Source organism: Eretmochelys imbricata, chromosome 23 (assembly GCF_965152235.1).
Source record: "Eretmochelys imbricata isolate rEreImb1 chromosome 23, rEreImb1.hap1, whole genome shotgun sequence".
In the NCBI taxonomy this organism is placed as follows: Eukaryota; Metazoa; Chordata; order Testudines; family Cheloniidae; genus Eretmochelys; species Eretmochelys imbricata.
Window position 1 is genome coordinate 6,695,437 of NC_135594.1, and position 413,843 is coordinate 7,109,279.

A 413,843-nucleotide genomic window follows, 5' to 3' on the forward strand; every position below is an offset into this window, starting at 1 on the left:
GTGCTGCTGTATCTAAAGCCACAAGCCTCTGTCAGGTCCTGCCATCCACAGGCAGGGACATGACCAGCTGAGTTACATGAATGCTTTTCCCAGTTCACTCACGAACGGACATTAGGGAGGGTCCAGCCAATTCCCACCCAGCTCCCCAGCCTAGGACACCAGAACTGCACCCTCCTGCCCTGGTCAGAAGCCTGGCCAGTGGACGTTTATTACGCAGTCCACCCCTTCTGCAAAGGAAAGTGGACGTGCACCCACTTCTGCAACATGAGCAGATTTTCCAAGCACTTCAAGCCAAATGTGCTGTGTTAGGTAAAACATAAAGCAGGTTTATTAGGTACAGGCAGAGAGATTGTAAGTAGTCAGCGCACAGATCAAAGTTGGTCACCTAAAAAATAAAAGTAAAATCGCAATCTGAGTTCTAGAAAAGAGACAGGATTTGAATCAAGCAGCATCTCACCTGATGGCATTACTTCTGAATACACAGGCTGGGATTCTCCTTTCCAGCTGGGATCATCTGCCCCATTCAGTCTTTGTCCTCCAGAGGGGTCTAGTCCAGGTGTTGAGTTGCTGGGGGAGAGAAGCCAAGTGATGATGTCACTTCTCCTCTTTTATAGCTGATTCCAGCTTGCTGGAAAGATCTTTGCTATGACATGGATCAAACAGTCTCCATTGTCTGTGTGCTCTCTCTGAGAAGTCTCCATTGTATATGGTTCCTGGGATAGTCCTTGGGAGATTGGGTTCCTTTAATGGGCCATCAGCACACCTGGCTCCTCCACTGTTGTACCTGACAGGCTGGTTGTGGGTGTTCCCAACCTCACAACGTATTTCAGCAACACGCACAGAGCAAAACTTCACAACTTCCCATCCAATGACAGCACATACAATCCAACAGGATATTAATGGTCAACAGATCAAGACTTTTAAAATGCTATCTCACGAGGCAGACTTTATACAAAACATAGCATAATTGTATGACAGGGGGAATATGGGGGTTCCAGGGTACTGTTCTGAGGCACAGCATGCCACACCCTTACACTACAGGGTGCATGGTCACCCTGAGGGACAATCAAAGAACAGGGGACCATCCCTTATGCTACAGGGCACATGGTCACCAGGAGGGACAATCAATGAACAGGGGACAGTCCCTGAGGTGCAGGGTTGTGGCTGGGGAATGGCAGGGCTCAGTGGACATGCTGGCTCATCAAGCTGTTGATCGGCTCTTGGATCTGATGCAGCCACTTCCATGTTCTCACAGTGATGGGATTGGCCGGGGCTGGAGCCCAACAGGCCCTGATACCAGAAGCTTCAGTTTCCCTGCCTGGGGGGGCCTCTACTTGGCTGCCCTCCCCACTTTCCCATCTCCTGGGGCAAGCAACCAGACAGCGCTCACTCCCCCTCCCCTCAGTGACCTGAAGCCATCCTGGCAGGGGGATGGGGGAGGGAGCAGAGGGAGCCCAGCAGCTGGAGCACCAGCGGGGGGGTGGAGGGGGTGAGGCGGAGGCATGGAGGAGCAGAAGGGAGGCTGGGGTGGGGCAGACATGATGCCTGCCTGGGGAGACAGGATTGAGGTGGTTGCCGGGCAGACGGGCAGCTGGGGGGTGAGGGCTCCTGCCGCGGGACCAGAATCACCTGCCTGGTAAGTCTGGGAGCGGGGGCAGCCCTGGGGAAGGGAGAACAGCATAACCAGTGGGCTGTGGGCTCAGCGACCGGGAGGCTGGTGACCCTGCTGATGTGCCCGTTCCTTTCACTTTTTTCTCAGGGCTGAGTGGGAAGGTTGGCCGCGCTGGGCCATGCTGGGCAGTACTAAGCATGCCAGGCTACACTGGGTGGGTGGGTGAGCTACCTCCATAAGGAACCTGTGGGCCATGTCCAGGGCACTTGGATTTCAGGCCCAGCTAGACACACTGCAAGGAGCAGGTGCTGGCTTAGTGTCCCAAAGGGAAAGGCTGGATGTGGGGAACACAAACCCCAAGGGCAGAGGCACATTGGGATGTCCTGAGGCCGAGTGTTGTGGCTGGCCCGGTTGGCACAGAGCAAAGCACCCACCCCAGCAGGCTGTGAAAGGTTTGGGCTTGGGGTTAATCCCACCAGCTGGGCATTCTGGGGGCATGCGACCCCCCATTCCAGCAGGGAGGAGTTGGAGATGGGGCAAGGGCACTGTGCCTGCAGTAACGATGCAGGACCTGCCAGGTGAGATCAGACCCAAGAGGAGGCCCATCTTGCCTGGGATCCCGGCTCTGACAGTGGCCAGATGTTGTTTGTGAATCCTGCAGTGCCAGATGGCGGAGAATCTGCCCCCGCACTGAGTCTCGGCCGTACCGCTGAGTTAGCTTGTCATAAGCCATGAAGCAGGTTCCACAACATCTGAATTATTCATTACGACAGTGACAGCTCTATTTTGAGATCCGTGTAACAGTCCAATCCCATTTTAAACTTTGCTAATTTCTTGGTCTCAACAACATCATGTTGCAGGGAGTTCCACAGGCTAATCACACGTTGAGAGAAACCATACTTCCTTTGACTGGATTTTGAAGTTCCTATCATTTAACCCCATGGAACACCCCCCCGGTCCCCGAGTTAGGAGGCAGAAACTCCCAGTCTCCCCGTCTAGACGAGGCAGTGTTCTACAGACATCTCATGTCCCCCCAAAAGGTCTCAGACTCTTGTTCCCCAGGGCCCTGCATGTGACCTCCACCCAGCATGACCCGGGGGGCGTCGTGGCATTCGGATGGCAGCACACTGGACAGGACAGCAGCCTCGTTTCAGCAAAGAGGGATCTGGACTGAACAATATTCTCAGCCCTCTCTAAATTCAGACTATTCTCTGTGGGATCCCTTTTCACAGGGCCCCAGCTCTCAGCGCTGGCTGCCCTGGAGCAGCGGGCAGGAGGGCAGCCGGAGGGGTGGGGGCCTGGGAGGGGTGGGACTCAGAGAGGAGCACCGCGGCCAGGCGCTGCTGTTAAAAGGATCGGCCCTGAAACAGTTGACAGTTGGTGCTAGTTAAACTGTCAGCTTCGGATCTCAGCCGGAGCCCGCAGAGAGGGCCAAGCTCTGAGCCGCCAGCCCAGCCCCACGTCAATGCGTCGGGATGGCTGCAGACTCAGGCAGACGTTGCCACGTCAGCTGCCCTTGGCCTCTGCTTCCAGACGGCTCGTCAGCTGGGGAAAATGAGGGCACTGTGCACTGGGGCAGCTGTGAAAGATCATAGAGTCATAGAATCATAGAATATCAGGGTTGGAAGGGACCTCAGGAGGTATCTAGTCCAACCCCCTGCTCAAAGCAGGACCAATCCCCAATTAAATCATCCCAGCCAGGACTTTGTCAAGCCTGACCTTTAAAACTTCTAAGGAAGGAGATTCCACCACCTCCCTAGGTAAGGCATTCCAGTGTTTCACCACCCTCCTAGTGAAAAAGTTTTTCCTAATATCCAACCTAGACCTCCCCCACTGCAACTTGAGACCATTACTCCTTGTTCTGTCATCCGCTACCACTGAGAACAGTCTAGATCCAGAGACATGCCTGAACTTGTGTTCGACAAGCACACGGACTGAGAGTATAAAACAGACAGAGTGGATGCATACTGGCCCTTCTTCTGCCCCACCTATGCTGCAAGCAAGCAGGACACTGAGAAGAAGACAAGACTCCAACCCAGGAGATTGGCCCAGGTTTAAGGAACAAACCTGTACACTAAGGACTGCAACATCCAGTGGGGTGAGAAAAACTGCTTAATCTAGTTGCTGCCCAGTCTAATAGGGTTGAGAGTTTAGCCTGCGTGCTTATATTTTATTTTATTTTGGTAACCACTCTGACTTGTTATGCTTTGACTTATAATCCCTTAAAATCTATGTTTGTAGTTAATAAAGGTGTTCATTCTACCTGAAGCAGTGTGTTTGGTTTGAAGTGTGTCAGAGACTCCCCTTGGGAAAACAGGCCTGGTACGTATCAATTTCTTTGTTAAATTGACGAACTTATATAAGCTTCCAGTGTCCAGCGGGCATAACTGGACACTGCAAGACGGCGGCTCCCAGGGTTGTTAGGAGGTCAGAGATATTGGCTAGTGTCGTTCACTTGCAAGTAGCTGGGAACAGCTTACATGCCAGGGGCTGTGCGTGAACAGCCCAGGAGTGGGGGTTCTCACAGCAGAGCAGGGTCAGGCTGGCTCCCAGAGTCAAGGATTGGAGTGACCTAGCAGACTACCGGGTCCAGAAAACACCAGGGGAATGTCACAACCCCCCGCCGCCCCAGCTGGGCTCCCCAACCCAACCACACCAGGCCCCATCACTGTCCCACCCCGCCCCTCCAGCTGGGGCTCCCCACCACGCTCTCTCAGGCACTCTGGAAGCTGCCTGCTGGCCAGATTTGCCCCAGTGCCAGCATCACTCTGCATAGGGTGGGGGGAGAGGGGGGGTTTCAGGCTGGCAGACTGAGTGGGGGGGGCTTAGCCAGCCTGGCCCAGGGAGCAGGGGCTGCGGCCAGTGTCCCCGATCCACCCCAGCCTGCAGGGCGTGAGCACAGCCTCTGGGAGGGCCCTGCTGACGTCAGGCTGGGGCAGAAGACAGGCTGGTTTATAGGGCAGCTCTCCGGGGAGCTGGGTGGGGTTGTTGCCCTGGGACTGGGCGATCCTGGCACTGGGCCTGGCATGATGTCAGCGCAGCAAGCTGTGGAAGAGGCAACTCCCCCCGAACAGCGTGTGGGCCCCTCCCTCAGCGAAAGCTCATGCCATGGCCTGCACCACATGCCCTGCTCCCTCCCCAGGCATCAGGCCAAGTCCTCTGTCTCTCCACCTCCACGGCTTGGCACTTCCGTCTCTTTCCTCTCTTCACCACCCAGCCCCTGCCTTCCATGTGAGGCAGGCAAGTTGCACAGTCACACACCAGGGGCTCGCTTGCAGCCCTGCCCCCTACCCCCGAGCTACTCCAGAGCCGTGGGGGCGAAGCTCTGTCCTAAAGGGGGCAGTTTAAAGGGTGTGTGGCCGAGGAGAAGCCCTGGCCCTGAGCCCATGACAAAGTCCACGGTGCCCGGACCCCGGCAGGCAGGAGGAGACGGGGCAGGCAGGAGCTCTGGGGCACAGCAGAGACAGCAGCTCTGGGGACGACGGGGTCCTTCTGCTACCATAGCTCCTTGTTCAGTGTCAGAAGAAAGCGACTCTTGGTGAGTCAGTCCCACTGTCACATCCGCACTCCTCCCTCCTGGTCAAGCCATGCTGGGACCCCAGGCAAGCTTAGGTGTGTTCAGGCCAGGGTGCAGGAACTCGAGGCCAGAGCAGGAGCTCCCAGGACCTGGAGTCCTGCAGGTGACATTGATGCTTTGCTGGTTCTCCATTCAACGCGAACACAACTTAAGGCTGGAGCAGACAGGGAGGAACTAGCCTGAGTCCCTGGGTCACGAGACAAACAGCTTGCAGCTGGGTCCCAGAGGGGTTTGGGGGCTCAGAGCCTGTGTGGGGCGGGGCCAGGGGCAGAGGGCGCAATTAGAAGTCGGCGCCTATGGTGTCTGGTACTTCCAATGCTTCATGGCATGCTCATGATCAGGAAGAAGGCAACGCATTTGAGAACACAACAGTCTAGTCGATGAGGAAGAAGAACGCTCAGCTGTCGCTCTCGTGACTGGGAGTAGCAAGAGATGAATTCCTACTTCTTTCATCCCAGGAAACGTAGCACAAAGATCGGGTCGAGACACTAGTGATGATAAAGAAGAAGCTGAAGTCAAATCATAGAATCCTAGGACTGGAAGGGACTTCGAGAGGTCACCTAGTCCAGTGCCCTGCACTCATGGCAGGACTAAGAATTATCTAGACCATCCGTGACAGGCGTTAGTCTAACCTGCTTTTAAAAATCCCCAATGATGAAATTCCACAACCTCCCTAGGCAATTTATTCCAGTGTTTAACCACCCTGACAGTTAGGATGTTTCTCCTAAAGTCCAACCTAAACTGCCCTTGCTGCAATTTAAGCCCATCGCTTCTTGTCCCAGCCTCAGAGGTTAAGAAGACGTCATTCACTGTGTGATATTCCACTCTGTGTTCAAATTCTCTATTCTGTCCTGAGCACATGGCAGCGCCTCACTCCACTCAAGTGTCGGTGTTTTATAAGACAGGGATCTGTAGAAGCGAGTTAGAGGTTGAGTAGAATCCAGAAGTCGCTGTTAGAATCATAGAATATCAAGATTGGAAGGGACCTCAGGAGGTATCTAGTCCTGCTCAAAGCAGGATCAATCCCCAATTTTTGCCCCAGATTCCTAAATAGCCCCCTCAAGGATTGAACTCTCAACCCTGGGTTTAGCGGGCCAATGCTCAAACCACTGAGCTATCCCTCCCCAATTCTTGTAGATCTGTAAGAATCAAATCTGTTGTACTTTTTCAGGTGGCTTAACAAACACTTCTTGCCCTCTTCACTTCAGGAGTCAATATAAGTGCCTTCATGAGTCAACTTCTGGACGGAAGTCTTTGCTTCTTCCAGTATGTTGTCAATGGATCACTCTCTGATTGATCCAAGTATAGCTTCTGTTGCTGGACAATGATCTACTACTGTTGTAGCAGATGCCTGGATGCATCGGCGCCAACTTCTTCTGGTGCTGGGTGCCGCCGGTGGGTGCTCGATCCCCCTCTGCCCCCGGCGGCACCCAGCACAATGGGGCCCAGATCCTTTCTGGGACTCCTGGGTGGTGCCCTGCTACAAGCAGCAACAACAGGACCCAGGAGGCTCGTCCTTGTCCGTGGTCCCGTCTGCCTTTGGTATCTATGAGTCCTCCAGCTGCATGATGCTAGCACAGTGGCATGCAGCCCCAGAAGAGGTGAGGGCGGGCTGCTGGGGTAGCAGCAGCTGTTCTGGATCCCCCATTTGCGGCCCCAGAGCGGTTTCCCCTGGGTCCTGCTCTTGCCACGATCCCTGACCTGGAGTCTGCTTGACTTGAGGTGTTTGCAGCACGCGGGTTTGCCCAAAGTCTCACGGCTGCTCGGAGCCAGGTGAGTTCAGCTCAGGATCCCGCTGCTCGGAGCTGGCCAGGAATCTGCCCACAGTTTCCATGCATGTCCAAGGGCAGCAGATCTGTCTGACATCATCTTCCCAGGTGCAGCCAGCGCTCCTGCCCCTCGAGCGAGGGCGTGCTGCTGGCTGCCGCTGGCCAAGGCGTCGCTCCCGTCTCTGCCTCACAGGCCAGGGAGGCCAGTGGATTCTCCTGGGTCTGCCTATGCCCCGGGACAGGCGACACGGGACACCAGGCAGTGGCACTGAGGACACTGAGCGAATGAGGCAGGTCCCCTTCTCAGCCGGGCCACCAAGCAGCCTCTGCTCTTCAGGGGAGTCCCGGAGCAGCAGGTCCCATGGCCAGAGGCCCCAGTGATGGGCACAGTCTGAACGTGCAGAATGAGCTGCCCCACCAGAAGGTGACTGGCTAGAGAGCGACTAGGGTACGTGGGTCCAGGTCTGTTACACTCGAGCCCGTCTACGCCCTTCTGCAAATGTAAAGGGGCCTTGAATGGGGCAGAAGACAGGGACCCGTCTGCCAGGGTGGAGCTCGCACACAGGCCCTGCTTCCAGGCCCCACCACAAGGGGCAGAGGGGCGTGTGGCCAGAGCGCACTGCACTGTGGCTATTCCCTGCCCCCCAGGGCCCACGGGGGGCGGATCGGGGGCGTGGCTGGGCGCACTGCGCTGTGACTATTCCCTGCCCCCCCCAGGGCCCATGGGGGGCGGATCGGGGGCGTGGCTGGGGCGCACTGTGCTGTGGCTATTCCCTGCCCCCCAGGGCTGATGGGGGGTGGATCGGGGGCGTGGCCGGAGCACACTGCACTTTGGCTATTCCCTGCCCCGCAGGGCCCACGGGGGGGCAGATCAGGGGCATGGCTGGAGCACTCTGTGCTGTGGCTATTCCCTGCCCCCCAGGGCCCACGGGGGGCGGATCGGGGGCACGGCCGGGGCACACTGTGCTGTGGCTATTCCCTGCACCCCAGGGCCTACGGGGGGCGGATCGGGGGCACGGCCAGGGTGCACTGTGCTGTGGCTATTCCCTGCCCCCCAGGGCCCACGGGGGGTGGATCGGGGGCACGGCCGGGGCGCACTGTGCTGTGGCTGTTCCCTGCCCCCCAGGGCCCACGGGGGGCGGATCGGGGGCACGGCCAGGGCGCACTGCACTTTGGCTATTCCCTGCCCCGCAGGGCCCACGGGGGGGCAGATCAGGGGCATGGCTGGAGCACTCTGTGCTGTGGCAATTCCCTACCCCCTAAGGCCCATGGGGGGTGGATCGGGGGCGTGGACGGAGCGCACTGCACTTTGGCTATTCCCTGCCCCCCAGGGCCCACGGGGGGCGGATCGGGGGCGCGGCCGGGGCGCACTGCGCTGTGGCTATTCCCTGCCCAGGAGGCCTGCGGGGTGCAGAAGGCAGCGCCACCCTGGGGCTGCTCTAACTTACAGCAGCTCCTGGCAGGCCCCAGATCACCACCGGGAGTGCAAGGGGGACGTCGCTGGGGTCAGGCCCGGCGCCGAGGAAGGGGGCCCCGCTCCCCTCTGCCGTGGGGGGGCCGCCCCGCCCAAGATGGCCCCGGGAGGGGGTGGAGCCCGGTGCATTGTGGGCGCCGCCCATAGCAGCGGCAGGTGAGCGATGAGCCGCGGGAGGGCAGCGGCTCCGGGCGCGGCGCAGGCGGCGGGTGCTCCGGCCCGGCTGGCAGGTGGGTCCCGGCGGGGCAGGGGGCTCGGCGGCGCTGGGCTCCAGGGACGCGCCGGCCGGGGCGGGGCTCTGGGAACCGGCCGCGCAGGTCGGAGCCCCCGCGGCGGCCCGAGCGCAGGACGGGGCTGGAGCCGGGTGTGCGCCACGCGTGTCCGTGCTTACAGCGGGCAGCCGTGCGGGGCGGGCACGCAGCCAGCGTGTGCACCGTGTGCACGGGCCGCGTGTGCACCCCGCGTGTGCGTGTTGTATTTCTATACAGCGGTGCACGCCACACGGCGGGGGTGACGCCGTGCCTGCCGCCTTGGCACTCAGCTGTGCAGGGGGTGTCCCGTGGGGGGGGGGGGGGTGACGCGGGCAGGTGCGTGCCGCGCGTGCGCGCGCTGTGGCTGGAGTGCGGGGGGCGCCTTGTGCTTGTGCCCGGGCGGGGTGCGCTGCTCACGCGTGTGCCCTGCCCGTGCCCGCCGGGCCGGGCCGGCGCCCTCGCTCCGCGTCAGGCCGGCGGGACTGGTTCTTGGGGCGGGGAGGAACGCGGCGCCCAACGTGCGCCCCTCCCGCCCCCAGCTGCCAGCGAGCTGGGGCCCTTTCGCAGCTCTGGGCCCCGCCCTGCTCGGGCGGGCCCCGAGTCACCCCAAGCCTTTGGGCATCGGGGGCGGCGAGTCGTGGTCCCTGTGGGCACAAGCCGAGGCTGAGAGTCAGGAACGCGTCTGCTCCTCTGCAGCTTGGACTCCTCCCATACGCTCCCCTGTCTGGCCTTCCATGCTGCCCCCCGTGCCACTGTGTCAGCCCCCCCCCCCCCCCGTCGCCTCCCTGGAGACAGGGGTCACCCTGGAGGTGCCTGTCCCTCCGAACCCCCCCCCCCCCGCCCCAAGTCCCACGCTTGGAAGGACGAGGGCTCACAGCCTGTCCTGGCCATGGACACCCCGCTTTGGGCAGGTCATCCGTCCGGCGGGGCTGCCGGCTCCAGGGCTGAGGGGCTCAGGAGCGCCTTGGCCAGGGGCGGAGGATGCCAGCGCTCAGGGCGCCCTCTCCCTGCAGGCTCAGCTGCGCCATGTCCCTGATGGTGGCGGTCGGCGAGGGCCAGCCGGGGAGGATGACGGCAGATGACATCATCGCTGGCACGCGGCAGGTGGTGAAGGGGCTTGAGGCGCTGCGGAGCGAAAACACGGGCATCTCGCAGCAGCTGCAGGAGGCCCTGATCCAGGGCCATGGGCAGGAGGAGCCCCCGGGCAGCCGGGCCCTGCAGCTCCTGGAGGAGAAGTATGACCTCGTCCGCAAGTCCCTGGAGGGGATTGAGCTGGGGCTTGGCGAGGCAAAGGTACCGGCTGTGCTGGGCCAGTGCCCCTGTGCGGCAGAGGGGCTGCGAACAAGGGAAGGGCATCTGGCAACAGGAGCACGGCTGTGGGGGGAGCTCTCAGCTACTCCAGGCCCAGCCTCTCCCAGTAGGGGGCGCTGTGGGGGTGGAGCAGAGCGGTGGCTGTATGGGGAGCTCCCATTTATCCCAGTCCCGGCTTCTCCCAGTAGGGGGCGCTGTGGGGGGGGGAGTGGTGGCTGTAGGGAACTCCTGGCTATCCCAGTCCCGGCTTCTCCCAGTAGGGGGCACTGTGGGGGTGGAGCAGAGCGGTGGCTGTATGGGGAGCTCCCATTTATCCCAGTCCCGGCTTCTCCCAGTAGGGGGCGCTGTGGGGGGGGGGGAGTGGTGGCTGTGGGGAACTCCTGGCTATCCCAGTCCCGGCTTCTCCCAGTAGGGGGCGCTGTGGGGGGGGGGGGAGTGGTGGCTGTGGGCAACTCCTGGCTATCCCAGTCCCGGCTTCTCCCAGTAGGGGGCGCTGTGGGGGGGGGAGTGGTGGCTGTGGGGAACTCCTGGCTATCCCAGTCCTGGCTTCTCCCAGTAGGGGGCGCTGTGGGGGGGGGGGGAGTGGTGGCTGTGGGGAACTCCTGGCTATCCCAGTCCCGGCTTCTCCCAGTAGGGGGCGCTGTGGGGGGGGGGAGTGGTGGCTGTGGGGAACTCCTGGCTGTCCCAGTCCCGGCTTCTCCCAGTAGGGGGCGCTGTGGGGGGGGGGGAGTGGTGGCTGTGGGGAACTCCTGGCTGTCCCAGTCCTGGCTTCTCCCAGTAGGGGGCGCTGTGGAGGGCAGGGTAGAGGCGCTGGCTATGAGGGGAGCTCCCAGCCATCCCATTCTCTCCCAGCAGCGGGCGCTCTGGGCTGTGGGGCAGGAGGTGGGCTGTGGGGAGCTCCCGGCCATCCCAGCCTCTCCTGGGGCGTGGCCAGCGCGGCAGGCGAGGGGGTTTCCCTGCTGAGCCGTGCCCTGCCCTGCCCAGATGATGATCGCACTGTCGTCCCACCTCGGGGCGCTGGAGGCCGAGAAGCAGAAGCTGCGGGTGCAGGTGAAGAGGCTCTGCCAGGAGAACCTGTGGCTGCGGGAGGAGCTAGCGGGGACCCAACTGCGGCTGCAGCAGAGCGAGGAGATGGTGGCGCAGCTGGAGGAGGAGAAGAAACATCTGGAGTTCATGAACCAGCTGAAGCAGTATGACACCAAGGAGGAGCAGGTGCGGCCTGGACCTCCTCGTTGTAGGGGAGGGGAGGGAGAGGAGCAGGTGGGGCCCGGACCCCCCTAGCTGGTGGGGGGAGAATGGAGAGGAGCAAGTGAGGCCTGGGCCCCCCTGGTTGGAAAGGGGGAAGGGAGGGAGAGGAGCAGGTGGGGCCCAGACCCTCCTAGCTGGTGGGGGGAGAATGGAGAGGAGCAAGTGAGGCCTGGGCCCCCCTGGTTGGCAAGGGGGAGGGGAGGGAGAGGAGCAGGTGAGGCCCAGACCCCCTCCCCAGCTGCACAGGCCCGGCTCCCCTCCTCAGCCTCCACTTTGCTGGCTGAAGCCTCGGGCAGGGAGGAGCCTGGGGGGGTGATCGGGGGATGCGGTGGGGGAGCCCAGGTGCTGGGCTGTGGGGTGGGGATGCTTGGCCCCAGCTGCCTTCCCCCTGTACCCTCAGCTGGAAAAGGACAAGGCCCGTCCGCGGAAGGATAGCCTGGCCTCCCTGTTTGCCAGCGACGAGGATGAGCAGCGACAGGGTACGTGCCAGGGGGCTCCTGCCTGGGGAGCGGGCTGTGGGCTGTAGGTTTGGGGCTGGCTCGCTGCCCCTCAGCTCTCTGAATGCACCCCAGGCTCCCTGCTGTCCGCCCAGGTGCTGAGCCAGTGGGTCCAACGGGCTCAGCCCCACGGTTCTGCCATGGAGGGGGTGGGGCGGAAAGGCAGGGACCCGGCCGTCTGCCCCCAGCAGCAAGGTTTAATGGTAACTGCGGGAACAAAGCACCGAGAGAAGGTTTGAACCCGCCTGCCGTGTGCTGCCTCTCTGCCCACCCGCCTGTGCTCCCGCCCCGCCTGTCCTCCTGCCCCGCACTGCCCACCCGCCTGTGCTCCCGCCCCGCCTGTCCTCCTGCCCCGCACTGCCCACCCGCCTGTGCTCCCGCCCCGCCTGTCCTCCTGCCCCGCACTGCCCACCCGCCTGTGCTCCCGCCCCGCCTGTCCTCCTGCCCCGCACTGCCCACCCGCCTGTGCTCCCGCCCCGCCTGTCCTCCTGCCCTGCACTGCCCACCCTCCTGTGCACCCGCCCTGTCCTCCTCCTGCCCTGCCCACCTGTCTGCCCACCCTCCTGTGCACCCGCCCTGCCCCTCCTCCTGCCCTGCACTGCCTCTCTACCCACCCTCCTGTGCACCTGCCCCACCTGTCTGCCCACCCTCCTGTGCACCCGTCCCGCCTGTTCTCCCGCCCCACCTGCCTGTCCTCCTGCCCTGCGCTGCCCGCCTGTCTGACTACCCTTCTGTGCACCTGCCCCGCCTGTCCTGCTGCCCCGCACTGCCAACCCGCCTGTCTGCCCACCCTCCTGTGCATCCACCCCGCCTGTCCTCCTGCCCCACATTGCCCACTTGCTTAGCCTAGCCACCCACCTATCTGCCCTCCTGTGCACCCGCCCTACCTGTCCTGCTGCCCACCTCCCTGGCCTAGCCATGCACCTGCCCGGCCTCCTATGCACCCACTCTGCCTGTCCTTCCCCATTCTGCCTGTCTGCCTGCCCTCCTGTGCACCCGCCCCCCCTGCACTCCTGTCCTCCTGCCCCACCTTGCCCGGCCTCCTGTGTGCCCTCCTGCCCCATCCTAACCTGGGCAAGCCCAGCTTCTCTACACACCCCACGGGCGCCTGCACCAGCAGCCCCGGAGAGTCCCCTCTACCCAGCCATTCCCACCAGGCCATCCCCAGCTGCCCACTGGCTCTTAGCAGCCCCCTACGGTTTGCAGTGGGGTGACTCCTTCCAGGCCACCTTCCGGCTGGTTTTCTTACAGCCCCACCCCAAGCCGGCCCATCTGTGTGGTGATGCCCTGCAGCTGTCCCTGCTGCCCTTCACAGAGCAGCCCCACATCTGCCTCAAACCCTGGGGGCTCCCCGCCAGCCAGACCCCTGGGCAGGGGCGGAAGGGCTCCTCTGCATGTTCCCCATGACACCCCTCGCCTGCCCACACCCCTAGAGACAGCTGCCTCCTGGCACCAAGGGGGTTAACATTTTCACTGCCACCCCCCAATGGGCTTTTACAAAGCCCCCGGAGCCCAGCCCAGCCTGCGACTGGAGCATCCACCCGGCTCCAGTTGCTGAGTCCAGGACCCTGGGGCAGTGAGCCAGGCATGAGAGGCGGGCCAGTGTCGGGGTGGGGTAGGTGAAGGGGACCGGTGGGTGAGAGGGTGGTGGAGGGAGAAAGGGGCCCCCGGGGCAAGAGGAGTGTGGGGATAGGTGTACGGGAGGGGAAGGGGACCCAGGGAGGAGACAAGAATTGGGGAGGGCAGGGGAAGGGAGCCCGGGGGTGGAAGAAGTGGAGTTGGTGGGGGTAGGGGAGAAGAGGGTTGGTGGTGGGATGTAGGAAGGGAAGGGGACCCAGGTGGGAGAGGAGAGTTGGTGAGGGTGGGAGAAGTGGGGTTGGTGGGGGAGTGTAGAAGGGGAAGGGGGCTCAGGGTGGTGGGAGAGGTGGGGGGGGTGTAGGAGGGGAAGGGGACCCAGGGAGGAGAGGTGGGTCGGTGCGGGGAAGGAGGTGGCCCGGGTGGTGAGGTTGATCAGTGAGGGTGGGGAGAAGAGAGCCCTGGAGCGTGGAGGCCTCTGCTGACTCAGCCCCATCAGTTGGGGAGCTGGGTGAGGGCGACCCCCACAGCAGCCCACTTCGTGGGCCAATGCCTGGTTCTTGCTTCTGCTCAGGGCCGGGCTCAGTGCCCCCGGGGCTAGGCTCATTGCAGAGCTGAGGGGATGGAGTCAGGATGGGGGGGGCACCCTGCCGAGGGGGTTGAGGGTCTTCGCCCAGGTTCCCCCAGCTGCGCTAGGCCCCGGGGGTGGCCCCCGCAGGCCGTAGCGCTGGCCCTGGGTCAGCCCTGGTGGGTCGTCCCTGAATTGGGCGGTCGAGTCCGGGGGCTCGCGGGCGCCACCCGTCACTGGGGCTCTCTGCAGGGAGGCAGCCGACCAGCACGGCCATGGAAGCGGCACAGCAGGGCGGCTACGAGATCCCGGCCCGCCTGCGAACGCTGCACAATCTGGTGATCCAGTACGCCTCGCAGGGGCGCTACGAGGTCGCTGTGCCACTCTGCAAGCAGGCGCTGGAGGACCTGGAGAAGAGCTCTGGGCACGGCCACCCTGACGTGGCCACCATGCTCAACATCCTGGCGCTGGTGTACAGGTGAGGGCTGCGGCCGGCGGGGCAGCGCCTGCCCATGGGTCTCCTCCCCCACGGGCTCCTGGCTGGTGCATGGTGTAGCCCCCTGGGGCTCCGAGACCCCCAGCCAGGCATGTGGCAGAGCTGCCTCCAGCCCTGAAGGATGCTGGCAGCACCAGGGGCAGAGAGAGGCTGGCCGAGGCCTGGGGCTTTGCCCCGCGTGGCTAGTGGGGTGTGGCCCGGGCTGGGAGGGGTTCCAGGCTCCCTGCCCTGGGCCTGGCGGGTCTCTGGGCAGGGGCCGGGGGTCCAGGTGAGGTGAGGGTGGGCCAAGCTCCCGGGTGACACCGCTGCTGTCTGCCCTGCTGCAGGGACCAGAACAAGTACAAGGAGGCCACGGACCTGCTGAATGATGCGCTGGACATCCGGGAGCAGGCCCTGGGTGTGGAGCACCCGGCGGTGAGTGCCAGAGGGGTGGGGTGGGGGGGGCTCCCTGGATCAGATATCCTGGGACAGTGGGTCCCCCAAAGGCTGCTGGAAAGGGGGAGGGGCCTCTCCCATCCCAGTGGCTCTTGGTCCCTTGGGTCCAGCAGGGTTTCCAAGCACAGGCCCTGAATCCTTCTCTGGAGACAAGTCCATCACCAGCCACTGCCCATAGCGTGCAGCGGGAGAGCCCCCCCATCAGCCTGCCCCGCTCCCCACTGCTGGGGGGTGGGGTGGGGGCTAGAATAGCCAGGAGCTCCCCCTCACAGCCAGTGTCTGCCCCCCCCCACAGTGCCCCCTGCTGGGAGAGGCCAGGCTGGAGCAGCTGGGAGCTCCCAACATAGCACCCCCTGCTGGGAGTGGGGGGGCTGGAGTGTCTGGGGGGGGGGTGCTCCCTGTGGGAAGGAGACGCGTGTCCTTGCCAGTGCATCTGCGCCCTAATGCTGCCCCCTCCCCCCACAGGTGGCCGCCACCCTGAACAATCTGGCCGTGCTGTATGGCAAGCGGGGCAAGTACAAGGAAGCGGAGCCGCTGTGCAAGCGGGCGCTGGAGATCCGCGAGAAGGTAAGGCCGCGGGGGCGAGCGCTGCGACACGCGGCCCCTTGGCCTGGCCCCGGCCCCGGCCCTGACGCTCTCCCTCCCGTCCCGGGCAGGTCCTGGGCACCACGCACCCCGACGTGGCCAAGCAGCTCAACAATCTGGCCCTGCTGTGCCAGAACCAGGGCAAGTTCGAGGAGGTGGAGCACTACTACGAGCGGGCACTGCGCATCTACCAGAGCCAGCTGGGCCCCCATGACCCCAACGTGGCCAAGACCAAGAACAACCTGGTGAGGGGGGAGGGCCCACGATTGCTCCTGGGGGAGGGTCTGGGGTGCAGCGCTGGGGGGCTCCCTGGTGGCTGGCTGCAGGGCTGGGGGATTTGCCTTTCTGCAATTGCAGCATATGTGGGGTGGCACTGCACAGGAAGGGCTAAGCTCCCCCTGGTCCCTGGCCTGGCCTTTGGGGGGGAAGGGTGGGGACAGGAATCCAGCCCAGGAACCAGGGGCCGCTGGCAGCAGCGCTGGGTGAATGAGGGCTGCCCCTGGTAACACTCCCCTTCCCACCAGGCCTCCTCCTACCTGAAGCAGGGCAAGTACCAGCAGGCCGAGGAGCTGTACAAGGAGATCCTCACCTCACATGACAAGGAGCTGGCCGCTGCCCGCCATGGTGAGGCCGCTTGGCTCCTCCGTGGGTGGGAGGCTGCCCAGGGAGCTGTGTGCGGGCAGGGGGGTCGGGGGGGCTCTTTCTCTGGGGCCGGTTTATTGCCAGGAGAGGGGGGCTTTGGGGGCAGGGTCTCAGTGCCGTTTCTCTTCATCACCTCTCTTGTCCAGGTGACCCCGCAGCAGGCCAGAGCAGTGCAGACCCTCTGAGCCAGGTAAGCACCAAGATCCGTGCAGGGTGGGGAGGGAGAGATCAGAGAGGGCTGCAGTGGGAGAGCCGAGCATGCAGAGGCCAGACCCAGGGAGTCAGTACAGCAGGGCTTGCATGGGGATGAGCTGGCCTGGGATCCAGGGGGGCTGCAGCCCCTCCCTGCTGGGAGCTCTGCACACCCCACCACCTCTGTCTCCCCCAGGATGCCATGGGCCATGTGCACCGGAGCAGCTCCTTCTCCAAGCTGCGGGAGTCCATCCGGCGTGGCAGCGAGAAGCTTGTCTCCCGGCTGAAAGGCGAGAGCTTCCAGCCCATCGACCCCAACCCTGGGTAAGGGGCTCCTCCCCCCAGCTCCAGCAAGGGGCCCAGCGCTCTTCCACCAGGCCCCCACATCCTTGCCGGAGTCGCTGGTTCCCAGGGACAGTATTCCTGGTTCCCAGGGGCACAGCTGCACCTGGCAGTTGAAGTGCTCCTTGGCCCAAGGCAGCTGCCCCTGCTAGCCCACTGCTCTGTAGAGCTGCCCTGGCCTGTCACTAGTTACTGCACTCATTTGTGTGCTACCTGGGGGGGCCTGGAGCAGAGCCCCCAGCTATGTCTAATCCATTCCAGGGGGTGACCCTGGCTTGGCAGAGTGCAAATGCTTTCCTGGGAGCGTGGGAGAGACCTGTCCAACCCCAGGTCTGTTCTGCCTGGGATTACCCTCAGCAGCCAGGGCTCATTTCCCAGCAGCTTGCTCGGCTGTTTTGCTGGCACCTTGTTGCCAGGTGTTAATTCCGTGCCCCACTGCGAAGGCTCTAGCCCTTGCGCTGTGTTGACCAGCCCCTGGGCAAGAGCCGTGGCACTGAGGGTGTGATACCTGCATGCAGCAACTCTGGGTGTTCACCTCATGCTCTCTCCTGCAGGATGAAACGCGCCAGCTCCCTGAATGTCCTGCATGTGGGCGAGAGGCCACCGGTGCCAGCAGCTTCCCCAGCGGTGAGAACTGGTCCCAGGGCCCCAGCAGCTGCGACCCTGGCAGTGGGGTTCCTGGCCCAGGACCCCTTAACTCTCTGCTCCCCTTTATTCCTTCTCCGCAGGTGCCCAGCAGGAACCTGAGCGCCAGCAGCCAGAACCTCTCCCCCAGCAGCTCTCTCTCCAGTGCGGGCTGAGGTACTGGCACGACCAGGCCAGCTGGAGTCTCAGCTCTGCTTGCTCCTGGCCCCCCCGCAGCCTGCCCGTTAACCCTCCAGGGAGCAGGGTGCACAGAGCAATGGGCACTGCTGGCTGCAGCCCAGCCAGCCCCCTCGTTGGACCTCAGTGGATGCAGTGAATGTGCCCCCCTCAACTAGGAGACACCAAGCCAATGCCTGCCCCTTGCTGGGCCGCTCTTTCTCAGGAAGCCATGGGGCTTGGCCTGGCCCTGCTCCAGCTGCCTTAACTGCCCCCAGATTGCAGGGGCCAGGGCTTGCTATTTATTCTATTTATAGGACATGGTAGGTGAGAGCAGAACAAGCACAACCTGAATAAAGGTGTTTGCTGACTGCTGGCTCTGGGTCTGTGTCAGGGCTCAACCCTGGGAGGAGGAAAAGCTCCCCTGGCCCCTCTGAGAAGCAGCAGGCTGGCACTGTTAACCCCCTCCCCCAGGCCAGAGGAATACCAGCCCCACCCCTGAGCAGCAGGAGATGCCCAGACTCATGATGCAGTGCAGGGACCCAGCTGCAATGTAGGCTGCCCTGGCTGGGTAGGGGACAGCATCCTCCAGTGTGGTCTCCTGGTTCCCAGGGGCTGGCGCAGGGTGATGGCACAGCACACAGGCTATGTCCTGTTCTTTATTGCTGTGTCCCAGACAGTCACCTTCAGTATAAAAGCCAGTATCAAACAAGGCCCTGGCTACAGGGCCAGCACCTGTCTGCCGCTGGAGCCAGCCCTCTGCCAGCGTGTTGGGTGAGCCAAGGTCCCCTACAGCTGCCGCTCCGGCTCACACCTGGTGCGCGATCTGCGTGATCTTGTGGAGCATCTCCTCTGACTGCAGCTGCTCCAGAGTGAGCAGGGACAGGCCCAGCTGGTCCTCCTGCCAAAACCACACAGCCCATGAGAGCAGGGCTGAGGCCTGCACCCCGGCCTGAGCTTACAGCCAGTTCCCCCCTCCAGGGCTGGCAAGTGCTCAGGAGGGACCATCCCCGCCTCCCGCGGTCACAGGACAGCGCTCACCTTGTGGAAGGGCTGGGCCATCTGGCGCAGAAAGTACTTGGCCACCTGCACAGCCTCGTCCACCGTGAGGTTGAGGTTGGCGTCCGTGATGTGCTCCTGGATCCAGCGTGGCAGCTTCCCCCGCTTGTCTGCCCGGGCAAAACGCTACCAACCAAAGAGACCCAGACAACCCTGAGCTGTAGAGCCTCTGCCCACCAGAGCGGGCCAGCTTTCCCTTCTGGGGGTGGTGGGGTGCGCGCCTGCATTTCACCATGGGTTAGTATGCTGGAGCCCCTGGGGGGTTGACTCATGGCCCAGGGCAAAGCCTGCTCAGCAGCCACTTCCTGCAGTGCCCACAGCCCTACCCGCTGCCTTGCCCCATCTACCCACCCACCTTGTCTGCAAAGACCATGAGCCCGTAGTCTGTCTTGCCACGGATGGCCCGGCCCACGCACTGCGCTGCGTGCCGCATGGCATCGAATGTCAGGAAGTCATTCTCCCGAATCTGGAACTGATCACGCAGGTACTCCAGCCGTGCCTGAGGGGACAAGAGCAGGGTTGTGGTACATGCCCTGCCCAGCTGCAGTGGACAGGACGCAGCCTTGGGACACAAGGCTCCTGCTATGAACTTCAAATTCTGGGGCAGCAGGGCTGGGACCCCAGTGCCGCTCCAGGATTCACACCCACTCTCCACCCCAGCAGGGCCCTGTAGGCTGATCCCCATTGCATTCTCAGGAGGCTAGTCTCTGCACCCCTCCCCCACTAGGTACTGGGCTAAGTGTTGGAGCACATGGTGCCAGCTCACCTTGAGGATGCGGCTCTGGGTGTAGACATAGGGTACGCCGAACATGATCACAGCTCTCCCGTAGTGGTGCACTGCAGGGGCAGATCAGAGGTCAGGCTGCCCCCCTGCTGCACACCACCCCTGACAGGGCCCCAGGCCGGTGCCATACAAGGGGCCTGTGGTCAAAAATCAAGCACAAGCTACTGCCAGCAAGAGAAAGGACAGGACCGAGGGCACCTCACCCCCTGTGCTCTGCCCTGGCACAGAGAGCGAGCCCTGCTGGGAGCAGGAAGAGCTGTGCTCAGGTCAGCATTACCTACCAGGTAGAAGGAGCTGAGAATGTCCTGCACCCCCAAACAGCAGCAGACCAGGCAGGGGAGCTGGGGCAGACCCACACTGTGACTCCCTGTTACTCCCCAGCAAGAAAACTCACCGAAGTCGATGCCTTCGGACACCTTTCCCCTGGCCACGGACAGCAGGATGGCTCCCCGCCCATTCTCGCAGGCCTGTGTGCAAACAGGGGTCACACCAATCTGGGACTGTCACTCCACCCCCACCCCCACCGCCAGTGCTATGCAGGGAAGGTCGGTGCTGGGTGTGCATTGGGGAGAGCTAGGGCTGAGTTCAGGAGTCTCCCTCCATCCCTGCAGATCCGCACTGCCATAACCGGCCCGGCATAAGGAGTCGGCTCCCTAGCATCAGGCAGCTCCGCTCCATCCCAACCTGCAGCCTCATGGCTTTCGCTTAGCCTGCAGGGGCCAGCCTCTCCCTTCTCCAGCACCAGGACTAGGCACAGCCCCCCACGGTGCTGGCACAGTGCCCACCTCCTGGTACTTTTCCAGTGCCATGCTGGTCTCGGCCCCGTCTTGCGTCTCGATGAAGATGAGCTTGTTGCGCTGGATGTTCTCCAGGATGCCCTGGGGGGAATGCAGCCTAGGTCAGATATCAGGGCTCAGCTGGAACCCACAACAGGGCTGGGTGCAGGTTCCAATCCCACTTATGGCTTTGTGGGGGAGAGCAGCACATTCCCCTTCGTTACTAGGCCGCTCCAGCGCTGGGCGGGGGCTGCAGCATCTGGACACGGGCAGCTCTGCTGCGTCACAGGGTGGAGAACAAACCAGACAGGAGCTGGCAGGCAGGCACTGCCGTGGGGCTGTGAAACCCAGCACTCCTCCCTACCCAGGGGTCCCACACTGCCAGGAGCAGGAAGGGAGACCCCGCAGGGGAGGCCAGACCCTTCCCTTCCCTTCCCTCTCAGAGGGGTGGAATTGAGTCCCATGGGGGACCTGACTGAGGGAGTGGGATGCAGCCTGGTGCCAGCGTGCCATGCCAGGAAGGGTGCAGTATGGAGCTGCCTCACCCAGGAGAACTGCGGCTGGAGATAAGCCAGGAGATAAACTGCTTTCCCAGAGACTCGCTGTGGCTCAGTGCCCGGCCAGGCAGCTACAGCTGTGAGCAGGCAGGGCTGGAGCTCAGGACGAATCCATCGGCTCGTGGCCCCTTGGCTCCTGCTCCGCCAGCAGGAGGTACTGCTGGGGGGAGCCAGCTAACACAGCCAGGGCCCTTCCCAGCCACTCCCTGCTGGTTCCCTTAAAGGGCCTTTTCCTACCAGCATTCCCTGAGGAATGCTGGCAGGGTCCCGGTGTTGCACTGTGATCTCCCCTCCCGGAATGGCAAGGGGCCAGTCTGGATCCCAGATGCCCGAGTGCCCATTAGGCACCAGAGTTCATGGCGTTAACAGAACTCAGCCTAGGAATCCCTCAGCGCGGTGCTTGCTCTGCCGGCGTGCCCATAGGCTCCGTGCCACCGGCTGCCTTGCCACACTGTTCCCACACCGGCTGGGCTTCTTTGTCAAGGCAGTGGCTTTGGCAGCAGCTGTGTGGGTGGGGCATAGGCAGGGCCAGCAGCGGGCACCCTCTCCGCAGAAAAGCCTGGGATTTCTGGCAGTGAAGTGGAGCAGGGAAATCCCTTGTGCCTCCCAGGCCACCCTTCCCCCCAGCCACTCCAGCAGCACTGGCCAGTCCCCAGGACCCTCTGCAACCAGCCCGCACTGGCCCCCCTGTACGCACCTGCTCGTACCACGAGGCCACGATGTTTTCCATGTACTGGTAGCTGGTGAAGAAGGCCACAATGCCATCAGGCACGATCGCAGACATCTCCAGCAGCAGGTTGCCGTAGTTCCGGATCACAGCTGGGAACGGTCAGGGAGGGTCTCGTGGGTCCAGAGCCAGGTGGGCCGTGGTGGGGGGTGAACACCCACACAGTGGTGGGGCAGGGACTGAAGCCGAGATCTGGCCCCACATTGGCTCATGCCAGGGGCAGCTCCAGCCAGCACTCGCGGGGGAACATGTTCAGCTCCCCAGTGGCAGGAGAAGGCCATGGGGGGGGGAAGGGCCACGGGCATGGCCAGGAAGGTCGCCAGCTCAGTCACACAATACAGCATGGGTCCCCCCCCAATTCTGGCACAGCACCTCCTGGCAGAACAAGGGGAGCCGGCTGCTGCTACACCCCCAGCAACGGCTCCCACAGCCCAAGCTGTCACTGGGGGACCCCAACTCTGTCCGCAGAGCCAAGACAGATGGGAGTGGGAGGAGCCCCTGGCAGGGCAGCCTATCACCACAGCTGGGAATAGGAGAGGTGGCTCCAGGATGAGCCCATGCCCCAGGGTGGCACCCACATCCTTCCCACCAGGCTAATGTCCTGTAGCATCCCTACCAATGTCCTCACGGGTCTCGAACTTGGAGCTAATGGCCACCTGGTCGTTTCCTCGCCCCACAATCTGAAAGGAAAACAGGATGCTGGTAAGTGGGCCCCGGTCCAGAGCCGAGCTGCGCCCAGCGGCTGCCCCCAGGGGGGCAGGGGCTCAGAGGTGCCCAGCAACTGCCCAGATAGGGGGAGCATGGGACTTTTGGCAGCCCCCCTCCTTCCCCCAGGCACAGCCCCATGCAGCTACCCCCCACCTAGCCCAGCCGTCAACTCACCATAGGGCAGAGACAGGTCCTGGCCAGAGTCATGGTGAAGGTGGCCATGGTAACAGGATGGAAATCCAGGATCTTGGGGTATATGTCCAGCGGGGACAGCGTCTACATGGGGACATGGGGTGAAGCATGAGCTGGGGGGCCTCTGTTCACCAGACACCACCCATGGAACCTTCACCCCAAAGGCCTGGAAACGAGGTGGTGGCTGAGCAGAGATGCCAGCTACAGACAGCTCAAGTATCTCTGCTGTGCCAGGACAGGGCTCTGCTCTCAGGGCGACCCACAAGGAGTGCCAGGGTTTGGGGGGTCCCCACACACACGTAGGAGCCAAGCTGGACTCTCAGCATTGGGTCAGCAGCCCAGCCCACGGGCCCTTGGCAAGCCAGGGCAGCAGAGGGCTCCAGCCATGCGCCCCCAGAACCCCCACCTGTGCCCAGGCCGGGCCCGCTCTGCAGGGGATGGAGAAGCCGGATGGCCCGAGTCGCGGCACACACCAAGGATGCAGCCCTGAATGTACCAGGCAGAGGAGGCAGAAGCACCCGCTGAGCAGGAAGGGCTGTTCCTAGCAGAGCAAGGGCCACTCACCGGCACCCCCCAGGGGCCACAGCTCCAGCCCAGCTTCTCCCAGGCCCAGGAGCCACGCCCCAGGCTGCCACTTACCCCCGAGGTGATGATGACTGACTGGAACCTCTCAAAGACCGGCTTGATGGCGATGGAGGCGTCCATGCAGCTGGAAGGACAGGATGAGTGTCTTCGGGGGCAGGCAGCAAACAGCAGCCCCCAGGCAAGCCTGCCCACCCTCCACCAGAGCCCATGACCTTTCCACGCCAGTTCTCCCACCCACTCACCTGAAATGCAGGATGGGGTTGGCGATGGTGGGGGTCCTGTCGTCGAAGGGCTCTATGATGATGGTGAAGCCTGCAGAGGAGTCAGAGCTCTGGAGTCAGCGAGCTGTTGGGATCTCCCTTTGTGCCTTGCCCCCACCACCACCGAGATGCAGCCCCCTCCGGGGTGGCAGGGAGCTGCTCCTTACCAGCACCACCCGCAGCAGCTTCAGCGGAACGGCTCAACATCTCACCCTCCCTCGTGCCAGGATTGGGCACCCCCCCGCCCTCAATCCCCCGCTCCTTGCTGCTCCGCCGGGGTCTCCACACACACACACTGGCCAGTTGACTGCATGCACCCCCCGTATTCACTCCCTGCACCCCACTGTAAGGAGCTTTGTACCGAACACGCCTTGTGAGGGATCTGGAAACTACTAACTCGCTGGTCACGAACACAGGGAAACGTAGCAATGTTGTGTGTAAAGCTATGAACAGAGGCTGAAATCGGGACCAAAGCATTTCCCAGACACACCTGGGCAATGGCTAAACCTGTTTCTGAAGGACAAAGGACAAGCTAATGCCTCTAGCCAGGTGTCATCCAAGTTGATGGGCCATCCCCTGCCCAGTGGCCATCTTTGGCAAGGCAGTGGGCAGTAGCAAACAGATCTGCATCTTAGCAAACAGTAGCAAGGAACCACTGTCTCCACCACGCTCCTGGTGTCCATCATTGCGCTGGGAATGACCTTTGCCTAGGGGTAACCCTCAGGAAAATGCTTTTCAAAAGGGGCCTGAACTATGAAAGGGAGGAGCAAAAGCACCCCAAGGTAGCACTCCCTGAACACCGCTCTCACTTCCCCCGAAGACAACAGAAGGAACTTGGGAAGCAGATCCTGGCCTGGGAATTTGGTCAGCAGTTACACTGGGAGCATGTGGTAAGGAATCCTACCTCAAGCGCAGGCTAGGCTGTTAACGCTAGGAAGCGGTTTATCTGTAGTTCTCTTAAAACCATTTCTAACTTCAATGCCCTGGACATGCGCTCACTTAAAACCTGCCTCCGTGTAGCTAAATAAACATGCTTTACTCTTTAATCCAAACAAATCCAGGGCTGGGAATAGGGTGGGGACCACCACGTGGGGCAGCAGACTGCTGTATATTGATCCCCTTAGAGCAGGGGTGGGCAAACTTTTTGGCCCGAGGGCCACATCTGGGTATGGAAATTGCATGGGGGGCCATGAATGCTCACTAAATTGGGGTTAGGATGTGGGAAGGGGTGAGGGCTCTGGCTGGGGGCGTGGGCTCTGGGGTGGGGCTAGGGATGAGGAGTTTGGGGTGTAGGAGGGTGCTCCAGATTGGGACTGAGGGGTTCGGAGTGTGGGAGGGGGCTCCAGGCTGGGGCAGGAGATTGGGGCGCGGGAGGGAGTCAGGGGGGCAGGCTTCAGGCAGCGTTTGACTCAAGCAGCTCCCAGAAGCAGCGGCATGTCTCCCCTCCGGCTCCTACGCGAAGGCAGGGCCAGGCATCTCTGCACACTGACCTGCCTGCAGACGCCACCCATGCAGCTTCCAGTAGCCGCAGTTCCTGGCCAATGGGAGCTGCAGGGGTAGCACTTGGGGTGGGGGCATCATGCAGAGCCCCCAGCTGCTCCTACATGGAGGAGCAGTAGGGGGGACATGACGCTGCTTCTGGGAGCCGCGGAACGTGCACATGGAGCAGCCCCCAACCCTGCTCCCCGGCTGGAGTACGGGAGCGCGGCAAGCCCCAGACCCCGCTCCCCTGTGGGAGCTCGAGGGCCAGATTAAATCAGCTGGCAGGCCGGATATGGCCCGCGAGCCATAGTTTACTCACCCCTACCTTAGAGCGGCAACAGACCTAACACATCTGAACTGGCCAGGAGAGGGCTGGACTGTGCAGAACACACGTTTGGGGGGAACATCTGGGGCTGGGAGTGAGTTAGGGTCACCCTGCAATGGTAACCAAGGCTGGTGGAAGTCCGTGTGGCTGGTGTTTGCTGACAGCCTGCTGGGGCGAGAGCTGCTGGAACGGACACTTGAGGTGCGACCGGCAGGCTGGCTGTGAGCGGCCCGGGCAGAAGCTACAGCAGCATAGCATCGGGGGGCAACCGAGTTTGCAGGGCAGGGGTGACCAAGCCCCTCTCTGGCTTGCACTGCCCCAGGAATGCCCTAGCCCCTGTGTAGCTGGAGACCCGCCCAGGGACCAGTGGGGGCAGCCTGGCTGCAGGCCAGCCCTCCGACGGCTCAGGGCAAGGAGCACCCAGCTCGGCTGCTCTGCCATCTGCCACAGCTCTCCCTGAAACAGCCCGCGGACCACAGCTGGGGGCAGGGTGGGCGTTTCCTTGTGGGCAGCTGAGAAGTATCTGGGCTCGAGCGCTGCACTGCCTGTGAGTGCTGCACACAGGAGCTGGGGTCCCTCTGCTCGGCTTCTCCCGTTAGCCATCCAGTCTCATTGAGCTTGCCCGCCGGGGGCACCACGGAGCACAAGCAACGCTTGACTGGCAGGCCACAGGACACAGAATCATAGAATATCAGGGTTGGAAGGGACCTCAGGAGGTCATCTAGTCCAAGCCTCTACTCAAAGCAGGACCAATCCCCAACTAAATCATCCCAGCCAGGGCTTTGTCAAGCCTGACCTTAAAAATATCTAAGGAAGGAGATTCTACCACCTCCCTAGGTAACGCATTCCAGTGTTTCACCACCCTCCTAGTGAAAAAGTTTTTCCTAATACCCAACCTAAATCTCCCCCACTGCAACTTGAGACCATTGTTCCTTGTTCTGTCATCAGCTACCACTGAGAACAGTCTAGAGCCATCCTCTTTGGAACCCCCTTTCAGGTAGTTGAAAGCAGCTATCAAATCCCCCCTCATTCTTCTCTTCCGCAGACTAAACAATCCCAGTTCCCTCAGCCTCTCCTCATAAGTCACGTGTTCCAGTCCCCTAATCATTTTTGTGGCCCTCCGCTGGACTCTTTCCAATTTTTCCACATCCTTCTTGTAGTGTGGGGCCCAAAACTAGACAGTACTCCAGATGAGGCCTCACCAATGTCGAATAGAGGGGAACGATCACGTCCCTTGATCTGCTGGCAACGCCCCTACATATACATCCCAAAATGCCATTGGCCTTCTTGGCAACAAGGGCACACTGTTGACTCATATCCAGCTTCTCGTCCACTGTAACCCCTAGGTCCTTTTCTGCAGGACTAGCTGCCGAGCCATTCGGTCCCTAGTCTATAGCGGTGCATGGGATTCTTCCTTCCTAAGAGCAGTACTCTGCACTTGTCCTCGTTGAACCTCATCAGATTTCTTTTGGCCCAATCCTCCAATTTGTCTAGGGCTCTCTGTATCCTATCCCTACCCTCCAGCGTATCTACCTCTCCTCCCAGTTTAGTGTCATCTGCAAACTTGCTGAGGGTGCAATCCACACCATCCTCCAGATCATTTATGAAGATATTGAACAAAACCGGCCCCAGGACCGACCCTTGGGGCACTCCGCTTGATACCGGCTGCCAACTAGACATGGAGCCATTGATCACTACCCGCTGAGCCCGACAATCTAGCCAACTTTCTATCCACCTTATAGTCCATTCATCCAGCCCATATTTCTTTAACTTGCTGGCAAGAATACTGTGGGAGACCATATCAAAAGCTTTGCTAAAGTCAAAGAACAACATGTCCACTGCTTTCCCCTCATCCTCAGAGCCAGTTATCTTGTCATAGAAGGCAATCAGATTAATCAGGCATGACTTGCCCTTGGTGAATCCATGCTGACTGTTCCTGATCACTTTCCTCTCCTCTAAATGCTTCAGAATTGATTCCTTGAGGACCTGCTCCATGATTTTTCCAGGGACTGAGGTGAGGCCGACTGGCCTGTAGTTCCCCAGATCCTCCTTCTTCCCTTTTTTAAAGATGGGCACTACATTAGCCTTTTTCCAGTCGTTCGGCACCTCCCCCGATCGCCATGAGTTTTCAAAGATAATGGCCAATGGCTCTGCAATCACATCAGCCAACTCCCTCAGCACCCTTGGATGCATTAGATCTGGACCCATGGACTTCTGCATGTCCAGCTTTTCTAAATAGTCCTTAACCTGTTCTTTCACCACTCACAGCTGCTCACCTCCTCCCCATACTGTGTTGCCCAGCGCAGCAGTCTGGGAGCTGACCTTATCTGTGAAGACCGAGGAAAAAAACGCATTGAGTACTTCAGCTTTTTCCACATCATGTGTCACTAGGTTGCCTCCCCCATTCAGTTAGGGTCCCACACTTTCCCTGACCACCTTCTCGTTGCGAACATAGCTGTAGAAACCCTTCTTGTTACCCTTCACATCCCTTGCTAGCTGCAACTCCAATTGTGCTTTGGCCTTCCTGATTATACCCTTGCATGCTCAAGCAATATTTTTATACTCCTCCCTAGTCATCTATCCAAATTTCCACTTCTTGTAAGCTTCCTTTCTGAGTTTAAGCTCTCTGAAGAGTTCACTGTTAAGTCAAGCTGGTCACCTGCCATATTTGCTATTCTTTCTGCACATCGGGATGGTTTGTTCCTGCACCCTCAAGAAGGCTTCTTTAAAATACAGCCAGCTCTCCTGGACTTCTTTCTCCCTCATGTTATTCTCCCAGGGGATCCTGCCCATCAGTTCCCTGAGGAAGTCAAAGTCTGCTTTTCTGAAGTCCAGGGTCCGTATTCTGCTGCTCTCCTTTCTTCCTTTTGTCAGGATCCTGAACTCAACCATCTCATGGTCACCGCTGCCAAGGTTGTCACCCACTTCTACTTTCCCTACCAATTCTTCCCTGTGAGTAGCAGGTCAAGAGGAGCACGGCCGCTACTTGGTTCCTCCAGCACTTGCACCAGGAAGCTGTCCCCAACACTCTCCAAAAACTTCCTGGATTGTCTGTGCACTGCTGTATTGCTCTCCCAGCAGATATCAGGGTGATTGAAGTCTCCCATGAGAACCAGGGCCTGCGATCTAGTAACTTCTGTGAGTTGCCGGAAGAAAGCCTCATCCACACCTCATCCCCCTGGTCCGGTGGTCTATACCAGATTCCCACCACGACATCACCCTTGTTGCTCACACTTCTAAACTTAATCCAGAGACACTCAGGTTCTTCTGCAGTTACATACTTGAGCTCGGAGCAGTATGACTGCTCCCTTACATACAATGCAACTCCCCCACCTTTTCTGCCCTGCCTGTCCTTCCTGAACAGTTTATATCCATCCATGACAGTACTCCAGTCATGTGAGTTATCCCACCAAGTCTCTGTTATCCCAATCACGTCATAATTCCTTGCCTTCACCAGGACCTCCAGTTCTCCCTGCTTGTTCAGGCAGCTACCATCTCAGATTTGCAGTGGTGTCTGCAACCCCCGCTGAACTCACAGACCACCAAGCTCTTGGGAGCCCGGCTCTGGCATGACAGGCAAAGATACAAACAAGCAGGAAAGCCAAGTCCTGCTCGTCCCCTGCACTCGGGCCCCGCTCACCCCCTCCAGGCCCCATCTGTCCCCGCTCATCCCCTGCACTTGGGCCCCGCTCACCCTCTCGCTCCCGCCAACCCCCCTCCCGCCCCCGGCTCCACTAGCCCCCTCCTATCCTGCCAGCTGCTTCCCTGCTTGCCCCCTGCTATCCTGCCAGCTGCTTGCTCCCTCCTACCCTGCCAGCTGCTCGCCCCCAGCCCCCGCTTACCCCCTCCCACCTGCTCGCCCCAGACCCCGCTTGTAGATAAATCTCTGCATTAAGCATCTTCACATAACTTTCATATGACTTTGTATTATGCCTCTGTTTTTGTACAACTTTGCATCAGATCCTTATACAGAAAACTTTGTATTGAGCCTTGGTATAACGTTAAAAAAGTCTTTTTGCTAGGAGCAGAATAAGATCCCCCCTGCCCCCTTTTAATCAATTACCCTGTTGAATGAAGGAGGTGTGAATGAGTAAAGGCCTGGAAAGCAAGCACCTCCAGATAGCTGCAACAGCTGGGGAGGGGATGGAAGCCAGACCCAAGAACAATAAAACTTGTCAAGTGGGCTCACTAAAGAAGAGCAAAACGAAGAGGCGTGCCTGTGGCTCCCTAGAGACTAACCGACAGTGTTGATTGATACATGGGTTACCAATAAATGTGATGCTTTGCCTTATTCCCCCTCAAAAGATCCTGTGCAGTACTTTAAGTACAACACGCTCACCCCCTCCCACCCCAAACCCTGCTCACCCCCTCCCACCCTACACACCCACTGCCCAGGCTCCATTCCCAGCACTAGGAGAGGAGCCGGTGCCCTCCAGGCCCAGCTGCTTTGTGCTGCAAGCGTCTGTCCCAGCCAGGCCCGCTGGGCAGCCACTTTGAAGGGAAGGCCCCAGTCCACGTGCTGGGAGGGGAGCAAGCTGCTTAGCACTAAGAGGATTGAAACTGTTGCATCCCTGCGGCTGAATGCTTAAGAGATTTACGTGGTATTTATATTCCACTGCCACGTTAGCACACTGGCCTGGAGAGACACCTCACCCCCCCGCAGGCACGCCCCACCACGGGCCTGGACGCACACCAGCCCCAGGCCTCACCCCTCACCTGGCATCCATGGGCCCAGACACATGGCTGGCCCCACTTCCCTCCCCTCCCCAGCATGCCCTGGTCCAGACAGATCTGCAGCCCCCTTGTGTTCCCCTTTCCTCAGAGGGCCTTGAGAACCACAGCTGCTTCCTCCAAGGCAGGAGGGGCCAAGGTGAGCCCTGGGGAGAGGGCCTGGCTCTTCGGCTGGGGGACACGCTGCTGTGGGGTGCGAGTCAGGAGCCACGCGCTGGGGGTTGGCACCAAACAGCCCCCTGCTGGCTCCTGAGGGGCGCCTGGTCAGGGGGCAAAGAGGCCAAGGCTTTCTCTTGCTATGCTTATGGTGCATGCCTGGGCCTGGCATGAGGAGCCCCACACTCTGCCAGGCCAAGCTGTGTCCCACTGCATCTCTCTCCACCTGCTCCCAGCTGAGCAACAGCCCCGTCTGCGGGAAAGAATGGCCTGGGCCCCGCAGAGCCAGGCACAGAAGGACCCCGCGGCCCATCAGGAATTCCTGGGCAGTCCGGCAGCCAACGCAGCCCAGTGCCCCCTGCCCATCTAGCACACACCCAAGGGACTCCGGCACACCAGTGGGGCACCCAGCCAGACTTGGACGATTCACTGTGGCCTACTGTAGACACCAGCCGCTGCTGCCACCCCAACCCTGCGAGAGGAGCTCGGTCAAGGGCCATCACCCAAACCCAGCCATTAACACCGAGGACCAGACCTCTCAGTGGGGGCACCAGGCTGGTGCCAGTGCCCTCCTCTTCCTCCAGCAGCAGCCTGAAGGCTTCACACCCAGAGCGGGATGTGCTTGAGAGCCTCAACTCCCTGAAAGCCCCTCAGACTGCCCGGGAAACCAAGAGGGAGCCACCAGGCCAAGGCCACACCACGAGCAACACCAGAAGTCCTGGCTTCCAGTCGCGGGGCACCTTACCCTTTGCGTAGGTACTGACGAGCGTGGCAAAGTTGGCGATGAGGGTGATGGGAGAGAAGTCAGCAACGTCCACGATCTCCAGCGTGCGGAGCAAGGACCGCAGCCGCTCCGCACAGAACCTACAGCAGGCATGAGGGGTCGAGGGGGTTACCACAGCGGGGCGGGAACGTGGGAGGTGAATGTTACCTCCTGGGCAGGAGATGCCCCTTTATCTGCCCTCCAGCCCCACACACTGCGGCTGCAGGGGGGTTGTTAATGCCACTCCCAGCCTGGTGCAGCCGCAGAGCCAGCCAGGGCTGAGCAGGGCACAGGGCATCCAGTGACCTTAGGCAGGCCACGTCAAGCACCTCCATGGCACCCCACATGGGCAGGCCAGAGGCAGCTCAGCCAAGAGGTGCTGAGATTCAACAAGCCAAACCCTGTACAGCAAGGGGGGCTGCGAGACCTATCTGCCCATATCGGAGGAGTGCCAGCACCTCCAGGGGGAAGGCATGGCACAGTGGCAGGTGGGCAATGCCCTAGTGGGGAGGGCAGACTGGGCCAGGGAGGGGTGCCGAGACCAGAGGGGCAGGCTGAGACAAGGAGGGGCGCAGAGCAGAAGGGCAGGCCAGGGAGGGCCAGGCCAGGCCGGGCAGGGGTGCAGAGCAGAGGGGCAGGCTAGGGAAGGATGGGCAAGGCTGAGCAGGGGCGCTGAGTTGGGGGTGGCAGGCCAGGGAAGGCCGGGCCAGGACGGGCGCAGAGCAGAGGGGCAGGCCAGGCCAGGCCGAGGAGGGGCGCAGAGTGCGGGGGCAGGCCAGGGAAGGCCGGGCCAGGATGGACCGAGGAGACAGGCAGAGCGGAGGGGCAGGCCAGGCCGAGGAGGGGCGCAGAGCGGAGGGGCAGGCCAGGTCGAGGAGGGGCCAGGACAGGCCAAGGAGGGGCACAGAGCAGAGGGGCAGGCCAGGCCGGGCAGGGGCGCAGAGCAGAGGGGCAGGCTGGCTCCGCTGGCCGGGCCTAGGCCAGCTGCTTACCGCAGTGGCTTGCGCTCGATGCACACCTTCTCGAAGACGTCCTTGAGGAAGGAGGGGGGGCTTTCCTGCACCATGTGATGGACCCGCAGCCGTGACTTCAGGTACTCCAGGAAGCGCTTCATGAAGCCCACAAAGTGCTCGGCTGTCCGGATGTTCCCGGGCACGGCCTCTGCAAGGGGTACAGGCTCACCCTGAGTCACAGCCTGCCCCTGCCCATGCGCCACCCACAAGGGGGCATGACCAGGGTGAGCATGCCACTGCTGCAGCCTACCTATCCCCAGGTCTCTGCCCAAGGGGCGGGCACAGGCCCAAGTCCATGCTGGGTATGCATGTCCACCATGCCCTTGACTGCAAGGCCTATGCCAGTAGCCAGGGAACAGGGCTGGGCTCAGGCTTCATGGTTCCAAGGAGATCAGAAGTACGGGCAGGGAGAGGGCTGAGAAACACCAGCTCATCTCACGTACAGCACCAGGGGGCCCCAGAGAAAGGTCTCCGAGTCAACACCAGCCCAGGCTGAGGTGGAACTGATGCCATGGGGGGGAAGGCCCTGTGTCCCAGTCCCCACCTGCCCCCAGTGTCCTCAAGGTCAGCCAGACCCCCTTCCCTGGGGCTGGACTGGAGCCAGCACCCCTTGGAGAGGAAAGGGCCTGCATCCATTCCCTGCCCACCCCCACCAGTGCCAGCCAGTCCCCTGGCCTGGGGCTGGATCGGATCCAGCTATACCGTAGCAGCAAAAGGCCCAGTATCCCATACCCCAGCCAGCCAGTTCTGTTTGTTCTAGCTGCACTGGGAGACGCTGGCCCCCAGCAATGCTACCCTCCCGCCACCAGCTAGCAGGGCCCACCTTGGAGAATCTGGTCAGGCAACACTGGATTGGCCAGGTAGATGTCCGTTTCCCGGGCAATGTTGGCCTCTCTCAGCCCCTCCACCAGCCGCCTGTATTCCTCCTTCAGTTTCTGGGCATCCGTCTCCTTAATCCTGAAAGGGGACCAGCGCCTGTGAGCCCAGGTGGGCACAGGGAGGGCAGGGAGGGGGCACGGGGAGGGCACTCACTTCTGGATGGTAGCCTGCAGCGTGGCCACGTTGGCCTGGCAGCGATCCAGCGTCCGGCGCGTGATGTTCACCCCCATGGAGTCGATGCACACATTGTCTGCAGGAACAGGGCACCTGGTCTCCAGGGGAACCCAGCAGTTGGGGTGGGCAGGGGACCTTGGGGAGGGACTAAACCCCAGGTGGGAGGGGGGCAGAGACTTCGACTCCCCTGACAGGGACCAGGCTGGGCAGACACCCACCGGCAGAGTGAAAGGATAGGTCAGTTCTGCCAGTTGGGACAGTAACAAACAGGGATCGGGGGCAGGGGCTAGCCTTTACACACAGGCCCCCCCAGACCAGAGCCGGCAGTAGTTGAAGACAACAGCCATGACATGCTGGGACCCAGGGACACCTCAACACGGGGCCTGGGGCAGTCCCCCTGGCTTGGGCAAGAGCAGCGTCCTGTCCCGAGTGACAGCTGCAGGGCAGGAGCAAAAAGCCACAACAGGACACGGGGTCAGGAGGGACTTGGCAGAGGAGGTAGGGACGCCCTGAACCAGGGAACATTCAGATGCCAGAGAGCAGACCCTGGGGCACTGGATCCAAACAGACCAACACAGGCACCGGGCTGCACGGCCCCGAGCAGGGAGTGGGCAGCCGGAAGCGATTGGGCACCTCGTCAGCACAGAGGGGTTGACGAAGTGGAGGGAGATGGGAAGGGATCTGAGCCCTCCCACTCCCCTGGGAGTCCAAGGGGCATGACGGGGAATGGGAGCAATACCACGCCCGGCCATCTGGAGACACATCCATACCCAGATCAGGCGGGGAGTCGTTCCCCAGGGGGCTGGTGCAGGGATTGCCCGCCCAGCACATTCATAACCAGCCGGGACAGCATGTCAGCCAGCCGGGCATGGAGCAGGCCCGCAGTGTCAGCGAAAGGGGCTCAGCCGCCCCCACCAGGGGCCCTAAGTACTGAATGGCAGGCAGGGACCAGGCACACATGGCAGAAAGCCCCGCCCCCCTGCCCGTCCGCCCCCTTGCATAGGCTCAGCCATTCCATTACCAATGTTATGAGCTTCGTCAAATACGACAACGGATTTCTTGGCCAGCTCCTTGGACACCAGGTCTGCGATCTTGGGGTCCAGCAGGTAGTGGTAACTGTACACGACAATGTTGGCATGGAGGATCTGACCAAAGGAAGGAAAGGGTTACTGCCCAGCACACACACACACACACATACCCCCACCCCGCTGGGGGCCCAGAGACAGGCAGCCCCAGGCTGGCATACCACCTCCCTGGCAAGCCCTAGAGGGCCACAGGCCAGCAGCCCCCGGGCGAGAGGGAGGCTCCGTGCTCGGTAGCAGGGTTGTGCACAGCAGCAGTCAGGACGGGCTGCACCAGGAGCAGCTGGGCTCTGGCCTCAGCCCAGCGGGCAGCCGCACAGCACTCGACGGCCCTGTCGCCAAGGCAGGCAGTTCTGGGTGGGATGGGCTGAGGCTGCTCTAGCTGCCTAGGCCAGCGAGTTAATGGAATGCCCGGAGCCCCCGGGGGGGAAGCTCACAGAGGAGTCTGTTGCCACAACCACCTGCTTTGCTCTGGGGGCTCACTCAGCCCAGGCCTGGCCCCACTCAGCTCCGCATCCTGCTGTGACTCCTCGGGAACACATGGCCCTGGGGGACCAGCGCCTGCCTCAGCTTCAGCCTCTGCCCAACCCAAGTGCCCATGAGCAGCCTCCCTGGGCCAAGCCCCCTACAGTCTGCCAGGGGCCTGATTTGAATCTCACTCGCCCTGGGGCAGACCCACTCAATGGATCAGTGCCAGCGCTGGAACAGAACTGGGCCCAGTGCGGGAGTACCCAGCTTGGGTCACAGCCAGTGGGGCAGAGGAGGCCAGAGCCACTGGGGCTGGAGGACAGGCAGGCATTGTGCCCAGCAGGGGGGGAGTCACCCACCCCAGGAGCACATCACTCAGCATCACAGCTCCTTCCCCTCGACAGGCAGTGCTGGACTGGGCTCCCAGCTGGGCCACCCCGTACCCTGCTGCCCTGCATCTGCCCTGCTGACTGCCAGAGGAGGAGGGTTTCAGTGAACCCCGCTCCCCACCCCCGCATTGGGCCCAGCAGGGCACGATGGCCCGCCACGTACCGAGTAGCGGGCGAGGAAGTAGGGGCACCAGCCCTTCTGCCGACAGTACCCTTTGAGGTCATCCAGGTTGTAGACACCAAAGGGGATGGGCACCTGCCGCCCATGGGCATCGAACTCCTGTGGGGGGGGGGGGGGAACAGCACGCTGCACATCAGGGCCTAGCGCCACCCAGGCTCACGTCCCTCCCTCTGCTGCTCCGGGCCTTGGGCCAGCCCATCTCCAGCTGCTCCAGCTCAACTCCTCAGCCCCTTCACACTATCGTCCCCGCTGCCCAGATCCCTGCCCATTAACCCTTCCGAGTGGGCCGCAGGGATGCCTCCCATCAGTGTTAATGGCAAGAGCCGGCAGCCAGGGCAGCAGAGTGGGTCTCCTCTTCGCCAGTGTCCTAGGCTGGCCGATGGGGCCAGGAGCTTCCCCTGGAGAGGGCAGACCTCTTGGTGCCACCTGGCAGAGGGCATACGGGGTGCAGAGGGGTTTACAGGCATCCCCTGGGTCTGATGTCTACATCATTCTGTGCCAACGGGTGGCATGTGCGGCCTCTAGTGAGAGCCCGTTGCCAGCTGGCCACAGGAGAGCGTCTGAGGGGGAGGCTGTCCGTGTCGTCTTAGGACCTGTGAGTTACGACCAGAAGGTGATGCACAGGTTCAGCATCAGGCAGGGGACACTGGCCATGTCTCTCCTGGGTATCGTGTGTCTTACGGTGAGAGTTCACTGGCATAACCCAAACTGCAAAGTCGCCACGACACCACACAAGCTCCGGCGGCGCCCTGCTTATGCCTAAGATCAAAGACCAAGGCCGGTATGCCTGGGGAACACAGAGACACACCTGGGATCCCGCCCCCCAGGGCCCAGCTGCCAATGGTTTGTCTTATGAATGCAGGGTCACGGCCAGCCTGGCTGGGAAACGCTGGGAAAAAGCCCAGGCACGAGACCCCCTCAGACAGGTGAGCAGCTGGTGAGTTACGTCTGGGATCTGTAAGACGAGTTAGGATTTTGTTTGACTCGTAACCATTTGTTTCCAAGACTTCTCTCTTGAACCTCTGCTCTTTGTCACATGAGCTTTGCCTGGTTCTCGGTACAAACGAATGGAAGGGCTGCAAGCTGGGCTGGGACCAGGGAGCCAGGCTGGGCGCTCTGAGCCAGCGGATCTGTGAATGCTGCTTGCGGGTGCTGAGAGGCTGGAGCGTCACTATTGCTAACCCGCAGGGGGACAGCGGAGCTGAGCCCGGCAGGCACAGACAAGGCTCCCGTGTGCTCCGGCACATGGCAGCAAAGTGCCTCACAGCCCAGGGTACCCCTGGGGAAACGTCCCAGTAGCCCTTCGGTTCTAGTGACAGTGCTCAGCTGGCATGTCAAACCCCTGTCAAACCCCTGCCACATGTCAAACCCCCGCCACACCACCTCCCAGGAGGGGAAGCCCCATGGGCCGGGAGGGGCTGACCCTCGCCCAGGAGCCCTGCTACCTCAAAGAAGCGGCACGAGGGGATGGCGCTGTCCCACTGCTGCTGCGCCCGCACGTACGACGCCGTCAGGCTCAGACACTTGCCGTCCACCTCCTTCCCGAACCGCAGTGAGCTCACCTACAACGAGCAGCCGTCAGGCCGGACAAAGAGCCAAGGGCGCCTGGCCATGGGGCCCTCAGTTCTGGAGAGCACCATGTGTAACGCACGGGGGGGGAGAGGGGGGGAGGGGTGGAGGGAGGGCTGTCTCCCCTCCCCCGCCTGATCTGCCAGTGCCCCTCACTCCCGACCTGCAGCCCCCCTGTTAGCCCAGCCCTGGGCTCCACCCCCACAGTTCTGTCTGTGCCCCTCACTCCTGACTCGCAGCCCCGTTAGGCCAGCTCTGGGCTCCCCCCAGCTCTGCCATTGCCCCTCACTCCTGACTCGCAGGCCCGTTAGCCCAGCTCTGGGCTCCCCCCAGCTCTGCCATTGCCCCTCACTCCCGACTCGCAGGCCTGCTAGCCAGTCAGTGCAGTGAGCACTGGCACATTCCGAGACCCAACCGCACATGCACATATAAAGGGGCAGCTGCTGGGGCACACAGGCAGTGGAGTCACTTGCCTCTCGGGCCAGGACATGCACAGGAAGGGGCAGGGCAGGTGGTATCTGGTTCCAGAGGAGGGGAGGGCAGGGCAGGGGGCAGCAGTTCCACAGTCACTCTATGGAGCAGCCTCGGCCTCTGCCCAGGGCAGGCCTCTGAACGGGACAGCCTGGCCGTGGGGCGACCGGCATGGAGGGCAGACCAGCCCCGGGCTCCTCCCCCGGCCTGCCGGGCAGCTGAGCCCTGGCTGTGCCCCAGAACTAGGGTCCCAAGGGTGGGGAGCCCAGAACCGACTCACCTCGGGGTGGATGCAGAGGTTCTTCCTGGAGCTCAGAGCCAGGCCAAGGAAAGGGAGCTTCTCCCCTGTCCGCTTCTCATAGAAATCCAGGAGCTTCCGTAGTTCCTCAATGACCTGCAGGAGCAGGGACACTGATGAGCCCACCACGATTCCCCACACCCTCCCACACACCCTTCTCCCCGCAGGGCAGTGAGGGGTCCTGCTGTGATCCCCCATTCCCTCCCTCTCCTCCCCCAAGGGCAATAAGGGGCTCTGTCAGCATCCCCCACATACTCTCCCTCCCCCTGACTCCTCCTCCCACCAGGGCAGTGAGGGGGGGCCCCCACGACCTCCCCACTCTCCACCACAGGGCAGCAAGGGCCCCGCCCATGATTTCCCCACCCCCCCAACACAAGGCACCACCGCATACAGGTCCTGCCCCCCACACCCTGGTCACCTTCTCGATCTCAGGCACGGTTCTGGAGCAGTAGATCAGCTTGGTCACCTCCAGCGGATGGGCCTAGGGAGACAGGCCAGACACCTCCATTACTGGGCGGGATGGGGGCTTGGCTATCCCCAGAGGCTACCGATGACGAGCCTGGAGCAGCCAGGACATCAAACTCCCCAGGCTGCTTTCCCCTCCCCACCACCATCACAGCTACAGCCCCAGGGATGGGGGGACCGTGTGATCACCCCCACCTGGCTATGGGACCTGAGGGGCATAGAAGAGGCCCTGACCCCTAGCCCCAGGGCTCTGCCAGTGGAACAAGCAGAGGCAGCTCCAGCCCCTGCCCAGACCCACCCACGAGATCTGCGGGATAGAGCCAGGGCTGGGCCAGTGCCTGCCACCCGGCCACGCTGGCCTTTGGGAAAAGTGCCTCTCCCAGTGGGCCACCTAGACACGCACCTGGCAGTCCCCGCCCCCAGCTCTTCCCTGGCACTCACCCGCTGGTAGGCCACAATGAGAGACAGGAGGGAAACAGTCTTCCCAGTCCCCGAGGGCATTTCCAGCACGCCATGGCCCTGGGAGAGAGGAACAGCCGTCACATAGGGAGTCCCAAGGAGGTGGGCAGGGAGCTAGCAGGGAAGGCTGAGCCAGGACCTATGGAGCCCCAATCCCTGCTTCTGCAGGGACCCAGAAGGGCCAGAGAAGAGAGGGGAGACAGCAAGAGTCCTGCAAGGAAAGGAGCTGGAGTCACCAAGCTTGGGACAGAGGCGGGTCCGGGAGGAGCAGAGGCTGCAGAAGGACCCCACTGAGACTAGCTGGACTGGGCCACACTGGTCCCTCCCAGCAGAGTGGCCTGGGCAGCGCAGGGGCAGTGTCACACTGGGGGCGAGAGGGGGGGATACAGGGATAGGATGACACGTCACAGCCAACAACCCCTGCACCCACAACCAGATCTCAGGCTCCAGGGGCAGCAAACACTGCCCATTCCAACCCCACGGTTGCCCAGCCAGGAGACCTCTGGGGCACCTCTTCATCTTCTGGAGCAGAGTGCCGACCACAGCGGGGAGATGGCTGTACCAGCCCGCCAATCTGGTCTGGTGGCATGCAACCCCCAGAGCATATCACTGCTCCCAGCAGACAGAGATTCACCCTGCTAATTTCTGAGTGGGCACCACATGTGCCATCTAGCCCAGGGTGCCCAAGCTGGGTGACAGGCTGCATGCCAGGAGCTCCACTTGGGCAGGGCTCAGGGGCTCCGAAGGGAACATGGGTGAATACAAGCACTGGTATTTAGCCATACACAGTGAGATGTGTAACACCCCCACCCCCAGTGCTCCCCACCACCACACAGACCCCCACCCCCAGGAGAGACCTTGGCATCCAGCGTTCTCTTGAGCTCCAGCATATATGAGTACTGCTCCGGGTAAATGTAGTCATAGGGGAAATACACCAGCAGCCCATCGATGTTCAGCCTGACAATGAGACCAAGTCATGGGTTCAGAGAGCCCAGCTGAACCGTCGCGATGAGGGGCACCCTGGCACAGAGGAGGCTGGCCCAGAAATGAGCAAACAAAGTCAGCACCTGATTCAGGGCCGTGCTCAGTTGGAGTTACTGTATGTCCGGGTTTCCCCAGACAGAGCCTCCTTTTTAAGCCTCCTTTCTCTGCCCGGGGAGGATTTTTAAAACAACAGGAAATGTCCAGGGGTTTTGCAGAGCAGACAAGATGCAACTCAGAAAGAGCCCTGATTGGTCCGCTTGCTGATTGGTCCATTCCCCTGCAAGTCACAGCTGCCGGATCCCACCAACCCAGGCTCCAGCCCCGGTGAGGGGGTAGGGTGACCAGATGTCACGATTTTACAGGGACAATCCCGATTTGGGGGTCTTTTTCTTATATAAGCTCCTATTACCCCTAGCCCCAATTTTTCACATTTGCTGTCTGGTCACCCTAGGAGGGGGCCTGCAGGGAGGCATTGACCATGCACCAACCGTCCTGCCACGATGACAGGCAGTCACTGCCCCCCACCTCCAGTGAGTACCCCCATCGCAGTACCACCTCCAGTACCCCCAAACGTCCTCTTTTGGGAACCAGAAATATGGTAACCTAAGCTCGGTGGCGTCACATCTTCAGCTCTTGGATCAGAAAATTCCAGCTCAGCCTCCCGCGCTTTGCCTGCTGTGCCACAGGCAGGCTGCGCCAGGGCAGGAGGCCAGGCACTGCTGGGGGCTTCTTACCCGCCCCCACCACGCCCTTCCACCCCACTGTCCCAGCCCCTCCACCCCCACGCTCCCCTCTCCGCTGTCCCCGCCTCCTCCACCCCCCACAACACCCCCACCGCCCCGCCCCCCATCCCTCCCCACCCCACAGCTCCCCTCCCCGCTGTCCCCGCCTCCTCCACCCCCCACAACACCCCCACCGCCCCGCCCCCCACCCCACAGCTCCCCTCCCCGCTGTCCCCGCCTCCTCCACCCCCCACAACACCCCCACCGCCCCGCCCCCCACCCCACAGCTCCCCTCCCCGCTGTCCCCGCCTCCTCCACCCCCCACAACACCCCCACCGCCCCGCCCCCCCCACAGCTCCCCTCCCCGCTGTCCCCACCTCCTCCACCCCCCACAACACCCCCACAGCTCCCCTCCCCGCTGTCCCCGCCTCCTCCACCCCCCACAACATCCCCACCGCCCTGCCCCCCATCCCTCCGCACCCCACGGCTCCCCTCCCCACTGTCCCCGCCTCCTCCACCCCCACAACACCCCCACCCCACAGCTCCCCTCCCCGCTGTCCCCGCCTCCTCCACCACCCCCCCCAACACCCCCACCGCCCCGTACCCCTCCATCCCCCCCACCCCACGGCTCCCCTCACTCACTTCATGGTTCCGAGCCCCGCCCCTCCCCTCAGCCCCTCCCACGCCTCATGCCGGCCCTGCCCCGCCCTCTGACGGTTCCCACCTCGGTCCGACTCCCGCCCTCTCCGCCTACTGGCTGGAGAGCCGACCAGTTGGGAAGAGTCCGACGTCCATTGGGTGAAGACACTGCCAGTCAAGTCTGAGAGGCGCGGCCTGGCCGCTTGAGCGGCAGGGTGGGCTGAGAGCCCGAAGCGCGCGGTGGGTTCGGCTGCGCCGGGCAGGCATGCGCAGCGCAGGGGATCTCTATGGATGGGCAGGCCTGAGCAATCGAGCCAAGAGGTGCAGGACCAACCCTGCCTGGGGCATCTGGGGTTAGGGTGGATGGGGGTAAGGGAGGGCTTGGGGGAGGGTGACCCGTATGGCGAGAGCAGTGCTGCGAGCTCTCAGGGTTTTATGGCCAGTCCTGCAATTTTTGTTGCCCCAGCTCTGGAGTCATGGATTTTTGGGGGAGCCACCGTTCATTTCACAGTTTCTAGATACAAACATTTCATAGAATATAGAATATCAGGGTTGGAAGGGACTTCAGGAGGTCATCTAGTCCAACCCCCTGCTCAAAGCAGGACCAACACCAACTAAATCATCCCAGCCAGGGCTTTGTCAAGCAGGGCTTTAAAAACCTCTAAGGAAGGAGATCCCACCACCTCCCTAGGTAACACATTCCAGTGCTTCACCACCCTCCTAGTGAAATAGTGTTGCCTAATATCCAACCTAAACTTCCCCCACTGCAACTTGAGACCATTGCTCCTTGTTCTGTCATCTGCCACCACTGAGAATAGACGAGCTCCATCCTCTTTGGAACCCACCTTCAGGTAGTTGAAGGCTGCTATCAAATCCCCCCTCACTCTTCTCTTCTGCAGACTAAATAACCCCAGTTCCCTCAGCCTCTCCTCGTAAGTCATGTGCCCCAGCCCCCTAATCATTTTTGTTGCCCTCTGCTGGACTATCTCCAATTTGTCCACATCCCTTATGTAGTGGGGGGACCAAAACTGGACGCAATACTCCAGGTGTGGCCTCACCAGTGCCAAATAGAGGGGAATACTCACTTCCCTCGATCTGCTGGCAATGCTCCTATAGCCCAATATGCTATTGGCCTTCTTGGCAACGAGGGCACACTGCTGACTCATATCCAGCTTCTCGATCCACTGTAATACCCAGGTCCTTTTCTGCAGAACTGCTGCTTAGCCAGTCGGTCCCCAGCCTCTAGCAGCACCTGGGATTCTTCTGTCCTAAGTGCAGGACTCTGTACTTGTCCTTGTTGAATCTCATCAGATTTCTTCTGGCCCAATCCTCCAATTTGTCTGGGTCACTCTGGACCTTATCCCTACCCTCCAGCATATCTACCTCTCCCCCCATCTTAGTGTCAGCTGAGAATTTACTGAGGGTGCAATTAATCCCATCATCCAGATCATTAATAAAGATGGTGAACAAAACTGTCCCCAGGACCGATCTCTGGGGCACTCTGCTTGATACCAGCTGCCAACTAGACATGGAGCCATTGATCACTACCCATGGAGCCCGATGATCTAGACAGCTTTCTATCCACCTTATAGTCCATTCATCTGGCCCATATTTCTTTAACTTGCTGGCAAGAAAACTGTGGGAGACCGTATAAAAGTTTTGCTAAAGTCAAGATATATCACATCCACTGCTTTCCCCATATCCACAGAGCCAGTTATCTCATCATAGAAGGCAATCAGGTTGGTCAGGCATGACTTGCCCTTTGTGAATCCATGTTGACTGTTCCTGATCACCTTCCTCTCCTCCAAGTGCTTCAAAATGGATTCCTTGAGGACCTGCTCCATGATTTTTCCGGGGACTGAGGTGAGGCTGACTGGCCTGTAGTTCCCCAGATCCTCCTTCTTCCCTTTTTTAAAGATGGGCACTACATTAGCCTTTTTCCAGTCATTCGGCACCTCCCCCGATCGCCATGAGTTTTAAAAGATAATGGCCAATGGCTCTGCAATCACATCAGCCAACTCCCTCAGCACCCTTGGATGCATTAGATCTGGACCCATGGACTTCTGCATGTCCAGCTTTTCTAAATAGTCCTTAACCTGTTCTTTCACCACTCACAGCTGCTCACCTCCTCCCCATACTGTGTTGCCCAGTGCAGCAGTCTGGGAGCTGACCTTATCTGTGAAGACCGAGGAAAAAAACGCATTGAGTACTTCAGTTTTTTCCACATCATGTGTCACTAGGTTGCCTCCCCCATTCAGTAAGGGTCCCACACTTTCCCTGACCTTCTTCTTGTTGCGAACCCATACCTGTAGAAACCCTTCTTGTTACCCTTTACATCCCTTGCTAGCTGCAACTCCAGTTGTGCTTTGGCCTTCCTGATTACACCCCTGCATGCTCAAGCAATATTTTTATACTCCCCCCTAGTCATCAGTCCAAGTTTCCACTTCTTGTAAGCTTCCTTTCTGAGTTTAAGCTCACCGAAGAGTTCACTGTTAAGTCAAGCTGGTCACCTGCCATATTTGCTATTCTTTCTACACATCGGGATGGTTTGTTCCTGCAACCTCAAGAAGGCTTCTTTAAAATACAGCCAGCTCTCCTGGACTTCTTTCTCCCTCATGTTATTCTCCCAGGGGATCCTGCCCATCAATTCCCTAAGGAAGTCAAAGTCTGCTTTTCTGAAGTCCAGGGTCCGTATTTTGCTACTCTCCTTTCTTCCTTTTGTCAGGATCCTGAACTCAACCATCTCATGGTCACTGCTGCCAAGGTTGTCACCCACTTCTACTTTCCCTACCAATTCTTCCCTGTTTGTAAGTAGCAGGTCAGGAGGAGCACGGCCCCTAGTTGGTTCCTCCAGCACTTGCACCAGGAAGTTGTCTCCAACACTCTCCAAAAACTTCCTGGATTGTCTGTGCACTGCTGTATTGCTCTCCCAGCAGATGTCAGGGTGACTGAAGTCCCCCATTAGAACCTGGGCCTGTGATCTGGAAACTTCAGTTAATTGTCCGAAGAAAGCCTCGTCTACCTCATCCTCCTGGTTCGGTGGTCTATAGCACATGCCCACCACGACATCACCCTTGTTGCTCTTGCCTCTAAACTTAACCCAAAGACTCTCAACAGGCTTTTCTCCAGTTTCAAGCGGAGCTCTGAGCAATCATACCGCTCCCTTACATACAGTGCAACTCTTCCACCTTTCCTCCCCTGCCTGTCCTTCCTGAACAGTTTATACCCACCCATGACAGTGCTCCAGTCACGTGAACTGCCCCCCAAAGTTTCTGTTATTCCAATGACATCATAGTTCCTGCCAATCTGCAAACAGGACCCAGGCTTGATCTAAACACTAACGTGTTTCAGCGTGTCTGAAACAAGCGAACACGCATTTGACCCAATGGACGCACACAGCAGGAATGTGTCTGGCAATATGTTGCGTATGGCAGTGGTTCTCAATCAGGGCCCCCTAGCAGGCCGTGAGCAGGTTTCAGGGGGGTCCGCCAAGCAGGGCCAGCGTTAGACTCACTGGGGCCCGGGGCCTTGAGCCCCTGCCATCCGGGGCTGAAGACAAAGCCTGAGCAACTTCACTTGGTGTGGGGCCCTGGGCAATTGCCCTGCTTGTACCCCCGAATGGCAGTCCTGGCTTTTCTATGCAGAAAACCAGTTGGTGCGGAACAGCTGGGCCGTGGAGATTTTATAGCGTGCTGCGGGGCCTCAGAGAGGGAAAGGCTGAGAACTCCTGGCGTACGATCCCTCCTGAGCACGAGGCCTGTTCTGACGGTGCCGGTCACTACACGCTGCAGCTCCAGGGGTGGGGCTGCGAGTGTATCAGGGCGCGTGCAGCTGGGCTCATCCCTGGGGCTTGCACCATTCAGCCTGCCCCCCACCCCAGACGTCTTTTAAACTGGGGGCTTGAAACTGAGGTGATTTTCATCCAGAGGCTGGGGCAGCATCCGAGCGGGAAGCTGGCCATGGCCCATGGGCATCCTTGATGGCACAGCCCACCCTGGGAACCCCATCCGCTGCAGCAGGACAGGGGCTGGCCCCGCACAGAGCCTTGCGGCTTCAGAACTTGTTTGTTTTTCCAGACTATTCTAGCTGCTCGTGATCTGGCCACTCGTGTGAGAGCCCGAGCCATGGCAACGTACCACGAGGGCACCCCCAGGTCACAGGACAGCCCCCCCCCCCATTGGGCTGGGTGACCTCCAAAGGTCTCGGTTCGCAGCCTCGCTGCTGTGGTTCCCTGCTCAGCACCGCAGTGCTGATGCGCATGCTCCTCGGCGGCTCTTCTGACTCCATTCTGGCCTGTCCTAACGGCACGGCTCCTCCCCTGAGGCTTGTTTCATGCAGGGGCGTAGTCTGTGGGCTGACCTTGGAAGAGCACAGCCACCGTCACCCCCTCCACACACACCCCACCATCAGCCCCCCAGCCAGTGAGCCAGGCCCAGCCGTCGAAGGAGAGCTGGGGGGCATTTGTAGAGCCCCGGGTCTGTGTGTTGCAGGCTAGTGGGTCTCTCCCACCCCCTTATTCCTGTCTTCTTGCTTCCACCCTCATTGTCCCCCCACAGCCAAGGAGGGGCTCACAGGGGTTTGGCCCATCAAAGCAGAAGCACGTTGGTCCAGTTAATGCAGCTTTAATGTCGGCCTCTGGCTCGCTGCCCTGGCTGGCCCTGCCCCAGTTCAGCCAGACCCCAAGCCGGCGGGGGGGTGATTTACAGGGGGGTGTAGATAAGGACTGGGCGTGCCGTGCTGTGCCAGACCCTGGTGGGGGTGGGGCGCGCACACAGAGCTGCTGTGAAGGTCTGTACATCAGCTTCAGAGCCATATGTATAAACCCAATTGCACCCGCTCCCCCCACACATCTGATTGGGCCGTGCTCCGCCCCACCGGCGGGCTCCTGGGCTGGAAGGGCCCCCCAGATGCTGCCTCAGCTAGGAGCAGCAGGTGGCCCCAGCATGCCTAACCCTAGCCCTTCATGCCGTAGGGTGGCGGCACTCGGAGCTCCATCCATTTGGGAGTCAGGGCAACCATGGGTGTGTGCAGGAATTTAAATTTGACCCCTTTTGTGCCTTCCCAGGAGCTTACTCTCCCCTCCTCCCCACGAGGCCCTGGGAGGAGCTTACTGCCCTCCCCCACCAGGCCCCGGGAGGAGCTTGCTTTCCCCCCTCCCCGACAGGAGCTCGATCTTCCCTCCCTCCACAGACCTAGGGCCAGAGAAGTTCTGGGCCCCTGATGATTATGGGGGTGCATGCCCCTGAGGGCAACTAAACAAGCCTCCCCAACCCACGTGTGACTGGGAAAACGCTGCTCACGGCCCCGAGGCCCTGCTGGAGGCGGGGCTGCATGGGGACTGACAGCCCCAGGGAGAATGGCCCCAGATGCTTGGGGCAGAGGGGGTGGGTCACAAGTGAATGGAGAACCCCTGTGGGCCCTGCCCAGGCACCCCTCAGGCCTCATGCCCACAGCGGCTCCCTGGGGCAGGGCCTCGCTCCAGGGTGGTGGAATCCCCAGAGGTGCTTGCCCAGCCCTGGCCTCACAGTACTCCCATTAGCATCAACGTGGCTGGGAGACGGAGCCTCTGGATGGCCAAGGGAGTCACAGGAAGCCACAGGGCAGGGAGGAGGCCCGAGAGGGCTGGAGCAGCAGGGAGTGGGGACAGCAGAGGTGGGAGTCGGAGCAGTGGAATAAATGAGGGGGTTTCAAGTGGGTTCTGCAGGGAGCAGTTCTAACCCTGACACTGTTGGACATTGTCAGCAATGAGCTGGAACTAACCATACCATTGCTGCAGAGACAGCGTACGGCACAGATCGGTGGAGCGGTGAATAGTGAGCACAGGGCTGTCAGCCAGCGCGAGCTAGGCCCATTCAAACATGCGTCTAACCCAGCCAACTGCAGTTCTACATGAGGGATCAAGAGACGCCAGCCACCCCTACCGCACAGGGGGCTGTGTCCTGGCAAGCAGGGACTCTGAAGGGGATTGAGGGGTCACAGTGAACAAACAACTCAACATGAGCTCCCATGGTGATGCTGGTGCCAAGAACGTAAGAACGGCCAGACTGGGTCAAACCCATGGTCCTGCTAGCCCAGCATCCTGTCTCTGACCATGGCTCGTGCCAGATGCTTCATACAGAACAGGGCAATTATGGAGTGATCCTTCCCTGTCATCCATTTCCAGCTTGTGGCAGTCAGAGGCTAGGGATACCTAGAGTATGGGCTTGCATCCCTGATGATCTTGGCTCACAACCATTGATGGATCTGTCCTCCAGGAACTTATCTCATGCTTTTTTGAACCCAGTTATACTTTTGGCCTTCACACCATCTCATGGCACTGAGTTCCACAGGTTGACTCTGCCTTGTGTGAAGAAGTATTTTGTTTTAAACCTGCTGCCTATTAGTTTCACCGGGTGACCCCAGGTTCTTGTGTTACGTGAAGGGACAAATAATTCCTTAGTCACTTTCTTCAGACCATTATATAGACGTCTCTCATCTCCCCCCTTAGTCTTCTCTTTTCCAGTCTGAACAGTCTCAATCTTTTAAATCTCTCCTCATACGGAAGCTGTCCCAGACCCTTAATCATTTTGGTTGCCCTTCTTGGTACCTTCTCCAATTCTAATATATCTTAAGATGGGGCAACTAGAACTGCCCGCAGCATTCAAGGGGTGGACATACCATGGATTTATATAGAGGCAATATGATATTTACTGTCTTATTATCTCTCCCTTGCCTAAGGATTCCCAACATTCTGTTAGCTTTTTTGACACCCGTTGCACATTGACTGGATGTTTTCAGAGAACTATCCATGATGACTCCAAGATCTCTTTCTTGAGTGGTAACAGCTAATTTAGACCCTATCATTTTGTATGTATAGTTGGGATTATGTTTCCAACGTGCATTACTTTGCATTTATCAACATTGAGTTTCGTCTTCCATTTTGTTGCCCAGTCTCCCCGTTTTGTGAGATCCCTTTGTAACTCTTCACAGTCTCCTTTGGATTTAACTATCTGGAGTATTTTGTATCATCTGAAAAATTTGCCACCTCACTACTTTACCCCTTTTTCCAGATCATTTATGAATATGTTGAACAGCCCTGATCGCAGTACAGACCCTTGGGAGACACCACTATTTACCGGCTCTCTCATCTGTGAAAACTGACCATTTATTCCTACTCTTTGTTTTCTGTCTTTTAACCAGTTACTGGTCCATTCCCTTTCATCCCATGACAGCTTATTTTGCTTAGAGTCTTTGGTGAGGGACCTTGTCAAAAGTTTTCTGAAAGTCCAAGTAAACTATATCCACGAAATCATCTTTGTCCTCATGTTTGTTGACTTCCTCAAAGAATTCAAATAGATTGGGGAGGCATGATTTCCCTTTACAAAAGCCATGTTGATTCTTCCCAAATAAATCGCGTTTATCTATGTGTCTGATAATTCTGCTTACTATAGTTTCAACCAATTTGCCTGGTACTGAAGTTAGGCTTAGTGGTCTGTATTTGCCAGCATTGCCTCTGGACCCTTTTTAAAAATTGGAGTCACATTAGCTATCCTCCTGGTCATCTGGCACAGAGGCTGATTTAAGTGATAGGTTACATACCACAGTTAGTATTTCTGCAATTTTATATTTGAATTCCTTCAGACCTCTTGGGTAAATACCGTCTGGTCCTGAAGACTTGTTACTGTTTAATTTACCAATTTTTTCCAAAACCTCCTCTCTCAATCACTCAATCTGGGACAGTGCCTCAGATCTGTCAGCTAAAAAGAATGGCTCGTTTCTGTTTTCCTTAGTAGGATCCAACTTCCAATTTTTAAAGGATGTCTCTTCGTCTCTAACCACCTCTTTTACACTCTTGTTTAGCCATGGCAGAATTTTTTCCCCATCAGGGGTATACATTTAGTGTGAGCCTCTATTAGGGTGCTTTAAAGTTCTCAGAACCAAGCACAGTCTGTTTAGCTGATCCCAGAGAAGACTGAAAAGTGACTCAATCACAGCAACTTCAGAGCAGCCAAACTAGGTACTAAAGGGCACTTTAATCTAATGGAGAAAAGCAGAACAAGAACCAATGACTACAAGTTGGAACCTGACACATTCCAGTTAGAAATTAGGCATAAATATTCCCCAGTGGAACAAACTCTCCAGGGCAGTGGTGGATTCTCCACCTCCTGATCTCTCCCAGTACAACCTGGCTGCCTTTTGGGAAGAAAACTTCAGCCAAGCACAAGCGACTGGGTCCCTACAGGGGTAACTCAGAGGCAGCTCCCTGGCCTGTGATAAAGCAGGTCAGACTAGATGATCTAATGGGCACGTCTGGCCTTGGAATCGGAGAGAAATACAGGTTCTCCCACTGGAGTATCGTCAGCCTCTCTCGTATGCACAGCAGCCAGCCGCACAGGCCCCGGCAGCAGGCTTCATGCGAAGGGCTGCACGACAGCACAGCTGCATCCCCAGCCCACTGGGGTTCTCTGGCTCGGCCACACACCTCCAAGCTGCCCCATTGATTGGAAAGTTTTTCCCCCCTTCAGCCTCATGCCGACATAGCAAACAGCTGGACATGAGTGGCGGAGAACCAGGGCCTGTGTGGGGAACTTACACGGCACAAGCTGAGCTGAGGCGTAGCTGAGGTAGCGGGGGGCAGAGGGACGTCTTTGGGGAGAGGCCGGTGAGTGAAGGGCACAGAGTGGGGCTCAGCTCTCAGCCTCGTTCCCCACTCCCTGGCTGAATGGGGGCTGGGCACCAAGCCCCATGGGTAAGGAGGACTGCAGCATCATAGGGCCTATTGTACTGGTACCAGGAGTGCTGCCAGACTGCAGAGGAAGCTGGGCCCTGCACCTTCTTGGCCTGGACCTCTGTGGAAGTGCCCAGGCTCCAGTTAGGGTGAAGCCCCCAGAACCTCACCGCTGGGGGTCACCGAGCCGACTGGCCGCAATGCATGCTGGGACCCAAAGTCTCCATGGGCTGCATGTCCATATCTTGAAGGATTCTCTCTCTGTATGCCCATTAGGTGGGGCTGGCAAGTAGGTGTGCCTGGGCCCAGCGATTCCCCCAGGAACACAGCTGCTCTGAGACTGGGCCAGGAAATGACCGCTCCCCCCCGCAGCTTCCCCCAGCCAGGGCACCGGGTCAGGCTGGAGCCCACAGGGTTGGGGAGGAGCAGGGTGGCACCTGTTCTGGCACAGGAGGCTGCCCCCGCCACACTCACCCATCCTCGGGTTTTCCCAAGGGACGGACTGTTTAGTTTGGTTAGAGACCAATTTGAATTTGTTCCCCCCTCCCCCTGCAGTCACGCATACCAGTCTCTGATGCGGATGAGCCAAGGACGGGGCCCGACTGAATCCAGGGTGAGACCCAGCTCCCACCAACGCTCTTACCCCCCCACAGTACACGCCAAAGCCATGATCCCCCGCCCCCCCCCGCCCATCCCACCTCTCTGCCAGCAGGACATCCACCCTGCCCAGCTGGCTCCCTGGCAGCCCTACCCCCCCGTCCTCACAGCCCCCAGGGGCCAATTGACCAAGTCCTTGGAAGAGGGGAGCACTTCCCAGCAGGGGAGAATCCCAGCAGCAGAACCCCATGTTCCCCCCAGCCCCTAAGTTCATCAGGTGCCAGTTGCATTCCCAGCAGCAGCAGATGAGCCGTGTGCTGGTGCATTAGACCTTCTTCCGCTGAGGCCTCACCCTGGGGAATAGCTGAGGGAGGAAGGAGAGAGAGAGAGAGAGAGTGTGAGCTTCCCCACAGCAGTGCCCTCCCAGCGACCGTGGCGCCACGAGCTTCCCCACAGCAGTGGCTATTGGGCAGTCGTGGTCAGAAGCCTGCCAGTGTTCAAGGGTCCACAGCTCCACCAGGAAGTCTGCCCATACCCCAGATCCTGGCTGGAACTGGGACTCCAGGGACTGGCCACGAAGGGCTAAGTGAAACTGACATTCTTCTCCATTTCATGGCTGCTATTCACAGAATAGCTCTGAATTCTTGTCAGTTTCACAACTCTGTTTCAGGAACACCATATTCTGGTCTTTCTGAAACCAGTTTTTCAGGGATCTCTGGTTCGCCAGGGAATTTTGGTAAATTTATTTTCTGAATCGGAACCAAGCAAATTAGAAAACACCAAAGCTTCAGGAGAACTGAAATCCCTGAGTCTCGGGCCAAACACACACCAGCACAGCTAGGTCCATCGGGGGGGCGTAAAAAAACCACACCGGCCAGTGACCCAGCTATGCTGGCAATGCCCCTAGTGTGTAGACAGCATTGTCGAGGGAGGCTCAGGCAGGTTCAGCTTCTGGGGTTCGGGGATGTGGTGTTCCTAAGGCAACAGAACTCCTCCTATTGTCAGCATACGCTGCGTCTGCACTAGGGGCTCTGCTGCCATAGCGCAGGTCCCCAAAGTGTACGACGCACCCCCTGGGGGTGTGTGGAGGAACATCCAGGGGGTGCAGCGGGGTCTGGGCCAGCCCCCATGGGGGCGGGGAGGGAGTGCTACCCAACCCTGCTCCGCTACCAGCTCTGATCCAGCCCTGCCTCCAGCCACGTCCCTGGCTCCCAGCCCCACCCCTGGCCCTCTGCTCCCTGCCCCACGGCAGCCCCCAGCCTCGGCTGCTGCTCCATTCCCGGCCAGGGCCAAGGCTGGGAGTGGAGACACATCTGGCTGCCAGCCTCCACCGTAGCCTGGCTGCAGCTCCACTCCTACCCCCAGCCTCGGCCCCTAGCCACAGCTGCACTCCTGGCCCCTAACCCGCCCCCAGCCTTGCCCCCTTAACTCAGGCCACGTCCCCCCACCCCAAGCCGCAGCCCCAGCCCAAGCTCTGGGAGACTGGAGGCGTGGACGGGGTAAGAGGGGTGCAACCCTCAAAAATTTGGGGACCACTGTGCTGTAGGCTTTGCAGTGAAGACACAGCCTAGATCAGGTCTGCTCCCAGGTGGTTCCAGCCCGGCCCGTCCTCCTCCAGCCCTCCCACCCCGGTGAGCTCAGGGCAAGGCTCACCCCAAAGTAGTTCTTGGGCACGTAGCCCTCCTGGCCATAGAGCGAGGCCCACCACCAGTCCAGCTCCTCCTGGCTGTCGCGCCGCAGCACGGTGACCGGCTCCCCCTCGCGGAACGACAGCTCGTCGCTGAACTCAGCGCTGTAGTCCCATAGAGCATACAGCACCCCGTTGTTCAGCAGCCCCATGTTCTGCTCCACATCTGCAACAACAGCCCGACCGGGCGGCGGGGGGGGGCGTGAGCCAGACACCACCACGGGGATGGGGGGAGGCGCACAAGCGAACCAGCTGCCACCACGGGGGGTGGGGGAGGGAAGAGAATGAACCAGCTGCCACAGGCTTGGGAGGCATAGGGATCAGTCAGCAACCCCAGGGGAGGCCCAAGTCCCTCAGTGGAATAACCCAGCCTCCTGGCCCCACCAGCCACCCGGCCCTCCCTTCCCCCATAGAAGTGCCCCACCCCTTCCCCCCAGAGTGGTCAAGCCCCAGGCCTCTCCCCCCGCCACAAAGCTGCCCCCATGTCACGGAGTCCCCGGGCGATGCTCTGGAACTGCTCCCTACGAAGCCAGTCAGGACTCTGGGGAAGTCTCCTTTCTGGGAGCAGCCTGTCTGCAGGACACACAGCTCACACAGCTTCCACCTTCCTGGGTCTGCCCTCGGAGCATTCAGCCTCCTCTGCCCCTCCGTGCGCTTCCCACAGCGAGTCCGCCCAGGCGGGCTCCTGGGGAAGCCAGAGAGTCCTGCACCCCAACTTCACAGTCAGAGGTGACTCTCAGCCAGCCAGTAAAACAGAAGGTTTATTAGATGACAGGAACATGGTCTAACACAGAGCTTGTAGGTGCAGAGAACAGGACCCCTCAGCTGGGTCCATTTTGGCGGCCAGTGAGCCAGACAACCACATCTGCACTTCACTCCATGTCCCCAGCCAGCCCCAAACTGAAACTCTCCAGCCCCTCCTCCTCTGGGCTTTGTCCCTGTCCCGGGCCAGGAGGTCACCGGATTCCTTTGTTCTCCAACCCTTTAGCTCTCACCTTGCAGGGAGGAAGGGCCAGGCCATCAGTTGCCAGGAAACAGGGTGTTGGCCATTCTCTGTGTCCAGACCCCTGCACACACCTGCCCTCTAGGGCTCTGCAATGGTCATACACCCTTACCCCACCACCTAGGTACTTAAGAACTGCATGGGGGAAACTAAGGCACCCCCACACTGTTCAGAGGAAACATTAAGAACAGTCCCGCTTCGTCACATCCCACCCCGCCCCTATGAGGTTGACCCCCGCCCGTCCCCCGCTCCTCCCCATGGTGGCCCCCCCTCACCGGCCAAGTAGTTGAAGCACTCGCTGTAGCCCTCCCGGTAGGGGTCGCACTTCTCGAGGGCCATGCTGCCGTCGCTGAAGGTGGTGGTGAAGATGGCGGCTCCGTGCCGGATGAGGGCCATGCAGATGGCCGTGTCGTTGCAAGAGGCGGCACAGTGCAGGGGAGTCCTGGGGGCAGGAGGGACAAGCTGGCAGGCGCCCAGGGCAGTGGGGGGCTCTGCTGGGACCATCAGCGTCTGCCTGCACCAGGGGGCACGACGGCAGCACCTGGGACAGGGAGGGACCCCAGCCACGCACACAGTACCCGCCCAGCCACCCGCCTCAACCCTGCCCGGGCCCACGGGGAGCACGAGGGCACAAGGCTGGGCCTGGCATGCTGCAAGGGAGGGGCAGGGCCAGGGTGCAGAGCTGGGCACCAGGCACTGGGTGATAGGGGGGCATGGGGGCTAGAGCAGCACAGCTGCTCTGAGGTGCCAGGGCTGTGCAGCAGGAGCTTGAGGGCAGGGATGTGGCTGCACATAGGATGAGGGCACTGGGATGCTGGGGCAATGCTGGCAGGTACGGGGCTGCATGACAGGGGGCCACAGGGCAGCGCTGGCAGGCACGGGGGTAGGCACCGGGACACAGGGTGCAGGGCAGCACTGGCAGGCATGGGGCTGAGTGGCGAAGGGCCACAGGGCAGTGCTGGGAGGCGCGGGGCTAGGCACTGGGACGCAGGGTGCCAGGGCCGCATGGCGGGCACAGGACTAGGCACTGGGACGCAGGGGGCCGGGGCCGCATGGCAGGCACCAGTGGGCACAAGTCTGCATGGTGGGTGCTGACAGGCACACGAGCGCAGGTCGGCTGCCAGCGGCTGCATGGGCGGGCGCTCACCATCCGTGGCTGTCCATGGAGTTGACGTTGGCGCCCACGCTGATGAGGAAGTCGACGATGTTGTGGTTGGCCCCGCAGATCGCGTTGTGCAGAGCTGTGATGCCCTCATCGTTGGGCTGGCTCGGGTCGTTGAGCTGCAGGCCAGAGCGGGTGAACTTAGAAAACGCTGCCAACCGCCTGTCCCAGGATTGTGCCCCCTGCTCCCCCCCCGCACACCGGGCCCGTCCCAGGGGCTGTGTCCAACCTGATCCACCAGAACATGGCAGGACACTCGCCATCTCCCTGACCACTGTTGACAAAGGAGCCAGAGCAGCCGCCCAGGGGCCTGCCGGCTGTGGGGTACAGGGATGTGCTGGGCCTGCCCATGGGGGGGCCCTTGGCTGAGTCCCGCGGGGATCACGGGCTGACGGGGCAGCAGCTTTCGCTCACCAGTCGCAGGGGCTGGAGTCCGTGTCTAGCTGGCCAGGCCCCAGCCGGACGAAGGGGACAGGGCAGCCTCGGGGTGCACCGGCCCCCGGCCATTGCCTCCTGCCCAGTCCGCGCTCGGCAGAGGATTCCAGGCCAGGCCTGTCTCCAGAGGGGCGGGGCGGGGCAGCAGCCTCACCTCGTTCACTGCCTGCTGCACCACGTCCAGCTCGCCCGTCAGGGCCGCGTCCAGCAGCAGCACCAGGGGGTTGAGCTGCACCCGTTTCCCCAGCCGCCGCCTCGGGGACGAGACTTTGCGCAGCACCGAGCGCTTCTCCTGCAGGCACGCAAGGGGCAAGGTCACGGTGTGGGCGGGAGGGGCCGGAGCTCAGGCTGTGCCGGCGAGCGGGGAGGCCAGTTCTGGGAGTTGCGGGGGTGGGGGGGACCGGCTGACAACTCCATGGGTGCACCAGGGAGGTTGGGGGGGCCCTGTCCTGGGGCTGTGGGGAGGGGCTGGCTGACAACTCCATGGCTGTACTTACAGAGCTGGGCGTTGGGGTGCCGGGGCTGGGGGGGTGGAGGCGGGAAGGCGTTTGTCTGAGAGCTCCATGGTGCACTTAGAGGGCTGGGAGCCAGGGTGCCGGGGCTGGGGCGGGGAAGGGGTCTGGCTGACAGCTCCTCGGTGCACTCACAGGGCTGGGCGTCAGGGTGCCATGGCTGGGCATCGGGGTGCTGGGGGCATGTCGGGCTAACAGCTCTATGGTGCACTTACAGGGCAGGGTGTCAGGGTGCGGGGCTGGGGCGGGGAAGGGGTCTGGCTGATAGCTCCTCGGTGCACTTACAGGGCTGGGCGTCAGGGTGCCGGGGCTGGGCGTCGGGGTGCCGGGGCTGGGGTCTGGCTGACAGCTCCTCGGTGCACTTACAGGGCCGGGCATCGGGGTGCCGGGGCTGGGCGTCGGGGTGCCAGGGCTGGGGTCTGGCTGACAGCTCCTCGGTGCACTCACAGGGCTGGGCGTCGGGGTGCCATGGCTGGGCGTCGGGGTGCTGGGGGCATGTCGGGCTAACAGCTCTATGGTGCACTTACAGGGCTGGGTGTCAGGGTGCGGGGCTGGGGCGGGGAAGGGGTCTGGCTGACAGCTCCTCAGTGCACTTACAGGGCCGGGCGTCGGGGTGCCGGGGCTGGGCGTCGGGGTGCCGGGGCTGGGGTCTGGCTGACAGCTCCTCGGTGCACTTACAGAGCCGGGCGTCGGGGTGCCGGGGCTGGGCGTCGGGGTGCCGGGGCTGGGGTCTGGCTGACAGCTCCTCGGTGCACTTACAGGGCCGGGCGTCGGGGTGCCGGGGCTGGGCGTCAGGGTGCCAGGGCTCTCCGTAACAGCCAGCAGGGGCAACGCTGCGGGTGCTGGTGGGCTCTGGGGCGAGGGCGTCGGGGCAGGGCTGACCGGGGTGGCTGCCTTCAGCTCAGCTGTCTCCGTGATAAGTGGCAGGTCGTCCCCCACCGACACGGCCTCCTCCTTGCGGCCCCGGTGATGGAAGAGGCGGCTGATGAGCTGCTGGTATTGCTTCTTGTGGGTGGGCGGCAGGACAGGGCCGGGGCTCTGCTCCATGGAGCCACGGCGCTTCAGGGGCCGGGGAATCTCCGCCAGCACCCGAGCCACCTCCTTGAACTCGGGCACCTTCTGAGCCTCGGGGGGCAGGACAGGCTGCAGGCGGGTGGGGCTCAAGGGGCGAGCCACCTCCTCCGTCTCTGCTGGCTCGCTGCTCCGCAGGATGCTCTCCAGCTCGGGCTCCGTGTCGCCCCCCACCGGGGCCCCGCGCACGGGCTCCACCGGTGCTTCAAGGGCTGAGGCCCTTCCCGCGGCTGGTAGAGACATGGCAGGTCAGCACACCCAAGTCCTCAACCCCAGTGAGCATCCCCAGAAAAGGGGCAGCACCCCCAGACTCAGACCCAGTACAGCACCCCTAACCCTGGGCAGCACCGTGAGATCCAGACTCCAGTCAGCACCCTCAGATTCATGACAGCACCCCTAGACCCAGGGAAGCCAAGGCAGCACCCCAGATCCACGGGGGAACCAGGACAGCATCTCTTCCCCAGCCCTAGGCCAGCACCCCCAGGCCCAGACCCCAGTTAGCACTCCTAGACCCAGTCAGCACCCCCCAGGCCAAGGACAGCATCTCTAGACCCAGGGGAGCCAGGGCAGCACCCCCTTTCCCAGATCCACAGGAGGAACCAGGGCAGCACCCTCAGACCTACACCCCAGTCAGCACCCCCAAACCCCAGTCAGCACCCAGAAGCCCAGACCCCAGGGGAGCACCCCCAGACCCAGGGGGTCCAAGGCAGCACCCCCTTCCCCAGATCCACAGGGGGAACCCGAGCAGTACCCCTTCCCTAGACACTGGGCAGCACCCCAAGACCCAAAGGGGAGCTCCAAAACCTACTCAGTTCCTCCCTTATCCCAACAGCTCGGGGAGTCCTGGATCCACTCCCAGCCCCCTGGCCCTTGCAATATCCAGCCCCGTTGCTGAGTGCAGAGCAATTCCTCCTGTTTCCCCCCACACTCTGCCCCATGGTGCTAGGGGTCTGACCTCACCCCCGCCCCGGGGGAACCAGGAGACCATCAGGCCCTGCAACATCTGCCCCAGGTCTCTCACCTTCAGCCCCCGACGGGGCCGGCCGCAGAGGAGCCTGGGACGGAGGAGACAGCTGCTGGAGCTGGGGCTGCTTCTGTGGGGAGCGGAGGAAGATGGGGGAGCCTGGGGCCCCCTGGGGCTGGCCCTTGGCACTGGAAGCTCCGGATGCCCAGAAGGCGTTTTGCAGCTTGAAGATCATGGAGAGGGGCAGAGGCTTGTGGCGTTTCGCCCGCGTGCCCTGCAGGCTGGGGGGCGGCATGGCGATGCGTGAGATGGGCTGCTGGGAGAACTGCCAGTTGCGGGGCAGGGTGCCCGTCTGGCTGGCGGGCAGCAGCCTGCGGAAGGAGCTGTCTGGTCTGCGCTCGCTGGGCAGCAGGGACACTTTGTAGTTGCGGGGCAGCGTGGCGCTGTGCATGGCATAAGGCTGGGGGTGCTCGTCCTGGAGGGGAGAGAGGGGGCTGTGAGCCAGCCAGGATCAGATGCAGTGCTGAGAACACCCCCCACCTTCCCCCCAGAGCACAGGGGGACACCCGGCCATAAGTCATTGCAGCTCCCACACCTAGTCAGTACAGCTCTGGCTCCAGGGTCCCACCAGCAGCGGGGCAGGGCCCATGCAGGGCTGCCAGCCCCAGGAGCTGCCTGCTGCCAGATGCAGGGCTGCCAGGTTCCCAGCGCAGGGGCGAACTCACGGGCCCAGCTGGCCCCAAACCTCTCTCCCGTCACCCCAGATCAGGCCCACTGGTCCAGCTAGCCCCACCCCTGCGCCAGTGGCCCCAGATCAGACTCCTGGCCCAGCTAGCCCCACCCCTGCGCCAGTGGCCCTAGATCAGACCCACAGGTCCAGCTAGCCCCATCCCTGCGCCAGTGGCCCCAGATCAGACCCACAGGCCCAGCTACCCCAGTATCTGGTCTCTGGCAGGGGTCAGCTTGGCCTGATTCAGATGCAGATGAATTCTCTTCACCCCCCAGAGCACACAGGGACTGGTGCTGTGACTCCTTCCTCCCCATGTGGTACCACGCTATGGGCCAGCCCCACTGCTGCTAGCCCTGCCTGGCCAGCACTTACCTTGCCTTGCCCTGCGACCCCATCCAGGCTCGATTCCCTCCAAGGAGCCAGCTTCAGCCCCGCGGGCACCTGCCTGAGCCCTGTGTGCACATCTCCTCCTGCAGGAAGGCAGCTGGTGAGGTGGGGGGCTCCCATGTTGTCGCAGGGGACAAGCCACACACTGCTTTTATGTCCTGCTAGGATGGGGGTCTGAGGGACTCTGTGTGGAAATGGAGCCGGCACCCATCATAGGACAATGCTAGGAGCGACCCCCTGGTGCTGCCAGCTCCCCCGCGGCCTGCCAGGGACCCCCGGCGCTGCCAGCTCCTCCACAGCCAGGAGCTTCCCAGAGGGAGAGAGAGAAGTCTGTCCATCCCCCCAGGCCCTCCCCATGGACCCTGGGCACTCACTCTCGTAGCCGGCCGAGTGGGATGATTTCTTCTCGTATGCCACGTCCAGGTCCGACTCGTTCCAGCTCCTCTGGGGCCTTCGCCGGATCACCAGGTCATCTGGAGAGAGAGACTCTGAATGGTCTCACCCCACCCCCAGCCCCCCCAGCACCTGGGTCCTCAGCCCTGCCCTGCCCCCAGCAGGGGCCATTCCAGCCGCAGGATGGGGGACGGGCAGGGGAGACCTCACCAGCATGACCCAGAGACCTCCACGTCCCCCAGGGAAGTAACTGCCTGTCTCAGCACCGCAGCTCGTCCGTGCTCTGAGCCAGGGGTCCATGCCCCGCCCCACCCCACCTTTTACTGGCTGTAAGGGTGAGCAATGGGGAGGGGAGGAGCAAGCAGGGGGCAGGGTCTTGGGGGGAAGAGGTAGTGCGGGAGCGGGGCTTCAGGGGAGGGGACAGCCCGGGATCAGGGCCTCAGGGAGAAGGGTCGACACAAGGGCGGGGTCTTGGGAGAATGGGTGGTGTGAGGGCGGGGCCTTGGGGGAAGGGGCGGGGCCACCGTTCAGGCGCCCGTGGCCCCCCCCACACTTTTAGAGAACTTCTGTCACCCCTGCTCCGAGCCCCCCCGTAAAGCTGCAGGACACAGCAAGCACCCCTCTAATGCCCCCTAGAGGAACAGGCCCAACGGTGCTCTCCCCTTTCCCCCCAAAGCCATATGGGGAGGGGGTCTGTGTGTCAGGCTGGGGCTGGCTTACCTTGGGCCCGGAAGGGGGCGAAGGAGCTGGGCCCAGTGGGGAACAGGCTGTGGCTCTCGTAGGGCGGCGGGTGGGGCGGCCGGGGAGATAGCGCGCGGTCCGGGAAGAACATCTGCAGTGCCGAGGCCTCAGAGGGGGCGGGCGGCAGCCGGGGGGAGCTGGCACGGCCCGCCGGCCTGGAGAAGGACAGACGCTCCGTGGCCCCAGCCTGCCACAGGGAGCGCGGGGAGGGCGCGCGTCCCTTGGGGCTGGGCAGGGGCAGAGAGTTGTAAGAGACGGGCAGCACCTTGGGCCGGGGCGACTGGGCCCGCTCCAGGGGTTCGCCCTGCAGGTAGAAGGGGGACTGGGGCGAGGCGGGGTGGCCCAGCAGGGCCTTGGCAGGGGGGCTGCAGGCGGCGGTGGGCGAGAAGGTGTCAGCGTGGTAGGAGATGTAGCTGTTGGTGCTCTCCAGGGACAAGTTCTTCCTGGCGTACTGAAGCTGTGGGGACGTGGCCAAGCCAAGCGGCTCTGGGGCGTGCGAGGGGCTGGCGCCGTATCTGTCCACCTGAGAGCGGCAGGGAGAGCAGACAGGCTCAGCACGGGCCTGGCGGCTGCAGCCCCTACCCCATCCAGAGCAAATCAGACTCCTCTTATGGCACCACTGCACCGGCGGGCATAGCACTAGGGGGCGCTGTGCTGCAGGGAGCGGGGCAAGGACACATTGGGGGCTCTGTCCCTTTGGAGTGAGTGCTGACCCCCACTGGCCCAGCCTGGCACTAGGGGGTGCTGTGCTGCAGGGAGCGGGGCAAGGACTCAGTAGGGGGCGCTGTCCCTTTGGAGTGAGTGCTGACCCCCACTGGCCCAGCCTGGCACTAGGGGGCGCTGTGCTGCAGGGAGCGGGGCAAGGACTCAGTAGGGGGCGCTGTCCCTTTGGAGTGATTGCTGACCCCCACTGGCCCAGCCTGGCACTAGGGGGCGCTGTGCTGCAGGGAGCGGGGCAAGGACTCAGTAGGGGGCGCTGTCCCTTCAGGGTGAGTGCTGACCCCCACTGGCCCAGCCTGGCACTAGGGGGCGCTGTGCTGCAGGGAGCGGGGCAAGGACTCAGTAGGGGGCGCTGTCCCTTCAGGGTGAGTGCTGACCCCCACTGGCCCGGCATACCACTAGGTGGCGCTGTGCTGCAGGGAGCGGGGCAAGGACTCAAGGGGGGCACTGTCCCTTCGGGGTGAGTGCTGACCCCCACTGGCCCAGCCTGGCACTAGGGGGCACTGTGCTGCTGGAGGTGCCTTCTTGGGGATGAGAGACCTGAACTCTTGCCCACTTGATTCTTTCACTAGCCCATTCACAAGACTCCCCTTTGCCAGGGTGTTAGCCCTGGGGTCCTGGTCAAATCCCATTCCTCCTCCCTGAAACATCCCCGTCCAGGTGAAAGTAGAGGATTCTCTTTCAGCTACATCGCACCCCAGAGATGGCTGCATCTCAGTGGTGGGGCAGTGCTCCCCGTGACAAGGCAGTCGTTGCCAAGACACGCCGTCTCCCTTCCCTGCCGTACCTTGGGCTGCCCAGCAGTCTGCCCTGGGCTGTCCGTCCACAGGGTTTCCAGCTGTCTGGACAGCTCATCCACCTTGGCTGCGGCCGTGTCCAGCTCCACCTGCTTCAGGTCAATGTGCTTCATAGCTAGGGCTGGGGGAGACGGCACCATGAGGCCCTGTGCCAGGGCAGGCTCCGCACCCAGCTGGCCTGGGCTATGCAGAGAGCCCAGAGCCATGGCCCTGCGGGGCCCTTGTCCCGATCTGAGTGTACCCGGGCAGGCTGGCGGTTCCAAGAGAGGCCCCTAGACTTGGTGAGCGACAGGGTCCCAGGTTCATCCCATCCCCAGCTTGTCTCCAGGCCTCTCCCGAGGAGTCGGTGGGGAGCAGAGCACTCGGGCCTGTTGGTGGGACGGCTGGGCTGCCGGTTCAGCAACAGCAGCCCAAGCGCTCTGGGAGGCTGTGACCAAATAGCTGAAAAGCCACTAGTTATCGCACCCCCCAGAACCCTAATCTACTGCACCCCGAACGCCTGGCCACCACACACACCCTCTGCACCCCCAGAACCCCAACCTACTGCACCCCGAACCTCACCCCTGGCCACTTCACACACCTGCCAGCCACCACGCACCCTCGGCACCCCCCAAATCCCCAACCTACTGCACCCCAATCCCCACCCCTGGCCACCTCACACACCTGCCAGCCACCACGCACCACCACCAAAACTCCAACCACCACAAATCCCCCACCCTCCTGGCCACCCCACACACCACCATGCACCCTCTGCTCCCCACAAAAGCCCAACTCCCTGGCACCACAAATCCATGAAAGCCACCATGCCCCCTCCAGCCCCTGGCTACCACCACGCACTGCCCCCAAGCCTCTGGTCACCACACATCCACCAGCACCCCTCCTGCCCCCTCAACACCTCCCCCCAGTCACCACACAGCCCCCACCTCTCCCAGCCACTCCCCAGACCACTGTGCACAAAGCACAGGGCCTCCCCACCCTGCGACCCCCAGCCCTCCACCCTTACACTGGAAGTTGAGCTCCAGCAGGTCCTGGGCACCATGCATCTTCTCGCTGGCCATGGTGCAGGGGGCTCCGAGGCCACTGGCCACCAGCTGCAGTGTTGCAGGGATCTGGGGACGAGAAGCACTTCCATTGGGACCCAGAGCTGCCTTCTCAGCCAGGGCCGCCCTCTTGCCCCACCCAGGTGCCAACGGGCTGAGTAGGCGCCCGGTGCTCAGTATCGCTCCCCTGCCCTATGAAGCAGCCCTGGGAGCCAGGGGCGGGGCTGGCTCCTGCCCGGCCCTGGGGATGCAGGCGGAGGGGCTGACTCAGGGCTCTTGGGCAATGGGAGCAGCAGCAGAGACACCTGGCCAGGCCACAGGCGCCGCCCGCTCCAGTGAGCCAGGGCGCCACAGCTGGCATCCAGCACCGAACGGGCCAGGTTCGGGGACGCCCGGGCACCAGGACCCGGCCCTGCCACCGACACAGGGGCTAGGGACACAGCGAACACTCAGCTCACCTGGCACCAACCCCACCAGGTCGGTGATACTCCAGCCCCTGGCACTTCTGCCCCCCTGCCTGGTGCACAGGCTGGGCACAGCCATGCCTGAGGCTGCTGAGCACCATGCAGGGGAGCAAACCCTCCTGCAGCTGAGCCTGCCACCCACGGCCATCCCAGGCACTGAGCGAACACCCACGGGTGGGCACAGTGACGCACCCAGGCCTGCTCGCCGGGCACATGCAGAGCCGGTAGTGCCCTGCATTTGCCGGGCCAGCAGCACAGCTGCTATCAGCTCTGCTCTGCTGCCCAGCCCCAGTGCCCCCGCCCCCCCAGGGAGCTGCCCAGCCCATGCCTGTCCCCCACCGTAGCTGCCTTCCTACCCCCCCCATCACCCTCCAGGGACCTGCCCATTCCATTCCCCTAGGGGACCCAGCCCCCACCCTGTTACCCTGCATCCCTTGGGGACTGGACTTGCCCCCCACCCTGTTACCCAGAATCCCTTGGGGACTGGACTTGCCCCCCACCCCTGTTACCCAGAATCCCTGGGGACCCTGCAGCCCATTCCTGGCTGCATGCTGTGACTGGCTTGAATTGCTTTCAATAATAATAATTAAAACACGCAATCCATTGTGAGGCTCTGCACCGGGCATCCTAGCCGAGAGCAATCACCACCAGAGCTGCCTGCCGTGGGCGTCTCTGCCCCGAGTGAGGCATCCCCCCCGGACACGCCAGGCCCGTGCCAGCGGAGACAGCGTGTGGCACCAAAATGGAAGTTATAACGGAGTACACAGGGTGAGCCAGGCCCAATCCAGCTTGCCGTGCCTGAACCAGTCCTCACACCGGGCTAAGGTCCGCCACGGCCCGGCCTGGCACAGCACACCCTCCCCCTAGTTCCACAGCTGCACAAGAGGGGCCGGTCTCCCCCTGGGATCAGCTCCCCGAGACCCCACGACGCAGAGCCAAGCCCCCAGAATGGTCTCCTGAGAGCAAGGAACAAGTGGCATTAGGGTACATGGGGGCAAACCCACCTGGGCACACAGAGACACAAGCACACACATGGGCCCATAGAGGCACAGGCCGGGGGGAGGGAACATGACTGCATGGGGTTGTACAGACAGACAGGCACACAGTGGCATGGACACACGTACGCCTAGTGCGGAGCTAATCCCATGGGACTCTCACATCCATCCATGGGCCCAGAAAGACTGGGGTGGGGGATGGCCCAACCCAGAGCTGAGCCTTGCGCCTCTATCTGGGCCCAGCCAGAACCTGGCCTGTCCTCCTCAGCTACAGGGACCCAGAGCCTGGCTGCTCCTGGGCCCGGGTCACATTGGGCCCCTCGCTGGAAGGATTTTGAGCTGCAGCCTCAGACCCACCGAACCAAGGCTCTGCACTGGGACCGTCTCCAGTTACCAGCCACAGGCAGGAGCCAAGCCTGGGGCAAGACAAGGGGGCGGAGGGGGGGCACCAGCAAATGAGCTGGGGGACATGCAGCGACGGGTTCAGAGCTATGGGGCAGGGGGTCGAGCTAGCTCCCAGGGCTGAGGCTGTGTTGCCTGGATGTGGGGCTTCCCAGTCTGGTGCCTCCGGGAGCTATTACTGTGGGGTCCAGGCCAGATCGCACCGTCTGCAGCCCCAGAGTTAGGGGCCATGGCCCAACCCCACACACAGACCCTATGCTCTGAGCTGTTCTGCCCCTTCCCCATCATGCCCCTGCAGGCCCCACCCAAATTTCAGGCCAGCTGGGATGCTGCACATGAGCTCCCCCTGGAGCCAGGCAGGGCAGGTGAGCGGAGAGCGCTGGTGTTCACAGCACAGGAACACCATTTCCCAAGCAGTACAGACCCCTGCCAGGCCGGGAAGGCGCCTGGGGACAATTGCTGCAGAGGAAAGGGCAGGGAAGTGGCGGCTTCTGGGGACCGAGGCCCCTGAGTGCAGCAGGGCGAGGAGGCTGGCTAGACGCCCGCTGCAGGGGGCCATGTTGTGAACATGGAGCACGGTGCTCCCCTCCCCGGTACCACATCCTGATCTATGGAGAGCTCGGAGGCAGGGGAGAAGAGGGCTAAGGCATCAAGAGAGTGAGGCGCAACTGGGGCAGGGGTAAACCTACTAGTGCAACAGGGGAGTTGGCCCCAGGGAATGCGCGGAGCAACTGGGGATGCCGGGAGCCCACAGGGGGGACAGGCTGGTGAGTCAGGGGATCTAATTCAATTCTGAGCTGCGGACGCCCCATGTGACTTCATCACCACCCCTACCCCGGGCTGCAGCTACCCCTGAGCTACAGCCGATCGCAGGGCCTAGCTAGGCTGGCACCGAGGGCCAGGGAAGGAAGAGCAGGGAGGTCACGGGTGGGGGAAGACGCGGCCAGCTACGGCTGCGGTGGAATGCACAGGCCCTGGGAGGAACCAGCCACAGAGGAAGGGAATTGGAGGGGCTTTGCCATGGGGTCTGGGAAGGAGCAGAGTGAGCTAGGGTGAGCACTACGAGACCCCTGCTCCCAGGGGAAAGGAGGGGCCTGGGGCAGAGGTGGCAATTTCGTGGGTGCTCCGGGGCTAGAGCACCAACAGGAAAAAAAACCAGTGGGTTCTCAGCAGCCACCAGCAGCCCTGCTGATCAGCTCCTCCCCCTTCCTCCCAGCACCTCCTACCCACCAGCAATCAGCTGTTCAGCCTGGGGGGGGGGGCAGAGGCGATGCAGGGGGGGAGCGAGGGTGGGAAGTGGCAGAGGTGGGAAGAGGCGGGGCAGGGCCTTGGGAGAAGGGGGGCAGTAAGGGGCAGGGCCTGGGGTGGAGCAGGGGTCGAGTCCCCCCTGGGAAATTAGCAAGTCGGCACCTCTGGCCTGGGTCACAGAGCCAGCCCCCACCTCCTGGGCCACTGTAAGGTCTGTAGCGTAGTGTGGACATAGCCTGAGATAAGCCAGCATGGGAGCAGCCTTCAAGTACAGACAAGACCCTGATCCTCGCCCCACCCTGGTAAATCCAGGACCAGGGGTTGCAGGGAGGGAAAGAGGATTCCCCAGGCAAGAATCAAAGGCGTGTGGAGCCGCACCAGGGTCAGAGCGGCTCTGTCTGCTTTTCAGGACAGAACCCAGCGGAGCCCAGCCAAGGGGAAGGGCTTTGAGCTGCAGCTATCCGATACCCAACGGAAACAAGTCTGCCTGGGCCTGTCACCTTCCTGCTGGCAGGAGCACAGGCTGGAGAGGGAGCTGCTTTGCAGGTGGGCTGGGAGTCAGAGCTTCGCTCACCTCACGTCAGCCCAGTCTAAAGTGTGTTAATGCCACTGCAGACCATGCTAACCAAGGCCAGAGAAACAGGCTAGGGGATGGGCCCAGAGCAACCCAGCTAGCCCTCCCGCAGGAGTATCTGCTGGCCAGGAGGGCTGGGGCCTAGCCCTGGGCTGAGTGAGACTCCACAAAGCCTGGCAGGTGTGAGCCCTGTGGAGGGAGGGCAAGGCGAACACTGTAGGGACAGGCTGGGGGCTCTGCCACTCCCTAGCGGGAGACGGGTTCGGCCAGGAATCACCCCAAGGGAGAAGGCTGGGGGCCCCCCATCGCCAGGGATGTACAGACCCAGATTTGGCAAAGGCCCAGGGACAGACTACAAGGATGCTGCTGCTTGGCCCTCTATGGTTGGCCCAGACAGGGCCTTTCTAGTTTCTGCCCCATCGTCCCCTCCTTGTCCTCCTGCTCCGGGGTTAGGCCCCCCTCGCTGCGCTCTGCCATGCTGGTACCCATGTAGCTCTGCTCTCATGCTGTGCAGCCCCTCTGCCCCTGGACTGAGCTCCCGGCTGGGGCAGTCCCCCCCCAACCACTCGTGGAGTTACGCCAGCAGCGGAGTGCTCTGTGGCCCGTGCTGAGCTCCGTCTCCTCACCCCCCACTGCCCTGGGAGGGCTCTGCCCTAGAGAAGTGATGGCAGCGCTCTCTGACCAGGGCCACGGACTGCAGCTCCGGAGTCCTGCCGGCTCATGGCCCAGCTGGGACTCTGCCCCAGCATCCGCCAGCTGGGTGACCCCCCCCCCCCAAGAATGCCCCTGGCAGAGCAGCGTTAGGGTCACCGCAGGCAGGGCCTCCCAACATCGCGGGCAAGGCCGGGGACTGCTCCCTGCGCTGCCACCTGGGCAGCACCTGGCTCGGCTGCTACCAAGTCTTGATATGCTGCCTTGATGGATACGCACAACGCACACGCAGACAAAACAGACAGGTGCACACACACACCACAGGTACGTGCAAAGGTACATACAGCGGACACACACAGTGCATGCAGACACACACAGCTCCAGCCACCCTACACACACACAGCACACGCATATACACAGAGGAACATACACCCTCCACCCGCACACAGACACAGTGGAACATACACCTTACACACGCACGCAATACAGACAGACACCCAGTGGAATGTACACCCTACACACGCACGCAGCGCACACAGACGCCCAGAGGTGCATACGCCCAGAGGTACATACACCTGCAGTGGGGTGGTGACCCCGCTCCTGGGGTAAAAGGAGTGAGAGCAGCTGAGGGAGGCTGGCTGAGTAGCTGGGCACAGCTGGCCCTGATACGAGGGCTGTGAGTAAGGAGTCGTGAGAGTCTCACTCCAGCCCTGGAGCAAGAAGGACCTGGCTGCCTGGAGAGACAGGGTACCTTCAGCAGAGCAGCGCTGGGGAGCTCAGGCCTGGCGATCTCCCAGGCTGAGGCCTGGCAGGAAGGCCTAAGGAGGTACTGGGGCTGCAGGGAGACAGCTGGGGCTAGAAAAACAGCAGGTCCAACCCCCTTGCCCATGATGATTGGCCACTACAGACTGCAGTTTGCCCCAGAGAAAGGGGGCTAGATGACAACTGGCAGTAGCCATTGAGGCAAGGGGGAGGGGGTTCCCCTGGGAGGGGAGACCCAGAATATGGGGGATAAGAGGCACAGGGAGGGACATGGGGCCTGACGTGTCTGAAGTACAGTGGTGGAGACAGATGAGGAAGCAGGTACCAGTAGGGATATAACGGCCAGCAGGAGGCGCTCTGAGGCTGGAATGGGCTAATTCCCGGACTGACCAGTAGGAGGCGCCACAACCGTGAGTACCCACTGTGCTATAACACCTTACACACACACAGTACACACACAGGTGTGCAAAGCCCAGGCACTCGCGTGCAAAGCCCAGGAAGCTGGGGCACACCTGTGTGGCTGAATGGCCAGTGGTTTTGCTGAGCGTCTCCCGAGCTCAGCCTGGCATTGCGCATCACTGTGATGCACCATCAGGCTGGAGGAGATGGGGACAGTTGGGAGACACTGATAGAGATGTCACAGGGTTGTAGCACGTGGGGGTTGAGGCTCTGTGGGGCTGAAGCAGCCTGTCCTGATGCTTCCGGGGTGGGGCAGCATCGCCCTGTAGGTCACTCCTGTCCCCCCCTTGTGCATCACCACCGCTGCTCCAGTCGCCCAGCTCTCCAGGCTCTGGTCCTGTCCATCTCTGCTCTAGGATGAAGGTCCCAGGACAAGAGGAAACAGGAAGAGCCATGAAGGGCACCACAGCCCCCTCCTACCAGCTCCCCAAGCCAGCCTGCAGCTCAGCTGTGACACTGCAGGAGAAGGGGATGGTGGGAGCGCCAAGCCCAGGAGTGTCAGGCACCCCCGTCACCCCAGCCCCTTAGCATCATAGAATATCAGGGTTGGAAGGGACCTCAGAAGGTCGTCTAGTCCAACCCCCTGCTCAAAGCAGGACCAATCCCTAATTTTTGCCCCAGATTCCTAAATGGCCCCCTCAAGGATTGAACTCACAACCCTGGGTTGAGCAGGCCAATGCTCGAACCACTGAGCTATCCGTCCCCCATCCCCCCTTCAGAGAACGAGCCACAGGAAGACTGCTCTCCAGGAGCTCAGTACGCCGGGGAGACGTGGCCCCCGACATGCTCCTGGGGCGCGGCCCCCACCCCCAAATGCACTTGCAAGCCCCCGTAAGATCCTGCTCTGGGAAATCCCCTTGGCATGCGCTCGACTCCTGGCTTCAGCAGGACTCCAGCGGCTTCCATGGGACTGCACAAGCTCTCAACGGGAAGCAGCTGTTGCGATGCTTTGTGCACTAGTGCCCCAGGGCACGTGTGTGTGACCCAGAGACGCTTTGGGGGTTTCAAATCATGGGAAAAGTGCATTCCCCCCAGCCCCAACTCTGCACTTAACCATTTTTGCCTAAACTTTCCAAGTAGGCGAGGGGCACCGGGGGTCCCTGTGGCCAGGAGGGAAATGGGGCGCCTGGTATCACAGCACAGCCCTTCAAGTGGGACAGGCCCCAGGCCCATTGCTGCTGGCCAGTCAGTCAGGGCTCAAGAATCCTACAGGAAACGGAAGGAGGGGCAGGTCACCAAGGAGCATACACAGGACCAGCGCGAGTGTGTAGGGACAAAATCAGGAAAGCCAAGGCAAGGAATGAGCTACAGCTGGCCGGGATGTTAGAGCCAACAAGAAGGGGTTCTACAAATACGTCAGGCAGAGAAGAAGAGTAGGGATGGTGAGGGGCTGCTGCTCAATGGAGAAGGCGAGCCAGTAACTGCTCAATGCCTACTTTGCTTCAGTCCTCACACAAAAAAACAACAGGTGACCAGACGACTAGAGAAGTTACCACAGACATTAAAGGGGACGGGATATCAAGCTGGTTTGACATGATTTGTTCTTAGTAAATCCATGCTGGCTGCTAGTGATCACCCCTTCATCCTCCAGGAATTTGAAAATGGAACATTTTAGACATTGCTCTAGTAGATCCCAGGTATTGCGGTCAGGCTGACTTGTCTGTAGTCCCCCGTCTCCTCCTTTCCCCCCTTTTTAAAGATGGGCACCACACTGGCCCTTCTCCTGTCTTCCGGGACCTCTCCCGTCATCCATGAGTTTGAAAATATTATCGCCAGTTGGCTCTGAGATTTCATCAGCTAATTCCTTCAGCACCTGGGGGTGAATAGCATCCGGCCTCGCGGATTTGAATTCATTCAGGTTGGCCAGAAGATCTCTGACGTGTTCTTTACTTATCCTTCTTTGACAGGGTAGCTGGATTGGTGGCTGGGCGGGATGCAGTGGACATCATATACCTGGACTTTAGCCAGGCTTTTGACACAGTCCCACATGACATTCTGATAAGTAACCTGGAGAAATGTGGGCTCAGCAGAACTACCATTGAGTGGATACATAATTGGTTAAACCACCACAAAGAAAGAGTAACTATAAATGGAATGATGTTGGATTGGAGGGAGGTCTCCAGTGGGGTTCCACAGGGGTCTGTTCTGGGTCTGATGTTGTTTAACGTGTTTATTAATGACCTGGATGTAGGACTAGAGAGCACCCTGATCAAATCTGCAGATGACACAAAGCTGGAGGTGGGAGGTTGCCAACACTTTGGAGGATAGAGCTAGAATCCAAAAGGATCTTGATAAATTAGAGAACTGGGGTATAGACACCACAATGAAATTCAACAAAGACAATTGTAAGGTGCCACCCTTGGGGAGAAAAAAACAAACAGAGAATGGGGGATAACTGGCTTGGCAGCAGCACTACTGAGAAGGATCTGGGAGTTGTGGTGGATCCCAACCTCAACATGAGTCAACAGTGTGATGCTGTTGCAAAAAAGCAAATGCAATTTGAGATTGCATTAGCAGAAGTACAGGAGGTGACAGTACCGCTCTGCTAGACACTGGTTAGGCCTCAGCTGGAGGACAGTGTCCAGTTTTGGTCACCAATGTCTAGAAAGGGTGTGGAGAAACTAGAAAGGATCCAGAGGTGAGTGTCAAAGATGATCGGAGGGATGGAACGCAAGCCATGTGAGCAAAGGCTGAAGGAACTGGGTATGTTTAGTCTGGAAAAGAGGAGATTAAGGGGGGACATGACAGTGGTTTTCAAATATTTGAAAGGCTACCATAAAAAACATGGAGATAAGCTGTTGTCTCTTGCCACAAAGGGCACGACAAGAGGCGATGGGTTCGAACTACAGCACAGCTGATTTAGATTAAATCTCAGAAAAAACTTCCTAACTGTAAGAACAGTAGGACAATGAAACAGACACCTAGGGAGGTCCTTTGCTAGAGGTTTTCAAAAAGAGGCTGGAGCCACCCGTCATGGGTGGTTTAGACACAACAAATCCTGCATCGTGGCAGGTGGTTAGACTAGGTGACCTTTGCCATGCCTTCTCACCCTATGGGTCTATGATTCTAGGTTAGCCTCGCTTGCCCCCGGGGCCCCTCTGCAGAACCCTGGCTGGGTCTGTTCACGCCACCCCCTCTTGATCTGGGCCCTGGCTGGGTCGCCCTGCCAGGGAGAGGCACAGCTGGTGCCGTCACGGGGCAGCGCCAGGGGGGCAGAGGCAGTGCAGAGGGCAGCGCCAGGGCTGTCCCCTCTCCCTCCACCCTGCCCAGCTGCAGCCTCATGCACTCTCACCCTTCAGCAGGCAGACAGGGCAGATCCCGCCACCTCATGGGCATCAGAGTGAAACCCAACAACCCGGCGCTGGGCCAGCGGGCTCCACCCCTGCGCCAGAGCACTGGGGAGCACAGAGCCTCCAGGGACCTGCCGGAGCCTGGGTAGCGTTACCAGCTCCAGCAGCCGCAGGGAGAGCAAGGCACAGACAAGCAGGGACTCACCCCAGGTCATGCAGCAAGATGGAGAAGTCTCAGGAATCCCATCTCCCAACCCTCTCCCCACCAACCACTAGAACCCACTACCTTCCCACAGCTCTGGATAGACCCCAGGAGTCCTTAGAGACTAACCAATGTATTTGAGCATGAGCTTTCGTGAGCTACAGCTCACTTCATCAGATACATACCACGGTATGTATCTGATGAAGTGAGCTGTAGCTCACGAAAGCTCATGCTCAAATAAATTGGTTAGTCTCTAAGGTGCCACAAGTACTCCTTTTCTTTTTGCGAATACAGACTAACACGGCTGTTACTCTGAAACCCAGGAGTCCTGGCTCCCAGCTCCCTCTCCACTCTGACCACTAGACCCCATCCCCTCCCAGAGCTGGGAACAGAACCCAGGAGTTCTGGCTCCCAGCCCCTTGCTCTTTCCCACTAGACTCCACTCCCCTCCCAGAGCCATGGACAGAAGTCAGGAATCCTCCTTCCAACCCCTGGTGTCTCCAGCTCCCGAGAGAGCTGCACGGGGGATCTCTCCGCTCAGAACTCCTGCTCATCCCCGGCCTGACAAGAGTGGAGAAGTGGGCACCACACGGCCGAGTGTCCCATGCAGTTAGAGGTACCAAACCCGACAGGTGCAGTCACACCGGCGGGCACCAAGAGCTGGGCCTGCAACTCAAGAGACGGCTTGTGGGAGTGTGCAGCTGTCCAAGGTTCTTGGCCCAGGCAAAGGACTGGTGCCAGCCACCAGCCTCTGCAGAACTGGGGCAAGCAGCCATGACATAGTCACTTTCCCTAGCGCAAATGCAAATTGAACGGAAGACCGGCCTGGCCATGCAGTTGGCTACGTTGGTGATGGCAGCAGACACTTGAGGACGGGGGAGCCAGGACCCTCGGCACAGGGCTCAGCTTTCCACTGGCAGCCACGGACCTGCCCTGTCCCCAGCTTCTCCACACTCTCTGGCAGGGTCTGACTGGATCTGCCAGGTCAAAGGGGTTTTTCCATGGTGGAGGGACCTCAGGAGCTACCTGCCTGCCTGGGAAGGGGGAGGGGGGTGTCTCCTGCCAGACATCCTGGAAGCTTCTCCTCATACGCTGGGAGCCTCGGGAGGGCCCCCCTGGGGCCTAGTCCTGGCACTGGCCCGTTGGGGCTGCCTAGAGGAGGGGAAGGGGTGAAGGAGGAGGGCTTTGCCAGAAGGTGCTGCGGTAACATCCCCAGCACAGCTCTGCAGCCAGCAGCGAACCCCTGGCCTCCCGCACCAGCCTTGAGGGAGCAGTGAGTCCAGGGGCGAGCCAGCAGTGGGCTGTAACCAGCCCCAGGTCCAGCAAGCTGGCACTAGCCAGGTGCCACCGCTCTCCATCCCTCAGGACAGCCCAGCTCCGAGCCACCTGTGGCTTTGGTGCCCACCCCGGCCGGCAGAAAGTCCCACGCAGCCCCCTGCACGGCCCCAGCCCCCAGGCGGCACTGGCAGGCGGGTGAGTAACACACAGCGCTGTGCATGTCCCAGACACTCGCTCTGCCGCCGCCCACTAGGGAAACCTGTTCCCTAGCCAGCCACACCCAATTCCAGAGAGCCAGGTAACGCGCAGCCGGAGCCGCCCAGCCCACAGGATGCACCAGGCAGACAGACCAGCCCAACGCCCCCCAGCAAACCAGCCCTCTCCCTCACTGGTCCAGGAGCAGGGCCCCAGCCCCAAATGTCACCATCGGGAGACACCATCATGGACCCGGGCCACCACCCACTGCTGCCAGCTCGGCAGGGAGTCTTGGGGGTCAGTGTGCTCCTCCCCTGCAGGGCCCGGGAGTCCGGGGCTGGGTCCCCCTCACTGCACTACACCCCTTCCCTGGCTCAACCCAGAAGCAAAGTGGCACTGGCCTCGTGGCCCCAGATTCTGGCATGTGGGGGCCTCTGAGGACAGACTGCCCTGCCCTGCATGGAGGGCTGCACATCAGCAGGGGCCCCCCAGGGTGGGATGAGGCCCCGCGACCAGGGCCTCAGGTGGTTGGAACTCCCGGTCCAGCCCCCCACAGCAGTGTCACAGCTGCAGCAACAGGAGAAGTTTTGTAAACCTCACCTTGTGACCCGATGGCAGCCAGACCTGACCCAAGCTGACACTCTCCCATCCATCCCAGAGGAACCCAGGGCTCCACACAGACCTTCCCTAATCATAATCAGGGAAGATTCCCTAAGATCAGGGTTGGAAGGGACCTCAGGAGGTATCTAGTCCAACCCCCTGCTCAAAGCAGGACCAATCCCCAACTAAATCATCCCAGCCGGGGCTTTGTCAAGCCTGACCGTCTTCCTGCTTAGCCCTCACTTGCTGCACGTGTAACCCCTCTGATTATTCCTAGATCCTCTGCATCCATCTAACCCCCTGATATCCCCTAGCCCGTGTCCTACAGGTCAGACTGGATGGTCACAGTGGTTCCTCAGGGCCTTGCCTCCCAGCCCATCCAGGCTGCTGGAGCCAGAGTGAAGCACTCAAGGAGACAAAGCCAGTTTGGAGTTAAACCCACCAATAGATGGGGCCTTCCCGTGGCTGGTTAACGCCCCTCACTGCTACACCTTCTGGCTGCTCTGGATCTACCTGAGCTTCCAGCCACCGATCTCGCCCTGCCTTTGTCCGCTGGGCTGCAGAGCCCTCTACTCCCAAAACCCTCCTGCCCAGGGTGTTGCAGACAGATCCAGTCACCTCGCGGCAGAGTGAGACTGAAGAAATTCGAATGCAGGTTTCCAGCCCTTGTACGGCTCTTGTGGCTCTTTTCTGAGCCCTTTCCAGTTCATCACTCCCCTTTCTGAAGACCCCTGAACTGGGCACAGGGTCCGGGAGGGTCTCACCAGTGCCATATACCCAGGTGACCCCCCCCTTCCTGCTCGACATCCCTTGCTCACACATTCTGCCTCTCAGTCACACTGCCCCAGCTGATGTCCACCGTGACCCCAAGTCCCTTTCAGTCCCTGCTCCTCGTCCTGCCAGCATGAGCACCAGCCTTGGTTCCTAGATGCAGGGCCTGGCCTTTAGCTATATTAAAGTCCCTCCCACAGGACACAGCCCTGGGCCACTCTCCTGTTCTGTGGTGCCAGGGGTCTCTGGGGCAGAGTGGGGGTCAGAGCCTCCTAGTCAGGGGAGAGGGGAGGACATGACCCCAGGGACAGTTGAGCTGCAGACGAACCCAGATACTCAGGGACGGCAGCCATCTCACACGCCTGGAGCAGGAATCAGAGACCCCCAGCCCAAGGGGCCACTAGGGTGGGCACTGCAGGAAATGCTGGTGCTGACACAGGCAAGGTTCAGCGAGTGTCCCTGAAGGCCACAAAAACAAAATGGGGGAGAGAAGGGGGGTTGTGAAGCACCAGGAAGGTGCTGGGAGGGGGGAGCCGGGGAGGAGGTGATGTGCCAAGCTGCGGAAGGGGACCCCATCCCATGGACTTTGCTTCCTAAACAAAATGTGTTTAAATTCCAGCTGGCCCAAGTCTCCCTGACCATGGGGTTCTACGCCAGTGCCCCCCGCTGGCTCAGCAGCCCCTCAAGCACGCCAGGGCAGGAGTATCTCACTCTTGAGCCTGAGGAGTTTGGGACACCCTAGCCCCACTGAATTTCATAGGCACCCCACTCCGCTTGGCTTCTTCGAGAGCCCAGCCCTGGGCCATGCAATGGCTACAGAGCCAGAGACACGTCCCTTCCAGAGCTCAGCACAACGGGTGCACATATGCTGGTGGGCATGGCCGTAGGATGCCCAGCCTAGAGCTCCGCAGAGAGGGCACCGCACCAGCAAAGCATGGGCTGGTCAGCCAGACCTCCTGGCTCTGCCTGGCATGGGCCATGGTGCCCTCACCCGTGGTGATGCCACAGCGCAGACAGGCAGGGAACACCCTGCTCTGGGGCATGATGGGAATCGAGTCAGTGAGCGTGGGACAGGGTAAGCACTGTCCTGCTCAAGCACATGGGGCGCAGCGAGAGCCCTCCACTCCTGGAGTCAGAATCCCAAAGGAATTAAGGAACATGCCTGTTTGGTGCTGACCGCCAGAAACACGCCCAGGAGCTGCACGTCCGCCAGGCTGCCGCAATGCCCAGAATCGGCACCAGCCCCGCTCACGCTGGAGTCACTGGGGGGGCGCTGCGTGGGACCCCTGCTCCTGGATGCTACAGCCGCAGGGTGACTACCATGAGTTACCCACGCCCCTCCACCTCCGGTCCCCACCACCACAGTACCTGGGCGCCTCGCAGCCCCGGCCGTCTCCCCGCGGTATGGCTGGGACCTGAGGCCCATGGAGGCTGAGTGACTTCTCCCATAGGCAGCCTGCAACAGAACAGGGACTGGACCCCGGGGCAGAAGATCGGCTCCTGGAACCACACACAGATATATCCTCCACTGTCAGCGGAGGGGAGCCCCCAGTATGTCTGCGCCCAAGGCAGCGAGGGCAGTTCTGGTATAAGCCAGCATCAAGGGGCGCCGGGGGAAGCCAAGGGGCCAACCAGAGCCCCCAGCTCCCCAGGGCAGGCTGGAGCTCTGGGGCCAGCCTTGCCAGTAGGACAGTGTAAGAACAGAAATGGACAAATCAACCCACGCTTGGCACCATGTTCCCCAGATGAGAAGAGGGTGAACGCCATTCCCCGGGTGTAACTACACTACTGTGTCCTTCCCTACGCCCGGGAGGGCTGGCCAGGCCTGATGGGGGCCTGTCTCCACACCCAGGGCTCCCCCCTGCACTGGACCTGGCGCTAAGATCCTTTCGAGAGCCAGCGGATAATGCCAGCTCACAAGCCAGGCGCAGGGCTGGTCCTGCCCCGCAGGAGCAGCAATCCCAGCCCCACAGACACAAGGCTCCAGCCCAGCCCTGCAGGGACCCCCATCCCACCCACCAGGGGTCAAGTGGGCCTGGCTGCCCATGGCCCATTCAGCCCCGAGCCTCTCTGCTGAGATTTTATATGGAAGGGGTCAGTTAGTGCCACTGGCCAAAATGAGGTGATGGGACCCTACCCTAAGGGCTGGGCCTCATCAAACCCCTTCACCTCAGCCACAGAGCAGCAGAGAGGGGAGACAGTGCAGTCACTAGCAAGCAACATGGGCTGGTGCCTTAGAGGGGAAAGGCCCCAAGTCCCATTCCCTGCCCCCTGAGCCAGCCCGTCGTGTCCCACTGCCCTGAGGCCAGATAGGTGCTATTGCCCCCTAGAGGGGAAAGGCCCCGTGTCCCATTCCCTGCCCCCAGAAGCCAGCCTGTCCCACTGCCCTGAGGCCAGAATGGTGTTAGTGCCCCTTAGAGGGGAAGATCCTGTATCCCATTCCCTGCCCCCTGAGCCAGCAATGCCCCTGCCCAGGGGCCAGATCAAAGCAGACACTCTCTGTTCGGGGTGGGGCTGTTGGTACCCTCCAGGCACTTTCCCATGGGAGCACGCCTGGTGCAGAACGACGCTGACAGAGCTCAGGGTCTGCCAAGGAAGCCGTGTGGAGGCAGGAGCGGCCATTCTGCACGGAGGAGGTCCTCGCAGGCACCTCCACAGAGCTGGGGGAGCAGGCAAACAGGAAGGGGACCCCCCAGCCGGAGGTGGAGCCAGGGAGGGAGAAGGAACAGACAGTGATTGCCTCATGCGAATGGCGCGTACTCGCGCTGCCAGGCAGGCGTGGCTGTGCATCTTTACAAGCACCATCTAGCTGCAGTCAGTGCTGGGAGCCGGCCAAGAGATCAAACAGCCACTTGCAGCCAGGCTGAGCCAATGCACCAAAGCCCTTAATAGCAGGGCAGGCTCTGCGGCAGTGCCCAGCGTCTGGGAGTGTCTCTCATAAAGCACATCCCGCTGCCCAGCCCAGGTGCCTCGCTCCCCTGCCTGACATAAACACCTTTGGCCTGCCCCAGCCCGACAGCGGGGAGCATGAGGCCAGGTGTAAACAGCAGCCAGAGGACACGGCCCTGGAGAACCAGGCCCAGGGGGTGCACACAGGACTCATTTCACCCACTGCTGAAGTGCAGCCAGGTGGAACAGGGCAGCTCGTTAAAACAGCCACACAAGCAACACTGAGTGCGGTTTGGGACAGGAAGTGAGGAAGGTTCCCACAGCAAACTACCGGGGCCTTGAGAGATACCCAATGGGCACCACAGCCTGACACCCATGTTGCACAGCACAGTGAGCAGAGCACAGGCTGACCAAGCCCCCATGGCCTAGCAGAGCAGGGACACCAGGGGAACTAGCAAAACAGCCAGTGGCAATGTGGCCCCCTCTCTCTGGCTAACGAGCAGCCCTCCTGCAAAAACTCCCTGGGATCTTTAGCAATCGGCATCTCTTTTGAAAGATGGCACCTCTATGGGCATAGCACCCCCCGACACCACCCTGGAGTCTGCATTGACTGCAAGACGACAGCGCCCCCCGTTGAGCCCCCGCCCGGCTCCCTGCAGCACAGCGCCCCCTGCTGAGCCCCGGCCCGGCTCCCTGCAGCACAGCGCCCCCTGCCGAGCCCTGGCCCGGCTCCCTGCAGCACAGCGCCCCCTGCCGAGCCCCGGCCCGGCTCCCTGCAGCACAGCGCCCCCTGCCGAGCCCCGGCCCGGCTCCCTGCAGCACAGCGCCTCCTGCTGAGCCCCGGCCCGGCTCCCTGCAGCACAGCGCCCCCTGCTGAGCCCCGGCCCGGCTCCCTGCAGCACAGTGCTCATTAGCACCGCACTGGGGCATTAGGGTTGGCACTGCCTACAAGGGCAGAGTGCCCATGGCTGAGCCCCACGTGCCACTTCCTGAAGCACAGTGCCCAATTTACTGTGCCCAGCACCATATGAAGTAATTGGCACTGGTGCAAACTGCACGTTTAACACGCAATTTTTGGCCCTCACTTTCCCCTGGCATCAGTGGCTCTGCAAGGGGTCACTGATGAACCATTCACCCAACGAGCTGGGCCCCACAACGCGTGCGAAATTGGCAGCCCCAGGGGGTTCGGCTGTCAGTGCCTGCCCTGTGCTGCCATCTAGCTGGTCTGCCCACACTCCCTGTGTGATGTCCCTGCTCCCCAGCCTCTGACGAGGAGGAGCAATTAGCCTGCAGCCACTTCACTGAATCCAGAGGAGGGTTTGGCAGCAGTTGGGCTTGGGCTGGCTGCTCAGTCCCAGCCCGGCTGGCAGGGCCCCTTGAGGAGTGGAGACGAGCCGGTTTCTGCAGCATGAGCTCCTTGCCAACATTTACCCGGCAAAGCTGGGAACAGGGACCCACTGTGGATACTGAACACAGCCTAGTTCATCCCAGCAGCAGGATTCCTGGACCCTGCAGTCCCAGCCCCCCACCCCAGCAGCTCCCCACCACCAGCTGGGGGCTCTGGATTTAGGGCCAGTCTGTGCTCAAACCTCCCAGAAGCACCTCAGAATGGCAAATGCAATCCAACCCCACCCGAGTGGAGCCAAGAAACAGCGTAGGGACAGGAAGTCAGACATGGGGCGAGGGAGGCGAGTGGGAGCCAGTCTTCCTTGCCGCCCTCTATGGAATAGGGAGAGAGACATGCTCCCTACCATACTGGCAGGGAGGAGCTCTGAGGGGCCACAGACCATCCCCACAGTGCTGATAAGGGGAGACCCAGGTGGCTGGGAAAAGATATGCCTCCTCCTGCTGGGATCTCTAGCCCCGCTGCTCTGGCTACTTTGGAATGCTGCCCAGTCTCCCCATCTCCCCTCCTGTCCCACACAGGCTCTTGGCCCAATTCTCCCCCACTGAGAGCCCTGATCTGGAGCGCTTCATGCCCACTCTGCACAGGGATACATGCACCACAGGGCACCAGATCCTCTGGGCTGGGGGCCTTTCCCTGCCTGGCACTGCAGCCTCCCACCCACCTCTGATCTCCCAGTCCATGCTCCAAGGCCTGGAAGAACCTGTACCTTCCCCAAGTGAAAACCAAATGTGCCTTCCCCACCCACCCCTGGCTCCTTGGCAAAGGACCTGCCAGGGGAGCCAGATGTGTCAGTGTCACACAGCTGGAGGGAGCAACACCACAAAAACAGATTGCACAGCACCACCCATCCTGGCACAGGACACCACACATTCAGCCCCTCTTCACTCCATCCCAATGCACCTATCACCACTATATCTAGACAGCAAGCAATGTTTCCTAGTGCTGCGGAACCAGCAGCAGCCAGGACTGCACCGGGAGGTGCCTGGGGAAGCCGAGACCACAGAGAACAGCCCATTACATCGGGGTGCCCATCTGCTTGGCCGCTCACAAAAATAAGTTTGTCATCACGTTCCGAACCTACCACTGGGCACAGCGCTGGATAACACATTGCCCAAATGCTTCTCCTAACACGATCAGCAGCCAGAGAGCTAACAACCATCCGTCAGCATTAGGGTCCAGAGTCAACACTCTGCCAGGGCTGCTCCCACCTCTCCACATGGCTGTCTCCAGCTCTTTCGCAGCAGATTCAGCCCAGTCACTCAAATGGGCAATCACCTCCCCCCATGCTGCACGGTGGGCAGAGGTCAGGCCGACCAAGCTCCCACAGCCTAGCAGAGCAGGGACACCAGGGAACTAGCAATAAAGCCAGGGGCATCACATGCCACGCAGGTCGCAGGGGTTTGAACCAAGGGCCAGGGGCAGCAGGAAGGCCCCACCGCAGCCAGCCCAGCAGCACCTTTGGGGGCTGATAGCCACTCTGCTACATTTCGGCCACGGGACACAGCAACCCCAGCTACTGGACGTGGCTGATCCCAGCTGGGGCTGCAAATGCCAATCCCTGCAGGCAGTCTGGCAGCATGTCATGCAGCATCTCCCAGAGCCCCTGGCCTGGCGCCCAGGCATGGGGCACTGACAAGCTGGTATCGGCTAATTATAAGAATGTGGGAGGCCAGAATGCCGCCAGCCACTAGGAGCCTTTTATGGCCAGGCTGGTACGTGCACTTATCTCTGGCTGCTCACTCCAGGCTGGAGGCTAATCCCAGTGACTCATGGAGCCTGCACAAGCCCGGGGGGTCCCTGAGACTACTCCAGGCCTCATCCCCTGGGTAAATGGGGAGTTAGGTTACGCTGGGATGAGCGAGGTCAGAATCAGTCCTGAGGTTGGTGCTGCTTCATGTCCCCACCCCACCCCGCAATGCACAAGGGTCAGGGGAAGCGGGGCTGGGAAGCTCAGCAGAGTCCCAACCAGAGGCTGCATGGCCGGTCTGTGCCCAGGGAGGCTGGACCTACCGAGGCAAAGCCAAGGCATTTCCGGAGTCCGGCAGCACCCCTCCCCAGCTGCTCTGGGGCCCGCCTGGGCGGGGTTGGGGCTAGGGTCCCAGTGCGTGGGGTCTCTCAACAGTCCAATGCCAAATGCCAGCTGGGAGCAAACCCTGGGCCAGAGCAGATCAGCACCATGCTGCATGCCCACGCACCCCAGAGCGCCAGGCCTGGCGTCGGGCTGCTGCAGCCGGTGACCCCAGTGAGGGCTTAACCCCGGCCAAGAGACAGCGGCGCCAGAGGCCTGCCTGGGTAACACCAGTGACCAGACCGCCCCAGCCACAATCCTCCCACCAGCTCCGTGCCCGGCTCTCCCCCGCTGCGGGAAAGCCCAGCCCGACCGGTCCGACGTCCCGTGTCCCGAAGAAGCTCAGACACGTGTTGGGGTTAGGGCCGCGGGCGCACCGCGCGCTAGGGCGGTCTCACCCCCCGGCCGGCAGCCCCAACCCCCCCCCAGAATCGTACCCGGGGAGCGCCCCTTCCCCGGCCCGCAGCTGGAGCATTTCCACCCTAACCCGCCGGCCGGGCGCTCCCTGCAGCCGGCTCCGCTCCAGGCGCGCCGGGCCCCCCGCCGCTGGATGCCCCGGGCAGGCGGCAGGCAGACAGACCCCCCCCAGCCCTGTCCCCCGCAGCCGGGGCAGCGCCGCTGGGACGGGACGGGCCGATCCCCCCCCGCACGGCGGGCGCAGGTGCCCGGGCTGCGCGAGCCCCTGGCCGGGCCGGGGGCGCGTGGGCAGCGCGCGCGGGGCGGGCACTGACCTGGCTCCGAGCTCCCTCCGGCCGCGCCGCGCGGGGAGCAGGTTCGGGCGGCTGCACAGGTGGGACAGGGGCAGGCGCGCCCCGGTGCACGCTGGGAGCTGTAGTTCTCCCGCGCAGCGAGCCAGGACCCGCGGTCCCGGGGCTCCCGTGGCCAGGGCGGGGCGGCCTGTGTCCTGCGTCTCATCCAGGACAGGGTGAGATCTGCGGGGCAAAGACCGGCTCTGCTCTGGTTTGTGCAGCGCCTGGCGCTCGGGGGGTCCAGCCTGGAACGTCCAGGTGACTCTGTGCAGGGGGATCCCACTGAGTGACTGGTCTGTGCAGGGGGGTGACAGGGGCAGGAACCAGCTCTGTTCTACTTTGTGCAGGAACTTGTGCTCCGGGGTCCAAGTGACTGGTCTGCACAGGGGGGTCCCAAGGGCAGGGACCATCTCTGTTCTGGTTTGTGCGGGACCTACTGCTCTGGGGTCTGGGTGACTAGTCTGTGCAGGGGGGGTCCTAGGAGCAGGGACGGGCTCTGTTCTGGTTTGCGCAGCACCTAGCGCACTGGGGTCCATGTGGCTGGTCTGTGCAGGGGGGTTCCTGGGGCAGAGACTGGCTCTGTTGTAGTTTGTACAGTTCCTAGTGCAGTTGGGGTCCAGGTGACTGGTCTGCGGAGGAGGTTCCCCGGGGCAGGGACCGGCTTTGTTCTGGCTTGTGCAGGACCTAGCATGCTGAAGTCTGGACGACTGTTCTCTGCAGTGGGGTTCCCAGGGCAGAGACCAGCTCTGTTCTGTCTGCAGAGCACCTGCAGTCCAGGACCACTGCTCTAGCCCCCTGAGCTATGGAGCCCCTGCCCAGGTCCCTTCGGTAGAGGGAAGTTAATGCTGAGGAGAGATGAGCTATCAAGGAACGAGTGACAAGCCACCAGTGAGGAGATTCCAAATCTGAGGCAGCTACCTAGGCCCCGGCAAGAATGGAGACAGTGACCCATGTAGTCCAAGACCACTGCTCCAACCCCCTGAGCTACATCTGGTCTAAGACTCTAGCAATTTTCAACTCACAACCTCGCATTTAAAATAGCAGCACTGTAACCACTTAGCAAAAAGTTTAACAAGTGACAATGTTTAAAGAGAGGAGATTGCCTATTTGGCCAAGCCTTGTTGGGAAGTCTTACCCTTGAATCAACAGCATTTCTCTGTTAGTCTGTCTGCATTGGGGCAGGGGTGATAACATGTCCTGATGGATTCATTGTGTCAAGGGGGAGGTGATGATTTTCATTCTCAAACACAATGCACAAAACAGGAATCAAACCTCAGTGAGTGTCGACTAAACAGCCACTCCCAAGTTCTTTCAGCCAGAAGGGGCCATTTTGTATCTTTCACAGAGTGACTGGGTAGCCTGTGGCAGGGTTACCCAGGGTTTCAGAACCCAAAGCAGGGGTAGCTGAACTGTTTCTCTCCAGGTGGTGCCAGGAATAAATCAGTGGGGACACAGCTCTGCCACCTGATGAATGATTGATACAAACCAGAGTGCTTTCACCTAAAACTACATTTAATAGGTCCGAGCACGCGCGCGCACACAGATATATGCAACAGGTTCAGAGCATCAACGTGACGCAGCAGGGACGGGGGAGTGTTGACCTGGGAATGTGGCAGAGGAGTTTCACTGGGGATGGGAGACCTGAGAGCCTGTCACCTGAGCCAGGAGGGGGAGGGGGAGGGGGAAGTAACACCTCTGCCCGGGAATGTGGACAGAGGCTGCAGGAGAGAACCTGCTGGGGGGGGTGGTTAGTTTCAGTTTGGTGCTGGGTAGCGGAACGCAGGGAACCCCAGGGCTGGTGTCTAAGCTCCCTTCTCCCCCAGAAGGACTTGACTGAGGGGTCCTGGGTGTACCCACAAGCTCTGTTTGGGACTGTGTTCCTGTTATCCAATAAACCTTCTGTTTTACTGGCTGGCTGAGAGTCACAGTGAATCCCAGGAAGAGGGGTGCAGGCCCCGGACTCCCCCACACTCCGTGACAACTGGTGGTAGCGGTGGGATCTACTGCACCCCATGAACGGCGCTTCCTGCAGTAAGTGACTGGGGAGCAGTAAAACGAAGGGGGATTGACAGGGACCAGGTGTGCTGAAGATTCAGAGAGAGATGGTTTCAGGGGGCGGTTAACCCCTGGGAGTGTGTGACCAGTGAGAAGGACTTTTGCAGTAACAGGGTCCCCCAGGGGATTGCAGCGAGCAGTCCCAGGGCGGAGGAGTCTGCAGCTCGACCCTGGCAAAGAGGTGGTGACCTCAAGAAGGACTGGCACCCTAGGGGTTCTTCCTGGAAACTGTGGAAAGCTGCCCAGGCCTGCGAGTGGCCAGCAGGGAGATGTACGCTAAATGCTGTAAGAGCGACCTGGTGGAGCTGTGCAGGCAGAGGGGGCTGCGCATTGGGAGGTCCACCAAGGAACAGCTGATTGTCCAGTTGGAGGAGAGGGATCGCTTGGATGACCTGATCCCTGTCCCTGAGGGAAGCTGCCTGGTGGATGCAGCGTGGGCCTGGGGCCTGACTGGGCTGGGAGGGGTCAGACTGCTGCCAAGGACATCCCAAGACCCTTCCTACCTATGCCTGGGGGAGGGGTTGGGGGAAGCCCAGCCAATACCGAGGGCACCCTGACCCCGGCAGCCAGCAGGGGATCCTCCTGGCAGAGCTCCCCATCCCATCAGGCTACCTGCCTGCCTGTAACCACACCCCTGGGGTTCCCCACCCCCTTGCACACCGGACAGGGGGCTCATGCTGGCTCTGATGCAGTGAGGAAAGCAGCGAGCTCGCGGCTACCCCACTGGGACAGCAAGGGCAGCGCTGAGCACAGTGGGAGCTGAGACCCCAGCAGAGGGGTGGGGAGAGACACAGGCAGGGCAGGGGATCTGTTGGGAGTGGCAAGGTGCTTGGTAAGGAAAGTTTGGATGAGCCTGGGCAGCCTTGTGAGCTGATGGGTTTGTCTAGTCAGCAGGGTGGGAAGGCGAGGAGAGTGGAAGACGAGTGTCCCTGGACCTTACCTGTTAGCTGGGTGGAGAATTGGGACAGTGAAGGAAACATGCCTGTGTCTGTCAGGGGTATTGACTTGCCTATGGAGGGAGCTACCCCGGTCTCCAAGCAGTTGTCTGTCACCAGCCTTGTGTGCGGGAAAAGGGGAAAGAGATCCCAAGCTGTGTGTCTGGGAAAGGAGAAAGTCTGTCCGGCTCTTCTTTGTCTGTGGAGCAGACAGAAGGGGCCTTTCAGCCTGCGATGGTTGAAGGTAGTGCAGTTGTCTCAGAGCTGGTTCTGGATTCAGTTAAAGCCCAGGAAGGGAATGGCCCTAAGTTTGTGTCTGCTCAGGAGAATGGCACTGTAACTAGGTCGCATCCAGTTAGTGTCTATGAAAAATCCCAGAGACCAGACAATTCGGGTGCTTGTATTTTGCCTGTTGCTAGTGTGTTGTTGAGAAAGGAATGTCTCCATGCTAATTCTGTAAGTGAACAGTATGTGGCCCAGGTCAAAATGGGGGCTCTTAACCAAGAGAGCCCGAATTGCAGCCCTCCAGACTGGAGCGCTGGGAGAAGACCCGATCCCAGTTTGACCCCCGGGGGTTTTGGGGTGGCCAAAGGGCACAGGCGGCATAAACCTTCCCACATGTGGCCTGCGAGTGCTATCGACCACCCCCGACCTAAGGGAGGGCGTGAAACTGGAAGGGCCTGGTGTAACTCCCGCCAAGGAACGGGAGAGATGCTGGGGCATCCATGGGAACGTTGGTGGCTTCGAACTTCCCCAGGTCACTGGCTAAAGTGACCCCGCTCAGTTCGATCTCGAAGCGGGGAGAGATGTGACGTAATGGGACTATTCTGAGCTCTGGAACTGCTCCCCATGACAGTCAGGACTCTGGGGAAGTCTCCTTTCTGGGAGCAGACTGTCTTCAGGACACACAGCTCACACAGCTTCCACCTTCCTGGGTCTGACCTCAGAGCATTCAGCCTCCTCTGCCCCTCCGTGTGCTTCCCACAGTGAGTCCGCCCAGGCGGGGTCCTGGGGAAGCCAGAGGGTCCTGCACCCCAACTTCGCAGACAGACGTGACTCTCAGCCAGCCAGTAAAACAGAAGGTTTATTAGATGATAGGGACATGGTCTAACACAGAGCTTGTAGGTGCAGAGAACAGGACCCCTCAGCCGGCTCCATTTTGGAGGGCAGTGAGCCAGACAACCCCATCTGTACTTCACTCCATGTCCCCAGCCAGCCCCAAATTGAAACTCTCTCCAGCCCCTCCTCCTCTGGGCTTTGTCCCTTTCCCGGGCCAGGAGGTCACCGGATTCCTTTGTTCTCCATCCCTTTAGCTCTCACCTTGCAGGGGGGAAGGGCCCAGGCCATCAGTTGCCAGGAAACAGGGTGTTGGCCATTCTCTGTGTCCAGACCTCTACACACACCTGCCCTCTAGGGCTCTGCAAGGATCATACACTCTTATCCCACTACCTAGATACTTAAGAACTGCATAGGGGAAACTGAGGCACCCCCACACTATTCAGAGGAAACATTAAGAACAGTCCCGCTTCATCACACCCATCATAGAGGAACCTTTCCAGAAGGAGGCCATGGACATAGTGGGACCTCTCAGCAAGACGACCTGGTCGGGAAAGAAATACATTCTGGTGGTGGTTGATTTTGCCACCCGCTACTCTGAGGCAGTGCCCTTAGTTTCCATTGAAGCAGAAACCGTGGCAGATGCGCTCCTGACCATTTTCAGCCGAGTGGCGTTCCCCAAGGAAGTCTTGACAGACCAAGGATCCAACTTCATGTCGGCCCTGCTCCGGTGCTTGTGGGAGAAATGTGGGGTCCGGCACAACTGGGCCTCAGCTTATCACCCCCAGTCCAGTGGGCTGGTGGAGAGGTTCAATGGGACGCTAAAGATGATGCTGAAAACCTTTATGAACCAGCACCCGCAGGATTGGGACAAGTACTTACCTCACCTGCTGTTCACATACAGGGAGGTACCCCAGGAGTCTACCAGATTTTCACCTTTCAAACTGTTATATGGAAGGAGGGTAAGGGGCCCCCTGGACCTGATGAGAGACGAATGGGAGGGGAAGACCACTCCCAATGGAGAGTCAGTGGTGGAGTATGTCCTGATCTTCCAAGAGAGACTTGCTGAACTCATGGGCCTGGCCAGGGAGAATCTGGCCAGAGCCCAGAAGAAGCAGAAGATCTGGTATGACCGCACGGTGCGGGCCCGTGCCTACGCCACCGGGGATCAGGTGATGGTTCTCATCCCCGTGAGAAAGAACAAACTACAGGCCGCCTGGGAGGGCCCTTTCAAGGTTGTCAAGCAGCTAAATGAGGTAAACTACGTGGTGGAGCTGTCTAACCGGGCGCACCACCGCCGGGTGTACCGTGTGAATATGATGAAGCCATATTATGCCAGGGGGAATGTGGTGTTGGCTGTGTGTGGACATTGGGAGGAGCAGGGAGATGACCCTTTAGTAGATCTATTCCCTGGGACCAGAACTGGTTCACCCCTGGAAACAATTCCCCTCTCGGATCAGCTAACCCCTGCCCAGCAAGCTGAGATCAGGGGAGTGCTGCATCTGTATCGACAGCTGTTTTCCAACCTAATCTCACTGTCCACTGGGTGCAGACAGGATTGCACCTGCCGATAAGATGCTCCCCCTTCCGAGTCACAGGGAAAACTGCTCAGGACCTGGAAAGAGAGGTCCGGGACATGCTGGCTTTGGGGGTGATCCAGCCATCTGCCAGCCCTTGGGCCTTGCCGGTGATGCTGGTCCCCAAAAAGGACGGGTCGGTCCGGTTCTGTGTGGACTATCAGAAGCTCAGTGCCATCACTGTATCTGATGCCTACCCCATGCCCAGGCCTGATGAGCTCCTAGACAAATTGGGAAGAGCTCGGTACCTTACCACCATGAACCTTACAAAGGGATACTGGCAAGTGCCGCTGGATGCAGATGCCCGGCTGAAATCGGCCTTTATCACCCCTCTGCGGCTCTATGAATTCCTGACCCTGCCTTTCGGCCTCAAGGGAGCGCCGGCCACCTTCCAGCACCTGGTGGACCAGCTACTGAGGGGGATGGAGAGTTTTGCCATGGCGTGTATTGATGACATCTGTGTCTTTAGCCAGACCTGGGAGGACCATGTGTCCCAGGTTAGACAAGTGCTGGACCGACTCCAGGGGGCTGGGCTGACTGTAAAAGTGGAGAAGTGTAAAGTGGGGATGGCGGAAGTATCTTACCTGGGCCATCGGGTGGGGAACGGCCGCCTAAAGCCGGAACCAGCTAAGGTGGAGGTGATCAGAGACTGGCCTACTCCCCACACCAAAAAGCAGGTCCAAGCCTTTATTGGGTTGACAGGATACTACCGAAGATTTGTGCCCCACTTTAGCGCCATAGCCACCCCCATCACCGAGCTATGCAAGAAGGGGAAGCCAGACGAGGTGGTCTGGACCAAGCAGTGCCAGGAGGCTTTCTGGGCGCTGAAGGAGGCTCTGGTCAGTGGCCCAGTTCTGGCAAACCCAGACTTTGACAAGCCCTTTATGGTGTTCACCGACGCCTCAGACACGGGACTGGGGGCGGTGTTAATGCAGGAGGATGAAAAGGGGGAGAGACACCCCATTGTGTACCTGAGCAACAAGCTGCTACCCCAGGAGCAACACTACGTGGCCATCGAGAAGGAGTGCCTGGCCATGGTGTGGGCCCTCAAGAAACTAGAGCCCTATCTCTTCAGGCGACACTTCACCATGTACACCGACCACTCTCCCCTGACCTGGCTGCACCAGATGAAAGGTGCCAACGCCAAACTCCTGAGGTGGAGCCTGCTCCTGCAGGATTACGACCTGGACGTGGTCCACGTGAAGGGAAGTGCCAACCTGATAGCGGATGCGCCGTCCCGGAGAGGGGGCCCTGAACTCCCCAGGTCACTGGTCAGAGTGAACCCGCTCAGTTCAGTCTCGAAGTGGGGAGAGATGTGACGCAGCAGGGAGGGGGGAGTGTTGACCTGGGAATGTGGCAGAGGAGTTTCACTGGGGATGGGAGACCTGAGAGCCTGTCACCTGAGCCAAGAGGGGGAGGTAACACCTCTGCCCGGGAATGTGGATAGAGGCTGCAGGAGAGAGCCTGCTGGGGGGGGGGCGGGGGGGGGGGGCGGAGGTTAGTTTCAATTTGGTGCTGGGTGGTGGAACGCAGGGAACCCCAGGGCTGGGGTCTAAGCTCCTTGCTCCCCCAGAAGAACTTGATTGAGGGGTCCTGGGTGTACCCACAAGCTCTGTTTTAGACTGTGGTCCTGTTGTTCAATAAACCTTCTGTTTTACTGGCTGGCTGAGAGTCAGAGTGAATCCCAGGACGAGCGGTGCAGGCCCCGGACTCCCCCACACTCTGTGACAATCTCAAACATAGTTACCCAAAGTCTGAGATGGTTTGCAGTGGTCACTAGCTGGGCTACTGGGGGCCCTCCTTCTGTCCAACTGATGGACAGTTTAGTTGTGTGCTCCTTGCCCAAAGAAAAGCTCCCTTGGGCTGCTCTGAGATGTTTACTTTTACTTCATTTTTTGTAGTTAACTCTTACAAATCACATATCCCACAGTAACCACTACAGAGTCAGCAATTCTCCTAACTTCAACAAGTTTCTCATTATTTCTGATCACCAACGCATTTATAATATTTCTAGTAATAACAACAATAAAGCTTATATGTCAGGGGCCCTTAGGTCTGTTAACTTTTCTATCCCATACTCCCATTCTGATTAGCAAAACTGTGATCATGCAGCTGTTTGGTCTTGCTGCCTCTCGGAGTCCTAACAATCATTCCTAGCTACGTGGAATTTGGTTTTCAGCTAACAGTGGCTGGACACACAAAATGGCTGCAGTTCCATTTGATCAAGTTCTGGAGTTATAACAAGGCTGGAACATTTCCCTACCAATTTTTAACTCCCATGCATTCAGCAACTTTACTGTTAGTGCCTGTCACTGTAATTTAAATGATCCAGCCCTTGACTCCCTGCCAGCCCCCACCAGGGCCTGACAAGCTTTGGATTCTGTAAAGCAGGGGGGCAGGGATCCAGCAGGTGCCTTTGATTCCTTGATGAGCTTTTTCTTGCACCGGGTGTGTATGAATTGTCATGTGAAGGAAGCAATGAGTGTGGGACTGACCCTGAACTGAAGGAGGGAAATGGCTGTTTAAGAAAGATGGGGGAAGAATAAAAGTGGCCCACAACGATGAGGAAAGATTAGCAAGCTGTTGCTGTAACTACTTGGCCACTTAGTCTGATGGATTTATTGTTTGTTTTTAAGGTCTCGGTTGCCTGTAATCTTTTCCCCAACTGATAGGGTTGCCAACTTTCTCGTCTCACAAAGCCGAACACCCTAGCCCTGCCCCTTCCACCAGGCTCTGCCCCTTCCTCGAGGCCCACGAGGCCCCACCCACTGCTCACTACATTCCCCCTCCCTTGGTGGCTTGCTCTCCCCCACTCTCACTCACTTTCACTAGGCTAGGGCAGGGGGTTGGGGTGTGGGATGGGGTGAGGGCTCTAACTGGGGGTGCAGGCTCCTGGGGTGGGGCAGAAATGAGGGGTTCAGGATGCAGGAGGGGCTCTGTTCTGGGGCCGGGAGTTGGGGTGTGGCAGGGGGTGAGGGCTCCAGCTGGGGGTGCAGGCTCTGGGGTGGGGCTGGGGCTGAGGGGTTTGGGATGCAGGAGGGGGCTCCAGGCTGGGGGGTGGGGCTGAGGGATTCAGAGTGTGGGAGGGGGCTGTGGTTTGAGGCTGGGGGTTGGGGTGTGGGGAGGGGGTGAGGGCTCTGGGGTGGGGCTGTGGATGAGGGGTTCAGGGTGTGGGAGGGGGTTCTGGGCTGGGGAAGGGGGTTAGGGTGCAGAGGGGGTGAGGGCTCTGGGGAGGATGAGCAGTTTAGGATGCAGGAGAGTGCTCTGGGTTTGGGGGGGCTCAGGGCTGGGGCAGGGGGTTGGGGCATGGACTTACCTCAGGCGGCTCCCGGTCAGTGGTGCAGCGGGGGGGCTAAGGCAGGCTGCTTTCACCCCCAGACACAACCCACCCTAGCTCCCATTGGCTGGGAACCATCCAAGGGAGTGCAGAACTGGTGCTTGGAGCAGCGCGTGGAGCCCCATGTGTCCCCTCCGCCTAGGAGCTGGACCTGCTGGCCGTTTCCGGGGCGCAGTGCCGTCCCAGCCAGGACAGGTAGGGACTAGCCCGCCTCAGTGGCTCAGCACCGCCGACCAGACTTTTAACGTCCCGGTTGGCAGTGCTGAACGGAGCCGCCAGGGTCCCTTTTCGACTGGGTGTTCCGGCTGAAAACCAGACAGCTGGTCACCCTACCAGCTGGCCATAGGTGGTGGTGGTGGTGGGGAGAGGTTTTGGCTACTGAAAGGACTCTCTGTGGCATTGTAAAAGACTACAGCCATGTCTATACTAGAGCGCTTACAGCAGCATCGTTGTCTGGCCACACTACGGTTGTGTTCTCATCGAAAAGGCATTTCACTGAATTATCGTTTCCAATTGTTTGCTCAGACCAGTTCCCCAGGACTCTCTCTGCTGTGCAGTCATGTAAGTGTGGCCATAGCTGAATCACAAGATTTCCTGCCAATTTAATTTCCCTTCTGTCTGGAGCATGATTACAGTGTGTTTGGGGTTAATGCCATTGCTGTAGATCAGAGGTGGGCAAACGACGGCCTGTGGGCCACATCCGGCCCGCGAGACCGTCCTGCCTGGCCCTTGAGCTCCCGGCCAGGGAGGCTAGCCCCCGACCCCTCCCCTGCTCTCCCCCCTCCTCTGCAGCCTCAGCTCTCTGCGCAGGCAGCGCTGTGGGTGGCAGGGTGGCGAGCTCCTGCCGGGTGGTGTGGCTGCCAGTCCTGCTGCTCTGAGAGGCATGGTCAGGGCGCGGGGAGCAGGGGGGGTTGGATAAGGGGCAGGGGGTCCTGGGGGGCAGTTAGGGGACAGGGAGCAGGGGGTGGTTGGATGGGGCGGAGGTTCTGGGTAGGGGGGCGGTCAGGAGACGGGGAACAGGTGGGGGTTGGATAAGCATGGGAGTTCCTGGGGGCCTGTCAGGGGGTGGGGGTGTGGTTAGGGGTTGGGGCAGTCAGGGAGCGGGGGGGTGGATAGGGGGTGGGGTCCCAGGGGGAAGTGGTCAGGGGACAAGGAGCAAGGGGGGGTTGGATGGGTCGGAGGTTCTGACGGGGGTGGGAAGGGGCGGATAGGGGCCAGGGGCCAGGCTGTTTGGGGAGGCACAGCCTTCCCTACCCAGCCCTCCATACAGTTTCGGAACCCCGATGTGGCCCTCGGTCCAAAAAGTTTGTCCACCCCTGCTGTAGATAGTTGTTTGTTCCCCATCTTGACAATTGAGACAAGTCTTTTCTCACTCGTCTCTCCTGCCATTCAGGGATTCCAATAGCAGGGGTCAGGTTTTCCCTGGGAATCTGAGCTTTATTCAGCGGGTTGGTGGCTCTTTTCCTTCCTCACTCTGGAGGAAACTCAGCCTTTCATTCCATCCCCGGCATTCCCTGAAATTACACCAGCTTCAGAAAGAAAGAGGAGAGGGAACATCTCACTGTCAGAGATGAAGGTGTTCACGTCCCCTCTGTTTAACCATACATCTCTGGTGCAGGAGAGACGTTTTCAGTGGGACTGAATGCCCTGGCTCAGAGAAGAGACAGGAAAAGATTTTGCTGTTCATGTAAAGGAAATTGCGTCTCTGTGTGAAACTGAGGAGGGAAATTAAATGCCCACGTGGTGGTGCAATACCCTCAGGAATGTGGCTGGAAAGGATGCAGGCTGAAAACGGAATTAACTCCTCTCATCGGCGCCGACTCCATGGGTGCTCTGGGGCTGGAGCACCCACAGGCAGCCCAACTCCCTGCCCCAGCTCATCTCGCCTCCGCCTCCTCCCCTGAGCGTGCCGCATCCCCGCTTCTCCTCCCAGCACTTGCTGCCATAACAAGCTGTGGGGGGGAGGAGCGGGAACACGGTGTGCTCAGGGGAGGAGGCGGGGAAGAGGCAGGGCTGGGGCCGGGATTTGGGGAAGGAGTCCGATAGGGGCAGGGAGGGGGCAGAGTTGGGGTGGGGACTTTGGGGAAGGGGTTGGAAAGGGGGCAGGGCAGGGGTGGAGTCAGGGTGGGGCTGGGGGGTCGAGAACCCACCAGCGCCAGGAGAAGTTTGCACCTATGACTCCACTCCCTGGGCACATGACTTACGAGGAGAGGCTGAGGGAACTGAGGTCATGTAGTCTGCAGAAGAGAAGAGTGAGGGGGGATTTGAAAGCAGCCTTCAACTCCCCGAAGGGGGGCTCCAAAGAGGATGGAGCTCGGCTGTTCTCAGTGGTGGTAGATGACAGAACAAGGAGCAATGGTCTCAAGTTGCAGTGGGGGAGGTCTAGGTTGGATATTAGGAGACACTATCCCACTAGGAGGGTGGTGAAGCACTGGAATGGGTTACCTAGGGAAGTGGTGGAATCTCCATCCTTAGAGGTTTTTAAGGCCCGGCTTGACAAAGCCCTGGCTGGGATGATTTAGTTGGTGTTGGTCCTGCTTTGAGCAGGGGGTTGGACTAGATGACCTCCTGAGGTCTCTTCCAACCCTAATATTCTATATTCTATTAACTAAAATGACATTTGATTCTTTTCTTGATACTCAGAAATGAGATATTAATTCAGACATAAAGGAAGTGTGGGGTGAGGTAAACACATGAACTTGATTCCCAGGAAGGGAGAGAGGAAAAACCCAGAGATGCCTTTAATCCCAAGCTGGGGTCTCCTTGGCAATGGGAAACATCCCTTATTTGCTGCTGCTAAAGGAAGCATGAGGATAACGGGCAGTTGGAGATGTCCCTGTGCTGGGATCAAAGGGGACTATTGGACAGAATGCAGCACATGTGCCCACCCTGCTCCCCAGAGCCCCTTGGGGGAGAATCTAGAGAACAGCGCGCTATTTCTCATCTGCAGCCCCAGAAGAGCTGCCAGATCTCCTCGCTGCCAGCAATTCACCCCTCGGATTCAACCTGGGTTGATGGGATCCGTCTGCTCCTAAGTGGGGATGGGGTCACTGGACAATCTGAAATGGAAGGAATGACCCTGGAAGAGAAAAAGGAACAGAAAATTGAGAGGAAATAAATAGAGAGAAAACACCTATTCTCTCGCCTTTTCCCCTTCCAGCAAGACGTTTTATAAAGGCCATATTGCCAACTCTCATGATAATTATTGTTTCCCTTAAAGCCTCAGCTCCTGGAGTCAAGTGAAGATGTGATAATTTCAGCCTTCATTCTTAAAGAAAAAGTAAGTTTCTAGCCCTCGTGCCTGTGGAGAAAACTTCAAGCTATGATCCGAATGCACCCTACAGGCTCAACAAGCAGAAGGCAAATAAAAAGAACCCCAAAGCTGTTATTTTTACGTAATCTCATGATTTAAAAGCCAGTCTCATGATTTTGGAGAGCCTGACTGATGATTTTGGAACATTTGGGGGTTGGCAATTCTGTAAATGGAGAAATTCGTCACCATGAGTAGCAAAGGAAACGGAGATGCCCCACACGCTGAACAGTGACAGACTTTGGTTGTACCATGTCCCCGTAAGAGAAAAGAGCTGGGAGCACGGGCTACTGTGATTTCATTCCCAGACACTGGACTCATTTGCTGCCCCGAGACCTGGCTCAGGGCTGATCAGTAGGAAGATCTGAGTTAGCATCAAAGTTTTGTGTGTGTCAGAATTGCAGCTTCCTCATCAGGGAATTGAATGCAGGTCTCCAAGGTGATAGGAAGGGATACTCACTGCTACCCCAATGAGGAAGAAGTGGGAGGTTGTCCTGGCACAGACCATGAGGGAATCAGCCAGGGCAGTTCCTCAAAGGGCCTGTGGCTGAAAGGGGACCCTGCTGGGAGGGATGTTGCTCTGGGATCTGTAGGGGTTTTGCAGCTGAGAGAAAGGCCAGATGGGGGGATGTATGTGTGTGTGTGTGTGTGTGTCTGTCTGTCTGTCTCAGGACTCCCAGGGGGCTTTGTCAGCAGATGGGGGTGTCGGAGCACAGCTGGGGCAGTAGCAGGGGCAGGATGGGGGAGGGGTTCTATCAGTTACTTAAACTGCAAAAGGGGGGGGGTCACAGTTGGGGAGGAGGGTGTGGTCCCAGAAATGTCATTGTGTTCTGGTGTGAGAGAGTGGGGGTGGGGATTGCGCAAGCTGTGGTGTTGACACACACCTACACAATGTATTAGAAACGTTTCAAAACCATGCATGGTCTCAGATTGGAACAGGAACTCCTGGAAGCAGGTCTCTCCTTCATTGTCCTTAAGATCACAGTCTCCCACCTGCCATTGCCAAAGAAGGTCCAGGTCAATGGCAGAGTGTTGCCAGACTATGGATGCTGTGGTTCCCAGCTGCCCCCTTTGGGTTTTTATTCATGCCACACGGTTTCATCCTCCTGTTTCAGTCTGCTTAGGAGTTCTGCTGCATGATGGTGCTTGAAATGAATTTAAACACCACAATCATTTCCAGTGTAAACATGTAAAAACCTAGCAATCCTGTCCATCAGCTGAAATCAAATCTGTTGTCCTGAATGAACGAAAGGTATGATGTGAATGTGCATTTGCCCGTCCTTGTTCTCCATGGGCTGGGCTGTGCAGAAGAATAAGCACCACATTCAGTTGAGGCTCAGGAGCGTTCTGAGAGAAAGCTTGATGCAGGCCAAGGTCATGGACACCTTGGCTCACACTCAGCCGGAAGCAGCTGGACTCCCAGGACAAAGCACAAGAACAAGCCTGTGGCTCTGAACAGGAAACTTGGCACCAAGAAGCTGGCCAGAGCTGCCAGGAGCCCCGGAAAGGCCACCAGGACCAGGAACAGCACTAAGTAATAGGTAGCTGCAGCAAGCACCAAACCGGCAGAGAAAAGCCCCCCAAAAAGATCAAAGCTGCCGAGCCCCAGAAGTTTTTCAAGATCCCACCTGAAAGCAAGGCTAAAACCAGCCCCCAAGCCAGAGCAGCCAGGGCTACACCAGCGCAGTGAGAAAGAAGTAAAGAGATTTCTATTGGAAAAACTCCTCCCTCAGTGGCTCTTTTACCATAGACATCCCAGAGAAAGGCAGGTCTCTCAGGACAAACAGCCCTCTGGGGAGTAAGTTGCTGGGGGCAGGGGAGTCCCCTTATAGAGGGGAAGTGCTGTGTAAAACACCTGCTAGGTGAGTGATGCCCTGAAAGGGCAGCTGCCCGTAGCTCCTACATGAGCTTGCTCTCTTGGATCTACTTCTGCAGTTACTGTGGAGCTCACAGTAGAGAGAGTGTGTCCCTGTCACTTCACCAGCTGCAGCATGGGCTGTGTCTGAATCTCATCTTGGATTAATCCCAGTTTTAATTCTTTCCTACGTCGATAATTTCACAAGACTCTGCCTCATGCTAACTTCCTGGTCACAGCCTGAACATGGGGATGAATGGACAAGTCTGTATTACGTTTGGTGAGTAAGTTATCATCGTACATGGCAGAAAACTCCACTGGAGGTGGGCAGTCGCCTGTTTAAAAACTAAAATAGCAAAGCTTTTCAAAACGGCCTGTTACACCTTCAGACCTTGTCGTCTTTTATGCACACAATATAAATTGTGCTCGAGTAAAAGGCAACTTTAACATAGAGCATTGTTTTTTGTAACTTTTGGATGCATTGAAAGAGCAGCTGTTTAAAGTTAATGTGCTTCTCCTATTGCAGGACTGGCTGCATAGTTTCTGTAACTCTAACAGATGTAGAGCTGGTTACATCTGCAGCTAACTAATTGCAGGATTAATGTAGTACCAGAGAGCTAATTACACAGATGTACTTCACAAGTCTCACGTTCTGGTCACACTGAACATTGGAGTAGGAATGGCTGGGTTTGTATTTCCCTTGGTTTTCTCCTAAGGACTTGGGCAAGTTACTTTAAATTCCCTGTGGGCCAGGAAAACACCCACCCTCTTGAAGTGGGTGTGGGAGTGGGCTGTTCATAGCACTTGGAATAAAGGAGGTTTATGCAACAGTTTGGTCTTTAACGATGCTGGAATAAAAATAAATAGTAAATGCCAGCCCCAGACACCAGCATCATAGAAACTTGAAAGTAGTGAGCATAAAATCAGCTGTTCTTGATGAGGGCAGGTATGATCTTTTACTAAAGATATATTGCAAAAGTAGCCATAATTTATATCCAAACTTTTGTTTGTTTTCAGATGCGCTATCAGGGAATTACTCCAAGTGGTCAGATTTAAGGTTACGGGGGAGTGGGGGCGGGGTTACTTCATACTGTATTCACTGCTTTCCCAGAGTTTGAGTTTTGCTTAACTTGATGTTCTGGAGGGATGAGAGACACCACTGGGAAACCTCAACTCTGTGTTCACAATGTTTGTTTTTTGTTTGGTTGTTGTCAACAAACAGATAATGAGTCTAATTCCTCCCTGCTCTATTTCCTCAATTCCAGTTTACTCCTACCCCATCTTTAGGCCTGAGAAAATAAGAACATATAAATGACCTTCATAACGAAAATGATGTGAAAAAGCAGAAATATTGGAAGCTCAAATAATTCAGTTTGTTCTCTCACATGCTCTGTGTTTGTGTGTGTGTGTGTAAAAGGCACAGCACGTTAATTTTCAATCACATCTTTCTTAACTCCTTTCAAACATTATGTAGGACATTCAGTATATCAAGTAGTTTGTTCAATGCGGTGACTTTGTCATGCGTTGCCCAGAACATGTGTTTAGAATTAGTTACGTTCACCCTTCTGCTTGCACATAGCGGAGTTTATTTCGTTCTGTGAAGTGTGTTGGTAGCTCCAATAATTAAGGTTATTCTGTGTGTGTGTATAGAAGGCACAACCCATTAATTTAGTAATGCTGAAAATGTTCCCTTCTCCCTCCAGAACTGCCTCAGCGTCGCTTCCCTTTGCAGATTAATCTGCTCCTGTGGCTCTGTGAGGAAAATAATGTTTCTATGAAAAAGCCATTTTTAATAAAAGGCAGTGACACAAAATGGCCACACGATGGCGCTCATCAGCAATGAAAAGCAACAGGTTCTCCTAGTCTTCCCATTGATGGTGTCAAGGGATGGAACCTGACCCTCTCCAGTCCACAGAGAGGTTTGTTTGTCTCTCTGAGAGCCACACGTAAGTGTAAACCAGTTCCTAGAGCTGATGAACTGGGACTGGATTCACTTGTAACAAACCCAGTGTTTGTTGTTAGAAACAGCACCTTGGGCTGGACCGAGAATGGAGACCGGCCCTGAGCTGCCTGGTAGCAAAGGCTGGTTTCCCGGCTGCAGCTGGACAGGCTGCCCAACTGCCGTGATAGTGTAAACAGCCCAGCCTGGCCCTTCTGGGGGCTTTGCGGCTCGCACAGTGCTGCTGGTAGACGTGCTGATGCCATGAATGCCTGCGCGGTGCTATGGCATGATGCCCACAGGCATGGAGAGGTCATGCCACCCCCAGCTGTGATGCAGGGAGAAGAGGAGGTAGTTTCACATGCCTGTTTCCAGGCTGTAATCTGGGTGGGGCTGGCCTTAGGGAGCAGCGCCGTGGTCAAGGAGGTGCCGTGTGGCAGTGGAGAGGTGCGCCCTGCCCGTGTAGCATCACAAGCCATTCCCAGCTGCCAGGGGAGCGCCACATGGGGGGCACCGAGATCTCTCCTTGCTTCCTCCTGGCAGAGGAACATGGGGGGGAGTGGTGATGCACGGTTCCATCCATGTTCCTCCATGCCCCCCCCATGTTCCTCCATGCCCCCCCCAGGGGGCTGGGAGTGAGGGTGGGAGTGAGGAGCAACACCAAGCACTCTGTGCATCCAGGTCACTTTTCCGCACCTGGGCTGGGCTGTGAGGCGAGCATCAGCAGCTACTGCTCTCCTGCCCTGCCTGCCCCTTACGCAGCCCAGGTGGGGAAAGTGGCCTGGTTGCGGGGAGCCCTGATGTTGCTCCTCATCCCCCCCACCTCCAGCTGCCTAGGGTGGGCATGGAGGAGCAGGTGTTCAAGGGAGGAGTGAGCAGCCGTGCCAGCTGTTCAAGGCATCCAGGTCAGTTTCCCCATGTGGACACAGGAGGGGGGTGCAGGGGTTAGAGGCGAAGAGGGCATAGTGCCAGGTTAGGGGGTGGGGCACCATGCCCATGGGGTCAGGGGCACCGAAACACAGGTTCGCCCAGGGCACCAAGGCCAGCCCTGAATCTGGGGCACCCAGGTCTCTGGGAGGGATCCCGGCAGCTCAGTCTCAGGGCTGGAATAGGCCCCTGATTTAGGGGGTGCCCGCATGGTTTACAGCACTCTGATGTCTCAGAGAATTTCTCTCTCCCAAAGCTTCAGGCCTGTGGCCCTAGGGAAGCCTCCTGCACTGCCTCAGCTCCTTTCACTCTACGGAGAGGAGTAGCAGCCAGGGTCTGGGCTGAGCCAGCGCTGCTAGGCAGGTGGTAGAAGCTTCGGGAGTCCAGAATGTTTGCCCCTGTGGGGGTTTTGCCCAAGACTTCTGGGACACAGTGTGAGGCAGGACCCCAGGCATCTATAGGGCCGGTGCAGAGCAGGGTTTACTTGCGATGGAGAGTGAATTGAGAGTGTCTCACGGGTTCATATAGATTTATTACCCTGGTTAGAAACTGGGTTTAAAACACTGCACTCATTATGAGCACAGCTCAAACCTGCTCAGGGAAACCCCACTGGATTTCAAGTCTATCAGCTTAACCACTCAGCCATCATAGCTGTGTGTGAGTAAAAATCCCATGGCTAAACTGGTAAAGAACCACAATGTGCAGACTTGAAGTCATCTGAAATACGGAATTCAAACAGCTAACCCGGCTCCCAAAGCCCAGGGGGAATTTGGGGTTTGTTCTATTTACTTAGCCCTATGCAATAACACAGAGAGCACTTTTAAAGGTCCCCCCCGACCCCCCAACCTGGGAAAGGGAAAGGATTCTCTGGATGTAGCTTGTTTTCCAGGAGGATTTCTGGACCATATAGCCCTGCCCTGCCCTTTGTTAGAGAAACCAGTGATGCACAGAACCAGGCTAAGAAAAATGTTTCCTGAAGTCAAGAATTGTTTCCCTGGAATAACAGCAGCACTGGGCTGCTGGAAATGTCTCACGAGAATAGCTAGAGCATTGGTGGTTCAGTAGTAGAAATTTTAGGTACAGCATGGGAGGTCTAGGTTTGCATTCTGGCTAATAGCAGGCTGAGTATTATTGCCTTGAAATTTCAGTAGCAAAATTCAGACCTAAATTATGGGTGAAGCTTCTTTGGTTGTGATTTGATTTGTTTCTTTTTCTCATTTTAAATGTCCCTCATCATTTTGATTGGGAAAAGGTTTATACAAGGCCAAGGAAAAGTAAGGAGAGTTAAAACTCTGCAAGGGAGTGGGGGGGGGGGGTGTCTCGGAGTGCCGGGGCAGGGGTGGAGATTTTCCTGGAGGGAGGGGTTCCGGGATAAATGAGAGGCTTTTTCGGGAGCACAGGGAAAGGTTTTGCAGTTTCATTTTTACCAAGTGACAAAACCTCTACCATGCCCCCCTGCTGCTACTCCTCCAGCTCAGACTCCACTGACTCCCCAAATAATGTCCTACAGCCTTCCTGCTGACAAAGCCCCCTGTAAATCAGAGACAAACTTCCCTACTCTGCCCCTTCTCCAAGTTGAACCCTGCCTCAGGCAGGACCCAAACAACCCCCACCTAGCTGGATCTCCTGACAGCCACAGGTCTCTGAGCAGCTGCTCAGGGTCTCAAGCTGTTCCCTTCGGTCCCTGTGCAGGGGTAGCTATCGGTTCCTACCTCATGTGCATAGTGACTATTCCCACCTGTCGCATGGGAGCCTGGAGCTTGATTCTGTTAGGTGAGAAAAATTAAATATGAAGAAGTTATGCCAACTGAACCAAAGTCAGGCAAATAAAGGTTGCTGGGAAAGTCCCTGAATGAGATAAGTAGAATGAAAGAATACTTGTTTAAGTTGCAGGGAGTAGGAAAAAAGGGGAGGCCTGCATTTTTGTACCAGAAGTTCTGGGAACAGTTTGTTGAGATACGGAGGCACTGTTTTCCACTCCCTGTTCTTGAGTTATGTCTGTTTTTAACTCCTTGTCTCCTGGTTGACACCCATACCGATAAGAAAGTTAGTGAAGCATTACGATTTGCTAAAAGTTAGCTACAATAAGGGGGTAGAAGTGCATGCATACTAGAGAAAGAGGATTTTAACTAACATGGAGGGGTTGGCTGCTTTATGAATAAATCTGTGACCCGACGGGACTGTCTATAAAAACCCATGAGTTTTACTCAGAGGCTGGCTGGTTCTCTTTGGAGACGGGATGCTCTCTATTGTCGTGTGCACTCTTCAGTAAAGAGCTTTGAGTTCGGATCGTTGCCTGGTGTTGCCTGTCTCTCTCCGGTCAGACAACGAACTGTGCCCGTCTGGGGTTCGAGTCCTCGACAATTCCCTGATGGGAAAGCTGTTACTTTGACACGAAGTGTATGTCTAGATTGCAATTGCAGACCAGTGGCTGGCCTAAGCCAGCTGACTCGGGCTTGTGGGGCTCAGGGTAAGGGGCTGTTTAACTGCAGTGTAGACGTTCAAGTTTGGGCTGGAGCTCTGGGAACCTTCCCCCTCACTTGGTTCAGTGGCCTATAAACTGAAGACGAGTTCATAGACAGGGGAGAATACAGTGGGACCTGCCATAGGACAGACACTTCTAATTGCCAGCCTGGAAATAGCCTATGAGGTGAAAGTCAAAACTGGGTTGTTTGTAATTCATGCATCCTGATCGCTAATGAAGGAGCAAAAGACTGTACAAACCAATGTAGCCTTGGTATGTCATTTGCATCCTCAACCCTTGTGCCTGTGACAGGATCCCAAGGACAAACAGATTGTTACTCACCATGAGGAAGAGTGAGGAATCGGTATTTCCCTATTCCGTTGTGCAGGACAGAAGACGTGCCTCAGGGAATTTTCTTTCTCTGATTTTTTTTTCTTCATATTGATTAGGAAGGAAAGGCTTAGATCTGACAACTTTTCCAAGCTGCCATTGTGAAAGAAATAAGTGATCAGTTAAAAATGAACATGTTGCACAGGACTTGATTGGAATTAGAAAAAAAAGAACCGCGGCTAAAGTTGAACTCTTGGGTGAATGGAACGATCGGCTTTAAATTAAGCCTTGGGTGGCAATAGATGGTTCGATCAGACAGGACAACCTGATCCAGTTTGGTTGGTGGCTTGTGCGCTTATTTGTGTTTTGTGATAAATTGGAGAGGAGAGCTACAGGGGTGACTCAAGGGTTGACGAGTGTGAGAAGTTTAAAACCAAACCCAGTGTTTCCTGCTCCTGTAGGCGGTGACTGTTGAGGATTTTTCCTTCTCTACTGCAGGGTTTCTGGTCTGCCAGATTTTCTGCCCCTGAGGCCACCTTGCAGAATATGGCAGTGCAGTTTAATGATGAGCTGCAGGATTCACCAATTTAGGTGTGCAACAGCTGTATCCCCTGGATTGACCCTGGACCAAAATCTGCAGCCCTGGCAGCCCAGAATAACCTCCGGCTGATGGCAATGAGAATTTAGCTTTATCACTAGCTGCTGGAACCTCAGATATGCCGTACATTTGTGCCAGACACACAGCTTCATCCAAAGAAGTGAAGGACTTAAGGGAAAGAGCAAAGCTAGCCATCTGCCGTGCTACTCCTTATTCCAGCGAGTAGCTTAGCCTGGCCCTTAGGCCTTCTTGCTGCCCCTGCTACCTCAGTGAGCAATAGGACTTAGGTTTAGTAATCGTAGCTTAATCTATGCGTTTTCCCCCTGCTACCTTCCCGGAGGCCAGCAGGTCTGGTTAACCCAATAGAAATGCCTAGCTCAATAGAGCTGGCGGTGTGCACACCAATATTTACAATAACTGAGGTATTTTACCAGTATTCCCCCTTTCACAATTCTCCACCAAAATGTTACACCAATAAAGTAAAAACCAGCAGGATCTTCTTAAAGGGGAAAAGGCAAAATACCACATTTATTATGAATACAGAAAGAATCATAGTAAGCAGTTAGTTATAGCTATAACATTCCATTCAATTTCATATTTATTCACATATTCATTCATATACACACACACACACACAGGTTCTGCAAGGTTGTTATCATAGTTACCAGCCTTAGAGTTGCTCATGCCAAGCCACTGGCCAGGTGGCCTGGACATGAGGAGGGAGCAGGGCCTTGTCAGATGCTCATCTGATGCTGCTGGAAGTTGGTTTGCAGAATCAAACCCCAAAGTTCTCACTTTCTAGAGTCCATTTTTATAGGAATTTCTTCCTATGCCAGTCTATGGGAATTGCTTCTTATTGCTGTTGCTGAATCAATCAGCAGACAGCACATTCCTGACGGCTCCGTGCTGCCAGATGTTATCTTGTTCTTCGGTTCTCCCATCCTTGAGGCTGTTGGGTGGATTCCAGTCTGCCCTCCGGGGATCCTCTGGTTATTTCTACTTGACGCCTTCTTCAGCGGATGGACACTGGATTCTTAGGCTGGCACCTCCCTGATCATTTTATTTATTATCCACACCAAGCATCCATCCACATACATCCTCTATCTCTATTTTAATCACAATTGTTAACGAAGCGAGATGAATACAACAAAAGGGCGGGGAGTCCCTGGGTGCTGTTTCTGTTGTTACAGAGTATCGCTTTGAGTCTCTCTCTGTGTGAGTAGTTGTTGTTACAAAGAATTGCTTTGAGAACAGACTCTGTCTTAGAATGTACTAACACAATTAGCAGCTTGCAAGTTTCACACACAGAGGGAGAGAAACAGCACCAACACCCAAGAGACCTCTTAATTAGTAATACCCTGGAATTTAAACTATGGGGAATCAAACTCATTTGTGATTTTAATACAGAACTTCTTTAATATGATCCAACAATCCACATCCCATTATTGGCTGGCCCTGGCACAATGGGGTCCCCAGTGTCGGTTAGGGTCTCTGTAGTGCCTGGCGCAAAGAAGGCCCTCGTCTCAGTTGGCATTTTACAGAGCAAGTGAAAACTGTGGCCTTCGTTTTGACGGCGGTTTCTGCAGCATATGGCACAATGGAGACCCTGATCTCAGTCAAAGTCTGCACTGGGACTGGTTATCCCAACTCAGTCCAGAGCATTCCGGGCGTGCCGAGGAGAGGGCAGTAACAGCATCAGCGGTGTAATGGTTACATCCGACTTTGAGTCCTGTGCAAATTTCAATGGGATCTCAACACACGTAGGGTTTTTTATTTTGTTATAATCATCATTTTGCAGCCTTGTCTGGCTTAATCTCAGTCTTCTCCTTACCAAAGTATATTAACAGTCTCCTTTTAGTCCATCTCCCTTTTCCTCATTTCATTATTATTCTAATTTAAGGGATGTGCAGCAACAAAACTGAAACAAACCTTTTGCTGCCCGGTTCTGTGCCCATCAAGTAAGAACAGAGCACAAACACCTCCTGGAGCAGGCACTGTAATACTGGAGCCCGCCGATACATGTTCCCAAGGCTTGCTGTCTTCCTCAAGTGACAGAAGGGTGATACCTCCAGCTCCTTGTAATCACGCCTGGCAGGAAGGAGACCCCTATGTGTATTCCCTTGGGAGGCAGGGGGAGCTGGGAGACCTGGACACTGTGGGGGTCTGGACACAGAGAATGGCCGACACCCTGTTTCCTGGCAACTGATGGCCTGGGCCCTTCCCCCCTGCAATGTGAGAGCTAAAGGGTTGGAGAACAAAGGAATCCGGTGACATCCTGGCCCGGGAAAGGAACAAAGCCCAGGGGAGGAGGGGCTGGAGGGAGTTTCAGTTTGGGGCTGGCTGGGACGTGGAGTGAAGTGCAGACATGGTTGTCTGGCTCACTGCCCCCCAAAATGGACCCGGCTGAGGGGTCCTGTTTTCTGCACCTACAAGCTCTGTGTTAGACCATGTTCCTGTCGTCTAATAAACCTTCTGTTTTACTGGCTGGCTGAGAGTCACGTCTGACTGCGGAGTTGGGGGGCAGGACCCTCTGGCTTCCCCAGGACGCCGCCTGGGCGGACTCGCTGTGGGAAGCGCACGGAGGGGCAGAGGATGCTGAATGCTCCAAGGTCAGACCCAGGAAGGTGGAAGCCGTGTGACCTGTGTGTCCTGCTCACAGAAAGGAGACTTCCCCAGAGTCCTGACTGGCTTCGTAGGGAGCAGTTCCAGAGCATCGCCCAGGGACTCCGTGACAGACCCCTCAGGGGGTCGCAAGGTAGTTACATGGGGGTCGCAAGCTGTCAGCTCCATGGGGCTGACAGCCCCAATCCCCACTAAATTACATTTACTCCCCCCACATTTTTAATTTATAAGGGGGGGGGGTCACACTCAGAGGCTTGCTATGTGAAAGGGGTCACCAATACAAGTTTTAAAACCACTAGTCTAGATCAGCGGTTTTCAAACTTTTTTTCTGGTAACCCAGTTGAAGAAAATTGTTGATGCCAGTGACACAACCGAGCTGGGGATGAGGGGTTTGGGGTGTGGGCAGGGCTCAGGGCTGGGGCAGAGGGTTGGGGTGCAGGGGTGAGGGCTGTAGGGTGGGGCTGGGAATGAGGGGTTCAGGGTGTGGGAGGGGGTCAGCTCTCTGGGCTGGGGTGCAGGCTCTGGGGTGGGGCTGGGGATGAGGAGTTTAGGGTGCAGGAGGGGGGTCCGGGTTTGGGGGGGCTCAGCGCTGGGGCAGGGGATTGAGACGTGGGGTTGGGGCATGGGCTTACCTCTGGCAGCTCCTGGTCAGTGGTGCAGCTGGGGTGCAGAGGCATACTTCCTGCCTGTCCTGGCACTGCGCCCTGGAAGTGGCCAGCAGCAGGTCCGGCTCCTCATGGCTCTCGCCCACAGGCACAGCCCCCTTCCCCCAGCTCCCATTGGCTGGGAACTGGCCAATGGGAGTGCAGAGCCGGTGCTCAGGGCAGGGGCAGCATGCGGAGCCCCCTGGCCCCCCCACCTAGGAGCTGGACCTGGTAGGAACTAACCTGGCTTAGCCGGGCAGCACTGCTGATGGGACTTTTAATGGCCCAGTCGGCAGTGCTGACCAGAGCTCTGCGACCCAGTACTGGGTCATGACCCACAGTTTGAAAATCACTGCTCTAGTTTGTAAAAATTGATCTAAAATTCTTCAGATTTCCACACTTTTCTCTTTAATTACTGAACATTGGTCTCAGCTCTCAGATTTTGCCTTTTTCCATGTAGGAATCCTCTTCGGTTTGGGGATATTTCCCCTGTTTTTTAGTTGCAGCCACTTCTCCTGTGCTGGAGGGAATTGTTGCTTTGAGTCATTTTCCATTCTGGCTGCTGCAGAGGGTTAAATGATCAACTTTCCTCCTCTCATGCTGGTTATTACTTCTCATCTTACTGTTCTCTAGGTGCTTACAAATTAATGGTTTAATAATTGGTTCCAGTATCTTTCCAGGTATTGAAGTAAGACTTGACTGATCTTTCATGCGGCAAGTGGTCTTTGTTCCCCTTTTGAACGATAGGTACTATATTTACCTGTCTTTTGGGACCTCAGCATACTCCAGAAGTTCTCAAAGATTATTGCTAATGTTTCTGAAAGCGTTTCAGCTAATTTCACAACTATCCTAGGACAAAATTCATCAGGCCCTGATGACTTTAATGAATCTAACTTAGCTAAATATTCTTGAATCTGTTCTTTCCATATTGTGGGTTTCTGCTCCTTCCCCCACATTGTTAGTAATTACTGTTTTAAGTATCTCGTCACAATCAAACTTTTTTGTGTGTGAATATTGAAGCAAAATGGGATTAAATACCTTAGTCTTCCTGATGTCAGCTGTTACCAGCTCTTGGAAGTGGCCAGCATGTCCGTCGGTGAGGCCAGCAGCTCCGCCGCACGCTGCCCTTGCCTGTGGGTACTACCCCTGAAACTCCCATTGGCTGCGGTTCCCCATTCCTGGCCAATGGGAGCTGCAGGGGGTGGTGCCTGCAGGCAAGGGCAGTGCGCGGAGCCCTCTGTCCCCCTTCCCCAGGGGCTGCAGGGACGTGGTGCCAGCCGCTTCTGGGAGCAGCACGGGGCCAGGGCAGGCAGGGAGCCTGCCTTAGCCTCACTGTGCCACAGGGCTGGCAATCCCGTGGGCTGGATTGAAAGCCCCGACGGGCCGGATCCAGCCCGTGGGCCGTAGTTTGCCCTCCCCTGCCTTAGATTTTATTTTAATGGGCCTCTACTGACCATTTCTCTGAGTTTGGGGTTGTTTTTTTTTTGTTTGTTTTTTTTTTTTTACAAAGTCTTGTGTCAAAGGCTGACTTTCAATAGATCGCAGCGAGATAGTTGCCCTGCTACGCACAAAACCCTGACCCATCAAGTCGTCTACGAATGATTTAGCACCAGGTTCTACAGGAACATGCAGTGTGCAACGGATGAGAGGCAGCTCCCTTCTGTCCGCACTCCGGTCCCGACACGAATGGCTCTCCTCACCGAGAGGAGAGGGAGGGCGACTATCGGTGCTGCCGTATCATTACGTTTAGGGGGGATTGTGACTTAGAGGTGTTCAGTCATAATCCCACAGAAGGTAGCTTCACCAAGCACAAGCTCCTCAGCCAAGCACATACGCCAAAAGTCTGACCCTGCGGTTCCTCTCCCACTAAGCAGGATTACTATTGCAACATTGAAGTCTGTTTATTCCAGTTCCATTGTCCTTATTTTACTGCTCTCATTCCTTCCTTTCTTCAGAGTCATGAAATCTATCGTTTCATGATCACTTTCACCCAAATTGCTTTCCACCTTCTGTTTCATAACCAATCCCCCTCTGTGAGTAAGAACGAAGTGTAAAATGGCTGCCGCCCGATTACTTCTTCCATCTTCTGAAACAAACATTCCAAGAACATGTGGGACCCTGTGTTTGGTTGGATAATTTTTCCAGCACATGTCTGGGAAGTTAACTATGTTTTGACTATTTCTCTTATTTGCACGAGGGCGTCTAGACCATCAGTCTGCAGGGAAAGAGGCTGCAGGGAATTGTAATGTGAAATTACTAAGACCTGTTCTGAAATCTCTCCACTTGCCCTTCTTTCCTTCACAGGCTGCAGTGTGACATCCGTGTTTTGCTCCAGATCATCCCATCCTTCTCTGGGACAGGGAAGGGAAATGGCTGCAGCAGAGGCAATTCAGGTAGGGATTATGGGGGAGTTGCTGGTGGGTTCCTGTTAGAAGGAGGGGGGCAGTAAATATATAGGAGATGGGGGCTTCTGGATGGTTGGTCTGGAGGTGGGAGGTGGAGGAAATATACAGTGGGGAGAAGGGGAGGGGGACAGGATGTAACAAAGGTCCTGGGATTTGTTTACTTGGGCCCGAGATCAGGGGTGGGCAAACTTTTTGGCCCGAGGGCCACATTGGGGTTGCTAAACTGTATGGAGGGCCAGGTAGGGAAGACTGTGCCGCCCCAAACAGCCTGGCCCCCGCCCCCTCCCACTTCCTGCCCCCTTACTGCCCCCCTCAGAACCCCTGACCCATCCAACCCCCCCGTCCCCTCACCACCCCCTCCCAGAACCCCCCACTCCGAACTGCCCCCCCCGCAACCCCATCCCCTATTCAACCCCACCTGTCCCCTGACTGCCCTGACCTCATCCATACCCCTGCCCCCTGACAGGCTCCCCAGGACTCCCAGGCCTATCCAATCCCTGTTCCCCATCCCCTGACCTCCTCCGCCCCATCCAACCCTCCCTGCTTCCTGTCCCCTGACTGCCCCCCAGGAGTCCCTGCCCCTTATCCAACCCCCTCGCTCCCTGCACCTTTACCATGCCGCTCAGAGCAGCCGGACTGGCAGCCGCGCCACTTGGCTGGAGCCAGCCATGCTGCCCAGAGCGCTGCCCATGCGGCGAGCTGAGACTGCGGGGGAGGGGGGACGGCAGGGGAGCGGCTGGGGGCTAACCTCCCTGGCTGGGAGCCCAGACTGGGCTGGGAAAAGTGACCAGACTCCAGGTGCTGGAGCCTGAACCTACCGGCCAGAGTCTTGTATGAAATAAGAAGGAAACACCCACCAACGATGATTGGGGAGATGCCCCATCCCCTCCCATCTAGCTGCTGGCAATGGGGAGGGTGTTGGGATTCCTACCGGGGGCTGTTCCTGGGCCGTGCTGGATCCCCATCTCCTCTATTAGCTGCAGGCTAGGATTTGTGTGATGAATGTGAAGACTCCTGTTGTCTCTATCTACTGTTCAGAAGAGGGGCTCTCTCTGTCTCTCCTCACCCTGATGCCTCCTGGCTGGCAGGGCGGGGTGGGTGTAGCACTCTGTTGTTTGTCTGCTTCCCTGAGCTGCCATCTGGTTGGCCCTCCTCTCCCATGAACAGGGGGGCTGTCACTAGGCAGCAGGCACTGAGTAGGGGGCTCTTGCTCTTTCAGGGGCCAGTGACCTTCGAGGAGGTGGCTGTGTATGTCACCAGGGAAGAGTGGGCTCTGCTGGACCCCGCGCAGAGAGCCCTCTACAGAGACGTCATGCAGGAGAACTATGAGAATGTGACCTCGCTGGGTAAGGATTCCTGACCCCTCGGTTCTTAGGAGGGGAAATTAAGATTTAAAGTTCACAACACCGACAATACAACCTTAACTCTGCCCTGGTTCAGCAACACCTGGACAGGCCAGTGACACATGTGCGTGCACTGTACCCTCCCCTGCTACAGAGCACTCTGGGAACAGAGCACAGGAGCAGTATAGCACAAAATCTAATGCCTTCTCTCTGCTAAGCCAAAACTTGGGTTTAGGTTTGGCATAGCAAACAGAAGCTTCATACACGTGGGCTGTACCCAAATACTGAGCCTACTGCACACGGACCAGCTCAGACTTCTAAAATGTTACCACCCCTTTACCCTGGCCCTGAGGATTTCTGCTAAGTCATCGCCTTCACTTACCTCTCACAAGGCCCTGGAGACCTCTAGCATGTATGCCACCAGACTGCTGACAAACTCCATGGCAGGGACACATCCACATGGACCTTACTGACACAACCTACACAGTATTCAGCACTTAAACGAGGCACACCTGTTCCGTCAAGGTTCATATGCACCTGTCTTTATATCACAGTCACCGATGTGCCAAGCTGCTTCAGCTCATCCTACCACCATTCCATTGACATACAGCTGACACAGTGCACACAGCTGGAGTACATGCAGAGAAATGCTGGTATCCAAAAATGTAGAACACAACACAAGAAACTGGCATGTTCTCTTCGTCCTTCCTCATATCGATTATAAATTAATACATTTTAAGGCCAGGAAGGACAATTAGGTCATCTAGTCTGATCTCCTGTGTTGTACAGGCCATGGAATTTTATCCACTTACTGTTGTGTTGAGCTTAATATCTTGTGTTTGACTAAAACATCTTCCAGAAGGGCATGAAGTCTTCAGGAGATGGAAAATCTGTCACTTGGTAGTTTGTTAACCTATGCATCACCCTTACTGACCTAAGCTCCAGGGTTAGGGGGTGTGGGCAGAGTTAAGGTTGCATTGCAGGGGTGGCATGGAGTTCAGTTCTTCAGTTCCTGGTTTTCAGAGGTTTTAAATTTAGCTACCATCAACATGCTGGAAGGGCATGGGGCAGTAACTGGGCAACCTGAACTCTGCATTTATCTACTTTATGGATATTTAATTTCCTTGAGTTTTTAATGGACTTTTTTGCCACTGATAACTGCCACTAGCTGCCAGCAAAACTATGTTGGATAGGGGTGGGATAGTGAAACTTGTATGTGGTCGCCTGGCCAAAATCTCCATGTGGATTTTAGAGCACCTTAAGGATATTGCTCTTAACCCAGAAATCTTGGTATCAGGACAACATTTCTAAGAGAAGCTCCTGCAGAATGTCAGAAAAATCCACCACACGCATTTCTCTGAAAGCTGTCAGTGATGGGGCTCCGATTCAAATGCACTGGTGGAGTTCGGGTTCAGTGGCCACAGCATGTCCTCTTGAGCGCACCCATTAGTGTGAGAGCCGATTGCTCTGACTGTTCAGAGCTTCAGTCTTGCTGCACACATGCGTTTCAATCTCTTTGACTCGTCAGTTTGGCTTGTGCCAATCTTAAGTTTCAAACTCTACAATATTGAACGTTTTCAGTGCTGCTTCCCCAAAGAGGCAGTGGGGGCCAGGGACCAGCTGAGATAAATGCCAAGTGACTGCGATTAGTCAGGGGACCGTTCGAACTGTGGTTTGAGCCTAAAGTCTGCAAGGAAGTGTTTATAAGAGCAAAGTGATTTTTGTAAAAAAGCTGCTTTTATGGGGGCTGTATCTCAGGTACTGCTTGATCAAATAACCCCATCTTTGGACCACTCGCCCTGCCCTGCCCCCCAATGATGAGCAGTGTGTTTCAAGACAATATGAGTAAGAATGTAAATTTCAGAAAGATTAGAATAGCTGACCTTTAACCAGAAAGTAATGCTGAGCCTTAACCTTAACTCTGCTGGGAACACTTGCACATTCGTGGCAGGTGTTACACAGGCCTGGCTCTCAGCACCAGCAAAGCAAGCCAGGGCCCAGCCGCTCCCTGGGGAGGAGAGGGCGAGTCCTGCCGGGGAGCCGGGGCTGCACCCCCCTCATCTGCGCACCGGCTGCTACTGCGCTGCCTTGGGCCACCCCTTATCTCGGGGCTTCTCTGCGCGGCCGGGGCGGGGGGGACAGCCCCTGCAGGCGCTGGGAGAAGGTAACATCACTCCCTCCGCTTCCAGCGCTGCCTGCGAGCCCCCGCCCCACCTGAGCTTGGGGTGGCAAAAAACCTAGAGCCGGCCCTGGTGTTACAGGCAGGTGCTTCCCTCTGTAGACAGGAGACTGTGTGAGGTTCTTTCAGAGGAGTCCTTGAGTCAAGTGAAAGCAGAGAACAGTGGGAGAAGAGAAGATGATGGGGGGGGAGGATGGTGCTGAGGTGCCACAAGGCAGGGAGGGCTGAGAGCCGAGGCATGAACTGTGGCACATTGGAACGAGAGGGAATCAGGGATGGTCGGGTACAGTGGAAGGAGGCGGATGGAGGGAGTCAGGGGGAGGCACTGCTGGGAACGGTGCGAGTGGGAGAGTGGAGAGTGGGAACGGGGCAAAGGGGGTGGAGGGCCCAGCAGTGGTGCTGTTCTAGAGGAGGGTTGGGTAGAAGATCCATTTGACATGGGAGTGGGAAACACTGGGGATCGAAGCATGGGAGGGGGAAGGGATTGGGGGGTGGCTGCTCTAGGGAGCAGGGAGGGTCCCGTGGGGCTGGGGAGGGAAGGTTTCAGGGAGAGAGAGAGAGATTTGGGGCACTCCACTGAGACTGCTTTTGCCAAGGTCTCTAATAAACGTTAGCTAGGCAAATCTCAGAGCCAGTACTCCATCCTCATCCTCCTCTACCTGTCAGCCACTGACCATGGTCCTGTTCTTGAAAGCTGATCTTCAGTTAACCTCTCCTGACTCTCCTCCTACCTCTCTAATCTCTCCTCCGGTGGAGCCTTAGGAGGACTCTCCTCATTCCCTTCCCAACGTCTGAGGGGGATTCACAGGGTTACCAAGCGAGGTAGTCCCTGTAATTTGAGTTCTTTTTGAGAATAGGTAAAATAAACATCTCTCAGGGATGGTCTAGGTATACTTGTTCCTGCTTTAGGGCTGAAGGGTGGACTAAATGACTGCTTGAGATGCTTTCTACCCCTACAAGACCAAGATTTTATGATTCTTTATCCTATCCCTTTGCTATATCCTTGTCTCCCTCTGGAGAATGTGAGGATTCAATTAGTATTTTTTTTAATGAAAAATATGGCAGCTTCTCCTCCCACTTCGCCTTTTTACCCACTGGGTGTGAATGAGTTTATTCCTCTCATGGGACAGGGAAACAGTGGCTGTTGAAGTAACATGGGCTTTTTTATATTGGCATGGATACACTATCAATAATTGTCCACATATGAATGGAGCACCTTGGAGAGAGAGTGGAAGACCCAAGACTAGATATTAACTTGTAATGACTGTGACCCAAGGGAAGCAGAACATGGAAACACAATGGAATTGCAATTTAGGACTAGGTTACAAACAGACAAAAAGCTTGCTGCTGGCCAGGGCAAAAAGACCAAGAGAGGGAGACAGAGAGAAAGATGAAATAGAGGAGGCTTTGGGAAAGCCGGGCAGGTGACTCTTGCAAATGAACTTCGAGTTCAGTTTTGTTTTACCAGACTAACCTATGGATCTTCAAATGCTGTATTCAAGTTGCCTAATCAGTGTCTAATCTTGTTCTGAAAAGCCCGTATTGCACTGCTGCAAATACTTAGTGGTTGCAGCACCCAACAGGGACAGTGTTTAGCAGGAGTCTGAAATCATTTGCACTTCCTGGAGAAGGGTCTGTCTCAGAGTTGTGGAGCTGTGGGGATCACCCTTGTGCAAAGCTATGCTTAAGGTGTAGCACACTATAGGTATGTCTACACTGCCTCCCAGCCTGGGTCCATAGACTTGCAGCAGTGGGCTAAACGTAACTGTGTAGATGTTGTCGATTGGGCTGGAGCTCAGTCACTCAAGCCAAGGGGGGGCTTGAGAGCCTGAGCTTCAGCCTGAGTCACTGTGTCAAAGAAATGTCTACACAGATTTTTTTAACGTGCTAAGATTAGCATCACGAACAAACATCTGTGGAGCCAGGCTGATTGGCTTGCTCCCTGAAGCAGTGTAGATATAATGGGGGCAGAGACTGTATAAAGACTGTATATAAGACCTTGTAAAACCATAACTTTTTATCTTCCCTGTCAAAGCCTTTCATGGCCTATCCCTTCCTTGCAAATCATCTCCCATTTGGTACTGAGGTGTCAATTCCTTCCTCCGATTAGCCTGCGGTGCCAGCCTTCATCACCCACTTGTGAAATCTTAAAACATGCTCCTTTGTGGACATGGAAAATTATAATAGGGTGATAGGTTTCAGAGTTACAGCCGTGTTAGTCTGTATTCACAAAAAGAAAAGGAGTACTCTTGGCACCTTAGAGACTAACCAATTTATTTGAGCATAAGCTTTCGTGAGCTACAGCTCGCTTCATCGGATGCATACTGTGGAAAGTACAGAAGATCTTTTTATACACACAAACCATGAAAAAATGGGTGTTTACCACTACAAAAGGTTTTCTCTCCCCCCACCCCACTTTCCTGCTGGTAATAGCTTATCTAAAGTGATCACTCTCCTTACAATGTGTATGATAATCAAGTTGGGCCATTTCCAGCACAAATCCAGGTTTTCTCCCCACCCCCCCACAAACCCACTCTCCTGTTGGTAATAGCTGATCTAAAGTGATCACTCTCCTTACAATGTGTATGATAATCAAGGTGGGCCATCTCCAGCACAAATCCAGGGTTTAACAAGAACGTCTGAGGAGAGTGGGTTTGTGGGGGGGGTGGGGAGAAAACCTGGATTTGTGCTGGAAATGGCCCAACTTGATTATCATACACATTGTAAGGAAAGTGATCACTTTACATAAGCTATTACCAGCAGGAGAGTGGGGTGGGGGGAGAGAAAACCTTTTGTAGTGGTAAACACCCATTTTTTCATGGTTTGTGTGTATAAAAAGATCTTCTGTACTTTCCACAGTATGCATCCAACGAAGTGAGCTGTAGCTCACGAAAGCTTATGCTCAAATAAATTGGTTAGTCTCTAAGGTGCCGCAAGTACTCCTTTTCTTTTTGCGAATAGGGAGATAGGAACAGCAAGAGGGAAATCAGTGGGGGAACCTGCTCAACGTCTAGATGTCTATGCAAAACAAATACAAAGTGTGTGGGTAAGAAAGAAGAAGAATTGGAAGTATTAGTACATAAGCTAAATTATGACTTAATTGGCATCACAGAGACTTGGTGGGATAAGTGTCATGACACAAATATTGATACAGAGGTGTATAACTTGTTCAGGAAGGACAGACAGGGTAAAATGGGAGGAGGTACTTGTTCTGAGCTGCAAAAGCAGGTGGGAGCCAGGCCAGTTGATAGCAAAGTTAAAGGTGGTTAAAAAATGGGGGTAACCTCATGGTAGGGGTCTACTATAGACCACCAAATCAGGAAGAGGAGGTGCCTGAGGCATTTCTGAACAAATCACAGAAATATCCAAAATAAATAAGGACAAGGAACTTCAAAAAAGCAGACTTCAGCAAACTCAGAACTGGTAGGTATAGTCATATGGGAAGAAAATCTAAGGGAATAAGAAGTTCTGGAGAGCTGGCAGTTTCTTTTGGAGACCATATTAAATGGGCAACTGCAAACTACCCTAATGTGAGGGAAAGATAGGCAGTATAGTAACAGACCAATGTGACTCTATCAGGAGCTCTTTACTGACCTGAACGTCAACAAAGGAATCTCTCAAAAAGTTGAAACATGGACCAGTTGGTAAGGATGAGTACAAAGGGTAGCCCAAGCATGTAGACACAAATTTAGAAAGTCTAAGGCATAAAATGAGTGATACCTAGCAAGGGACATAAAAGGCAATAAGAAGATATTTGTTCAAAACTTTGGGAGCAAGAGAGAGATGAAGGAAAGTGTAGGTCCTCTACTTTGCAGGGAAGAAGGGCTAATAACTGATGACATCAAGAAGGCTGAGGTGTTTAATGCTTATTTTACTTCAGTCTTTATTAGAAAGGTTAACGGTGACCAAATACTCAACACAATTAATACTAACAACAAGGGGGAAGGAATGAAAACCAAAATAGGGAACAAACAGGTTAAAGAATTCTTAAAGCTATGTCTACACTACGCAGCTTTTAGCGACACGGCGGTGTTGCTACAGCCGTACTGCTAAAAGTCACACAGTGTAGCTGTGTTTGTCAGCTCCCCTGCCGACAAAAAACTTCAACCCCCGACAAAGCATTGTTCTCACTGTGCTTGTCATCGGCAAAACTTTTGTCTTTCGGAGCGTGTGGGTATGTGTGTTTAACACCTCTGAAAGACAAAAGTTTTGTCGTTCAGTTGCCAGTGTAGAGATAGCCTTAGATAAGTTTGATGGGTTCAAGTCGGCAGGGCCTGAAGAAATTCACACTAGGGTACTTAAGCTGAATCAATCTTGGAACCCTTAGCAGTTACCACTGGGAACTTCTGGAGGATGGGTGAGGGCAAACATAACACTTGTCTTCTTTAAAAAGGGAAACAAAAAGGTCTTAGAGAATTATAAACTATTAGGCAGCCTAACTTTGGTACCTGGAAAGATACTGGAACAAATTATTAAACAATCAACTTGTAAATACCTAGAGGATAGTAATGTGGTAAGTTATAGCCAGCATAGATTTGTCAAGAACAAATTGTAGCAAACCAACCTAATTTCCTTCTTTGACAAGGTTACTGGCCTAGTGGATGAAGGGAAGCAGTAGATCTCGATAAATGTTACCCAGAAAGACCACAGACTTGGTTCGGTGGTGAAGGCGCTCCACCAGTTCTACTGCCCTCAAGACACAATACTAGCTTCTCGGATCAACGTCTACAGGTACAGTAACACATGAGTGTCCAGTGGCAAGGACTCAGCTCTCTAGGCTGGACAAAGGGTTAAGTCAAGGTACCCCTACATTTATAGACTGAGAATAAACAACTTACATACCATCTTACATGTTCCATGACATCTGCTTTGTTACCTCCCTTTGCTCCTAGTATCTTGGACAAAACATCCCTATTCATTATTCTGTCAAACCACCTCCTCTTTTACTAGATTGGGATGTAGCTGTACTAGCTGGAATATATTTACGTAAATATCTAGTGCCTAGTGCACTAGCAACAATGTCGCCAAGTGCATGTATCGGACAGTGAACTTGGAAGCATCTGCTTTACTACAAAAAGAAAAGGAGGACTTGTGGCACCTTAGAGACTAACCAATTTATTTGAGCATAAGCTTTCGTGAGCTACAGCTCACTTCATCGGATGCATTCAGTGGAAAATACAGTGGGGAGATTTATATACACAGAGAACATGAAACAATGGGTGTTACCATACACACTGTAATGAGAGTGATCAGGTAAGGTGAGCTATTACCAGCAGGAGAGCGGTGCGGGAGTGGACGGGGACCTTTTGTAGTGATAATCAAGATGGGGCATTTCCAGCAGTTGACAAGAAGTCTGAGCAAGGGGTGGGGGGGGGAAGAGGAGGAATAAACATGGGGAAATAGTTTTACTTTGTGTAATGACCCATCCGCTCCCCGTCTTTATTCAAGCCTAAGTTAATTGTACCCAGTTTGCAAATTAATTCCAATTCAGCAGTCTCTCGTTGAAGTCTGTTTTTGAACTTTTTTTTGTTGAAGAATTGCCACTTTTAGGTCAGACTTCAACGAGAGACTGCTGAATTGGAATTAATTTGCAAACTGGGTACAATTAACTTAGGCTTGAATAAAGACTGGGAGCGGATGGGTCATTACACAAAGTAAAACTATTTCCCCATGTTTATTCCTCCTCTTCCCCCCCCCCCACCCCTTGCTCAGACTTCTTGTCAACTGCTGGAAATGCCCCACCTTGATTATCACTACAAAAGGTCCCCGTCCACTCCCGCACCGCTCTCCTGCTGGTAATAGCTCACCTTACCTGATCACTCTCATTACAGTGTGTATGGTAACACCCATTGTTTCATGTTCTCTGTGTATATAAATCTCCCCACTGTATTTTCCACTGAATGCATCCGATGAAGTGAGCTGTAGCTCACGAAAGCTTATGCTCAAATAAATTGGTTAGTCTCTAAGGTGCCACAAGTACTCCTTTTCTTTTTGCGAATACAGACTAACACGGCTGTTACTCTGAAACCTGCTTTACTACGTGGCCTGACTTTGGTTCACAGCCTCTGGTTCAGGTCTCAGATCTTGCGCCAAGCCCAGTGATCCAGGCTCTCTCTCTCTGACACAAGGGAGGTTGCAGGTTGCCCATCGCTGAAGATTTCTAAAAACAGGTTGGACAAATACCGGTGCCAAATGGTGTAGGTTGAATTGGTCCTGTCACATCTCAGAGGGCTGGACTTGATGATTTCTTGGGGTTCCTTCCATCCCTACATTTCTATGATTCTGTGCTTTCTCCCAGGTTGCCCCTTCCTCCTTGGAGGAACTCCATAAACATCCATAGTTACCTCATTATCCTCTTTCCTATCCCTCTGTACAACTCCTCTTTTCCATGAAGCCTTCAAACACGTGAGAACTGTTGGGGTGCTGGGGTGCTGCCTCTCATGGTGACCAATGTTGTCTCATTGGTTCCTTGTGCTTTCCCATCTCTATTCAGGATAACTGCACCTGTATTCCCCCTTTATGGTCCAGCAAGGACACCCAATCTCAGGCTCCCCTGCCATCACCTTTCTTGGGCAGAGACCCACATCTCTCTCCCTCCAGACTGGGGTACTTCCAGGCTGCTTAACTCCCTGCCTACAATGTAAATTCCCCAGCAAGGTAGACTTCTTCAGCAGGCCTTCTTTGCCTTCCTTTCTCAGAGGCTATGAACAGTGTAACTGCCCCCGGTTAAGGTACCACACAGCCCTTTCCAAGCCAGCATTTATTCTTAAGGTAAAGCATTACAGAGAAAACATACTAAAAACAAGAAAAGAACTAGCACACAGGCCAATAAGCTTACCAGAGTTCACCCAACTCCATCAAAGGTTCTGGCATTTGAACAGACCTTCAAATGCCTCAAAGGTTTTTTTTCTGTGGTCACATAAGAGTTCTTAGCTCAGAACAAGCACCACCAGGCCTCTGAGAGTCACCTTTTGTCCAGTTTGGGCCTCTGAACTTGGCTTCATGTACCAGGTGCTCAGCCGGCAATGGGTTTCTCCTCAGGGTACAGCTTGAAAAGGTTTAGTCTGAAGGTGAGAAGTTGCTTTCCCCACCCCGCAAGTATTTCCTAGGAATCCCACTTAACTTTGCTTGCCTAGCACAGTGGTTCTCAACCAGGCATACACAGACCCCTGGGGGTACACAGAGGTTTTCCAGGGGGTACATCAACTCGTCTAGACATTTGCCTAGTTTTACAACAGACTACAGAAAAAGCACTAGCGAAGTCAGTACAGACTAAAATTTCATACAGACAATGACTTGTTTATACTGCTCTATATACTATACACTGAAATGTGAGTACAGTATTTATATTCCAGTTGATGTATTTTAGAATTATATGGTAAAAATGAGAAGTAAGCCATTTTTCAGAAATAGTGTGCTGTGACCCTTTGCATTTTTATGCCTGATTTTGTAAGCAAGTAGTTTTTAAGTGAGGTGAAACCTGGGCTACACAAGACAAATCAGGCTCCTGAAAGGGGTACAGTAGTCTGGAAAGGTTGGGAGCCAGGGGCCTAGCACATAAATTCAAAAAGTCCCCAAAGATGTTACAGCCAATCCCACAGTAATACATACCCACTCATATTTCTAAGATACTCCTTAGATACTGAAACTTAGCATAATAGAAGAACCAGGGAGGGGAAGGTTTGGGGCAAAGAGCTCCTGTGAGTCAGGAGGGCTGGGGGCAGTGGGATGGGGTGGGGATGCGATGGAGCAGCTGCTGTAGGGAGTTGGGATGTGGGGAGGGCTGGACGAAATGGAGCTCAAGGAGCTGGAAGGGTTGGTGCTGGATGGAGTACGGGGAGAGTAGGTGCCAAGGAGTGGATGCACCAGCAACAGGAGGGAGGGAAGGGAAGGGACGCTTGTTTGGCAGGAGCCCTGGGGAGTCAGGAGCAAGGAACATTTGGGACAGTGCGGGGGGATGGGGGTTGCGGAACATGGTTGGGGGCAGAACATTTGGGAGACCTGGGAGTGAGGAGGGCTCTGCTCAATGGGAGGGGAGAAGAGAAAAAGAGTGGGTGCTGCTTGGGTGCAAGGCAGTGGGGAGGACTGGGGAATGGGTGTCGTAGCAAGTGAGAGTGCTAACTGCACCTCTGTCCCCTACCTGATGTCTCTGACTGCCCCTGCTCAGGTGTCAGGCCTCGTGTCTTTCCCGCTCCTGCAGTGCATCTGGGCCTCTCTGTGTCAGTGAGAAGTAGGTCCAGGGGGACTTCTCCTCTGGCTGGAGTCTTCCCTTCCTGGGAAACGGAGTCACCTTCTCTGGGTTTCAGGAGCCCCTTTGATGCTGAATATCTGGCTGTGTGTCGTGTCATCCCATCCCCTGTCCCCCCCCTCCAGTGAGTGGAGGTGGGGTTAGTTAAATCCCTCATAAGCAGAGTGTCCTGGGATTTTACTCCGTTAAAATGGGCTGGGGTTAAAATAATGGAACTTTTTTTGGTGACAAATGTCCCATGAATTCACATGAATTCATTTCTCTTTCCATTGAGCAGGGTTTGCAGCTTCCAAACCTGATATAATCACCCATCTGGAACGAGGGGAAGAGCCGTGGGTTCTAGATCTCCAGGGCTCTGAGGAAAGAGAGATCCTGGGAGCCACTTGCCAAAGTGAGGAGTCATTAAAACCAGCTGAACACCTGCCAGGGCCGGCAGGGAACAGCTGGGCTTCCCTGCAAAGCCCTTGTGAACCCTCTAAGTTCAGGATTGTTCCTAGCAGGCATCATATCATCTCACTACATATTGCTCATGACTCTCTACCCTTCCTGACTGACCCCTGGCAATAGCTCCCTCCATTCCCCCTCTTCCCTGGAATGTGTGGGTGGGATATGGAGACAGAATTGATCCCCTCCTTGCTACCCTGTGGGGAAGAGTTTGTGGGAATGCAGTCCCTAATATGTTCCACCATCTCTCTGGCTGTTATTTTTGTTCTCTATGTTTCCTTCCCTTTTTCTGAGGTGTCTCTTTTCCTCTGTCCCAGCAGGTGGCAAGATGGTGAGTGAGAAGAAGGAGCAGAATCCTCAGCAGGAAGAGGCTGAGCAAATGCAACCACATGCGGTCAGATCCAAAGGGAATGTGTCCTGGAATCATGAGCAGGGAAAAGCCTGTGAGTGTCAGCACAAGTCAGAGAAGTGGCAGGAAAACCAGTCAAGGGAGAAAGTTGGTAAATCTATTAATTATGAGGGAACTCAGAAGGGGCTCAAGGAAACCAAAGCCCAGCAGAGCATCCCTGCGGGAGAGAGAAATAACACATGCTCTGAGTGTGGAAAAAACTTCCACAGCCACTCACACCTTATTAGGCATGAGAGAATCCATACTGGAGAGAGACCCTATGCATGCTGTCAGTGTCGGAAAAGCTTCACTCAGCGCTCACACCTTCTTACACATCAGAGAATCCACACGGAAGAGTGCCCCTATGAATGCCATCAGTGTGGAAAAAGCTTCAAGGAGAGATCAAACCTTATTACACATCAAAGAATCCACACAGGGGAGAGACCCTATGAATGCTGTGAGTGTGGGAAAACCTTCAATCGTAGCTCAGCCCTCGTTGTACATCAGAGGATCCATACAGGAGAGAGACCCTACAGATGCTGTGACTGCGGGAAAAACTTCAGTTCCCAGTCAGACCTTATTAAACATCACAGAATCCACACAGGGGAGAAACCCTATGAGTGCTGCAAGTGTGGGGAAAACTTCACCCAGAGTTCTGCCCTTATCACACATCAGAGGATCCACACAGGAGAGAGACCCTATGAATGCTCTGACTGCGGGAAAAACTTCAGTCAGAGCTGAGCCCTTGTTACACATCAAAGGATCCATACAGGAGAAAGACCTTACAGATGCTGTGACTGCGGGAAAAACTTCGTTTACTGCTCAGACCTTATTAAACATCAGAGGATCCACACAGGGGAGAGACCCTATGAGTGCTGCGAGTGTGGGAAAACCTTCAGTCAGAGCTCACACCTTATTAAACATCAAAGGATCCACACAAGAGAGAGGCCCTAGGAATGCTCTGAGTGTGGGAAATGCGTCCATCAGAGCTCAGCCCTTATTTACCAGCAGAGAAGCTGCAATGGAGAGAAACACCATAACAAAATTGTCTAATTTCAGAAAAAAGAAAAGGAGGACTTGTGGCACCTTAGAGACTAACAAATTTATTTGAGCATAAGCTTTCATGAGCTACAGCTCACTTCATCGGATGCATCCACTGAATGCATCCGATGAAGTGAGCTGTAGCTCACGAAAGCTTATGCTCTAATAAATTTGTTAGTCTCTAAGGTGCCACAAGTACTGTTCTTTTTAAAATTGTCTAAGACAGAGAAAAGGGGTTTTTTCACCTTTTTGTACTTTTGCTGATTCCCACATTGTGAACATGAAGGCTGTTTGCAGCATTTGTATCACCGTGGTCTCTCAGCTTCCTCCATTGAATTGCCCTCTTTTCCCTTTGGCAGCTCACCCTTCGTTAAGGTGAATCCCATGGTCCTTTTTATCAACTCCTAGGTCATGGCAATGTGTCCCCCTCCAACAGGAATATCCATCAGCTCCAGGTGGGGAAAACAGGGGTGACCTCAACTAGCTACACTGAGGTTAAATCTACCTGGGCTTTGTCCCCATTACGATTTTCCATGGAGTTAGCTAGCTAGCGTTAGCTATTCTGATGTAAAACACAACTATTGCAATAAAAAAATAGTCCACATACAGTCACTGGGCTAATCCACTATGTTTCTTCGTGACTTGACATAACCTCCATCACTTTTCCTAGTCTAAACAGACTCGCAGCATCACATTTATACTCTTCTTTCTAGGGAAAAGTGATTGTTAGTTACCCAGTTCCCTGACTGCGGACAGATTGTCTCATTCTCAGGTCTTCTCACATTGCACTGGGTTCTGCTGAGGAGCAGTTATTCGTGTACCATTTTTTTTCATGTAAATATATTTAAATGTAATAAAGAGCAGAAGGAGGGGGAAAAGTGTTTTTTCAGCCGCTGGGACACCTGAAGATGATGGGGTGAGTTGGAGGGATTCCCACCTTCCTCGTCACCCCAGCAGTGTTGCCTTCTTGCTGAGCTACTTGGGGTTTATCTTCTCCACATTCTACACCTCCCCAAGTGTCATGTGATGCAGCGTTCTCAGCTCTCTGTGCTTGGGAAGCACACTTTGATTTCTTTGGTCTTAAAATATACTAATTTAGGGCTGGAGATGAAAGTGTCACAATCTGGGAGGGGAATTTGAATGGATCCCAAATGCAATGTGAGCATTTGGAGTATAAATCCATTTCTGTCTATTGGCAAAGCCTCGGCTAGGTTTTCTTCCTACTGATCTGGGATTGTTTGCAGATGGGAAGCTGGCTCAATAACAGCTGCTGAAGCCACTGGCCTCCCTCAGCCCTTGCTGCCAGCAGAATCTTCTCCTTGCTGAAAATGGAGCTGTGAAAAGGGGCAAATCAGAAGGGAGGGTTGGGCAGAATTTGTGTAGGGGAGGCAAGCTTACTATGCAGGTGTGTCAAACAGGTGGAGGCCTGGGAGACGGGGGGCAAAGTCAGGGCCAGGGAGTAGGAGCTGGTGTTAAGAAAAGGGAAGACGCACGGCCAGATCATGGCAAAAGGGATACCCAGGATAGGGAGGGGTACAGGGAACAACAGTTACCTCATAATTGGGGGAGCCTTCCAAAGTGTTTTCAAATCTAGACTGTAGAGGCTGAGGGGCTTTACTGAGCCACACAGGATGGTCCATCTCCACACCCCCACTCCAGGGCTGTGTTCTCAAGCCACAGTGCATCCCTAGGCCCGGACAAGGCAGCTGATCCCCATCTGAAGTGACGTACGGAGCTGCAGAAGAAGACTGGAAGCAGTGACATTTTTTTTTTTTTACATTCGCTCTTTAAAAATTGATAATTTTCATACGTGTTTTTGGAGTTTAAACTTGGGAGTGCTCGGTAACGGCAAAGTAGCAAACCGTGCAGGGGAGCAATTCATTAATTGCTACGAGGTCTATATAACCGTAGCCCTCGAAGCCCCAGGCACACAGACTGGGTCCCTGTTGTTCTAAGTGCGGTACAAACGCCAAACAGCCCTAGGCTTGAAGAGCTGACAAGCCAGCCAGGCCGGGCAGAGGAAGGGTGGACCGTACCAGCAGAGCGAACAACGTGAGGGCAGCAACTGGCATGTTAATGTCCCTGTTTTTTCTTTTTGCTGGGTTGAATTACAATGTGACCAGCTAAAGGCGAGGGACAGGGACATGGAACGGATGGGATGAGGGGGGAAGGGGTGCGGAGAACAGGGTAAGACACGTGACGGGGAGGTGAAGAGATTGGGAGGGAGTTGAAAGAGGTAGAAGGACTGAGGGCTCAAACAAGCCCTCAGCACAGGGCAGAGGAAGCCCAGTCAAAAAAGGGTCTGAATCACCAGAAATCTCTTATTTTGCTGCTTCTGCTCCGACTGGCTGGTTCCTTTCTTCAGAGTGTCCCCTATGAGCCCTCCCAGGAGAGAACAAGGGGACTTCAGAGAGCTGGAGTGTTACCCTGGAATTTGATATTCCTGTGTGTTACCCCAGAATTTGACCAAACTGCAGTCAGCAATTTTGTATGATTAGCCACTCCCAGCTCAAAAAAAACATGACATAGCTAGGAAAATCTTAGGCCCTGAGAGGCAAGGCCAAGTAACTGCATGTTTTCTGTTTTGCTATCAGAATGAGAGGACGGGATAAGAAGTGACTATTGTAAGAATAGCAGGAATGTTTGGACGACCGAACTTGGTCTTGAGCACCTCTGACACCATCAAGATGTAAGTTTAGTTATGAATAAAAATGTTTTGATGATAAGAGATAATGAGTAGTTTTGCTGAAAGTAGGAGAATTGGTGACCCATTAGGGGTCACTAGAGGTTATGTGCATTGTTTGAAGTTAGCTAATAAAGATTAGGTGAAAGAACAGTCCGAGGAAGCTTTCTTTGGGCAAGGATCTGACAGCTAAGTTCCGCGGCAGCTATATTGAAGGTGGGCCCCCCCAGAAACCTGGATGCTGATCCCGCAAAACCATTTCTTAACTTTAGATAAATATAAATGTTTTGAGATAATTGAATCATAGAAGATTAGGGTTGGAAGAGACCACAGGAGGTCATCTAGTCCAACCCTCTGCTCAAAGCAGGACCAACCCCACCTAAATCATCCCAGCCAGGGCTTTGTCAAGCTGCGCCTTAAAATCCTCTAAGGAAGGAGATTCCACCACCTCTCTAGGTAACCCATTCCAGTGCTTCACCACCCTCCTCGTGAAATAGTTTTTCCTAATGTCCAACCTAGACCTCCCCCACTGCAACTTTAGACCATTGCTCCTTGTTCTGTCATCTGCCACCACTGAGAACAGCCAAGCTCCAGCCTCTTTGGAACCCCCTTCAGGTAGCTGAAGGCTGCTATCAAATCCCCCCTCACTCTTCTCTTCTGCAGGTTAAATAACCCCAGTTCCCTCAGCTTCTCCTTGTAAGTCATGTGCCCCAGCCCCCTAATAATTTTTGTTGCCCTCCATTGGACTTTCTCCAATTTGTCCACATCCCTTCTGTAGTGGAGGGCCCAAAACTGGACACAATACTCCATGTGTGGCCTCACCAGTGCTGAATAGAGGGGAATAATCATTTTCCTTCGTCTGCTGGCAATGCTCCTACTAATGCAGCCCAATGTGCCATTAGTCTTTCTGGCAACAAAGGCACACTGCTGACTCATATCCAGCTACTTGTCCACTGTAATCCCCAGGTCCTTTTCTGCAGAACTGCCGCTTAGCCAGTCGGTCCCCAGCCTGTAGCCGTGCCTGGGATTCTTCCTTCTTAAGTGCAGGACTCTGCACTTGTCCTTGTTGAACCTCATCAGATTTTTTTCTGGCCCAGTCCTCCGATTTGCCTAGGTCACTCTGGACCCTATCCCTACCCTCCAGTATATCTACCTCTCCCCACATCTTAGAGTCCTCTGTGAACTTGCTGAGGGTGCAATTCATCCCATCATCCAGATCATTAATAAAGATGGTGAACAAAACTGGCCCCAGGTCAGACTCTGCTTGATACCAGTTGCCAACTAGACATGGAGCCGTTGATCCCTACCTGTTGAGCCCGACGATTTAGCCAGCTTTCTATCCACCTTATAGTCCATTCATCCAATCCATACTTCTTTAACTTCCTGGCGAGAATACTGTGGGAGACCGTATCAAAAGGAAAAGGAGGACTTGTGGCACCTTAGAGACTAACCAATTTATTTGAGCATAAGCTTTCGTGAGCTACAGCTCACTTCATCTCATGCATTCAGTGGAAAATACAGTGAGGAGATTTATATACAAGCAGAACATGAAAAAAATGGGTGTTATCATACACACTGTAAGGAGAGTGATCACTTAAGATGAGCTATTACCAGCAGGAGAGCGGGGGGGGAGAAAACCTTTCATACTGATAGTCAGTGCTGCTGGAGATGGGGGGGAAGCTGCAGAGGCGCATGTGGATCGGACAGAGACTTCTCTCAGAGGAGAGTCAATTGATAGAGATTCTCTAGGTTTTCGTCAGGAGGAGAGGATGGAAGAGGACAAAGTATGGGCCAGATCAGACGAGAAACATTCAGATAAAGAATCTGACACATCAGAAAAGGGCAGACAGATAAACCATGACAAGTTTTTAAAGTGCTTGTACACAAATGCTAGAAGTCTAAATAATAAGATGGGTGAACTAGAGTGCCTCATGTTAAAGGAGGATATTGATATAATAGGCATCGCAGAAACCTGGTGGAGTGAGGACAATCAATGGGACACAGTCATTCCGGAGTACAAAATCTATCGGAAGGACAGAACAGGTCGTGCGGGGAGGGGGGGAGGGGAGTGGCATTATATGTGAAAGAAAATATAGAATCAAATGAAATAAAAATCTTAAATGAATCCACATGTTCCATAGAATCTCTATGGATAGTAATTCCATGCTCTAATAAGAATATAACAGTAGGGATATATTACTGACCACCTGACCAGGACAGTGATAGTGATGATGAAATGCTAAGGGAGATTAGAGAGGCTATCAACATAAAAAACTCGATAATAGTGGGGGATTTCAATTATCCCCATATTGACTGGGTACATGTCACCTCAGGACGAAATGCAGAGACAAAATTTCTCCATACTTTAAATGACTGCTTCTTGGAGCAGCTGGTACAGAAACCCACAAGGGGAGAGGCAACTCTCGATCTAGTCCTGAGTGGAGCGCAGGATCTGGTCCAAGCAGTAACTATAACAGGACCACTTGGAAATAGTGACCATAATATAATAACATTTAATATTCCTGCGGTGGGAAGGACACCTCAACAGCCCAACACTGTGGCATTTAATTTCAGAAAGGGGAACTATGCAGAAATGAGGAGGTTAGTTAAACAGAAATTAAAAGGTACAGTGACTAGAGTGAAATCCCTGCAAGCTGCATGGACACTTTTCAAAGACACCCTTATAGAGGCTCAGCTTAAATGTATACCCCAAATTAAAAAACACAGTAAAAGAACTAAAAATGTAACAGCCATGTAAAAGAAGCAGTGAGAGATAAAAAGGCATCTTTTAAGAAGTGGAAGTCAAATCCTAGTGAGGTAAATAGAAAGGAGCATAAACACTGCCAAATTAAATGTAAAAATATAATAAGAAAAGCCAAAAAGGAGTTTGAAGAACAGCTAGCCAAAAACTCAAAAGGTAATAACAAAATGTTTTTTAAGTACATCAGTAGCAGGAAGCCTGCTAAACAACCAGTGGGGCCCCTGGACGATCGAGATACAAAAGGAGCACTTAAAGACGATAAAGTCATCGCAGAGAAACTAAATGAATTCTTTCCTTCAGTCTTCATGACTGAGGATGTTAGGGAGATTCCCAAACCTAAGCTGTATTTTGTAGGTGACAAATCTGAGGAATTGTCACAGATTGACGTGTCAGTAGAGGAGGTTTTGGAATTAATTGAGAAACTTAACAGTAACCAGTCACTGGGACCAGATGGCATTCACCCAAGAATCCTGAAAGAACTCAAATGTGAAATTGCAGAACTGTGAACTATGGTTTGTAACCTGTCCTTTAAATCAGCTACTGTACCCAGTGACTGGAAGATAGCTAATGTAATGCCAATATTTAAGAAGGGCTAGAGAGGTGATCCCGGCAATTACAGACCGGTCAGTCTAACGTCAGTACCGGGCAAATTAGTTGAAACAATAGTAAAGAATAAAATTGTCAGACACATAGAAGAACATAAATTGTTGCGCAAAAGTCAACATGGCTTCTGTAAAGGGAGATCGTGTCTTACTAATTTATTAAAGTTCTTTGAGGGGGTCAACAAACATGTGGACAAGGGGGATCCAGTGGACATAGTGTACTTAGATTTCCCGAAAGCCTTTGACAAGGCTCTTAGGTAACCAAAGGCTCTTACGTAAATTAAGTTGTCATGGGATAAGAGGGAAGATCCTTTCATGGATTGAGAATTGGTTAAAAGACAGGGAACAAAGGGTAAGAATAAATGGTAAATTTTCAGAATGGAGAGGGGTACATAGTGGTGTTCCCCAAGGGTCAGTCCTAGGACCAATCCTATTCAACTTATGCATAAATGATCTGGAGAAAGGGGTAAACAGGGAGGTGGCAAAGTTTGCAGATGATACTAAACTGCTCAAGATAGTTCAGCCCAAAGCAGACTGTGAAGAACTTCAAAAAGATCTCACAAAACTCAGTGATTGGGCAACAAAATGGCAAATGAAATTTAATGTGGATAAATGTAAAGTAATGCACATTGGAAAAAATAACCCCAACTGTACATACAATATGATGGGGGCTAATTTAGCTACAACTAATCAGGAGAAAGATCTTGGAGTCATGGTGGATAGTCAAAAAAGCAAAGGGGATGTTAGGAATCATTAAAAAAGGGATAGAGAATAAGATGGAGAATATCTTATGGCCCTTATAAAAATCTATGGTGCTCCCACTTCTTGAATACTGCATACAGATATGGTCCCCTCATCTCAAAAAAGATATATTGGCATTAGAAAAGGTTCAGAAAAGGGCAACTAAAATGATTAGGGGTTTGGAACGGGTCCCATATGAGGAGAGATTAAAGAGTCTAGGACTTTTCGGCTTGGAAAAGAGGAAACTAAGGGGGGATATGATAGAGGTATATAAAATCATGAGTGGTGGGAAGAAAGTGAATAAAGAAAAGTTATTTACTTGTTCCCATAATATAAGAACTAGGGGCCACCAAATGAAATTAATGGGAGCAGGTTTAAAACAAATAAAAGGAAGTTCTTCTTCACTCAATGCACAGTCAACCTGTGGAACTCCTTGCCTGAGGAGGTTATGAAGGCTAGGACTATAACAGGGTTTAAAAGAGAACTAGATAAATTCATGGAGGCAAAGTCCATTAATGGCTATTAGCCAGGATGGGTAAGGAATGGTGCCCCTAGCCTCTGTTTGTCAGAGGGTGGAGATGGATGGCAGGAGAGAGATCACTAGATCATTACCTGTTAGGTTCACTCCCTCTGGGACACCTGGCATTGGCCACTGTCAGTAGACAGGATACTGGGCTGGACGGACCTTTGATCTGACCCAGTTTGGCCTTTCTTATGTTCTTATGTTCTTACTGTGCTGCCCAGTGCAGCAGTTTGGGGGCTGACTTTGTCTGTGAAGACTGAGGCAAAAAAAGCATTTGAGTACTTCAACTTTTTCCACAGCTTTTTGGCCCTATAACAACTATGTGGGTGAACCCAGACAATCACTACACCCTTGAATGAACTCATGCAAAAAAGTGATAAAAGACAAAAACCCCCTATCACCTGTGGGTGAACAACGCACATCAGAGAGCGCTCACTCTCCTTCAGTCTGCATAGCAAAGGAAAACCCACAGGTGACCCATGCCAGCTGACTTGGGCTCAGGGGGTTCATGCTGCAGGCATAGGTGCAGAAAAGAAATTAGTGGGTGCTTATCTCTCACTGGCAGCCAGCTCCCCCCATCCCCCCCACCCCGCCAGTGGCTCTGCCGATCAACTCCTCCCGCTCCCTTCCAGCGCCTCCCACCTGCCACAATCAGCTGTTCCCCAGCTGAGAGCAGGGGAAAAGCTGCTCCATCTTGCTCCGTCCTGCAAGCGGAAACGTGCCAGGGAGGATGTGGGGGGTGCAGTATGGGAATGACAAAGCCTCCTTCTCCTCCCCCTCAGGACGAGCAGAGAAAGCCTTGCAGGACAGCTCAGTGCTCACAGAAATGGCAGGGGGGATTGGCATGCGACCCTCCTCCCCCATGCCTTGCCTCTGTTTGGGGGGGCTATGCCCCTCCCTGCACCCCAAACTACATCTATACTAAGAGTACTGTGGTTTCTGACAGCAACAATCTTGCTAAATCTCCTGTTTTGGACCTTGGTACAACTGCAATAGGGCCATCAGAACCTCTACCTGAGTATCCAAAAACTGTTTTTGGTCAGCACAGTCATTCATTTACATCAGAGTATTGCAAGACATTTTCATTTTTAGAATACAGTAAGCAGGCAGATGCAGTTTTCTACTTTCCTTGCAGACAGTTTTCCAGTGGTTTGAAAGATCCTGCATACACTGGAGTAAGGGATGGGAAAATATAAGAAAAAAGCTTCAGAAAAGTACGATCTGCCATACACAAGCTGTGTTCTGAACGGTGGCATTTTTTTCAAAGAGTCAGAAGAAGCGGTCTCTCAAGTTACACAATTGTCAAATTCTCAGAAGACGGTGTTACATGAAAACAGAGAGTAGGCTGCAAAAATCACCGACATACTGCTTTACCTGGCTAAACAAGAAATTGCATTGTGATGAGAGAGAATCAGCAAACCATGAAAATTTTCTGGAATTATGCAATTTGTTTTCAAAGTCTGATGAAACATTTGCCAAAAAAAATAAAGAGGAGTTCTTTCAGTCTCATCAGCCATGGGACTCACAACGAGCTTTTACAAATTGCTACTGAAATTGTGAAAAGCACAATCGTTCCGAAAACACAGGAGAATGGGTTAGTTACTGTTCTTGTTGCCAAAAGCATGTAGTTTTAAACAGGGAGAAATGACAGGCTGTGTGAGATACACAGAAAAACTGGAAATAAAGGAACAATTTCTAGGATCTGTTGATTGCTCTAAGCAAGAGGATGCTAATGCCATCTATCGCATCGTTAAGCAGTTCTTACAAGATTCGGGGATTGCAGACTTGCCAGTCGTAGCACAGTGTTATGATGGTCCTGCTGTTATGGCAGGTCATGTAAGTGGTGTACGACAAAAAATCCTGCAAGATCAACCCACTGCTATGTATACACACCACATGGCTCATAAATCAACTGTGGCTTTAGTTGAGGCTTGCAAAGTAAACAGCAGCAGGATATTCTTACACTCTAGCGGGCTTGTTTACCTTCTTTTCACAGCGTGGCACGCACCATGCTTACTTGGAGGCCCAGAAGACCCTTGGAGTGAAACTGGGATTGTGTACTTTAAGTAACACAAGATGGGCATGCAGATGGAAAAATGTATCTGCTGTAAAAAACTCCATGAGAGCACTTCTTAGCCGTTTGTTGGGACTGTCAGCGCCTCCCTGCCGAAGATTTATTGAAGCATCAGGTTTGTAGAAGAATGCGAAGAAAATAGATTTTTGTGAGCTTAGTCCTTTTTTAGCACGCTGTTAGTATGAGTCACGCAGTACACAAAGCCCTGCAACCACAAGACACGACACTTTCCCAGGCCTGCAGTGTACGTCAGAGAACTGTCAACGCATTAGTATGCGAACCAGCACTAAGTGGGATGATGTTTGGGAGGAAGCCCAGAAGTTCTGTGAGCTGCATGGTGTCCCTGTCACCCCGATGTAGATGAAAAGTATGGTTATAAACGACCCATGAAAAAACCAGCCTTCCTTGACTGTTCAGTTGTTACAAGCACACTCAGACAATGAGACTACCAGCCAAACGAAAAGGAGAGCTGTCAAGGTTCCTTCCCCACTCTGAACTCTAGGGTACAGATGTGGGGACGTGCATGAAAACCTCCTAAGCTTACTTTTACCAGCTTAGGTTAAAACTTCCCCAAGGTACAAACTATTTTACCCTTTGCCATTGGACTTCCACTGCCACCACCAAACTTTATCTGGGTTCCTGAGAAAACGTCGTTTGCAAACATCTTTCCCCCCAAAATCATTCCAACCCTTGCACCCCACTTCCTGCGGAAGTTTGGTAAAAATCCTCACCAATTTGCATAGGTGACCACAGACCCAAGCTCTTGGATCTTAGAACAATGAAAAAGCATTCAGTTTCCTTACAAGAAGACTTTTAATAGAAGTAAAAAAGAAGCACCTCTGTAAAATCAGGATGGTAAATACCTTACAGGGTAATTAGAGTCAAAACATAGAGAATCCCTCTAGGCAAAACCTTAAGTTACAAAAAAGACATACAGACAGGAATATTTATTCTATTCAGCACAGCTATTTTCTCAGCCATTTAAAGAAATCATAATCTAACACATACCTAGCTAGATTACTTACTAAGTATTCCTGTTCTGTCCCCGGCAAAAGCATCACCCAGACAGACACAGACCCTTTGTTTTTCTCCCTCCTCCCAGCTTTTGAATCTTGTCTCCTCATTGGTCATTTTGGTCAGGTGCCAGTGAGGTTACCTTTAGCTTCTTAACCCTTTACAGGTGAAAGGATTTTTCCTCTGGCCAGGATGGATTTTAAAGGTAATTACCCTTCCCTTTATATTTATGACAAGAGCGCTAAAGAAAAATGGGGCCGACAGCTGTATTTTCCTGTGTTGGACACACTGTTAGGTGAACATAATCGCAGGTTTTTGTCCCAATCCATGGAAATAGCTGAAAGCGCAGATGCAGGGCTAACATGTGATCCAGATGTGGCATTGCTGGGCTGCTCTGTCAATATGCAAGGGCCCTTTCAATCCACACTCCACACTCGCTCGCGCAGAACTGCAGTTGGTTCAGGATGGGTTTGCCAGAGATCACGCTGGAGAGCCTGCAGGCAGCTGCTTCAACAACATTTTATCCACATTTTACAAAACGGTTGAAATTGGCCCTGACCTGCTGGCACAGCTGGATGTGAGACATTGTTTCCTGCCATGCGCTGGGGATGATGCACAATGGGTCAAGAGAGACTGTCAGCTTTGTGTTTACTGCATACAGAGAGTGACCTTACCAGTGACGTTAACCCTGAGCAGATCATGGACGCTTATGGTGCCAAGTCCAGGTGCCGGAGTTTACTTCGCTGATGTTTAAGGTAAGATGGCAGCTGGTTTTATTTTTATTATTGTGAGTAGCAATACGTTATTTGCACTGGGCTGCTTTATAAAATACAATGGATGCTGCTGATTGGACAAATATAACGTCACCGTGTATCTGCGTCTGAATGTTTCCATATGAAGCAATACAGGCAATGACTGTAAACTGGTTGGTGTAAGCTTGTGGAGAAATGTGCTGTACTGTAGGAAAGTTAACAGATATTTTAACCCTACCGGGGTGTTTAAAAGTAGACTTACATGTTAATAGTGCTGCTAAACCATGTATCCTGACAGAGGTTAACATGTAGTATAGTTGAGTGATTTGGGGACCTTTTGTACTGTACATTATTATACAATTCTTAAAACGACACAGGCTCTCAGCATTTATTTTGCCCGTAATTCTGATTTAGAGCCTCACAAGAAACAGTAGTAGCGAGTGTGTGGTTGTGTGTATCTTCCTCCCGTCCTTGCTACACGCCACAGTGCTTCTGCCGTTGTTCTCCCTGACCTATGATCTGGTGATTTCCTCCTCTCTCATGCCACCACCACCTTCTCACTCTTCACTGATCAGTTATTGCTAAGCAAATTGTTGTTCTTCCTCTTATTTTAGAGCCAGTGTGTGATGGCATTTTGTGGAATCCTGTTGGTCAAACAACACGTTTTGCTTACATTCACACCTTTTCTGTTGGCTGGTGCTTCTGTGCGACAGAGGATGATCAGAGCTGCAGTGACTGTAGCAGGATAAAACTCCAGGGAGGAGAAGGGGGTGGGGGTGGGGGCTGCATTAGATATCTCAGGTTTTTGCTCGTCTGTTCTCCAGTGCTGGGGGATTTGTCTTTTCCGCTGCTTTCAATTATTTGAAGGCACATTTTCAATGGCATCTGGGAAAATGGAGCCTCACAGAAAGCGAGAATGTGTGTGGAAGGGCTAGGAGAATAAAACACATAGAAGAAGAAGTAAGAGATTTATTTCCAAATAGGGATTTGTCACTTGCTGTTGCAGTGATTGCTAGAATGTAGCATCACATACCTGGCTGTCAGTAGGAAATCAATTTTAATGAGTTTTAATGAGAAACTTTGCTTATTCTAGCGTCCCTGAGTTCATTTTCTCCTTCTTTGGACTTTGTGCCACTTCATTGTCTACGGCATTTGTCTGCCTCTGCACTTTTGCTTGATGTCTGGGTCCTAGACCTGCCCCAGCTGTGGGACGGCTCCTGCTGCTGTGCTGATGTTGGAGCAACTCAGCGAAGGGCTGCCAGAACAGGGGGGGCTGGGCGCAAGGGTCCCATCATTTTTAAAAGCGGGAGGGCTTACGGAAAGCTTGTCTTGCTCACCAACAGTTGTCCAATACAAGACATTAGCTCCTCCACCTTACAGAGTCACATAGAACTCACCCATTCCTGCTCTGCGCAGTGGGTGCGATGTTCCCTCCCTCCCAAGCTGCTGCACTCAGTGTGTGGAAGGCGCCCAAGACAAGCTGTGCACGTTTATTACTTGGTTCCCCCCTTCATCAGTGGAAAGTGGATCTACCCCAGCCTTTGTGAACCTGAGCAGGTTTACCAAACACTTCAGGCAACCTCACTGGTAAAGGTAAACAGTAAAATAAGTTTATTGACTACAAAAGAGAGATTTTAAGTGATTATAAATAACAGGCAAAAAGTCAGAGTTCGTTACCAAAATAAAATAAAATATAAGCACGCAGTCTAAACTCTCAACCCTACTAGACTGGACAACATCTACATTAAGCAGTTTTTCTCACCCCACTGCATATTGCAGTTCATAGTCCACAGGTTTCACCCTTGAAGCCTGGGCCAGTCTCCTCTGTTGGAGTCTTCAGTCTTCTGAGCATCCTTGTTGCTTGCAGCATAGGTGCGGGCAGGAGAAAGGCCAGGCATGGGGCCCTTGTGTTCTCTTTTATACCCTTAGTCCCATGTGCTTGAACAACATGAGTCCAGGCATGTCTGGTGGGCATTGCTGAGTCACCAGGCAAGATTGAGCAATTCCCTTGGTGTGGCCTTGTGTAAGTGAGTCATTGCATTGTAGCTCCCTTGCTGGATGATGGTTTGTTTGACACCCGCCCAGGCGTTGGTTAGCTCCCTGGTTACTGTCTTTTGGGGAGCTAGTATGTAGGCGCTTTCCAAACACACAGTTTATTTTAGTGAGTCATACAACACAATTCTCATAACTTCATACGCATTAATAATATATTTAAATGGAACAGTGGGTTTCAGCAGATCATAACTTTTCCCACGATACCTCACATGGCCTGCTTTATACGCATGAATATGGAGCTACAGGGCACTCCCCTGGGATGTGGAGTGTCCCATTGACAAAGGGTGAAAGTGTGGTTACCATCATTTACATGTTATACCAATAAAATAAAAACCAGCAGGATCTTATTAAATGGGATATGGCAAAACGGCACATTTATTGTGAATACAGAAAGACTCATAGTAAGCAGTTAGTTATAGCTATAACATTCCATTCAATCGCATACTTATTCACACATTCATTCATACACACACAGGTTCTGCAAGGTTGTTATTATAGTTACCAGCCTTAGAGTTGCTCGTGCCAAGGCACTGGCCAGGTGGCCTGGACATGAGGAGGGAGCAGGGGCTTGTCAGATGCTCATCCGATGCTGCTGGAAGTTGGTTTGCAGAATCAGACCCCAAAGTTCTCACTTTCTAGAGTCCATTTTTATAGGAATTTATTCCTATGCCAGGCTATGGGAATTGCTTCATCATGCTGTTGCTGAATCAATCAGCAGATAGCACATTCCTGACGGCTCCGTGCTGCCAGATGTTATCTAGTTCTTCGGTTCTCCCATCCTTGAGGCTGTTGGGTGGATTCCAGTTTGCCCTCTGGGGGTCCACTGGTTGTTTCCACTTGACGCCTTCTTAGGCCGATCGACACTGGATTCTTAGGCTGGCACCTCCCTGATCATTCATTTATTATCCACACCAAGCATCCATCACATACATCCTCTTTCTCTATTTTAATCACAATTGTTAACAAAGCGAGATAAATATAACAAAAGGGCGGGGAGTCTCTGGGTGCTGTTTCTGTTGTTACAAAGTATCGCTTTGAGTCTCTCTCTGTGTGAGTAGTTGTTGTTACAAAGAATTGCTTTGAGAACAGACTCTGTCTTAGGATGTACTAACACAATTAGCAGCTTGCAAGTTTCACACAGAGGGGGAGAGAAACCGTAAAAAGAAGAGACCAAAAACCAGGAGACCTCTTAATTAGTAATACCCTGGAATTTAAACTATGGGGAATCAAACTCATTTGTGATTTTAATACAGAACTTCTTTAATATGATCCAACATAACACACACACCACAAATGTCCTTTTTGTCCAGCCAGGCAGCCAGATTGGAATCCATAGGCAAGGAATGTCCTGTGAAGGCACTGTTAGGGGGCTTATTCCTTCACCCACTTACTTCCCTGGTCCTTCTCGCATGAACAGAGAGCAACAATACCCGAAGTCCAAAGGTGCAAACAATTCGATGTTTATCGGGGTGAACTTCCAGCAAGCATGATTCCAGTTTCCTTCCTTAGTGTCCCCCTTCCCAGCTCTGACACCACAGAGCCTTACACCTGTGTACCTGTTCCCATTCCCCCCCCTTAGTAAAACATGATTCCAATTTCCCCACCCCCATTCCCTGTTCCCATTCCCCCACCCACCCACTCACTTCCTGATTGACTGCAGATTATATAGTAAAACTTGTCTTCTGCTTAGCTATACCTTAACCAATCATTTTACTGAAATTTAACTAACCAATTCTAACATATTGTAACATGATTATTTAACCAATTATATCCCACCACCTTAATTAGTTTACACCCAGTAAAATTAATTATACAGCAGACAGAAACAATCACAGAACCAGACAGAGATTATACAGACAAACAATAGGGAAATGGGGACTACAGTGATAGAACAAACACAGAAGTGAGGATTTCACATCCCAGCTATTGATAAGTGAGTTCTTGCCAGACAGGATGCTATCAAACTAAGTTTCCTTTTTCATCTTCTAGGCACTTCCCTTTCTCTGGCGGCAATAGGCATTATCAGGACAGGAGGGTATTCCTAACAGCCCAATAGCACCTTATTTCAGTGTGACTAGTTTGGAATGTGAGGACGTGACCGTTCGCTTCCCAGCTTATGGCTGCCTCTGCTGTGTAGCCAAAGGCCTTAGCCTAAGAACAGGGCCTCAGACTGTCACAGTAAGAAAAGGACCTTACACCGGCAGACAGTGATTTTGATTCTTTCTTTTATACCTCTATAACTAGCTAAGTGATAAGAATACACCTAAATTCTTAGAGTATAGGCCTTTACAGACAGGCCTGAATATCTATATCCTAACAGGCACCAGCTGTTTCTCTCTTTTCCTCATGACACTTTGGTGCCAAATGGTAAAGAACAATTGTTTCCCATCTAACCCTGGTATCCTTTGGGGCTGTAATCAATGCCACTGAAGCAGGGAGTGGTATTCTAAAACCCGTTTTAAAACAGTGTAAAAACAGGGGGAAATAGTGGACGTGTTTTATCTGGACTTTAGCAAAGCTTTTAATACAGTCTCCCACAGTACTCTTGCCAGCAAGTTAAAGAAGTATGGGCTGGATGAATGGACTATAAGGTGGATAGAAAGCTGGCTAGATCGTCGGGCTCAACGGGTAGTGATCAATGGCTCCATTTCCAGTTGGCAGCCGGATCAAGCAGAGTGCCCCAAGGTTCCATCCTGGGGCCGATTTTCTTCAATATCTTCATAAACGATCTGGAGGTTGGCGTGGATTGCACCCTCAGCAAGTTAGCAGATGACACTAAACTGATAGGAGTGGTAGATATGGTGGAAGGTAGGGATAGGATACAGAGGGACCTAGACAAATTGGAGGATTGGGCCAAAAGAAATCTGATGAGGTTCAACAAGGACAAGGGCAGAGTCCTGCACTTAGGACGGAAGAATCCCATGCACTGCTACAGACTAGGGACCGAATGGCTCGGCAGCAGTTCTGCAGAAAAGGACCTGGGGTTACAGCGAACGAGAAGCTGGATATGAGTCAACAGCGTGCCCTTGTTGCCAAGAAGGCCAATGGCATTTTGGGATGTATAAGTAGGGCATTGCCAGCAGATGGAGGGACGTGATCGTTCCCCTCTATTCGACACTGGTGAGGCCTCATCTGGAGTACTGTGTCCAGTTTTGGGCCCCACACTACAAGAAGGATGTGAAAAAATTGGAAAGAGTCCAGCGAAGGGCAACAAAAATGATGAGGGGACTGGAACACATGACTTACGAGGAGAGGTTGAGGGAACTGGGATTGTTTAGTCTGCAGAAGAGAAAAATGAGGGGGGGATTTGATAGCTGCTTTCAACTTCCTGAAAGGGGGTTCCAAAGAGGATGGATCTAGACTATTCTCAGTGGTACCAGATGACAGAACAAGAATCTATGGTCTCAAGTTGCAGTGGGGGAGGTTTAGGTTGAATATTAGGAAAAACTATTTCACTAGGAGGGTGGTGAAGCACTGGAATGGGTTACCTAGGGAGTTGGGGGAATCTCCTTCCTTAGAGGTTTTTAAGGTCAGGCTTGACAAAGCCCTGGCTGGGATGATTTAGTTGGGGATTGGTCCTGCTTTGAGCAGGGGGTTGGACTAGATGACCTCCTAAGGTCCCTTCCAAACCTGATATTCTATGATTCTATGGACCATAGCTCTCCATAGCTTCCTTCTCTGAGGTGAAAACCAACAGGTGAGTGCCTGCTATTTCTATCTGAGTTCTTGCCAAACCCTTCACCGTGCTAAATGTACACTTCCCTGGAGTATATTCTTTTAACAAACCACCCAAAATCTCAGCAGTGCTAGTCAGCAATAGCTTCTGCAAACATGGCCAGTTTATTTCTTTAAACTGGTGGCACAGGTGTCAGTTAAGAACTAGACATAAGCCTATGTCACAATCTCTGTTGGCTACCTCAGAGGGGGTTTCTAAACAAAAATAGTTATTTATTTTCCGGCAGGTCTCTCAACTTCAACACTGATTATATTTCACACACATTTGCAGTTCCTACTTCAACAAAAACACACTTCTATTTCCTCCACGTCACCATAGTTAGGGACAGCATTTCCCAAACCACAGGCTTAGCTAGGAGATGACTTCAGGAGTAACGTCCTGCAGAGCTGTGACAAACCAGAGTACAATCCAGCCTAATGAGTAGCTCTCTCACCCCTGCTCTGCAACCTTGGGTGCCTTACAATGCCTTGCTGAAGTAGCTCCCACCTGGGCCACTCACAAACAGCCTTCCAGCATGCAAGACACACCCTGAGTGTGTGTGTGTAACTGCAGCCTGCCAGCCGCACTTGGGTTACACTCTGCCTTGCCTCAGCCTTGGTTATACTGCAGGGTGACCCCCAACACATGACCAGTCCCAGATCTTCCCCCAGAAATGTATGTCCTGTACTGCCCAGCCCTCTCCTGGACAGTACAACATATTTGACGTCCAATAAACCTTTAAGAGAATAATATGCCAGTTTATTTCAATGGTTTATTTGTAAGGCTAAGATTTTGTCATGATTATTTTTAGTAAGAGTCACAGACAGGTCATGGACAGTAAACAAAAATTCAAAGACGCCGTGACCTGTCTGTGACTTTTGCTGCTGGGAGCTGTGGGGATCCCCCTCCGTCCATGGCCTCTGCCCAGGGCGGCTGAGAGCTGCAGGGTAACCATATTTCCTAAAGAGAAAATGGGACACCCCCAGCCTCTCGCCCGAGGTGTCCCCCTCACCCCGCTGTCACCCCTTGCTGGAACCCTGAGGAGGGCTCCCTCAGGAGTCTGTCACCTGTCGCTGGAACCTTGCAGGGTCCCCCCGTCACTGCTGTGGCTGGAACCCTGTCAGGGCCCCGCTGGTTGCCAGCTCCAGAGTGCCGCAGCCCCTGGGGCTGAAGCAGAGAATGTCATGGAGGTCTTTGGAAGTTATGGATTCTGTGACTTCCATGACCTCCGTGACATAAACATAGCCTTAGTTATTCAGAAACTTCAGTTTAAATGCACTGGCTTGTATAAAACAGAAAACAAGTTTATTAAGTACAAAGAAACAGATTTATTAAGTACAGGTAATGAGGCATAAAAGTCAAAAATGGTTACAAGAAAAATAAAGATAAATGCTCACTAACACATACTTAAGACATTTTTAGTTTCAAAGCAAAATTTTCTCACCTACATGCTTCAGCGGTCTCACTGACCAAACTCTTTAGGCCAGGACCCCTCCCCCAAAGCTCGACAGCTGTGTCATTTTGTCTTCTTAGTGGCAGAGAATGCAATGGACAGGGAGAGAGAGGGAAGTGTTTTGAGGGGTGTCTGCCCCTTCTTTTTATAGTCCTGTTCCCCCTTTGAGAAGCATTTCCAGCTGGGAGCAAGCCTACAGGCAGTCTGTGTGGACAAGAACATGCTGTTTCTTTGCTAAGGCCTTGTCTACACTACACAGTTTTGTCAGCAAAAGGCTGCTTTTGCCAACAGAACAGCGGGGGTGCACACGCTACAATGCTACTTTTTGTGGCAAAACAAAACCACTTAGATGAGAGAGACAGAGCCTCTTCCTGAAAAGTTGAAGTGACAAAGCATCAGTATATATACTGCAATTCATTATGTCGCCATAACTGGCGTCCCCCAGTATCCCAGAATGCCCGCTGTGACCACTCTGCTCACTGTTTTGAATTCGGCTGCCCTGCAGGCATGTGCCGCTCCCCTTTCAAAGCTCTAGGAAGTTCTGACGGCTGAGCATGCTGCTCTGTTCCGGCAGCAAAGAGCAAATCATTAACGTGGAATCCTCCTGCTCTCCCCCACACTAGGAACACAGCGGCAGGTAGGCTGCTGCTGTGGGTGGGACTGCTCTGCTGTGCAGAGGCAGGGGTAGGGTGTCCTACCTCAGAACTAGTTGCTGTCTGAACTTAAAGAAACAGGATGCCAACATACTCACTCTCCCTCAAAACACACTCTGTCTTTGTCTCTCCCCCCCCCCCAACACACACTTCCATTGAAAAGTGGCTGGTAATCTAGTAGGATGCCCATGGAACAATGGGACTGAGAAACCTGCATCATGTGTCGCTATACCTGCTCCATAAGGCATTGCAAGCCCTTCCCAAAGCAGCCTGTCTCCTGCTGCACGGTGCACTGCTTTCTGTGTCAGTGCAAGACCTACTAGTGTGGATGCGCTCTGCCAACACAAGAAGCATAGTGTGAACACGCAACAGCAGTTTAATTAAAGCGCTTTAATTAAAGCGGCCTAATTTTGTTGACAAAACTCTGTAGTGCAGACAAGGCCTAAAATGCAGGTATTTTTGCTCTGGCCCCCTTTCCTGCCAAAGAATGGCCACTTAGCAGGTAATGGTGCACCAGCCTTGTTTACACTTGGCTGAGGTGTCATTTGCCCTTGGTCTCTGAGGAACTGCTTTTGGCCATTCCTCAGATTTATCTGCCAAACATACTTTTAGCCATGATTTCAGCTTGTTTATTATGTTACATACAATGCTGCTATGTGTACTTTTCCATACTATTGATCAGCAAATTATGGATTTTTAAATGGTACCTCACAAGACATGCCTTATACAAAAAATACTGTAATAGTGTGCAGGGTGTGAACAAGTCTGTCACAAGACCCTGCATCACAACTGCCTTGGGAAACACATATATGAGCCTTTTGCCTAGTTCCTAATCACTTACTGAAGAATCCTGTACCCAGATCATCTGAGACAATATTGACCTAAACAATTGAACAGCACTGTGACTGTATCCAGTTACTTCCATTAGTTGTATAATTTGGGGCACGCTGTTGTTCACCATTTCAGACTGGAGATTTAAAAACAGTTGGTGATATGTCCAATAACTCGGAGTATTCTCTCCTGTTGACTGAACTGCACTTGAAGTTTCTCCATGTCATCATGGCGGGGGGGAGGGGGGAGGGAAAAAGCAAAAATAAACTGAGAAATGGCTACTTGCTAAAACAGTCATTTTCTCAAAGTCCCCAATAAATCAGAGCCACAGTCTGACGAATCAAATTAATATCCTGTTATGTGACCAAATGGCACTCAAAAAAGAAGAAAAACCCACATCACAGAGAGATATGGTACATCCAGTTTCATAGAACTAGAAATTCCAGAGCATGTGTTGAATGTGTTGACACAAAACCAAGACAAGAGATTCTCCTCTGATCCATTCAAACCTGCTTCACTCATTAGTGTTGAGTTGTATTATTTACAAAAGTTCTAGAATCATTGTAATGAAAAAACAAAAACAGAACAAAACAAAAACCCAGCCAACTTTCCCATCTGTAAACCACCCCATCTTAGTAGGAAAACTCCTTTGCTAACAGTTGGAAACTGGGATTTAAACTCCAAATGATGGCACTGTGTTTGAGATCCATTCAAATTCCCTTTCCAGGTCTCTGCCAACTTCATTTCAAGACCTAATTTACTAGGTTTTAAGATCAAAGAAAACAAAGTGTGAGTCCCAAGCAGAGGACTGAGAACACTGACACAAATGACACATTGAGAGGTAGAGTTGTAGCATGTGTAGAAGATAAATTCTACATGGTTCAAACAGAGGAAATACTGTTGAGCTAATTCTGAACGTGGGAATCCCTCCAACTCACCACTTCAGGTGTCACAGAAGTTGAAAAAACGTATTTTCCTATCCCTAATCCTGCTCCTTGTTATATTTAAAATAAGAAAAATGATACAAAACCCAACTGCTATTCAGCACAAGCCAGTGCATTGTGAGAACAACTGGGAATGAGACAATTTGTCCCTAGTGGGGGAACCTGGTGACTAACAATCAGTTTACAATGGGAGGAAAAGTATGAATATGATGCTCCAAATATGTTTAGACTAGGAGAAGTTACGGAAGTTATGTCAGGTCTTGAGGAAATTTGCTAAATTTCCCTGGCCACTATACATGGGCTATTTTCTTTCTTGAAAAAATAGTTGTGTTTTTACATCAAGATAGCTAACCAGTGCAGTCAGGGCCCAGGTAGATTTAACTTCTATGCACCTAGTTGAAGTGCCTCCCACTTCCCCACCTGGGGCTGATGGACAGTCCTGTTGGAGGGACACACACTTCCATGACATAGGACAAAGGAGTTGGTGAAAAAGAAAAAATTCTGAGATTGAGCCCAAGGAAGGGTGAGTGCAAAAGGGAAAAGCAGACAACTCAGCTGGTGGAGCTGAGAGACCACGATGACACAAATGCTGCCTTGAAGTTCATTATGAAGGAATTAGCAAAAGGAAAATAAAATCTTTTCTCAGCCCTAATCAAGGTTTTTATGGTATTTATCTCCCTTGCAGCTTGTCTGATAATAAATAAGGGCTGAACTCTGACAGAATTTCCCACATTCAGAGAATTCATAGGATCTCTCCTTTGTGGATCCTTTGATGCCCACTAAGGTGTGAGCCATGAGCAAAGGTTTTCCTGCACTCACAGCATTCCTAGGGGTACTCCCCTTTGTGAATTTTCTGATGTGTATTAAGATTTAAGCTCTTGAGTGAAGGTTTTCCTGCCTCACATCATTCATAGGAAGAACAGGAGGACTTGTGGCACCTTAGAGACTAACACATTTATTTGAGCATAAGCTTTCATGGGCTAAAACCCACTTCATCGGATGCATGCAGTGGAAAATACAGTTATATACACTATAACGAGAGTGATCAGTCTCTTGTTGGACTGCTGAACTGGAATTAATTTGCAAACTGGACACCATTAAATTAGGCTTGAATAAAGACTGGGACTGGATGTGTCATTACACAAACTAAAACTATTTCCTCATGTTTATTCCCCCCTCCACCCCCCCCCAATTCCTCACACATTCTTGTCAGCTGCTGGAAATGGCCCATCTTGATTATCACTACAAAAGGTTTTTTTTCTCTCCTGCTGGTAATAGCTTAACTGATCACTCTCGTTATAGTGTGTATGATAACACCCATTGTTTCACGTTCTCTGTGTGTGTATATATCTATCTATCTTCCTACTATATTTTCCACTGCATGCATCCGATGAAGTGGGGTTTAGCCCACGAAAGCTTATGCTGAAATAAATGTGTTAGTCTCTAAGGTGCCACAAGTCCTCCTGTTCTTTTTCCGGATACAGACTAACATGGCTGCTACTCTGAACCCTGTCTGTCATCATTCATAGGGTTTCTTTCTTGTGTGGATTTTCTGATGTGTAATAAGGGTTGAGCTCTGAGTGAAGGTTTTCCCGCACTCACAGCACTCGTAGGGTTTCTCCCCTGTATGGATTCTGTGATGTATAATAAGGATTGAACTCCGAGTGAAGGTTTTCCCGCACTCATGGCATTCATAGGGTTTCTCCCCAGTATGGATTCTCTGATGTGTAATAAGGTGTGAGATCTGAGTGAAGGTTTTCCCGCATTCACTACATTTATATGGTTTCTCTTCTGTATGGATTCTCTGATGTGAACTAAGGTTTGAGCTCCAAGCGAAGGTTTTCCCACACTCACTGCATTCGTAGGGTTTCTCCCCTGTGTGGTTTTTCTGATGTTTAATAAGATTTGAGATCACAATGAAGGTTTTCCCGCACTCCCAGCATTCATAGGGTTTTTCCCCCGTATGGATTCTCTGATGGCTAATAAGGGATGCCCTTTGAGTGAAGGTTTTCTTGCATTCACAACATTCATAGGGTTTCTCCCCTGTATGGATCCTCTTATGTGTAATAAGGTTTGAGCGCTGAGTGAAGGTTTTCCCACACTCACAGCATTCATAGGGTTTCTCCCTTGTGTGGATTCTCTCATGTGCAATCAAGGTTGAGCTAAGAGTGAAGGTTTTCCCACATTCACAGCATTTATAGGGTTTCTCCCCTGTGTGGATTCTCTGATGTGCAATGAGGGTTGAGCTCCGAGTGAAGATTTTCCCACACGCAAAGCATTCATAGGGTTTCTCCCCTGTGTGGACTTTGTGATGTTTAATAAGGGCTGAGCTCTGAGCGAAGGTTTTCCTGCACTCACAGTATGCATAGGGTTGCTCTCGAGTATGGATTCTCTGATGGCTAATAAGGTGTGAGTGCCTACTGAACTTTTCCCCACACTCAGTGCATGTGTTATTTTTTTCTCCCATGGGTATTCTCTGCTGGGCTGTGGTTTCCTTGAGGCCTTTGTGAGTTCCGTGATAATTAACAGATTTACCAAATTTCTGCATTGGCTGGTTTCCCTGCCACTTCTCTGGAATGTGCTGACTTTCACAGGCTTTTCCCTGCTCACAACTCCTGGATACACTCCCTTTGCATCTTTGCAGTAACGCCCCAGTTGGCTCCACTTGCTCATCATCTTCCTGCTGAGGATTCTGCTTCATGGTCTCACTCACCATCCCATCACCTGCTAGGACAGAGAAAGAAAAACCTCAGAAACAGGAATTGATAAGGGGAGAACAAATTAAAAAAGCAGCTGCAGATGGAAAAAAAAATCCCCAAAGAGGAGAGAAGAGGGGATCAATTCTGCATCCAGTTTGCATCCAAACACTCAGGGAGAAGCGAGTTCAGGGAAGGGGCTTGTGATGTTATTGACATAATCTGGGACCGTGTAGATCATTGTTGCAACCAAGGTCCTGTAGTGGCACCAAATCTTGTATAAAGGGGGTCAAATAAGGTGTCTAAGACAAGGTTATGGTTTGCTGGTTATGATTATGCTGTCTATATGTGTGTATCATTTTTGTAGTTAAAGTTATGAATATTGGCTCTATACTGTCTGTATTTCAAACTTATGCTATGCTTCTGAGTGACACCCCAGACAAGTTGGTGTCAGCTCTGCCTAGCCTGCTTGATGGCCCATTAAGGACCATCAGCTATACAACTGACCCATTGAGAGAAGGCAGATACACCTTGTGTCAGCAAGGTATGCAGGGACTTGCCCATGTGACTCCAAACTCCATTTTGCTGTAATTTTCCACAGTAAGAACAAAGAGATGTTCTTACACCTGGAAAAGACTATAAAAGGCCGATGCCTCATCTCCATCTTGTCTTCAATCCTGCTTCTTACCTCTGGAGGAACTTTGCTACACTGAAGCTTTGAACCAAAGACTGAAAGACCCATCCCAGCTGTGGATGCACTCCAGAGACTTGATTTGAACCTGCAGTTTATTCGATCACTGTTACAAGCCTGAACCAAGAACTTTGCCATGACTGTATGTCATTGATTCCATTTAACCAATTCTAGCTCTCATCTATATCTTTTTCCTTTTATGAATAAACCTTTAGATTTTAGATTCTAAAGGATTGGCAATAGCGTGATTTGTGGGTAAGATCTGATTTGCATATTGACCTGGGTCTGGGGCTTGGTGCTGTGGGATCGAGAGAACCTTTTTTCTTTTACTGGGGTATTGGTTTTCATAACCATTTGTCCCCATAACGAGTGGCACTGGTGGTGATACTGGGAAACTGGAGTGTCTAAGGGAATTGCTTGTGTGACTTGTGGTTAGCCAGTGGGTTAAAACCAAAGTCCTCTTTGTCTGGCTGGTTTGGTTTGCCTCAGAGGTGGAAAAACCCCAGCCTTGGGTTGTAACTGCCCTGCTTTAAGCAGTTTGTCCTGAATCGGCACTCTCAGTTGGGTCCCACCAAAACTAGCATCGTTACAGGGCTACTGCCAGGAGGTAGGATGGGTAGGAAACCATGAGCAATCTGCCCTGAGAATACGACACCTGGTGGGGACAATCCTGAATTCAGAGACCTCACAAGGTCTTTGTTGCGAATCCCAGCTTTTCCTTCAGGTACTGACAGTTTCTGAGTTGGTTTAATGATTGCTCACCTGTGCAGATGCTGCTCAGGATCTCTCTTTCCTCTGATCCCTGGAGATCTGAGGCCCATGGCTCTTCCCCTCGATCCAGTTGGGAGATTACATCAGGTTTGGAAACTGGAAACCCTGCCCAGGGGAAAGAAGACAAGTGAGATCAGGTGAATTCATAGGACATTTGTCACCCACTCAGAAAGTTCTGTTATTTTAACTCCAGACCATATTAAATGAGTAAAATCCTGGGGCCAGTTCCCCAGGTGCTCAAAGGTGCAGGACACTCTTCTTATGAGGAATTTAACTGTGCCCATGTCTACTGGGAACACACATTGCCAGACACTCATGATCAAAGGGGCTCCTAAAACCCAGAGCAGGTACCTCCATATCCCAGAAAGGGAAGACTCCAGTCAGTGTGGGCAGGCTGAAGCCCAGGGAACTGGGCACAGAACCTGTGCAGGCCAGCGAGGGTCCCGAGATGAGCCCTGCTGGTCTGGCTGAAGACTGAGCCTAGGGAGGCCTGCTGAAACACCACCAGCTGCGGGTACCAAAATGGGCCCCAGCTGGGTGGATGAAGAAGGCAGTGCCTCTGGGAGAAGCCTTTTAGAGCTACGGCCCCATACCAGGGACTGTATACCCTGGAAGGGGGGGCAGTGCATGTGGCTCGGCCGGAAAGCTGAGTTGCTGAAGACCTGCCGAGAGAACCATTCTGGGGGTGGGCTTGCGCTTGCAAGAGCTGGGTGCCACCCTGAAAAGAGACTGTGATTGCAGGCATATCGACCAGAGAAAAGGAGGTGCTCACGAGAAGTGGGCGCTGACCCCGTTACAGATGGTATGTAATATCTGGCTAACATAAATCCTAGGAGGTGTTATGAACTTCAAAGGACTCTGAAAAAAATGTGCTAGACAAAATTTAAGTGGGATTCCTAGAAAACACTTGGGGGAGGAGAAGTCAACTTCTCACCTCCACAGCAAACCCTATGGAAGCTGCACCGTGAGGAGAAACCATTGCCTGCTGATCACCTGTTACATGAAGACAAGTTCAGAGGCCCAAAATGGATAGAAGAGTGACTCACAGATGCATGGGCAAGCTTCTTCTGAGCTAACAACTGTTAGCTTGTGACCACAGGGTAAAAAACTCTTGGTGGAGTTTGAAGGTCTGTTCACCTGCTTTAGCCCTTGGTGGGTTTGGGGTGATCTCTGGTAAGCTTATTATCATGCATGTAGGTTCTTATATTGTTTTTAATATGATCTCTCTGTAATGCTTTTACCCTGATTTTATCATTGTTTTCTGGGAACGGTCTGTGCGGTAACTTAGGTACGCTGCTCAAAGCCCCTGAGGAAGGAAGGGAAAGCGGGCTTGCTGAGGGGATCTGCCTTGCTGGGGAATTCACAGTGTGGGAAGGGAGATGTGCAGCCTGGAAATACCCCAGTCAGGAGGGAGAGACATGTGGGTTTCTACCTCAGAGAGGTGACTGCTAGACAGCCTGAGAGTGGGTGCCCTTGCTGGACCACAGAGGGGGAATACAGGTACAATGACCCTGAACAGTGACATGGGGAGCAAAGGATACAATAAGACATTTGTCACCTTGATAGACAGTGGTCTCTGGACACCAGTACCCTAACCATCATCATGAGTTTGTAGGTGTCCTAGAACAGAGGAGCTGTACAGAGGGATGGGAAGGAGGATAATGAGGTCGCTCTGGGGATGTTTATGGGGCGCTCCTCCAATGAGCAGCATGGGAGAAAGCAAAAAACAACAGAAATGTAGGGCTGGAAGGGAGCTCAAGAAGTCATCAAGTCCAACCCCGTGCTGTGACAGGACCCAGTGAATCTAGATCCCTCACAGGTGTTTGTCCAACTTGGTTTTTAAAATTTCCAATGACAGGGAATCCACTTCATTCCTTAGAAGCTTATTCCACAGTAAACTATCCTTAGAGTTAGAAACTTTTTCCTAATATCTAACCTAAATATCCCTTGCTCCATAATAAGCTCATTAAGGACCTGGCTGAAGAGACCTCTGAGTCATTATCAACAATCTTGGAAGATGTCTTCAGGTCAGCAGGACCTGATTAAATACATCCAAGAATACTTAGGGAACTGGCTGAAGAGAACCCTGAGTCATTGGCAATTATCTTTGAGAACTCATGTAGAATGGGAGATATCCCAGAGAACTGGAAAAGGGCAAATATAGTACTTATCTATAAAAAGGAAATAAGGACAGCCCACAGAATTATACACCAGTCAGCTTAATTTTAGTAACTGGAAAGATACTGGACCAAATAATCAATCAATCAATTTGTAAGCATCTTGAAGAAATAAGGTGAAGTACCTGTCACCATAGATTTGTCAAGAATAAATCATATCAAACCAACCTAACATCTGTCTTTGACAGGGTAACAAGCCTTGTGGATGCAGGGAGCACTAGATGTGATATATCTTGACTTTTAATACTTTTTCCATAAACAAATTAGGGAAATATAGCCTAGAAGACCTTCAATAAGGTGGGTGCACAACTGGTTGGAAAACCATAGTCAGAGTAGCTGTCGAAGGACATATCAAGTGGGGTCCCTCAGGGAATCTGTCTGCGATCCAGTTCTACTCATTATGTTTATAAATGGCTCCAATAATGGCATGGAGGGTACACATAAAGTTTGCAGACAAACCCAAGCTGGGAGAGGCTGCAAACGCTTTGGCAGACAGTATTAGAGTTCAAAATGATCCTGACAAACTGGAAAAATGGCCTGAAATAAATAGCATGAAATGCTAGAAGGACAAATTCAAAGTAGTACACTTAGGAAGGAATAATCAATTATACAAATATAAAATGGGAAAGGACTGTTTAAGGAGGAGTACTGCAGAAAAGAATCTGGGGGGTTGTGATGCTCTGCACCTCAGAGGAAACTCCCAGCACCCACATGTTCATCCTCGTAAAATGATAGCGTGGTATCCAATGCAAAGTTTGTCACATCAGGTGTCTTTGGAAGGCTCATGAGGTACTGAGCATTCTTGTTATAGTGATGTTATAGGTTATAATTTCATATGTATATAGTTATGAGGCTGAAAATGTATCCTCGTGGCTTAAAGCAAGCCCAGAAAAAAATCTCCAAGAGCAGAGAGGCAATTCACACCTCATCAGGGGATGTATGGGACAAACTCAGCCCAGCCTCATAGGAATAAAGGACACTGGCCTAGGCAACAACAAAGGATCTGCTGGACTCTCCAGTGAGTCACCCCCCCCTCCTTTGGTCAGTTTCGGACTGCAATGAGGTAATGGTCACCTGACTCTGAAGGGTGGGGGCAAAGCCAAGAGGGAAGAAAGGACACGATAAAAGGGAGAGATGTTTGCCATGCTCTTCCTCTCTCTTCCACCTCCATCTTCATCCATCACCCCCAAGTGACTGAAGCACTGATCAAAGGGGAGAACCTGTCTGAAGAGCAACCAGCCAGGCTGTGGTGAGAAGCATCTAAGTTTGTAAGGGCATTGAAAGTGTTAAGATCAGCCAGCCAGTGGAACGTGTTTTGCTTTTTTTTTTTTTTTTTCATTTGACCAAATCTGACTTATGTTTTGACTTATAATCACTTAAAATCTATATTTATAGTTAATATATCTGTTTGTTTATTCTACCTGAAGCAGGGCATTTGATTTGAAGCCTGTCAGAGACTCTCCTTGGGATAACAAGCCTGGTACATATTCATTTCTTTGTTAAATTGACAAACTCAGATAGCTTGCAGCATGCAGTGGGCATAACTAGACACTGCAAGACGGAGGTTCCTAGGGTTGTGTCTGGGACCGGAGATGTTGGCTAGTGTCATTCGGTTGCACAATCTAAGGAGCAGCTTACATGCTAGAGGCTGTGTGTGAACAGCCCAGGAGTTGGGGTTCTCACAGCAGAGCAGGGTAAGGCTCTCTCCCAGAGTTGAGGATTGGAGTGACCTAGCAGATCACCGGTCCAGATAACACCAGAGGGGAATGTCACAGGGTTGTAATGGATCATAAACTAAGTAGGACTAAACAATTTAATATTGTTGCAAAAAACGTGAATATCATTCTGGCATGTATAAGCAGGAGTGTTGTAAGCAAGATCCGAGAAGTCATTCTTGCACTCTATTCAGCACTGATAAGGCCTCAACTGGAATAATGTATACAGTTCTGGGCACCACACTTCAGGAAAAATGTAGACATATTGGTCGAAGTCCAGAGGAGAGCAAAAACCAAAAATGATTAAAAGTACAGAAAACATGACCTATGAGAAAAGACTGAGAAAACCAAGGGTTTTTTTTTAGTTTGGAGAAGAGAAGATTGGGTGGGGGGACATAACAGTCTGCAAGGCTGCAACATAAAAGGCTGTTATAAAGAGGAGGGTGCTAAATTGTTCTCCTTATCCACTGAGGACAGGACAAGAAGTAAAGGGCTTGAATTGCATAAAGGGAGATTTAGGTTAGACATTAGTACAGGGGTCTCAAACACATGGGTTATTTTCTGTGGCCCGCCAGCTCCCCGCGGCAGCCCCCCCCCTCCAGCATTTACCTAGAATGGCTCCAGCCCGGCGTGCACCGGGGGCAGGGCAGGCTCCCTCCCTGCCTGACCTGCCCCTGCGCCGCTCTGGGAAGCAGCCAGGACCTGGGGGAGGGGGGCTCAGGGGTGTTTGTTGCCCTGGCCGCTCCTCCAGGTACCTCCCACGAAGCTCCCATTGGCTGCGGTTCCCCGTTCCCCTGTAGGTCCCGGCTGCTTCCCAGAGCGGCGCGGGGGCAGGGCAGGCAGGCAGGGAGCCTGCCCTGCCCCTGGTGCGCGCTGGGCTGGACCCACCCCCCAAACTCCTCCTGCAGCCGAACCCGCTGCCCTGAGCCCCCTGCTGCACCCCACACCCCTCCTGCAGCCGAACTGTCACGGAGTGTGGGGGAGTCTGGGGCCTGCACCCCTCTTCCTGGGATTCACTGTGACTCTCAGCCAGCCAGTAAAACAGAAGGTTTACTGGACAATAGGAACACAGTCTAAAACAGAGCTTGTGGGTACAACCAGGACCCCTCAGTCAAGTCCTTCAGGGGGGCAGGGAGCTTAGACCCCAGCCCTGGGGTTCCCTATGTTCCACCACCCAGCACCAAACTGAAAACAACCCCCCCCACCCCCCAGCAGGCTCTCTCCTACAGCCTTTGTCCAGTTTCCCAGGCAGAGGTGTTACCTCTCCCTCCCCCTCCTGGCTCAGGTGACAGGCTCTCAGGTCTCCCATCCCCAGTGAAACTCCCCTGCCACATTCCCAGGTCAACACTCCCCCCTCCCTGCTGCGTCACACAAACCCCCTGCCCTGAGTCCCCTGCCACACCCCTCCTGCAGCCGCACCCCACCCCCCTGCCCTGAGCGCACTGCCGCACCCCTCCTGCACCCCAACGCTCCCTCCCAGTCTAAAGCCCTGAGCCTCTGAGGGTCAGAAGCCCTGAGCCCTCGCCCTATCCAGGACCCTGACACCCCTCTCCTCCCACTGCAGCCCCAACCCCTGTGGGGTTTGTCTGCACTGCTGCCTGATTGAGGACTTCTGGTTCCACAGGGTGTCTGGTTGACTGGTAAGTCTGTAACTCTGGTGTTCATATGTTTGAGGTTCTACTGTATCCACTGGATCACTCTTGTCCATATGTATGTTGACTCCCTCAGTGAATTCTAATAGATAAGGCATGATTTCTCTTTACAAAAGCCAAGTAGACTCTTCCCCAACAAATCGTGTTTATTTATGTGTCTGAGAATTCTGTTCTTTACCATAGTTTTCTGCCAATTTGCTCGGTACCGAAGTTAGCCTTCCCAGCCTCAAACTACCAGGACCCCCTTGGGAGCCTTTTTTAAAAATTAGTATTATATTAGCTATCCCCAGTCTGGTATAGAGGCCGGTTTAAGTGGTAGGTTACATATCACAGTCAGTAGTTCTGCACTTTCCATGTATGAAAAGTATTTTAGTACTACTGGGTGAATACCATCTAGTCCTCGTGACTTATTCATGTTGAAATTATCCATTTGTTCCAAAACCTCCTCTATCGACACCTCAGTCTGGGACAGTTCCTCAGATTCACCAGCTAAAAAGAATGGCTCAGGTTTAGGAAAGTCCCTCACATCCTCTGCAGCGAAGACTGATGCAAAGGATTCATTTAGCTTCTCTGCAATGGCCTTGGCTTCCTTGTGTGCTTGTTTAGTATGTCAATGACCAAATAGCCCCACTGATTGTTCGTCAGGCTTCTGATGTACTTAAAAAAAAAATAAAAAAAAATTGGTGTTAGTTTTAGTGACTTTTTGTAGTTGCTTCTCAAATTATGTTTTTGGCCTGCTAATTATACTTTCACACTTGACTTGCCAGAATTTTTGCTCCTTTTATTTTCCTCAGTTTGACTTCCAATGTTTAAAGGATGCCTTTTTTCACCTCTAACTGCCTTATTTACTCTTTAGCCATGGTGGTATTTTCTTAGTCCTCTTACTGTTCTTTTTGTCCCCATTTGGGGGTACACATTTATTTTGAGCCTCTATTATGGGATTTTAAAAATGTTTCCATGTAACTAGCTTTCTCACTTTTGTGTAGTTTCTCTTTCTGAAGTTAAATGCTATAGTGGTGGAGTTGTTGGTACTCTCCCCCCTTATAATGATGTTAAATGTAATTACATTATGGTCTCTATTACCAAGTGGTTCACTTCTTGGACCAGATCCTGTCTATCACGTAGGACTAAATCAAGAATTCCCTCTCCCCTTGTGGGTTCCAGGACTAGCTGCTCCAATATGTAGCCATTAATGGTTTCTAAAAACTTAACCTCTGCATCCCATCCTGACGTGACATCTACACAGTAAATATGGGGATAGTTGAAACCCCCAATTATTATGATTGAGTTTTCTATTTTAACAGCCTCTCTAATCTTTCTGAGCATTTCATAATCACCATCACCATCCTGGTCAGGTGGTCAATATCATATTCCTACTGCTATACTCTCATTATTCAAGCATGGAATTTCTATCAGTAGAGATTCTATGGCACAGTTAGATTCACTTAAATTTTTTTCTATATTTGACACAGTTTCTTTCACAGTTACTCCTGGGGGAATTTTGTGTCACTGTGCATATGCAGAATTCATGTCCCCTGCAGATTTCTTTGCTTCCCCGCAGAAAAACTACTTCTGACAGGGAAGCAAAAGGAAGCCGCAAGAGTGGCCAGGCACCCCTCACGGCAGCGCAGGCAGGTTGGTTCAGGCACCCGGAGCAGCTGGTAGAGACATAAACCACCACCAGGGGGCAGGAGGGGGAGGAGCTGGGCAGTCGTGCATGTGAGAGAGACACTCTGCCCCTCCTGCTTGCTATTGGGGTGTGTTCGGCATGGAGGGGCAGGGCTTCAGGGTATTTCTGATGAGTTAGGTATGGGGCAGACTCTGTCCCCTCAGGCAGAGAAGAATGTAGCAGCCTGCCTGCTTAGTACATTGTTCCTATTGTCTTTGTGAATTCCCCTAGGAGTATAAAACAGGTAAAAGTTTGAAGGTGCCTTTACAGTGCCAGAGCGCTGGAAAGGACAGTGTGGCCTTATAAATGCTTAGGGGGCTTCCGTGATTAGAACGAGCCTAAATTTTTGGACTAAAAAAAATGTGCTGCATGAACTCCTTGCCACTGATATTTCTGGAGATGGTCAGTAGCCAAGACAAATTGTGAGTCTGATTCCCCAGCCCCACTTGCTCTTCAGTTGCCTGCGATGTAACACTGAGCATATTAGCCAACAAATATATGCAGCCATAACCAGAAATAGAGTCAAACCTAGCTACATTACTGTTAGGCAAGGAGGCTTGGGGAGTTCCTCCCATACTCCCCACTCCCATTCTCTATCCATTTTATTGTAGTTTAAATTACCTATATAATTGAAACAGCATGATTATATTGCGTTATTCTGACAAATAAAATTCGCAGAATTCCCCCAGGAGTAATATAGTGCCACTCTGCCACCAGCACAACCTACTTTGTCATATCCTATGTCATTCCAATTCCTATATCGTTCATATCTTGTCTCATTTATTATAATCATTTCACCAAGTTTCTGTGATGCCTATCATATCAATATCCTCATTTAGAAGTTACAAACTAACACCAGGTTGGTTTTTGTTTTTTTTTTTTAAGTACATCAGAAGCAGGAACCCTGACAATCAGTGGGGCCACTGGGTGACAGATGTGCTAAACAAGCACTCAAGTTCACCCATTTTAGGGAATAGTTGGAACAACTTGGCAGAGCTGTGATTCTGATATGAAGAGAGGTGCATGTGAAACTTGAAGGAAGAGGTATTCCTCACTTCAGTGAGGAGTATTGTAGGTAGGCCAATAAAGGTGCACAAGGGTGTGTTCTTGTCACGACAATTGTCAGCAGTCTGGTGGCATACATGCAAGTGGTCTCCATGAGGGGTAAGTGACTCAGAAGGAATCCTCAGTGCAAGAACAAAGGGGTGGTAACATTAGGGAAGTCGGAGATGGATTGTGTGCAGTAGGCTCAGTGTTTGAGTGCAGGCCAGTGGTATGTAGCTTTTGCTTTCTACACTGGACCAAACTCCAAGTTTTGCCTTAGCAAAGAGAAGGTATTAGACTTTATGCTATACTGCTCCTGTGCTCTGTAGTGGGGAGGATAGAGTGCTAATATTTATCATTGGTCTCTTGAGGTGTTGCTGAAACAGGGCACAGTTGAGGTTGCATTGTGGGGTGTTGTGAACCTTAATTCCTCATTTTCCCCTTCTAATAACCAAGGGGATGGGAATCCTTACCCAGCGAGGTCACATTCTCATAGTTCTCCTGCATAACGTCTCTGTAGAGGGCTCTCTGAGCGGGGTAAAGCAGAGCCCACTCTTCCTTGGTGAAATACACAGCCACCTCCTCGAAGGTCACTGGTCCCTAAAAGAGCAAGAACCTGCTACTCAGTACCTGCTACCTAGTGACAACATCACTCTTGACAGGAGAGGAGGTCCAATCACATGGAAGCTCTGGGAGGCAGGCAGTGAGTAGAGTCCCATCCCCACACCCTCAGAGCAGCCAGGAAGCATCAGGGTGATGGGAGAAAGAGAGAGCCCTTCTAGCAGAGAGAAGAAGCAGTGGTCTTCCCATTCTCATCGCTCACCTAACTAGTTAGAAGCTGGTATAGGAGATGGAGCCTGCAGCAGGGCCCAGGGACAATTTCCTAGTGGGAATCCCAACACCCTCTCCATTACCAGCATCTGGAGGGGAGGGGCTGAGGTGTCTTCCTTGGACCTCACTGTGGGGTGCCCCTTCTTATCTCACAGCAGCGAAGGTTCAGGCTATAGCACGTGGAGGTTGGTACGTTTTCCCAGCCCAGTTCCCAGGGGTTGTTTCCTGTTTGACAAATTACGGAATTTCCATCCACAAACCCCAGGGCTCTGCTGCTCGGATCTAGGCCTCACAGTAAACAAACCACAGCAAGTTTGTCACACCCTGTCCCCCCACTTTCTCCACCCTGTGTATTTCCCTAAAACCTCCCACCTCCAGATCAACCCCCGAGAAGTGTCCACTTCCTATGTATTTATTGCCCTTCTCCCTCCAACAGGAACCCACCAACAACTCTCTGATAATCCGTACCTCAACTGGCTCCATTGCAGCCATTTCCCTTCCCTGGAAGGATGGAATGATCTGGGAGCAAAACATGAATGTTACGCTGCAGCCTGTTATGGCAAAAAGGGCGACAGAAGACATGTCAGAACAGGAAATAAATTCACATCACAATTCCCCCCAGGCTCTTTCCCTGCATACTGATGTCCTAGACCCAGGTAAATAACAGAAAAATTCAAAGGATACTTAGTAACGGGGCAGGGGAAGAGCAGGGGAGGGCATGTGTTAGAAAAAGAATTCAACCAAACACAAAGTGTCCAATAAGTTCTTGGACTGTATTGGGGACACCTGTTTCTTTCAGAAGATGGAAGTAGTAACCAGAGGATGGCCATTTTACACCTGATTCTGACTAACAAGAAGGAATTAGTTAGGAAATGGAAGGTGGAAAGCAATACGGGCAAAAGTGATCATGAAATGATAGATTTCATGATTGTAGGAGTAGCAAAAATTCTATGAGTAGCAAAATAAGGACAACAGACTTCAAAAAGGCAGACTTCAACACACTTGGAAAACTGGTAGGTGAGGTCCCATGGCAATAAAATCTGAAGTGAAAATTAGAGTCCAGGAGAGCTGGCAGTTTCTGTGAGACAATATTAAAAGAGCAATGGCAAATTATCACAAAGTGAAGGAAAGATAGAAAGAATAGTAAGCGGGCAATATGGCTTTATCAGGAGCTCTTTAATGACCAGAAAATAAAAAGGAATCCTAAACAAGTGAAATTACAGATAAATTGCTATGGATGAGTACAAAAGAGTATAACACAAGCATGTGGGGACAAAATCAGAAAGTTTAAGTCACAAAATGAGTTACGCCAAGTAAGTGACAAAAGACAATAAGATAAGAGTTCTATAAATATTAGGGCTGTCAAGAGATTTAAAAAATTAATCCAATAACAAAATTCTGCTCAACGCACAGCGGCTGCCAAAAAAAGCTAACACCACGTTAGGATTCCTAAGGAACGAGATGGAGAAGAACACCAAACATCTGTATACAAATCAAGGGGACAACCTCCAATATACTGGGACCACCATGGCTACTACTGCACTGCACACAGGATATTTTATATTAATCTCTGAGAACTGGGGAGGAAAGGGGCAAAAAAGAAATATTTGATAATATGATAAAAAACAATGAAGATCTGAAGGGATTTTATATCCATATTAAATATGTGAGAACATTGGGACAATTTGACAGGACTGTCCACAGAAGTTCAACAAACAGACAGTCATAGTGCACCACCAGTCACATGGGCAGCAGGGAGCCCTTTGGGGAGTTGCTTTAAGAGGGTACGTGAGGGTGGTATGGAGCAGGAAGGCTCCCTGGCAATGGAGGGGGGCCACAGCAGGGGCGTGCAGGTGACTGGTAGCTGGGGGGAGCTGCTTTGCACGTAGTGCGGGTGTGTGCGTGGGGGGTGTGGGGAGGGCAGTATCTGGGGCTGTGTGACCTGGAGCTGGACAGTCTCCACTGGGGACACTTTCTCCTCCTATGCCCTTCCAGGCCTTGTGGCACCTCAGAGACTAACCAATTTATTTGAGCATAAGCTTTCTCTAAGGTGCCACAAGTACTCCTTTTCTTTTTGCGAATACAGACTGACATGGCTGTTACTCTGAAACCTTCCAGGCCCTGTTGTTGGTACAGAACGGCCACCCCAGAGGCGGCCGCGTCTCGGGACCCTGCGACCTGCCCCCGCTAACCCCCTTCCCGTTTGGGGAATGACTCAGTTTCCCACCTAACAAAGGACAATTTGCAGCAGGGCCAACGGGTGGGGAAATGTCCCACCTCCGAGGAGATTTTAAATGGACCTTGGAGAATGGAAAAAAAAAGGGGGGGGGATCTGAGCCGGAGCCTAGAGGAAGGGTCAGTCCCTGGAGCGAAAGGGGAGACACCTGCCTGGGTTTTACACCCCGCACTGACAAGCGGGGAGAATTGTATCCCTGCTGGAGAGACACGTGGCCAAACCAAAGGGGGGGTCAACAGCGCCCCCCCATCCGCCACGGGGGGTTCCAACCCCCCCCCCACATCTCCAGCCTGCCCCCCCCGACGCACACACAGGGGAACCCCCTGGGCCCCGCCACCTCTGCCCCCACCCGCGCCCCCCGAGCCGGGGGCCGCGGCCCCACCGCTGTCCAGGCCCCTCCAGCCCCGGCGCGTCCCCAGCGGCTGCGAGACCTGCGGCCCCCGCGGGCCCTTCGTGCAGCGCCGCTGTCCCGCCCGGCCCCCGCGGGTCTCTCCGGCACCTGGTGCCTGCGGCTCCGGGCGGGGGCGGCGGAGCCCGGGGCGGGTCCAGCCGGAGAGAGTCCCCCGGGCCCGAGGGAGGGGGAGGGGCGGTCGGGCCCCTTCTTGGCTCCGTCAGCCCCGGGCGCGCGCCAGCCACGGGGACGAACGGTCCGCGGGGCCCAGCAGCAGCGCGCGCGCGCGCGCGCGCACCCGGCCAGCGGCCACCCCGCCCACAGGAGGCCGGCGTGAGAGAGGGCGAGAACTACGCTTCCCAGCGTGCCCCGGGAGGCGGGCGGACGCTGCGCAGCCGCTCCATGCGCGCGCGAGGGCCGCGCTCGGCCCCGTCACCGCCGCTCCGAGGACCGTCAGGAACTACACTTCCCAGCGTACCCCGGGGCCACCCTGGCCCCGCCCCCCCCGCCAACCTCTCCCCCCCAGTCCCCTCGTAGAGACCCCCTCCCCCGCTCTGGCAGGCGCCCCTCGGAGCCGCTCACCCCGCCCTGAGCCCCCATTTAAACAGCAAACTCCGGTGTCCCGGGGGGGCGCAGCCAGGTGCCTGGCAGGGAGGGGGGCGGGCCCACCCGGGCACTTATTGACCCTGTCACTGGTCTCCTCCTTCTTTGCCCCGTTTTCTCCCTAATTCTCCAATATCCCTTTAAAATCTCCTCCGATTTGGGATGTTTTCCCGCCTGTTTCCCCTGCCGCAGATTCTCCTTGTTTCGGGGGGAAGCAGGTACCCCCCTGAGAAGGGGGTCAATGGGCGCAGCTTGCAGAGCCCTGCGATCGGGCTGCGTCTGCGTCTGGGGTGGGCGATCCGCTCTCTGCCGGCCACGAGGCCTGGAAGGGCACGGGAGGAGAAAGTGGCCCCAGTGGAGACTGCCCAGCTCCTGGCCACACAGTCTGGGCCACGGCCCCCGCCCGGTGCCCAGTGCAGCTTGCCCCAGCTGCCAGTCACAGAAGATTAGGGTTGGAAGGGACCTCGGGAGGTGTCTCGTCCAACCCCCTGCTCAAAGCAGGACCAATCCCCACCTAAATCATCACCTGCCCACCCCTGCTGTGACCCCCTCTCCATTGCCCGGGAGCCTTCCTGCTCCATACCACCCTCACGTACCCTCTTAAAGCAACTCCCCAAAGGGCTCCTTCCTGCCCCTCTGACTGGTGGTGCACTATGACTGTCTGTTTATTGAAGTTCTGTGGACAGTCCTGTCAAATTGTCCTAATGTTCTCACATATTTAATATGGATATAAAATCCCTTCAGATCTTTGTTTTCTATCACATTATCAAATATTTCTTTTTTTGCCCATTTCCTCCCCAGTTCTCAGAAATTGATATAAAATATCCTGTGTGCAGTGCAGTAGTAGCCATGGTGGTCCCAGGATATTAGAGGCTGCCCCTTTGATTTATACACAAAGGTTTTGTGTTATTCTCCATCCCATTCCTTATGAATCCTAACATGTTGGGGTTGAGGTTCCTGGGAGCTGCCACCTCCATTGTGATCTGTGAGCAGCTGCTGCTCCCTTCAACTACCTGAAGGTGGGTTCCAAAGAGGATGGAGCTCGGCTGTTCTCAGTGGTAGCAGATGACAGAACAAGGAGCAATGGTCTCAAGTTGCAGTGGGGGAGGTCCAGGTTGGATATTAGGAAACACTATTTCACTAGGAGGGTGATGAAGCACTGGAATGGGTTACTTAGGGAGGTGGTGGAATCTCCATCCTTCGAGGTTTTTAAGGCCCGGCTTGACAAAGCCCTGGCTGGGATGATTTAGTTGGGGATTGGTCCTGCTTTGAGCAGGGGATTGGACTAGATTAGCTCCTGAGGTCTCTTCCAACCCTGATATTCTATGATCTTCTGTGATTCCCCGGTGGTTTCTGGGATTGAGATTGAATTTGAGTGAAGCTTCCTCTGTGCCCAGTCTCCAGCTGTAATTAGCTCCATAGGCTCCATCTGAGTTTCAATGAAGTCACACAAATGAGGGTCATTCTTGGCAGTTGCCAGCTTGTGCAGATCAAGGAGTGACTGGTTCACATTCTTCTCCAGGTGCAAGGCACACTCCATTGCTGTCAACCCATTCTCACAATCATCACGAGACTCCAGGTGACTGATAAAGACCTCAGGAAATGTGCTGGGGATGGGCATGAAAGTGACTCTGCACAAACAGCCCCTCTCACCCGCACATCTCTCCTCCCCTTAGGAACTGCAGGAGCCTGTCCAGCCCTAGGAGAGCGAACACCTACGAATGGCTGTCTGTTGGCTGGGGGGGGGAGGGACAGGGGAAGGGAGACATAAGGAGAGAGAGACTGAAAGAGGCAGTGGGAGAAATAATTGTGGGGAGAGATTCCCAGATCTCTAACCTGCCCACACATACTTATTGTGCATTTTTATTTTTTGTGTCACAAAGGGCCAGTTCCACCTGCTTTCCATCTACTTCGATATCAGCAGTGTAGTTCTCAAAGACTGTTGGCATGTAGACCTCAGGGAACTGGTCCTTGCTGAACATGATCAGCGGGCAGGTCTTGCCACAGGCACCATCTCCCACAATCACCAGCTTCTTTCTGATGGCTGCCATTGCTCGGCCACGGGACTCGCTGGCTCTGGCTGCTCAGGCTCCGCAGCACTCCTGGGCAGATTCACTTTCCTGTGAACGAGGTGAGGTACAGGGAGAGGAAAAGCCAGTTTCTGACTCTCCCTGTACCCCCTGCTGTGGGAGTGTTCTGCCCTGGGGACAATGTCAGGGGGAATCCCCCAAAGTCACTTCTTTTGTTCTACTCTTATCTCAATTTGCAAAAAGAAAAGGAGGACTTGTGGCACCTTAGAGACTAACCAATTTATTTGAGCATAAGCTTTCATGAGCAAATAAATTGGTTAGTCTCTAAGGTGCCACAAGTCCTCCTTTTCTTTTTGCGAATACAGACTAACACAGCTGTTACTCTGAAACCTATCTCAATTTGGTTTCTTTGTTACTGGGAGGGTTTTAAAATATCTCTCTGGTTTAGTGCTAGTGGGAGGGGCTGGGTCAATGCTGTAATAAAGTGGCCAAACATTTCCTCAGAACAGAGTCATAGAACTGTAGGGCTGGAATGAACCTTGAGAGATGATCTAATCCAGCCCCCACCACTGCGGTGTCTGTCCATCCCGCCCTTAAAACCTCCAGTGATGGCCATTCCACAACCTCCCTTAGTAACCTATTCCTGTACCAAACTAGCCTTTTTCACAAGCAAGTCACATGACTGACTCAGATTCAATTTGTGACTCACTATAACCCCCCAGATCATTTTGAGTAGGGCTGCCCCCTAGCCAGTTAGTCCCCATTTTGTAGTTGTGCATTTGATTTTCCTTCCCAAACTGTAGTACTTTGCACTTGCCTCTATTGAATTTCATCTTGTTCTTTCAGATCAATTCTCTAATTTATAAAGGTCAATCTGAATTCTAATTCTGTTATCCTATGTGCTTGCAACTCCTAGATGGTGTCATCTTCTAATTTAATAAGCTTACTCTCCACTCCATTATCTAAGTCGTGAATGAAAATATTGGCTAGTACCAGATGCAGGACTGGCTCCTTTGGAACCCCGCTAGATACATCCTCTCTTTGAATACAGTCTTTCAAGAAATTGTACATCCCTTGTAGTCCTTACATATGTAGTGCTCCCTCTCCACCCGGTTACCTTCTTTAATGCCAATATGCTTACCGGTTTTGATGGACAGGTCTGGGTTCTTCTGGATCCCGTCACCCACTCAGTATCTTCTTTATTTTTCCCTATGAATTTATTTGGCAGTGCCTCCACCCTCCTCACTCCTTCCTGGCAGGGTCACCAGGGCAGCTTGGGAGGAAAATTCTAACCACAGGGTAACCCCCACTTACTTGCCAGATAGTTGGAGACTCCCAAGAAACATAAAACACTATTCTTAGGGTCACCAGTGCCCATGCTGATAATACCTGTGACTTTCCCCAGTCATGTGACCTGATGTAACAAATGTAAGATCAGTGTCCCGTTGGTATGCGTACTTTGTTAGAGCCCTTGATGACCTATGACCACAATATCTTCTCTGCAGTGGTTTAGCAGTGTGGCTGACTGGGATCAGTACAGCCCAAAGGACTCACAAGTGGGAGGAGGTGATAAGTCCCTCCCAGGTTTAATACGCAGCAGGTTATAAAATCCCCAAACCCTTACTCCCTGGCTTAAGGACACAGTTCAGGGAGCAGGGGGTCCCCAAAACAATTTCCCTGACTAACTAAAAGATGGTGCACTCACAAACTCCATGAACGATCCTCAGGTTCAGACTCTTGACTCCTCGGTCACTGCAGAGGGGCTGATCTCTGCTGGCAGGGATCCTCTTCAGTCAGGAGTCAGGCTGCTTTTGGTCTCAGGATTTCCCCTCTCCACACAGGGGTGCAGGGCTCAAAGTGCAGATTACACAACTGTACTAAAATCCAAACTAGTCTCCTAGCCCAGCGTCCAGACACACTCGCAGCAGGCAGCAACCCTGGACTAGCAGCCAGAACAGAGCTGACCATGTGGTGGCTGGTCTCACCTAGGGAGCTGGAGGGCGAACTCAGCCTGGCTGGGGAACTTTCCCAGCAAAACTCTACAAACTGGGAGTCATCAGTGCAGAAGGAAAAGCCCAGCTGAGGGATCTTGCTGTCAGGTCCCTAGAGGCCAGTTCTCAAGGGGAACCCTCCATGCAGACCTGGGATTCGCCAGCTCCCCACACAGCCAGTCCTGCCTTTGTCCTGGTTGGCTCCAGACCAGACTCAAAAATGGCTTCTCCCCTTTTCTGAGCCCCCTGGGAGGGCCTCTCACTCCCTCTTGGTTGCTGGGCGGACTCTGAGTCTGCCTTGGCTCCCCCTCCCTACCAGGGACAGCATGCCTCTCCTTGAGCTGCCGGCAGACAGAGCCCCAGGAATCGAAGTAATCTCCTTGGGGGTTACACATATACACACATTTCCCTAGTTTGCTTATGAGGGACTTGTCGAAAGCCTTACTAAAATCAAGATATGCTCAAATAAATTTGTTAGTCTCTAAGGTGCCACAAGTACTCCTTTTCTTTTTGCAAGATATGTCATGTGTACAATGTCCTCCAGATCCATAAATCCAGACGCCTGTGAAAGCGGGAAATTAGATTGGTTTGGCAGGATTTTTAGTTAATAATCCATGCTGGCTATAACTTTACTATCCTAGGTGCTTATAAATTGATTATTTAATATTTTTTTCTCTCCAGCTTATGATGCTGCACTCTATATGATTTTATGAAAGTATGCTAATGAGTGTGAATATAATGTAACTGGAATATGCTTGCTACAAAAGGTCTCTTGTAAATTTATAATCTACTGAGTGTGGTCATCCTATTTGTATACATGTATCATTCTTGAATCTGAAACTAGAAATATGAAATATAACTCTGAGGGCCTATTGTAATTATGCAAAGTGTGGATCATTAATGGTGGTTTGGAATCTTGATGGCTCTCATCAACTAGGACAATTGACTGTAGATGGCTCTGTTTACTTGTAAGTCTTCCTGTATACCTGTGTGCTGGCAAGTGGGTAATGAAGTCTTACAGTAACATGTGCTCATGTCACCTGAACCCTAATCCATCTTTAACCTGGTGCTTTTCCATTTAGAAGGAGGGGTGGGAACCCAGAGAGGGACAAAGGATTCCCACCTTGTACAAAAGCTATATAAGGGGGTGGAACAGAACAAAGGGGGCTGCAGTCATGAGAAATCCCCTAACTAACAACTGAGCTGTAACAAAGACTGTACCAGGGGAAAGGATAGTGCCCAGACTAGGAAGGTGTCCAGTCTGTGATGGAAGCTTATTGAAACATCTCTGAGGGTGAGATTTTATCTGTATTTAGTTTTCTTACTGTACTAGGCTTAGACTTGCGTGTTTTGTTTTATTTTGCTTGGTAATTCACTTTGTTCTGTCTGTTATTACTTGGAACCATGTAAATCCTACTTTTTATATTTAATAAAATCACTTTTTACTTATTAATTAACCTAGAGTATGTATTAATACTTGGGGGGGCAAACAGCTGTGCATATCTCTCTCTCAGTGTTATAGAGGGCGAAGAATTTATGAGTTTACCCCGTATAAGCTTTATACAGGATAAAACTGATTTATTTAGGGTTTGGACCCCATTGGGAGTTGGGCATCTGAGTGTTAAAGACAGGAACACTTCTTAAACTGTTTTCAGTTAAGCCTGCAGCTTTTGCGGGACGTAGTTCAGACCTGGGTCTGTGTTTGTAGCAGGCTAGCATGTCTGGCTCAAACCAGGCAGGGCACTGAAGTCCCAAGCTGACAGGGAAAACAGGCTCAGAGGTAGTCTGAGCACATCAGGTGGAAGTCCCAAAACGGGTTTCTGTGAACCAACCCGTCACACAGGTATCTAAGTAAGTCATGACTGGTCTTTATTCTCCAGGTCCTTGTTGTTCCCCTTTTAAAGATAGGTATTATGTTTGCCAGTCTTTTGGGACCTCAGCATTCTCCAGGAGTTGTCAAAGATAATTGTTAACTGTTCCAAGATTGCTTCAGCTAATTCCTCACATACTCCATTAGGCCCTGCTGACTTTAATACATCTAACTTATCTAAATATTTTTAACCTGTTATTTTCCCGTTGTGGTTTCTGTTCCTTCCCCCTCTTGGTTAAGAATCATTGTTTTAAGTATCTGCTCAGAATTAAACTTTTTTGCTGAATGTAAAAAAGGCATTAAACACCTTAGTCTTCTTGATGTCCTCTGTTATTATCTCGCCTTCCCTGGTAAGTAGAAGACCTACACTTTCCTTCACCTGTTTGTAATATATTTATAGAATCCTTATCTTATTGTTTTTATGTCACTTGCTTGGCGTAACTCATTTTGTGACTTAATCTTTCTGATTTTGTCCCCACATGCTTGTGCTACTCTTTTGTACTCATCCGTAGCAATTTGTCCATGATTCCACTTCTTTAGGATTCCTTTTAGGTTTCTGGGCATTAAAGACCAATTAAATCATCCCAGCCAGGGCTTTGTCAAGCCTGACCTTAAAAACATCTAAGGAAGGAGATTCTACCACCTCCCTAGGTAACGCATTCCAGTGTTTCACCACCCTCCTAGTGAAAAAGTTTTTCCTAATATCCAATCTAAACCTCCCCCACTGCAACTTGAGACCATTACTCCTTGTCCTGTCCTCTTCTACCACTGAGAATAGTCTAGAACCATCCTCTCTGGAACCACCTCTCAGGTAGTTGAAAGCCGCTATCAAATCCCCCCTCATTCTTCTCTTCTGCAGACTAAACAATCCCAGTTCCCTCAGCCTCTCCTCATAAGTCATGTGTTCCAGACCCCTAATCATTTTTGTTGTCCTTCGCTGGACTCTCTCCAATTTATCCACATCCTTCTTGTAGTGTGGGGCGCAAAACTGGACACAGTACTCCAGATGAGGCCTCACCAATGTCGAATAGAGGGGAACGATCACGTCCCTCAATCTGCTCGCTATGCCCCTACTTATACATCCCAAAATGCCATTGGCCTTCTTGGCAACAAGGGCACACTGCTGACTCATATCCAGCTTCTCGTCCACTGTCACCCCTAGGTCCTTTTCTGCAGAACTGCTGCCTAGCCATTCGGTCCCTAGTCTGTAGCTGTGCATTGGGTTCTTCCGTCCTAAGTGCAGGACCCTGCACTTATCCGTATTGAACCTCATCAGATTTCTTTTGGCCCAATCCTCCAATTTGTCTAGGTCCCTCTGTATCCTATCCCTGCCCTCCAGCGTATCTACCACTCCTTCCAGTTTAGTATCATCCGCAAATTTGCTGAGAGTGCAATCCACACCATCCTCCAGATCATTTATGAAGATATTGAACAAAACCGGCCCCAGGACCGACCCTTAGGGCACTCCACTTGATACCGGCTGCCAACTAGACATGGAGCCACTGATCACTACCCGTTGAGCCCGACAATCTAGCCAACTTTCTACCCACCTTATAGTGCATCCATCCAGCCCATACTTCTTTAACTTGCTGACAAGAATACTGTGGGAGACCGTGAGAAAAGCTTTGCTAAAGTCAAGAAACAATACATCCACTGCTTTCCCTTCATCCACAGAACCAGTAATCTCATCATAGAAGGCAATTAGATTAGTCAGGCATGACCTTCCCTTGGTGAATCCATGCTGACTGTTCCTGATCACTTTCCTCTCATGTAAGTGCTTCAGGATTGATTCTCTGAGGACCTGCTCCATGATTTTTCCAGGGACTGAGGTGAAGCTGACTGGCCTGTAGTTCCCAGGATCCTCCTTCTTCCCTTTTTTAAAGATTGGCACTACATTAGCCTTTTTCCAGTCATCTGGGACTTCCCCCGTTTGCCACGAGTTTTCAAAGATAATAGCCAATGGCTCTGCAATCACAGCCGCCAATTCCTTTAGCACTCTCACATGCAACTCGTCCGGCCCCATGGACTTGTGCACCTCCAGCTTTTCTAAATAGTCCCTAACCACCTCTTTCTCCACAGACGGCTGGCCATCTACTCCCCATGTTGTGATGCCCATCGCAGCAGTCTGGGAGCTGTCCTTGTTAGTGAAGACAGAGGCAAAAAAAGCATTGAGCACATTAGCTTTTTCCACATCCTCTGTCACTAGGTTGCCTCCCTCATTCAGTAAGGGGCCCACACTTTCCTTGGCTTTCTTCTTGTTGCCAACATACCTGAAGAAACCCTTCTTGTTACTCTTGACATCTCTTGCTAGCTGCAGCTCCAGGTGCGATTTGGCCCTCCTGATTTCATCCCTACATGCCCGAGCAATATTTTTATACTCTTCCCTGGTCATATGTCCAACCTTCCACTTTTTGTAAGCTTCTTTTTTATGTTTAAGGTCCGCTAGGATTTCACCGTTAAGCCAAGTTGGTCGCCTGCTATATTTACTATTCTTTCGACTCATTGGGATGGTTTGTCCCTGTAACCCCAACAGGGATTCCTTGAAATACAGCCAGCTCTTCTGGACTCCTTTCCCCTTCATGTTAGTCCCCCAGGGGATCCTACCCATCCGTTCCCTGAGGGAGTCGAAGTCTGCTTTCCTGAAGTCCAGGGTCCGTATCCTGCTGCTTACCTTTCTTCCCTGTGTCAGGATCCTGAACTCAACCAACTCATGGTCACTGCCTCCCAGATTCCCATCCACTTTTGCTTCCCCCACTAATTCTTCCCTGTTTGTGAGCAGCAGGTCAAGAAAAGCTCCCCCCCTAGTTGGCTCCTCTAGCACTTGCACCAGGAAATTGTCCCCTACACTTTCCAAAAACTTCCTGGATTGTCTATGCACCGCTGTATTGCTCTCCCAGCAGATATCAGGAAAATTAAAGTCACCCATGAGAACCAGGGCGTGCGATCTAGTAGCTTCTGCGAGTTGCCGGAAGAAAGCCTCATCCACCTCATCCCCCTGGTCCGGTGGTCTATAGCAGACTCCCACCACTACATCACTCTTGTTGCTCACACTTCTAAACTTAATCCAAAGACTCTCAGGTTTTTCTGCAGTTTCGTACCGGAGCTCTGAGCAGTCATACTGCTCCCTTACATACAGTGCTACTCCCCCACCTTTTCTGCCCTGCCTGCCCTTCCTGAACAGTTTATAACCATCCATGACAGTACTCCAGTCATGTGAGTTATCCCACCAAGTCTCTGTTATCCCAATCACATCATAATTCCTTGCCTTCACCAGGACCTCCAGTTCTCCCTGCTTGTTTCCAAGGCTTTGTGCATTCGTATATAAGCACTTGAGATAACCTGCTGATCGCCCCTCATTCTCAGTATGAGGCAGGAGCCCTCCCCTCACATACGTTCCTGCCTGTGCTTCCTCCAGGTATCCTGCTTTCCCACTTACCTCAGGGCTTTGGTCTCCTTCCCCCGGTGAACCTAGTTTAAAGCCCTCCTCACTAGGTTAGCCAGCCTGCTCGCAAAGATGCTCTTCCCTCTCTTCGTTAGGTGGAGCTCGTCTCTGCCTAGCACTCCTCCTTCTTGGAACACCATCCCATGGTCAAAGAATGCAAAGCCTTCTCTCCGATACCACCTGCGTAGCCATTCGTTGACTTCCACGATTTGACACTCCCTGCCCCGGCCTTTTCCTTCCACGGGGAGGATGGATGAGAAGACCACTTGCGCCTCAAACTCCTTTATCCTTCTTCCCAGAGCCACGTAGTCTGCAGTGATCCGCTCAAGGTCATTCTTGGCAGTATCATTGGTGCCCACGTGGAGAAGCAGGAAGGGGTAGCGATCCAAGGGCTTGATGAGTCTTGGCAGTCTCTCCGTCACATCGCAAATCTTAGCCCCTGGCAAGCAACAGACTTCTTGGTTTTCCTGGTCAGGGTGGCAGATAGATGACTCAGTCCCCCGGAGGAGAGAGTCCCCGACCATCACCACCCGCCTCCTTCTCTTGGGAGTGGTAGTCATGGAACCCCCCATCTCAGGACAGTGCATCTCATGCCTTCCAACCAGCGGAGTCTCCTTCTGCTTTCTCCCCCCAGACATATCATCTGGTCCACTCTCCGCAATGGTACCTGTGGAGAGAACATGAAAGCGGTTAGTTACCTGTGTCTGCGTTTCTTCTTCTTAGTCAGAATCAGGTGTAAAATGGCCATCCTCCAGTTACTTCTTCCATCTTCTGAAAGAAACAAGTGTCCCCAGTACATTCCGAGAGCTTATTGGACACTTTGTGTTTGGTTGAATTCCTTTTCTAACAGATATTGTCGTCCCTCCCACCCCCATTACTAACTGTCTTTTGAATTTTCTGTTATTTGCCTGACAGTCTAGAACACCAGTGCGCAGGGAAAGAGCCTGGGGGGAATTGTGATGTGAAATTATTTCCTGTTCTGACATGTCCCCAGTTGCCCTTTTTACCCTAAAAGGCTGAGGCATAACATCCACGTTTGCTCCAAATTATTCCATCCTTCCAGAGACCGGGGAAGTTAAATGGCTGCTGTGAAGCCAGTGGAAGTAGGGATTATCAGGGTGTTGCTGGTGGGTTGCTATTGGAGGGAGAAGGGCAGTAAGTACACAGGGTGTGGGCACTTCTTGGATGGGGGAGGGGTTGGTCTAGAAGTGGGAGGAGGCAGGTAATACACAGGGTGCAGAAAGGGAGGGGGACAAGGTGTGACAAACTTGCTGCGATTTGTTTACTTAGAGGCCTAGATCCAGGCAACAGACCCCTGGGGTTTGTTGGTTAGAATTCCCTAATTTGTTGAACAGGAAACAACACCCTCCAAGCTGGGAAAAAACATACCAGACTCCAGTACAGAAGCTTGAGGCTGCTGTAGGATATGAAGAGGCATCCACCAGTGAGGCCCAGGGAAGACACCCCATCCTATCCCAGCCAGCGGCTGTCAATGAGGAGGGTTTTGGGATTCCGACCAGAAAGTTGTCCCTGGGCTCCATCTCCATCTCCATCTCAGCTTCTGGCTAGTTAGGTAATAGAGGGGACAGCCTCTCCTCATAAGTCATGTGTCCCAGCCCCCTAATCATTTTTGTTGCCCTCCGCTGGACTCTCTCCAATTTGTCCACATCCCTTCTGTAGTGGTGGGACCAAAACTGGACGCAATACTCTAGCTGTGTCCTCACCAGTGCTGAATAGAGGGGAATAATCACTTCCCTTGATCTGCTGGCAATGTTCCTACTAGTACAGCCCCATATGCTGTTGGCCTTCTTGGCAACGAGGGCACACTGCTGACTTATATCCAGCTTCCTGTCCACTGTAATCCCCACACCACAATGCAAATAAATTTGTTAGTCTCTAAGGTGCCACAAGTCCTCCTGTTCTTTTTGTGGATACAGACTAACACGGCTGCTACTCTGGAACACACCACAACTGTTACCGTCTAACACTTCCACAACTCCCAGCTATTTGCTTCCCTCCAAACGCTGTAGTTTTAATTTCTGCCAAAGCTACATTTAACCCTTCACTCTCTTTAAATCACTTACTTATGCATTCAGTTCTTTAAGGTGGTGCATTTTGCCAAGTACAATCCCCACAACACAGCTGCCTTCCCCTGTGCTGTCTTTACCGTGGGATTGTTCACAAAGGCAGGAAAACATTTGTCTCCATGGTCACCTATGGATCTTTTACTCTTAAAATTTCAGTGGACTATGGCAGAGCTCCGTCATGCTCTATCCAGAAAAACATTTCCTATAAGTATCCAAAGTACCCTCCATTAAAACTTCAGAAAAACAAAAGTGCGAAGGGGGGTGGGGGTGGGTAGGGTGGAAAGCAACCAATTAGCCCTGTGAAGCTATTTGAAAGTACAGGCTAAAAGCAGCAAATTTAGCAAACTGAGGAGGAGAAGAAAAGGTTATGGTTAGCTTGGAGCGAAGGATAGGGCTCCCTAGGGTAAAACAGTTGGGAACCCTTTCCCCTAGGTTTTTATCCTGGCTCTGGGAGAAAAGTGGGGGTTGTTATCGGCTCCTGCAAACCCTGAATTTGTCCCCCCCGCCCCCATGTCTGCTGCTTTTGTCTGCATGTCAAGTGAATTGCAAAAGTGCCATTACCTGGTGTCGTTAACCATTTGGAGCAACTCCATGTATTAAGCTGCTCACTCTCCCATTTTCACTTTGAAACTTTTTTTCCTGTACTCCCCTGCAACCAAGTCGCAGCTCCTGTCTTTTAAGGTGGTCTGTTAACTCTGCTTCTGACTCCAAACCCTGTTGTGCCAAATTACCTTTAACCACCCCTAACTCTAATTGACAATCCTCCAGTTCCCTTTGCCGGAGTAGCACCAAGCTTGAAAGATGACTAGCAGCCTTCCATAATGCTGCCTTTACTTCAAACTTCTCACAAGGGGACGGAAGTGCCTCCTTTCCCCGGAAGGCATCCTGTCCCCATGGGCAGAGACCTCATTCTGCTACCTGTTTACCAAGGAGGAGGAGGAGGGACCGGTGGGGGCAGCCTGGCAGGGGGAGCGGGGCACAGGCACTGAGTGAGTGTGGGCAGAGTGCAGCAGCCACTGAGACTGGTCCAGTAGCAGGGGGAGCTGTGCCGGAGGAGCCCTCTCTGTCCAGTTTCTCACTGCGACCTTCCCGGGGCTACCTGCCACCTCCCAGGCCAGGGCAGGGTCTCCTCTTCCGATGTGTGTGGCTGTAGGACCCAGGGCAGGAGGCAGGACTGGAGCCCCCATCCCTGTGTCCCACCAGCAGTGGCATGCCCCAGGGGGTGGAGACACGGGCTGGGGGCTGCTCTTGGGCACCACACGCTGCCCAGGGCAGATGGAGGGTCCAGATCTCCCTACAGTGGCCCAGGGTCCCTGGGCAGCTCTTATCTCTGCCTGGCTCCAGCTTCTGGCCTGGCTGCAGGGCAGTGGGGGAAGGTTGTCTCAGGGGGAAAAGGAAAAGCCAATGACAAGGCCACCGTTCCAGCATTGATGGCCCCTCCCAACTTCTATGCAGGTTCCGACACTCCTGCGGGGGCCCCCATATTAGCCAGGGCCTCTGTGCATTGGCCCTGTGCATTAATCTGCCACTGCTTCTGGACTTGGAACCTAAGAATCTATGTCGGAAAAATACCCAGACATCTTTGTTCCTGAGTTCATTACAGACCACCCCCCATCCCTCATGATTCCCTCTAGAGAGTGCGGAGAGGGTCAGGTCTACAAAGTTCATGGCCACGTTGTAGCGGATGAGACCCTGACCTCAGACGTCAAGAACAGGCCTCGCTAGAGAAGGCTGTGATAAGCATGTTCACACAGAAAATCAAGAAAAGACGCCATGTCTGTAGGAAGTCTGGCAAATCTATGGCAATTGTTGAGAGTGAAAGAACCCTTTCCTCTCAGGGAACGTGGAAATGCTTTTCTCTGAAGAAGAAAGCAGGTGAGACGCATGCCCAGTTGGAGCAGGTGACAATAGATGGGGAAACAGACACAAAGGAACTAGATCTTATAGATGAGGACATAAACCCCATAGCTAGGGAGGAACAGGGAGGCTGTGAAGATAGCATGCACAAGTCACTCTACAAGCCTTAGAAATCAGGGCATCTTGTAATTAATTGAGTCTCTGACACTATGGGAAAGGGTGGAAGAGATCCATCACTGGAGTGAGAGGAGCTGACCAGATTATCCCATTGGATAGCCGGCACTGTTGGACAGAAGAAAGGAGTAGTGTGACCTACATACAATATGCCCCCTTCCATCAGCTGCAGCAGGAATTTCTTTTTCTTTTTTTATTAGAGTCAAAAATCTGTTACTGGTATCTCAGGTGTCTCAGGAACAATAACATCTCCTCTCGGACACAAGACGCTGCCAACAGTTTATCTCTCAGAGCACAGACTGAGCAGAAAGGTGTGCTGATGACTGTGTCTATCTCAATGCAATGACTAGGGAGAAACCTTTGCAAACTGGTGGTCCTTTTTCTAGCCTTTCTTTTGGATGCAGGAGAAGGCTGAGGCCAGTACAGGTAGCTGCCTAGGGCAGACTAATATGTCCCACCCTGCTGACACAGGTCTCTGAGGGTATGTCTACACTGCAACTGGGAATAAGCCTCCCAGCCTAGGTAGACAGACTTATGCCAGCAGGGCTTGCATGTGGATGCTGCAGCTCAGACTAGCCAGCTGAGCTCGAGCCCAGTGGAAGGGTGGGCTCCGCCAGAACCACAATGTCCACACACTGCTATTTTGAGCTTGCTAGCTCGAGTCTTGGTAGGGTGAGTCTGTCTATTTGAATTGGGAGGCATGGTCCCAGCTGCAGTGTAGACCCACTCAGATGAGGTCATTGCCCCATCCCCTGCCTGGCCAATAATAGTAACCCAAGAATGTTGAAAACCCTTCCCAGATACACAAGCCTTTAGTCAGCACTGCAGCAGAGTCTCCATGTCATACGAGGGAGTGCAGTCCTGCTCCACAGTCATGTCTCAGGTGAGAAGTGAAGCAGAAATCATGAGCTCACCTGGTCACCAGTGATCCCATCTGTTTTCCTGAGAGTAGCATTGCTTTCATTCCCGGCTGAGGAACCGCATTCTGCCCAATAAGTTACCCCTCACAGCCTTTCTAAGGAGCTGGTGGTAGATGGAGCGAGTCCCATGTACTCACTTTAAAGCACTTTGGGTGGTTCTTGATAGAGGAACAACAGGGACTTCTTATTTATGTCTCCTCTAGCTCCTATCTCAGAGAGCTGCAGTTCTCTGCCTGTCTGGCAGGGACGGTTGGCAGGCACGCAGGCGATGGGGGCGGGGATGGTACAAACTGGACATGACAGCAGGAAAAGGCATTTGTCTATTTCATGCAACATGATATATAACAAGACTCAGGGCCAAATCCTGCACAGCTTAATAGGACAAAATTTCCCACTGAAGCCAGTTGATTCTGGGCCAGAATAAGGTCTGTAGAATCTGGTTCTCAGGTTGACATTTTAGGCCTGTTCTGAACACCCTACATCCTCTTGGCTTCCTGCTCCCCCTTCAAGTTGTTGCAGGCACCCAGTGCCGAGAGGCAAAACAACAGCAGGGGTTCGTTACCCGGTGTGCGTCACCCAAGAATCACAACGGTGTGGAGAAGCAGAAAAGTTTATTTGCAGCTGCAAACAAGGTACAGGGAGAATAGAATCTCAAATCCTGCACACCGAGCAGGAAGTTACACAGGCTTTTATACATCCTTTCTTCAGCACACTTATCCAATAGCAAGCTGCCCTAAGTATCCATTTAGCCAGCATGGGGGGGGGGGGGGCAAGGACACTTGGGCCTAGTGAGAGGGGGCTTCATCGACACTCGTGGTCTTCCATCCCCTCGAGTTATCTAGTGGCCATGCCCCAGTGTCCCTAACAAAGTCATGCTTTAGATTGATAGATTCACAGATTTTAAGGCCAGAAGGGAACATTAGATCATGTAGCCTGACTCTGCCATATCACAGGCCATAGAATTTCACTCTTTTACCCCTGTATTGAGCCTAAAACATCTCCCAGAAAGACATCCAGAGTAGACTCAAAGACTTCAAGAGATGGAGACTCCACCACTTCCCTTGGTAATTTCTTCCAGTGGTTAGTGCTGCATCATTTGGGCCTGTGAGTTCTTGCCTACTCTTGTTTCAGTGAGGGCATCCGGGTCTTCAACTTCCTCCACAGGGCCAGAGCGCATTGAAGCCCAAGGGGGGAGAGACGAAACCACTCAGGACACAGCAGCTCATGAATGAAGCTCTGAAATGAGCAAAGAAGGGACAAGCCATTTAAATTGCTACCACCTGTAAAGAGACATATGATTAATCAGCAAAAGGTGAATCTAGAGTCTAAACCCCAAGCATGGTCTTGGTCAAACGGGGCATGGACAGAGTTACCCCTCTTGCACTGAAGTGTCTCGTCAAGCGCTGTTGTGGACAACTGGAGGGGAGAAACGGAAAGGCTGAAGAGATGTAAGCTGGTGGTGACGCTAGTCACAGCTGCTGGTGTGCTGTCTAGCGGGCTGTGTATTGTCACTCAGTATCCTGCAAGGAGCCTTGGACAAATGAGCTGTGTGAGAATCAGAACACAGCCCAACTCCCTAGGGTGCTCAGGCAGTGGAACTGATCACAGCAAAAACCATGTGTCTCTAACTGGGGCCTGGACATTTTCCTCCTGTTCCCCAAACGTGACATCAGAGAGACTCAGGTTTCCCAGCAGCTGTGCTGAAAACAACAGGGACGGTAACATGACTGCAGCAAATGATCCTCACAAGCAGCAAGGGGCCTAGCTCTTCAGCTCAGAGACATGAACCCCAGAGGGTGGGGGACGGGGTTCTCACCACAGGGCCCCCTCATCTTCCACAGGGGTGCAGGGCCCAGCTCCTCAGTGCAGGCCCAGGCCAGCATTGACAACTCTTGTGATTTATCATTAATCTTGCAATATTTCATCTCAAACAAAACAAAACAAAACAAACGAGTTTCAGGCTGTGGATAGAAGCCAGAAAACATGGTTCAAAGTGTGACCTAAAGGCTCAGAAACTAGAAGTCAGAAGTAAACAAAAGTTTTTTTTTCTAAGTATCAGAATTTTAAGTTGGTGTTGTGGATTTTTCAGTCCTGACTCATGATTTCTGAACTCCTGGGATTGGCAACATTACAGGGTTCAAAGTAGCAGCCGTGTTAGTCTGTATCCACAAAAAAAACCCAGGAGTACTTGTGGCACCTTAGAGACTAACACATTTATTAGAGCATAAGCTTTCGTGGGCTACAGCCCACTTCATTGGATGCATTGAATGGAACATATAATAAGAAGAAATATATATACACACATACAGGGAAGGTGGAATTTGCCATACAAACTGTTTGTATGGCAAATTCCACCTTCTCTGTATGTATGTGTGTGTGTATATATATATATATTCTTACTATATGTTCCATTCAATGCATTCGATGAAGTGGGCCGTAGCCCACGAAAGCTTATGCTCTAATAAATGTGTTAGTCTCTAAGGTGCCACAAGTACTCCTGGGTTTTTTTACAAGGTTCAGGGAGCTGGGCCCCGGACCAGTTCTAGGGGTGGACAAGCAGGACGGTTACCCTGGGCACCAGCTTCCAGCGGCGCCAGACCGCTGTGTCACTCTACATTTTCTTTTCCTCCTCAGGAGTGTATGGACCAACGTTTTCTGCCCTGGGTGGCAAAACGGTTAAGGCTGCATCTCTCTGGGACTTATCCACATGGCTCCACTAATTAGGTGGACCTGGACCCTGGAGAGGGTGGAAGGTGAGGTGATGGGGGAAAATACGGGGTAGGTGGGGGGAAATAGGGGGTGGGTGGGGTCAGGACTAAATTTAGGGCATCCCAGCCCCAGCTGGGCTGCGTGCGACAGCCAGGGAGAGACACAATGTATTATTTATGCCTAGCTTTTGGTTTGGATGGCTTTTCAGAATTGCTTAACTGGTATGGAGGTTAATTAATGTAGTTCCTAAAATGAATGGTACCTCCACCAGCTGCTTAAAATGTTTGGATTTAGCTTTGTCTGGGAAGCTCACTGCTGTAGCTCACGAAAGCTCATGCTCAAATAAATTGGTTAGTCTCTAAGGTGCCACAAGTACTCCTTTTCTTTTTGCGAATACAGACTAACACGGCTGTTACTCTGAAACCTGTCATATAGCTTTAAAGTTTGATTTGCAGTATCACTCTTGTATTTTCTAACCTGTCATGTCCCAGCTCCAGCTCTGGGGCTGCAGTGGCCAGGAGAGATGCCTCTCCCCAAACAAATTCTAAAACAATGGAAATCATTTGGATTCCAGAGAACTGATTTCCATTAAGTTTTAAAATTTATTTGGGGAAAGGTACTGGAAACCATTAAGGCCAGATCTTTGCTATCTGATATAGTTCTGGCTCTTCAGAGTACTCCCATTGACTCATAAGTAGCAAGCACTAGGGGTTTGATGTTAGGTGCTTTGTAGGATGAAGATCTTACTTGCTGGCTCTTTGAAGCAGGGATCTGTCTGCAACCTCCGAAGCCCTGTGTTAATGTGCTTTGTTTACTTAAGGAGCTTGTAAAAATGTAATGAGTTTACTCTAAGGTTTTGAGTCGATGACACACACAGTGTGAAACCAGGAGAACTTTGCCTGTTTCTACAGGGCTCTGTTGCACTTGCACAGTGTGGCTCCTCCTAAACACTGTGAAAGTAGAATGAATTATATTGAAATTATAAATCATTAAAGAAATGCTCCTTGAAGGGTTTGTTGAAATATAGTTGTCAGGAAGAGAAACATTAAGGAGTGTGAGACAAGGGGTCCTCAAACTAATTAATTTAGAGCTCCTACTGAGCTAGGAGATTGGTAAACGTTAGTATGCAAATAAGATATGTATGTATATTTGTCAGTTTCTCTTTCTTTTGTCTCTTATGTTAAATTGGCTTTGGCTTAGCTGTATAAATAAGTTACCTTGAACCTCAGAGAGGGGCTCACATCTGGGTGCATTAGCAAAGCGCTTTGCTAATAAACAGAGTGGTCTGACAAACTATGTGAGTTCTGAATCTGACTTTGACAATTTGGAGGTTCCACCGAGATGGCAACCGTCTTCACTGGGGCCATGTGACTCCTGACTGTTCTTAGGACGGCCGTGGCAAGTCGGCACCTGGGCATTTGGCCCAAGCAGTCCTCCGCCAGAACGGAAGGGTGCATGACCACAGTGAAGTCTACGCCATCGAATCTGTTGGTTCCCACTCTGTTCTGGTAGGGATCCCGGGATCTGACATCAGGAATCTGGTCAGGTAATTATTTCTGTGTTTTGTCCGAACTGAGGACTGTCTTGTCTCTGTGTCTATCCGTCATCCCTGTGGTGTGTTTGAGTCTGGGCGCCGTCTCCGTCTGGGGATCGGCTGACCAAAGGGTTCCTGTCCCCACGGTCTGAGTGAGTGAAATCTGCACAATCGCAGCCGCACCGCGCCTTGGGTAAAACCCTTGGTGTGAAAGCAAGGGCGATTGAGGCAGTAGCCTGTGGGGTCCTTTTGTGTGTTGCACCGGGCATCGTTCTGACGAACCCGACTTTCCTTCTTGTGTGACTGGTGTGTAAAATCCTCCTGTATGGGTAACCAGATGTCTAAGTCGGGACAGTTCCCTAAAGGAACGCCGCCTCAGTTTATGTATTTTAGGAAGAGTCCGGACTCCTGTAAATTTCTGGAAAAATGGTCTAGGCTAAGGGGGTCAGGTAGAGTGACTACTACCAGCACTACGCTTCTGTCCCCAGAAGCCTTTACAGCTATTCTGAGGGAAAATGGGCCCTTTTCCCACAGAAATGATCTATAAGGGACTGCTGCAGGCAGCAGGCAGAGAGAGAATCTGATCAAAATTGTTTGACTATTGGGTAATGTAATCAAAATCACTAAAGGATGTAAGGGTGTTCTATTGGAACTTAACTGCCTCAAATGTATAAAGGGAATGTAATATGTAAAAAAAAAAAAAACAGAGCAGTGTGGAAGGGATGTTAAGGGAAGAAAATGTGTATGTATCTGTCTGTGTGTGTGTAAATATGTAAAGTTCTAAGGACCAGTTGGTTTTGTTTTTGTTTTAAATAATGCCACTAAAAATCCATTTGACTCTTTAATTCAAAGTTGCAAAACTGACAGACCTTTTTGCTAGACACAGGTAATTAGTGTTGTTTGGCTTTGGGATTTGGCATTTAACCCTTAAAAGGTAACTCAATGCTTTACAAAATTTAAAATGTTTTTAAGTTGTGGCTGCAGCAGGGCAGTCAAAATCAGGAGAATAGAAAAAAAAATTCTGGATTCTTTTTGTTTGTTTGTTTTTGTAGCAAAATAGCAGATGAGAGTTGTAGAAAAAAAATAAAAAAAGACAGTGCCCTTCTGAAGCAACAGCAGGGGTGAAGTGCACAAAACAAAAAGAAGCAATGTTAGAAACAGTGAGTCTTAGTCTGTGTTAGTCTGTATTTGCAAAAAGAAAAGGAGTACTTGTGGCACCTTAGAGACTAACCAATTTATTTGAGCATAAGCTTTCATGAGCTACAGCTCACTTCATCTGTAGCTCACGAAAGCTCATGCTCAAATAAATTGGTTAGTCTCTAAGGTGCCACAAGTACTCCTTTTCTTTTTTCAGAATACCATGGATCTATGTTTTGTGTTGTTTGTCTGTGGTGTTTGTCTTGTTGCTAGCATTGTTGTATTTTAATGAACAGAAAACCTCATGACGTGGGTGGGGGATGGCTTCAAAAGGCTGACCTTGGGGGGAGGGGAGGGAAGATGTGTATGGGAATGCAAAAGGCTAACTCAGGAGAATCCCAAAATTCAGTGGCCACTCTTAGGATCTTGGGACAAAGACCGAGTAGACATCTTAAAAGACAAACTCAGCCAACCTAAAACTAAATTGGCAAAAGGAGAGGTTGATTGTTTCATGCAGTGGTGGGAAGAGGCAAATCATAGGTGGACAGAATCAAAACTTGCCTCTCTCAAAGATTCTGGCTTCTGTCCCACCAGATGCAACTCATTTTACTGTTGTTGATTTGTGCTCTGCTTTCTCTTCTGTCCTGGTTCACCCTGACTCCCAGTTCCTGTTTGCCTTTTCTTACAAGGGGCAACAGTACACATGGACCACACTGCTCCAGGGGTATATTGAAAGCCCATCATATTTTTCCCAAGCATTAGCCCAAGACCTTGCTGACCTTGTTTTCCTGTCCATCTACATATTGGACTAGTGTGGACTTGATCTACTCCTCTGTTCCCCTTCATTGTCTGCCTCTGAAACTGACTCTTTAGTGCTCCTTACTGCCCTAGCAAATAAGGGTCACAAAACTTCTCGCTCTGAACTACAACTCTGTCAAGCTTCTGTCACATACCTCGGATTTCTCCTCTCCCGGGGTTCCCATGCACTTTCTCCCACCCGCGTCCAAGCTATCCTTAGCTTTCCCCGACCCCGCTCCCCAAGCCAGGTCCAGAAGTTTTTAGGCATGGCTGGATTTTGCAGACAATGGATTCCCCAATATACCTCCCTTGCAAAACCTCTCCAGGAACTCACTTGATTCTCTGTGCCTGACCCCATGCCGTGGCCCCCTGAGGCCAATTCTGCCTTTGTTTCCCTCAAACAGGGTTTGGCTTCTGCCCCTGCCTTAGGGCTGCCTGACTATTCTAAGCCTTTTACCCTTTTCTGCAACAAACAATCTGGGTGTGCACTTGGAGTTCTCACTCCAGATACACGGAGAAAAGAACTGCCCAGTGGCTTATTTCTCTGCCACTTTAGACCCTGTTGCCCAAGGCTTAGCCCCCTGCCTGCGTGCTGTGACTGCTGCAGGGCGCCTAGTCGAAATGTCTGATTCCCTTGTTCTCCGCTCTCCTCTTACCCTCCTGGTCCCTCACTGACCTCACCCTGCTCCAAGACTCTGCCCCAGAAACCGAGAAAGAATCCTGGGTTGCCCAAGGTTGCTCTCTACATCCCGATTCCTTTTGGCACTCGCCTACTGGCGCCTTTGTAGCCCCCTTTTCACTCTACCCATCTCTGGCCGCCCAGCTACACGGTGTTTCGCATGTCGGAAAGGAGGGGATGGTCTCTGCTGTAACAAAGACAGGATGGTGGGCCCCCTCATTTTAGCTCTTTTACAGCCCGCCACTGTGCAACGTGTACCATTTGCCAAAGCCATAATATTTACAGGTAAACCTGTAAAAGTGGCCCAGGGGTTCCGGGGCCTGCCTCAAGCACCGTTCTTGCACAAATGCCTAAGTGTCAACAATATGAATTTATATTGGTTATGGTATGTTTATTCTCCGGTTGGATTGAAGCCTTTCCTTGTCGCAAGGCTGACTCACTGTCTGTTGCCAAATGTTTGTTAAATCATATTATGCCTGCCAAGGGAATTCCTGCTCCTCTGTCCAGTGATTGGGGTACACATTTTACTGGACAACTTGTTCAACACCTGGACTGTATATTGCACATCAAACACCTGTTGCACTGTCCCTACCACCCACAGAGAGCAGGTGCAGTTGAAAGACGAAATGGTGCACTTAACAATAAGCTTGCTAAAATTTTTGACTCTACAGGATTAAGCTGGCCAGTAGCCCTTATGGACATGAGATCCACTCCATCCCAAAGGCATAAATTAAGTCCCTTTGAAATTGTTATGGGATGCCCTATGCGAGCTATGACTACCATTACTCCCGTTCCAGATTTGAACTTGACTCACAGTGCGCTCCTTCAGTATTGCAAGGGACTAATGCAAGCTGTAAGTCGCTTCCATTCACAGGTTCGAGCCGCCTGGCCCACGGAACCCACCTCCAATGCTTGCCACAACCTCGAGCCAGGTGATTGGGTCTACATACGGCGCCATCATCGAAAGCACGCCTTGGAGCCCCGGTGGAAGGGTCCTCATGAGGTACTGCTTACTACACGGATGGCTGTTAAACTATCTGGCATCGCAGCGTGGATACATGCTTCACGGTGTAAGAAGGCACCATCCCCAGAGAACCAATCGTCACCTCAGGACAACGCAGAGTCAATTTTGACTCCAGAAGATGACGTAGAGGAACAGTCTGCAATACCTTACAATCTACGCTCTCGTAAGCATTGCCAGAAGCAGACGACGAACAAAACAAAACAAAACAAACACAAAAAAAAGCAGTAGCGAGCCTAGCACCTACTGCCTGGTGAGCATAAAACCATGACTGCGGTTCCCTCAGTTGAGGTTGTCAGAACCAGAAGAGCCTTGCCTCCAACACGCGCCTCTGCCTGTTCCTCGGCTGCTGGTATCTTACAGTCTGGGGAGACCACGATGACAATTCTTTTATCCAGCAGCAGGTGTGGATAGCTCAGACCCTTAATATTTCTAATTGCTGGGTCTGCAGCCACATCCCAGCCCACTGTCAAACTGGTGTTCCTGTCCTGGCTATCCCACTCAAGTCCCCAGACCTCACTGGAGGGCCTTGTCCGTTTAACAAAATATGGATCAGCAATGACACTTGGGAAGCGGTGGGAATAAATGCAACTAAATGGATAAGTGTGGTGGAGGGAAAAGGTCATTGGTGTTGGGTGTGTAATGGGACAGGGCTGAATCAGGGGAAAAGCCGTTGCCTTCTGCATATTGTGGCCAATGGTGTATGGGATTATTCAAACAAAACTAAAAAGTGGCGGGCCGGGTATGGAGATATGAATTTTTTCTCAACCTGGGATCAAACAGAGAAATCAATCTCATGTTCCCCCTACAGTAACCTTAGTGAAAACAATACAATCTTTCAATGTCATGCAAATAATACCACTCCTCGTAAGGAGAATTACCCTGTACCCTTTGGGGGATACTACTCCTCCTTTGCAAACACCTATATGACAAATGGGTGCAACTGACCCTTTCTGGCCTTAATAGGCCATCACTGGGTGTGTGGGACCAGAGCTTATACTGCACTACCAGCTAATTGGTCAGGAATCTGTTATCCCACCCGACTCTTCCCACAATTCCGAGCGCTAGGAACCTTCCCTCGAGAACGCCTCCGCAATTTCAGGCGAAAAAGAAGGGACTTAACAGATGCCCAACGGCAAGTAAATAACATAAGACCCTTAACCTGGGAAGAGGCCATTGGCAGTTCCTTCATACCATTAGGGGAAGTAATACATCATACAAAAAGACTCCTAAGGTTACAAGCAGTAGTTGAAATAATGGCAAATGAAACCGGAGAAAGTTTAAGAGCCCTGGCCAAAGAAACAGGGGCAATCCTACAGATGGCCCTCCAAAACCATCAGGCATTGGACATAGTGCTGGCGGCAAAAGGAGGGACTTGTGCTCTCATTGGAAAAGACTGCTGTGTGTATATACCAGACAACACCAATGAGGTAATAGATCGTGCTAGCCACTTAGAACAAATCGCATATCTTCCCCACGAAGAGCCAAGTTCTTTATGGAAGTGGCTAAGTAACCTTTTCAATTTCTCTTGCATAGGAAACTGGTTGTTTTAGGGAGCCCTAACTCTCTTGTTTGGAATCCTAATAATTTTTATATGTTTTCAGTTACTTTCCTGTTGTATCCAAAATTGTGTCAGGCATGCTACACAGATAGCTGCCCCAAACCAGAGTGCTAATTTGATGATTTTAAATATCACTGATGAACAAAGAGATAAAGAACGATTGATATGTGGAACCGAGTCATTGTTGGTCATTGCGTAGCTTGACCAAAAGGAGGGATTGTGAAAGTAGAATGAATTATATTGAAATTATAATTAATTAAAGAAATGCTACTTGAAGGGTTGGTTGAAATATAGTTGTCAGGAAGAGAAACATTAAGGAGTGTGAGACAAGGGGTCCTCAAACTAATTAACTTAGAGCTCCTACTGAGCTAGGAGATTGGTAAACATTAGTATGCAAATAAGATATTTGTCAGTTTCTCTTTCTTTTGCCTCTTATGTTAAATTGGCTTTGGCTTAGCTGTATAAATAAGTTACCTTGAATCTCAGAGAGGGGCTCACATCTGGGTGCATTAGCAAAGCTCTTTGCTAATAGAGTGGTCTGACAAACTATGTGAGTCCTGAATCTGACTTTGACAGCACTCATTTAAAATCCCCATAACCAACCACTTGATGTTTTACTTCCCTTCATATTTTCAGTGTTGTCACTTGTTTGTTTGTGGTTTTGTTTGCTCTCTGTGTTGCTTTATTACTTATTTTTACTGTTCTGTGTGTGAAGTATTAAATTAAGAGTCGACATCCCATAGAAATTGTAGGTTTCAGAGTAGCAGCCGTGTTAGTCTGTATTCGCAAAGAGTACTCCTTTTCTTTTTTCATAGAAATTGTAGAAGCCTGAGGGAATGCCTTTTACTCTCCTTTCCAGTATCAGAAAATATTGTATTAATATTTGCAATGAGAACATGAATATTTCTACTTGATTCATAGATTTGTTTAGCATCTTCAAGCTGAGCTCAGTGTGCAGATAATATGCATGCAAGAGGGATAGTTTTGTGAACTGCAAAAGTCCATAGCATGCTACTGTTTTGGGAGATGCTTTGTTTTGTCGAGGGCAGCTTTCCCTGAAGATTTAGTGGTCTATGGTAGGAGGAGGTTATTAAACTGGGCCTCTGGTCCATATTTTTTATACTTTCACTTAATGGCCAAGACTTTGTTTTAGTTATATAGCTGTTTTCAGTAGGCCACATTTTGGTGTGTTTACTAGCTTGAGTGGTTACATACATGTACTCCAAGGGCAGTGTTAATATTCTTTTTATTTGATTTCATATTAAATAAACATCTTAAGCAGCTTGTTAATTATCCCTTGTTTTAATATTCTTTCTTCTTCCATACCTATGAACTGTTTAAAAATATATATTATATCTTGCTTTTTTGTTTGTCCTGGTGGTGCACATCCACACATTACCTCAATATTGGTACTGCACATAACAAAATTCATTCCGCACATGGATGTAAAATATTAGAGGGAATATTGGTCTGGTTCCTGGGAGAGGTGGGCCTTAGTTCCTCAGCACAGAGCCTGGAAGAGGAATCCTCGTTCTCACTATTCCCTTCTAGCTTTTATAGCTGAATGTTATTTGGCTTATTCATTCATTTTTAACATTTAGTGGCTGCTGTCAGAAGCTTCACTCCCTGAGCTGCTGTCCCCCCGCCTTCATGTCCCACCTGCTAAACTGACTTGCACAGAGTGGGAGAGGCAGCCAGACCAGACACTCCCCCTCATTCTCCAATGCCCCCATCTGCCAGACTGACCTGCACAGAGTGGGAAAGGCAGCCAGATGTCCTGCTACTGATGCCCACAGTGTTCAAGGCCTCACGAGCGAAGTCTTCTGCTGTCTTTATATAGCGGTTGGGTACGATGTTGTTGGTCATGTTTGTGGAAACAAAGAGAGGCAGGACACTCTAGAGGGAGGAGACAGAGTGGAGAGAGTTATTGCCTGTTCTCTTGCATTCTGGCACAATCTCTAGGCTCAGTCTGCCTACTAGTCGGACACCAGAGTTGATCCCTCACAAGGCTGGCAGTGAAGGCCCAATCACCTTCACTATGAAGTCATGAGAGTTTCCCACCTCAGTCTGACTGTTGCAGCCACAGAGGAAGGGACGATGCTAGTCACAGCTCAGCTTGGTCGCTCCCGGTTGGAGGGGTAACTTTAGAGCCATGCAAGATGGCTATTTTCCCCAATGGGTGAGCATGCTAACTCATGGTCCAAGGAGGGAGAAAGGGATCAGGAATAGAGAGTGGGCTTCTGACACAACACAGCAAATCCCCTCTGACCTGAAGAGGGGCAGAGAACAGGCTATAAGCTTTTGTCTGTCTCCCTCACAGCATGGCCAGATTTTCATAAGTGCCCTGCACCCAGCAACTCCCATACAGAGAATCCCCCTTCCCCTCCTCCTTCCTTCCCCCCCACAGAGAGTAATGGAGAATCCCTTCCCCTCCCCTTACAGGGAGCTGTTGAATGCCAGCAGCTGGCAGTGGAAAGTGCTGCCTTCAGATGGAGCAGTGGATCATGGCAAGCACAGAGAGCTGCAACCCCAGACACCTCCCGCAACTGCTGGCCCCAAACTCCAGAGTGCTCCTTGCCCTTGCGTCCGCAGGGGAGGTGGTCTCATTGCTCTGTACCTGCACTAGGATACCCTGGGAGTGGTACTCGGCCTCCAAGCCCCTCGAGAAGAAATCTACAAATCTCTGCAATGGAGAGAAAATGGAAATCAAGCCACAGGACTGCAGTGGAGCAGGAGAGGGGAAAGGGTAGCGTGGCGGGGGGAGGGGGACACGTCACAATGAACGCTCACAAGGGAGCTAAGAAACTTCAAGAGCAGATCCTGAAAGGACGGGTGTCTGGGACAAGGCCCGTTGCTCTGGCTCTCATGGGGAGCTGGTGTGAGACAGCGCTGGGTGCCCTTAGTAGGGCAAGCACACGGCTGTAACAGGAGAGCTGCTTTGTAGCTTATGGAGACCAAGGGAGGGTGTTTTCCAACCCCACCCCCTATACCTAGACAGGATTTTCAGGTGCAAGGAAGAAGAACACATTTGTTTGTCTAAGCGATTGGCTGAACAAGAAGTAGGACTCAGTGGACTTGCAGGCCATAAAATTTTACATTTTCATTTTTGAGTGCTGTTTTTTTGGTGCATAATTCTACATTTGTAAGTTCAACTTTCATGATAAAGCGATTGCACTACAGTACTTGTATTAGGTGAACTGAAAAAATACCATTTCTTTTGTTTTTTTACAGTGCAAACACTTGTAATCAAAAATAACTACAAAGTGAGCACTGTACCCTTTGTATTCTGTGTTGTAATTGAAATCAGTATATTTGAAAATGTAGAAAACATCCATACCTATTTAAATAAATGGTATTCTATTACTGTTTGACAGTGCGATTAATCACGATTAATTTTTTTAATCACTTGACTCTAGCAGCCAAACAATCAGGTTGACACTGATAGTTGCTGGTGCCAAGATGGGGAGCACGGTATTGGCGAGGATGGCGGAGGAGATTCTCTGACATCAGAGTCCTGGTGTAAGACAAGCGATGGTGCCAGGAGGACGTACACAGGAGGACTACATAACTCTTGGTCCCTGGCAGTGTCAGTCAGTACTAGGGCTGGCAATTCTCCTACTAATACATCCCAATATGCCGTTGACCTTCTTGGCAACGAGGGCACACTGCTGACTCATATCCAGCTTCTCATCCACTGTAATCCCAGGTCCTTTTCTGCAGAACTGCTGCTTAGCCAGTCAGACCCCAGCCTGTAGCAGTGCATGGGATTCTTCCGTCCTAAGTGCAGGGCTCTTCACTTGTCCTTGTTGAACCTCATCAGATTTCTTTTGGCCCAATCCTCCAATTTGTCTAGGTCACTCTGGACCCTATCCCTACCCTCCAGCATATCTACCTCTCCCCCCAGCCTAGTGTCATCTGCGAACTTGTTGAGGGTGCTATTAATCCCATCATCCAGATCATTGATGAAGATGTTGAACAAAACCGGCCCCAGGACAGACCCCTGGGACACTCCGCTTGATACCGGCTGCCAACTAGACATTGGGCCATTGATCACTACCCGTTGAGCTGATGGAGCTCAGCTGTTCTCTGTGGTGGCAGATGACAGAACAAGGAGCAATGTTCTCAAGTTGCAGTGGGGGAGGTCTAGGATGGATATTAGGATAAACTATTTCACTGGGAGGGGGGTGAAGCACTGGAATGGGTGACCTAGGGAGGCGGTGGAATGTGCATCCTGAGAGGTTTTTAAGGATGATTTAGTCCGTGCTCGTGCTGCTTCGAGCAGGGGGGTTGGACTAGATGACCTCCTGAGGTCTTTTCCAACCTAATCTTCTATGATTCTATGGGAGAGGAAAGAGTGCTAGGAACAGGGGGCACAGGATGTAACTTTCCTTACCTTCGTAGCACTGTACACCGTGGCCACTGGATGGGGGTGACGACCCACTTCAGAGGACAAGTTAATGACGACCCCCTTCTTCCTGCCATGAAGAGAGATAGCTCCGTGTGAGGATGGCCTCAGAGAGCACCCAGGAAAAAGGAGAGAGGTGTGCTCATTGCCCAGGCCCAGCCCATGCCCCTGGGGGGGCGGGAGGGGAGAACCCATCACCCCATTACAAAGTGGGGGCACAGGATTCTATGCTGGAGTTTGCGGCCAGACTCCGCCTACCTGTTTGGCGGGGAGAAGAGAGTTCCTTTTGAACTGAGGGAGAGGAGAATGTGGATGGGCTGACTAGGGCTGGAATGATCGTCTAGAGCTCAGGAGCAGGGGAGAGGTTGCCCAGGCCCTGCCCACCATCCAGGCTGAGGGGACAGGGAGGAGAAGGGAGAACCCATCACTTGGAGCAGGGGAGAGGGAGAGGGAGAGGAAGAGGAAGAGGGAGAGCTCATGGCCCAGGAAGGCTCCTGATCAGTGCGGGACAGGTGCAGCTAAAGGCAGATGCCACCCCGAGGCACAAAGAGGGCACCACGCTGCAGCCACTGTCAAGTAGGCCCAGTGCACATGGCTCCCTCGCTGTCGAGCCACAGTGATTTCCTGCTGCTTGTACCTGCTGAGCATCTGGGGCAGGACAATCCTGGTCATCTGCAACAAGAGATGTCGGTGAGACATGAGACAGGACGTGCCGCACAGCCTGCCAGCAATGCCCTGTCCATGACAGGGGCCATCATCAGCTCCTGCCCTCCCTTAGCAGCCATGCCCTGCAATGGCAGAATCTGCCTCCCATTCCCCAGATTGTCCTCCCTTCACCAGCCACATGTGACAACCCTCATCCCGCCTGCCCTGCCGCTGCCAGCTACGCCCCGCAGTGGCAGGGCCTGTCCTCCCCTCATCAGCCAGAGACCACAGAGGCAGAGACAGTCCTCACCCCTGCCCTCCCCTCACCAGCCACACGCCCCTGACATGTCCAGCCTGATGCTCCCAAATCATCCCCTCGGCACCCTCTTTCCCTCAGCAATAGGTGCTGTCCCTATGTCCCCGTCCCTCTCCCATTAGCACTCCCACTGCCCATTCTCACACTCCTCTTTTCTTTCACCCTCCAGCCCTTCTTTACCCAACACTGGAACTGCTCTCTCTCCCCTTGTAAGGATAAGGCCTTTGTCTGCAGCCACATTGTAAGGCCTGAAGCCTAAGGCCTTTGTCTGCAGCCAGATTAAAAGGGCAGCCGAACAGCAGCCATTAGCTGAGAAGCAGGAAGTTGCATCCTCACGTTCCATCTAAATTATTACATTGCTTTAATGTAATATCAGGCTGTTAATAAGGAGACCCCATCCTAATGGCCCCCACTATCACCAGATAAAGAAACAGTTTAAAATGGTTAAAGAAAACTTAGTTTGACAGCATCCTGTCTGGCAAGCAATCACTTATCAATAGTTGTGGTTGGGAAATCCTCATTTGTTTATTGTTTTGTCACTATGGTCCCCACTTCCCTATTGTTTGTCTGTATGGTCTCTGTCTGGTTCTTTGATTGTTTCTGTCTATTGCATAATTAATTTTGCTAGGTGTAAATGAATTAAGGTGGTGGGGTAGGACTGGTTAGAGAATTTTGTTACACTATGTTAGGATTGGTTAGTAAAATTTTAGTATAATGATTGGTTAAGGTATAGCTAAAAAGGACTCAAATTTCACTATATGAACTGGGGTCCAAAAGGAAGTTCTTGGGGAACCAACTCCAGGACACAGCCCCAAAGATCAGAGCTCCCAGACCTCAACACTATACCAATGACACTATGCAGAAACTAGAGTCCCCCAGACAGACCTTGTCAAGGTTCGTTCCCCACTCTGAACTCTAGGGTACAGATGGGGGGACCTGCATGAAAACCTCCTAAGCTTACTTTTACCAGCTTAGGTTAAAACTTCCCCAAGGTACAATATTATTTTACCCTTTGCCCTTGGACTTCCACGGCCACCACCAAACATTTATCTGGGTTATTTTATTAGGAAAGCGTTGTTTGGAAACGTCTTTCCCCCAAAATCCTCCCAACCCTTGCATCCCACTTCCTGGGGAAGGTTTGATAAAAATCCTCACCAATTTGCATAGGTGACCACAGACCCAAACTCTTGGATCTTAAGAACAATGAAAAAAAGCATTCAGTTATTGAAAAGAAGAATTTAAATAGAAGTAACAATAAAAAGAAGCACCTCTGTAAGATCAGGATGGTAAATACCTTACAGGGTAATTAGATTCAAAACATAGAGAATCCCTCTGGGCAAAACCTTAAGTTACAAAAAGACACACAGACAGGAATATCCATTCTATTCAGCACAGCTTATTTTCTCAGCCATGTAAAGAAATCATAATCTAACACATATCTAGCTAGATTACTTACTAAATTCTAAGACTCCATTCCTGTTTTGTCCCCGGCAAAAGCATCACCCAGACAGACACAGACCCTTTGTTTTTCTCCCTCCTCCCAGCTTTTGAAAGTATCTTGTCTCCTCATTGGTCATTTTGGTCAGGTGCCAGCGAGGTTATCCTAGCTTCTTAACCCTTTACAGGTGAAAGGATTTTTCTTCTGGCCAGGAGGGATTTTAAAGGTGTTTACCCTTCCCTTTATATTTATGACAGACCTGATCCTGACTGACCATCAAGAAAAGTTCATGTGTCTTACTGGGAGCGGTGAGCACTGTATGTGTAGCGTGTGCAGTCTGTTTTTGGTGATTGTTAATAAATAGAGGATAAGGATATTACTGTGTAAGGCTCTTTCACTGGTAAAAGTTCCTGCAAACCCACAGGGTTATGCCTGAGCCCTAGGAACTGGGTAAAGGTGGGTGCCCCTAGAGTGTGTGAGTAACAGAGAATTTTGTATGGGTAACCCCCTGCGGTTTCCCAGGAGTTTATCGGTTCCTCATGTCATGCCCCATGTAAAAGAAACAGGAGAAAGCCACCGAAGCTGCCTAGGGATGCCAGCTCTATTTCACTTACCTTTGCCACTGAGAGCATGTTGCAATTCACAATATCCGACAGAGTCTAAAGAGAGAGGGAGTGAAAGGAAAAGACATAATGACCTCTCCTTCCCCATTGTCACGGACAGCACTGAGAATGCCACCCCTCATGGATGGGTTAGCGCACACATCTCTGTCAATATACATGCTCGTGGTTATACATGCTCGTGGTAGCACTCAGAGCCCCAGCCACTATACCGACACATCGAGACAGCCCCTGTCCCACAGAGCTCACCCTCTAAAGAGAGAAAGAGACAGCAGCAGGTTTAACACAGCTTAGGCGGGAAAAGGGGAAGGGTGATCAGATCCGACAGTTACTTAGGCAGTTAGGTATTTTGGCACCTGAAGACGCAGATAAGCACCTAGGGGCATTTTCAAAAGCCGTCTCCCACTGTTCTCAAGGAGATTGAAGCCAGGCCCACAGACAAAATTGCTGCCACTCTATGGCCCAGGGAGCTAGACAGGGCACTGTCGAGGGATGGGGAGAATGAGGGAGAGCAGGGCACTGATGGGAGCAGGAGGCAGATTTAGTTGGTTGGGGCGCAAGAGGATGTGGAGGCAGGTGAAAGGCTGAAGGGGGTACAGAGGACAGTGATGGGAGATGGAGGGAATCAAATGGCAGTGGTGCAGTAGGGAGAGGATTCCCCGCCAAGCATCCAGGGGAAGGCCAGTGTTGCCTATTCTCACAAACCAATTGAAAGTCACAGGATTTTGTGTCTGCAGGAGAAGCTATCGTGAAGATGCAAGAAGCTCCTCCAGTCCCCTTGTGGCACCTTAGAGACTAACAATGAAACCTGTCTCCAGTCCCATAGAGTTTTCAGGGCTGGGCAGAGCTGTGGGTGACAGCCTTAGTGGGGAGCACACAGACCTGCCCTGCTACTTAGCCCTGCCTTCACGTATGGTCCGAGAGCACAGAGAGGATCCGGGGCGGGTAGTACAGGGCCCTGCCTCCCACTGCCTTGAGATTTCTCTACTTGGGAGCCAACTCCAGGACACTTCTACTTGGGAGAGGAGAAGCCCTCAGGGGGCAACGAGACAGTGGAGAGGGTAGTTGGGGAGGTGGTGCTGCCGGGTCCAGGGAAGGAGACAACCCCCAGGTCAGTGAGCCAAGGGTGGGGGGAGTCAAGATCTAATAAGAAACGGCTGGCAGTTCGCCTGTCTCAGAGGTGGGGAGAGCATGAGTGCAGCTCCATCTGAGGAGCCAAGGAGAGGGATGCACTTCTGTGTGCAGTCAAGTCAACTGAAATTCTCACACACACACGGGCAGAATAGCAGAGGAAGTTATGAAGTCAAAGTGCAGACTAAAAAACTATGGTTTGATGAGGTCTTTAAATTCTCATGATTTGCATACCCTATCCTCATGACCATTAGTCTCTTCAGATTGGCAGTTCTGCAGAAGCGCCAGAGACTCCATGAAATCCACTAGGGACTTTGCTATTGCTTTTAAGTGGAAGACACTCAGATACTATGGTGATGGACAGCAGTACAAAACCCTAAGAGAGACATAGGGCTTAAATTCAGCTGGAGCCGTCTGGAGGGAAGCTCTGGTAAATATTTTTTAAACCTGCAGAAGCCCTGGTGTCCCCCCTCCCCCGAAGCCCAGAGCCCCTGCAGCCCCCCAAGTCCTGAGACCCCCATCCTGTCGCTGAAGCCCAGAGCCCCAAAGTGGGGGGGGGAGATGCGTGGGGAACTCTGGGAAATAATCTCTGAGAGTTTAAGCTCTGGAGAGACAGATAGGTGATTGCCCGTGGGGACGATATAAGCAGTGCTCTATGTACTTCCTGTGTGAGGCCAAGAACCGGGGTAGATCTGAGGTGGGTCTCTCTGTACAGAGTGGCAAAAGGACAGTCGCTACGGGTGTGGAGTAGGACCAGCACGGACAGTGTGAGCCACGGTAAGGGTCCAAAGGGATTCACCTTGATACAGAGGTGAAGGGATAAAGAGATTTTATTGTCAAATAACATGAAAGCCACAAGGGGACTCTGTGGTGAAATTCAGTATTGCCTTTGAGACTTTGTTACACTGGGGTCCAAAGATGATGTGAAATAGAGGCTGAGCAGCATGCCCCAGGGAGACATGCCCTATGTTTACCTGTCACCTAATTCTTCACATAAGAAAAGCCCAGTCACAATAACTCTGCCCATTCCCTGGGCACTCTCTTTCCCCTGCACAGAGATCCACCTGAGCCAGGCAAGTGGGAAGAGGGAGGTGTCAGGGAGTGGGTGACAGCTCCCCCAATTCCGTAGGCCAGTCTTTTAACTCAACTCGCTTAACATGTTTTCAAAGTCGACATTCCCTTGGCTGTACTAGACTTTTAGCACATTTGTGAACAACACACTTCTACATCCTCGCTAGATATGAAACTGCAGAAAAACCTGAGTGTCTCTGGATTAAGTTCAGAAGTGAGAGCAACAAGGGTGATGTCGTGGTGGGAGTCTGCTATAGACCACTGGACCAGGGGGATGAGGTGGACGAGGCTTTCTTCCAGCAACTCACGGAAGTTACTAGATCGCAGGCCCTGATTCTCGTGGGAGACTTCAATCACCCTGATATCTGCTGGGAGAGCAATACAGCGGTGCACTGACAATCCAGGAAGTTTTTGGAAAGTGTAGGGGACAACTTCATGGTGCAAGTGCTGGAGGAACCAAGTAGGGGCAGAGCTCTTCTTGACCTGCTGCTCACAAACCAGAAGAATTAGTAGGGGAAGCTAAAGTGGATGGGTACCTGGGAGGCAGTGACCATGAGATGGTCGAGTTCAGGATCCTGACACAAGGAAGAAAGGAGAGCAGCAGAATACGGACCTTGGACTTCAGAAAAGCAGACATTCTCCCAGGGGATCCTGCCCATCAGTTCCCTGAGGGAGTCAAACATGAGGGGGAAAGGAGTTCAGGAGAGCTGGCTGTATTTTAAAGAATCCTTATTGAGGTTACAGAGACAAGCCATACCGACGTGCAGAAATAATAGTAAATATGGCAGGCGACCAGCTTGGCTTCACAGTGAAATCGTTGCTGATCTTAAACACAAAAAAAAAGCTTACAAGAAGTGGAAGATTGGACAAATGACCAGGGAAGAGTATAAAAATATTGCTCGGGCATGCAGGAGTGAAATCAGGAAGGCCAAATCATACCTGGAGGTGCAGCTAGCAAGAGATGTTATAAGTAACAAGAACGGTTTCTTCAGGTATGTTAGCAACAAGAAGAAAGTCAAGGAAAGTGTGGGCCCCTTACTGAATGAGGGAAGCAACCTAGTGACGGAGGATGTGGAAAAAGCTAATGTACTCAATGATTTTTTTGCCTCTGTCTTCACGAATAAGGTCAGCTCCCAGACTACTGCACTGGGCAGCACAGCACGGGGAGGAGGTGACCAGCCCTCTGTGGAGAAAGAAGTGGTTTGGGACTATTTAGAAAAGCTAGACGAGCACAAGTCCATGGGGCTGGATGCACTGCATCCGAGAGTGCTAAAGGAGTTGGCGGATGTGATTGCAGAGCCATTGGCCATTCTCTTTGAAAACTCATGGCGATCCGGGAAAGTCCCGGACGACTGGAAAAAGGCTAATGTATTGCCCATCTTTAAAAAAGGGAAGAAGGAGGATCCTGGGAACTACAGGCCAGTCAGTCTCACCTCAGTCCCTGGAAAAATCATGGAGCAGGTCCTCAAGGAATCAATTCTGAAGCACTTAGAGGAGAGGAAAGTGATCAGGAACAGTCACCATGGATTCACCAAGGGCAAGTCATGCCTGACTAATCTAATTGCCTTCTATGACAAGATAACTGGCTCTGTGGATGAGGGGAAAGCGGTGGACGTGTTGTTCCTTGACTTTAGCAAAGCTTTTGACACTGTCTCCCACAGTATACTTGCCAGCAAGTTAAAGAAGTATGGGCTGGATGAATGGACTATAGGGTAGATAGAAAGTTGGCTAGATTGTCGGGCTCAACGGGTAGTGATCAATGGCTCCATGTCTAGTTAGCAGTTGGTATCAAGTGGAGTGCCCCAAGGGTCAGTCCTGGGGCCGGTTTTGTTCAATATCTTCATAAATGATCTGGAGGATGGTGTGGATTGCACCCTCAGCAAGTTTGCAGATGACACTAAACTGGTAGGAGTGGTAGATATACTGGAGGGTAGGGATAGGATACAGAGGGACCTAGACAAATTAGAGGATTGGGCCAAAAGAAATCTGATGAGGTTCAACAAGGACAAGTGCAGATTCCTGCACTTAGGATGGAAGAATCCCATGCACCACTACAGACTAGGGACCGAATGGCTAGGCAGCAGTTCTTCAGAAAAGGACCTAGGGGTTACGGTGGATGACAAGCTGGATATGAGTCAACAGTGTGCCGTTGTTACCAAGAAGGCCAATGGCATTTTGGGATGTATATGTAGGGGCATTGCCAGCAGATCGAGGGACGTGATCGTTCCCCTCTATTCGACACTGGTGAGGCCTCATCTGGAGTACTGTGTCCAGTTTTGGGCCCCACACTACAAGAAGGATGTGGAAAAATTGGAAAGAGTCCAGCGGAGGGCAACAAAAATGATTAGGGGACTGGAACATATGACTTATGAGGAGAGGCTGAGGGAATTGGGATTGTTTAGTCCGTGGAAGAGAAGAATGAGAGGGGATTTGATAGCTGCTTTCAAATACCTGAAAGGGGGTTCCAAAGAGGATGGATCTAGACTGTTCTCAGTGGTAGCTGATGGCAGAACAAGGAGTAATGGTCTCAAGTTGCAGTGGGGGAGATTTAGATTGGATATTAGGAAAAACTTTTTCACTAGGAGGGTGGTGAAACACTGGAATGCATTACCTAGGGAGGTGGTGGAATCATAGAATCATAGAATATCAGGGTTGGAAGGGACCTCAGGAGGTCATCTAGTCCAACCCCCTGCTCAAAAGCAGGACCCATACCCAATTAAATCATCCCAGCCAGGGCTTTGTCAAGCCTGACCTTAAAAACCTCTAAGGAAGGACATTCCACCACCTCCCTAGGCAACACATTCCAGTGTTTCACCACCCTCCTAGTGAAAAAGTTTTTCCTAATATCCAACCTGAACCTCCCCCACTGCAACTTGAGACCATTACTCCTTGTCCTGTCCTCTTCCACCACTGAGAATAGTCTAGAACCATCCTCTCTGGAACTACCTCTCAGGCAGTTGAAAGCAGCTATCAAATCCCCCCTCATTCTTCTCTTCTGCAGACTAAACAATCCCAGTTCCCTCAGCCTCTCCTCATAACTCATGTGTTCCAGACCCCTTATCATTTTTGTTGCCCTTCGCTGGACTCTCTCCAATTTATCCACATCTTTCTTGTAGTGTGGGGCCCAAAACTGGACACAGTACTCCAGATGAGGCCTCACCAATGTCGAATAGAGGGGGACGATCACGTCCCTCGATCTGCTCGCTATGTCCCTACTTATACATCCCAAAATGCCATTGGCCTTCTTCGCAACAAGGGCACACTGCTGGCTCATATCCAGCTTCTCGTCCACTGTCACCCCTAGGTCCTTTTCCGCAGAACTGCTGCCTAGCCATTCGGTCCCTAGTCTGTAGCTGTGCATTGGGTTCTTCCGTCCTAAGTGCAGGACCCTGCACTTATCCTTATTGAACCTCATCAGATTTCTTTTGGCCCAATCCTCCAATTTGTCTAGGTCCCTCTGTATCCTATCCCTGCCCTCCAGCGTATCTACCACTCCTCCCAGTTTAGTATCATCCGCAAATTTGCTGAGAGTGCAATCCACACCATCCTCCAGATCATTTATGAAGATATTGAACAAAACCGGCCCCAGGACCGACCCCTGGGGCACTCCACTTGACACCGGCTACCAACTAGACATGGAGCCATTGATCACTACCCGTTGAGCCCGACAATCTAGCCAACTTTCTACCCACCTTATAGTGCATTCATCCAGCCCATACTTCCTTAACTTGCTGACAAGAATACTGTGGGAGACAGTGTCAAAAGCTTTGCTAAAGTCAAGATACAATACATCCACTGCTTTCCCTTCATCCACAGAACCAGTAATCTCATCATAGAAGGCGATTAGATTAGTCAGGCATGACCTTCCCTTTGTTGAATCCATGCTGACTGTTCCTGATCACTTTCCTCTCATGTAAGTGCTTCAGGATTGATTCTTTGAGGACCTGCTCCATGATTTTTCCGGGGACTGAAGTGAGGCTGACTGGCCTGTAGTTCCCAGGATCCTCCTTCTTCCCTTTTTTAAAGATTGGCACTACATTAGCCTTTTTCCAGTCATCCGGGACTTCCCCGGTTCGCCACGAGTTTTCAAAGATAATGGCCAATGGCTCTGCAATCACAGCCGCCAGTTCCTTTAGCACTCTCGGATGCAACTCATCTGGCCCCATGGACTTGTGCACGTCCAGTTTTTCTAAATAGTCCCTAACCACCTCTTTCTCCACATAGGGCTGGCCATCTATTCCCCATGTTGTGATGCCCAGCACAGCAGTCTGGGAGCTGACCTTGTTCGTGAAGACAGAGGCAAAAAAATCATTGAGTACATTAGCTTTTTCCACGTCCTCCGTCACTAGGTTGCCTCCCTCATTCATTAAGGGGCCCACACTTTCCTTGGCTTTCTTCTTGTTGCCAACATACCTGAAGAAACCCTTCTTGTTACTCTTAACATCTCTCGCTAGCTGCAGCTCCAGGTGCGATTTGGCCCTCCTAATTTCATTCCTACATGCCCGAGCAATATTTTTATACTCTTCCCTGGTCATATGTCCAACCTTCCACTTTTTGTAAGCTTCTTTTTTATGCTTAAGATCCGCTAGGATTTCACCATTAAGCCAAGCTGGTTGCCTGCCATATTTACTATTCTTTCGACACATCGGGATGGTTTGTCCCTGTAACCTCAACAGGGATTCCTTGAAATGCAGCCAGCTCTCCTGGACTCCTTTCCCCTTCATGTTAGTCCCCCAGGGGATCCTACCCATCCGTTTCCTGAGGGAGTCGAAGTCTGCTTTCCTGAAGTCCAGGGTCCGTATCCTGCTGCTTACCTTTCTTCCCTGTGTCAGGATCCTGAACTCAACCAACTCATGGTCACTGCCTCCCAGATTCCCATCCACTTTTGCTTCCCCTACTAATTCTTCCTGGTTTGTGAGCAGCAGGTCAAGAAAAGCTCCCCCCCTAGTTGGCTCCTCTAGCACTTGCAGCAGGAAATTGTCCCCTACGCTTTCCAAAAACTTCCTGGATTGTCTATGCACCGCTGTACTGCTCTCCCAGCAGATATCAGGAAAATTAAAGTCACCCATGAGAACCAGGGCGTGCGATCTAGTAGCTTCCGCGAGCTGCCGGAAGAAAGCCTCATCCACCTCATCCCCCTGGTCCGGTGGTCTATAGCAGACTCCCACCACGACATCACCCTTGTTGCTCACACTTCTAAACTTAATCCAGAGACTCTCAGGTTTTTCTGCAGTATCGTACCGGAGCTCTGAGCAGTCATACTGCTCCCTTACATACAGTGCTACTCCCCCACCTTTTCTGCCCTGCCTGTCCTTCCTGAACAGTTTATAACCATCCATGACAGTACTCCAGTCATGTGAGTTATCCCACCAAGTCTCTGTTATTCCAATCACGTCATAATTCCTTGACATCACCAGGACCTCCAGTTCTCCCTGCTTGTTTCCAAGGCTTTGTGCATTCGTATATAAGCACTTGAGATAACCTGCTGATCGCCCCTCATTCTCAGTATGAGGCAGGAGCCCTCCCCTCACAGACATTCCTGCCTGTACTTCCTCCCGGTATCCCACTTTCCCACTTACCTCAGGGCTTTGGTCTCCTTCCTTCGATATTTTTAAGGTCAAGCTTGACAAAGGATGGGATGATTTAGTTGGGGATTGGTCCTGCTTTGAGCAGGGGGTTGGACTAGATGACCTCCTGAGGTCCCTTCCAACCTTGATATTCTATGATTCTATGATTGCACTAAAAAAACATCGGTACCACTTAGCACAGACCCAGCTTTACTCCCTGGTTCCCAGGGAGACCAGATCATCGGCAAGACAGGAAACCAGCCTAGCAAGAATTTTTGAACAAGACAAACCTTCTCAATGTTGGGGATATCCAGGAAATTCACTGGCTCTGCTGCATAGGTCATGCCAACGTTGTTCACTGTTAAAAGAACAACGCATCAGGCCCAGCTGTTCTGAATTATGAGCATCATGTAGTAGAAACACTTGGCACTTTAGAAACAATACAAGTCTGTCGCTAGGACCCAAAGAACCAGGTTCAGACAGGCCCAAGCAGGGAGGTTTGGATCCAACTATTCCCAAAAATGGGGGGGGGGGGATGTTTGGGATCTTTGCTATAGTGTACATCTGCACTTGGAGCTGGGGGTATAATTCCCAGCTGAGGGAGACATACCAGCACTAGCTCTGATTGAGCTACCATGCTAAAAATAGGGTGTAGCCACGGTGGTAGAAGCTAGCCGCCCTACAAAACCATACACCACACAAAACCATAGGTGCTAGGGTAGCTTGCCCCTCCCGCCGCTCACACTACCACAGCTACACACTATCTTCAGCGCACTAGCTCAGAGCCAGCATGGGTATAGCTCCTCGAGCTGAGACTTACACCTCCAGTTCGAAGCACAGACATCCCCTCAGAGAGTAAAGGGCGTGAGGAGAAGCAGCCACCAGTGGCGTCCATTTGGATTTTAGTGCATGTGATGGGGGAGACAGAAGACGCTGGAGACTGAAGGAAATGCAAGTGGGAGTGGATGAAGAAGACAGCCTACTGCAGCAAGCACGTGGCTCTAGACTAGTTAGGGGTGCCTGCCTGGAGTGTAGCTAGAAGACACTGTTAGGTGCACGTGTGTCCAAGGCAGCCTCCAGTCCCAGAAGACACTACAGGAAAATTTGTTCATCTGTTAGGTTTACATCAGACCCATTAGCTCAATGGAAATCAAGTGTTTGGCCAGGTTATTTCTGAGCCCAACTTGGGCACAGTCCACTGGGAACTGCACAGACACTGGAATGGAGAGCATGACATCTGCCATCTCCCTGGGAAAGCTCCAGCCACAGGCCCACTGCTTCTGGCCAAGGTATGTTTCAAGCCAGGGCAGCTGCAAAGACAAACAGAACAAAACCCAAGAGCCAATTTACCTAGAATGCCAATCTCCAGGCCCTGCAGGGCGGTTTGGATTGAGTCATAGATCTCTGACCCCTGGGTGAAATCAGCTTCAATAACTCTGGTGCTTTGGCCATGCTGCTCTTCTGGAAAGCAAAGTCAGAGCAAGATTAGAACCCTGGGGAGGGGCTGGGGAGAAAACAGAGGAGAAGGCAGGGCTGGGGAGCGGGTGGGCTCTGAGTTCAGGGTGACAGAGCCTCTGGGCAGAGAGGAAATGGGGGGTGTGTGTGTGGATCTAGGCTAGCTGCAACAGGTCCCTGAGAGAGGGAAAGGGAGGGAGCCTGGGCTTGCACCAACTGAGCTGCGGGCGGGAGCATAAGGCCTGGTCTAGTGGTAATAGAACCCCTGGGAGTGGTAGGAGGGAAGGCAGCAGGGTCTGGGTTAACGGCACAAGCCAGACCCCACCTTCCACCCCTTCACTCACCCCAAGCTCTAATACTGTGCATTGGTAACAATGCAGCTACAAGGTGACACCAAATAAGAGTCCCACTCTAACTGCCTAGGTGCCCAACTCCCCTGGCATCCACACAGGTGTTCGTAGAGACCCCACTCACAAGCAGGAGCCTGCCCAGCCTGTCTTACTCACCTATCTCAGCTGCCACCTGCTTCAGTTTCTGCAGAGAGCGGCTGATCAGCACCACATTGAGGCCTCTCTTGGCGAGCTGGAAAACAATTAAGGTGGGAACTCAGGAGAATCTGGGAAGCCCTAAATCTACTCAGTTTGCCTCACAGCTATTCCTGGGTCAGCTTCACCCTTGTGCCAAGCTGATCCAAAGTAGCACTGGTTATTACCTCGTGGGCATAGGCTCTTCCAATCCCAGATGTAGCTCCAGTCACCACTGCAAGAGGAGAGAGGTACAGGCTGTAAATGCCTCCTTAGGCCAGTAGCTGAGAACCGCTCCCCTGGGGAATTTGCATGCCTTGCACACACTCCCCAGCATGGTTTGGTGCAAGCTCCATGGGGCAGGGAGGGGGACACCCTATCTAGGGTCTGGATCAATGCTAGGCCCCTCAATCCCAGAGCAGGGAGGGGAGTCCCTCTCTATAGGTTCTGGTGAGACAGCGTCTGGGGTACTTCATGATCACCCCAAAATACTGAGAACCTGGGGGAGTTCCAATCCCTAGGACAACCCTTGCTGAGGTCATTGGCAACACCCCACTGGTTTTAAACGGTAAGTGTCTTTCAACCCTAACGACATAGAGCTGCAATGACTTTTCACTTTGCTGCCACAAACCGGTGGTACTTCGAGTCACCGCCACTGATTTGCCCCTGCCCCAGCTCCTCCACCCATCTGACCTGTGAAGCCCACCGGCCAGAAGGGAGGAGCAGAGCCCAGTTTGGGGAGAATAGGCCCAAGCTCTACTGAGCGACAGCCCAGTGGAGCATTCAGACAGGGTTCAACTAGGCAATCTGGAGCTCTAGCTCACCCCCATGTGAGCCCCCTACAGCCCTATAATCCCTGAACTACAGTCCCATACCTACCTGGGCAGACAGTGTCAGGCCTACCCACCTAATGTTGGTAGGGGGCAGACTGGGACCTCCCCCTTCCTGGCCCACTGCTTCCTGCCTTCTGGCAGGCTAGGTTGCTTCCATGGGGCAGGAACACTCAGCCCCTGTCCACCCCAGCAGAGCACTCCATGTGTGGGTCCCCCCAGTACGAGCCTTCCTTCCCCCAACCCCCCCAGAGAGGATATCAGTGGTGGTGTCCCTCTCCCCCTTGGCAGGGAGCCTAGTGTGGTCTGGTGGGGACTCTCCCTGGTTCTACTGGTCTCCGTTCTCCACCCCGCTCACCCACTTTGCACAGTGTTACTGGTGACCCAAGGGGCCATGGAGAATGAGGCTCCACACCTCAGGTTCTGTGTCTAGAGCCCAGCATTCAGAACACAGCAGACAGCGGGGAGCCCCTGTGCCCTGCTGAGCAGCATGTCTGGCAGCCTGAGGTGCTGGGCAGCCTGAGGTGCTGGTTCTAGCCCCCTGCCCCTAAGGAATGTTGCTTGGCAAGTTGGCTGCCAGTCTCACTCCCTTCCCAGGGGCTTCCAGGAATGAAGTGAATGAAAGACCCGAACATGCCTCATTGGGCCAATGAGCTAAAGAGCCTCCCAGGGAGCCTGACCAGGGTGCAGAGGCTCTGTGCCCCTTCCCGATGTGTAGAGACAATCAGAAAGGGATTCCACACAGGTAGACACTCTCCTGCTTGTTAGGACACAGGAAATCCAGGTCTAGTCTACATAGTTTCTCTGGGCAACAGAAGAACTATTGATTGGAAGCTCTTGGGGATCAGCTCTGTGTATAGTGCCGAGCGCAATGGGGCTCCAGTCCTTGAACTGGTGGTACCACAATCCGGACAACAGCAGCAACATACTTCGGAGGCTACAGGCAGGGCCAAGTTCTACAGCAAGTCTGCAGTAACACCAGCCCGAGGCCTTCAAAGATCATGAGTAAGGCCCCCCCAAAATAGAGCATTTTATAAAAAAAGCTGGTGATTTATCAGCCATGATGAATTTTGGGTTCTCTCTCACTTTGACTTCTGGTCTCCAGGCTTTAGGCTATTTTTCCAAGCTTTTCTCTGTAACCACAAGGGCTAGATACTTTTGAATTTGAGGAGAGTGGAGATTCTCCTGTGATTACAGGATTCCAGGAGCTGAGACTCTGAGAAAAACACTCCACATGAGAAGTTTTGGCAACACTGAGGCTAGGGCTACACTAGAAACTTTTGCAACAAAGAAACGTCGGCGAGGGCTGAGAATTTAGAGTGACCTTGTTATACCAGCAAAAGCCTTACGTTAGATGCAGTTATATCAACATAAATGTGCTTTTCGGCTACAGCTTATTTTGCTGAGGAAGCAAAAACGCTCTTTTTTTTCCGGTTATCAGCTGCAGCAGGAGGGTTTGGCAATACAGCTGTGGGGGAAACCTGAGACCCTGGCTCCCAGTCTGTTGCCTTAAGGTCTAGTAAAGGGCCTGGACCTCGTTTTATAGCCCCCAGAAGGACAAAGAGCTCCGTTAACTGGAGGCTGCAGGAGTCTAGTTTCTGACCTCAGCAAGATGGGAAATGTTTCCTCCGGATATTTTCTACCCCATGCCCCGGACACTGGCCTCTCCACAGGGCCAGCATCCCCCAGGCCGTTTGGCTGGGTCATGGAGCCCCCTGACCTTGGCCATCCCCCCAGCCCGCTGGGGCTTCCAGCTGGTTCGTGTGCCTGGTGGCATCGGTCCTGGGGTTCAACAAGAACTGACGGGGCACCCGTTTGCCTCATGCCTGAAGCCCTGCGAGCAGGAACCTGCCCCTGCCCGGCCAGCAGCAATCAGCACCTCCTCCAGCTCCAGAGCTGGGAAACTCAAGGCCAGACTACATGAGAAGCTACTAGCGCAGCTGGTGAAGATGGAGAGAGCTCTCCCCCCGGCATATTAAAACCACCTCCCGCGGCACAGCTCTGGCCACACAGGCGCTGGGGTCGGGGTAACGTAGCTCGCCCAGGGGGCGGCGTCTTCAAATTATGTCGCCATAAATGCCAGTGTGTACAAGCCCCCTCAGTCCCACCCCTACCCCAGGCAGCCCCGGGGGGGGGGGGGGGAGCCATCAGCATAGCCCAGCCCTGCCTCCCTGCCAAGCCCCCGGGCGGGGGGGAACGGCCAGCGCAGCCTCCCCCTCTCCGAGCCGTCAGCCCCGCCCCGCCCCGCAGCCCCCCCCGCCGGCCATCACTGGGGGGGGGCGGGCCGGCCAGACCCTCCCCAGGCCCCGCGGGCCGAGCTCACCCGCCCAGGCTCCGAAGCTGGCGAGCTCCGCGCCCCTCCCGCGCGCCGCCAGCAGGTGGGTCCACACCGCTTGGCCCAGCGCCCAGGCGGCCCGCAGCAGCAGCCCGAGCGCGACCAGGGCGCCCAGCGCGGGCAGCCCCCCGGCCAGCAGCCCCGCAGCGCCGCCGTCCATCGTCCCGCGGCTGCTACGGGAGGTAGCGTGCTCCGGGCTCCCCGCCCAGCCGCCTCGGCTCCCGGGCCATTGGCTAAGCCGTCCCCGGGGCGGGCCGCGGCCGCTCCCTGCACCTTCCAGCCCTGCCGCTGCAGCCCCTGGCCATAGGGAGTTTCTCTCCTATCCAGGCGTTACAGTTTGTTCCTGGGCCCTGCCTCCCGCGGGGGGCGCGGGGCAAGTGCACCAAAAAATCGGCCTCACTGATCCTGGAGACACAGACGCCTCCCTCAGCCCCTTTGGGAAGGTCTGTGAGGGGAACTAAAATCTCCCCTGCACACTGGCGGTGTAGTCTGGCTCCCTTAACTGGGGGCCCACGCACCTGCGGTTCGTAGCCCACTGGATGGGACGGGTGGGTGCTGGGAACAGGTCAAAAGAGACTGGTTCCTCCTGTTACCTGAGGCCCAGAAGAAAGGGTGTCCTGGTGTGCAAACTAAGGGAGGGGCGAGGTAGATGGGAGGTTGGCACCATGGTGGAGAAGTAGTCACACAAGTGGTGAAACGGGCCAGTGTCACTATCCTGGAATCTTTGTATGACCTGATGGGTTTAGACTCAGAGCAATTCTGTGCAATAGGTTTCCTGAGCGTAAACCGTGGTCAGTGGAGCGAGCATGTAAGGATTCACGTACACCGGCCTTCAGCTTGTGGACAGTGGGTCCGGCTATGAACAGAGACTCAAGGCGACTGGTCCAAGCTTAGGTCCTGGGAAGGAAAATTAGTGGAGGCTCTGGAGCAGTGAGATTTGGGTAAACCCAAAGTGAGTGGGGTGGAAGGCAGCCAGTCCTGGTAGACCCCCACCAAGGGAGCCCAAAGACCTGAGATGCAACATTTGTAGGCATAAATGAGTGTACTACCCAAGGGTGGAGGACTTGGAGTTTGTCTGGGACTGAGGGGCTCACCCATCACCTACCCAGCCTGGAAAGCAGCCTGTAGCTCACTCAAAGAGTGAACTGCGTGATTGAATTTTCAGAGGAAAATGATCACACGGTCAGCTCCTCTGGGGCACAGCGTGCCCTAGCACGGTGGTTCCCAAACTTTAACAACCCATGAACCCCTTTCACTAAAAAGTCTCATGAACCCCTTCCTAAAAATGAATATTCCCAGGGATTTTCTCCCTCATACTTCAGCATAAATTATAAAAGCAGTGATCCTGGAAATATAAAATGTGTTTTTATGAGATGCTTATTACACACTATTTATTAATTATGATTTATCATGACAGTATTTTTATTACATTATGAAAACAGCCAAGATCTTCCAAGACCTCACTTTTGTAGCTTGTATCACTTTTGATTAAGCCTGTTATAAGACAAGGCTCCTATCAGAGGCGCCAGTAGAAAAAAAGGGTGCAGGGCGAAGCCCCTGCGCACCTTGGGGTCTGGGGGGGGGGCACCGCTGGAAAACTGGGGGGGGGCCATGGGGACTGCCAGAAAAAAAGGGGGAGGGACCCCCGGGGGGGCATGCCAACGCAGGGGCGACACGCGACCCTCGTCGCCCCCCCGTACTGGCGCCTCTGGCTCCTACGTGTCGTCAGGGAGTATAAGATGTGAAACAGCAGGAAGGGATTTAAGAAGCCAACTCAAAGGGTTCCTCCAACACAAGCATTCAGGTCTTGAGCAGTCCAGGCAAACAACGCACATTACAACAAAGCTCAAACTTGTTCTTCATAATAATTTAAAAACAATACTAGCTGTCTATTTCATTTTAAAAACAGCTAAAAATATCCACCTCCTTTTCTATTTCGTATAAGGAGTCTTGAAGTTTAAATCTCAGTGTGATAGAGATGCTTGCTTTGATCTGCTTAGCTCTTGGAAGTCCAGGGGCTCCGGGCTGCTGGCCCCGGGCTGCCCAGGGTCCCTAGGGACAGTTCTGTCCACCATTAGGAAATTTTTCCCCGAGAACCCCCTGTAACCCCAGGCACTGATGTACATGTCCCATTGTAATTTCATGGGCTCAGACTCATCTGATCCACAGTGGGAGCTGTCTGGAGTGACTCACAACTGTGAGTGCCTATGTCAGGGCAGACTGTCAGAAAACAGAGCAGACACCTCGCTAGCCAGCCTTACCATGGAGTCACAGACAGTCCCCTTAGACTCTCCAGTCTATCTTGCTACCCAGACAAACTGGACTTTGTGATAAAAGGTCACTTAAACCAAAAATCACACCACATTAGGTTGCTCCAAGTCCCAAGAGACCAGTCACTTATCCCAGGTCAATTAGTACTCTAGATCTTATACCAAAGACAATGCTGGTAGCCAGTTCTAAAGTTAACTAACTAAAGGTTTATTAGCTAAGACAAGGAAGTGAGTTACTGACAGATTAAAGCAGGTAAAATATATGTCCAGGTGAGTCACAGTTTGTAATTACAAGTGGTGGCAGTGATGTAATAAACTGTCAGTTTCCCAAAAGTATTTTCAGGCTTCCCAGATTGTCTCTGGGGATCTCCACTTTGCATCTGGTACACTTCCCTGTAAGAGTTCAAACAGTGTAGAGGTGAAGGATTTTCCCCTGAATCCATACTTGTAGCTTCTTCTCACAGAAAACAAGCTGACAAGGTCATTACCCACATGAGCTTTTCCTTTGATGACAGAGTGAGGAATGCATTTAGAGTCTTTGACATCAAATCATCACATACAATGACCACTCACTTTGAAATTAGTTCTTTTCTCTTAGAGTTTTTCATTTACATTCTACAAGCCTTCTTTCTCCTTTGATGGGTTATTTAGTTACAAGAGTATACACAATGTAAATGTTTGCTACTACATTATATCGGGATAGAGATACATGAAAACTTGCAGACCAATAATATTATGGTAAAATGCCCATAGCAACATTATATGTAAAATTATAAACATAAGCTGAAATCATGACTGACCTATGTTTCCTAAACAGTTCCTCTGAGACAAAGGGCAAGCTGATGCCTCAGCCTTTACCTGCTAAGTAGCCTTTCTTTGGCAGGGACAAAATCCACTTTTTAGGAAGATACAAATGGAGTTTCCTTTTTTCATCAGACTGCCTGTTGCCTTGCTCCCAGCTGGAAATGCTTCTCAAAGGGGGGACAGGACTATAGAAGAATGGGCAGACACCCCTCTCTCTCCCTGTCCATCATATGGGTGGGGTCCTGACCTGAAGAGTTTGGTCAGTAATCTTGCTGGAAGCATGTGGTGAGAAATTTGCTGGAATATAATATAGTTTAAGTAAGGCACTAGTAAACATTTTGTCTTTATTTTTCTTGTAATCATTTCTGACTTTTATGCCTCATTATTTATTCTTACTAAAAATCTGTTTGTAATTAATAGTTTTGTTTTACTGTTTTATCTAATTTGGTATGTTTAAATTGAAGTGTCTGTGTAACTGTTTGAGGGATTAAGATGGCATACTATTATCTTAAAGGACTTAATATATTTGTATTGTCTAGGAGAGCACTGGGCAGTATGGGACCTACATTTCTGGGGGAAGATCTGGAACTGGGGGTGTGTTGGGTTCACCCTGCAGTATAACCAAGGCTGATGAGAGCCAGGGTGTAGCTGGCAGGCTGCAGTTACACACACACACACACACACACAATGAGGGTGTGGCTTGCACCTGTTTGTGCGGGGCCCAGGTGGGAGCTACTTCAGTGAGGCATTGTAACTAAGGCACCCAAGGTTGCAGGGTAGGGGTGTCACAGTCCCCTACTAGTCTGGATTGTGCCCTGGTATGTCACAAATCCCCCTGCTGCTTCACATGGGTCAGCCCTAAAAGACATAGAACTGCTTATTGGAGAAGCTTATATTACCTTTTAAAATCTAAGATGGTAACTCATTTGTGTGTGTGTTTCCAGTTTTAACCTTATAAATAACTCTCATTTCTTTTCATAGTAATAAATCTTTAATTCGTTTATAACAGGATTGGCTCAGGCCTTGTCTTTGGTATGAGATCTGAAGTGCTATTGGCCTGGCCTAAGAGACTGGTCCTTTGGGACTTGGAGTAACCTGCATATTGTTGAGGTTTTTTTAATGTAAAGTGACCATCTGAAACATCTATCACAGTGTCAAGCTTCCTGGGTTTCAAGATAGAGTGGCATGCCCAAGGGGACTGTCTGTGACTCCATGTTAAGGGAGACACATGATATTAGACTCAACCTTGGAGATTATGAGTATCTCTCCCGATTTCCTAGTTTAAAACTCTTTTAATCAGTTGTGCCAACTTCCATCCCAGAAGAAGTCTATTTCCCTCCCTACTCAGATGGAGTCTATCCCATGAGAACAGTTCTCTGTCCGTGAATGGCTGCCAGTGGTCGAACATCCCAAAGCCCTCCTTATAGCACCACTGCCTGAGCCATCTGTTGATTGTCATAATCTTGTCTGGCCTTCACTCTCCTCCTCTAGGGACAGATAGAATCCATGTGAAAGTCACCAGAGCCTCCATTTATTTAATCATCTTCCCCAGCCTGGCACAGTCTCCCTTGGTGCATTCCAACAAAAATCGAGCCGTATCATTTGTTCCTAGATGAAGGACAATCAGTGGATTATTTGCTGCTCCCATTAGGATCTTCTTCAGCCTTACGTTTGCATCCCATATATTAGCTCCCAGCAGACAGCATACCCTGGTGTTCTCCAGATCAGCTCTGACTGGTCTGTGTGCTCTTCTTGGTAGAGAGTCCTCTCCCCAGTCATGTAGTCCTGCCTCTTTCTGGTGTTGGTTTGATACTCTGATTATTCCTCTTCTTGTTTGTCCTTCTCTTTTGTTCCCCCTTCCTATCTTCTGTGAGTCATTCTCTATCCTCTTGGGGCTCTGAACTCTGGCAATCTTCACTGACTCTTCCCCTCTTCTTGTAGGACTAGCCCGTCTACTCTTCTTCCTTGCCCTCCCACCTTCTATTACTGCCTGCTGTGCCCCTTCTTCATTTTCTAACTCAGCAGCCCTATTTCTGAGCTCAATTTCTCCTTCACTAGTCAGTCTTTTTTCCTCTGCCTGGTTCTCGTAGTCACATGCTTCCGCTGGCGACTTTCCTCATCCAGCAGTCTACCCTCACAGTTTTCCAGTCTCACTTGCACCTGCGAGTTTTGAGTTTTCCCTTCGGCCTCCTCTTGCTTTCCCTCCATCGTTTGCTCAAATCCCCTTTGAAACTCAACCATAGTTTCTACCTGCAAGTAAAGTCTGGAGTTGCACCCTGCAACTCCAAACTTTTCATCTTCTCTTCCGTCAGCTCCATGAGGCAGCACTTCAGACAAACGAAACTCTTTTCAGGTACCCACACCCGGATAACGTACATCCCACAGCTTCTACATCCAGTCATCTTCATGGTCTCTTCCGTTCCTTGGGTCACTACCTCTGGAGCCTCTATATCTGACATAGACTTCCCACCTCAGCTCCTGTCCGGGGGAAAAGAAATCACACAAAACCAGAACACCCCCCACAACCTCCCCCAAAGTCTCCTTACAAACTTCCACTCAAACTCCCCTGTTTTCAGCTCTGTTTGCTGGCTTCTCTGCTGCTGCTCCTCCCTAAGGTCTTGGCTGTTAGATGACACTAGCAGGGAGCAGCTTTGGAGTTTTCATGTACCTCCGGGCTTTCCTGTCACCTCAGCACCTTCAGGTTTGAAACTGGGTTGGGGTCTGGCCACTACCTTCTCCTGCTCATCTGCCAGGCAGTGAATCCACATTCTTCCATGTGTCAGCCATCTTGGTTGCAGCTTGGGGTGTCACTCCCTACCCCAACCAAAGGGTAATCAGTGGAGGTTTGTCCCCCTCCAAGGTTGGTCATATTTCTGGGGCTCTGGTGAGGCAGGATGCTCCCGCACATTGGCAGGACCCTTCTGACAAGGTGTCTGTTACCAGCACCAGCTTTCTGGCTGCTTTATCCTTCACTGGGGCTTCTCTCACCCCTGGGCTGGACAAACATGTTTGGGAGTCCTGCTTTCCTTCCTGTGTTTCCCCACATTTGGCTGCAGGGTCAGCTCTGCCTCTGCTTTCCCACTGAGGGCAGGCCATGAGCTTGCACCCTTGGTCACAGCACCAGGTTTCAGGGATTTTACACCTGAGCTGATGTGACTCACATCCCTGGTGGTGTGTGTGTGTGTGGGGGGGAACTTACACACCAAACACATATTCATGGAATCATATAGAATCATAGAAGATCAGGGTTGGAAGGGACCTCAGGAGGTCATCTAATCCAACCCCCTGCTCAAAGCAGGACCAATCCCCAATTTTTGCCCCAGATCCCTAAATGGCCCCCTCAAGGATTGAACTCACAACCCTGGGTTTAGCAGGCCAATGCTCAAACCACTGAGCTATCCCTCTTCCCTATATCTTGCAGGATATTTATCCATAAAGTGTAACGTGTAAGGTGACCTACAAAGTACTCTTTACTTGTCAAGATTCATAATAATTGGGAGTTGTATGTATAAGTAATTGTGACGGTTTGGATAACAGAAACCCCCTGGGAGCTGCCACCTGATGTGCCAAGACTCCTTCTCCTCCTGCTTTCCTGCCCTGGCAGCGTAAGTCTTCAGTGCCCTGCCTGGTTTGAACCAGACCTGCTAGCCTGCTGCAAACCCAGACCCAGGTCTGAACCACGTCCCCTAACAGCTGTAGGCTTAATTGAAAGCAACTTACAGAAGTGTTCCTGTCTTTAACACTAAGATGCCCAACTCCCAATGGGGTCCAAACCCTAAATAAATCAGTTTTATCCTGTATAAAGCTTATACGGGGTAAACTCATAAATTCTTCGCCCTCTAGAACACTGATAGAGAGAGATGCACAGCTGTTTGCCCCCCCAAGTATTAATACATACTCTAGGTTAATTAATAAGTGAAAAGTGATTTTATTAAATGCAGAAAGTAGGATTTAAGTGGTTCCAAGTAGTAACAGACAGAACAAAGTGAATTACCAAGCAAAAATAAAATAAAACAGGCAAGTCTAAGTCTAGTATAGTAATAAAAACTGAATACAGATAAAATCTCAGCCTTAGAGATGTTTCAATAAGTTTCTTTCACAGACTGGATGCCTTCCTAGTCTGGGCACAATCCTTTCCCCGGTAAAGCCCTTGTTCCAGCTCAGGTGGTAGGTAGGGGATTTCTCATGATGGCTCCTCCCTTTGTTCTGTTCCACCCCCTTATATAGCTTTGGCACAAGGTGGGAATCCTTTGTCTCTCTGGGTCCCCCCCGCCCCCTCCAATGGAAAAGCACCAGGTTTGAGATGGATTTCAGTACCAGGTGACATGGTCATATGTCACTGTAAGACCAAGCCTTCATTCCTTCCAGCCTGACTCACAGGAAGGTCTGCGTGCAAACAGAGCCATCCACAGTCAATTGTCCTGGCTGATGGGAGCCATCAAGATTCCAAACCACCATTAATGGCCCACACTTTGCACAATTACAATAGGCCCTCAGAGTTATATTTCATATTTCTAGTTTCAGATACAAGAGTGATACATTTATACAAATAGGATGACCACACTCAGTAGATTATAAGCTTTGTAATGATACCTTACAAGGGACTTTTTGCATGAAACATATTTTAATTACATTATATTTACACTCATCATAAAATCATATAGAGTGCAACATCACAGTAATATTTAAGGGATAATGTATTTATACTGGATGTGTGCTTTGTGGGCTTAGAGTAAAAAGTAAAGATTAGTCACCAGGATGTCTAAGTAATGGGCCAGTCAGGCTATGGGCAGTTGTCACTCGGCCTGTCTGGCGGATGATGCAATGCAAAGTTCAACCATTTAGCCTTGCACAATACTATGACCATGGGCAGCGTGTGAACCCATTGGGGGAGGCTAGCCCCTGGCCCTGTCTCTTCTGCCTGAGGCCTTCCCCTCCCCCTCAGAGCCCTCCCACTGCGGCCACCAGCTCCCCTGTCCCAACTCTGGAGCACTGGGCAGGCAGCACGACCTCAGAGCACTAGGTGGGTGGTGCAAGCAGTGGTCTCAGCCAGCCTAAATCCCAGCCACAAGCCACCCTAGCCCCAGGCGCGGCCACGCTGGGCTGTTTGGAGAGGCTTAGCCTCCCCTGGCCTATGATACTTAGAGCCCATGACTATGACTTTGAATGGGAAACCATCAGAGGCAAAGACAAACAATTGAAACCTCTTAGAGGTAAAAGAACATTAAAACAGAGCTTTGCCCTGGCTTTGAATAGAAACAAAAGACTCTTTTTCAGTATAATAGAGTGCAGGGAAAGACATTCTTTATCCATTCACTGAGGAAACCCCTTGAGGAGCCAGAGGCTTTCATAAATGCTCAGATCCTGATTTGTCTGAAACCAGCCAGCTCTGCAAAAGACTGAATTTGGGGGGAAATCTACTGTATTATGTAGGAAAGTTAACCACTGATAAAACAAACGTGGGTTTACACTTATGACTTTTTGTACTGTAACAATTTGTTTCCATCACTCGCTCTTGTTTCTAGTTAAATCTTTATTCTTACTTAATAAAACAAAGTTTATCATAAGTGCTGTGTGGTTTACGGGAGCGGTGGTTTAAGATAAAACGGGTACATGGGGGCACAATGCTCCTCTGAGGTCAGAGGATCTGGAATTTCTGTGAGTAGCCAGTGTTGGGGCTGGATATCAGAGAGGAACAATTCAAAGGGTTTGAGGCACACTGATTGTTAACATACAAGGCAAAGGAGGGGCTGGCATAGCCCAGTGAGAGTGCTTGAGTGGCCAAAGGGCTGTAGTGTCAGGGAGCTGACACCAAGCGACCACTGGAGGCAGGGAGTAACAAGGTGACTCACAGTCCTGGGAACAATCATACCTTGTATCACCTGGGAGCCGCTGCATGGTTCACAACTCCTTTAGCTCACCCTTTCCTGTGTCTTTCCAAAGGCTGGATCCATAGTGGAGTGCCCTTCTTGACTGTATTTCAAGGAATCCCTGTTGAGGTTACAGGGACAAACCATCCCGCTGTGTCGAAAGCATAGTAAATATGGCAGGCGACCAGCTTGGCTTAATGGTGAAATCCTAGCAGATCTTAAACATAAAAAAGAAGCTTACAAGAAGTGGAAGGTTGGACATATGACCAGGGAAGAGTATAAAAATATTGCTCGGACATGTAGGAATGATATCAGGAGGGCCAAATCGCACCTGGAGCTGCAGCTAGCAAGAGATGTCAAGAGTAACAAGAAGGGTTTCTTCAGGTATGTTAGCAACAAGAAGAAAGCCAAGGAAAGTGTGGGCCCCTTAGTGAATGAGGGAGGCAACCGAGTGACAGAGGATGTGGAAAAAGCTGATGTACTCAATGCTTTTTTTGCCTCTGTCTTCACTAACAAGGTCAGCTCCCAGACTGCTGCGCTGGGCATCACAAAATGGGGAAGAGATGGCCAGCCCTCTGTGGAGATAGAGGTGGTTAGGGACTATTTAGAAAAGCTGGACGTGCACAAGTCCATGGGGCCGGACGAGTTGCATCCGAGAGTGCTGAAGGAATTGGCGGCTGTGATTGCAGAGCCATTGGCCATTACCTTTGAAAACTCGTGGCGAATGGGGGAAGTCCCGGATGACTGGAAAAAGGCTAATGTAGTGCCAATCTTTAAAAAAGGGAAGAAGGAGGATCCTGGGAACTACAGGCCAGTCAGCCTCACCTCAGTCCCTGGAAAAATCATGGAGCAGGTCCTCAAGGAATCAATCCTGAAGCACTTGCATGAGAGGAAAGTGATCAGGAACAGCCAGCATGGATTCACCAAGGGAAGGTCATGCCTGACTAATCTAATCGCCTTTTATGATGAGATTACTGGTTCTGTGGATGAAGGGAAAGCAGTGGATGTATTGTTTCTTGACTTTAGCAAAGCTTTTGACATGGTCTCCCACAGTATTCTTGTCAGCAAGTTAAGGAAGTATGGGCTGGATGAATGCACTATAAGGTGGGTAGAAAGCTGGCTAGATTGTTGGGCTCAACGGGTAGTGATCAATGGCTCCATGTCTAGTTGGCAGCCGGTATCAAGTGGAGTGCCCCAAGGGTCGGTCCTGGGGCTGGTTTTGTTCAATATCTTCATAAATGATCTGGAGGATGGTGTGGATTGCACTCTCAGCAAATTTGCGGATGATACCAAACTGGGAGGAGTGGTAGATACGCTGGAGGGGAGGGATAGGATACAGAAGGACCTAGACAAATTGGAGGATTGGGCCAAAAGAAATCTGATGAGGTTCAATAAGGATAAGTGCAGGGTCCTGCGCTTAGGATGGAAGAATCCAATGCACTGCTACAGACTAGGGACCGAATGGCTAGGCAGCAGTTCTGCAGAAAAGGACCTAGGGGTGACAGTGGACGAGAAGCTGGATATGAGTCAGCAGTGTGCCCTTGTTGCCAAGAAGGCCAATGGCATTTTGGGATGTATAAGTAGGGGCATAGCGAGCAGATCGAGGGACGTGATCGTTCCCCTCTATTCGACATTGGTGAGGCCTCATCTGGAGTACTGTGTCCAGTTTTGGGCCCCACACTACAAGAAGGATGTGGATAAATTGGAGAGAGTCCAGCGAAGGGCAACAAAAATGATTAGGGGTCTAGAACACATGACTTATGAGGAGAGGCTGAGGGAGCTGGGATTGTTTAGCCTGCAGAAGAGAAGAATGAGGGGGGATTTGATAGCTGCTTTCAACTACCTGAAAGGGGGTTCCAAAGAGGATGGCTCTAGACTGTTCTCAATGGTAGCAGATGACAGAACGAGGAGTAATGGTCTCAAGTTGCAGTGGGGGAGGTTTAGATTGGATATTAGGAAAAACTTTTTCACTAAGAGGGTTGTGAAACACTGGAATGCGTTACCTAGGGAGGTGGTAGAATCTCCTTCCTTAGAGGTTTTTAAGGTCAGGCTTGACAAAGCCCTGGCTGGGATGATTTAACTGGGAATTGGTCCTGCTTCGAGCAGGGAGTTGGACTAGATGACCTTCTGGGGTCCCTTCCAACCCTGATATTCTATGATTCTATGATTCTTCCCCACTTCCCCATGCAACCATATCACCCTCCTCCAGAACCTGGACTAGGGCCCATCATTCCTGAATCGCGATATTCTTCTGCATTCAGCAAATAGCTGGGAAACTTGCCGCTAAAGCGTGTTTTATCCCTTACCTAAAGGATAATGGCCTCCTGCTGACACTAGTTACTCTGTTAGCTAAGGTAGTAGAGGTCTGCAGTGGGTCCAAAAGGACACAACCCTGCTGATGCTCCATGCAGAAGGTCAATGTGGTTCCACATGATGAAATTTTTTTTTCAATTGGCTTTTTTTAAATTTCAGGATGTTACATTTAAAATGAACACTAGACTTACAAAGTCAAGCACTCAAAATTTAGTAAATGCCGTGTGTGTGTGAGATACAATCTTTAATTGGAGGATCACATACTATATTTCCCACAAGGCCCAAAGCCACAAAGGTACTTAGGTACCTGAGCCCAAAACAGGACACACGGCTACATTTTTAAATGGTGAGAGTAATTCACCATTGGAACAATTTACCAAGGGCTGTGGTGGATTTTCCATGACTGAACACTTTTAAGTGAAGATTGGCAGTTTTTCTAAAAGATCTGCTCTAGGAATTGTTTGGGGGACATCCTATGGGATACACGAGGTTGGACTAGATGATCACAATGGTCACTCCTTGGCCTTGGAATCTACCATGTCCCAGTTTTGGCTCCCCTGCAATCCACAACTCCTGCTGAATCCTGTAGGCACCTGAACTCACCCAGGGTCTAAGTTTTCAGGGTCAAAGTGCCCTCTATTTCTGCCCCATGGCACGCATACTACTGCCTCACTCTAGGCATCCCGACGCCTACCTCTGCCCTAAGCCGCAGAGTGAGTCACAAACCAGGGGAAGTCCAGTGTTTGGTTGCCTAAGTCACACACAGGGCCTGAGCCTGTCAGGAGGATAAGGTGGTGGTGGTGATGATGCCAGTGCCCACCTTATAATTTTTATCCCAGTGGTTAGAGCCCTCACCTGGGCTGTGGGTAGGGTTCAATTCCCCTCTCCGCCAGAGGGGTGTTACCAGATATGCCCACTACTTTGGGGTATGCTCATTTATTAGGGTTACTGTTCTGGGGGTGGGGGTTCTGTAATTCTATTAATGTACTGCTTATGTCACTTGTGTGTTCATATGGAGCTCTACTCCTTCCTTCTGCAAGTCCCCTCCCAATGGAGCTCTCCTGCCGGGCCTTGGTTCCCCAGGACTGGGTTCCTCCAGCCCTAGAATTAGAGGAGCACGCACACCCATGTCTGAGTGGACCAGGTCAATCAGCACTTTCAAGCTGATCCCCTTATCTGTCCCTGTACTCAATGGGCTGGGCTAAGCAGCACCTTCAAGCTGTCACCCTTATGTGCCCCTGGTCTCAATAGATTGGGCTGAGCAGCACTTTCAGCTGCCCCCCCTTACGTGCCAGAGGTTTAACACGTCCCTGTCCCACTTTCACCTCACACTTGTACCGGTTGTAACCCACTTGATGAGCAAACCCCACGGTATTTTTGGGCACTACAGGGATCTTTAGCGGAGGTAAAAGAAGCTGCAGAGTAAATGTGGGAAGCCAAAAACACAAAAGAGTAAAGTTCAGAGGGAGAGAGAAGCAACCAGCTTAACCATAAAAGTTATTTATTGACCAATAGTGATATCTACCCAAGGACAGCCTAAACCAACATAACATACGTTATCAAAGGTGAATACCTGAGGTAGAAAGGAAAACAGAGAGAGAAAGAAGGGGCTGTCCACCACTCCCTGAAGCTTAAACTGGTCAGGGCTCCCAGGTGATGGTGGTAGCTCAGGGTCCTGAGGGCAGGAGACAGGCAGAGCCCACAGCACGATCAGTCAGGAGATGATGGAGTCCCAGTGGAACTGATGCAGTTTGGATCTAAGCATCAGAACCCTTATTTGGGCATAGGTAGGGGGTTTTTGTAGAGAAAATACAATGGTTCAAGGGATTTGTTTATGGGTAAACTGATGATTCAACGGTTTTCTTTAGGCTAGACAATAGGAGCTGATCACTCTTAGCTATGGGTGGTGGTTTCTTTCAGGGAGCTCACAATGCAACTAGGCTGCTTCAGTATTTTGGATATCAATCAAGGATTTATTACTAAATTGGTCTGATAATTGCTGAGCTGGGGTGTGCAAGCATAGGTTCATTAACATCTGGAGTAGATTCCCATGATGCAGTACATCCCTGCTTTTCTGGTCCCAGAGTTCAGTGTGGTTCTCTGTTCTTCATTCTTTATGCTAATCCCTGTCCCATCTTTCATGCAGATGAGGCCAAGGGAGTTGTCTCTGTTCTTCATTCTGTATGCTAATGGGGATGTCTTAATCTTGTCACCCTTGTCAGGAGAGGTCTAGGTGTGTCTCCCATCTGCCCTTCACTGCTCTTTGCAAGTTTTTTTTTTCTCTGATAGGTTTTGGTTTAAGCAGAGGTTGGTGGAGGCGTGTCTTTCATGAGTCAGACAGGCTGGATACTGCACGCTGGTTCCCCAAGAACACAGAGCTGACTGGTATCAGGGGGAGAGAGGATTTGAACAGTGGTCTGCCACCTCTCAGGTGAATTTTCTAACCACTAGGGTATTCTGATGGGAAGCTGCCTCAGTCTCTCTCTTTTTGGCTCAATGACTGTTCCACAGTAATCAAAACTTAAACATTGGGCCCAAGAGACTGTTCTCTGTAGCCCAGGGGTTAGGGCATTCACCTGGGGGGAGCCAGGATTCTGTCCCTTTACTCCAGTCACTCTTTCATTTACTGGGCCACAGTGGAACAAGAGAGACTGAGGCAACCCCACATCAAACTATCCCACAGATCAGTGGTTAGAGCTGTCTCCTGAGAGGGAAGATTTGAACAGGGCAGAAAGGGGGGCTCAAACCTGAGTCTCCCACATCCCAGGGGCAGGCACTAACCCCTGGGCTAACAGAGGTAGCTCTTCCTCTGGCTGTTTTTGTGTGGAGCAAGCCAGTCCCTAACTCATTGCCACAAGAAATGCCCTGGGTACCTAAGCTGCCTGGCCAAGGTGGCAGGTTCCCATTCATGGATGGCTAAGCAAAGATAGGAGTTTCCCTGCAGACCAGACGGAGGCCCCTACCTCTCAGAGAGGAGGGGCTGAGCATACACTTGTCATCAGCATCTCCCATTGGCTAGCTTGGGTGGCTTTTGTTGTTCGTATATAGGCCTGTTTGTTAACCTGGGATAGAATTTTGGGTTTGACTTTTGATTCTCTCATATCCTTACTAATCTGTGTGTGAACAAAGACATCGGTGTGTTGCTTCTGCCCAGCCAGATGGATTTGTTAGTATAATAAGAAAAGATAAGGAATGGAGCTAAAGTGTTCCTGGACAGAGTGGGAGTAACACCAGTGGACGTTTCTTCCCCAGAGGGCCAGCAATGAACCGGTGTACATCTCGCACAGGCAGGGCGGTGCCAACATCCCTCAAAGGGGTGATCTGTGCGACGTTGCCGTGATCACTCACGCCTTCCACCTTTTGACGTGCCCGGATACCACGGTGAGGAACGTGACGGCATCCTGCAGAGCACTCTCTGTGAAGAAGCAAATCGCCAGGACCCCCTCCAACCAAGATGTCGCCACCTACCTAAGCAGCTCACTGGAAGGCGAATTTCGAAGAGAGAGGGGAGACTTTGCTTCACTCTGGACTTGTGCCCGCAACGCTACGTGACGACTGGAGAAGCATATCAGCTGCCACTGGACGTGGTGCAAGGAACGCCAGGAGCTGGGAGTCCTGGTGCCGCAGGTGAAGAATACAAATCACCCTGTCATCACTCAGAGCTAGAACCATGCTAAAGAGGACCCTGAAGGATGCCATCCACTGTCAATATGTGGAAAACCAAAAACAGAAACCAGACCAGGAAAAGGCATTCGAGGTGACGTGCAAGTGGGATGTCAGCAACCGTTTCCTCCCTGGGGGCAGCTTCACCCGATTTGCCAACTTGAGGTTCATCCACAGGGCCCAGATCAACTGCATCCCACTGAACGGAGCCATCCGCCACGGGAATCGGGACAAGCGACACAGGAAGTGCGGCTATGCCAACGAGACACTACCCCACCTCCTGTGTAGCTGCAAGCCCCATTCGAGAGCTTGGCAGCTGCAACACAACACCATCCAAGATCGCCTGGCCAGAGCCATCCTGCCACCCATGGGGAAGGTTGCCATAAACTCTGCCATCCCCAGAACTGACAGCCAACTGCGACCAGACATTGTCATCACCAACGAGGACCAGAATAAAATCATCATGGTTCATGTCACAGTGCCATTCGAGAACAAGACCCCGGCCTTCCACGATGCCCGAGCTCGAAAGGTAGAGAAATATGCCCCTCGGGTCGAAACCTTGAGAGCTAAGGGTTACCAAGTCCAGACACAATTGCTGATCATCGGAGCCTTGGATGCATGGGACCCCAGTAATGAGTGAGTGCTGAGAGAATGCAGAATCGCTCAATGCTACACTCGGCTGATGCAGCAACTCCTGGGGTTGGATGCCATCAGGTGATCGAGAGACATCTGCATAGAACACATCACTGGACATCAGCAATACCAGGTGGGATGAGCTGGAGTGCCAATGAGAAGCGTAGTCAGGAAAGTAACAAATACTTTCCTCATTGATTGTATTTTCTAAATGGACAACCAACCTAATTCTCAATTACTGAGGGACAATCTCCCCTCATTAATATATTTTGCTTTCCACAACCAAATCTCTGTACAACTTTTCATGAGTGATGTACCCATGTATTCAGATTCTAATATCTAAACTGCATTGTTAAATCTATTCACCTAAATTTGGGTTATTGCTGATTATGTACTCTATGTATCACATTACTTTAAAAAAAAAACAACCTAACTTTGTATTGGTGGATAATCTAAGCACTATACCCAGATGTACAGACATTCTTTTCCCAACCTATGTATTATATAATTTTTTTAACATATGAGCATACCCTGAAAGGCTGCCTGGCTCCTCTCTCAAGCCAAGGTCAAGCAACCAGTTAGGAGGGGCAAGGCGGGAGGCAAAAGAAACACTAAAAGCCAAAGAAATGCCTGTCCCTGACTGAAGCACAACCTCAGTCCCTACCCTTCCCATGGGATACAAAAGGGATGGTACCAAAGTCCCCAGATTCAGGACCCTCCGAAACGGCAACATGACCATAAATTGTAAGGGGTGGGACTAGGGGCATGCACTGACATCCTTTGATATTGATCAGAGGATCTTTTATTTTTCTACCACCTATTTCAGATATTTTCCTTGATAGAGAATATTTTCCTCATATATTGTTGTCCCTACCTGTGACGCCAATCTTCCAGCTTTGGTGTGATCATCAGTTACCTGAAACCCATCACCAACATGTGATTACATCCATCAAAAAGTCAATTCATTGCCTCGCTCTCTGATCCTTTGAGCCTCCTATAAATTGCATTGATTTTTTGAAAGTTGACTTGTAACTGACTTGAGTTGCAGCTGAGTTCTCAGCACTTCTGGAACTCAATCCCCAAGTGTCTCAAGATGAGCACCCTCAAAATGAACATACTAATTAGTGGCCATACATGAAAAAGTTGGCTTTAAGTGACTTCACTCTGTGGCTGACACAAAGGTAGAAGCCAGTTCTCCAGCGTGGCATTTGATTGCTTTAGCCAGCGGACCATCCTTTCTCCTCCTGCAATCCCCAGCCTCATTCTGTACACAAATTCTACAACAAATGAAGCTTGTCATTCTCATTCACTGTGCTATTCTGATTCTTTCCCTGAGCTTTGTGCAGCCTGTGCATTTAATCTGGCAGGGATCTTGGCCTGGATCTGCAAGAGCATTTAGGTTTTGCAATGCTGAGCATCAAAGGAACATACTGTGATCCACAAAGCTTGAGTTAGGCACCCAGGCTCCACAGAGGGAGAGAGGTGCCTTGGAATGTTGTTTGGGGCTTTCCCTTCACCCCCGCTCCCCTGGTTCTTGTCACATAGACAGAAAGCAAAAGGCCAAAAGTCTGAAGTGCAGGCAATGCAATGTGTACTGGGGATAGTTTCCAGCAAGCATGACCATAACTCTGATGCCGCAGAGCCTTGTTTCCCAGTGTCCCCTTCTTCCCGCTCCTTAGCGGGCATAGTTATACCTGAAATGCACACCCCCAGTCCCACCACTTACAATTTATGGTCATGTTCCATTTTGGGGGTTGTGAGTCTGGGGTCTTTGTCCCACCTCTTTTATATCCCATGGGAGGGGTGAGGTTGTGCTATGGTCAGGGACAGGCATTTCTTTGGCCTTTTCGTGTTTTATACCTTCCCCCCAATCCTCCCTTGCCCCTCCTGACTAGGTGCTTGACCTTGCCTTGAGATAAGAGTTGAGGCAATCTTAAAGTGTGCGCTTTTATTAAGATAATGTTGAAATAAGAAACGGTACAGAGTTCAAGCATCGAAGTTTCTGGTTGTCAGGGGATAAGGTACAGATTATCAAGGGGTGCGAAATTCGATTTAGGAGCTGGTGGAGTAAGGATTACATAATAATCTGCAATCTCCCCAACTGGGGGTAAAAGTTTAACCGGTCAGAGTACAGACATTGAGATATGGGGGTAAGTTATCCACATAACGGCTATGTTCAGGTGCGGAGTATAGTGAGTGCATTCGATGGTGGGGACGGGTCTCCCCTCATTTGGTGGGATTTAATGTTCAGTGGGTTTATGGTTCCAGTTCATACAGTCCAATGGGGAAAGCCTCTCAGTCTCTTTCCCACAAAAGGTGCACAATGTCGTACCGCCTCACTCCTCCTGGTACCGTCGGTGGCCGGTGATGTGTTCGATGGAGATGTCCCTGGACCATTGGATGGTGTCCGAGACCATGAGGCGCCGCATGAGCCGTGCGTAGCATCTACCGATCCTGCAGGTCCGCAGCACACGCTCGTTGCAGGGGTCCCAAGCGCCCAGGGCTCTGACGATCAGGGCGTCCCAACTGTACCTCGTAGCCCTTCGCTCTGAGGGTGTTGGCCAGAGGGGTGTATTTTTCCAGTTTCCGAGCTCGGGCTTCTCGGAAGGCCGGGGTCCTGTTCTCGAAGGGGACCGTGATGTCGACGAGGATGATCTTTTTCTGGGCCTCGTCAGTGACAACCACGTCGGGTCGCAGTGGGCCGTCAGTACCGGGGATGGCGCAGTCCACAGCGACCTCCCCCAGGCGCGGTGCGATGGCTTTCACCAGGCGATTCTGGATGGCGTTGTGGAGCAGCTGCCAGGCTCTGGAGTGGGGCTTGCAGCTGCACAGGACGTGGGGCAGGATCTCGTTGGAGTAGCCACACTTCCTGCAACACTTGTCTCGGTTCCCGTGGCGGACGGCTCCGTTGAGCGGGACGCAGTTGAGCCGGGCGCGGTGGATGAACCGCCAGTCGGCGAAACGGGTGAAGCCACCTCCGGCGAGGAAGTGGTTGCTGGCATCCCACTTGCTGGTCACTTCGAAGGCTTTTCCCTGTTCCGGCTTACGCTTCAGGGCTTCTATGTACAGCGAGTGGATGGCTGCCTTCAGGGTCCTCTCCAGCAGGCCCCTGGCGCTCGGGGTGACGATGGTGTTGTCCTCAGACCTGATCTACGGCACCAGGACTCCCAGCTCCTGGCGCTCCTCGCACCACTCCCAGCAGGGGCCGATGCGCTTCCCCAGGCGGCGCGTGGCATTGCGGGCGCGGGACCACAGTGAAGCGATGTCGCCCCCGTCTCGGCCAAATTCGCCATCCAGGGAACCGCTCAGGAAGCTGGCGGTGTCTTGGTTGGAGAGGGCTCTACCAATCCGCTTTTGTGTTGCGTCATGGTAGGCTTTTGCTGTGATGCTCCTTACCATGGCGTCAGGACACATCAGCAGGCGGAAGGCGTGGGTGATCACCGCGATGTCACACAGGTCATCCATGCAGGGGACATTGGCACCGCCATGCCTGTGGGTGATATAGACCAGCTCATTGCTGGCTCTCTGGGGAAGGAATAACCACTTCTTCACCAGCTGCCGGATGATCTTGTCTGCCTTGTTGAGGGGTACCTTTGCCATGGCGGATCCCCTTAGGACGAACGAGATGCAGGGGATCAGGAAGGTGTTCAGGGCCCAGTAACACTTTAACTGTTCTAACCTGTTCCCATTATACTAACAAACCCAACTGGCTAGGCAGAAGCAACATACACAGAGTCTTTGTCCTTTGTTTGCACACATTAGTATAAGATATAAGAATATCAAAAATCAACCGGGCAAACAAGACCCAAAATTATATCTCAGGCAAAGTTATAGGCCTGAATCCTACATTGTCACTAAGACTCCTAATGCTCTCTCCCTCCTGACTTGGCTATTTCCAGGCTGCACTGTTCCCTGCCTACACTGTGAATTCCCCAGCAAAGTCAGACCGCCTAAGCACCTCTGGTCTGCTTTTCCCCTCGAAGCTATAAATGATGCAATTGCCAGAGTTATGCTACAACACAGTCCTTTCTAAGCAAGTATACCTCTTTTTAAGGTAAAAGTGTTACAGAGAAAATATTAAAATCTGAACTCCACTAAGGACTCCAGCCAGTAAACAGTGTTTCAAACCCAACCTCCACCCTCCACCAGCCTGGGGTTTTTCTGTGGTAACAAGTTCATAACAGCTGTTAGCTCAGAACAAGCAACCCCAGGAACCTGAGTCACTCTTTTATCCAGTTTGGGCTGCTGAACTTGTCCTCATGTAATGTGTGATCAGCAGACAATGCGTTTCTCCTCGGGGTGCAGTTTCAGAAGGATGGAACCAGAGGTGGGTAATTTGCATTCCCATTCTCCCACATATTTCTGAGGAAAGCCACTCACTAGAAGTTTAATCTTGTCTGGCCCATTGTTTTAAATGTGTCCCCTGAGGCTCATAACGCTTCCCACAGTTTTCTTTAGACCTGCCTCCCCCTCACAGAAGTTACACACAACGCTCAGTGGTTTGAGCATTAGCTTGCTAAACCCAGCCTTGTGAGTTCAAACCTTGAGGGGGTCATTTAGGGATCTCGGGCAAAAATTGGGGATTGGTCCTGCTTTGAACAGGGGGGTTGGACTAGATGACCTCCTGAGGTCCCTTCCAACCCTGATATTTTATGAACACAAACATTTGCATTTTTAATACAATGAATTCCTAAAATACTTAAACTTAATTCAACAAGGTTTGTCCAGCATATTGCAGGTAATTGCCTCCTCTGTCACAGTCAAGAGCAGGCTTTAACACTGCCCACACTTCTGAATGCCATATTGTAAGGCAAGTAATGCTCTTCGGATTTGACACCTTGGACCAAGTCCTTAGAGAGGACCCTCGGAGAGGCGCTAATTTGTTTCTCAAACGTCATGGCCTGAGATTATTATCCCGGACAAGACAACAGCAGCATTTTGAAAAAAATCTGACTGAAAGTGTCCCAAGTTCAGCGCCCAAACAAAATGAGCGAACCCTTTGCAATTCTGTGTGTGTCAGTTCCTCACTTGTGAGTCAGGCACAGTAAATATCTCCCAGGGTCTTGTGAAGAGAAATAATTTAAAGCAGCACTCAAATGCTCAATGATGGGTACCAGAGAAGAGCCCATGAGGAAATGAGTAAGTCGATGTTTAGTGTTTGGCTAATGAGCAGTAAATACGGAAAAGACCACTCACTGAACCATATGCCTGCATAAAATACTGAACAATTACCCATTCAACTAGCACCACCCAGCCAGTCCCCTGGTGGAGGGAGAAGTACTGTGGAAAAATACTATGTGAGTACATAGTTAAAGATGGGAATCAAAATACATATGTACAAGGAGACAGAAACAACCTTAATTCTGGTATTTCCTAACTTTTGAGTGCTTGACTTTGTCAGCTGAACATTCTTTTAATGTAGTTTTTGTATGTAATCAGACACAAAAGATACATTTTACCTCAGTACTTGCCACCTACTTAACCCTGGTGACACATTAACTGCAATAATAACTGGAGGGTCACACTTTGTTACTTACATAGGCAGACGTGTACACCCAGCTGGGCCCCTTGGCCCCACAAACTCGTCTCCCCAGTGCAAAGGTGTCAATTGAAGTCAGGGGCGCAGCTGGCTGGAGTTGGGGGCAAGGGTCTGCTGGGTAGGGTGCTGGCCAGACTGCAGGGGCAAGAGGCTTCTGGCAGCTTGATTTCCACTAAAACCAGGCCCACAGTGTGCTCATTTGGTGCTGCAAGCAGAGCAATCCCTATGGTTCCCTAAATCTAACCTCACCTTGATGTCACTGCCTCATCCCTGTATTGAGTGATGCTCCCCTGCCACAAGCCTGGGGGAAGTAACTGCCTCACCCATGTGTCCAGAGCCTACAGAATCAAACAGTTTAGATTGGCAGAAATCAGGCTTTTCCAGTTTTCTGATTTTCATCAAAATCAACTGGATTCTGCCATTGATACTTAGAACATTCTCTGAAATTCCAGAGGGAACTGGAGGCCGTCTTCAAAAGTTATCACGCTGCAGCCAAGCTGAGTGCAAGGGCTCCCTTTACTAAGCCAATTAGCTCTTATGTAGGCAGAAGAAAAGGGAATCTTAAGAAGAGATCTAAAGGACAAGCTGGGACGGGGGTTGTTTTTAAACAGACTAGTTAAGGGAAAGTGTTCCCTGCATAAGGAGTGGTGTGGAAGATAGGGCAAAGGAGGAGAGGTGAACAGAAGGGGAAGGAGATTTGAGGCTGAGACTCCTGAGGAGACGGGGACCAAAATCAGTAAGTTACAAAAGCAGAGGAACAGGCAAGGACTAAGTGGGAGGAAGTGGGAGGCTAAAGGTGAGCACAAGAAGCTTGAATCTCATGCAGAAAAGTGGTGAGAGTCAGCAGAGGGATTCAAGCGGGTTCGAGATGGTTAAAGTAATAGGCCAGGATGACTAAGGCACCTAGGCATCACACTACACTAATACAAGGAACTAATAATTCAAAACTCCACTGCTAAGATTAAGGTTTGTGGTCTGGATGCAGAAATCAGTGGATGCAGTTCTCTGATCTGCATGACACAGGCCAGACTAGATGATCATAATGGTCACATCTTGCCTTATAATCGATGAATGAACAGCCAGGAGAACAATGTGGGTTTCAGGGATGTCATGGAGGGGATTATAGGAGCCAAGTTAGGAGATGGTGAGGGCCCAGAGGAGAGAGTGAACAGGATGGACATAGATTAAAGTCAAGCTGTTACAGAGGAAGCTGCAGCATGATTTAGTCACTACCTGGGTGTGTGAGGTGTGGGAAAAGTTAGATGACACCCAGGTAGCAGGCCTGATGGTGGTGTTCTGAACAGTGACAGACAAAGGGAAAGAGGAGACTTTGGTTGCTAGGGCCCAAATCCTCAAAGATATTTAGGGTCCTAATTTCCATTGCAATCAATGGAAGTTAAGGAGTCTGAATACCACTGGGGATCTAGGCCTAGGATAGCAGCAAGACATCCAGGAGGAAGATACACAGGACTGTAAGGCACCTCCTGGGTCATCACGTCCAGTCCTCTGGTATTGCAGGCTACCATGTCACATAATCAAGTGAAGCCTCTCTGTCAGGAAATTGAACCCTGTCTCCCGGATAACAGGCAGGGAGACTCACCACTATGCTAAAGAAAGGCATGACCAAAGAGGATACAGAGACAGATGGTGATGTAGGACTGGACAAGTAGGGCTGAGTCATCAGCGTAAAGATGGTCATTGAAGCCAGGTGAGTGGAGGAGATGACAAAGAAACGGTGTAGAGGGAAAAGACGAGAAGGCCAAGGACACCACCCTGTGTGACCCCTCCTAGAAGTAGGCGAGAGAGAAGAAAATGGCAGAACTCGAGCTGACAGGGTATTTGTCAGCACAACTGGGTCTGTATTAGTTTCCCAAATGATAAAACACCAGGGAACAGGCTGAGAAACCTTTCATTGAGAAATCACTGCTTTAAATTCCGTACTGGGGAAGGATGACTAGAAATGACCATCTGACAACTGCTCTATGTTAGGGGACATATCCACATGACAGTTAGTCCCCTTAGTAGTTTTGCTGACCAGAAAAAAGAACCCACAGATTCCATTTTTAGAGCTTTTTACTTACATCAGCTACAGGACAGGCACTGTCCTTGGCCTTCAGACACGTTCTGGACATACAACTCTGAAAGTGTTACCCTGAAGCACAGACCTTACAGAGCATCCACTGCACTTATTTCTTGGGGTTAGCTCCAGCCACATGATAATGTTAACAGCAGTTCTATTAAGCAGCAGTTGCATGAGACCTTTGTGAATGTTGGGAGCAGTGTTTCCTGAGATCTTGGTCATTAATTCGCTTGGGACTAGCTGGGTAGTATTGTGATCATCAAAACTACAAAGACCCTTCAGGGCTAAAGCAGCTCCATTTGATATTCCACATCTCCTCATTCTGACAAGCCAGTGCCCATCAGTAACCAACCAGCCCATCACTCCAAGCTACCAACAGAACAGAGTAGCTCAGGTCCCCTAGTTCCAAGAGAAGGGATAGGTTATGCAGGAGGCAGCTCCATCTGGATATCAGGCAGCAGGTTGCAGCTGGTGACGATGTCCATCTTGTCAGCCACAGCTTGCAAGTCATCCAAAATGAGGCGGATATTGTGCGAGGCATTGATGATGGCGCTCTGTGAGTTGCTAAGCTGTGCAGTGATGGTGCTGAGTTCCTTGGTGGCCATTTGATACACGTGCTTGATGGTGCTGCTGACATCGTAGTACAAGCGGGCATTGCTCTCAATCAGCTTCTGCTGCAGCAAGGTGCTATAGCGCCCCTCATGCTGGATACGAAGGGCAGGTTTCTCTTCTATTCCCATAGAAGACCTTGGCTCCTCCTTCCTGATGACAATCAGGGGAGGCAGGTCCAGGTCAACTAGCTTAGACTTGACTTTGTGCTCACTTGGGCTCCCTTCTTCTTCGTCATCTGTCTCAGATGCTTCCCCGAGGACTTTCACACCAGAGAGGCTGGGGAAGGAGGCCTGAGGAACGGACGACAGATAAACTTCTTCATCTGAATCAGTCTCAGATGCTTCCCCTTGAACCACTGCTTTGTACTGGGGCGCTGCCATCCTTGGGCTTCAGCCACCTAAAGAAACAAAAGCAGCTCAGTCACAGCAACAGAGGGGAAACTGTGACAATGGAGAAGAGCCTGGGACAGCTCAGAAGGTGGATGGGTCCCAGGAGCCCGGAAGAAGCTGGCAAGTGGTTGTGAAGTTCCAGGAGGGAGCGGCTATGTGGGCCGTTAGCTGAAGTGCTACACGCCAGCAACAACCAGCCCAACAACCGCTGGATGGCAGGTACCCAGCCAGGAGAGAGGCGGTGAATGACCCCAAGTGGGGGGCAACACAGTAACAAAATAGAGACCACCAGTCCATGGCATGACGGACATCACTACAGGACAGAATATGGCCATGGGCAAAGTCCCGGAAGCCCGTCATTCATTTCTCAGGGAGACACCCCCCCCTCACTTCCCATAGACATCCCTTCCACCTCTCCCCCAAAGCCTCTTCCCCAGCCCCTCTCCCAGAAAGCACCCTGCTCCCCCTACAGTGCCCGACCCCAACCCTCCAACCCACCCCCCTACTCCTCCACCCCTACTCTTAGAGCACCCCCACACTTCTCTCCACATCCAGAACACCCCTCCCGCAAGAGCATCCCCACTCCCCCACGCCTCCCCAGAGCACCCCCACTCACCCCAACTCTCTCCCCAGAGCACCCCCACTCACCCCAACCCTCCCCCCAGAGCACCCCCCGCCCCCCCACTCCCCTCCCCCCGAGCGCCCCCACTCCCCCCAACCCTCCCCCCAGAGCGCCCCCCACTCCCCTCCCCCCGAGCGCCCCCACTCCCCCCAACCCTCCCCCCAGAGCACCCCCCCTCCCCCCAGAGCGCCCCCCACTCCTCTCCCCCCGAGCGCCCCCACTCCCCCCCAACCCTCCCCCCAGAGCGCCCCCCACTCCCCTCCCCCCGAGCGCCCCCACTCCCCCCAACCCTCCCCCCCGAGCGCCCCCCACTCCCCTCCCCCCGAGCGCCCCCACTCCCCCCAAACCTCCCCCCCCGAGCGCCCCCCACTCCCCTCCCCCCGAGCGCCCCCCACTCCCCCCAAACCTCCCCCCCCGAGCGCCCCCCCACTCCCCTCCCCCCGAGCGCCCCCCACTCCCCCCAACCCTCCCCCCAGAGCGCCCCCCACACCCCTCCCCCCGAGCGCCCCCACTCCCCTCCCCAGAGCGCCCCCACTCCCCCCAACCCTCTCCCCAGAGCGCCCCCCACTCCCCTCCCCCCGAGCGCCCCCCACTCCCCCCAACCCTCCCCCCAGAGCGCCCCCCACTCCCCTCCCCCCAGAGCGCCCCCACTCACCCCAACTCTCCCCCCAGAGCACCCCCCACTCCCCTCCCCCCGAGCGCCCCCACTCACCCCAACTCTCCCCCCAAAGCACCCCCACTCCCCTCCCCAGAGCGCCCCCCACTCCCCCAACCCTCTCCCCAGAGCGCCCCCCATTCCCCTCCCCCCGAGTGCCCCCACTCACCCCAACTCTCCCCCCAGAGCGTCCCCCCACTCCCCTCTCCCCGAGCGCTCCCACTCCCCCAACCCTCTCCCCAGAGCACCCCCACTTACCCCAAACCTCTCCCCAGAGCGCCTCCCCACTCCCCTCCCCCCGAGCACCCCCCACTCACCCCAACCCTCCCCCCAGAGCGCCCCCCACTCCCCTCCCCCCGAGCACCCCCCACTCACCCCAACCCTCCCCCCAGAACGCCCCCACTCCCCTCCCCAGAGTGCCCCCCACTCACCCCAACTCTCCCCCAGAGCGCCCCCCACTCCCCTCCCCAGAGCGCGCCCCACTCCCCCAACCCTCCCCCCCGAGCGCCCCCACTCCCCCAAGCGCCCCCACTCCCCCAACCCTCTTCCCAGAGCACCCCCCACTCCCCTCCCCCTGAGCACCCCCACTCACCCCAACTCTACCCCCAGAGCACCCCCACTCCCCTCCCCCGAGCGCTCCCACTCCCCCAACCCTCCCCCCAGAGTGCCCCCCCCACTCCCCTCCCCCCGAGCGCTCCCACTCCCCCAACCCTCTCCCCAGAGCGCCCCCCCATTCCCCTCCCCCCGAGCGCTCCCACTCCCCCAACCCTCTCCCCAGAGCGCCCCCCCCACTCCCCTCCCCCAGAGCGCCCCCACTCCCCACAACCCTCCCCCCAGAGCGCCCCCCACTCCCCTCCCCCCGAGCGCCCCCCACTCCCCTCCCCCCGAGCGCCCCCACTCCCCCCAACCCTCCCCCCAGAACGCCCCCACTCCCCTCCCCAGAGCGCCCCCACTCCCCCCAACCCTCCCCCCAGAACGCCCCCACTCCCCTCCCCAGAGCGCCCCCACTCCCCCAACCCTCCCCCCAGAGCGCCCCCACTCACCCCCCCAGAGCGCCCCCACTCACCCCAACTCTCCCCCCGAGCGCCCCCACTCACCCCAACTCTCCCCCCAAAGCACCCCCACTCCCCTCCCCAGAGCGCCCCCCTCCCCAGAGCGCTCCCACTCCCCCAACCCTCTCCCCAGAGCGCCCCCCATTCCCCTCCCCCCGAGTGCCCCCACTCACCCCAACTCTCCCCCCAGAGCGTCCCCCCACTCCCCTCTCCCCGAGCGCTCCCACTCCCCCAACCCTCTCCCCAGAGCACCCCCCACTTACCCCAAACCTCTCCCCAGAGCGCCTCCCCACTCCCCTCCCCCCGAGCACCCCCCACTCACCCCAACCCTCCCCCCAGAGCGCCCCCCACTCCCCTCCCCCCGAGCACCCCCCACTCACCCCAACCCTCCCCCCAGAACGCCCCCACTCCCCTCCCCAGAGTGCCCCCCACTCACCCCAACTCTCCCCCAGAGCGCCCCCCACTCCCCTCCCCAGAGCGCGCCCCACTCCCCCAACCCTCCCCCCCGAGCGCCCCCACTCCCCCAACCCTCTTCCCAGAGCACCCCCACTCCCCTCCCCCTGAGCACCCCCACTCACCCCAACTCTACCCCCAGAGCACCCCCACTCCCCTCCCCCGAGCGCTCCCACTCCCCCAACCCTCCCCCCAGAGTGCCCCCCCACTCCCCTCCCCCCGAGCGCTCCCACTCCCCCAACCCTCCCCCCAGAACGCCCCCCCACTCCCCTCCCCCCGAGCGCTCCCACTCCCCCAACCCTCTCCCCAGAGCTCCCCCCCACTCCCCTCCCCCTGAGCGCTCCCACTCCCCCCAACCCTCCCCCCAGAACGCCCCCACTCCCCTCCCCAGAGAGCCCCCCACTCCACCAACCCTCCCCCCAGAACGCCCCCACTCCCCAGAGCGCCCCCCCAACCCTCCCCCCAGAGCGCCCCCCACTCCCCTCCCCCCGAGCGCCCCCACTCACCCCAACTCTCCCCCCAGAGCGCCCCCCCACTCCCCTCCCCCCGAGCGCTCCCACTCCCCCAACCCTCTCCCCAGAGCGCCCCCCACTCACCCCAACCCTCCCCCCAGAGCGCCCCCACTCCCCTCCCCCCGAGCACCCCCACTCACCCCAACCCTCCCCCCAGGGCTCATCCCACCCATCCCGCTAGAGCGCCCGTGCTCACCCCACACTCCCCCCAAAGTCCCTCTAACAGCCCCCACACTCCGAGCCACCAGCCCAGCCCCCACCCGCTTCTCTTCGCTACGCGCCGTCGCGGAGGCGGAACAGGAATGGCGCGGACGGAGTCCAGGTCACATGATCAGTCACGTGGTGTCCATTCCCGGAAGTCGCGACTGCGGCCATGGCTGACTCGCTGCTGTTCCAGATGCTGCACATGGAGATGGCGCATGCGCTGTGTGGGGTGAGGGGAGGGGGGTGAGAGGGAACGGAGCCGGGGATGTGGCTCCGTGTCGGGCGCGAGCCGCTGCGCTGCGGGCGGGTGCGCTGCCGAGGGGCGGGGCTCCGTGCAGAGGCTGGGTGCAGTGCAGCGTGGGGCTCGGTGCAGTGTGGGCGGGGCTCGGTGCTGGAGGCTGGGTGCCAGTGCATGCGGGGCTCGGTGCCGGAGGCTGGGTGCAGTGCGGGCGGGGCTCGGTGCCGGAGGCTGGGTGCAGTGCGGGCGGGGCTCGGTGCCGGAGGCTGGGTGCAGTGCGGGCGGGGCTCGGTGCCGGAGGTTGGGTGCAGTGCGGGCGGGGCTCGGTGCCGGAGGCTGGGTGCAGTGCGGGCGGGGCTCGGTGCCGGAGGCTGGGTGCAGTGCGGGCGGGGCTCGGTGCCGGAGGCTGGGTGCAGTGCGGGCGGGGCTCGGTGCTGGAGGTTGGGTGCAGTGAGGGCAGGGCTCTGTGCCAGAGGCTGGGTGCAGTGCAGGGTGGGGCTTGGTGCAGTGTGGGCGGGGCTCGGTGCTAGAGGCTGGATGCAGTGGAGGCGGGGCTCTGTGCTGGAGGTTGGGTGCAGTGAGGGTGGGGCTCTGTGCCAGAGGATGGGTGCAGGGCAGGGCTCCGTGCAGTGGCGGTGGGGTTCTGTGCCAGAGGTCCGGTGCAGTGCGGGGCGGGGCTCTGTGCCAGAGGCTCTGTGCCGTGGCGGTGGGGCTCTGTGCGAGAGGATGGATGCAGTGAAGGGTGGGGCTCTGTGCAATGGGGCGGGGCTCTGTGCCAGGGGTGGGTGCAGTGAAGGGGGTGGGGCTCCGTGCCAAAGGCTGCGTGCAGTACTCCGGCCTGTGCTGTATGGGAGGTCACACTACATGATCACATTCACAGTGGTCCCTTCTGGCCTTGGAATCGATGAAACTTCAGAGTGAGCAGCAGGTTCCCCCTACCCCACCCCACCATACCCCACTCTTCAGCGTCAACTTCACAGTGCTCCATCTTGCCCTGCTGCTCCCAGCTCAGAGACCTTCTCCCACACTTCTGAAGCCCTGGAGGGGCTGCTAGGCCAGGCTAATCCCAGTGCCAGACGAATGGCTCACGTGCACTGGCCCCATTCTGAGACTTTTCATCTGTGGTGTTTGACAGGAACAGGAGAAAGGTCTCGGTGCGCTGGAGGGAGTGGGTTTCCGAGTGGGCCAAGGACTCTCCGAGAGGTGAGTGCAGAGTACCAGAGCACAGGCGGGGTGGGGGTGGGAGATTCCTGGAGTGACAGTGGAGGAGGAAGCTTAACAGTTCGGCAGGAGCAACTCCCAGTACAAAGTGATGCCTGTGAACTCGGAGTGAATAAGAGTCTGAAATAGAGCCCGATGAGCACCAAGGAGGGAAGGCCTCAAGAGGGGCTGGGGACATGATAGGGGTCGTGAAGCTGGATTCATTTCTAATTTTGGCACTGTTTGCTCTGGGTTCCCCTTGCTTGTGCTATCTGCCCTCCTGCAGTTCCTCCTGCCCACTGGGCAGCAGAGTAAGGTAGTGAGTCTGTTGGCTTAACTGATGGATGTTTTGGATGTTGGGCTAGGCTGGGGTGGCTGATTCCCTGGGGGGTGTGTCCTAAAACCATGAGAGAGAGAGAGCACAAAGGAAGCACATATGTGATTTAAGAGCCTAAAGCTCATTGACTCAAATAGACGCAGAAAGTGAATGATATTTAGGCTCCTAAGTGACTTAGTTGTTTCTGAAAACGTTTAGCCCTTCTGTTTCCATGCTGTTGATCCGTTAAGTGGAAAGCACTTCCAAATGCAGGAGTGGCTTCAATCCCCCTTGCACGTGCTGAAGGGGCTCCCAGCTCCCTTCCTAGGCAGGGCTCCAAGCCGAGGCCTGAGTACATCCAACTTCCCTTCCCATTTAGTGCTCAATCTCTTTTGACAAGATACAAGGAAAACAGGAAATGATGCAGCTAGAGCATCCATGGTTCTCAAATGATGGTTCTCAAAGCCGGTCCACCGCTTGTTCAGGGAAAGCCCCTGGCAGGCCGGACCGGTTTGTTTACCTGCCGCGTCCTCAGGTTCGCCCGATCGTGGCTCCCACTGGCCGCAGTTCACCGCTCCAGGCCAATGGGGGCTGCAGGAAGGGCGGCCAGCACATCCCTCCGCCCGCGCTGCTTCCCACAGCCCCCGTTGGCCTGGAGTGGCAAACCGTGATCGGTCAAACCTGCGGACGCGGCAGGTAAACAAACCGGCCTGGGCTGCCAGGGGCTTTCCCTGCACAAGCGGCAGACCGGCTTTGAGAACCACTGAGCTAGAGCCCCTGGGCAGTCTGCCAGTTATCCTGTCAGCATTCTTTGAGAGGTGACTCAGCTCCGGGTTTTCTCTAGTCCTGCTGCCTGATACTGTAGGACCCATTCAAAGAGACAATTAGCAGACTCAGCGATTTCCCCCTTCTGCTGAAGGTTGACAAAGGAGACTCCGTCATTCAAGGATGAGCTGGACGTCCTGAAATTCCTCTGCAAGGATCTGTGGATAACTGTCTTCAAGAAGCAGGTGGATAATCTGCGCACCAACCATCAGGTAAGAGCTGCGATGCTTTCCCCTGCTCCCAGGAAGACTGGATGCTCTCCCACAGTTTTGTCTTGGGCTTTGCAGGCTGCTCCCTAGCTGTCTCAGTGTCCCTGCTGCAGGATGCAGAGGGGTGAGGAGAAGCATTAATTCTCCCCAAAGTTGTTCTTGCACCTTAGCTTATTCCAAGAGGAGGGTGGAAAGAACAAGGCTGCTGCCTTAGTTAGTATCAAGAGGCCTGAGCAAACATTTGAGTCTGGCATTGTGGCTGAGGGGTGCGTGGCACACGCACAGCCTTATTTCCAGGAGAACAGAGCTCCTGAGCTGGGGACCCTGCACTAAGAATGCTCAGCCCTGGAGTTCCACCCTATTGTCCCCATTGTCCTGGGGAGAGAGGTGGTCACTGAAGTTGGCAGGTCCTAGCCCATTATAGCTCAGAGATTAATACAAGGACCATGAAGTGGATCCAGAACTGGATCAGAGTGTTCTGGAAGTCCTGTGCCTGTCCCTACTCTGGAACTGACCTGACTTAGATGCCGAGGTGCCATTTGCAGATCAGGGGTCCCTCTGAAGGCTGCCTCTGAGACAGCGAGTGCACTGATGAAGGGGCAGCTGGAGTACTCCCCCCACAGAGCAGCACTGGGATCATTTAGTGGAAGGAAGTGCTCTTCCTGCTGTGCTAGGATCGGGGGCTTGGCATTGGGTGAGCCTGTGGCAGTAGTGATGGATTTCTAGGCAATTGCTGATGGTCTCATGTGCTGTGCAGGGGGTATCCTGGTACCTGCTGTTCACACAGTCTGACTCTTGGTTTCATTTCTAATGGGCATAGTATTTGTGGCTCTGAGACCCAGCCATCTTGACTTATTTTGACTCCCAAACCCACAGGAATCTCATTCCCACAGGGAACCTACATGCTGCAAGACAATAACTTCCTCCTCCTAAGCCAGCTGTCCAATGGGAAGCAGTACCTGGAGGAGGCACCCAAGGTAAGCACAACAAGGGGACATCCTCCAGTAGAACCATCTCCGGGTGCTTTAATCTCCTCCTTGTTTGTCGGGGCCACAGGAAAGGTTGCACTGTGACCTCGGTCATCACGGCTAAAACCCTCTTCAGTGTTCAGATCCCCGATATAAAACCCAACAGATGACATTCCTCCAAAGCAGTCATGGACAAGCTGTATGTTGGCTCTTGCCAGGCTTTGAAAGCTGTCTAGCAAGCCAAGCTGGAAGCTGAATCCGAACCAGGTAGTCCTTGTGGCTCCTTTTCTCCTGTGACTGACTGCCCCCATTAAGCTCAGATAGCCCATATTAGGTTGTAAGATCTTTGGGGCAGGAACCAGGCCTTTCTACCTCATCTGGGGGGCCTCAGCATACCTTTGGTGTTCTAAAATAATAAACACAGCTGCATGGACTGTGACCTGGCCTGCTTTCCTGCGCTCTGGGTTCCAGGCCCTCTGATGAAGTCCGTCACTGTTGTGCTTTGAACTTGGAGCTGGTGTAACTCTTGAAAGCCCATATAAGAGCTAATGGGATACTTGGATGCGTTAATGGCATGGGTGGTGTGTGAACCGCCCATGGGGCAGGCTAGCCCCCAGCCACTCTCCTTCTGCCTGAGGCCCTGCCCCTCCCCCGCGAGAGCCTAGAGCACCCCCACCACGGCCGCTGGCCCCCTAGCCCCAGGTCCCCTGAGCGCCCCCAATCCAGGAATGCTGAACAGGCAGCGCCCAGCCCCAGAGCACCAGGCGGACGGCCCCAGTGGCCCCCAGCCCTGAAACGCCAAGCGGGCGGCCCCAGCGGCCCCCAGCTCCAGTGTGCCAGGCAGTGCAAGCACCGGCCCCAGTCGCCCCGAGTCCCAGCCATAGGCTGGCCCCCCCCCCGAGCCACGGAGGAAGAGCGGGAACTGGAAGCAGGCAGGAGGGGGGCAAAGCATGGGCAGGGCCACGTTGGGCTGTTTGGGGAGGCTCAACCTCCTCTGGCCTGTGATACCCGCCGCCCATGGTTAATAGGAGTAGTGAGTAGGAGCAGGAGGGTGATTTTCCCTCCGTAGAACGTTGAGAGACTGGTACTGAGATACTACATCCACTTCTGGGGTCCACATTTTAAAAAGGATGTTGGAAAAATTGGAGCGGGTGCAGAGAAGAGCTACCAGAATGACTGGTGAGAAACTAAAGAGTTCAGTCTCTTTAGTTTATCCAAAAGACAGTTACAGTTATGATTTACAAGTGCCTATGCGTGGAAGAGATTTCTGGCTTTTTAATCTAGCCAAGTGAGTTAGAACAAGTTCCGGTGACTGGAAGCTGAAATTAGATAAACTCAGAGTAGGAATAAGGCACAAATTTTTAACAGTCAGAGTAACCACTGGGAGAATTCTCCTAAGGGTGGTGCGGATTCTCCACCACTTGAAGTCTTTAAATTAAAATGGGACATCTTACAAAGAGACTCTGTTCTCAGCCATATGTTACGAGTTTGATGCAGGAATCAGTGGGGGAGATTATTTGGCCTGTGTTATGTAAGAGATCCGAGCAGATGATCTTAGCTGTTATTTCTTGTCTTAAAACGTATGCATGAAATCCTGGGCCCGCTGAAGTCCCCCACTGAGTTGGGCAAGCCAGGATTTCACCAGAGGACTCCATGACTGTGAGGATAATTCCCTATTGGTAGCCACTGGAGCAGTCTGCACGTAGAGAGAGTCACTCCCAGTGTAGCTAGTGAGTCCTAGCTCGATCCCCCTCTACCTAGGGCAAGTATTGCTGCTCCCCAAGGGGAGAACTGACCGGCTCTCTGCCTTTCCTGTAGTTTCTCGCCTTTACATGTGGCCTTGTGAAAGGAGCTCTCTCCAACCTGGGCTTTGACAGCACTGTGACGGCCGAGGTGCCGGGGATGCCCTCCAGTAAGTAGTTAGCCTCTGCGTGGGGAGAGGGAGCTGAGATCCAGTAGGCTGGGAGCAGGCTGCCAGCAAGCAGGGAACCTTAATCTATACTGGATATACCCCTCCCCCATCCCTGCTCTAGGGAAGAAGGGGGCCTGGGGAGCCTTGGGTCACAGTGTGACGTGCTGGGGCTTGCTCAGATGTTCCAGCCAGCTGATGTCTGTTCTGTGGCCCTGAATGGAACAAGGGAGACAGAAGGTCTGAGTCCAGTTCTTGGCAACGGGGTAGCCCTTGACACAAAGCTGTCGTCACCATGTGGAGGAAGGTGCCCTGCTGCCACCTGTGTAGTACAGAATGGTGTGCCGGGGGGGGGAGGCCAACCTTCTCCCTGCCCAATATTCACTTCAGAAAGGGACCCCTCCTAGCTGGCGCTCAGTGAAGGCCGTGTCCAGGGAAAGAGAGGCCCAGGGAGTCGGATTTGGGCTCTTGGTTCAGTATTTGGTGGGGTTGCATGGATGAAGCCAGGACAGTGATTTCCCATGAGATCTCAGCCATGAGATCTCTCTAACCCAGCCCCATGCCATGGCAGCAGTTCCCTTTTTCTGTGTGTGTGGCACGCTCCGTGCTTTCTCTTTCTGCCAGGTAAATTTCAAGTGGTGATTCAGAAATCCTGACCTGGTGCTGGCAGCTGGGAATGGGTGGACGAGAGACAGTGGAGCAGCCTGCAGCCCTGTTTCAGTGGAGCTGGTTTTCTGCTTTCTGGGTACCAGGACGTCGTAGGTTTGCAATAAAGTGTTTTTGATTTCCATTCATCTATGCTGAACTCCCGTGTAACCAGCCAGCTTCCATCAGGTGTGGGGACGGCCTGACAGCCTAATGCTGGTGTTCCAATGCTACCACACAGAAATGAATGAGCTCGAGCCGGTGGGGCGTGAAGAATATCCCTCCCTGTCGGAGGTGCAGTCGCAGAAAAGTGGTGGCGGTGACCTGAGGTTTTGGGAGTGATTCTCAGGTCTCTGGATGAGCAGGGATCCTCTTCTCTCCAGGAGGACAAATGGGTGGGCTCCGATGGGAGGTGGAACCATTTGTTCCTTTGTGATAGTGGGAGTGGCCCCATGATTGGGGGTTTGGCTCTTCCAGCCTGTGCGTTCTTGCTGGCCTTCGATTCTTGCTGCTTGCAGCCTGTGGAAGGGAGAGGGGCACAGAAAAATAGAGGATGCTCAGCACCCACCAGAGCTGTTTGGCAGTGCCACGGATCAGTTGTTTGGGGGGCGCTTGGGGGAGGACGGAGAGCAGTAGGCAGGCGGGGGCCTCGGGGAAGGGATTGGAGTGGAGACAGGAAGGGCTGGAGTGGGGGCGGGGCCTCAGGGAAGGGGGCAGAGCGGGGGTGGGAAGAGGCAGAGCAAGGAGGGGGCCTCAAGGGAAGGGCCAGAGTGGGGATGGGACTGGGGGGTAAAGTAGCCCCGGGGGAAAATAAGTCAGTGCCTATGCCCCAGGCCCAGCAACCAGTGCTCCAATGCCCGTGGAGTCTGGCATGCAGGGACTGCAGCACCACCGTAGCGAGAGTGAAAGGCAGCCCTAAGTACCCTTGTCAGACATCAGTGGCGGCCCTGGGCTCTCCCACTGCTCCTTGTAGGGGAAATACCTTATGCGTGTTCTCTCTGGAGCTCTCTGCTGGGACAGCTTGTCAGCATCTGCAGGCCCTGAATGGTGGAGATCAGTGTGGGTGCACAGTGGTCACCGGCAGACACAGGCCGCTCTGGGCTACAGCCCCAGATAATTCCCTGTCCTCGTCGCTGCCTCTTGCCTGATTCCTCCACTGACACAACCTAGCCTCAGAGATGCCACACTTCCAGTGAGGTACTGTGACGGAGTCAGGGAGTGGGGAGTATTGACCTGGGACTGTTGGGGGATATCAGGGTGTGACTTCACTTGTGGGATGATACATGAGCATGGGACCTGAGCCCAGGAGGGGGATGGGGCCAGGTGACACCTTCTGCCCTGGAAACTGGACAAAGGCTGGAGGAGGGGCCAGGGTGTGTGGCTGGAGGAGACTGCTGGAGGGGGTTTCAATTTGGAGCTGGCTGGGGAAACGGAGGGAGACCCAGGACAGGGGTCTAGGCTCCCTGCCACCAAAGATGGACCTGACTGAGGGGTCCTGTTGTCTGTACCTACAAGCTCTGTTTTGGACTGTGTTCCTGTCATCTAATAAACCTTCTGTTTTACTGGCTGGCTGAGAGTTATGGTGAATCACACCGGGGGGGGATGGTGCAGGGCCCTGACTCCCCCCCTACTCCATGACAGGTATGTAGTGTGAACAGTAACGAATCCACAGAGACGCAAGAGGCAGCGGAGCAGAAGAGAGAGACTATCAGGAGCCCATGCAGGGCAGCCACACAAAGGGCTTGTTAATAGAACGGTTGTGCTGTGTAGGGCTGCTCAGAGCACGGAATTGCTCTGCGCCCCCTTTGCTGTCTCAGAGCTCCATGCTCACTCCTCCAGGCTCCTTCTCTTGCTTTCCCTACCCATCAGAATCCAGGCCGTGAGGTCTGATGAAAGCCCCAGCTTGGCACACTTTCCTAAGAGCCATTTGCACCCAGAAATGGTGATCTGAGAGGGTTTGAGCTTTCTGTAAATCCTGGATGTATTGCAGTATTGGTCTAATGAATCCCTAACAGCAATTTAAGTCCCTCACAGGACTCGGCCACTCGGAAATTTTTTGCATCTTTAGCGTGGCCCAGTAGCATCTGTCAGAGCTTCCCAAAGCAGTTTGACCTCCAAATAATGGCAGGAAACGAAGAAGTCAGCAGTTACTTATCGTGGCTCCAAAGTGTCAAAAAGGGGCCTGAGCCCATGTGTGAGCGATTATACCCCATAACATTCCACATCTCCTGTTCACGAGCTGAAAACTTCGTTAACACAGAGCTACGGTTGCCTGTGGCTCATTCATGCCCTTCCAGAACACTGAGTCCAGCTTCACTCAAACTTCTGAAAACCAGGAAATACAAAGTAAAAGATCCAACCCTAATTTGGATCTTTTTTTGGTGAGATTACAAGACTGATGGATAAAGATAACAGTGTTGCTATGGTACACTTAGACTTCTGTAAGGCATTTGGTGGGGTACCACTGTGACATTCTATACCTTGGAGGAGCTTCCTGTAACCCCATATTCCTCATTTACATATAATCATGATATTGCATATCAAGCATGCCATGTAAGGTATCAGAGGAGAGGTTATGATCTGCTGAAAATCATTTCTCTATCCATATATGTGTATCATTCACGCATATGAAGTTATGAGAATTGTGTTGTACGGTGGTCACTGAGACATGCTGGAAGTTGGGGAATCAGCCAGATATTAGCTCCCCAGAGGCAACGTCAGTTGACCTAACTACATCGCTCAGGGCTTTGAAAAATGTCACGCCCTGTGTGAACTCCTCCTTAGGTCAGTGGAAGAATTCTTGAAAGGCGGTAGCTATTTCGGTAATTATAGAATTCGTCCGTGATGGAAAAAACCCTTCTATCTCTGTGATAAATGTCCACAGCTGTGCTGTTGTAATGCTTGTAGTGTAGGTACAGTATTCCCTAATTGTAAATGTGGAAACACACTGATTCCCGTGGGTTACCTCAAGGATATGTTCTAGGCCCTACACTGTTTAACATTTTTATTAATGACTGGGAAGAAAACATAAAATCATCATTCATAACGTTTGCAGGCGACACAAAATTGAGGGAGTGGTAAATAATGAAGAGGACAGCTCACTGAGACAGAGCGATCCGGATTGCTTGGTAAGCTGGGCGCAAGCAAACGATATGTGTTTTAATATGGCTCAATGTAAATGTATACTGTGACGTTCCCCTCTGGTGTTATCTGGACCGGTGATCTGCTAGGCTACTCCAATCCTTGACTCTGGGAGCCAGCCTGACCCTGCTCTGCTGTGAGAACCCCCACTCCAGGGCTTTTCACACACAGCCTTTGGCGTAAGCTGCTCCCAGCTACTTGCAACCAAATGACACTAGCCAAGATCTCCGGTCCCAGACACAACCCTGGGAACCTCCGTCTTGCAGGGTCCAGTTATGCCTGCTGGATGCTGCACGTTTATTTAAGTTTGTCAATTTAACAAAGAAATTGATATGTACCGGGCTTGTTATCCCAAGGGGAGTCTCTGACACACTTCAGACCAAACGCACTGCTTCAGGTAGAATAAACAAAACCGATTTATTAGCGCTAAAGATAGATTTTAAGTGAATATAAGTCAAAGCATAACAAGTCAGATTTGGTCAAATGAAATAAAAGCAGAATGCTTTCTAAGATGATCTTAACACTTTCAGTGTCCTTAAAAACTTAGATGCTTCTCACCACAGGTTGGCTGGTCACTTTTCAGTCAGGCTCTCCCCTTTTATCCACGTTTCAGGTGGTTAGTGGTGGTGGTATCTGTAGATGTAGGTGGAAGAAAGAGAGCATGATAAAATGTCTCTCCCTTTTATCATGTCCTTTCTTTCCTCTTGGCTTTGCCCCCCCACCCCCTTCAGAGTCAGGTGGGCATTACCTCATCGCAGTCCCAAACTGCCCAAAGGAAGGGGGTGACTCCCTCGAGGGTCTAACACAGGGGTCTCAAACATGAGGCCTGCGGGGTTATTTCCTGCGGCCCACCAAGCTCCCTGCGCCCGCCCCCCGGAGTTATTTCCTGCGGCCTGCCAGGCTCCCCTCCCCCTGTTCCCCCTCCCCTCAGCGCGCTGTGTCCCCGCTCCTCTGCCTACCTGCAGGTGATTCCCGTTGCCAAACAGCTGTTTGGCGGTGCTTAGCACTTTCCAGGAGGGAGTGGGGAGGAGCAGGGAGCCACGTGCTCGGGGGAGGAGGCAGAGAAGAGGTGGGGTGGGAATTTGGGGAAGGGGTTGGAATGGGGGCGGGGAAGGGGTGGGAAGAGGTGGGTCAGGGGTGGGGCCACATGGAAGGGGTGGAGTGGGGGGCGGGGGCAGCGCAGCAGGGGCGGGGGCAGTGATGCGGCCCTCAGGCCAACGTACTAGTTCTCATGTGGCCCTCGTGGTGATTCGAGTTTGAGATCCCTGGTCTAACAGATTCTTTTCTTGCTGCCTGAGCCAGTGTCCATTGTTCCTGTGAGGCTGGGCTGGATTTGTCCCTGACGAGGTGTGAACTGCCTTCCTGTTCTTGGAGAGTTTTTGCATGGGCTTGCTTTAAGCCATGGGGATACATTTTCAGCCTCATAACTATATACATGAAATTATAACCTATAACCTCACTATAACATTACATTATTATAACACCACCATAACAACCATGCGCAGTGTATCATGAGCCTTCCAAAGACATCCAGCGTGACAAACTTTGCATTGGATCCCACACAATCATTTTATAAAGATGAACATGGGGGGTGTAGGGTGTGACCCCGAGGTACAGAGCATCACATATACATCTAGGAACAAAGAATGTCAGCCATACTTACATGATCGGGGACTCTATCCTGGGAAGCAATGACTCTGAAAAAGATTTGTGGGTGGTGGCAGATATAATCAGCTGAACGTGAGCCACCAATGGGGCGCTCTACCCAAAAGGGCTAATGCAATTCTTGGATGCATAAACCAGGGAATCTTGAGTAGGAGGAGAGAGGTAATTTTGTCTCTGTATTTCGCACTGGTGCAACCGCTCCTGGAATCCTGTGTCCAGTTCTAGTGAGCACAGTTCACAAAGGACGTAGATAAATTGGGGAGTGACCATGCTTGTAGAGGTAACTGGAGACAGGCAGACTTTGCATAGTGCAACGGTGCTAATACTCTTGCTCTGGGGTAGCCTGGGTGTTCCTCCCCCTCCTTTTAAAAAAATACTTCCAATGTTATCCGACTTCTCAGTGTGTTGGTGCTGTCAGGGTCAGGAGAGTGAACCCTGAGACGGGCTTCATCCCATGGAAATTACAAGAAGTTGGAGGTTGGGGGAGAAACCTGGTGTGTGTCTCTTCTCAAGGTTCCCTCCCATCCCCTACCGCATATAGTTCCCCCACCCACTTTGCTTGTCGTGGCTCCCGGGGCCATGGGCAGTGGGTATCAAAGGCTGGGGAAGGCTGGGTCTCCTCAAACTGCCTGCATGGCTCTGCCCACACTCCACCCCTAGGCCCCCTCCTGCTTCCCACCACAGCGCTTCTTCTTTGCCATGTGGCCAAGCCCCTGGCCAGCGGCACCAGAACCAGGGGGCAGGGGGCCATAGCCCTCCTGCTTTTTGAAAGTGGATGGGCCACTGAATGCATCCGATGAAATGAGCTGTAGCTCACGAAAGCTTATGCTCAAATAAATTGGTTAGTCTCTAAGGTGCCACAAGTCCTCCTTTTCTTTTTGCGAATACAGACTAACACACCTGCTACTCTGGGGCCTGACCCGTCCACCTTTTGCTGAGGTGGACCCCACCCCCTTCCCTTCCTCTTCCCCCCAAGGCCCCACCCCCGGACAGGCCAGCATGGAGCCCAGCTGGGAAGCCCGAGCAGCTGTGGGGAACCGCAGTGGACCCTCCGGTTGCCTGGGGTGGGGAGAGAGTTTGAGAGCAGGCCCCTCCCCGTGTCCCCGCCCGCCCAGAGGGTCTGTGATTCCACATCGGCTCCCCACTGCTGCCTGGCACCCGCACGGCTCTCCCCAACCTGGCTCCAGCTGGGGTGGGAGGGCCTCAGAGCCATGGAGCATGCAGGGAGCCTGGAGGCCAGGGGCTGCTCAGGCCCCTTGCACCGCAGGCAGGTGGAGGGTACGCCGCAGCTCCCTACAGCTGGCCAGCCAGCTCTTATGGCCAGACTGTGCTCCGTGGCCCACTCCCACAGCCGGAGCTGGGTCGGGGAGAGCTGCGCGGGCAGCTGTGGGGAGCCTTGGTCCCTCCACCTGCCCTGAGCAGGGGATCTGGGACCCGGTCAGGGGGCTGCTTTCGCCTCCACCTCAGGCGGGGGCCCCCAGCCCCCCACTTTTGGGAGGGCTCTGGTGCCCTGGTCCCAGGCTGGGGCTAGTAGGAGCCGGCCTGCAGCCAGGGACTCCAGGCGGCTGGAGCGGTGCTCGCTCCGCCTTCCCGCCTGGTGCTCGGGGGCTGGGGTCCTTGGCACCCACCCACCTGGAGCTCCGGGCCTGGGGTCCGTGCTGGGCCTGGGGTCTGTGCTCAGCTGCCTACCTGCCCGGTGCTCTGGGCCTGGGAGGGGGCTGCACTGCCCGCCTGCCTGGTGCTCCAGGGTGGAGTGGGGGGCTCTGGGCTTTGGTGGGGTCGGGAGGGGCGAGGTACTGGTCAGAAGGGGCGGGCCAGTCAGGGGCTAGCCTCCCCAAGCCCATGGTTCACCCGCCACCCAGGCCCCTGGCTCTTTCCGCTATTCTCTGTGCTGACTTCTGCCCCACCCAGGGTCATTCCCGGCAGCTGCCCCCTTCCCATGCTGCACCTAGAGGTGATGGGGATGACTGCAGGGGCCTCTTTCCCTTTTTTAAAGAATTCCCATCTGCATTGCATTCACATCCGCTCTCTTCTGCCCTCACAGGTTACACCTGGGCTGGGGTAGGGCTCCGCTGGTCTCTCCGATACCCTGTTTAGTGCTGTCACTGACTAGTTTTCACACTTCATGTCCTAGGCACCCCACCCTGTGCTGTGGTGTTGCTTTTCCACTCCCCACCCCACCACTGCCTCCCCACTGTGAGTTCAGTGTTTGTTTCCCCCACACTTCCCCTTCCTCCTAACATCTTAGCTGCTTCTCCTGCTCTCCCCCCCCCCAGCACTGAGATCAGTGCTGTCTGCCAGCTTCTACTGTCAAGGGCCCCGCTCTCAACCCGTTTCCATGATACAGTTGCACAATGCTTTTGGAATCACAGTGAGGTTTATCACTCTGTGGGACGCTGTGTTACCCGGCTTCTGTGTCTCCTTCCCTGTCTCAGTTTAATCAAGTCTGTGCTACGCCGGCAGTCCTCTGGAAGTGCCGGTTTTCTGCAGTTTTCCTGCCCACGCATGTCGTTTCTTTGTATGAAGTGCTGTTTCTGTGCTGGTTTCCCGCCGTGGGATAACCGGTGAGTCGTGAGGCTAATCTGTGTTTGCTGGAAGGTTTGTTGGTGTATGCTGGGTGATATGTAGTCCTCTGTCTCCATTGTGACTGTCTTTTTGGGGACTGTTTAGTACAGTGGTTCTCAACCCCTGGGCAGCATCATGCCTCCCAGTGAGCACTCAGCTGCAGCCCAGCTGTGTGTTAAAAAAATTCAAAGTTTCCCGCTCCAGGGTCCAGAAGGAGGCAGGGCTGGCTGAGGGGGAGATGGTGCCATGCAGCCCAGCTGGAACGCTTTTGCCAGCAGGGAAGGTGAAGCAGCCCCCTGGGGCAGGAGACGAGCTCAGCAGTCCAACGCAGGTGGCCCTGCTGGGCAAGTGGGTCCTGAGGGAGTCCAGCCTGGGCAGGCCCTGCACCTGCTCCAGCTTAGCTGATCGTGCCGCTCCTGAGGGGCCAGAGCAATCCCTGGCCATGCTGCCAGCTCAGCCCAGCGGACACAGTCACCTCCCAGTGGGGCCGCTGAGTGTGTCCGGGGGAAAGGGTGCAGGAGAGTGGGTCTCTGAGAGGGTTTGTGGGGGGGGCTCTGGGCAGGAGGGGTTTGTGGGAGGTGCTGGGCAGTTGTGGTGGTGGGGCTGTGTGGGGGCTCTGGGCAGTCGGGGGGCTGTGGGAAGGGGGGCGCTGGGCATATGGGTCTGTGGGGACTCTTAGCGGGGGCACTGGCCATAGGGGACTGCAGTCGGGGGGGTGTCTCTAGGCAGGGGAGTACTGGACATAGGGAGTCAGGGAGCGCTGGGCGGGGAGGTCGGTGTGGCGCTTGGCATGGACCTGCCCCCGAGGAGAAGGGGCAGGCTGGCAGCGCAGGGCTGGGCAGGCCAATGTGTGTCTGGCGCAGCGGTCCTCAACCTGCGTCCCACAATGGTAAACAGGTTGAGAACCACTGGTTTAGTGTCTGCGTGGCTGGAGGTACAGCTGCAAGGGATGATATTCCATATCACACTTCATTTCTCAGTGCATAGCTGATTTAAAGACTTGTATCAGTGACCTGTTCTCTTCAGTAGTTACCACTCTCCCAGTCTTTGTGTCATCTACAAGCTTCACCAGTGATGTTTTTATGTTTTCTTCCAGGTCATTGATAAAAACATAAATCGCATAGGGCCAAGAACCAATCCTTGCAGGACCCCATTAGAAGCACACCCACTCGATGATTCCCCTATGATGAGACCTATATGTTAACCAGTTTTTAATCCATGTAATGTGTGCTGTGTTAATTTTATTAGAGAGACAAGATGGGTGAGGTAATATCTTTTTTTTGGATCAATTTCTGCTGGTGAGAGACAAGTTTTCAACTGTACACAGAGCTCTTCTTCAGGTCTGGGAATGGTACTCAGAGTGTCACTGTCACGGACTCACAGGACTTGTGCTCTTTCTCGGTTCCATAGGGTCCCTGGGAGGAGCCCCCTTCAGAGTGACAGCCCTTCTCGGGGGTCCTTTAGCACATCTGTTTCTGGTTGTGGGCCACTCAGGGAGTCCACTCGCTCTGGACCCTGGGGCCTCTATGCCCAGAGGGAATAATGCAACCATGATCTCTAGCCTGCAGTGGCTCTCAGCCAGTGTAAAACAGGAGGGTTTATTGAGCATCTGAACCCAGCACAGGAAACTCTGCGGGCCCTCGGGCCTAGCTACCCTCAGCACAGTACATCTAGGTCTCTCCTGCATCCAGGGGGCCTCTGGCTGCTCTCTCTCCCCAGTCCAGCTGCTCCCTCCTTCCAGCCAACCATCCTATATTATCTCCTGCAACTGCTCCTCTGCTGTCCTTTGTCTTGGTCCCAGGTAAACAGATCACCTGGGCCTCCTCTCCTCCATCTTTTGTTTCCCCCTGGCTGGAACCAGCAAGTCAGGTCTGCAGGGTCCTCTCTCCTCAGCCCTTTGTCCTCCCAGTGGCCAGAATTGGCTGACTGCCAAGCTGGGATGGGCCACCTGGTCACTACGGTCCCCCATCTCCAAGCAGTTTTCCGGGGTCCCAACTGCCAGGCGAGGTCACACCTGGTCCCCTGCAACAAAAACTCCCTCTCCCACCACCTCATTACACATGCAGCACACAGGGACACTGAAATCCACACAGTATTCATGCAAAACTCTTAAAAAAATTTCCCACTTTGTCATAGTCACAGCTAAATACAAGATGGAATAGATTGTTTAGCATAAGTAGGTAGCGCATATTTCAAAGGTGAAGTAGCCTCTCAGTACCTGTGCAGTCATTGGGAGGGGAACGCTTGGTGGGGAGGAGGGTTGGGGATTACACGTTGCTGTAATAAGCCATAAATTCAGTGTCTCTATTCAGTCCATGATTTTTAGTATCTAGCGAAGTTCTGAATTTAAGCTCCCAGGCTCGTCTTTTGGCGGTGTTGTGCAGGTTTCCTTGGAGGAAGAGGACTGAGAGGTCAGCTATGGCGTGATCGCTTGGTGAAAAGTGTCCACCCATGGGTGATACGGTGTTTTGTCAGGCTTTCAAACAACCCCCCACCCTCTCCAAACTCATCATCAGACAGGGTTGAATCAGGCCTCTAATCCAATCTAATCCACCTCTAATCCAGTGGTTCTCAGCCAGGGGGGCACACACCCCTGGGGGTACGCAGAGGTCTTCCAGGGGGTACTCAAATCATCTAGATCAGTGTTTCTCAACCGGAAGGTCATGACACCAGGGGAGGTTACTGGATGGGTTTAGGGAGTTCGCAAGTGCAGGGCTGGCATTAGGGGGTGGCAAGCAGGGTAACTGCCTGGGGGCCCATGCCATAGGGGGCCCCATAAAGCTAAGTTACATGCTTTAGCCACGCCGCATGGGGCTCAGCCTTCAGACAAGGCTCACAAGTGAAAAATAGGCTCAAGTATCACAATGAAATGTAAGCACGATATTGATATTCCAGTTGATTTATTTTATAATTATATGGTAAACATGAGGAAGTAAGCACCTTATCAGTAATAGTGTGCTGTGACACTTTGGTATTTTTATCTCTGATTTGTAAGCAAGTCGTTTCTAAGCGAGATAAGACTTGTGATATGCAAGATAAATCAAACCCTGCTGAAAGGGGTATAGTAGTCTGGAAAGGTTGAGAACCACTGCTGTAATCTACAGTATCAGAAATGTATAAAGACAAAAAAAGAGGCAATGAGAGAAGCCCTTCCCTCCCCCAAGCCCCGGAGTAAGACTTCCAAGTTTCTGTATGATGTGAGATTTGGTGGCTGAGATCTCCAGGCTCACCAGTGGAGCTGTTGAATGAAGATGATGAGAGGGCTGTGGAAGATGGAGGGCTGTGGAGTGGAGTGGAAGATGAGACTCAGCCCAGTGGATTGAGTCAAATAGTGAGAACTTAGTGGCCCAGGTGGGGCCATCAGTACTGCACGTAGGAGAGTGACACATCCCCCGCTATCTCTAGCTGGTCCACCTGGTTGGCAGGGATGCGGTGGACATAGTCAAACACATGCAGCCCATTCACCGAGACCTGGTAGCAGTTCCTCGTGTTCATTATCTCCATCTGGAAGAGAGAGAAGATTTACATTTGTGTGCCCTGACACCCAAGGATACAAGAACAAATGTTACACGGAAAACACAAGGCCCAGGGGAGCCATCAGTTCATCATGCAGCACATTAGCCAAGAAGATAAAGTTGAAGCCAAGAAAACCTTCTCCTGACCTGCGTGTTTCAAAACCACAAATGTAACATTTTCTAACAGAGCTCCTGAAATAAACAGCAGCTGGCTTATCTCCAAGTTCACCCCTTGTATTACATGATCACAGAGTGTTTATTTCAAGCTCTTTTGATAGGGAACACAGTATGGCTAAGATAGCAACTCAAGCTCCACTTCCTCAGAAGTATCTTTAAAAGATTTGTTTTCAGCAGAAAGCTTACCTGCTTGGGAAAGGAGACGAATGGGGAGAGCAGATCAAAGTATATAAAATCATATTTTTAAAACCCACATTAAAAGAACATGAAGGTTGCAAATTCAAGCACTCAAAAATTAGGTGATGTAGGGATTAATATTGCCCAGCAACCTTAATTCATCTGCCTTGTGTGTGAGCATTATGGTACAGTCTTTAATTACATTAAATCATAGCGATGTAGGACTGGAAGGGACCTCAATAGGTCATCTAGTCCAGTCCCCTGCACTGAGATGGGATTGAGGATTATCTAGACTAGTGGTTCTCAACCCATGGCCTGCAGGCCACTTGCGGCCCAATCAGCACACAGCTGTGGCCCATGTGACATCCTCAGGACCATACATGTGGTATATATATTGCGTGGATGCAGCCCACATAACACATAGAGAGCCGCATATGTGGCCCACAATGGTAAATAGGTTGAGAATCACTGAACTAGACCTGGCTAGGTGTTAGTCTCACCTGTTCTTAAAAACTTTCAATTGACACAGATTCCACAACCTCCTTAGGCAATTTATTCCAGTGCCTAACTACCCTGACAGTTAGGAAGTTTTTACTAATATCCAACCTAAATCTTCCTTTCTTCAATTTAAGCCCATTACTTCTTATCCTGTCATCAGAGGTTAAGGAGAACAATTTACCATCATTCTCTTTATAACAACTTTTTATGTACTAGAAGACTGTTACCATGTCCCTGCTCAGTCTTCTCCAGACTAAACAAACTCAATTTTTTCAATGTTTCCTCATAGGTCATGTTTTCTAGACCTTTAATCATTTTTGTGGCTCTTCTCTAGATTTTGTTCACATCTTTCCTGAAGTGTGGTGCCCAGAACTGGACACAATACTCCAACTGAAGTTTTATCAGGGCTGAGTGGAATAATTACTTGTCATGTCTTCCTTATAACACTCCTGCTAATACATCCCGGAATGATATTTGCCTTTTTTTTTTTTTCTTCCCAACAGTGTTACATTGTCGACTCATATGTAGTTTGTGATTCATTATAACCTCCAGATCCTTTTCTGCAGTACTCCTTCTTAGGCAGTTATTGCCCATTCTGTATTTGTGCAATTGATTATTTCTTCCAAAGTGCAGTACTTTGCATTTATCCGTATTGAATTTCATCCTATTTATTTCACACCATTTATCCAGATTGTCAAGAGCATTTTGAATTCTAATCCTCTCCTCCAAAGCACTTACAAACCCTCCCAGCTTGGAATCATCTGCAGACTTTATAAGTGTGTCTCTATGCCATTATCCAAATCATTTATGAAGATATTGAATAAGAATCAGACCTAAGTCAGATCCTGTGGGACCCCACTTTATATGCCCTTCCAGCTTGATTGTGGACCATTGATCAGTATTCCCCGAGTACACTTTTCAAACCAGTTGTGCACCCACCTTATAATATGTTCATCTAGGCTATATTTCTCTTTGTTTATGAGGCCATGTGAGACAATATTAAAAGCCTTCCTAAAATCAAGATATATCACATCTACCACTTGCCCCCATTCACAAGGCTTGTTACCCTGTCAAAGAAGGATGTTAGGTCGGTTTGACATGATTTGTTCTTGACGAATGCATGTTGACTGTTATTTATCACCTTATTATCTTCTAGGTCCTTACAAATTGATTGTTTTATTATTTGCTCCATTATCTTTCTGGGTATGGAACTTAGGCTGACTGGTCTATAATAACCTGGGTTGTCCTTATTCTCCTTTTTATAGCTAAGTACTGTATTTGTCCTTTTCCAAATCTCTGGGATCTCTCCCATCCTCCATGAGTTTTCAAAAATAATTGCTAATGGCTCAGATCTCTTCAGCCAGTTCCTAAAGTATTCTATGAATTATTTTGTCAGGCCTTGGTGACTTGAAGACATCTAACTTGACTAAGTAATTCTTAACGTGTTCTTTCCCTATTTTAGCCTCAGATCCTACCCCATTTACACTGATGTTCACTATGTTAGTCGTCCAATCACTGCTAACATTTTTGTTGAATACTGAAACAAAAAAAGCAAGTAATACTTCAGCCATTGCTGTGTTTTCTATTGTTATCTTTCCGTCCTCATTGAGTAATGGGCCTACTCTGTCCTTGGTCTTCCTCTTGCTTCTTGTGTATTTGTAAAATGTTTTCTTGTTACTCTTTATGTACCTAGCTAGTTTAATCTCATTTTGTGCCTTGGCCTTTCCAATTCTGCCCCTACATACTTGTTTTTGTTTTTGCTTGTTTGTTTATATCCATCCTTTGTAATTTGACCTAGTTTACACTTTTGTATGACTCTTTTTTGAGTTTTGGTCGTTGAAGAACTCCTGGTTAAGCCAGGGTGTCCTCTTGCCATACTTCCTATCTTTCCTGTGCATTAGGATAGTTTGCTCTTGTGCCCTTGATAATGTCTCTTTTAAAAAGTGCCAACTCTTTTTCCCCTTAGAATTGCTTCCCATTGATCTTACCTACCAACTCCCTGAGTTTGCTAAAGTCTGCCTTTTTGAAGTCCATTGTCTGTATTCTGCTTTTTTCCCCTACTACCATTCCTTAGAATCAGGAACTCTTTATCATTTCATGATCACTTTCACCCATCTGCCTTCCACCTTCAAACGCTCAACCAATTCCTCCCTGTTTGTCAGAATCAAATCTAGACCAGCCTCTCCCCTAGTCACTTTCTCCATCTTCTGTAATAAAAAGTGCATTTCAAGAACTTGTTGGATGATCTGTGCCCTGCTGTATTATTTTCCCAACAAATGTCCTGTTAGTTGAGGTCTCCCATCACCACCAAGTCCTGGGCTTTGCATGATTTTGTGAGCTGTTTAAAAAAACCCTCATTCACCTCATCTTCCTGGTTAGGTGGCCTATCGTAGGCCTGTACCATGACTGCACCCTTGTTTTTTACCCCTTTTTATCCTTACCCAGCGGCTTTCAGCAGGTCTTTCTCCCACTTCTATCTCCACCTCAGTTAGAGTGTAGACATCTTTGATATGCAAGGCAACGCCTCCCCGCTTTTTTCCCTGCCTGTCATTGCTGAACAAGCTGAACTCTTCTATACCAATGTTCCAGGCATGTGAATTATCCCGCCAAGTATCTGTGATGCCAGTTATGTTGCAATTGAGATTATTCATTGGTATTTCTCGTTCTTCCTGCTTATTCCCCATACTTCTTACATTAGTATACAGACATCTAAGATGTTCATTGGGTTTCTCCTCTACATTCCCTCTTCTCTTCATTGTCCCTGCTGTGATTGCCCATGTCCCATAGTCTGACCCTTCACCAAGTCTCCATGTTTTGGACTTACATGTGAGCTTTTGTCACCTGCCCCCATCAGACCTAGTTTAAAGCCGGCCTCAGTAAGTCAGCCAGTGTGTATCTGAAGATACTCTTCCCCTTCCTTGACAGATGGACCCCATCTCTGCTCAGCAGTCCTGCTCTTTGGAACAGCATCCCGTGGTCGAGGAAGTTGAAGCCCTCCTGGCAACATCATCCACGCAGCCCAGCATTCACCTCCAGGATGTGTCTGTCACTGCCTGGGCCCCTACCCTTGACTAAAAGGATCAATGAGATCATACCTGCCCCCTGCCCCAATTCCTTCTGCCTCACTTCCAGAGCCCTGTAGTCACTGCTGACCTGCTCAGGGTCATACCTTGCAGTAAATCATTAGTGCCACATGGATGAGCAACACAGAGTAGTAGTCAGAGGGCCAGATGATCCTCGGCAATCCCTCTGTAACATCTCTGACACAGGCACCTGGCAGGCAGTACACCTCCCAGGATGCCAGGTCAAGACTGCAGATGGATGCCTCCGTCCCCCTTAAGAGGGAGTCACTGACCACCACCGCCACCCTTTGGTTCCTCTTGGGAGTGGTGGCTGTGATCCTGCTAGCCTCAGGAGTATATGGCTTCTCCTCCATTCATCATCCCTCATTGCTAGGGCAGCATACCCATTTTTTGATCTCTGTAGATGGTGTGTTGGGAGCAAGGGTGGAGCACTGCCTGCCATCAGAAGTAACCAGTAGCTGGATTTCTCCCTGTAAAGAAGATGTTTCCTCCTCCCCTGGTGGTGCTAATGCAGTCCTCTCCAGCTGGATTGCTTCCTCAGCCTTGGAGGTCTCCATATGCATGTTTTCAATGAATTCCTTGTATGCACGGCTGCTCCTCAGCCTAGCCACCTCCTCCTGAAACTCTCCCACCTGCTTCCTGAGAGAGTCTCTCAGTAGGCATCTCTCACACTGGACGGTCCCCCAGTCTGGCTTTCTGTGATGGGCAAATGCAGGCCACAGCCTCTGAAAATCCGCACCAGGCCTGTGTAGAGGCATCTGTGGTTGGGTTCTGTCTGGACACAGGTGCGAGTGGAGGAGCCAGGGGCAGTGTGGGCATTGGTGCTATGGCCTTTCTGAATCATGCTGAGATGAATCAGGCTTGTGTAGTAAAGGTGGCTATTGTTTGCAGGACCCCGGCCTCATTCAGTGCACAGGATGGACGGTGTGTTGGGATGAATCAGGCTTGTGTAGTAAAGGTGGCTATTGTTTGCAGGACCCCAGCCTCATTCAGTGCACAGGATGGACGGTGTGTTGGGATGAATCAGGTTTGTGTAGTAAAGGTGGCTATTGTTTGCAGGACCCCGCTCTCATTTGCTGCAGAAGTTAGAAGATATGTGGTGAATGAGGCAGGGTAATTGCAGGCAGAGGAAAGGATTTCCCATGGTTAGGGCAGTTGAATGCTGCCACAGAGTTCCTGTGTGAGTCACTTAAATGAAAATATTCACTGGGGGGGCGCAGTCATTGTGTGTTTCTCATTTTCTGGGTTCCCAACTTGAGATCATGGAGCCTGATTTGCAGAAGGGCTGAGTGTTTGTAACTGCAAGGGACATCAGTGGGAGTTACAATTGAGCATATGAGGTATTATACAAACGCTGAACACTCTGAGAAATCAGGACGCAGGTATCTCAAGTTAGGTGCCCCAAATCACTCTTGACAATACTGACTCTTTGTGCCTCGGTTCCCCATTTGTAAAAAGTGGATAATACTGTCTCACACCTGACAGAGGTGTCACTAATCTTTGTGTTGCCTCAGATGTCACAGTAGTGAGTGTCATTGAAAAGCCCATGAGGAAATGGAATAATTCTATATGCCGTACAATGTTTAGGTGGGGTGTGGCAAATAAGGCAGGAGCCAATCGTTGAATGAGGAGGATAAAAAAGTCTTCAAATGTTGCCTCACTCCCTGAGCACAGTTCATCCTGTGCACTGAATGAGGCAGAGATCCTTTTGAAAAAATAGTCGTTAGTCGGTGTACTTGGCATTAAAGGCTGTACTGTGATACACACCCACAAGGGGGCAGAGTTAAGGTTGCCTGGGGAATCTTACCTCTTGCATTTCTTAATTTTTGAGTGCTTGCAACTTTAACGCTCTTTTAATCTAGATACTTTTTAAATGTAACTTTTTGGTTTTTGCAAAAGCAAACAGCAAAACCTGAAACTTCATTACATGGAGCTGTATTGGTCCCCACGTGGGTCCTCAGTAGGGTTGGGACCTTTGGGCCCACAGCACAGACTGCAACTCCTCAAGCTGAGTAACTGGTAGCAAACAGTAGAAGGCTGTTATATGGACTGGTCACTAGATGGGGATGAGACACACTTTGCCTGTGCATTTCACAGCAATGTGTTGACCATACAGGAATGGTGAGATTTTCAGTCCTGATTTGTGTGCTCTAGTGCAGCAGTTCTCAGCCAGCAGTCCAGGGGCCCCCAGGGTGGCTGTGAGCAGGTTTTGGGGGGGGCTGCCAAGCAGGGCCAATGTTAGACTTGTTGCGGCCCAGGGCAGAAAGCTCAACCCCTGCTGTGTGGGGCTGAAGCCCAGGGCTTCCAGCCCTGCCACCGCTGAAGCCGAAGCCTGAGTAACTTGTTTTTGTGGGGATCCCTGTGGCATTTAGTGGGCGCTGGAACATTTTAAATAGTGGGGGTGCTGTCCACTCTCCCCCCCTCCCCAGAGCTGAGGCAAAGCCCCAGGCACGGGGAGGCAGCTGAGACGCCGGGTATGTTGAGTGGCAGCCGGGACCCCAGGAGTGCTGCAGCACCACCACCCCCCCGCCTTCACACCCATTATTCCCATACCTATGGTGGCTTGGGGCCCTGGGCAACTGCCCTACTTGCTACCCCCTAATGCTGGCCCTGGCTTTTATATGCAGAAAACCAGTCGTTGTGGCACTGGTGGGTCGTGGAGTGTTTGTAGCATGTTGTGGCGGTGGGGTGGGGGGAGGGGACGGGTCCTCAGAAAGGAAAAGGTTGAGGACCCCTGCTCTAGAGGATACAGACACATCTGCTGTTGTGCTGCCTTTCTTGAGTCCTGTCCCTCTTGGCTTCTATCTGCCACTACACCACTTTAAAGGATGTACTCTAGTTAAAGAGGAATTTTTGTGGGGGTAGTTCTCTAGCCCATGTTATACAGAAGGTCAGACTGGATGCTCACAGTTGTCCCTTCTGGCCTTGGAAGCTATCATAGAATCATAGGACTGGAAGGGACCTCGAGAGGTCACCTAGTCCAGAGCCCTGCACTCATGGCAAGACTATGTATTATCATCCCTGACAGGTGTTTGTCTAACTTGCTCTTAAAAATTTCCAATGATGGAGATTTCACAATCTCCCTAGGAAATTTATTCCAATGGTTAACCACCCTGACAGTTAGGAATTTTATCTTAATGTCCAACCTAAACCTCCCTTGCTGCAATTTAAGCTCATTACTTCTTGTCCCAGCCTCAGAGGTTAAGAAGAACAATTTTTCTTCCTCCTCCTTGTAACACCCTTTTATATACTTGAAAACTGCTATCAGATCCCCTCTCAGCCTTCTCTTCTCCAGACTAAACAAACCCAGTTTTTTCAATATTCCTTCATAGGTCATGTTTTCTAGACCTTTAATCATTTTTGTTGCTCTTCTCTGGACTTTCTCCAATTTGTCCACATCTTTCCTGAAATGTGGCGCCCAGAACTGGACACAATACTCCAGTTGACACCGGCCGCTCCTTGGCATTTCCTGTTGGCTGGTTTAGGCAGCTGCCACTCAGCCCGCTGGCTTTTGTGGATCCCAGTCTTAGGCACCTAACTTTCCCCTGGCACTGTACGGGGAGCTGAATGCCCAGCTTGAGGCTGTGGATTCTTCTAGACAGCAGGGAACCTAAAAGTTGGGCTCAGCAGTGCAGTGCCTAAGTCCCCTTAGTCTCTAAGGTGCCCCTAGTACTCCTTTTCTTTTTGCGAATACAGACTAACACGGCTGCTACTCTGAAATAAGTCCCCTTTGTGGGTCTTGCCCTAGAGCTTCTCAGCAAAGTGGTCGCAAGGATTCTTGAGCATGAGCAAAACAACCTATTTCTTCCAAGCTTCATTCTTGGAAATGGCTGAACTGTTTCTACTGAAACTTACCAAAAAAATCAGTCTGAAGCTCATACCTGGCTGGGGAAATTTCATCCTGAATTTCAGGCTAAGTTATAAGCAACTGAAAACAGGTTCTTGTAATGGAAAGTGTCAAGCAACCTTAATAATAAGTAAAGGAGGACTTGTGGCACCTTAGAGACTAACAAATTTATTTCAGCATAAGCTTTCATGAGTTCCAGCTCACTTCATCGGATGCTATAAAGATGAATGATCCAGAGCCAGAGCACAGGATCTTATCCCTGTCTCTTACAAGAATAGGGGGCTATTCCATGAAATTAAAGGAAATACTTTTTCACATTAGGCACAGTTAGACTGTAGGGCTCACTGCCACAGGCTTTCATTGAGGCCAAGAAATTAACAAGATTCCACACACACACAAATATAAAAATCTGGCATTCTACTAGTTAATTCTAACAGTTTTGACAGGGATAGAACACCTCATGCTGAGCCAATCTCTAATTAGTAGGCACTTGGCCATGTGAAAAGCAACCAACTAATGGATCTGGACTGTTTCTGTATCTGTACAATTGCAATATGGGTGAACTTTAAATTCTCACACTCTGTCGGTGGCAAGACCCCCAAAGGGGAAAGGAAGATGGGAAAATATTTTGTTGGTCATGATGCAGTCTCAGCATGAAATGTCTCTGAAGGATTTAGTTCCACAGGGGCCTGTGGCTCTGTGGATTCCCAGTGGGCCTGATTCCCGACTGCACAGCACCCCAGCTGAAGCATGAAGCTGAGAACATGTTCCCGAGCGTGCCTCAGACAGCTGCCTTTGGGGCTCACCTGGAAAGCCTGGCCTGGCGCAAAAGGCAGGGTAGCACTGTGCCTCTCCTCTGAGCCCCACGTGCCATGCGTTTGAGTATTCCTAACCAGCACCCTATCCTTCAGCCGTGGGTTGATGTGCAGGGCGATGTTGCCGGTCATGCTGTTTTTCAGATTGACGTGAAAGCTATGAGGAGGGAGAAAGGGTTTGTTCAGAGCTTTTTACGACAAGGGCTCAGGGAGAAATGTACCAGGATGGTGCACACTGGAGAGTGGGACAGACCCATGTCCTGTAGCCAGGGCCACCTTCAACACCCCCCCAACCCCCCACCCCTCTCTGGGCATTGGAGCCCACACAACTTTGACCAGGAGTCCCTATGCCCAGCTCCTGGCAATTCCCCCCCCCCCCGGACTTTCCCATCTGCCTTCAGCATCTTGTGACCAGACCACTCTGCTTGTGGAGAAGGAATATTAGGAAGGGGGATTGCATCCAGCTGGGCCTGGTGCTTAGCGTTTGCATCACAAATGAAGACAAAGGGTTTTGTTTGTCACATGCTGAGTGCAGCAACCCACCCCTTCCGCCCCATTTCTAAAGCATTCTTGCTTGGTGAGTCTCTCACCCATCCCACCTCTATCCCAGGCTGTAACCTATCAGCTGTGTTTGTGTGATGGTGGGTGAAAACCAGCCCATTCACATGGTCCCAAAGCCCCCATGTTCCCCTCCAGGCTGCATCAGAAACCTACCGGTTTGCATGGAAAGGCACGTTCCCCACAATGGTGATCTTGCGGGCCTGGGCGATATTCTCTGGGATGGCCACTTGGAATGGGACGACCTGAAAAGAATGCCCAAAATCTCATAGGCCACAGTCCTTTCCCACAGCACCCAAGTGCGGGGAGCCAGGGGAGGCTGTCATAACCACAGATTGGGGTTAAAGGCCTCGGGTAGGGGATGGAGTGGCTCAGGGGGAGGGGGCACCTGGACAGCGCCGCTGGAGGGGGGTTGTTACTGGCTCTGTTGGTCAAGGATTGGTTGTGTCCCGACCAGCTTAGCTCTGCCACACCAGGCTCAGCGAGGTGCAGCCCCTACACAGCTGCCCTGGGGCAGAGGGCTAAGCAAGCAGCTGCCCCCACCTCGGGGCTGTGCTCCTGCTCCTGCCTTCCGTATGGAGCAGCTGACTCAGTCCCCATGTGCTTGCACAGACCCCGTTCCTCTGGTGCCACACCTGTGCAGGCCAGGCCAGCAGCACTCGCTGGGCAGCCCAGCGGCCTTTAGCTCCTATCGTCGTGAGCAACTGAGATGGGGGTTGAGGCTCTGGGCCAAGGCAGGAGTGATTCTGGGGGGCGGCTCCTGCTGAGATAAGCCGGAAAATCCTGACCCCGACCCGGCTCTCACTAGTTCCTTCTCGCTGTTTGGCTGGGTACTCACAGGGTTGGTCACAGTCACAGGAGTGTTGTGCTGAGGAGAGAAGTCACGAAGGCAGTCAGGACAGGCCCTCATACATCACCGTGTAACACCCCCCAGTGCTGGCTGGGGAGCGCCAGTGGCTAAGCCCCTGGCAGGAGGCTCTGGTGTGGGGACTGCACCAGGCCTTCCCTGTTCTTTGACAGGCCGTTGGCAAGAGCACTAGGCACTAGGCACAAACCTACCCGGCCTGTGTTTCCTCCTATCTCTCTGCAGGGCGCAGGGAACGCCGTGTGGGTTCCTCCTTAAACGAAAGGCCACAGAGCTCTTTTCTCCCCAGAAGGGAGTCAGTGTCTGCTGCTCAGGACTCATGAGCACCCCTACAATAACAACCCAGCGCTCTTGTCCTGAGCAGCCCGGGCATTCCCGCAGCCAGTGGGCATGGGAGTCAGGGCAAGGCAGACCAGTGACCCACGAGGACTACATCAGGCAGCTGTGAATGCCAGCTGCCATCTCCATGGAGCTGGCCACAGCTGGCTCCCAGAATGTGCCTCTGGGCCCTTGGGTGAACCCCCGCCCAGCTCTCAGCATTGTCACCATTCCCAGAAATGCTCTCAGTAGCATTCAGCTTGTGAACTTTACAGTCGGGCACACTTCTCGCCTATGCTCGCTGCATCCAGCCTGCACTCTAGGTCATCTCCTGAGCATAACTCACCTCTGACAGGAGCTTCCCCAGCCTCTATAGCAGCTTTGACTAAGAACAACCCATAAAACCTGCCACCTTCCTGCCAGCAATAATGCCTTGAAGGAGCCCAAAATCAGGAAAGCAAGGAAACAAACAGCAATTTACAGGCACGTTTGTGAGAGATCAAATGCAATGGAGAAGATGGATAAAAAAGAAACCTTAGAAGAGCCCAGCTTCTCCTGCTCCCCAGGGACTGAAACTGCCCCCAGATCTGCTGGGAATCATAGTGCCTCCAGGACAGGGGCATCCCAGGCAGCCAACATGCACTTCCTCCTGCCAGTATGCCCCACCTCTGCCAGGGAGGGGTCATCACTCCTGATCAGAGAGGCGTTCAGCATCTGTGGCCCATTTGAGTCTTTGTCTCTCTGTCGAGGGACCGTGTGAGGGGGCACCTGCCACCAGGAACTGAACTGAGACCCATCAAACTCATTGCACTGCTGGGAGCTTTAGGAGGAGCTGTTTTTCTTTCAAGAGGTTTGGAATGGAGCAAGATGCCGGGCCATGGGTTTGGCATGAACAATAAAAGGGAAAGAGCAGACCTGAAGGTCAAGGGGTGATGGAACGGCAGGGAAGGGCAGCCTGGGGAAGGGAAGGAGTGTGCTTGGTGCCCTGGAGCTAGCTGGGGGCAGATGCAGCCAGGCAGGGGGTTGAGACATCCCAGGAAGGAAGCCTGGTGACCCCACTGCAATAAAAGCCAGGAGAGGAAACCCACTGCGGATAAAAGAAAACACAAGGCCAATAATGGAAGTGGAGGGCAGGAAGCGTGTTAAATAACTAGCAGCTCCTCCTCCTCTGTGTACCCAAGAGAAAGTGTGCCTTGTGGGGAGTTGCACAGAAATAACAACTGGGCTGATCCACCGCAAAGTATCAACTAATCAGTGGAGCTGTGACAGCTGGGGATTTCACCGACAGACCAGGCAGCAGGGAACATCAGGAATACCAATGCCACCATCCCAGCACTGGGCTAAAACAGACCCACAGAACAAGTTACAGGTTGGGAGTGAATAAAAACTGCCTGGCAGAGAACAGGCAGCAAAGAGAAGACAGGGATCAGTATTCCATGAGCTTAATACTGATGTGTAGGAGAGGCAAATTCCCTCTGGATTCACAGGCACAGATAAGCACAAATGAGAGATCCAGCGTGAACTGTGCAGCAAAGATGGGGCTCGGTGAATCTAGATCTCCCACCTGAGGGACAGAATAATCACAGTGATTATAATTTGGGAGAGGGCAACCATGCAGAGAGAGACAGAGACCTGGGGTTTAAACTGAGACACCTTTACAATGGATCGAAGGAAGCACACTTTTACCCAGCAGCTAATCAGTGTGTGGAATTCACCGCTGCAGGACAGCACAGAAATCAGAAAGGAAAGAGTTGCATGCTGGGTCCTTCTGGACGGTCTAGGAACACAGGGCTGGAAGCGGCTGCCTGGGTCATGGAGTCCAGTCCCTGCTTTCACAGGCAACCCCATCATCTAATCCCACTTATGCATTTATCAAGCTCCATCTTAAAACCAGCTAGGTTTCTTGCCCCCATGACTACTTTGGAGGGCTGGTCCAGAACCAATTCAGTAGCCGATTCAAGGGCTTAGGCTGGTCCCGTTTTAATTAGCTCAGACAATGGCCCTTTCCCTGGGAAACTTTCACAGTTTAGTAAAATTCATTATTCCAAAACACTTCCTGCTATTTACCCCACTTTCATTTGCTCAGTTTCATTCCCTTACTCCTGAGTCTACCCCCTTTGCGCCCCCCCTAAACTAGTCCTCTTTCTCCCTGGTGTCTGTACCCTTCACACCTGTCCTATGGCTCACCATGCGATCCATCTACGTGGACTGTTCACTCCAGGCTAGAGCCACAAAGGACCGTATTGCCTAACTGCTTCTTTAAGTGCTCAACCCTTACAGAAAGGTGCAGTGGCTGAGTGGTTAAGGTGCTTGGCTACAGCCCTGAAGGGAACGGTGCCCTCCTGTTCACCCACCTGTTCAAGGGGTACCTGATCCATCAGGTTAGGGCAGTCAAAGGTGGTCAGATGTGATCTGGCCACATCACTCCTTTGTGTATCATTGGCCATGAAACTGCCCTGTCATTGGAGCAGCAGGGGTAATGCTCGCTCAGGTAGAGGTACCCGCACTAGCTCTGAGCGAGCTAGGTGTCACCCAGCCTATATCACCTGTGGGCTTGCTTCAGTAGGAGTGCGCGGAGCGTGCCTAGCCCCCCAAAAGATGGCCGGGACTGTGCTCCAGTCCTAAAAAACGGTGCTGGAAGGGAGGGTGCGGCAGGTAGTGGCAGCGGCCGCAGCAGGGGGACCCCTCGCTGCTCAGCTCAGCTGCTATCAACAGGGAAGGAGTGATGCTAGGGTGATGGAATACCCTGCCCAGCAGTCCCTTGCAGGAGAAGGCTGAGCACCACCCAGTCTGCTAGGCTGCCAGGGCAGGGCAGAGGCCAGGTGCCAGGAACAAGCAGTTTCCAGGCTTGGTTCCTTGCTACTGGGGGTCAGTGCTGCTCAGGGGCTCCTGGCGGGCTTGGGGGTGTCTCTCCGAGGCAGCTGGCTCCAGGCTGGGGAAGGGCAAGTCAATCACATGCTCTGGTGCCCGCCCCAGTGCCAGGACCAGCCACTTCAATGATAAATCCCCATCGCCCCATATAAGCTTGGCAAAACGAGTGGGTCCCGCTGGCAGCTGAGGGGTTGGCTCTGCACAGGCATTGCCTGTCTGGCTGAATGACTGTGAGAGAGAACAATAGGCTCACAGACTGACGGACAACCAGCCCTCCCGGCCTCTGTGGGTCAAGTGACAGGACTGGAACGCTGGGCCAGCTCCCCAGAAGAGCACGGGACCAGCGTTCCTGTACGACTTGAGCGCTGGCTGGACGGTGTGTCCTGTTATGCTCCAGCGGGGAGCTGCGTGTGTCAGTGGAACTCAAGTTAGGGGCACCGCTGGCGTGATATCCTGATTTTGCAGTGGAGACAAGCCCTTCGTCTCTAGCTATCTTTACACCTTGCCTGTGTTTGGGGCAGAGGCAGAGAGTAGAACAGAAGCAGGTGATGGGACTAAATGATACTGATGTCTCTCCTGTCATGGAACAGTCTGGAAAATAAATGCCATGTGATCTCCCACAGCAACATTTCAACAAAAAAAGAACTGACTTTACGACTACCTAAAGTGCTGGACGGACATCAGCAGCCGGGGACCTAACTGCAGGAGGGATGGGATGAAACTGAGCAAAGGAGCGTTCCGGTTGAATAGCAGCCAATCTTTGCTAGCCTACTGAACCGCTCCCAAGGAAAGGAGGCCCGATTCAATGGTAGCTTGCTTTTGTGACTTATAAAAGAGGCTCAGGACACCCCTCCGCTACGGTAGAACCCCAGTACCACTCGTGGCAATCTTTCTTCTGCCAGAGGAATGACAAGACAGTGCAGCCTTCCAGCCACTTACCAGCCAGAACATTATTTCCCTTGCCCCAATTACCTTCAATGTGCAACCTCTTAAAAATCCTGTTCTTCTCCCCTCCATTGAATTCCCCCTTTCACACACTGGCAGAGTGGGTAGGCTTAGGGTCTGGCTACACGGCAGCTGGAGGTGTAATTTCCAGCTTGGATGGATGCGCACGCAGGCTAGCTGGCGTTAGCATGCTAAAAATAGCAGTGTAGCTAGCTGCAGCCATGCAGGGGTCAGCATGAGCTAACTACCAGAGTACAGTCCTATCTGAGACCCCGGGCTACCCCATGACACCACCTGTGCCACCGTGGCTCCATGGCTGCGTTTAGTATGTTAGCATGAGTTTGTCCACCCAAACCAGAAAGTACACCACCAGCTGCCGTGTCAATGTCCCCTGTGACACACATTTGCTGGATTTGCTCAAGCCAGGCATTGCTTCCCCCAGACACCCACTGAGAACGAGGGACATTGCTGGGTCTTTGGATAGCTGGCTCCCCCTAAGAGAACTCACTGCCCTTCCACTGACTTTCAAACGGCCCTGGAGAGAGCTGCTCTCAACGTTTCACTAGAGAGCAGGGAATGAGGTCACAGACACACTGCATTGGGCTGTGCCCCATACCAAGGCAGCTGACACCAGTCCTGGGAAGTTCTTCCCTTTCTTCCCCTGCAAAGACAGAAGACAGATTTCACAATTCAGTCTCTCAGGCACTTCAGCTTGTTATTTTATTCCCACTCTCACCTTTACCTGAGTGTGGGCCCTGCTCCATGAACACACTCGGGGGAACCTGGGACCCTTATTGGTTCAGCTGTATCTGCAGCCGTGAGGCTGATGCTTCCAGCTGTTTCTTCTCCAGAATCAAACAGGTCTTTTCCATCTTTAATTTCTGAGATCCCACCACTCTTGATTTTGACCCAATAGAGTCAGAGAGGTTCTCAGCACCTCTTGGTTTGTGTTTCTTTGCTCTTTCACAATGCCTTTTATCTTACTCTGAGCATATTGCCTCCTGCACATCCAACCCCTGAGTAACAAATGGGGATAGATCTAAGGTCATTTCCTTATCTTTCTTTTCCATTCATTGCTTTATCCTGTTCTGTTCCGCCCAGTGTTCTTCCCTGGGTTGCATTCTCTAGTCTGTGCTATACAGGAGATCAGACTAGATAATACTCGTAATGGTCCCTTATGGCCTTAAAAATTTGTGAAACTATGAATCTTCCCAATTTTGCTCTGCAGAAATGCAGAGTCTGTCTTCCCTTCAGCTGTCCTCCCTCAGGGCTGAAATGGAATTCAGCCTAACCAGAGTTTGATACAGGTTAAGCAAAATGTTTTTGAAAAACAAGAACTGGCCCAGATCTTTAGAAAAATAATGAACCATCCTGGAGGCTCCATTAATGAATGTTCCCCTATGAAGGTGTCCCTGGTGTCACCTAAATCACTCCCTGCCTGATTCTCTTTGATAGGTCTTGATGTATATAGCAGCTTATCATCTTGGATTGGACTGTTGGGCCATCTAGTCCGACATCCTGCCCCTAGCCAGGGGCCAGTACATGTTGCTACAGAGCAAGGCAAAAATCCTCAACTATGCACTTAGCCAAGTGTAAAATGCTCCACATGGACCTTCCTGATGCCTGCAAATAATCAGATCAACCTTTGCTCTGAAACATGAGATGTACTTATCCCCAGCAGATGCAATCAACATTGTTAGTACAAGAAGACAATAATGTCTAATGGTTAAAGCAGGGCTGGGCGGAGTAGAGGCATAGCACGCAGAAGTAGCTAGCTCCAGAAATGGCTTACATGTGAAATCCATGTAGCATGCTGCACTGTTTGAACCAATGGGGCTCCAGCCAAATTGAACCCTGAGCAATGTTGTACAGAAAGGAGCCCAGAAATGACCAGTGCACTGTGGGATATGAGTGGGAGGACTGAAGGAATATAGGTAATGCAAGATGGCACTTAATAGAAAAATAATAAGTTAGTTAGGTTAGTAACTAGTTATAATTAGCTTTGCTGTTGTTAGGCCAATTCAAGTTGTTTTTGTGAGGTTAAAGAAGGTTGCTTTTGTGTTCGTTTAAACCATACAAAACCAGTTTAAGCTGGCTAAAACCACTAGAAGGAAGTCAACGAATGGCTACGCAGGTGGTGTCGGAGAGAAGGCTTTGGATTCTTTGACCATGGGATGGTGTTCCAAGAAGGAGGAGTGCTAGGCAGAGACGAGCTCCACCTAACGAAGAGAGGGAAGAGCATCTTCGCAAGCAGGCTGGCTAACCTAGTGAGGAGGGCTTTAAACTAGGTTCACCGGGGGAAGGAGACCAAAGCCCTGAGGTAAGTAAGGGAAGTGGGATACCGGGAGGAAGCACGAGCAGGAGCGCGTGAGAGGGGAGGGCTCCTGCCTCATACTGAGAAAGAGTATGGGGATCAGCGGGTTATCTCAAGTGCCTATACACAAATGCACGAAGCCTGGGAAACAAGCAGGGAGAACTGGAAGTCCTGGCAAAGACAAGGAATTATGATGTGATTGGAATAACAGAGACTTGGAGGGATAACTCACATGACTAGAGTACTGTCATGGATGGATATAAGCTGTTCAGAAAGGACAGGCAGGGCAGAAAAGGTGGGGGAGTTGCACTGTATGTAAGGGAGCAGTATGACTGCTCAGAGCTCAAGTATGAAACTGCAGAAAAACCTGAGAGTCTCTGGATTAAGTTTAGAAGTGTGAGCAACAAGGGTGATGTCATGGTGGGAGTCTACTATAGACCACCGGACCAGGGGGATGAGGTGGACGAGACTTTCTTCCGGCAACTCACAGAAGTTACTAGATTGCAGGCCCTGGTTCTCATGGGAGACTTCAATCACCCTGATATCTGCTGGGAGAGCAATACAGCGGTGCACAGACAATCCAGGAAGTTTTTGGAAAATGTAGGGGACAATTTCCTGCTGCAAGTGCTGGAAGAACCAACTAGGGGCAGAGCTGCTCTTGACCTGCTGCTCACAAACCGGGAAGAATTAGTAGGGGAAGCAAAAGTGGATGGGAACCTGGGAGGCAGTGACCATGAGATGGTCAAGTTCAGGATCCTAACACAAGGAAGAAAGGAGAGCAGCAGAATACAGACCCTGGACTTCAGAAAAGCAGACTTTGACTCCCTCAGGGAACTGATGGGCAGGATCCCCTGGGAGGATAACATGAGGGGGAAAGGAGTCCAGGAGAGCTGGCTGTATTTTAAAGAATCCTTATTGGGGTTACAGGGACAAACCATCCCGATGTGTAGAAAGAATAGTAAATATGGCAGGCGACCAGCTTGGCTTAACAGTGAAATCCTTGCTGATCTTAAATACAAAAAAGAAGCTTACAAGAAGTGGAAGATTGGACAAATGACCAGGGATGAGTATAAAAATATTGCTCGGGCATCCAGGAGTGAAATCAGGAAGGCCAAATCACACCTGGAGGTGCAGCTAGCAAGAGATGTTAAGAGTAACAAGAAGGGTTTCTTCAGGTATGTTAGCAACAAGAAGAAAGTCAAGGAAAGTGTGGGCCCCTTACTGAATGAGGGAGGCAACCGAGTGACAGAGGATGTGGAAAAAGCTAAAGTACTCAATGCTTTTTTTGCCTCTGTCTTCACGAACAAGGTCAGCTCCCAGACTACTGCACTGGGCAGCACAGCATGGGAAGGAGGTGACCAGCCCTCTGTGGAGAAAGAAGTGGTTCGGGACTATTTAGAAAAGTTGGACGAGCACAAGTCCATGGGGCCGGATGCGTTGCACCAAGAGTGCTAAAGGAGTTGGCGGATGTGATTGCAGAGCCATTGGCCATTATCTTTGAAAACTCGTGGCGATCCGGGGAAGTCCGGACGACTGGAAAAAGGCTAATGTATTGCCCATCTTTAAAAAAGGGAAGGAGGAGGATCCTGGGAACTACAGGCCAGTCAGCCTCACCTCGGTCCCTGGAAAAATCATGGAGCAGGTCCTCAAGGAATCAATTCTGAAGCACTTAGAGGAGAGGAAAGTGATCAGGAACAGTCAGCATGGATTCACCAAGGGCAAGTCATGCCTGACTAATCTAATTGCCTTCTATGATGAGATAACTGGTTCTGTGGATGAAGGGAAAGCAGTGGACGTGTTGTTCCTTGACTTTAGCAAAGCTTTTGACACGGTCTCCCACAGTATTGTTGCCAGCAAGTTAAAGAAGTATGGGCTAGATGAATGGACTATAAGGTGGACAGAAAGCTGGCTAGATTGTCGGGCTCAACAGGTAGTGATCAATGGCTCCATGTCTAGTTGGCAGCCGGTATCAAGCGGAGTGCCCCAAGGGTCGGTCCTGGGGCCGGTTTTGTTCAATATCTTCATAAATGATCTGGAGGATGGTGTGGATTGCACCCTCAGCAAGTCTGCAGATGACACTAAACTGGGAGGAGAGGTAGATACGCTGGAGGGTAGGGATAGGATACAGAGGGACCTAGACAAATTGGAGGATTGGGCCAAAAGAAATCTGATGAGGTTCAACAAGGACAAGTGCAGAGTCCTGCACTTAGGACGGAAGAATCCAATGTACCACTACAGACTAGGGACCGAATGGCTCGGCAGCAGTTCTGCAGAAAAGGACCTAAGGGTTACAGTGGACGAGAAGCTGGATATGAGTCAACAGTGTGCCCTTGTTGCCAAGAAGGCCAATGGCATTTTGGGATGTATAAGTAGGGGCATTGCCAGCAGATCGAGGGACGTGATCGTTCCCCTCTATTCGACACTGGTGAGGTCTCATCTGGAGTACTGTGTCCAGTTTTGGGCCCCACACTAGAAGGATGTGGAAAAATTGGAAAGAGTCCAGCGGAGGGCAACAGAAATGATTAGGGGACTGGAACACATGACTTTTGAGGAGAGGCTGAGGGAACTTGGGATGTTTAGTTGTAGCCAGACAGCCAGCCCCCCCTCTCCCCCCCCCAAGACCAGCATTGCTGGAAACACAGGAGGAAGCCGGAACAGGGCACTTAACATATATTCCAGCACAGCCTTTGAAGCTGTGAAAAGCACAGGTGTGCTGCTACAATGTGCCTCTGGGAACATATACAACGATTAAGCTCACAGCAGGCAGAGGCCCTGTGACAGACATGGCTCTTAGCCCCTACTAAGTAGCGTGATGCACACACACCAACATCCTAGGTGGGAAAATATTTACCCTGATAAAAGAAATGTCCAGTAGTCGAAACTTATTGTTTCTCTCCCTTGCAAGTGTAAACTACTCTTGCGAAAGCTGGCGTCATCCAGACAGACCAGCCTCAATTTGGCATAAGAAAGGAGAAAGAGAATAAAGGAGTACAGAGGTATAAGTAGGGGACCTACAGCACCATGATTTTTGAGTGCTTTTCACTATCTATCTGCTGGTCAGATAAGTGACAGCCTCCCAAGGCTTCTGCAGCTAAGAGGGTCCCTAAGCCTTGTCCCTTATTCGTCTTTCCGCGGAATTGAGTGACCGATCCTGGCTTGGCACCGCTGGAATCGAGAGATGCAAGGAGGGTAAGAAGCACCCACACCTGATCTCCTATCTTTAGTGTACACATATTTTGAAATAGAGCTCTATACTTTGTTTTCTTTCTTTGGGATTGTGGCTTCAGTTTTGTAACTTGTTTGTGTGTGTGTAACATCTCTACATTTAAATAAGTAGGCACTAGCAATTTTGTAACCACATGATTAGAATCTAGCTTAATAAATTTTGGTAACCATTTATGCATAAGCCTGACTTGTTTTCTCTGGTTTACTGTAAAGCAGCCAACACAATTAAAGAACCTCAGCCGTTTTGGCTCTAAAGCCTGGCCATTAGGTGAGAGTACTAAGAGCCTAGCGTTGAGTTGTGCCGCCTCCACGGGGCAAACTCTTGGGGCACCTGTCAGTCAATCCTGGCTGCCCGCTGCGAAGGAGCTCTGAGCTCTAGCAGTTAAAGTCACGGGTGTGGAGAGGCTCTTAGTGCTGCCATTGGGGCACCTGTCAGTCAATATTGACTGCCCGCTGCGAAGGAGCTCTGAGCTCTAGCAGTTAAAGTCACGGGTGGTTAGGACCTTGGGGCATCCGTCAGCCTAGCCCGGGCTGCCTGCCGTGAAGGGACAGTGCGTCCTAGCGGTTAAAGTCACGGATGGTATAAACGGGCATAGCTGGCACCTCACCAAACATCCTTGGCCGTTGGCTAACATTAGTCTACGGAAGAGAAGAATGAGGGGGGATTTGATATCTGCTTTCAACTACCTGAAAGGGGGTTCCAAAGAGGATGGTTCTAGACTGTTCTCAGTGGTAGCAGATGACAGAACAAGGAGTAATGGTCTCAAGTTGCAGTGGGGGAGATTTAGGTTGGATATTAGGAAAAACTTTTTCACTAGGAGGGTGGTGAAACACTGGAATGCGTTACCTAGGGAGGTGGTGGAATCTCCTTCCTTAGAAGTTTTTAAGGTCAGGCTTGACAAAGCCCTGGCTGGGATGATTTAATTGGGGATTGGTCCTGCTTTGAGTAGGGGGTTGGACTAGATACCTCCTGAGGTCCCTTCCAACCCTGATGTTCTATGATTCTAAGGCTTGTAACCGCTGCAAGAGAATGTGTCTGAGACAAGTGGAACATTGACTGATGCAAGCAAGTGCAGCAAGCATGTAGGTAGAGAACATAAAGGGGGGATTTAGACAAGTTTTAGCTTAGAAGACCCGTCGGACACCCAAGACCATGGGATGCCTGGATGATGCAGTGGTCCCCCTTCTAGCTCTCCTGTAAGTAACAGGTGTGGTAAACCCAGGACAAACAGCTACAAAAGGGGGGTAGTAATTAGTCCCAGGGGTTTAAAAGGCCCTTCCCTATCCATTGAGGAGAGAGAACCAGGGGGCAATAAGGCTCAGCTGGAAAAGGGGTTGCTAGGGAACCAATTAGGTTCAGCTGACTCCAACTACTTGGGACCTTTTTAAACCCTCCCCTGGGTGGTAGGAGGGGCAGAGTGAAGGAGTGAGAGGAGCGGGGAAGCTGCCAGTAGGCTGCTTGCAGCAAGACACCAAACCTTCCCAGTAGGGAGGCTGCACTCGCTCCCCAGGGGGAAGGAAAACAAGCACAAGGGACTGACTGAGGAGAGGAGTAGCCAGACCCTGGGCCACCTCTAAGGATTCGCCTTGCCCCAAACCTGAGTCTCCAAGGCTAAAAAGGACTGAGCCTACTGAGTATTTTGCCACACGGGCCATTGTTTATAGGATCAGGGAAGCATCACTGTAGTGGGGGTTTCCGGTTACACTGGGTACAGGGTATGGGAAATATTCTTAAAACCAAAAATTAGATCCAAAAATGTCAAGAAGGATCACGAGCAATGACCGTACCTCTCCAGCACGGGATGCGTGCACCCTGCCACACAACCCATGGCACTAACGCCAATAGACAGGCAGCCGATTACATGTCAAAGCAACTTGTTTAGTCAGAGAAACATCACTTGGGGTCCACTGGTGAGGGGGCAAGAAGTGATTTTCCCCGCAGGACACACCCTCTCTGCTGTAGACAGAGCCTAACAAACCAAACCAGCTCAGCCTGTGTCTACGCTCTGGACCTTACAGCGGCACTGCTGTGAGTCCTCCCGTGTAGCGGCTCTATGCGGATGAGAGAGAGCTCTCCCACCGGCATAATTAACCCACCCCTAACGAGCAGCGATCGCTATGTTGGCAGGAGACTCTCTCCTGCTGACATAGCCCTGTGCACCCTGGCACTTCTGTCAGTGAAACTTTTGTGGGTCGGGGCAGAGGTGAAAGTAAGCCGGTCCGGTCCAGTCTGGCGTATCGGTAAGAAAGTGGCCGCCAGTACACAGCCAACCCGTACCAGCAGGGCCGCTGATGGTGGGGAGGTCACAAAAGGGACAGCTGCCCTGGGGCCCGGCGATTTAAAGGGGCCCGGGAATCCCAGCAGCAGCCGGAGCCCCGGGCCCTTTAAATCGCCACTTGGAGCTGCAGGGTTCCTGGCTGCCGCTATCCTGGGCCTCCGGCAGCGATTTAAAGGGCCCGGGGCTCCGGGCTCCTGCTGCTGCTATCACGCCAGCAGCTGGAGCCCTTGGCCCTTTAAATTGCCAGCGCAGCCCCGGGGAGCGTGGTCCGGGCTGCGCTGAAGGGCCCCCAGCCCTGCCCCTTCTGCCTGAGGCCCCGCCCCTTCCTGGGGCCCAGAGCCGCCCCCTCCCACACCTTGTCCAGGACCCCGGCCACCCTGCATACTGGTAAGTCCTTTAAATTACTTTCACCCCTGGTCAGGGGTGTGTTTCTTTTCACACCCCTGACCCACAAAATTTTTACCGACAAGAGCGCTAGTGTAGACATAGCCTTAGTATCCTCAACAGACCTCACCAGCTTGCTGTCAGCTTCTTCCTCCAGCCTTTAACTTGTTGATTTACCCAAAACAAGAACAGAAGTGGGCAAGAGCTCCAGGACATTTATGGAAACAGCATATTTGAAGCATATGCTAGAGAATATTTGCAAAAGCAAATTCTGTATTTGCATTTACAAGTGATCACAACACAACCCTAATTCTAGGGGTTACATTCATCCAGACAGGGAACAGAAACAAGAGCATGTGACTGATGTATCCTGAATACCAAATGAAAAAACAGGGCTGTCCCTACCCATACGCAAAGTACGCAGCTGCGTAGGGCACCAGGAAATTTCCTGGTGCGCTACGCAGCTGCGTGCTGCTCCAACCCCTGCTCCGCCTCTTCCCCCGGCCCCTGCCCCTGCTCTGCCCCAGCCCCACCTCTTCCTGCCCCTACTCCACCCTAGCCCAGTCCGCTAAAGACTGCAGCAGGTCAGGCCTGCACTCATTGGCGGCGAGAAGTGCAGCCACCTGGCCCCAGCTGCACCACCGGTGAGTTCTGTTCCTCCCTGCCCCCCAAGCCTCCCCCATGGAGGTCTGGGGTCCCATCCCCACCCCCCTTTGGGGGGGGCTGTGTAGGGCCCCAGAATGGCTAGGGATGGCCCTGGAAACAAACAGCTCACATATGAGCTGTAGACCAAGGATTACTCAGTGAATCATTTCAAAATTAAATGAGAGAAAAAAATCTCAGGATGATCATAAACAAAGAGGGGCAAAATTCAGTGAATAAAGTCACAGTCAGCCCAGCATGTATCCAGAGCTCGGACACATTAACTGAAGCATGCTGAATGTTTGTTTAAGGTGCATCCTTTTTCCAAAATACTCATAAGCCACTGGAGCTATGTGTGTTTCAACCAAAGCAGAGGTACCGAGTATTAAACGGTCTGATCAAAACCCCTTTCTTCTCTCGAATGCTCCGCTTTCATTCTCTTGGCTCTAATGCAGCCAATATTTCACTCATGTTCCAGGCATCACAGAGTCTTTCAGCCTGGACAGGTCCTGACTTTCTAATGGGAAAAACAAGTGAATTCTCTCTGATCCCCCCAGCCTTCCTTATTCATCAGACGGATGCACCAAAGCACACATGTTCAGTGCCTCTTCCCTTTGCTGGGCATTTTAGCCTCTCTCCTCTTTGAGGAGCAGCCGATCACTGTGACTGTGACAACTTCTGTCTCACATGACTAGATTCAAATCCCAACAAGACTTTGCCCTTCAGTGAGTATCAAATTTCAAATTTCCTTCATCTCCTATCGTGCATTTTAGCCAAAGCCCTTGGGAGCCACCAGGTCACCTGGCTCACTTTTTCCAGTGGACGTTAGCATGCCAGAGACAGATTATTTTCCCTCATGGAAGACAGACTGGTTTCATGCCATTGATCATAGATATCCAGATCCAAGGTAGAACTATTCTCTCCTTGTTCATCTGTTTCTATTTCTTCACAGGTCAGATCCACAGCTCTACAGGGTCTGCTTCAGAATTGTGACAGACAAGGAACATCAGCACCTCAGTCATTCTCCCTTGTACAAGGAGGAGGCTCACAACTCTGCAGTTCCTTTGCTTCTGTCTGAAGCACAGCAACCCTGCAACTCCCAGCCGCTAGGACCCAGATAGGAACATACCTGTAGGAATACAGGGACTGCAATGCCAGAGCAGACCTGTGGCCATCTAGTCTGTATCCTAACCCTACCAGTTAGTGGTTAGCTTATGCCCCAAAGCAGGAGGGTTTGCGTCTCATATTTTTTATTCTCTCTAACACGGTGTTGGGGTGAAATGCTAGTTCCATTTAAGTCACTGGGATTTTTGCCACAGACTTCAGTCCAACCAGAATTTAATCCTGAATGTTCTCGTCATCCATATAAGTGTCCCGTCTTTGTCTAAATCTCTTGGTGATATCATGTGGCAATGAGTTCCACAAGTCACTTGTATTGTATAAAAAGTATTATGAGATACGTCTGACACAGTCTTAGAGTGAAGAAGACTAAAAGAATGTGACTGCATTAACAGTATAATTTTTATGCCCTCAGTCAGCTGAAATGAAACACCAAGTTTGTGTGGGACACAGGGAAATTTGAGACTAAGCTCAGTGGCATATAACAGTAGGCAGGTGCAGATGAGCGGAAGGAGAGAGAGTTCTATGATAGCAGCTGTCCAACCTCAGGAGCAGCTGCTCTTTATATGGTCACAGTGCCTGTAGATCCTGGTCAGTGTCTCTGCTCTTGCACACAGGACTCTCTGATAGCTCCATCTGTTCCCAGTGATTTGCTGAACTCGGATTTCACAAATTGCTCCCAAGTTTAAATCTGCAAGCCCATGACTGCTCGAGCCACAGGCCACCGGCTACTACACCACCCAGGCATTGGGATTCTTCAGATCTGGGATTTGGAACCATGCAGGGTTTTCTTCATGGCCCCCTCCATGCAGGAGTCCTTGAAGCATAGTGTGCATACTCCACACCTCTGCCGCCTCACCTGGCCCTTTGTATAATATGCCAGGAATTATATTACCCTACTGGGTCTTCCTCCCTATCCTGCCCCCTCACATCCCAGGGTCTTGTCAAAGTCTCTGAATGATCAATGTGTATCATCTGTAGCAAAATACTCACTCTGGGAGCTGGAGCCCCGAAGACTGGCTGGGCAAACACATTGGGGATCTGCAAGGACAGAGAGGCCAAGTAAGCACAGCAACTGTGATGTGAGCTTCAGCAGCTAAAACTCCCCTGCCTGCATGATGTCACCAGAATTAAACAGCCCCTTCGCTTTGTGACAAAGCAGAAGCTGGACCGCTCGCCCCACCAAGGCCCAGACAAAGCCCCAAAATGAGGGGCCCGGACAAATGATTCCTGCAAGGAACCGGACCTTCAGGTGTCTACCCTTCAGAAAGGATGTTGAAAAGCGAGGTCTTGGGGTGTCACTCTGATGAGCTGTGTAGCTGCTCCATTCTGATAGGGTTGAGGGGTCTCAGCAGCAAGATGCTTCCCAACCAGGTGACTGGGGCATTCGTAGAGCACCCAAAAGCGTGCTTAGTTCAGGTATAAAGCAAGGCCCTGCCCTAAGGAGCCTGCAGCCTACACAGAGGCAGTGCAGCAGGGGTGGAGGAAGACAAAACACTCCTCACTTTTCTGGCTTCTTTAGTCTGGTAACCCTTGCCCAGGAGAGGAAGTCTTGGGCAGTGGGAGGCAAACCCTGTTTGAATGTCATACGCAGGGGGACCGTTGGACCCAGTCCACTACTCCCATGCTGATTCAAGCAGGGGGACATGTCGGGTATTGTGCAGGCTACCATGGCCAGAGACAGAAGCATTTTGACCCCCGATGTCTGCTGGAGCTTTTCCAGCTCACTTTTCTAGGATGATCTGAGCATCTCCTCTTTAGATCCACACCCCCCCCAAGTTAGCTGAACATGGGACTGTAAGAGTTGTACTCACACTGCTGGAGTGAATTCCACAAGCAGGGGCTGCCTGCCCTTGCAGCCCCTAAACCCAAAGAAGTACGTTAAGGTGAACCATAGAACCATAGAAGATCAGGGTTAGAACAGACCTCAGGAGGTCATCTAGTCCAACCCCCTGCTCAAAGCAGGACCAACCCCAATTAAATCATCCCAGCCAGGGCTTTGTCAAGCCCGGCCTTAAAAACCTCTACGGATGGAGATTCCACCACCCCAGATTTCTCCCTAGGTAACCCATTCCAGTGCTTCACCACCCTCCTAGTGAAATTGATTTTCCTAATATGCAACCTAGACCTCCCCCACTTCAACTTGTGACCATTGCTCCTTGTTCTGTCATCTGCCTCCACTGAGAACAGCTGAGCTCCATCTTCTTTGGAACCCCCCTTCAGGCAGTTGAAGGCTGCTATCAAATCCCCCCTCACTCTTCTCTTCTGCAGACTAAATAACTCAGTTCCCTCAGCCTCTCCTCATAAGTCATGTGTCCCAGCCCCCTAATCATTTTCGCTGCCTTCCACTGGACTCTCTCCAATTTCTCTACATCCTTTCTATAGTGGGGGCCCAAAACTGGACGCAATATTCCAGATGTGACCTCATCAGTGCCGAATAGAGGGGAATAATCACTTCCTTCAATCTGCTGGCAATGCTCCTACTAATGCAGCCCAATATGCCGTTAGCCTTCTTGGCAACAAGGGCACACTGCTGACTCATATACAACTTCTCATCCACTGTAATCCCCAGGTTCTTTTCTGCAGAACTGCTGCCTAGCCAGTCGGCCCCCAGCCTGTAGCGGTGTCTGGGATTCTTCCGTCCTAAGTGCAGGACTCTGCACTTATCCTTGTTGAACCTCATCAGATTTCTTTTGGCCCAGTCCTCCGATTTGTCTAGGTCACTCTGGACCCTATCCCTACCCTCCAGCCTGTCTACCTCTCCCCCCAGCTTAGTGTCGTCCGCAAACTTGCCGAGGGTGAAATCCGTCCCATCATCCAGATCATTAAGGAAGATGTTGAACAAAACCAGCCCCAGGACCGATCCCTGGGGCACTCCGCTTGATACCGGCTGCCAAGTAGGGATTGCACGTGGGGTTTAATGGTACTAGAGACAGGGCAGGGCAGCAACGGGGAGTCACGGCAGGCAAAGAGCTGCAGGCCTAGATACTGAGAATCTGTGATGTAGCAGTAGTTAGCACAACACCTGAACAGATCCTTCTCCCCAGCTGGACCTTCCCTTCTGGCTTCCCAACCTTGAGTACCACTCCACACTGCAGGGAGCTTTTTCCCAGCATGCCTTTCTGCGGCTCGCCCTTTTAAATTTGACGGCTGCTGCTCTAAAGTGGCCATCTTGCAACTGGCAGTTGCTGGCTCCGTCTCCCTCTCCCTCTCCCCTCCAGCTGTTAAATCTATGATTGCTGAGGAGCTGGGATACTCGCCTTGCATGCAGCGCAGGCAACTCCCTGCCCCATTGGGCACTGGCCCCCCGAGTGGCCAGCCACTGTGGGCCTGGAAATGGGAGGCACCATTGGAGGACAAGACATTAGTCATACCCAAGTTCCTGAATGGTGTCTCCTGCTGGGTGCAGTAGAGGGGGCTCCCATGGAACAACACCCCCAGTTCCTCTGGCTTTCCTTGCCCTGCATCAACACATGCCTCCCTATATTTCAAGTGCTAAAGTGAGACACAGCGCTGCTCAGGCCCGTCTGCCCCTCTGGAGATGGAGATGCCAGGTTTGATTGGTGTTGTGACCTAATGCACGGGTCACTCAGGTATGGCCCGGCCAGCCATAGACAGAGAGGCGGCCAGGCCAAACCTGAGTGGGCTGTGACCCTGTGCACTGAGTCTCAATGCCGCTCTGTTTGGGGGCCCCTCTCAAACAAGGGACCTGTGGCAAACTGCCCCTTTCTCCCCTCTCCTCTCACAGGTGGCCCCGAATGTGAAAAATGTTCTCCTTTAACCAGGATGGAGGTTTGGGGGGTCAAGCAGGACAGTCCAGCGAAACCCGGGGCAGTTGAGAGGTCTGTTAATACAACGTCCCTTGCCACTGGGCAGCCGGCCTGAGCAGTGGAACTGGTGTTAACAATGCCAGAGCAGATACTCACGCTGGGGTTTGTGAAGTTGATGCAGTTCACAGTCACGTTCCCTTTGATCTCCAGGGTCTGGACAGTATGAAGGGAAAGGCGGTGTCTGTACTCCAGGAAGTGCTGACCATTCACAGAGACCTAGGGAAAGGACAGAGGGAGGGACGGGTGAGGGCTGTGCTAGGAGGAGTGAGAAGATGAGGGTATCCGCAGTGGGAGAGCCTTTACTCTAGTTAAGATCACATCAGGGCTGCAGTATCGCCAACCCCAGTGTTCACAAATTATGAGTTACACCTCATCAAATCTTGAGATTGTCTTAAATATAAAGAATTATGGACTCTGTCTATTTGCCTTCTGGGTTTCTGGTCTTTCAGGATCACATTTTCAACTTTTCTCCACAGCCATGAGAGCTGGAAACTTGCTGGGTTTTGTTGTTTTTTTTTAATGAAAGCTGAGAATCTGATGTAATCACATGACTCCAGGAGTAGGGGCTTTAAGAAAAACACCCAATATTGCAAGAATGTGGGGCTTCCCTGCTCTCACTTGCTCACAGCTTCTTGAAAATGTCTCCTCTGGGGCTGAAACCTCCTCGGCTGCACTCAGCCCAAGGGGGAATGTCTCTTCTGGGGCTGAAATCTCCCCTGCTACACCCAGCCCAAGGGGAAACATTTTGGAAAGTTTCAGCAAAGTCTATTCAATGACTTTTAGTTTGGCTGAAAAAATATCCAGCACCATAAAAGCTGAACTCTCCTGTCCACTGGTGTCTGGGCCTGTCTGAGCAGGAGCCTCCAAGTGATTGCAGTCTCTGCATGAAAGTTAACCAGGTTCTGTGCATCCCCGTTTGACACAAGCGGAAACATTCTTTGCTGACACGGAGCCAGATTCTGTTGCCAGTGATACCAGGGTAATCTGAGGTAACTCCACTGACTCGTAGAGCTTGACTCCACTTTCCACCACCTCCGTGTAAACCGGAAGTAACACCAAAGAGGCTGCAGAGATTACACTAGTGCAAAAGGAGAATGAGGCCATGGATGTAGGTCTTGTCTACACAAGGAAATTATACCAATTGAACTACATCGGTTTAGAAACTGATTTAGATCAACCAGTGCAATCCCCAGTGTCAGTTCAAAAGTGCCTTGTCATGGAAGTGTTGGTCCTGACTCCACAGTTCAGCTTGAATTGCATTTTGCACTTAAATCAGGGATTTGTTTTCTATGAAAAATACAGCACATGCTCCTCAAACTTACAGCACTCCCTCACGGGGCACTGAATGGATTGCCTGAAGATTTACAAGTACATCTCTATGAATTAGTTTGTGAGTTAAAATTAATTAAAAATTGGATCCTTTACGAAATTTAGCACCCAGTGTCTCTTTGTCCAGAATGATCTCGATAACCTCCCGGATCGATGAAACTTCAAACTTTACATATAGTTAACATTACTAGACCTCTTGTGCATAGGCTATATTTGAAGAAATTACATTGTTATTTAGCTAAGTGATAATTTTTTTATTTAATCGTTATGGTTATATAGGCTGCAAATAGGCTCAAATCAACAATTCAGGTAACTCAGGTAGGGTCATTATGACCTTAGCAGTAACTCAATCTATCCCCTCCCTTCCTCTGATTTGCCTACAACAATTCGATTGGCACATGTGCCATGAGTTCTCATGGGTAGATTACTGGGCCCAGCTGTCACAGGCTCCCCTTTTTAAAGGCTCTGGGCTGCTCCTAGTTTGGGAATCAGGGTGTAAAAGGCTCCCCATGGTGCTGCTGCCTCAGATCCACTGCGCACTGAGGCCTGGTCTGCACTTAACATTTAGCTGGACGTAGCTTCGGCCCTCAGGGGTATGCAAAACCCATCCCCCAAGCACTGTAGCCCCAGCGCCACCCACCCGTCCCAGCAGAAGCCGCTGTGTGGCAGGGGAAGCCCCAGCACCCAGACCCCCGCTGGGACTGGAGGAGCTCTCACTCCCCGCTGCGCCCCATGGCCGTGGCATGGGGACAGAGCTTCTCTGGTCTTGGGGCTGCAGTGGGGAGGGGGGAGGGCAGGGGTTTGCAGTGGGGTGGGTGGATCCTGGGGGAACAGGGGTGGGCCTCAGGAAAGGGGCAGAAAGGGATGGGGCAGTGGGCGGGGCTGCAGGCGAAAGGGGTGCGGACGGGCCACCCCACTAGCTCCGGCTCAAGGTCCCAGGCAATCTTAATTTGCCTCTGCTTCTGGAGCACCCCCCTAAGCCCCCCGGTTCTTCCAGCATGCTCAGAGTCAGCCAGTGTCCCTGGAAGCCCCCATCCCCCCGCAGGTAACGTGGGGTGGGAAGGGGGCATAGGGAGGAGACATGAGGGGAGGTCATGTGTCCTCCCCATTAGTTGGTGCCCCCCCTCTGGGGTGAGGAGGCTGAGCTGGGACAGGCCTCAGGGCGGAGTGGGGTGGGGGGCCGGGGTCCAGGCACTGGTACCCTCCCTACTTCTAGGGAGCTTCCAGTGCTCACACCCAGCTTCTCCAAATGCAGGAGTCGCGCGCGGCCCATGTGGAGCTGGGACCCTCCCCTAAGAGGCCAGCCACCTTGTGACAGTGCCTTTGGAAATCTCTCCCTTGTAACAGAGGAAGACTTAGCCGCACCCTCTGCAAGGCTGCGGAGACAGACCTCAGTGAGAGCCCTTCCTGCAAGTCTCTCCCCTCCCTGCCAAACACGGTATCAGCTGAACTCCATCAATGCTTAGGGCCTGATCCTGTCTCCCTTTCACATCCCCCTGCGGCATCTCGAGGCCAGTCACAAAGCAGTGTGAACCCAGGGGCGGTGAGGTGTATGGGCCCATGGTGCCCGTGCTCCACCAATATGAGAGCATAGAGGCCTGGCTCCACCGAAGTTTGGATCCGGGTCTCTCCCCCTGCCCCACCTGCCGCCCCCACGCACCTCCCCCGAAGCATCCCGCCCTGGCCCCACCTGCTGCCCCTGGGCAATTTAAAAGGGCCTGGGGCCCCCACCGCCACCGCCAGCAGCGCAATGGGGCTAAGGTGGCTTCCTGCCCACCCGCTCCGCTTCCGGAAGTGCTCGGAAGTGGCCGGCACAACCCTGCAGCCCCTGGGGGGCTGGGGTGTCTCCGAGCACTGCCACCACCCCAAGCTACAGCCAATGGGAGCTGCAGGGGTGGTGCCTGCAGGCACCGGTGCATGGAGACCCCTCTGGGCCCCCGCCTGGGAGCTGCTGCTGGAGGAGAGTGCAGGTCGCTTCCGGGAGCCGCCTGAGGTAAGCGCTGCACCCCTCACCCTCTCCCGCAACCCGACCCCCTGCCCCAGAACTCAAACTCCCTCCCAGAGCTCGACCCCCGAACCCCCCTTCCTGTACCCCAACTCCCTGCCCAACCCAGATCCCGCACTCAAACTCCCTCCCAGAACTAGCCCCCAGCACCCCCTCCTGTACACCACCCCCTGCCCCAGCCCGCACCCCGCACCCAAACTCCTCCCAGAGTCCGACCCCCACACCCCCTCCTTCACCCCTGCCCCAGCCCAGACCCCACACCCAAACTCCCTCCCAGAGCCTTAGGCACCACCAAAAATGATACAAACTTGCCTCCCCTGCAAGTACAGGCACCAGCAAGGCACCCCAGAAGCACAGACTGGTCTGTACTGGCCTCCCCTCAAGGCCACAGACTGGTACTCGCTGATGTGTCCTGTCCCAGCAAGGGGACCTGCTTCCCCTCCATCACCCCTGCAGAGCTAGTGGCCCTTGATGGGCTGTGGTGCAGTGCCTGGCAGCTGCCAGCAGCAGAGTATCCACCCCGGCTGCCGTCCTGCCAGGGCCGTGTGCTCACCTGATAGCAGTGGCCCTTGACGTTGATGATCACTTCGAAGTAGATGCCTGGCTGGAAGGGCATGTGGTAGGTCCTTTCCTCTGGCCCCCAGCAGCCGTTCTGCTCGGTGTTGCACACAACCACTGGGCGGCCCTCGTTGAAACGCGGATTAAAATGGAAGGCGATGTCCCCGTTCCTGCACCGCAGGTTCACCACAAAACTGAAACAGAACAAGATGGTGTGACCGGGGCTGCCTGTGCCAGGACGGGGGGTGACATTGCACCCCATATTCTTCACAGTGATATGATTGTGATATGATTATGACATAATCATAATGTATTTTATGCAAGATAATCATGTCAGATGTCATTGAAAAGGTTATGATTTGCTGAATAGGATTATCCTATTTGTATGCATGTGTATCACTTTTGTACCTGAAGTGATGCATATTGACTATGTATCTGTACTTCAAATGTAGTTACACCTGGATAACTCCCACTAGCCAAGATGCTTTCATTCTAGATAGTGAGTGGGGAAGGGCCCATTCAGGGCAACACGCCATTAGGATAAAACAGTAGGCCTTAGGGGAAGCTTTTCTCCCACCTCGGGAGCCTTCCTGAGAACTACAGACAGCCTCTGAATAATGGCTGCTATGACTCTACAAGGACATGTGATGAGACCACATGTCTCTAGACTCCATCTTCAGATGCCAGTGTTTTTCCATAGACTAGTCTGGGAACCAAGCTTTGGGAACAAAGAATTCCGTCCATACGCAAAAGCTATATAAGGCAGGGAGTGACATCATCAGGTGTTCTTCACTCCCCACACAAGAAGACTCCTGGAAACACTTCAGGAACAAAGACTGAATTGGGGGAAGTGCTGGACCCAGGCTAGTGGGATTTTTAGCCTGTGACTGAAATACCTGGAGGTTCCAATCTGTAAAGCAAGTGCAGCTTGCCCCTTAAGAATCTGCAGCCTGCTTGTATCATCTCTTAGGATGAGAATCTGCTAATTCATATCCAATCTATTTAGTATATTAAGTTTAGTTTGCTTTTTTTACTTATTTGCTAGGTAACCTGCTTTCATCAGTTTGCTATCACTTATAATAACTACAAAAGAAATATTTTAAGTGAATACGTTTATTTTTGCTTTATTTAAACCACTGTGTGGAAATCATAACTGAGGGGCAAAAGGCTTTTGCATATTTCTCTCCACATTGAGGAAGGGGGAGAATTTTATGAGCTTATGCTGTACAGTTCCATGTGCAGTGCAAGATGATATAATTTTGGGTCTATACTCCAGAGGGGGGGTGTGCCGAAGGAGCTGGGAGTAGCTTTCCCATGCAGGGGCCAGTCAGAGAGCCTGCATGTAACTGCAGCTGGGTGTATCCCTACCTGTGTGTATGATGGTGAAAGTGCAGGCTGGAAGGCTTTGTAGCTTGTCACAGTAGTGCAGTGTAAAAGGGAGCCCAGGCTGGTGGGTCAGGGGGCTCAGTGGTACCCCAGTTCCAGGTGGCACCCTGGGGGGAACCCATCACAGGGGGAATGGGGAGAATAGGCACTGACTGTGGAAGTGGGCTGCCCCTGGCAGGGAGGGAGCATAGGGGCTTCCCATACCAAGGGGCAGGGAAGGGGCTTCCTGAGCCAGGTGTGGGGGGCTGCTCTTGACAGGGAGTGGGCATGGGGGCTGTCCACACCAGAAATGGGGGGCTGCCTGCACAAAGGGTAGGGGGTAGGGGGGCTGCCCTCCATTGTTGGGGACGGGACTATGGTGGGACAGAGGGATCATGGGGCGATGCGGGTGGGGTAGAGAAGGGGCCATGTGGGGCAGGTAGGCTTGGGATAGGGCTATGGACAGAGGGACAATGGGGGCAATGGATGGGGCCTTTCTTCAGGGAAGTGTGCAGAGGAAAGTGTCACAGGGGCAGCCCTCGCCTTGTGGGGGGAGCAACTGAGGGTGTGGATGGCACCACATTGTGGAGGGGGCAGGGTGGATGGGGCTGTGGGAGAGGCACTGCCTCGGGTGAGGCGAGGGAGGAAGGATGGCAGTCATGGGACAGCCCTACCTAGAGGGATGGGGAAATAAGGCCTGTGGGGGCAGCCCTGCCTCGAGGAGGGGAAAAGGGGCAAGGAGCCCTTGGGGGCAGCCCTGTCTCAATGGGGAGAGGGAATGTCATAAATATAAAGGGAAGGGTAAACACCTTTAAAATCCCTCCTGGCCAGAGGGAAAACCCTCTCACCTGTAAAGGGTTAAGAAGCTAGGATAACCTCGCTGGCACCTGACCAAAATGACCAATGAGGAGACAAGATACTTTCAAAAGCTTGGGGGAGGGAGAAACAAAGCCTCTCTCTCTCTCTGTCTGTCGGTGTGATGCTTTTGCCGGGGACAGAACAGGAATGGAGTCTCAGAACTTAGTAAGTAATCTAGCTCGATATGCGTTAGATTCTGATTCCTTTAAATGGCTGAGAAAATAAGCTGTGCTGAATGGAATGTAAATTCCTGTTTTTGTGTCTTTTTGTAACTGAAGGTTTTGCCTAGAGGGATTCTCTATGTTTTGAATCTAATTACCCTGTAAGGTATTTACCATCCTGATTTTACAGAGGTGATTCTTTTTACTTTTTCTTCTATTAAAATTCTTCTTTTAAGAACCTGATCACTATTAAAAATTAGTTCCTTATTTCTAGCCTGGATTTGTCTCACTTCACCTTGCAACCACTGGACCTCATTCTGCCTCGGTGAGATTAAAGATATCTTTGCCCTCTGTGCACCGTGATCAAGTCACCTGTTTGCTTTCTCTGGGAGAAACTCAATAGACTGAGCTCCTTTAGTCCTGCCCTGTGCGGCAGCTTGTCCAGCCCTTGGAGCGTTATTCTCATTCTTTTCTGAACTTTCCCTTTCTGTCAATATTGGCACTGGTGAGAGGAATACTGGAGACTGCGCCTCGTTCTGATTGCCACATAGTAAAAAGGATGGTGTAAATAGGAGAAAGTGCAGAAAAGAGACACAAAAATGATTTAAGGGCTGGAGAAAATGCCTGTCAAGAAGAGACTTAAGGAGTTCAATCTCTCTGTCTTATCATAAAGAGGATCAAAAGGTGACTTGGTGACAGTGCACAAGTGTAACCCACATGCCTTGTGTGTGGTGTTCTGTCCCATCTAGTGGCACTGAGAGAGAGAGAGAGAGAGAGAGAGAGAGTTTGCTCTACAGCCTTAGCTAACAGCCAGTTGGCTTTTGGCTCCAGAGGTTCCTGGTTCAATTCTGCCCACTGATGAACAGGGTCTGTTGGCGTTGCACAAGCACCTTCACAAGGAGAAAATACTGGCTACTAGAGGGCTCTTTGACCTAGTGGAGAAAGGCCAAACAAGAACCAGTGGCTGGAAGCTGAAGCCAGACTAATGTAAAATTAGAAATTACAGTCAAATGTTTACCAGGGAGGCTGATTAACCATCGGAACAAACTCCCGGGAAGTGGTGGATTCTCATCTCTTGATGTCTTCAGACCCAGACTGGCTGCCTTTCAGGAATGTGTTTTAGCAAATGCAAATGATTGGGCTCAATGCAGGGGTAACTGGGTGAAATGTGATGGCCTGTACTACACATGAGGTCAGACTAGATGATCTAATGGTCCCTTCTGGCCTTAAAGTCCTGAAACTGTGAGTCAACCTGTTTGAAGTGTGGACACCAAGCTTGTCCTGGTACCCAGTGATGGTCTCATCAATGCCATATAGGGGTGACAGCACCTCCTTACTTCATCTTCCCCTATTCGTACCTCCAAGGAACACCTTCACCCCCTCAGCTGCTGCATTGCTCTGGAAGCTGGGTTTCACAGTTACCTGTAGTCCTTTTCAGAGAGCTGGGGCAGTGGGAGTAGAAACCATGGTGGAGGAGTGAGAGGTGAGGAGTTTGTTGAGAGGCAGGTGATTCAGGGGAGGCGGTTTAGTATGGGGAATAGAATCATGGTCTGTGCAGCTAAGCGGCAGGGAAAGGAGCCAGGAAGAGAGAGGAGAACAGGGAGAGAGAGGGGCCAGTGGAGGGGGTGAACCTTAACAGCAGCCAGGAGGAGCCTGGTGGAGAAGCCTTGCTGGTGAAGGATGACAGTAAGGACAGCTCAGAGTTAGTGGCGCGGTGAAGGAGAGGAGGGGGACTTGGTGAGTGTGGGGGGGAGGGGGACTTGGTGAGTGAGGAGGGAGGGGTAGTGGAGAGCTCTTGAGTGCTGATTGCACAAGGGCCTGGTTGAGCTGAGTCCAGATGGAGTGCTGGTGGGGGAAGCGGGTGAAATGCAGCACAGGATGGGGTAAATAGCACCAACCTTTTCACGAAGGTTTGGACTATTCCTTGGATTAACACCATCTTCCCTTCACACAGGCCTCCAAAGATGGGTCCAGAAAAGGGGACGCTCTGGAAGAAACCACCCCACAGTTTTAAGGGCAGCAGAGGAACCATACACTGCCCTGCACATACACTGCACATACACGTACACCTACACTGGCCAGTGGGGTAGTAATTTTCACAGGGCCCTACTGCAGGTGTTCTGCTGTGTCTCCCAGTATTGGGACATTGTGGCTGGGGAGCTTCTCTCTATCAGGGCCCTTACTGGGTGACCAGATCATAGAATCATAGAAGATTAGGGTTGGAAGAGACCTCAGGAGGTCATCTAGTCCAACCCCCTGCTCAAAGCTGGACCAACACCAAGTAAATTATCCCAGCCAGGACTCTGTCAAGCCTGACCTTAAAAACCTCTACGGATGGAGATTCCACTACCTCCCTAGAAAGAAAAGGATTACTTGTGGCACCTTGGAGACTAACAAATTTATTTGAGCATAAGCTTTCGTGAGCTACAGCTCACTTCATTGGATGCATTCAGTGGTTACCTCCCCAGGTAACCCCTTCCAGTGCTTCACCACCCTCCTAGTGAAATAGTGTTTCCTAGTATCCAACCTGGACCTCCCCCACTGCAACTTGACACCATTGCTCCTTGTTCTGTCATCTGCCACCACTGAGAATAGCCAAGCTCCATCCTCTTTGGAAACCCCCTTCAGGTAGTTGAAGGCTGCTATCAAATCCCCCCTCACTCTTCTCTTCTGCAAACTAAATAACCCCAGTTCCCTCAGCTTCTCCTTGTAAGTCACGTGCCCCAGCCCCATAATAATTTTCGTTGCCCTCCACTGGACTCTCTCCAAGTTGTCCACATCCCTTCTCTAGTGGGGGGACCAAAACTGGACACATTACTCCAAGTGTTGCCTCACCAGTGCCGAATAGAGGGGAATAATCACGTCCCTCGATCTGCTGGCAGTGCTCCTACTAATGCAGCCCAATATGCCATTGGCCTTCTTGGCAACAAGGGCACACTGCTGACTCTTATCCAGCTTCTCGTCTACTGTAATCCCCAGGTCCTTTTCTGCAGAACTGCTGCTTCGCCAGTCGGTCCCCAGCCTGTAGCGGTACATGGGATTCTTCCTTCCTAAGTTCAGGACTCTGCACTTGTCCTTGTTGAACCTCATCAGATTTCTTTTGGCCCAATCCTCCAATTTGTCTAGGTCACTCTGGACCCTATCCCTACTCTCCAGCGTATCTACCTCTCCCCCCAGCTTAGTGTCAGCTGCGAACTTGCTGAGGGTGCAATCCATCCCATCATCCAGATCATTAATAAAGATGTTGAACAAAACCAGCCCCAGGACTGACCCCTGGGGCACTCCGCTTGATACCGGCTGCCAACTAGACGTTGAGCTGTTGATTGCTACCCGTTGAGCCCAACAATCTAGCCAGTTTTCTATCCACCTGATAGAAATATATCCCGATATTATCTGGCCCATCCCGATATTATGTCCAGATAATATGTCCAGAAATATGTCCAGATATTTTCTGGACCATCCCGATATTAGGGGCTTTGTCTTATATACGACCCAATTATCCCCCCCGCCCAGGACCCTATTACCCCTTCCCCGTCCGTTCCGATTTTTCACACTTGCTGTCTGGTCACCCTAGCCCTGACAGATGTCTCCTGAAGAGAGAAGACAGTGTGCATCTCCAGGTGTTCAGCTCCCACCCAGCCTGACTCACCGGGTTGAGAATAGGCTGCTGGAAAGCCATGCTGAGCTTTTCCAATGCTGCTGCTGCTGCTCGTGGTAGCCCCCGGTGGCTCTCTGTGACTCTTTAGGTTTCGTTTCCGAGCTGCAAGCACAGAATGTGGGCGGGTTATCTCTCTCCTGCCACCAGGTGTGCTTTGATTAAGGGTTTCAGAGTAGCAGGCGTGTTAGTCTGTATCCGCAAAAAGAAAAGGAGGACTTGTGGCACCTTAGAGACTAACCAATTTATTTGATCCTAAGCTTTCGTGAGCTACAGCTCACTTCATCGGATGCATCATGGTTCTCTATGGCAGGGGCTCTGGCGTTGCCATCCCAGGGCCACAATCGGTGCCGATGACTTGAGGAACTGGCAAGAAAGGGGAAGTAAAATGCAGCTGCCATGGGGTGAGAGTCCAGGAGCATTGCCACCTGCTCGCACACCCTGCTTCCTGTCTCTGCCACCAGTTCCCCTTTCAAGTGCAGCTGTTGTCAGTTCCCACCAGGCTCTCAGCCAGTTACTTGGCTGCTTTTGAGCTGGGTAAGAGACTTTCCACTTTTAAAGACACCAGTGTCTTTCGCGCCTGTTGAATCCAGACCTACCTGGCTAACCCTGATCCACGGACACCACTCTGTGCTCTCTGGTTGGCGTGACTCCAGTGCTCAGGGACATGGCAGTGGTGTCTTGACACAACCCTGGCAGTAGCCTGTGGACTATAGGGCCTGCTCACCCAGACGGGGTTTCTTCAGGGAATGAGATTGGAAGGATGGAAAGAGTTAATGCCCTTTGGCCTGACCCGCCTCTTCCTTTAGCGTGGAGCTGGGGCTCAGCCTGGCTCTGGACCTGCAGAGATTCTCTCTTGTGGCCACAATCCTGAGGCTAGGTTTCAGGACTTTCTGAGACCTTCTCTGCAGCTGAGAAGTGTTGTGTGCTGGCCCCATGGTCCCCTAGCCAGCAATGAACACATGCTTCTAAGGCACACCTCCCAACGTATCAAGTGGTGAATGCAGGATGCAGCGGAGTCACCCACTGAAAGTCAAGTGCTTCCTAGGCAGGGTGGCCACTGACCTCAGCACAGGGGAAACCGGGGAGATCCCTGTGGAGCTGCCCATCTCTGTGCAGCCATCCCTGCTGCAGCCGCTGGCCCCAGGACCTTACCCACCCAGCCCATGCCACACTCTGCCCCAGCCTTCCAGCCTAGTCCACCCAGGGGCAGTGTCACTCCCCCACCCCCCTGACTGCCCCACGCTGGCCCCTGCCAGCCCTGTGCAATGTATGGTTCCCCGGTGACCTTGAACATTGTGGGGTGGGTTCTCCCAGAATGTCCTTGAGCTCAGCAATGCAACTGAGCATGCCCAAGGGCATTGAGATTGCCCAAGGGGGGCTAAGTCCAAGCTCTACCCTGCCAATGGTACCTACTGGGTGCAATGTGCATACAGCTGTAGGGTTTTGGGGGGGCTCTCAGGAGGACAGGTCCACAAGACCCCAAGGACCATCAGATAAGCTTAAAATCAGGAGATGTGATCTATAATTCATTGGGGTTCTGATTTCTGAGCCTTGGGCATCATGGTTTCAAGTTACCTAGGCAAACAGGAGAGCTAAAACTTTTACTCTTTGGAATGAAAGCTGAGATTCTCAGGTGTTAACATGACTCTAGGAGCTGGGGCTTTTGGAAAAACTAAACATTGTCCCCCCAAATATCCCCACCTCCCCTAGGGGTTCTACTCACACGTCTCCCACTCCCACCAAGTTCCCCACTCCAGTCCCCCCTCCCCAAGTTCCCCTCTCCCAGTCACCCCCAAGACTCTCCTCTCACGTCCCTCCTCCCCCCAACTTTCCCTGTCTTGTCCCTTCTCTATGGGTTCTCATCTCATCCCCCCTTATCCCCTATCTTCCAACATCTTCCCCCTACCCGCACAGGTCCCTCTCTAGGATTTTTCCTCCAGCCCATAGCCGAGGACAGTACAGCACCGCATCTCCCCTCTTGTGACCCCCCCAGCTCAGCTATGCAGCACCCCAGACAGCTGTCAATCTGTGATGTCATGTTCCTCAGGGAGCTATCACCTGGTCATCAGCTGTAGACGTGGGCCAAATATTATATGTTCTGCTTGAGATTGTCTCCCAGGAGCCTGGGGCAGGGTCCCAAACTGGCTGCTCAGATTGGTTGTGAATAAATCCATCGCCAGCCGTGCCCCAACCTCACCTGTGTTACCGAGACCCAGCTGGATACGTGAGCTGGCCCTGCACTGGCTCAGCTCTGGGTGGCAGGCTACCTGGTACAGCAGGCACCCTAGCAGGGGAGGGACTGTGCTTTGACCTCAGGTGCAGGAAATGGTGGAGTCAGGTCAGTGTGTCCACCTCCCTTGTGAGACCTGGGATAAAATGACTCTGGGGATCTACTGATGTGCAGGGTGCTCCCTCACCCCTGCTCCCCTGCCTGAGCTGACTGAGCCATGGTCAGTCCTGGCACTGGAGTTGCCAAGATGAGTTGTGTGGGTTAAGTCTGAGAGCTGTGCAGTTGATGATGCTCACGTTGGCTTGGGGCCCTCTGGCCTTGATATCAGCAGTATTATTCCAGGGCAGTGGTTCCCAAACTGGAGTTCGTGAACCCTTGGGGGTTCGCGAAATGTATCAGGGGGTTCTCAGAAAAAAATTCTGTAATGGCGGACAGAGCTATCCCTAGGGACCCCAGGCGCCGGGGCTGGTAGTGACCATTACTTCCTGGCAGAACAAGTTTAAGCTTTGTTGTAGTCGTGCGCTGTTTGCCTGGACTGCTCAAGACCCGAATGCTTGTGGGAGGAACTCTTTATTTGAGTTGGATTCTTAAATACCTTCATACTGTTTCACGTCTGGTACTCCTTGACGAAACATGTAGGAGGCTTAATCAAAGTGATATGAGCTACAAAAGTGAAATCTTGGAAGAGTGTTGCTGTTTTCATAATGTAATAAAATTAATAATGTTATGATAAATAATAATGTAATAATAAATAGTGTGTAATAAGCATGTCATAAATTAACAAATTATTTCCAAGATCACTGTCTCTATAATTTACACTCAGGTAAGGGAGAAAATCCCTGGAAATATTCATTTTCAGGATGGGGTTGGCAAGATTTGATATTTTTGTGAAAGGGGTTCACGAGTTGTTAAAGTTTGGGAACCACTGTTCCAGGGAGTTTCTGGCTTGGCTCACGCCCACCTTGTATCTGATCTTCAGTGCTGGGTACAGAAGGCTTAGCAACCACACATCTCTTCACTGCAAGCCTGTTTCAATGGTCACCCCTGGGAGCCCGCTGGTGGACAAAGTATCCAAATCTTACTCCATGCATCAGTGGCTTAGGCCTTGGCTACACTTACAGATGTACAGCGCCGTGAGTTAAACCCGCCTTCGTACAGCTGAGTAGGGAAAGCGCTGCAGTCTGTCCACACTGACAGCTGACAGCGCACTGTGGTGGCCACATTTGCAGCTGCATTCGGAGCGGTGCATTGTGGGCAGCTAGCCCAGCATTCAAGTGGCTGCAACGTGCTTTTCGAATGGGGGTGGGGTGGAGCGTGACAGAGAGCGTGGGGGGGGAGAGAGTGGGTTTTTGGGGTGCTGAGAATGTGTCAGCACGCTGTCTTGTAAGTACAGACCCCCCTCACTCCCCCACCTCTCTCTCACTCACTGAAAGCAAATGGCAGCTGTTTCTTTTTTCCTCATAGATGAGTTAAGCAGCCGCTCGCTAAACGGACCTCAACCGCCTTCCCCGCTGCCTCTCTCTTCAAGCAAACATAAGCTGTCGGCTCTCCAAACGGACCCCCCCTGCCTGCCTCTCGCTCATTCAAAGCCAGCAGTGGCTGTGTTTGGTATTTTTGATAAGCAGCCCCCGAAACGGAGCTTTGAAATGGCACTTCCGCGTCCGGAGTTCACAACAAAACAAGAGAGGACGCTTCAGGTAAAAGGCTTATGGGGTGTTTCCGGAGGTCAGTCAGTGCGTAATAACGTTACTCCCCGTTTACACTGGAGCTGGAGCGTCTCAGCCAATGCGCAGCAGCTGTTGATCCTCTGGGGGAGGTGGAGTCCAGCAACGCCATAGCCGCGGAGACACAGCGCTGTACATGCCTTGCCAGTGTGGACGGGGAGTGAGGTACAGCGCTCTGGGTGGCTTTATTGCGCTGTAACTCGCAAGTGTAGCCTCTTCCCCTGACAGTCCCCTCCCGCACCCCCGGTCACCTTGGTACCTGTAGCAGATAAGAACAGGAGGCTGGGACACTAGGGGAAAGTGTCCTAGGGAACTCCCCAGTGCTGGATTAGAGAGAGATGGGGAGGGGGCGGAATGAAGAGGTAACAAAGACACATCTTTAATGAGAAGTAAACAAGAGCAGAGGATGCAGGAATTCCAGCTCAGTAACAGGAATTGTCAGGTGCTGACACACCCAAGCAGGGATCAGTGGTAGGAGGGGCATATGGGGTGTGCTACAATCCCATGACTTCCTCTAACTTGGATTACCTTTGCCTCAGGCCCCATCACCAGACTTTCGAGGAGACAAGGCAAGATGCCTGTCCCTTCTCCACTGTGAACCTGTTGGCAAGGGATCAAGAGCTACACCCAGCAGTTGGGGACTTCCGGGAGTGACACATATTTCTCCTAAGCTGCCCACGCCCATCTTCTGCTGAACAACTATACACTCGGGCCCCCGTGCCAGTGAGCGCTAGGTGGCAAGTGGGTGGTGGTGTTTGAAGGGGCAGCCTATCATGAATCCAATTCACTGCAGTGTTGATCCCTGGGCCGTGTCTGGGCTGCAGTTTAATACAGCTAAATGCAGATGTATACAACTAGGAACAAAGAATGCAGGCCACACGTACAGGATTGGGGACTCTCTCCTGGGAAGCAGCGACTCTGAAAAAAATTTGGGGGTCATGGTGGAGAATCAGCCGAACATGAGCTTCCCAGTGCGACACTGTGGCCAAAATGGCTATTGTGATCCTTGGCTGAATAAATAGGGGACTTTCGAGTAGGAGCAGAGAGGTGATTTTACTTTTGTATTTGGCACTGGTGCGACTGCTACTGTGATTCTGTATCCAGGTCTGGTGCCCACAATTCACAAGGGATGTTGATAAACTGGAGAGGGTTCAGAGAAGAGCAACAAGAATGATTAAATGATTAGAAAATCTGCCTTATGGTGATCGACTCAAGGTGATCAACCTATTTAGTTCAACAAAGAGATGGGTAAGGGGTGATTGGTAAGGGGTGACTTGATCACAGTCTGTAAGTACCTACCAGGGGAACAAATATTTAATAACAGGCTCTTCAAGCTAGCAGAGAAAGGTCTAAAATTATCCAATAGCTGGAAGTTGAAGGAAGACAAGTTCAGACTGGAAATAAGGTGTGAACGTTTAACAGTGAGAATAATTAACCATTGCGACAATTCCCAGGTTATAGTGGATTCTCCATCACAGGCCATTTTTCAACAAAGATGGGATGTTTTTTCTAAAAGATCTGCCCTAGGAATGATTTTGGTCAGTTCTCTGGCCTGTGCTAGTCAGGGCAGTCTAGAGTAGCACAATGGTCCCTTCTGGCCTTGCAGTTTATGAATCTCCTTGGTTGGGAATACTCCCAGGGTGAGCTCAGGAGGTTTCAGCTGGAAATCCAGCTTGGCATTTCTGACCGTGACAAGCTCTCCGTCTGCTCTGTGGCTACACTAGCAGGGCCTGTGGCAGCCTGCTCACCCTGTGGGCACCGGCTGAGAGCAGGAAGGGCAACCATCATTACCCTTCTACTCCAGATTCACCCACTCTCCCTCCGGGAGCATCCGGATGTGCACGGAGTTAGCTTCACTCAGCCACCTGAAGAACAGCCCCTCCGGGCTGCGGAAAGTCAGGGGGGAGAGCTTGGATCCGCTACTGGTGGGAATTGCTAGTGCACCCCTCTGTGCCCCCCCACCCCAATCCTCTCGCCAAGGCTCACTCCTGCTTTAAGGTGGAAGGCTGCTTTAAGGTGGAAGGTCTAGGTGCTACCATAATACACCTCATAAATAATAATAAGAAGAAGAATGGAGACACTGGTATGGAGGGATGGGCAGCATACAGAACCCCGGCAGGAGTTTGGAGAGGGGGCCCCTGGAATGGAGCCAAAAAGGGGAATGGGGGCCATGGAGAGTAAGGGGGGAATGAGGGGACACATGGAGCCTCTGTCCCCAGAGAGGGAGAATAAGGGAGAAGGAGGGGCCAGTGGAGGGGGTGAGAATGCGAGACAGTGGTATGGGAGAAGGATATGGGGGACACAGAGCCCATGGCATAGTGGGGAAAGGAAGAAGAGGGGACCCAAGCATGGGGGGGGTGAGGAACAGGGGGACACAGAGCCCCTGGCGTGGTGGGGAAGTGGAGACCTTGGGATGAGGATGAGGGAGGGGAAACCCAGAGCCCCTGGCATGGTGGGAAAGGGGAGACTGTGGGATGAGGGAGGGGGGCACACAGAGCCCCTCCCATAAGAGGGGGGCCTGGGGAGCTCAGGGAGTCCCTAGAATCATAGGTGCTGGAACTAAGAGTGTTGGGGGTGCTGCAGCACCCCCTGTCTTGAAGTGGTTTCCCTTATATTCTGGGGTTACAGTTTGGTTTAGTGGCTCTCTGGACCCCCACTACAAAAATAGTTCCAGCCCCCCTGCCTAGAAGAAAGACAAATGGGAGGGTAACACACAGAGCTTGTGGCGAGGAAAGGGAGGAACGCAACAAGCCCCGGTGAGTGCAGTGCATTTGGCCTGCAGATGTACCAATGTGTGCAGCCCTCTGATACCGATATAACTTTTGCAGTAGAATTATAGGAGTATAGTTTTGCCTCTGAATTTCCCAGTGTAGACAAGCCCTAAGTCTCACTGGAAGTCAATGGGATTTAGGTGCCTCCGTCACATAAGCAGTTCTGAAATCGTATCCAGCGTCACGTAAGCACCCCTCCCATTGCTCTTCATTTCAGGGACTCCCTGTTATAGAGGCCACAGGGCAGATCCTCCTCAATCCTTCCATCCCTGTCCCTGCACACATGACACATCCCAGCACAGGGAGGCTGGCTAGCCACTTTGAAACACACAGGGGGAGAGGTTTTAGAATCATCCTCACATAGTATAAATTGATGCTTTCAGAACAGCTGAGGTAATTAATGTCCCTGTCTTTGGATGCTGGTGTTGTCCTCGTCTCCTGTATAGTTAGGCAGAATTCAATACTAAAATGCACTTGTCACTAAAGGCTCAGTCCTGCACCCACTGAAGCCAGTGGCAAAATTCCCATTGACTTCTAAGGGGCGGGATTAGAGTTGCCAACTTTGTAATGCTGTATTTAAAAACTGGACACTCTGGAAACTCTGGCCACTGCCCCCGAAGCCCTGCCCCTGCCCTGCCTCTTTCCCTCAGGCTTTGCCCCCGTCCACTCCTCTTCCCCCTTCCCATTGCTCACTGCTTTTCCCCTCCCAGGTCACGAGGGACTTGCCTGCTGGGAGCTGTAGCCCCCCCCGACGCAGGTAGGAGGCAGTCCCGGCTGAGTAGGGGCTGGAGCAGGTGATGACCCGGTGCCTCCTTTGCCTGCAGTAACCGAATTTTGAGTGTCTGGTCAGTAGATCTGACCAGACGCTGTCAGGTCCCCTTTTCGACCTGACTTTCAGGTCGAAAACTGGGCACCCGGTCACCCAGGATCAGGCTTTAAGGTAAGACAGTTACTCACCTTTGTAACTGTTGTTCTTCGAGATGTGTTGCTCATATCCATTCCAATTAGGTGTGTGTGTGCTGCGTGCACAATCGTTGGAAGATTTTTACCCCAGCAACACTCGGTGGGTCAGCTGAGGTTCCCCCTGGAGTGGCGCCTTCATGGCACCGGATATATGCCCCAGCCGACCCAGCGCCCCCTCAGTTCCTTCTTGCTGGCTACTCCGACAGAGGGGAAGGAGGGCGGGTTTGGAATGGATATGAGCAACACATCTCGAAGAACAACAGTTACAAAGGTGAGTAACCGTCTTTTCTTCTTCGAGTGCTTGCTCATATCGATTCCAATTAGGTGACTCCCAAGCCTTACCTAGGTGGTGGGGTCGGAGTGAGATGTCGCGGAGTGAAGGACCACTGAACCAAATGCAGCATCACCCCTGGACTCCTGAATTATTGCATAGTGGGCGGCGAAGGTATGCACCGATGACCAAGTCGCTGCCCTACATATCTCCTGTATGGGTACGTGTGCCAGGAAAGCAGAAGATGAAGCCTGAGCCCACGTGGAGTGGGCAGTAAGGTGCATAGTTGGGACACCAGCCAAGTCATAGCATGCACAGATGCATGATATGATCCAGGACGTGATGTGCTGGGAGGAGACCGGAAGGCCCTTCATCAGGTCTGCCACAGCAACAAACACCTGCGACGTTTTCCTGAAAGTTTTCGTTCGCTCGATGTAGAAGGCGAGGGCCCTGTGAATGTCCAGGGAGTGCAGCTGTTGTTCCCATTGAGAGGCGTGTTGCTTCGGGTAGAAGACGGGGAGGAAGATGTCCTGGTTGAGATGGAAGGCAGACACCACCTTAGGAAGGAAGGCCGGGTGGGGTTGCAGCTGTACCTTGTCATTATGGAACACCGTATACGGCGGTTCCGATGTGAGTGCCCTGAGCTCAGACACATGCCTCGCCGAAGTGATAGCTACGAGGAAGGCTGTCTTCCAGGAAAGGTACAGGAGCGAGCAGGTGGTCATCGGAAACTGTGGGCCCTTTACTGAAAGAGGGAGGCAACCTAGTGACAGAGGATGTGGAAAAAGCTAATGTACTCAATGCTTTTTTTGCCTCAGTCTTCATGAACAAGGTCAGCTCCCAGACTACTGCACTGGGCAGCACAGCATGGGGAGGAGGTGACCTGCTCTCTGTGGAGAAAGAAGTGGTTCGGGACTATTTAGAAAAGCTGGACGAGCACAAGTCCATGGGGCTGGATGCGCTGCATCCGAGAGTGCTAAAGGAGTTGGCGGATGTGATTGCAGAGCCATTGGTCAGTATCTTTGAAAACTCATGGCGATTGGGGGAAGTCCTGGACAACTGGAAAAAGGCTAACGTAGTGCCCATCTTTAAAAAAGGGAAGAAGGAGGGTCCTGGGAACTACAGGCCAGTCAGCCTTACCTCAGTCCCTGGAAAAATCGTGGAGCAGGTCCTCAAGGAATTAATTCTGAAGCACTTAGAGGAGAGGAAAGTGATCAGGAACAGTCAGCATGGATTCACCAAGGGCAAGTCATGGCTGACTAATCTAATTGCCTTCTCTGACGAGATAACTGGCTCTGTGGATGAGGGGAAAGCAGTGGACATGTTGTTCCTTGACTTTAGCGAAGCTTTTGACACTGTCTCCCACAGTATTCTTGCCAGCAAGTTAAAGAAGTATGGGCTAGATGAATGGACTATAAGATGGATAGAAAGTTGGGCTAGATTGTCGGGCTCAACGGGTAGGGCTCAATGGCTCCATGTCTGAAATTCTATGATTCTATGATATAAGGTCTCCAGCATGGAGGGCAGCCTTAGCTCGACCGCAGTGTGCACCTGGGAACTAACATGCACCGGACTTGACGGCCCTTGTGGCGCCGGAGTCGACAGTGCAGGAGCCGTTACTTGTCCTGTGCGCTCCAGCAATGGACATGGCTCCAGCTGCGGTGCGGGAAGCGTCAGTGGCTGTCGAACCGACAAAGAAGAAGGAGTCGGCACCTGCTTGGGTTGCTTCTTCTTCTGGCCCAGACACAGGGACCAGCGCCGGGGTGGTGGAGGTGCCGGGGGGGCCTGACGCTGCGAGTCTTTAGCAGAGTCCGAACGCGGTGCTGGTCCAGTTGGTGCCGCAGGGGCACTCTGCACTGAAGACAATGCCGAGTCCCGGTGCGCGGAGGAAGGGCCCGGGCTAAGTGTCGCCTCCATAAGGAGCTGCTTGAGTCTAAAGTCCCGCTACTTTTTGGTCCTGGGCTTGAAGGCTTTGCAAATGCGGCACCTTAGGCAAGAGTCGTGGGGGTCTCCCGTTGGCATCGGCTTCAGGCAAGCCGAGCAAGGTTTGAAGCCCGGAAACCCTGGCATAGGCCCCTGTACCGGGATGGGGGAGAGGGGAGAAGACCCCACTCCACCCTACTAATTACACTAATCTAACTACACTAAATATTAACAACTACTAACAACTATAAACAACTAATTACAAGTATTAACAGGTACTAAGAGAGAAAGCTAGGGAGAGTGGAGATCAGCTACGCTGCGCTCCACAGTTCCAACGACCGTCACGGATGGTAAGAAGGAACTGAGGGGGCGCTGGGTCAGCTGGGGCATATATCCGACACCATGAAGGCACCACTCCAGGGGGCTCCTCAGCCGACCCACCGAGTGTTGTTGGGGTAAAATTCTTCCGACAATCATGCACGCGGCGCGCACACACCTAATTGGAATCGATATGAGCAAGCACTCAAAGAAGAACTGTAATAGTTTTACCTGTGCCTATGAATTTTTAAATTTTGCAGTTATAACATTGGGCTCGTCAGTCTGCTATGCACTAGAACAGAGAACAAAGTCATAGGGTTCATTCATAGGTTTAGGGAAAGCGTGGCACACACGGGCCTGCAGGAACTAATTGTCTCTCCAGTCAACCACAAGAATGACAATTACATTTAAGAGGCTTGTTTCCTCAGGACTTGGAGAAGCAGTCATATCAAATATCTAGGTGTAGCCCTAGAAAAGCTGACTTCCTGAGAGCAGATCCAGAACATAAACAAAGCTGTCAAGAACAATCAGAGAGCATTAAAGATAACAGGAGGCAAGTTTGTCCTCCCTTTTGAGCAATCAAGGATGTTCTAGGCCCTGTCCACCTGGGCAAAGATGTTAGTCTTTTCAATGGCATTAACTCAGCGGAGTGAGCTGAACTCAACTGAAACACCCCCTTTAGGACCTCATCTTCACTAGGAAAATGATGTCTTTTCAACACGTTTTAAAACTCAGGGTGTCACTAGTCAGGGCTGGTTGAACCTCTGTCCCTCTTTGCAAAAAGAATGAGGAGAACTTGTGGCACCTTAGAGACTAACAAATTTATTTGGGCATAAGCTTTTGTGGGCTAAAACCACTTCATCAGATGCATGGAGTGGAAGATACAGTAGCGAACATGGTAGAGTTCTGTGGTGACCTAGAATCCTACTTTCGACGTCTCCAACTCAAGAAATATTTCCAACACACCTCTGACCCCACAGAATCCTTCCTACCAACACTACAAAAAGAAGGATTGCGCGTGGACTCCTTCGGAAGGTCAAAACAACAGACTGGACTTCTACATAGATTGCTTCCATCGACGTGCACAGGCTGAAATTGTGGAAAAGCAGCATCACTTGCCCCATAACCTCAACCGTGCAGACCACAATGCCATCCACAGCCTCAGGAACAACTCTGACATCATAATCAAAAAGGCTGACAAAGGAGGTGCTGTCATCATCATGAATAGGTCGGAATATGAACGAGAGGCTGCTAGACATCTCTCTAACACCACATTCTACAAGCCATTACCCTCTGATCCCACTGAGGGTTACCAAAAGAAGCTACACCATCAAGAAACTCCCTGAAAAAGCACAGGAACAAATCCGCACAGACACACCCCTGGAACCCTGACCTGGGGTATTCTATCTGCTACTCAAGATCCATAAACCTGGAAATCCTTGACGCCCCATCATCTCAGGTATTGGCACCCTGACAGCAGGATTGTCTGGCTACGTAGACTCTCTCCTCAGGCCCTACGCTACCAGCACTCCTAGCTATCTTCAAGACACCACTGACTTCCTGAGGAAACTACAATCCATTGGTGATCTTCCAGAAAACACCATCCTAGCCACTATGGATGTAGAAGCTCTCTATGCAGACTCCAATGAGAAACTGCAGAACTGGAATTAATTTGCAAACTGGACACCATTAAATTAGGCTTGAATAAAGACTGGGAGTGGCTGGGTCATTACACAAACTGAAAACTATTTCCCCATGTTAAGTTTTCTCCTACTGTTACTCACACCTTCTTGTCAACTAGTTGAAATGGGCCATCCTGATTATCACTACAAAAGTTTTTTTTCTCCCGCTGATAATAGCCCACCTTAAGTGATTAGTCTCTTACCCGCATGGCCCTACAGTATGCCAACATTTTTATGGCTGACTTAGAACAATGCTTCCTTAGCTCTCATCCCCTAACACCCCTACTCTACTTGCGCTACATTGATGAGATCTTCATCATGTGGACCCATGGAAAAGAAGCCCTTGAGGAATTCCACCATGATTTCAACAATTTCCATCCCACTATCAACCTCTGCCTGGACCAATCCACACAAGCGGTCCACTTCCTGGACACTGCAGTGCTAATAAGCGATGGTCACATAAACACCACCCTATACCGGAAACCTACTGACCGCTATACTTACCTACATGCCTCCAGCTTCCATCCAGGACGCATCACATGATCCATTGTCTACAGCCAAGCTCTAAGATACAACCGCATTTGCTCCAATCCCTCAAACAGAGACAAACACCTACAGGATCTCTACCAATCGTTCTTAAAATTACAGTACCCACCTGCTGAAGTGAAGAAACAGATTGACAGACCCAAAAGAGTACCCAGAAGTCACCTACTACAGGACAGGTCCAACAAAGAAAGTAACAGAATGCCACTAGCCATCACCTTCGACCCCCAACTAAAACCTCTCCAACGCATCATCAAGGATCTACAACCTATCCTGAAGGACGACCCATCACTCTCACAGATCTTGGAAGACAGGCCAATCCTTGCTTACAGACAGCCCCCCCAACCTGAAGCAAATACTCATCAGCAACCATACACCACACAACAAAAACACCAACCCAGGAACCTATCCTTGCAACAAAGCCTGTTGCCAACTCTGTCCACATATCTATTCAGGGGACACCGTCATAGGACCTAATCACATCAGCCATGCCATCAGGGGCTCATTCACCTGCACATCTACCAATGTGATATATGCCATCATATGCTAGCAATGCCCCTCTGCTAGCACATGATGGCATATATCACACTGGTAGTGATAATCAGGATCACTACAAACTTTTGTAGTGATAATCAGGATGGCCCATTTCAAACCGTTGACAAGAAGGTGTGAGGAACAGTAGGGGAAAACTTAGCATGGGGAAATAGTTTTCAGTTTGTGTAATGACCCAGCCACTCCCAGTGTCTATTCAAGCCTAATTTAATGGTATCCAGTTTGCAAATTAATTCCAGTTCAGCAGTTTCTCCCTGGAGTCTGTTTTTGAAGTGTTTTTTTGAAGAATTGCCACTTTTAGGTCTGTTACTGAGTGACCAGAGAGATTGAAGTGTTCTCCTACTGGTTTTTGAATGTTATAATACCTGATGTCAGATTTGTGTCCATTTATTCTTTTGCGTAGAGACTGTCCGGTTTGGCTAATGTACATGGCAGAGGGTATTGCTGGCACATGATGGCATATATCACATTGGGAGATGTGCAGGTGAATGAGCCCCTGATGGCATGGCTGATGTGGTTAGGTACTATGATAGTGTCCCTTGAATAGATATGCGGACAGAGTTGGCACTGGGGTTTGTTGCAGGGTTTGGTTCCTGGGTTAGTGTTTTTGTTGTGTGGTGTGTAGTTGCTGGTGAGTATTTGCTTCAGGTTGGGGGGCTGTCTGTAAACAAGGACTGGCCTGTCTCCCAAGGTCTGTGAGAGTGAGGGATCGTAGGGCCATGCGGGTACCCATAGCAGTCCTGCTGACTTGAAGATATAAATTGTCCCCAAATCTGAAACAGTTTTGGGTGAGAACAAAGTCACGAAGTTCAGCCACCAGATTTGCCGTGACATTATTGGGATATTGTTCCTGATGGCTTGTAGTCCATCTTTATGTGGAATGTTGGTGTAGAGAGCTTCTACATCCATAGCGGCTAGGATGGTGTTTTCTGGAAGATCACCAAAGACAGTAACAGAACGCCACTAGCCGTCACCTACAGCCCCCAACTAAAACCTCTCCAGCACATCATCAAGGATCTACGCCCTATCCTGAAGGACGATCCCTCACTCTCACAGACCTTGGGAGACAGGCCAGTCCTCGCTTACAGACAGCCCCCCCAACCTGAAGCAAATAATTTCCCCCTGCTGATACTCACACCTTCTTGTCAACTGTTTGAAATGGGCCACCTTGTTTCCATTGGCATCATTATCACTACAAAAGTGATTTCCACCCCTTCTTGTCAACTGTTGAGAATAGCCCACTTCCACCTTAATTGAATTGGCTCATTAGCACTGACCCCCCCCCCCCCACTTGGTAAGGCAACTCCCATCTTTTCATATGCTGTGTATTTATACCTTCCTACTGTATGTTCCACTCCATTCATCTGATGAAGTGGGGTTTTAGCCCATGAAAGCTTGTGCCCAAATAAATTTGTTGGTCTCTAAGGTGCCACAAGGACTCCTCGTTGTTTTTATTGATACAGACTAACACGGCTACCACTCTGAAACCTGTCAATACATATAGGCAGTAACCTCGCAATGGCCAGACCAGCACATCATTTTCATAAATCATTACAGGCAGTCAGGAGTGCTGGAACAATTTGTATAGTGGGGGTGATGAGAGCCATTGAACCAGACTGTTAACCCTGTGTACAATGAAGTCCAATTCACACCAGGGGGTCCTGCAGCACGCCCAGCACCCGTAGTTCCAGCACCTATGCAGGCAATGCAAATCCACACCACGACAATTTGTATTTTCACTAGTGTTAGCAGGCAGGGATCAACTCCAGGGTTGGCCCTTCACTTCTTTCTTCCTAGTGAAGACAAGGCCAGACCTACCATGAAATGACTAAAGGTGTGAATTCAAAATGATTTAAGTTATTTTGATTCCAGTTTGCATGTAGACAAGCCTAAGCCCTTAGAAAAAGTTTTAATTAACACACTGTCACCACTTAGCACACCTAGTGTAGACAAAGAGTCATATGTACAAATGTGTTAAGGCACCTAAGGCCAGCTCACGTTTTTAAATGCAACTCTCTTTGTCTATGCCTGATGCTTAGTGGAATTGAGCAACGGGTTCCTTGTGTGGCTGTCCTTCAATACCATGATGACAAGGTGTTCGTTAACTCATTTTCCAACACCTCATTTTCCCAGCATAGACAGCGCCAGTGAGGGCAGCGTCCAGCTTTGTCCTGGAGGAAATCAGCTTTGATTTGACTGAATTATTGGCCTATACAAATCACATGTAGAGCATACAGACTAGATGCTTTTGCTAAATTTGTAACGTGCACCCTGGAAGAGCTGTGCTGTGTTTGTGTCCCTGCTAAGGAGCTGATCCTGCAAAACACCTGCTACTGTCTGTTGCACTCACTAACATAAGCAGTCCCCGTGAAGTTGGTGGAGTTACTCACAGTAGATAGCACTGGGCCCTAAAGGCTAGATCCACAAAGGGATTCAGGTCTTGTCTACAGTGGGAATTAATTCAGATTAAGATAGGAAGTGAATTTAAAGAGGAACAGCTATTCCTGATTAATTCTTTCTGTGGATGTTCTTATTCCTGCATAAAAGTGCCTTACAACAAATTAGTTTAATCCACTTCCACTTCTTATGCTGGAGTAAGAACGTCCACAGAGGAGGATGGGTTTCAGAGTGGTAACCGTGTTAGTCTGTAACCGCAAAAAGAACGAGGAGTACGTGTGGCACCTTAGAGACTAACAAATTTATTTGGGCATAAGATTTCGTGGGCTAAAACCCACTTCATCAGATCCATAGAGTGGAACATACAGTAGGAAGATATGGAACATACAGTAGGAAGATATGTGTGTGTATATATATATATATATATATATATATATATATACACACACACACACACACACACACACACACACAGAGAGAACATGAAAAGATGGGGGTTACCATACCAACTCTAAGAGACCAATCAATTACGGTGAGCTATTATCAACAGGGAAAAAAAACTTTTGTAGTGATAATCCGGATGGCCCCTTTCAAACCGTTGACAAGAAGGTGTGAGTAATAGTAGGGAAAAACTTAGCATGGGGAAATAGTTTTCAGTTTGTGTAATGACCCAGCCACTCCCAGTGTCTATTCAAGCCTAATTTAATGGTATCCAGTTTGCAAATTAATTCCAGTTCAGCAGTTTCTCCCTGGAGTCTGTTTTTGAAGTGTTTTTTTTTGAAGAATTGCCACTTTTAGGTCTGTTACTGAGTGAACAGAGAGATTGAAGTGTTCTCCTACTGGTTTTTGAATGTTATGATTCCTGATGTCAGATTTGTGTCCATTTATTTTTTTGCGTAGAGACTGTTCGGTATGCCAATGTACATGGCAGAGGGGCATTGCTGGCACATGATGGCATATATCACATTGGTATATGTGAAGGTGAACGAGCCCCTGATGGCGTGGCTGATGTGATTAGGTCCTATGATGGTGTCCCTTGAATAGATATGCAGACAGAGTTGGCACTGGGGTTTGTTGCAGGGTTCCTGGGTTGGTGTTTTTGTTGTGTGGTGTGTGATTGCTGGTGAGTATTAGCTTCAGGTTGGGGGACTGTCTGTAAGCAAGGACTGGCCTGTCTTCCAAGATCTGTGAGAGTGAGGGATCGTCCTTCAGGATAGGTTGTAGATCCTTGATGATGCATTGGAGAGGTTTTAGTTGGGGTCTGAAGGTGATGGCTAGTGGCATTCTGTTACTTTTTTTGTTGGGCCTGTCCTGTAGTAGGGGACTTCTGGGTACTCTTCAGGCTCTATCAATCTGTTTCTTCATTTCAACAGGTGGGTATTGTAGTTTTAAGAGCACTTGATGGAGATCTTGTAGGTGTTTGTTCTGTCTGAGGGATTGGAGCAAATGCGGTTGTATCTTAGAGCTTGGCTGTAGACAATGGATCGTGTGATGTGTCCTGGATGGAAGCTGGAGGCATGTAGGCAAGTATAGCCATCAGTAGGTTTAAGAGGAGTTAATCTGAAAACAGCTATTTTGGAATAATTCTTCACGTAGACAAGCCCTCCTGCCTAGTGGAATCTTCAGTTCTGAGTTCAGCACGAAGGCTTGAGCCACTAAGGCATTTAGGCACCTAAATCCAACATGTAGGTTTACCACTAACATTCTCAAGACCACTACTCAGCTGCCACTGAACCCTGCAGATGCCTGACATTCCCTTAGGCAAAGCAGCCTAAGTCCTTTTGTCTCCTCCCAGCTAACAAGCTCCTCAGAGCCCTAGCTTATACCTACACCTCAGAGGGATTCTCGTACGAGGTGTTGTTCCACATCTCTCTCCAGTGGAGCCTGATCCGGTAGACATTGTCAGAGCATAGCTACTGGATTGGGCCTCACAAGTCGGGAACTTCTGGGGTGCAGGAGAGGGGCTGTGTAAAAAGCCTGGTGATTGGGACACTCAGCTGGGATGTGGGAGACTCAGAGTCAAACCCTGCTCCAATGAATATTTTATTTATACAAAGCAGAACAGCTCCCACAGGAGAGATGGAGTGAGATACACCCCAGGGCCCAGGGGCTGGAGGACTCAGCTATGATCAGGCTGTCATCTCCCAGGTGAGTGCCTTAATCCCTGGGCTATTGGGTATTCTAGGGACAAGCACACACACAAGCCAAAGCCTGAAAAATTTCTAGCCTGCTTCCCTTTGGTTGTCTTTTGTGTGGGCCTTCATCCAGTAGCCATTCTCACAGCTCACCTACCAGACTGGGCCCCCAGGCAAGATAGGCGGGGGAATGGCTCGTTGGACAATCCCACAGGGGCTTTGGCTTGTGCTAGGGCTTCAAGCAGCTTGTTGGCTGTGCAGCCCTGTCAGGGCTTGAGGGGTTCAGCGCGTGCCCACCAGCGAGAACTCCGGCACCTTCGGGGCGAGGCAGCAATTGAGCAGTGGTTTTGTCAGCAGCAAAGGTGCCACCATTCTGAGTTGCTGCGGGGTGCTCGACTCCTGCTCTGGCCCCCACCCTGCCTCTTCTCACCCCATTTCGCCCCCTCCCCGAGCGCGCCCCCTCCTCTCTGTCCCACAACCCCCCCGCCCATCACCACCTGCACACTGCTGAACAGCTGATCGGTGGGAGATGCAGGGGTTGGGGGGAGAGGGAGGAGCTGATTGGGGGCGCTGCCCCTAAAGAGGCAGTTAGGTGGCGAAGTTCCTTCGTGCATCTTGCCTTCAGCGTTTCACCCCTTGCAGTCTGTCTGTTTCTCTAGCACCGCGGCAGTAGCTCAGTGCTGCGTGAGCACACACACAGATCTGTTCTTCTCTTTGGCCCCCCTGCATGCAGGAATTATTTGGTGTTGTCAGGTGCGGTTAGCATAGAAGTGAGTTCTGCATGTTGTTTTGTAGGCACTGAGAGTTGTGGTCATTCCGATCGCCTCTGGGATCAGAGGCTGAGCAAACTCTTTGTCCTGCACACCTGAGCCTCACTCATGAGGATGGCAGTCCCATTGTTCCAGTGGCATGCAGCTGTTGTGGGAGACCATGGTCATCCATGGCAAAGTGGTACTCCAACTAGTGTGGGAAAATCCCCTGCAGGGCTTTGAAGATGAGACCCTTGAAATGGGTTTGGTATTGGGGTGGTGTTCCCAGCTGTGGAAATCCTATGTTCCTTCTGCCACGCCTTCAGACCTCTGAGTCCTGGAAACTGAAGGTCCTTATTATGGTCCCCTCTCTCCTTTTTTAATATGTCTAAGAAATTAAATGATAAATATTCTGTTCCAGCAATGTCAAGGATGCATGGTTAAGCACCCAAAATGCTGCAGAGTACAAGTGCAACCTTAACTCTGCCCCCTTCTGGATCTGTAGCATTATAATTCAGTCTTTATACATGATTCCAAGCTGTTTCTCAAATACTATAACTGCCCAAAACAAATCAACCAGCCTTCCCCAGCCCCTCTGAGCCCACCTGGCTTACACCAGACAGCTCTCAGCTTGCTCTGCTGGCCCATACCCCTCTTGGTCCACCCTTGCCCCTCTCAGCTCATCCAACCCTGCCCCTCTTGGGTTTGCCATTGTGCACCTTCTAATCTCTGGAGTCAGACACACTCATCCCTTGCTGGGGCTTTCTATCAAACACGTTATGTAGAGCTCTCCCAGTTGAATAATATTAATACATGAATTTACAAGCTACCTACTACCCTTGCCAAAGCCCCAAGGCTCCTTACCAACTAAAACATGTTAAATACATTGAAAAATATGGACATGCTCTCTAAAAGCTTAGCAAATAAAATTAATTGAAGGCTGAGAGACCTAGAAAATGGGAGGAGGGATGGGAGAGTGGGAGAGGAAGGGAATGATAATAAATAGCTCGCATGGATAATAATTATACCATGCGAAGCTGGAGGCAAGGTGCCAGCTCGTGCCGAGGCTACACTGAACCCTTGCAACTGACAGCTGGAAAACAGCCTGGCTCACCTGTGTGTAAGTATTGTTAAAATAGATATTAGCCTTCTATAAAATGTATTAAGTGCTTAGACTTTATGAAATGCTTGTAGGATGCTGCATGTATTGATCTCACTTACAGAAGCTGTAGCCCATGATATGAAGTTATATTGAGTGTTTGCATTGTAATCCTCTGTACCTGAGGAACTCACCAAACAGGAAAGAAGAATTAACTAGGGTAAAGTGCTGATCCTGCACACCAGAAGGCCAACTGAACCAAATAAGCCTTTGTGAAACAGAGGACAAAGACGTTGTTGATTGCCGTCCCACACACATACACAGGGGCAGCAGGTTTGCAGAATTTTGGTGGTGCTTAAGGCTCTGGGAGGGAGTTTGGGTGCGGGGAGGAGGTCTGGGGTGCAGGCCCTGGGCTGGGGCAGGGGATTGGGGTGAAGGATGGTTGGGGTCTGGGAGGGGATGAGGGGTGCAGGCTCTGGGACTGAGTTTGGGTGTGAGGTGGGGGTGCAGGCTCTGGGAGGGAGCTTGGGGATGAGAGGGGGTGCAGGCTCTGGGAGGGAGCTTGGTGGCCAAAGGCGGGGGGTGCAGGTTCTGGGAGGGAGCTTGGGTGCCAGAGGGCAGTGCTTACCTGAAGCTCCTACGCAGGGCTGGCCGGGAGTCTCCATGTGCTGCTACCCCCAGGTACTGCCCCTGCAGCTTCCCATTGGCCGTAGGGGCGCTTGGAGGCGGGACACAGACCCACCCCACCCGGGGGCTGCAGGGAGGGGCCGGCAGCCACATGGAGCAAGCGCGCAGGAAGCCGCTCAGCTCCGCTGTCGGTGGTGAGTGGGGGCCCTGGGCTGTTTTAAATGGCTCGGGGGACACACAAGGTGGAAGGCGGGGCCAAGGGAGAGACCTGTGCTGGAGCCGGGCACCACGGGCCCATAGAGCTCACCGCCCATGCACACACCCCTCACCGTGAAGAGGAGGCAGGCACCAATGCTCGTTCCATCAGTTTGAAGGGAATATGAATGCCTGACCAGAAGGAACTGTATCACTATGCTGTTTATAATTCAGAGAGGGCAATATTTCTAAGCATAAGCAAGGGATCCCCAATCTGCTTAAAAAGACCTATACAGCTTTCATATACAGCAGCTACTATCGCCCTTTGGAACTTAAGCCAGTAACTCATTTGTGCATGTACATTTCCCTGCTTTACACTTGTAAATAACTCCCATTTTTTTTCCTAGTTAATAAATCTTTACTTCATTTAATATAAGATTCGTGACAAGTGTTGGTTTGAGATCTACACTTGACCTGGGGTAAGTGACTGGTCCTTTGGGACTGGGAATAACCTGAATGTTGTTAAGCAGAGGGGTAGCCGTGTTTGCCGCTTTTACAGATCCAGACTAAGAGTCCTGTGGCACCTTACAGACTAACAGACGTATTGGAGCATAAGCTTTTGTGGGTGAATAGCTCTCTGATTGATCCAAATGTAACTTCTATTGCTGGACAAAGATCTACTACTGTTAAACAATGCCATCCAGGCATCTGCTACAATGACCCAAGTGGTTTCAACAGTAGACTTAGAGAGAGAGAATGGCAATAGTCTTCTCTGGATGTAGTAGCAAAAGTAATCCACCAGCCTTGCTACTTAGATCCACCCCATCTTGGTAGATACTTTCCAAAGCCAGTAATAACGGCTGGAGTAATTTTAAGACAACAGCCAAGGATTGCTCATGAGAAAGTCAGCGGGTTTTCCCGGGTTGGACTAATTTGAACTTCAGTCCCAGTGTATCTTCTATATTTTCCAAGATACTCAGCCTTTTTGGACTCTTGCTGAAAAAATATAATGAAGACATTAAATTTGTAGCTTTTTAAATGTCTTTTGAAGATTCTGCAGCTCATACTAGTGCTAGTTGGAGTAGATGGCCTCTGCAGTGTGTATAGGAGAAATTAGGGTTGCACTTTTCTCTGAGCAAAGCTTGTACTCCACCATGTCTTCCAGAGAAGTTTGCAGCTCCATCAAATGCACAAGCAGCCATCTGTTTGGGGTCCAATTGACAAGCATTTAACTCTTCTAAGATATGGGTTGTCACAGATGCATCGGATGTGTCTTCTATAACTTGAACATCTAGAAATGCATCTACCGGCCTACCACCGACATCAAGATAACATATACAATGACTTAATACTTGTTGCCCATTTGCAACGGTGCATTCATCAGCCATGTATGCAAATGTTTTGAATGTGGTGAGAGCATTCTTCACTTTTTCAACTGTTGAACCGCATGCTTCTAGCCAGTCAGTTGAGTTTCTTGCAGAAAGATAGTGAGCATTTGCTGGTCTTGTTCGGAACCAGTGTTCAACTTCAGGATGAACAAGTGACCATGCACTTAACATTGGCCTCCAGTTTGTAGTATCTCTTGCTTAAATAGAAAGTAGGATGCCACAGCCACGTTTGTTCACATGAACTATATTGTGTCTCCAGCATTCTTAACAGCCTCACTAAGTACTTATAAAATTGGCTTTGAAAGGGGACTTATAAGGCTTTCTGCATGTTGATGCACTCCAGAGGCATGGTGTTTTGCTGCCTTTTCACGTAGTTTGTCAGCATTGGCTTTGCTGATCGGTCTGACAAACCAAACTCCTCCACCTTTACCAATTATAGCATTGGGAAGCTTTCCTTCTTCGTAAGCTTTTTAGCAAGCGGTGCACCAGTAGCCATCTTTTGTAACTTCAATAAATGGGAACACTTTGACCGACAAACATCGGGAACTGCCTTTAGGTTTTGGAGACACTGTTTCTTCAGTAGGTAGCTGTATTTGAGCTCGGGCTGGCTGGATGTAGATACATCACTTGACCCGTCAGATGACATGTTGATATGTTCTTCACCTTGTTTAGTTTTTGGGGTCTTTGAGTGGAAAAATTGTTGTATTATTTTTTGTCTTTTCATTTTCACTTTGACCTGCAACATATAAAAGAGATATGAATAAATTAAATGTTTTGTTAGTATAATGCAAATTTAACATAAGGATAATGCAAAATACATCAAAACACATAACAGGTCTAGATTTCTAAAAAAATATAATTTTTAAAAAGTGTATTTAATTTAAATTGACTTTTGAAAAGTAAGCCATCATGGGATAAGAGGGAAGTCCTCTCATGGATCAGTAACTGGTTAAAAGATGGGAAACAAAGGGTAGGAATAAATTATCAGTTTTCAGAATGGAAAGAGAGAAATTGTGGTATCCCTGAGGGGTCGGTACTGGGACCATTACTGTTCAACATATTCATAAATGATCTGGAAAAATGGGTAAACAGTGAGGTGGCAAAATCTGCAGATGATACAAAATTACTCAAGATAGTTAAGTCCAAAGCAGACTGCGAAGAGTTACAGAGGGATCTCACAAAACCAGGTGACTGGGCAACAAAATGGCAGATGAAATTCAATGTTGATAAATGCAAAGTAATGCACATTGGAAAACAATCTCAACTGATGGGGTCTAAATTAGCCGTTAACACTCTAGAAAGAGATGTTGGAGTCATTGTGAATGGTTCCCTGAAAATATCCACTCAATGTGCAGTGGCAGTCAACAAAGCAAACAGAATGTTGGGAATCATTAAGACAGGCATAGATAATAAGACGGAAAATATCGTATTGCCTCTATATAAATCCATGGTACATGCACATCTTGAATACTCTGTGCAGATCTGGTCACCTCATCCCAAAAAAGATACTTTGGAATTGGAAAAGGTACAGAGATGGGCAACTAAAATGATTAGGGGTCTGTAACAGGAGGAGAGATTAAAATGGGAATTTTCATCTTAGAAAAGAAATGACTAAGGGGGGGATATGATAGAGGTCTATAAAATCTTGACTGGTGTGAAGAAAGTGAATAAGGAATTGTTATTTAATCCTTCACATAACACAAGAACTAGCAGTCACCCAATGACATTAATAAGCAGCAGGTTTTAAAAAAACCAGAAGGAAGTACTGCTTCATACAACATAAAGTCAATCCGTGGAACTCTTTGCCAGGGGGTGCTGTGAAGACCAAAACTATAACAGGATTAAAAAAAGAACTCGATAAATTCCTGGAGAATAGGTCCATCAGTGGCTATTAGCCAGGATGGGGAGGGATGCAATACCATGCTCGGAGTGTCCCTAGCCTGTTTGCCAGAAGGTGGGAATGGGCAACAGGGGATGGATCGCTTGATGATTACCTGTTCTGTCATACCCTCTGAAGCACCTGGCCTTGACCTCTCACAGATCTTGGGAGACAGGCCAGTCCTCGCTTACAGACAGCCCATGAACCTGAAGCAAATACTCACCAGCAACCACATGCCACACAACAAAGACACCAACCCAGCAACCTATCCTTGCAACAAAGTGCTCTGCCAACTCTGTCCACATTTCTATTCAAGGGACACCATCATAGGACCTAATCACATCAGCCATGCCATCAGGGGCTTGTTCACCTTACACATCTACCAGTGTGATATATGCCATCATGTGCCAGCAATGCCCCTCTGCCATGTACATTGGCAAACCAGACAGTCTCTATGCAAAAGAATAAATGGGCACAAATTTGACATCAGGAATCATAACATTCAAAAACCTGTAGGAGAACACTTCAGTCTCTCTGGTCATTCAGAAACAGACCTAAAAGTGGCAATTCTTCATCAAAAAAACTTCAAAAAACAGACTCCAACGAGAAACTGCTGAACTGGAACTAATTTGTATATTGGATACCATTAAATTAGGCTTGAATAAAGACTGGGACAGGCTGGGTCATTACACAAACTGAAGTCTATTTCCCCATGTTAATTTTCCCCTACTGTTCCTCACACCTTCTTGTCAACTGTTTGAAATAGGACATCCTGATTATCACTACAAAATTTTTTTTCCTCTTACTGATAATAGCTCACCTTAATTAATTAATTAGCCTCTTAGAGTTGGTATGGCAACCCCATCTTTTCATGTTCTCTGTATATCTCTCAATCTACCTAACGTATGTTCCACTCCATGCATCCAATGAAGTGGGTTTTAGCCCACAAAAGCTTATGCCCAAATAAATTTATTAGTCTCTAAGGTTCCCCAAGGACTCCTTGTTCTTTTTACATTTATGTAAGTTTCCATTCCCAGTCACAAATCTAGCATTCTGGAGCAAAGTCACTAAAATATAGTCCAATAAACAAATGTTTATTTAACGTGCCCCTCACTTTTCCCTCCATGTCACTCCACTCACCAGTGTTGTCCTTGGTCAGTGGAGACTCAAAGTTCAGAGGTACTTTCGCATGAGTACACCTCCCAGGTGGGGGGCAAGAAGGCACCTTGCTCATTCCTCCAGCTGCTCACGGTTCACTCTGGCCACTGTTGTTCATTGTGCCACCCTTCACTCCATCGCTCTGTTGCCAGTGGCTCTGCGCCATCACCTTCTGCTGCCCCCTGCCCCTGTGACCTCTGCGAGTTGGTCTCTTCAGGTTCCACCCAGCTCTCAGTGATTTCAGCTGAGCTCTCAGTGGGGGAACCTCACAGCTAGTGCAGTCTGGGCCGTCTCTTCCACAGCAACACTCTCCCCACAGCAGGACTAAGTGCTTAGATCTGATTATCAGTGATTTCAGTTGTAGTGAAAAGAATGAGGAGTACTTGTGGCACCTTAGAGACTAACAAATATATTTGAGCATAAGCTTTCGTGGGCTAAAACCCACTTCATCGGATGCATGGAGTGGTCACTTAACAAAACAAAAGACTCTCTATGGATCCTAATCAGCTCTGTCTTTAAACAGTAGAGAGGGGCAGGTCAAATAGTACTTGTGTCTCAGACAGATTATGAAGCAAAACACCTGTCCCCACCCTTTCTCTTGATGCCCTCAATCAGCACAGGCTAAGTACAGTTCTACTGCCCTTTACTCATACAATAAGAACAACAACATTTCATTCCCCACCCCCCACCTCCGCATTCAAGAGATTTGTAACCCAACCCCAGCCAAAATCTATCACTTGAGCAACACAGCTCTGTTTGCTGGATACCTAGGTAGATTAGGTGTGAATGTAAATACAATCTGGTCCTGAAGCTTTTCCCCCCCAGCCTCTAGCTCATCACTAGCTGTCAGGGACAGCTCATTTTGACTTTGCTTACAAATCATCATTTGAAATGATTAGGTTGGCCAACATCACCGAAATGAATGCACTGACATCATAAAAAACAACAGCTGTATAAGGAAGCTGGTCTATGGTCATACTTGTCAAATCTATTATACTTTTTCAGATACATGTATTTTATCATACACTGTATAGGCTTTTAAAGTGTGTATTAATGTTTCAATTTCATTTCAGATTTCCAAACAGTCACTAAATTGGCATGTAACTAGTTCACAAAACTGGGTGGGGGGTGTTGGGGAAATTCGGGGGTGTGTGTAGGGAAATCACTGCTCCCAGGACATACTTCTCAGGCAGGAAATGGAATGACAGCCTCAAAACATAGCAGGACTTTTGTGGTTGTTTGAATCTTTTTCCCTGCTAACGTGTTTCTGGACAAGCTCCCACAGGCACAGCTACCATGACCAATGATTTGGGAGAGAAATTGGGAATTAGGAAGCAGAAAGAGTCCTGTAACAAAGGATGCCTCCCCCTCCACTCCTGTGAGCAGCGGGAGGGCTCCTCTGCTCCTCCCCTCTCCCTCTCTGCAACACCTTCCCTGGGCAGGGAGCAAGGGCACTAGAATGCAGCTGCCCTCCCAGCCTGAGAGAGGGGGGGTGAAGAACCCCAGGAGGAGCAGAGGTAAGGTTGGGGATGGGGGCAACAGAACTGATATAGGGGCAGGATTGATCTGGGGGCAGGATGGATCCTAGGGGGACAGAACTGATTTTTAGGGGGCAGGACTGATTTGGAGATTGGCAGGGCAGAATTAATTGAGGCAGGGGTAGGATTGCCAGGTGTTGGGTTTTCGACCGGAACACCCAGTTGAAAAGGGACCCTGGCGGCTCCGGTCAGCATAGGGTTGCCAACTTTGTAGTCGCACAAAACCAAACACCCTAGCCTCTCCCCTTCCCTTCCCTAAGGCCCCGCCCGCACTCACTACATTCCCCTCCCTTGGTGGCTCGCTCTCCCCCACCCTCATTCACCTTCACTGGGCTAGGGGAGGGGTTGGGGTGCAGAAGGGGGTAAGGGCTCCAGCTGGGGATGAGGGGTTTGGGGTGCAGGAGGGGGCTCCAGGCTGAGGGGTGGGGCTGAGGGATTTGGAGTGTGGGAGGAGGCTGCGGGTTGAGACAGGGGATTGGGGTGTGGGAGGGGGTGAGGGCTCTGGGGTGGGACCCAGGATGAGGGGTTCAGGGTGTGGGAGAGAGCTCTGGACTGGAGCAGTGGGTTGGGGTGCAGGGCAGGTGAAGGCTCTGGGTTGGGGCTGGAGATGAGGAGTTTGGGGTGCAGAAGGGTGCTGTGGGTTTTGGAGGTGCTCAGGGCTGGGGCAGGGCGTTGGGGCTCAGGGTTGGGGCGTGGGCTTACTTTGGGCAGCTCCTGGTCAGTGGCACAGTGCGAGGGCTAAGGCAGGCTGGCTGCCTGTCCTGGCACTGCGCTGCACACGCCCCGGAAACAACTAGCAGGTCTGGGTCCTAGGCGGGGGGCCAAGAGGCTCCAGGTGCTGTTCTTGCCTGCAGGCACTGCCCTTCCGGCTCCCATTGGCTGGTTCCTGGCCAATGGAAGTGCGGAGCAGGTGCTCGGTGTGGGGGCAGCGCAGGGAGCCTCGTGGCCCCCACACCTAGGAGCTGGACCTGCTGGCCTTTTCCGGGGTGCAGCATGGTGCCAGCCAGGACAGGTAGGGACTAGCCTGCCTTAGCACTAAAGCACTGCTGACTGGACTTTTAACGGCCTGGTCGGTGGTACTGACCGGAGCCACCAGGGTCCCTTTTCGACTAGGTGTTCCGGTTGAAAACCGGACACCTGGTCACCCTATGTCAGCACCACTGACCGGGCTGCTAAAAATCTGGTTGGCTGTGACAGGGCTAAGGCAGACTCTGTGCCCGGCTCTGCGTGGCTCCTGGGAAGCAGTGGCATGTCCGGCTCCTAGGCAGAGGGCTAGCCAGGGGGGCTCCATATGCTGCTCCCACCTGCAGGCACTGCCCCGAGTGCCGGCTCCGCAGCTCCCATTGGCCAGGAATCCACAGTGGGTGTGAATTGGGGGTGCCGCAGCCAATAGGAGCTGCGGAGCTGGCATTTGGGGTGGTGCCTGTGGGCAGGGGCAGCATGCGGAGCCCCTCTGGCTGCAACTCCGCTTAGGAGCTGGACATGCCGCAGCTTCCCGGGAGCTGTGCAGACTTCCTCCATCCCTGGGAAGTGCCAGGTCAGTGCTGGTGGAGCTGCTGAGGGGCCAGCTGAGGTCAGCACCTCCTGGAGTCCCCGCGAACTGCACCAGCCAGGGCTGCCCAGAGCCCGCATCCTGCCCCCCCTCCTGCACCCCAACCCCCTGCTCCAGCCCAGAGCCCCCTCCCCCACTCCCTCAGCCCCGCCCCCCCAGCCTGGAGCCCCCTCCTGCATCCCAAACCCCTCATCCCCGGCCCCACCCCAGAGCCCACGTCCCCAGCTGGAGCCCTCTCCCCCTCCCACACCCAAACCCTCTGCCCCAGCCTGGAGCCCCCTCCCTCACCCTGAACCTCTCATTTCTGGCCCCATCCTGGAGCCCACACCCCCAGCCCGGAGCCTGTACCTCCTCCCACACTCCAACCCCCTGCACCCCAGCCTGCACCCCTAACCGCCTACCATACTCACAGCCCCAAACACCCTCCTGCTCTTCCTAGCAGCCACCCCAGCTAAGTGGCCCTGCTCCCCACAAGTGGTCGGCAGCTGCTTGGGAAGGAGGGGTCAGGTGGAGATGCTCCGAATTTGTGGCTCCCTTCCCCAGTCGTCCTTACCTGGGAGCCTCCACTTCAGCCCCTCTGAGCTCTCTGGCATATATCTACGCTGCAATTAAACACCCTGCTGGCCTGGCTTAGCAGACTGGGGCTGTAACATTACTGTGCAGACATTTGGAGTCTCTGAGTCCCTCCCCCCACCAGGGGTCTCAGAGCTTGGGGTTCAGCTAACTCATGGACAGCCCCACAGTGAGCAGCAGACAGGGGCCAGCCAGCTTTAATTGCTGTGTAGATACACCCCCCCACCCAGCAAGTGGGACACAGCAGCTGCTAGCCTCGGTGGCTGTGCAGGCCAGTCCCTCCCTGCAGGAGGTGCACGTAGCGTAGTGTGGTTTTGGGGTGTGTCTCTGTCACTGCATCAAGGGGCAGTGCACTGGGGCTGGTCCAGTGCACTGGCCACGGCAACCCACCCAGTCAGTGGGGCACATCAGGAGCCACGCCAGCAGCCAGACATCACTGCGTGCAGAGCCTGGCGCTTCACACTGGTGGGTGCCCACCGGGGTCTGCAAAAAGTAAGAGGGTCATATGATGTGGTGGTGTCTATACACAGGCAACAGGGAATGCATCGCTTCACTAGGACTGATGTTCCTGAAACAGAAGAGCTAGTCCCACCCTGGCTACGGTAATTGCCTTCACACCCCTATACAGACCCTTTATGTTTCAAATGAAGGACAACTTGGAAATTATAGTTTATTTTTAAGGGCACCACCCCAATGTTTTATTTGTGACACACATTCATATACAAATGACACCTTGCATTACAGTGTACAATCCTTTGCACGATTAGTGGTGTATACAAGACAATATTTATTGATTGGATGTGGAACCGAATTGGGCACCAAATGACGGACAGGTGGTCAGGCTGTGTGTGGCATTGTAACATATTTCCTCTCCACCTGCTTTGGGACAAATCTGGGACACAATACAGGTGAAAAAACTTACAACAAAGAACACTAGCAAATCTATTGGTTAGCAGGATAGTAAAATAGGGAGGGGTCAGTTTCTGCAGCATGAATTACATTTTATGCAACGTCATCTTCTTAACATTGAAGAGCTATAATGAATTCATACATAACATCAATGCAATATTAAGGTTATAATTTAGCGTAAGTGTCAGGAAATGTTAACATTAAGATTCCATAACATTAATTTGTCCACATTGCATATATTGTCTATTAAAGCATACATTTAAACAATTTAGTCATAAAACATGGAACAGCATAACGTTTTCCCTCTGCTATCCAGGTCATTGTCAGGTAGGGAAGGAATCAATCAGTGGCTGCAGCACGACTGGATCCCCTACCTGGACAGTTGAGTGAAGGCAAGAAAAATCACACTCCTGCAATAGTCTCTTTAGTCTCGCTCACTGCGAGTGAGTGGAACTCTTTTGGGAGGCAATTCATTTAACAGTAGTGTCTAAAATCTCTCCCTTGTGAGGTGAAGGGCATTTGAATCACTCATTCCATCTCCCACATTCAAACTGTTGCAGCTCCTGGCACCCGCTTGGGCCTTGCAATGAAAATGAGCAAGTGAGTGAGGGTGGGGGAGAGCGAGCGAGGGACAGAGGGGGGATGGAGTGAGTGGAGGCGGGGCCTCGGGGAACAGGTGGGGAAGGAGGCAGGGCAAAGGTGTTCAGTTTTCTGCAATTAGAAAGTTGGCAACCCTAGGCTGATGTGGGGTGAGGGGTAACTGAAGTGGGGGCCAAAATCACCTACCAAATACATTTGGGAGTGTGGGCAACACTGAGTGTCTCACACATACTGGGGGAGTGTCTCTCACACACTGGGGGGAGTTCAACAATCAAAAGACAGACCAAAAAACACAATGTAATCTTTCCATAAAAAAGCTCATGTTTCAGGGGTAAATCTTGTGATTTTTGGGGGGTCTGACTCATGATTTTTGAACCTTTGCTTTGGCCAACCGGTTATATGAACTAGGATTTATCTATTCAACACAGGCAGCTTGCTTCCAAGTGCATGATTTGTCCTAAGGCAATAGCTTGATCTTGTTGGTGTCTCCTAAGAACATAAGAATAGCCATACTGGGTCAGACCAATGGTACAGCTAGCCCAGTATCCCATCTTCCAGCAGTGGCCGGTGCCAGATGCTTAAGAGGGAATGTACAGAACAGGACAATTTATCGAGTGATCCATCCCTTGTCATCCAGTCCCAGCTTCTGGCAGTCAGAGGTTTAGGGATACCTGGAGCTTGAGGTTGCATCCCTGACTATCTTGTCTAATAGCCATTGATGGATTCTGTCTTCCAGGAACATATCTGATTCTTTTTTAACCCAGTTATACTTTTGGCCTTCACAATGTTCCCCTGGCAACAACTTTCACAGGTTGACTGAGTGGTGTGTGAAGAAGTACTTCCTTCTGTTTGTTTTAAACCTGCTGTCCATTCATTTCATTGGGTGACTCCGGTTCTTGTGTTATATGAAGGAATAGATAACACTTCCTTATTCACTTTCTCCACACCAGTCATGATTTTACAGATCTCTATCATATCTCCTCTTAGTCACCTCTTTTCTAAGACAAACAGTCCCTGTCTTTTTAATCTCTCCTTCTATGGAAGCTGTTCCATACACCGAATCATTTTTGTTGCCCTTTTCCAAGTCAAATATACCTTTTTTGAGATGGGGCAACCAGAACTGCACTCAGTATTCAAGGTCTGGGTGTACCATTGATTTATACGGTGGCATGATGATATTTTCTGTCCTATTATCTAACCCTTTCTTAATTATTCCCAGCATTTTGTTCGCTTTTTTGACTGCTGCTGCACACTGAACAGATGTTTTCAGAGAACTATCCATGATGACTCCAAGATCACTTTCTTGAGTGGTAACAGCTAACTGAAACCCCATCATCTTGTATGTATAGTTGGGATGTTTTCCAATGTGCATCATTTTGCACTTATCAACATTGAATTTCATCTGCCATTTTGTTGCCCAGTCACCCTGTTTTGTGAGATCCCTTTGTAACTCTTCACAGTCTGCTTTGGACTTAACTACCTTGAGTAGTTTTATATCATCTACAGATGTTGCCACCTAACTCTTTATCCCCCTTTCCAGATTGTTTATGAATATGTTGAATAGCACTGGTCCCAGTATAGATCCTTGGGGGATCTCATTATTTGCACTTTAGTCTCCCATAGTCCAGGTGAGGGTCCAACTATCACACTGTAGAGTCATGTTCACTCTCTTGCCCTGCTCCAATGACTATCCATTGCTGTTCAGAATGGCAATTCACATTAATTTGGACTAGACTTTTTTTTTTTTTGACTTTTCAATTCACCAAAATATTTCAGACTATGTTGGTTTTGGTTCAACCTACAACAATTTATTTTTCTTGACTTTTTGGAATTAACAGTGGACTGAAAAAGCCTGCAGTATCTTTGGGAAACCATAGTATATAAAGTTTACAAATGGTTTGTGTGTATCACTGTGGGCCAAAGAGTGTATGCAATTCCAATGTGGGAGGGTTACCACATCTCCTCCAGGAACTCAGAACAATGGGTTGATTAAGGCCAGCTGCTGAAACTGTAAACAATCCTATTGCAGTCCTGCCTTCCAGGGTGATTTGCATATATTGGGTCAATTTAGGTGTGCAGAGACCAACAGACAAAGGAAGCACTTTCAGGATGAAAAGACTGAGTTTAAACTGACACAAGGTCTTCTTTTGATTCAGCAAAGGGGCAGAACTTTCTGTCCAAGAGTGGGGCCCAGCCCCTCAAGGAGGGTTGGAAAAACTTTGGCTTACTATGGCCCCATAAGACTGATGGGAATGTTTATTTTTTTTGGTATGTTTTTGCTGTAATGGTTTTACCCTAAGGATAACTGTATTTTGCTTTGTGAAGGCTGGTTGGTAACTGGTGTACACTGTTGTAGCCCTTGGAGAAAGGTTACTCACAGGTGCTGGGCCCCAGTCAGACCTGTTGGGAAAATCACAGTGAGATGAAGAGGGGCCTCCAAGCCTAAACCCATGCTCCTGCGGGAGAGAGATGCAGGTCTCTGCCCAAGAGAGGTGAGGTCTGGGAAGCCCAAAACCTTTAAGTGGGTGCCCTCAAGGAAGATCCCAGCTCTGGTAGTCCCTCCATGGGTAGCGGCTCTCTGTCCCCTTCGGTCTCCATAGTCAACTAGGGTCCCACAGCGTATTCAGGGCACTTGCCCTGAGCGGTTTGGAGCTCCAGAGGCTTTCTGGGAGGAGCCTGCAGCATATGTCTGCTTGGTTGCCTGAACAATTTGTATGGGGGGAGGGGCGGTGCTGAGAGCCATTGAACCAAACTGTAAACCTTGGATATGACGGAAACCTCTTCAACCCAGAGGGTGTTGGAGCACCCCTACTTCCAGCACCTGTGATGTCTGCGGTCCTCCTCAGCCAGCCGAGACTGAGTGGAGCTGCTTCCTTTTATATGCTCCCTCCACCTGGAACATGCCCAGCAAGGGTGAGGGAGGGTGGCCTCTTGGGCCTAAAGAAATTGGTTAACCCCCACCTGACCAGTGCGGGGTTGGTACACCTGAACACACCATGTTATAAGGGATTATTTAAGTGTTTGCTCTGTAACTATAAAAATATTCGCTAGGACTGTAAACCCCCACAGTCAGGGGAGAAACATTAGCAAATGTGAAATACTTGTTCACCACAAGAGGTGTCATCTCCTGCCCAACAAAAGAAGCCCTAAAGACATCAGACAAGCCACTGTGGAAGTGGCAATTCTTCAACAAAAAAAACTTCAAGAACAGACCCCAATGGGAGACTGCTGAATTGGAATTAACTTAGGCTTGAATAAAGACTGGGAGTGGGTGGGTCATTACACAAAGTAAAACTATTTCCCCATGTTTATCCCCCCGCACTGTTCCTCAGACGTTCTTGTCAACTGCTGGAAATGGCCCACCTTGATCATCAGTACAAAAGTCCGTCCCCCCCCCCCGCCCCGCCCCTCGGCTCTCCTGCTGGTAATAGCTCACCTTACCTGATCACTCTCGTTACAGTGTGTATGGTAATACCCATTGTTTCACGTTCTTTGTGTATATAAATCTCCCCATTGTATTTTCCACTGAATGCATCCGATGACGTGAGCTGTAGCTCATGAAAGCTTATGCTCAAATAAATTGGTTAGTCTCTAAGGTGCCACAAGTCCTCCTTTTCTTTTTGCAGATGCAGACTAACACAGCTGCTACTCTGAAACCTGTGGAAGATCAGTGGACAAAAGACATGTCGATTGCTTCCCCCACGCCCATGGAAGAGATATGTACAAGCCCTCACACTGTCACAACTTGAACACTGGGAGAAGGGAATAAAAATCCCTGTCAAGAAAATGCTGCTTTGAATTTGGAAAGGGCAATATTCCTGAGCATAAGTGATCCCCAAGCTGCTTGGCTTGGCTTAGCCCAGCCCAAAAGGACATATAGAGCTTGATTATTATTGCAGCAGCTATTGCCTTTTGGAACCGAAGACGCTCTCATTTGTGTGTGTCTGTTGACCGGCTTTAACCTCGTGAATAGCTCTCATATCTTTTTCTTAGTTAATCAATCAATCTTGAGTTAGTGTTATCAGATTGGCTATAAAAAGCGTGGTCTTTGGTTTGAGATCTGAGGTACACTTGACCTGGGGTAAGTGACTTGCCCTTTGGGACTGGGAGTGTAAGCATTCAGACTCACCCAGCAGCACCTCCTGCTGGTCATCTTTCAGAATTAGGTCTTTTCCAGCATCGAGCACCCTCTGCAGGCCAGGGATCCACCACACCTCTGGCCTCCATGTCCCTCACAGACCCTGATGCCCCCTTCTCTGGGGTTCTGCCCCCTTGGCAGTACCCCCACCCTCTGGGTCTCCCCTTCCTGGGGAACCCCCCAACCCACTATCCCAACCTTGCCTCAGTCTGGGCTACTACCAGTCATCACCAAGCCTCTGCTCCCTGGGGTAGACTGCAGTGTAAAGGCCACTCATCATAAGCAAGGGGGTTCGGACCTGCTGCCGACCAGGCCCTACAACCTGGGGAGTTGCCACCCTGGAGCTCCCCGCTCAGCCTGCTCCTTCCCCAGCACAGCATCACCTTAGTACCCTGTCAGGCAGGCAGACCCTGCTGGCTCACAGCCTTCTTATACAGGCCAGCTGCGGCCTGATTGGGGCGTGGCCCAGCTGCAGCTGCTTCCCCAATCAGCCAGCCACAGCCCTCTCCAGGGCTGCTCTATTCACCCCTTCTATTTTAGGAGCAAGGTAGCCACCCCGCTACAGGGAGTAACCTGAATGTTGTTATCATTTTTGGTGTAAAGGAGCATCTATCATAGAATCATAGAATATCAGGGTTGGAAGGGACCTCAGGAGGTCATCTAGTCCAATCCCCTGCTCAAAGCAGGACCGATCCCGGACTAAATCATCCCAGCCAGGGCTTTGTCAAGCCTGACCTTAAAAACTTCTAGGGAAGGAGATTCCACCACCTCCCTAGGTAACGCATTCCAGTGTTTCACCACCCTCCTAGTGAAAAAGTTTCTCCTAATATCCAACCTAAATCTCCCCCACTGCAACTTGAGACCATTACTCCTTGTTCTGTCATCTGCTACCACTGAGAACAGTCTAGAGCCATCCTCTTTGGAACCCCTATCACAAAGGCAGCCTTGCCTGGGTGGCAAGATAGACCAGAGAGCCCAAGGGGGCTGTCTGTGACTCCCGGGTAAGGCTGTTATAGTGCTTTGGGAGTTCATGCTTGTTACTTGGTTAGTGAAATCTAATTCTACACCATACCACCAGTTTGAGGTTTGTGCCCTGTTCCTTGTCAGTCTGCCCTGAGGTTATCACTCACACTCATGAGCTACTCTAGACAACTGAAAAACAATCAGCTGGTTGAGATATGCAGAGAAAGGCAGCTCAGCACTGAGGAACAGATAAAGGCTCAGATAGTGACCTGCCATACTCTGAGGAACAGAAAAGGAATGAAGGTCCAGGATCACAGGGAACATCCAGCCCAGAGTTCAGAGAGCACAGCAGGTGGGGGAAATCGTGGAGACACCCCCATAGACGGGTGCAGGGGAGAGGCTGACAGACACAGCAACTGTGCTCCATTCAGCTCACATGCACCACTGCAGCAGAGGTCTGGACAGATCTCCAGCCAGAGCAAGAGAAGCTACATCTGGAGAGGGACAAATTGATTGCAGCCTGGGAGAAGCAGCACCAGCATGAGCAGGTAGAAAAGAACCAGGTGCATCAGTATCAGCTTGAGAGTGCCCCAGCAGAACCTACTCCAGTAGGTAGAATCAGACCTCATATACCTGTCCTGGAGGGTGGTGTAAACTCCAAAGAGTTTCCTCACTTTAGGGAAGGGGATGGCATGAGTGTGTTTCGAAATGCTTTTCAAATGGGATGTCAGTTGAACAAAGTGGGGCAGCAAGACATACACAGTCCGAGGGGATCTAGAGGGAAGCACCCAGGCCATGGCCTGGCCACTTTTATGCAGCTACATTTGCCTTAGGACTTGTTCAAATACTATCCTACCGAGAACAGTGACCAGAAGTTGCCCCAGCACTGCATCTAATATTGTCATGATACACTACTGTTCCCATGGTGCTGTGGGCCCTGCAGTAACGGACGTAACTAGATCACAGGCCCTGGTTCTCATGGGAGACTTCAATCACCCTGATATCTGCTGGGAGAGCAATATAGCGGTGCACAGACAATCCAGGAAGTTTTTGGAACGTGTAGGGGACAATTTCCTGGTGCAAGTGCTGGAGGAACCAACTAGGGGCAGAGCTCTTCTTGACCTGCTGCTCACAAACTGGGAAGAATTAGCAGGGGAAGCAAAAGTGGATGGAAACCTGGGAGGCAGTGACCATGAGATGGTCGAGTTCAGGATCCTGACACAAGGAAGAAAGGAGAGCAGCAGAATACAGACCCTGAACTTCAGAAAAGCAGACTTTGACAACCTCAGGGAGCTCCAACGCCTGGAGGAGCTGAAGCAGAGTGGATTGGCGGTGGAGCAGAGAGCAGTTTGGAGGAGTTGAAGCAGAGTGGGTTGGCGATGGAGCAGAGAGCAGTTTGGAGGAATTGAAGCAGAGTGGATTGGCGGTGGAGCAGAGAGCAGTTTGGAGGAGTTGAAGCAGAGTGGATTGGCGGTGGAGCAGAGAGCAGTTTGGAGGATTTGAAGCAGAGTGGATTGGCGGTGGAGCAGAGGGCAGTTTGGAGGAGTTGAAGCAGAGTGGATTGGAGTTGGAGCAACCTCATCCTGATGGGCAGGATCCCCTGGGAGAATAACATGAGGGGGAAACCTCCTTATTGAGGTTACAGGGACAAACCATCCCGATATGTAGAAAGGATAGTAAATATGGCAGGCGACCAGCTTGGCTTAACAGTGAAATCCTTGCTGATCTTAAACAGAAAAAAGAAGCTTACAAGAAGTGGAAGATTGGACAAATGACCAGAGAAGAGTATAAAAATGTTGCTTGGGCATGCAGAAGTGAAATCAGGAAGGCCAAATCACACCTGGAGGTGCAGCTAGCAAGAGATGTTAAGAGTAACAAGAAGGGTTTCTTCAGGTATGTTAGCAACAAGAAGAAAGCCAAGGAAAGTGTGGGCCCCTTACTGAATGAGGGAGGCAATCTAGTGACAGAGGATGTGGAAAAAGCTGATGTACTCAATGCTTTTTTTGCCTCTGTCTTCACGAACAAGGTCAGCTCCCGGACTCCTGCACTGGGCAGCACAGCATGGGGAGGAGGTGACCAGCCCTCTGTGAAGAAAGAAGTGGTTCGGGACTATTTAGAAAAGCTGGACGTGCACAAGTCCATGGGGCCAGATGCGCTGCATCCGAGAGTGCTAAAGGAGTTGGCAGATGTGATTGCAGAGCCATTGGCCATTATCTTTGAAAACTCGTGGCGATCGGGGGAAGTCCTGGACGACTGGAAAAAGGCTAATGTAGTGCCCATCTTTAAAAAGGGGAAGAAGGAGGATCCTGGGAACTACAGGCCAGTCAGCCTCACCTCAGTCCCTGGAAAAATCATGGAGTAGGTCCTCAAGGAATCAATTCTGAAGCACTTAGAGGAGAGGAAAGCGATCCGCAAAGTCAGCATGGATTCACCAAGGGCAAGTCATGTCTGACTAATCTAATTGCCTTCTCTGATGAGATGACTGGCTCTGTGGATGAGGGGAAAGCAGTGGACATGTTGTTCCTTGACTTTAGCAAAGCTTTTGACACGGTCTCCCACGGTATTCTTGCCAGTAAGTTAGAGAAGTATGGGCTGGATGAATGGATGAAAAGGTAGATAGAAAGTTGGCTAGATTTTCGGGCTCAATGGGTAGTGATCAATGGCTCCATGTCTGGTTGGCAGCCGGTATCAAGTGGAGTGCCCCAAGGGTCGGTCCTGGGGCCGGTTTTCTTCAATATCTCCATTAATGATCTGGAGGATGGTGTGGATTGCACCCTCAGCAAGTTTGCAGATGACACTAAACTGGGAGGAGAGGTAGATACGCTGGAGGGTAGGGATAGGATACAGATGGCCCTAGACAAGTTACAGGATTGGGCCAAAATAAATCTGATGAGGTTCAACAAGGACAAGTGTGGAATCCTGCACTTAGGATGGAAGAATCCCATGCACCACTACAGACTAGGGACCAAATGGCTCGGCAGCAGTTCTGCGGAAAAGGACCTAGGGGTTACAGTGGACAAGAAGCTGGATATGAGTCAACAGCGTGCCGTTGTTGCCAAGAAGGCCAATGGCATTTTGGGATGTATAAGTAGGGGCATTGCCAGCAGATCGAGGGACATGATCATTCCCCTCTATTTGACATTGTTGAGGCCTCATCTGGAGTACTGTGTCCAGTTTTGGGCCCCACCCTACAAGAAGGATGTGGAAAAATTGGAAAGAGTCCAGCAGAGGGCAACAAAAATGATGAGGGGACTGGAACACATGACTTATGAGAAGAGGCTGAGGGAAATGGGATTGTTTAGCCTGCAGAAGAGAAGAATGAGGGGGGATTTGATAGCTGCTTTCAACTACCTGAAAGGGGGTTCCAAAGAAGATGGATCTAGACCATTCTCAGTGGTAGCTGATGACAGAACAAGGAGTAATGGTCTCAAGTTGCAGTGGGCGAGGTTTAGGTTGGATATTAGGAGAAACTTTTTCACTAGGAGGGTGGTGAAACACTGGAATGCATTACCTAGGGAGGTGGTGGAATCTCCTTCCTTAGAAGTTTTTAAGGTCAGGCTTGACAAAGCCCTGGCTGGGATGATTTAGTTGGGGATTGGTCTTGCTTTGAGCAGGGGGTTGGACTAGATGACCTCCTGAAGTCCCTTCCAACCCTGATATTCTATGATTCTATGATTCTATGGTCCCGGTGACTTGTTACAGTTAAGTTTCTCAATTAATTCCAAAACCAACTCTAGTGACCCTTCAATCTGTGACAATTCCTCAGATTTGTCACCTACAAAAGACGGTTCAGGTTTGGGAATCTCCCTAACATCCTCAGCCATGAAGACTGAAACAAAGAATTCATTTAGTTTCTCTGCAATGACTTTATCGTCTTTAAGTGCTCCTTTTGTATCTCGATCGTCCAGGGGCCCCACTGGTTGTTTAGCAGGCTTCCTGCTTCTGATGTATTAAAAAACATTTTGTTATTACCTTTTGAGTTTTTGGCTAGCTGTTCTTCAAACTCCTTTTTGGCTTTTCTGATTACATGTTTACATTAATTTGGCAGTGTTTATGCTCCTTTATGTCCCTGTGCCACAGAAGGGGGGGTGACATGTTTTCCTTTAACCTTTCCCATTTTTTCCTTATTTTTTTAAATTAGTTGCTCTTTAATAAATTGTATTTGCTTTGAACTGTATGTAATGATCAGCGGATCAGGGAAGCATCCAGTGCAGAGAGAGCACCCCCGAATGGGGACACCCTAGCCCCTGCCCTAAGTGACCACAACAAGGTTGGGGGTCGAGCCCCCCAAGGATCCTGGCCCCAGCCTTGTGGGGATTACGAGGACTCTGCCACACAGGAGAGTGGAAGGGGAGCCCTTGAGGTCAGGCAGGCCTCTGAGTAAAGGAAGTGGGAGTTAGGACGCAGATTCTTTCGCTTGCCCACTTCACCGTGGTAGTGTATAAACCAGGAAAGTTCCCCATAATAGCGGAACCATTCCCCCGCTTTCACCTCACCCATCTTGTCTCTCTAAGGGCCCTTGAGATACAACCGTAGCTGGGAAATGCATAGGGTCCCACTTCCTCTCTATCTGGGAGGTGCTCGACCCCCTCTCCCCCCACCTCAGGCCCTCCCCCACTCCACCTCTTCCCCCAAACCCCTATCCCCGCCCCGTCTCTTTCCGCCCCTGCCTCTTCCCACCCTGTCCCCCAAGCGTGCCCCATCCCTGCTCCACCCCCTCCCTCCCAGCGCCTCCTGCACGCTGTGGAACAGCTGTTCCGTGGAGTGCAGGAGGCCCTGGAAGGGAAGGGGAGGAGTTGATCAGCGTGGCCAATGGCAGATGGGAGGTGCTTGGGGGGAGCGGGTAGCTGGCTGCCGGTGGGTGCTAAGCACCCACTAATTTTTTTCCATGGGTGCTCCAGGCCTGGAGCACCCATGGAGTCAGCACCCATGGGGAAATAGACTGACAATTCTGTGGATAGTTGGCCTGGGTTTGATAAAAAATTCAAGGAGAGTGGCACAAAGGTAACCTCCAACCAGGACCTCCCCAGGACAGAGAATGGGCTAAACTTAGACCTGTGTGAGGAGCCAAACCCCAATCGGTGCCCAAAAAAGGAACCTGAGGATATGAAATGCTCTGATTTCCACAAGAATGGTCATAAGGTGAAACACTGTCCAGTGCTGTGGACAGCAGAATGAGTGGTAACCTCCAGCAGTTCCATATGGCAGTGAGCCCACTGATAATGGAACCAGATCCAGCCCTGATGGTCCAATTAGTAACCTGACCATGTCAGACCCAAAAGGGAAATTAACAAAACTTTGTTTCCTGATGGAGGTGGATGGGGTAAGGTTCAGGGTTGGAGGGACACTGGGGACCAAGCAAGTCTGGTGTGCCCAGAGGTGGTGGACCCCTCGAGAATGATCTGTGATAGAGTCCTTTCCAAATCCCGGTGGCTCAGATCCATCTGAAATGGGGTGAAAATCAAGGGCCTAAGGATGTGGCAGTGCACAGCTACTGGTAGAGTGCTGTGGGGGAATGATTTAATTCTGGCCCCAGGCTCCTGGTGTGGTTACTTGGAGCCGAAAGCAGCAGCCCTGGGCGCTGCCAGACAATGTGGGTGCATGCCCTGGGGCTGAGCAGAGTCCTGCTGATGAACTGACCTGGGAGTGGATCCAAAACAACGGTGCTGGAACTGGGGGGGGCACATGGCTCCCCACTTTCTAACATGGCTCCCCACAAACCTCCGGTAGGAGTGGAACGACGCCAGCAGGGACTGCGCTTTGAGGCGGCAGAGCTGACAATAATGATCCGCTCCCCTGCCACGAAGCGGAGCCGGCGCTGCTCTGTGCCTGCCCAAGGCTTGCAGTTGGGGGTAGCAATGCCACCCCCTGTCCCCGAAACTACACCCATGTTAAAGAGAGGGGAGCATGGCCCTCTGCCCTCCCCCTGGTTCCCGTGCCAGTGGCCCTCCCACTTCTACAAAGGCTCCAGCACCCTTGGTCCTAGGGAGAAGCCTGAGCCTAGCCTCCAGCTCCTTGTGTGCAACTGAAGCAGGAACAATTGAATGATCCCCTCCAGAGAAAAAACTAGGGCAAGAGCTGTCTCCTCTGGCAGCCTCCAGACAGCCCCCTGACAGCAGGGCGCCTGGAAGTGTTTCTCTGGAGTCCAGGGCTACTTTACAGACAGTGGATGCCCCCCCAGCAATGTTGAGCCATGGGGAATATGGAGACAGTTGCAGGGTCTATAAAAGTACCATCCTAGGCCACTCAGCCTGGCCTATGATATACCCGTCTCAGGACACATGGAAATACAGTTCACTAAACAGCACTTACTCCAGAATTTCTACTGGGCTAGGGTTTTTGAGGAAGTGCAAAAATATTGCAAGTCCTGTGACCCCTGCCAGAGGTTGTGGATTGGCTTGGGCAAGGGTCAAGCTGCCTTGATCTTCCTTCTCATCATAGAGGAACCCTTTCAGAGGGTTGCTGTGGACCTTGTGGGGCTCCTTAGCAAATTTACTTGTATGGGGAAAACGTATATTCTGGTGGTAGTAGATTATACCACCCACTAGCCAGAAACAGCAGCTCTGTTCTCCATACAGACAAATAAGGTGGCTGATGCCTTGCTAGAATTATTCAGCTGTGTGGGGTTTCCCCTGTGAACTTTTGATTGATCAGAGGGCAAATTTAAGTCTGCCCTGCATGAAGATTTATAGAAATGTGAAGTTCACTGCTTCCAATCGTCTCCCTACAACTCCCAGTCTAACAAGCTGTTTGAGAGATTTAACAAAACCCTTAGAATTATGTTGAAAACTTTTTTTGACCAACACCCTGGTGACTGGGATAAATGCTTCCCTCACCTGCTGTTCCCCCGGACTCCACAGGCTTTTCCCATTTGGAAGTGCTCTCTGGGAGGAGGGTACAGGGGCCCCCTAGACTTAATGAGGGTGGGTTAGAAAGGTATGGCCTCTCACAAGTGGGAGTCCGTGGTGGAGTATGTGTTGGCCTTCCCAGAATAACTCACTGAGCTCTTGCGTGTTGCCCAGGAGAATCTAGTTAAAGGTCAGGAGAGACAGAAAGTCGGGTATGACCGAACCGTGCATACTCAGACACATGGGAGAGGGGACCAAGTTATGGTGCTTATTCCAGTATGGCAAAATAAACTCCAGGCTGCCTGGGAAGGGCCCTTTAATATCTTTAAGTGGCTCAATGAGGTAAACTGTGTGACTGAGCTGTCTAATCACTCCCACTGGCACCAAGTGTATCATGGGAATGTGATGAAACCATATTATGACAGAGAGTCTGGTTCCTGGCTGTGTATTCGCACTGGGAGGAAGAGGAGCGAGAAGATCATAGAACCATAGGGTTAGAAGGGACGGCAAGGGTCATCTATTCTAACCCCTTGCTAAGATGCAGGATTTGTTGTGTCTAAACCATCTGAGACAGATAGCTGTCCAGCCTCCTTTTGAAAACCTACAGTGAAGAAGCTTCCACAACCTCCAGAGGTTGTCCTACAGTTAGGAAGTTTTTCCTGAGATTTAATCTAAATCTGCTATGTCCTGGTATAGAAAGAAGATATTTGTATCTTCAGTCAGACTTGGGAAGAGTACATGACCCATGGAAGGAGGGTGCTTCACAGCATTCGGGCGGCAGGCCTGACTCTCAAGATGGAGCAATGCAAGGCTGAGATGGCAGAAGTAGGCTATTTTGCTATAGGGTGGGAAGGCTGCATAAACAAGAGCCTGAAAAAGTTGATGGTCTTAAGAACCAGCCAACTCCCTACATAAGAAAACAGGTTCAAGCCTTTATTCCCGGAGATCCATCCTGATCACCCCTATTACTGATCTATGTAAAAAGGGTGAGCCAGACACGGTCATCTGGTCTGAGCAGTGTCAATGGGCCTTCTGCAAACTGAAGAAAGCCCTAAGTACTGACCCAGTTCTGGTAAGCCCCGACTTTGACAAGCCGCTTAACATGGGACTTGGGGCTGTGCTGAAGCAAAGTGATGAAAATTGCTTCCCTGAGAGAAAAATGATGCAACAATTGAAAAGAGACTGTTTAACCATGATGTGGGCCCTCCGCACATTACAGCCCTATCTATTTGTATAATATTTCGCTGTCTATACTGCCCACTCACCACTTTCCTGACTGCATCAAATGAAAGGACTAATGCCAAGTTGCTAAAATGGAACATGGTACTCCAAGATTACGATATGGAAGTGATTCATGTAAAAGGGAATGCAAAGTTGTTTGCTGATGCTCTGTCCAGGAACTAAATCACCCCTGGGGTTCCAGACAGCCAGACAGTTTGAGTCATGGTGGCTCATCCCTATGGGGAGGGGAGGATACATGGGGCAGGGGTGGCTAGTCCCTATGCGGGGCGGGGGGGTTTCTGTGGGGAAGAGGCAGACACTGAGAGCAGGAGTGATTTATTTTTCTTTATGGGTGAGACGTGACAGGTATAGCAGCTGCCTGTAGTATCTTTGGGGAACCAGATTGCATTGGGTTTATGAATGGTTTAGGTATATCACTGTTGGTCAGGGTTTGTATGCAATTCCAGGGTGGAAGAGTTACCACAGCCCCTTCAGGAACTAAAAACAAGAGGGAGTTGATTAAGGCTAGTTGCTGAAACTGTAAACAACCCCAGAGATGTACCACGCTGTGGGATGGTTTACAAATACTGGTTTCTACTGGGTTCTCAGAGACTAACCGACAAAGGAAGTGCTTTTGGTATGAAAAAGCTGAGTTTAAATTGACACAAGGCCTTATTCTGATTCAGCAAACAGGCATGACCTTCTGTCCAAGGGGGGCGCAACCCTCGCAGAAGTGTTGGAAAGACTTTGGATTACTAGGGCCCATAAGACTGATGGGTGACCTGTGGTAAGGTTTTAGCAGGTGTATAGGAATGTTTATATGTTTTTTCTGTGATGCTTTTGCTTTAAGAATAAATGTATTTTGCTTTCTAAAGGCTAATTGGTGTAGCCCCTGGAGAAAGGTTAGCCACAGGTGCTGGACCTCGGTCAGACCTGTTCGGAAAATTACAGTGAGGTGAAGAGGGGTTCCAAGCCTAAAACCCATTCTGGAGGGACAGACCACGTGAGGGCCTCCACCCAAGGGAGGTGATGACTGGGAAGCCTGAATCCTTTAAATGGGTGCCCTGCAGGAAGACCAGGAGGAGAGTCAATGGTCCAGTTAACTCGGAAGCTCTGACAGAGTTCATAGAATCATAGAATATCAGGGTTGGAAGAGACCTCAGGAGGTCATCTAGTCCAACCCCCTACTCAAAGCAGGACCAATCCCCAACTAAATCATCCCAACCAGGGCTTTGTCAAGCCTGACCTTAAAAATATCTAAGGAAGGAGATTCCACCACCTCCCTAGGTAACGTATTCCAGTGTTTCACCACCCTCCTAGCGAAAACGTTTTTCCTAATATCCAACCTAAACCTCCCCCACTGCAACTTGAGACCATTACTCCTTGTTCTGTCATCTGCCACCACTGAGAACAGTCTAGATCCATCCTCTTTGGAACCCCCTTTCAGGTAGTTGAAAGCAGCTATCAAATCCCCCCTCATTCTTCTCTTCTGCAGACTAAACAATCCCAACACTGTTCATGTGTTTGTGTTGAGTTAGCCAAATAGTTTTGACCAAACTGAGACAGGAAGAGAAGGAGGCGGTGGTCGTGGTGCCACCATGCCTATAGGTTTTAGTCACGTGGTTAGGGCACTTGCCTAGGATGTGAGAGACCCAGGTTCAATTCTCCCTCTCTGCCAGATGTGGAAAAGCAGATAATGGCCGAAAAGCAGGCATATTTCCATACTGTGATATAAATAAGTAGGTGGATCCATTCAAGCAAGGACCTGCTGCAAGAAAGGAAAGCTGGAAGGTTATTCATGCAAGGAAATTAACTATGGCAGCTCAAACAAGAGAGTACAGTTACAGTGGAGTTTGGCCACCAGCTTTTGGAGGAAACCATGATAAAGCCCCATGGCAGCACCTCTAAGGATCATGGTTTAGCAGTCACCAGAAAAGGAGATACCAGTCACGATACCTCTCTGCCTTACCCTCTCTCTTCTGCCTAAGGCCTCATCCACATTGAATAAATGTGCATTGGTGTCACTTCATCAAAATAGGTACCCTGGTACAAAGTCCTAGAGGTGCTGCACCAGTGCAAAATGAGCTTATGCCCAATGTCCCGTAATTCGGTGAATTACGCCGCCATGAGCCCCACCTTGCACCAGTGCAGTCTGTCTAAATTAGGGGATTGCAGCATGTCAGGGCCAAATTCCTTAATATAAACAAGCCCGAAACTGTGTCTGCGATGGTAGCTGCTGCCTACAAGCGACACCTACACCGGGAAATCAAATATTACACAGTGCCAAACCATGACAGGCAACCGTGACGCTGGACAATTGACACAGCCTCCAATTCTTTTCTTCATTTGGCTGAGTGCAATGATTCAGACACAAAGAAATACACAAGATCAGACTAGGCAATGTAATGGTCCCATGTGGCCTTAAACACTATAAATGTATGAAATAAAACATCATTATTACTTAGATGGGAGTAATTCTGGAAAGTGAAACTTGATAAAGCAAAAGCTACATGACAGCACATTTCTTGTCTCTTAGTTAAGTGACACTGGATTTTTATACACTATCACCAAGCCCAGGTGTTCAAATATTATGAATTGGGCCTAAAATCATGAGTTTAGCTTAATATTTATCATGATATTTGAAAAATAATAATACATTTTGGGCTTCTGTTTTTTTCTCAAATACAGAACAGAAATCTTTATTGAACACGTCTGCCTCTTCTGCATTATTTTTGATAATTCCACCATTTCTATCTGTGTTGCTTCTCAAGGGTATCCAGGATTGCGGGGCACCTCATCACTACCTGCCCTTAGTATGAGGCGGTCTTGTCTGTCCCTGCTGTGTATGGATCAGCTCCCTGAAACCAATAGCCTCTGGCAACACAAGCACTGCCTCCAGGCCTCCTCAAAACTCGCTCTCTCTGTACAGGTGGTGACAGGCACACACCAACCCCCGAATACTCAGCGCTTTCCCGCAGTGTCCAGCCCCTTATTGACCGAATACTCAGAAAAGTACCAGCTCTACTAATTCTAAAAGAATAGTACACTGTGATACAGCATGGCCAGAGGGCAGCAGGAGAGTGTTTTGGTTTTTTTTTTTTAAGCAGAAAAGAATTTTATTTGTGTAACACTTACAAAGAATCACCAAAAAGGATAAAGCAAAACTATGCAACAAAACAAAAGCAAACACAAGGTATAACACAGCAGCCTTCAGGAGGGAGGAGTGTTCAGGCTAGCCTGGGCCCAGAGCAGGGGGGCTTCCTCGACACTCGTGGTCTTCCACCCTCCTGAGTTACCTGGTGGCCTAGAGCGGAGGGGCTTCCTCGACACTCATGGTCTTCCACCCCCTTGAGTTACCTAGTGCCACGCCCAGTGTCACCGATTATTCCTCTCCTGAGAGTGCCCGACAAGATGGGCATGACTGCGGGGTGGGCGGTTTGGGGGTGGGGGGGACGTACACCCACGTGTGATAGGACCCCTCCTAGGTGACAGTGATGATGGTATCCACAGCGGCAACAGCTGGGGCTGGGGTCTCTCACTCTTCCCCTCAATCAAAGGGTCAGACAGAGGGAACTGGACGGGGTCACCGAGCAGAGAACCCCGGACAGCACCCACCGCTCCTCGAAGGCGTCAAGGGAGTCGGTGGACGCCGCCCAGAGGAACTCCGCCCAAATACGTGAATGTACTGAGGATCGGAAAACGGCCCTACAATCGCAGGACGCTTCATTAGCCAACCTCCCCTCTCTGGTTTTATAAATGGCTGTTTTAGGTAGGGCTAGGAGGGGGTTAACCAGGAGATCTCGTGATTTTGTGGGGCCACGGATGGGGAGTGTGTAAATAAAAAGGTGAGGGGAAAATTGTAGCCAAAAGAGTAATAAAATATTCGTGAGGAGCCGAAAAAGGGGCTGCAGCCTGGCACACTCTAAATATACGTGCGCCAGGGTTTTCCTCACATTGCAAAAAGGGCAAGTATCCAGGATGGGGGTGAACCGTGTCAAAAACACGCCCATGCTCACAGCTCCATGAAGGAGCCACCAACTAATGTCCCCGACGGGCCTCGGGACCAAGGTGGAATACAGGCTGGCCCACCGGGGCTGCTCACCCTCCAAAGGTGGCAGGAGGTCCCGCCATTTTGTATCGGGGCAGGACATCAGGGTGTGGGCGTGAAGGGTGTGAAGCGTGAGTGTGTATAGATATTTCCATGGCGCGATTTGGAAGCTGACCGGCTGCAGTTCATGCAGCCAGCTCGCAGTGAAAGGGTGAGGGGGTTGTTGGGATCTACGGGGTAGGGACCCAATTGAAAGGTCCGGTGGGCCTGGAGTAGAGGGTGGGCGGGGTGTGCCCTCGCACAGGGCTCGGTTGAGATAAGCCCGAGAAGCAGGCGTCAAGGCGGCCTTCACCTCCTGAAGTACGCGCCGGGGGGTACGAGGTCTGGAGAGTCCCATGCGCCGAGCGAGCATCAGGGGATCCAGCCAGTCTCCCCAGTCGTAGTCCAGGAGGTCTCCGACCCTCGTGACTTTCGCCAGGACCAAACTCTGGCGCACCGAGCGGGACTCCGCCGCCTGCACACGGAGCTGGGGGTTGTGTAGCAGGGGATCCGCGAGGAGATCTGCTCCCACAGTGGCCGCCACGGACCTGGTCGTTGAAAACAGTTTCCAGGTCCGGAGGAGGTCCTGGTAGAAGACCGGCAGCCCGGAGAGGTCTCGCGGAAAACCTCTCGGACAGAGATAAAAGAGCTGCTGGTCGTATCGGAGCCCTTGGAAGTGGCGCAGGAAGGCGTGCGCCAATATGCTCCATGCCGAACTACCTGCACTATAAAGGAGCCTCTGCAGGGCCTGGAGGCAGAAGACATGGACCTGAGTGTGCAGACACTTCAGGCCCTGCCCTCCTTCCTTCAGGGGTAGATGAAGAACCCCAACAGGGGCCCAGTGCATTCCTGACCAGAAGAACTCTAGAATCGATGTCCGGAGGTTGGTCAGGAAACCCGGGGCCGGGACCAGGGTGTTGAGCCGGTACCAGAGCGTGGACAGGACTAGTTGGTTAAGCACCAGTGCTCTCCCTCAGAGGGAGAGACATCGGAGTAGCCTCGTCCATTTCCGGAGTCGCTCTATCACCCCGCCTTCTAAATTCCACCAGTTCTCCGGCGGAGAAGGGTGCGTGGCAGAAAGGTAAACGCCTAGGTAGAGCAGTGGACCCGCTCTCCACTGGATGGTCTGAAGCGCGGGTGGGAGGGAGCTCACCTGCCGCCAGTCCTCCACCGCCAAGCCAGAGCTCTTGACCCAGTTGACTCGGGCGGAGGAGGCTGCTGAATAGATGGCCTGGCAAGCCTCCACCCGCGCCAAGTCACCCGGGTCCTGGGCCACGAGGAGCACGTCATCGGCGTACGCCAACAGGACCAGCCGCAGCTCCGCCTCCCGCAGCACCAATCCCGTCAACCTCCTGCGGAGGAGACAGAGGAAGCGCTCGATCGCCAGAGCGTACAGCTGGCCCGAGAGGGGGCACCGCTGCCGTAATCCTCGCCCGAAGCTGACCAGTTTGGTCAGGGTCCAGTTGAGCCTAACCAGACACTCCACGGAAGCGTACAGCACCTGGAGAAAACTCACAAACTGAGGTCCGAATCCAAACGCCTGCAGAGTGTTCAGGAGGTATCCATGGTTCACTCTATCAAACGCCTTCTCCTGATCAAGAGACAGGAGGGCAAACGACAGACCATCTCTACACCCGAGTTCCAAAAAATCTTAGACTAGAAATAGGTCATCAAAAATGCTGCGACCCGGGACAGTATAGGTCTGGTCTGGGTGGATCATGTCCGCCATCACGGACCCTAGCCGCAGCGAGATTGCTTTCGCTACGATTTTGTAGTCCGTGCTAAGGAGTGAGACGGGATGCCAGTTTCGTAAATCACGGAGGTCTCCCTTCTTTGGCAACAAGGTGAGCACTGCTCACCTGCACGAAAGAGGGAGGACACCGCCCTGCAAAGACTCAGCCCAGACAGTGGCTAGGTCTGGGCCAAGGATGTCCCAGAACGCGCGGTAGAACTCCACAGTCAGCCCGTCCATGCCCGGAGATTTATTGGTGGGCATGCGATGGAGGGCTTCTGAGAACTCGGCCAGGGTGAGAGGCAGCTCTAGTCGGTCTCGGTCGCCCACGCAGACCGTGGGGAGTTCCTCCCAGAGCACCCTGCAACCTCCAGGATCGGTCGGATCCGGGGAGAAAAGGCTTGTGTAGAAGTCACGGGCCCTCCCACACATCTCCACCGGATCCATGAGGGGGGCGCCGTCTTCTGCTAGAAGGCAGGTGACGTGTTTCTTGGCCCCCCTCATTTTCTCCAGGGCATAGAAGAAACGGGAGCCGCGATCCATCTCCCGAAGGAGGTGGATGCGGGATCTAACAAAGACATCTCGGGCCCGATGGTCCTCGAGGGACCGGAGCTCCTCCCGCTTCTCCTGGCATGCTCCGCAGAGGAACGGGTCCTCGGGGCTGGTGGCCAGATGCCTCTTCATCTCTAAAACCTCCCGTTCCAACTGCTCTATCGCTGCATTTCTCTGTCGGCTGGTGCCCCGGGTGTAGTCACGGCAGAAGAGCTTGGCGCGCACCTTCCCTAGATCCCACCATCGCCGCGCCGAGGGAAAGGCACGCCGCTGCTCTCGCCAGGCCAGCCAAAACTCCTGGAAGGACATCACAAAGCCCTCATCCTCCAACAGGCTGTTGTTAAAGTGCCAATAGGTCGGCCCCGGCCTCTCTGCACGGAGGGAGGCTGTTATGGTGGCTAGATGATGGTCAGAAAATGGGGCCGGCCGAAAGTTGGAGGAGTGGGCCTGTGAAAGATGGAAACGGGATAAATAAATACGGTCCAACCGAGAGTGGTGTGACCGATGGGCCTCCACTCGGACAAAGGTGAACGTGGAAGTGTCATCTGGGTGATGGTCACACCAGACGTCTACTAGGGAGTGATGTTCGACTATTTCTCAGAGAATGTTCGCCGCGGCCAGGCTCAGCTCGGCCCCTGAGCGGTCCTGTTCCTCGAGGGAGGGTGTTAGTCCCAGGACTAAGCACTCGTGAGAATCTAGGGTGCTGAGGAAGTCAGACACCCGCTGATAGAATTGCGGCCGCTTCGGGCTCGTTGTCGGGGCATAGATGTTAATGAGGTTGACCACGAGTCCCTCCATACGGACTCGGAGATGCAGCAGGTGGCCCGGCATGGCCTCAATGACCCCTAGCACCTCAGGCCGTAGGTTGGGGGAGAACAGGGTCGCCACTCCAGCTTGTCGAATCGTGAAGTGGCTGAAGTAGACCCCATCCTCCCACTCCAGCCGCCAGCTGTCCTCGGCGGTCGGATCCGTATGGGTCTCCTGCAGGAAAACCACAGAGTACCCCCCTTTCCGAAGGTAAGAGAGCACCTGGGACCTGCGGAGAGCCATCCTACAGCCCCTGGTGTTCAAAGTTGCAATAATGAGGGGCGTCATGCGGAGGGCTGGGGGGGTGGGGGTTCCTTGTTGGCGGGGGTGTTCGCAGCCCCCGGCAGGTCGTGCAACAATCCGTGACCCATCCCGTAAGTGAGTAAATCGTCACGGAAGCTGCGGGCCCGCCCGTAGGCCACAGCACCGTGCCTTCCTTTCCCTTTACCCTCTTTTATAAGGACCCTTGTGGCCTGGAGGATTTAGATTCATAGATTCATAGATATTTAGGTCAGAAGGGACCATTATGATCATCTAGTCTGACCTCCTGCACAACGCAGGCCACAGAATTTGATCAAAGTCCCCCCATAGCTGGAGAGCTAGCTGTACCCTGTTGCAGGAGCCACAGATGTCTTCTAAAAACTCTCGCAACGCTTTTCGCAGCTCATGGGGGGGTGGGGCTGCGGTTTCCGGGTTATTCCCTGGTGGGGCTCTTGGTGCAGCCTCGTGGTCTGCTGAGGCGGGCAGGCAGGGTGCAGACCACCGACGGGGCATCTGACAGGCTAATGTTATTAGGTCTCTCTCAAGCCTTGGGGTAGAAGGGGATGGCAGAGGGAAAATTGCAGCTCCTAATGGGTCGCGGCAGGAAAACGCAAAGGCTGCTCCCTGGGGGGGATCTGCAAAAAACGGGAAAGAAATAACCCCAGGGGTGTCAATAGCATTGCAGAAGGAGGTGGATTGGGCAGGGACGGGATGGGGGTGCGGGTGGGGGCGGGGGCAGAGGCGAGGCCCTGGGCTTCAGGAGGCAAGCAGCTGAGAGGTGGTGCCTCCCGAACAGATTCGATGGTTAAGGGGGTGGGGAGGGAGCTCCCAGTGATGCTAGGCGCAGGCTCTGTGGTGGATTTGGCAGCCATGGCATCAGGTGGTGGGGTCCCCGCGCAGGAAGGCGGTTAGGGGGAGGGAGCATGGGGAAAGGGGGACTGGGGTGAGGTTGCCCAGATTGAAGCCAGCCAGCAGTAGGTCATTCTCTCCCTGGGTGACCGGGGTCAAACCTAGGGCCTCGATCTCCTCATACATGGAGGAGAGGTCGTCTTCTGCCACCCCGGGGGGTCTCCCCTCTGGCACCCGCTACGATGGTTGCTTCGGGGTTCGCGGGGGGTTCAGGTGATATTCGGGCAGAAGGGGCTTCCTCAGGGGTCTCGGAGGGGAGGGTCTCCCGTGGAGGGGAGATTCTACCTTCCAGTGCTGTTTTGTCTTCCCCTCCTGACACCGGCGGATGGATCTCACTCGTGGGCATAGCGGAAGGCTCAGTATCAGTGCCTCCCTTCCTGGTCTTCTGGCGGGCCTCCGCATCAGATGGGTGCAGCAGAGCTCGAGCCTTCCGCTTGCCTCACTTCCCCTGAACTAGAGTCCAGCCCTCCATAGCATCGTCTGGGAGTTGAAGCAGAGTGGGTTGGCGCTGGAGCAGAGGGCAGTTTGGAGGAGTTGAAGCAGAGTGGATTGGCGGTGGAGCAGAGGGCAGTTTGGAGGAGCTGAAGCAGAGTGGGTTGGTGTTGGAGCAGAGGGCAGTTTGGAGGAGTTGAAGCAGAGTGGATTGGCGGTGGAGCAGAGAGCAGTTTGGAGGAGTTGAAGCAGAGTGGGTTGGCGGTGGAGCAGAGGGCAGTTTGGAGGAGTTGAAGCAGAATGGATTGTCGGTGGAGCAGAGAGCAGTTTGGAGGAGTTGAAGCAGAGTGGGTTGGCGGTGGAGCAGAGGGCAGTTTGGAGGAGTTGAAGCAGAATGGATTGGCGGTGGAGCAGAGAGCAGTTTGGAGGAGTTGAAGCAGAGTGGGTTGGCGGTGGAGCAGAGAGCAGTTTGGAGGAGTTGAAGCAGAGTGGGTTGGCGGTGGAGCAGAGGGCAGTTTGGAGGAGTTGAAGCAGAGTGGGTTGGCGGTGGAGCAGAGAGCAGTTTGGAGGAGTTGAAGCAGAGTGGATTGGCGGTGGAGCAGAGAGCAGTTTGGAGGAGTTGAAGCAGAGTGGGTTGGCGGTGGAGCAGAGGGCAGTTTGGAGGAGTTGAAGCAGAGTGGATTGGCGGTGGAGCAGAGGGCAGTTTGGAGGAGTTGAAGCAGAGTGGGTTGGCGGTGGAGCAGAGGGCAGTTTGGAGGAGTTGAAGCAGAGTGGATTGGCGGTGGAGCAGAGGGCAGTTTGGAGGAGTTGAAGCAGAGTGGATTGGCGGTGGAGCAGAGAGCAGTTTGGAGGAGTTGAAGCAGAGTGGGTTGGCGGTGGAGCAGAGAGCAGTTTGGAGGAGTTGAAGCAGAGTGGGTTGGCGGTGGAGCAGAGAGCAGTTTGGAGGAGTTGAAGCAGAGTGGGTTGGCGGTGGAGCAGAGAGCAGTTTGGAGGGAAGCAGAGGACAGTTTGGAGAAGTTCTGCGGTGGGCTAAGAAGACCAAGACCCTCGGTAAAGGGACACCTGGTTTGTGCAGAGGCAGGGCAGGAAGCCCCACAAGCTGAAGGACAGGAGAAGGAAGTAGCCCAGGGGAAGGAACCGCTAGTTCAAGCGGTTTACCGCTATCCCTAGGGCCCCTGGGCTGGGACCCAGAGTAGGGGGCGGGTCCGGGTCCCACCCTCTCCATTCCCCTCCTCCAATACCCCAGGTGAGGGGTAAGAAATGGTGCCCTGAACCCCCTCCCCCCCCAAGAAGAGAAAGAGCGAGACCCATCGTAATAGTGCCGGCGATTTGCCACACAACACCAGAGTCAGCTGAGGACCAGCACTTCGATACATTTATAGTGAAAACAAGGGTAAGTTTATTATCAAAGAACAGAGATGCAAGTGACACTGAGTACGAATATTGGAAACAAATGGTGATACGTAAAACAAAATCATAACATGCTTTCTAGAGACTACATTTAACTAATACATTACTCTTTTGTCCAAAAACATGTATCTCACCCAAAGTTCTCTTCGGAGTTTTCAGCCAAGCCTGGCTAAGACCCCTTTTCCATGAAGCAAAAGCACTGTCCTTTTATTCCCCCAATGAAGGTGCAAGGGTGTTTTCTTTCTTTCCAGTAAATCTTTGATGTATACCTACAGATAGGGTGTCCGTCACCATAACTGTCTCTGTCTCCACATCCACCCCGCTGTTACCCTTCCTGTAAGCCCTAGATAATAACATAAGAACGGCCCTACTGGGTCAGACCAAAAGTCCATCTAGCCCAGTATCCTGTCTTCTGACAGTGGCCAATGCGAGGTGCCCCAGAGGGAATGAACAGAACAGGTGATCAACAAGTGACCCATCCCATGTCACCCATTCCCAGCTTCTGGCAAACAGAGGCTAGGGACATCATTCCTATCCATCCTGGCTAATAGCCATTGATGGACCTATCCTCTATGAATTTATAGGAACATAAGATTCATAAGAACATAAGAAATGTATAAGAACATAAGATATATACCTACAGATGTGTCTGTCATCATCTCCGTCTCTCCCCAACACACACACACACTCACTGCTTATCCTTCCTGTAAACCCTTTCGTAAACCACCTACAGCTAGGGTGTCAGTCTCCACACACTCACCCCACAGCTGCTTTTTTCTTCCCATTTAGTTTCTTCTTAAAAATTCATACAATCCTTCAATTGCATTCAATCCAGACTGGTGATAGGGGGCTTACCATGAAACATACAATACTTAATTTACATTTCTTGTCTGAAGCCTGGTCTACACTACAAAGTTAGGTCAACGTAAGCCACTTTGCATCAACCTAATTGTACGCCTGTCAACACTTTAAGTTGTCTCCCACCAATGTAAGTGTCCCATTACACTGACACAGTAATACCACCTCCCCAAGTGGCGTTGAGACATGGCTGATGTGCAGACGTTGACGCAGCATAAGGTGGACAATGTGTTATCTGTGTTGACCCTAACAGTCCTCCACCCACTGTTCCACAATGCCCGACACTGACTGCTCTGGTCACAATCGTGACCTCCACTGCGCAGGGGTAACGTAAACTGGAAAGCACCCCCACCCCTTTAAAACCCCTGCAAATTTGTGAAATGTCTTTTTCTGATTGTCCAGCTTGGCAAGCACCTAGCAGCTCTCCACTGTGTGCAACTGCCCAGCTGCCCATGCCAGCTATATGCTGCAGGGGGTCTCCTGCCTGGAGTAGACAGGAGATATTGGATCTCCTGGCCTGTGGGGAGAAGAGGCGGTGCTGGTCCATCTCTGAACCAACTGTAGAAACGTCAACGTCTATGAGCAGATTGCTTGGGAGATGCAGGAAAAGGGGAAGGACAGGGACCAGCCACTTTTACAAGAGCTGCATGGTGGTGGGCGAGACCCCAACACCCCCGCACACACAGCACCGTGGATACCTCCAAGAAGCCTGAGGCACAGGCCCCTGCTGTGAACAGCAAGGAGGAGAAGGTGGATGAAGAAGAGTATGGGGCACAGGCGATTGAGGGGATCCTGCTGTGCAGCGAGCCAGGACCTGTTTTTGACGGCACTGCAGTCCAGCCCATCAAATACAAGTGAGACTGAACCAGGGGAAGGAACCTTGGGTAAGTGTGTAAATAAATTTCTTATTACAGGGATGGTACCCCCAGCTTCGCAGGACACTGATAGCCAATTTTCATTAATTAACTCGTACTAGAAGAAGTAGTGGTACAACAAAGAAAGGTAAAGTTCTTATCTGCTTTTCATTCCCCTCTAGAGTTAGGTGTAGGCGGGCGGAGGAATGCAGAGCAGTTTGTTTATGGATACAGGGATGTCCCTTGAATCCTCCTGAGAGATCTCAATGAAACTTCTATGCAGGTACCTGCAATATTCTCCCGAATGTTTCTAGGGATGGCAGCCTATTTCTTCCTCCGCAGTAGAACACTTTCCTACTACAGGTTTCAGAGTGGTAGCTGTGTTAGTCTGTATCAGCAAAAACAACGAGGAGTCCTTGTGGCACCTTAGAGACTAACGAATTTATTTGGGCATAAGCTTTCATGGGCTAGAACCCACTTCATCAGATGCATGGAGTGGAAAGTACAGGAGCAGATATAAATACATGAAAGGATGGGAGTTGCCTTACCAAGTGTGAGGTCAGTCTAATGAGACAATTAAATTAACAGCAGGATACCAAGGGAGGAAAAATAATTTTTGAAGTGGTAATGAGAGTGGCCCATTTCAGACAGTTGACAAGAAGGTGTGAGTAACAGTAGGGGGAAATTAGTATTGGGGAAATTAGGTTTAGGTTTTGTAATCACCCAACCACTCCCAGTCTTTATTCAGGCCTAATCTGATGGTGTCCAGTTTGCAAATTACTTCCAGTTCTGCAGTTTCACACTGGAGTCTGTCTGTCCTCACCCACAACTATTTCAGATTTGGGGACAATGTATACCTTTAAGCCAGCGGGACTGCTATGGGTACCTGCATGGCCCCACAGTATGCCAAATTTTTTATGGCTGACTTAGAACAACTCAGCTCTCATCCCCTTATGCCCCTACTCTACTTGCGCTGCATTGATGACATCATCATCTGGACCCATGGGAAGGAGGTCCTTGAGGAATTCCACCAAGATTTCCACAGTTTCCATCCCATCATCAACCTCAGCCTGGAACAGTCCACACAAGAGGTCCACTTCCTAGACACTACAGTGCTAATAAGCGATGGTCACATAAACACCACCCTATACCAGAAACTTACTGACTGCTATACTTACCTACATGCCTCCAGCTTTCATCCAGACCACATCACACGATCAATTGTCTACAGCCAAGCTCTAAGATACAACCGCATTTGCTCCAATCCCTCATACAGAGACAAACACCTACAGGATCTCTATCAAGCGTTCTTAAAACTACAGTACCCACCTGCTGAAGTGAAGAAACAAATTGACAGAGCCAGAAGGGTACCCAGAAGTCACCTACTACAGGACAGGCCTAACAAAGAAAGTAACAGAACGCCACTAGACGTCACCTTCAGCCCTCAACTAAAACCTCTCCAGCGCATCATCAAGGATCTACAACCTATCCTGAAGGATGATCCCTCACTCTCACAGACCTTGGGAGACAGGCCAGTCCTTGCTTACAGACAACCCCCCAACCTGAAGAAAATACTCACCAGCAACTACACACCACACAACAAAAACACCAGCCCAGGAATCAAACCCTGCAATAAACCCCGGTGCCAACTCTGTCCACATATCTATTCAAGGGATACCATGATAGGACCTAACCACATCAGCCACACCATCAGGGGCTTGTTCACCTGCACATCTACCAATGTGATATATGCCATCATGTGCCAGCAATGCCCCTCTGCCATGTACATTGGCCAAACCAGACAGTCTCGAGACAAAAGAATAAATGGACACAAATCTGACATCAGGAATCATAACATTCAAAAAACAGTAGGAGAACACTTCAGTCTCTCTGGTCACTCAGTAACAGACCTAAAAGTGGTGATTCTTCAACAAAGAAACCTTCAAAAACAGATTCCAACATGAAACTGCAGAACTGGAATTAATTTGCAAACTGGACACTGTCAGATTAGGCCGGAATAAAGCCTGGGAGTGGTTGGGTGATTACAAAACCTAAACCTAATTTCCCCAATACTAATTTCCCCCTACTGTTACTCACACCTTCTTGTCAACTGTCTGAAATGAGCCACTCTCATCACCACTTCATAAGTTATTTTTCTTCCCTTGGTATCCTGCTGTTAATTTAATTGTCTCGTTAGACTGACCTCACACTTGGTAAGGCAATTCCCATCCTTTCATGTATTTATACCTGCTCCTGTATTTTCCACTCCATGCATCTGATGAAGTGGGTTCTATGAAAGCTTATGCCCAAATAAATTTGTTAGTCTCTAAGGTGCCACAAGGACTCCGCGTTGTTTTTTCCACTACAGTCAGCGATAACTTCAGCAGTCACCGTCACAGGCTAGCAGCACACAGGGCCGGGTGGCCTCGGTACACCAGCAGCAGCTATGCTTTCTCTGCCTGTGTTACCCTCAGGAGTGAGGTGACAGCTCCCACCTCCATTCCCACCTGTGGAAAATGGTGCCAATGTCCTATACTCCATTGTGTGCATCCCTGCAATTCCCTCACCATTTTCTCACCACTGGTGGCAGGTCATATTCACCATGCCTAGAGCTGTGAGTAGTGTCATGATCAAGCACTCCAAAGCAGCAATACCAATAAGCATGTCTTATTTAACACTTTAGGGGAGCAAGAGAAGGGGGGATTTATGAATCTTAAGTTTTGCTTTCTGTACATACTATGCTGAATCTAAATCTGTGTGATTTATCTGCAGTTGTGGCATTGAGGGGTTCTTCCTCCACATCAGCAGAATGACACACCTGGATAAGGAGGAGAAAAAAGGGGACTTAGGAGGACATGTTCTTTGAGATCCTGCAAGAGGGAGCTGCATCAGCCCTTGAACAGAGGGCCTGGAGGGTGAACATTGCAGAAAGTCTGGAGAAGGAAAGAGCAGAGAGGAGAGGGGCCCAGGAGAAGGAGATGCACCAGGACATAATGGGGCTTCTCCGACAGCAAATGCAATGCAGCAGACCCTTGTGGACCTCCAGGTTCAAAAATCGTGGGCCCGACTTCCATCACACTTGGTAGAGAACGGCAGCTTAGCCCTTCCCTACACACACACACTCAGCATTCTACATGGTCTCAGGGTCAGCATGCCTCCGCCTACCACTCCACCGTGGGAGAAAGCATGGACAACCGCAGCTGCACATAGTCTGACCTGCGAGAGCCATGGTTGATGGATGTGTACCTACACTGTTCCTTTCCCTTGTTTATTTATTAAGGTGCTGTGACAGGGTGAACTCACCCTGCACTGGATGGGGAAGAGTTAACTCCTCGCTGTGGGTGGAAGAAGTCATGCCCTCATGTCCCTGTTGGGCATGCTCCAGATGTACCACCAGTATAAGAGTGAGCAGCCCAGCTCAGTCTGGGCTAACCACTGGAGAGGAAGGATGTTCCTTGTAGGCTCCCACCTGGGAGCAGTTGGAACCCCGGACCGAGGAAGCCAGAGGCACTGAGACCCAAGCAGATGCTCAGCTGCCTGTGGACGCCCCAGGGAGGTCTGAGTTACAGGGAGTTGCGCTGGCTGAGGAACCCAGAGACCCCGAAGTTGCACAGACCACTATCACAGATATCACAGTGGGAAGCAGCCGGGGGAATAGCCATTGTCCCAATGCTAGTCAGCGTATTGCAGACGGATCCCTGCTGACTCAGTGGCAGGCACCCTCCCCACTGACAGGGCCCTGGGCTGGGACCTGGTGGAGCAGGCAGGGCCCAGGTTCCCCTACTCTGGCTGCCACACCTCCCCCCTGATTGTGGTCCACATACCCCAATGGGTCACCAGGCCTTACTGCCCTGAGGACCTGGGGAATCTCTATGGACTCTGGCCGCCAGCCAGGCCTTACTGCCCTGAGGACCCAGGATATCTCTGCTAGCCCTTGCTGCCCTACAGAGAAGGGCATTGACGTAGGTCACGAGACCCTAACACCCTATGGATCAGGGCGATTACATAGACTCCAGCCATTGGGCCTTACAGTCTTGCAGATCAGGGCAACTCTATTGACTTTACCCCTTAGGTCTCACTGCCTAGAGACAGAGGGCAGGTCAAAGGACGGGGTGAACTCATCCCGTACTGGATGGGATCTCCCCACCCTATCACAGGTGCCAAAAAAAATTAAGTTAAAATGTATTTACTAGTATGTTCTTTGGACTATTTGTCAGGTGCTGTTTTCATAACTGAATAAAACCCTTTTATTTCTGAATGAGATTCATCTTTATTAGTTTACAACACATGGTGTACAGTGCCTGCTGGTGTTGTCAGTTAGCTTGCACGTGTGTATGTCCTTTCCACGGGCTGTCCAGCTCTGCGCAGAGAGCTGATTCAGCCGACCTCAATAGTCTTACCCAGCCCAACGCTGTTCAGGCTGCTCAGTGCTTCTGTCCCTCAAGCTTCGATGTTATTAGTAGATAGTACAGCATGTTAATTCAGCAGACCTTGATGTTACTCATAAAGAAAGACCACAGGCACAGTTCAGTGGCAAGGGTGCTCGACCAAGTTGATTGTAAACAGAGCATGGTCCTAGTGCCCTGGCTCCGTGGTTACAGATACAGTAACACAAGTATGACCATTACAGTGGACTCAGCTCAGTCAGCAGCGGGACATTTCGCTGCCCCCTCGGCTGGACAAAGGGTTAAGGCCAAGTACCCTGCCATTTACAGGCTGAGGCAAACAACTGGAATACACAACACACACACAACCTTACGTATTTCATGACCTCTGTTTGTTACCTCCCCTTGTTCCTGATATCTGGGACAAAACATCCCTATTCATTGTTCTGTCAAACCATCTCATCTTGTACTAGTTTGGGATGTAGCTGTACTAGCTGGAATATATTTATGTAAACAGCAAGTGCTTAGTACACAAGCACAAACTTTGCCAAGTTCATGTACTGGACAGTGAACTTGTAAGCATCTGCTTTCCTACATGGTCTGAAGTTGTTTCATGGCCTCTGATCCTGCACCAGGCCCAGTGCTCCAGGCTCTCTCTCTCTCTCTACTACGGTTGGCAGTGAAAGTAATGGTCTTGTACGCTCACAGCCCATAGGACGGACCAGTGTCATAAATATACAGCAGGTATGTGATGGTGCACACCTCTCATGAGTGCCTCTTGTCGGTCGGTGCAACCTGCACTCTCTGCTCATGGTGTCCCCTGCTAGCTGTTGCCCTCGTCAGGTGATGCCTCAGCCCTCCAGCTGAGTCACACACAGTCTAAACACATGAAGGAATCCCTTCCAGGGTAATAGGTCCAACAGGGCCTGTCTCTGTGCCCTTGTTACTATCTTTAGCCCTGTCTCGGGGCTCCGTCCTCAGCCCCTTCTGGGCTAGCTTTAAGTTCGCGTCTGCCCTGGTATAGAGCCGTGCCCCCAGGGCTTCCTCGCTGGAGACTCTTTAAGTCCCGCCCTTCATTTGGGCTTCTAAACAAGCCTTATCTCTTTCCTGGGGCTTAGGCCACCCTGTCAGTGGCCAGGGGGTGGGGGAACTTGGGCCCACCCACTAATCCAGGTCCTGACCCAGGGTCCTACAATTAGCAGCCAAGTGCTGCTTCCTGTAATAGCTGCTGCTGCTATTCCCTGGGCCACTTCCTGTGTAGCCCCTTCCTCTTCACCCTTACTCAGGGCTGAAGATCTCGACTCCTCTCTTTCCTCACCCTTCTGGTCCCAGCCAGCAACTGACCTGCTCAGGCCCAGCAGCTCCTTTAAACAGAGCCTGCTGTGCTCTGGCTGCTTCCCTGAAGCCTTTCTAGGCAAGTCTGGAGAACCCGCCTTCACTGCCTCTTTCCTGGAGTGGGGTGTGGTAGCTGTACTGTCATTGATATATGCACAGAAATGCTGGAAGCACCAAAACTGTTCCCAACAGGTTCCCAAATTGCAGCACCAGGTTGAGCACAGTAGCCACAGCACGTTACTGTGGCTTGCTGTCAGAGTGCTCTTTCAAAGCTTCCCCAAGCCATATACCTCCTCGTTCAGCTCCGTCCAATAGCCCTTATGTCTGTCTGTTCAAACTCAGCAGACAGCCGCCCCACCTCCACCCTTGTGGCAAGTTCTCCCCCTTTGCCTCACAAATATTATGCAGGATGCGGCAGGCAATTATAACCATTGGCATGTTTTGACATTCTTTGGTGAACCAGCATGTACATACCAGAATCAGGAGATTCCTGTAATCCCTCTGTACCCCCTTGTCAGTCGGTATTATGAGGTTCTTGGGTCCACCATCTAGTAACGGATCAGTTCCATTGTTAGGATGCTTTTGGTTCCTAATATACTTTAAAAAAACCTCTTTCATATGGTCCTTAAGGACTCTGCTGACCACAGATTTCTCCTTGTGTCCCTTTGCTTCCCTTATCAAATTTCTACAATTCTTAGCTTCTGAATTTTTTTATTACTATCAACTTCTCCATTCTTGCATTTGTTATTTTTAATTTTTTATAGCTGGTTTCACTTCCCTCTAAACCAGGTCAAAATTTTAACCAATATGGCCTTCTCCCTCAATTGTGGCTTTTAGGGTCTCTAGTTAAGTGTTCTTAAACAATTACCAATTATCATTCACATTTTTCTGGTTAAATTGTTCCTCCCAGCTGATTTGGCTCATAACTGTTTTCAGCTTTGTGAAACTGGCCCTTTTAAAGCACCTAGTATCTATATCACTGTTCTGGTCTTTATTCTGTTTGCACGTTATAAATGTGATCCAGTCATGATCACTTATAACTCAATTACCATTAATTTTTAGCTCTATAATCAGTTCCTCTTTATCTGTCAAGAGAAGATCTAACAGAATCCCCCATGCTGGAAGCAATACTTCTTGTATTAGGAAATTGTCATCTATAATATTTAGAAATTCTAAGGATGTTTTAGTACTGGCAGCATGAGACATCCAGCATGTGTCACTCAAATTGAAGTCCCCTATGATCACTCAACATTTTTTCCCTACACATTACTGATAGGCATGCAAGGAGCTGGTCATCCTGTTGCCTAGTGTGATTTGGTGCTCTGTAGAAGACAGCAACTAATACCCCATCTTGCGCTTTATCTGTTAGGACATGGATCCATAAGCATTCAAGGTCATTTTCTTGGGAGTTATCAGTGACTTGGAAACAAGTAATACCATTTTTGATATACAGTGCCCCCCCTTGCCCATTTTATCCTTTCTAAATACGTTATAACCATTGATTTTAACATTCCAGTCATGGGACTCATCTCAGCAGGTTTCAGTAATACCAGCCAGATCCAGTCGATGCTAATAAATGAGCAATTCCCATTCTTCTTGTTTCTTACCCAAATTTGTTTGTGACAAATGGCCACTGTTCCCAAGTCTCACAACTCCAGTTAATTCCAGACTTCCCCCCTCTGGACAGAGATCGCCCATGATGAATGGTGGGAGGAAAGGAGCTTTCTTCAAAAAGTCAGAGGAGGAGAGGGCCAAACCAGGTATCTAAATTTAGCTGTGTAGTCTCGACTGCAATTCCCCTTGTGACAAAGTGGGAACGTTTTTAATGTTTTCTCTGAATACTGTGTGGGTGCCTCAGTTTCCCCTATGCAGTTATTAAGTATGTAGGCGGTGGGATAAGCTGTGTGAGTGTTGCAGAGCCTTAGAGGGCCAGTGTGATGCTGTCTGCACAGAGAATGGCCGACACCCTGTCTCCTGGCAACTGACGACCTGGGCCCCTCCTCCGCAAAGGTGCCAACTGAAGGTGTTGGAGAACAAAGAGATCAGGTGGTCTCCTGGCCCGGGGAAAGAGACAAAGGCGAGAGGAGGGGCTGAAGAGTTCAATTTTGGAGCTGGCTGGGGAAAGAAAGGGAGGCTCAGACCTGGGGTCTGGCCTCCCTGCCCCCAAGATGGATCTGACTTAGGGGTCCTGTTACCTGTACCTACAAGCTCTGTTTTGGACTGTGTTCCTGTCGACTAATAAACCTTCTGTTTTACTGGCTGGCTAAGAGTCACGTCTGACTGTGGAGTTGGGGGGCAGGGCCTACTGGCTTCCCCAGGAGCCCCGCCTGTGCGGACTTGCTGTGGGAAGCACATGGTGTGGAAGGGGATGTCCCCTAATGGAGACATTTCTATCTCCTGACTCAAGTTCAGAGGAGGGGAATTCTTTGTGCGCTCAGCACTCTATGCTTCCACTTGCACAACCAGAATTTCTACCTAAACTCCAGCTAATTATTTCCTTTGAGTGTTGTCAGGTGTTTGTCATACAATTCCCCAGAGGGAAAACAAAGAAGGTGTAATAGTAATTAAAAGACGCCAGCTTGAGACTATGTATAAATTCAGAAGCGCAGCAGAAACATGAAAGGAACCATAAGTGTGGCCAGAGAAGAAAGACTGAAGAGAAGCAAAGCTCACTGGATGTATTCAGAGGCAGAGAGACACCTGACACCAAACTCTAAGGTAGGTGCACACAGCAGCTAGTCCGTCAAGGAGTCCCTGCTAATTTTATAATACATTATTTGGAGAATGAGAGAGGATTGAGTGAGAGACACAAAACTCTGCTCAATGGGCCAGGAAAGATTCCTTGATGTTTCCCATCCCAGAGCTTCTCCTGGGGACCTTCTGGCCACCCATAAGGATCTACTTGAGGAACCAAGCATAGGTAGTTTCTAAATTATCCCACAATGACTTTAGTTTGCTTGAAGTGTCTTAAGTTATTGTAATATCTCCCTGCTGAACAGGAGAATCATGAGACTCTGTTCATTCATGTTTGTGAAATGTTTTCAGAGCCTGGGATGGAAGAAGCTAAAGATATGGAGGCCTAGATACCTTAGGGTTGCAAAAATCAGGCCCTATCTCCCAGAGGCTACTGCAGCCGTACTGGGAGACTTAGGGTGCTAACAGTTCGGCAGTGCAGCGTTGCTCCTGGAAGCAGCCAGCACTGTCCCTGTGGCTCCTGGGGGGTGGGGGCAGGGGGTCTCCGTGCGCTGCCCCCGCCCCGAGTGCTGACTCCGCAGTTCCCATTGGCCTGCATCCAAACTCCCTCCCAGAGCCCACACCCAGCACTCCCTCCTGCACCCCAACCCCCTGCCCCAGGCTCAGCCCGGAGCCACCTTCTACACTCCAAACTCCTCAGTCCCAGCCCGGAGCCCGCGCCCTCTCCCGCACCTCAACCCTGGTGAAAGTGAGTGAGGGTTGGGGAGAGAAAGTGATGGAAGAAGGGGGTTGGAGTGAACGGAGGCGAGGCCTTGGAGAAAGGGCGAGGCCTTGGGGGAAGGGGCGAGGCAACAGTGTTTGGGTTTGTGCCATTAGACAGTCAGCAACCCTGGATACCATTGTGAATGGTCGCCTGCAAGTACCAGAGAGAGACAAGAGCAAATGTTATTTTCCAGTGCCAGAATCCAAACCCCAGTCACCTGCTGGGTGGTGGCAGCACTTTGGAGAGTCACAATGGAAGCATTTTCTGTTCAGCTTCCTTAGTTGGCAGTTTTGTGGAAGTTATTTGCTTAATTGCACTTTGAAATTTGATGTTTAGTGTTTTTCTGGCATTTTCTTTTCTGAAGATGCTGCTTTCTGTCTGATCTTGATAACGAGCCGGTAATGCTTTCCTGGAATGTATGCCACGGCAAACTCACCTCTGATTAGAGGAATACTTGAAATACACAAGTGCTTAACAACTGGGGGAGTGGCAGGAGAAAGGGGGCTTCTTGGTAACAGGTCAATCAACAGAATTAGTTTAGCATCTCTGGTCTTCCCGATTTCAGCCCAGTTGAACAGTGCGTGTGAACCTACTCCCAGTTCAGACTGAGACAACAGGAAACTGGTCAGAGAAGGTTTCAGGGTGCTGATGCAATTCACACACAACACATGGGTGGAGGCTACAAGAAGGAATGTGTCACAGCAATCTGATCAGCAAAGCATCACAGCGCATTTGTCTGGTTTTAAGATGTACCGTCTTGTTTTAGAATAGTCTGTCCCCTGACCAGTACTTATAAAACCAGATGTGGTTATTACACACAGAGAAGGTCATTTTGTGGAAGGCACCACATGCTCCCAATAACTTGACCCTGCACACATGAACAGAGGTGGTGGGGTCATGCAGGCGGAAGAAGCAGTATAAAGGGGATGTCCCGGGGATTCATAAGTGGACACGCTAAATCCAGCAGAGCAACAAACCTGCATGCCCAGTCCTGTCAGTGTCCTGCAGTTCAGCCCTATCAGTGTGTCCCACAGCTCAGAGCCCCCCAGCACCGCTGTCCCTGTCAGTGTGTCCCACAGCTCAGAGCCCCCCAGCACCGCTGTCCCTGTCAGTGTGTCCCACAGCTCAGCCCCCCAGCACCGCTGTCCCTGTCAGTGTGTCCCACAGCTCAGAGCCCCCCAGCACCGCTGTCCCTGTCAGTGTGTCCCACAGCTCAGAGCCTCCTGCAGTACCGCCAGCCCTGTCAGTGTGTCCCACAGCTCAGCCTCCTGAAGCAACTCTTGCCCTGTCCATATTTCACCCCCAGAGTGCAGCACCCCCGCAATCAGCCCAATATGTTCAGTGATATTCCTCCTACAGCTCCGAGCCACCAATTATCCTCCTGTTTCTATAACCCTGACACAATCACACAGGAGAAATGCCAGTGTGTGGCTGGCTGTCGCCTCTATGGAACATTCAGTGTGGGGGTTGAGGAGTGGGTCTTTGTGGTGGGTATCCAGCAGATCTAGGATCTGAAGGTGCCGAGATCCAGAGCTCAGGATTGGCAATCATCTATCATTAAAGTTAGAGCTCAATTTGAATATCCGGGTGTCAGGAAACAGGGCGTTGGCCATTCTCTGTGTCCAGACCCCTGCAGACACCTGCCCTCTAGGGCTCTGCAGTGATCATACACCCTTATCCCACCACCTAGATACTTAAGAACTGCATAGGGGAAACTGAGGCACCCCCACAAAATTCTGAGAAAACATTAAGAACAGTCCCACTTCGTCACACCTCTCCCCCTTTCGAGCCCGAACTGAGCGAGGTCACTTTAGCCAGTGACCTGGGGAAGTTCAACCCCACCGAAGTTTCCATGGATGCCCCAACATCTCTCCCATTCCTTAGCATCGGCTTGTATCAGCCCCGCACCCAGCCCTGTGTCTGAGGCGTCGGTGAACACTATAAAGGCCTTGGCAAAGTCTGGGTTTACCAGATTTACCAGGCCCTGGATTAGAGCCTCCTTCAATGCACAGAGAGCCCCCTGGCACTGCTTGGTCCAGACCAGTTCGTCTGGCTTCCCCTTCCCTTCTTACATAGCTTAGTGATGGGGGCAGCTAGGGAGCTCCAGCGGGGTACAAACCTCCGGTAGTACCCCGCCATCTCAGGTTCACTTTTACAAGCTGTGCTCTCAAAGTTCTGTTGTCCTTCCCTTACCAACCTCTGCTTCCACAAGGAACTAGATGTTAAATTCACTGAGAGACTACAAGTCCTATCCAAAGTGTCTAGAGATGAGAGTAGACCTGCCATCCCCTGCATTCTCTAGAGATTAACTACCCAGCTGTTCTGCTCTGCAGACTCAGCTACCCAGTCTTCCCTCTCGCTAGCTGGGCCAGGGGTCACAGCTCTGCTGAGCCCTGTCCCTGGTCGCTCCATCCTTGCCGTGGACTCACTTCCCAGCAGCGCCTCTGGACCAGGGAAACCTGGTTGGCAGCCGACCTGCCCTGCCAGTGTCTCCCCCCATGCTCAGGGCTGCCCTTGCTGTCCCAGTGGAGGAAAGCAGCGAGCTGCATCAGAGCCAGCGTGAGCCCCCTCTCCGGTGTGCAAGGGGGCAGGGAGCATCTCTCTGTCCCACCCAGCCTCAGGGGGCTAGTTACAGGCAGGCAGGTATCCTGAGCCTAGCAGCTCCTCCCTCATGCCAGCCAGGTTATTTGCATTTTCACTGACAATTTCCATCTTAGCCAGTTGGTTCCCTGGATTCAAATTCAAATCCTTGGCTGTTACAGGAGCAGGGTCTGGATCTGATCCCAAACAGTCACCCCGCAACAGGGTCTCACAGCTAATACTCTGGAGAACCCCAACGACCAGCAAGCCCAACCCCTCCTATGTCTGCACAGGGATCTGGGCCATAGGCAGGGTGAGGGGCTTCATCCCTGGGACCTTCACCCAGGTCACACAGCCCCTCAGCATCTGGTGGGGCTGCACCATCCGGGGCCTGACAACAGTTCTCTCTGTCCCAGGATCTCGCCACCCCAGGAATGTCTCCCCATTGACCATCACCTTCCGCTCCCACTGCAGGTCCGAGGGGCCTGGCCCCAGGAAACTCCACACAGACATATAGGTTGGGGTCAGGAGTGGGAGCCTGTCCACCTCCCCACCCATCGGGCTGACGGAGTCTATGGCCTTGGGACCCAGCAAGGGAGCTAGACACCGGGGCTTTTCCGCAGGGTCCCCCTGGTTCAAATCTCCAGCCTGCTCAAAGGCAGTGAGATGGGCATCCACATCCCCCCCTCCTTAACCAGGGGCAGCAATTTAGTCTCAAGGTTCCCTGCGGAACTGGCCCCCCGGGGTCTATCCCCACTCACCCCTGGGGGGTCCCCTAGGCCTCTCCGCTCCCCCACCGCCAGTTCATGCTGCTGCTGCTTCTGCAGCTCTTTCTCGGGCTCTCGCTGTCTCTCACAGTCCTTTTGCTCTCTCAGACTCAGCTCCAATCCCGTCCGTCTCCGATCCCCCGATGGGGAACCCGATCGTGAAGACCCCCATCTGGTCGGGGACAGGAGTCTTGGGGATGCCTGGCTCCCACTCCAGCTGCTCCCAGATCCTGCTATAGCCCCATTTGGGGTCAGGAATCTGTTCCTTAGAGCGGTCATCCTCCTCCAGCTGCACATTTAACTCTGCTTTGGTGAACTATCCAATGCTCAACCCTCTCTTTTTGCCTGACAACGGTGATAGGAGACGGTGATAGGCCATCGCTTTGCTGTTCCCACGTTGCTGTGGACTCACAGGCCTGTGCGCTCTCAGCTCCCCACAGTTTCCAGGGAGAACCCCTAGTGTGCCATCCCTTCTCGAGGTCACCACCTCTTTGCCAGGGTCGAGCTGCAGACTCCTCTGCCCCTGGGACTGCTTGCTGCAATCCTTAGGGGAACCCTGTTACTGCAAAAGTCCTTCTCTCTCCCAGGGCCAAGCCGCAGGCTCCTCCGCCCCTGAGACTGCTCACTGCAGTTCCCAGGGTGACCCCATTACTGCACAGTCCTTCTCGCTGGTCACACACTCCCAGGGGTTAACCGCCCCCCGAAACCGCTCCTCTCTGAGCCTTTAGCACGCCTGGTCCTCATCAATCCCCTTTCGTTTTACTGCTCCCCAGTCACTTACTGCAGGAAGCACCATCCACGGCGTGCAGTACATCCCACCTCTGCCACCAGTTGTCAGGAAACAGGGTGTCGGCCAGTCTCTGTGTTCAGACCCCTGCACACACCTGCCCTCTAGGGCTCTGCAACAACTATACACCCTTATCCCACCACCTAGATACTTAAGAACTGCATAGGGGAAACTGAAGCATGCCCACAATATTCAGAGAAAACATTAAGAACAGTCCCACTTTGTCACACCGGGTATTTAGAGTCAACTCTGATTCTGGGCCCAAACTCTGTGGCTTTATGCAAAGAGCAAATGGAAATATAAAGGCCAAAGTGCAGCACATTAGAGGCCTCCTAGCTGAGGAGTATAGGAAAAGTAGACATATGGTGCAGAAACTGAGAATGCCTAAGTGTGAAGGTAACATTATAAGGAGGTACAGGCCTTTGTTAATTGCCAGGACGCTTTTGGCCCATGTATACAACGCAGAAGATTTGTTTTAAAAATATTTTTACACCTAGTGAAGAATAATTTCTAATTCCAAAACATGAGAGAACCAACATGGGGTGAGGCTGACCTGATTTTACAACACAGTAGATGTGAGGATGGGAGGGACTTTGGGGCTGGCAATCATAAACTCGTCACATTTGTGCTTCAAAGAACAGTTCCAGAATCAGTGGGCAGGACTAGACATAGATTCATACATTCAGTTATTATAAGGCCAGAAGGGACCGTTGTGATCATCTAGTCTGACCCAATGTTCCCTCTAATTTTTTACATCCATGTGCGGAATTAATTTTGTTATGCGCACCTATATGGAGGTGGTGTGGTGTGGTGGGGGTGGGGCCGAGGGGTTCAGAGTGTGGGAGGGGGCTCCGGGCTGTGGCAGAGGGTTGGAGTGTGTTGGGGGAGTTAGGGCTCTGGCTGGGGGTGCAGACTCTGGGGTGGGGCTGGGGATGAGGGGTTTGGAGTGCAGGCTGCCCTGGGGCTGCAGTGGGGAGAGAGGACTCCCCTCAGCCCTCTCCCCGGCTGTGGCAGCTCTGGGGCCGGGGCCTGAGCCGGGGGCAGAGGCCCCTCTCCCCACTGCGCACCTGTGCAGCCCTCGATAGCCTGCTGCGTGGTCGTGCAGCTTAGAGGGAATTTAGGTCTGACCATCTGTATAACGGAGTCCATAGGACTTCCGTGAATCAAGCTCTGTTTGAACTAGAACATATTTTGGGTCCAAGCTGTGGATTTCACAGCTAGATACCGATTCGATCTTGAATCTGTACAGATTTCCAGGATTGTTCAGGTCAAGGGTCATGAGTCAAAGCTATGACAGATATGGCCTCAGTTGTGAGGTTTGGTTCTGACTCCCAATCAGAATATAGTCTTTCCCAAATTGGAAGGGTTAGATGTTGTGTACTGCATCCAGCCCATCTCTAATTAGGAGACTACCTCTTAAGTCGATGTAACTTATGTCACTCAGGGGTGTGAAAACAACACCCCGCTTAGTGATGTAAATTACATCTACTTAAAGCCGGGTGTCCACACCACACTGTGATGGTGGGAGACCCTCTCCCACCAACATAGCTTCTGCTTCTCGCACTCTCCCATGGGCACAACACGTCCTCACCAGATGCACCAGATGCGCTGCGCAGACTTGCCCCAAACCTGAACTCATACATGCAAGCCATCCCCGAGGGTGGCCACAGGGGCTTCTCCAGAGCTGTTTACAATTCCAGGCACAAGCAACCCTACTGCTTGTCATTCTTGTAGGAGCACAATCAGACTGAAACTATTCATAAATGTCACACAATGGTCCCCACAGACAGTGCACTGTCACTGTATTATTATTATCTATTATTAATTCTTACAGTAATACATAGGAGCCCCAGACGTCGACCAGACCCCACGGCCCTAGGCATGGTCCAAAACACCGAACCAAAAGATGATTCCTGCTCTATGAGCAGCTAAGAATAAGACAAGAGACAATAGCTGGAGACAGACAGAGAGAGGGGGGAGCACAAGGAAAAATGAGACGACACTCCTCAGGAAGAGAAGCCGCAATAGCAGCTGCCTGTTAGCTGCCAACCTGGCTTACACTGCTGTTTGCAGCTGCACCCAGTATGTATCATTTGGAAATGTAATTGCTATGATTTCACCCCTTCCCCCAATCTCTGGGTGTGTCTACACGTCAAGCTGAGGCCATAATTCCTGGCTCTAGGAGGCAGACCCTCGGTAACTCTGATTGAATTAATGCACTAAAAATACCACGTAGCCACAGCGGTGCAAGCGGCAGGAGGGGCTAGCCACCCAAGTACATACCCATCCAAGACTCTAGCCACGTACTCAGGCGGCTAGCCGCTCCTTTCTGCTCATTCGGCCACAGCTACAGTCTAGTTTCAGCATGCTAGCTTGATCAGAGCAGGTATGGCTCCTCAAGCCAGAAATTACACCCACATCTCGAAGTGAAGATGTACCCAAAATACATGTTACCAGGCCCAACACTGACACTTGCTAGGCCCCTCCCACCCAACTCAACACACTGTTCTCAATCCCTCCAGAGCTGGCTCTTTAGCCAGTTTGCAGAGCATGGGGCAGTACACACAGCTGACCCAGTCTGAATTCACATTGCCGGTAGGATTTCGTGAGGAGAGGTATCAAATACTTTGTTAAAACCTAGTTTTATTCTAGCTACTGCCTTCCCTTCATGCCGTCATACTGTAGTTCCGTCACAATCTAGTTTATGTGTAGGGCCCGACCAATTTCACAGCATGAAAAACATGTCACGGACCGTGAAATCTGATCTCCCCTGCTGCTGGGAGCCCAGGGCTCTTAGTTGCTAGTCTGGACATGCTGGGGAGGGACACGAGTTGCCCTTCCCCTGCATGGCTGCTCTTGGTGAGGAAATCAGACCCACCTCCAGAAGCAGCATAGAAATGAGGGTGGAACACCCTCACTTCTGCGCTGCAGCACGGCTCTGGGCATCTGTTCCCTCCCCCCTCTCCCCGTGACTCCTGCCGCAGCTCCCAGCGCCAAGGCCTGGGCTTCCTCCCCCAGCAGCTCCTGCCAGGCTGGGGGCTTTTGCTCCTGGCGGCTGCAGCTGGAACAGCCCGAGCTCTGGCCTTCTGCCCCGCTACACACACACCTTGCGACTCCTGCCATGGCTCCGGGCACCGAGCGCAGGGCTTCCTTCCCCGGTGGCTCCTGGGGCTGGAGGCTTCCACCTCTGCCAGCTGCAGCTGGAGCAGCACGGGCTTAGGGTCTCCCTGCACTCCAGCCAGGGCTTGGGGCAGCCCAGCCTGGGGGCTTCCACCCCGCAACCAAGGCAGCCCAGGCTCTGAGCTTCTGCTCCCTGTCACTCCGGCTGGGGCAGCTGGGGCTTAGGGCACTCACCACCACTCCAGCCGGGTCAGCCCGGGATCGGGACTTCTGCGCTCTCCCCCGGACAGCTTCTGCCACTGCTTCGGGCTTCCTCCACCAGCGTCTCCAGCCAGGGCAGCCCGGGCTCAGGACTTCTGCCCCCTGCTGCCCAAGCCGGAGCTTGGGGCAGCCCAGGCTCGGGGCTTCCACACGTGCACACACACCCCAGCCAGGGCTTGGGGCAGTCTGAGCTGAGGCTTCCGCCCTGGGGCTTTTTCTGGGGCTGGGGCTCCCATTTTTCCAGGGGGCCCGCCCAGATTGGCCGGGGACCCCTGCCTTCATCTGACACTGGCTTGGACTAGCAGCTAGGAGCCCCTGGCTGGGGCTCTCCCAGCAGCATAGGGAAGATCCTACTACCCACCTCCACCTCCAGGAACCTACTCTAATTGCAGGAAGCTCAGAGGCTGCTGCCTAGGCAGCACAGAAGTGAGGGTGGCAATCTTGGGACCCCCCTGCACAACACTTTGCAACACCCCCCCCACACATACACACACACGATCCCGTTTTGGGTCGGGACCCCCATGGTTACAACAGGGTGAAATTTCAGATGTAAACATCTGAAACTGTGAAATTGATCAATTTAAAACCCTCTGGCCGTGACTATGGTGGGGCCCTATTTACATGTTAACCCTGTAATGCTACTTATTGCTCCGTCAGCCCCGCCCAGCTCACAGGCTTTTCCTTTATATATGTGTCCATTACTGATTAGGGACTAAAGGCAGCTATTAAACTAATTGCCAGGATTGTTCTTTTCCCCAGTCCTCTGCCTACCTGGAAAATCTTGCGGACAGATCTCCTGATCTAACACCAATGAGTTGTAATGATGAAGAAAACTGCTGCTTAGAACATGTTGAGGAACCTCCTGGAGTGGAATGTAAAGGCTCGAAGGGGCAGATCAACTTCATGGATCAGGAAACCAACAGCCAAGGTACATCAGGATGCAGATATGCTGTAATGCCGTGTCTCTGTTGTGTTTGGGAAATGGGAGTCCAGGAGAAAGCTGAGTGACTTTACATGCTTTGGCCGTCACGTGCAAGAGCCCATCCATTAGCATCAACTTTTCAGACTCTTTGTTTCTTCTCATTACTATTTATATGTCTTACCCTCAGTGCCAGAAAAAGCAAAGGCAAAGTTTGCAATCAGGAGAAGATCACAATACAGGCAGGGGCTTGGGGACAGGATGAGGGCAAAGATGGTACGAATGGGTCCTTGCCTGCGTATCTAGGGAGTTTTCCTTTCTTCCTTTTGTAAACTGCTCCAAGTCTGGAGGAGTGATTGCGACTCCGCAGTGCAGGTTCCACCAAGGTTTCTGTTTAAAGCTGATTTTTCAAATTGCTCTAAAATCCACACCCATAGGTAGATTGCCTTGAAAATAGCCATGCCGCCCTAAAATTTGTGGTGCAGATTTAGGGTCATTTGACCAGGGAGTTCCCAAGATACGGGGCCTCCAAACCTCATCATCTTCTAACAACACATTGTGCAGAGGGATTCAGAGACAACAGAGGGGAAGATCCAAACGTATATCGCCGGACTGCCCTTGCGGTGATCTAGTGCCCGCACCAGGCTCAGCTCCGAACAGTCATTATTAAAAGTTACTAGTTGTTTGGGTAACTTCTGCTGAGCAAACCACTTTTGGCTTGGGCTGGGAGCTGGCTCCACACTGAACTCCACATAGTTACCAGCTTAACAAGCAACCTACAGAATATCCTCTCGCCTTGGGGAAAGTCCACTGGCCTTGGAGACTGTGAGTTTGATTGTCCTTCTACTGCCAACTGTTAGCTGTGAAGTAAACAGAAAGATTCTTTTTATCCAATATGATCTTGTATTCCCAAAGGAAGGCGAGCACCAGTCCCAGATTTTGCAGAGAAGAGATTTTGCAAGGTCAGTTGAGGGAGAATTAGGACTAGAATCCAGGGATGACAGTCCCTAGATTTAGACCACTTAGCCACACTGCCTTTTGCAATGCATGGGCTAGATCAGCTAGTCACCTGTGACTGAATATCAAAGTAATGCTTGTGTACAGTGAAGAAGAGAAGGGCTGCAAATATGATTCTGTGGTGAAGGGACTGGATGGGGATACAGAACCCCGGCGTACTGCTGCAGATTATTTATGTGATGTTGGGCAAATCACTTAAACCACAATCTTTCTGAGGTCTGTTTAAAGACACCCACACTGTGGAGCACACTTCAGTTCTGTGCCTGATTCCCCATTTGACCTTATCCAAGTTGTTTAAACTTTCTGTGCTCAGTTTCCCAGCTACAGTCTGTTTTGGCTGACAGTTTAGGAGACAATTTTGGCTGATTCGGCACTAAGAAGCCCTCTGAGGTTTTGTAGAATCCATGTTCATGATCGGTCACCCTCTACTTTGGTGGGAGGGGAGTCTGGGGAGCAGCAGGCCTGGGGGATAATGTATTTTTAGGTTGTAGCCAGGGTAAGAAGCAACAGGAGTTCTGCTATCTCATCCCCTCATTGGGAACCTTGCAGGCTGTAGCTGGGCATGTGAACCTCCTGGGGTTTGCGGGTGTGAACACCTGTGGTTTGTGGGTGTGAACACTGACAAAACAGGGAAGGCAGAGTTACAGCCCCAGAGCTGCCAAGTTCTGTGCAGCTCCATGTGCAACGTTGTATGCTAATCAGTCAATGAACTAATTTGTACATAACCATAAACTCTGGCTTTATGAAAGCTGTGTGGATTTAGTGCTCATGCAGTCCTCATGAGTGAAACCCTCGGTTTTTCTACAGGGGAGGAGAAAGGCAAGCTTCCCACACAAATGGCCCTCCCAGTGTGCCCCATCCCTGATCTGGGGGTACTTCCTTTAAGGATCACAAGCTTGATCACTCCCCATGGCCCCGGCAGTTCTTGGCCTCTCTGCTGAGTCTGCAAATTGGTACAGAGCCCAGTGGTGAGTTTGGAGGTGGAACTGACGGGGGGAGGGATAGCTCAGTGGTTTGACCATTGGCCTGCTAAACCCAGGGTTGTGAGTTCAATCCTTGAGGGGGCCATTTAGGGATCTGGGGCAAAAATTGGGGATTGGCCCTGCTTTGAGCAGGGGGTTGGACTAGATGACCTCCTGAGGTCCCTTCCAACCCTGATATTCTATGATTCTATGATCTCATGTAGAGGCCACTAAACATCCATTAAAGGAGAGCAACTTTTTATTTGCTCGATGTCGCCCTCTGGATCCCTGATTCTTTACCTCTGACCTCACCCCGCTCCTGTTTTTTCATTTATTGTCCCCCCCGTATTCAATTGATGTCTGGGTCCAGTGATTCCTCCCCCTTAATTGAAGGGGAGAACCTTTAAATTTGAGCGGGCCTACACTCACCCATCCCCAGTACTTCAAATTATACAAACCCTGTAACAGAGCTGCCCTGTCCTCTTCTTAAAGGGACAGCTCCCATTAACCAAAACACAGACACTACAAATGCAACAATAAAATGAACACTAACACAACATCCAAATTCCCCACTTAATAATACACTTTGTAACATGAAGTCATTTTAAGAATTATTCCCAGGCCTTCACAGTAGCTTACAGAGACTTTCATGAGTTATCATCAAGGTTCAAACCACAACTGCACAGCATAGACAGCCTACACTTCTGTGCTAGGTTTCAGAGTAGCAGCCGTGTTAGTCTGTATCCGCAAAAAGAACAGGAGGACTTGTGGCACCTTAGAGACTAACCAATGTATTTGAGCATGAGCTTTCATGGGCTACAGCCTACTTCATTGGATGCATAGAATGGAACATGTAGTAAGAAGATAGATATATACACATATATACAGAGAACATGAAAAGGTGGAGTAAGAGGCTAATTAGTTAAGATGAGCTATTATCAGCAGGAGAAAAAAAACGTTTGTAGTGATAATCAAGATGGCCCATTTAGACAGTTGACAAGAAGGTGCGAGGATACTTAACATGGGGAAATAGATTCAATATGTGTAATGACCCAGCCACTCCCAGTCTCTATTCAAACCCAGGTTAATGGTAGCTAGATTGCATATTAATTCAAGCTTAGTGGGTGATACAGTCCTGTTGGCTGCAAGGAGCAGTCCAGAGAAAGTGACACCACGATCGGAGAACTAGCTGTTGGGTACCAGGGTTCTTGGGCTTTGCTTGTGGCAGCAGAATATGTTCCAGTGGTTAGAGACAAGATAGTTAAATCTGCAGTAACGCCACCCTTCTTTGGGCCATTTGCAGGAACTGAAGCTAGGATCTCTAGATCTAAAAGCCTGAGCTTTTACCACAAGCCCTTCTAGTGACTGTTTTTAATACTTCTATGCACTGTGCAATCCTTATTGAAAGGGCCTCATTTCCTGGCCATAAGGAAAACATTTCATTCTCCATCTTACAGATAACATAAGTAATAGGTTGGATAGGCAGAACTGAGACTAGAACCCATGTCTCTAAAATGAGAACCCACAATCTTTACTGTCCTGCCTTTCAGGTGAAATGGGCCAAATTATCTCCTTATGTAACCCATGCTAAAACCATGTGTATCTTTGTCCCTCCCTAGTGGCTAGGGGACATATAGAGGGTTTTGAGTCTGTTTCTGCCATTCCCAATAGCAAAGAGGCAGTGAGAGACTAATGGTTCATGAACCTCTAGAACAGCCGCTCTTGGAACTGTCTCTCCTGTTCCTGATGGGTCACAGCCTGGGCTTGTGTCTGTCCGGAAATTGTAGTGACACCTGATGCTGCAGAGTCTGGGCATGATGCTGTTTCTGCTGTTCCATCATCCTTTCCGGATGTCACCCACTCTCCCCCTCCTCCTTTGTGCAGAGACATTTTGAACACAAACCCCGCCGTTGACACCTTATGTGAGCAAGAGCCTTTCTCAACTTCAGCCACTCTGGGTTTGGTTTTATTAATGAAGACATTAATAGCAGGATATCTGTGGGTTCAGCTGTAACCTCCCTCAGCTCACACTCACAATCCCCTCACTCCAGAGACCCCTCCAAATGGGGTAATAAACCACCTGTTGACTCATCAAGACAGCACTCCGAATCACGCCCTGCTAACAGGATGGGAAACATTGCCAGCCAGCACTGGGGAGCAGAGTAACCATATATTTGGCCTGATGATGATATTGGTATGACATTCATCTAGATCAGTGGTTCCCAAACTTGTTCCGCCGCTTGTGCAGGGAAAGCCCCTGCTGGGCTGGGCCAATTTGTTTACCTGCCGCGTCTGCAGGTTCGGCTGATGGCGGCTCCCAGTGGTTGCGGTTCGCTGCTCCAGGCCAATGGGAGCTGCTGGAAGCGGCGGCCAGTACGTCCCTCAGCCCGCACCACTTCCAGCAGCTCCCATTGGCCTGGAGCAGCGAACCGCGGCCACTGGGAGCCGCGATCGGCCAAACCTGCAGACGCGGCAGGTAAGCAAACCGGCCCGGCCTGGCAGGGGCTTTCCCTGCACGAGTGGCGGAACAAGTTTGGGAACCACTGATCTAGTAGCTGCTCCTAGTCCAGTGGGTAAGCACAAAGATTTTCCAGGTAGGCAGAGGACTGGGGAAAAGAACAATCCTGGCAATTAGTTTAATAGCTGCCTTTAGTCCCTAATCAGTAATGGACACATATATAAAGGAAAAGCCTGTGAGCTGGGCGGGGCTGATGGAGCAATAAGTAGCATTACAGGGTTAACATGTAAATAGGGCCCCACCAAAGTCATGGCCAGAGGGTTTTTTAATTGATCAATTTCACAGTTTCAGATGTTTACATCTGAAATTTCACCCTGTTGTAACTATGGGGGTCCCGACCCAAAACAGGACTGTGTGTGTGTGGGTGGGGGGGTGTTGCAGAGTGGTTGTGCGGGGGAGTCCCAAGATTGCCACCCTCACTTCTGTGCTGCCTAGGCAGCAGCCTCTGAGCTTCCTGCAGTTAGAGTAGGATCCCAGAAGTGGAGGTGGGTAGTAGGATCTTCCCTATGCTGCTAGGAGAGCCCCAGCTGGAGGCTCCTAGCTGCTAGTCCAGGCCAGTGACAGATGAAGGCAGGGGTCTCCGGCCAATCTGGGTGGGACCCCTGGAAAAATGGGTGCCCCAGCCCCAGAAAAAGCCCCAGGGCGGAAGCCTCAGCTCAGACTGCCCCAAGCCCTGGCTGGGGTGTGTATGCACATGTGGACGCCCCGAGCCTGGGCTGCCCTGACCTCTGGCTTGGGCAGCAGCGGGCAGAAGCCCTGAGCCTGGGCTGCCCTGGCTGGAGACACTGGTGGAGGAAGCCCGGAGCAGTGGCAGAAGCTCTTGCAGGTAGAGGGCAGAAGACTTCCGCTCCATCCGGGTCAGCCCAGTTCTCAGGCTCTAGATCCAATGTGCCAGCCTTGGATCTGACAATCTATCAGGGCACTTTCCTTCTCCCCAAGTGACACCTGGTCAGTGGGTTTGCTCAAGTGTAGTCTGTTCAGATTTAGTGCTCAAGTCTCTTGATGACGCACAAGGAGAAGAATCCCACTGTCTCCTTTTTAAGCTGTGTTCGCTTGGAGATGCTGACTGGTAAAAACAATAAAGAAGTATGAGTTACTGAAGTGTGCAGCTCTGACTGATAACCACAAGGGGCCAGATTCTCAGTTACAAAGCAAAGCATCCAGGAAACATTTGGATCTGCCCACCTGAGAATTTCCCAGGCATGAGGGAGCTCTCAGCAGACAAGCAGCCAGCATAGCCTGTCACTGAGCCACCCCTCTTGGGCACAGAGTGAAGAGGGTGCATGGCCAGGGCTGTGCTTCCCTGCAGTTATTCTCAGCTTCTATATGGTCGCACAGGGACTATAGCCAGCTGGCATAGATTGGAGCAGCCCCCAGGCTGCTTTAACCTACATCAGGGCTCAGGGTAGTATACTCACTTCTGTGCCAAACAGGAACAGAAAATGCAGCCCAAGGAGCAGATCAGCTAAGAAGGGGCCATTTAAGAGAGTCACTCTTTAGAGTGGAACTGCATATTAAAACAACACAGATTTCTTCTCCCACATTCATGGGAGAATTCTGGCAGATACACAACAGATGCATAACTCATATAGTTTCTGTAGGTTGTAGAAAAGAATCAAAAGTCTGTTCAAAGTCCTTTCCCTATCTGTGGTGAGTGGCAATCAAGATCAAGGTGTTCATTACAACTGATGTTCATTTATAGACTTTCATAACCGCAGTAAATGCTGTGCAAACAAAGATCTCTGTACCCGGCCTGTCTGCCTATGCAGGGATCAGCTCCAAAGTTCACTCTATCCCAGAAAGCAAACAAGGCTCCCTAAGAACAACACACCTGCTAAATTCATAGCTCTGAGGCCCAGGGCAGTAGCATAGCTTCTGGATTTAAGCAAACTCTGCAGAGCTGCTGCACAGCCATTGCCTGTGTGTGGCCTGGTGGGGAGGATTCCCCCCCCTCCCCCCACAGGGCCAGATTCTCTTCTGCATCCAGCTTATATTGGGTACAGCAGCAGTGGGAGCGGTCAAGGAGCCAGCTCCCTGATCCTCGGTCCAGGCCCATTTTAGTGCAGCCCACTGGTCGTGGCTCCCTAGGGACTTTACGCCATGTGGGGATTGCCAGGGCACTTTGTGCTCCTGCCACTCTCCCTGCCTGCCCCTCCTGGCTACTGACATGCCTTCTGCACTGGGGGGTTCCAGGGAGGGAGGTGTAGGAGACAGCTGTACCAGCTGGGGAGTTACTGAAGGCTTCAGCTCCCATTGCACTGCTTGGGCACTGAGTATGGGCCCCTTGGCAGGTTAGCAGGTGCTGAGCTGAGGATCCCTGAAGGATGAGCTAAAAACATTTGTTGCTCTGAAGAAAGAGTAAAATGTGTCCCTGGAAAAAGATTTGCCGCGTGGAGCCTCTGATGCTAATAAAGAGACTGAGAACAGGGTCACAGCCACTGGTCCTGTGCATTCCCAAGGGCTCTCACACATCCTGTCCAGCCCAGCCACTCCCTGGTTACAATGCAAACAGCCAAACAGATGGGGGGAGGAGGGGCAGCAGGTATGTTTATTTCTCTGTGTTTATGGATGCCTCCTCTTCCCCAGATTTTCTGACTGAAGATGATATTTACTGCTGCTGCCTCTCCAAGACACTGCTGCACACCGCTACACCCGTCACCATCGGCTTCTACTGTCCCGTCGGGAGCCGTTTTAATTCGCTGCTTGATAAAATTACAGGTGGGCTCAGGGATGCTTTGGGGTTCCCCCCCCCGCGGGAGAACGGGCACTTTCAGACCTGCTAGAATACCTAGGGGGCACTGGGTGGAGCACGGTAGGCTGGCATGAGACAGGCTGCTGGGAGAGAGCGAGAGAGGAACACCAGTGTACTCCCGGCTAGCCTGGCAGTGAACAGGTCATTGTGTGCTGCAGCCTGTGACCTGTACCTGATCCCCGCATGCTATGGGAGGTCAGCTCCTCGGTGTCTGGTAGCGTGCTCCGAGGCAAGGGCAGTGAGTGTTCCCAGCAAGGGGCTCTACAGGCCCCTGTCCTCAGGGGGTTCCCCAGAACGTAGGCATGCTGCGCGTCGGAGCGAGGATTCATAGATTCATAGATATTAAGGTCAGAAGGGACCATTATGATCATCTAGTCTGACCTGCACAACGCAGGCCACAGAATCTCACCCACCCACTCCTGCAATAAACCTCTCACCTGTGTCTGAGCTATTGAAGTCCTCAAATCATGGTTTAAAGACGTCAAGGTGCAGAGAATCCTCCAGCAAGTGACCCGTGCCCCATGCAACAGAGGAAGGCGAAAAAACCCCAGGGCCTCTTCCAATCTGCCCTGGAGGAAAATTCCTTCCCGACCCCAGATATGGCGATCAGCTGAACCCTGAGCATGTGGGCAAGATTCACCAGCCAGATACCCAGGAAAGAATCCTCTGTAGTAACTCCAGTCCCACCCCATCTAACATCCCATCACAGGCCATTGGGCCTATTTACCATGAATAGTTAAAGATCAATTAATTGCCAGAATCATGTTATCCCATCATACCATCTCCTCCACAAACTTATTGAGTTTAATCTTGAAGCCAGATAGGTCTTTTGTCCCCACTGCTTCCCTTGGAAGGCTGTTCCAGAACTTCACTCCTCTGATGGTTAGAAACCTTCGTCTAATTTCAAGTCTAAACTTCCCGATGGCCAGTTTTATATCCATTTGTTCTTGTGTCCACATTGGTACTGAGCTTAAAGAATTCCTCTCCCTCCCCGGCATTTATCGCTCTGATATACTTGTACTGTCCTGGGACCACTGTTCCCTCGAAGCTCTGTGTGTGTGCACACGCCCACAGATCCCCAACCCCGCACACACAGCGAAACACCACGCGCACAGCAGTTTGCACAGAAGACATTTTCTGTGCACACGGCCTGTCAAAAATTAGAGGGAACGTTGACTGGGACTCTGGGCACAAAGGTGCTGTTGCCCTGGGCACGATGGCTTCACCAGACATATGAAACACAATACTGCATACTTCTGGTTCCAGCTGAGGTATGTGGTTGACTGCTCAGTTTGTAACTCTGGTGTTCTAGTGTACCTTGGTTTTGAAAGTGTCCATAATGGTAAAACTTATTTCAGTAAACAAAAGTTATAATTTTATATCAGTGTAACTGAAGCCGTGCTGAGGGAAGTATCAATATAGTTACATCCATTCCTAAAGGAGGTATTGCTGATTTTTCTGTATCAGTTTCTTTATTAGTTATAGCTTATTTTTGCCAAAATACACACTACCAATATAAACACTTTTAATCAGCTACCAAGTCACCTTTCAAAATGGGACTTAGGCTCCTCAGTCACTTAGGGCCAGATTTCCAAAGCTATTTAGGCACCTAAACATGCAGATAGGTTGCTAGGCCCAAATTTTTAAAGACATTTAGTAGGACTGTCAATTAATTGCAGTTAAGGCCAGCAATTAATGCAAAGCAAATTAACTAGATTAAAAAATAGTTGCAATTAATTGTAGTTTTAATCACACTTAATAATAGAATACGAATTTGAATTTATTATAAATATTTTGGATGTTTTTCTATATTTTCAAATATATTGGTTTCAATTACAACACAGAATGCAAAGTGCACAGTGCTCACTTTATATTATATTTGTTATTACAAATATTTGCACTGTAAAAAAGAGAAACAAAAGAAGTATTTTCCAATTCACCTCATGCAAGTACTCTAGTGTAATCTCTTTATCGTGAAAGTGCAACTTATAAATGTAGGAATTTTTTTTACATAACCACACTCAAAAACAAAACAGTGTGAAACTTTAGAGATAATGCTGCCCACTTCCACCATTTTGAAGCGTTTGGAGGAGAGAAAGGTGATCAGGAACAGTCAACATGGATTCACTAAGGGCAAGTCATGCCTGACCAACCTTATTGCCTTCTATGATGAGATAACTGGCTCTGTGGATATGGGGAAAGCAGTGGACATGATATATCTTGACTTTAGCAAACCTTTTGATATGGTCTCCTACAGTATTCTTGCCAGCAAATTAAAAAAGTATGGATTGGATTAATGGACTATAATGTGGATAGAAAGCTGGCTAGATTGTCAGGCTCCACGGGTAGTGATCAACGGCTCGATGTCTAGTTAGCAGCTGGTATCAAGCAGAGTACCCCAGGGGTTGGTTCTGGGGCCGGTTTTGTTCAACATCTTTATTAATGATCCGGCTGATGGGATGGATTGCACCCTCAGCAAGTTCGCAGATGACACTAAGCTGTGGGGAAAGGTAGATATGATGGAGGGTAGGGATAGGGTCCAAGTGACCGAGAGAAATTGGAGGATTGGGCGAAAAGAAATCTGATGAGGTTCAACAAAGACCAGTTCAAGAGTCCTGCACTTAGGATAGAAGAATCCCATGCACCGCTACAGGCTGGGGACCGACTGATTAAGCAACAGTTCTGCAGAAAAGGACCTGGAGATTACAGTGGACAAGAAGCTGGATATGTGTCAGCCATATGCCCTTGTTGCCAAGAAGACTAACGGCATATTGGGCTGCGTTAGTAGGAGCATTGCCAGCAGATCGAGGGAAGTGATTATTTCCCTCTATTCAGCACTGGTGAGGCCACATTTGGAGTATTATGTCCAGTTTTGGGCCCCCCACTACAGAAAAGATGTGGACAAATTGGAGAGAGTCAAGCGGAGAGCAATGAAAATTATCAGGGGGCTGGGGCACGTGACTTATGAGGAGAGATTGAGGGAACTGGTCTTGTTTAGTCTGCAGAAGAGAAGAGTGAGGGGGGATTTGATAGCAGCCTTCAACTTCCTGAAGGGGGGTTCCAAAGAGGATGGAGCTCGGCTGTTCTCAGTGGTGGCAGATGGCAGAACAAGGAGCAATGGTCTCAAGTTGCAGTGGGGGAGGTTGGATATTAGGAAACACTATTTCACTAGGAGGGTGGTGAAGCACTGGAATGGGTACCTAGGGAGGTACTAGAATCTCCATACTTAGAGGTTTTTAAGGCCTGGCTTGGCAAAGCCCTGGCTGGGATGATTTAGTTGGTGTTGGTCCTGCTTTGAGCAGGGGGTTGGACTAGATACCTCCTGAGGTCTCTTCCAACCCTAATCTTCTATGGCCTTGTCTACATTTGCAGATGTAGAGTGCCAGGAGTTAAACCAGCCCTCGGAGACAGAAGCAGGGAAAGCGCTTCCGTATGTTCACTCTGTCAGCTGCAAGCTCAGTGACGTGGCCACATTTGCAGCATTTGCAGCGGCATTCGGAGTGGTGCATTATGGGCCGCTGTCCCAGAGAGCACCTCTTCCCATTCTGGCGCTGAGGCTTGTGGGAAGGGGGATGGAGGGCATCCTGGCTCCTGTCCCAATGTCCCATGATGCATCGCTTTGCATCCCAGCAATCCCTGTGCTTCCGTCCACGTTTGGCACCATCTTTCAACGGTGTTTGTACGGCGCACTCTGTCTTCCCTTTCGGTCTGCGGGAATGGATCCCGAACTGCTGAGGAACCTGCTGATCGGTCTCGCCAGCACGTCACGAATTGCAGTCGAGTTAATCCTTAAGCTCCAAAGTGACAGTGAGGCGTCCAAAGATGATGTCAACTCGCAGAATGCATACGACACGAGATGGCTTGTGGCATTCACGGACATGCTCACCGCCATGGAACGCCGCTTCTGGGCTCGGGAAACAAGCACTGAGTGGTGGGAATCACATCGTCACGCAAGTCTGGGATGACGAGCAGTGGCTACAGAACTTTCGGATGAGGAAAGCCACTTTTATGGGACTGTGCGCTGAGCTCACCCCCACCCTGCCGGTGGAGAAGTGCATGGCAATCGCAATCTGGAAGCTAGCTACTCCAGCTACCGATCGGTTGCTAACCAGTTTGGAGTGGGCAAGTCTACCGCTGGAATCGTGTTGATGCAAGTGTGCAGGACCATTAATCGCATCTTGCTCAGAGGAACCGTGACTCTGAGCAACATGTGTGACATTGTGGATGGCTTTGCACAAATGGGTTTCCCTAACTGCGGAGGGGCGATGGATGGTACGCATATTCCAATTTTGTCACCAGACCACCTAGCCTCTGAGTACATAAATCGGAAGGAGCATTTCTCGACGGTTCTCCAGGCGCTTGTGGATCACCGTGGGTGTTTCACGGACATTAACGTAGGCTGGTCTGGAAAGGTGCATGGCGCACACATCTTTCGGAACACAGGCCTGTTTAGGAAGCTGCAAGCCAGGAATTTCTTCCCGGATCAAAAAATCACCATAGGGGAAGTGGAAATGCCCATTGTGATCCTTGGAGACCCCGCCTACCCTTTAATGCCATGGCTTATGAAACCCTACATAGGGAGCCTTGACAGCAGCAAGGAGTGGTTCAACAACAGGCTGAGTCGGTGCAGAATGACTGTTGGGTGTGCTTTTGGCCATTTAAAGGCCCACTGGCGCTGTCTATATGGGAAGCTGGACCTGGCCAATGACAACATTCCCTATGGTTATAGCCACATGCTGTACCCCTCATAACATATGTGAAGGGAAGGGTGAAAGCTTCACTCAGGCATGGACCGCTGAGGTTCAACACCTGAAGGCTGAATTTGAACAGCCAGAGACCAGGGCTATTAGAAGGGCCCACCACAGGGCGGTAAGGATTAGGGATGCCTTGAGGGAGCAATTCAATGCTGAAAGCCACCAGTAATGTTTGGTGCCCTGCACGGGAGTGAAGTGCCATGGTTCCAATGCTAGTAGGCATCTGTGTTTGCTACGTACGATACACTGACTAGCAGCGCCTGTTGCTTTCCTGGGCTGTGCTATCTTTTACTTAATGAAGAATGTATCCAAAACCAAAAAAATTCATTTATTGAAAAGAAACACAACTGCTGGAGAAACACACATGGCCTGACACATCTGTGCTATGTGGGAGGAGAGAAGGGGGCGGGGTGGGGAACGGAAGAGTCACAGATTTGTGTATATCCTGTTATCATACTCAGCCTTCCTGTCTGGAGTGCTGTGCAATGAGTGCTGCACTTCAGGCTGGCTAAAATGCATGGTGATGGGGGTTGAGTGCAGTGGGTCAGGGTCCTAGTTTTCAGGGCTGGGTGGTGAAGCTACAGGTGTTGGAGGCAGCTGGTGGCGATAAGAAACCGGATGTTGGGGAAAATGGGTTGGAGGTGACATGGGGGCGTAAGGGAAAGAGTTTTGGGGTAAGGGATGTGGGGGGGGCGGGCGCGGATCTGCTCTGTTCACAGTGCTATGAGCGCCTGCATTGAGTCCACTTGGCGCTCCGTAATGCTTAAGAGCCGCTCCGTGGTTTGTTGCCTGTGATCCACATTGTCCTGGCGGACCCTCCTTTTGGTTTCCCGCCACGCCTGTACTTTTTGATTTTCAGTAATGACTTCATGCAGAAGGTCCTTGCTTCTTTGTGGCCGCTCCCTGAGGCTGCGCAGCCATTCAGCCGTTGATAACAAGGACGGCTGGGATCTCAAGGTTGCATCTGCAACATTTAAGAGAGGCAGCATTGTTCACACTAGTCAGAGCAATGATTTGGCTGAACGTAAAGACAAGCACAGTGCACACAACAGCATAATTTGCCCATCCCAAAGTGAGCACACATAACCCACAAGAGCCCCGAAATGGTGAGTAACCACAGGGACAGGGGGGACTGATTGTTCCAGGGCCATACTGTCTTCTGGGGTCCTGTGCCTTGGGGAGAGCCAACAGCTGCAGGGGGCCCCTATACTCAACACTGTCCCCACATTTTCCACAGGCTGGGTTCGTCCTGGAAGATATCTCGCTGCTGAGGGTGACCTGGGAAGCAAGGGAGGGTCTTCTACAACAATGCGGCTTCCACCCTGGCCCATATTCTGCTTGCCTGTGTGCAGCAATGGCCGCCTCCCACCCCCTCATGGCACAGTGGTGCAGATACGTTAGCCTTACTGGGACAAGGAGCACGGTAGCTCTGACAAGGAACCTGCATAAGCGGATTGCCCAGCTTCTGGATGAGACCTTCAGTGAGATCACTGAGGCCGATTACCGCGATGTGAGAGACTACACCACTGCCCTATTCCGCATCTAGGCATGCACGCAGACCTAACCCTTCTTTCTGCAACCCTCCTTGCCCCAACAGCCCGCACCCAACAACTCCCTTCTCAAAATAAAAGCTGCTTACCGGGCACATCCTCTGCTGTTTGTTCTTCCCCAAGCACCATCTGCTGTGACTGGCTACCTTCCTCTTGGCTTGAAAACAGCTCCTGGCTGCATGCATCTATGGATGCCGAGCTGTCCTCTGGCTCCTGGCCCCCATCCTCCTCCGCACCCTCGCTCCCGCTTTCCTCCTTCTGCCTTGTTGCATTCTGGGCTGCCACGGCCTCTGAAGTGTCCATGGTGCTCTTCGGAGTGGAGGTGGGATCACCCCCAAGTATCTCGTCCAGCTCTTTGTAGAACTGGCAGGTCGTGGGGACAGCTTTGTGGTAGGCGTTCTGCAGCTCCTTCCCTTTAACCCTGCACTGCATCCTGGTCATGGCCCCCTTCTATCATGGCCCTTGATAACTGCCCATTAGTATTGTAATTCCTATGGCTGAAGTGCAGCTGGGACTGGACAGCTTCCTCCCCCCAAACACTGGTGAGGTCCAGCACCTCGCCATAGCTCCACGCTGGGGATCGCCTGGCGCGTGGAGGCATGGTCACCTGGAAAGATGCGCTGACAGCACTCCACGCCTTGCTGAGCAAACAGGAAGGGGACTTTCAAAATTCCCAGAGAATTTAAAGGGCAGATCTGATGGTTGGTCATCTGAGGGCAGGGCAGTAGACTTCAAAGTGATGACCAGAGTGGCTAGAACAGACATTGTAGGACACTTCCTGGAGGCCGATCAGAGTGCATTAATAGACCAGGGCGTCCACACTGGAGCGCAGAAAGCTCTATGCTTCTTGTGGAGGTGGATTACCAAGGGCTCTCCAGCCGCGGAGTCCAGGTGCTCTACGTGCCTTGCCAGTGTGGACACCTCATGAGTCAGGGCACCGAGGACTGATTTAATGCACTCCAACTTGCAAGTGTAGACAAGGCCTATGATTCTTATTTACAATGTCACCTGAAAGTGAGAACAGGCATTCATACAGCACTGGTGTAGCCGGCTTGCAAAGTATTTACGTGCCAGATATACTAAATATTTGTATGCCCCTTCGTGCTCCCATACACAGACAGCTAGTGAGCTGGCATGGTTGGGTTTGTGCCGCCACAACGTATGTTCTTCCTGCCCAGTTAGAAAGGTTCAGGGATGCTGCAGTGTCTGACAAGGGGGCCGAACAGAGAAAGGAGGTTACTCGGACACTTCGCATGAGGAGGATTGTAATACATAACTAACAGTCCCCTAAACACCCTGTTATCGGAGTCAGGTGACAATCACAGCCCCCAGTCTTTCTGGGTTTTTCAGTGATTTTTGTTTCAACCTACTATATTCTGCAAAGTCTCTGTTTTCATTTCTAGAAACAAACTGTGTTCTGCCTTCTTTACTGCCAGGATCCCCATGGAAACTACTTGGGCAGCTGCCTTCCAGCAATCTGTCCCCAAAGACATCACATTTCAGCAGCAAAGACAGGAGCTCATCCCACCTTTCTCACCTGAATAAAATGCACATTTCAGAGCTATATGGGGGCATGGAAATACTATGCTGGGACCCAGATCCTGGAGACTTCAGTTCTTTCAATTTTCACTCAGACAAATACTCACTGGAGTCCAAGACCCCAGGACCTCACACATTACATGCAATTTCCTCAAAAGCAAAACAAGGAAGTTAAATATTTTAAAAAAGCCTCCATTAAAACTCCAAAAGGTCAGGAAACACCACAGTTAAGATTCCAGCAGCAAAGTTAATTCAGCTACTTTGCACACCTGTGAACTGAACACAATGTCCCAGGGACAGTTGCATCAAAGCCATGTCCCCCTGCTCTGCAGTGTGATTCTTTGTGTATGCTGCCCACCACATGTGCAATGGTCTCTTCTGCTGCCTTATAACATTTCAAGCTCCTGTCTAATTTGCTGCCCACTGCCACACACCAACCCTCCTTGTCACCCTCACAGTATGTGTGTTTGGGATAATTTCCCTGGGATGCACTGGCTGCATCTTTCAAGCTGAATCCATTTTATTTTTTCTGACTCTTCTCCAAATCGCCCTAGGTCCTTTCATGTTATTTCTCTGGCCTCCAAGTTTGCAGCACCTCCCTGTTTAAAATCATCTGCCATTTTTTCTAATATGCAATTTATCCCCTTTCTTCAGATCATTAATGAAGATGTTAAATTAAGTAAGACCAAAGCTAGCACAGATCCCTATGGCACCCTATTAAACAATTTATTTCAGATACCCAGCAAGACAACAAATCCGGGCCACATGACCTGTTTGGTAGGGCCTCCCCACCTCCCCTTAATGAGACACAGTACCATACAGCAGGGTAACCAGTTGTTTTTTCTGCTTCTCCAGCCTGCATGCTCAAAGAATCCCTTCAGAGAGAAGAAGAGGAGCTGAGAAAATCACAACTAAAGCCAAGAAGACCTGAAGGTTGGGGCTATTTTCTTCTCCTGTGGTATCTGGTCTTCTACCAGCCTGTGATCACTGAGGTCCACCTGAGGAGGGAGAACATTCAGTTCATCTTCATCAGGTTTAGTGCTTGGCAATATGCTGGCAGCGACAAGCTGTGGGCAGGGCTGGTCACCACACTCTGTCAAAGCATCCGCAAGCACTTTGGTGCCCTGCCTTTGAGCTTTTACCACGTGATGGGGAAAAGGCCCAGATATGCCTCTGGCTTTAGCCAAGACGAATGGCTTCTCAACAGGCGGACCTGCCTTACACTAGGAGGCCTCGTGTTTGTCCTAGTGGCAGGCATAAGTCTGCTCTCAGTGGCAATCTTTGTACCAGGACTAAAAGACAGCAGGGCGTTAAAGGTCTTTGGTAGTACTACCACCACCCTGTCTGGATCAGGAATATTAGTGACTGTTATCTCTGTGGTTAAGAACGTGGTTATCAGCCAGAAGCAGAAAATTGAGAAGATGACAGACAGCGAGAAGTTTAGCAGCCACCTAGGCTTCATGAGCCAAGTGAAGAAGGAAATTGAAATGCTGACCAGCTTTGTGTATTACATGGAGATCTATCAGAGACGGCGGCTGCGCATAGTGCTGGAGATCACCAGTCTGGATATGTGCTACCCAGAGAGGGTCGTTGGGGTTTTGAATGCAATAAACACTTTGCTCTCGGACACGAACGCCCCATTCATTTTCATCCTGGTGATAGATCCCAGCATCATTGCATCGTGTTTGGAACAAACCAGCTGCATGAAAGGAATGGCTGACAATGGGTACCTGTTCCTGAACCGCACGGTGACTTTGCCTTTTTCAATGCCAGAGATGGGCACAAAGTCCAAAATCCAGCAATTGCAGGATGCTGTCCAGAGCCGGGAGGACCTGATGTACAAAATCATCACAAAAAACGTGGAAAGGGGAGTCAAGAACATAAAGGGGGAAATGATAAACCTGGAAGATATGGAGATGTCCAGTGAAATGGACCAAAGCCAAATCGATGCTCATGCTATGAGGTATATTCATGAAGCATTTCATGCTCTGCACAATGACACTGATTGTCTCTATGCATACATTCCAGACAGCATTATCCAAATGAAAAGGATAGTCAACACAATTCCCATCACCATCAGACTCATGCTCCAGCAGAACGTTATGAGACACACAATGTCTGCAAGGTCCGTGGCTGCATGGGTGGTCATGGCTAATCAATGGCCATGCCGCTTGAGTTGGGTGCTGCAGTGCCTTCAGGACAGGCAGCAGATTCGACCAATGGAGGAGGAGTTCAGGGACCAGTCCCTATGGGGAATCTTCGTGGAAAACTGTAAAGAGCTGTACTCCATGCACAAAGTCCTCGAGAATATCCTGGCCTTGGATGGGGACCCAGAACTCTTTGAGAATTTTTTGTCTCATGATTTTCCTTTCACAGTACAGGAGGCCAACACCTTTCTAAAGTCCACAATCAATCTGGACCATTCAATAAGGCAAAAATTGGGTCTAATTCGAGCAGTTAATTCACTGAATAAGGCCAATGATACAAACGTAACTAAGTCTGCCCAGGTGTCTAAGGGTGTGCAGTGTTCTGGTTTAGAGGAATGCAGTTAAACAATTGAAAAGATTTCCCTTATTTGCCTTAGAAAGGAAAAAAGGAAAAAGTTACCATCTATGAACTATTGAATGATTCAGTGAAAATCAGTCCGGTGCTTCTATTGACTAAATTTGCAGCTACCCTCACCTAGGTAGTTAAGTCAAAACTACTTAAATGCTGCCATCTCTCACGTTTGAGAGAATACAGTGCTCATCTGAGCCAAAATAACAGACTAAGTCCTCCTTTTTAAGAGAGTCTAAAGCTGGCCTCTGACATTGCAGGCCCAGATAATTGTGGCCTCATCTCAGCACAGTGATTCTAACTACCTGCGCACAGCCACATAGCTAAAGCCAACATTTTTTTGAGTGGTTTCAGAGTAACAGCCGTGTTAGTCTGTATTTGCAAAAAGAAAAGGAGGACTTGTGGCACCTTAGAGACTAACCAATTTATTTGAGCGTAAGCTTTCATGAGCTACAGCTCACTTCATCGGATGTTTGAGTGTTCAACTTTAGGTGTTTTAAGCTGGGCACCCAAAACTTGCGGTAGCAAAAGTCAGGGCCCATTTTTGAAAACTTTTCCCTAAATATTTAAGTGCAATAAAATTTCGCTCACAATTCTTGTCCCCCACAAAATTGCAGATGTAAATTTGGAAGCAACTTTTCAAAACCAGGCTCTAGACAAACACCAATTGTTTCCTCTAGTATTGTAAATACTAAGCCGAAGCCTTCCCTTAGCCACTCCCACACAGTTTGGCTCTCTTGGATGAAGTATTGAGCAGAACGTGCCCTTGACCAGATGTGGGGTGTGTAAGTGAGCGGTAACTTGTCTGAATTCTCATGTATACTCAGGCCACTTTACAGTGCTCTGGCAGTATAAAGGGGCCTAAAGTGAGAGAAACTGATAAGGACCCTTTACACTGCCAGAGCACTATGTCAATGGGAATCAGTTTACCGGGTACGGTGTATGGAGATGTGTCCCTGCAATGGAGCAGGAGGCAGTGATCCATGTGTGTAATAGCAAAGGTGATAAGTAAGTCCGTGACTACGAAGGTTGGTAAATTTGAAGGGATGCTAGTATGCAGGTACAGGATGAAGGTGCCAAGTGTTGTAATTATGGTGCGAGTGTGCTGGTCGAATGATGATCAGCTGTGAAGGTATGAGCTGAGCGTGCACGCGCTCCACCATGAGTTACGTAAGCTGGCATCAGTGATTTGCGCAGCCCGTAGGCATGAGGTGTCGTAGTGTGGCATTAGGTGCATGGAATTATAGCACTCTACTGGTTTTAACATTATAGTCACCTATTAGCTCCATCTCTGCATCTCTCTCCCTTTGAATTTAGATGAATAGAGTGAAACAAGTCTCAGTCAGGCTTCTGTATAGAACACCTACCAGAGTGTCTCATTTCTTGCCTTATAATGCCATCATGTGGCCGGTTATTTTGCTGATTTAAAGCTACACAAAGCTCCGTCCCCAAGTTTTTCTACTCTTTTACTACTTTATTATACTCTCGTTTTCTCTGTTGTTCCAACAATCAGTTTCCCAGCCTTTGGATGTTTGACTGTTTATCTTCCACTGGTACAGATCTGAGGAGCACCAGCAGCCTGTCCCCTCTGTGGAGTGGTACTGCCCCTATGGGGATGTTACACTCACCCAGGAGGAGCAGAGAACTGTGATTCTGTTAAAGAACTTTTTTTTGCAGGTTTCCCATTGTCCATTGTGGCAGGGCTCTGCTGAGGAAGCATGTTACAATCAGGAAATACAAAGTTAAGGTTAAATAATCAGTCTCAACTCGCTGAGTGCGTGCATTCAAATAAAGGCTCTCTTGATTTCATTGCATAGAACTTGTCAGGTATTAGAATATAATATTATAGCATGGAAATGGAAAATTTAGGTCACAGATGTACAGATTTGTGTACATGACCTCCTAGTGCAATCCTGTGGCAAAGAGATCACACAACATGTGGATGTATTAGTAGGGGAATTTGAAGTAGGAAGAGGGAGGTGGTATAAAGCAATGAGGAGAGCAGTCCTAGAATACTTTGTCTAGTTCTTGTGCCCACACTTTAAAAAGGATGGTGAAAAATTAAAGAGGGTTCAGAAAAGAGCTATAAGAATCTCAGTGAGACTAAAGGAACTCAATCTACTTAGCCTATTGAAAAGAAAGTCACATCGTGATTTGACAGTGGCCTCTACATGAGAAGATATTTAATCTAGCAGACAATTGGTAAAACTTTGCTAAGTGCCTGTGTGACTTAGGAGCCTAAGTCCCATTTTCAATATGTGGGGAGTGGGATCCTAAATTACTTGGGTACTTTTGAAAATTTTACCCATAATATCATTGAAAATGGGATTTAGGTTACTAAATCACTTAGGCACTTTTGAAAATGTTACCCCCATATGTGAATTTAAAGGACACAAGTCACGGAGAATTTCTCACATCCCTTTGCAAACTGTTGCAATAGTTAATTATGCTCATAGTTCAAAATGTGTGTCTTACATCCTGTTTGAGCATTGCTGACTTCATCTTCCAGCCATTGGATCTTCTTATGATTGTGCCTGCTAGATTAAAAAGCCCTTTCCTATCAAATATCTTCTCCATATGTGGGTACATATAGACTGCAATCAAGTCCTTCCAAACAATCTGTCCTAGCTCATCCACAAGTTGTTGGGCTGTCTGCAGGAATTACTGAATGGAATTCTCTGGCATGTTATTATTCAGGTCAGACTAGGTGATCACAATGGTCCCTTCTGGCCTTAAAAACCGATGGAAGAGGGTGCATTGATGTAATATGATGATTGTCTCAGCTGAAATATAGCAATTTTGTTTTTAGAGAACAAAACTAAGCAAGCAAATAAAGCAAAGCCTTGTGATTTCTGTAAATACATGTAAAGTATCCAATCCATAGTGAAACACACTTTTAAACTACATAATTTATACAAGAAAATATTTATTTTGATAGCTGTATGTACGCTGGTAGTGCACCGTGAGACAGGGTGTACATCTAACCCAGGAGAAGGCACAGATGTCTTCTTTGTTTGCTAGTCATTTGTCAGTCTGAATAAAGAATGTTGGAGAATAATTGTTCACAACCCTTCATGCTTTACTCCTGTATGTGCGGGATGAGTCAAGTCCCTTGCCAGCCATACTCAGTGAGCGGGGAATGGGATCTGCAAACCAGGCCTATTTAACTGCCTCTTCTTTAACAGGCCATACAGCTTGAGCATACCACAGATCATCTCCACAGGCCAACCCCAAGCTCTCTACAGTCAGCCAGGCCCTGTAGAAAATCTTTAGGGGTGAAGTTGTGGCCCCATTAAAAGTCTATGGCAGTTTTCCCTTTGACTTTAATAGGGCTAGAATTTCCTTCCACTTGTTTTCCTCTTCTCCACATCATCGATCCAGCCCTGCTATGCCATGCACTTTCTGTTAGTTTCAGCAAGATGATTTCTCTGGCACTAGTCCGTTCCCAGCTCTCAGAGTTGGGAGGTTTGATTTATTTACACTTTTGAAAGCACTAAAGCCGCACCATGGGTCTGGAGGCAGATGTTGCCCTGGAGATCTAAATCAGATTCCTGGTGCTGTATCAAGAAGAAATGTGGCAGGGCCGGGGATTTGGGGAAGGACTTGGGAAGGGGCAGAGCTGGGGTGCAGCCGGGGGCAAGAAAAAAAAGCAGAGGCAGCCAAAATTTTTTTTGCTTGGGGCAGCAAAAATCCTAGAGCCAGCCCTGCACACAAGCAACTCCCTTGGGACGTCTCGGGCATCCCGGCCCCGGGCTCCGGGGACACGCAGCGACCCCCCCGGGGACGTCTCGGGCATCCCGGCCCCGGGCTCCGGGGACGCTCAAGCCGCCTCGCGAGCCTCCGGCGCGTGATGGGTTAAAACCGGCCCCGCAGCCGAGGCGGGGGGGCGGGGCCGCGCTGTGGGAGCTTCCGGCCCCCACCGGAAGCCGCCGTCCAAGCCGCTTCCGGGACCCCGGAGGCCCCCGGCCCTTCCCCCTGCGCGCAGCCCCCGCGGCCGGAGCGGTGAGTGGGGGCGGTAACGGCGGGGGCTCCCTCGTTAAAGGGCGCCTGCAGCCCCCCCCCGGAGGGGAAAGGGGAGAAGGTCCCTCCCTCCCCCTCGGTCTGCCGGGGCGCCCCCCCTTCCCCTCGGTCTGCCCCCCCCGGTCTGCCGGGGCGCCCCCTCTTCCCCCCTCGGTCTGCCGGGGGCCCGGCTGGGGAGCCCCCCCTTCCCCCCCCTCGGTCTGCCGGGGGCCCGGCTGGGGAGCCCCCCCCCTCGGTCTCCCCTCCCCCCTCGGTCTGCCGGGGCACCCCGCCCCCGGCCCACTTAGGTAAAGAGAAGGAGCAATGGTCTGGCAGAGGAGGAGGCAAATGGGACTGGATCAGAAGGAAGGAGCAGGAAGGGGAGGCCAATATGGCTCCATGAGGCGCATGGGAATGAGCTGAAAATCGAAAAGGAATCCCACAAAAAGTGGCCATATGGACAGATTGCTAAGGGGCTGTGGAGAGGAATAGCACAAGCCTGCAGGGACAAAATCGGAAAGGCTAAGGCAGGAAATGAGTTATGCCTAGCAAGGGACATACAAAGGTAATAAGAGGAGTTTCTAAAAGTACATTAAGAGGGAGAGAAAGGTGAAGGTAAGTGTAGGCCTGCTGCGTAGCAGGGAAGGAAAGCTAATAACCGGTGACATCAAGAAGGCTGAGATGTTTAATTTGTGTTTTGCGACATTCTTAACTAAGATGATTACTTGTGACCATATTGTCAGTTTCAAGGTAACTGCACCTGTACTCCCTCTCTGTGGTCCCTCAAGGCACCCACTTAAAAGTTTCTGGCTCTGAGACATCACCTCTTTTGGACAGACATGCATGTCTTATTCTCTCTTCACCAGGGGTTTTAAGGCTGCACATCTCCCTAGATCACGCTGTGATGTCCCCAGCAAATCATCTGCCTGTCTTAACTTTCATAGTCCTTGGAGAGAAAGCAATCACACAGCTCTTTCTAAGCAAAGAACGTTCATTCTTTAGATAAAATGGGGGGGGGGGGGAGTTACTATTTATTGGGCTACTTATCCAGAAGTCCCCTTTTTGTCTGTTGATCTGTGTAGAATCCGGTTTGAATCAGAATATATGAGCTTCCCTAGGCAGTGGTACCTCTCTGGAGATGTTATAACATGAGTGATTTGCCTTAATCATTTATTACTGTTTTCACTTCCTGGAGGAGCTGTGGTATCCATCTCCCCACCATGGAGTGTATACAATCCCTGGCCCACAAATGATACATAAACCATTTATATACTTAATATGATATGGTCTTCCATAGATATTGTAGGAAGTTGCCTTGTCTGTCTCATCTTCTCCCTAAATAAGTGGGTGTAACTGTGGTGCTTGACTGGCATCCTAGAGGAATCCAGAGGTTTATTCCCTGAATGGAGTTTAAGCCATTACCTTTCATAAGTTAATATTTCACCTATGCATGTAATAAACATTCTGCTAGCAAGTCAGCATACATCCCTCAAAAACTGTACAGTTTAACAATCATCCTATATAATTTCTCCTGTTAGAACCTAGAGGGTGGAGTTCCTGCTTTCCCCCTCTTGCCCTTGTTCCCCCAAAACCTTTGGGTGTGAACTTGAGACCTGGTCCTCCCACCCCCACCTTCCATCTGGTTTTTAGGGAGGGTGTGTGGTGTCCCTTTGTCCCTCAAGGTATCAGTTCCTCTGGCAGTGAGTTGAGTCCCCATGTACTCTTTGGACAAAAGAGAGAAATAAAGCAGGGCTGCCTCCCTGTGAAGTGGCTCTCAACCAGACGTTGCTTTTACAGCAGAGGGGTTGGACAAGAGAGAGTCTTAAAACATCCCCCATAGCCAAATTCCTTTCTGGCCACCTTCTCAGGCTCTTGGGGCCCCGGGGACTCCTGTGGCTTTACCTCAGCGTCTATGGGAGAATGGGAGGAGTATTGATCCCCCGTCCCAATGGGGTGGCCTTTTCATCTCTGTATATTGAGTCAAGGAGTGCAACAGATTTTCCTCCAGCAGGCTCAGGGTCCTTTACATTTTGACAGATCGTCAGGCAGTCGTAGACTCTGGGGAGAATTTCCCCTTCTTTGCTGGTTGTAGTTACTGTTGTCATCTCCCAAGCAGCTGTCTTACGCTTGGGCATTTCCCACCCTTGGATAGATTGAGCAGTGCACTGCAGCTGCTTCAGTGTCCCTACTTTTGGCTGGAGTCACTGTCATCCCCATGCTCTGTACTTCCGCTGGCTCCCTGGTAAGAGTAGTCGGAGAAGTTATTTCCCTGGCCTGGGCTTCAGGACCCAGAGGGTTTCCCTTTTTAATTCAGTAGGTCTCCTCACTCCCCTGGAGTAAAAAGAAAAGGAGTACTTGTGGCACCTTAGAGACTAACCAATTTATTTGAGCATAAGCTTTCGTGAGCTACAGCTCACTTCATCAGATGCATCCGATGAAGTGAGCTGTAGCTCACGAAAGCTTATGCTCAAATAAATTGGTTATTCTCTAAGGTGCCACAAGTACTCCTTTTCTTTTTGCGAATACAGACTAACACAGCTGCTACTCTGTCCCCTGGAGTAGGCGGCTATCTCACCCACCCTCTCTTCTGGTATTTGTTTGCATATACTGAGAAAGTAATCTGATTCCTCTTGGATACTGGCAGGGTGGATATGACCCTTCCCTTCTCCCACCCCCAACACCACCTTTTCAGCTACTCCTGTTAGCATTGGGGGGTGGAGGGATAGCTCAGTGGTTTGACCATTGGCCTGCTAAACCCAGGGTTGTGAGTTCAATCCTTGAGGGGACCATTTAGGGATCTGGGGCAAAAATTGGGGATTGGTCTTGCTTTGAGTAAGGGGTTGGACTAGATGACCTCCTGAGATCCCTTCCAACCCTGATATTCTATGATAACACAGTCCCTTGAAGGCCTGGAGTTAGCAGAGGGGGTCTGATTCATCCCTTCTGTTTTTAGAGCCATATTATTCCCCAAAGCAAAGAATATGGAATATCTGACAGTACACTTACCCCTTGTGCCCCAAGCCTTCCTGAGTCTGTATAGAAACCTGTGGTGTAGGTTGAGTGAAGGCTCTTATACCAGGAGTTTTTAGCCACGTTTCACACCCTGAGAGCATTTGATGGGGTTTCAGGACATGGAGCTTAACTATCTCTCTTGGTATCTCTCCTGGTCCTGGTATCTCTCCATTCAATGAATGTCTCCCCATTGACTGCCACCTTCCATCCCACTGAGGGTCCAACTGGTCTGCACCTAAGAGGGTGCAGCATGACATATGGGCAGTAGTTTGGGGTGTGATTGGCTCAGCATGAACATTGTATGCCATCAGTGTACTATGTGACTCCCTCCCTCTGGAGATTGTCACCCAGTTAACTCTGTGAGGCTGGGGTTGCAGCTGGCTTTCTGAGCATCGCACTGGGCGGAGCAGGCAGTCCCAGGCAAAGTGACATGGCTGATCACAGATGAGACACTCCTTTGTCCCACCCATCTCAGGGCTTCCCTGCTGCCGCATGTGGGCCTCTGCTTGCGCTCGGTCCCTGTGATCTGATCCCATCCCTTCATTGTTAGGTTTTCTATCAAACCCAGGCTGACTCCACATAATGGCCTGCCAATTTCCCAACAACAGTTTTATCTCTATGATCTTTGTCCGCGAACCCTGGTTTTAGGTCAGGGTAGCAGAGTTTATAGAATTGTTTTAAGCCCATTATTTTGTAGGCCTCACTGACTGTGGCAACCTGCCACAACACTTAATACACTTTGGTCTCCCAAAGATATTGTAAAAAGTTGCCTTATGATGCTCAAAACAATTTTAACAACAAGGGGGAAGGTACACAAGTCACAATAGGGAAAGAACATGTTAAAGAATATTTAGATAAGTTAGATGTATTCAAGTTGGCAGGGACTGATAAAATGTACCATAAGCCGATGGATGATGGGATGCATCATGTACCCTTAGGATCAAGCCTATGGATGATTACTGTGGCTCTTTGGCAATGTACAATGGTAAATTCTGGCTCCTTTTCAGGCTCAGGTTGGCCATCCCCTGAACTAGATGAATCAATCTTAGAGAACCATTAGTGATTATCTTCAAGAGCTTGTGGAGAAGGGGTGAGGTCCCAGAAGACTGGAGAAAGGCATTATGTTTGCCCTTCTTTAAAAGGGGGAACAAATAGGACGTGAGGATTTATAGACCAGTCAGTCTAACTTGATACCTGGAAAGATACAGGAATACATTATTAAACAATTTGTAAACACCTAGAGGAAAATAGGGTAACAAGTAATAGCCAACATGGATTTGTCAATAACAAATCATGCCAAAACAAACTAATTTCCTTCTTTAATGGGGTTATGGCCTATGGAACATAAGAATGGCCATACTGTGTCAGATCAATGGTCCATCTACCCCAGTATCCTGTCTTCCAACAGGGGCTGGTACCAGATGCTTCAGAGGGAATGAACACAGGGCAATTACCAAGTAATCCATCCCCTGTTGTCCAGTCCCAGTTTATGGCAATCACTGGTTTAGGGACACCCAGAGCATGGAGTTGCGTCCTTTACATCTTGGCTAATAGCCATTGATGTACCGATCTTCCACGAACTTATCTCATTCTTTTTGGAACTCGGTTATACTTTTGGCCTTTACAATATCCATTTTCAATGAGTTCCACAGTTGACTGAACACTGTGAAGAAGTCTTCTCTACGTTTTTTTTTTAAATCTGCTGCCTGTTAATTTCATTGGCTTCTTTTTTTGTGTGAAGGGATAAATAACACTTTCCTTATTCACTTTCTCCGCACCATTCTTGATTTTACAGACCGTTATCGTATTCCCCCGTAGTCACCTCTTTTCTAAGATGAACAGTCTTTTAAATCTCTCTTCAGATGGAAGCTGTTCCATACCCCTAATCATTTTTCTTGCCTGTCTCTGAACTTTTTCCAATTGTAATACATCTTTTTTGAGATGAGACGATCAGAACTGCATGCAGGATTCAAGGTGTGGGCGTATCATGGATTTATGTAGTGGCATTAGGCTATTTTCTGTCTTATTATCTATCCCTTTCCTAATGGTTCCTAACATTCTGTCCGCTTTTTTGACTGCGGCGACACATGGAGCTAATGTTTTCACGAACTCCATAGTGGCTCCAAGATCTTTTTCTTGAGTGCTAACAAATAGTTTAGACCGCCACATTTTTTATCTGTAGTTGGGATTATGTTTTCCAGTGAGCACTTTGCACTTACCATCATTGAATTTCATCTGCCATTTTGTTGTCCAGTCACCCAGTTTTGTGAGGTCCCTTTGTAACTCTGCAGTCAGCTTTGAACTTAACTATCTTGAGTTATTTTGTATTGTCTGCAGTGCAGTGTTCACCTCCGTTTCCAGATCATTTATAAGTATGTTGAACAGCACTTGTCCCAGTCCTTGGAGGACCCCGCTATTTACCTCTCTCCACTGTGTAAATTGTCCATTTATTCCTACCTTTTGTTTCCTGTCTTTTAACTATTTACTGATCCATGAAAGGCCCTTCCCTCTTATCCCATGACTGCTTACTTTGCTTAAGAGCAAAGAGTAGATAGCTTGACTTTTGACACAGACCCACATGACATTCCCATAAGGAAACTAGGGAAATGTGGTCTAGATTAATTTACTGTAAGGTGTGTGCACAACTTGTTGAAAGACAAAACTCAAAGACTAGTTATCAGCGTTTCATTGTCAGACTGGGGTAACATTGTCCTGGGTCTGGTACTATTCAACATTTTCATTCACGATTTGGAGAATGGAGTGGATAGTATGCTTATAAAATTTTCAGGCAACACCAATCTGGTAGGGGTTGCAAGCACTTTGAAGGACAGGATTAGAATTCAAAATGACCTTGACAAACTGGAGTCTGAAATCAGTAAGATGAAATTCAATAAAGACAAGTGCAAAGTACTGCACTTAGAAAGGAAAAATCAAATGCACAAAGACGAAAAGGGGAATAACTGGCTAGGTGGCAGTACTGCAGAAAAGGATCTGGATATTGTAAGAGATCATCACGTGAGCCAACAATGTGATGCAGTTGCAAACAACACTAATATCATTCTGGGGTGTATTAACAGGAGTGCTGTATGTAAGACACTGGAGGTAGTTGTTCTGCTCTACTCAGCTGAAATATCGTGTCCAGTTTTGGGCACCACACTTGAATTGGAGAGAGTCCAGAGGAAAGCAACAAAAATGATGAAAGGTTTAGACAGGCTGACCTATGAGGAAATGTTGGGGGGAAAAATCTGGGCATGTTTAGTCTTGGGAAAAGAAGACAGTGGAAATATGAGAAGTCCTCAAATATATAAGGGCTGTTATACAGAGGATCATGATCAATTGTTCTCCATGTCCACTGAAGATAGGAGAAGTAGTAATTGGCTTAATCTGCAGCAAAGAAGTTTTAGGTCGGATATTAGGAAAAACTTTCTAACTATAAGGGTGGTTAAGTATTGGAACAGGCTTCCAAGGTTCGTTTCTAAGAACAGGCTGGACAAACCCTTGTCAGGGATGGTCTAGGTATACCTGGCCCTGCATGGGAGGGCTGGGGAGGGGCTGAGCTGAACTAAATGAGCCCTTTAGATCCCTTCCAGCCCTACATTTCTGTGATTCTGTGAGACCTATTGGAAGGGTGGGGGCAGATTGTCCCATATCTGCTACTGTGGGGTTCTTACACCACAAAACCCCATCTTTTACTGGCTACTGGCATAGACATGGAACTGGACTCGATGGACCTTGAGTCTGATCAAGTTTAGCAATGCCTAGTTTCTGTATCCATTTTCCCATTTATGCAAATACATATCAACCTCCACCCATGAAAGGGATGAGCCTACATCATGGGCCACGGCAGGTAAAATCTATTTGGGGAATACTGAACCGACTTCTTTGCTTTGCAGTGAGTGGAATCGCTGACTCTGCTGTGCTCATCCAAATGGCAAAATGGGAAGATCTTTGGGTCCCAAGTTTCCAGGACTTCACGGAAAGGAAACTCTCAAAAGACACCCACCCAGGTGAGGAAGAAGTTAAACCAACTGAGAAAACATCTCCCTGCCAAGTATAAAGCTGGAATTCCAGCAAAGCTATTGCAAACACCATAGTTCTGTCTCACTTCATCTTGTTCATAGATTTTAAGGCTAGAAGGGGTTAAAAGTGAAATAAACATATCCAGATAAAGAAGGGAAATGAAAGCAGGAGTAAAAAACAGATACAAGAAAAAATGAGTAAATTGTTGGCAAAGAGTCCTAGTCTGCAGTTAGGAAATGCAGATGATAAAGGAAACTAAAGGGATCAATGAAAAATATGTAGCCAGGATAATAGGACAATGAGATTTATTTATATCTGTCTGTCAGGAACAAAATTCTACAAAGGATATAGATCCAGTAATAGATAAAGAAAGTACTGTCAATCATAATACAGAAAAGGCAGAAGTATCAATAAATGTTTCAGTTCTGTATTTAGAAAGGAGTAGAATGATATATTCACAGCTTAGCGTGATAATGAAATACTTTATATTCTATCAGTAACTAGGGAGGATGTTAAACAGCAACTATTAGACATGTTTACACCAGCAGGACCAACAATTTGTAATTAAAACAATTAAGTGATGAGCTCTCTGAACCATTAATGTTGACTTTTAATGAATCTTAGTATACCAGGAAAGTTCCAGAGGACTGGAAAAAAGCTAATGTAACCATATTTTAAAAGAATAAATAGGATCACTTGGTAAAATAATATGGATTTTAATATAGCTAAATGCAAATGTATACACCTAGGAATGAAGAATGTAGGCCATATTTACAGGATAGGGGACTCTGTCCCAGGAAACAATGACTGGAAAGGATGTGGTGGTGGTGGTAGATGATCAGGTGGACATCAGCTCTCACTGCAATGCTGTGACTAAAAGGGCTAATGTGATCCTAGAATGCATACAATTTTGAGCAGCAATAGGGAAGCTGTTTTCCCTCTGTATTTGTCACAGGTGTGACCACTGCTAGAATACTGCGTTTAGTTCTGGTGTCCACAATTCAGGAAGGATGTCGATAAATTGGAGAAGGTCCAGAGGAGAGCCATGAGAACGATTAAAGGATTAGAAAACCTGCCTTATAGTGACAGACTCCGAGTTCAATCTGTTTAGCTTAACAAAGACTAGGTTAAGGGGCAACTTGATTACTGTCTATAAGTGCCTACATGGGGAACAATCTAACAGAGAAAAGAATAATACAATCCAATGGTTGGAAGTTGAAGTTAGACAAGTTCAGATTGGAAATTGGCATACATTTTAAACAATGAGGGTAATTAACCATTGGAACAATTTACTGAGGGTTGTGATGCATTCTCCATCAATGACAATTTTTAAATCAAGATTGGATATTTTTCTAAATGATATGATCATTTGGCCTGGTTCTCTGGCCTGTGTTATCCAGGAGGCCAGACTGGATGATCACAGTGGTCTCATCTTGCAATCTATGAACTATATAGGCTAGTTCGTGTGACATTGTCCGAAACAAAATCATGGAAAGGCTGATCTGGGACTCAGTAAATAATTAAAGGATTGTAGCATAACATGGTTTTATGGATAGTAGGCTGTGTGTCTGTCACGGAGGTCACAGATTCCATGACTTTCCATGACTTCGGCAACAGCCGGTGCTGGCTCAGGGGCTGGGCTAGCAGCAGCAGTTTGGGTGTGTGGGAAGGGGCTCAGGGATGGGGCAGTGGGTTGGGGTGCATGTGAGCACTTACCTGGGGGGCGAGGGGGAGCGGTGGCAGTCCCTGGCTCCCACCGCCATGTCCCTGCAGTTCCTAGGCGGAGCGGCCAGGGGGGCTCCACACACTGCCCGCACCCACAGGCACCGCCCCCACAGCTCCCATTGGCTGCAGTTCCTGGCCAATGGGAGCTGCAGAACTGCCATTTGTGGTGGGAGCAGCACACAAAGCCCCAGGCTACAGGGACATGCTGGATAGGGAGCTTGCCAGCCCCGCCAACCCCCAAACCCCCCAGCACCAGTGGGGGTCCTGGGCTACGCACCACCGCCCGCCTCCTCCCCAGCACCAGCAGGGGTCCTGGGCCACCAGCACCCCCATCCCATCCCTCCGATCACCCCGGCCCAAGTTTTAGTTAGGGGTACATAGTAAAAGTCATAGACAGGTCACAGGCTGTGAATTTTTGTTTACTGCCCGTGACCTATCCATGACTTTTACTAAAAATACCTGTGACTAAAATGTAGCCTTTGGGACGTTGCACTCCAGAATGCTGTCTGCATTTTGTTAGCAATACTGCCCCCTCCCCACCCCCCCAACATGTTTTCAGGCACCCAGGGACCAGGAACCCAAAACTTCACGAGAACACCTAGGAATGACATCACAGGGTTTAAAGGTACTGGAAAGGTGTGTAACCAGAGACAAATAGGGGTTTTACATGTACTGCCTCCACCATGGACAGTGTCCAAGACTCCGGCAGTATGTTCAGGAGGAGGGTGTGACTTTGCACTCCATATGCTTTATAAAAATATGTTTATATGTGTCAATATGATGTAACTGGAATATGCTTTATGCAAAAGGTCTCTTGTAAGATATCATTACAGAGCTTATAATCTACTGAGTGTGGTCATCCTATTTGTATGTATGTATCATTCTTGTATCTAAAACTAGAAATATGAAGTATAACTCTGAAGTCCTATTGTAATTATGCAAAGTGTGGGTCATTAATAGTGGTTTAGAATCTTGATGACTCCCATTGACTAGGACAATTGGTTGTAAATGGCTCTGTTTACTTGCACGCCTTCCTGTGTTTTTGTGAGTCAGGCTGGGAAGAATGGAGGGTTGGGGTCTCACAGGACATGTGACTATGTCACCTGGTACTGGAATCCATCTTAAACCTAGTGCTTTTCCATTTAAAAGGAGGGGTGGGGACCGAGAGAGACAATATTCCCACCTTGTGCCAAAGCTATAAAAGGGGGTGGAACAGAACAAAGAGGGCTGCCAGTCATGAGAAATCCCCTAGTTACCACCTGAACTGGAACTAACAAGGACTGTACCAGGGGAAAGGATTGGGCCCAGACTAGGAAGGAGTCTAGTCTGTGAAAGAAGATTATTGGAACATCTCTGAGGGTGAGATTTACCTGTAGTCAGTGTCTTAATGTATTAGGCTTAGACTTGTGTGTTTTGTTTTATTTTGCTTGGCAACTTACTTTGTTCTGTCTTTTATTACTTGAAACCACTTATACTTAATAAAATCACTTTTGTATATTAATTAACCCAGAGTAAGTGATTAATACCTGGGGGAGCAAACAGCTGTGCATATCTCTCTATCATTTTTTTTTTTTTTTAGGGTGTACACTTTATGAGTTTACCCTGTATAAGCTTTAAAAAGAGTAAAATAGATTTATTTGGGGTTTGGATCCCATTGGGAGCTGGGTGCTTAAGAAACAAGAGTACTTGCTGAGCTGTTTTCAGTTAAGTCTGCAGCTTTGGGGGCGTGGGTCAGACCCTGGGTTTGTGTTGCAGAAGGCTAGCGTGTCTGGCTCAACAAGACAGGGTTCTGGAGTCCCAAGCTGGCAAAGAAAACGGGCTCAGAGGTAGTTTCGGCACATCAGGTGACAGTCCCAAGGGGGTCTCTGTGACTGAACCCATCACAGCCTTAACAATAGGTCTTGTCAAATAAGTTTTATCATTTTTTGATGACATTACATATTTGGTTTATAAAGGCCCTTGTATTGTCATAATATACTTAGACTTCTATAATGTATGTCTTGGAACAAATTTTGAAAGAGAAACTAGTTAAGGACAAAGGTAAACAGTAATTGGGCTAAAATACAACATGGTTTTATAAAAGGTAAATAATTCTCGACCAACCTGATTTCTTTCTTTGAGAAGATAACTGAATTTGTAGACAAAGGAAATACAGTAGATCTAATCTACCTGGATTTCAGTAAGACATTTGATACAGTTCCACAGGGGATGTTGTTAATTAAATTGGAGAAGATGGGGATTAATATGACAATTGAAAGGTGAATAAGGAACTGGGTAAAGAAAAGAGTACAATGGTTCATACTGAAAGGTGAACTGTCAGACTGGAGGGAGGTTACGAGTGGAATTCCTCAGGGATCAGTCTTGGGACCAATCTTACTTAATATTTTCATTCATGAGCTTGGCACGAAAAGTGGATAAGTTGGGACATATTGCCAATACAGAGGAGGACCGGAATATCATACAGGAAGATCTGGGTGACCTTGAAAACTTGAGTAATAGAAATGGAACTAAATTTAATATCACAACGTCATGCCCTTAGGGACTAACAACATGAATTTTTGCTATAAACTGGAGACATATCAGCTGGAAGCAACAGAGGAGAAAGACTTGGGTCTGTTGGTTGATCACAGAAACACTATGAGCCACCAATGTGATGTGACCATGAAAAAGGCTAATGCAGTCCTAGGATACATCAGGCAAAGTATTTCCAGTAGATAGGGAAGTGTTAGCACCATTGTACAAGGCATTGGTGAGACCTCATCTGGAATGCTGTGTGCAGTTCTGGTCTCCCATATTTAAGAAAAATTAATTCAACATGGAACAGGTGCAGAGAAAGGCTACTAGAATGATCAGAGAAGTGGAAAACCTACCTTATGAGAGGAGACTCAAAGAACTTGGCTTGTTTAGCCTAACCAAACAAAGGCTATGGGTACATATGATTGCACTCTATAAATACATCAGAGGCATAAATACCAGAGAGGGAGAGGAGTTATTTACATTAGGTGCCAGTGTTGAGACAAGAAAAAATGGCTAAACTGGCCATCAGCAAGGTTAGCCTTGAAATTAGATGAAGGTGTCTTACCATCAGAGGAGAGAACTTCTGAAATAGCCTTCCAAGGGGAGCAGTGGGGCTAAAAAACTTAACTGGCTTCAAGACTGAGCTTGATAAGTTTATGGTGGGTGTGGTATGAGGAGACTGCCTACAATGCCATGTGGCCCATCTTTGACTGCTGGTAGCAAATATCCCCAATGGCTGGTGGAGGGACACTAGATGGGTAGGGCTCTGAGTTACTACAGAGAATTCTTTCCCTGGTGTCTGGCTGTTGGTTCTTGCTGAAATGCTCAGGGTCCAACTGACTGCCAGATGTGGGGTCGGGAAGGAATTTTCCCCCCAGGTGAGATTGGGTTGGTTTTTTTTGGCTTCCTCTGCAGCATGGGGCATGGGTCACTTGCTGGTTTAAACTAGAATAAATGGTGGATTCTCTGAAAGTCTTTAAATCATGATTTGAGGACTTCAGTAACTCAGCCAAAGATTATGGGTCTATTAAAGGAGTGGGTGGGCGAAGTTCTGTGGCCTGTAACATGCAGGAGGTCAGACATGATAGTCATGATGGTCCCTTCTGGCCTTCAAGTCTGTGACATTGTGATTAAAAAAAAAAAAAAAGGCATTATACAAAATCATTGTAGCCCATATTAAAAGGATTAAAAATTGGTTAATTGATAGACATCAAAATGTACATGGGAAATCATCATCCAGTCAGCTGTTTCTAGTGGGGTCCCACACGGCTTTGTTCTTGACCCACTACTATTCAATATCTTTATCAATGAAGTGGAAGTTGTTAGAGGGATTTCCCTTCACCCCTCCCCTGGTTCTTGTCATGCAGACAGAAAGCAGAAGACCAGAAGTCCAAAGTGCAGCCAATGTGATGTTTATTGGGGTTAGTTCCAAGCAAACATGACCATAGCTCTACACATCCGCAGAGTCTGTTTCCCAGTGTTCCATTCCCAGCTCTGACACTGCAGAGCATTTACTCCATGTCCCACTTCCCAGCTCTGACGCCGCAGAGCCTTGCCTGTGTCCCTGTTCCCCGTTCTCATTTCCCATTCCTCATTTTCCCTATTCCCATCTCCTCTTCCTTAGCAGGCCCAAATCTACCTGCAATGCACGCCCACAGTCCCACACATTACAACTTATGGTCATGTTCCATTTTGGGTCTGGGGTCTTCATCCCACCCCTTTTGTACCCCATGGGAGGGGCGAGGTGTGAGGTTGTGCTCCGGTCAGGGATTGGCATTTCTCTGGTCTTTTAGTGTTTTATACCTCCCCTCCCCCTTTTCCCCCAGACCCATTGCCCCTCCCGACTGGTTGCTTGACTTTGCCTCAACCCCTATCTCAAGGCAATCTTAAAGTGTGCTCTTGAGTAAGGCTTTCACTGCTCTTATCTGTTCCCATTGTACTAACAAATCCATCTGACTAGGCAGAAGCAACATCACAGTGCCTTTGTCCCTTTTTTACACATTTTAATATAAGAGTATCAAAAAGTCAAACCCCAAATTCTATCCCAGGCTAACAAACAGACCTATATACTAACAGAAGAAAATATAAAATCCTTGCTGGTGACACAAATTGTTGGAGTGGTAAATAACATAGCCAAATGCAAGGTCACACACTGAAGATCAAAGAATCATGGTCACACGTATAGACTAGGGGCCTGTATCCTGGAAAACAGTGACTTAGAAATAGTGATAGATAAACAATTGAACAAGAGCTACTAGTACAATGTTGTAGCTTAGAGGGTGAACGCAATCCTTGTATTCATAAGTAGGGGAATATCACTTAGGAGGAGGAAGGTTCTGTTGCCTATGTATATGGCATCAGTGAGACCATTACCAGATACTGTGTCCAATTGTTGTGTCCACACTTCAAAATGAATGTTGAAAAATTAGAAAAGGTTCACTATAGAGCTACAAGAATGAGCCGAGGTCTGGAAAATCTGCCTTATGGTGACAGGCTAAAGAAGCTCATTCTATTTAGTTTATCAAAGAGACTGTCAAGAAGGGAGTGTACATGAGCAGAAAGTTTCTGATAGTTAACAGTTCTTTAATCTAGCATCAAAAGGAATAACAAGATCCAGTGGCTGGAAGCTGAAACTAAACAAATTCCAACTAGAAATATGGTGCTGTTATTTTAACAGTAAGGGTAATTAACCAGTGGGAGAGTTTACCTAGAGAACTGCTGGATTCTGTATCACTTGAAGTCTTTAAATCGAGATTGGATATCTTTTTAAAAGATATGATATAGCTCATTATATGGGCTTGATGCAGAAATTGCTGGGTGAGGTTCTGTGGCCTGTGTTATGCAGGAGGTCAGACTAGATGATCTAATGGTCTCATGTGACCTTAATAGCTATGAATCTAAGGAACCAGTATGATCAATATGCTAGTTCATTACTCACATGGTGACAGGTTTCAGAGTGGTAGCCGTGTTAGTCTGTATCAGTAAAAGCAACGAGGAGTCCTTGGGGCACCTTAGAGACTAACATTTATTTGGGCATGGCCACTTGGGTTTTAGCCCACGAAAACTTATACGCAAATAAATTCATTGTTTTAGTTCGTTAGTGTAACCAGCAGCTGTCGTGACCTCAGGGTAGACCGCTGCATTCCACCAACCTGACTGATTTCTGTTAAGAGCCCCTCCTTTCCCTCCATTTCTTTTCTCTGGGTTTTCAGACAGGAAGCTGACGAAAGCTCTTTCCCTCTTATCTCCCTTGGGAAGGGCCCAGAGTCCTGGCTCCCAGTTTCTACGTTTATCAGCATTGTTTTATTTATTTTCATTTCCCCTTTCCCTGGGTTCATTTTTCCTGAGCTCAGGCAGTTACTTTCTCTTTTTATCCTAGCAGATGATGAGATTGCAAGTGAGAGCGAAGAGGATGACAGTCCTCAGCCGGAAGGGCCTGAGAAAGTGGAGCCTCATGGAACATTATCAAGAAGATCCAAATCAAATGTTTCCCAGAGTCAGCAGAGCTCAGAAAAGCAGCCGCAAAAGCCTGCAGGGAAGAGACGGGGTAAGTCTGCTCCCCAAGAGAGAGCTTTGGGAAAGCAGCAGAGAATCCACAAAGGGGAGGTGCCAAATGCATGTCTGGAGTGTGGGAAGGTCTTTGGCCGGAAATCACATCTCATTAGACACCAGAGAACTCACCGGCGAGAGAAGCCGACTATTTGTAATGAGTGCGGGAAGAGCTTCAGTCGCAGCTCAACTCTCATTGAGCACCAGAGAACCCACACGGGCGAGAAGCCCTACAAATGCACGGAGTGTGGGAAGAGCTTCAGCCAGAGCTCCCACCTCATCACGCACCAGAGGATCCACACAGGCGAAAAGCCCTACCAGTGCACCATATGCGGGAAGCGCTTCCACCAGAACTCGCATCTCCTGACCCACCAGAGAACCCACACGGGTGAGAAGCCCTACCAGTGTACCCAGTGCTGGGAGCGCTTCAGCCGCAGCTACACCCTGACCAGACATCAGCGGAGCCACACGGGGGAGCGGCCCTATCAGTGCCCTGACTGTGGCAAATGCTTCAGCCTCAACTCCACCCTCCTCAGCCACCAGAGAACGCACACGGGCGAGAAGCCCTACAAATGCTCTAAGTGCGGTAAGAGCTTCACGCGGAGCTCCACACTCGTGCAGCACCAGAGAACGCACATAGGGGACAAGATCTATACGTGCCCCTGTTGCAACAAGGTGGCCTGCTCTAGCCTGTTCTTCTGAGTCTGGCTGCGGGACCTGCTCCAGCTTGTCCTTCTGAGCCTGGGTGTCAGGCTCGTTCCAGCTTGTCCTTCTGAGCCCAGGCACTGGACTGCTCCAGCCTGCCATAGGATTCCTCTTTTCCTGTTTGTGGATGTATCCTAAAGAGCAGGGACTGCCAAGGCACTTTGAGATGCTTTTCCTGTAGGAACCACAGCGAGCACAGCTCCTCAACAGGGGAAAGCTCACACTTTGTTCACCTTTTGTTTTAGTTCAGCGACTTTCCCTCTTGTGCGTGTGCATGCTGGGGGAATGTAATACTTCCCTTACATCTCCCTCCTGATTTCATAATACTGTGCACTTCAGTGCATTTAAGGATCTTGGTTCTTCACACACACTAATGAAGTAGGCCTCCCACAGGTTTGAGAGATAGGGACATTTTAAAAATAAAGAAAGGGAGGTGAAGTGACATCAGTGAGTCACCAGCAGAGCTGTCACGCTCCCCAGCCAGAATTCCTCACTTATCCCTTATTGCTGTCATGTTCCCCAGACCTGGTTCTCTGTGTGAGAAAGGAGAAAAGCGAGGGGAAAGCCCCTTTTCGTGGGGTTTGCAAGCTCTGCCAAAATACATTTCTGGGGCTGTTTTGCTAATGAACCTCCCAGCCTTGAGGTTCTGTGGGTGTGATGAATGTCAGTCCGTATGATCTTCACACAGGGCAAGAGTTTCTCTTCCTTGGTGAAAGAGCACTCTTATTTTGCCTTAGTGGGCTAAGGCCAGTGACTGGGGTGTGGAGGGCTCGAAGAAAAGCAGACCAGACCAAAGCAGAACAGCCTTCCAGAGTTAACACACCTGGAGTTTGTTCCCTGTTTCGTTGGTCGTGGGGAGGAAACCTTTTCCTTTTTGTACGTTGTACCTCTTCATATTGTTGATAAAGAAACCTGATAATTAAGCTCAGGAGAGATGCAGCTGTATTCAGTTGTATGAGCATCTCTCTGTCTTGTTTGACCTAACGTGTTTCTGATAGGAATTGTTCATTGTTTCTTTAAAGCCCAAATGAATTGTATGGACCCGCAATATCATAGAAAAGGCCTGGAAAAGTACCTGCTTCACTTCAGTTTGCAGCCTGCTGGAATGAACTTCAGACCAAAGCTCTGATTCCATTTACAGCAAAGTCCTTGTGGAGCAAGTAAATCCAACTCTTTCCTCTGAGGTCAGCTGATCTGCAACTTCTTGAGTATTGTCTTTGCTGCAGAGTTCGCTCTTACCGGGTGTTGCCCCTAACCTCACCTCCCACACAACCCTCTCACACAAGTTAACTGTGCCTTCTGTCCCAGCTAGCTGGCCTGGCTACAGCTGCAGGTTGGAGCCTGGGTACCACTTTCACTTGGGCTGGTAACCCGCCCATTTGCAATGAAGATGCGGGTTAAATCACTCGAGTGCTGATAGTGGAATTATGGGAAGGCACTGGAAGACTGTGTGCCCTGAAGGACTGACAAGTTCTCCCACAATTCACTAGGAAAAAATCCGAGTGGCTGATCTTACTGCAGCACAAAAAACCATGGGCTATAGCTCTAGAAGTCCTAGCAACACGTGGGGGAGCGAGGCACCAGTGAGGACATTGTAATGTGGGTGTGGATTTATAGGGTGGTCACTCACGCCCTGCTGTTAATGACCCAAGCTAACTCTGCAATGAAGTCATACTCTAAGGATTTTTTTGAGCTGTGTGTTAAACCAGTGGTTCTCAACCTTTCCAGGCTACTGTACCCCTGAAGCTGAGACCCGCGGCATGGGGCTGAAGCCTGAGCCCTGCTGCCCAGGGCTGAAGCATGTAACTTAGCTTCACATGGCCCCAGGCAACTGCCCTGCTTGCCATCTCCTAATGCCAGCTCTGTACTTGCAACCCCCTTAAACCCATCCCACGATCCCCCTGGGGGTCGTAGCCCACAAGTTGAGAAACACTGATCTAGATGAGTTGACGTACCCCCTGGAAGACCTCTGCGTACCCCCAGGGATACACGTCTGGTTAAAAACCACTGTGTTAAACCATCTACATTTGAAAATGCTCAGTCACCAGCAGGGAGACAGTTCTGAAGGCAAGAAAAGCTTGAGTCTCGACTCAACACTTCACTGCCACCAGGGAACCATAAATGAGCTGCAAACTGTCTCCCTCTTCCTGGCAAGAACTCCAGCAGTTTTCTGCACTCCCTGTGTGATCTTTAGCTACCAGCTTAGGACTGGCTTAAAATTATACTTTATCATCTACAAAAACATCAGCTTTGAGTGAGCTGCTAGAAAATGAAAATTAGGTGGTCCTGCAGTTATCAGAAAAGCCTGGAAGGAATTGAAAGAGATGCTTGTACAGGAGCCAGGATTAAAGTTCTATATAAGTTGAAGTCCTATACAAATCTTAATAGGTGCCTCGCAATTTGATTTTGCAATAGTGGGAAGAAAGCTGACAGTTTACAGTTTATGCTTTCAGGTCACAGAGATGCAGAAACTAGATGCACAAATACAAACAGAGCTGTTAGGGACATTGCTTAAGTGCTAGGAGAAATTTTGACCAGAAAGCAGAGGCTGAAACAGACCCAGGTCTCTATAGCATATTACCTGTTCTATAAGAGTGCAAAGTATGATGATAAAGCTACAGTTGTGAGAAAAAGCTGTGTCATAGCAATGAAGTGTTGCCAGCTGGTGCCCTATCCATACTTGCTACGTTAGAGAAAGAAGCTGAGGAAGAGAGACATGGAGATATAAGCTTGGTGATCCCTTTTCACAGCAAGTGAAAGGCCACAAAGAGTGAAAACAATTATGAAAGGATGGCCAAAGGTAATGCACAGCAGTCAGCAAGAGACTATGGAGGTTACAGATATAAATGTACAGCAATGAATGGCATGATTGTTCATAGGCATAAAACTATTATACTCCAGTGACTTTACCAGTGAATGCTACAGGGAGGCTATTTGGGAATCATATGTAAAAGAAATAAACCCAGAGGCTTCTCAAATGTGAGTAAGCTATTTGTTCTACTTGAGATACAATCTACAGACCCATGATTCCCTGTCTGATACTACAGAGGCTATCAAATGGTCAGAGATGGGCCAAATCAAAACCCTGCATTGGAATACCCTGAAGTTTTGCGGAGGTTCGAATGTATATCTGAACTGCTTGATTCAGGCCCAGCTATGCCAGTGGACATCATGGATTCTCATGTGGCAAAGGACAAGTGAAGTTCATTACTGATTATTGCTCTTTGCACCCTGAAATGTGAACATTTGAAAGTATCTTTGTAAGACATGGAATTCCAGATTAAAAACCCAGATTTTTAAAGGTATTTAGGCAGTGTTCCATTCAGCATTGCAAGGCCTAAGGCCCAGATTTCTAAGGGGAGTTAGGGTGTCTAACTTCCACTGGGAGTTAAGCACCTAACTATCTTTAAAAATCTGGGTTTAAGTGATTTAGATGGCTAAATCCCATTTTCAAAAGTGACTTAGCAGCCTAAATCATTGAAAGACATTGATTTCAATAGGAGTTAGGATCTGGGTCTTAAGTGTTTGTCACTTTTGAGAGTGTGAATTAGCCATCTTAGTCACTTGGGGTAGATTCACAAAGGGGACTTAGGTGTTTCAACACCTATTTCCCCAGTGCCCTTCCACCCAGTGGAATTCACAGCCCTAAATTATGCATCCAGGCTCCCTAAGCATTGTATGGGGAGAGTTAGGTGCCTGATAAAGGGATTCTCAGAAGCCAGCAAGCTGAGCAGGGAGCCACCATAGCCAGCCAGGAGTGAAATGCACAGGAAAGGGCAGGGATTAGGACCCAGCTCCACAAAGGTACTCCCATTGATCTGGGCCTTAAGGATCTGACCGACAGGTGGGAGAGATTCTCATCTGTGGGGAGCTGCGGTGGATGCTCCACCTGCCCTGGGTGTGGCTCTTACCATCAGAGCCCTGGCAGATACAAAATTTGTGTCCCCAGCCACACTGCTATCTGCAGAAATAGTCCACGGATATAAAGCGGATACCCATGGATTTGCAGGGCTCTAGTTCTGGCACTTGCTTGGGAGGTGGGAGACCTGTTTTCAAACCCTTGCCTGATTTGGAGCGGAGATTTGAATCAAGGTCTCTCATCTCCCAAGTGAGCGCCCATACCACCAGGCTATTGGGTATTCTGGGGTGGCTCTTCCTGGCTCTTCTGTTGAACCTGTTCCATTTGGTATTAAATAAATATTCCTGGGGCCAAAGGACACAAGAGAGAGGCTAAATAGCCTGATGATTAGCACACTTGCCTAGGATATAGAAGCAGCAGGTTCAAGTCCCTGCTCTGGTAAATATACAAACTGGAGTCACTCCAACAGGAGAGGGCTCCAACCCAGAATAGCTTGGTGGTTAGGGCATTTTCCAGTAAGATGGGAAACCTGGCTTTAAGTCCTTCCTCCAAATCAGGCAGAGCAAGCATTTAAAACTGGTAGAAACTAGGTGCTTAGTGGGGACTTAGGTTTAGGTAGCAACTGAGTGGTGATTTTTTGAATGTCTGAGATGCCTAAAATGTTGGATTTATGAGCCTATATCCCTTTGTGAATATAGTTCTACACTTTGCAACAGTGGGCAGAGCAATAGCAAAATACCTTTAAGAATGTGGGCCAAAGTGTTCAGTGATATTAGAACAGAATGTTCCCCCCACAGAAATTAAGCAGCTTTCAGTTGGTGTAGATTTTAAGCATATGATTTCAACTTCTAACCGTTTTAGATCAAATGGGCTAAACAAGAGCTTAGTACAGATAGTGAAGAAGTGGATGAAGAAGCTACAAATCCTTTGGATCAGCTCCATGCATGCATTAGTAGATGAGGGAGAGTCACCAACTCAATTGTTGAGAAGAGGGATGAAAATTAACCTTCCCAGCAAGAAAAAAGCTAAACAAGACTCAGAATGAAGAGAGAATAAGATGAATGAGAACCAGAAAATTAAACAAAGTTACGTTGATTTTTCAGAAGAACACACTCTTCCATCATTTTAGCTTTGGCGACATAGTGCATCCTTGTGCCTACACCACAAAGAGGTGATTAGAAAAGCAGAGAGAGCTCCAAAATCCTCGCAAGTGTATAATGTGTTGGCTGCCCTTTGATTTAATAAACACGCCCTGAGCTCACAGATACAAAGTCTCCTGCAGATGACCCCTTAGAACTTGTCATTGTGGGACAGAATAGAGAAAAATGGAGAGGTTAATTAATCTGAAGAAGATAATACATTAAGAAGCTCTTAAACCACTACGAATTAAAAGTGTCATAAGTCTTTACAGAAAATTGTATAAGCAGGTAAACGCTTGCTGGAGGGTGAAGTGCAAGTTGCCTCTTCTGCTTGGAGAAGCAGAACATACAAAGTAGCTGATTTCTGTGTATGTGATGTTGAAATGTATATTGTATACATTGAGAGACAGGAAGGCATTGTTTAAAAGAAGGATGAGATAGTGATATAAATACTAGACTTAATAGATGACTCTTAGAATGTTAACAGGTATATGAGAATTTGGAGATGGTCCTGAAGAATTATTGATCGAGGGCAAAATTCTGCCCTGGATTCTACACCATCCAATCCCCCTGAAGGCAGTGGGGGTTGTTACGGCAGGACGTGCCATGTTGTTTTGAAGAAAACAATTGACTTGATGGTGCAGCTATGAATTCAAGCTGAACAATAAACTAGTTATTCTTCTCACTCATGGTGTCGGTATTTAGAGAATGCAAAGAATGTCACACACCCATCCACAGACACCCCTGCAGGATCCCCATTCATCCTAGAGCCAGTCCAGAAAAGACTTCTGCTTACACCTCCTCCATAGTCTTGTGCCAGTCACCCTGATATAACTCATCCACTGTGTGTCTCCTCTCAGCCCTTCCTCACAATCTCACCTCTATCCCTGCAACAGCCTTCACCTCCAAACCTGCCAGGTAGAACAGCCATCTTGTCTCTCTGCAACATCTCTCTTAAGAGCTCATCTGAAAACATGTCTTTGATGTTGTACCTTTGGCTTGTTACACAGGAATAACTCTGAAGAAACCAACACACCAGGCCTCGCTACATATACAGTCAGCTACTGGTATTTTAATAGATTCCAAGGCCAGAGGGGACCATTGTGATCATGTAGTGTAACCTCCTATATTGTTTTAGCCACAGTGTTGCACTAGGAACTTCTGTTCAGCTGATTATCTGCCTTGACTCACAAATCTTTTTCAGAGTAACTGCCTCTGTAAATATGGCTGACGTTCTTTGTTCTTAGATGTATACATTTACGCTTAACCATATTAAAACACATATTGTTTGCGCCCAGTTTGCCAGCCTATCCAGATCACTCTGAATTAGTGACCTGTCCTCTTTATTATTTACCATTCCCCCAATTTTTGTGTCATCAAATTGTATTAGTTATGATTTTATGTTTTCTTCCAGATCATTGATAAAAATATTAAATAGTCACAATGTTGTGCAATACCATGTCACATGCCTTACAGATGTCAGCACTATTACCTTTATCAACCAAGCTTGTAATCTCATCGAAAAAGGCATCACATTCATTTGTGGCTCTGTTTGCCATAAACTCATGTTGCTTTGCATTAATTGTATTACCCTGCTTTAATTCAAGTCCCATATTGGCCATTCTATTAATTTGCTATAGGATCATTATCAGGCTGACAGGCCTATTACTCAGGTGATCCCATTTACCCTTTTTGACTATTGGCACAACATTATCATTCCTCCAGTCTTCATGAATTTCCCCAGTGAGCTCTGCAGTCAGCTCTTTTAAAACTCTTGGAACCAAGTTATCTGGACCTGCTAATTTAAGAATGTCTGAATTTAGTAGCTTCTACCCTGAGGTAGTAGTGGAATGGAAAGAGGGTTATCACCATATGATGAGACTATATCATCTGTTTCCCCCTAAATACAGAACAGAAATATTGGTTGAACACTGCTGCCTTTTCTGAATTATTATTGATAATTTTACCATTTCCATCTACTCATGAAGAAATACCATGGTCAGGCTTCTTTTTGTTCCTAATATATTTTCAAAAGCTCCTTCTTGTCTTTCATTCTCCTGGCCATAGATGTCTCCTTGTGTCCTTTTGCTTCCCTTATCAATTTTTTACAGTTCCTAAGTTCTGATTTATATTCATTGCTATCAACTTCCCCACTTCCCCTTTCTTCTTTTTGTTATATATTTATTTTTTTGTAGTTGCCGTCGTTTCCCCTCTAAACCAGATTGGTTTTTTAGCAGTACAGCCTTCTTCCTTGATTAGGCTTCTTGATTCCCATTTTTCTGATTCAATTCCTCCTCCAGATGATTTGGCTCATAATTGTTTCCAGCTCTGGGCAACTGGTCACTCTAAAGTACCAACTCTCTCTGTATATATTACTGGACTGTACTTTATTCTGCATACACATTATAAATGTGATCAAGTCATGATCATTTGTACCGAAGCTACCATTAATTTTTAGTTCTGTGATCAGTCCCTCTTGATTTGTTAAAAGAAAAGGAGTACTTGTGGCACCTTAGAGACTAACCAATTTATTTGAGCATAAGCTTTCATAGAATCATAGAATATCAGGGTTGGAAGGGACCCCTGAAGGTCATCTAGTCCAACCCCCTGCTCGAAGCAGGACCAATTCCCAGTTAAATCATCCCAGCCAGGGCTTTGTCAAGCCTGACCTTAAAACCTCTAAGGAAGGAGATTCTACCACCTCCCTAGGTAACGCATTCCAGTGTTTCACCACCCTCTTAGTGAAAAAGTTTTTCCTAATATCCAATCTAAACCTCCCCCACTGCAACTTGAGACCATTACTCCTCGTTCTGTCATCTGCTACCATTGAGAACAGTCTAGAGCCATCCTCTTTGGAAGCCCCTTTCAGGTAGTTGAGAGCAGCTATCAAATCCCCCCTCATTCTTCTCTTCTGCAGGCTAAACAATCCCAGCTCCCTCAGCCTCTCCTCATAAGTCATGTGTTCTAGACCCCTAATCATTTTTGTTGCCCTTCGCTGGACTCTCTCCAATTTTTCCACATCCTTCTTGTAGTGTGGGGCCCAAAACTGGACACAGTACTCCAGATGAGGCCTCACCAATGTCGAATAGAGGGGAATGATCACGTCCCTCGATCTGCTCGCTATGCCCCTACTTATACATCCCAAAATGCCATTGGCCTTCTTGGCAACAAGGGCACACTGCTGACTCATATCCAGCTTCTCGTCCACTGTCACCCCTAGGACCTTTTCCGCAGAACTGCTGCCTAGCCATTCGGTCCTTAGTCTGTAGCGGTGCATTGGATTCTTCCATCCTAAGTGCAGGACCCTGCACTTATCCTTATTGAACCTCATCAGATTTCTTTTGGCCCAATCCTCCAATTTGTCTAGGTCCTTCTGTATCCTATCCCTCCCCTCCAGCGTATCTACCACTCCTCCCAGTTTAGTATCATCCGCAAATTTGCTGAGAGTGCAATCCACACCATCCTCCAGATCATTTATGAAGATATTGAACAAAACCGGCCCCAGGACCGACCCTTGGGGCACTCCACTTGATACCGGCTGCCAACTAGACATGGAGCCATTGATCACTACCCGTTGAGCCCGACAATCTAGCCAGCTTTCTACCCACCTTATAGCGCATTCATCCAGCCCATACTTCCTTAACTTGCTGACAAGAATAAGTCTTGTGGGAGACTGTGTCAAAAGCTTTGCTAAAGTCAAGAAACAATACATCCACTGCTTTCCCTTCATCCACAGAACCAGTAATCTCATCATAAAAGGCGATTAGATTAGTCAGGCATGACCTTCCCTTGGTGAATCCATGCTGGCTGTTCCTGATCACTTTCCTCTCATGCAAGTACTTCAAGATTGATTCTTTGAGGACCTGCTCCATGATTTTTCCAGGGCTACAGCTCACTTCATCAGATGCATTCAGTGGAAAGTACAGAAGACGTTTTTATACACACAAACCATGAAAAAATGGGTGATTATCACTACAAAAGGTTTTCTCTCCCCCCACCCCACTCTCCTGCTGGTAATAGCTTATCTAAAGTGATGACTCTCCTTACAATGTGTACGATAATCAAGATGGGCCATTTCCAGCACAAATCCAGGGTTTAACAAGAACGTCTGGGGGCGGGGCATAGGAAAAACAAGGGGAAATAGGCTACCTTGCATAATGACTTAGCCACTTCCAGTCTCTATTCAAGCCTAAGTTAATTGTATCCAATTTGCAAATGAATTCCAATTCAGCAGTCTCTCGCTGGAGTCTGGATTTGAAGTTTTTCTGTTGTAATATCGCAAGTTTCTTGTCTGTAATCCCGTGACCAGAGAAATTGAAGTGTTCTCCGACTGGTTTACGAATGTTATAATTCTTGACATCTGATTTGTGTCCATTTATTCTTTTACGTAGAGACTGTCCAGTTTGACCAATGTACATGGCAGAGGGGCATTGCTGGCACATGATGGCATATATCACATTGGTGGATGTGCAGGTGAACGAGCCTCTGATAGCATGGCTGATGTTATTAGGCCCTGTGATGGTGTCCCCTGAATAGATATGTGGGCACAGTTGGCAACGGGCTTTGTTGCAAGGATAGGTTCCTGGGTTAGTGGTTCTGTTGTGTGGTATGTGGTTGCTGGTGAGTATTCGCTTCAGGTTGGGGGGCCGGTCTGTAGGCAAGGACTGGCCTGTCTCCCAAGATTTGTGAGAGTGATGCGTCGTCCTTCAGGATAGGTTGCAGATCCTTGATGATGCGTTGGAGAGGTTTTAGTTGGGGGCTGAAGGTGATGGCTAGTGGCGTTCTGTTATTTTCTTTGCTCTATCAATCTGTTTCTTCACTTCTGCAGGTGGGTATTGTAGTTGTAAGAATGCTTGATAGAGATCTTGTAGGTGTCTGTCTCTGTCTGAGGAGTTGGAGGAAATGCGGTTGTATCGCAGAGCTTGGCTGTAGACGATGGATCGTGTGGTGTGGTCAGGGTGAAAGCTGGAGGCATGTAGGTAGGAATAGCGGTCAGTAGGTTTCCGGTATAGGGTGGTGTTGATGTGACCATCATTTATTAGCACTACAGTACCCACCTGGCAGAAGTGAAGAAACAGATTGATAGAGCCAGAAGAGTTCCCAGAAGTCACCTACTACAGGACAGGCCTAACAAAGAAAATAACAGAACGCCACTAGCCATCACCTTCAGCCCCCAACTAAAACCTCTCCAACGCATCATCAAGGATCTACAACCTATCCTGAAGGATGACCCAACACTCTCACAAATCTTGGGAGACAGGCCAGTCCTTGCCTACAGACAGTCCCCCAACCTGAAGCAAATACTCACCAGCAACCACACACCACACAACAGAACCACTAAGCCAGGAACCTATCCTTGCAACAAAGCCCGTTGCCAACTGTGCCCACATATCTATTCAGGGGACACCATCACAGGGCCTAATCACATCAGCCACACTATCAGAGGCTCGTTCACCTGCACATCCACCAATGTGATATATGGCATCATGTGCCAGCAATGCCCCTCTGCCATGTACATTGGTCAAACTGGACAGTCTCTACGTAAAAGAATAAATGGACACAAATCAGATGTCAATTATAACATTCATAAACCAGTCGGAGAACACTTCAATCTCTCTGGTCACGCGATTACAGACATGAAAGTTGCGATATTACAACAGAAAAACTTCAAAAATCCAGACTCCAGCGAGAGACTGCTGAATTGGAATTCATTTGCAAATTGGATACAATTAACTTAGGCTTGAATAGAGACTGGGAATGGCTAAGTCATTATGCAAGGTAACCTATTTCCCCTTGTTTTTTCCTACCCCCCCGTCCCCTTCCTCAGACGTTCCTGTTAAACCCTGGATTTGTGCTGGCAATGGCCTACCTTGATTATCATACACATTGTAAGGAGAGTCATCGCTTTAGATAAGCTATTACCAGTAGGAGAGTGGGGTGGGGGGAGAGAAAACCTTTTGTAGTGATAATCACCCATTTTTTCATGGTTTGTGTGTATAAAAACATCTTCTGTACTTTCCACAGTATGCATCCGATGAAGTGAGCTGTAGCTCACGAAAGCTTATGCTCAAATAAATTGGTTAGTCTCTAAGGTGCCACAAGTACTCCTTTTCTTTTTGCAAATACAGGCTAACATGGCTGTTACTCTGAAACTTGATTTGTTAAGACAAGGGCTAATAAAAAATTCCTCCATGTTGGCTGCAACACTTTTTGAGTTAGTTAGGAAATCATCACCTGTCATGTTCAGAAATTGCAAGGACCTTTTAGTACTGGCAGTAGGAGACAGCCTGTGTGTGTCACTCCAATTGACATTCCCCGTGAGTATGCAGCTTTTCCTCTTATGCACGATGGATCAGTGCGTAAGGCGCTGGCCGTCCTGTTCTCGTGAGATTCAGTGAGCTGGAGCAGGCACCAGCTAATACCCCATCGTGTGCTTTCTCTGTGAGGACATTGATCTAGAAGCATTCAAGATCATTTTCCTGCGGGTTGTCAGTGACTCGGAAACAAGTAATGCTATTTTTGTTAGAATGCCACTTCCCCTCTCCTTTTGCCCACTTTATCCTTCCTAACTAGGTTATAACCACGGATTTTAACAATCCAGTTATGGGACTCATCCCACCTGATTTTAGTAATATCAACCAGATCCAAGTTATGCTCATAAATGTACAGTTCCAGTTCCTCCTTTGTTTCCATTTGCATTCCTGTATAGCCATTTCTTATCATTTGATTCCTTGATGTGTTCTCAACATCTTGGGTTTGTATTAACTGTGAGAGGTGTGTGTGTGTGTGTGAGAGAGAGAGCGAGAGGCACGCAGTGTAGGGCGTGTGTGAGAATGAGAGAGAGAAACAGCATGTTATGTGTGTGAGAGACAGTGTTTGAAAGACAGGGTGGTGGGTGAGTGTGAGAGACACATTGAGGTGTGTGTGAGAGAGAGACACACACACACACAGCATGGTATGTGAGCGAGCAACACACAGAGTGTGTGGTGTGTGAGCGAGAGAGAGACACACACATATTCCCCCTTTAAGTACACTGCCCTTTTAAGTAGATTTGCACTCACCAGGCTGAAGCCTGCTTCTTCAGACCCAGCAGCAGCCACCAGCAAGCTCCTTCCCACATCCCACTCCTGAGCCCTGTTGTGTTCCCTCTCCCCCCCGCCACAACTCTGCAGAGATGAGATACATGGGAGGGGGATACCCTGACATCACCTTCCCTCCCCTGCCCCCACTCCGCTCTTCACAGCAAGCAGGAGACTCCCAGGGGCTCAACCCAAGGCAGAGGGCAGGAGCAGAACAGCAGTGCGGGGAGGGGCACCTGAAGGGCACGGCCTTGGATAGACTGCTGGGCAGCTGTGCAGCTTAGACCGCAAGTCAACCTCTTCAGAGCGACAGTTGCTCATGTAGCTTTGTTCTGACCCCATAACAATTTTTCAGATTCTTTTTAAAGTGTGAACCCTGTACCATGATCAGGGGAACTGGAGGCGGAGGGCCCAGGTTCCCGGGAGGCATTGGTAGTGGCAGGCCACCAAGCAAGCAGGGAGTGTGAGGAGATAGGCGGGAAGCCATGCAGCCACATGGACAGAGCAGTGCACAGGGCTTAATAAAGTTCCACACATGCAACCTCGCTCACTGGTAATGAAACACAGTGGCGGTAGAGGAGGTGTGAGTTCTCTGCAGCTGGCAGCGTGCGCCATGGAACGCACTCTGAAGCCCCTGGGAGCCCTGGATTTTGCAGACAAAAACCTAAACCAGTGGCGGCCCTGGAGGCAGGACAGACAAGGTGGGTGAGATAATATCTTTTATTGTACCAACTTCTGCTGTTGAGAGAGACAATCTTTCGAGCCACACAGAGCTCTTCTTCAGATCTGGGAAAGGTACTCACAGCAGCACAGCTAAATACAAGGTGGAACATATTGTTTAGCGTAAGTAGTTAACACATATTTCAGGGGACCATTCAAGGTGAAAAGAACAGGAGTACCTGTGGTACCTTAGACTCACAAATTTATTTGAGCATAAGCTTTCATGGGCTACAGCCCACTTCATCAGATGCATAGAATGGAACATATAGTAAGAAGATATATATACACATACAGAGAAGGTGGAAGTTGCTATACAAACTGTAAGAGACTAATTAGTTAAGATGAGCTATTAGCAGCAGGAGAAAAAAAAACTTTTCTAGTGATAATCAAGATGGCCCATTTAGACACTTGACAAGAAGGTGCGAGGATACTTCACATGGGGAAATAGATTCAATATGTGTAATGACCCAGCCACTCCCAGTCTCTATTCAAACCCAAGTTAATGGTAGCTAGTTTGCATATTAATTCAAGCTCATCAGTTTCTCCTTGGAGTCTGTTTTTGAAGCTTTTCTGTTGCAAAATTGCCACCCTTAAGTCTTTTACTGAGTGGCCAGAGAGGTTGAAGTGTTCTCCGACCGGTTTTTGAATGTTAGGATTCCTGATGTCAGATTTGTGTCCATTTATTCTTTTGCATAGTGACACCATCATAGGACCTAATCATAGAATATCACGGTTGGAAGGGACCTCAGGAGGTCATCTAGTCCAACCCCCTGCTCAAAGCAGGACCGATCCCCAATTAAATCATCCTAGCCAGGGCTTTGTCAAGCCTGACCTTAAAAACTTCTAAGGAAGGAGATTCCACCACCTCCCTAGGTAACACATTCCAGTGTTTCACCACCCTCTTAGTGAAAAAGTTTTTCCTAATATCCAACCTAAATCTCCCCCACTGTAACTTGAGACCATTACTCCTTGTTCTGTCATCTGCTACCACTGAGAACAGTCTAGAGCCATCCTCTTTGGAACCCCCTTTCAGGTAGTTGAAAGCAGCTATCAAATCCCCCCTCATTCTTCTCTTCCGTAGACTAAACATCCCCAGTTCCCTCAGCCTCTCCTCAAAAGTCATGTGTTCCAGTCCCCTAATCATTTTTGTTGCCCTTCGCTAGACTCTTTCCAATTTTTCCACATCCTTCTTGTAGTGTGGGGCCCAAAACTGGACACAGTACTCCAGATGAGGCCTCACCAGTGTCAAATAGAGGGGAACGATCACGTCCCTCGATCTGCTGGCAATGCCCCTACTTATACATCCCAAAATGCCATTGGCCTTCTTGGCAACAAGGGCACACTGTTGACTCATATCCAACTTCTCGTCCACTGTAACCCCTAGGTCCTTTTCTGCAGAACTGCTGTCGAGCCATTCGGTCCCTAATCTGTAGCGATGCATGGGATTCTTCCATCTTAAGTGCAGGACTCTGCACTTGTCCTTGCTGAACATCATCAGATTTCTTTTGGCCCAATCCTCCAATTTATCTAGGTCCATCTGTATCCTGTCCCTACCCTCCAGCGTATCTACCTCTCCTCCCAGTTTAGTGTCATCTGCAAATTTGTTGAGGGTGCAATCCACTCCATCCTCCAAACCATTTATGAAGATATTGAACAAAACCGGCCCCAGGACTGACCCTTGGGGCACTCCACTTGATACCGGCTGCCAACTAGACATGGAGCCTTTGATCACTACCCGTTGAGCCCGACAATCTAGCCAGCTTTGTATCCACCTTATAGTCCATTCATCCAGCCCATACTTCTTTATCTTGCTGGCAAGAATATTGTGGGAGACAGTGTCAAAAGCTTTGCTAAAATCAAGGAACACCATGTCCACTGCTTTCCCTTCATCCACAGAACCAGTTATCTCGTCATAGAAGGCAATTAGATTAATCAGGCATGACTTGCCCTTGGTGAATCCATGCTGACTGTTCCTGATCACTTTCCTCTCCTCTAAATGCTTCAGAATTGATTCCTTGAGGACCTGCTCCATGATTTTTCCAGGGACTGAGGTGAGGCTGACTGGCCTCTAGCTCCCAGGATCCTCCTCCTTCCCTTTTTTAAAGATGGACACTACATAAGCCTTTTACCAGTCAGCCGGGACTTCCCCTTATCACCATGAGTTTTCAAAGATAATGGCCAATGGCTCTGCAGTCACATCTGCCAACTCCTTTAGCACTCTCGGATGCAGCACATCCAGCCCCATGGACTTGTGCTCGTCCAGCTTTTATAAATAGTCCCGAACCACTTCTTTCTCCACAGAGGGCTGGTCACCTTCTCCCCATGCTGTGCTGCCCAGTGCAGAAGTTTAGGAGCTGACCTTGTTCGTGAAGACAGAGGCAAGAAAAGCATTGAATACATTAGCTTTTTCCACATCCTCTGTCACTAGGTTGCCTCCCTCATTCAGTAAGGGGCCCACACTTTCCTTGACTTTCTTCTTGTTGCTAACATACCTGAAGAAACCCTTCTTGTTACTCTTAACATCTCTTGCTAGCTGCACCTCCAGGTGTGATTTGGCCTTCCTGATTTCACTCCTGCATGCCCGAGCAATATTTTTATACTCTTCCCTGATCATTCATACTCATCCCTACTCATTCACTAGGAGGGTGGTGAAACACTGGAATGCGTTACCTAGGGAGGTGGTAGAATCTCCTTCCTTAGAAGTTTTTAAGGTCAGGCTTGACAAAGCTCTGGCTGGGATGATTTAATTGGGGATTGGTCCTGCTTTGAGCAGGGGGTTGGGCTAAATGACCTCCTGAGGTCCCTTCCAACCCTGATATTCTATGATTCGTCCAATCTTCCACTTCTTGTAAGCTTCTTTTTTGTATTTAAGATCAGCAAGGATTTCACTGTTAAGCCAAGCTGGTCGCCTTCCATATTTACTATTCTTTCTACACATCGGGATGGTTTGATCCTGTAACCTCAATAAGGAGGTTTCCCCCTCATGTTATTCTCCCAGGGGATCTTGCCCATCAGTTCCCTGAGGGAGTCAAAGTCTGCTTTTCTGAAGTCCAGGGTCCGTATTCTGCTGCTTTCCTTTCTTCCTTGTGTCAGGATCCTGAACTCGACCATCTCATGGTCACTGCCTCCCAGGTTCCCATCCACTTTAGCTTCCCCTACTAATTCTTCCCAGTTTGTGAGCAGCAGGTCAAGAAGAGCTCTGCCCCTAGTTGGTTCCTCCAGCACTTGCACCAGGAAATTGTCCCCTACATTTTCCAAAAACTTCCTGGATTGTCTGTGCACCGCTGTATTGCTCTCCCAGCAGATATCAGGGTGATTGAAGTCTCCCATGAGAACCAGGGCGTGCGATCTAGTAACTTCTGCGAGTTGCCGGAAGAAAGCCAAATCACATCAGCCACGCCATCAGGGGCTCATTCACCTGCACATCTACCAATGTGATCTATGCCATCATGTGCCAGCAATGCCCCTCTGCCATGTACATTGGCCAAACTGGACAGTCTCCATGCTAAAGAATAAATGGACACAAATCTGACATCAGGAATCATAACATTCAAAAACCAGTAGGAGAACACTTCAATCTCTCTGGCCACTCAGTAAAAGACTTAAGGGTGGCAATTTTGCAACAGAAAAGCATTGGCCTGCTAAACCCAGGGTTCGTGAGTTCAATCCTTGAGGGGGCCATTTGGGATCTGGGGCTTGGTCCTGCTTTGAGCAGGGGGTTGGACTAGATGACCTCCTGAGGTCCCTCCCAACCCTGATATTCTATGACTGCTAACACCGGAGGGCTGGGCTACCCAAGTTTTGTGCTGCTGCAGCTATGTTAGAAACGTGTACGGTTAGAGCTAGGCAGCCCCTACTGCAGACACTGCGAGGCACATATAAGGGTGTTTCTAGTGGCATAGCTTAGCGTGGAGGTTTTTTAATGGTGGGGCCTGCCCCCTATGGGAGCACAGAGGAACATTTGTTGAGGGGCAAACACCAATGCAAGGCAATTTTTTAAAAAACTTTTTAAACTGACCTCCCCCCCCCTTGAGTTACAATTTTTTGATACTCCCCCCCGGCAATCCAGGCAGGCTAGGTGGTCACCTGAGGTGACTTAGAGGGCGAAGGTGGCGGTCCTTCCCTGAGCCCTGCTGCATGGGGCTGCTCACCCCCCTGAACATTCCTCCATGCCCCCCCCCCCCGGTTTGAAAATCTCTAAAAGCAGTTGTGAAATGGAAGACAGAAATCAGGGGGGAGCACGTAACCCTGCGTCTCCCCCCCCCCGTCGCCTATCTCAATGGGGGGATGCAGTAGATTACATTATTTGGAAAGGGGCACACAGCCTAAAAAATTTTAAAACCACTGATTTGGTTCCTTAAGTTTACAGGACTAAGCTATATTGTGCTCTCATGTCACCCACAGAACGGGTTATATCAATTTAACTTTCAGGGGGAAAAAAAAACATTCCCTCCCTAAATGAACTCGTTCCATTGGTACGCACTTGTGGTAGGAGTAGGGTGACTAGACAGCAAGCGTAAAAAATCGGGACGGGGTGGGGGGTAATCGGTGCCTATATAAGAAAAAGCCCCTGAAATCGGGACTGTCCCTATCAAATCAGGACATCTGGTCAGCCTAAGTAGGAGGGGATAGTTTGGTAAAGGTGCGGAGTGGAAGGCGAGCATCTCCAGAGAGCAGAGATAAAGTTACCATGTGTGGTCTAAGGTGGGTACTTGGGGGTGGAACCATAGAGGGTGTGAACCGGTGGGTGATGCTTTCCGGTTCCTGGCTTTGGTGGATTTGGGTCAGGTATGTTGTGTGTACAGCAACGAAGCCATGAGTTGTTTAAGTTCCTAGGGTGGCTCCCCCCAGCTCCCAGCCCCATGTTTAAGCCAAGGCAGAGGGTGGGGTTGCTGGATGGTACAAATGCAGCAGCTGAAGATTTTAGCTGTGAGCAATTGCACATAAATGCTTAGGTGCAGCTGTAGCATGTACATAGCACGAAGCGTCAGCCCCGCTGATGTCTGTTTGAGCCCATTTCTAACCCAAAAGCAAAATCGCAGCCAGCCCCCTCTGTAACGTTAACTCAATACAATAGATTCCAGCAGCTGTTTCTTAGAAGGGTTTATTTGCATCTCCATTTTACATGGGAGAGTGTAAACACCTAGCTATACTCCCCATCAAGTTCTCTTCGTTTAGCCCTGACCTCACTCCTGTCCCTGTTTTATCTTTAGTTGTCCCCCGTACTCGCTTGGAATCCTGGTCCTGTGGATACTCCCCTTAGGCTGGGGGAGGTCCTCTAGTAGTGGGTGGGCGGATCCCAATAGGATCACTCTCCTGGAGCTATCTGGCCCGACCCTATCACATAGGGCAGTCGGGCTAAGGTAGGGGCACTCAGGCCTGTTTGGTCCCAGTCCAACAAACAATCATTATACTTCAAGGACTTTACCCTGCTCTGGCAGCATAGAGAGGCCTTAAAGTGGGTGGAAATAGCCCGCTGCGAAAGCCCACTTGCTCAAGGGTCTCGCCACCCAGTGCCTGACACCCACAAGCCCCAGCTGTAGGGGACAGATTGGAGGTGGAGGGCTGGATACCAAGACAGTCAGGGGCAGATCTAACCTCTTCCTGCACAGATCTGTATGCAGTGACCTGTCTAAGGGACAGTATGTGCAAATTAGCTGTGAAAGGGAAGCCTGAGTATTCGACAGATCAAACCACCACTTACCTAAGTGCCCACATTTCAAGAAAGACATGGTAGAGGGTCAGTGGCACGGCTATGGGTACCCGCATGGCCCCACAGTATGCTACCATCTTTATGGCTGACTTAGAGCAACGCTTCCTCAGCTCTCATCCCCTAGCGCCCCTCCTCTACTTGCGCTACATTGATGACATCTTCATCATCTGGACCCACGGGAAGGAGGCCCTTGACGAATTCCACCTGGATTTCAACAATTTCCACCCCACCATCAACCTCAGCCTGGACCAGTCCACACAAGAGATCCACTTCCTGGACACTACAGTGCTAATAAGCAATGGTCACATAAACACCACCCTATACCGGAAACCTACTGACCGCTATACTTACCCACATGCCTCCAGCTTCCATCCAGGACACATCACAGGATCTATTGTCTACAGCCAAGCCCTAAGATACAACCAAATTTGCTCCAATCCCTCAGACAGAGACAAACACCTACAAGATCTTTATCAAGCGTTCTTAAAACTACAATACCCACCTGGGGAAGTGAGGAAACAGATTGACAGAGCGAGACGGGTACCCAGAAATCACCTACTACAGGACAGGCCCAACAAGGAAAACAACAGAACACCACTGGGCATCACGTACAGCCCCCAGCTAAAACCCCTCCAGCACATCATCAACAATCTACAACCTATCCTGGAAAACAATCTCTCACAGACCTTGGGAGACAGGCCAGTCCTCGCTTACAGACAGCCCCCCAACCTGAAGCGAATACTCACCAGCAACTACACACCACACCACAGAAATACGAACGCAGGAACCGATCCCTGTAGCAAACCTCGTTGCCTACTCTGTCCCCATATCTACTCTAGTGACACCATCAGAGGACCCAACCACATCAGCCACACCATCAGAGGCTCATTCACCTGCATGTCTACTAATGTTATATATGCCATCATGTCCCAGCAATGCCCCTCTGCCATGTACGTTGGCCAAACCGGACAGTCCCTACGTAAAAGAATAAATGGACACAAATCGGACATCAGGAATGGTAACACACAAAAGCCGGTGGGAGAACACTTCAATCTTCCTGGACATTCTGTAACAGATTTGAAAGTAGCTGTACCTGAACAAAAAAAACTTCAGAAACAGACTTCAAAGAGAAACAGCAGAACTAAAATGCATTTGCAAATTTAACACCATTAATTTGGGCTTGAATAGGGACTGGGAGCAGCTGGCTCATTAAAGAAGCAGCTTTGCCTCTCCTGGAATTGACACTTCCTCATCTATTGTTGGGAAGTGGACTACATCCACCCTGATCGAATTTGCCCCGTCAACACTGGTTCTCCACTTGTGAGGTAACTCCCTTCTCTTCATGTGTCCATATATTTATGTCTGCTTCTGTAATTTTCACTCCATGCATCTGAATAAGTGAGGTTTTTACCCATGAAAGCTTATGCTCAAATAAATCTATTAGTCTTTAAGGTGCCACCGGACTCCTTGTTGTATTTGTGGATACAGACTAACATGGCTACCCCCTGATACGTGGTAGAGGGTGTAACTCTTCAGTACAATGCTAGAGCCCCTTTCTGCATGGGCCACAGCCAGACGTTCCTCTTCAGGGACCTATCCAACTGCC

General features: G+C 51.6%; 10 protein-coding genes across 17 annotated transcripts; 4 read left to right on the top strand and 6 right to left on the bottom strand.

Moving 5' to 3' along the window:
- The first annotated feature begins 9,709 nt into the window (after window positions 1-9,709).
- On the top strand, window positions 9,710-17,704 carry KLC3 (kinesin light chain 3). Its single transcript, XM_077840368.1, has 12 exons — window positions 9,710-9,976; window positions 10,979-11,206; window positions 11,643-11,721; window positions 14,135-14,360; window positions 14,705-14,792; window positions 15,279-15,380; window positions 15,470-15,643; window positions 15,923-16,022; window positions 16,187-16,230; window positions 16,429-16,556; window positions 17,129-17,201; window positions 17,303-17,704. Exons 1-12 carry the CDS (start codon window positions 9,710-9,712, stop codon window positions 17,372-17,374), a joined length of 1,581 nt encoding a protein of 526 aa, XP_077696494.1. The 3' UTR covers window positions 17,375-17,704.
- A 317-nt stretch (window positions 17,705-18,021) lies between these two features.
- ERCC2 (ERCC excision repair 2, TFIIH core complex helicase subunit) lies at window positions 18,022-40,292 on the bottom strand. 5 transcript variants are annotated; one of them, XM_077840364.1, is made up of 23 exons: window positions 40,277-40,292; window positions 38,786-38,885; window positions 37,911-37,988; window positions 37,423-37,485; window positions 36,987-37,100; window positions 36,112-36,228; window positions 34,649-34,765; window positions 33,568-33,691; window positions 32,526-32,622; window positions 32,317-32,450; window positions 31,473-31,641; window positions 30,463-30,581; window positions 23,006-23,075; window positions 22,818-22,887; window positions 22,161-22,262; window positions 21,895-21,958; window positions 21,249-21,370; window positions 20,004-20,096; window positions 19,613-19,685; window positions 19,201-19,271; window positions 18,790-18,933; window positions 18,417-18,560; window positions 18,022-18,276 (listed from the first exon to the last, which is right to left on the bottom strand). In XM_077840364.1, exons 1-23 carry the CDS (start codon window positions 40,279-40,281, stop codon window positions 18,184-18,186), a joined length of 2,283 nt encoding a protein of 760 aa, XP_077696490.1. In that variant the 5' UTR covers window positions 40,282-40,292; the 3' UTR covers window positions 18,022-18,183. The 5 variants fall into 5 exon arrangements, 3 of the variants coding, with proteins under 3 accessions (XP_077696490.1, XP_077696491.1, XP_077696492.1); XM_077840365.1 differs by lacking the exon at window positions 40,277-40,292 and adding an exon at window positions 39,516-39,661; XM_077840366.1 differs by lacking the exon at window positions 34,649-34,765.
- A 9,476-nt stretch (window positions 40,293-49,768) lies between these two features.
- Window positions 49,769-80,268, bottom strand: PPP1R13L (protein phosphatase 1 regulatory subunit 13 like). The gene is made up of 13 exons (XM_077840363.1): window positions 80,207-80,268; window positions 61,183-61,288; window positions 60,170-60,300; window positions 58,642-59,185; window positions 57,903-58,001; window positions 57,514-57,611; window positions 56,469-56,886; window positions 55,055-55,677; window positions 54,019-54,156; window positions 53,415-53,548; window positions 52,543-52,709; window positions 51,231-51,430; window positions 49,769-49,941 (listed from the first exon to the last, which is right to left on the bottom strand). The coding sequence occupies exons 2-13, from the start codon at window positions 61,235-61,237 to the stop codon at window positions 49,903-49,905; spliced, it is 2,646 nt and encodes an 881-aa protein (XP_077696489.1). The 5' UTR covers window positions 61,238-61,288; window positions 80,207-80,268; the 3' UTR covers window positions 49,769-49,902.
- Window positions 80,269-117,592: 37,324 nt separating this feature from the next.
- LOC144279285 (uncharacterized) lies at window positions 117,593-399,410 on the top strand. The gene is given in 5 exon segments (XM_077840774.1): window positions 117,593-117,631; window positions 117,968-118,019; window positions 118,326-118,439; window positions 118,813-119,832; window positions 393,087-399,410. Coding segments are annotated over 5 exon segments (1,863 nt in total). The 3' UTR covers window positions 393,725-399,410.
- On the bottom strand, window positions 141,682-156,896 carry LOC144278972 (uncharacterized). Of its 2 annotated transcripts, XM_077840372.1 has the most exons (5): window positions 156,704-156,894; window positions 154,437-154,519; window positions 153,611-153,737; window positions 144,872-144,985; window positions 141,682-143,449 (listed from the first exon to the last, which is right to left on the bottom strand). In XM_077840372.1, the coding sequence occupies exons 2-5, from the start codon at window positions 154,500-154,502 to the stop codon at window positions 142,242-142,244; spliced, it is 1,515 nt and encodes a 504-aa protein (XP_077696498.1). In that variant the 5' UTR covers window positions 154,503-154,519; window positions 156,704-156,894; the 3' UTR covers window positions 141,682-142,241. The 2 variants fall into 2 exon arrangements, 1 of the variants encoding a protein (XP_077696498.1); XR_013348640.1 differs by lacking the exons at window positions 141,682-143,449; window positions 144,872-144,985 and adding an exon at window positions 150,215-151,081 and having other exon boundaries at window positions 156,704-156,896.
- Window positions 172,339-201,505, bottom strand: LOC144278977 (very-long-chain 3-oxoacyl-CoA reductase-like). Its single transcript, XM_077840380.1, has 11 exons — window positions 201,334-201,505; window positions 198,369-198,415; window positions 198,163-198,238; window positions 197,552-197,662; window positions 196,492-196,559; window positions 188,427-188,471; window positions 186,051-186,085; window positions 185,402-185,483; window positions 183,626-183,691; window positions 182,755-182,904; window positions 172,339-172,805 (listed from the first exon to the last, which is right to left on the bottom strand). Exons 1-11 carry the CDS (start codon window positions 201,503-201,505, stop codon window positions 172,686-172,688), a joined length of 972 nt encoding a protein of 323 aa, XP_077696506.1. The 3' UTR covers window positions 172,339-172,685.
- On the bottom strand, window positions 224,493-229,185 carry BLOC1S3 (biogenesis of lysosomal organelles complex 1 subunit 3). 3 transcript variants are annotated; one of them, XM_077840376.1, is made up of 2 exons: window positions 229,073-229,185; window positions 224,493-225,526 (listed from the first exon to the last, which is right to left on the bottom strand). In XM_077840376.1, exon 2 carries the CDS (start codon window positions 225,507-225,509, stop codon window positions 224,940-224,942), a length of 570 nt encoding a protein of 189 aa, XP_077696502.1. In that variant the 5' UTR covers window positions 225,510-225,526; window positions 229,073-229,185; the 3' UTR covers window positions 224,493-224,939. The 3 variants fall into 3 exon arrangements, with proteins under 3 accessions (XP_077696502.1, XP_077696504.1, XP_077696503.1); XM_077840378.1 differs by having other exon boundaries at window positions 229,077-229,095; XM_077840377.1 differs by lacking the exon at window positions 229,073-229,185 and adding an exon at window positions 229,009-229,043.
- On the top strand, window positions 229,170-235,486 carry TRAPPC6A (trafficking protein particle complex subunit 6A). Its single transcript, XM_077840379.1, has 6 exons — window positions 229,170-229,245; window positions 230,390-230,457; window positions 231,690-231,807; window positions 232,698-232,781; window positions 234,591-234,684; window positions 235,306-235,486. The coding sequence occupies exons 1-6, from the start codon at window positions 229,186-229,188 to the stop codon at window positions 235,335-235,337; spliced, it is 456 nt and encodes a 151-aa protein (XP_077696505.1). The 5' UTR covers window positions 229,170-229,185; the 3' UTR covers window positions 235,338-235,486.
- On the bottom strand, window positions 245,971-284,114 carry LOC144278974 (galectin-9-like). The gene is made up of 11 exons (XM_077840375.1): window positions 284,085-284,114; window positions 282,334-282,422; window positions 278,047-278,245; window positions 274,256-274,375; window positions 272,144-272,191; window positions 271,323-271,370; window positions 260,983-261,027; window positions 256,206-256,235; window positions 255,524-255,612; window positions 254,801-254,966; window positions 245,971-246,201 (listed from the first exon to the last, which is right to left on the bottom strand). Exons 1-11 carry the CDS (start codon window positions 284,112-284,114, stop codon window positions 246,058-246,060), a joined length of 1,008 nt encoding a protein of 335 aa, XP_077696501.1. The 3' UTR covers window positions 245,971-246,057.
- On the top strand, window positions 356,444-374,196 carry NKPD1 (NTPase KAP family P-loop domain containing 1). The gene is made up of 3 exons (XM_077840514.1): window positions 356,444-356,561; window positions 363,636-363,767; window positions 372,500-374,196. The coding sequence occupies exons 1-3, from the start codon at window positions 356,444-356,446 to the stop codon at window positions 374,194-374,196; spliced, it is 1,947 nt and encodes a 648-aa protein (XP_077696640.1).
- Window positions 399,411-413,843: the final 14,433 nt, after the last annotated feature.

Bases quoted from the DNA above. Each gene is read 5' to 3' on its own strand.
- KLC3 (XM_077840368.1), top strand. From the start codon at position 9,710: ATGTCCCTGATGGTGGCGGTCGGCGAGGGCCAGCCGGGGAGGATGACG. The intron at 14,361-14,704 runs GTGAGGGCTGCG...GCCCTGCTGCAG, and splicing joins ATCCTGGCGCTGGTGTACAG to GGACCAGAACAAGTACAAGG. The intron at 16,231-16,428 runs GTAAGCACCAAG...TGTCTCCCCCAG, and splicing joins GTGCAGACCCTCTGAGCCAG to GATGCCATGGGCCATGTGCA.
- ERCC2 (XM_077840364.1), bottom strand. The intron at 37,486-37,910 runs GTGAGTGCCAGG...CTGTCTCCCTAG, and splicing joins TCATTGTGGCCTACCAGCGG to GCCCATCCGCTGGAGGTGAC. The intron at 21,371-21,894 runs GTAGGGATGCTA...GACCGTTCCCAG, and splicing joins CGAGACCCGTGAGGACATTG to CTGTGATCCGGAACTACGGC.
- PPP1R13L (XM_077840363.1), bottom strand. From the start codon at position 61,237: ATGGCCAGCGAGAAGATGCATGGTGCCCAGGACCTGCTGGAGCTCAAC. The intron at 58,002-58,641 runs GTAAGCCAGCCC...CTCTCTCTCCAG, and splicing joins CGCCCCCTTCCGGGCCCAAG to ATGACCTGGTGATCCGGCGA. The intron at 55,678-56,468 runs GTGAGAGACCTG...TGTCTCTACCAG, and splicing joins GGCCCCGTCGGGGGCTGAAG to CCGCGGGAAGGGCCTCAGCC.
- LOC144278972 (XM_077840372.1), bottom strand. From the start codon at position 154,502: ATGTTTTGCTCCCAGATCATTCCATCCTTCCAGGGAAGGGAAATGGCT. The intron at 153,738-154,436 runs GTACGGATTATC...TTGCTCTTTTAG, and splicing joins CTGCAATGGAGCCAGTTGAG to GGACCAGTGACCTTCGAGGA. The intron at 143,450-144,871 runs GTGAGCAATCAT...TCTCTGTCCTAG, and splicing joins CCTGAGCAGCATCTGCACAG to CAGGTGATGGGATGGTGAGT.
- LOC144278977 (XM_077840380.1), bottom strand. From the start codon at position 201,505: ATGGACGGCGGCGCTGCGGGGCTGCTGGCCGGGGGGCTGCCCGCGCTG. The intron at 196,560-197,551 runs GTAAATTGGCTC...TTCTTTTAACAG, and splicing joins CCTGGAGATTGGCATTCTAG to TGAACAACGTTGGCATGACC. The intron at 182,905-183,625 runs GTACAGAGCAAT...TCCTCCCTCTAG, and splicing joins CCCAGGGTATCCTAGTGCAG to AGTGTCCTGCCTCTCTTTGT.
- BLOC1S3 (XM_077840376.1), bottom strand. From the start codon at position 225,509: ATGGCAGCGCCCCAGTACAAAGCAGTGGTTCAAGGGGAAGCATCTGAG.
- TRAPPC6A (XM_077840379.1), top strand. From the start codon at position 229,186: ATGGCTGACTCGCTGCTGTTCCAGATGCTGCACATGGAGATGGCGCAT. The intron at 231,808-232,697 runs GTAAGAGCTGCG...TCATTCCCACAG, and splicing joins ATCTGCGCACCAACCATCAG to GGAACCTACATGCTGCAAGA. The intron at 232,782-234,590 runs GTAAGCACAACA...CCTTTCCTGTAG, and splicing joins ACCTGGAGGAGGCACCCAAG to TTTCTCGCCTTTACATGTGG.
- LOC144278974 (XM_077840375.1), bottom strand. From the start codon at position 284,114: ATGGCTTTCCAGCAGCCTATTCTCAACCCG. The intron at 272,192-274,255 runs GTGAGTATCTGC...CTTTGGGTTTAG, and splicing joins TCAACTTCACAAACCCCAGC to GGGCTGCAAGGGCAGGCAGC. The intron at 261,028-271,322 runs GTGAGTATTTTG...CTGTCTTTGCAG, and splicing joins TCGGGGCTCCAGCTCCCAGA to GGGAAGAAAGGGAAGAACTT.
- NKPD1 (XM_077840514.1), top strand. From the start codon at position 356,444: ATGAGTTGTAATGATGAAGAAAACTGCTGCTTAGAACATGTTGAGGAA. The intron at 356,562-363,635 runs GTACATCAGGAT...CCTCTTCCCCAG, and splicing joins TCAGGAAACCAACAGCCAAG to ATTTTCTGACTGAAGATGAT. The intron at 363,768-372,499 runs GTGGGCTCAGGG...CTGCTTCTCCAG, and splicing joins GCTGCTTGATAAAATTACAG to CCTGCATGCTCAAAGAATCC.